We start from the raw sequence: 546,972 nt of genomic DNA, 5'->3' as shown, positions 1-546,972 counted from the left end.
TCACAGTACAGAGATAATAAACACAGTGATGTCACAGTACAGGGATCATAAACAGTGATGTCACAGTACAGAGATAATAAACACAGTGATGTCACAGTACAGGGATAATACACACAGTGATGTCACAGTACAGGGATAATAAACACAGTGATGTCACAGTACAGGGATAATAAACACGGTGATGTCACAGTACAGAGATAATAAACACGGTGATGTCACAGTACAGGGATAATAAACACGGTGATGTCACAGTACAGGGATAATAAACACGGTGATGTCACAGTACAGGGATAATAAACACAGTGATGTCACAGTACGGGATAATGCACACGGTGATGTCACAGTACAAGGATGATAAACACGGTGATGTCACAGTACGGGATAATGCACACGGTGATGTCACAGTACAGGATAATAAACACAGTGATGTCACAGTACAGGGATAATAAACACAGTGATGTCACAGTACAGGGATAATACACACAGTGATGTCACAGTACAGAGATAATAAACACAGTGATGTCACAGTACAGGGATAATAAACACAGTGATGTCACAGTACAGGGATAATACACACAGTGATGTCACAGTACAGAGATAATACACACAGTGATGTCACAGTACAGAGATAATAAACACAGTGATGTCACAGTACAGGGATAATGCATGGGTCAATATCACATATCAATGCAAATTAGTTGCACACAATTTCAATTAAAACGTAGTAAGAACATCTAGAGTCTGAGACTATGGCATTCAGATATTTGTATAACTTCATATTTAACTACGTCACCATTTTCAAGGTTTCTGCTTGCTGTTATGAATGGAAACATTCTTTCATACACCCAATCTAAAAATCTGTATGGACCTTAGGCCTGGGCTACACTGAGACGTTTTCTATGATTGAATGGGGGAGATTTATCATACTGGTTTAATTGCCCATAGCAACCAATCAGATTTCACCATTCATTCTTCATAGCTCCTCTGGATAATGAAAGGTGGGGGTTTACCATCTGAGACATTGGTGGCATATCACTAGAAGGTGCCTATGTTTATGCAAATGAATTTTTACATGACAAAACTGTATGGAAAGGTTATTGAATATTATGTTAGGACAATCAGAAAACTTTTTCTCACCCTAATGATATTGATCTAGGTGCGCAGGTCCACCCAAGCCATCCAACAGATGTGAAGCAATTTTGAGGCTTACTGGCTATCAGTCAGATGAGAACTGGTTTGGAATGTCTCATAGTGCACAAGGCTGCCATTGTAACGTATGCTGGCTGTTATCTGTCTCATGGATAGATTGTTGGCTTTAACATACCTGCCTTTTGGAATATATAGCCTTTGTGTGGTTGTCTATTGTATGTCATAGATAATAGGAGTCCAAGATGCATCCAGATATCCTCTTAATGCTGTTTCCAAACCATTTTGATGGGGTTTCCATCAATTTCTAATCTTTTTTTTTGTGAACCATACACACTCTCTTCTTCAGAGCAGGGGATGCCTGGTTTGGTACTCGGGTCCCCTATTGACTTTCAATGTATTAAATTGTACTCGAGCACCTACAGTATTCAGCCGAGCATGCTCGCTCAACACTAAAAATTATCTAAATGTACGCCAGCAAAGGAGCTGGCGTAGATTTAAAGGGGTTTTCCGGGCTTTTAGTAGGTCATCAATATCAGGCGGCGGGGGTCCGGCACCCAGCACCCCCACAGATGAGCTGTATGAGGAGACGGTGCACGCAGTGGTCATCAATAGTAAAAGCCCAGGCAACTCCTTTAAGGCTATTAGACGCCGGCGGTGCATGCGCTTAAGCTATGTAGAGGCTCCACGTAACATGTGCGCATCAGGCTCCTGTGCAGGGGGATTAAGCCCAGTGTCTAAAACGTCAGTCTTAATAAATGACCCCAGAAGTGTACAGGAGATCCATTTAATCTCATACATTTTGCTGGTACTGTATTACGCTCCAGTTTTCCGCAGGGAAATCCAGATTAAAAATCGGCAACATGTGCAGGTGGCCTAATAGGAGGAGATCCACCTTCACACTGCAGGATGATATCTGGAAATGGTGAGGAATTGAACCACAAACGCCTATAAGAAGCGTATTAATCGTGTCATTAGCGAAATCCCAGTAAAAAATGCACTGGTTTGTAGCATGACATTATAATTCATTTTACTGGGGGAGAATTCAATGTGGAAGTTTCAGGAATTAGTGGAGGCGTTGTCCATAGTAACCAATCAGGGTCCATGGTTCATTTTGAGGTGAGGGAGCGGCGGCTGAACGTGTTGCCGTTAGTGCCATCTTTGTAGATATGCTCCAGTACGTCTGCTGGGTTCCTCACTGGGCGGTGTGGTAGCCCCCAGCCTGTACCCTGTCACTGCAGCACTACGTCGAGGTCCAGGCTGGCATTGCTAGAGTCACCGTCCTGTAGCAGCAGATGCACCCCACGTCGTGTGGCCCCAGTTTTTAAATAGTTAACAAGCTCTGCGCTGTTGAGCCCACCCCGTAATCCTGGGACTGAGGAGACACACAAGTCACTGTCAGATCCAAGACACAAAGAAGCTTATTGACAGGGAATTTCATTAGAGGTCTGTAGACCTCCCCCGTCCTGGGATTAACCCTGTGCACTGCAGCGGCATCATCATCATCACACAGGCTTATTCCCTGGCAGATCCTCTGCTGCCCCATCCCAGGGATTATTATTAGCTGTGCCACCATCCTGGGTCACTATTATCATGAGGAAACCACTGCCGGGTCATAGGGAGCAGAAGATAGTTTGTCCCAGTGCAAAACCTGTAATGAAATGCCTGATGTGCAGGTTTTATTAAACTCTTCTGTCCTAGATCCAGGGGTGGGGGATCTGCAACCTCTGCACCTTCTACCAATGCTACTACTGTTAATATTGCTAGTATTACTACTAAAATCAGAAGTATTTATCACTGCTGTTAGGCCCGGTTCACCTAGAGCGGTGGCACAGAATGTCCCCCTCACTATAAATATTACTGGATAGATAAATAAGGGCTGGACGTTCCGCAAAATGCATAATGTACACGGCCGGTATCCGTGTTTTGTGGAACCGCAATTTGCACTCTACAAAAACAGCTATGGTCATGTGCATGAGCCCTTAGGCCTTAGTTGTGATTGAGCTTTCTTTTCCATTTTTTCGTGCCATAACTCATAGCTGACACTATGTGACTCCATAGAACTCTGACTAATAAGAGACCAACCAGTGACCTGATGCCTTAACCAGCTACCAGGGACTCCCTGCACACTCCCTGTATACATGATAAGCTGCAGGAATGTCGTCACTGTTTTTCCATTACTCTCCTAGCTTAATGAGCATTTTGCTCAGATCTAGACGTGAAATTATAGTTACTTAGCCTGAAAAAGACACTTGTTGTAGCTGCACAAATGACTGCAACTGGTTCAAAGGGCACAATTTTTATGATTTAATTCAGTGCTTACCTAAAAAAAATAAACACTGCCCCCTATGTATAAGAATATAACTACTATAATACTGCTCCTATGTACAAGAATAAACCTACTATAATATTGCTCCTATGTTTAAGAATATAACTACTATAATACTGCTCTTATGTACAAGAATATAGCTACTATAATACTGCCTTCTATGTACAAGAAAATAACTCCTATAATACTGCCCGTATGTACAAAAATATAACTACTATAATACTGCTCCCATGTACAAAAATATAACTACTATAATACTGCTCCCATGTACAAGAATATAACTACTATAATACTGCTCCCATGTACAAGAATATAACTACTATAATACTGCCTCCTATGTACAAGAAAATAACTCCTATAATACTGCTGCTATGTACAAGAATATAACTACTATAATACTGCTCCTATGTACATGAATATAACTTTTATTATACTGTTCCTATGTACAAGAATATAGCTACTATAATACTGCCTCCTATGTACAAGAAAATAACTACTATAATACTGCTGCTGCTATGTACAAGAATATAACTACTACAATACTGCTGCTATGTACAATAATATAACTACTATAATACTGCTCCTATGTACAAGAATATAACCATATGTATAATAGGCCACGGTCACCATACTCCCAAAACCTGGGAAAGATCCCCTTCTCTGCAGTAGCTATAGGCCAATCTCGTTACTCAACGTAGACATAAAAATATGGGCCAAACTCCTAGCGACGCGGCTAGGTCGCCTGCTCCCCAAACTTATCCACCCCGACCAATCTGGCTTTGTTCCAGGGAGGGAGGGGAACCACAATTCCTGTAGATTGATCACTGCAATACAGTGGGCCAAAAAGAAAAACCTCCCTTTGACGCTTCTCAGTGTAGATGCGGAGAAGGCCTTCGACCGGGTGAGCTGGGACTTTATGAAGAGGACACTGTTGAGGTTTGGAATCCCGTCAAGATTCCAGGAGGCAGTCATGTCATTATACAAGGGTCCGAGTGCAAGAATTAGGGTCAATGGCACATTGTCCCCATCCTTCCCTATTTGCAACGGGACACGTCAAGGCTGCCCCCTATCTCCTGCCTTGTATATACTGGTCATGGAGACCCTCCTTCAGGCCATCAGGGAACACGTAAATATTCGAGGGGTGAAAACAGAAAATAACGGTGCAGAATATATTAATGTGGCTTATGCCGACGATCTCCTGATCATGGTCTCCAACCCGGTCGAGGCCTTCCCGCATCTCTTGAAACTGTTTGAAGAGTATGGTAGGCTATCGAACTACAAAATGAACCATACCAAGTCAGAAGCCTTAAATGTTAACGCTCCGGCGAGCTCCATAGCCATTTTGAAAACCACTACACCCTTTAAATGGCAATCCTCATGTGTCTCCTATCTGGGGGTTAAGATCTCTGCGTCCACTGAAGACCTATTTCGGCTTAACTATACTCCCCTAATAGCAGAGGTCCAAAAACTGCTCCAATCACTACGCCTCCCCTTCTCATCTTGGATGGGTAGGAAAAACATCCTAAAAGCGTTTGTCCTCCCAAAAATTATGTACGTACTACAGATGTTACCAATATTTTTACCTAACTCGTACTTTACAAAGATCCGCAGGCTTTTTGCGACTTACTTGTGGGGTGGTAAGAAGGCTAGGGCCCCTCACCAGAGGCTGATACTGGGGCGTGGTCATGGAGGTATAGCACTGCCAGATGCCCAGACATACTACAGGGCCATACACTTGAAGAGGTGGTTGCAGCTCCACTCCCCTGCCTACCACACATTGGGCATGGAATTGGAACTAGCGCAGCTTACCCAACTACAGAAAGCAGCTTTATGGGGTCAATCAAATGCATCACTTCACTCCCACGTGCTCCTAAAGGGTACCAGTCTGGTCATTAAACAGCTCAATAATGCTCATGGGCTCCTACAGAACCCTCCCGGTGCGATGCCAGCAGACCTTATACCACACGCTATCCAACCTTCTGGTGCTCAGGTCTCACAGATTTGGCACAGATTAAGAGGTTTCTCCACAGCCGAATTTATAGGGAAGGTAAACGGCACCCTGTCGGAACAACACCCTCTTAGCCTGGCCTGGAAGGCGACTAACTTCCTGGACCTAATATCTTTACAATCTGCTGGGAAACAGCTACTCGCACAGAAACCATGTGTACTGACTTCGACATGGTTTGAGAAGTTAGCAACCCCCCCCTCCCCTCAACGCAAATTGATATCTAACATATATACGGCCTTGTCCTCACCTCAGCGCCGCATAACCCCACAATATGTACACACCTGGGCCAACGACCTTAAGACTACTTTCTCGGAGACAGATATTCTCCACATGCACGCGCACTCGCATGGCTTCTCCCGCTGTGTGAAGATCCAAGAGCAATCATATAAGGTTCTCACGCAGTGGTACCTTACCCCCAAACAACTATTTCTCAGTGGCCTGAGTGATCATGATAAGTGTTGGAGATGTGGGGAGGAAGGTGGCACTCTTCTTCACATTTTCTGGTCCTGCCCTAAAATAAGGGGATATTGGGACGTCTCTCAGATCATTGACAAAATTCTAAACACTAACCTGACATTAACCCCTCAACTGGTTCTTTTATGGCTCCCTACAAAGGACCTATCACCGTCAAAGAGCAAGCTTAGCACACACCTGATCCAGGCTGCGCGTTTACTTATCCCCCAAAAGTGGCTGAGTTGAAACCCCCCCACTATCTCTCAGTGGTTAAGCAAACTGGACCATATACATCGTATGGAGGAGCTAGCAAGCTGGGAACTTAGGTCGCACGAGAAACACAAGAAGTTATGGGCCCCCTGGGTTGCTTATAGGCAGGAGACTGGTACTTCAGCATCTTAGTGAGTCCTGTCTGACAACAACCTTAAAGGGATTCTGTCACCTCCCCTAAGGCAAAAAAACGATTTAAAACCAGCCATGCAGCACAGCTTACCTGGATTAGGCTGTGCTGTTCAATCTTGAAATCCGTCCAGCAGTTAGTTCAAAAAACGAGTTTGATCAATAAGGAAATGCGTCCTGAAGGTGCCCAGAGGGGCGTTTTTTTCTTCTGAGAGAGCCCAGTCCCGCCCCTTTTTCAGTGCCCAGCCCGCCTTCCTTTTACTTCCTAACCGCCGCCCCCAGCCTGCCACAGCCTCCCCTTCCTCTCCTCCCCCTCCCTCTTGCCGAACGAAGTCTCGCACAGGCGCAGTACCCACTGAGGGCTGCGCCTGTGCGATCATCAGGAGACTGAGGGCGGCAGCTTCATCTTCGTCACTGGGCATGCGCCGAGCCCAGTGACGTCCGATGCTCTCTCTTCCCTGCTGACTGAGGGAAGAGCGAGCATCGGACGTCACTGGGCTCGGCGCATGCCCAGTGACGAAGATGAAGCTGCCGCCCTCAGTCTCCTGATGATCGCACAGGCGCAGCCCTCAGTGGGTACTGCGCCTGTGCGAGACTTCGTTCGGCAAGAGGGAGGGGGAGGAGAGGAAGGGGAGGCTGTGGCAGGCTGGGGGCGGCGGTTAGGAAGTAAAAGGAAGGCGGGCTGGGCACTGAAAAAGGGGCGGGACTGGGCTCTCTCAGAAGAAAAAAACGCCCCTCTGGGCACCTTCAGGACGCATTTCCTTATTGATCAAACTCGTTTTTTGAACTAACTGCTGGACGGATTTCAAGATTGAACAGCACAGCCTAATCCAGGTAAGCTGTGCTGCATGGCTGGTTTTAAATCGTTTTTTGCCTTAGGGGAGGTGACAGAATCCCTTTAAGAAATCTCCATAGCTGTGATTGACACATTAGCAAGAACAGAAGTAGCTAACTGTCTTCCTCTCCTTGGAAGCATCAAAGGTATCTCAACAGCCTTGGACCGTATTTGTCCAGTTCTAAGGACATATTGTACCCCCCCCCTCTTCCCCTCCTCCCTCCCCCTACCCCCCCCCCCCTCCCCTCCCTCTCCTTTTTGGTTCGTTTGACCTTGCCTAACTCAGGTTACACTCTATTTGTCAATTACTGACTTGTGCTGATCTAGCGGTGAAAAATTGCACCTTTCATATGTATTAGGTATAATGTCTATGCACCTGTCAATTGCATATTTGATCGCATGTAACAATCCGGACTTATACATCAATGTATGTTGTGCTCTTTCTTTGCTGCTTTTCAATAAAAAGACAATTGACAAAGAATATAACTACTATAATACTGCTCCTATGTACAAGAATATAACTACTATAATGCTGCCTCCTATGTACAAGAATATAACTACTATAATACTGCTCCTATGTACAAGAATATAACTTTTATTATACTGCTCCTATGTACAAGAATATAGCTACTATAATACTGCCTCCTATGTACAAGAAAATAACTACTATAATACTGCTGCTGCTATGTACAAGAATATAACTACTACAATACTGCTGCTATGTACAAGAAAATAACTCCTATAATACTACTCGTATGTACAAAAATATAACTGCTATAATACTGCTTCTATGTACAAAAATATAACTGCTATAATACTGCCTCCTATGTAAAAGAATATAACTACTATAATACTGCTCCCATGTACAAGAATATAACTACTATAATACTGCCTCCCATGTTTAAGAATATAACTACTATAATACTGCTCCATTGTACAAGAATATAACTACTATAATACTGCCTCCTACGTACAAGAATATAACTACTATAATACTGCCTCCCATGTTCAAGAATATAACTACTATAGTACTGCTCCATTGTACAAGAATATAACTACTATAATACTGCCTCCTATGTAAAAGAATGTAACTGCTATAATACTGCTTCTACGTACAAGAATATAACTACTATAATACTGCTCCTATGTGCAAGAAAATAACTCCTGTAATACCGCTGCTATGTACAAGAATATAACTACTATAATACTGCTCCTATGTACAAGAATATAACTACTGGGGGCGGAGCCTAGCCACGCTGCTGAATGGCCGCACGAGCTTGAGCTCCTCCAGCATTCCGGTTCATTTGCCCTAAATTAAGCTATAATTTGCACTAATATGGGGAAGACTGGCAAGGACAAGTCCAGAGGCAATTCAGAGACGACCCCACTACACTCCAAGCAGCCAGAAATGGAAAAGTTCCTCAGGAAAACTCAGAGGCTCGCTGTGCAGAGAGGCCCTAACATGGCGGCATCCATTACTAACGACCTCTCGGACGCGGGAAGTGGCTCTGATATCTCAGAAAGACGCCCCCGCGACCCACCTCTTTCTGAACGGACCCTTAAGAGAGTCCTAGATTCAGCTCTCTCACCTCTCAAGCAAGGCTTATCTGACATAAAAGACGACTTGAAACATCTAGGCCAGAGAGTCGTCTCCCTGGAGTCTGCTCAAGAAGACATCATGGCATACGAAAGTAAAGCCGCAGACGTATTAGCGACCCACAAGGCCTTATTGAATGATGCGTTCCTGAAATTAGAAGATCAGGAAAACCGCAGTCGAAGGCGGAATATACGCATACGGGGCCTACCTGAATCGCATGCGGTAGAGGCCTTGCCGTCAGTTGCGTGCGAAATATTTTCCTCCTTACTGGGCGCAGAGAGGGCGGCTGGAATAGTGATCGAGCGCATACACAGGGCATTGCGCCCTAGACCAAAGCCACAGGAACCACCGCGGGATGTGATCTGTGGCTTATTGAGCTTCGTCGACACTGCGGCCCTCCTGCAGAAGCAGCGGGAATCGGAAGCCCTGGAGTACGAAAACGCCCCGATTCAGATGTTTCAAGACCTGGCTCCGTCTACTCTGGCCAAGCGGCGCCTGCTGCGGCCTCTTCTGGATATCTTGAAAAAATCATCGATTCCATTCCGATGGTTGTACCCTTTCGGTTTGGCGATTTCCAGAAATGGTAAATTACTTACCGTCCGTTCTCCTCAGGATCTTGCCTCTGTCTGGGAATCGCTTGGGGTACCTCCTGTTGACATTCCTTCATGGCTCCCGGCTGACCAAGATGGCCCCCTACCAGCTCCACCGCGTGTTGCTAACTGGCAGAAGGTTTCGGCCGGGAAATCTGACCGCCTGGGAAGGGGCAGGATGGATAAGACCCCCACCTGATCGCCATTTTCTAACGCTTGGCGACCTATGAGGTTCCTGTTCGCTTTCTCCAGGCCTGGAGGTGACTGTTTTTCATTTCCATGATTCTCAGTTTATTATGCAGGAGTTTTCCTCTTCTGCTGTTCTATGTTCACTGATCTGTTTCACATGACAGGACGATAAGGAGACTTTCCTTTGTTTTTTCTGGACATTGCCCCTGTTGCTGCAGGTATCGCCACCCCTATGCAGGGCAAAGACCGGCAAGTTCCCTGTGCTGGACATATTTTTGTTGGTCCATTGTTAGAGACCGCAAGGTGCTTTACTTGCCCCCTCGCCAGCTCAACCCTGTCTGAGCTGACGATAAGTGAAGCATTTACTTCTCTCCAGATCTCATGTTTTCTGTACTGGTTATTTACCGGTTTGTTTTTTCACTGGTTTATTATTTTGTTCTGTTTTGTCTATCCCTCCTTTTTACCTTCCCTTTCTCTGCTCTAGACTGCTGTATGACACTAAGCATTTCCATGGTTACTCTGTGCTGGCATTTCTGTGATTTACTATTGCAATGGCATCTATTGTAGTTGCTTCCTTAAATGTACATGGGTTGAACGAGCCATGTAAAAGGTCCCAAACTCTCTCCCTCCTTTTGAGGGACAAAGTTTCAGTGGCTTTCTTACAAGAGACTCACTTTAAATCCAGTAAGGTTCCTAACCTTCCCCCTAGGAAGTTTGCTCAATGGTTCCACAGTACCTATAGCACTGCCAGCAGGGGGGTTAGTGTGGCTGTGCACAAAAGCCTCCCCTTCAAACACTCTGCTACTACTGTGGATCCAGAGGGCAGATACATCTTCATAAAGGGTGTACTAGGTGAGTCTCTTGTGACTTTTGCCAATTTATATGCCCCTAATAGAGGCCAAGTCCCATGGCTCGTCCAAACCTTAAGCCTTCTCTCCTCGTTCACAGAGGGATTGCTTATTCTGGGGGGCGATTTCAACGTTGCCTTAGACCCTGCCATTGATACCTCCACAGGCAGACCTTCTGTTTCTTATAGGCTGTTGAGACGGTTAAAAATCTCTCTGAAGAAATTGAAGGTCTTAGATGTATGGCGTTCACTGAACCCTAATGGTCGTGATTTTTCTTATTATTCCCATGCCAAAGCTTCCTTTCACAGGTTAGATTACTTATTCCTCTCTGAGTCACATTTGCGCAGCGTTTCTAAAGCTCGCATAGGTTCCATTACACTTTCTGACCACGCTCCTGTTATTATCCACTTTTCCCTGTCTGGCCCACTGAAAAAAGAACGTCTATGGCGTCTAAATGACACTTTGATTTTGGACCCCATTCACGCTTCAAAGATTAAGGCCTCCATCTCTGAATTTTTCACGCTAAATGATACACCGGACTCCCCTCCCTCCCCTTCCATACTATGGGAATCTCATAAGGTAGTGTTAAGGGGGGAACTCATCGCCTTAGGGGCTTATGTGAAAAAACGGAGGACGCAGGCTCTAGATGCTCTATTGACAAGAATTGCCCGCCTTGAATCCTCGCATAAGGAATCACAGGCCCTTCATACCCTAGCAGAACTCACGGAAGCTAGGACACATCTAAGAAATATGTTAAACGTTACGTCAGCAAAGCTGGTACTGCGCTCCAGGTTTAAGGCTTACGCCCATGGAAATAGAGGAAACAGACTGATGTCAGCCATAGCTAAGAAGCAATTCTCTGACTCCTTTGTTTCCTCTATTAAAGATCCAAAAGGGAATGTACACAAATCCACCCCTGATATCGCCAAGGCTTTCTGCGCCTTTTATGAGGCTCTATATAATCTACCTCCCCTAACGGGGCCACGTCTAGTGACCTCTCAGAAGCCACGGATAAATTTTTACAGTCTCTAGACCTTCCGTCCATATCCCAAACAAAAGCGGCTCACTTAACTAGACCTATTACTGACTCTGAAATTCATAAGGTGCTCATGTCCATCCCCTCGGGTAAAAGCCCGGGCCCGGATGGTTTTTCCATCATTTACTACAAATCCTTTCAGGATATCTTAATCCCCCGTTTCAAGAATCTTTGCAATTACCTTCTCAATGGAGGTTCCCTTGCCCCTCACTCCTTATTGGCGCACATTACTGTCCTAAATAAGGAGAACAAGGACCCGACTTGCTGCAGTAATTATAGGCCGATCTCCTTGCTCAATACTGATGTGAAGTGGTGGGCGAAAATCTTAGCTACCAGACTCCAAGATGTCCTTCCTGACATTGTCCATGGAGAGCAAGTGGGCTTTGTCCATGGCAGACAGGGGTCGGAGAACACGATAAGGCTTCTTCACCTTATACACTGGGCCAAGAAATCCGCGAAACCTTTAGTGTTGGTGAGCACAGATGCGGAAAAGGCCTTCAACAGGGTCAGCTGGCAATTTATGTCTCGGGCCCTGGCGCGGTTTGGTCTTTCTGATCAGTTTATTGCTGCCATCCACACTCTATACTCGGCCCCCTCTGCCATGGTCAAAGTCAATGGTGCGTTGTCCCCTCCATTTCACATCACTAATCGGACAAGGCAGGGGTGCCCCCTGTCTCCAGCGTTATTTGTATTGGTGATGGAGACTCTTCTATGTAAGATCAGGGCGGACCCAGATATAAAAGGCCTCCAGGTGGGCGCTGGCACTCATGTTACTGCAGCATTTGCAGGACAACCTTTTGGTTATAACATCCAACCCTAGAGAGGCCTTACCTAAGCTATTGAATATATTTGAAGACTTTGGGTTCGTATCTAATTTTAAAATTAATTATGGGAAGTCTATGGCACTTAACATTTCATGCTCTCAGGCTGTGATTAATACGCTTAAAAGCGATACCCCATTTGTCTGGGCACCCAGGGACATTACGTTCCTAGGGACACGTATATCGGCCAATATCCAGGAATTGGCCTCACTTAATTACACGCCGCTACTTCAGTCAGTCCGTACCCATCTCCAGACTCTGAAACTACCTTTTGTATCTTGGGTTGGAAGGAAAAATTACCTTAAAACCTTTATCCTCCCCAAATTCCTATATTTGCTACAGACCCTCCCCATTTGGTTACCAAACTCATATTTCGCAGAGGTCCACCATGTGTTCACACGCTTCCTTTGGAATGGCAAATCTCCTCGTATTGCCTATTCAGTCCTCACTAGGGATAAGAAGCTCGGAGGCTTTGGGATGCCAGATGTTAAAGTATATTACACTGCTGTACAACTCTGTAGATGCACTGCTGCTATGTCTCGTCTCTCTAGCTCCCTTTGCTCTGGCCTTGAATCTGCACTGCTCACATACCAAGATCAGCTCACTATGTGGGGTGTCCGAGCATTTTCGGCTAACCATTATGCCTCCTCCCTGGTTTGGAAGGGTATGCTGGTGGAGTGGTCTAAAATGGTCCAATCCCAAACATTTAACTTCCCTAACCCAGGTATGCCACTTAAATTGCTACAAAGCTACCTCCACCCATCCATTTTAAGCCCCTCCGGTATCTGGTCTAGGCTCGCTGGCATGTCTTTGCGGGATGCCCTCTTACCGGATGGTAGCTTGAATTTGGATTTATTACTGGACCTCCCCGAGTTCAAGACTGCGCCATTTTTCCACTTGGCTGACTTTAAGAGGGATGTCACAGGGGGCATTAGGTCCCTTCCTGTTAACAGCTCTTTATCTTGGCTTGAGAAGAAGGTTATGGCCACTAAACCCACTCTTAGGCCGCTATCTCAGATGTATAAAGAATTACTCTCCTCACTCCCTCCGGAGCTCCGTTTTCTGACCTCCTGGGAGAAGGAGCTATCTTTGAGCCTTACGGAGCCGGAAAGAGCCTTTATCTTGGCACATTCGCATGGCTTTAACCGCTGCGTGAGGATTCAGGAGAATTCCTTCAAGCTCCTCAGTAGGTGGTATAAGACGCCTGAATTCTTACATAAATTGAACCCGGAAGTTCCAGAAGCTTGTTGGAGGTGCGGCCTGGAAGTTGGCTCCTTGTCACATATTTGGTGGTCATGTCGGAAAATTCAGACGTTTTGGAAATCAATTGAACCATTGATTAACCAAATTTGCAATTCTAGGATAGCTCTGGATGCTAAACTTATTTTATTGTGGTGCCCCAATACTACCCTCACCCCTGCCAAAGATAACCTCCCGACCATGTTGCTTACAGCAGCTAAGCTGCTTATTCCTTTTCTGTGGAAAAATGACTCTCCCCCGACTACCCTTATGTGGACAGACAAGGTAGACCAGATTTACCGTTTTGAGGAGCTGGCACACTGGGAAACTAACTCACGTTCCCGCTTCCTAAAACTGTGGTCTCCATGGAAAACATATAGAAACTTTGCTTAGCAGAGCAGACTTCCCTACTTCCCTGTTCTCCCCGTTCCTTCCCCTCCTGTATGTCCCCCCCTATGTCTCCCTTCCCTTGGCTAAATTTTATTTTATGTTTGATAAACATGATTGGATATGATGTTTATACATGATGTATATGTCGGACTCATATTGTGATTTCTTGTCATTGAGATGTAGTCATGTATGGGCGTTTAGCCTCTGCTTTTTCTTTCAATAAAAAGAAATATGGTTAAGAATATAACTACTATAATACTGCTCCTATGTACAAGACTGTAACTGCTACTGTTGAGGTTGCTTTAATTAAAGCATTTATGATACACTCTGTTGCTCCAAATCAAGGTACCCTCATGGGGTTAATATCCATGCGCGGAGAGACACACGCTGACACAAAGCTGGTCAAGGCAATCTCTACGTTTATACAATAAGTAAAGCAGTTATACACCTTCAGGGAGGCAGTCCTTCCTGAGGCACATGCTATGATTTCTATTGGCTATGAATGAAAAGGAGATAACACTTGGCTTCTGCGCAGTATGCACTAGCTCAAAAACTTTTGAATGTAAACATCTTTGGGTCCGCGCCATGTTGTAATGTTGGTCTTCCTAACCTCAATACTACATACATCATATGTGACACTTCAAAGAGGTGCTTTTCTATAGGTAGTGAGTATACATGTGTATTATCTAGTTAAATCATTGGCTTAAAGAGGACCTTTCACTCTAAAGTAACTATACAGGCATGTAGAGCGGCGCCCAGGGACCCCCCTGCACTTTCTGTTATACCTGGGCATCGCTCCGTTCTCCCATAATTGCCTCCGGTATCTTTACAGTTAGGCTCCGCCCAGGGGAACCTGCCGGCACCTCCTTCTCCCATGCTGCAGCGCTGGCCAATCACAGCGCTCAGCTCATAGCCTGAGAGGCTTTTTTCTCTCTCAGGCTATGAGCTGAGCGCTGTGATTGGCCAGCGCTACAGCATGGGAGAATGAGCTGACGGCAGGTTCCCCTGGGTGGAGCCTAACTGTAAAGATACCGGAGGCAATTACGGGAGAATGGAGCGGCGCCCCAGGTATAACAGTAAGTGCAGGGGGGTCCCTGGGGGCCGCTCTACATGCCTGTATAGTTACTTTAGAAGTTTAATTCTGGTGAAAGGTCCTCTTTAAGTATTCTTTTACAGTCTATATATTTGTAACCAGAGGAGATGTCGGCCCAGCTGCGTCCCCCCCCCCCCTTTCTCCTCAGCATTGACTGAACAAAGGGAGGAGGGGAGGCTCCTTGAGACAAAGGAAGATATATTTTGTAACAGCTTCCGAAAAGTCAACTAGTTACAGTTCTAGAGATGCAAAATATAGAATAAAATTCACACATCTTCATCAGTCCCCCTTTAATTTCATTCTCTCCCTAAACCTGAACATCTGTCCCAATGCTCTGACATCCTCTTCACCAGCTTCCATGACAAGCCATTCCTAGTGAATAGCCTCCCATGACACTGGATTTGGGCACAGGGAAGTCAAATGTTTTTTGTCATAATGGGGGGTAGAGACTGGAAGTTATCATCAGTGCTTTTGACTTTTCTGGATCAAAGTCTTCATACTAGTCTCCCATCATCATGTCTGGTGTTGCATTTTCAACTGCCTTGCTGAGTCAGGATCAGCAGTCACACAAGGGGAAACAAGAAACATCTTCCTTTCTAGTCTCCAGACTCAACACTTACTTGAAATGACTCCAACTAGGCTCCTTTGAGCTTGACTGGTGTGCTCATGGTCAATGAACACTCGGAATAGACCATCAAACCAGGGTCTAAGGACTTTCCTAACATGTCTTTTTACTACCACCCAATCTCCAGACACAAGTGGGTAAGTTCCTGGTACTTTATCAAGATCTGTAAGTGAAGCAAAAACTCGAGAATATATTTTTTTTATCAAATGCTTGTGCAAACTGATCACATAATCTGTCAGACAACCATGTTGCATCTGGAGCTGCTGTGCAAAATACAATCCTGTCCTAGAGCCTGCTCCAATAAGGACCTTATAGGGACTAAGGCCTGTCTTACTGTTAGGGGTATACCTTACTGAAATGAGGGCTACCAGCAGGCACTCTGTTCATAACTTTTTGAATCTTTAACTTTAGTGACCCGTTCCGTTCCTTTTCTTCCTACCCTACCGCAGCTTTGTGGATGGTACGAAGCATGTAAGGCCTGTTCTTCACCCAAAACCTTCATTATCTCCTACATCACTTCACCTGTGAAGTGAACACTTCTGTTACTTTCAATGGTCTCAGGTACCCCATACCTGCATATAACTTTGGCCATAATCTTCTTAGCTTTTATGGGTATGCGTTTGGCCATCCTGAAAACAAGTAATCACACATAAATACATACTCATATATGCCCACATTGGATAGTTGAAGGTAGTCTGCAAACGTTGAATCAGATACAAAGGGCAAGACGTGTGTTTCTGGGGTACCTTAACCTCGCCCACGTTGTTCTGGGCACAAATCATACATCCTTGAGTATATCTAACTGCTAAAGTGCTGAACCCTGGGCGTACCACGCGCCACGTACTAAATCACACATAGCAGTTTTTGTCTGGTGCGTCACTTCATGGGTTGCCTGTGCTATCATGAGGTAGAGGGACCTGGGAAGGCAGAGTTTCACTTGGAACTCTATTAGGCCTCCCTCATTTGTAGTCCCCCTTTTTCCATCCACCTGGTTCTGTAAGGTCTTAAGAACTTCCGGGAGACAGGAGTAGTTAGTTAAGGGACCTGAGCTGTGGCCACTTAAGGCAGGGGTCTGCCTAGGCAGTTTGGCAGCCATTTTTGCTGCCTGATTTGCCGTGGCTTTTCCCTTTGCCTCCTCTGAGACTGTTTTACAGTGACCTTTTGTTGTTATTATCACCACCACTCAAGTTAGCAACATGAGGGCTTCCATCAGAGACCTCACTGCTTCCCCATTTTCAATGGGTTTACCTGAAGCAGGCAGGAAGTCTCTGGCTTTCAAAATGGGCCCATAGTCATGGGCCATCCCAAAAGGCATTCTTGGAATCAGTGTAATTGTTGGCTGTTTTTCCCTCTGCATATCTGCAATCCATCTTTAGAGTCTTTAGCTCCACTTATTGAGCAAACATGTGTGGTGGTGTGGACTATGTTTTATTTAATTTTTTTCTAAGTGTCATGTTTAATCACCACTGCCTAACCTGTGTAGTTCCTGCCATCCTGGCTATACCTCGAACTATCCACAAAGAGCACATGATCTGAATTACCTAATGGCTGATTCACCACATTCCGCTGTCTCTTGTGACATCATCTGCAAACAGTTGTGAGCCTCTTCCTCTGGATCTGGAAGGAAAGGTTAATGCCCTAACTCTTCTGTTTCCCCTCTTGTTCCAGAGGCAACAGGGTGGTTGGATTCAAAGTATTACATCTTTGGACACTGCAACACTGCAATGGAACACTGCATTCTCAAATAGCCGACACCAAAAAGATTTTTGGGTTGTACTTTCATGAGGATAGAAGTAATATCACTGTTACTTTGTGGATCAGGACTATCCCAGAGCTTTCATCAAGCATGGCTTGTACAACTACTACAGCTCTGATGCAGAAAAGGGCACCTCTGGCCACAGGGCCAAGTCTGGCTGAATAATATGCCACAGGGCGTTGTTGCTGCTGGCCATGCACTTGGGTGAGGACAGCTGAGGCATGGCCATTCACTTCTGTGCAATACAATCTAAATGTGATAATCTGATAGGCCCAGTGCGTGAAGCACAAAATTGCCAGGGTTGAGCATAAAAGGCATCTACCACCTCATCTATAAGGTGGAAGGGACTAAAAGACAAACAATCATAACAAGGCTGCATTAAACTTGTGTATCCAAGGTTTGCAGTAAGAAACTGTAAAGTTCGGGTCCGTAACAAACTTTGCGAATTCGGGTACCTGGACTTGCCGGAAAAGTTTGAGTTCGATGTTCTGGCATTTAATCAAGCCTCTTGAAAGGCTGCAGGGCAGCCAATCAACAAGCTTTTTAGCTGTAGGCACTTAGAAGCCATCACAGTCATGCCTGCTAATGGCATGTCTGTGATTGGCCTGTGTATCATGTGACCTAGCCGCTATAAAAGCTCTGAGTATTGGAGGGACAGGAAGCAGGCAGCTGAACTGAAGGAGAGAGTTAGGAATCTGGCTATTTGTTTTGTGGGTGACCTACAGTATAAAGATTTTTTGTGGGTGCAATACACCAGGTGTGCACCCCTGACACATAAATATAATATTAAATCTGGCTGTTAATTCTGTGGGTGACCTACAGTGGTGATTTTTTTGTGGGTGCAATCCACCATCTTTGTACCCCTGACACAAAAATATAATAATCTGTCTGTTAGTTTGGTGGGTGACATATACCCATTTTTTGTCTGAGGTACACCTGCATTGCATACATGACAGTGAAATTGATATAGTTAATCCGTCTGTTAGATTGGTGGGTGACATATTCCCATTCTTGTTGTGAGGTACAAACATCGAAATGAACAGATCTGACAATACAGACATGAACACATGAAGGGCCCATAAAAAACATTTCATTGACTTCAATAAAAAAAAAAATGTAGAGCTCAATCAACACCTTTGGCACCAATAAAAACACAGAATCTTCCAAGAAAAATAAAATAAAAATCCCCAACGCGCACATTATATAAAAACAAATATCGTACTCCATACACATTCACATTTTCATTTGTTCATTTTTTGCTGCAGCCATCATCCATTCATTTTCACAAACAGCTCATAACCACACCCTTATATGAATTATGGATTGCACACACAGCTCTGCTAAGCATCCATCAGTCTTCACACATACTCAGCTCAACTACAACTCAAAGCCACACCTACTCACATTCCACTGAATCATTTATGGCTTTCATCCCAGCCTCACAGTTTTCTTTGTTTCATCAGAAAACGTGCAGCACAAACAAACACAGCTTTCCTGAAAAAAGATAGACCCACCACCCCAAGAATTGCTGATGATCCCTGTTGCTGTTCTGCTGTTATTTACGCTTTCTGGTCTTCACTCTGTAATTAAACAAAATCTTATAACAAGACAGCATACAAGTTACAATCATACAATAATTTTTGTTAATCCCAAATCATCTTATATGCCACGTGGTCTTAATTGGTGTTGCACATATATAATAATTTTTGTTAAATGCTGGAAGTCAGCTGCTTGGGAAAGAAGTATGAAAACTAGAAAAGCAAAAATTTCTGGGGAAATTGTGTGAAGTGTTCTTGCCTCCACTAGTAGTCTACAACTGGAGTGGGTGGAGTAAATGGGTGGAGTGGCTTGAGTAACTGTGGAAAGGTTGGACTGGGAAGAGTAACTTTATGGAGTAGGCAGAGTAACTGTTTGGAGTAAGTAATGATAGTAAAAATTACACTAACCAATTGATTGATCAAATTTAAAAAGTGCACATGGCAAGCTTGATAGTGAGAAATGCATTTCAACTTTTATTTATTTATATAGCACATTTAATTGCAATGTTGTTGCCCAAAGTGCTTCAACGTCACATTAAAACATACATTTATAAAAACAGTAGCAGCCGATTTGTGTAGGTGGGCTTGAAAATGAGGGAGTGGTGGCAGTTTAGAAATCATGTCCTGATTTTTCAGCTCACACTCTATCTTTTGCCACTCTGCTGGCTGCTCACACACCTGGGTTCCTACGGCAACTCACTCTACAGCAAGGACAGAGAAGAGTGGTTAAAAACAAACTGCTCCAACTTGCTTACTTCACTCGCGGTTGCCATCTTCAAATGGTTTTTAACTCCCACTCTAGCTTTTGTCAGCTCCCACTCTAGTTTTGAACATTCCGCCATTCATTCCTATGCGACCAATTCTGCCACAAAAACACTGATATCTCGTGAACCATTCGGCGAAACGTTCCACAAAGTAATAGCACACCAATCGGGAACAATCCGCACGTTTCAGTATATTACTCTCTATGTAGTATAAAAACTGTGGGAGGAGTTAGGGTGGTAAATTTGGCTATAATAATAAGAAGATATATGTGAGATAACAGTAAGTGGTCTTGCCATGCAAGAACACTTAATTATTAAGCAATCTTCACCTTTCTTCGTCTTTCAAAAGGTTATTACACAAATGACATTACTTACGCCGCACCGCATGTTCCTTTTCCCCTTCTCATAGTCATTTGCATGGCAAGACCACTTACTGTTATCTGACATATATATTCTTATTATAGCCAAATTTACCACCATAACTCCTCCCATAGTTTTTACACTACATAGACAGTAAAAAAACGTGTGGATTGTTCCCGATTGGTGTGCTATTACTTTGTGGAAGGTTTCACCGAATGGTTTACAAAATCTCAGCATTTTTGTGGCGAACTTGGTCCAATAGGAATGAATGGCAGAATGTTCAAAACTAAAGTGGGAGCTGACAAAATCTAGAGTGTGAGCTGAAAAATCAGGACATGATTTTTAAACTGCCAGCACTCCCTCATTTTCAAGCCCACCTACACAAATCTTATATCAAAACGTTAAGCTATCCCTGCTGCCACTAAAAATGTCCACGGCTAAGCCAAAGTCCTGATAGGAAATGGAGGTTTGTGACATTCGGTATCCGGAGCCCCACAGCAACATAGTGGAAATGGAGGTTTGTGACAGTGAATGTGCCCAGGAGGTACATAGTGATGTGGTGTCACACGCTTAGAGCCTGCATAAACGGGGCATGAGCATTGCCAGGAAACAGTGGTTGTGAACACTGATTATTATCAAACAGATAGCACACCTTCACCTCCATTCTACGTCAAGATGCTGGGACCCCCCAAATGCATGTGGGCATATCTTTATCTGCTAGGCTTGATAATGCTGCTAATGGTTTTATAAATGTATGTTTTAATGTAACTGCGAAGCACTTTGGGGAACAACATTGCAATCAAATGTTCTATATAAATAAAAGTTTAAATGCATTTCTCACTTTCAAGCTTGCCATGTGCAGTTTTTAAATTTGATCAATCAATTGGTTAGTATAATGTTTACTATCTTTACTCACTCCAAACACTCCACACAGTTACTTTGCCCAGTCCAGCCTTTCCACAGTTACTCCAGCCACTCCAACCACACAACAGTTACTCAAGCCACTCAACCCAGTTACTCCGCCCATTCCAGTTGTAGACTACTGGTGGAGGCGAGAACACTTCACACAATTTCCCCATAAATTGTAGCTTTTCTATATATTTTTTTCTTTTCATTGCCTGCATCTCTTATCTAAGAAACATAGAATGTGTCGGCAGATAAGAACCATTTGGCCCATCTAGTCTGCCCAATATACTAAATACTATGGATAGCCCCTGGCCCTATCTTATATGAAGGATGGCCTTATGCCTATCCCATGCATGCTTAAACTCCTTCACTGTATTTGCAGCTACCACTTCTGCAGGAAGGCTATTCCATGTATCCACTACTCTCTCAGTAAAGTAATACTTCCTGATATTACTTTTAAACCTTTGCCCCTCTAATTTAACACTATGTCCTCTTGTAGCAGTTTTTCTTCTTTTAAATATTCTCTCCTCTTTTACCTTGTTGATTCCCTTTATGTATTTAAAAGTTTCTATCATCTCCCCTCTGTCTCGTCTTTCTTCCAAGCTATACATGTTAAGGTCCTTTATCTTTCCTGGTAAGTTTTATCCTGCAATCCATGTACCAGTTTAGTAGCTCTTCTCTGAACTCTCTCCAGAGTATCAATATCCTTCTGGAGATATGGTCTCCAGTACTGAGCACAATACTCCAGATGAGGTCTCACTAGTGCTCTGTAGAGCGGCATGAGCGCCTCCCTCTTTCTACTGGAAATTTCTCTCCCTATACACCCAAGCATTCTGCTAACATTTCCTGCTGCTCTATGACATGGTCTGCCTACCTTTAAGTCTTCTGAAATAATGATCCCTAAATCCCTTTCCTCAGATACTGAGGTTAGGACTGTATCACTGATTGTATATTCTGCTCTTGGGTTTTTACGTCCCAAGGTCATTATCTTGCACTTATCAACATTAAATTTTAGTTGCCAGATTTTTGACCATTCCTCTAGTTTTCCTAAGTCCTTTTCCATTTGATGTATTCCTCCAGGAGCATGAACCCTGTTACAAATCCTTGTGTCATCAGCAAAAAGACACACCTTACCATTGAGGCCTTCTGCAATTTCGCTGATAAAGATATTAAACAATATGGGTCCCAGAACAGATCCCTGAGGTACCCCACTGGTAACAAGACCTTGGTCTGAATATACTCCATTGACTACAACCCTCTGTTGCCTGTCCCTCAGCCACTGCCTAATCCATTCAACAATATGGGAGTCCAAGCCCAAAGACTGCACTTTATTGATAAGCCCTCTATGTGGGACAGTATCAAAAGCCTTACTAAAGTCTAGATAAGCGATGTCTACTGCACCTCCTCCATCTATTATTTTAGTTACCCAATCAAAAAAATCAATAATATTAGTTTGACATGATCTCCCTGAAGTAAACCCATGCTGTTTTTTATCTTTCAATCCATGGGATTTTAGATGTTCCACAATCCTCTCCTTAAGTATGGTTTCCATTAATTTCCCCACTATTGATGTCAGGCTTACTGGCCTATAGTTGCCCGATTCCTCCCTACTACTTTTCTTGTGAATGGGCACAACATTTGCTAATTTCCAATCTTCTGGGACGACTCCTGTTGCCAGTGATTGGTTAAATAAATTTGTTAATGGTTTTGCTAGTTCACCGCTGAGCTCTTTTAATAGCTTTGGGTGTATCCCATCAGGCCCCTGTGACTTATTTGTATTAATTTTAGACAGTTGACTTAGAACCTCTTCCTCTGTAAAGACATGCATCAAAAGATTCATTAGTCTTCTTTCCTAACTTAGGTCCTTCTCCTTCATTTTCCTTTGTAAAAACTGAACAGAAGTATTCATTGAGGCAGTCAGCTAGTTCTTTATCTTCTTCCATATACCTTCCTTCTTTAGTTTTTAATTTGATAATTCCTTGTTTTAGTTTCCTTTTTTAATTTATGTATCTGAAGAATGTCCTATCGCCTTTTTTCCCTGACTGAGCTAATTTCTCTTCTGCCTGTGCTTTAGAAGCTCTTATAACTTGTTTGGCCTCTCTCTGCCTAATCTTATAAATTTGCCTGTCATCCTTGTTTTTTTTTTTTTTTTTATATAATTCCTAAATGCTTTTTTTTTGTTTTTTATGATTTTGGCCACAGTGGTCTCTTCCTTTTTTTGCTTTTACTGACAAGCCTAATGCAATTTTCTGTTGCCTTCAATTGTGCCACTTTTAAGTAGTCCCATTTCTCTTGGACTCCAATGAAACTGTTCCAGTCTGATAGGGACTCGTATACCACTAATCTAATTTTAGAAAGTCTGTTTTTCTAAAATCTAAAACTTTTGTTTTTGTGTGGTGTGACTCAGTCACTGTACTTATAGTAAACCACACTGACTGGTGATCACTAGATCCGAAGCTTTCCCCTACAGTAATATCAGATACCAAATTCCCATTTGTGAATACTAAATCTAAAATGGCCTCCTTCCGAGTTGGCTCATCAACTACTTGCTGTAGAGATAATCCCAGTAGGGAATTTAGAATATCTGTACTCCTGGCAGAACTAGCTATTTTGATTTTCCAGTTTACATCTGGAAGATTGAAGTCTCCCATAATGATAACTTCCCCCTTCAATGTCATTTTAGCTATTTCCTCAACTAGTAGATCATCTAATTTTTTAACTTGGCTAGGTGGTCTATATATGACACCTACACGAGTTACCTTATGATTATCAAGCTGCAAGGTGACCCAAACTGACTAAATTGTTCTCGCTAACTTGTATCAAATTCGATTTTATGCTTTCCCTTTCGTCCTAACCAGCAGCACAAGTGGGGTATTCGCCCCTGTGAAGCTGGTCAGGACAGGCGGAATTTTTGCTGAATAAAATTCGGCATCTCTAGTAATTAATTAATTAACTCCCCCCTCCTTATATAGGCCGCCCTCCACAGGGCTAGTTGCTTTTATTTTGTCCTGTGTGTTGGTCTGACAGGCTTGACTCTATTCAGAGTCTCTCCCTCAGTAGTTGGGGGAGAAATTCGCTGAATTTCTGCACTTTTATTTTGTCTTAATGTTACAATTTTCTTTTACAGGTGCTGGCGTAGTACGGCTGTCCCCTGCCTGGCTGGGAACGTAAGTATGGGGACGGTCTGGCTGCAGGTAGCCGGTAAGTTCAGACAGGGTGTACTCAGTAAGCGGAGCTGTGAGCTCCCTTCCCCCCTGTCTCCTCTCCGCTCCGCTCCTGCCCGCTCCCCTCCTACCTCCTCTGTAATCTGCGGCCGACCCTGAGATCGGTTCTCAGCTCCGGTGTATCGGACGCGAGACCGGAAGTGCGTCATTGTCACTTCCGGTGCGCAACTAAAAAAAATAAATAAAAATATCGCCGCCGCGATAAAAATTAGCGCAAATTAGCTGATGGTGCTTGTGGAGGAGGGGGGGAAGAGCGAATTCGATTAAGTGGTTAATAAAACTTAGTTTTTTATAAATGGGTCCCTCAGTGGGGAGCCTGGAGATTTTTTGGGGAGGAGCTGTTGCTCCTCCTCCCCCTGGCCCTCCCCTTCCTGCTATATAAGGCCAGGCTGCTGGCAGGGTCAGTGTTGCACTCAGTTCCTGTGTGCAGCTGACCTTGACTTTTGCTGATCCAGTGCTAAGGCCGTGAGAGTACCTACTCTGATCAGAAGGTTCTAGGTTGCTCAGAATTCTTAGAGTCATGACGTCACCATCTCAAGGTAAGATTGACGTCTGGGCTTGACCCCTTGGGCGCGTTGAAACCAGTTTTAATAGTGCTTACTTCTTTTCTAGGAAAAGTCACCCACAAGCAGAAGCACCTGGCTTGTTCCAGTTGTGGCACCCCGTTACCTGATGGCTACGAGTTTCATCGTTGTCCAGGCTGCCGCCCTAGGCCAGCCAACCCTGAGCTGACGGTTGTTGAAATGTTTTCCTGGATGAAGGAGTTCTTGGACACCTCCGTCGCAGAGATCAAGGGGGCGGTCTCCAACAAGAGACCCAGGCAGGCCTCGCCTGGGCCTGTTCCTATGTCGGAAGACGTGATCTCACTTGGCGAGAATTCTTCCTCTGAGGAAGAGGAGTCGGTTTTTTACTTTCCTTTCCGGCGGAGAAGACACAGAGATTACTGCGCTCCATCAGGTCAAGGGACCAGGATGTTGAGCATGGGGAAGCTCCACACTCCACCGCTAGGGGGCCAAGGGCCTTCAAAGTGGACGAGTCGCTTAAAAAACTAATGGCGACCGAATGGAAACATCCAGAAAAAGGACCGGTCTTAACCAAGAGGTTTAAGCTGATGTTCCCCCTACAGGACGGGGACTCCCTGGATTGGGTCCCACCGCCTAAGGTGGATATGGCGATAGCCAAGCTTTCTAGAAGAACCTTGGTACCTTCCGATGACGGGAGTAACCTGAAGGATCCCCTGGATAGACGCGCAGAATGTTCGCTTAGGCGTAACTATGCTGCGGCGTCCGCCTCTGCCTCTGTGGCCATAGCCGGTACCGAGGTGTCTGAGTTCATTCGCGCCCGTACGCTGAAGATCCAGGCAGACATAGACTCGGGAATCGCCAGAGATGACATCCTGGATCAATTCAAGACCCTTCTATTAGGCATAGATTTTTTGGCGGATGCGTCTCAGCAGCAGCTAAGGCTTGCTGCCAAGTCTATGGCTTTGTCTGCTGCCAGCAGACGGCCCTTATAGCTGAAGCCCTGGGTAGCGGACAACATATCAAAATTTAATTTGTGCTCCCTCCCTTATGAGCCTGGCAGGTTGTTCGGCTCCGAGCTAGACCGCCTCATGGAGAGTCTAGCAGACAAGAAGGGAAAATCACTCCCTCAGCAATCCTTTCGAGGACGTGGGAGAGGCAGAGGGGGAAGATTCCAGGGAAGAGAGAGGAACCAGAGACGTTCCGAAAATAACAGGAGAGGTAGAGGTCGCGGTCGCGGGAACTGCAGGGCTGATCAATGACTCTCGGCAGCCCGTCACCTCCCCATCCCCACCCCCCTAACTCCCACACGAATCTCCCTGCCTGAATCCTCCAGTAGGAGGTCGTTTATTTTTGTTCAGAAATTTTTGGGAGCAAATAATTCCAGATCCTTGGGTGCTGCAGGTCATCGGCACCGGTTACAGGATCGATTTCAGTTCCCAACCTCAAGAGAGGTTCGTCCTCACAAGACGTCTAACACCCAGCAGACAACTGATCCTGGAAGACTCTGTACTCCAGTACATTGTCAAAGGGGCCTTAGAGGAGGTTCCTCCTCAAGAGCTCGGTCAGGGAGTGTATTCTCCCATCTTTCTCGTTCCAAAGCCGTCAGGAGACTGGCGCATGATTATCGATCTGCGTTACCTAAATCGGTTCATCAGAAAGAAGCGTTTCCGGATGGAAACCATTCGCTCAGTCCTAAACATCCTGAACCCGGCAGACGTGATAGTGACGATAGATCTGAAGGACGCTTACCTTCATGTTCCTATCTGTCCGGCCCACAGGAAATTTCTCAGAGTTGCTGTCTGCATAAAAGAAGTAGTGAAGCACTACCAGTTTGCTGTGTTGCCCTTTGGCATCTCCTCTGCTCCACACACCTTCACAAAGGTTGTGGCTCCTGTGGTCGCCCACTTAAGGCTTAGAGGTCGTCCCTTATTTAGACGACTGGCTTTTAAAAGCCACGTCCGCAGACATCTTACAAGCCCAGCTTCAACAAGCTCTCCACACTCTGCAGAACCTGGGGTGGCTCGTGAATTGGGACAAATCAGAGTTGGTCCCCTCTACCACAAGGCGGTTTCTGGGGTTTGTGATAGACTCACAACTAATGACCCTATATCTATCTCCACAGAGGAGAGACAAAGTAATAAGAGCTGCAGAGTTTCTCCTACCCTCCAGACGGGTGTCTATTCGGGTTCTCATGAGGATGTTAGGCCACATGTCAGCGTCTGCAGAGGCAGTACCTTGGGCCTTGTGGCATCTTCGGCCACTACAAGAGGAAGTCTTAGCGGTTTGGAATCGCAAACCCAGAGACCTAGATCGGAATCACTCCCTGTCTGCAGAAGTCCAATCCTCCCTCAGGTGGTGGAAGAACCTAGTGGATGGGATGCCTCTAACCCAACCTACTTGGGTGATCCTGACCACGGACGCCTCCCTTCTAGGCTGGGGAGCCCATCTGGGACGCAATACAGTTCAGAATACCTGGAAGCCTCAGGAGAGACTCCTGTCGTCCAATCTGAAGGAGCTAAGGGCGGTGAGGTTAGCCCTCAATCACTTCTCACCTCTCATTCAGGGTCAAGCTGTGAGAGTACGGACCGACAACACGACTGTGGTGGCCTATTTAAACAGACAAGGAGGTACGAGATCCCGGACCCTCCTGATGGAGGTGGGATTGATTTTATCTTGGGCAGAGAGCAATCTATCTCATCTAGTGGCAGTTCACATCAGAGGGGATCTCAATATAGTAGCAGATCGCCTAAGTCGGGGCCTTCCGGTACCAGGAGAATGGTCCCTGAACGACAACATCTTCTCCAGGATAGTCCAACGCTGTGGGACTCCAGAGATCGATTTGATGGCAACCCGTCTGAACGCCAAAGTAAGCAAATTCTGCTCCTTGTACAAGGAGGACAATCCGGTAGCGATAGATGCTCTGTCCATAACATGGAGGTTCAGGCTGGCCTATGTATTCCCTGCAATTTCCATGATACCAAGGGTATTGATGAAGATCAAGCAAGACCAGACCTCTGTGATAGCCATCATCCCATTCTGGCCGAAGAGGTCTTGGTTCACCCAGCTCATGCAGATGAGTCAGGGCAATTATTGGAGACTTCCCCTGATACAGAACCTAGTGTACCAGGACACAGGTCCCTGTCTAGATCTGAGGAGGCTCAGTCTGACAGCCTGGAGACTGACCGGTCCCTTCTAGAAGCTAGAGGGCTTTCTGTGGAGGTCCTGAGAACAATCTCTCACTCCAGAGCGGATTCTACGAATCAGAAATATTCCTGCATATTCAGAATATTTATGCGATGGTGCACGGATAGAGAGGTAGTTTCCTCAGATCCTCCTCTCTCTGAGATTCTTCAATTCCTGCAAGATGGTCTAGACAAGGGTCTAAGCCCATCTACATTGAAAGCTCATGTTGCTGCCTTGTCAGCATGCCTTGGTAAGCCAATTTCTCAGGACCCCCTAATTAAGAGGTTCCTTAAGGGTGCTCAGAGGCTTAGGCCCAGCATCCAGAGACCAATCCCTGAGTGGGAGCTCCCGGTGTTCCTAAGGGGGTTGTGCTCCCCCCCCTTCGAGCCTTTGGAACAGGTAGACTTGAGGTACCTTTCCCTCAAGGTTACCTTTCTCTTGGCCATAACCTCAGCCAAGAGGGTTGGGGAGGTCCAGGCTCTGGGGGCAGCGGAACCATACTTAAGTTTTCTGCAGGACAAGGTCCTGTTAAGATTTCTGCCTACCTTTCTACCAAAGGTTCCTTCATTTGCGAACACCAACCAGACAATAACACTGCCGGTGTTGTCTCCTACCTCTGACTCTCCTGAGGAAGAGAGATTACTTTCCTTGGACATCCCAAGAGTCCTTAGAATTTATTTGAATAGAACGGAAGAGTTCAGGAGATCAGAAAATCTGCTGATCTCTTATTCAGGGAACAATAAAGGGCTCAAGGTTTCCAAGCCCACCTTGAGCAGATGGATTAAGGACTCTATTAAGCTGGCTTTTACGTCCCAAGACTTACCACAGCCATCCTTCTTATCTGCCCATTCTACAAGGGCAGTTTCTACGTCATATGCGGAAAGGAAACTAATCCCCTTAGAGCAAATTTGTGCGGCTGCCTCGTGGAGCACGCAAAACACCTTTATTGCCCATTACCGCCTGGAGAATAGGCGTTTCTGAGGGAACAGCCTTTGGACGGTCCGTGTTAGATGCTGCTCGTCCATAGGTCAGCTCTCTAACTCCTGTGGGATTATTCAGCTACTTAGTTGTAGTCCTTTAGCCCTCCCAAGATTTGTGTGAGGTTCCTTGCTACTTCCCCACTTGTGCTGCTGGTTAGGACGAAAGGGAAGCGTCAATTTTGACGTAAATTTGTTTTCCCTTAGTCCTAACAGCAGCACACAAATATCCCTCCCTCTATGCTGTTATGATTACTTGTTAAAAAAGCAACTAGCCCTGTGGAGGGCGGCCTATATAAGGAGGGGGGAGTTAATTAATTAATTAATTAATTACTAGAGATGCAGAATTTTATTCAGCAAAAATTCCACCTGTCCTGACCAGCTTCACAGGGGCGAATACCCCACTTGTGCTGCTGTTAGGACTAAGGGAAAACAAATTTACGTCAAAATTGATGCATCTTTCACATACAGGGCCACCCCTCCCCCTTCTTGGCTTTTTTGTCTTTCCTGTATAGAGAGAACCCTGGTATTGATATATCCCAGTCATTACTCCCCTTGAACCACGTCTTAGTAACAGCCACTACATCTATATTCTCAGATGCCATTATAGCCTCAAGAGCATTGATCTTATTCCCTAGACTGCAAGCATTTGTAGACAAGACTCTGAGCTTGTCATTTCTTAACCTTTGTGCTACTGGCCTCTTCTGGCATTGTTCCGGGGGGCAGTTGGACTGCTGGATTATCACTCTTTTGCCCCCCTTTCCTAGTTTAAATGCTTCTTAGCAAATACTTGGAACTGTTCACCAAGGACATTCGTTCCCTTGATAGAAAGATGCAAACCATCTTTCTTGTACAGTTCTTTTCCATTCCAACAAGAGCTAACATGAGACACAAAGCCAAACCCTTGGTTCAGACACCATTCACCAAGCCATACATTGAATTCCTTAATGCGCATCTTCCTGTCATTCTGAAGGTTATGCACAGGCAAAATCTGCTAAGGAATGTTTGCCTAGCAGACTATATGCTTCTCTGTTAAAGCTGGGGGATGGAATTAGCCCCCCTCCTTCGTGACTCTTATCGCTTCGTGAGACTTCGAGATTTTGTTTGTCCGCAGACACTACAGAATGGGGGAGGGCACTTTTCAATGGGAGGTCTGCGAAACCTTTTGTTTCTTGAGCGCCATTTTAGAGTGGTGGCCCTTATTGTCCCACAGTACACACGTACATCTTTTTTCCTTCATCGCTCAACTTTCCCCGTTATCTCTGTAACATTCTTTTCCACATTTTATCTTTCAATTCTCTATTAATATCACATCCTGTAATCTTCATCAACTTCTTATAGTTTTTCACATATCTATTCCCCTCTTTCCTGGCTACTAACTGGGGGTCTGTATATTCTCCTCCTTCATGAGACTGACCCATTTCAATGGCAATGTTCCAGACTGACACACACAAAACAGAGGAATGAACAGGTTAACTCTTTCCTCCACAGACTAATGATTTACCCTCCCTTCTGGTTGGCTCAAATCTAACTATCAATCGCGTCCAACTAGTCAGCCAGGGACTTCCACCACAACTCAGGTCAGGCGGACCAATCGTCCGCCCCTAATCTGACCGGCCGGAATTTTGTCCCACACCTCAGCACTACAATGCCCTTTAGTCCAAACCATGAAGTCACTTTTCCCCTTCCTTTGCCTGTGGTCTTAACCGTCCATGCTCAATTAATTCCTCAGACAATCACATAAACACATATACACACACCAGAGTGATGACTTAATTAAGACTATGGGTCTATAGGCCCCAGACTTTCACCATTCCAGCCGACTACTACAAACCGGATTCCCAAAAAGTTGGGACACTAAACAAATTGTGAATAAAAACTGAATGCAATGATGTGGAGATGGCAAATGTCAATATTTTATTTGTAATAGAACGTAGATGACAGATCAAACGTTTAATCCGAGTAAATGTATCATTTTAAAGGAAAAATACATTGATTCAAAATTTTCACAGTGTCAACAAATCCCCAAAAAGTTGGGACAAGCAGCAATAAGAGGCTGGAAAAAGTAAATTTGAGCTGGAAGACCAATTAACACTAATTAGGTAAATTGGCAACATGATTGGGTATAAAAAGAGCTTCTCAGAGTGGCAGTGTCTCTCAGAAGCCAAGATGGGTAGAGGATCACCAATTCCCACAATGTTGCACAGAAAGATAGTGGAGCAATATCAGAAAGGTGTTACCCAGCGAAAAATTGCAAAGATTTTGCATCTATCATCATAAACTGTGCATAACATCATCCGAAGATTCAGAGAATCTGGAACAATCTCTGTGCGTAAGGGTCAAGGCCGTAAAACCATACTGGATGCCCGTGATCTCCGGGCCCTTAAACGACACTGCACCACAAACAGGAATGCTACTGTTAAGGAAATCACAGAATGGGCTCAGGAATACTTCCAGAAACCATTGTCAATGAACACAATCTACTGTGCCATCCGCCGTTGCCAGCTGAAACTCTACAGTGCAAAGAAGAAGCCATTTCTAAGCAAGAGCCACAAGCTCAGGCGTTTTCACTGGACCAGGGATCATTTAAAAGGGAGTTTATGTCAAAATGGAAGACTGTTCTGTGGTCAGACGAGTCACGATTCAAAGTTCTTTTTGGAAATCTGGGACACCATGTCATCCGGACCAAAGAGGACAAGGACAACCCAAGTTGTTATCAACGCTCAGTTCAGAAGCCTGCATCTCTGATGGTATGGGGTTGCATGAGTGCGTGTGGCATGGGCAGCTTGCATGTCTGGAAAGGCACCATCAATGCAGAAAAATATATTCAGGTTCTAGAACAACATATGCTCCCATCCAGACGTCATCTCTTTCAGGGAAGACCCTGCATTTTTCAACAAGATAATGCCAGACCACATTCTGCATAAATCACAACATCATGGCTGCGTAGGAGAAGGATCTGGGTACTGAAATGGCCAGTCTACAGTCCAGGTCTTTCACCTATAGAGAAAATTTGGCGCATCATAAAGAGGAAGGTGCAACAAAGAAGGCCCAAGACGATTGAACAGTTAGAGGCCTGTATTAGACAAGAATGGGAGAGCATTCCTATTTCTAAACTTGAGAAACTGGTCTCCTTGGTCCCCAGACGTCTGAGTGTTGTAAGAAGAAGGGGAGATGCCACACAGTGGTGAAAATGGCCTTGTCCCAACTTTTTGGGGATTTGTTGACACCATGAAATTCTGACTCAACATATTTTTCCCTTAAAATGGTACATTTTCTCAGTTAAAACTTTTGTTCTGTGATTTATGTTCTATTCTGAATAAAATATTAGAAGTTGGCACCTCCACATCATTGCATTCAGTTTTTATTCACGATTTGTATAGTGTCCCAACTATTTTAGAATCCGGTTTGTACATTGGCTTCACCATACAGCAGACTAAGCCACCATGACATGACGAACTGAATAGCAGAGAGGCAGATAAGATAAATGGGTTTACTTACCTTTTCTACTAAAACAGCGGTCATCTCCTTTCTGCTGTTCATCAGGTCCTGGGGGCCCCTGTGTGTTGGCTGTTGATGCTCCCTTCATCTAGGGCCCCAAGTTGGGCGCCAACTGTTGAAGTTGCTTTAATTAAAGCATTTAAGATACACTCTGGTGCTCCAAATCAAGGTACCCTCAAGGGGTTAATATCCACACGTGGAGAGACATACGCTAACACAAGTCAAGGCAATCTCTACGTTTATTACAATAAGTAAAGCAGTTATACACCTTCAGGGAGGCAGTCCTTCCTGAGGCACATGCCATGATTTTATGACTGTAAAGCCGATCTGGCTCGCTACAGCATGTCCTGCATGAATAGCCCTAGTCTCTTTGGTAGACCAAAAGACCGCTGAATACATGCCTGAGTACACGCTGGAGGCTCAGAGCAGCCGCTGTATGTGTCCGAGAGGGTACTGCACGGCGTTGGGTGGATAAGGCGATTGAATCTTCTACAGACAGCACAAACTCATCCTCAGGCGTCCATTCTGCCCTGTAACACGAACCCTGTAACCGGATCCGAGGACGCTGTGAGATTTACTATCTGGCGATCCTGGTGCCGCTTTCTGGCCTTCGGAGGTGCCCCAGGGTGGTGACCCTCGAAAAAGGGTTGAAGAAGGGTGAGATGTATCAGTCTCTGATTGTGACTGTGTCTGTGTGAAGCTCCCTCTGTTTTTCTGTTTGAACACAGGTGAGGACCCGGGGAGTTGTTAGGTGACCTGCCTCCCTCACTGTATGATCTATGTTGGGCCTGGAGGTACCTCACACCCCCCTTCCTAGGAACCACCTTTAGCTCAGTCCATCGAGTTGTGGGTTCAATGGGTAAAATTCCGCATTACAGGATTGCTTAGCGTCAGATACTGAGCATTGACTTTTCAAGTTACTTTACTATTACCCTTTACGACGGGTGCATGTATCGCCGCTCACATATATATATGCCAATGTTACCTTTTTTGCAGGCCTTAAGGCCCAAAGTCTTGCTTATCTTCGAACTGAACTAAGGGGCTTTAGATTAATCCGACCCGGTATTAGAAGGTTACCCTCACTGCCACCGTAATGATTCAAACAAAAACGCTATCTTGGGGAGCCGGGAGGAGTCATTTTCTGGAGTTCCCGCCGTCTTGTGATTGACAGAGCATACCAGCACACCATATCAAGGGTTGTATCAAGGGTCACTTTACAGCAGGATTGTTTTTTACTTTCCCCATACTGTATCATGACTGTCCACATTTAAGCGGCCATTTTCTGATTCAAGCAACTACGGTATCTCGGCCATCACCTGTACTAGGACGCCGCGTAATAGTGTAACAGTGCCTGGACTCTAACTTTGACTCATTCAGAGAAGGGGGAAAGGAGGGGAAACAAATGTAAATAAAAAAATACCCGCAGTAATCTCCCTTTATATACATTATGCCACCTAAATATAATAGAAAATCTCTGGGACAAGTTCCCCAAAAGAGGGGTGGGGGCTGGAATAGTAGCCAAGTCATAATGGATACATTCCTAAAATCCCTGATATCTAAGACCAGGGGGGCACAGAAAATTTCGGCCCAGACCCAGGCAAACGGGAGTAAGAGTTGGTCTCTCGAGCAGAAAAATACCTTATAAGGGGTATTGAAAGGGATGATGACCGGTTACACAAAATTGATAAGAAATTAGCAGATATCCTTGGTGTGGCACAAACTACCAATCAATCGGTAGCAGACTTAACTGCTACAGTTACAGCACTGCAAGTTCATATCAACTTAATTAAGGATGACCTGAACAAAATGCGGTCAAGAGTCAGAGACCGAAACAGAGTTGTGTGCGATAAAAAAGGAGAATGCTAAAATATAAGGATGTATTTGACCTAGACCGAGTGTTGTTAAGGGATAAGTTGACTGATCTGGAGGACAGATCCCGCAGATACAATATATGTTTGTGGGTTTCCCTGAGAGGGTGGATCAGGAGGACTCTGCGGGGTTTGTACAGAAGTTTTTGATACAAGCATTGGGAGAGGATCATAGCTCCGCTATGTTCTGTGTCGAACGTGCACACAGAATTCCAATTAAAAAGCCCCCGATTGGAAGCCACCCCAGAGCATTATTAGCAAAAATGTTATGTTACAAAGATAGGGACTGGGTCCTTAAACATAAAAGGGAACTGCAGAATGTTGAGTACAATGGCTGTAAGATCCAAATCTATCCAGATTTCTCCAGAGAAACGCAAATTAAATGGAGAGAATATTATGACATTAAAAAAAGGTTACTTGCAGCCAATGTTAAATACTCTATGTTATACCCTGCTACATTAAGAATTGTTTATAAGGATACCTTCCGATTCTTTGCAAAACCTGCAGAAGCTCTTGAATAGTTGGATTCAGAGGACCTTTAAGTTATAAGCTACAAGTATTATTATCTTGCTTTGGTGCACTCGCCGGCGGAGGGATGGTGGGATGGGGGGGAGGGGCAGGGAGGGTGTAATGGAAGAGGTTGATGAGGCTATTTCTCCTTGTGAACCATGGTGAGGGATCAGGGGGTGGGAGCGGGAGGGCAAGGTTGTCATCCGCGGGGTAGGATGGGACCCCCACAATGTGGAACTTTGACACGTAAAGTCCTGACATGGAATGTCCGCGGGCTGGGTGATGAAACCAAAAGACTTATTGTTTCTGACTTGATTGACAAACACCTCCCGCAATAGTTGGGCTGCTTGAAACTCATGCCTCTCCTGATATTCCAGTTTATTTAAAGTAAAAATATGCAAGGCAGGAATACCACTCCTGTCTGTCTTCCTATTCGCGTGGGGTCAGTGTATGAACCACTAGACTTTCTTGTTGATAAAGAGGGGAGATTAGTTTTTTTTATATTGTCGATGGTACTGTTTAACTTGCATACTGGCCTTTGTTTATGTCCCCCACCATTTGCTGCAAGTCCTCTGCCAATTAGCTTCGTTCATTTATAGTAGAGAAAGGTGCCCTGTACTCCTCTCTGGGGACTTTAATTGCATAATGAACTTTGATATGGACAGAGTCTCTAATGTTGGTAAACATAAGGCAAAGTCAGGGAAATATTCTCCATTATACAACATTTGCCAGGAAATGGCACTAATTGACATCTGGCTCGATATGTACGGCAATAGCAGGGGTTTTCCTGCTTTGGTTATACATATAAAGCCATGTCAAGGATTGATCTGGCATTTGCCAATAGTGATATGATTAACGGAATAAGTTAAATGAAATATGAGGCTCACAGAATTTCGGATCACCCCCCCTGAGAGCATACAGGCTTAACCCACACTGGATTGATATAATAAAAGAAGATGATGTAATCAGTAAAGAAATATCAGATTTTTGGCCACAAAACATAGGATCCACTCATATTCACTTTGAGTGGGAGGCACTGAAACCATTCGTTCGGGTAGTAAAATTAGTCAGAATTAGTCAGAAACGAGTAGAGTTTTCTAAAAGTAGAGTAGAGTTTTCTAAAAAAAAAGATACGTTTTTGGAGGAGAGGCTTAAGGGTTTAGGGGCAGCAGTTACGAAAAATAATGAGGAGCAAATCCTGCTCCAGTTAAAAAAAAAACAATGACGTATATGAAAATGTTATGATTGATAAGGCACAGCATAAGTTGTTTTTCCAAGGCCAAAGACAATACTGTGAGGCCGGCAAGTTGGAGAAATTACTCTCCTCAATAATTGCAAATCAACGGTGTTCAATTCGAACTGAGTGATGCGTAATAGGAATAAAATCCAGCTCACCAATTCAGTCGTGCGACGGAAAAGCCAGGTCAGCTCAGCGTAAACTTCATTCAAATAAACAGATTTCTAGCACGAAGGAGGTAAAATCTTGCACATTCTTTATTGAATATTCCAAATGTACACACGGTGCAGTGAAAAGGTCTCTCCATGTCCCTGGTCAGACCGACATGGCTCGAAACATGAGATGGAGGGACCTTTTCACTGCACCGTTTGTACGTTTGTAATATTCAATAAAGAACATGCAAGATTTTACCTCCTTCGTGCTAGAAATCTGTTTATTTGAATGAAGTTTACGCTGAGCTGACCTGGCTTTTCCGTCGCACGACTGAATTGGTGAGCTGGATTTTATTCCTATTACGCATCACTCAGTTCGAATTGAATATTAACTTGTTGAATACTTTTCGGCCTTATATAAATCTGAGATAAGCGGCAAAGAGAAGAGTATAGAGTTATATCTCAATCAGATCGATATTCCTACTTTGTCTGACCATGATGTAGCTATGTTGAATTCTCCTATCCAATTGAGCAATTTGCAGGAAGCTCTATTTAGCATCAAGGGGAATTCAACTCCAGGTATGGTTGGTCTTCCCTTTGAAATGTATAATCGCTATAATGCAGTGTTACTACCCCGGTTATTACAAGTACTAAATGAGTCTCAAATTTCAAGGAGATTATCAATAAGGGAGGCATCAGTTTAATAAATTTAGAAAAAAAGGCAAAGATGGTAGCAATATTGGATCGTATAGATCCATATCACTACTTAATACAGATTACAAGATTATAGCAAAACTGTTGGCTAATCGACTTAAGAAAGTAATATGTGGTTTGATCCATCGGGACCAGACAGGTTTCATCCCCGGACGGCAAATCCAGGCTAATATTCGGAGAGGGTTTTTAAATGTACAGATAGGTGGGGGGGGAGGACCACTCCATCCTGTCCTTGGACGCGGTGAAGGCCTTTGACAGGATGGAGTGGTCCTTCCTCTGGCAGATAATGGACCAGATGAACCTGGGTAACAATTTTATCTCCCTGACGCGGTTACTATATTGTCAGCCCACCGCTAGACTTAACATTAATGGAGTTAGCTCCCCTCCCCTTCATTTACAGCATGGCACGTGGCAGGGTTGCCCACTTTCACCCTTGCTTTTCGCAATCCTCATGGAACCCTTAGCCTGCAAAGTCAGAATGGACGACAGGATGGAGGGATTTGGGGGAGGCGGGGCCAAAGATAAGATCAGTTTGTATGCGGACGATAGTCTAATATACTTAAATGCTGGATGGAGGGCAATGCCACGGGTTATCCAGTTATTTGACGAATTTAGTGATCTGGCAGGTTATGAAATGAACTGGTCCAAATCTGTACTTCTCCCCCTAAATCGCATGTGCAATGAGCAGGACCGTGGTACGGTTAGGCGGACGCCAAAATTATGCAGTGGGTCCGGATATAGATATAGAAGTCTATAGTTTTTGTTCGTGACGCCAATTGCAGTGTTCGCATTGTACAGTCTCAGGGCCCTTTAAGGTGTTGCAACTCACAAACCAGGTTAGGAATGCCAGAGTGGTGTAATGTCTCTGTATAGTAGTGGGTATAGTGTCAACGGTGTCTCCTACTTTGGTACGGCTGGACTCCTGGATCCTGGCTCACTTGCAATAAATGAGTGTGTTGATAGTAGGAGTAATTGAGGAACTTGGTAGCAATGAATGAGATCCAGACTTGGAATATAATTCAACTTGTCTTTACTGAAGGCAGCATTAATCCACATGAGATACAGCAATAGTCTGAAGGTCCCAGCAGGTATTGGCAATGTATGGCAGGGATCACTATCTCTTCTGCTTCTATCATGTGCCTGGAGCTCTCTTGCAGGATTAGTTGTCTGCTTATGGCTCTGTAATATGTGGCAGTAATCTGTATCTTCTGCTGTATATGGGACTGACTAGCTGAGGAGGAATTTGGCTTCTCCTGGTCTTCTGAATGTTACTCACAGGGAATGGTTCTTCCTGGAGTTTTGGAGGTGGCTGCTTGCTTGTCACCAGCTGAGGCTGCAGGCTCAGGCTGGGAATCGTGATCTTTGGTCTCTGCCGAGACACGATCCTGGGTTGGGATCCCTATTTCTGGGAGCTCCTACCAGCACAGCCTTACCCTAGCCGGGGTGGCTGGCACATTCACTCTAACTTCCTTTCCTCCCCATGAAGCAGGACATGGGCCAGCCCACTTCTGCTCATAGAGGGGGAGCTAAACTGGAATGTACTATTTCAGTCTAGATATGCTAAACTGTTACTAAAGCCCTGCTAACATTGCTGCCACCTGCTGTTGTACATGGAAATTACAGCAAAATACATGTAACACATGTTACCAACAAATAGTAGCGGGGAAAAAGAGTTTAGTAAAATAACTCTGGGATGTTAAACAAGGATGTCAAAGTACGTGTCCTAGCCTCGGTGGACCATTTGGATTACTTAGGTATTAAAATCGGGGCGAAATTACAGAGTGATAAACAATGTGAAAGAAAAAGTGAGTGCGGCAAAAGTTACCCCTCTCACAAGCAGATAGAATTGCCCTAGTTAAGATGATTCTGCTCCCAGTGATACTCTGTAATGGCAGTCAGCCCCATTTGGATTGAGGATGTCTTTTTCAACATGTTGGAGAAACTTATTGACGACTTGATATGGGGCAGAAAAACAGTACGTATTAAACAAAACATTTTGTGGCTTGCCGAATCTGACGGGGGGCTTTCTTTACCCTATTTAAAGGGATATTATTTATGTGCACAAATACAATGGTGTATGTATACTGGGGAGAATCATCTAGTTCAATACCTTTCTGGAGATTATACCGGCCCATCTCAGAATATATTTAGTATTCTAGAAACTGGTTATTTGGGGGAGAGGGGAATTTCTTGTCCTATAAGTAAGATGCTCCAGCGGGTCTGGAACAAAATAAGAGCAATTTTGGAGTTGGAGTTCACCCCACTTTGGGAAAATAAAAACCTAAGGGAATTTTTAGGATTAAATGAGAATAATTTTTGGAGCAGTAGAGATATCACTAAGGTCTCTCACATTTGCACATTAGGTAAATTAAAGCCCGTTACGGAACTTATTCCCGATACGGTCATCACTACTTTGTGCTGATTTAGATATGCACAAATAAAACATGCTTTTGATTTCAAAACCAACATAAAACCTTTTGACATTTGGGTCCAACCTTTTTTGGATTTCTGTTTAACGTTTTTCGGGACAAGGATTAAGTTGACACAAATTTATGCTAGATTACAAAAGGAATTAGTTACGGTCACTAAGTTTGAAAGTGTTTTAAAATGGGAGGAAGATTTGGGGACGAGCAATGCACTTTAATGGAGAGAGAAATATCAAAATATTAAAAAAGCCTTGATATCCAGCCACCATAGGTTAGTACAGTATAAAATAGTGCATCGACTATATTACACGCCGTTATTACTGTCTAAAATATATAACAATACAGACAGCAAGTATTGCTGTCTGAAATGTAAGTGCCAGGACGCGGGATATATTCATCTGCTATGGAGTTGCCCAGTTTTTGCGAGATATTGACATAGAATATTTGAGGAATTGGTGTTAAGATCTCAATCAAAACTAGAACCCATGTTAGAGTTTGCTTTATTTGGAACACTCCCTTTGAATAAAAAACTACGGAATACTGATCAACTGCTTTGGTTAAAAGGGTTATTAATTGCTAAAGTTCTGATTCTTAGAAGATGGCATCCAATAAGTTCCCCGTTTTCACAGAATGGAAAAACTATATGCGCAGAATAAAGGAGTTTTAATTTATCAAATGCAAAGGAGGGAAACAATTGTGCGAATGTGAGAAGGGCCTTTTGGCATTTTTCGCCGTTTTCCATGCGATGACAGCCTTGGCGGGTGAGGTGGGGGTAGGGGGGTTGGGTTTTGGGTGAAATTTTATAGTAACGCTCTTTTATAATAGATGTGTAAATGTTTGGGGGTTTTCCTTTCTCTGTTATTTTCAGTGCCATTTGGTGTATATATATATATATGTAGACATTGGATTGGCAGCATACTTGTACTTTTATATTTGAGAAATAAACGTTAATGAGTGCATTTTACACAGAACCCTTGACTTGCACCAGGCTCGCCACGTCGTCATGAGAAGTGGGTTATCCTTCGCTGTTTGGGGGAGATCCCCATGTGAGGTATGTAGTAGATTTGGCAGCGCTATGTGCGGTGTAAAGGATTGGTCTATGGTCACTGAGGTATATCGTGATGAGGAGTGTAGCCAATCCCGTACCACCCTCGTCAAGGCCGCAATATTGTCCAGTCTAATATTAGGAAAATGTAAACCTCCATTTAGTTTGGGTTGTTGCAGTATGTGCCAGGCTATTCTGGGCCGTCTCCCATTCCAAACAAATTTCCCGTATAGGTAATTTATTCGCTTTTCATCCTTGGGTCTAAGGTAAATAAGCAACATTTGAAGCACGTATAGTAGCTTGGGAAACTCTGTCATTTTCAGGAGATTTTTTCTTCACACATAAGAGAGAAGTTTTTCCAGACAGTGAGAGTAGACTCCAAGGAGGAAAGATAACGTCTCACGTTATAATTGTAAAATTGAGATGGTTGTTTAGGGATGGAGACCCCCAGGTATTTTATGGCCCCTTCCTTCCATGTAAATGGGAATGCCCCAGTCCAAGTCGGTCTTTTGAGCCCGCTCAGAAGCAGCTCCTCCATTTTATCCAATGTAATGGTATATCCCGATAGGGAGACAATATCTTGGAGTTCGGCTAGCAGCGTCTCGAGCGAGTCTATAGGATCAGAGATCATCAACAGAACATCTTCTGCAAACGCTGCCGTTCTCTGTTCACTATTACCTATCCTCACCCTACGGAAACTATGCGTGATGTGAGGTTGGTACAAGAGCGGGTCCAAGGACAGATTAAATAAAATCGGGAATAGGGGGCATCCGTGCCTCGTGCCTCTAAAGAGATCCAAAACCCGTGAGTTTTTCCCATTAGTGGTTATCATGGTTGTTACATCAGTGTACATATTAACTATAAACTGTATAAACCCGTTTCCAAAACCACAGACGGCTAGGGTTGTGTGTAGAAAAAGCCATGACACCTTATCTAGTGCTTTTTCAGCATCCAAACTAAGGAGAAGTATTTGTGGCTGTATGGGATTTTGAGCTGTGACCGTGGCTCCCCCCGCACGCCGTACATTGTTAACCACATGTCTCCCCTGAGTAAAACCTATTTGAGTAGGGTGAATCAGGGTTAGGAGAAAGGTTTGCATTCTATTGGCAATCATTTTAGCTAGGAGTTTATAATCCTGATTCATTAAGGTGATTGGCCTATAGGACTGCGGTAGGTCATGTTTTTTATTTGGCTTAGGAAGCACAATCACCCCAGACTCCATAAACCGGTCTACGTCCATGCCCTCCCTATATATCTGAGTGTACAGAGTTGTCAAGATGAGTATGATCTTTGGTGTTATAATATTCTGCCATCAGGCCATCTGGTCCTGGCGTTTTACGGTTATGAGATCCGGAAATAGCTTGTTTCATCTCCTCCTCTGTGAAGTCTGTGTCTAAATACGCTCTCTGCTCCTCAGATAGGGAGGGCATGTGCAAGAAATCCAGGAAAGACCGCATTCTCTCCCGATTCGTGGGGGAAGCCCTGTAAAGGTCCTCGTAATATTTAAAGAAGACTTTGGTTATTTCGTCAGTCATGGAGTACAGATGGCCTGTGTCCGGGCATTTAATTCGGATTATTGGTTTGTTACTTTTAAAGGGTAAGGAAGAGAGGCAAGTAATGTTCCTGCCCTATTTCCCCAATGGAAGTACTTGTTCTGTATACATCGGGTGAACAAGTGTGCCTGTCCCTGAAACAAATATGTCTAATAATGACTTTGCATCTAAAAACGCTTGTCCTGTTAGGGGTGTAGGGGCTTCTGCATGGGCTCGCTGGGCTGACAAAAGACCAGAGTGCAGCAAGTCAAAGCGCTCCTTAGCCTTTTTCTTTTTGTGTGTTACATAGGTATTATTGCACGTTTTTGTTTTGCCAGTGATTGCTATCGACACATATCTGTAATTGACATGTTTTATTACGATAATGAGACATTTGTTTTTGTCTTTTCTAATTTCCTTAAATAAAGAATTAAAAAAATAAAATAAAAAATACTGCTCCTATGTACTATAATATAACTATTATAATACTGCTCCTATGTACTAGAATATAACTACTATAATACTGCCTCCTATGTACAAGAATATAACTACTATAATACTGCCTCCTATGTACAAGAATATAACTACTATAATACTGCTATGTACTATAATATAACTATTATAATACTGCTCCTAAGTACTAGAATATAACTACTATAATACTGCCTCCTATGTACAAGAATATAACTACTATAATACTGCTCCTATGTACAAGAATATAACTACTATAATACTGTTCCTATGTACAAGTATATAACTACTATAATACTGCTCCTATGTACTAGAATATAACTACTATAATACTGTTCCTATGTACAAGAATATAACTACTATAATACTGCCTCCTATGTACAAGAATATAACTACTATAATACAGCTCCTATGTACAGGAATATAACTACTATAATACTGCCTCCTGTGTACAAGAATATAACTACTATAATACTGCCTCCTATGTACAAGAATATAACTACTATAACACTGCTCCTATGTACAAGAATATAACTACTATAATACTGCTCCTATGTACAAGAATATAACTACTATAATACTGCCTCCTATGTACAAGAATATAACTGCTATAATACTGCTCCTATGTACAAGAATATAACTGCTCCTATGTACAAGAATATAACTACTATAATACTGCTCCTATGTACAAGAATATAACTACCATAATACTGCTCCTATGTACAGGAATATAACTACTATAATACTGCCCCTATGTACAAGAATATAACTACTATAATACTGCCTCCTATGTACAAGAATATAACTACTATAATACAGCTCCTATGTACAAGAATATAACTGCTATAATACTACTCCTATGTACAAGAATATAACTACTATAATACTGCTCCTATGTACAAGAATATAACTACTATAATACTGTCCCTATGTACAAGAATATAACTACTATAATACTGCCTCCTGTGTACAAGAATATAACTACTATAATACTGCCTCCTATGTACAAGAATATAACTACTATAACACTGCTCCTATGTACAGGAATATAACTACTATAATACTGCTCCTATGTACAAGAATATAACTACTATAATACTGCCTCCTATGTACAAGAATATAACTGCTATAATACTGCTCCTATGTACAAGAATATAACTGCTCCTATGTACAAGAATATAACTACTATAATACTGCTCCTATGTACAAGAATATAACTACTATAATACTGCTCCTATGTACAGGAATATAACTACTATAATACTGCCTCTATGTACAAGAATATAACTACTATAATACTGCCTCCTATGTACAAGAATATAACTACTATAATACAGCTCCTATGTACAAGAATATAACTGCTATAATACTACTCCTATGTACAAGAATATAACTACTATAATACTGCTCCTATGTACAGGAATATAACTACTATAATACTGCCCCTATGTACAAGAATATAACTACTATAATACTGCTCCTATGTACAAGAATATAACTACTATAATACTGTCCCTATGTACAAGAATATAACTACTATAATACTGCCTCCTGTGTACAAGAATATAACTACTATAATACTGCCTCCTATGTACAAGAATATAACTACTATAACACTGCTCCTATGTACAGGAATATAACTACTATAATACTGCTCCTATGTACAAGAATATAACTACTATAATACTGCCTCCTATGTACAAGAATATAACTGCTATAATACTGCTCCTATGTACAAGAATATAACTGCTCCTATGTACAAGAATATAACTACTATAATACTGCTCCTATGTACAAGAATATAACTACTATAATACTGCTCCTATGTACAGGAATATAACTACTATAATACTGCCTCTATGTACAAGAATATAACTACTATAATACTGCCTCCTATGTACAAGAATATAACTACTATAATACAGCTCCTATGTACAAGAATATAACTGCTATAATACTACTCCTATGTACAAGAATATAACTACTATAATACTGCTCCTATGTACAGGAATATAACTACTATAATACTGCCCCTATGTACAAGAATATAACTACTATAATACTGCCTCCTATGTACAAGAATATAACTACTATAATACTGCCTCCTATGAACAAGAATATAACTACTATAATACTGCTCCTATGTACAAGAATATAACTACTATAATACTGCTCCTATGTACAAGAATATAACTACTATAATACTGCTCCTATGTACAAGAATATAACTACTATAATACTGCCTCCTATGTACAAGAATATAACTACTATGGGGGGGCGGAGCCTGGCTGCCTAGCTGAATGGCTGCGTGCTGCTGAGCTCCTCAACCTTGTCGGCGATTTAACCCCCATAATCAGCACACAGCACAGATGGGCAAAGTGGGCAAGGATCGAAATAAGGATCCAGTGGAATCGACTCCAGTCAAATCTAAACAGCCTGACATGGATCAATTCCTGAAAAAGCAACCGAAGCTTCGGTCGGCTGAGACCCCCAAGATGGCACCGACTGCGGCCCTGACATCCGACATAGAAGAAGACACAGATGGTGGCAGTGTCTCAGACGCCTCGACTTACAGATCGAAGAAGCAGAGGGGCTCATTTACTAAAGCGGCACTCTTAGATGTGCTGAATTCGGCATTAGCTCCGCTCAAGAAAGACCTGTCTGAAATTAAAGAAGACCTCCGGAACATAGGCCACCGGGTGTCGGACCTGGAGAGCGCGCAGGAGGCTGCTCTCAAGAGAGAACAGACATACAGGGCGATCGGTTCTCACACTGACCTGCTTAACGAAGCACTCCTGAGGGTTGAAGACCAGGAGAACCGCAGTCGCAGGAGGAATCTGAGGATCCGAGGTATCCCTGAGGCGTTTGCTAATAAAGCGCTTGGCAAGGTGGCGCACGAGATATTCGCTGACCTGCTGGGGCCGGAGAGAGCAAGCGGGATCATAATTGAACGAATCCACCGGGCACTAAGGCCTAAACCTAAGAGCACCGAGCCACCACGTGATGTAATCTGCGGCCTCCTCAGTTACGTCGACACCGCAGCGCTCATGAGAGCAGGAAGAGAGAAGGAGCAGCTGCAGTATGAAGGCGCGCCGGTCATGTTTTTTCAGGACCTGGCGCCGTCCACCCTGGCTAAACGGCGCATTCTCAAGCCGCTTCTGGAAGCCCTTAGAGCTGCGGGCACCCCGTTCCGGTGGCTCTACCCGTTCGGGATCGCGGTCCTCAAGAACGGAAGACAGATCTCCATCCGCTCACCAAGCGACTTGAAAGCTAGCTGGGCCCAGCTAGGGTTAACCCCGATTGAGATCCCCTCATGGATGCCGGCGGACATGAAGGAACCGCTGCTCCCGCCACCCCAGACAGCTGAATGGCGCCCTGTCTACAGTAAGAAATCACCCAAAGCTAGGGCTGAAAAATCTACTTACCCTCCAACCTGAGCATACTATTTGCTGGTGAAGTCGTTCAGTCTGTTTCCTACTCCGTTTGAAACACCCGGGACTTAGGGCCTTGTGGTCTGAAGTTATGAAACCTCCTTGCTCCATGCGGGTAATGGAGCTGATTCCTGGCCAGTCTCGTCCACCTGTTGTGGAGAACATTGTTCTACTGTTATGCTGAGTCTCATACATCTTCTGATTCAGGTTTATTTGTAGTTATGGACCTTGCCTTTCCCTCTTCGTCCTCCGGCAGCACACCATGGGTTAATCCGACCTCATCAGATCCCAGGACCGCCCACCTAGTTAAACAATTAGAGATAGTTAGTCAGTACCTATATAGGAGGTCCTCTAGCCGCATCCCCTTGTGTTTTTTTTATGTCCTCAGCAGACTGGCCGTCATTCGTGTGGCCAGCTAGGACCGTGCCCGCCTGATTGAAGAGTCTCCTGTGCGCCATGTATGTTCCCTGGCGCATTTTTTCCATGTTCCAGCGGCGCCCCGGCAGTAACGAAGGGACCGGAAGTCTTGTCCCTAACTTCCGGTGCGGTGGAACGCACCATGTGGAACGCAGGCGCTGGGCGTCTGACGTCACAGGAAGTTCCGGTTTGGGCGCCAAATTTGAATTATATAAGCTGGGTAAGCCTCTAGCTCACTGCCCTTGTGCCTGGCAGCAGAGCTTTTGCGGTTTTAAGGTAAATTGCCTGTCCTGTGTCAGGCAGCCTTCTCCTCCTGCAATTTTAAGACTATAATTTATTTCTTTTTTGCAGATGTCCAGCTCCAGCAGTAAGAGGTCTAGGAAGACCAAACACAGGCTCTGCCGTGCATGTGAACAACCCCTTCCTGATAGGTACTTGGAAGATGTGTGCGCCGACTGCCTGGAGAGCTCCCCTTTAAGGTCCGCAAAAAAACCTAAGAAGCAGGTTCTATGCATTTCCTGTATCCAGCCGCTCCCTGAGGATGCTGTGTCTAACATCTGCAAGAACTGCGCTCATTCTGATGATGTATCGGATTCCGATACCAGAAAGCTGATGTCCTTACTCAAGGCCTTTTTAGAAAAGTCCAGTAAGAAGAAGCTGAAATCAAAGCGTTATGTTTCTCCAGCTTCCTCTGATCAAACTTCCCGGTCTGAAGGAGAAGTATCGTCAGATTCAGATCCAGAATTGCCGGTATTAGAGGACAACTTCTTATTTAATAAAAATGATGCCAACCTCCTTATTAAAGAGGTCAAGAACATCATGGAGTCTAAAAAAGAGAAGCCCTCTGAACAGAATGAAGAGAACCTCTTCTACTTTCCTAAAAAGAAAGCTACGGTTTTTCCCAGCCATCCAGTGCTGAACACTATTATGCACAAGGAATGGGAACATCCTGTCGGTAAAATCAACCTAGGATCCAGATTCAGGGCCGCTTATAAAACGGATCCGGCCGAATCCACAAGCTGGGAAGCCCCTGCTAGAGTAGATCCTTCCGTTACAAGGCTTGCTAAGAAATCCTTCTTTCCTAGTGATGATTCTTCCTTACTAAAGGACCCTATGGATAAGAAGGTGGATGGCCTCCTGAAGAGACTGCATACTTATATGGCCTCCCTGAATAAGGCAGCTATGGCCACGGTTCCAGTGGCACGTGCACTGCGCGTTTGGCTGAGTCACCTTGGAAGGGATATTGAGGATGGAGTTTCCCGTGACGAATTACTCCAACAATTGCCGACTTTAAAACTAGCTGCGGAATTCTTATGCGATTTCCCTGTTGATTCCCTGAGGCTGACAGCAAAAAATATGGCCTTAGCCAACTCCGTAAGAAGAGCCACATGGCTGAAGTTGTGGTCTGGTGACCCTGCGTCTAAGAGCAACTTGTGTTCCTTGCCCTTTGAGCCTGGCAAGCTTTTTGGTTCCCATCTGGACAAGCTCCTGGAGTCCAACACTGAGGATAAGGTCCTCAACTTCCCTCAAATTAAGAAGAAAGAAAAAGCTAAGTTTTTTCGTCCCTATAGGAGCCAGGATTATAGAAGATCCAGCTTCAGAGGACGCCCTCACAGGGGAAGATCAAGCAATAGGCCGGGTGCAGAGGGTTATAGGAAGAAGTCGGATGACTCCAAGCAGCCCAAAACCGAGTTCTGACGCCAAAAGTCAAGTAGGAGGCCGATTGTCCCATTTTTATTCAGAATGGAAACAAATAACGTCAGACAGCTGGTCTCTCCAGATAGTAAAGGAGGGATACGATTTAGAATTCTGCCGGTCCCCTCGAGATCGTTTCGTCCTGAACGAAAAAAATCAATGTCTCTTCCATCTTCTGCAGGAGTTCCTGGAAAAGGGCGCTCTAGAACCAGTACCCTTCAATCAAAAAGGGAAAGGAGTATACTCCAGAATATTCGCTGTCCCCAAAGCGGACGGGGGAAACAGGCTGATTATAGACCTACGGTACCTGAACCATCACATGAGCAAGATACACTTCAAGATGGAAACAATAAGGTCCATCACAGCAGTACTCAGACGGAATCAATTCTTGGGGTCCTTGGACCTCAAGGACGCATATCTCCATATACCAATAAAGAACTCGGCGAGAAGATTCTTGAGGGTGGCAATCCAGGTCAAGAGGAAAACCCTTCACTTTCAGTTCAAGGCACTTCCGTTTGGTCTGTGTTCTGCACCAAGAGTATTTACAAAGATGGCAGTCGTCATAGCAGCAGAGTTACGCCTTCAGGGAATCCTCGTCTTTCCCTACCTGGACGATTGGCTCATTGCAGCAGATTCCAGAGACATTCTGCAAGTGCATCTCAAGACAGCAATAGAGCTTCTTCAATCCCTGGGCTTCTTGATAAACTGGAAGAAGTCGGACATCACCCCCTCTACCTTCAAAAAGTTCCTCGGTCTCCTAATAGATACGAACTCCATGATGTTATACTTAACTCCGGCGAGGGTAGAAGTCTTGAGAAAAGAAATAAAGGACCCTAATGACCCTACGTTCCCCCTCTGTCCGCAGGGTTATGAAGACCTTAGGCCATATGACAGCGACATCGGATGCGGTACCATGGGCCTTGATACACGCCAGAGACCTTCAGCAGGATATGTTGAGAACCTGGCATTACACTCGGCACAATCTAGAAGCGAGAGTAAATATAAGAACCTCAACCGTACAAGGTCTAAAGTGGTGGCTTTCATCCAAGAATCTCTCCCGGGGGAAAGTATTCCTATTCAGGTCTCCGGTGGAAATCACCACGGATGCCTCCAGCAGTGGTTGGGGAGCACACTTTCAGGACAAATGGATCCAGGGAGAATGGTCGACGCTTCAGAAGAAGCGTTCTTCAAACTACAGAGAACTGAAGGCAATATTTCTTGCCCTGCTCCACTTCCAGCCGTTCATCGAGAGAAAATATGTGATGATCCGTTCAGACAATCTTCCAGCGGTGTTCTACCTGAACAAACAAGGAGGTACAAGGAATGCTGCGCTTCTGAATCTATGCAAGGAGATCTTCCTTTGGGCAGAAGTACATCTCTCAGAATTAAGAGCGACGCATATAAAAGGTTGCTTGAATACTCGAGCGGATCTCTTGAGTCGGAAGAAGATCAGTCAGTCGGAATGGGAATTGAATCCTGTTATATTCCAACAAATCGTAAGCAGATGGGGGTGTCCGGATTGGGATCTCATGGCATCCAAGGAAAACCGGAAGTTGACCAACTACTGCTCCCTAAACAGGAGGGATCGGCCCACAGTGGTGGATGCGTTCTCCATCAGTTGGAAGCACCTATTCGTCTATCTCTTCCCACCTGTTCCTCTCATCCTCAGGGTTCTGAGGAAGATCCTGCTGGAGAGACCCCAAGCCATCCTAATAGCCCCATTCTGGCCCAGAAGGTCCTGGTTCCCTCTCCTGCTTCAGATGTCGAAGAGAGAATACTGGAAGCTACCGCTAGTTCCCAACTTACTTCTTCAGAACGGCCTGTACCATCAACATCTGGACAGGCTACACCTTACGGCTTGGAGACTGAGAGAGCCAGACTAGAACGGGAAGGTCTTACCGAATCAGTAATTTCTATCCTACTGTGCTCTCGCAAAAATTCCACTAATATGAAATATGCAAGAATCTGGAAAAAGTTTGTGGCCTGGTCAACAGAATCTAACTATCCAGAAGTTACAGTCAAGTCCATTCTACAATTCCTCCAAGAGGGTTTCCAGAAGGGTTTTAGGCCCAATACCCTAAAGGCTCATATGACAGCGATCAACGTGATGACAGAGAATAAATTTCTTAATCACCCTTTCATATCCAGATTCTTCAAAGCCATAAGGAAACTGAAGCCAACTTTGAGAGAACCTGTCCCTGTCTGGGATCTCTCCCTGGTCCTTAGGAAGTTGTTGACTCCGCCTTTTGAGCCCCTTCAAGATACAGACCTTAAATGGTTGTCTTATAAAGTTTTATTTCTGGTGGCTATTACCTCAGCAAAGCGCCTAGGAGAGCTACAAGCCTTATCCTCGAGACATCCCTATCTTAGATTCCTGCCCGACGGTGTATTGTTGCGTACTATGCCCTCCTTTATACCGAAGATCTCTTCCACGGACAATGTGAATAGAGAAGCTTTCCTACCTGTATTTATGCCTGACCCTGCTAACGATCAGGAGGAGCTCTTACATACTCTAGATGTTAAAAGAGCCATTGAAATCTATTTGGAGAGAACAGCAGATTTCAGGAATGCAGAAAGCCTATTTGTGTCCTTTTCGGGATCAAGAAAGGGTCATCAGCCATCTAAAGACACTCTGGCTAGATGGATAAAGTCTACGATTATGGAAGCTTACGAATTAGAAGGTCTCTCTTCTCCGTTCCCTCTAAGAGCACATTCAACAAGAGCTACCGCGGTCTCCTGGGCGGAACAAGCGCAAGTCTCTATCCAAGACATCTGTAACGCTGCGTCCTGGTCCAAGTCTCTCACCTTTGTCAAGCACTATCGGCTGGACATCAACGCTAAAAGCTCAGCCTTCGGCACTGGAGTGTTAAATGCAGCCTTGCAGATTGATGCCCCCCCTTCGTGATCTATAAAAATCCCATGGTGTGCTGCCGGAGGACGAAGAGGGAAAGGAAAAATACGTACCTGGGATTTTACTTTCCTTGAGTCCGGAGGCAGCACATATATACCCTCCCAAATAAAGATCTTTCATTAGCATGAGTTTTTTGTCTGAATCTATTTTTTAAAACACAAGGGGATGCGGCTAGAGGACCTCCTATATAGGTACTGACTAACTATCTCTAATTGTTTAACTAGGTGGGCGGTCCTGGGATCTGATGAGGTCGGATTAACCCATGGTGTGCTGCCTCCGGACTCAAGGAAAGTAAAATCCCAGGTACGTATTTTTCCTACCCCTTGCTCCTCTCTTAATCTGCAGGGGTTAGCCCGACGCTACCCACGGGTTATTCCCCTGTTTTATTTAGTTATTAGATGACCGTCCAGTGGTCCTCTCCAGCTCTGCGGGACCCCCTGCCTGACAGACCCCGGCTGGTTGCCGAAATGAGAAAGGGTCGCACAGTCAGGTGCTCAGTAGAGCTCCGTATGCAATTTATATTTGCATTACTATTGTTGTATACCTTGTCTGTGTGTTTCCCCTCTTCCCCTTATGTGTCTCCCCCCCCCCTATCTTCATCAGATGTCAAATATTGCATTTTCGGATGCTGATCGTCTACTTTCTTTTTCAGAATGTCGTCTATTGTGATCTCATCCTTTAATGTCCGGGGAATGAACGAGCCTTGCAACCGGTCCCCAATCCTGGCCCTTTTACAGAGGGATAAAGTGTCTATAGCGTTTTTTCAGGAAACCCACTTCCGAGAGGGTAAGACCCCCAAATTACCCCCCAAAAGGTTTTCTCAATGGTTCCACAGCACTTACAGTTCGGCTAGCAGGGGTGTCAGCATAGCGATCCACAAGCAGCTCCCCTTTAAGCACTCTGCCGTCTCTGCAGACCCTGAGGGTCGTTACCTGTTTGTTAAGGGCACTATCGCTGACACTCCTGTTACCCTAGCAACTGTATATGCCCCCAATAGAGGACAGGTTGCTTGGCTCGTTCAGACCCTGGGATTATTGTCCTCCTTTAAGGAGGGAATGGTTGTCTTGGGAGGTGATTTTAATGCTACCCTTGAACCTGCACTAGACGCTTCAAATGGGAAATCTGCCATTACACACATTCGCTTAAGACGCCTTAAACGTGCCTTACAGAGGTTGGGAGTCTTAGATGTTTGGCGTACCACAAACCCCACTGGTAGGGATTTTTCCTTTTACTCAGCAGCTAAATTGTCCTACCATAGGCTAAACTATTTATTCTTATCTAAATCCTTTGCTAATAGGGCTATCGGTTCTCACATAGGGAACATCACCCTGTCTGATCATGCCCCTGTATTCCTGAGTATTTCTCTGCAGGACCTCCCAAAGAGGGAATGGAATTGGCGCAGAAATGAGACCATTATCTCGGACCCCTCCCATGCTGCTAAACTCTCCTCTATCATAACTGATTTCTTTACATCTAACGCCTCAGGATCTGATGCACCCTCCCCTTCTATTATTTGGGAAACTCACAAAGCGGTCCTGAGAGGGGAACTAATAGCTTTAGGTGCCCATATTAAAAGACAACGAAGTCAAGCTATGGTGTCACTTCTCTCCCAGATCCAGGCTTTAGAGCTATCGCACAAAACTTCCCAGGCTCTTAGCTGTGCCTCAGAGCTCGCGAAAGCCCGCACTAAGCTAAAAAGCTGATGAATGTCACTTCAGCCAAACTGTTACTCAGAGCCAAATTCCGTTCTTATGCCCACGGAGATAAAGGAAACAGGTTAATGTCCGCTCTAGTCGAGAAGCAGAAAACTGATTCCTTTATCACTGCAGTCAAAGATAGTCAGGGAGTTCTGCATAACAGCACTCCAGATATCGCAAAGTCCTTCTGTGCCTTCTACAGTGACCTATATAATCTTAAAACACCGGATGGTCTCTCACCAGACCAACTAGGAGAAGCAACGGAGAAATTTCTCTCCTCCCTTCAGTTACCTGCTATTACCCCAGCGCAGTCAGCCCAGCTCTTGTCACCCATCACTGATACTGAAATTGGTAAGGTCCTCTCCTCCATTCCTTCAGGGAAAAGCCCTGGCCCCGATGGTTTCACCATCTCTTACTACAAAACCTTTAAGCACATTTTAATCCCCCAGTTTAACATCCTATGTAACCACTTACTCCAGGGGGGTTCCCTCCCGCCCCAATCGCTTTCTGCTCACATCACAGTGATACATAAAGAAAATAAGGATCCCCTAAACTGTGGGAGTTACCGCCCAATTTCGCTTCTGAATACAGACGTGAAGTGGTGGGCCAAGATTTTAGCTCAAAGGATTCAGGCGGTTCTCCCTGGCATTATCAACGAAGAGCAGGTGGGATTCGTTTCTGGCAGACAAGGGAGTGAGAATACGGTCCGTGTCATACAACTGATTACACATGCCCGAAAGCACTCGTTACCGCTAGCCCTACTTAGTACGGATGCAGAGAAGGCCTTCGACAGGATTAGCTGGCAATTCATGTCGCAAGCATTGTCGAAATTTGGCCTTCCGGATCAGTTCATCCAATCCATCTTCTCACTCTATTCGCTCCCTTCTGCCAGAATACGGATTAATGGAACACTATCCCCATCCTTTCCCATCACTAATGGGACGCGACAGGGCTGCCCACTCTCACCTGCTCTCTTTGTTATTGTCATGGAGACCCTGCTGGCTAAGATCAGGCAGGACCCGGACATTACAGGTATCACTTTAGGGTCGCAGACTCATTTGACGGCTGCTTTTGCGGACGATCTGCTGGTCATAACGTCCTATCCTTTAACCTCTTTTCCCAGACTTCAGGCCCTTTTTGAAGAATATGGAATGGTCTCAAACTTTAAGATTAATTATACTAAGTCACAAGCCCTTAATATCTCTTGTCCACCCTCTTTTGTTGACACGCTTAAAAGCTCCACTGCCTTTTCGTGGGCCCCTAAGTCAATCCCATTTCTGGGTACTAACATTTCAGCAAAACCAGAGGAGCTCTTCGAGCTGAACCAGGCCCCCTTGCTTAAATCCATTAAATCTCACCTACACTCTCTAAAGCTCCCGTTTATCTCATGGATAGGACGGAAGAATTACCTCAAAGCTTTTATTGTCCCCAGACTGCTCTATCTCATCCAAACACTTCCTATCTGGCTACCCCATTCCTTCTTTGTGGAGGTTCGCAGGGTCTTCTCAGCATTCGTGTGGTCAGGCAGTTCCCCTAGACTGGCGTATACCATTCTCACTCGGGAGAGAAGGTTGGGAGGCTTCGGCCTACCTGACATGTACCTCTATTATAGAGCGTCAATGCTAAATAGAGCCTTGAGCCTCCTATCTTGGCGTCCCCCCGGCCTTTTCTCCCGACTGGAGTGCAATATGCTCTCATACAATGATAAGCTAGTTCTTTGGGGCTTACGCAAATGCACCGCCAACAATAAGTTTGCTTCGCCCTTATGGAAGGGTTTATTAACAGAGTGGTCCAAACTCTATAGCTCTTCTACCCTCCAGTTTCCTAGTTTAAACCTTCCCCTGCAACTGCTGCAGGCATATATTCATCCTACCACATCTGGGGCATCAGGAATCTGGGCATTGCTGTCCGGCCTCAAACTACAAGACATCACGAATGAGTCAGGTGCTTTAGACTGGAGCAAAATAGACGCAATCCCGAGTGTCATGGCTTTTAAAAAAGATTTGGCGTGCTTAGCAGCGCTCCCTAGGCCTACTACGGATCCCTCGTGGTTAGAAGGGAAACTCTCTATCACCACTCGCCCAAAGAGACCTCTCTCCACTTTTTACAAGGAGCTGCTCTCCTCCACGCCTCCAGATCTGTGGTACCTAACAGCCTGGGAAAAAGAATTGTCCATAACACTATCGGAACCTGAAAAAGCGTTTATCCTCACACACTCGCACGGATTCAACCGCTGCATTACGATTCAAGCTAACTCTTATAAATTACTTACAAGATGGTACAAAACGCCTGAATTCCTTCACAAGCTTAATCCCGCCATCCCGGACAATTGCTGGAGGTGTGGAGGAGGTCCCGATTCTTTATCTCACATCTGGTGGAGTTGCGAGAAAATCAAGCCTTTCTGGGTTGAAGTGGTGGCAGCTATTAATAAGATATGCAATACTCAGGTTAAGTTAGATGCAAAGCTTCTGTTACTTTGGTGCCCTAATAGCACGCTTACCCCTTCAAAGTCAAACCTACCCACCATGCTTATAACAGCGGCCCGACTACTGGTCCCTCTCCTCTGGAAGAATGACGCGGCTCCCTCGCATGTGATGTGGATCGAGAAAATTGATCAAATATACCGGTTTGAAGAGCTGGCTCACTGGGAAATTCACTCTAGAGCGGCATTTGTCAAAATATGGTCCCCCTGGAAGCAATATCGCAAGTTCTAGGCTTTGTCATGACAAACTGTAAGCTATATGATTGACATCTACCTGACCCTATCCCCCCCCCCCCCTATCCCATCTTCCCCTTGTCTTGTCGACCCCCCTCCCCCAACAGATATCTGTTTGCACAGGTTATTAATGTTCGGAGCTATGTATGCCATCGTTGGGATGTACTGTGTATGCTGATTAAGCTTATACCCAGCTGCGTCTGGTACACGAGATGTATGTTCTTTTACATAACTTTGTGCCTTTCTCAAATAAAAAGAAATTTGACAAGAATATAACTACTATAATACTGCCTCCTATGTACAAGAATATAACTACTATAGTACTACTCCTATGTACAAGAATATAACTACTATGGGGGGCGGAGCTTGACCTTGAAGCTGAATGGCAGCAGCTTCCTGAGCTCCTCACTTCTGCTGGTGATTACACCCCTTTATCTGCTATAAAAACGCTCACTAATGGGGAAAACAGGCAAAGACCGACCCAGGGAACATCTGGAGCTGACACCCGCTCGTTCGAAGCAGCCTGATATGGAGCAGTACCTCACAAAGCAGGCGAAACTGCGTCCCACCGAGAGCTCCAAAATGGCGCCGCGAGCGCCGCAGCCATCAGACGCTGAGGACCCGTCTGAAGCGGGAAGCGCATCGGAGGCATCGGTATGCAGACTGCCGCGGAGGCGTTCAAACCTATCTAAGGAAGTTCTTAAGGAACTTCTGGATGCGGCTCTGGCTCCCCTGAAGAGGGATCTAGAGGACATTAAGGAGGACCTCCGGGGCCTAGGCCACAGAGTGATGGCGCTGGAAACCTTACAAGAAGCGATCCTTCTGCATGAAGGAAAGACCTGCCAGGCTCTACAGGCGCACCGGGATATGCTTAACGAGGCCTTACTTCGGATAGAGGACCAGGAAAACCGGAGCAGACGCCGGAACCTGAGAATCAGAGGCCTGCCGGAATCCATTGCGCACGAGGCCCTTCGCAAGGTGGCGTCTGAAATATTTGCCCAGCTCTTAGGCCCGGACCGGGCCGCCACGGTGGTGGTGGAACGCATTCACCGCGCACTACGGCCAAAGCCGAAACCATCGGACCCACCGCGCGACGTAATCTGCGGTCTGCTGAGTTATGTGGACACAGCGGACATACTCCGATCCGGCAGAGAAGCTGAAGACCTGAGGTATGCAGATTCCGCCATATTGTTCTTCCAAGACCTCGCGCCCACCACGCTGGCGAAGCGGCGCATACTCAAGCCACTACTTGAGGCCTTAAAGGCGTCTGCCACACAGTTCTGGTGGCTATACCCATTTGGCCTAGCCATTTTGAAGAATGGCAGGCAGCTCACGGTCCGCACACCGGCGGATCTGAAGACCATCTGGGGTCCGCTGGGCCTGACGCCTATTGATGTCCCGTCATGGATGCCCGCTGACCAGGGGGATCCCTTACCTGCCCCTCCAAGCGTTGTGACCTGGTCAGAAGTCTCCCCAGGGAAAGCGGAGAGAAGCAAGAAAAGCCGCCAAGTCACCTGAACTGCAAGTCTTAGCCTCTTGCTGTCCGCATGAGGCTCTTCATCTCCCCTCGTACAGCAGATGCAACTGTGCAGCATGATATTGGGCTGTATGCCCTTGTCTCCAGCTCCTTTGATCGTTTTCGAATGGAGAAGTTTGCTCTGAGTTATGGACGCTATCCTGCCCTGTGGTTCATAGTGGCCTAGTTTACTGGCTGAAGATGACAGCTGACTGTGTGGCCTTCCGTCCACTTGAATCCGGGTAGCCATGTCCTGGTTCGGACGGTTTTGGTAGCTATGTTTTGTTCTACCCCAGTTAGTCCAGTTTTGGGGTTTCACCGGCTCCTCACCACATGAGGTTCATCCCCCTCCTGACAGCCTCTCAGCGGCTTTCAGGTGTCCCATGGAAGCCCCCCTCTGATGTTAGATCCCGGCTTACTGTCGCAATGAGAAAGGGTCTAGCCAGCATCAGATGTCTCATGGGACTCCCACAATGCGAGCTTGATTGCTCGGTTCAATTGCTTGTTTATTTGTCTTTAATTTGCTTTATCACCTGTTTGTTGTCTCCCCCAGTCTGTCCGTCTGTCTTTTTTCCTTCTGTCCTCCTTCCATGCTCTACCACGTTTTACTGTGTGTTTGCATTATGTGATTCTCAGGTGGCATATGCTTTTTCTTTATTCTATATTAGGTTGTCATGACTACCTTTGTCGTATCCTCACTGAATGCCCGGGGTCTGAACGAGCCGTGTAAGAGATCTCAGGTACTGTCGCTTTTGCAAAAAGATAAAACTTCTATAGCTTACTTGCAGGAAACACATTTTAAAACTGGGAAGGTCCCAAAATTGTCTACTGCAAAATTCTCTCAGTGGTTTCACAGCACCCATTCGTCGGCTAGCAGAGGGGTCAGCATTGCAGTCCACAAAAATCTTCCGTTCCAGGTTACTGCGAATTCCACAGATCCTGAGGGGCGTTTTTTGTTCCTCAAGGGCCTGATTGCTGGCACCTCTGTTACCCTGGCGAATGTTTATGCCCCTAATAGGGGTCAGGTCCCATGGCTCGTTCAGACCCTCAAGCAGTTGAGCTCCTTTAAAGAGGGAATGCTTATTTTAGGGGGGGATTTTAATGTGGCCCTGGAACCGTCTCTAGACTCATCTGCAGGCAGGTCATCCATTACGCACAGACTCTTGAGACGTCTCAAGATCTCTTTGAGGAGACTGGGGGTAATGGATGTGTGGCGCACATTGAATCCCTCCGGAAGGGATTATTCCTTTTTTTCTCCTGCCAAAACATCGTACCACAGGATTGACTACCTTTTTCTCTCATCAGCTAATGCCCCACTTGTCGCTGGTGCTAAAATTGGGAACATTGTATTATCTGATCATGCGCCAATCTCCCTGACCTTATATCTGACCGACCTCCCAAAGAAAGACTGGACATGGCGACTGAATGACACACTTATTCAGGACCCTGACAGCGTTTCCAAATTGTCAGCTTTACTGGCAGAGTTTTTTAAGATAAATGCATCCGGCCCATCTGCTCCAGCTATTCCCATTATTTGGGAGACGCACAAAGCTGTGATTAGGGGGGAACTGATTGCACTTGGCTCTCATGTCAGGAAGAAGCGTTCCCAGGCCCAAAACCTATTAGTGTCCCGTATTTCGGCCCTTGAACTCTCACACAAGCAGTCCCAGGCCTCCCAGGTAGCTGCGGAACTATATGAAGCTAGGAATGATTTAAAGAACCTTTTAAATGTCACCTCTGCCAAATTACTGTTCAGAGCGAAGTTTAAAGCCTACGCTCATGGTGACAAAGGAAATAAGCTAATGACAGCGCTCAGTAAGAAGCAACAGGCAGACTCCTTTATTCCTGCCATTAAAGACGCAGCGGGTATCAAGCGTAAAACCACACCTGAGATAGCGAAGGCTTTTTGCGCCTTTTATTCCGGTTTATACAACTTACCCCCCCCGAACCAGGCAACTCCTGATATGATTGCCAAGGCATCAGATGCTTTCCTTACTTCGATTAATCTCCCATCACTGAACCCCTCTCAGGTCTCCCAACTCACCTCCCCGATTACAGATGAAGAGATATTGAGAGTGTTATCTTCTATCCCGTCTGGTAAAAGTCCCGGCCCCGATGGCCTAAATATTGCATACTATAAGACCTTTAAAGACACACTCCTCCCCTACTTTAACTCCTTATGCAACTACCTACTACAGGGCGGTTCTTTACCTTCACAATCCCTGATGGCCCATGTGACCATTCTCCCTAAAGAGAATAAGGATCCCCTTGAATGCGGCAGCTACAGGCCCATCTCACTATTGAATGTGGATGTCAAGTGGTGGGCGAAAATATTGGCCCAGCGTCTTCAACAGATACTCCCAGATATAATCTATGGTGAGCAAGTTGGCTTTGTCCCTGGCAGACGGGGCACGGAGAACACCATACGTCTATTGCATTTGATGTCTTGGGCGAGAGCTAAGGCGGTGCCGGTAGCGTTATTGAGCACTGATGCGGAAAAAGCTTTTGACAGGGTGAGCTGGCCCTTCATGTCTAAAACAATGGCCAAATTTGGAATACCGGAGCAATTTATTTCTGCTGTGTTCTCACTATATTTGGCCCCCTCTGCCAGGGTCAAAGTTAACGGGACCCTTTCCCCATCATTTGGCATCACGAATGGCACACGCCAGGGATGCTCACTCTCTCCGGCACTATTTGTAATGGTGATGGAGACACTTTTAAGCAAAATTCGCCAATCATCTGGGATTGAGGGACTTACCATAGGATCTCAGAGACACCTGACTGCTGCCTTTGCGGACGATCTACTGGTGATGACCTCAAACCCTAAGACGTCTTTCCCCAAATTGCTTGCTATTTTTGAAGAGTTTGGTTTTGTTTCCAATTTTAAGATTAATTACTCCAAATCCATGGCCCTTAATATTTCCTGCCCTACTAATGTGGTGCAATACCTGAAAGACTCCACCCCCTTCAAATGGGCCCCGAAAGAAATACCATTTCTTGGCATTCGTGTCACAGCGGATCCCAAAGAGCTGTTCCCGTCTAACTACCTGCATTTACTGAAGTCTGTCAGGACACAATTACAATCCTTAAACATGCCATTTATCTCCTGGATAGGAAGGAAAAATTACTTAAAAACTTATATAATTCCTAGGTTTTTGTACCTTATACAGACATTACCCATATGGATTCCGCAGTCCTACTTCATAGAGGTTCGCCGGATGTTGTCCCTCTTTCTTTGGAGAGGTCGGTCCCCTAGAATAGCCTATACCATCCTGACTAGGGAGAGGAGGTTTGGGGGATTTGGACTACCTGATGTTCATGGGTACTATAAAGCAAATCTTATGTGCAGAGGCTTGGACCTTCTTTCAGACCGCTCTGGAAGTATTTGTTCGCGTTTGGAACGAGCTTTACTTACAGACCGTGAAAGGTTAATACTGTGGGGTGTTCGTTCATGTCCCCCTACAGCTTCTAAATTGCCATTATTGTGGAGAGGGGTACTTCTCACCTGGTCTATGCTATATGGCTCCAAGACGCTTAACTTCCCTAGTCTCGACCTTCCGCTACATCTCCTGCAGTCCTTTATCAATCCTAAGGTATCGAATGCTACGGGAGTATGGGCTTTGCTCAGAAATCATACTTTTCAGGAGGTGGTGTCCACAGGGGGAGGGCTGGATTGGGAGGGGATTCTTGGATTGCCTAGGGTTAAATCGATAGCATTTTTACATCTCCTTAGCTTTAAGAGAGACATTAAACTTTTGAAGTTGCAGACCTCTCACCTTGCTTCTCCCACCTGGTTGGAACAGAGGCTGAGGGCCGCTCGACCCTCCGGCAGACCCTTCTCAGTGATGTATAAAGAATTACTATCTTCTGCGTGCTCTGAACCCCACTTTATAGGCTCCTGGGAAAAAGAATTATCTCTCACACTGTCTGACCCAGAGAAAGCCTTTGTACTGACCCACTCACACGGCTTTAGCCGTTGCATCAAAATTCAGGAGAACTCGTATAAATTGCTAACTCGCTGGTATAAAACACCTGAGTTCCTTCATAAACTTAATCCGGAGATTCCTGAGGTCTGCTGGAGGTGTGGAGCGGGCATCGGCTCTCTCTCGCACATATGGTGGAGTTGCCCTATTATTCGCCCCTATTGGAGGCAGATAGAAAATGAATTGAACAAGATCTGCTCTACCTCCATTGTCTTGGACCACAAGTTGATTTTACTCTGGTGCCCAAACGCGTCGATCACCCCAGCTAAGTCAGACTTACCTACTATACTTATTACAGCAGCCAAGCTCTTAATCCCACTTCTATGGCGACAAACCGAGCCTCCTACTGTTATGAGGTGGATAGGAAAAATAGATCAGTTGTACAGGTTTGAGGAACTGGCTCATTGGGAGTCACATACCCGTGCTAAATTTCTGAAAACATGGAGCCCCTGGGAAAACTTTAAACATCCTGCCGGATAGAGCATTCCATCCCTCTCCCCCCCCCCCCCTTCCCCCTCTTCCCTTTTGTCTGTCTTCCAGTCCTTTTCATTTTTATTTACTTTAACTTATGTCCAATGTGTTACACTCTTTGAGGGTGTTTTTGTTCATCTTTGCCATGTGCAGCTTGCTGTAAGTGCCTGAAAAGATGTATCTTACTTCTGCCGTTTTTGAAGCTCCCTGTATGTGTATTGATGTAAAAAGGATCTTGTATCAGTACATTTCTGTTTGCACATGATATGACCAATAAAAAGAGAATTGGTTAAGAATATAACTACTATAATACCGCTCCTATGTACAAGAATATAACTACTATAATACCGCTCCTATGTATAAGAATATAACTACTATATTATTCTGGAGTTGATCAAGTTGGGTTGGGTGACTTTCCGTGGTTTGCCTTCTTGACTTGGCCTTACCTTTATGTCCAGATAGATGGAGAAACCTCCCTGAATCCCCTCTGGATCGTCCCTGCAGTGTAACTAAGGTATCCGAAGTGCAATCCTAAGGTACCAACCTCGTTATATGAGTGTATTAGGAAAGTAGATTGTAAGCTTGGAGACCGGGTCCTCTGTACCAGTCTGTTACTAAGTCCATGCTTATCGCACTTGTGTTGTTTTCTGTCATGTACAGTGTCTTGAAAAAGTATTCATACCCCTTAAACTTTTCCACATTAGAACCACAAACAATGCAATTTATTGGGATTTTATCTGATTGACAAACACAAGGTAGCAAGTATGTGTGAAGTAAAAACTGGCTGATCAGTTATTGGTTATGAATGAATGAGTTCAGTTCCCTCTTTTGCGCTATTGTAAAGTTAAATGAATGGACAGATGAACTGAACAGACGGAATAATGAAAGTGGCTTCACTTATCTCCATGGTAAAACTAGGTAAAATCCCAAGCTGCAGGATTTCTGATTATGTGTGAGGGCTATTGTTACAGCAGATGGGTTAGTGGTCAGGGTGAGGGCTAAACGGCAAACTTGGTTGCAACAGATGTAGTAGACCTCTCCGCACTTCTTGCCTAGTAGCCATCGATCATGATGCTGGGGGTGGAATAGCATTCAGGACTTGACATAACATAAGCCGTCTCTGTGCAGCGACCTGTAGACGTGCCAAGTCTCTCCAGTCCCATCAGCGGAAAGAGAGGAGTCATTGTCCGCTCCCTTCACTATTGCCAGGGCCTTACTGGGCACTCAGAGTGACGCCCTACATCTGAAACCTCAAATTACCTGCAGCAATTCTGCCGATGAGGATGGCGGTTGTCACGTGCACATTTACTTTTATACGTGTATCTAGTCGTGCTGGGTATGTCCAGGGTGCCCTGCTGCGAGAAGTGGAGCTACAGTATTTAATACAACTGTCCAACAGGCAGCAATCATCTTCCCAGATCTCCTGCTCCCGCCACGCAGCCCATGACACACAAAGTATAGTAGTCACTTAAAGATCATATTCATTGAATAGATCATTTAAAAAAAAGTCTGCCATTTCAGTGCATCCAGAGAAGAGTTCTGATCTTTACTAACATAGCACAGTGCCACCTGGTGATCAGTTACTTACATAGTATGGCTCCACCTGGTAGTCAGTTACTTACATAGTATGGCTCCACCTGGTAGTCAGTCACTTACATAGTATGGCTCCACCTGGTAGTCAGTCACTTACATAGTATGGCGCCACCTGGTGGTCAGTCACTTACATAGTATTGCGCCACCTGGTGTTCAGTCACTTATATAGTACGGCGCCACCTGGTGTTCTTTTATAGTATGACAGCACCTGCACTCGTCCATACACGCACCAAGCAATTTAAGCAAGGAGATTGTCATGTCTGAGTAATGTTTTTTATTTTAATTTTTTTATTTAAATATCACATATAGTCAAATAATATCCAGACGATATCGCTGCACGCCACACAAGTTTATTGCTAAAATTAATGCTCTACTTTGTTTTATAATTTAAGTTTTAGTTTAAAAAGAAAAATTTTTTTTTTTTTCTCCCAGGGTTCAATGGCGCAGAAGACGTGAGGGGAGCAACTGATTTCAGTCCTATAGCGAGGAGGGAGCCATTCCAGAGCTTCCACCTCTCTCCGGGGCGAGGCGGTACAAAATCGGTCACTAAGGGGGTATCCACTAGAAAACGGGCGCCGACGTCTGAATCCCAGGGAGGCGCGAGCTATTCTAACAGGACGGGTGTTCATAAATAAGCTTTATTTTAAATTAGCGGTCACAGCCTGAAGTTCGCCGAGGAAAGCAGAGACTGATTTCCAGATTTAAAGGTGGACAAAGAGCAAAGGGGGTGGCTTCATGGGAAAAATAAATATGGGCAACCCCCCCTTTTCCTTTATTTGCCCCCCTCTTGTATTACATAATTAAATCACAACCCTCCGATGCCTTCCCTTCCCCCATGGGCTGTCTGGGGGGAGCCCCAAGCCAGCCTGGATGGGTGTGAGGTGGCCCCACAGGAGGTGCAGGGGCTTTTGTGATGGGGTGTTCGTTTCCGGTACACAGGGCCCAGGTTCACTACTGACACAAAGGTTTTGATTATTTCAGAACAGACATTTAGCTGCGAGATGAGAGGTAGGCAGACGTTTAACCCTTCTGTGACCATTGCGTCTCCTCAGACAGCGCCAACTCCTTGCACGAAGCATTAATGCAGTTTATTTAATCCATAGTCTCCTGCTTTAAATATAAAAAACAAGTCCAACTTCCTAATGCAAAAGCGTATCAAAAACAAAGCAACAAAGGAACAATCAGGAAGAGGGACACCATGTGACAGGAGACGCTGAAGCCAGTCAGAGCATTCATATTTAATGTTACTATGTTTAGGCTCCAAAGGAAAAAGAAGCGGGTGCAGGGATGAAGAGGGGGTGACATCTCTAAGAATAGAGACTACAGGTAACACTGTTTCTGGGGGCAGGGCCTGACGAGCCCCGCCGACAGCTCCAGGAGACACAGGGAGATCTGGGGGAACCCAGGAGTTCATTCATTCCTTATCCCTTGCAAAGCATGAAGAAGACATGATCCGAAGATAAACCTTATTCCAAAGTGAAAAATGTCACAGTAAAGAAGACAAGGTCCAAAGTGAAGAAGACGATTGGCCAGAGTGTTGTGCTGCCCCGATTCCAGTATGGCAGAGGGGGGCAGCAGAGGCGTGAAGCTTCACTCCATGATGGCATGGTACAGAGCCGGCTCAATGTAGTCCTCCCGATACTTGGAGTTGATGACTCTCTGTCGTTTCACCTCCTGCTTCACTTCCTTTTCTGCAAAGATTTCTGTAAAGCGCATGTCTGATGCCACCGACTGCCGGGCAAGATAAAATATATATTATTAGGGATGAGTCCAGAGGTAAAAAGGGAGGCAAATTATTCTACCAACATGCTAAAAAATATAAAAAAAAATCTGGTACAAACTACACCCTGAGCATTCAGACATTGAACAAGCAGGGACTAAAATAAAGTACTGACTCCAGCTTAAAAAAAATATATATTTAAAAAAAAATAATATTGTATAATTCATTTAACTTTCTTAGGAAGTTTAGAAATGTTAGAATAAAATCAATTTCTGGTCTGTCAATCTAAGGGCCCCTTGCAGACAAGCAAGTGTCACGCTCCTGCTCCCGTCCTGACCTCCCAGCACTGCCGGGGTCGCATAGCATTATATTGCTTTATGCTGCTATGTAACACTTACAGTTCTGGAATGTATTGGATAACACTGACAGTGTAATACAATACATTCCAGAACTGTAATGAAGGGTGTATCCCCCATGCACTCACCAGACGAGTCTTTACTTTCTTTGGTAACTCTTCGTCGAGCGTATACACGTCATCCCTTTTTGCAGGTACATGAGATCCATCTTCAAATTCAATCTAAAAAAAAAAAGAAAAAAAAAAAAAAAGAAGTCTAAACTGTAAATCGTACTTAAAATGATCTATTCAACCAGAAATACACCAATATTTTTTTTAATACAGAATATCTAAATTCAGCATCATGGAGGAAAAAGAGAGAAAAAAAAAAAAGGATGGTTTCTGTGCTGCTGCTCTGCGCTCACCTGATACATCTGAATTGTGTGCGATGCAACAAACTTAGCACCATAGACAAGTCCATCTGTCCAGCGCACCTGCACGACCTCCCCTGCGGGGGGTGGGCCCAGATTAAGACAATCACGGCTCTGTCAGGGATTAAAAGGAAATGATGAAGCCGTGCTAAATATATGAGAAAAGTCAGGAGACCTCTTCAGGGAGAGAATCAATAGAAAGGGGATTCCCACGCATTTCTCACCACAATGTCCTCTGGATACAGATTGTCACTGAAGGAGCCGTCGTCAAAGTTGACCTCATAAAAAGTCTCCTTTGTCAGGTTGATGACCTCACATTGGTAGTAGCGGCCGTTCTTGTGTTTGCCGATCACGCGCTGCCCCACTACAATGTCTTGGCGCGAATCACTGCCCTATAATTACATGGAAGTCACACACCCATGAGCCCAACATCACCAGAACAGTCCAACGCACTGACACAGCCATGACGCCCATGTCTTACCTCATTTTGGGATGGCTTGTGTCTGGAGCAGGTTATATACACCACAAACGGCCAATCATCCGGCTGCATCATTACTCCAGCAGCTTGGGCACAGGTGGCGTGGAATGAGGTGGGACATCGACCGTGAGAGCACTGGACACAGCACCCGGCCACCCTCTTTCTCCTCTTCTTACAGAAAGCACATTTCTAGAAAGACCAAGCGCAGGTCACAGAAGATCAGGGCTCAGTTTTACAATAATTTTTTTATTGCTCTAATGGATCCAATTAAAGGGGTTATCGGAGAATTTACATTGATGACCTATATTGATAGGCCATCAAGATCCTGGGTGTTGTACAGAGCACCAGGAACGGCGGGGGTTCATCAGTCACATGGCCTAGGCGCAGCTCAGCCTCAAGCACATCAGCCATGTACGGGCGCTGCGTTTGGAAAGCAGCTGGGAGCCCGCATCGCTCACCAGAGGAGCACAGCAGTCCCCTGAAACAGCAGTAACCCCTTTATTTTAATTGTCAATTTTGCATAAACAATTTGTATGCAAATCCTGTGTAATCTGATCCTGCAGTCCTGTTCAACTCCCTGCAGGTCAGAGCAGAATGCAGGATCCGACTACAAAAGGTTTGTCTGTCGTCTGTTACCATAGAGGTACATAGCTCGGCATAGGAGCTGTATGCACAAAATGGGGAGTTTTTGTTTTAGTTCTAGTTACAACAGAAAGTGTAAAATGTCCTGATGGAAACGTACCAGTCTGAATCTCATCAAGGGGATTTTGCTGATGTCTACAGGACGCCTCTCTGCAACGTTCACAAATTTGGCTTCAGCCACTGCCACGGCACACATCACATGCACCCACCTAGTGACAGATATCATTAATATTCACAATGAAAGGACAATGCACGAATGTTCTGCAAGTACACAGAATAGACCTAATGAGGCGCAAACACGCTTTCTGCACATTCCCAGCTGCGACCCATGCAGAGGTGATGAAAACCTACCGGTTATCATTGGCCTTCTGTAAGGCTCCACCACGTAGAGAACAGAGGCAGCAATCCTAAAGAGAAGACAGTAAGATGAAACAATGGAAATCCTCAGTATCCCAGACAAACATAAAGGGCGCGGGGCTTCACCTCCGACATGGCGTTTTCTTCACATCTGGAGCAGACCCAGCCTTCTACCGCTTTATCTTTAGGCACTCCATAGCAACCTGGTAGAAAAAACACAATGAGGGTTATTCCTCAATAAGGAAGAGAGGCAACCAATTTATAAAGACTGGCTATGATGGATTCTCCGGAGGTAAGGACATTCTTTACAGTGGCTGTCCACCCGGTCCAAAAAGTCAAGGTCAAGTGAGCCTCCCTCCACCCCTACATAAAAGAAGCCGTCTATGGCGGACTACCCTTCAGACCTGCCATTAAACCCATATCCAGTCTTCTTCAGCCACATGGAAACATTAGGACATAGTCAAAGTGCAATATCCTAATTTTAGGGATGCGATACTTATTTGATAGTCTGCTCGCATATGTTAGGAGTAGTTGTCCAGACAACCTTGGTCCATATAAGGGACATTTCTGAATAGGTTACGATTCTCTCACTAAAACTAAACATAAACCTCTCTAGATTTGGCTGCTGATCGGCACCTGCACCAATTAAGGAGTCATTAGGCTACATGGGGAGAGGAGCGGCACTTACTGGCATGGACGCACACGTGGCAGTTTCTACAGGTTATGAGCAGGCTGGTCCCATCATCCTCCAGGAATGGAGCAGACAGGTTGATCTCAGAATTGCTGCCAGTGATTGTAAAGCACATCTCTGGGATAAGTGGCTTGGTCTTCAGGTGGAATCCAACGGGGTTCTCAGTCCTGTTCGTTTCTGCACGGTCAGACTGGTGGAACAGAGGGGAAAAATGTCAAAACTAAGACTTCCACGAAGTTATCTGCATGATCCAACAGTTTACTGAGCGCCGGCTTTATAGATTACATACGAGGCTGAGAACATTTTACAGATCTCCTGATACATGACATCTGCATTCACAATTCTGCTGGAGGCCTCATGGGATCAGACAGCCCTGTGCTTATAGGCACAAGCAGTTTATTATCTGAAATGGACTACGGTCCATCGCCTGGCGTCACAATACACCTCCTGTACAGCAGAACAGAATTTGTATAAATGCTGACCCAGCAGAGAGGAAAATAAATCCTTTAGCACAATACCAACATTCTGAATGCAGCTCTGGATGTGAGTGGAGTATAAGACAGGATAAAATAATAGGTGCATGGAGAGTAAAGCAAATAATTTGCATTGACCTCTTAGTCTGCCCATCGCACTCTGGTATTCACCCACCTGATAGTAAGTCCGGAAGAGCATGCAGATGGAGCAGTGCGGAGACACCTGAGACATGGCTAGATTGTATTCTCTTTCCACCTGGAAATTTGGTGGTTTGTTCTTCCAGAGCTGAGTGAGGGGTTTGGCCCACGCCTCAGTCTCTTCAAATTCTTCATCCATAAGCATCTGGTCTGGCTGATCTACAGAAAGAAAAAAGGGAGAAAGTGAAGCAGCCGGAATATATCATTGCATCCATTGGAATGGCTAAAGGAACTAGACACATACCGTCCTCACTGCCGCTATCCTTCATCACCAAGGGGTGGTAACGGGGGAGCTTGGAGAGGGGCTGCCGGCGACTCTTGGAATTGAAACTCTCCTGAAGAGAGTCCATATGATTCTCTGCCACCTGCATCATAAAATAGCATTCACTTCCATCTAAAACACTGAATGCAGAATCTAATCCTCCCACTTGCTGTACAGTCAGCGCCCCCTTCCCCACGTCCCTCCTGCCACGTACCTCTTTCAGCTCATGCTCTGTGAAGCTGCCCATAGCACTGGTCTTCTTCCACATGGTGGCTTTGTTCTGCCCTTGGGCATAGCTGTGTATACTGCGAGACTTCTTGTGGCAAGATCCATGTGGATCCTCAGAGTCTGTATCCGATGAATCCGAGCTGTCTTGGGAGGATGAAAAGTTCTCAGCGCTGGTGGAGGGGCTCCCGGGGTTAGAGATAGGAGTGGTTGTTCCTGAGGTGGCATAACTTTCAACATTTTTTAAGGTTTCAAAGTGCTGTCCAGAGGACCCTGGAACCGAGAGACACAGAAATTCCCATAAATGGTAGAAAAGAAGATCTATAGATATGTAGACTAATCAAGGGGTAAGAGCCCATTATTTATTTATTTTTTTAATTTGCAGCTCTGCTTAATCTGCACGTATGGACTCAAGAAGTCCACTGTTCTCTCCCGGCCGGGCAATGTCCTGAACACACGCGCCATGGTGACTTATTCCTGGCCTGTATAGTACAGAGCCGGCGTGCGCGGCTCTGTACTATACTGACCAGGAAGAAGTCATCATGGCGTATGAGCGGCGGGGTGCGTGTTCAGGACTTTGCCCGGCCAGGAGAGAATCTTCAGTCTTCTGCGCAAGCGCGGCCCGGTGGGATTCGACAGGAGAGGTGGCCGTAACCAGGGGAGACCAAAGACAACATCAGGTAAGAGGGGACTTATTTTCTAAAAAAGGGTGGGAATTAGGTAATAAAATGTATTTAGAAAAATGATCAATTAACATTAACAGATTTAACAGTGATCATTAAGATGAGAATACCCCTTTAAGTGATGCATTAATGATTTGGGTTGGGGGTGCCGTTTGGACATTATAGTCTATGGACAGATGGGTTCATTTAGGCAGAACCAGTGTATAAGTAGACGATTAAAAGGAGTAAGGCTACATAATTAAATCGTCTTTCTAAAATGGACCACGTAATATATCTGCATCCAGTGGAAAGCACATGCCTTTTCCTCAAGCACCGTCACCACATTTCTACCATTGTATCACACGTTTCATTACAGGGCCAGCAGCACCGGGCAGTACCTGCTTCAGTCTCCTCTTCCAGGCAGTCTTCCACTTTGGGCCCTTCCGCACAGGGGGTCTCTAGGTCACACCGGTCAGGACAGAGTTCATCCTTAAATTCTCCGCTCTGGTTCAGCTCCTTTGGGACCTCCAGACACACCCGGTGGCGCTTGGTTCCTATGCGTTGTTTGATGACGCTGAGGAGAAGAGGGCAAGTGAGTGACTAAAACGAAGACACAAGACAGTGCTGACCACTGGTGATTTCTAGTAGCGCAATCACATGACAGACATGGACAGAGCATGGCAAATCTACAATCACCCGTCAGAAGGGGGATCTCGGCCATAAATATATGGGGGTAAATTAGTATGAGAAATGGATTACTATTGGTGAAATGCGTTAGCCTGAAGGACATCCACTGTAGGTTCAAGCCTCACCGGATCATCAGTCGGGCCCCTCACTAACTGTCTTGGAGGAGAAGGTCGGGGCCTTATCGCGACTGACCTTTTCTTTTGATCTGCATCGGCTTGTTGATCATCAGTAAACTCAGCCGCTTCTGGCGTGGGCAGCGAGTGGTCGATGACAGTGACGTCCTTTCCAGCCTGCCACAGTTTATATCGCTCAGGTTGGAACTTGTGAACAAAGACGTCCATGGAGATTTTCACCATGTCCTTCCTGCAGGAACACTGCAAACAAGAAGCAGATAATGAAAGTCTATAGAACAGCACAAGAGCAGCGCTGGCCATGTTGCCGCCTCATTTTCAGGAGAATTTTGTATAGTTTTAGACACATACCAGAACAGCCTGCTTTCCATACTCAATCCACCTCAAAGTGGCAAAATTTGTTGACTCGGCACAGTTGAATCCATGGTTAAAGCCAGCATGGTAACCATAAGGGAAGGTGATCATGAACTCTCCGGCTTCCTGTGTGATCTGAAGAAAAATTATGGAAATTAAGAGGACGAAGAACACAAATGCTGAGGGCATCTCCTCCAGATATCACATACAGCACTGGGAAACATCTCACCTTATTGAAGGGGATGCCGTACTTCTTGAGGATGAAGGGAGAGATGACGGTCATCTTGTGGCGGAGGAAGGCTTCGCAGCTCTGAGCACTGCCAGGGAAGAAACCTGCACCACATGAAGAGGGGGACAATAAAATACTGAGACCAGGTCCATGGCTGCTGATCAGAGAACTTGCCCTCCATGACAGCTGCCACATACATATGGAATAGGCGGTGGGAGGCCTTCAGAGCTCCAAAGAGTGCTTTACTAGCACACAACTGTGCGAGAGTCAACTGGTGGACCCCAGTGGTACCAGAGCCTCAGGTGCTGGATTTAATGTGAGACTTTAACTTTACAACAGATTACCAGATGTCAAACCAGAGAATTCTTCGTGGACTTACCTTTGGCGAGCCGCTCCAGGCGTTTGCCATGTTCTGGTGGAATGGTGTACCTGGGAAGAGAGGATATATAAATGCATATACGCAGCTGCCATACATACACACCTGGGCAGGATAGCAGTGTGACACACAAGGTGGCCACGACACTCACCATGACTTGGGCTCCCCGAAGTGCAGGTAATTGATGCTGTACAGGTCCATGTCCTCCGTGTGCCAAGCAAATGAGGTTTTCCACATGCCGAAATACAAATAGGGAGTGTTGACGCCTTCTATGGTGATGCCGCCCTCTCTCTCCACCACATCCAGTATGGTGTTCAGGTGGGCGATATTCCACTCCTCCACGTGCTGGGGGCACAGAATCAATATTAGAGTCTCCTCCACTCACCTGAACCTCTCCATCCCATCTGCACCCCCATAACAGAGGACACCTGTGTTAACAGTGTCATAGTGAGGGGTCCGTGCTGCAGATGTGCAAAAATCCCTTTATTCTCAGCAGTATGGGCCCTTACCTTGTCATACAGGGACCCATTCACATCTGCCCCATAAATGGGGGCATTAAAGGTCAAGTTCTTCCAATATTTGCGCTCCAGATCTTCGAAGTCAGCATAACGGGGAGTGCAGAACCTGCAGAGACAGAGGGATCAGTACAGGATATGTAATGTATGTACACAGTGACTGCACCAGCAGAATAGTGAGTGCAGCTCTGAAGTATAATACAGGATGTAACTCGGGATCAGTAATGTATGTACACAGTGACTGCACCAGCAGAATAGTGAGTGCAGCTCTGGAGTATAATACAAGATAAGTAATGTGATGTGTATGTACACAGTGATTCCGGATGATGTCGCAGAGATGACAATGATCTCACGTACTTGTCGCTGTTTGCAATCCTCCTGAATTCCTTGACAGTCATCGGCTTCTTCTGGATGTTGTATTGAGTGAAGAGTCCGGACTGTCCAGTGACCACTTGCTGAATGGGCGCTGGAATCACCAGGTCATCAAGGTCATCGTAGCAGACCCGAGGTTTCCACCCCTTAGGAGGAACCACCTAAAATAGAAGTTAGAGATGAAATCTGCAATTTTGTGCCCCTCGGAAACACATCTTACCTCAGAGAACACATCTCGTTCACAAGTCTTGGGTGGCGCAGAAGTTCCATTCCACGCAATCAAGAGGGGCAAGAGTGTTGGTACATAAAACTCTCCCCTTCATTTCTAGGGAAGTCTACGTGGATGACTAGGGTCGATTCATATGTATTGATTGCTCTGTATTCCACTTTCAAATGTTGCTGGTGGCCATTTATATACCTCCCCCATATTCCTGTGAGGTTCTTAAAGTATTGTCTTTTACCTCCAAATTTCCAGACACGCCGATACTGATAGTTTGCGACTTTTATATGTTCTTAGACAGATCCCTAGATACATTTCAATCTGATGGTGGGGCTTCTGGCCCTTCTCTTACATCGTTAGCCAGGGTGCTTTTAGAAGTGGACCTGTATGATTTATGGAGGACCCGAAATCCCGGAGTGAACCAATACTCCTGTTATTCTCCCTCGCATGACTCTTTCTAGAACTGATCTAGTTGTAGGGTCTTCGGTAATGATGGATCGGGTCCGGGATATTAAATACTTACCCCGCAGTATCCCTGACCATTCTCCTGTATTGCTAATGTTGGATTTAGGGAATGGTATATTAAGTCCAAGACAGACGTGGCGGTTGAACCCTTTCTGGATCCAGTTAGTAGATAATATCAGCTGCCTTGAAATATTTTTTTTGCCACCAATGAGGGCTCAGCTAGCCATTCAATTGTTTGGGACACTATGAAAGCGTACACTAGAGGGCTATATATTAAACGGATTATATCTGTAAAGAATAAATCAAGGCAACTGGACGTACTGTAGATTTCTTGAAAACGTTTCCCTCGTTCTTCCAACGAGCTTTCTCAATTCTGAGTGATTGTACAAGAGAAAGCTCGTTGGAAGAACGAGTGAAACGTTTTCAAGAAATCTACAGTACGTCCAGTTGCCTTGATTTATTCTTTACAGATATATACCATGACCTGGATAAATGAGAACCATCACAGACATTAAACGGATTAGTTCACACAAACTAGAAGCAGGGCCCTCACGGCAGAACTTCTGAATAGAGTCCAGACTACAGAGGCCAAATACGTTGCTAACCCTACACTAGACAATGCTTCATACTGGACAGAAGCACAAGATCTACTGAAAGAACATGTAATTAGCAGGGGACAAGCAATTCTTTACAACCCAACACTATTATATGGAAGGAAAGCACAGGCCATCTATTCGCCACTATTATAAAGACTCAGACAGGCCCATCTTCTGTGGCAGTTATTACAAATGCGCTGGGTGCTCAGGTATCGGGTGAGGAAGATATAATGAGCGTTTTCCATGCTCACTATGAAGAAGTCTATAGGTCCAGGCTGAAGATTAACAGAGGAGAAAGGGAACAATATCTACATAATATTCCGATGAGCACAGGGGGATATTCAGCTGGAGGAATTGGAACTGGCAGTACAACCCCTTCCTAATGAGAAAGCGCCTGGTGGAGACTGTTTGCCGGGGATTTTATTTTAAAAAAAAACTGAGATTTTCACTCCAGCATCTCCTAAATGTGTTTAATGAATCCTACAGGGCAGGTATTCTACCGAGCTCTGCGAGAGAGGCAGTGGTGGTGATACTTCCCAAACCGGGCAAGGACCCCACCATGGTAGATACCTATAGGCCCATTTCGCTTTTAAATGGTGGATATTAAAGTGTTGGCTAAGGTACTAGCTAATAGGCTTTTGACTATTATATCCCACATTATTCACGAGGATCAATGTGGTTTTATGCAGGGCTGTGGAGTCGGTAGATAAAAGGTCCAACTCCGACGTATTTAATATGCAAATATTACCATAGAACTACTGGCCAGGAAGCTGCTGCCTTCTCCTTTGTGTGCTGCTCTTCTGCTGAAGATAGGGCAGTGGGAGGATCCAGGAAGGGGCATTTATTGTAAAACCTGATTTCCCTAGTAGAATCCCAAGTTTAAGCTAACAATCTGAGTTTACAAGTTTTTATAGCCTTAGCTGAATGACAGCAGTTTTTCAAATGGTTTACAGCTTCAGTCTTGAGCTATTGACCATCCATTCCCTTCACTTATACAAGGGTCTAGCCCTGCAAAAAACATATTTACTTAATCAGTTATCAATAAGAGGCTAGGTTAACCATGGGCGTTGCGTTCCCTGTAACAGCGGATCACAACACAATGGAAAGTATAAGTATTGCCGCTCCTTAACTGTGCGTTGCGTGCCATATAGTGAAGCATATGAAAAGCATGCTTCTTCATGGTCACTTAACGTGTTTGTTTTGCGGCAACGTGACGCACTGCGTGCATTGGCCTTTATTCTTACAGTAGCGAAGTACCGTATTTTTCGCAAAAGTGGGAAAATAGCAGTAGTGCGTCTTATGGGGCGAATGCTACGACTGTCCGGTGAATAGGCCAAGAGGGAGGAGGGGCTGGCAACCGTTTCTGTAATGGCAGCGGGGCCTGGTGCCTGCTTCATTCATAAAGTGGGCGGAGCAGGCGCATGACATAGTGAGCTATGCTACGAGCGCCCGCCCGGCCTCCTGACTGCCAAGAAGTTTCTAAGATGTAGGCCCCATCACGGGCACCCAATGGGAGAAGGATGTAGCCCCCATCACGAGCACCCAATGGGAGGACATACTTGCACTAACTCCTACTCTGTCCCTTAGGGAAGCAGCTAGACTATCCAAACTTTTTATGACACATAGGGTATATAAAACCCTAATATTTTTATGGAAGGTGGGATATAGGTCTGACTGCTTTTGTCTGAGCTGCAGGGAGGAAGGGGCTGGTTTGTTCCATATGATGTGGAGTTGCGATGCCTTACAAGGATATTGGACGGGTATAGTTAACAAAATATATAGGATCCCAGACTGTGCTTACTTGGGATATTGGAGTCATATAATTTGCAACCGTATATTATAGTTGGAATCAATAGCTGTTGGGGTCTGTATACAAAGAACTTTGTATGTTGGCTGTTTTGCATTGTACAAATATCTTTGCATTGTACTGAACAAAGCATTTGATGCAAAACATTTGTAACAGGTCATTGTTTATTTTCATAAACCAATAAAAACTTATCCGATAAAAAACAAAAACAGGCATTTACCTTGGCCAGGCCTGCACGGTGGGCCCCTTGGGATTCAATATACGCAATGTACCGCCTAAAGTCACGGAACTCCTCTGGCGTAGGATAGAATGTCATGATCCTACAGCTGGAGTTTGGGTTGTCGTTTTCCCCCGCCATCCTGATGACGTTGCTCACTGGGCTCTTCGGCGTCCTAGGGCTAGAGCAAAGACAAGGGATTAGTGGTCTGCTTGTCCCGTAATAGGGGAGGTAATGGAGGGCATCACATATTACACTGTATACGCAACCGCAGTATCATGTGGAGCAACGCAACCTCGGCTGTCAAGCTGCCACACACACAAAAAACGTTCAATTACTATTATTTCTGAGAGTTATGAACAAATTGCTAATAGAAAACTGTCAGTAAGTTGCTGTTGACAGATCTCATTAAGCAATACCCTGGGAGCCAGTGCAAGCTTTCAAAGTGCCAGCAATGCAAGATGCAGCAGATGTCACAACTTGGAAGTCTCTTAGCACTAGAGCTATGTGACAGTCACCCTCTGCCCTGAAATGGCTGATAACAGGGGGCAATAGACTGTATTCTCCTGTCCTACACTCATCCTCTCCCCTGAAATGGCTGATAACAGGGGGCAATAGACTGTATTCTCCTGTCCTACACTCATCCTCTCCCCTGAAATGGCTGATAACAGGTGGCAATAGACTGTATTCTCCTGTCCTACAGTCATCCTCTCCCCTGAAATGGCTGATAACAGGTGGCAATAGACTGTATTCTCCTGTCCTACACTCATCCTCTCCCCTGAAATGGCTGATAACAGGTGGCAATAGACTGTATTCTCCTGTCCTACAGTCATCCTCTCCCCTGAAATGGCTGATAACAGGTAACAATAGACTGTATTCTCCTGTCCTACAATCATCCTCTCCCCTGAAATGGCTGATAACAGGTGGCAATAGACTGTATTCTCCTGTCCTACAGTCATCCTCTCCCCTGAAATGGCTGATAACAGGGGGCAATAGACTGTATTCTCCTGTCCTACAGTCATCCTCTCCCCTGAAATGGCTGATAACAGGGGGCAATAGACTGTATTCTCCTGTCCTACAGTCATCCTCTCCCCTGAAATGGCTGATAACAGGGGGCAATAGACTGTATTCTCCTGTCCTACAGTCATCCTCTCCCCTGAAATGGCTGATAACAGGGGGCAATAGACTGTATTCTCCTGCACAGGAAATGGCGAGAACACAGATTACAGGTGTGGAGCTCATGTTATGGCCCCAGAGCCTCACGTATTCCCACTGTTTAATAGGAGACGTGCACAAACACAAGGATCGACCGAAAACTGTATTTATGGATTTATTAAGATCGTCAACAAATTCCTATTTTTCTGAAACTACAACTCCCAGCATGCGTTTCACGAGATTGGCGGATGAGGATAGGGCTCCAGCCACTCCCGAGTCTAGTACAGCTGTGATTGACAGCGAATTACGGAAGTGACGGCAGAGGGAGGCGGGACACAAACATATTCCTACGTTCTGATTGGTAAAGAGCCGAGGACCGGAAGTCAGAACAGGGAAACGTGCCCAGCTCTCCTATTGGCTGAGGCCCGAATCACTTCTCTAGGGCTCCCCGGGCTCCCTCCCCGTGTTCTGTGATGTGGTGAGCTCGGCAGAGGAGCGGGGACTGACCTGTAGGCGGCTATAAGCCTGACGCTCGATATCCAGATTCGCCGGGTTTTTTTCTTTCGCCGCCAGGCCCCAGACACCGCAAGCGAGTGTGGAGCCGAGTCACCGGCCTGACCCGCGTGCGGATCCCGTCCAGCGGCCTCTGTGTTCCTCGGTTTTCTCAAGTCTAATGTAATTACTCGGAGCTCCTTTCTCCGTCGTCTTTCGCTTTCTGCAAATTGCGCATGCGCTCTGTTCTCGAAGCAAACCGATCTCAGGCGACCAATCACCGAGCACAGACGTCCTCTTCTAGGGCATCGGCCGCCTTGCTGAGGAGAGCTGGCCGCTGATTGGCTGCTGCTCACAAGCCTATGGCTTGCTGTCCAATCACAGTCGGGCTGAGTATTCTAGCGGCCGAATCCAGTGCTCGGGGCGTGGTCAGCGCGGGCTGTGGTGAGTGAGAGCGGCTGTTATTGTGTCTGTGCTCGGGTGTCGCACAATGGAGACGAGGACGTGAGGAGGAGGAGGAGGGGGGCCCGGGCTGCGTTCACATCCGCCTCTCTCCATAAGGCTGCGTTCACAGGGAGCGCTTCACATCCGCCTCTCTCCATAAGGCTACGTACACACTAGAGGGTTTCTCCTCTGTTATTGAGTTCCGTCACAGGGGTTCAATACCGGAAAAACTGACCCTAATGCATTCTGAATGGAGAGCAGTCTGTTCAGGATGCATCAGTTCAGTCTCTCTTACGTTTTTTTGCCAGAGAAAATACCGCCGTTTTCTCTCCGGCCAAAAATCCTGAACACTTGCCGGACGGCGTTTATTTCCATTGGAATATATTAGTGCCGGATCCGTTCTTCCAGTCCGTGCATGCGTAGACCTTTAATTTTGTGGAAAAAAAAATACCGGATCCGTTTTTCCAGATGAGACGGATCCGGTACTTCAATGCATTTGTCAGACGGATCTTGATTAGTCTGAAAATTGCCAAGCGTTTGTGTCCGGACGGAATTGCCTGTCGGAATCCTCTGCCCCACGTGTGAGAGTGCCCTAAGGCTACTTGCACATCTGCGTTTTCAATTCTGCTATTGAGATCGTCATAGGATCTCAATAGCTGAAGAAAACGCTTCAGTTTTGTCCAATTTATTGTCAATAGGGACAAAACCGAACGAAACGGAGTGCACCAAAATGCATTCCATTCTGTTTTGGTTGCGCTCCCATTGCGGATAAAATAAGGCCTTATCCACACGACTAAGTATTTTGCTGTCTGCAAAAAACGGATCAGCAAAAAATACACATGTCTGTGTGCATTCCGTATTTTGTGGAACAGAACAGCCGGCCCCTGATAGAACAGTCCTATCCTTTTCCGTAATGCGGATAATAATAGGACATGTTCTATATTTTTTATTTTTTTTTTCATTTTTTTGCGGAACTGAAACGGAATGCACATAGAGTAACTTACGTTTTTTTTTGGCAGAAACTCCTCTGAATGTAACACCAAAGAAGCTGTGAGACCAGTCCATTTATTACCGGTTATTTTCTACCCGAATTCTAATTTATTTATTTTTTTCCACCGTTGATTTGAGCACTTTGTGGGCTTTTTCTTTTAATAATTGTTAGTAAAAGTTAGGTTTTGATTTAATCAGCCAAGGTCTTTTTTGAGGATTCGTTCTATCTCTGTGAGGAAACCCCAATGTTCCGCTCGACTGGCGCTCATGTGGTTTTGTCGTGACAAGAGGAGGACTGCATGTCCCCCAGGCTGAAGAGGGGCACACCCCTCAGCCGTACCTCACCCCTTGGGTGTGCTCACTGCCGCCATTACCGGAGCCTGCCTTACACATCTGCTTCCTTCTGTGCCATTCACATCTAGGGTTGTTGCGGGTATCGAAATTTCGATACCCAATCGATACTTTTGTCCCGGTATCGATACGATATTGGGATTTCAGTTTTTTTCGATACTGGGCTGCGCTTTAGCGCAGTCTAGTATCTCTAAACATGAGCGCGCTGCTGTCGGCGCGCTCATGTTCTCTCAGCAGCACGGGGAGAAGGATGCTGTCCTCTCTCCCCCCTTTGCTGCTGCCGCTGCCACCAATGGAAAGAGAGGGGCGGGCCCACTGCGCCACCAATGATGGGACTATTCCCATTTCCCACACAGAGCGGCGCCCAGCGATGTCCCAGCACTCGCCATTAGTCCTGGGCGCCGCTCCGTTCGCCCGCAGTGCCCCATTACTGTCTCCTCTCCTGCTCCACATGCTGCTGATTACTATCGGAGCGATGGGGAGGAGACATCAGCTTCACTAGTGGGCGTTCCTTCTCCCTGCGCTGCGATTGGACAGCGCTACAGCCAGGGAGAAGGAATGCCCACTAGTGAAACTGATGTCTCCTCCCATCGCTCCGATAGTAATCAGCATGTGGAGCAGGAGAGGAGACAGTAATGGGGCACTGCAGGCGAACGGAGCGGCACCCAGGACTAATTGTGAGTGCTGGGGCATCGCTGGGCGCCGCTCTGTGTGGTCTGATAGTGAAAGTCTGGAGTCCCATATAAAGTAGTCAGTCTTTAACACATAATACAGGAGGCGGGTGCCGACAGCAGAATCGCATTGCCGGCACCCTGCCCCTGACAGGGAGCTGCGATCAGCGGCAGTTAACCCCTCAGGTGCGGCACCTAAGGGGTTAACTGCCGCTGATCTGCCAGTACCCGCCTCTGTATAAAGGGGTAATTATCATTGGTGGTGCAGTGTGCCCCCCCCAACCCCCCCATCCCATTAAAATCATTGGTGGCACAGTGCGCCGGCCCCTCTCAACCCCCCAGTATTAAAATCATTGGTGGCAGTGGCCACAGGGTCCTCTCCCCTCCCCCTCATTGGTGGTGCAGTGGCAGCTTCTGATCGGAGCCCCAGCTGTGTAAGCCTGGGGCTCTGATCGGTTACCATGGCAGCCAGGACGCTACAGAAGCCCTGGTTGCCATGGTAACATCCCTGATGCTTTGTGCACAAGGCACAGAGCAGCAGGGACAGTGTGAAGTCCTATTCACCCTGATAGAGATCTATCAGGCTGAATAGGACAAGGGATGAAAGATACCAGGTTCTAGCCCCTAAGGGGGGAAATAGTTATTAAATAAAAAGTGTAAAAAAAAAAAAGTAAAAAACCCCCCCACCAAAATATGAAGTATAAATCGCCCCCTTTTCCCAATTTCACATATAAAATATATAAATAATAAACATATTACATAACGCCACGTCAGAAAAGTCCAAACTATTAAAATATTTAAAAAAAAATCTAGATGGTGAATGCCGGAACAGAAAAAAATAAATATAAACTGCGCGATTCGGCATTTTTAAAAATGCGGAATGCACGTGGCTTTTTTTTTTTTTTTTTCGCGTGGTATCGAATGGTATCGAGTATCGCAATACTTTTTCATGGTATCGAAACCGAATAAAAAATTTGGTATCGCAACAACTCTATTCACATCCGCCATGACTGGAAGAGCTGCTGTGATCGGGAGCTTTATTGCTGGGGGTCCGGGTGCTGAGACCCCCACCCATCGCTAAGAGGACAACCTGCGGCCCCACGTCTGCCCTAGAGTAGAGGGCGTTAGCGGTGTGCCGCCTCAGCGCTGGGCGAGTAATTGCCATTTCACTGGATATCATTTCTGATTCTATCCAAATCATAGCATCGGTATTAGCCCCGCCCTCAAAGACCACATGATCACTGCAGGAGGCAGGTACTGTATTGGTATCATACACTGGGACGTTTAACCCCCTAGATGCCATGGGCGATAGCATACACACTTCACTACAGACAGGGGTTTTCTCCCCCACCCAAGAGGCCTGCCATAGTGCCTACTACGCAATGTCGCAGGCCGGTCACCCTGACAGCGATGGGCTGTACAAGGAATACCGATGCCTTATAGGCGCAAACAAGAGACCGCAATCGTTCCAAATAAGGTATATCAGAAAAAGAGGTGTTGGCGTGTAAAAGCCGTGAAATACGCAGCACTATGTTCGTCACCGCACGTATAATAAAGATGGCCGATGCAAACAATGAATGCAAAAAATATCAACTATTTAGTCCCTCCCAAATATCAACTATATAGTGCTCCCCACGAAAACAAATAACACATATATATATATATATATATATATTTAACCGTAAAAACACAAATGCAATCACACTGCAACCATCACTCTGCCCTGCCTCTATGCTGGATGTTGAATAAGGCATTGGTGTACATTTTGGCCAAAGCGTAATAAGCCACTCACCACGTCAAGGTCGCCTCCATGAGTGGTCCCTAACACTAGTTCCTACCTGTTATGAGCCATGTCAGCCACACAAAGTCCAGGGAGCGCAGGTACAGCATGCACGCCAAGCACACTCTGCTTTTAACCCCGTCCGGTGCCATTACAGCTTCCATCGAATCCAGGGATGCAAGTACCAACATGCATGCTGAGCCCACTATATACTGCTCCTGGAGTCTGCTTTCATAGCGCCTACCAGTAGCCATTTGGCTCCAGGAGCAGTATATAGTGGGCTCAGCATGCATGTTGGTATTTGCATCCCTGGATTCGATGGAAGCTGTAATGGCACCGGACGGTGTTTAAAAGCAGAGTGTGCCTAGCGTGCATGCTGTACCTGCGCTCCCTGGACTTTGTGTGGCTGACATGGCCCATAACAGGTAGGAACTAGTGTTAGGGACCACTCATGGAGGCGACCTTGACGTGGTGAGTGGCTTATTACGCTTTGGCCAAAATGTACACTAATGCCTCATTCCACATCCAGCATAGAGGTAGGGCAGAGTGATGGTTGCAGAGTGCGATTGCATTTGTGTTTTTACGTTTGTATGTGTATTTCGCCATAGCAATGTTCACCTGCATACAGGGTTGTGCGGGCTGAACCCCCCACATTTTTTTTCTTTGTAGATAAATAAATTTAAAAAAAAACATGTGCCAGTGAAAAGCACTCGCTGTCCCACGGAAAAACAAGCCCTCCATGGAAAAATAAATAAGTCCTGTCTCTTGAAATGCGGCAACGTAAAATTAGCTATTACTGTGCAAAAGTAGTAAAAACAGAGCGACAGATATTTGCTACTTAGGCTACTTTCACACTAACGTTCGGGGCTCCGCTTTTGAGTTCCGTTTGAAGGCTCTCACAAGCGGCCCCGAACGGAACCGTACTGCCCTAATGCATGCTGAGTGGATGCGGATCCGCTCAGAATGCATCAGTCTGGCAGCGTCTGTCCTCCGCTCCGCTCAGCAGGCGGATACCTGAACGCTGACACCTAAGCGTTTGCATTATAGGTGTGGATCCGTCTGTGCAGATACCAGACGGATCCGCACCTAAACGCAGGTGTGAAAGTAGCCTAAAAGGGGTTTTCCGGGATTAAACTTTTATGTTCCATTAAAGGTGTTGTCTCACTTCAGTAAGTTGCATTTATGATGTAAAGGAAGTTAATACAAGGCACTTCCTAATGTATTGTGATTGTTCATATTGCTTCCTTTGCAGGCTGGTTTAATTTTTCCATCACATTGTACACATCTTGTTTCCATGGTTACGACCACCCTGCAATCTACCAGTGGTGGTCGTGCTTAAACTCTGTAGGAAAAAACATCAGCCTCTCTGGTGGCCCAGGATCATCGGAGCGCACATAGGCTAGTGCTTTTTCCTATATTGTGCAAGCACGACCACCACTGATAGATTGCAGGGTGGTCGTAACCATGGAAATGAGCAGTGTATAATGTGATGGAAAAATGAATCCAGCCAGCAAAGGAAGCAATATGGATAATAACAATACATTAGGAAGCACCTTGTATTAACTTCCTCTACATGATAAATGTCACTTACTGAAGTGAGAGGACCCCTTTAACCGCTCCAGGACCGCCGTACGCAGGATTGCGTCCTGCCGGCGGCCATGCTCTTCTGGGTGGACGCATATACGCGTCCTCCCGCCATAGCTGAGATTTCCTGTGAACGCGCGCACGCTCACAGGAACGGAAGGTAAGAGAGTGGATCTCCAGCCTGCCAGCGGCGATCGTTCGCTGGCTGGCTGGAGATGTGATTTTTTTTTAACCCCTAACAGGTATATTAGATGCTGTTTTGATAACAGCATCTAATATACCTGCTACCTGGTCCTCTGGTGGTCCCTTTTGTTTGGATCGACCACCAGAGGACACAGGTAGCTCAGTAAAGTAGCACAAAACACTACACTACACCCCCCCCCCCTGTCACTTATTAACCCTTTATGAACCACTGATCACCCCATACAGACTCCCTGATCACCCCCCTGTCATTGATCACCCCCCTGTCAGGCTCCGTTCAGACGTCCGTATGATTTTTACGGATCCACGGATACATGGATCGGATCCGCAAAACGCATACGGACGTCTGAATGGAGCCTTACAGGGGGGTGATCACCCCATACAGACTCCCTGATCACTTCCCTGTCATTGATCACCCCCCTGTCATTGATCACCCCCTGTAAGGCTCCATTCAGACGTCCGTATGATTTTTACGGATCCATGGATACATGGATCGGATCCGCAAAACGCATACGGACGTCTGAATGGAGCCTTACAGGGGGGTGATCAATGACAGGGGGGTGATCACCTCATATATACTCCCTGTTCACCCCCCTGTAAGGCTCCATTCAGACGTCCGTATGCGTTTTGCGGATCCGATCCATGTATCCGTGGATCCGTAAAAATCATACGGGCGTCTGAATGGAGCTTTACAGGGGGGTGATCAATGACAGGGGGGTGATCAGGAAGTCTATATGGGTGATCACCCCCTTGTCATTGATCACCCACCTGTAAGGCTCCATTCAGACGTCCGTATGTGTTTTGCGGATCTGATCCATGTATCCGTGGATCCGTAAAAATCATACGGACGTCTGAATGGAGCCTTACGGGGGGGGGGGGGGGTGATCAATGACAGGGGGGTGATCAGGAAGTCTATATGGGTGATCACCCCCTTGTCATTGATCACCCACCTGTAAGGCTCCATTCAGACGTCCGTATGTGTTTTGCAGATCCGATCCATGTATCCGTGGATCCGTAAAAATCATCTGAATGGAGCCTTACAGGGGGGTGATCAGGGAGTCTATATGGGTGATCACCCCCCTGTCATTGTTCACCCCCTGTAAGGCTCCATTCAGACATTTTTTTGGCCCAAGTTAGCGGAAATATTTTTTTTTGTTTGTTTTTTCTTGCAAAGTCTCATATTCCACTAACTTGTGTCCCAAAAAAAAATCTCACATGAACTCACCATACCCCTCACGGAATCCAAATGCGTAACAAAAAAAAATAAAAAATTCTATGAACTCGCCATGCCCCTCATTGAATACCTTGGGGTGTCTTCTTTCCAAAATGGGGTCACATGTGGGGTATTTATACTGCCTTGGCTTTTTAGGGGCCCTAAAGCGTGAGAAGAAGTCTGGGATCCAAATGTCTAAAAATGCCCTCCTAAAAGGAATTTGGGCCGCTTTGAGCATCTAGGCTGCAAAAAAGTGTGACACATCTGGTATCGCCGTACTCAGGAGAAGTTGGGGAATGTGTTTTGGGGTGTCATTTTACATATGCCCATGCTGGGTGAGATAAATATCTTGGTCAAATGCCAACTTTGTATAAAAAAAATGGGAAAAGTTGTCATTTGCCGAGATATTTCTCTCACCCAGCATGGGTATATGTAAAATGACACCCCAAAACACATTCCCCAACTTCTCCTGAGTACGGCGATACCAGATGTGTGACACTTTTTTGCAGCCTAGGTGGGCAAAGGGACCCACATTCCAAAGTGCACCTTTCGGATTTCACCGGTCATTTTTTACAGATTTTGATTGCAAACTTCTTCTCACACATCTGGGCCCCTAGAATGCCAGGGCGGTATAACTACCCCACAAGTGACCCCATTTTGGAAAGAAGACACCCCAAGGTATTTTGTGATGGGCATAGTGAGTTCATGGAAGTTTTTATTTTTTGTCACAAGTTAGTGGAATATGAGACTTTGTAAGAAAAAAAAAAAATAATCATCATTTTCCGCTAACTTGTGACAAAAAAAAAAGTTCTATGAACTCACTATGCCCATCAGTGAATACCTTAGGGTGTCTACTTTCCGAAATGGGGTCATTTGTGGGGTTTTTCTACTGTCTATGCATTGTAGAACCTCAGGAAACATGACAGGTGCTCAGAAAGTCAGAGCTGCTTCAAAAAGCGGAAATTCACATTTTTGTACCATAGTTTGTAAATGCTATAACTTTTACCCAAACCATTGTTTTTTTTTTTTTTTTTTTTACCCAAACATTTTTTTTTTTTAATCAAGGACATGTAGAACAATAAATTTAGCGAAACATTTATATATGGATGTCGTTTTTTTTTGCAAAATTTTAAAACTGAAAGTGTAAATTTTGATTAATAACAAAAAAGTCAAAATGTCAGCAGCAATGAAATACCACCAAATGAAAGCTCTATTAGTGAGAAGAAAAGGAGGTAAAATTCATTTGGGTGGTAAGTTGCATGACCGAGCAATAAACGGTGAAAGTAGTGTAGTGCAGAAGTGTAAAAAGTGGCCTGGTCATTAAGGGGGTTTCAGCTAGCGGGGTTGAAGTGGTTAAACATGCCCTGGTCATACGAACACACATCTAATATGTAACAGTAATCTCCAGCTCATCTGTACCTTCTCCATACCAGATGTTGACCATTTGTAATCCATAAAATAAAAACCAGCGCCGTTCCCTTAAAGCTGTGACAGCCTGACTGCAAACATGTTTCTGCCAAAATAAAATATTATTTTAACTGTTTGAGGGAGCTCACCAGCTGGTGTGGAGCCCAGTCTGCCGTTCACCCCACGGTACCAAATGCTACAAATAATTCACTAATCTGACCGGCTATACATTTCCTGTATTTTATTAATTCATCTTATAATTAAACATACATTAAAATATTAAAAATACATAATTGGTGATCCAGGCTTATAATATGTGGAGTTCACACATAAAAATAAATCAAAATACAAAAATTGACCAAACGGATATATCAAATCTGCGTTTTTTGAGCGGTAATTTAATGGATATTAATGTCCATATGTTGTTATTCACATGGATTAAGCTGCAATTGATCCCAAGTGAAAATTAGACGTTTGTTGATGTTCAGATGCTGCATATATTCATGCGTTAATATGTCCATTCACATGGGTAATAACCATATGGAGTTTAGCGGCTGGCGATTTATTTATTTTTTTACGGTAATTTAAAGGGGTTCTGCACTTTGTTTAAACTGATGATCTGTCCTCTGGATAGATCATCAGCATTTGATCGGCGGGGTCCGACACCTGGGAGCCCCGCCGATTAGCTGTTTGTGAAGGAACGGTTCTCCAGCAGCGCTGCGGCCTTCTCACTGTTTACAACAGGCCCAGTGATGTCACGACTTGTACCAACTGGCCTGGGCGGGGCTAAACTCCATTCAAGTGACCCGAGCTTAGCCCGCCCAGGCCAGTGATACTAGTCGTGATGTCACTGGGCCTGCGGTAAACAGTGAGAAGGCCGTGGTGGTGCTGGAGCGCCGCTGCCCTCTCAAACAGCTGATTGGCGGGGGTCCCAGGTTCCGATCAAATGATGATCTATCCAGAGGATAGATCGTCAGATTAAACAAACTGCAGAACCCCTTTAAGAAAAAAAGCTGAATCTGTGGATATTTCTCTTGTGCACAAAAAGAAAGGAAAGACACCGTCCTCAATATCTTCGTGTCAGCCCTCACAAACCAGACGCGTTTCAAAACAGAGATTGTTGTGAAAAGACTATAGACCTGGGGTTCCATCAAAGTCAGATCAAATCTATGGCCTGGAATCGGATCACCTCTATAGAAAGCCCGGATCACTCAAATAGATGTCCCATTCACATAGTGTGTTAATAATAGTCAAATTTAAAGCATAATATAGGACATGTTTGTATTCACAACACTTGTTCACTCATTAACAATAGCAACCATTGCATACTGGTACGTAGTAAATGTTGCGCTATAGTATATAACTTTATCTAATAGCGTATGTATCGCCTCATCTGTTGTTTTTGTTCACTCATACTGTATACACCTCATGTGCTTGAAACTTATATAAATAGTAAAAAATAGTAATGGTATTATTATTGAATGCATTGTTTGGTAACAAACATTGATTTATCACAATGTTGCCATATCATACATTGGAAGCATAACACATCAGCTGTGTCTTGTTGGCATCTTGTCTGATGGTTATTTTAAACTCACTGGGACCTATCGCCTCTTTGTATTATTATTGTGATTCACACTATGCGATTCTGCTACTTAAAGGGGTTCTGCAGTTTTTTTAAACTGATGATCTATCTGGATAGATCATCAGCATCTGATCGGCGGGGGTCCAACACCCGGGACCCCTGCCAATCAGCTGTTTGAGAAGGCAGTAGTTCCGCGGCCTTCTCACTGTTTACCGCAGGCCCAGTGACGTCACGACTAGTATCAATGGCCTGGGCGCGGCTAAGCTCTATTCAAGTGAACAGAGCTTAGCCGCTCCCAGGCCAGTGATACTAGTCGTCACGTCACTGGGCCTGCGGTAAACAGCGAGAAGGCCGCGGCGCTACTGCCAGCGCTGCTGCCTTCTCAAACAGCTGATCGGTGGGGGTCCCGGGTGTCAGACCCCCGCCGATCAGATGCTTATGATCTATTCAGAGAATAGATCACCAGTTTAAGGTAACATAGGGTTTGCCTTCTCTAATTGTATAATCTACCATATATCCTCGGCATAACCTCAATCTAACTGTATAGCAATACTACATTACAATGTGTTACTTGTACAGCTGGCAGATATAGGGTGGGGGGACAGGCACAGGAAGTGTCAGTATATATGGAAACACTGCACCGACCCCTCGTGCACACTGTCCCGCCATCCTTTATAAAAATCCCCAAATCTCCAGCTCAGCATGCAGGCCTTTTGGAACTAGGAATCCAACTTCATTTGTAATCCCAAATTGGGTGCTTTAGTGTAGACTATTGGGGGCCGGTCTGGAATGGTGGATCCCAATATTTTATCTTCCTTTAACAGATGCCAATGTTTTTGTATTATCTTGGATACCGCCTTATATTTGATGTTAAATGGTAAGACTAGTTTTCAGCGATCAAGACCGGTTTAGGTAGTTCTATCTAATTGTTAGACTTCTCCCAAAGATTTTTCCAGTGTCTCAAGCGGATACTGTTTTTAAAAAAATTGGGCCTTTAGGTTTTTTGCCTCAATCTCAAACTGATTGTTTTGAGTGCAATTTCTTTTTAAACGTTGAAATTGACTTTTTGGCACACTAAATAGCCATCTTGGTGTGTAATACAAAACTATTTTTAGCTACGTCCTTGTGAAATGTACTGCAAATAAACCTTTCTCCGTTCATTTCTATTTTAAGGTAAAAAAAATTCAACCAATTTAGTATTTGTTAGGTGTAAACTTTAAATTATATTGATTATCATTGAGTTGATGAACTCAATCAATGTCTGATATGTCCCTCCCCAAATAAAAAAAAATACGTCATCTATATACCTCCGCCAGAGCACCAGGTCCGCCCCCAGTTTGGGATTGATGACTTCGTTACCACGCCATCATGAACAGATTGTGGACTTTATCTGGTCTGCAGGGTGCTGTTGCATTGTCTTTTTTCTCTATGTTTTCAGCCATGGCAGCGTGCACCTGCGCATTGGGATGTGCTGACTGACCCCCTTTTCTTTTTGCAGATTTACAGCTCTGGAGATGTGGCGCTCCGGCGAGTCGTGCACTCCTGATTAGTAGCCTGTCTGCCCCATAGGCTGATTTTAATTAGTCTCAGTATAAAGCTGCGGCTGCACTCACTACTTTCATTGGAATGCGTCTGGCGCCAGGAGAGGTATGGAGTGGGCTCGGCATGCATGTTGCTACCTGCATCCCCTGGAAGTAATAGAGGCCATTATGGCACCAAAAAAAAAGGTGGAGTGGATCCAGCATGCATGTGGAACCCACACTTCCTGAACTTTATGGCGCATAACAGGTAGTATTTAGTGTTAGGTTCCCATCTTACAGAGGTCGCCTTGATGTTCGGCAGACGGGCTCAGATGGTTTTGTAAAAAAATGCATTTGCCAAGCATCTCACTTTATAAATAAGCGTAGTATTATCACTATACCATTTTTTTGTGACTATGGCATTATTGTACTTTATCTGATTTGCAGATTGCTGTTGCGTTGTCTTTTTCCTCAATGTTTCTAGCCATGGCAGCGTGCACCTGCGCATTGGGATGTGCTGACTAACCCCCTTTTTTTTTTTTTTTTTTTTTTTTTTTTTTTTTGCAGATGAACAGATCGGCGTAACTCAGGGCGAACCTGCTGCGCATAGCGGTCCCAACAGTCTGCAGGTAATAACACTGGTTAAAATGAAAATTGTTGTGAAAAAGTACAAATTTAATACCTTCTAAAATAAAAAATATTTGTTCATCAAGTTTCTTTTTTTGTTTTAGATTTTTTTTTTCTACTGCCTGAATGCCTTGTCCATGGTCTATACACGTATATAATGCGCTGACGTCAAGTGTGGCCAAGATCCAATGGGGTTGACATACAGTTTTTTCCAGCAGAGTTATTACTGCTGTGGTATTTTTCAAATGTGACCGGGTGTCTCCGACGTAGGGCTGTAGAAACCTGTCCAAATGAGACAGGTTTGAAGTTACAAACCTGTGGAGGCTTAATAGGGTCTTTGGGGATGCAATAAAAAATTGAGTCTCCAAAATAAAATCTAATTCGGATTTATTCAAAATTCCACGTTGATGTACTCTTTCACAGATTTGTGTTAATTCTTTATGGTAGGCCTCAACTGGATCCTTATGTAATAAGGCTTATGTATTAGAGTCCGCCAATTGTCCGGCATTCTGCTACATAATTTACCGTATCAAGGATCACTATAGCCGCTCCTTTGTCGGATGGGCGTAGTGTGAGTTCATGATTCTGCTGTAATTCCTTGATTGTTCTGATTTCAGTTTCTGTAACATTATTCACATTTATTCGTTTATTATTTTTTCTAATGTTTGCCTCGACTGCCCCTCTAAAGGCTGTTATTTATTTTCCTATTTCCTGGCGAGGATAGAATTTTGATTCGAGTTTAACATCCACATGTTCATATTTTAATACTTGTGTGTTATTTTCAATTATGGGATTTAAAAAAATATTTTTTACAGCATCATTTTTTTTGTATATATTTTTCAACTTCAATATATGTGTCAAATTTATTGATCGGTGCACTTGGCGCAAATTTTAAACCTTTCTTTAATATTTTTTTGTGTTCTGTGGTTAGTGCCAGTGAACTGTATTATGGTGTATTATGTGATTTGGACTTGCGGTGCATTCCTCCCCTTTGTGTTGTTGCCTGCATTGATAATCCTTGTGTTAGTGGTGCTTGTCCTATTAGTGGGGTGACATCTGACTGGCTGATTAGTGGTGTCCGTGTGTCTGCTGAGAATTCTCTGATGCCTTGGAAAATGGAAACGTCCAAGGGGTGTGAGATTGTGTAATTGGTTTGTGTGTCTCTACTTTCGGTTGTGTAGATAGGTGTTTGGTTTTGTGATATGACTTTGGGAACGGTTTCCTTCCCCCTCAGGTGCTGTTGTTTCCCTTGTGTACCTTTTGGCTAAAAAGGACTAGATGTCAATTTGTTATGATCTCCCTTATTTATATTACTTGTTCCCTCTATGGATAACTTTTTCTTTTAAAAGTTTATGTTTTTGACCCTGTTTATCCATGATAATGATTTTTTTTATTTCCTGCTCTGCTTTATACAGTTTTATAAATAATTCCCTTTGTAGTCTCTCTTATTCCCCGTCTACCGTTAATGTGTCCATTTTTATTTGAATGTGTCCTATTTTCTGTTCAATATCTTTGAATAGCTGTTCCCTTCTCTGGATTACTAATTGGACTAATGCTGTTGACTGGAGTTCAAATAAACACTCCCACCGGGAATCAAATTCTCCCCCACATAAATCACTAGCTGGTGTCTTTGACAGGGTCAATCCCTGCGGGGTGATTCCCATTTTTAAATATTGGTTCAATTACCTAATCGCCCATCATTGGCGTAATTGTTTCAATAGGTGTTTTTCCAGCTCCTTAAATGTGTCGGAGGTATTATTATATGTATTGGACCTCTGCAACTCTGTATTGTTTTCAATGAAAGAAAATGTATTGACCTTTTCCTCCTTTGCTGCCATATATTCCCATATACAGGTCCTTCTCAGAAAATTAGCATATTGTGATAAAGTTCATTATTTTCTGTAATGTACTGATAAACATTAGACTTTCATATATTTTAGATTCATTACACACCAACTGAAGTAGTTCAAGCCTTTTATTGTTTTAATATTGATGATTTTGGCATACAGCTCATGAAAACCCAAATTTCCTATCTCAAAAAATTAGCATATTTCATCCGACCAATAAAAGAAAAGTGTTTTTAATACAAAAAAAGTCAACCTTCAAATAATTATGTTCAGTTATGCACTCAATACTTGGTCAGGAATCCTTTTGCAGAAATGACTGCTTCAATGCGGCGTGGCATGGAGGCAATCAGCCTGTGGCACTGCTGAGGTGTTATGGAGGCCCAGGATGCTTCGATAGCGGCCTTAAGCTCATCCAAAGTGTTGGGTCTTGCGTCTCTCAAATTTCTCTTCCCAATATCCCACAGATTCTCTATGGGGTTCAGGTCAGGAGAGTTGGCAGGCCAATTGAGCACAGTAATACCATGGTCAGTAAACCATTTACCAGTGGTTTTGGCACTGTGAGCAGGTGCCAGGTCGTGCTGAAAAATGAAATCTTCATCTCCATAAAGATTTTCAGCAGATGGAAGCATGAAGTGCTCCAAAATCTCCTGATAGCTAGCTGCATTGACCCTGCCCTTGATAAAACACAGTGGACCAACACCAGCAGCTGACACTGTGGGTACTTGACACTGGACTTCAGGCATTTTGGCATTTCGGCATTTCCCTCTCCCCAGTCTTCCTCCAGACTCTGGCACCTTGATTTCCGAATGACATGCAACAGTCCAGTGCTGCTTCTCTGTAGCCTAGGTCAGGCGCTTCTGCCGCTGTTTCTGGGGAATGCGGCACCTGTAGCCCATTTCCTGCACACGCCTGTACACGGGGGCTCTGGATGTTTCTACTCCAGACTCAGTCCACTGCTTCCGCAGGTCCCCCAAGGTCTGGAATCGGTCCTTCTCCACAATCTTCCTCAGGGTCCGGTCACCTCTTCTCGTTGTGCAGCGTTTTCTGCCACACTTTTTCCTTCCCACAGACTTCCCACTGAGGTGCCTTGATACAGCACTCTGGGAACAGCCTATTCGTTCAGAAATTTCTTTCTGTGTCTTACCCTCTTGCTTGAGGGTGTCAATGATGGCCTTCTGGACAGCAGTCAGGTCGGAAGTCTTACCCATGATTGTGGTTTGGAGTAATGAACCAGGCTGGGAGTTTTTAAAAGTCTCAGGAATCTTTTGCAGGTGTTTAGAGTTAATTAGTTGATTCAGATGATTAGGTTAATAGCTCGTTTAGAGAACCTTTTCATGATATGCTAATTTTTTTAGATAGGAATTTTGGGTTTTCATTAGCTGTATGCCACAATCATCAATATTAAAACAATAAAAGGCTTGAACTACTTCAGTTGGTGTGTAATGAATCTAATATATATATATATATATATATATATATATGAAAGTCTAATGTTTATCAGTACATTACAGAAAATAATGAACTTTATCACAATATGCTAATTTTTGGAGAAGGACCTGTATCTATACTTAACCCTTTAGTTTGTATATACAATATGTATCCAAAAGATGCAAGCAATGTTAATCCAACTATATTTAATATATAAAACGCACAAGCGTACAAACTAAGTACACCAATACAATTGGAGTGCTGGACAAACTACATGTCCTTTATCATTACAAACAGTGAGCTAGTCCTGCTGGTCTATTTAAAGGGGTTGTCTGGGTCCAGAGCTAAACCCGGACATAGCAACATTTTCACCCAGGCAGCCCCTCTGATATGAGTATTGGAGCATTTCATGCTCCGATGCTCTCCTTTGCCCTTTGCTAAATTGCGCAGGGCAAAATATTGTTTTAGGAGATCTGGTGAAGTACTGTGCTCTGCATGGGGAATGCTAGGCAGAGGCTTCCACCCAGCGGTGAGCCTGGTGACGTCACTAGTGGGCGGGCATTAGCGCTGCCCTAGCTTGTAAAACTTCTAGGACAGCACTAAAGCCCACCCATCAGAGCCGGTGACCTCATCAGGAACATCGCTCGGCAGAAGCATCCGTCTAGCAGTGTGCCAGAGTAACGAAACAAGGCCTTGCCCTGCGCGATCCAGCACAGGGCAAGGGAGAGTGTCAGAGCATGAAATGACGGAGGGGTGAAAATGAAGGTCTGTCCGGGTTCAGCTCTGAACTCATACAACTCCTTTAACTTGTGGCAATATGGAAAACACAGATTCCAGATCAACAGCACAAAGCAGTGTAATGCATAGTGAAAATGCAAAGACTAGTGTGCACAGTAACATTCATTCTGAGTATAATCAAAAACACTGAGAGACGTCCAGCTTCCCCTAAAAAAGTCATAGCCTTTATTCTGTAAAGCAATAAAATATCCAATGACACAGTGTTAGCGTCTACACGTTTCAGATCTTAAAATGTGACCCTTACTCGTGATAGTGCTGTAGTACATTGCAGTCTCTGCCCCTCAATGCTGACGTCAAGCAAACCAGGTCACATGACTGGTTTATAAAGGGAGCAGAGTAGGGATTAAGGGCTGCAGCTATCGATTATTTTTGTAATATTTTGATTAAAAACGTTTTCCTTTATAAAAACTCATCAGTCCCCCCCCCCCCCCCCGTGCCATCGGTTACTCCCACAGTGCCAACATCTTCCCCTCCTAGCTATCAGTCCCCAGCACCAGTGAAATCAAATACTTACCTTTCCACCGACACTCCATCGCTCTTCCAGCCTCTTCTTCACACCCTGCACTGTCCTCCTGATGTCACGCAGCGTCAGGTGATAGTGCACGCTTACATGCTGATCATGTGTGTATGTCGGGATACAGTGCAGCCCAGACGGGCCGGTGGGAGGCCACGGAGCGGTGAGTAATAGCAAGCATGGCACAAAGGAATCTTCTGCAAAAAATTTACATCAAGGATTTTTTTTTTTTTTCGAGTTACTCGATTGATTCGAGTAATCCTATCAGCCCTATAAGGTAATACAGCCATATTACATGTATGTTCGTATGCCCAGGGCGTGTTTAATGGAACATAAAAGTTTAATCCCTGAAAACCCCTTTAATCGCACTGAGCCGTGGAATGAAAGGAACGCTAGTTATTCTTCACCCAAAGCACAACCTTTTGCAGGCTAGGGTTCACAAAGTTTCCATGCTGATTTCTTGTCATTCTATTTTGAATGTAGTCGTTAATTTCCATACGCAAATGGTGTTTGAATGGCTTGTTTATTGAAATATCAAGAGTCCGGAAACACGTTCAATCTGATCTTTTTTGCCCTTAGTGAGGATAAGAGGTGTGACTTTCGTTCCATTCAGACGAATTGTCAAAATACAGGTAACGTGAACTTTCGTGACCAGTGGAGGGAACATAGATTGAGGAGGCACCCCTCTGTTCACTTGTCGTTTGGGCTCCTTGACCCGTAAACGTTGCAGTTTCATCCATAGCAATCATATTGCAAAGTTGGTATTTAGAAAAGTTTATGCCATCAACAAAGGACTTGAATGCAAGTGCTCGCTAAATAACTTCAGCATCTTCCAACTTAAACAGTGTTGTTGATTTCCTGAGAGACCATTCATATCGCTGAAGGAAGCCAGCCAGCCAGTGTTGTGATGCTTTGAATTCTGGTGCCATTGCAAAGGCAAATGCTTGAATATCAGCCCTGCGCACAACCAAAGCCTTTGCTCTCCTGTCAGCAATCCATTCACTGATCATGTCTTTCAGCTCAGGAACTAAAGATTGCTGACCTAAACCACACTTGCGCTTCTTGGCATTTCCTTTGTCCACCTGTAGACTGAGGTTATCGTATTCTGCCCTCCATTTTTGGACCATTATGCAATCTCTTTGCAGAAAGACGTTAGATTCTTGCCTTGTGAGTCCTCCACATTTCCTTTCTTGTACTCAACAGAATAACTTTCTTTTTGCACACCTCTTGGCTGGGGGTACAGATACTCAGGGCAGAGATATACCAGCAAACCTGATGTGTAGGGGCCAGATTATTCATCAGGGATCGAGCGAGAACTGGGTCCAATCTGCATGCCGATGCTGAGGGGACTTTTACTTTCACTTTCTATTTCTCCCACAGCTTGCTGCCAGCAAACCTGATGTGTAGGGGCCGGCTTATTTATCAGGGATCGAGTGAGAACCTGGTCCAATCTGCACACTGATGCTGAGGTGACTTTCACTTTCACCATCAGCTTGCTGTGCACAGAACGACATAACAGAGGGAGCCGACTGTGTTGATGGGGCTGCCCACAACTATCCCATCACCTTCAGATGTGGGGCAAATGAGACAGCACCTACAGCAGCTGTCACAATGTGGTACAGTAGGTGAGACAGCAGCTGTCACAATGGGGTACAGTAGGTGAGACAGCACCTACAGCAGCTGTCACAATGGGGTACAGTAAGTGAGACAACACCTACAGTGGCTGTCACAATGGGGTACAGTAGGTGAGACAGCAGCTGTCACAATGGGGTACAGTAAGTGAGACAGCACCTATAGCAGCTGTCACAATGGGGTACAGTAGGTGAGACAGCAGCTGTCACAATGGGGTAAAGTAGGTGAGACAGCACCTACAGCAGCTGTCACAATGGGGTACAGTAGGTGAGACAGCACCTACAGCAGCTGTCACAATGGGGTACAGTAGGTGAGACAGCACCTACAGCAGCTGTCACAATGGGGTACAGTAGGTGAGACAGCACCTACAGCGGCTGCCACGATGTGGCAGATGCGAAGGGCTGCCCGCGTCTTCTTTACCGCTCTGCGCCGGTACATAGCCACACCCATCACTATGGCTTATTTTCGGGGTATGTCTTATATTGCGCATATAAGCCGCAACCCTGCTACGGCTTATTTTATGGGTATGTCTTATTTTTGGGGAATCACGGTACTCACCTCTTAAAGGCTATGTACCTCTTCGGAGGCAGTTTTTATTTGATTGCATTTCACTCATTTTTGGCTAAAAATCTTTTTTTCAATTGGTCTTTATTAAAAAATATTGAGCCTTTCTGTCTCAAAGGGTTAACTGTTTTTCTCTAAATTACCAAGAGGACATAAACGCTTATAAGCCACATGCCACGAACCAGCGGGTGTAAACCCTCTTTGCCACATGTCCTACCTCCTCTAAGGGCGTTGTCTAAGTGAACCCCTCAATCTTTATAGTACCCCTGATGGTAGACTTTCCCGAGGGGAACACCAGGTCGCTACCTCTTGAGGATTGGCACATGAGACAGCTGGTCCAGGTGGACCAGGAGGTACCTGAGCAAGGTACCAGAGGTATAGGCGTTGTCAACAGGCTGAGTCTTAACCAGCTGCAAACGTGCAGGACTGAAGGATGTGGCAGAGGCAAAGTCAAACAGGCAATAGGTCAGGCAATCCGAGTCAGCAACAGGAGAGTCAAGGCAAGCAGGCAGGGAACAAACAGGTAGCAGAGTCCAGGAATACAGGTACAACTCGGGAACACAGGACCACAAGCAGAAATCAGGAACCTTAGCAGGACACAAGGACCTTGACACTGAGGCATCTGGGAAGGGGGCTGAGCCACTTATATATGTGCAGGAGGGCTAGGATTGGTCAGTGAGGTCACAGGACCTAACCCATAGCACAGGAAGTGACGCACACCGGCCCTTAAGGAAGTGCTGCAGGAAACGAGCAGCAAGCATGCTGTGGCCAGGGCTGAGAGAAAACTGTGGAGCAGATCCCAGAACAACAGTACCTACACAGATAGAGCCCAGGACTGCAGCGGTGAAAGGGAAGCACTGGCAGCAGATCACTGCTGAACATGGCGCCCGGGACCACAGCGGTAAGCATGGAGACAGTGGCACACAGCAGCCACTGTTACAGCAGCCCCCCCTGCTTACGCCCCGTCTTATTTAGTTCACGTCGAGACAGAAACCTTTTTTATCAAGTTCGGAGCATGAATGTTCTCTTCTGGTTCCCAAGACCTCTCCTCAGGACCAAAGCCCTTCCAGTCCAACAAGATAGTACGTCTTGCCATGCTTCTTGATGTCCAGGATGTCTTTGACCTCAAATATCTTGTCAGAATCTTCAGATACCGGAGTTGGAGTAGAAGGAGCCGTCGAGAAGCGATTTAGAACTACTTAGTAAGGACACGTGGAAGGCGTTAGGAATAACGCACAGAGAGAGGCAGATGCAACTTATGTCACTTTGTTGATCCTTCTCAATACTTCAAAGGGTCCAAGGAACCTAGGAGAAAACTTGAAAGTGGGAACCCTTAAGCGGATGTTTTTAGAGGAAAGGTATACCTTAACTCCAGATGAGAACTGAGGCGGTTTTCTTCTGCATTCGATTTCATGCGGGTCACCGCTTTGTTGATGCAGTCCTTGGTGTCACGACAAATCTTCAAGAAATCTCTAAAAGAGGAATCCGCAACTGGTATCCCATAAGATGTAGGAACAGGGAGAGGAGTACGAGGGTGTTGTCCATAAATGACAAAGAATGGAGAGGATCCAGTAGACTCACTACAGTGGTTGTTATAGAAGAATTCAGCCCATGGTATCAATTGTACCCAGTTGTCGTGTTGGGCTGAATAAAAATGCTGGAGATAGTTTTCTAATATTTGATTGACCCGCTCTACTTGCCCGTTGGTCTGGGGTTGATACCCGGATGAGAAGTCCAGCTCAATTTCGAGCAGCTGGCAAAGAGCTCTCCAGAGCTTAGAGGTAAACTGGACTCAGCGATCGGAAACAAGGTAGACCATGCAAGCAGAATATGTGTCTCACAAACAGTTTAGCAAGTTCAGCAGCCAAGGGCAGTCCAGCCAAAGGAACGAAGTGCTTGGAGAACCAGTCCACGACCACCCAGATAGCTGTACATCTGGCAGAAGAGGGCAGATCTGTAACAATGTGTTGCCATGGGGCATCAGGAAGAGGTAACAACAGCCCAGGTGGTTTGGACCTGGAGATTTTATTCTGAGCACAGACGGTGCAGGCAGACACATAATCAGGCACGTCATTAGACAGTGTGGGCCACCACTAGTGGCGAGACAAAAGTTCTGTGGTGTTGCGGATCCCTGGATGACCAGTCAATTTGGAGTTTCGCCCCAAGCTAGAATACGTTTTCTCTTGGCATATGGCAAAAATATCTTCCCGGGAGGGATGTCCTTTACTAGGACAGGAGCCACTGTGATCAAGCGAGCAGGATCTACAATGTACTGGGGCTCCTCCTGCTGGTCGTAGAAGTTAAATGACCAAGACAGAGCATCCGCCCTGATGTTCTTTTCGGCTGAGGATGAAAGTAAAGCTCAAAATCAAAACGTGAGAAGAAGAGTGCCCATCTGGCTTGGCAAAAGTTCAGACGCTGGGCCATCTGCAGATATGTAAATTCTTGTGGTCGGTGAAGATTATCACTGGATGCTGGGCCCCCTCTAATAGATAACGCCACCCCTCCAAGGCAATTTTTATGGCCAGAAGCTCTTTGTCTCCTATACAGTAAATTCTCTCAGCAGTGGAGAAGAACTTCAGTGGGAAGAAAATCCACATGTAAACATCTTGCCCTTGGAACCTTTCTGTAGTAAAACCGCACCGGCTCCTATAGAGAAGGTGTCCACTTCTAAAAAAAAAAAATGGCGGGAGACATCAAGATGACGCAGAACAGGTGCAGAAACAAAGGACCTCTTTAATTGGACAAAGGCGGCCTCTGCCGCAGGAGTCCAGACTCTGGCATTCACCCCTTAGTAAGAGCGGAGATCGGAGATGTAAGAGATTAAAAATTCGGGATGAGCTGACGATAGAAATGAGCAAATCCAAAGAAGCGCTGTATAGCACAAAGACTCTGTGGGCAGGGCTAGTCCATTACTGCATTTAATTTTTCCGGATCCATCTGCAACCCGGCATCCAAGATTATGTATCCGAGGAATGATACGGTAGATTTTTCAAAGATGCATTTCTCGCGTTTATCATAAAGTCAATACTCTCTCAACCGCTATAAAACTAAATGCATATGCTTCCGGTGAGTGGTCAAATCTGGAGAATAGATAAGTATATCGTCCATGTACACTATCACGCAAACATAGAGCAGATCCCGGAAGATGTCGTTCACTAACTCCTGGAATACCGCGGGAGCATTTCACAGACCGGAGGGCATGACGCGATACTCATAGTGTCTATCACGAGTGTTGAAAGCAGTCCCCCCCCCATCGCCCTTTCAAATGCGGATAAGGTTGTATGCGCCGCGTAGCTCGAATTTGGTGAAGACCTTAGCTCCCCGGATCCTGTTAAAGAGTTCAGAGATTAGCAGAAGAGTTTATTGATTCTTGGCTGTGACCTTATTCAGACCTTGATAGTCTATACAGGGCCATAAGAATCCATTTTTTTTTTCTGCACAAAGAAGAACCCGACACCGGCTGGTGAAGTAGATTTCCGGATAAACCCCCTCTCGAGATTCTCCTTGATGTAATCAGACATGGCTTGGGTCTCAGGAAGTGAGAAAGGGTAGACTTGACCGCGAGGAGGCGTGGCACCAGGCAAAAGGTCACTCGGACGATCATAAGGACAATGAGGTGGCAGGGTGTTGCCTCTTTCTTACTAAAGACATCCACAAAACTGGCATACTGCTGTGGAAGTCCAGGCAGGTCTACAGGTACAGTAGGTGAGGAAGCAGGTTGGACCTCTGATAAGCAGGTAGACTGGCAGGATGATCCCCAACACATAATCTGACCGGAGTGCTAGTCCAGTACTGTAGTGTGCTGACGCAGCCAGGAAAGACCAAGCATAACCGGATTAACGGACTTTGGCAGCACATAGAAGGAGATCATCTCTGAATGCAGAACCCATATTTTAAACTTAAGGGCCATAGTAACAGAAAGCACAGGTTCAGGGAGGGGCAGTCCATTTACAGAAGCCCCTGACACAGGCCTTTCTAGACGGATGGTAGGAAGCCGGTACTGATGGATCAGAGCTTGCTGAATGAAGTTACCGCCTGACCCAGAGTCCAAGAATGCAGGCACAGACCGTGTGACTCCCTTGTGAGAGAGAGTCACCGGAACTGAAAGTTTCGGAGAGGACTTCTCCTTGTCTAGAACCACCTCTACAACTAATCCTAGACATTGGCGTTTCCCAGCTTCTGTGGACAATTACGCACAAAGTGGGCCTTACCTCCACAATACAGACACAGGTTCTCTGCTTTGCAGCATAAATCTTTGTGTTCAGACAATCGAAGGCGCTCTATTTGCATAGGCTCTTCAGATGGGATAGACACTAGAGGATGAACTGGCTAATTCATCCTTAATCCGATCAGAAAGGCCTTCCCAGACACCGCCAGTTGACCCTTATCGTTCCATGCAAGTTTGGCAGCCAGGGTACGAAACTGGATGGTGTACTGACCCACAGACGAGGAACCCTGTCGTGGACACAGCAGAGCTGATGCAGTGAAGGACGTACGGCTGGGCTCTTCAAAGGCCAGCCGGAAGGTAGCAAGAAAAGACTGCAGATTAGTGGTCTCTGGACCTCCATGTTTCCAAATAGGATTTGCCCAAGCATGAGCCTCATCAGACAGCAGGAACACAGTGAAGGCAACCTTGGACCGCTTAGTGGGAATCATATGCCCATGCAACTCAAAGTGGATCAGACACTGGTTCAGGAATCCAAGACCAGTTTTTGGATCTCCGCCATAGCCTGATGGCAGAGGGAGTTGCACACCAGCGGCACACAAATCCACATTCACTGGTGTGGGATTTGCAGGGGTCGCAGCGACTGGCGACCCTGCAGTAGCTGGAGAAGAGATGGCATCCAGACGAGCAGCAACATTTTGCATGAACTGCATCATGACATCCTGACATTCACTGTGATGCCTCACTTCATGTAACAATTCCTGAATGACAGGCTTGGGGTGACCAGCGGGGTCCATGGCCTCAGTGTACTGTCACGGACCAGCGGGTGTGAACCTACTGTGCCACATATCCTAGCGCCTCTAAGGGCGTTGTCTAAGGGAACCCCTCGATCTTCACAGTACCCCTGATTCCCGAGGGGAACACCAGGTCGCTACCTCATAAAAAGGATTGGCACACAAGGCATCTGGTCCAGGCAGACCAGGAGGTACCTGAGCAAGGTACCAGAGGTACAGGCGTTGTCAACAGGCTGAGTCGTAACCAGGAACAACAGTGTAAGACTGAAGGATGAGGCAGAGGCGAAGTCAAACAGGCAATGGGTCAGGGCAGGAGGTACAGGTCAGGCGATCCGAGTCGGCAACAGGCAGGGATCAAACGGGTAGCAGAGTCCAGGAATACAAGTACGAATCAGAAACACAGGACCACAAGCAGAAATCAGGAACCTTAGCAGGACACACAGACCTTGACACTGAGGCATCTGAGAAGGGGGCTGAGCCACTTAAATATGTGCAGGAGGGCTAGGATTGGTCAGCAAGGTCATAGGACCTAATGCATAAAGCACAGGAAGTGACAGACCGGCCCTTAAGTGCCCTTAAGTGCTGCAGGAAACAAGCCGCAAGCATGCTGTGGCCAGGGCTGAGAGGAAACTGGAGCAGATCCCAAACAGTACCTACACAGACAGAGCCCAGGACTGCAGTGGTGAAAGGGAAGCACTGGCAGCAGATTACCGCTGAACACGGCACCCGGGACCGCGGATGGGAGCAGGGGGACAGCGGCACACAGCAGCCACTGTTACACCACATTCTTATTAGTAAGATTAGATCTGAGCTATTATGAGTGTTTATAATGTCAGAGAGCAGAGATAAGGCAAAGACAGAAAATCCACAGACTGCTACTACAGCATCTCAGCTCTGTACAGAAAAAGGGCTCCATTTAATAAAGACCAATTGATTTTTTAGCTCAAAGTGAGTACAATGCAATAATAAAAAAACATTGCCTCCAAAGGTGTACATGACCTATAAAGGGGTATTATGGTTACATTCACAGGATATGGAATAACCCTGAGATCTCTAAGGGATTACTAGAAATAGCCGAGCACTTGTACTCCGAGGTCTCGGCAGTCTGATGGAGATGATTGGAGTGAATGTGCATGCTCGGCTTGTTGTCCCATTTATTACAGGGATATGGGCTATATCATGACCAGTGAGGCTTCCAGGGGTCGGCCCCTGCACTGATGTCATGTTTATCCCATATCCTGTGGATAACGTGATGTAATAATAGTCCACAACAAGCATGGATGTTCAGTAGCCAGCACCTGTATAATGGAGGACAAACAATCCACTAAAAGGCAAACTGCTTTAGTCATTTCCAAGAGTTATCAAGGCTGGTGGAAAACTGGAAAACTGGCTTGGTTGCCAATAGCATGCAGACAGGTAGATCGACAGCTAGCACGGCACTACTCCAACTCTCTTCTGCGGTTTTTACGTTAAAGGGACATTCTCTGCGAAGTGACACCGGGGCTCACAACAGACTTTAGTGGGGCTCAGTCTCGGTCAGATCCAGCGAATGGGAAATATAAAGATGAAAGACGTCACTCGCCAATAAAAGTCCAATTCTTACTTTATTGTCCCACATAGACACAGAAACTTACAGGCAAACGATAGGGGTGCAGGACACCACACAGGCACCATGAGGTGATTGCCGTTTCGTGTAGATCACATTTCCTCTGGCCTCCTAACGTGGTCACCTTTAGGCCTCTTTCAGACGGGCGTTGCGGGAAAAGGTGCAGGAGCATTGCGGGAACATGCACGATTTTTCCATGCGAGTGCAAAACATTGTAATGCGTTTTGTATGCGCGTGAGAAAAATCGGCATGTTTGGTACCCAAACCCGAATTTCTTCACAGAAGTTCGGGCTTGGGATCGGTGTTCTGTAGATTGTATTATTTTCCCTTATAACCATGTTATGAGGGAAAATAATACATTCTGAATACAGAATGCATAGTAAAAAATAAATAATTTAACTCACCTTAATCCACTTAATCGCGCAGCCGGCATCTCTTCTGTCTTCTTTCTTTGCTGTGTGCAGGAACAGGACCTGTGGTGACGTCACTCCGGTCATCACATGGCCCATCACATGATCCATCACCATGGTAAAAGACACAGTGCGCGCCCCTTTAATGGTGACCTCCACAGTGTGCGCCCCTTAAAAGGTTACCTCCACAGTGCACGCCCCTTTAACATTGACCGTCCCCTTAACAGTGACCTTCATAGTGTCCGCCCCTTTAGCAGAGGCCTTCACAGTGTCCGCCCCCGTTACAGTGAACTCCACAGCACCCGTCCTTTTAATAGTGGCCCCTGCCCCCCTATGCATGTAGCAGTGTAGTTGTGCTGTCATACGTCATATGACTGAATATTTAAGGACCTGCAAACTGCTTAAACCTGTGATCAGTTGTTATGGCAACCTGGAGTAGGACCTGCAAGCTTCTATCGGCTAATAAGGGACATGTGACCGTGTAAATGGCAGTTCGGATTTAAAGAGGAGCTTTCACCAGGATACTTGTATTGAAATAGTTATATTACCTTACAGTGCGGCCCCCAGTGATGTCTTTCCCCTTTTTTTTTTTTTTTTGCAAAGGACCTCCTCTTTTGTCCGTTGTGGTCCCCGTTTGTTTTGGCGCCTCATATCCTAATGAGGTGATTCGCTTTACCTAGGCAGGGACTTGAATTTGTCCTGAGCACGGTTGTCTTCTCCCTAGCTGCGAGTGCATCCAATCAGAGTGCCCTGCTCTTATGCAGGGAGAAGGAGCTCAAGTTCCCGCGAGATTCACGAGAACTTGAGCTTTTACACATCCCGAGCCGTGCGCCATCTTGGAATCCCTTAGGGGGTGGTGCGAGGTAAATTTGTAAAACTAACATCATGCCTGTTTGCCTAGGGGGAGTATTAGTAAAGGTTGAACAAGTTGCTCATTTTCTAGGGTTGTTTTTCATACTTACCCACAGGATGCTGCTGCCGCCTCTGCGATGCTCTCCGCCGGGGACTCCAAGATGGCGCACGGCTCGGGATGTGTAAAAGCTCAAGTTCTTGCAAGAACTCGAGCTCCTTCTCCCTGGATAAGAGTAGGGCACTCTGATCTGCGCTCACAGCCAGGGAGAAGATAACCGCGCCCAATACAAATTCAAGTCCTAGTTGAACCGCATTGCCTCAATAGCATATGAGGCACCAAAACAAATGGGGGCCACAGCGGACGAAAGGGGGGGTCCTTTGAAAAAAATAGAAAAGCGGAAAGACATCACTGGGGGCCGCACTGTAAGGTAATATAACTATTTCAATACATGTATCCTGGTGAAAGGTCCTCCTTTAAGTGAAAGACTTGCTGGCTTGTATTGGCTAATGCAGGTCATTTTTTTGGGATTATCTCAGGAACGGTACGTCCTAGAGAGCTGAGACCCACTCTAAAACTTTCCCGGACACCTGATGTACCTGTGTGCCAAATTTGGTGAAGATCGGTCCAGTCGTTTGGTCGCGCATAAAGAACGTACAGACAGCCGTCTAAACAAACAGAAACTAATTTTTATATATATGTGAGACATAAAAACATAAACCTACCAATAAGGTGCAACAATACAACAGTGCCTATAAAAAGACACTGTCAAAGGGGTTGTCCAGGTTCAGAGCTGAACCCACACATACCCTTATTTTCACCCAGGCAGCCCCCCTGAGGCTAGCATCTGAGCATCTTAAGCTCCTATGCGCTCCCTTGCCCTGCGCTAGATCGCGCAGGGCACTGGCTCTTTTGCTTATCATAACACACTGCCGGGCGGAAACTTCTGCCCGGCAGTGTGTTCGGTGACGTCACCGACTCTGATGGGCGGGCTTTAGCGCTGCTCCAGCTGTTTTACTGGCTAGGACAGTGCTAAAGCCCGCTAATCAGTGCCGCTTTCTGGCAGCCCCATGGAGAGCCCTAATACATCGCCGGATCTCCTAAAAATGTGATTTAGCGCAGGACAAAGGAGAGCATCGGAGCATGAACTGCTCTGATGCTCATGTCAGGGGGACCGCCGGGATGTAAATGGAGGTATATCCGGGTTCAGCTCATTCAGACCTAATAGGCCCATAGCATTAGCTTTAAACATCCAACTAGCTTCCTTACGTAATAATTGAGTGTGTCTATCGCCCCCCCCCCCCCCTGTTGGTAAAAGGGACTATTTCCAGGCCTGAGAACGTCAGAACCCTGGGGTCGCCTCCATGTGTCTCTGACATGTTTAATTAGCCGTGGACATCCTTCACCAGATGTCACCAAATTAAAATGCTCTCTTGTTCTTTCAAATAACGGTCCGAGTTTTACCAATATAGAACGACCACAGAGACACATTATCAGGTACACCAGGAACCTGCTTCGGCCTGTAATAAGATGGCTGACCCTATGCTGCAAGCTTCGAAACATACCATCCTATGCTGAGGATTGTATCTACAGAATTAACTCTTCCCACATTTGCGGTTGCCCCAGATAAGTGTTCCTTCGCCATGTGTCTGGCCTTTTTTCTGAATGTCTGTTCCTAACCAACCTGTCTTTCAAGGTAGGGCTTCGCCTAAATGCAGCTATAGGTTTGCTCTGTGTCCAGCCTTTTTAAGGATTCATCCCCACTCAATATAGCCCAATTGTGATATATAGTCCTACGGATGGCGTCCGCCATCGGGCTATATTTAAATGAAAACATAAACCTGTGAGGTGTCCCATTTCCTTTATCCCTTTTAGGATTCTTTTTACCAAGCAACAAGTCAGGAGGACATGGCTGAAGGAATACGTCCCGAGGGGCAACCGCAAATGTGGGAAGAGTTCATTCTGTAGATACAATCCTCAGCATAGGATGGTATGTTTCGAAGCTTGCAGCATAGGGTCAGCCATCCTATTACAGGCCGAAGCAGGTTCCTGGTGTACCTGATAATGTGTCGTTTTTATATTGGTAAAACTATCGGACCGTTATGTGAAAGAATAAGAGAGCATTTTAATTTGGTGACATCTGGTAAAGGATGTCCACGGCTAATTAAACATGTCCGAGACACATGGAGGTGACCCCAGGGTTCTAATGTTCTCAGGCCTGGAAATAGTCCCATTTACCAACAGGGGGCGATAGACACCTCAATTATTACGTAAGAAAGCTAGTTGGATCATTAAAGCCAATGCTATCGGCCCATTAGGTCTGAATGACCGTAATGACTTAAGCGTCTTTTTATAGGCACTGTTGTATTGTTTTACCTTATTATTAGGTTTATGTTTTTATGTATTTTATAAATTACCGGTAGCGCTGCTTGAGCGCATGTCTGTCTTGGCAGTGTTCATGCATAAAAGTGACGTATTTGCGTCACCACATTAGGAGGCCCGAGGAAGCGCGATCTAAGCGAAACGTCTGTCGCCTCATGGTGCCTGTGTGGCGTCCTGCACCCCTATCGTCTGCCTGTACGTTTCTGTGTCTATGTGGAACAATAAAGTAAGAATTGGACTTTTATTGGTGAGTGCCGTCTTTCATCTTCATATTTCATATTAGTTGCCCATAGCAACAAATCAAATTGATCCTTTAAGTGGCACTGAAAAGTGAAAGGAGGAATCTGATTGGTTGCTAGGGGCGACTAAGCCAGTTTTCCTTTGCACCAGTTCTGATAAATGTCCTTGGTTTATAATCTACAGAGAAGGAAACTGCGTATAAGGAAGGACACCTGGTGGACATAGGTTGTAATAGCAGTCAGGTCTTGGGGTTAATTCTTCAACAAGTCCAAGGAATGCTGGCATATCTTATAATGCCCGGAGAACCCCTACCCACAGCATACATGTCTGATCAGTGAGGCTCTGACTGCGGGGACCCCCAATGATCACGAGAACCAGGGGTCCTCCTGCATGAACTGAGCGGCTTTCGGGTGTTCACAGCCGTCTGCAGCAGCTCCATAGAGATGAATGGGGAGGTAAGTTGTACTCGCTGCTCCTATCATACAGGGTGGACTATAAGCTCCCATTCTTATGATCCCAGCAGACATACTGGCACAGATCACACACTTACATACAGGGGATACGTTTAAATCTTTGAACAAACCCTTTAAGGATTCATGCACATGTTTCGACCCGCAAGTACCTGATGTAAGGCGCCGGGTTCTTACAAGAACCAGTCATTTTATTGGCTTGTCAAGATTGTATTTTTGGGATATTTACAGGATCCTTGAGAAACTAAAATTCCATCTGTGTCTCTGTATAAACTTGGAGGTGCAGTGTGGAAGCCGGGCAGATGTTGGCCACCTAGACTTCACTGTTTCTTGAAATAATATGCATTAGGCTCGCCGTTCTCAACTAGCGGCAGGTAGATGGTAAAACGACATTCTCTTGGTATACGCTGGGTCATTGGGTGTGTATAGCTGACTCGGCGTGTGTGACGGGAGCATTCCTCCTAATGTGACCATTGGAAAGCAATGTGTGGTGCTGCCCTCTGCTGGCCGATGTAGAGCATACAGCCTGCCTGTAATGAATCAGCATCTGCTGGGACTGTGCTGACCTCCAGTTTTTGTCGTGAGCGCTACGCTGTGTCCACATCTGAGTCCGAGACTCTATTGAAGGTTGTCGTATTTGACAGACAAAAATAGTGATGCCCAAAACCCCAAAATGATTCTGTTACCATCAGTGTGACAGAACCAGCACAGTGTGGTGAACCGAATCTAAGGGTCTGATTATAAGACCAATATATACCACGGCTGGACCAGGTGCTTCCCGCCAGTGTGAATTGTATCAGGAAGAGTATTGGGCAGAGACGCCCTCGGCTCCTTGTGTTGTCACTTGATGCTGTCGCCCTCCTGTAACTGCGTCTTCCCGCTTACCGGCCCTGTCTATTATCCGCGCTGCTGAATTCAGACCTTTCTGTCAGAGATGACCCCACCGCGCTGTCCGTCTCTTTATACTTCACGCTCTTACTACTCCGGTCTTTACAGTAATATTTCTGTGAACCAGTAATCGCTTGCTGCGCTCTCGTAGTTGTGTCGTTATTGCCGAAGGCTTCCTGACATCCGCTTATTAGTTCTGACCTCACCATTGGGGCCCATTCAAATGCCTGTATGAACGGGTCTGCACCATTTTGTGGAACAGGTGCGGACCCATTAATTTCACTGGAGCCGCAAAATATGCAGACAGAACAATGTGTGCATTCCGCATCCGTAGTTCCGTTCTGCAGCCCTGCAAAAAAAAAAAATAGAATAGGCCTGCACAATATACCGCCAAAGCAATCACAATTAATCGCCATATCGCAATCGCCAATTGGCCGACCCAAAAATGCTGCAATTATTATATTACTATATTTTTCGCTTTATAAGACAAACTTTTACCCCCCCCCCCCAAAAGTGAGGGGGGGGGGGGGAATGGCAGTGCGCCTTATAAAGCGATGGTTGACACGGATGTATCGCCCGCCGCTATGCTGCACAGCGCGGCTGGCGATACATCAGTTACAGTATGGGGACGGAGGAGGGGCTGGAGGCAAGTCGTTATTTTAATGAACAAATGTTATTTTATTTATTCTATTTTATTTATCTGTTCTGTGCAGCGCTATTAAGAAAATGGCAAGTTTTGTATTTTGTACTTTTTCAGTAATGCAAATATGTTATTTAATTTAGTAAAAGATGTTATTTTGAAAAACACTGTGCATTTCAGTTCTGGAGTTAAGCATAACTACATTTCTGCATTATCAGTAGTTTGTGTTTTGCTTTTGGCTTGAAAATCCAAGCAAATAGACCTCTAGCACAATTCCCTTAAAATATTGCATCGTTATCGCAATTTTTAGGGCCCTAATCGCAATCGCACAAAATTCCCATATCGTGCAGCCCTAATATAGAACATGACCTATTCTTGTCTTGCGGACAAGAATAGGCATTTTCTATAATAGGGCTGGCCGTGTGCGATCCGCAAATTGTGGCCCTTAGTCTTTATTCTCAGTACCTAGCGGACTGCACACAGAGATGTCCCCAGTAGGTGCATAACCTCTATGTGTGCACAGGGCCTTAGTTTGTAATATGTGACCCACAGGAAAGATAAAGTAGTCTTTAGAAAAGGCATAATATAGGTTATAGGGCAGAAAAAAGCCCTCTGTCCGCCCATCCAGTTCTGCCTGTTATCCTTAATCCAGAGGAAGGCAAAAAAAAAAAAAACTGAGGTAGAAGCCAATTTTCCTAAAGGGGGAAAAAATTCCTTCCCGACTCCAATCAGGCATCAGAATAACTCCCTGGATCAACGACCCCTCTCTAGTAGCTATAGCCTGTAATATTATTACACTCCAGAAATCAGGTGAATTGTAGACAATGGAAAAAGTGAATATGGAACGGGCGGACTCCCAAAATGTGTGACATCTGCCTGTAGGGACTATCAGACCTAGGTGTCGGTGTTGTAGAAGTCCCCTTTACCATGAATCCACAGCATTGCGATGAGAAGCTCCAGCAAACACAAAATCATTGGCACTACCCCCGACCTCACCCACATTATACCAGTGTCTGTAGAAATCTCTGTCTGCAGGTAGAAGCCCTCTGCGGAAATCACTATTCTGTCCCACATTTAATGTTTGCACGTGTCGTACACTCTAAACAGATGGAGTGTTGTTTGCAGATAATGGCTGTAGTGTAAAGAGTAGAGGTTTTTATATTGTTATCTTGACATCTAGGGTCGTGTCTATATATATTTCCTATAAGTTCACTTTCTTTAGTCTGTACCGGATATACTAAAGAGATGAGGTTCAGGAAGCAGCAGGGGGTATATTTGTATTAAAAGAAAATGTAACAGTAGAAATGTGTGCCGATACCTTGAGGTAGCCGTGACAATTATGATGCAACCCTCCATTCTTTACACTGCAGGTTATTTTCAGAGAAGGAAGATTTACATTACAAAGTGACTTTGTATTGTATTATATAAAAAAAACTTTAAGTTTACAGCCCCTTTTATAGGCATCTGTCAGCAGATTTGTACCTATGAAACTGGCTGACCTGTTGCAGCTGAAGGCATCTGTGTTGGTCCCATGTTCATATGTGCCTGCACTGCTGAGAAAAATGTAAGTTTTAATATATGAAAATGAGCCTCTAGGAGCAACGGGGGCGTTACCATTACTCCTAGAGTCTCAGTTCTCTCTACATCTGACTCGTCTTCTGCACTTTGACAGGACCAGGCGGTGTAAACGTCATCAGTGCTGTCTAAGTGCAGGGGACGTGGCAGTTGCAGAGAGAGTAGAGCCTCTAGGAGTAATAGTAACGCCTCCTTTGCTCCTAGAGGCTAATTTGCATATAATAAAATATCATTTTTCTCAGCAATGCGGGCACATATGAACATAGGACCGACACAGATGCCTTCAGCTGCCAGGTGCACATGTAACAGGTCAGCCAGTGTCATAGGTACAAAACTGCTGACAGATGCCCTTTAAGCTTCTAGTAAGGCTCTCTTGTCTAATCTGGCATCAGGCTGGAATATAAGATGCCAGGTGAGTGATACCCGGGCATTAAGTTGCTATTTTATTATCTAAATGTCATTTGCAGACTTTTGTTCATGTGGGTTATATTTATATATATATATATATATATTTATATTTTATGATACAGTTTTACATCTGGCCCAGCGATCCTCATCTCACAATGCCCTTCCAAATTTTGCCTGTTGATGGGGGCGCCTGCTGCTACCTTGGAAATATTACCCGTCCTACATTTCCAGATCAATAGGCCGCGCTTACATTCTGCTTTCTGATCATTTCCACAGCTGAGGAGATCGCTGTCGGCCCTTGAGACAGAAACTGGAGGACTGAGCACGTCACGCCAATCAGCGCGTCCGAGGCCGGGTCACTGCAACCACCAGGAGAGACACGGAGCGCGGCAGGTAATTCCAGAAACACTCAGGCTTCAGCTTTTTAACACTTTTGCTTGTAGATGTAGGCTGCATCCGATATATGGTATGGCCAGTAGATGTCTGCCAGCTTGGCAATGGTGTTTACAGGGCCACGCTGCTCCTGTATCCACTGTTACTAGGGGGCGCTACACAGAATATTTCTGTATTTCTGCATTTTTTTATTTTTTTTTTTTTTTTTTTTTTTTTTTAAAGCTCCCATTGAGCCATACAAATCCATCTTCAGCTCCCTCTAGTGGCAGGAAGAATTTTATCATGTAGCTTTTGGGGGGCTTTGTAACTCTGTACTCAGAAAAAGAAGGCCCCGCTACCCTGTTCAGCACTGATTTTGAGTAAGTAAAGCATGGAATTGGCACTAACTTCAGCCCTATTCAAGACCACCAGGGATGTAGCCATCAACCCCCTTTACTACACACTAATGGAAAACTCTGAGGGTCCTTATTGTGGGTGGTAGCTTGTAGAGTTTGGCAGATTTTCTGCATAGACTATATGGAGACATTCACTTCATAATGCAGGCCCTGTGTCTGTCACATCCATCTATATATTTATGTGATTATTATGCATCGCCATATGGATGATTTCCCTCATTCTGTGCAGAATCCGGCGTATGCCCGCCACCATATTGACTACCGGGAGAAAATGTGCATGTTGTGAACCTTCCAAATGACGAAAAGCCCTTATCAATATGCCAACTGTGTTCTCATTGTTAGATTCTTATGTGCAAAAATGGAATCTTTATCATCTCTGGATTATAAATTTTGGGTTGAAATCTTCTTGCTACGTGCTTTTTTTTTTTTTTTAAGTATGTGTTGGAAATTTACACTGGTTTTAGGTTAGGATTATCAAGTTAGTAATTTTTGTCTAAATAAATTCTAAGAGTCTTCCCAATAGTGGCGTCCGCGCTCTGGTCTGTCTGTACCCTAAGAGCGGTGAATAAGTAATTGAATTAACCCCGAAGTGAGCACGTCCAGGCCAGGAACGGCTCCCCCTGCAGCAATCAGGGAAGCCTTTCCTTCACTCTGATGTGCTGGGGTCTCTCTAACAGCAAACCAAGCTTACCACGTGGTCCTATTAAACTACAACGTAAGCTAAAACTTCAGTAAGTTGTACTTATGTAGAGAAAGTTGATACAAGGCACTTACTAATGTATTGTGATCATCCATATTGCTTCCTTTGCTGGCTGGATTAATTTTTCAGTCACATTATACACTGCTATTTTCTGTGGTTACAGACCACCCTGCAATCCATCAGTGGTGGTTGTGCTTACACACTCTCTGGTGGCTGGGACCATGGGAGTGCACATAGGCTAGTGCTTATTCCTACATTACACAATATAGGAAAAAGCACTAGTCTATGTGCGCTCCCATGGTCCCGGCCCCCAGAGAGGCTGACTCTTTTTCCTATAGTGTGTAAGCACAACCACCACTGATCGATTGCAGGATGGTTTGTAACCATTGTGAGGATTCTCTCTGGTAGTTAGGATAAATGGGCACAGTACAGAGGCAAAATACAAGTTCGTAATTCAAACGTCAGTGTTTATTCGCACATGATGCCAAAAACAAAACGTCACTTTGGCAATGTTGGTGTTACTTCACACCCAATGGCAAATTAATAAAACAAAAGTCACCTTGGTGGCAGTTTTGCCTCATAGTTCAAATACAGGCTTTAGGCGGCCTGTTCCCCTGACACATGGGTCTCCTCTCTCCAGCCCAGCAGAGGCCTCAGATCCCAGCACACAGACCTCCTGAGCTCGACTGTCAGACGGAGGTAATCCTCTCCACCTGGCAGTGCTGGCTGTTTTTTATGCCTGGAAAACCTGGCCTGGAACGTGGGGAGTAGTCACCCACCCAGCACTTTGACTACCCCCAGTAAGGGCCGTCCCGGATCAGCTATTACAGCCCTTCTAAAGTATTAAGGTGTCAAACAGCAAATGCTGCTGACACATAAAAAACGTCTCTTACTCCGAGGCCAGGAACCTCAGTGACACGTACCTATCATCCACGATGATTCCTTGTACCTTCTTGAACCATGGAAACGAGCAGTGTATAATGTGATAGAAAAATGAATCCAGCCAACAAAGGAAGCAATATGGATAATAGCAATATATCAGTAAGTGGCTTGTATTAACTTTCTCTACATGATAAATACAACTTACTGAAGTGAAACAACCTCTTTAAAGGGGTTTTCTGGGATATTTTTATTGATGACCTATCCTCAGGATATTCTATCCTCCTAGGGGAGCTAAAAAAAAGTAAAAAAGAAAAATATAAAAATATGAATGTTTAACAAACATTTTTTTTATCATTTCACTTACAAAAAAATATACATTGTGATACACAACCAAAATTGGTATCAATATAAAACTACAGATCATCCAGCCAAAATGAGCCCTAAAATGTCTCTGTAGACCTAACTATAAAATATAAAAAGATCATATTAAACTGTATTTAGAATCATAGTCCCTGAGAAGCAGAGCAGAGAGGAGGATGAAGCAGCTCTTTAGCTCAGTGTTGTAAAGTAACATGTGCTGCTGTGTTATTAGGACCAGTTCTGTGTGTACTAATAAGACGGAGGCCATTTTATTTCTCCTTATGATTGCTCCCTAGACAAAATATTTTTTTTTTTATTTTTTTATTAAAACACAAGAAAAACTAAATAAAGGTGATATCACTGTAATTATACTGAACGAAGACATCAGGTCAGTTTTACCACATAAGAAATGCCGTAGAGACAAAACTAGGGCTGCAACAATTAATCAAAGTTATCTAATAATCGGCCGATTCGTTGCTATGCCAGTCGCTGTTACGGAGGATCTGTGGATGGCGCTGTTATGGGAAGGGGGATCTGTGGAAGACACATATAGCATAAGATGCTATATAGTGTCATCCACAGATTCCACCCCCCCCCCCCATAGCATGGTCATCCACAGATTCCCCCCCCCCCCCCCCCCATAGCATGGTCATCCACAGATTCCCCCCCCCCCCCCCATAGCATGGTCATCCACAGATTCCCCCCCCCCCCCATAGCATGGTCATCCACCGATTCCCCCGCCCCATAACAGTGCCATCCACAGAGTGCCCCCATAACAGTGCCATCCACAGAGTGCCCCCATAACAGTGCCATCCACAGAGTGCCCCCATAACAGCGCCATCCACAGGGTCCCCCCCCCCCCATAACAGCGCCATCCACAGGGTCCCCCCCCCCCCGTAACAGCGCCATCCACAGGGTCCCCCCCCCCCCCCCCGTAACAGCGCCATCCACAGGGGCCCCCCCCATAACAGCGCCATCCACAGGGTCCCCCCCCACCATAACAGCGCCATCCACAGGGTCCCCCCCCCATAACAGCGCCATCCACAGGGTCCCCCCCCCCATAACAGCGCCATCCACAGGGTCCCCCCCATAACAGCGCCATCCACAGGGTCCCCCCCCCCCCCATAACAGCGCCATCCACAGGGTCCCCCCCCCCGTAACAGCGCCATCCACAGGGTCCACCCCATAACAGCGCCATCCACAGGGTCCCCCCCCATAACAGCGCCATCCACAGGGTCCCCCCCATAACAGCGCCATCCACAGGGTCCCCCCCCCATAACAGCGCCATCCACAGGGTCCCCCCCCCATAACAGCGCCATCCACAGGGTCCCCCCCCCCATAACAGCGCCATCCCAGGGTCCCCCCCCATAACAGCGCCATCCACAGGGTCCCCCCCCATAACAGCGCCATCCACAGGGTCCCCCCCCCATAACAGCGCCATCCACAGGGTCCCCCCCCCATAACAGCGCCATCCACAGGGTCCCCCCCCCATAACAGCGCCATCCACAGGGTTCCCCCCCCCATAACAGCGCCATCCACAGGGTCCCCCCCCCATAACAGCGCCATCCACAGGGTCCCCCCCATAACAGCGCCATCCACAATTTTTTTTAATATGGCCTTTGAACATAATTTTTCAAGTAAAATCATATAAACCCCCTTTTTTTGGTCATTTTGGCGTTTTTCCCCGATTAATCGATGAAATTATTATTCAAATAATCGTTTAACTGCAGCCCTAGACAAAACCCGTATTTTTTTTTTTTTTTTTACAGTCCCACCCCATTTGGATTTTTTTTTCCCCCCCAGCTTCCCACTAAACCATTTGTAACATTGAGTGGTGCCATTAGAAAGTACAACTTGTCCTGCAAAAGACAAGCCCTCATACGGCTATTTGAATGGAAAAAAATAATAATAATTATGGTTCTGGAAAGGCAGAGAGGAAAAACAAAAATGCAAACCTGAAACGTCCTCTGGGACTCAAGAGGTTAAGGCTTGTTTTTTTTCCCCTCTGCACTTTTCAAAATTCATTACATTTTTGTTTTTCCGTCAGCATAGCTGTATGAGGGCTTTTCAAGACTATTAACAAAATTCTACCATAGTTTTTTGGCATTCAACGGGCAGTATAAGTGACATAACAATTGTATGGCTATCCTGAACGGCAGCATCCGGCGCTCACAGTAAGTTTACTATGTTCCTGTGTACAGTCCAAAGTAGCACAACAGCGCGCGTCTGCTCACCGTCTGGTAAGCACAGAGGTGCCTGGAACATGGCAAGCTTGTGCAAATCCAAAAGAAGAGATGAAATCCAGCTTCCCAATAAAAAGGGTAGCCTTTATTTAAAAAATAAATAAAAATCCCATGTACAGATACTCACATCTGCGCGTTTCAGATCGATAATTCGAGCTCCTTACTCATGAGTTAGGATCTTGATGTATCAATCTGAACTGCGTAGAAGGGAGTCTATCTGTACATGGGAGTTTTTATTGTTTGAAAAATAAAGGCTTCAGTTTTTATTGGGAAGCTGGATTTCATCTCTTCTTTTGGATATGTTCCTATGTACCTCCCGTCAGCTGCTCTCCCTTCGCTCAGTGGCCCTCAGAAGGGGAGACTCTGACTGCCGGCTCTGAGCGCTGACAGGAAGTATACAGGAATATGGTGCACTTATGCGCCGAATGCTGCAGTTCCATTCTTACCTTTTGTTCCCCCATGGATAAGAGAAACATACATAGAATGTGTCGGCAGATAAGAACCATGTGGCCCATCTAGTCTGCCCAATATACTGAATACTATGGTTAGCCCCGGCCCTATCTTATATGAAGGATGGCCTTATGCCTATCCCATGCATGCTTAAACTCCTTCACTGTATTTGCTGCCAGCAAGCAGAGAGGGTATTTATATGGAGCCAGAGGCTGGGGTAGTGAGGGGCAGGCTGAGAAGCCTTTGTATGTTGTTTTCTGTGCTCCGTAGAAAGCTGAAGACGGACTCTCCTCAGCAGCAGCCAGACTGTTGTAAGGAGACTCTTTACACCTTGTTTTTTAGTAAAAATAATCTCCGTCCCTACATAATATTAAACAAGCCAAATGACAAGTACACCTTAATAAGTTATACAATCTTAGTTTAATATATATTTTATATATATTTTTTTTTATATAATTTGTAGAAACCCTGCCTCCACCCAATACCGGCTTTGACTCCATAGCCCTGCTAATCACGGTTGTAAATCACTGACTTTGCACCTACTTTTTTTCGACATCCCACTCGGCATAGCCAACACTAGCTTCACATGCTAAATGTGTCGTTAGTCAGGCAGCAGTGGATGTGAAAACGGCAGACACCCCGATTATACATGCCTCCCAACCATCCCAGATCCGGTGGGACAGTCCCCATATGGGAGAGCTCTGTCCCGCTTTCTGGCAGCTGTCCCTGCGTCCGTAGGAAGTAGAGACAGTTGCCATAATGAAGCAGAGAGCTGTCGCCAGCATCGGCTCCCCGCTTTATCATTCCTTACCCCTCGTAACTTCCGGGGTGTGCGCCTTAGCGCAAGCGCACTACCACGGCATGCGTAAGATAAAATCACATGGAGCGCGGCGCATAACCCTAACAGTTGTGAGAGGAAGGAGATTTCACAATCTGCACGTGCGCAGTGTGAGGGTAAGGAAAAAAGACTTTCAGATCTCCTTACCCCTGACGGCGCACGCATGATGTCTGTAAGTCAGAGCACCATGTAATTTTATCTTACTTGTGCCGTGGTAGTGTACTTGCGCTGAGGCGCACACCCCCCGGAAGTCACGAGGGGTAAGGTATTTTCACGAAGTAAGGATTTTTGTTAGAACACCGGCTCTCCACACCTCTGGTCTGTGTAGGGGCGGGGCCAGCCGGAGGCAGAGCCAAGGCTGACTGCCTTCACAGACTAAGGCAGCCGATGTGCTGCTGCTGCTGCTAGGAACAAGGTAAGTATCTGGTGTTTATTTTTTTACTTTCTGCGAGGGGCACAATGTGGGCTTGTTACCGGGGGCACAACTGGGCATAATACTGTGCGGTGTCATGAAGTGGGAATAATTACTATGTGGGGCATTAAGAGGACTGGGTGTGATTAGTGTATAGTTATGTTTTGGGCGGAGTTAGAGGCGTGGCCTAGTGTAAAAAGTTGGGAGGTATGGATTATAGGAACCACCGCTGACTAGTGGGGATGTCATCTGGATGGCAGTAACGTTTTTTTCTCTTGCAGGGGCATGTCTTAGGCCTCTTGTGCGTTGCGGGAACACGCGCAATTTTTCCACACGAGTGCAAAACATTGTAATGCGTTTTGCACTCGTGTGAGAAAAATTGCGCATGTTTGGTACCCAAACCCAAACTTCTCACAGAAGTTCGGGCTTGGGATGGGTGTTCTGTAGATTGTATTATTTGTATTATTATATAACATGGTTATAAGGGGGGGGGAAAAATAGCATTCTGAATACAGCATGCATAGTACAATAGCACTGGAGGGGTTAAAAACATAAATAAAAATAATTTAAATCACCTTAATCCACTTGCTCTCGCAGCCCGGCATCTCTTCTGTCTTTTTTCTGTGCTGTGTGGAGGAACAGGACCTGTGGTGACGTCACTCCGGTCATCACATGATCTTTTACCATGGTGATGGATTATGTGATGACCGGAATGACGTCACCACAGGTCCTGTTCCTGCAATCAGCAAAGAAGAAGACAGAAGAGATGCTGGCTGCGCGATCAAGTGGACTAAGGTGAGTTAAATTATTTTTTTTAACCCCTCCAGCGCTATTTTACTATGCATTCCGTATTCAGAATGCTATTATTTTCCCTTATAACCATGTTATAAGGGAAAATAATAATGATCGGGTCTCCATCCCATTTCCAAGCAACGGTGCGTGAAAATCGCACCGCATCCGCACTTACTTGCATTCATTTCTATGGGGACTGCGTTATGTGAAAAACGCAGAATATAGAGCATGCTGCGATTTTCACGCAACGCACAAGTGATGCGTGAAAATCGCCGCTCATGTGAACAGCCCCATAGAAATGAATGGGTCCGGATTCAGTGTGGGTGCAATGCGTTCACCTCACGCATCGCATCCGCGCTTGTGTAAAAGGGGCCTAAGGCTCTGCCGCACACAGCTTTTGCAAAGTACATCCTATCAGACAATACACATATATAAAAAAATACCACATAAAATGGATCTCTCTAATAATAATAATATTGGCAATTAATACTAGTTGCAGCAATTTTGCAAAATATATGGATCAACCCTCTTATGTCTAGTGTTCAGACTGTATAACCGTAGGCCCTTGTGGTACACAGACACTTTGTTTACTTCCTACAGATTATAGTTCATTTGATGATTAGTATTTCCTGCCAACTACATTGCATCATGTCATCTATACAGCGTGGCCACCAGTATGGGTACATCACTGATGCCTGGCACCATCGAACTACAGACTGGCTGAAGAGGTCCTGTAGATTTACACGTTACAATTATAAGGCAGATGATAGGGAAACAAACGTTCCTGTGAATGCTTGTTCCCGACCATCTGCCTGTGTGAAGGTGCCACCGATCACCCAATGAACGAGTGAATCACTTGTTCATCGGTGATCTGGTCATGCAGGCGCCTGACGCCCAGAAACAATGCAGCTGTACGAGGACGAGTGACAGTGACTGCTCGTCCTCATACTGCGGAGGCGATCACTGCAAACGCTTCCCTCCCGCCAATCTGCTGCTCATTGATACGTGTAAATGCAGCTTAAAGGGATCCTCTCACTTCAGTAAGTGGCGTTTATCATGTAAAGAAAGTTAGAACAAGGCACTTACTAATAATGTATTGTTATTATCCATATTGCTTCCTTTGCTGGCTGGATTCATTTTCCCATCACATTATACACAGCTCGTTTCCATGGTTACGACCACCCTGCAATCCATCAGTGGTGGTCGTGCTTGCACATTATAGGAAAAAGCATTATTCTATGTGCGCTCCCATGGTCCTGGCCACCAGAGAGGCTGACCCTTTTTCCTATAGTGTGGAAGCACAACCACCACTGATGGATTGCAGGGTGGTCGTAACCATGGAAACGAGCTATGTATAATGTGATGTAAGTGACGCATTTAATTGCTATTATTATTAGAGATCCATTTCATGTATTACTTTTTATTTATGTGTAATGTCTTTTGCATAGTTGTATTATTCATCTACACCAATCCATTTGTGTACACATAGAATCCATAAGATCCATTTAAATTTTAATCAAATACAAAATATATATATTTTATATAATATATATGGGTATATATGCCCACAATATATTCTCCAACACCCTGGCTCTTGTTTTTCAAGCAGGGCAAAAAAAACAAAACAAAGGTACGTCTGTGGGAATAAATGTCAGAAAATGAGGGGAAAAATGCCACGTGCAGGGTATGCTTAACTAAAATAATCCCAGCAAACATACCTTGTGTCGAAAACCACCATTACAGAAAGTGCATGTATGTGCTGCATTTACCGTACTTCTTTCTCTCAAAAGTGGACAAATACTAATGAGTGCTTCTATTACGTTTGTGCTCACTTGTACACAGCAGGACTGGGGAGCAGGGAATACAGCGCTCCCTGTGCTGGCTGTACTCGCCACTCCCTGGTCTTCTCCTGCAGATGCCACTCGCTGTGCTGTGACGTAGTCACGCTCTGTAACCTACATTCTGGGACCTCGGGTTCCAGCACAGCATGGCAGGAGAGTGCTGGATCTCAGGAGCCGTGGCATCTGGAACAGGAGAGGTGAGTTTATTTTTGTCTGATTAGACCCCAGTTCAGACCCCTAAGTTAATTACCAGTGGGGGAAGGTCGGTCTGATGATGGATTATTTTTTCTCTCCTCTAAAACCTAGGTGCATCTTATTGGGCAAAAATACTGCAATATTTCAAATGGACTTCTTTGTAATCTCTGGATTTGGCATTTTTGACTGAAAATAAAAATACAATATACCAATACAAGCACAGCATCGTCAACAGACAGATAATATTATGGGGTACAGAATATGGCGATGCATGTTCTAAAGTTTAAAATTTTTTAAAAATGGCAAAATGTAACAACTATAAAACTTGGTATCGCAATAATCGTACTGACCCGCCGAAGTTGTCATTTTATCACTTCCTAAAACCACAAAAAAACAAAAACAATGGTTTATTACATTTTACCCCCATTCCATTTGACAGATTATTTTTTATTTTATTGGAAAGGGAGGAAGGAAATAAATACAAAAATGAAAAGTGGTGAGAAGAAGGTTTCAGTAGCCAGCGTCCTGCTGCCAGGTCCCCATAGTCACACAGTTTTCAGGGACTGTTGCCCCTCCTTGACTCCTGTTCCGGTAACTTAGCCCGTATACTGTAGGTAGGGGTCTGATCGGCCAGGTTCTGACTGCTGGGGCCCCCGCAGACATGAGACTTGGCTCCCGTGCATGAATACGGTGGTGGTCACACATTCTTTCTATTCATCTCTATGGGGCTGCTGGGAATAGCCGAGCGCTTGTCATCTCAGACAGTCCCATAGAGCGCATGCGTGTCTGCTGCTCCATTCAGATAGGCTCCCATTCTTGTAATCAGCGAGACCACAGCAGCCGAACACCGCGGACAGACAGCCCCTGTCCTGACGACAAACAATTGCTAAACTGCACATTTACAGCTGGATGATATCTGGAGCTCCCTGGACGGCGGACGCTGCTGGTCACAGATTCGTCCACTTCAGCTGCGGACACCAAACACACTGCACAAATTTGTATGAAACCCGATTATTCAAATTTATTAACATTGAGATATTTTTTTCTTCGGCAGAGATGCTGTTATTAGTAGACTTTGAGTTTTAGGTTGTGTTTTTTTAATATAGATTTTTTTTCTCATTTTTATTAACAAATAGAAAACATACTGTATACAACGGAGCAAACTCCTAACAGCACTAATGTATACACAAGGTAAAAATGATTTCCTTATCCAACATTAGAGACACAGCGTTCGGATCGCTTCCCAGCCAATACATCGGGGAACACGATCCCAAGGGTTCGCCACCACCTTTATTTCTTACATCAGCCCTCACGTAGAACTTGCAGTAATACAGAGTACCTTTATTAAGTACACTTTTTTTCCTGTGACGTGTTTAGTAGAAGGCCTGATATGCTGCACATTATAACAAAAAATCTCAGAAGGAATCGTCATGTGGCACCTTTCTGAAAAGACTCCTAAGTCGCCTAAAACTATAATATAAGTCGGTAAAAGAAAATATATATCCTTCAAGTCTTCATCCTCCATCTCTGAGCAAATATATAGTGTTTTATTCAGCAACCTCTAGCTATCGCCACACCTAACCATCTCTCGCACCAGGCGAGCTGAGCCAGATGGACACTGGCTGCAAAAAAGAAAAGAAACAAAAAAAATAAAAATGAGTATATAACGTAAAAAATATGAAGAACTGGGCAATGTTGTTTCAGCTTGGTCCCTCATTGTCCAACCCTTGTGCTAAAGTCAGTGATTATGCGCTGTAGATTTCCTTCGGCTCCTGTGCGATTACGCTTCAGATGAGATGAGACATCAAGTACACAGGTCCACAAACCAGTCACCCGAAGTGATTTCTTCATTTGGAATAATCTGCTAATTCTTAAATGTATCCTTGTGCGGTCGGCTTTTCTGTGCGCACGCTCGTCTCCCGCTGTAATGTGCTTTGTGAGCCTTCAAGGAACCGTCCCTCTTATGCGGGAGCTCGGCGCACAACACACAGGTTCCTGCAGTCGGAATGACATTTTCTTTATAGGAATCATTTCCCTTCACGCTATCATTATTTTAAAGAACAATAAAAAAAATTATAATAATAATGAACTGAAAACGGCTTCCCTACAGGAACACCAGACTTAAAAAAAAGAAAAATACTCTAAAAAAGTGATTAAAAATAATAGAAAAACAAATGTTAATTGTATTATCTTTTTTTCTGTGTGCCACAGATAGGACCAAAGAAGCAAGACCTGTATGGAAGGGAACAAGGAATGAATTGTGCTGAAATCCCAAGCAAGTCTTGCAAAAGCTTTGCATTATCTCATGATGAGGTGGGAACAGCGCCTGGAGAAGGAAGGCTCGGCACAGGGTGACGTGTCCGATGCCATAGTCCCTGGACGCACATCTCTCCCAGCTCGGCCAGTGGGTAAGCGGTAGTTATGTTGCATAGTGGTCAAAGCTGCCTAGGTACTCCAATGCGGCTCTGTAGCACAGCTGATACTGGTCCTGTGAAACAAGATAGAACAACTCTCATCATCTCAACTACATCATTTCTGTGCAATATCCCAATGCTGCATACATATTAGGCTTCATGCACACGGCCGTTATGTGTTTTGCGGTCCTCAAATCGCGGATCCGCAAAACACGGATGGCGCCCGTGTGTGTTTTGCAATTTGCAGAACGGCACGGACAGCCATTGATATAACTGCCTATTCTTGTCCGCAAAACGCGGACAAGAATAGTACAGGTTATATTTTATTTGGACCTCGAAACGGAGCACCTTTTGCGGCGCGGCCCCATTGAAGTGAATGGGTCCGCATCTGAGCCCCCAAAACTGCAGCTCGGATGCGGACCAAAAAAATGTCCGTCTGCATGAGGCCTTACAGACATATGTGTCCTCAAACAGTTGAAAACGAGGACCTTTGTCCATATACTGTATGATACGTCAAGGAGGAATACTATTCATGTCTGGGGTATTGTGAGGTCCAGACACCGTCTAATCTTCCTTCCTATGCATTAATGGAGTTAAGAGATTTTTGCTGTATTTTTTTCAGTGAACCATGCAGGGTTCTTATTTTTCTACACGTAGGGAAAGAATGGTAGTGTTCCCCTCACGCCAGTTTACTGGCATACATAAGTCGTAAACCTTCTTTTTAAATGCCACAAAATTATGTTGCAAGTGGTGTTTCTACCTTCACCACTTTCATAAAAGGGGGCACTGCAAGAGGGCATTTATCTTCATTCACGACAGTTTTCTGGTGTGAATGAAGACTAAAACCCTACAGCTAGAAGGCTACCACAGATTTCCGTCTGGTGCACAGCCTGCTGGAGTATGCACCAAATCTATGATATAGCCAAGGCAGGAGAATCAAATACAGCAAAGAAAACTGCGTCCATAAGTTGTGCTATTATAGCATTTTATGTTTATATAGGGGAGATTTATCAGGGAAATTTTTGAAGTTAGTTTTGCTTGAGTCTGTTGCCATCATTTGCACCAAATTTATTAAATATAGCAAGTTGCTTGCACTCCAGAATTGTGGCTTTAAAACCCCCCACAAAAGACTGCTTTTACATCTTTTTTGCAGCTTTTTGCAATTGTAAACCACTCACGCCAGTTTTGAAAAGTGGGTGTGGTTATCTATGTTAATAAGGTGTAGGTGTTAAAGGGGTTGTCTCAGTTATTTTTTTGTTCTAACTAGGCTAATGTAACAGCTTTACCATGCACTTACTGCAGCTCCAGTTGCTGCTTTCTCAGATTTCACTGACCTGTGATGTCAGCCTGCTGTGATGATGTTTTGTGCACAAGCCTGAGAGAGCAGATATGAGTCTGTACAGGAGATGTCACTGTGCTGGCCACGCCCCCCTGTACTGCCCACTGCTGCTTATTGCTCTCTCCCTGTATTCTTGAGGAAAAACATTAACCCCTTCAGCTGGACAGACTGAGTAGCTGCAGGCAGTGAGGAGACAAATGCTGAGCACAGGAGCTGACAGAGGAGTTCTGCAGAGCATTGCACAAGAACAGGTAGGGGGAAGATCCTGTGTGGATCAGCAGTGTCACTGTACAGCTGGGACTTTTAGTCCTACACATACAACATGCTGCTGAGTCTCCCAGCAGTCAGACATGTCACTGAGGGCAGGACTTGTACTCACTCCCTTTGCAGAGAAGGGGGAAAGATTGTTCTTATTGAAGGTAAAAAAAAAAAAGGCCAAAGGAGAATCAGGGAAATGAGGAAATATATTTTTTTTTGCCTAAAACTTGCTTATCTTAGTTACATATTGCTGCCCATCAGATTTACAGTGCTATATATTTTTTCATAACTCGGACAACCCCTTTAAGATATTAAAAAGTTCTCTAGAAATATTTATGCACCAAACAACTTGCAATATAGTAACAAGTCGGGGGCGTGCCTCCAATGATTCAATTTTAATGTGAAATTGCCTTCATTATTTTAATGATTAAGGCTGGATTCACATCACGTGTCTGCCATCCGTTTAGTGTATATGTTAATTGATGCCTCAGACGGATACCATACAACTCTGGCTCATCCACCACCGGTTTAAATGTAGGCCAGCTTCCGTGTTGGCTTAAATTTAGACCATTTTCTACTCCTATAACAGGCACAGAAAATGATAAATGAGACCGGGCTACTGCCCCGCCCCTTTTCACACCCACTTTTTTAGACCTGATGTGAGTGGGGAAAAGTCACAGATTGCGGCGCAAATAACCTTTGTGCCCCACAATCTGTGACATATATACACCAAAAAGTGGCATATCCGTTAGTAAATGACCCCCTTAATCTAGACATTTAAAGGGAACATGTCATCAACTTTATGCTGCCATCAGAGGTGATGACAGACGCCGATTTCAGCGTTGTCACTGATGAGCTAATAGGAAGTGGTTGCTGATAACCTGCATCATATTCATCTCTGCTCCGGCCTGGAGAAGAGTTACCACTGTTCATGAGCTGATTATTGGCAGCTCTCACCTACAGAGAATACTGCCGATCAGCAGCAGGTGGGTGCGTAAAGCAGAAGATCATGAATAATGAGTTCACACATCAGTGTTTGGACAGTGATTTTCATCAGTGATTGTGAGACAAAGACAGGAGCAGATCTTTCCATTACACCTCAGTGTAGCCTCCACTCCAGGTTTTGGCTCCAAATCACTGACCAAACACTGACTGTGTGACCTAGTCCTAACCACGACTCCAGGCCTGGGCTGGGATGATTATAATGCCGTTTATCGGCAACCACTTATAGCTCAGAAGTAACACACCTCTGAAATCAGCATATCCGTCAGTACTTTATGCTGCCATCTGTGAGGGCTGCATATATGTGATGACAAGTTGCCTTTAAATCTCTCCTCTTTCTAACTTTATTGTTCAGGATGGAGATGTTATCAGTGACTGACCGCTATCTATGTATACACACTTACACAGAGAATGCTATCACTGATAACACCTCCCTGAGTACCACTATCAGTGACTGACCGCTATCTATGTATACACACTTACACAGAGAACGCCATCAATCACTGTATACACACTAAAGCCTGTATTACACAGGCCAATTGAGCAAGCGATTGTTGGGAGGGAAGCCTGCTTGCTAGTGGAGGAGACTGCTGCCATTACATGCAGTGATCTCCTCTGTAGCATGGGGAAGCGTGAGCACTGTCATCCCTAATCCCCATACTGTCTAGCGGTTTGCCGGCGGCAGATTGCCATTAAACAGCAAAATCTGCTGCCGGTATGCGATGATTTTTAAGCAAACTCTTGTTCATCGGGCAATCAGCGGCGGTATTACACTGCAAGATGATCACTAATAAGTATTTATGTGAACGCTCATTAGCGATTATCAGCCAAAACAAATCGGCCAGTGTAATACAGCCTTTACACCATCAGTCATAACACCTCCCTGTGTACAACTGTCAGTGCATTATAACATTCCCCGTGTAAGCGTGTATACAGATACAGCTGTCAGTCACTGATAACACTTCCCTGTGAACGATTTAATCAGAAAGGAGAGATTTAAATGAATATATGACACTGTATTGTGTGTTGACAGATCCTCGGTACTAGCTGCAGTTCCTTACCTCTGTTTGCACCATGGCCGGTCGCTGTGTTCTTAAAGTCTTCACAGTCTGGAACATGTCCACTACTCCTTCATACCTCATCCTCTCCAGGACAATGCTGAGTGTGATGAAGACTCCGGTCCGCCCTACACCAGCACTGTTATAGACATGGTAGGTTAATACACTCAAGATACATAACATGGTCTGTAAGTTGAAGATTTTAGCTCTGAATAAAAGACTCTTAACCCTTTTAATGACCATCTTTAGACGGCTGGCAGTGCAGATCCTCAGTCTGCAGCAACGTCTTTTGGCGTCGCTGCAGGTGAGGGGAGATGAAGAGCTGCTGGAGCTCTCTGTGCCAAGAACCAGCTGTTACTAACATCCTACCAGCTTAGTCTACTTTCACACTGGCATTTTGGCTTTACGTTGGTGAGATCCGTTCAGGGTTCTCAGAAGCGTCCAAAACTGATCAGTTTGCATTGTAATGCATTCTGAATGGAAAAGCATCCACTCATTTTGCATCAGTTCCGTCTCCATTCCGCTTTGGAGGCTGCTTACAGTGTTTTGGTGTCAGTCTGATGAAACTGAACACAATGTAAGTCAATGGGGACGGATCCGTTTTCACTGACGCAATCTGGCACAAGACAAGAGAAAACGGATCCTTCCTCCACTGACTTTCAATGGTGTTCAATACGGATCCGTCTTGGCTATGTTAAAGATAATACACAAGGATCAGTTCTGAACAGATGCAGACGGTTCTATTATCTGAACTGATCCGTCCATGACGGATCTGCACAAAACGCGAGTGTGAAAGTAGCCTTAGTGCAGGTGCCTGCTTCACAGCCAGGGTCGAGGGATGACTGGCATGTTTTACAAAAATGCTCATTCCCAATAATCTGCCTGATTATCTGTCCGTGTAAAAAGCCCTTTACTCTACTCCTCTGATATAACATGCACATATGTGGGCGCTGTACCTGCAGTGAACAGTTATTGGTCCGTCCTGTCCAAACTGCTCCTTGGTTTTATGCACTTGTCCAATAAAATCGATGAAGCCTTCTCCTGTTTTTGGCACTCCTTGCTCGGGCCAATCTGTGAACTGGAACTGTCTGATTGTCCGAGACTGTCCATCCTTTGAAGTGGAAGAGACCAGAAATCAGAACATGGGAGGTAAACGAATACTAGTGAGCTGACAGCTGGTATATAAATGATACGGGGCCTCACCCTTGCATCTGTCACTTTGAACTCACGCAGGATGTACTGAGGCATGTTATATTCAGCCATAGGGTCCACCACGAAATACTGGTACCGTGCGGAGCGTTCTGCTGGCCAGTACTGATGACACTTTTCCTGCAGAGAGTAATGTGCATGTCTAGTGATGCAGGATATTATATCTTAGCCTCAGAAATACCAACACATCCATGGAAAACTCTTAAGTGAGGGCAGATGATGAGTGTGATGGTCAGAAAATCCTAAAGGCATTTTAGATCCTTCTTATATCCAAGGTTCTCCTTACCCGGCCCATCTCCCGCAGCTTTGTCAGCATCACCACAATGGTGGAATTATGCTCCCACAGCATGCGCCAGAAATCCTCGGTGGTCTCTGCCAGGGGTCCCTGAGTAGCAATGTACCCTTTCTGTTGCCTGTAAAACATTGTACAGAGTTGGACTGGCAGAGTATATCCACTAGATCTGATCATTGTGGCCACAACGTCAGACATTTGTTATGTGAGTGGTGACTGGCCTGTATCTACCCCCAACCATTACTGCAGAAATATTACCTGTAGCCATCAATGAAGCTGGCGTTAATGTAGTCTGACCCCTCCACTCCACGTATAGGCTGAAGACAAACACGACTTATCTCGTATGGCATTATATTAACCAGCCGATTCTTGAACTTGTTGCATGGTAGGTTGGCACTGATGAACCGGGAGGTGTGAGCCTTAGAGTTGGCCAAAAGCTTTAAGGGAACAAGAAAGAAAATCCAGAACGTGTCTAACCAACTGAACCGAAATATTATAAGACGGATGTGACCTGAATACAAAAGGAGTACAGCCGGAAAACTGCAGTGACCGGGAAGATGGGCTTATTCACACGGAGAAGACATTACCTACCTTGAACTCTAGCTCCATGGAGGTGACGCTCTCTCCTGGAGGGACCTGAGACAGTTTCTGGATATGTGCATACAGGCTGCGTGCCAGCACTTCCGTGTTACCGCACATCACTGCTTCTAGTAAAGCCTCGTGGATGAAGATGTACTGGTCCTCCGTCTGTACCATGTAATTTCTCTGAGAGCGCATGCAGGTCACGTGACCGTAGATGTCCACCGTTTTCTCCAGCTTTATTCTCTCTAACATGGCATCAATGACTATAAAGCACCCCGTTCTGCCCACACCAGCACTAACGAGAGGAGAGAGACCATCAGTCTGCATGCACAAGCCACCAACAATCGTGAAACATGCACTCAGGGTTTATTATATGATATCCCCTCCTTCTAGGACTCCGATCAAAGCCCCCCCCCTCCCCAGTGACTGGTGTCACAACAAGACGCTGTATGGATGCCCCAGTTACAGTGGAAAACTGCACAAAAATTATGAAGGGCAAAGATCCCCGGTGAGGTCTTTTGGGATATTATATTAATGAATATATGAAAAACATAAGTTAAAAATATAATTAGTGTTGAGCGAAGCTTCATCCAAAGTCGCTTTGTTCAAAACTTCACAATAATACTGTACGGAGATTATTCTCCGTACTGTATTAAAATGTATGGGCTCTGACTAGTACCTCAGGACTGAAGCCAAGTTCGGTTTCAAGTATTAAAAGTTTTCCACTTTAAAAATCAACTGCTGAAGTTATTTAACGGAGCGACTTGGCGAATAACTTACTTCGGCTCATCAGAGCCCATACATTCTAATACTGTATTCCGAAGTTTTGAACGAAGCAACTTCGGAAGAAGCATTAGAAACTCGCTTCGCTCAACGCTAAATATAATATACAAATAAAGAAAAAAAAAAAGCCACCCAAACTAACCAAAGCACCACCATGGCTGCCCACTTCACCCAAGACTATATATATATATATATTACATATCAAAATCACCTAAACAAATTTGGGAACCAATTCTAATAACTTTATTTTAGTGGCGATTTGCAAATTTAAGCCCTTTATGCGATCCGCTGTGTATATACAGTTACGTCCCAAAATATTTGGACAGTGACCCAATCCTCATGATGTGGGCTCTGCTGCCACCACATTGAAGTGTAGAATTTCAGGTTTAATTCAAGGCGTCGAACAAAAATATCCTGTGAAACGTTTAGGAATTGCAACCATTTTTCTAAAAAGCATCCTCATTTCAGGCGCTCAAAAGTAATTGGACAGATTACAATTACCATAAATAAAATGTTCATATTTAATACTCTGTAGAGAATCCTTTGCAGGTGATTACTGCCTGAAGCCCATGGTCATCACCAAACACTGGGTTTCCTCCTTTGTGATGATTTTACTGCAGCTGTCTTCAGTTGTTGCTCGTTTCTTGGTCTTTCTGGCTTATGCCTCATTCGCAAATGCACGGCATCATTGGTTGGTATGACGCCATGTGCTTCATGCTGCCACCACTGTATAGTAATACACTTGTATGATCTTTACGAGTGTATTACTGTGGTTGCTATGACGCCGTGCGCCCACCGCTGTAATGATGCCGTGCGCTCGTGCACTTAGCAGGACAGCAGGCCGGGCTTTCACGGACCCTGGAGAGTCTTCTTCACTTGGGTGGATGTTGCGAAGGGGGTTTTCTTCACCATGGAAAGGATTCTGTGATCATCCACCACTGTTGTCTTTCGTGGATGTCCATGTCTTTTAGAGTTCCCAGTCTCACCAGTGTGCTCTATTTTACCAGAATGTACCAAACTGTTGGCGTAGGCTACTCTTAACATTTCCGCTATCTCTATGATGGATTTCTTCATTTTTTTTGCCTAATAATGGTCTGTTTCACTTCCTTTGAACGCAGGTTGTTGGTTCAGAGCAACAGCTGGCAAATGTAAATGCCACACGTGGAATCAGCTCCAGACCTTTTACCTGCTTAATTAAGGATGGATTAACGAGGGAATAGCCCATTAAATAGCTTTTGAGATAACTTTCCAATTACCTTTTGACCCCTTGAAAAAGAAGCAGCCACATATTACAGAGCTGTAATTCCAAAACCCTTTATCCAATTAGGATGTGAATCCCCTCAAATTAAAGCTGTGAGTCTGCACTTTAAGGCCATATCGATTATATAACTGGATCTTGAATATGTTTTGGTAAACGGCCAAAATGCCAAAACTTGTATCACTGAGTAAATATTTCTGGAACTAACTGTATACAGTGGAAAGTGAGGTTATAAATATGGCGCCCACTCAGGAGCTGAGCAGGCGCCATAGTCAGCCAATGACTGCTGTGTTATACAGCAGACACCTTCAGCAGTGACCACGATCGGAGATAACTCAGATCACAGACATAAAACCCTTTAGATGACATGGTCAATGAAAATAGGTTTAGTCTTGAACGGGTTAAGAATAAGGAACTAAACATTTATATTTTCTTAACTTCTTTTTGTGCTTATTAATACCCCGGTTACTGCACAATTTTAACTTTGATGATATGTAAATTAACTCTTTTAGGAGCGGGGGGGGGGGGGGGGGGGGTCAGGTATTGCTCCTGCTCCTAGAGCAGGCATCCTCAAACTACGGCCCTCCAGCTGTTGTAAAACTACAACTCCCACAATGCCGTGCTGTGGGCTGATACCTGTAGGCTGTCCGGGCATGCTGGGAGTTGTAGTTTTGTAACAGCTGGAGGGCCGCAGTTTGAGGATGCCTGTCCTAGAGGCTCTGTTGTACCACCTCAATTAAAGCCCTGCCGTCCTTGATTGACAGGGCTAGCGTTCGTCTTCTCCTGACGGCCCTGTGCGCTGGATAAATCTCGCGCCTGCTTGGCCCTGTCAATCAAGGATGCCCCCCCAAGCGTCATTGCCGCCCCCCCCCCCCCCCCCGCGCTTCTAGAGGCTAATTTGCATATCATCAAAGTTAAAATTGTGCAGTAACGGGGGCATCCATAAGCGTAAAAATAGTACAGTTAGGGTCCGCTGACATTAGCACATCGCTAAGGTCAGCCAGTTTAATGCGGTTAATTCTGGTGACAGAAACCCTTTAATAAAAATAATAAGAAAAAACAATCTATCTGAAAAAAATATATATTCTAAACCCCAGTCCTACTTGTCCTGGAAAAAGCCACAACATTATTTTGATGTTCAAACAGATAAAGTTAGGGCCGTTAAACCACCAAATAGTGGCCGCTGAAGACCAAAACACTCTTGCCTCTAAGGAGTTAAAATTAAACTTCAGAAATATTGTGTCGGGAGATGCATGCAGCATTAGATTTCTCAGTCACGTCAGGGTCCTCTTTAGACAAGAGCTATTTGCGGAGTGAAGTGAACATGGAATGTATTTCCGGGCTGACGCACGTAGTAAATGGAGCACTTTTCCTTCACATAAATGGACAATTACTAGAACTTGTCCCTTACCTGCAGTGAACTACCATAGGGCCGGCATCTGTGGGGTTGCAAGCTTTCACTCTTCGTAAGAAGGCCAGGATGGGTGTTGGGTACTCTGGGACCCCATGGTCCGGCCACGCCATGAACTGGAACTGACGGATTTCTCGCTTTTCACAGGAGCCGTTCTGTAAGAGCAGAAGAGTCTTGTTCATGTTGTCTCCATTAGGGAATGTTCATGGGTTACAATACGGTCGGTGTGGACATACTGTCCCAGAACAGATTGAACCAGTGACTGGCAAAGAAACTGCTCAAATGATTTGAACTGTGCCTGCTATTCTCTGTTGTCAGTTCGTCTGTATTATAATTAGAAAGCTTCTCTGACGACGGTGGAGACCTGCAGGGCACTAAATGCAGCTGGCAATACGTATCCAAAAAAGTGTTACTCTGCCTCCCTATCTGCATTTATCGGTTCTCTCATTAAGCTCAGCGCACCGTAAAATTATATTATAATTGAAAATTAAATTAAAACATTACACTCTTAATTTGCTTGTCTACCTTCTACCGCATTGTGCTGTCTTATCTCTCTCACGGGAGTAATAGCGGGAGGAGGGTGGGCAGAGGGGATCCAATCTGTGACCCTGGATGTTCTGTTTGCAGGTTAGTCATGGTAGAAGACCACGGTAAGGCCCCAAATTACCCATGATACAGCCTCATAAAATACAGGACTACTTACCTTATAGAGTGCAAATGTCCTCACTGTGTAAGTGGCCAGCTCTACAGTGTCTAATAGGGTGACCTGGATCATTCCATACGTCTCTGTGCCACGGCTCGGCCAGTACTGGTCACACTTCACCTGTGAGTCAAATAACAGGATGAAACCTATCTGCAGCAATGGTAGGCAGTGTTCACATCACGTCCCACATTTAACGTATACATATGGCCTATCGTTAAACGGATGCCATGCAGTGGCATCCATTATTATAGGGTTCCATTGTAAATGTATTTTATTTATTTTTTTGCATCTTTTTTCCCCACAACGTATTTGTTAAACGTGGGTTAAATATGTGATATGACTGTGATAGGGCTGTAAAACTTAAAATCTAAAAGTTGTAAAGGCTCCGAATGTGCAATAACAGTCGAGTTGAATTTACCTCTCTGATTGCCTCAGGGATGCCAGAGTAGTAGGATTCCAAGTGGCTAATTTTAGGCAGATATCTCTCTGCTGATACGTGATGCGGTCATGGCACATTCATGCTATATTGCACCAATCTGCCTGTTATATATCATTTATTATAGATATTATGCGGCACATCCGGCTTCTGACCGCTTTTTTTGTCACAGCAAGTAAAATAAGCTAATTTAGCATGGATATTCTTCCATTGATCATTAGCACCAATGAGCACTTTCTGGACCCCCCATTTCCCCTCTGTGTATTATGTCTGACCCTGGATTTTTCTTCTAGACGAGTCATCATAACAATGGTGGTCGTCCTCTGCTCCCACACCATGCGCCAGAAGTCGCTGAGCGTCTCGGGAAGTGGGCCTTGTGTGGCAATGTAAGCATTCTGTTTCCTGTATCCATCGATGTAGTTGCCATTGATGTAGTCACTGCCGGGGATAGCTGAGGGAGATGAGAACATTAGAGGGCAAGGTAGACTACGTTAAGATTAAAGGGGTTATCCAATTTCACAAATAGCCCCCCATGGGCCGGGCCCCCACAGGTATATACTTACCCCACTCCCTGTGCCGCTCCTGGTCCCCGCACCTCCGCTGCTGCTCCCTGTATACGGATGAAAACATCCAGTGTCTGGGGAGCAGCCAAAGGAAGGGGGGACGGGGACGAGCCTCCCTAGTGTCACCCACGATGCTAGGGAGTCTCCCCCTGTCCCCTCTCACCCGACACGGGATGTTTTTATCCGTGTACAGGGAGAAGCGGCGGTGCGGGGACCAGCAGTGACATGAGGAGCGAGGTAAGTATATTACCTCTGAGGGGCCCGGCATATGGGGGGGGGGGTGGGGGCTGTTTGTGAAATTAGATAACCCCTTTAATGCAGGACAAACCTTGATCTTTCTTACCATCCGCTGAGGTAAGGATGACGCGGGAGTGGTCATAGGCAATAACATTTGCATAACGATTCTTTGGTTTGTTCACCTCATGGTTCGAATTCTCCCACGTGAACTGCTGACCAGGGTCAATGGACTGAAACACAAAACAAATGAATCAAGACGGCAATAGAAAATGCAATTCACATGGCCAGTCTATGGCCATGGCCAGCAATATGTAGATCTCACCTCATATTCCTGGGAGAACTTCAGTCCATCATTGGCCTTCAGACGGTCAATGTGTTCAGCAAGATCATTGATAGAGATGGGTGGATGATCCCTCATACCTGGGATGATAGAAGGAAACCTGAGTAATGCTGCGCTCCTGCCTATAGAAGACAGTGGAGATGGACAGTGCAGCAAGACAGACCGACAGCTGTAGACACACAGCATGCTGCAGCACCCCAGGAAAAGCAGCCGTATACGGCTAAATGTTATCATGCTCTGCATTAGAGGTGCAGCCCGTGGAGCCTTGGAAATCCACATCACAGACTCTGATGCTGTAATGAGATGCAGTGAAGAGGACAGAATATAAAACACAGACAACTGATGCCTGAAAATGAATCTATGAGTGAATGTGGGATAGAAATGTCAGAGCGAGGACATACCAAGTATACGAAATGATATCCAATCTCCCGAGTAAGATGGAGGGAACAGGTAGAGCAACTTTACAGGATTAAAACCATAAAAACTGCAACTTTGGAAGAGTTTGTGGAAAAGAAATAACGGGGAACTGTGAGAAGAGCAAGACCTCCTATGCACAGTCGATATGAGAAACATCAAGGACAGGGATAAGGAATCTTTACAGTGATCAGATACAGGGGTGTGAGATCCATGTTCTAGACTGATCCAGTGTCCATGACCTGCTCTAGTACCTCTCCTAACACTTTATCATATCACTACTCCACGTCTTCCTCCACTGAATATTCTCACCAAGAGCAAAGTCAAAATGCAAGATACGCAGAGAGCAAAACAAAGATGGTGCCCAGCTGAGGAGGAGTATGACATGGGGTGAAGAGGATGTGAAGAAATTTAGGGGGAAAAAAATAAGCAAGAGCCGGCAATGAGTAGGGCATGAGGGGAGTGATAACTTCTCTAGACGGTCATGGTAAATTGTCAAACTAACTTGTGATATTCGGATAACTGGGGACACTGGAACCTGCAAGGAAAACAAAAGCGGCAAAGAACAGAATGCAGTTAGAGGGCGGCTGACATGGGCTGAAGGTCTGTTGGCACTGGATCTAACAGATGTGTGTAGTGGACAGTCCTGTAAATGATCCTAATAACCAAAGAATCTCAACAGCCTGAGAGTGGGGGCAATCATCCCGCTGCACGCTCACCATAAAGTGGCTATCTGACAGTTTGCGCCCTATAAACCTTGCTGAGTTATGAAAAACAAGGTTAAACTTTATACAGTTAAATGGTCATACAGGGACAGATGTCATCAGAAGATGACTGATGTGACAATAGTGGACACCTACAATGTCGCCACATCCATAGATGGCTGCATTAGGAGTAATCTGTGGTCATGACAATAGGGTGTATTGTTTGAAAGGTGAGTATTTCCTGACTAGACTGATGAGCTCTCCATCGCTGCATTGATCCATGTACCGTCCTAAAGTATTGGGACCAACCTGTCCCCATCAAACAAGAAGCTACTGACAACAATAAGACATTAAATAAGGGAAAATAAAACTGCCCCTGACAACAATAAGACATTAAATAAGGGGAAGAATCCAATTGAAGACAGGCGTCCTGCACTAGAGGAGACGGAGCGAATGCTGGGAGGTCAGTTTAGATAGATGGCTCCGGCAGGGATTTTACATCTGATACAAAAATGTATCTTGGCCAATGGATGCCGTCACCTGAACTTTTTTGACTCAATTGTTATCATGTTCTTGAGAACTGTGAATGAGACCATGTAGTGAGGGAAGGCACTCAATACTCAGCTGATGATTATACGTGAACGTGATCATCAGGTGATTTCATGAGTCAGCTGTAGGATCCTTCAGAAAAACTAACGTTCTGAGCCCCCGTAAGAGGAGATGATGATGATGGGAAAGAAAAACGGAAAATCTGCAGAACGCAGAAGACGGCTCCCACCTGGAGTTTGGTAGTTCAGACGCCTCAGTTCCACTGGATCAGATGAATGTCCCAAGAGGGATTCTTTGACTCCTGGTGTTTGATCCTCTTTATTAGGGGGAGAACTGGTTCTTTTCCTGTAAAGAAATAAGGCATAAAGTTAAAATTTCCTTTTGAAATAAGATGCCAAAAAAAGAAGAAAAAAAAATGCAGTCAGACTACAGAAAGAGTTTTACAGCACCGGCTGTCTTCTAATATATAGAAATACAGAAATTCTGGTAATCTGGTCTTTGGCATAACGTGGAATCTCAGAAACTGAGTAGAGATTAGTAATTAGGAGACCGCAATTAACAAAATGGTAGAAGTTTATTTTTACTGGTTACCTGTAGGTTCTGTACATCAACCAGTAAATGTTGTATCATCTATAAATGTCCGACCTTCCCGAATATTTGTTAGTCCAGCACTTGCCAGGACTTATTACTGTCTGAGGAATTTTATTGTATTTAAGATGAAAAGCTTTTTTGGGGGATGTCGGTTGCGTCTCAGTCATGGCTCTGAGGCTGCCTCGCTCATCAACTGAGATAAGCTCAATGGCCGCGGTCATTCTCACGATTTATGCTGGGCTAGTAATCTATAAATTACAGAAAAGCGCATGCTGTTTTTTCTATAGAATATCTGTAGGTTCATGCGGAACAATTAGTGCAGGACCTTGTAGCTATATGGACACGATAAGTTCACAGGAACCTCCTACCTCTCCTGCTTGCTGTGTCCAGGACAAGCACAAAAAAAGAACAAATGACATTAATTCATATAGTAAGACAGCAGATAGAGAAAATGGCACAAGATTTCTTATGTGGTGTGTAAAGGAATAATGGTTGCCACCAGGCAGCCTTGTATGTGTTATTACAGATGGACTGGCCCCTGTCATTAAACACTGCAGAACAGGAATAGCGGCTTCCAGCACATGGGATGGGGGGCTCTTGGCACCAGAGGACATAACAAATCTTAGGATCATATTTTAATGCAAAATATAAAGCTGTGGCTCAATCATCTGTAGATCACAAGGCTGGAGAATGGTGCTTAAAGGATAACGGTCATTGTTTATTTTATTTGCTAGTTTATTAGCGCTCGGCATGTATACCTGAGTTAGTCTGTCAATGATTGTCAAAAGACCTGTAATTACCTTATAATAACAGCTTTTTATTAATGTCCCCTGTCCCTTTCCATTGCTCCCTTAAAAGACCGTTGCTAGTGCTCATCTGTCTCCGGCTAGGAAGACAGAGGGGCGGTCCTTCACACTGCATGCCTGCATTAGGCTTCAGAGTGAGGAGGCGTGTCTCTCAGTAATCCAATCTGATTGGCTGGCAGGAAGCTGCTGGCTACAGCAAGTTTGTATGTGACCTGAAGGAATGCAGTTTTGGCCTCAGAGAACTGGCAGAGGAGCCATCTTCAGAAGATCCTCATAAGGTAGGATTCAAAATAGCCGTAACTAAGGGGGAAAACTCAAGGAAAACAGTGGTAAGTGAAGAAACTTGATTTATGCATAATGCTGCTACAGCAGTAACATGTGCTAAAAAAAATGTATTTTATTTTTTTATATGAAAATATGACAGTTATCCTTTAATATAGTTCACTATTCATGTGATGTTGGGGTATACCCTGCTAATACTCGGCACTACTGATCACTGAGTGGGAGAAACATCTCATGCCAATTATACAGCACTGTGACGTAAACCCTCTGTATACTTTGTCAGGGAGGGAAAAAAAAACACAATTACATATCTCTGGATCAATCATTCCTAGAAATCCAATCTAATAACATGAGATAAACGTGGAGAAAAGCAAGATGTACAGTTATAAAACTAAATTAAAACCTGATTTAATTGACAAATACTGTAAGTGAGGAATGTAGAGGTCTTTAAGTTGTTCTCCAATCATGGAGCTCAATGAGGAGGACTCTTACCTTTTGAAGAGAAGAATAGCAATAACTATGATAATAATAAGAATGACGGCAAGAACTGGACCCATCACCCAGAGCATCTCGGGTTCTTCTTGCTGCCTGGTTGAAACTACTTCTACCACAATGTCATCGGAGTATGGACTGGCAGCATACTTCCTCTGCAGAAACAATAAGGCAAAGCTGAAGTGGTTGCACTAGGCTATCGTCATTGTCCAACCTCATGTACATCAGCAGACCGATCTACGAAGACTCTGACAACCCAGTGATTTTCAGTTTTCACAGATTATGACCATGGTCAGGAACCAGCAGTCAGGAGTTAGATGCAATAACAATTATCCAATGTTTCTGAAGTGCTCATTCCCTATGCCAAGAGTATAGCAAGCCTCAAGCAAAAGTCCTCACTGATGAGTGGAGCTGGGATTTACCGGTATTCCCATGCTGGCAGTGCGGGATAATCTGGAGAATGAGAACACTTACAGCTCCTTGAGGGCTGGAGAATCAACAAGCACTAGCACTCCTGCAGGGTAACTAAATTAGCCAGCAAAAACTAAACTTAGTGTTGGGAAGAGTTTTTACATTCAAGGCTCAGAGTACAATATATACTAGTTGACCAAAGGGAGAAAAATCTAATATCGATGTGTAAAATAGAGTGAATGCAGACTCACCGTGTCACCATCTTCTAGAGCTGCGAGCACAAAGCAGGTGTAACTTAGATGTACATTCAGAGGCTTGTTGACAAACCCATTATACTCTTTATTGTCGCCAAGAGTGAACGATTCTGGGAGCGTATTCAGCCTGGCTGCTATATACGGCTGGTTTCTGCTTGCTTGTCTTTTTTGCCGACGAGAGCCTTGATTAATGGCTTCTAGGATCTAAGATGTAAAAAGGCAACTTGAGTATCACAATGAAAGACTGCAGGAATGGGCTTTAATGTTGAACATTTATAACTAGATTACCCAGAAGCTTGTTCTGTGGATCTATGGTCCACTCTACAGATGCCTGGATACACATACACAGTCGACTCCCATTATTCTACTATAATTGTCGGCAGCACGTAGCTCATAAAGGAAGTCCCATGTCGTGAGCTGGCTTGGTGGGTAAGTAAGGTGTGCAATAGGCTGTCTGCACATATATCCCCCACTGCAGTCATGAGTAAAGGGGCAATTTATCAGAGTTGCAGGAAGGGATGATTATTGGCTTTTGTGCCAAGGGTGGCAGTATTTTTGAACCCACGCAGTGTGAACTGTTCTCGTTATGAAGTGTATCGTCAGTAGACAAATGACACCACTGGGAATAAGCAAAGTGGAAACTGCAGAGCAGCACGTGCCATTGATGTGAGACGAATGTCAGCTATGAAGTTGCTCGAGGGCAGAGCGACAGGCTATAGTGGCGCAGCTCACCAGCAAAATGACCCAGGGGTTTACCAGACATGTGTCTAACACAACAGTTCAGAGACCTGCATATAGGGCTCCGAGGCAGACGGACGGTCACTGCTCCTCTGCAAACAAAGCTGCATCGACAGAGAAAGTTTACATTTTGGGTGCAGTATTGGAATTGGACCTCCGCTGATTGGTAAAGGGTTGTCTTCTCCGATAAGTCACATTTTCAGCTTCGTGGAAGGGACGTTGGCATATCAGGTGAGAAACATCAGAGAGGGAACACTCTTCAGCCATTGCTGGAAGAGGACAAGGTGGTGGAGGCAGCGTTATGGTCTGAGGAAGGCTTTCCTGGCATTCTCTGGGCTACTTATCCATGTGGAAGGCACTCTCAGACGATTTGGGTATAAATCCATCCTTGCAGATCACATATACCTATACATGCTGATTTTCTTCCCTGGGGTGAATGGGATTTTCCAGCAAGATAGTGTGACACGGCTAGAAATGTCCGACATTAGTTGGAAGAGCACGACCAAGACTTCGAAGTACTACCCTGTCCTCTTAATTACCCAGACTTGAACCAAACTGAGCATGCTGCGTGCAGCCGGAACCATTAATGCCCTTAGCCCTCAGATTAATGGGACTCAACTGTATTTAATAAGGAGTTATCAGATTCACAAGGACGGGGATACATTCAAATAAAATCTATTCTAAGAGAAATATATCAGTGGTTAGTTATATATACAATCACATTTGGGATATACTACTATGGTAGTGAACACACAACCAGATGACGAGGATCTGTATAAGAAGCGGGTGAATAGCTACAAATAGCTCACCTGTTCCAGCTCCATTTCCTCAGGACTTTGCGGTGTACTCAAGCTACTCCTTGAACTATCGAGCGGAACGACCACAATGTAATACCACCTGTCAGACAAGAATAATGAAAAATACATTGGAGTTATCAAAGAACATCTTTGCGCCTAACTTAAAGAACATCATGAGCCTTTACCTAACTGGCGAAGCTGTTTGCACCCTCGGCAAGAGTAGAGTAAATTTTCCATCCTCCATGTATTTGCTTGAAGAGGACGGCTTGCTCTGCAGCACATCAGGGGCTGTACGAATGGACACTCGGTGCTGCAGGCCACCAGCGCTGCTGCCTCGGTGCATGAGTACAAAGGAATACTCTGTGTCTGGTTGAAGGTTGTTGATCAGCTTGCGCATGGAATGACCATCTACTTCTACGTTCTGGTTGTTATATAGGATCTACGCAAGATAAAATTACACGTTAATGGATGGGTCTATGCTGAAGAGCTGGAACAATCATACAAAAGCAGAGTTTATGTGCCACCCATACTAAGTGCTGCAAAAATAGCGACGTGTACATAAAAATGTTATTGGTGTGGTGGAGTTTTTAATCATACTGAACATAAATGTATAATGGTTGCAAAAATGTACACTTTCCGTCACAGACTGAGCTGGGGAATACAAAGTGTAACTGCAGCAAACGTATTGCTTTCTGTCTTGTAACTTGCTAGGGACACACTGCCTGACAACCACAATATTTCCAATGTAATTGCGAGGCAGCAAAGGCCACAGCAAGATAGCTGTGGGCCAGACGCTCATGTGGCTGACTGCTATCACTCCAACCCCCTCATACTACACAGGCTCTAATGTGTATGGCCAGATAAAGGAGGAAGGTCTACAGTGATCACATCTGTCTGGACACGAATAACAATCCTTCCCTGCTGAACGTAGTCCAGTTCCCTGCAACCACCTTAAGAACAATACAGAGGAGTACTGCTGGCTCGCTATATTAGAACCAACCTTGAAAGGCACGGCTGATTTGTATGAGTCAGGAACTTCCCAGCTCAGCAAGACCGATGTTTTCATCACAGCATTCACTCTGAAGTTCTTAGCAAATACTGCAAAAAAGGAGAAAATGTACTGTATGTCTGAAAAAACATCTACACTCCAGTTACTGCTCTCCAGCAAGCCTTACCTTGGTCCACAGGCATGGTGCGGGACTGTATGCTGGGACTGAGAGGTCCAAGCCCCTTATTTGTCCTTGCCCGGACTTTAATATCATAGGTAGTGTCGGGTTTGAGGTTGACCAGTGTGATGTGAGTGTCTCGTGTGACGTTCATCAGATCCTGTGGGCTGTTAATGTCACGGTAAACCACAGTGTAGTTTGTGATTTTTCCATTGCGTTCTGACAGTACTGGAGGATCCCAAGAAAGTTCTGTTGTGGATGTGGTCAGTCCAACAACTTGCAAGTTTTGTGGAAAGCCACTAGGAGCATCCTCAGGAGTAGAGATCTCCTTCTCAGTCTCCTCTCCAAAACCAGCCTTGTTCTTGGCAGACAACTTGAAGACATACGTGGCACCCTTGTGGAGCTTGGTGAGCGTGTAGTGGTGCTCATTCTTTCCAAAGTCCATAGTGATAAACCTCTCCTCGTCCACACGTTTATACTGCAGGCGGTATCCCAGCAGCTCTCCCATCACCTCCCTAGGCGGATGCCACTGGATGAGCGCAGTATTTTGAGTGGTTGTACTAATCCCTATGCTCGGCTTCCCAGGCACTGAAATAAACATAAACGTATGGTCACCAATTAAGTCTCCATCTGTAGCCCTGTGCTTCTTCTGTTGCAGCCATGCATTAGATCTTGATTTACTTGAGTATCTAAATTGCATTATGTATTTGAGCTACACTCACAAATCTGCTGCTTTCCTGCTAGCACTCAGGCTGCAGGAGCTCACATCTCACTGTAGCTCCCTGCTGGCTCAGTATCTGCATGGAACTGCTGTGCTCTCATCTCCCCTCACATTATTGCATGTATCTCAGCAGACCTCTCGGGTGTATCCGTCAGTGCCGTGTATCCGCACGTGACTGTAGTATGTAGCTTATCAATTCAGTAACCCCCAGCAACATAATGAGTCGTAAGATAATTATGTACCATCATTAGACGTTAGCGAGCCTCATTCACTCTGTAAATTGCCTGTCTTGAAGCATCTCAGCAGCATAAGATGCTCCCATTGGTTTAATAGAACATTTTCTATCAATACTGAAACTCTCCAAGGAAATGTTTAACAAAAAGAATATTGTGTGAATAATTATGGCTAATGAACAGACAGATTGGATTTGGCAGTCAAGTTCCACCATTGACCACTACTGGCTCTATAGTCAACCTTGGGGATAGATCTTCTTAAAGTGTAGGGAAAAAAACATGGCCGCCAGGAAATATTCTGTCTTTATTTTTACAATTTAGATGTTTAATGACGCCCCAATGTGACTGGGCCGCACCTGGCTCATTAACACAGCAAGTTTAATGTGAGAATTGTATTACTTATTCAGCATAGTGACCTGAAATACTTTGATCACAGACATACTGACGGTACTTACAGGCTCCTGTAGTGGTGACGACTTTGGGTTTGCTCCTAGCACCATCTCCTTTGGTAGTATATGCAGCGACGGTGATGGAATAGGTGGTTTCTGGAGACAGACCGGTTATCAGGGCTTCCTAAAATGTGGGGAAGAAAATGATAAAAGCAAATTGGATTTAGAAAGTGTTGCAGCAATACCAGGTTCAGACAGGAGGGGGCGCTGCAGGAACATGTGACACTGTCGTCTTTCAAAACAAACAGCACTTTAAAGGGTAGGAACGTGCTCAGAGGGGATAAGCGGCACAGAGCTCCGAACATCCAGAGTATTCCAGAGTTCAGTAGGATAATTATCAATGCAGATCTTAACGGTTCTGCCTGTGCTCCCCAATCATGCTAAAAAAAAACAACACAATCTGACATGTCCCTGGTGCAAAAACAGAATCATATCTTGATGTAATGGAAAAATGCAATAGAGAAGTAAATGCAATTTATACAGTGATGATGATTATTGAGTCCCATGATTATCCACTGAGAATCACAACCAAACAGAAGGAGAGGAAACGCTGATTGCTGGAACTGATGACCACCCCCATCAGTCCCGAGGACCCACCAGACCCTGATTTCCATGCAAGAACTGTGCCTCTCTCCAAGCTTGGAAGCACAGGAAGAGGAGAGAGAGATAACATGTCCAAAAGATTGCAGAATCCCATCATTGAGCTGATGATTACAGGACAAGAACCCGGGGGCTGTCACAAAGACTGCATGGTAAGAGATTTCCGCAGGGTGAGCTGCACCATTGCACCTTTATGCAAAAAGCACCATTAAGTGAACACCATTCTTTCCAGAAATTATATGGTGCTAATGACCTTTCTTTGCTATGCAAATGTGATGACAGATGGTGCAGAATGAGCGGATATTGCACAGGTTTCAACTAAGGCCATGGGCCTGCAGATTTACAGCGAACACGGAAAGAAAGCTTTTTTTAACATATGAAAGTAGATGTAATAACAGCTTTATGAGAGCCCCCTGTTCTCCGCAGACACAGTGCGATCACGCAGTCTGCCCTCAGACGCCAAACAGTATACTCACGTATTCTGCAGATTCCTCTGGTCTCCACTGGTAGGGACAGAGAGAAGAGGGGTAAGTGGAATTTGAGGGAAAAGGGTCACAGGGTTACAACAGAGATGCTACGATGGAATGCATCATGCCGGTGTACAATGGAGATACACACACAACGAATGGCAGTTTGGTCATGAGTATGCAGAGGACGTATGGCTATTAGTTCTACAAAGGAGGACATGCTTGAAACTGCAGATCCCCCAGGAGGAGTGCTGCAGTTCAGACTGGATTAGTTGGGAGAAGGATGAAAAGGGTCAAACCAGTGAAGATCCAACATGTCCAAATCTTGGCAACTTTGGGATGAAAATCTTTTGACATTATATGAACAGCATCAACAAAAAGGTAAAAATAGGTCACCATGCATCATTACCTGAGCTTCTGCCAACATGACATCCTTAATAACAGGGTTTCCTCGGGGTTCTCCACCTTCCAGGCGCACATATGTCACCTGGTAGCCCCGTATCTGACCATTTTGCTTAGTGGGAAGTGGAGACTTCCAGGACACTCGCACAGATGTAGAATTCGCAGAATCGACTTCAACTTTCCTGGGTGGTGCACTTGGCACTGGAGCAAGACAGAGAAGGAAGCAGAGATGAGTAGAGTCCTTGAAGACGTTCTCCATCTAACTTTGTTTTGAGAAATATCTGATTAATAGCGCAGTCTGAGATGCTGAATGAAATGGCACGTGAGAATCCAATTCTGACTTGAGCACCTGTCACCTTTTTGACAGTCTAGTTTTCAGGATTACACCGTAACAACCACAAGCCTTTCGGACAGTTGCCAGGCAAATTGTCCATAGCAACTAGTACATCTGACATTACTCGGAAAAATTGGCGAACTGATTGCAGGGAGGCTCAACGGGACTGCTACCAAGACTTTCTCAATCTCATACTGCTGCATTAAACATGTTATAGTAAAAGTACATTTCAGTGAAGAACATATTTTAGAAAGTGAATGGAAAGGTAAGACACAGAACAGTCCACTAGTAGGTTCTAGACTACTAAGAAGACACTTAGAACTGCCCAGCACTGCTCGAGAACTGAGGAATGATCCCAATCTCGTCTCAATGATTTGTGGAAGTAGCAGCGGACTCCGGATTCTAGCCCCGAATTAGCCCTGTACAGCCTGCTCCTCTTCACTAATTCAACAGTCATCTGTTAATCTCCGGGCCTCAGTCATGCGTCTCCAAAAAGCACAGGGCTTTAAATACATTTTTATCATTTAGACTTGTAATTCAGATTTTTTAAAATTGGATTCACAGCCGCATGAATAAATAATTATGGATCCAAATAGAAACGGCGGCAACACTGCATAGAATATAGATATAATGGGCAAAATAGAATTTGACATTACTTCAAACAGTGCTGAAAGAGACAGTTGTTACGGAGTACAGAGAACATTTAGACAAAAAGGCTGGAAGTTTGGAGGTGCAGAAGACGTGCCAACCCCCACCCCTACTGCCCCAGGAGAGTTGAAAGGAGTGAAGTAAAGACCAGGTGAGAAAGTTGACCCATTGTGCAGAGAGGTGAGAGTAGGTCCATGACACTTACCATCCTCATCTGTCCGCACAATGACTGCGGGGCTATCAGGCCCAGCCCCTACATCTGTATGAGCTCGCACATAAACTCTGTACTCTGTCCATTTCTCCAGATCCTTGATCTCCCAGCTGGATATGTCTGGTGGGATACTGTCCACAACATGCCGGGATGTGTCCTCCCCAGCAACTGCTTGATAGGCCAGAGAGTAGCGGGTTAAAGCTCCATTGCGGCTGGAGACTGGCGGAGCCACCCAACTTACCCGGATGGAGGTGGAGCTAAGGCTGGTGCACTCCACATTTTGCGGCGGGGCAGATGGTGCTGAGGATGAAAAAAACGCAGGCAAGGGGGAGGAGATGAACATGGCGGATGCAAAAATAAAAGACTGTTACCAAATAGCCCTGCTCTGTCCACCCTCAGGACACCATAGCAGTGACCGTAATGTGTCATACTGGAGGGATCAAGCATGGTTGGGGACCTCCTTGCATATGTTAGCTGGAAGACAAACAAGGCTGCAAGCTCCAGCAATCACCTTGCAGTTCTACAGATCAAAAAGGAACCAATGATGGTCTTCCGCAAGATTTTTGTAATTTTTGTGTTTAACTTTCAGACAAAATTATTGAATGGAAATGTTAATGAAATATTAATCAAAATTGTTTAAAATATTTAGGAGACATTTGGTCTGAAAGGGTTGTCTGACTTAGGAGGCGACAACCCCAATGGTTGTAACCTGCAGCCAATTTAGAAAAAAAACAAAAAAAAAACACTTGCCTATCCATGGTCCCGCGCGGCTGCCCCTACTCTGCTTGGTCTCAGCAGTCACATGTGCTATAGAGGTGCTGCTCTAGAACATATGACCACTAAGGCCAGAGATTTGCCACAGAAGTCACTGGACCAAGCCACTTCTTGCCTGGCTAGGACTGAAAGCGTCTGGGAACAGGGCAGAGGTGAGTTTAGTTTTTTTTGCTAATTGCCTGCAGGTTACAACCATTGGGGTTGTCGGCTCCAAGGCCGGACAACCCCTTTAAACTTGATTGTATTATGGACTATATCTGTGCAATCTACTGATGCTATTTGGTAACAGAAAATAAATAAGGAGCAAAACATAAATTGATGCAGTAAATTTGGCAGGAAAGGCATTAAAATGACATGGGAAAAATTAAATTGACAATTCAGAAGCTTACTCCATGCAGGTTCTCTGTGTTCACATCAGCCTCACTGATAACTAAAGGATTATCGCCCGATTAGCAGACAGAACAGGGTAAAACGTACAAAATGTTTACAGTCGCCAAATAATAGAAACCAGATTTACTGGATGTTTCCGAAGTTCTAATAGGACGTAGCAAAGCCACTGAAACCTAAAATATTAATATTTTGCACATCTGGACGGCCATCCCCCTCCTGACCTGGCACTGGCTGCCCATCAGATTTAGAATTTTACATCATGTTTCCGGTCAGCCATAAGAATAACATACAGAAATGGTGGCCAGGTGCTCTATAAACTGCATCTTTTACTCCACTTCTACTGCAGGAAAGGTTTTCTCATCAGTTCTTATGCACCGATTATAGATATGGGACTTCTGGTCCCGATACCACCCTGCACCACTGCCTCGTTACCTTATTTCAAGGGAATTCTATCTCTTCCTACAAATTTCCCCGAACCTTTCTGTTATGTAGATACATTTCATTGGACTGTGGGGTTCTGCTTATCAGGGGCGGATTGGCAATAGACATAGATATATAGATATATTTAGTGATGGACTCTGATATTTAGCTCTGTTTGGGCGGTATAATGTGCACAATATGGTATTGCTGGCCATGCTTCCATCAATTTGGACCCATCTACAAAACGGGGCCACTTTTAGTATTTTCTCCAGGGCCACTTTTAGTTTCCAGTGCGCCCCTGCTGCTTATACTGTACTACTGAGTCCTGAGTCCATTGCTTCCTATGTGACATGCAAAAATGGCACATCACTGCAGACCAGGTGGGTGAAGAATTAAAGGACTAACTTCAGTTTATGATGGACAGAACGCTTAAGTACATTTAAAAATAAAATAAAGCCCATTGTGCCAAGACTATAAATGAGTAAAGATGAGAGCAGCTTTGACGAGACAGATGATTGTTTCTCATTAACGCAATCTCCCGAAAACCAGCTAAATTCCCTCAATCTGCCACTGAATAGTCTATTGAGTCTGGACCTGTCAGTATTGTAAGTAAGCAGCGAAGGGCATGCGACATCTACTGACTAGATAGGAGAAGCTAACAACCACGTCATGGAGCAGCAGTAACTTACCCTTGTGTGGACAACACCAGGAACATCCAGAGAGCCGCCATGTAGACAGATAGCCATACACACAGAAATACATCAGTCATACAAGTGACACCGCTATCAGATACTTACTGGACTGCGCTGTCCTGGCCTCAATCACTGGTGTGTAAACCCCTAGCCCCATAGAAGAGCTGGCCGCCAGCTGGAATTTATACAGGGTGTCCGGCTTTAACCCCTCAACGGCGTAAAATGATGAGGGGGCGAATGTGAGTTTTTGCTGAAATATAAAACATTGCATTATCTAACTTTAGCAGTAATCAGAAGACAGAACTTCTGCTCAGTAAAAGCAGATGACCTGCACCACACGATAGGCTATGGATTAAATATCAGTTTTCTCATGTGTCACTCACTTGTGGCCCATCCTGCCCTTCCCAGTACAGAAGTTCATATGAGACAATGCGCTCTTGCTGACTATAACGCCAGGTCAGCATAATTCTTGTGTCAGATTCAGCTTCTGCCTGGAAATTAATTGGCTGCGCTGGAACTGTGAAAAAAAAAACAGAATTAGGAGAAAACTTCTGTAAGACTCATTGGTAAACAGTACACTTAAAGATTGTGAACCTTATGTAATCCGACAGTAACGGGTTCCCATCAAAAACTCACCACCCTGCTGTGTCTTCACTTGGACCATATCTGAGGGTGGCCCATCGCCCACCGATGTGAATGCCAGAACGCGGATACTGTAAGTAATCCCGGTGGTTAGTCCTGCAATAGTTGTCAAAAGGCTGTCCACAACATTGTGCTTTTGCCACATGTTAAAAGGTAAATGTGGGTCTGAAGTGTAATACACTCGGAACCCTCTTATTTGTCCATTGGCTTCTTCGGGGGGATCCCATTGAACTATCATAGTACTAGCACTCAGCATGCGGGCCTGGACTCTGAGAGGAGGACCCGAAGGAGCCTGTTCTCCTGTCTGAGCTTCCACCACTTCACTTGGAGGTCCACGACCTATGTTGTTAACGGCAATGACACAAAACTCATACTCAGAGTAAGGGCTGAGCCCACCAATACTGTAACGTGTGGTGGCGACACCATCAACTTCCTGGAAAGACCCTTCATATGCTTTGGGTTTATACTGGATCACATAATAGGAAAGAGGCTCTGGGTTCCCAGAATCCCAGGTCAAGGTGACACTAGTGGCGGTTGTCTCCGTTACTGTGACGGCTACTGGCGGCTTTGGCAATGCTGCAGAAATAGAAGAAAATGGTGTCATAATGGTCTGATTGTCAAGTCATCCCTCCCCTATGTCAGCATGACCTTACCTTTCACAGTAATTTGTGCAACAGCCTCAATCATCCCCAGAGAAGAAATAGCCACACAGGTGTAATTGGTGGATTCTCGAATATTGGTCAGCTCCAGAACATTACGTCCAACGGGCATTTCATCTTCTTTGGTAAGTTCTTCCAGACCAGCCATCCACTTTACATAAGGCATGGGAGCACCAACTGCCACACAGGTTAAGTTGACACTGCCTCCTGGCATGACTTCATGGCTACTGGGTGGAATAGAAAACCGTGGTGCCACACGCCGGACTGCAAAGAGCCAAACAATGAGGGTTCAGGAACTAAAAGTGGAGGTTTATCAAGAAGAGCTCTACTGTACTGATCCTTTTCAGTAAAAAAAAAAGTAAGTATGGGCAAGCAGATAAGCTGCACAATCTGATGGAAAGTACATATTTCAGAGATTTCTGTGTAGGAACTCATGATCTCCTGCTCTACTAGTTGTTTTCTCCTCGTGAAGAAAGGAAGGACAACCCTAAGGCGATGTCCACACGTGACTGATATCTGAATCCACAGCAGAAAGAACAATGCGTCAATTGCTGTATTTTGTTGCAGAAAAGATGCTGATTTGACACAGATTTCACTCCTTGCATTGCAAAGGATGAAATCCGCAGCATAATTCGACATGCCGTAGACTTTAAACTGCATGGCGAGTCAGTCATTTTCCACAGTGTGGATGTCAACTGCCAAAAACTCATTCACTTTGCCAGTAACTTACAACGCTCTGGGTTTGTCAGACAAAAATCTGACAAATCCACCACATTTCAGTCAGGTGTGGACGTCCCCGCAAGGCTTAGGTTAAGGGGCTGTGACGGTATTCAATAAGAAAACTGGAAATCCACTGAATAGAGGCAGATGTTGTCTTGTTTCCAGTGTTATATGGGCCATAGTCCATCCCTTTTCATCAGGTCAAATCATTGTGTCCATGGGATTTAGTAATAAAAGCTGAGGAAAGCTAAGAACATTGATATCACTTTATGGCATGGACCACATCACATATTTCATTATCGAATGCACAGACCCATGATAACACAGATGCTGCATGTAAAGGACTTGCCCTGACAGTGTCCGGACTACACATCCCAGCTGTAATAACTCTAAAGAACGTTTGACTTCAGGACTTGGTACAAATCTCTTTGATCTAGAGAGTTACGGACAACGGGGCTTCTGCCAGCCCCTCGCAGGATGAGGCTGATGAAGATGACAATGGTTACTGCGGGATGGTGTTTCTTCGTTTCCTTTGTAGACCTCTCCAGAGCTTGTAGCTTCCGTCACCACCATGACCAAAGATTGCAAAGTTAAAGAAGTTGTCCAGGTGATGACAACAGATGGTGGACATTCAGAGAGCATGCTTCAGGCAGGAAGGTTATAGACGCAGGAGTGCAGAAAGGAGACAGGGGGAATCCATACAATCAAAGGGGACAGACCATGCTCTGGTAATATTAAGAAAGGCACTTGGGCATGCAGTATGGTAAGACAGAAGACCAAGGATTATAATGCAGGGACAATGTGCTCCTAAACTAATCTGTGATCAACTGAGCCAAATAATCTCTCCAGATGAAAACCTGGAGGGAGCAGTCCAGAGCTGTACACCATTAGAAGCTTATGTCTAAACCTACATCCTACCCCCAGGTCTGAGGAAGCAGCGCCACCGGCAAGATCCTTTATTATCTTGTTCCAACCTTGTTTTTCACGCTGAACCCTGCATTGTAAACAGGAACCTAGAGACCCAGGGATTTATCACAGTGGTACAACAGTACAAGAGGGGTCTTCCTAGAAATTATGAAGGTGAAAACTCAACTATTTAAACCTACGTGTAGCCATGTTTTAACTTTTTGCCCATGTCTGGCTTATTCCACATGACTAATACCTGACTATAGTCTGTCTTCGTCCTAAAGGCTCTGATTGTCATATACTTGCCTATAATTATGACATCGAACAAATGCTGAGTCGAAGCAGCAGGGAGCTGTGGGACAAAAGGTCTACGCTCTGCAGTAAGGTGATCGAGCACTTAAAATCCCTCCTGTGACCACAATTTCCCTCATTGTAAGAGGGTTAGACAAGCACAGAGCAGAGGAACAGCGGGAGGAAGATTGAGGGCTTTTTAATAATTCAGCAGGCATTAGCGTGCAGTTACAGCCTGTGGTGCTCAGAAGACGGGATACATTTCCCAATCCCGTGATCAGTGATGTCCAACTCACCAGGCGCATCTCACATTGCGCTCTTTGGTGACCTCAGTGCATTAACTGGCTACACAATCCCATTCCTTCTATCCCCAGAGATGGCATGAACGCTGTGGCATCCTGATAACACCACGGATGGTGGCATCACCTTTCACCCATCTCAGATGAATCCACAGGAAAGGAGAGAGGGAAGCAGAAAGCTCTGCCAAAGAGAGCTCTTGGGTCTGCTCCAGACTGTCGGGGAAAGGCTTTGTGTGAAGTGACTGTTTATGGGGTTTATTATAGAGGGGCTGAAAGTGCAATTCTGCATTTAGCTAATAACCAGTTAGAGGCTTAAAATGTGCGTTTGTCTGTTTACTGATGCAAATACAATATACCTTTATGGGGAAAGCTGAAAATACAGCCAGAGACCATTACAATGCTGGATCTACCAGGCAATACTGGAATATTCCTGTGGTCTATCTGTACAAAGGATGTACCTGTCTAGTCCGCAGGTTCGGGGCAAACCTTTCCATCTTGGATAATTATGTGCATTTTTTTTTATACCACCTGGTTCTCCTGGTTATGAACGTATGAGATCTGTGGATGAAGCACCCATTTTATATATGGACTAGCGCCAAACGTGGTTATCAATGAACAATCTCCATGTCAAGCGGGCTGAACAAGCAGACCATAGCGCTTCAGAGGTTGGGAGCCTGCGGTAATATGAAGTGTTAATTGACTCTGAAGTACCTATTGCAGTATTGTCGCTGTGCTTGGCTTGGCGCTGAGCTCGGTGGGACAGTTTAGAGGACAGTACTTTACAGATAATGGAAGACAAAAGAATAATGTACAATCCTCATGAGACATTAGAGCTCTCGGATGGAAATGATATTCATATCAAGGGCTATAAGCCGGGCTCGCATGCTTGGTCAGAGCAGGACTGAGATTTCTTAGCCAGGCAGAACGCCGTCAATCACCTCTGATTATCTCCCTTTCATGCACGGGAAACGTAAGAACTGTTTAAGTTGAGACTTTTACATATTTTGTAAGTCAATCCCACGGTGGCTCGTTTGATAGACGCTGGGTTTCTGAATTTCCTTTTTCAGCTTAACATCTATTGAAGATTTCTTCCTGGCCTCTGAAATATCGCCTTTAAATGGGTTTATGCCATGGCTCTTTAAAGCGGTGATTCAGAGACCAGTCCCTAGGGAGCCCTAATGGTCACTTTCAGAGATTAATCTTTACTCCAAGCCATTAAATACAGTAATATCTATAATTATCAGCTGTCCATTCACACGTCCGTAGAATGGGTCTGCACCCATTCTGCAATTCTGCGGAATGGGTGCGGACCCATTCATTCTCTATGGAGCAGGAATGGATGCAGACAGTATCAGCATTTCCGGAGCGCGGCCACGGAAAAAAATAGAACATGTCCTATTCTTGTCCACAATCTCGGACAAGAATAGGCAATTCTATGGGGATGTCAGCCGGGTGTACTGTGGATCCGCAATACACTGCGGACATGTGAATGGAAATACTCCATCACAGCAAAGTGTAGGATTCTCTCCCCTTTGAAATGCTGATCCCCACTGAAACATCCACATTACAGCCTTGACACGGTGCTGCCCCTCATCATTGCCAGATCAGACCAGTAAGCCAACAAATAAAGCCGCATGGTAAGTCCTCAGTATCTCGGGGAATCATAATTGTTAGGGGTCGATTACATTTTATGTCTGACATTGGCATACATGGTTTGATCTGTCATGCCCATATGGGTACTTTGGGGGTATTTACCACACACATTTTGTGAAATGTTGGAAACTGTGTGATAAATCAGTTTTCTAATGCACTGGTCAGAGACTGGCAGATGTCGGGAGTATGGCGGTATAAAGCCTTTCGTGGAAAGTGAAGGAAACTGCAGGATTTCACACACATGCACTCTCTTAGTTTAATCCTCTCAGTAAAGATTCTTACTAACGATATTGTTGGACACCTTATTTCCTTACCTACTCCGGCATTGTGTATGCTAGACGCCGCGCCATTGTCTAAAGCCATGCAGTAAATCGCTATCGTCTGTCTCCTTCAACTACTGGTGCATTAGTGAGAACAATGACAGATGACTCTTCATTTTCCACTGAAATAAGCCTCAAATTGAATTCTGTTTGCATCTAAATGATAAACCCATCAGAAGATTAAAGTCTGCGCACTGATTTGCTTGTAGACATGGGGTACCAGTACTGATCGGGTTGTTTGTAATGCTGCTGGTCGACCAGTTACCATTGGTAATGACAGCGTGTTACACTCAAGAAGTGAAGACTGGATCCAACTAAGCGAATCTGCGCAGCCGTCGGTCCTGACATTTTTTGTAGACAATTTCCTGCCTGGTTTTGGATTTTATTTCACATTTAGATAAATGATTTGGCATGCTGGATCGGTTGAGAGGACTGTATGTCATTACTGGACTGTGGTTTCGGAGCGGGCTCGGTGCTCAGACGATCACACACCAGGGTTCAGAAAGGGCGGCTATACTCTGCAATTTGCATTCGCTCAGGGAAATTTCTCAGATGAAAATAACATGAAGGGGAGGGAGGGAAAGGAGCAGATCCGCGGCACGGAGATAAAAGAACTCTTTAATATATGACCTTGCAGAGTCGCAGAGCAATAATTAAATGCCTGGATGAGCAGAGCAGCTTCCAGGAACACAGCTAAAAGAAAAACGTACGTGTCATTATCTGGAGCCAAACGGATACTACTAACCCTCCTCCCTCCGGGACCACCCGAAACCTTGTGCTGCGAAACGGTAAAAGGGAACGTGTCAGGTGCGTACTGCGCAAGTGCAATGGTGCCCAAGTTACTATTCGTGGCAGCAAGTGCATAAGGAGCATGCGGTTTCTATAGGCCCACGTAACCCAGAATAGGCCACCAGCTCTTCCTGGCATCACAATATTGGCCAACAATGGTGGGGAAAAGCTGCCTAAGGGAACCAGTGTCCTGTTCCTAGAAGACTGGGTCGCTCATTTCCCCAGGTGTGGCCGCAGGAACCATCACCACCAGTATTACGACACTATACTGATTCTTTATATTCCCCTGCATGACTGGAAGGCCGCACACAAGGCCTACTGAGCCACTTGGAGGATACACTTTAATGAGTAACTAAGTGAAGTCCTGGCAAATGCTGCGCTCGTACAGTTAGTAGATGAAGGCTCTGCTCTGTTACATCGGGGCCATATCTGTTCTTTTTAGAAACCTCTATCCAAAGGTAAATCACTCAAAAATGATGTCCTGCTTCAGTAGCAGTGACTGCATGTCCTTGAGGCGGTGCTCTTAACTACTGAGCTTTCAGCATCATCCATTATAGGAAAGGGCAATACTTGTAAGAGCTGCTGTAGCTACCAGTGACAATCTGTAGCAGCTTTTCTTATTACTATGTGATTTCAGAATTATTCTTTGTACCTTTGCACTCAATCCTCCCTCTCCTCTGCTGGTCAATAATTGCTCCTACAATATAAAATCTACACCAAATTTTGAGACTCTTAACAAGTTTATGACTTGGACTTTCCATGAATATGAATGATGACCCTAGAGATTGCGTCACAGAACCTATTAGAGGTGCAAACAATGTTATGAGGGATGTTATGAGTGCAATGTCCTGCAAGTATCCAAGGCTCCAAGGTAGATTTCACATTCTAAGTCCGAGTTCACACAGTCCGCGTTTGGTCAGTTATTTCAATCAGTGATTGTGAGTCCAGAACCAGGTGCGTATAAAGGACACAGAACAGGAGCAGATCTTCCCAATATACCTGATCTCTGTGTTGGCTCCAGTCCTGGTTTTGGCTCACAATCACTGATGGAAATCACTGACCAAACACTGACTGTGTGAACCAGGCCTAACACAAAGTACATCAAGCTATGGAGGAAGAGACTGAGGGTTGGGGAGGAAGAGGTAGCGACACAGGGCGTGGGCAAGGGCCATGCACATTTCAGCAGGCGCGGAGGGGACTGCACTGGCAGGCACATTTTTCAGGCAGGCACCAGAGTCACAGGGTAGAGGATAGGAATTGGGCACCATCTGGGGGGGTCTGCAGAAGAAGAAGCTCTGTTTGGAGCCCGGCTCTGCTGTTTTCCCCACAGGGGTGGGTCGGACCAGACGTGCCAATCTGTATCTGGATAAGAAGTGAAAGGGACCAACCTTCTCGCTGATCTGAGAGATGGAGGTTTGATTGGATGGCGGTGCGATGAGGATGACGAGGTAGTAGAAAGACAAGGAGAAACACAGAGAGAGTAAAAACAGAAAACTGCATGTGTACGTGACAAACACACAATCCGCACAGTGCACACCAAACATGGAGGTCAACACAGCAGCCACACACGGCCTGGGAACCATCCACTCTACACACAACTGTACTCCAGAATATACTCCAGTCATAAGTCCATCCCTCCATTGCAGATGTGGATCATTGTACAAGAGACATCACATACAAGAGCAAATGAAGAGACACAGGGAGCAACACAGAACTTGTGTGTATGCCAATCCTACTTGGGTCCACTGGGGGTGATGTCGGACACATTGAGGGTTAAACGTCTTCTGCACAAGCAAACATTTCCTTGTTTGTTCTGAGAGAAACACAAACAATTCAGCTTAATCCTAGTATAGTCACCAGCGTGAACTGGGATGTGCTAATTGTAGACTGTACACCCATACACATTAGACACAGTGAATTCTCCGGATAATGAGAAATCCTGAGCACTCATAAAACTCACTGCGTGACTTCAGCTGGAAAATCTGTTTGGAATTGAGTCTTTTAGGTCCAATCATGATTCTACTTGGGTGTCAGCCCTACATCAGTGTAAAGGTCCCTATAATTACCAAGGGAGACTTCAGACGTAAACTGTGGATATTCCTGCTGGGAAGACTACATCCCGGGAAACCAGCTTGTGTGTAATCTGCACACGTTATGGAGGGACAGAACTCTGCAGGACGGGATGTCTAGAGCTGTGTGTGACCCTCAGGACATCTATAGAACAGCTGAAGTCATCTGTGCTGCTGTGGATAGTGTAAGGCTGGTTATCTGCACATGTACAGGTTTGTGTTCAGTGGTGATGTGGCGTCTCTGATGACACGATAACGTCACATCACACTCCTCCATATTAGTGTCCGGCAGTGGAATAAGGAGATCGATTCACAATTAAACAGGACGGGTTCTGCAGACATTACACATACAGTTACAGACCCAAAGCCGCACACAGTAACACAACGGCACAATCCCATTCACCTACACAACAGTTGGCATCACGTACACACCCAAGACCACCACCGATAGAAGGGGTTCATTGGAAATTTTGTAGGAGTCCTGTAAAGACGACTGTTAGCTGCGGTCCATGGATGGCTGTCCCCAATGGGATGGAATTCTTACCACGCACGTAGAGATTAGCGGGAGCGGAGTAGCGAGTTCCGGCGCTGTTGGTGGCCACACATTCATACTTCCCCTGGTCGGATTCTTCACTGTTTTCGATCTGCAAAGCTCCTGGGGAAAAGACATAAAAAGGAAAGAGAAAAGGAACAAATTAAAACCTGTAACCCTGTAAAACCATTTCAATCGCTGTCCTACGGGACACAGACCAAGAACCGGTTATTAAAGTCATCTTGCTTTGCACATCCAACTTCAATACAAGAATGTGGGAACATTAACAAGGCCTTTAATTAGCCTGGAGGGATCTGTGCCAAGTTCTTCTAAGTGCACAGAAGAGTCCTATCAGCTGGTGCGAGCGAGACTGGGGGGAAGATGTGAAAAGTCTCCTCTGAGCTTCCTCCGTGGTCCTGAGTGATGAGAGGAGGTCTCACTTTGCTGCACAGCACATCTAAGAAGACATGGAGAGGCCGGGATAATGCTAAAGTTTACTGTAGTTCAGGACTGTCCTAATTATAAGCCCTTATGACAACGCGGCTTTTGACGAACAACGTCCCCCCCCCCCCCGACAGGACATTGACATTATAATGTTCATCTAATGGTAAATGTCTGAAGCAATGTCCTCTGCGTAGATTTGAGATTAGCGCTCACACCTAGAATGCCTCATTTAGAGGGACGGTCCATACTTGAACCTGAGTGTCACTCTTTTCTTCATGCCTGGTGCAGTATTTCTGCCCTAGTGCTAGCAAGATGGCAGCCGCTCACCAGGGCAGGAGCGAGGGTATCTGAGCTCATTCTTATTTTAATGCTGTGCTAGGGGAGCAGGGCTGCTATGGAGAACTCACCATTTAGATGTTTCTACCCGTATGTTCTGCAGTTCAGAGAAACACTGCAGCAGCTCAATGTCTGGTGATCTGGAAGCTACAGCTATGTGGTAGTGGTGGTATAACAGTCCTGGGGAGAGGATATCCTGCAGGGTTATCACTTATTATATCACATTCTTCATCTCTTGTGCTCCCAGAATCCTGAACCATCTGATGGGGGTGTTAGTGGTTAAGACGGGGTTGGGGGTTGCTGGGTGGACAACAATGATTATGGTGAAGAGTGAGAGGCTCGGAGGATCCTTATACACAGGTTGTACCCTTTTTACGAATACAATTTAGCAGCCACCAAAACTTTGCCCTATTGTGCCTTTTTACATCCAAGGGTAAAGCAGTTCATCTGCGGCTCATCTTGGGGGACACAACAGTAAGGACCCAGTGGCCCAGCAGTTGTGGGGGGGACGGGTCCTCTATTTCCCACTGCAAACAACCAAGCAAAGGATTGGTCTGCTCCGATTTTTATAAGAAACAAAATATGCAAACCCAGATTATAGTAAAAAACTAAGAATCTACTGGGGAAAAAAAGGGTACAACCAGATTGTTAGCTCCTCGGCCAAACTGTGTGGAACACGAGAACGAACACCAAGATGTGAGCTGGTTAATGTTAATTGTGAATACGGATGAGCTTCCATTGAGCGATGGGAAGATGGTGGAAGCGGCATTGTGAGGAAGACCCTGGCATTCTTACCTCTGATCGGTGTACCACCTGGTGAGGTAATGTGAATGCAAATAAGATTAGAAAGAAGCTGTTAGTAATAAGTACAAGGAGATACAGGGACATTCAGAGATAACAGGACGAGTGCGGAGTGATTAACCTCTCCATAAGCACAGTGCCAGCCGCCATGCCAGTGCCACGTGCCCATACAGAGGTTATCAGAAGGGTTTTCAAAGAGGTTCTGTAAAACAAACAAAAAAACTAGCTACATGGAATTCATATAACTAGGACTGGAGAGTGAAGCCGGGCTTATCTGATAGCACAGCGCGGAGCACACACATGGAGCAGGGCCGTTTGTCAAGGTGTCTTCCAAAATATCAGTAATATAAGTCTGATGGGTGAGGGCCTCCGCGCCTTCGAGTGATTCCGAGGGCGAATAAAAGAAACCTTCATTCTGTAACGACCAGAGAGGTCGTCACCAAAGCCTCCTGCTGTAGAAGCGACTTCTGGTGACGGGTGACATAGAGGAAAGCAATCTAAGTATGGATCCTTGCTGTAAAGCATTATGGTCCAGGCACACAGGACAATCGTTCTCTCTCGGTTACACGTCAGTAATGGTCCGCTCACAAAGAGACCCCTCATTAAATAACTAAAAGCTGTTCACTGATTGGAGCCACTGGACGCATTCCCTGCAGATGATCGATATCCTGATCGCTGGGGCTGCAGGAACGGATAATCACCAGCTAATTTTCTCGGTGGGGTCTGTGGTTCACTTCTTAAGATTGGTCACTGTCTGTACAGATTGTTATATGTGACGGGCAGAGATAAGCAGTCCAATATCAGGACAGGTTAACCGCCTGAGCACTGGACGTATGGGGTAAACTATTATCCAGAGGAGCCCATTGGGGCAGATGTATTACAGGGCAGCTGTCAGCAGTTTTGTACCTATGACACTGGCTGACCTGTTACATGTGCACTTGGCAGCGAAAGGTATCTGTGTTGGTCCCTGTTCATATGTGCCCGCATTGACGAGAAATATGAGGTTTTACTATGTGAAAATGAACCTCTAGGAGCAACGGGGGCATTGCCTTTACACCCCCTCTCCAATTTTATTGACAGGACCAGGCATGATGAGGTTTTCACTGTTTGGTCCTCTCAATCAAAGTGCAGAGGGTGCTGCAGTTGCAGAGAGCGCAGATCCTCTAGGTGTAACGGTAACGCCCCTGTTGCTCCTAGAGGCTAATTTGCACATATTAAAACCTAATTTTTCTCAGCAATGCGGGCACATATGAACAGGGACCAACACAGATGCCTTCAGCTGCCAAGCGCACATGTAACAGGTCAGCCAGTGCCATAGGTACAAAACTGCTGACAGATGCCCTTTAAGCCCTAATAAGAAGGCACATTTTCTGGCAGTCCACGGCCCCCCCCAAAAAAATATGCACCCCTTTTTAAGTCAGTTTCTAGGAGGCTTTTTTTTTTTTTTTTTAAAGGGAAGTAACATTGAAAAAAGTCAGTTTTTGTGCAAAATACCACTTGAGGAAGGAAAACTGGCCTTGGCGAGTCTACCCCGGCCTCTGAACCAGCACATGTGTGTTCTCCGCACCATGTCATTAGATAAACCCTCCGCCGACCAGGCTGTTAGTGGTTTAGTTTGGTTGTGGACAAATTTTTACCTGAAATAAAATGGTTAATTTTAATGCAAGAAAATGAAATGCATTTTTCTTTCTGCTAGAAGTGAACAGTTTGGAGTTGTCATCATTAGAGGCCTCACCCTGAGTCACACGTTATTATCACACACTGGGTGGCTGAGATTTTCGGCAGCGGAGAGCCAATATTTGCAATGAGCTCTGCCAAAGCAATATCAAAATTTCTCCAGCAATTTCCTCGCACACGGAGGACGGGAATGAAATGCAGTCGTCATGGAGACAATACGATCAAGTCTTTCCGCTCACTAAATGAGCCAAATTTCCCCTACAATTCCCTGCCTTGCGCATCTCATCCAAATGCATTTTTAACCCAAGCATCTCCAAAATGACGAGTCGCCCTTGTAATCTGGCAGGATTAGGGCTCGCAGATCACGGGTTGGAAATCTGCCAGTGATAATATGGCTCCTGGCGTCTGCTAATTATCTAATGACTCACAAGGGCCCGGCTCTGCCCATCTCTCCCACGGCAGATACGTCTTACAGGGAGTTGTCCGCATAGTATGAAAGGATAAAGTGTTATTGCTAAAATATACACACCTGCAGCAAACACCGGAGTGTTGATCTGTACCCACCACAGAGGGGCAGGGAGTACATGCCCCACAAATCTGCTTTCATCTGCAGGTCCCCGTGTTATTGTGGTTGTAATTCTTACAACCATCTGAGGGTTGTTTCCATGTGACATACCTGCTGGCTGTGGCCCTAGGGGGCCCTTGTACCAGTCTGTCCGGAGACTATGTGAAGGGCACAACTGCATCTGGGCCAAATCATAGCAGCTCTGCAGTTTAGGGGGGAACCAGAACCCAGGAGGGTCATTCAGTTTGCCCCATAACTTTTCAGCAGTTTACACTTTCCGTTTTTGTGCGTCATTGTTCATCGAGGTCCCCAGGTTTGGGTCAGATTTCCTATCAGTCCAAGTGTGACGCTCACAGATCCGTGACCCCCAGTACCTGTCCAAATGATTCAGGCCTCGCCGCCGCGGTTCATGACTGAACGCATAATAAAATCACTTCATCGGCTTTTCGTCCAGACAGCAGCCTGGCATTTCCATCTGTCTCGGGTCACGGCAAGCATCGTTTGTGCGAGATGCCAGCGCTGTGAAGGTTAAGCATCGCCTGCGCAGGATAATATTTTATATGTCATCTCATCAGGCTTTGATTTGCAGTCAGATTTCAGGGTGAAGAGAAGACTGTGCGCTTGTAGCAGATATAATATACATACCGCCATTAAGCCGGTCAAAGGCATAAAAATAGCGCAATCTGGTCTATGGGCTGATATGGTCTGCGGTGAGGATGCTTGTCAGTACTCCCACAGTACCTACGGCACTTCTTCTCTGGAGATCTGAGACAACACTTACTTTGTATTGGCAAATAAACAGTTAACAGCCTCGGCTCCCAAAAAAAAACTGTCACCACGAAATGCAGGGCAATCTAAGGGCAGCGTATTATAGAGCAGGAGGAGCAGAGCACATTATATATAAAGAGAACCTGTCACCGTGTAATCTGCAGGCAGTGTGTTATAGAGCAGGAGGAGCTGAGCACATTATATATAAAGAGAACCTGTCACCGTGTAATCTGCAGGCAGTGTGTTATAGAGCAGGAGGAGCTGAGCAGATTGTATATAAAGAGAACCTGTCACCATGTAATCTGCAGGCAGTGTGTTATAGAGCAGGAGGAGCTGAGCAGATTATATATACAGAGAACCTGTCACCATGTAATCTGCAGGCAGCGTGTTATAGAGCAGGAGGAGCTGAGCAGATTATATATAAAGAGAACCTGTCATCATGTAATCTGCAGGCAGCGTGTTATAAAGCAGGAGGAGCTGGGCAGACTGATGTATAGATTTAAGGGAAAAGATTTAGTAAAACTTGTGATTTACACAAAATTGATTTCCCTGTGACTTACAACCTTCCCTGTGTGTATACATAGATAGTTGTCACTGAAAAGACCACCCACTAGGGCAACTGAGCTCAGAAAGAGCAGAGATTTTGATGTACAAGCTGTATATCTGCCCAGCCCTCCTGCTGCCTGCAGTCCTTTGTGCCAGTGCAGGGAAGCACGTCCCCTGTGTGTGAATCAGCGGGCCGCTTGTAGTAAAGGTCAGTTGTCTTTTGCGTCTCGGTCTGACATTCAGACCGTTGTGTTTTTTTGGCGGAGCAGTTATGATCTCTATTATTTCAGGACACAGAGAGTTAAACAAACAAGACAGAGAAGAAAGCAGAATATCAAAGAACTTTCCATTGGTTCCCAGAGTCGGTCAGACATCTGATGCCCTGCGGCCCCGGACGGGCACTGGCAGTAATATGTAGACAATAGGGATATGCAGCCTGATTACTTCAAAGCTTTTCTAGCAGCTCCATGCAGGAATGAATGCGCCGACAAAAAAACTAACCAAAAAAAAACTATTTTTAGTTTCCCACCTGAGGTGACCAAATTCTGTCTGTCCAGAAAGAGCAAAGATTCATGAGGTTAGGATTATATTGCAGAGCTGCTCCAACCTCATGTGAACAATGCCCACCCTAGAATGAAGCCTCTGAGCTCCACGTGGCAGCAGCACAAATCTCTCTCCTCCTTACACACTGTAACAGATTATCAGCTCTGTGAGCAGGATAGGTCATAAACTCTGCATGTAAACATTAAGGAGGTACTCCGGTTTTAATGATTACATTTAGGACACAGAATAATGACAATAGGACACAGAATAATTTTCTAATTTACATCTATTTAAAATTTTGCTCACAGAACTTTATTATATCCGTGCACTTGCCGCTCCCTAATGAAAACAAAAAAAACAAAAATAAAATAAAAATGCACAGTCCATTTTAATCCTGTTAAATGCATGGAGAGCGAGATCGGACTAAATCATGTGACCTGGCTGTCCGTTACCTGCCCAGGTATCTAAAAGGTGAATAGTAATGTACAGCGGAGCAGAACATGTACAGTATATACAGTGCTACTACCTGCAGCAGCCTCTCGTGTCTGTCAGCATCTGGGTAGAAGCAGATCTTGGTCTGTGCTGTTTTTTTACACTAGACTTTATTAACAAGATGACATCACTTAAAGACAGGCACACAATGATGTCGTTACTGTAATAACCACAAATCACTTGTCACATGAATGTGTCCTGTGTGCTTCGCCCAGAACATGTATGTCATGTAACACTGCTATTTACTAAGTGTCAGAAACTGCATGATGTGTGGGGTGTCACATGACTGATGCCATGTTTCAGTTAGGCCATGGATACATTACACAGGACTGATACATGGGCTATACCATTCTTCATTTAGGGGTCAACTGCTTGATATAAGAAAGATACGTATGCAGAATTTTAAATACATGTATATTAGAAGATGTATGATTTCCTATTATATAAACAAATTTAAAACGAAATTACACCGGAATACCCCTTTAAATGTTTCTATTCACCTACAACAAGCAGAGTTCTTGAAAATAGGGATTTACCATGAACAACCTCAAGGACTCCATAAAATGCTGTCAAGACCATTGACCAGAGATAGTCATGAATAGATTCCACCATGACCAGAGAGTTATCAGAACATCTCAGCCATGACCAGAGCGGGCCATCAAGAGACCCCAACCATGACCACATCCCGTCATCAACAGATCCCAACCATGACCACAGCCCGCCATAAACAAATGCAAAGATGAGTGGTGACCACAACCAGACACTATTCCAGCCTGACCAGAACACACCATAACCTACCATGATCATGGAGTGCCATGATCAATGTCCACCAAAACTAGATGTTGTCATGCCCAGATCCCACTGTTAACAAAACCAGTCACGATCAGAACCGGCCATAACCAAAAGGCAAAGATGAATGGTAACCACCTCAACTGGAGAGTACCATGACCAGACACCACCACGACTGGAGAGTACCATGACCAGAGACCACCACGACTGGAGAGTACCATGACCAGAGACCACCACGACTGGAGAGTACCATGACCAGAGACCACCGTGACTGGAGAGTACCATGACCAGAGACCACCGTGACTGGAGAGTACCATGACCAGACACCACCATGCAGATCTATGTGTAGTGTGGGATTATCTGCTTCATTGATTTTATCCCCAAATTCTGGGGTTACAGGAATGTCTGCACAAAAATATATATCTTTATTTTATTTTTTATTTTTTTGTGTTTAACGTTTTACAGATCTTCCGTCCATTCTGGGTAAAAAGCTCTCCCTTATAAACAATCACCTCCAATGTGCAAGGATTTGGGCAAATTAAAGATACGGTAACCACAGCCTCATGCCCCTATAGTCAGCGCTGATCCTGCATTCAGTGACTAATGCTGACTGAATAAACTTACTGATCTCATCTGAGGCATTAACCCGCCACGCTAAGTCTATTATTAGGATTTCCCACCGTTGTGGAGTCTTATTGTGCTGTTTACAGCCATTAAAGTCTCTAGCACCAGGTCTTCTCCACTCGATCCTTTGTCATTGTTTCTTCGGCATTTGTTGAGTGACAGTGGAACTCAACAACTTTATCGAAAGACATAGAAAAAGGAAATAATTACTGGAGTCCGGTGAAGTATAACCAGTCAGGACCATTACAGTGCTCATTCAGGGAAATCAACGCGTGTAATGTCACAAAAGCAAAGGACTTTTATATGGAACTTGAATTCTATACAGTGCACAAGACTAATACTTAAGACTAATTCTTAAGACTAATACACAAGAATGTCCATTCAGAAGGTACAGAATACCTTAGGTCTCATAAATACCAAATACAGACACTGTGAACTACTTAACTACATTAAAGGGGTTGTCCAGCCTAGTAATTGCAAAACCCATTGATCTTAACCTGTGCCCCATTAAAACAAAAAACTACAAACTTGTCCGTGCTCCTGCCCTGCTCGTACCGCGGCCCCATTCCTACCCACTTCGAATACCTGACTTAGTCCTGTGACTTTTGCGGCCAATCACAGGCCTCAACGGTCAGGAGGCCAAGTCATTTTCTGCTGCTGGTACCAGAAACATCCAGGAATGGGGCAGCAATGCAGGTTCAGTAGAACTGTGGACATATGAGATTTTTTATGGGGCACAGGTTAGCACCACTGGTGTTAACATCCTCTATAAAGAATATGACCACTATAATACTGCCCCTTATGTTTATATACAAATATAGATATATTTATTATAACTGCTATAATACTGCTCCTATGTACAAGAATATAACTACTATAATACTGCCCCTATGTACAAGAATATAACTGCTATAATACTGTCTCCTATGTGCAAGAATATAACTACTATAATACTGCCTCCTATGTACAATAATATAACTACTATAATACTGCCTCCTATGTACAAGAATATAACTACTATAATACTACCTCCTATGTACATGAATATAACTACTATAATACTACCTCCTATGTACATGAATATAACTACTATAATACTATCTCCTATGTACAAGAATATAACTACTATAATACTGCTCCTATGTACAAGAATATAACTACTATAATACTGCTCCTATGTACAAGAATATAACTACTATAATATTGCTCCTATGTACAAGAATATAACTACTATAATACTTCCTCCTATGTACAAGAATATAACTACTATAATACTGCTCCTATGTACAGGAATATAACTACTATAATACTGCTCCTATGTACAAGAATATAACTACTATAATACTGCTCCTATGTACAAGAATAAAACTACTATAATACTTCCTCCTATGTACAAGAATATAACTACTATAATACTACTCCTGTATAGAAGAATATAACTACTATAGTACTGCTATGTACAAGAATATAACTACTATAATACTGCTCTTATGTACAAGAATATAACTACTATAATACTGCTCCTATGTACAAGAATATAACTACTATAATACTGCCTCCTATGTACAAGAATATAACTACTATAATACTGCTCCTATGTAGAAGAATATAACTATTATAATGCTGCTCCTATGTACAAGAATATAACTACTATAATACTGCTCCCATGTACAAGAATATAACCACTATAATACTGCTCCTATGTACAAGAATATAACTACTATAATACTGCCTCCTATGTACAAGAATATAACTACTATAATACTTCCTCCTATGTACAAGAATATAACTACTATTCTGCCGGTATGTAGGAGAATATAGCTCCTATAACTGCTCGGACACTTGGAGTCGGCAGTGACATGGAGCCGCTGCACGTACCGCACCCTGTCTTCTTCACAGCTTTAATGATTGTGTTGATAGAACAGATTCTACTGATAACGTTGCCCTTTCTTTCTCGCACTCGCGTTACGATGCATAACACCATTAAATATAATTAACTTGGGTGATATTTTCTTTGTGCGCAAACATTGTAAGATTACGACCAGTTTGCGGGAGGGGGAAGCTGAAAGGTCACAGTGGGTTTTCCATAAGTGCAGGATTTATAATTGTAATTAGCCCCCCTTCTTTTGTAGAGAGTGTTGGGGCCACAGCCTCAATCTACATGTCGCAATCAGTTCAGTAATTACACAGACTTTACCAATAATAAAGTTTGTCAGGAAGATTGGAGCAGCCGCTTCAACCACAGATTACAACATGAGCCAAGACAGTAACAGACATTGTGCTGACGGATGTCATAACACACTGGCGGTGAGCGATGGCGGCACACTCCGGTAACGGCCACTGGCTTCATTAGCTGAACAAGCCAATCAATGATAAGATGTGACCAAGCACTGACGACACTGCCCATCTCACCAGCCTGAAGATCAGGGATTCAAGAAGAATCCCCCCCCAAAAAAGCTATAAGAAATTTCCCTTTGAGGATACACTTGGGGTGGTGCCTCTAACGAGCCAGAACAGGGACCTGCTCCGTAAGACCATCCTTGCATTGCGTACATTTTACCTCCAGATCCAATTCAAAAGGGGGTTGTCTTGATGGGAAAGAACAATTCAAGAATTGTTGTTGACTTTGATTTTTGGGGGACAGTCCCGTCTACCGAGGAAAATTAGCGGCAAAAAATTGCCTCTTTTTTTAATAAATGTTCTGGTTGGGAGAGGCTTAGCGGGAGAATTACAAGATCATCATTTATAGCAGCACAAAAATGGCTTTTGCAGTTGACAGTCCACATGTCATACCTGAGCGGAGTTGCTTAATCCTTCCATTACTGGTCGCTGTGTCCACAGGAAGGAAGTCCTTATACCAGGAGATCTCTGGATCTGGGTTTCCGCTGGCGGCACAGAGCATGGTGGCCGTCCGGGTCTTCTCCACCACCTTGAGCTGAGGTCCCATGTCAATCATAGGGAACCCATGAGGCAGCTGCTCTTCTGCAAAACAGAAATGAAGAGTACGTTAGAGAACTAGCGTTTCCTTCAGTAATGATTATCACCCATAATTAAGAGCGCTCGTCGGCCTATTTCTATTATCAGCCTAAATAATTAACGCGCTCGGTGGTTTTGCTCAAAAATATAACACTGCGGTATGAAAGCCATTAATCATCAGCTCCGTGCACTTCCCACAGAACCAAAAGTGATCACATCTATAACAGTGAAACGCGTTTGGTACATTATCTTTTCTGTAAGTCAGCTCTGAAGCAAATGGCGGCGGCTGCATATAATCGCGCCACAATATTTCCTGCATTTGCCTCAGTAGCTGATGCATAATTCTGTTTTCTCCTCTGCAGGATACAGTTTCTCCAGCAACAAAGAACTGACCTTATTCCTCGAAGATTTATGAGGGAAGACCCACCATGGATCCCGAGTTATATTTACACATTATTACAAACACCCCCAGGACTGAATAATTTACTGCCTTTGTAGTAACAAGTAAAAGGGGAGAGGAATAGGTCAGCAGCAAATCAAGACATTAACATAGCGGAAGTTATAAACGTATTGCTGAGCTGTGAAATAAAGCTACAAGAGCGAATAACGAGAAGCTTAAAGGGGTTGTTTATAAGTCCACTGGGACCCCAACCGATCCCGAGAATGGGAGTCCCAGTCCCCTGTTCAAATGGAGCAACAGGTCAAGTATGCGTCCTGCCGCTCTATTCATCCTCTGTAGAAGCGCTGTACTCTGCTATCTCCAGCGCTCCCATAGAGAATGATTGGACTGGCAGAACACATGTACGACCTGCCGCTCCGCTCTCGGGACTGATGGGGGTCCCAGCATTTGTTTCCTCAGATATCAGCTAATTAGCCCCATCCTGTGGATAGGGGATAACTTATTAAACTGGCACAACCGCTTTAAGTGCAACCAGTTGCATGAAGAGTCACAGCTGCCCTGGGCTAATCCTGCTGTGACGTCCTTTAATGTGAAACTGACGGCTAACGTAAATGAAATGCGTCACCAAAAATGTTTTCTGCCAGTTAAAAACAGATAGCGGCACACATCCTTTTTTTTCTAATCTCTTTTTATTTTCCGATTGTAGATTTATTTATTCTATTTTCTGAAGATGATTATGGGGACGGCCATCTTGCCTGAGCTGTTCTTAACAGCATTTAGAAAGCATTAAGAAAATTGCTTTTTGGCAAGCCCCATGGGCCATAGACACAATGGAGGGTCTTCACTGACTTCTTTGGAAGAGTCTTGTAGGCTCTGTGACCTGTGCAGAGGTCATTGTACCAGGGAACAGTAGATAAACTCTGACAATCACCTATTGTGAATGGAGGATCCCGTCTTATCTGCCATTGTAATGCTGCCTGTAATTATCTCTCTTCCATGTAAAGATAAGCCGATAACTGCAGTAAAGTGATCTGTACAGACCAAGAAGTGGCGCCTATTAGGCTTAGTGGCCAGTGTGAAAACTGCATGAGTTTATGGTTTTTGTTTAAATATAGATAGTGTGACACAGTGAGGGGTTGTGTCTGGCAAGGCAGGTATTTTCCTCCCAGCATGTGCGGCTGGGCTGGTTTCCAGCCAGGTGAGGTCAAATACCGGACCAGAGTTTAAGTGGCGGTTCGAGTTTTGTCAGCAGCTGGCTGTCCTTAAATAGGCAGCTGGGCTCAGCAGAGATGTCTCATTTTTTTTTTGGGGATCTGAGGCTTAGTGCCGTGCTGGAGGGCTGAGAGCCGCACGCTGGGGAAACAGGCCCCCTAAAGCCTGCTGTGGACTACTGGAGGCAGAACTGCCAGCAAGGTGACTTGTGTTATATAAAATTTCCGTTGTGTGTGAATTGCAAAGTTACGTGCTGTTTGGTGCAATTGCCTTAAGTGTGAATAAACACTGACGTTTTGAGTTAAGAACTTGTATTTTGCCTCTGTACTGCACCCATTTTTTTACCCTATCTACCAGAGCGAAGCCCCACAATTGGTGGAGTATGAGGGCAAGAGCAGTGAAGCTGGTGTGAACGCCAACATTTTTGGTTTCTGCATTTTTCAGGCACGGTTGTATGTGGTACATTAAACCAGCTGTATTACAACCAGTGCCCCACGACAAAATGGAGGCTGTTTTGAAGGCCCTCATGGAGGCTAATCTGCAGCAGCGAGAGACAAACCTGCAGTAATGCAAGACTCATAAGCAGCAGCAGGAAACTAACCAGTTGCTGCTACAACATGTGATGGCTTTGCAGACAGCAGGAGCAATCCCGAGCGTCTACGACGCCCGGAAAGCAGTCCGTGCCGCAATTCCTAAGATGACACCCGCGGACGACATCAAAAGCTACCCCGTGACCAGTGGGCTGAGGTTGTCACTCCATTCCTGGCATCCGATTCCCAGTGGGTGTATTTAGACTTGCCGGATGATCAAGCAGCCGACTACCAAAAAGTAAAGGGTGAGATTTTGGCAAAACTGGGGGCGAATGTGTTGGTCTGGGCCTAGCGGGTACATCAGTGATGGTTTAAAGGGAACCTGTCACCAGGATTTTGGGTATAGAGCTGAGGACATGGGTTGCTAGATGGCCACTAGCACATCCCCAATACCCAGTCCCCATAGCTTTGTGTGCTTTTATTGTGTAAAAAAAATGATTTGATACAAATGCAAATTAACATTAAAGAGTCATATCTTACTTGTGTGACCAGAGAAGAGTCATATTTTCAAGCTCTGACTCATCTCAGGGTAATTTGCATATGTATCAAATAGTTTTCTTTACACAATAAAAGCACAGAGAGCTATGGGGACTGGGTATTGCAGATGTGTTAGTGGCCATCTAGCCACCCATGTCCTCAGCCCTATACCCAAAATCTCGGTGACAGGTTCCCTTTAAGCCGGTATTATGACTTACTCCACCCCTTGCAAAAGTGTCTACAGCTTGATGTGCTGAGTCCCATGGCTATGCTGGATAGACTATTGGCTGATATGTTCTGGAGGGCTCTGCCACCCCGTCTGCAGCACTGGATCGGCCAGGTGTCTCCTGGAAACGCCCTAGAAATGGTGGAGCGCTACGAGGCTACTGAGACTGTTACAGGGGGTTCTTTTAGGAGGGTGGCAGTTAAAACTAGGGATCGACCGATATTGATTTTTTAGGGCCGATACCGATAATTTGTGAACTTTCAGGCCGATAGCCGATAATTTATACCGATATTCTGGGTATTTTCATTTTTGAAAAAAAAAATTAAAATTCCCACAAATCTGCTGAAAATTAATGTTTATTGTTAATGTGTATTTATTTTATTTTTTTGGTAAATCTTTCTTTTTCATTTATACTTAATATTTTGGTGTTTTATTTTATTTTTTGTAACTTTTTTTTTTAATTTATTTTACTTTTTTACTAACTTTTAGCCCCCTTAGGGACTAGAACCCTTGTCCTATTCACCCTGATAGAGATCTATCAGGGTGAATAGGAGCTCACACTGTCCCTGCTGCTGTGTGCTTTGTGCACACAGCAGCATGGAGCTTATCATGGCAGCCAGGGCTTCAATAGCGTCCTGGCTGCCATGGTAACCGATCGGAGCCCCAGCATTACACTGCTGGGGCTCCGATCGGAGGAGCAGGGGAGAGGGGATCCTGTGGAGGGGCGCACTGCGCCACCAATGCTTAATACTGGGGGGAGGGGGGGCGCACTGCGCCACCAATGTCTAATACTGAGGTTGGGAGGGCGCACTGCGCCACCAATGAAGATTAATCTATCATTTATTCATATACAGGAGGCGGGAGCTGGCTGTAGAATCACATAGCCGGCTCCCGACCTCTATGAGCTGTAGCTGCGATCCGCGGCACCTGAGGGGTTAACTACCGCAGATCGCAGCTACAGCTCATAGAGGTCGGGAGCCGGCTATGTGATCCTGCAGCCAGCTCCCGCCTCCTGTATACAGGGAGTGCAGAATTATTAGGCAAGTTGTATTTTTGAGGATTAATTTTATTATTGAACAACAACCATGTTCTCAATGAACCCAAAAAACTAATTAATATCAAAACTGAATATTTTTGGAAGTAGTTTTTAGTTTGTTTTTAGTTTTAGCTATTTTAGGGGGATATCTGTGTGTGCAGGTGACTATTACTGTACATAATTATTAGGCAACTTAACAAAAAAACAAATATATACCTATTTCAATTATTTATTTTTACCAGTGAAACCAATATAACATCTCAACATTCACAAATATACATTTCTGACATTCAAAAACAAAGCAAAAACAAATCAGTGACCAATATAGCCACCTTTCTTTGCAAGGACACTCAAAAGCCTGCCATCCATGGATTCTGTCAGTGTTTTGATCTGTTCACCATCAACATTGCGTGCAGCAGCAACCACAGCCTCCCAGACACTGTTCAGAGAGGTGTACTGTTTTCCCTCCTTGTAAATCTCACATTTGATGATGGACCACAGGTTCTCAATGGGGTTCAGATCAGGTGAACAAGGAGGCCATGTCATTAGATTTTCTTATTTTATACCCTTTCTTGCCAGCCACGTTGTGGAGTACTTGGACGCGTGTGATGGAGCATTGTCCTGCATGAAAATCATGTTTTTCTTACCTTGCAGACTTCTTCCTGTACCACTGCTTGAAGAAGGTGTCTTCCAGAAACTGGCAGTAGGACTGGGAGTTGAGCTTGACTCCATCCTCAACCCAAAAAGGCCCCACAAGCTCATCTTTGATGATACCAGCCCAGCCCAAACCAGTACTCCACCTCCACCTTGCTGGCGTCTGAGTCGGACTGGAGCTCTCTGCCCTTTACCAATCCAGCCATCTGGCCCATCAAGACTCACTCTCATTTCATCAGTCCATAAAACCTTAGAAAAATCAGTCTTGAGATATTTCTTGGCCCAGTCTTGACGTTTCAGCTTGTGTGTCTTGTTCAGTGGTGGTCGTCTTTCAGCCTTTCTTACCTTGGCCATGTCTCTGAGTATTGCACACCTTGTGCTTTTGGGCACTCCAGTGATGTTGCAGCTCTGAAATATGGCCAAACTGGTGGCAAGTGGCATCTTGGCAGCTGCACGCTTGACTTTTCTCAGTTCATGGGCAGTTATTTTGCGCCTTGGTTTTTCCACACGCTTCTTGCGACCCTGTTGACTATTTTGAATGAAACGCTTGATTGTTCGATGATCACGCTTCAGAAGCTTTGCAATTTTAAGAGTGCTGCATCCCTCTGCAAGATATCTCACTATTTTTGACTTTTCTGAGCCTGTCAAGTCCTTCTTTTGACCCATTTTGCCAAAGGAAAGGAAGTTGCCTAATAATTATGCACACCTGATATAGGGTGTTGATGTCATTAGACCACACCCCTTCTCATTACAGAGATGCACATCACCTAATATGCTTAATTGGTAGTAGGCTTTCGAGCCTATACAGCTTGGAGTAAGACAACATGCATAAAGAGGATGATGTGGTCAAAATACTCATTTGCCTAATAATTCTGCACGTAGTGTATGAATGAATGAGAGATTAAGCTTCATTGGTGGAGCAGTGGCCATAGCTCCTCCCCTCTTCCTGTCCCCTGTCCTCCTATTGGTGGCAGCGGCAGCAGCAGCAGCACAGGGGGAGGAGACACTGCTTCCTTCTCCCCTGTGCTGCTGCTGAGGGAACACGGAGAGCGCTGAGAGCAGCGCGATCTGTGTTCCCCATACGCTATCGGAATATCGGCAAAATAAATGCAGATACTGATAGCGTTCAAAATCCTGAATATCGGCCGATAATATCGGTAAATCCGATAATCGGTCGATCCCTAGTTAAAACCCGTAAATCTCCATCCCGAACCCGGCGACTTGTACCAACCAAACCCACCCGGGGTGTACCTTCTACGGACCTGGCTCCGATAGTCTGCTGCCGGTGTCAGGAGCCGGGCCATGTAAGAGCTGACTGTCCCCATCAGGTGGAACCCATGGATACTAACTATGGCTACTGTCAGTTGCTATATGCCAGGAAGCTGTGTACATCAGGTATCCCAGAAACTCTAAATCACCTGTGCCAGGTGGAGGTAGGAGACACTCCAGTGGAGGGTCTGCTGGACAAAGGGAGTCTGGTGTCCCTAGTAAGGGTTCCCCTGGTACGGTCAGCGGAGTATACTGGCCGGAAAGTCGGGGTCATGTGCATCCATGGAGACTTAAAAGACTATCCCACCGCCCTGGTGTTTCTAACCACAGGGGCTGGCAGATGGACTCCCGGAGTTGCAGTTGCCCCAAATATACACTACAAACTTAAGAGACTTCCCGACATTGTGGCCTGCTATGAGAGTGACTGATACCCATGAGACAGGGGTAACCCTAACAGAGTGGCCCGGCTCGGAAACCAGAACCCTGGGAACCTGAGACCGAAGGGCCAGCGGTAGGGGTGACCGCCACTTCAGTGAAAGAGGGGGAGACAACCCTGCTAAGTGTGAAGGTGGGAGACGTGGAGGACTTGAATTGGCAGACCTCAATGTCTCTAGGGATAATTTTGGTACCGCCCAACGTCGGGACCCAACCCTATCCCGCACCTGGGAAAATGTTTTAATAGTAGATGGTGAACCACAACAACCTAAGGCAGAGTCAGTGTTGCTCCGTTTTGTGGTTCATTAGGATATGTTGTATCGGGTAAACCAACTATGGGGTGAGCCTATATAATAGTTGGTGGTCTCCAAGGCTTATCGCAAGCTTTTGTTAGCTCTAGCCCACCAACACCTTCTCGGGGATCACCTGGGGCTGCAGAAAACGCAGGATTGTATTTACTGTATACAGCGGTTTTACTGGCCCAGCATATTCAAAGAAGTCGTAGAGTTTTGTAAGTCTTGCCCAACCTGCCAGATAACTAGCCCCCAGCCACATTTTCTTAGTCCCCTAGTTCCTCTCCCAATTATCAAAGTACCGTTTGAACTCATAGGCCCAGTACCGAAGTCCGCCAGAGAGCATCAACACATCTTAGTCATTCTAGACTACGCCACTCGGTACCCGGAGGTGGTGCCACTGTGACATACCTCGGCCGAACTCATAGCTAAGGAGTTGATGTTTTCCCGAGTGGGACTACCTAAAAGAGGTTCTGACCATCCAAGGGACCCCTTTTTATGTTCAAGGTGATGAGGGAACTCTAAGTTGCTGCACATAAAACAACTAAGGACGTCCGTTTACCACCCGCAAACGGACGGTCTGGTAGAACTGTTTAACTAAACATAAATTTGAAAAACTTAGTTTTTAAAGATGGGAAGGACTGGGACCTTCTTCTGCCCTATATCATGTTTGCAGTGCAAGAGGTACCCCAGTCCTCTACTGGGTTCTTGCCCTTTGAACTGCTATATGGCAGACCCCTCACGGTCTCTTGGACGTGGCCAAAGAGACGTGGTAACAACAACCCACTGCACATAAAAGTGTCATCGAGTACGTTACCCAGATGCAAGATAGGATAGAGACAGTGTTGCCTCTTGTTAGGGAGCATATGGAGGCAGCTCAGTGAGCCTAAAGTCGGGTCTATAATCGTTAGGCTCGTGTCCGGATCTTTAACCCGGGTGATCGGGTTTTGGTTCTGGTGCCAACCATGGACAGTAGGTTCCTGGCTAGGTGGCAGGGGCCCTACAAGGTACTCGAGAAAATTGGAGATGTAAACTACAAGGTACACCAGCCAGGGCGGCGAAAGCCAGAGCAAGTTTACCATGTGAATTTACTCAAACCGTGGAAAGATAGGGAAACCAGTACAGAAGACAGCCCGTGGCCGGGCTTTCTAGGAGAAGAGGTACCGGCCCCTCTGTCTGATGCAAGAGAAGGGGCTGCCACAGTAAAAATTTCTGAAAGCCTCTCCTCTAAACAGACTCAGGAGGCCAGGGAGTTTGTTAGTCGGAACATGGATGTGTTTTCGGACCTCCCTGGACGTACTTTCATAATCCAGCATGACATTGTCACTGTGCCTCAGGCAAAAGTCCGATTAAAACCATACCGGGTACCCGAGGCTCGGTGACAAGCCATATCGAAGGAGGAGCAGCTAATGTTGCAGCTAGACGTCATTGAGTCGTCAAAAAGTGAGAGGTCCAGTCCTATAGTACTGATACCCAAGCCGGATGGGATGTTGCGGTTTTGTAACGACTTTCGAAAACTTAACGAGGTTTCCAAATTCTATGCGTATCCCATGCCTTGGGAGGATGAGCTCATCGAGAGGTTAGGACAAGCCTGGTATTTTTCTGTTTTGGACCTCATGAAAGCGTACTAGCAGGTGCCCTTAACGGAGGCTGCCAAAGAGAAAACTGCCTTCATCACGCCTGAGGGGCTGTATCAGTATAAGGTCTTACCCTTTGGTCTGCATGGCGCCCCCCGCAACTTTTCAGCGACTAATGGACATTGTGCTTCGTCCACATTGTTGGTACGCTTCGGCTTACCTGGACCGACAGTACCGACTGGGAAAGTCACCTACCCATAGGGTTAGAAGAGACTAAGTACCTGGGGTATGTCATTGGGCGCAGAGTCATCAAACCCCAAGTGAACAAAATAGAGGCGATACAGAATTGGCCCCGAACTGTCACCACTAGGCAAATAAAGTAATTCCTAGGAATTGTGGGCTATTACATGAGGTTTGTTCCTCACTTTGCTACTCTAGCCATGCCCTTGACAGGGCTCTTGATGGGATGAAAATCAGTGATGGTTCGCTGGGATGATCGGGTGGAAGAGGCTTTTGCCGCTTTGAAGTTTACCCTGTGTGGGTCACTGGTTTTGGTGACTCCCAACTTCAAGAGGGAGTTTGTGGTAGAAATGGATGCCTCCGAAGTAGGCTAGGAGCATCCCGTTGTCTTCCTAAGCCGAAAGCTTACCCCAGCCGAAGCCAGGTACAGTATAGTGGAGAGAGAGTGCCTGGCCATGAAGTGGGCACTCGAGTCTCTCCCCTACTATTTGTTGGGGAGAAAGTTCTGCCTGGTGACCGTCCACTTCCCTCAAGTGGATGAGCCAGGCCAAAAACAGGAATGCTCGGGTCACCAGATGGTTTTTGTCACTGAAGAACTTTAAGTTCTCAGTATAACACAGAGCAGGCCGGTTACAGGGAAACGCGGATGCATGAGGCTGGGCTGAGAGCCGCATGCTGGTAAAAAAGGCCCCTTAAAGCCTGCTGTGGACTACTGGCGGCAAAACTGCCAGCAAGGTGACTTGTGTTATATGAACACAATTGCCTCAAGTGTGAATAAACACTGAAGTTTTGGAGTTAAGAACTTGTATTTTGCCTCTGTATTGCGCCCGCTTACCCTATCTACCAGAGCCAATCCCCCACAATAGTGACATGGAAAATTAAAAACATCCCCAAAAACTCTTTAAAAATATGTTAAATATAAAAATGTGATTTAAACAATACGTCAATTTCTGATGACACATCCCTTTAAGTATCCAAAACTCTTAGTAGAATGTTCCATTTAGTTCTTTGGGTTCCAGCAATGAAGACCCCTCGTGGGGCAGAATGGAGACCCATGGCGGTGCCCAGTTTACTCTAGTGGATTTGCTATAGAAGTTGCAGAGGTTGGACTCACAGCTGGGCCCCTATGTCCGTGTTCGCCACGTATATTGCTATAAGTGGATCACAATGAAACATGATGACTATGGATGTTCATACTATACACTAGATATAAATCATTATAGCTCACATTGATGACATATGATGCCACATACTGTTATCAGTAGTCAGGTGTTAGATCTGGACTGAAAAAGGTTTTTGGCTTTTCCCTATGACAGTTTGGTGCCTCTCCATGACAGAATTATCCTGGTGAGGATTTTCCCACGTCAGGAGCGGGCTGGGATACGTGGCTGTCTGATACGAGACAGTCGGAGACTCTGAACTTTGTGTTCATTACGAGGCATTCTCTGACTTAATCTGAATACACTCAGAGGCACAAAGAGCTGAAAGGCACAGCTGAGCCACTGATATGCAAAGCCACTGTGCTACACACGTAAAACAAAGGCGCGGTGAGGGAGCCGGCTATAAATACACATTTAGCTGCTGAGACACAGCCATAACTTTCAACTACTATTCAGATATGAAAAAGCCGGCGGCCTGGGGGACGGGTAAATAAATAAAAATCAGAAGGCAGGATTTCTTTCCCCCCAATTAGCACTGAATGTTGTGGGGAGGCGTGGGCGGCCTGCAATTACTAAGTGACTGACCCCCTGCCGGGCATTATAAACAAAAGACCCTCGTTCTTCTCAAGGTGGAGAGAGACAGGTAAGCTGCAAAATTTCCCTGAACCTGGTGACTCAAGCCGTGCGGCATTACAGTACGGGTCAGAGCCGTCAATACAGGTATAAAATGCAGAGAACATGCAGTAATAGAGCGAGTATGACGGAAGACGCCATTATATTACTGACAGGAATCAGAATGATTGTGAGGCAGGTCCAACTGAAATCGGCCACCTCGGCCTACACTTATCAGGCCACTGGTGCCTATATGTAACATAAAATGAGATCCTGCAGGACACATAGACAGGCTGTATTACTCGGTTATCAGACGTTTCAGGCTGACTGTAGTGTTCATCAATGGGATGAGTGACTGGAAGTGACAAACCTCCCAGCCCCCCATGATCACTACTTGTGTTACTTCTCCAGAGACATTTACACTAATTTGTGAGATTGATAACATTGTAGAATGGGGTTCGTAGTTTGCTGCAAACCTATTCAGATGAGTAGGGCAATTGCAGAAATTTCTGCAACGTGGTAGCGCACTCTTGCAGCACATGGACGCTGAAGGCAGTATTTAACACTCATTAGCATTATTAGTAATGGGGGAAGCTTAGCGGCATCTGATATGCTAAGTCCTCAAGCGCACGTCCTGCAAACACCAGAGTCCTCCTCACAGCGTGAGCGGCAACAAATCTGTTATACAGTGATTAGCCTGGCCAGCAGCTCCACTGACATACGGACGAGCCGCAGCCAGCAGGCTCCAGGGCCAATTCAGCCAGCGTCTGTGAGAAGGTAATTAATCTTAAGCAGGTAGTTTTCCTTTTTAAAGAGTAGAAAGACAGCTCTTGGAGTAATTAATGCACTGCTGACCCGTCCCATTGATTTATCCCAGCACAAACACAGGTTGATGAACAGGACGCAGTGTGGCAGATCGAAAGCACCTGGAACAGACACCGGGCCGAGTGGCGGCTTCTGTAGACAGCGGCCGATAGCAGCAATCTGCAGAAGGTTGGGGGTTGTTTAGTAAAAAATACTACTTTTCTTCCCAAGTAAAACCTTCACAAAATGCACAGTAACTTTGTAAATGCTTTACCTCCTGTGTCGGACTGGGGTTCTTTGGGCCGACCAGAGCCAACTGTTCTGAGGCCGAACCCCTATATCAAAGAAATAGAACCTAATGGCAGACAAATGGATTTGTTTCTCCTGGACCTTTGGGTCCTACTAGGACATCAGAGCCTGGGGCCACTGGTATTTACTTTATTTTCTACAGCTTTCTTCTCCAGTCACATCTAAAGCTAAATTCTACCAGTTTATATTACCAGGCAGCAGGGCAGATTTTACTAAGCGGTTACAAAAGACTGGTTTTACAAAAGCCAGTTAGCAGATATGATGAGGACTTTGGAAAAGAATCTGCACCGGAATCTCATCCAATCCTGAACATGTGTACAGGCCCGTACAGTGAAAGACACTGAGCGTATAAATCGAGTAATACAAATAAAATAACTAAATGTGGAATTAAATGGGAAACTGTTGATAAAATCAGAATTACGCTTTATGGACACTTAAAAATAGGGTAAAAGCCAACAAGACTCTATGGCTTTAGCAGACCCAGGCCTGTCATAAAGGAAACTAGGAAGGTCAGATGACAACCCTGTAATGTGCATCATGTGGGTTGTCAGCCAGCAGAGGCAGAAATAAAGGAAACAGCCAAAGAGAATCTTCCACTATGTGACAGAAGACTTGTAGTCACTGAGGGAAACAATCAGGCACTGCAGGACATCCCAATGTGAGATGCTCTCCTGACTCCGAGTCTAATTCCCAGGCGGTCAGACGATTCCATAACTGCTGTGGTGCCTCTGAAAAAAACAATGGATTTGGCTTGTCGGCTGCAAAAACGTCCCACGTCCATCATCGCATCCAGGAAGCTGAGTATAATTCTTGGACACGTTATTTGTTTGAGCAGCGATTATATGCCCGACCTGGTATACGGGAGGCTGCATGCTTTATAACAGGGGCCATAGATCCTGGAGATTGTAAGCTCATATGAGCTCTGTGTGTGAGACGTCCTATCTGTATGTCCATGAAGGACCTTGTTTGAGGCCACAACTGCTCCTGAATTCCAAATAAAAAGCATTAGCAATATATCAAGATGTGATATGTCTTCCAAGAACAGGGGCAGCTCAGTAACTAACGAGGTACCACAACCTCCCTGCCATCTATGCCGCATGGAGTGGGCGCGACAGGTGGGCCATGTAAACAAGGGCTCACACCCGAGAGTAAATCATGAGATTATTCAATGTCCTGGAACCGATCAACAGATATGCTTTCCTAGTACATATAGGACCTTTGGTCCAGTTCAATGAAATATCTTCTTGTAATCACTTTCTTTCCAAAATTTTGCAGCCATTTTTTTTTAAAAGAGAAGGAAAACACACCTGAGGTATGTGAACTAAAATAATGACTTTGGGGGCCGGGGAGGTCTCTAGACTTTCAGGTAAATTCTTCCCTGACCGAAGACACCTGAGCAGATGGTCGCTGTGACTTTGAGAGTGTCTTCATGCTTGGACCTTCACATTTGCCATAGCCATTATCCGAGCTTCCCTTTCATTCTTACTTCCCGATTTTTTTGGGTGTTAAATCCCTGCTGAAATTCAAGAGAATCAGAGTGCACTTTGCCCCCAGTCTACAATCGACTGAAAGTGGAGAAATAAAAGGGCTGCTCCTTCCGACAACGCTGCTCATTAGTGAAGGTCCGCCATTGATCAGTGTATAGAGAGGAGATCAGAGAGTGGCCCATAGACGGCTGAGCACAGAGATGGACAGAAGAATGGGCTACAAGGGTCCTGACATGACTGCAGGGGGAGCGTTCATTTATCAAACATTTTGCAGACTATTACTGACACCTAATACACCTTTGAATCCTGTCTCTTTAAAGAGGGGGTCACAAGAGGTACACTGGGCGTAGCTTCCACTACTGTATGGCTTGGAGTCCCCCCACATACCCGGCCCCATCAAGCTGCATCCCCTGCACATATATACCCCACTGTGATAACATAGAAAGTTTGTCGCAACCAATGGATGTCGCTGCGTGTAAATCCAGATCACTGAAACCTTATCGCAGCCGCCTGAGAGGTAACAAGGTCGTGACCGAACACTTAAGATGCACAAGTCAGCGATAAAAATGTCAGTGCGGAAATTGTTATTTCGTCTTATACAACATAAAACGATGATGATAATGGATGTCCCCAAACTGGAGCGCAGTGTTTATAAGGCGTACAAAAAGGACAATTAATTGTCCTCGGAGAAATATCGCTACAGGACTTAATGGCTGTGTCCTTCAGTCCATCTCATCCTTGAAATATTGAACCACTTAGCTCAGACACTTCCTAAGATTTCATGTACATGAACAGCAGTTAATAAGCTGTGAATCAGACGCTCGTCATTATACAGGAGCCTGGGTGCCCGCTGCGTTCTGCCACGTCACGGAGGTCCAGACTGGGCAGCTGATGAATGTGCTTTCATCTGAACGCCTCCACCATCCTGTGCAGATTAACGTCTTAATATATTTTATAGTGGTCGAAGCTCCATTCTACTAACACAACGCTCCAAGTCCCCCTGTGTACACATAGAGGTACATGAACATTCTGTCTGCCTGCAGCCACCACTAGGGGGAGCTATAGAAAGATTGTTCACCTAACTATTTTTGCAGATATTAGATTTCAATGAATTGGAGGGAACTCACTTATCTAGTGTCATATGAACTACGCAGATACATATAGAAACAGCCATATTTAATGAAATCCTAAATATAAAATTATTAATAAAAAATGTAGTTAAAAATGAAGTAAAAAATGCACCAGTTCCATGATGCCAATCATTGTTATAGTTGATTCAAATATACATAAAACAAACTTCACAAATTGATATATAATATAAAATATTAAGTCAGCAGCATTGACATCTAATTGCATATACGTATATAAAAAGGTGGTCAACCAAACTCAATAGTAAATACTCAATAGTGTATCTGAGTGGTGTTTTTCAGTGGCACGCGTCACTCATAGCATCAATTAGTCACTGCCAAATTTATTGAACCAGGTATTCCTCCAAAGAAAGTCACATATAGCCTGGCGGTAATCCAAACCTTAGGTATATTTTTATGTCTATGATAAGGATATATTCAAATCTCCCCAATATTTGTTAGATCACAGCTGTAATAGTCTTATTATTATTATTATTATTGTTATAGCTAGTGGGGGCAAAAAGGCATTAATTGCTCAAATATTGTAGCGGTGCTTGGTAATAGTGTTGCTGCAGCTGCAGATTAGAGCAATGAAGCGTTGTTCTGTTCAGGTAGTATAGCGATACTTGTTAGTGGCGTTGCAGTCGATTAGGATGACATAGCATTGATTGTTAGTGTATACCAGTACTTTAAAGGAAACCTGTTACCTCAAAAAGGCATCTACACCCGCCAGCAGTACCTCGTAGTAGCCCGCAGCCTGTTTATAATAATAATATTTCATCCAGTTGTCCGACGCTGCGCTATAGTGACGGCCAGCTTCAAGTCAAAGAAAGCAGGCCCCCTAACCGTCCCCTCTTGCCTGAGAGTGACAGCCTGCAGTGCGGCCGCGATTCCCCAAGTCTATGAGTGACGCGTGCCACTGAAAAACGCCACTCATATACACGATTGAGTATTTACTATTGAGTTTGGTTGACCACCTTTTTATATACGTATATGCAATTAGATGTCAATGCTGCTGACTTTATATTTTATATCAATTTGTGAAGTTTGTTTTAGGTATATTTGAATCCACTATAAGGCCTCATGCAAACGGCGGGTCGGCAATCTGCGGCCCCAGGCTGTGTGCACCACGTATCACGGATGCGGACCTATTCAGTTGAATGGGCCCGCAATTCCAGAGATACGGCACAGAACACCGGAAGCACTACAGAGCGCTTCTGTGGTGTTTCTTTCCGTGTTTCCGCACCGCAAATAAATATGACTTTTTTTTTGCGGTACAGACAGACACGGACCCATTCAAGTTAAATGGGTCCGGCCCACTGTACGGATGTTGCCCGTGCATTGGGGACCGCAAATGCGGTCCTTAATGCACGGAACGGCCGTGTGCATGAGGTCTTACAATGATTGGCATCATGGAACTGGTGCATATTTAACTTTAATTTTTTTTTATAGTTTTTATTAATAATTTTAATTTTATACTTAGGATTTCAATAAATATGGTTGTTTCTATATGTTTTTAAATAGTTGCTATGACACTAGATAAGTGAGACCCCTCCAATTTCTAAAAACGTGCATACATTACCACTGATCGACGTTAAGTGCGTCGAGGAGTGTGCGCCTCTACTATAGGTCGCAGCAGGTGGAGCCTCTGTATCCCTCCTTTTTTTTGCCTGAGACATTAGATTTCTACCAGAAAAATGGAGACTAGCAAGATGACATATACTGCGGACACGCTGCTTACAGCACAGATGGAATGCAGTCCTATCTGGGAGCGCGGTTGCTAGGAGTGCATAACCCCACATCTACAGTCTTCTCAATGGGGGTCTCAGACAGGAAGACCCTACTAACTATTCTCTGATTACAATATATCATAGGATCCGAGTCTGCAGACGTAACTGATGTTGAAGATATTTGGGCTTCAGTGTAGCAAATTATGATCGAGTAGTCAGCTTTTTACTGGAGTCTGCCGTCAATGGTGCGTTCAGACGACCATATTTCTGGGTCCGCATCTGTTCCGACACCATGTGCTGTCTAGATCCGTAGTTCCATTCCATGACCCCGCAAAAAAAATATAGAGCATGTCATATTCTCATCCACAATCGTGCACAACTTCTATACAGGGCTGGCCCTGTGCGTTCCGTAAAATGTGGAACACACACGGCCGGTATCAGTGTTTTGCGGATACACAGTTTGCGGACCACAAACCACATACGTTCATCTAAATGTAGCCTTAGCATGTATGTCAGGATACTGGCCACAGTAATCTCCTTTCATGGACTTTTCAGACAATAATTTAACGGCTACAGTCAGCTTTCGTGAAACAGAAAACTAAAACCTGACGCAATGTAACAAAACCTTTACACTCGAGCATCACGCAGCCAACTGAGTGTAAACCCACGCACACATCGCAGTATCATGCAGAATCATTGGTCTGGATTCACCTACAAATGAAGGCCCGTGTTTGCCCCTTGCAGCTGCAGAACCTGACCCTTTACATTTCATACATTAGTTAAGTAATTACACATTAAATTAATTCTCGGCTCCAGTCATTAACATTTACCTTCTCAGCTCAGATTGATTCATGTTTTCTAAGAGCTGAAAGGCCTGTGACGTGCGATTCCACTTAATAGCAGAAATGTTTGATATCTATTTATCATTAAATGGAGAAAGATTCAACTACAAAACGGGAACCATCTCCATCTATATCTCCTACGTAAGCATATCTGCTTACGTAGGAGATATAGATGGAGATGGTTCCCGATTCCCTGGAGTTCAGCTTGAATCGGATTTAACTGGAACGAATACTAACAAACTAATAATAAAACAAGTATCACTAGCCCCAAAGACTGCTCCATAAAATGTAAAAAGGGCAAGACCAATCACAACTGATATTAACCAATGTACAAGAGTATAACTACTATAATACTGTTCATATGTACAAGAGTATAACTACTATAATACTGCTCCTATGTACAAGAATATAACTACTATAATACTACCTCCTATGTACGAGAATATAACTACTATAATACTGCCTCCTATGTGCAAGAATATAACTACTATAATACTGCTCCTATGTACAAGAATATAACTACTATAATACTGCCTCCTATGTACAAGAATATAACTACTATAATACTGCTCCTATGTACAAGAATATAACTACTATAATACTGCTCCTATGAACAAGAATACAGTCATGTGAAAAAATTAGGACACCCTTTGAAAGCATGTGGTTTTTTGTAACATTTTTAATAAAAGGTTATTTCATCTCCGTTTCAACAATACAGAGAGATTAAAGTAATCCAACTAAACAAAGAAAACTGAAGAAAAGTCTTTTCAAGATCTTCTGTAAATGTCATTCTACAAAAATGCCTATTCTAACTGAGGAAAAAGATAGGACACCCTCGCATGTATTCCCTCTTAAATTGGCTCAGATCTCACACAGGTATATCACACCAGGTGCACATAATTAGTAGATCGTTACTCTGCATGTTGAATGAGGCTTGCCCTATTTAAACCTCAGACATTTAGTTTGGTGTGCTCCTGACTGTTGAAGTGAGAGTGAGCACCATGGTGAGAGCAAAAGAGCTGTCAGAGGACTTCAGAAAAAAGATTGTAGCAGCCTATGAGTCTGGGAAGGGATTTAAAAAGATCTCAAAAGATTTTGAAATCAGCCATTCCACTGTCCGGAAGATAGTCTACAAGTGGAGGGCTTTCAAAACAACTGCCAACATGCCCAGGACTGGTCGCCCCAGCAAGTTCACCCCAAGAGCAGACCGCAAGATGCTAAAAGAGGTCTCCAAAAACCCTAAAGTGTCATCTCGAGAACTACAGCAGGCTCTGGCTACTGTTGATGTAGAAGTACATGCCTCTACAATCAGAAAGAGACTGTACAAGTTTAACTTGCATGGGAGGTGTGCAAGGAGGAAACCTTTGCTTTCCAAGAGAAACATTGAGGCCAGACTGACATTTGCCAGAGATAAAGTTGACAAAGACCAGGACTTCTGGAATAATGTTCTTTGGACAGATGAGTCCAAAATTGAATTATTTGGACACAACAGCAGAGGACATGTTTGGCGTAAACCAAACACAGCATTCCAAGAAAAGAACCTCATACCAACTGTGAAGCATGGAGGTGGAAGTGTCATGGTTTGGGGCTGCTTTGCTGCAGCAGGACCTGGTCAGCTCACCATCATAGAATCCACGATGAATTCTACTGTGTATCAGAAGGTGCTTGAAGAACATGTGAGACCATCAGTTAGAAAATTAAAGCTGAAGCGGAACTGGACCATGCAACATGACAATGACCCAAAACATACTAGTAAATCAACGAAAGATTGGCTGAAAAAGAAGAAATGGAGAGTCCTGGAATGGCCAAGTCAAAGTCCAGATTTGAATCCCATTGAGATGCTGTGGGGTGACTTGAAAAGGGCTGTACGTGCAAGAAACCCCTCAAACATCTCACAGCTGAAAAAGTTCTGCATTGAGGAGTGGGGTAAAATTTCCTCAGACCGATGTCGAAGACTGGTAGATGGCTACAAGAACCGTCTCACTGCAGTTATTTCAGCCAAAGGAGGTAACACTCGCTATTAGGGGCAAGGGTGTCCTATCTTTTTCCTCAGTTAGAATAGGCATTTTTGTAGAATGACATTTACAGAAGATCTTGAAAAGACTTTTCTTCAGTTTTCTTTGTTTAGTTGGATTACTTTAATCTCTCTGTATTGTTGAAACGGAGATGAAATAACCTTTTATTAAAAATGTTACAAAAAACCACATGCTTTCAAAGGGTGTCCTAATTTTTTCACATGACTGTATAACTACTATAATACTGCTCCTATGTACAAGAATATAACTACTATAATACTGCTCCTCTGTACAAGAATATAACTACTATAATACTGTTCCTATGTGCAAGTATATAACTACTATAATACTGTTCTTATGTACAAGTATATAACTACTATAATTCTTCCCCTATGCATAGTATAATGGTCCTAAACCAGTAGAACAGCGGTCAGCAACCTTCGGCACTCCAGCTGCTGTGAAACTACAATTCCCAGCATGCTCCATTTATTTCTATGGGGGTTCGGAGAAGAACAGAGTAAGTATGCATGCTGGGAGTTGTAGTTTCACAACACCTGGAGTGCCGGAGGTTGCCTACCTCTGCAGTAGAATAATGTTTGCCTGCCACATCCCTGGAGCACTGGTAGATATATAACACATGATGTAGCAGAGTGTGTTCTGTTTTTCTTCAATCTTTTGTCTGAATTCCTGTCCGGTCACCAGTTGACGTCCAGCTTAGGTCTCTGAAAACCTCATTAATTGTACAATTTCTTGAAACTGTCATTTTGTGCCTTTATTAATATCTCAGCCGCAATATGCTACAGTCAGAGGTGGAACAACCTGTAATGGAATAATAGTGGCAGTATTACAAGTAATGATTTCACACTCTGTCAGCAATAAAGGGATAGAACTTTGCCTTAATGAGCAGAGGAGACGTCTGGCACCTCGTGTCTCAGCGCTGGATGCTGTGACCCATAGGGGATTTGGGCCGAGATGATCGCTGTCTATTTACCGCAGGATCATTACCGCCGTATATGGTTATGGGTCTTCATTATTTACATCAGGAGATGAAGGAAACGTCTGGTGAATAAAAGACAGATCTTCTCAAGATCACAGATATCCCGGATCTCCCTGTGTGACCACTCGTTATATACAGACGCATCTCATTCTTGTTTATTCACTTGTCATTCTGCTGATGCCCACCGGTGCCCATCAGCGGGATCTGTCCCTTTAAATCTTATCACTGCTTTCACTCTCTAGGACCAAAATAGGACTCTTGAGGCACTTCTTTGCTATGTGGCTGATATAACGTACTGACTTTATTCTGCGAGGCCGTCCGATTACGGCAAATATGTATAGGTTTTTATGTTTTACAATTTTACTTTTTGCCACCGTATTCGTCATAACATTTTCATGGCAGGAGCTTGTCTTTTGCAGGATGTGTTATCATTTTCATTAGGTTCACATTGGGACACATCTGACCTTTCGATCGCTTTTTGTTCCGTCTATTTTTCGGGGGGCGGAATGAAGAAACACAGGACAGTGTTCACCGTGCGGGTTAAATGATGTGAAAAACCTAACAGCTCGGGTGATTACTGACTTCGTAATACGGGGCAGTTTTATTTGGATCACTTCTTTTTTAAACAGATAATTTTTTACTTTGCTTTTACCTACTTTCATTTTATGTCTTCATTTCTTATTTTACAGTTCTATGTCCCTCTATGGAACTTGTGACACTAATATTGCAGTGTCTTACACAGTACATGTCAGCATTACGCCTCATGCACATGGTTGGTGCCGTTTTTACAGTCCACAGATTGCGGCTCCGGTACGTCTCGCCCTCCCTAGAACTGTCCTATCCTTGTCCACACAATGGAGGATGATAGGGTCAGGATAGGACAGGTTCTATTTTTTGGGGGCGGGGCCGCGGAGCAGACTTACGGGTGTGCAGTCCACATCTTTTGCGGACCCACTGAGGTGACTACGGCCGTGTGCACGAGCCCTAACCCTGACAACCTGCCTCTGATGGGGCCCGGAGGCCATTGTTTGGTCACTCTGACAAACCCCCTTAGATGCTAACTGACTGGCATATAAGGGGTTAACCAGACAGTGGGAGCCTGTATATGAATCGTCAATGAGTGCAAACTACCTACAGTTAATCAAGGTGCAGGAAAGGGTTAAATTTGTGGTCTGATTACGACAACTTTGCCCCATTCACAAAGATCTTGAGCAAAAAAAAAAAAGAAGGTTGCAGAAGTCGTCATTCCACATTGATTAAAGGGGTTGGCATTATAAGGACAATTCCTTATGGATGTGAATGGTGGTGGTGGTGGGGGGTCCCGCCTAGGACCCCTCTATAGTAGCAGCTCTTGCTTTGTGAGACCCAGCTTGTCTTGTAATACTCAGCAGCAATGTGTAATACCACATGTCCCCTAATCGGCCTCTGCAGTAGAACTGAACAACCGGCCTCAGCTTCCCCCGTCCATGTCGTCTGAGCACCAGTCTCTCTTCCGTATAAAAGAGGTTTGTGATGAGACCAGAATCGCTGTAATTTTATCCGTTATATGGAAAGAGGTCTGATAAATCTGATAGACCTCACGAGGGCTGGCACGTTCCCAGTGTGAGCGCTGTACTGGAAGTGCCCAGGATCATATGACGGGTATTTTATTTTAGGGCGAGATTCTCTTTAGTTTTGATAATAAGTGTAAATATGTTGTTGAGTGATATTATCCACTGTCTGGCGAGGTCAGATTATTGATATTTCATAAAATCCGGCTGTACCCAGTTACGGAATCCTCTGCTGACAGCAAAGCTGTACTTAAAATATCGCTCATTCCCAGCAAACAAAACCCCGTAATACAGTCACAGTAACGGATGTAATCACATAAAACTCCTGAAGCCAATGAAGAGCTGGCGTGGTGCCTGAAACGCAGCATGCGGCTGACAGGGGGCAGTAGAGTAATATACAAGACCATAAAACGCATTAGGAAGAATAATTACTGCAAACTTACAGAAAGCTTTATACATCAAAGAAGTTACTGGACGGAGAATTCTCAGATGCAAAATGTAAATATGACGAGAGCGTTCGGCATACGGCGCAGAGACCAGGACAGAGTTACACCGCAACATTGCATCCTGCGGACAATGAAATGTCATCTAGAGATACAATTAGGTTGGTCATATACAGACACAGGTGCATGATGGGGGTTATGTCCCGTCAGGAGATCTGAGCTGCAGCTCTGTGTAATTCAATCTCAACAATCGCTCCGCACGCAGACCCTGCAGTAGGAGCCAATGGGGTCAAATGTGGGTACAACTAATCTAAGGTACTACACAGCGCAGTTGTTATAAAGTGCCTGCGTCGACTACGTGCAGCTACCGCACCCACAAACGTGTTCACCGCGCAGTTATAGAATTTAGCCACCTAATTAAACGCATTCTCCAGAGCAGAACTCATCGAAATGATTCCATTAACTGTAGCACCCTAATGTCTGACAACAGTCAAGGCAATAATTGTAGGTTTTTGGTTTGTCGTCAGCCACGGACAATATAAAGGTGGCCACACGTTAGAAGGATTAAGGTCTGGAATAGTCAACCACCGAACACAAGCTGAGCATGTACGTGTATGGGGGTATTTAGTGGTGGGCTATGCTAGAATTTGACCCAGAGTTACCCAACATACATGGCCACTTTAAAGAGGTTCTTCCCAGATACTGATGACCGATCCTCAGGATAGGTCAGTAACATATGATCGGAGAGGGTCTGACACCCGCCCCCGCCGTTCAGCTCTTCCCTGCGGCCTCCGATGCTGGTGTATGGAACAGGAAGAACAGCGCCGTTCAATCTGTAGAAGCCGTGTTGGGTTACTGCACTTCAGCTCCCGTTAAGATGAATGTAACCCGGTATGGCTACCACAAGAGCTCCGCTTCCTCTTCCACAGTGCTAGTTCCAGCAACGGAGGCTGCAGGGAACAGTTAATTTAGTAGGGGGGTTCAGAGTGTCAGACCCTCTCCGATCAGATTTTAATGACCTTATCCTATCATTATCAGGAAAACCCCTTTAAGATTTGTAGAGATTATTTACCATCCATATTGTGATGGTCCTTTAATCCAGTATTCATGGGACCTGTTGGGTATTCTGGATTATTGGACGGCCATGCACGGTGCACAAAACACTAATGCCCTTATCATTATAGGTTCTCTCCGCTTATTTTCTGCTCTTCCATGATCCTGCAGCGCTGAATTTCTGGATTAACAGATACCGGACTGGAGAGATTTCCTTTGACATTGTGCACAGCAGGTATCTAAGCCCTCGGCCTTCCCCATCAATCCCCTTTCTGTCTATATATATATATATAGGATCTCTCTTATGTTTGCTGATTAGTTCAGAGTTTGCACAGTGGCGGTTGCACTGAATGAAACCTGCAGTATTTCAATAAATGCGGCCGCTCCAAAGATGTTATTTTAGAATAACATATTTGACCTTTAAATATTCAGAATGTATTGCATATGCTTCGCTCAGAAGAACAGATCCGGAGCGCCAGCCGGCACAGAGGGGGTTAAGACGGAGGGTCAGCATATGGAGGAGGAGACCCCCGGGTAATGAGATAGCTGCTCGAGAGCGATACACGGATGCAGGAACAGTTGTGGAACCATCAATTATTCAGCCCAAGCACAAACTGCAGGAGCAGAAGAGCCTGTTCCTGTGAAGATGGAGGATGCAGAAGCTGCTCTGCAGAATATTACCCCCAAGAGTGAGCTCGTGGAGGCGTCTCCGTCATGTCCAGTAGAAACGGTGGCGGCCATTACTGTCCTCCCATCACCACAGTAGGCCCCATGCACACAACCAGTTAAGGTCCGTGTCAGATCTGCATTTTTTGCGCACCCATTCATTTCTACACTTCCACAAAAAATGCAGACTGCACACGGATGTCAAATGTGTGCTGTCCACATCGATGCTCCACGCTCCCTCACTTCCAGCGCAGCTCCACGCTCCCTCACTTCCAGCGCAGCTCCACGCTCCCTCACTTCCAGCGCAGCTCCACGCTCCCTCACTTCCAGCGCAGCTCCACGCTCCCTCACTTCCAGCGCAGCTCCACGCTCCCTCAGCTCTACGCTCCCTCACTTCCAGCGCAGCTCCACGCTCCCTCACTTCCAGCGCAGCTCCACACTCCCTCACTTCCAGCGCAGCTCCACGCTCCCTCACTTCTGCTCTACTGATCTTTTATACATGACATTTCAGAGCTGCATTCATACTTCTGCTGGTTTCTCTTTGCGGTGGTTCAGTGTCTGTTCAGATTGTGTTGTGTACTGTGGAGGTTCTCAGGATGAAACTTCTGATTTCCCCCGAGTGCCCTGCTGGTTCAGCGTCTGTGCAGTGCTGCAGTATATTGTGGTAGCTCTTGGGCTGCTCAGTATTTTCCTCTCGCTGCTGGCTCAGTGGCTGTAAATGGCAGTGTACGGTATATACCTTTGATACCAGTCTATATTTTCACCTCTTAAGGATAAGTGATCAGTTTCACAGAGAACAGACGACAATTAGCAGCTGAGTGAGAGCAGAAAAGTAAAGTGTTAGACGCTGTGTAGTTCTCTGTGCTCCACGTATTTTAATAGCTGCTCACATTTAGCCTTAAAGCTCTGAGCAAAAAATATCCGTCCAGTTAATTCCATGCATTCGGCCTTCAGTACCAGTGCAGATTGTGCGGCTTCATCCTGCCGGCGAACAATAACCACCCAACAGAAGACTTCAGCTACGTAGCAGTCTATAGTCCACAGAGGCGCCTGACGGGTCAGAGCCCAGAAGACCTACGACCCCATCCATGGGGACGGTCATTGGTGTGGGCTGAGGTACTAGTCCATCCATAGATGGCTTTATGTGAGGGCTGTGGTGGTTGCGGATAGAGTGTGGCACGTAGATCAATAGAATATTGCCACCGGGCCGAACAGTGGCGGCGGTGACCTCGCTTGTCCCCTGGGGCCGACAGCAGACGCCTGCGCTGGTTTATAGAAAAGACCCTTTATGCCAAGTACTTATTAAGAAAATTGCAGGTTCCGTTTCTTGGGAGAGGACACCGAATGCTTCTTAAATGCAGACAGCAGCTCAGAAGTATAATTAGTGGACATAAAGTGGATGTAAGGACATCGGAATGTCTTCTGAGGCGGCAGCGATAAGTGCATTAACTCCTGAACTCTGCGAGGAAACGGCGGCGTTTGACCTGCGCTGTAGGTAGACTCACAAACATCCAGGAAACTCGAGGATTCCTCCCAGAGACAGCAGGAAATGAATAGGACTCTGGTGCTCTGGTGGGGTGGAGGTTTAGATTATTTACAGTAGTGGCCCCTGCAGATGCTAGGGGGCCCAGGTTAGGATATTCCCCCATTGGCTGCTGTCGCTGCGTGACACAGTAACCCCTAAAATAAAGAAGGAGGCTTCAACCTGATGATCACACTGCTGGGATCCTGTCCTATACGGAGTAGGGGGCCCAGTTGCTCCTGACGTCCCTCCTCCATGGACGCAGACGATATCTAATAGGCCACGTTCATATCAGTGACCTTCTGAAGAGGTCACTGATAAGGACCATTTCAGCTGGATCTGTAGCAGCTGAATTGGCTGCACAGATATGTTCTCCCCTGTGGTAGTTCTTTCAGCCATCAGGGGGCCCCTTGATCTATAGGGCCCGAAGCAGTTGCTTGGTTTGTGTGGTGGTAAAGTCCGCCACTGGTGGCACAGGGATTCTACAAGATGTAATATTTGTACTGTGAGTAACGATGGCCGGGCACAGCTGATGCCATCTTGTGGCGGGCGGCACAGCCCTGGAGGAAGTGCTGGAGTGGAATATGAAAGGCGTCCGGATTGCGGAGTCTCTGTACCAGGTTCTCACATGCGGGTGGGTGCTGTGGCTTCTGAATCACTTCCAAGATAAAGCTTATTCTACTCATGTCCGCCATCACCTCCCTGTACAGAAAACATTCACACAACACCCTCCTGGGGCCGGCAGCAGCCATGTAGACACTCATTTGTAGGGTTGCTCTGTAGCTTTCTGGATGTGGCATAACTACAAGTCTCAGCATGGCCCACATGCTATACTGCTGGTGTAGATGAGCCTTCTGAGAGACCTCCCTCCATGTCAGAGTTTGTGACCCTCCTATAGACTTGTCGTCCAGCTTTGTTTGCTTGGTGGTGGTTTTCGCCCTCAGTCCTGACTGTGGTGCTTGCTTTCTATGGATGCACCAGGAGGCTCAGGCTGAACAGAGCTTTAGAGGACTCCCTGCATGAAGAATGGAGGAAACCTGTGAGAAATAATTCCCTGACATAATGTGAAACATCCTCGGTAACAAGGTTGTGTGATCTATGGGGGCTCCTGCTTTATCTCTTGATGCGCCACAATCCGTGGCAGAACCCGCCACATCAGACTGCGACACCCCGCCTAACAGGCTACGTTCAGTTGTCTGTTGTGAACAGGATTGATATTTAGCTGCGGCTTCCCTGCTCTGTCATGATACAACCTATTGATTTCACTCTCCACATGAAGTTCAGATGCAGAGCGAATCCTTGAAATAGGGGAAAATATATCATTGTACAGGCGTGCGTCAGAGATAAGAAAATGGAGGGAGCTGCCGCCGCCGATAAAACGCTTTGTGGGAAGGTCCACAAATTGCAAAATGTGATTCCCATTTCCAGAGGAGGCAGAGAGGTGTTTAATGTGCAATACCCCTGCTGTCACGTATCTCCTCCATCAGCAGGCTGTGGAGCCAAACCCTGGCTGGTGGAATTGTTTGAAGTGTCCCCATGTAGACGCAAAAAAGGCAAAACTAGCAGATAGCAGCAATAGCCTGCAGAACAGACAGGAGATACATTTGGGTTAAGTACCCCTTTAAGTGTTAGCAAAGTGCAGACATATGTCATCTATTCTGTTCCACAAACCCATTCCCATTTTCCCAAGGAAACCTACAGCGCTGATTATTCAGGTTCATGAACAGAATGACAGAACTGCAGTGAAAACCAACACACTAAATTCCTGAAGTACAACTGACTGATATCAGTTGTGTGGAAGTAATGCTGGAGGTTCTCAGCACTGGAGATATGTGACCAAGTTAGAGGCACGGTCACTCATCCACTGAAGAACTACAGTCGGCTTTTTTACCTGTCTTAGATGGGGTTGTTCGCTTTTATATTGATGACCTATCAATCTCCTGTCCTACAGTCATCCTCTCCCCTGAAATGGCTGATAACAGGGGGCAATAGACTGTATTCTCCTGTCCTACAGTCATCCTCTCCCCTGAAATGGCTGATAACAGGGGGCAATAGACTGTATTCTCCTGTCCTACAGTCATCCTCTCCCCTGAAATGGCTGATAACAGGGGGGCAATAGACTGTATTCTCCTGTCCTACAGTCATCCTCTCCCCTGAAATGGCTGATAACAGGAGGCAATAGACTGTGTTCTCCTGTCCTACAGTCATCCTCTCCCCTGAAATGGCTGATAACAGGGGGCAATAGACTGTATTCTCCTGTCCTACAGTCATCCTCTCCCCTGAAATGGCTGATAACAGGGGGCAATAGATTGTATTCTCCTGTCCTCCAGTCATCCTCTCCCCTGAAATGGCTGATAACAGGGGGCAATAGACTGTATTCTCCTGTCCTACAGTCACCCTCTCCCCTGAAATGGCTGATAACAGAGGGCAATAGACTGTATTCTCCTGTCCTACAGTCATCCTCTCCTCTGACATGGCTGATAACAGGAGGCAATAGACTGTGTTCTCCTGTCCTACAGTCATCCTCTCCCCTGAAATGGCTGATAACAGGGAGCAATAGACTGTATTCTCCTGTCCTACAGTCATCCTCTCCCCTGAAATGGCTGATAACAGGAGGCAATAGACTGTGTTCTCCTGTCCTACAGTCATCCTCTCCCCTGAAATGGCTGATAACAGGGAGCAATAGACTGTATTCTCCTGTCCTACAGTCATCCTCTCCCCTGAAATGGCTGATAACAGGGGACACTAGACTGTATTCTCCTGTCCTACAGTCATCCTCTCCCCTGAAATGGCTGATAACAGGGGGCAATAGACTGTGTTCTCCTGTCCTACAGTCATCCTCTCCCCTGAAATGGCTGATAACAGGGAGCAATAGACTGTATTCTCCTGTCCTACAGTCATCCTCTCCCCTGAAATGGCTGATAACAGGGGGCAATAGACTGTATTCTCCTGTCCTACAGTCATCCTCTCCCCTGAAATGGCTGATAACAGGAGGCAATAGACTGTGTTCTCCTGTCCTACAGTCATCCTCTCCCCTGAAATGGCTGATAACAGGGAGCAATAGACTGTATTCTCCTGTCCTACAGTCATCCTCTCCCCTGAAATGGCTGATAACAGGGAGCAATAGACTGTATTCTCCTGTCCTACAGTCATCCTCTCCCCTGAAATGGCTGATAACAGGGAGCAATAGACTGTATTCCTTTGCACAGCAAATAAATCGACAGTAGAGGAGATTGGGCGTTCCGCTGTCACATTGTCCTGGGTGTCCCCTGATGACGCCGGGCTTTGTCTGCGAGCTCTGATAATCTTCCTCCGAGTTGTTCTCTTGTGGTGGATGGTTTCATTATTGCTCTCGTATCAGATCCTTTTCCTCCATCATTTGCTGTTTCTTTTAGGACATTTCTGTATTCAGGAATAAATGATCATTGATTAGTCAGCGCAGTAAATAATATTCACCGAGGACGCAGATTTCGGCAGCAGCGGACACAGGAAATGAGATCACAGCTGCCTCCTTCAGATCTGTGGCTGTGGTTCAGGTTTGACATGAATCTAAAAATCACTGGTAATTAATGAGATTTCTGAGCTGCAGAGCTGTGACTCATTGTCTCGCCATCACCACTTTCATGTCCGACACTCCAAGCACAGCCAAAGCTGCATCCACAGTTCTGTAGATTCACTCTTAGCTACATAATCTGTCATCTCCATGCTGCCCTCTGCTGGTCCGAAGCACATAGATCTGTAGTCTATTGTAGGAGCCCCCAGCATGCATTACTTCTCATCTCCCTGCCTCCCCTGCACTGTGCAGAACTTGTCTTCTCCGCGATTCCTCTCGCATGCATATCTCTTCCAGTCTTATGGGACTTCAGACAATATATTGGGGGTCAGTCTACACAGCGTTGATGAATTCCAAGCGGGTAGATACATTCTGAATGCAGCTTTAGCTGTGAATAGAGTATACACATTCCAGTTTCAGTCTCTATTTTCTGTAGGATTTCTTCAGCTTCTGGATCTGACCATCTCTGGCCCTTACGACACAGGAGGAGGAAGCTTCACCCCCCTGAATGTTGGGGGGGAGGGTACTGGGATTCTAGGAGAGTTATTAGTGTCATCCGGCACTGAAATTCGCATCGGAAGATATCGAACCTTCTTTTCTCCCAGATATTTCTCAGGGTAAATTAGCCGAGGACGCGTCAGCGCTGACATTTTACAGAAATTGATTCTTTAACATTTCTAAAAAGGGAAAGTATCCAGGGCTGGAGGAGACGGCGATGAGTAAGGGGGAGGTCAGCAGCATCCAGTCACCTGCCAGTTAAATCTATGGAAAATAAACCAATTAGTGCAAACGCCAGAAGGCTCTGCGCCGACGCCGCTGATCCCAGAACATGAAGCCAACACACAATGCAGACCGCCCAAGGACCCCTGGACAAGGCGAGGTGACTCGTTAGTCCTTCATAGTTGTATCCTCAGCGGGTTAGGAGCATATGTGCATTCGATACGCAGGCCACCGCTGCTTTCCTGCAACCATTGTGCTTCTCCTCGGCCGCACCGCGCTGCAACATTGTGAATAATTACCGCGTTTAACTTAATTGTACAATCACCAGGAATGAGCAAAATGAAACCTCCTGCACCGGCTGCCGATTGCTCAAGTGAGAGGGAAAGATCCACGTGTTGTGTTTTCTGGGAATAGTTTCCATGTTATGCGTTTGGAGAAGCAGTAACAAGGCTGTTATTTAATCACAGTATCAGGCAGCGCACATCCGACACTTGTATGTTTTCTCTTCATTTCACGAGTCACAAACCAGTAGTTATCCGCCTGTCATTGTGTCAGGTGTGTACGCGTGCCTAATTCTGTATGCAAAAGTCTATTCTGTCTTGTGGCGCAGAAATTCCTACCACCGCCCCATTCATCTGACTGCAGCCGGCAGATCCATGTGCCACCAGAGCGGCCACGTGAATGGAACAGATTCCCAGTCAAAGGGAACCTCCCTGTACTGTTTATGCTGCAGATAGTTGCACTCCTCGATAGTGTGAGCAATCTGCAGGCCTCGCGCCTCCCTCCGTTACACCTCGCTCCAGCCCTCTACTTGCCCTGACTTCCAGGGGCTCATTTTGACTCCCGCTTTTCCTTCCTGTTTTAGAACAGTGAAGAAATGATAAATCGCAGCCAATTATTTACCGAACGCGTGCGCGGAATCTCGGAGAACAGACTTTGGGGAGGGCAGAGTTTGGATCGGTGATTAAATTAGCGCAGACAACGGTGAGAAAACTCATTCATCAATAAACCAGGCTGGAGAGAAACGCACAAGACGCCGTATAGATCAGCCACGTAGCGGGCAGAAGACATGACAGACGGGAATCATGCATACAGCTAGGTTCTGGGCCTTCTGGGAGTGCTGGATAACGGCGGCGGTGTCAGAGGTATCCTGTGCCTCATACCTCAGTATACAATGTGGTGCAGTGTGATCTCACACCCAGGCCTCTTTCTACCATATTATCTATGCCTCAAATATATACCTGACGGGGAGGACAGGCGGCGAGGGAGATGGCAGCTGGCAGGACTCTGACACAAAGGCACCGTCACCCGTATTAATTAGGCGGCGAGCGTAGGCAGCTGTGCCAGCACAATTATAAACCCTGCGCCAAACACTTCATTATTTATTCAAATAAATAGAGCCCTAATGATGTAAACAGAGCGCCGCGTGGTGCCAGATCTCACGCAGAGCTCGCAAGAGGTAAGAGGACGCGTCTGATACAGCGGGGACACCAGGATATCCGGCTCATCCATTACACCATGGACATTTTTCCATCAGACTTGACCAAATATTTTTAATGTTAATTTTTTCCATGCTGTAAGTTTTGCATCATTTTTGGAAAAAAAAAAACTGTTCTGGCCATCACCCGACTTTTCTACACATAGGACCTATTGACGAGTGCAGATTTTCAGTTGCATTAGGAAATAACGGCCACGACAGTGCCACGTGTAAAGAGTTGAAGCTGGAGCTCCTCACACCTCCATGGCGTACAGGCAGCAGACACACCGCGCTTCGGCCTAGTTCTTGCAGCCTTTTCCCTATTTGCAATGTCCGCCCTCAGCTCTTCCATGATGTAGATCTGCAGCTCCGTGTCAAGTGGTGCATTCATTTCTGTCCCCGATGCACAGACGGCAAACCACTTGATGCTCGTTGCCTCATAAATCGCTTTCCAGAATGAATGTCAATGTCCAACATCTATATCAACAGCCTTCATTACATCAGCCGCTGCCTGTTATAGATGTGAACAGGAGGCAAACAGAATCATCTATGTAAATCAAGCAGGAGCCATAAATCTGCAGCCATTCGATGCTGCCGTCAGTAGAAGGAGCGATGGGAAAGGATGGACGGCTCTGGGTCTGTCCCAATAGGCTCGGCTCCAACAACTGCCATGGCGTAGAGAAATTCACTTTCAGGGGGTAGGTGAGTAACACCGTCAGCTGGAGACGTGGGGGAAAGCAGGCGCTGAGAGCGAATAGTTACCCCACTGAATTTAGGGCAGACGTGTTCATGCATTCTAATGGGCAAGATGCGGGCCAGAAAATTGTCTGCAGGAGAATGAAGGAGGGTCCCGGGGGACAAGTCTCCCTGTGTCCAGCTCTTCCTCTGGTCTCTGAAAATAACCTGATTAGCCAACCGGAGAGGAGAGCGCGACGTGCCAGCAGCCTGCCTGCCGTGATTACTGCTCATACAGGAGGCATGCTTCTAATCACACGTCTTGTGGAGCCGGTGACGGCCGGCGCTGAACCCCCCAACAAATAAAAAAGGAAAAACTTTTCTCTTTTCATTTCACACACTGTGGTTGATAAGCGCCCGGGCCGCCGGCAGGACCCACTGATCTCTGCCTAGAAGAGTCAGACCGGAGTGGACCTTGTGGTATCAGAAACAGCAGAATTGTCCTGTGAAGGCCCGGACTTCTTCCCCTGTGACGTCAATGGAGCAAGAATCGTTCCTACGTCATTTGGAAAAATCACCTTATAACCTGAGCTAAAATGTCCCTCCCAGTGCGCCTCATGGTGGAGCAGAGCCTTCTCCTATGTTCAGTACTTTCTATAAGCAGGGGAAGGGATGCGACAACCGCTCTGAGCTCACAGAAAAAGTTGTCACTTTTCAAGGCCGTTGTCCACTGGAAAATTTGACATAATTTCTGTATTACTTAAATGCTGATTACTTTTTGGGTCTCAGAGCAATGTCAGGGACAGACAGACTTTAACAGAGTTGTCCAGTATTATAAAAGGGGCTACGCCTGGCATCGCAGCCCACCCCCAGTGACATCGCAGGCCAACCCCAGTGACGTTGCAGCCCACCCCAGGGATGCCTCCCGGGACCCTCAGGACGGAGCAGGGTCACAGAGAATAGATTGCCACCATTGTGTCCCCCAGGGCAATAAGAAATGTTGTATTAATGAAATGTCCACATTTACAAGGCCTGGAGTCGATATTCTGTACATTGCCCCATACACCGGTGTCACCGGCAGAGGATTCATGCAGAAGGTTCTCCTCTCTGGTTTGCAGGAGATTCTTACAGAGTAAAAACCAAAGAAGAAAAAAGACTGAATGCTGCTGCAGTAATGCCCGAGGCTTATGTTCTCTCCAAGACGGGTCCCTGCTTAGAAAAGGCGCATTATCTCCAGTGGAAGAAAGCATTGTGACAACACGCGGAGGATGAACAACTCCACATCTGACGACCCGATAACAGCAGTAAACAAGTTCATTCTCGCTGCAGCAGAGGATCAGGCCGGTCACATACTCATCGCGGGACAATAATTAACCTCAATGCTTTGCAATGATCATCCCTTCAATGCACATTTAGAGTGTCCCCCTCCCCCCACAACCTCCTCTGTCAAAAACTTTCAATGACTTTCTTCTATCCGTCTCTGGGAAAGCTGGGTGACAAGTCACTGTAACCTCTATACATCCATGCCCATCCTGGGACATGGGTGCTGTAATGATGTCCATATTGTCAGTCACCCCATGAACAGATAAAAGCTGGACACAGTAATGAACACAAGGATGGAGTGGCAGAAGGCTTCTTGTTCTCTTGACTGGTGACTTTAGGTGGAAATTCTCCTGCACGGTATGGCAGGGATGTCCCGAACGCACCGCTGCGGTTTACTGAGTGATACAGCACTGGCAGCTTCACGTGCCAAAGGGTCCAGCAGGCACCCCAGGCCCTCAGCCAGCTGTCATCTGCCAGGGCGGCCCACCATTATGAGGCAGGTCCATGCCAGGCACTGCATAAGGTTCCCTGAGTCCACAGCTCACTGCCAAAGCATTAACCCATTGGCTAAACTGAAGAGGCCTGTGAAAGTGCGGGTATATATCTGTGTGAAGCAGACAATGACGACACTCGGCACTGAATGACTTCTAGTAAGAAGGCTGTAAGTCTTCATTCACACATCAGAGCTGTACAGCGGCACATGGCTGCACGTATGGTCCAATCTCCCCTAAATGCAATGCTTCTCGGGTAAATTCACAAGCCGCTGATTTTGTGCAGAATCTGAATGGGTTTATTTCCGCACCAAGTGAATGGACTGAAAGGAAATCTCTTCACCCAATCTGCCAGGCTGAGACGACCTCCCGGCCCTCGCCCCCACAGTCAATGGGTCCAGGTCGTTACTCCATTCCATCACGCTGCTCTCCGTCCTTGCTGCTGAGTTGGCATTTTTATTTTATTTCTGTAGCATGAAAGGCTAAGAAAGGTTTCCGCACAAAGCTGAAAGATATGAAAAAACCTCACAACGCTGTGTTTCCTACGAGCGCCATATGCCGTGCACACAGCGGATACATGCAGCAAATCCCCTTAAAGGAGCACGCAAAGGCAACGCAGACTTTCTGTTCACACCTTTTGAAGGCAGGATCTGAAAGGAGAAAGACGCGCTTCCTTCTTCTGTTCTGCCTCCTCAAAGGGAAAACACCAAAGCGCCTGCCATTTTAATCAAGAACATAATGAGCAGATTCCCCGCAGCAGAGCGGAGGACTATCACAAGGCATGGATAAGGTTGCATAAGCCATGTTTACATACCGGGTTCATCCCACATGGCACTGCCCGGCCACATCCGTGCCAGGAAAGGCATGGCAGTGAGCCCGTCACCTTACTTCACCTTCTCCCTTCTTGTCTAAGCGCCTTCGAGTCAAGACTTAAGCTCCTGTGACTTTGAGAATGAACTTCCTAAGTTTTTCTCGGGTGCGCACCGTTAGGGTGTTCACACATGACAGTTTGATGCAGGTTTATTGGGGGGGCTATGTAGAAAAGATTCTACTTCTCTTGCATCTACTCCTTGCTTTAGCAGAAAATACATAAATACATGCTTTTTTTCCCTTTTTTTGGTGCAGATTTCTGTGCGTTTCCACAGTTTTTGGTGCAGAGTTTGCGCGGTTTTACTGCCGATCTCACCATTTCATTGAAAAAGGTGAAATCCGTACAAACAAATAGCACAAAGAACTGAAATGCTGAGGATTTCACCGAATTTGTCGAACCTCATATGCTTTGCTGGTTCTGTATTACACTTTGGATCTTCCACACAAGAATCCACGTGGAAAAACCGCATGTAATCTGCCACATGTGGCCTAAAGATAGAATCACATGTGACATGAAAATAGGCCACAAAATTCAATGCAGAATTGAAGTCTTCAATGAAATGCTGCATCCACAATCCACAGCACTGTGGAAAAGTTGCAGATTGCGGCACAAAAAACCTTTGCGCCGCAATCTGCGACAGATATACACCAGAAAACTGGTGTAGATCTGATAGTAAATGACACCCTAAGTGTACAAAACCAGGTGCAGGTGAAAGCAGAGCACACAATCCCCATTGGCGCACAGGGAGCCGAGAGCTGCTCTGCTCTTTGCACCGAGGACCTGATTTTGCCGTTCTGCGACATGCCAAACCATTGCATTTCTTTTCCCAAATAATAAGTAAGTATCTGGTGACCAAAGGCTTCACTTCGTTCTTCTCGGAGCTACAATTTTAGGATGAAAAGTCATTGGGAAGTGAATGGGTCTCCAGATTTTACTCTCATCCTCCAAGTCTACAAGTAACTTCTCTGAGCAATCATTTACTTTCCAAATTCTATAAGAAACTTCACAGAGAAGCTTTCAAGTATCTCCTGGAACGCTGGAGCTCGGAGCCTCACCATGGACCCGGGGTCACTATGGGTGCGTGCTCACTGGATGGTTCATCATCTCTTTTTAACCCCCATGGAAGGTTTGCATAGGTCCACCACATGTATGGAGAAGAGGGATCTATCCACTGCTGTGCCCACTATGGCTGTCCGTCTGGCTCTTATGTAAACCCAGGAGGCTGGTGAAGGGGTTGATGATGAGACAAGTATATTCCTCTTATTATTGGGATGTGATGTTGCCCCGAGGATGACTCCTGGCTTGGCTCTTAGTGCAGAGATAGTTTTTACTTTCCCACAACCTTTAGGTCATGAACTTAACCAATACCAACCCTTCATTAAAAGCTGGAGACTCCCATCCTGGAACACAGACCTTCCATTTCTGAAACGAGTAGTATTCCTGGGCCTTAAATACAGGGCTATGAAGGTATCTGATGTGGTGAGAAGAGAACAACCACAAAGACGTCAGTCACTTAAAAGGGACCCTCAAGTGATGACCTGACCTCAACTGCGTTATGAGAACAGAACAGGGGGGAAGCTGAGGGACATCTCTCCAAGAATGGTGGATTTTTGGACAGTTCCCGACTAAAGTAAATGCACAAAATTGCAAACTATTGGTTTACAAGGGCATCACCATTAAAAATTGTAATAGTCGATGTATTCTCCTCTGAATTAGTCAAAGCTGCATCTGCCAATATATCATCCAAAGTCCTGCATGGAGTGTAAATAATCCTTACAGAGAGAGGAGCTTAATCTGTGCCCCTTCATTGGGTTCTGAGGCTGGGATTTCCACTAAATGTGAGAATGAAGTGTCCCTGGGGCAAATGTATTAAAGCCAGATTGATTTCAATTGCACTGCCGACAGTATAACCAGAAGCCTGGCGCTGTGAACCCATCAATCAGAGCGTGAACCTCTTATCACCGCTGCAGCTCCAGCTAACACATAGTCTGGGATAGTGTATTCTGCAGGATACACAACCTCAGGACGCCTGGCACTCGGCTGCTCACCGGCATGCTCTGCAGTACAGTAGACTGCCTCTGCCTGGCACTCGGCTGCTCACCGGTATTCTCTGCAGTACAGTAGACTGCCTCTGCCTGGCACTTGGCTGCTCACCGGCATTCTCTGCAGTATAGTAGACTGCCTCTGCCTGGCACTCTGCTGCTCACCGGCATTCTCTGCAGTACAGTAGACTGCCTCTGCCTGGCACTTGGCTGCTCACCGGCATTCTCTGCAGTATAGTAGACTGCCTCTGCCTGGCACTCTGCTGCTCACCGGCATTCTCTGCAGTACAGTAGACTGCCTCTGCCTGGCACTCGGCTGCTCACCGGCATTCTCTGCAGTACAGTAGACTGCCTCTGCCTGGCACTCGGCTGCTCACCGGCATTCTCTGCAGTATAGTAGACTGCCTCTGCTGCTCCGCGCAGGAAGAGATTCCACAAGGTAACTAGCAAAAAGTAAAATCCAACATTTTATTGCACTAAAATAAATTGTAGTGGAAACCTGTGCAGGATTGTGTGTTCTGTGCTGTACTGATATGAGGAAATATAGTGCAGGAAATGCAGATACACCACTACCCCCATCATCTGTTATTTGAGTGCCTGGATTCATGTACAGCGGAGGACCAGGACCTCGCTCCCTACTGTGATAAGTAATCTAGTGGGGCGCATTTGAGAAGGAAGCAAAAAACTTACAGCAGGAATAGGAGTATTTCCATGAGGGACGTTACAGATGAGACACTTGTGTCTCTTTAAGGGCCCTCACATAGTTCTGTGCATCCTGATTGCAGACGGTACGATATACCGCAAGACAGGGGTAAATCTAACCCCTCACAAGGCATCTTATCTACATTTTAGCATCAGTTTTTTTGGCTTTAATCTTGATTAATTTTGCTATTTCAGGTGCCTGTGCTCCTGTTGATGGGGCATAAAGCAGTGGGTTGCAGCACAGTCCAAGCACGAGACAAAAACTAATTAGACTTCTAAACTCCTAGACGCAGCGATTACCTGTCGCTCGGCTAATTCACTGTTTTCTGCACCGGTGACTTCAGGGTTTATGCACAGATGCAACGCACTGTAGCTGAGGGGCATTATTAAGTCTGACCCCCACTGCGTCCTGCAGCCCTGCGCTTAACTGCGACCATAGACTTGGTCTGAATATGACTTTTTTTCCTGCCAGTGTTAGGCGGAGAGGTAATTATTTCAGGAAAGTAGACTTTAGATTAGTGCAGGTCACTAGAGGTTGGTGCTTAATTGGTAGAACACAGATTCGCTGCCGTCTTAATTTCTTTTCGTTAAGAATTCAGAAACAAATTGGGGAACCTGCCGAACAAATTGCACATTCACGCTAATAAAAATTAAATGCCTATGCGCTCCTCCCCGGCCTCCTGCGCCGTGCTCTCCCAATCTGCAGGCTGGGGCAGGGAGTCCTGGAACGAGTGCATGTATATGTACACATATAATTCTACTCCTATCATCCACCTGCTCCCTGTCCGATGTCCACAGCTCCATCGCCAACCACTCAGCTATTGGTGAACTACAACCTCCAGCATGTGAGAGAGCAGAATCTTTCTGCTTGGCTCTTGTGCAGATTACTTTTCTGTTCGGGCGCCTGCAGTCTTTGTGCTGATTTTTACGTTATTTTCCTTTATGTGAAGTTTTTCATGGCCGGCGGTGGAGGAGATCAAGACGACTGCCAGGCTGGGAGGGGATCACATTCATTTACAGATCTGGATCCAATACCTACCCCTCCCCAGCTGCAGAGTCTGGCCCCTCCCACTTCTTAGATACAATGTTTCCTTTGTTATGATCTGATATCAATATTTACATACATGGCTTCCCCCTACTGCCCGCCTCCTATGTGATTGTTCATGTCTCTCAGGTATCGGGGTATGTGCCGTTTCCGTGGAAACCAGCAGAACCCTCTTACCCATGGTTCCGTCTGGAGCGCGCTGCCTAATGACTACGGTCTAGTAGAGCCAGAGAGAGAGGCAGAATGTACGATGGAGGCTGCGCCGTCCTCTCCCTCGTCCCCCTGTAATCCTCGCTGCCATTGTGATACAAAAACATTTCAATACACGACTGGCCGCCTCGCATTACATCACTGGGGCCCAGCTGGGGAGCGGCTAATGTCTGTAATGAGCGCGCTGTTATGTTTTATTGCAAATTGCTTTTTCAGCATTTTACAGCCCAATTCTGTATTTACAAATAAATGCAGTTGCTGGGGGACTGGCGGTACCAGGGCAAAATTAACCCATCATATACCCAGGACTGAAGCTATAACAAGAGAGAACCCCCTGCATCTAAGGGAAAAAAGCTTTCTACACCAACTCAGAAGTGGGTTCTTTACTGTAAGAGCAGTGAGACTATGGACTCTTTACTGTAAGAGCAGTGAGACTATGGACTCTTTACTGTAAGAGCAGTGAGACTATGGACTATACTGTAAGAGCAGTGAGACTATGAACTATACTGTAAGAGCGGTAGACTATGGACTCTTTACTGTAAGAGCAGTGAGACTATGGACTCTTTACTGTAAGAGCAGTGAGACTATGGACTCTTTACTGTAAGAGCAGTGAGACCTGATCAGTCCACTAATTAGGAGAGGACGCGGCGCTACCGGATCTATGCAGCCACAGTTTTCACTCCTTGGATCCTAACACTTTCTGAAATAAGCAAATTTCATTTCCAGTTCAATGAATATTCTTCCTCTTTATTGCGATGGATTTGTCTTTTTTGTGCATTTTGTGTTTAGATTAGAAAGTTGCTTTTCCTTTTGGAGAAAAAAACGATCTACATAAACTACAAAGATACATTCGCGGCTGTGTACGCCTTCACAACCACAGTCTTATAAAACCCACCGATCTGTGCACACAGCTCCTATGCAGATCTGTGTGTTTCCATAGCAACAAACCGACCTTGTGTGGCCTGATCCTGCAGCTATACTTCCTTCCATGTGTCTCCCACGTCTTGCCAACTTCCTGAATGTATATCAGCAAGAAAAAGGGGGGCGTATGACTGAAGTGGTATTTAATCTGACGCCATGCAGACACACAGATCTGCATTGGTGCTGCGGACATACAACTAAAGTATTTTTTTAATAATTTCAGATGCATTGGAGCAATAAAAACATCTGCAAAAATGAAGACAGGCGACAATGTAATAGGATAGATGCATGGTGGCTGTTTACATTCGGCTCCTTCCATACTGGGGAACGCGCTCACCGTTTGCATTTAGTTCAGTTTGGCCAGAATGTGTAGAAGAGACTCTCAGGGCTGTGACATTGGGAGAAATGCAATTAACATGCTAAAAGCTGCGCCGCCTGCACCCTCGGCTCTGTCGGTGCTGTGCAGATGGGGGACGGAGGTCTCGGTCTTTGCTTCTGACTTTTAACGTTTCCTGTAGTGATGGGAGCCATTCATGCTTGGATAAGAGCAGCAGACGCCAGACCAGCGTGCACAGGTCGCACCAGTGATTTTAATGCAGTGTGACGTGCATAAGTATGCGGTGCGCCTCCGCGGCCTTGTTATCCGATATTCTATTCCCAGGACAATCATGGATAATTTGTAGAAGAAATTAACGGGAGGGGGAGATATGTAAAAGCAAATCTGAACCCTTTAACTCAGCGGTCTCCAACCTGTGCTGCTACAGCTGCTGGGAAACTACTACTCAAGGCATGCTGGGAGTTATAGTGACACAACAGCTAGCGGTATCAGGCTGGAAATAGGCCCATTATTGATACTCTGTCAGTCCATGGACGGTTTTGCAGCTCTGTGAAATTTCTACAGTCTCCCGGTTCTCTGCCACAGTTCGCTGTAAGGCTGCTGTGAAACTACAACTCCCAGTCGTCACTGCCATGGTCTCCCTCCATATACATGGCACAGACTTTGGGTTGACAGATGGTGCATGTAGCCGGGTTACACAGGAAACATCATAGGGGAAGTGATCTAAAAGACAGACTCGTCATCTGGGCATCTTCACAGCAAACGCTGGAACCGGAGGTCATTCGCCCTGCGGCTCTCAACCACTTCTTAAAGACTCGTGAGCCGAGAAGCGAGATGAAGATCGGGAGCTGATTCTCCCCAGATGTTTCCTATAAAACAGAGTGTTTCACAGCGCTGGTGATTTAGATTGCAAGCTCCTTGGAGCTGGGCAGTGCCGCCAGTTCCAGGACTTGGTTTATGCTGCAGCCATATTGTTTTATAGAAACAAAAGCAAACATCCCATAAAGAGACGTTCAGACCCCAGGGAGTCATAAAGCGCAGCGTTATTACACACATGCAGTTTATAGCCGCTTTGTCCCCAGATCCATCTCAGAGGGTGGGACGACCGCAAAACAAACAAAATGTACTTGGCAGGAGTATGTGAACCCATCAGATTACTCAGCCAGGTCACAGGAGGCGCTCAGGAGTCAATAATTTCTGGAGATTGCAAGCTCCTTGGGTTAGCTAGACTATCCAAGAGCATCAGAAAAAACTGTTCTTCCTACAAGGTCGTTACTAGTATGGCTCATATAAAATAATCTGCTGGAAACCACAGAATGTAAGTACAACTCCCAATATCATATCTATGTGGGTAACAGAGGCAGGTAGCCCATGTGGCTACTAGAGTTTATGGAACGTGGGGATCCCTTCACCTTCCTAATGGGTCATGTAAACCTTCCTATAGTGACTGACTTATGGAATTACAACCTGAATTACCCAAAAAATTGGGGCGCTGTGTAAAATGTAAATAAAACAGAACACAATGATCTGTAAATCTCATAGAACCATATGTTCTTCACAGTAGATCCTAGAGCTCGTATCAGATGTTAAAAGTCAGAAATTTTACCTTTTTATATGGAAAATTAACTCATTTAGAACCTGATGGCAGCAAGGCATCTCAGAGAAGTTGGGACCGGGGCAACAAAAGGCTGGAAAGTGGTAAAAATAAAAAACTACTGGAGGAGCAATTTACTACTAAGTCACATGACTGGGTACAAAAAGAGCGTGTCAGAGGGGCAGAGTTTCATCCAATCTGCAGAAAACTGTGTCTACAAATTGTCGAACAATTATAAAAATGTTCCTCAACTTCATGAAGACTTTGAATATCCCACCATCTACAGGTCATAATATCATCAAAAGATCCAAAGAATCTGGAGAAATTCATGAGAGCAAGGGAGAAGGCCGATGGTCAATATTGCATGCTCGTGATCTACGGGCCCTCAGGTGGCACTCCATTCAAATCAGGCCGATTCTGTAGTGGAAATAGCTGCATGGGCTCTGGGACACTTCCAGAAATCATTGTCTGTGAACACATCTCGCTGTGCAATCCACAAATAAAAATTAAAGCTGAGATGTATCACACAAAGAAGCAGCCATATGTCCCCACAATCCAGAACCGCCACCATCTTCTCTGGGTGAAAGCTCATTTCAAATGGACTGAGGCAAAATATAAAACTGTTCCGCAGTCAGATGAGTCAAAATTTGAAATTCTTTTTGGAGATTATGGATGCCGTGTGCTGTGGACTCAAGAAGAGAGGGACCATCCAGCTTATCAGCGCACAGTTTAAAAGCCTGCATCTCTGATGGTATGGGGATGCATTAGTGCCTATGGTGAGGGCAGCTTACACACCTGGAAAGGCAATGCTGAACAGTATATAGAGGTTCTAGAACAACATCTGCTCCATCCAGATGTCTCTTTCAGGGAAGACTTTGCATATTTCAGCAAGACAATGCTCAACCACATACTGCATTCATCCCAACAACATGGCTTCTCAGAAGATGATTCCGGGGTTGAACCGGCCGCTTGCAGCTCAGACGTTTCACCAACAGAAAACATTTCCTGCATCGTGAAACAAAAACTCTGATGTGTTCTACCATCTATTGTGAACAACAGGTTTACAGACCATTGCATTCAGTTTTATTAGCATTTTACACATCGTCCCAAACTCTTTGGAATTGGGGTTTTAAAAGAAATAATGGAAAATATCAGAATGTTAATTATTATAGAATGTTTATAGACACTGAGCCCCTCACTGTCGGAGGACTACAGGCCCCAAACCCTTACGTCAGTGCTATATATACACATCAAAGCCTCTCACTCATCTAGCATCTCTACATGGGAGGTATAGGGCAGGGCACCCATGGGAGTCTCCTGTGTTGAGTCTAGGAGTGTAAGTGACAATTCTTATGTCTCCTGGTCCCAATCCATTATGTCTGAACACCTTCCATCTACTCCGGTAACTCCAGAAGTGACAATTTCTCGATGCCTCCACCTCCCAGCGGAGCGACCCCAGGCTACTGTACACACCAGCAATCAATGGTAATAACATCTACACGCTAAAACATAATTTACGAATTGTGTCTCTCTCCGTTGTGTGTAAAGACTACCATACACAAGAGAGGAACTGACACGACCTGGAAAGTCGAGGCTGGGGTGGTATTTTTGTGCAGAGAGAAAAAAAATGTAATTAAGATAAACTCCATATTGGAAGATTTCTCATCACAACAGCAATGTATGGGGCCCCGTATGCATCTACAACAGTATTTGCAGTCTATGGGGCCCAGTCCATGTCTATATCGGTACCTGCAGTCTATGGGGCCCAGTCCATGTCTATATCGGTACCTGCAGTCTATGGGGCCCAGTCCATGTCTATATCGGTACCTGCAGTCTATGGGGCCCAGTCCATGTCTATATCGGTACCTGCAGTCTATGGGGCCCAGTCCATGTCTATATCGGTACCTGCAGTCTATGGGGCCCAGTCCATGTCTATATCGGTACCTGCAGTCTATGGGGCCCAGTCCATGTCTATATCGGTACCTGCAGTCTATGGGGCCCAGTCCATGTCTATATCGGTACCTGCAGTCTATGGGGCCCAGTCCATGTCTATATCGGTACCTGCAGTCTATGGGGCCCAGTTCATGTCTATATCGGTACCTGCAGTCTATGGGGCCCAGTTCATGTCTACATGAGTATCTGCTGTCCATGGGGCCCAGTCCATGTCTACATGAGTATCAGGAGTCTATGGGGCCCCGTCCATGTTTACATCAGTATCTGCAGTCTATGGGACCCTGTCCATGTCTACATCAGTATCTGCAGTCTATGGGACCCCGTATATATGTCTGTATCTGAAAACACGCTCATCACTTACTTTCTCCTGAATTACTGCTGGAGCTCAGGCTGGGAGGAGCTGACGGTGCTAAGGCCCTATACTCCATACAGTACTTTCCCTCCGACTTGTCGGCTTCATATCCTGACATTTAAGCCAATTTAATATCTTCCTTTTCCTCTATTAAGTGTTTTTCGGTCCCTGAAGTACTAATATGGCACTGGCGGCTGGGGCTGCTCTCCTACTGCACAACCTGTCAGTCGCAGGATGAGCCATAGAGGAGCCCGATCAATACCATCGGCTCAGACAAAGCTGTTTCTTAAACGTGAGAGACGCAGGACGTGGATGGGTTTATATCCCTACTCCAAGTCCCTGTAAGTGACAGGACGGTGAAATGTCTCAGTGAGCCCGAGTACAACACTTTACTGAGGTCCTGAATCCTACACAGTTATAACCCGACTGCAGCGTGACCAGGAAGCACTGAGGACTCCACGGGATATGCACTACAATTCCACAGATTCTAGCTCTTCTTCACCATTATATATTGGCCACTAGATGTCAGCACAACAAGCAGAGCCTCCTCACAGTTCAACTGAGGGTATCTCACTTTACAGCCTGCTGGTGTGAGGTCAATACTCCCAGTGGGTGGGTTATAGTAGATAAGCAGGCTGGAGGAGGGGTATATATACATTTTATACTACACTTATTCGTTACTAGTCAACATAATACTTCTCTCCAGGATTAACAACTCGCCCTCTGCTTAGAGCGCCTGAAACAAGTATTATTGAACATATCCATATGTAAAATAGAATATTATAAAGTACTGGTACTGTGAGGATATAGAACTAGCATTTACCATCATCCAAAGGAAAGGATGAATCCCCATTCTTCCTGCCTACTGATTGTTTCCCTTTGTTCATGTGTATTTGCACCGAGTGGGAGGCACAGGCCATCAATAATGGTAGAAATAATGGTGATGGATAGGAATGGTAACCATGGAGCACTTTATAAGATGATGGAGAGTGGCCCAGCAGTGCATTCAGGATGAGGGATGCGACTCAGAACCAAGCGCCATAAACCTGATGGAACGGGCACAGTTGATGACGCTTTCAGAACGGTGGAGTTAAAACAGAGTCATGGCCGTGAAGGCTTCGCAGGCACAGAGGGCAGATGGGTGGAGGGGAGGCTCTAATCTCATCACACTGGTCTGTCTAAAGCCATCACTGGAAGTTGAGCCTCCTCCTCGAGCCGGCGGATACCGCAAGAGCTTTATACGTTCACTCAGTGCGGCAGATTTATTACTAGACAGCTTAGAACGACGCACCAAACTGACACTGTCCAATAAATCTGGTGCATCTTCAGACACTTCTCTTAACTTCATGGTTGGCTTATTTTAGATCAATACTTTTACAAAAATTCTGCATCTAAAGTGGCGCCCTTATGTCAAGCCACATCCCTATCATTCTCAGCCACACCTCCTATCATTCTCAACCACACCCTTTATCATTCTCAGCCACACCCCCTATCATTCTCAGCCACACCCCCTATCATTCTCAGCCACACCCCCTATCATTCTCAGCCACACCCCCTATCATTCTCAGCCACACCCCCTATCATTCTCAGCCACACCCCCATCATTCTCAGCCACACCTCTATCATTCTCAGCCACACCTCTATCATTCTCAGCCACACCTCTATCATTCTCAGCCACACCTCTATCATTCTCAGCCACACCTCTATCATTCTCAGCCACACCTCTATCATTCTCAGCCACACCTCTATCATTCTCAGCCACACCTCTATCATTCTAAGCCACACCTCTATCATTCTAAGCCACACCTCTATCATTCTAAGCCACACCTCTATCATTCTAAGCCACACCTCTTGGCATCTGGGCTGGATCATGGATTGAAAGGAAAGTCGTTGCACTTTATTTTTTTTTGGTACCAGAAGCAAAATAATTTTTGATGTCATGCATTTTCTCAGCTCATCTTCTCATGATGATAATGTGATGCACTGCGTCTAAATATCGAACGGTGTCATGTGACCCAGAAAATAATAGAGAAGAAAATGGAGAATTTCTAGGAGAAGCTGGTCATTTACTCACCACTTATTATGCACAGCAGCCTTGTTCCTAGGAGCTGACACTCTAACCCGCCACCTCAGGCACGTACGCTGTGTCGCAGTGGACTGGCAGCCGGAAGTTCAGGGTGACCCGGGTCAGTTATAAATTGCCACAGAGTTGAAGCAACGTTCATCAACCCCCGAGATTATTATTCAGAATTGTCAACAGCTTGCTGGAGCTGGGGATAATTAGCCATGGTGGCTAATGAAAAGCGCACCTCTCATCTCCGCACGCTCATATTCCAGGGCCGCTGGTAATTAGCGCTGACAGAATGTTTTTCCATTATATCAGTCATTCGAGTTTGAAAGAAAAGAAAAAAAAAAATATCGAAAAGTTTGTTACTTAGAATTTCACATTCGCGCTTCGTGGTGAATTCACGACCTTCGGCTCTTCAGGAAGTAAATTATAAATATATGTATATTTTAATAGAATAAAACAAACTTGAGATTATTATACGTGAAGCGTCTTTGGCTATTTTCACATCTGCGTTTTCAATTCTGCTATTGAGATCCGTCATAGGATCTCAATAGCGGAAGAAAACGCTTTTGTTTTGTCCCCATTCATTGTCAATGGGGACAAAATGGAATTGAACGAAATGGAATGCACCAGAATGGAGCTCATGACGGATTCGTCATGGCTATAGAAGACATAATACAACCGGATCTGTTCATGAAGGATGCAGGCGGTTGTATTATTGTAACGGAAGCATTTTTGCAGATCCATGACGGATACGCATTAATTAATAGCCTTAATTAATACCTGGGTTTTATATAACTTTGCTGTGTTTCCATAGAATGAATGTGGATGGGACAGAACGCCTCCACCGAAACTGCAGAATAAAACGGCAATTTACATCGTGCACCAAACCTATCAGAATAAGTCGTTGTGTGGGAGATCGTAAATTAAATGTGCATGCTTATGCCCAGATTAACCCTCCCCTATTCTGCTCTGCCTGTGTAGCTGCAGCCGCAGGGTTTATTAGTTCTGACATAACATTCATGAACCTGGAGGCTCAGGATGAACAGAGGTGGGAGGCTACCGTGGCATATGGAAAATATATGAAAGGTTATTTTAACCAGGAATTCAATATTTGAAAGTGCACCTGCAGTTTAAGTACGTCTGGCCGTTATGTGATTTGTAGTCCACATTATTCACCAGTTTTCCCCTCTGCAGGATCCATCTCTAATTGTCAGTTTTCTCTGCGCTACTGGGTATAGACTAGCTGCTAGGTCGTCTCCAGTACACAGAGAAGAGGATACTCTGCTGTCTGGAGGACGTTATACTGCAGTACTGAGCAGTGTAGTTGTGAATCCAGCACTGGGGCAAGATAGAAAACTTCAGTAGCATCTCTTTGTGTCTATGCCTCGGTCTCACTACAGCAGCTCACTCCTCCCCCTCCTATCTCCAAAGACTGTTAAAGATAGCTGTAACCAGATCCATTCACTGAGCGATAATCAGTCTTGTCTCTCAAGACACGTTTTATAAGTTAATTGAGGATGAATGATCAGTTCAGGAGGAAGGGAAAGGGTAAAAATGGCTGATAACAGGTAAAAGAGGCATTTTTCTTCTAATACAATGACAATTTCTTACAATCACTTGTACTACTCATTTACGCAAAGTTTCCTGAAAGTACAATGCTGGATAAAGCAGGATTATTATCAGTGAGTATCGAGGTGCCTGCAATTTAAGGGGTATCCTCGAACAGCAAGCAGTGTTAGTCCATATTGTCGCCTGTGGCAGCAAATCAAAGAACCCATGGTGTCCAATAGTTTAGTCTTAACGGCTGCAAGTTCTACGAGCAGGAACCAGTTGGACTGGAGCAATAATTGCGGCAATATCAGGACTGCATGCAGTTGAACTGGTGTGAACAGAGCCCAATTCCCAAACCTCCCATTGTCCTCTATGGTGATGTAAGTGGATAGAGTATGGACACAGTGTAACAAGTGTATAATAGTGCACGCTCCCATACAGATCAATAATGTACAGCACATCACATGGGTTTTTAATGAAGCGTCCCTATTGGCTTCCTCTAATCAAAAATTGTACTTTCTCATTAACTGCTTTGATTCAATAATCAGTCTCTGTCCCCATTCTTCTCGGTGGCAGTAAGAAGCTGTCACACGTCCCGGTTCAGTGTCCCCGACCCTCCCCATCTCAGAGCTCGCTGGCTGGGAGGCAGGTGGCACACACTGTGCAGGAACAGGGCTTCGAGCAAGGACATATTGCAGGCGAGCCTCCCTGCAACCATCATTTATAACTGTCAGACCTTTATCATTGACAAATCTGTTTCTTTCAGGAAGACATTCAGGATGTGGATCAAGGGGAGTAAGAGGATGCAATATTTATGGAGTCGGCATGGCGCTTTGACATTGGCTCTTCCACTGAGGTGGGGGGAAAACAGTGAGACGTACGCCACCGTGGACAGAAATATTGTGAGCGGATATGGCATTATTTAAGATTAAGAAAGCAAAGAGTAATAAGTAATGAGAGCCATTCATCACAGTGAAGCAGCAGAATCCCACGGGGGCCGCTCCGCACCCACGGCCTCCTTTATTAGTGCCAGCCTGGATCTTCCATTAAATGAAGCGTCTTCTATGAAAGCACCAAGATATGCTAAATAATTATTTGCTGCTCGTCTTCTCTGCAGCAGGAAAAAGCTCTGGACCCAGCAGTGACTGCGGCAACACAGACCCTCAATCATATGATCAGCGACTCCAGCTTGGTTACCCCATCTACTGGAGTCCATGGTAGTCTGAAATCCTTTCCGATCAGAGGTGGATTTGTGCCTCTTGCTAGGGCAGGCTCTGGCCAGAATCAGAATGGTTTCCTATGTTGGTGAACTTCAGCGTATGGAGTTGTTCTTCCTTTGATGTGCACATATTAATGAGACCATGTAAAGCTTTGACAACCATTGTATATATGTTCTTAATATTCAGAACAGAATCAGTCTCGTTCCCCCTCTGGCAGCTAAAAACACGGGGACATTTACGAACAGATATACGCCACTATATATGTGACTTTTTCTGCAGCTCACGCCAGGTCTTAAGAAGGGGACGTGGCATGGGAGTGGACGAGGGGGGCAGACAGGCCCGTCTCATTCATCATTCTCTTTAGGCGTAGAAAATGGTCTAAATCTACGTCAGCAATGGGGCTGGCGTGGATTTAGACAAGTGTCCATCTGCCTAAGCTATGCAGAGGTGCCGGCCTTTACATAACTTAGGTGGATGGACCGCCAGTGCCAGAGGGAAGAAGACCGGCGTCTAAGTCGCTGGTCTTTATAAATGTCCCCCATTGTCTCGTCTTCCCTCCACCGCAGAAGGAGTTTTCCCGGCCATACTGCCAAGTCACTGCAGAGGCTCTGCTCCTCTCCTGACAAGAAGGACAGAAAGCCATTTCTATTGGCTGCCCTGCAGTAAGCAGAGACCTGACTGTGTGAAGAGTGACTGAGCATGTGTGACCACCAGTGCTCAGCTCTTTAGATGGACACACATATTACTATATGCTATGAACACCAAAGGATGCCATATTATATGACTGCCATAGCTTTCCATTGTAGGTCAGGACCAGGACTGTTGGGGGACAAGATGTACAACCCCCACAATCATCATAAGAGTTTATTTTGGGACAAGCCCTTTAACAGTCATTATCATAATCATCCTGATCACAAGTGTCTTCTCAAATTAATCCCGTCATCCTATCTTCCTGGATAACGTCAGATGAAAGAGTCAGTAACCATGTGCTGCGATTATAAATGGCAGGTGACATTTGCGCAGGATACAAGGCGAAGTGGAGACATTGTATGAATGACACAGACTCATCTTCCAGGACGTTGCTGCTCATTCAGTTGTCTGTGTAAAGCCTGACAGGCTGTGCTTACTTAGAGACAGCTCCGAGACCTACAGGCCAGAAATGAGAGCGCACTGGAAGACGGAGCGATGGTGATAAACAGTGTGCACGACTAATGGCGTCTCAGAAAGCAAAGTGTCTTTAGCCTAGAAAAACTGAGATCTACAAATGAGGCAATGATTATCCCAACTAGATATACGGAGGGGCGACGGCGGCTAATCAGAGGAACTCCTACAAGACAGAAGTATGCAAAGTGGCTTATTAATGACTGCACAATATTTGTGACTGCTCTTCCTATTTACTGACAGAGCAAATCAGAGCCGGGAATGAGTTTTCTGATGAAGTAATGAGTGCATGCCATGAGGGCAATCTGATTAAATTGGAAAGTTTCAGAGAAAAAAATGATTATTATTTTTCTCTCTCCCTTGTAGGCAAATACAGGATTTGTTAAAGTAAAAATCGCTGGAACGTTTGAAGCATTGTTCCTCCCGCAGATGGGTCCTATGCATTATAAGCAGCACAATCTCTAATGCCTCGTAGCTACAGAATGGAAAACGTGTATCCGATTCATCTTATTTACTATTATTATGATTAATAATGTAGAAGACACAAACAATGGGCAGAACAATGTGCGACGCGGCGTGTGCAGGATCCGCTCCTCGTCGCCGTCCTGTAATAAACAAGAACTAAACATGGAATTAACAGAAGCGCAATGCTTCCTCACTACGGGGGAAAATCCAACTGATGGTACTACATAGGAGCAGTATTATAGTAGTTATATTCTTGTGCATAGGAGGCAGTATTATAGTAGTTATATTCTTGTGCATAGGAGGCAGTATTATAGTAGTTATATTCCTGTACATAGGAGCAGTATTATAGTAGTTATATTCTTGTGCATAGGAGGCAGTATTATAGTAGTTATATTCTTGTACATAGGAGCAGTATTATAGTAGTTATATTCTTGTACATAGGAGCAGTATTATAGTAGTTATATTCTTGTACATAGAAGCAGTATTACAGTAGTTATATTCTTGTACATAGGAGGCAGTATTATAGTAGTTATATTCTTGTACATAGGAGCAGTATTATAGTAGTTATATTCTTGTACATAGGAGCAGTATTATAGTAGTTATTTTCTTGTACATAGGAGGCAGTATTATAGCAGTTATATTCTTGTGCATAGGAGCAGTATTATAGTAGTTATATTCTTGTGCATAGGAGGCAGTATTATAGTAGTTATATTCTTGTGCATAGGAGTAGTATTATAGTAGTTATATTCTTGTGCATAGGAGTAGTATTATAGTAGTTATATTCTTGTGCATAGGAGCAGTATTATAGTAGTTATATTCTTGTGCATAGGAGGCAGTATTATAGTAGTTATATTCTTGTACATAGAAGCAGTATTATAGTAGTTATATTCTTGTACATAGGAGGCAGTATTATAGTAGTTATATTCTTGTACATAGGAGCAGTATTATAGTAGTTATATTCTTGTACATAGGAACAGTATTATAGTAGTTATTTTCTTGTACATAGGAGGCAGTATTATAGTAGTTATATTCTTGTGCATAGGAGGCAGTATTATAGTAGTTATATTCTTGTACATAGGAGCAGTATTATAGTAGTTATATTCTTCTACATAGAAGCAGTATTATAGTAGTTATATTCTTGTACATAGGAGCAGTATTATAGTAGTTATATTCTTGTACATAGGAGCAGGATTATAGTAGTTATATTCCTCTACATAGGAGGCAGTATTATAGTAGTTATATTCTTGTACATAGGGAGCAGTATTATAGTAGTTATATTCTAGTACATAGGAGGCAGTATTATAGTAGTTATATTCTTGTACATAGGAGGCAGTATTATAGTAGTTATATTATTGTACATAGGAGCAGTATTATAGCAGTTATATTCTTGTACATAGGAGGCAGTATTATAGTAGTTATATTCTTGTACATAGGAGGCAGTATTATAGTAGTTATATTATTGTACATAGGAGCAGTATTATAGCAGTTATATTCTTGTACATAGGAGGCAGTATTATAGTAGTTATATTCTAGTACATAGGAGGCAGTATTATAGTAGTTATATTCTTGTACATAGGAGGCAGTATTATAGTAGTTATATTCTTGTACATAGGGAGCAGTATTATCAATTTTATAATGAGCAAAACTTTTGCAGTTACCAAGTTGCTGCACCTTGGATCATTTATCGTGATCTGTATGACATCTGCTGGTTTAATAGCACCTTAAGAGAAGATGAAATCTGTGTCCCCTCTGGTGTAATGAGAGGGGCTCTTGGAATAAAAAATTACAAACCTATTTCTTAAAATGCCTTCACCATGTAATTTCCTATATCAGTCATATTCCTTCCATTTGTGATGAAATTGCTTTTTAAATGGTCCTGTCATGGCCTTCTCTATAGAAGAGCTTTACAGAACCAGTTATGAGGCCCCTTGGCTCTCCTCCAGATGATGCCCAGATCTGCTAGACTGGCATATGCTGTATGTCGAGGGCAGATGTCAGGCTATGAGAGGAACTCCAGCTCAGCACGCCAGGGGTTGTTATTCCTCCCTGATGAGACTCTGCCCTTCACTAACGTGCGCAGTAGATCACGTCTCAGCCCAGCGTATCCGCCTGCCACGCTGCTCAATAAGACATTTACGTCCACGCGCCCAAAGTACTGCTCAGCTGCCCATCCTGGGAATTTGTGTCACTTCACTTATTCTAAACCTTTCTCGTCGTTTATGCCCCTCCACCCCCTGTCAGGCATGCAAACAGAATCTGTTACTCCGCTGCTTCAGGTCATAATTGAAAAAGACAGAAAATGCTCAATATGACTCATGCATAATTCAGCTTATCAGCTGCCCAGGAGGAAAGGAAGGAGAAAGGAACAGAGGTGTTTCTGCCGCCTCCCCTCCCTTTCTCGCTCTCCTTCCATCAATGAGAGAAGTAATTTTCAATTACTCAAAAAGTGCACATAAGATCCTTCTTCCCGATGCAGCTGTGGAAGAGAATGAAGCTCAGAAAGTGACAGGAGTAAAAGGCAGGAGACGGTGCAAAGGAGCGTTTCATGGTTTTTGTATGGAGGATGGCAAGGAGTGAACGATGCACGTGTGGTCACGTTTTATGTGTGCACTATTTCCCATAGCAATAAAGTGTAGTACATTCTAGGTAAAAAAAACAACCAGAAAGAGAGAGAGAAGCTGTAAATCCCCTCTATTTTATATGTAAAAGAACTGGACAATCGCGATATTGCGTAAAGCCGGTCTAGCAGAACTTCAGGGTCTTGTTGCAGCCATAGCTGGGGTGGGCACTGGGCATACTCATGTCTCTTTCAATTATCATTATTTATTTGTCCATAAAACACCTTAAAAAAAGGCCAACTTTTGTTATGTTACAGGCAGTTTTGGTGGGATGTTTTTGGCTTTTTTTATAACTTTTTTTCTTACAGCCAGTGAGGGAGATACATTTAGACTGGCATTTCAAATGCCAAAGCCCCTCAGAAGACACAGGGGAACTGCATGCGGCAAGTTCAGTCTCTTAAGAGAGACTTACCATAAGAGCTGTGAATCTGTGGGAGAGTCACCCCAGGACGTGGGCACAGCAGCAATGGGGGACGGGTTTAAAAAAGCCGCTGGCATCGGCTCCCTGCTTCATCATTCCTGCCGGCTCTCCCCACCCGCTTGTCTGTGCAGTCAGCCTTGGCTCCGCCTCCTCCACAGACCAGAGCAACCGATGTCCTGCTGCTGCTACGAACAAGCTAAGTATGTGGTGTGTTTATGTTTTTTTACTTTCTGTGAGGGGCACATAACATGACATATTACTGGGGGCACAGCTGGGCATATTACTTGGGGCACATAACAGGGCATATTACTGGGGGCGCAGCTGGGCATATTACTTGGGGCACATAACAGGGCATATTACTGGGGGCGCAGCTGGGCATATTACTTGGGGCACATAAGGCATATTACTGAGGGCGCAGCTGGGCATATTACTTGGGGCACATAACATGGCATATTACTGGGGGCGCAGCTGGGCATATTACTTGGAGCACATAACAGGGCATATTACTGGGGGCGCAGATGGGCATATTACTTGGGGCACATAACATGACATATTACTGGGGGCACAGCTGGGCATATTACTTGGGGAACATAACAGGGCATATTACTGGGGGCGCAGCTGGGCATATTACTTGGGGCACATAACAGGGCAAATTACTGGGGGTGCAGCTGGGCATATTACTTGGGGCACATAAGGCATATTACTGAGGGCGCAGCTGGGCATATTACTTGGGGCACATAACATGGCATATTACTGGGGGCGCAGCTGGGCATATTACTTGGAGCACATAACAGGGCATATTACTGGGGGCGCAGATGGGCATATTACTTGGGGCACATAACAAGGCATATTACTTGGGGCACATAACATGGCATATTACTGGGGGCGCAGCTGGGCATATTACTTGGAGCACATAACAGGGCATATTACTGGGGACGCAGCTGGGCATATTACTTGGGGCACATAACATGGCATATTACTGGGGGCGCAGCTGGGCATATTACTTGGGGCACATAACATGGCATATAACTGGGGGCACATAACATGGCATATTACTGGGGGCACAGCTGGGCATAATTCTGGGAGGGGGCACAATATGGGCATAAATACTGTTCGGCGGCATATTTACTATGTGGGGGCATTAAGAGGACTGGTTGGGATTAGGTGCATAGTTATGTTTTGGGCAGAGTTAGAGGCGTGGCCTAGTGCTGAAAAAATTTGCAGCGCGATGTGTCCCTCTTTGTTTAGAAAGTTGGGAGGTATGATATAGTAACTAGGATGTTGCAGGCCGTATATATAATGCACACAGGATAATCCGATCACATAACGCAATCCCTGGGAGATTGGAATCTAAAGAGCAAGATAATGCTATAAGCATGAATACTGCAGCTCCGTGAGGAGGCGAGGGCTCCCGGTGACTCTACAATATGTCTGCGAGGAGGCAAGGGCTCCCGGTCACTCTACAATATGTCCGTGAGGAGGCGAGGGCTCCCAGTGACTCTACAATATGTCTGCGAGGAGGCAAGGGCTCCCGGTGACTCTACAATATGTCAGTGAGGAGGCGAGGGCTCCTGGTCACTCTACAATATGTCCGCGAGGAGGCGAGGGCTCCCGGTGACTCTACAATATGTCCGCGAGGAGGCGAGGGCTCCCGGTGACTCTACAATATGTCCGCGAGGAGGCGAGGGCTCCCGGTGACTCTACAATATGTCTGTGAAGAGGCGAGGGCTCCCGGTGACTCTACAATATGTCTGTGAAGAGGCAAGGGCTCCCGGTGACTCTACAATATGTCTGCGAGGAGGCAAGGGCTCCCGGTGACTCTACAATATGTCCGCGAGGAGGCAAGGGCTCCCGGTGACTCTACAATATGTCTGTGAAGAGGCAAGGGCTCCCGGTGACTCTACAATATGTCTGCGAGGAGGCAAGGGCTCCCGGTGACCCTACAATATGTCTGCGAAGAGGCGAGGGATCACGGTGACTCTACAATATGAAGAGAGATAACACAGGAGACCCAGCAATAGAAAGCCAACCCACAATGGAGGCTGTTATATATAACGCCTTTGAGTACAGATTTTCTTCAGCCAGGTTATTGCGAGGTAGATGTTACACCGGTTTCATTGTGTGTGGCCTAACATAGTAGATTTACAAGACTTTAAAAGGTAAAAAAAACTCAAATATTTCAGCTTCTCAGAACCACAGGGAGTCTCAATGGCCTCCTCCACAAAGCAGCCCTTCAGTCTAGTCTATACATGACTTAATTGACTTTGGGTCAATCAGGCCTTCACCAGGTTTCTAAGCGTCATGCCAATGCTATGATACAAGAGGAGCTCTCAAGGTTTGGGTTTATTTTTGGGATGTAAAGGGTTACTGTCTCCAGAATATGGAGGGGGGATAAGTGCACGGGTAGGTGATGGGGCAGGAAGCAACTGTGGGATCAATGGGAGGATTGCAGATCTGTCTACTGACCTCAGAGAGAAGCAGCGATCTGTCACACGTCAGAGCCTGAGCGCACAATGACGCAGTCGATCCAATAGGTCATTTCTGGGCTGCTGCAGAATGATCACAGGGAAGAGACCTAGCATGTTCGGACCTTCCGAGAAAACCTGCTGGTCTTAAGATGGAGGAGCAATGACTGCAGACTGCTTGGCCAGTGAGCACAGGGTTCATCACATGAACCAATTGTATTTTCATTGCATCAAGCACTGAACCCACATTTTGCAGTTGGCAGATATACTTAACCATGGAATAAGCCACCGAAACCACGACAGCACGTATGTGAACTCTAAGGCCTCTTCCAGAAGGCCGTCCTGGATTTGCTCCGGATGCGTCCCAGGTGCACTGCAGGAAACCCGCGCGAGTGCGCACACAATTTCAGTCACTTTTGACTGCGATTGTGTTCCGTTGTTCATTTTTTATCGCGCAGGTGCAATGCATTTTGCACAAGCGTGATAAAACACTGAATGTGGTACCCAGACCCGAACTTCTTCACTGAAGTTCGGGTTTGGGTAGATAATGGAAAATAATAGCATTCTTAATACAGAATGCTTACTAAAATGTGGCTTGAGGCGTTAAAAAAAATAAAAAATAAAATACTCACCTCATCCTCTTGATCGAGCAGCCACGCTCTCTCCACGTGGTGACGTCAGTGCAGGTCCTGCTGAATGAAAATAGATCCTTCTATCTTCATTCAGCAGGACTTGCGCTGACGTCACCACGTGGTGAGCGCAATTACATCATTAAAGGTCCTTTTGCAGGTCCTGAAAGAAGACGATGCCAGCTGCGCGATCAAGTGGATGAGGCGAGTTATTTATTATTATTTTTTTTAACCCCTCAAACCACATTATACCTTGCATTATGTATTAAGAATGCTGTTATTTTCCCTATTAACCATGTTATAAGGGAAAATAATACCGTGACTTTACTTTAATGGGGTCCGGGGTTGCTCATCCCCATTATCTCCTCGCAACCATGCGTGAAAATAGCATTGCATCCACACTTGCTTGCAGATGTTTGCGATTTTTACGCAGTCCCATTCATTTCTATGGGGCCTGTGTTACATGAAAAACCGCAGAATATAGAACATGCTGCGATTTTCACGCAAGGCACAAGTGATGCATGAAAATCACCGGTCATCTGCACAGCCCCATTGAAGTGAATGGGTCCGGAATCAGTGCGGGTGCAATGCGTTCACCTCACGCATTGCACCCGCGCAGAATTCTCCCCCGTGTGAAAGGGGCCTAACAGGACACAGTTGCATCAAAGTACATGCGACCTGAACACATATAATCGACGCAGTTTAGAAGTTTGCTGCCCGGAAATTGAACCATGGAGATCGTTGAATCCAGAGTGTGTCGGTTTGTACCAATGCGGTTTGCTGCAGATTGTTGAATCCAGAGCGTGTCGGTTTGTACTGCAGATTGTCATAGCAGAGTTGATCATTTTTACTTTAGAGGGGTGAAATCCTTAGTGATATCTGCTGCAGATCCGCAGAAAAATCTGCATTTTAAATGCTGATTTTTGGGTGGATTTGCTGTTATTTGCTAGTGGCTTTGTATTAGACTTTATTACTTAGCTATTGCTACCCTAAGGCTCTGTTCACATTAGCAGTGAAGCACTCTACTCGTGTGCATGAGGCCTAAGTGGAAGCCATGCACTAGTGTGAACAGGGCTCTCACTTCGTATGGTAAATTTCACTATAAATCAAGTGCGGGCAGCTGCGTCCTACCTTCCAGAACAGTCAGTTTGGCGTTGCTGTTGATTTCTCCCATGCTGTTGGTTGCTGTGCACTCGTATATCGCTTCATCCCTGTGAACCCGCAGGGGTTGTATTCGAAGAACAGACCCAGATCCATCGTCAAACTCTATAACCTAAAGAACAGAAGAGTCGACATTAGGCGGCTGCAAACCCTGCACTGGATGACATCGACTTGTTACGTACATAACCGTTTATAATATGGAAGCCTTGAGATGGAAGAAGCGGCATCACCTCTTATAAACCCCCTGTGGCAGTAAATGTTTTCTCTAACACAACAGAGCCCTGCCCAGGGCTAATTAAGCTTAGATCTTCTATATATTTTACATATAACGGGGCATCTCCTGGGAGCAGCAGGGACATTGTGTGAATCAGCTCCAATGCTGCTACAGCGTCGATATTCCCAGAACTAGTCCCTTTAACTAAACCTCCTGTAGCATGGAGGAGTGCAGTGAAAAAACTGTCGATTTAGGTGGAGGCACAGACTGCAAAGAGACAAATGAGACAAAGCCGGGAGGCAGGCAGCACATCTGATACAAAGGAACTAATTCCTCTCCTCGTTTCAGCGCGATCTTTCCTTTTATTCCATAATACCGGCTGATAAAATGATTTCAATTTCACCCATTAAATCTCTGCCTGGAACACAGAGAACAATTCTCATTTTATATGAAGAGAACCCATTTGCTTATCAGTGACACAGAGAGAGGAGAGTGACCCGTCATTATTGCCAGGGATGACAGCCGCGGGTGTGGAGAACGTGGTTACAGAAGGGAGGACATTACATGGCGGAGCTCTGGAGGGACGTTCTGTTTCACCGTATCAGGGCTCGCTGACGTGGGGCTGACCCTGGCGTCCAGTGGGGACACTTACCTCGAAGCGCTGTGAGCTGACTTTTTTCCCTTTTTTCATCCAGGTGATTCTTGGCTTTGGATCCCCTGTGGCCTGGCAGACGAAGGAGGAGACGCCACCTGATATTCCAATCTGGTCATCCGGCTTCCGGATAAAGACTGGCTCACCTGCAGAGGAAGAAGACGTGAAGCATTAGGCATAGTTCCCCAGATCTAACCAGCGCCCGGGTCTGCGGACGCCTGCGCTGCAATGAACACAGATACGAATGTGCTGTCACCTACTGCAAATGTGAGAGATCGCAAGACATAGACACAAGCTGACATATAGGAAAAACAGGACACGCGGTCACGGGTAGAAATGTCAGCATATCAAGGTCCCAACACTACTGTACCACACGACGAGTGCAAGCTACTGATCTGCCTCATCCACCAATTATACTGGGCAGAAAAGTCCCTTCCATGATTACAATCTCACATCACAACATCCATCTATAGTCCACAGATAGCACAAAACTTCTTATAAAAGTACCGAAATCCTCGCTCCTTCCTCTATAAGCGGTTTACATTCCCTCCTTATTTCACTTTCCTCTTCTGTAAATACCACACTCTGCTCCTCTCTTCTGACCTCCCCTCCTCGCCTGACCTAACCCCCTCGTCTGACCTCCCCATCGCGTCTCACCTCCTCTCACACCTCCTACTATGGTCCCTTAACAAAACATAAAATCATCTGCCGTCCAATTCATTTGGTGCTTTATAAGCTTATAATTAATAATGAGCACAAGTAACTTCGCCTTTTATTACTAACAGATACTTTTCACGTACAGCCCCTCTGCATTAGACAGAATCTCCCCCCACCACCAAATACATATTTATACTGATGCCCTCTGCTGTTGATTTGGCGGCAGTGCAAGATACATGACAACAATTGGTGACAAAAACAATGTGGGGGTCGTTTTATGGGGTGCAGGGCTTACCATGGGTGCAGTGCTGCTGGTGCACAGGGACTGTCATGTTAAACACAGCTTTCTACCATGTATTCGATTTTAAGAAAGTCATGAATTCTAGGACTCATAAGTTCTGGTTAGATATAAGGGGGTGCTCAGCTATCCAAGAGCTAGAGGTCCATATAATGTCCATGCACAGCGGCAGTTCCTATGCCGCATCAATCCCTGGTGCATGGTGTCGGCAGATGGATTATAGCACAAAGCATCTAATGAACTCAAAGACAAGAATCTCAATTCATGAAAAATCCTCCATCGTTCTGTGCATGCAGCTCCTGTGCAGGCCTATGTGCCTAGGTATAGGAGAGGCATACACAGAGCGGCCATACCGTCTTAATTTTGGATGCAGTGAGATCTTGCAGCACTCATAACAAGCAACTATTTAATTATATGTTTATAACTGACGGGGGAGAATCTCGCCAACTATAAACCTATGTAAAATGCCTCAGAAGATCCAGGATCTTGGATTTGATGTTCAGAAAAAAAAATCCTAGTTTTGGCATAAGTGTTTTCTTTGTGATAATTAGACTTTGTGATAATTAGACTCTACGGAACGATCATCTACAAAACCAAAACTGCAAGAAAAATAAAAAAAGTTGATTTCCATCAGAAGGAATACACTCCTAAAGGAAACTTCTAGAGGTCACAAAAAGTGAGACTGCCGACCCAGAGACTGGTCCCATAGGAGGCGTCTCTTCTACTACCACTATCTGATCTTCTGGGTGGATGGAGCTTGGTTGCCACATACTGTAAATGGGTGATGACGGGAAGTATGTGCCATAAACAGCCGGGAGCCACTACAATGGAGGAATTGTACTGTAACGCTGGCGTTCTTTCTGGTGTCTGTCCACATGACGCAGATATCAACCAGGGATTACAGAGGGATCGGTGAAATGACAGGACCATAAATGAAGTGAGGAAAGTCACCAGATATGGTGACAGGGGAGAGGAAGAGGGGGATGACTCCATGCTATCTGGTGTCCTGAGCGCTGTCCCGGCTTGTCATGCTCACGCACCAGGTGGCGGCACAGTTAATGGCTGAGAGAAGATTCTGTCTGTCAATATCACTGGAAATGTATCAATGGAAATCTCTCAGGCTGTGATAAAAGTATTGATCTGGTTCTGGAGGGGCAGGAGGATTCTACGGGACTCCTAATCTGCTCTGAGCTCCCGCCTGGACAGCTATAATGGGGTCTTGTATGGGCAGGGGGGGCTCGTAAGGAACGATCTGACAGTCTGGCAACAAGATAACTGTTCGTTGAACTGACTGCCGTATCTCCTGATCCCCCGTACACGTGCATGCTCGGCTCGGCAGGGAAGGGGAGAAAGACACTGCCAGACACCTCTAGAGGGTGACTTATCTGACCAAAAAGGATCGGGCCCCATGAAGGAGAGGGGAGACCCTGGTACGCATTAGATGGTCAGGCGATCTCTAAGCCAACAGGTTAGGCAGCTTTAGTTAGAAAATTCCATTCTTTATAATAATCTTATTTCTGTAATGGAAATCTGCTTTCCGTGTACCGACTCCTTTAATCTTGTGCTTATGCACGGCAGCGAATATGAAAAAAAGGAACTGTAGTATAAAGCACAAAGGACAGCCTTAGTGTCTTTTGAGGGATAAACACTGCAGCTAATCCGGAGTCCGGTTTTGTTTTAACGTGTAGCAGACAATCCTGTTAACGACTGAACCAGAGATGGCAAATTTTTATTAATACAACCAGTTGCGTTACAGATGTCGTACGCTGTCAGAACCGGCGCTGCGGTCAGGAATACGTTACGCAGGAAGGATAAATCCACAAGACGCCGCCGCATGAATACGTTTTACGCCTCTATGTAATAGACTGGGGCAGCGGTGAAGTGTGGACAGTATAAGGGGCAGGCCCTGAGCAGATGAAGCCGCCATATTGCCAACAGATGACGGCAGGGACCTGGGCCGGGTTCCCTTTCAGGCTCTGATCGCTGCTAACTGCATTACCAGTCACTTTGGCTACGTTAATTTGATGCCGATGAAGGCGCGAGCTCCATAAAGCACATTACAGACGACATTAGCGCTGTTTTTGCTGTATGAACAGGGATCCTCAGGTACATTTCCTATCAGCTACATCCACTCTGCGCCTCATTATTCCATTAGACTGATGAACTGGCAGCGCATCAAGAAGGAGAGGTTCCTGACTGCAAAGAGCTCCTGAAAGGGAGCGATTCTTCCGCGTGTCAAGGGCAAAGATCCAGACAAAGCCCAACCCCCACCTTCCTGAACCGGGGTCCCCGGGGGTAAAAGGGCCCGACATCACGGAGATCGAAGCCTGGAGGTAGCCACGTCAGTGTTAATGGAGGCCATAAATAATATATCATGGTAAAGTAGCCAGCATGACTGCTTTAGGGTAAGGAGAGAGATGCTGCTTGGTTAATAGCTCATAAAGTGCGGAGGTGAGCGGGGACGCAGGACACGGCTTAACGGGAGATTTCTGGCGGAAAACAGGAAGATCTCAGACAACCGGCAAATCAGAAGGAATTCTACAAATAAAGCAGACTCCGTGTGTCTACTCAATGGGAAGCAATGGAAACGTGATGCTTTGTAGCCCCAATTCATCGCTCCCCTCCTAGATAATGGTAGCAGCTCCAACATTATGCTATTTAAGGCATTGTACAATTATACCAAGCATGTCCCCTGCACAATGAAGATACAGAAATGGATTTGGGGAATACTATATCTCCTTATGGAGAGCGCCTAGGTGGCGTGAGGAGGCTCTTAGCAAGCTCTGCCATCAGATATAAGGTAGCTATCCTATAAGTCAATGTTCAACCCTTTAAACCGGCCTAGAGACATGACTTAACTTATTAACTAAGCCAGCATCTCAGCTGCAGACAGCTGTTTCAGGGTGATTGCTCCTCATCAGTGCAGAGAGAACTGGCCTCACTGGGAATGTGAAGTTGTGAAGTGACTCCTAATGTCCGTTTATGTAGTTATACCTGTGCTTGGAAGGCGACAACCATTATGACCCCAACTTCTACAGGGTATCCTAAAGATCTGAAAAGTAAATCTGCCGGGTTATGCAGGGAACACGTCATAACTCTAGTGGAACATAAAATGCATTCTTCTTAGGATCTGTTCACACCACACCTGTACATCTGATGTACCCATACACGTATTCCTCTGACGGATGCCGACTAGTGACCTCAGCTGGGCTGGAATATGTCGGGACAACACATAGCAGACGGCACTATGCAGAGGGATCCCATGCGCTATACCCAAGATGGAAAGTGTGATGTGTACCACACGTAGTTCCTGCATATGACTTGTCCCAGTTCCATACAGAATATTGTCACTGATCCCAGCAGCTCCCAGAGTCGTTCATGAACGCAGAACCACAGTGAGCGTCAGATGAAGCGCCGTCATCCTGCACTCAGTCAGGGTTATCCCAGGGGATGCTGGGAGAGGCCGGTACCATATGTTCAGGTCTCATCATCCCAATATTAAATATCCCTCCGACGCCGCGCCCGTCAGCGCTTTATCGGGAATGCAGCTAATAAGGAAGATGCGACTTTTAACCTACAGAGATTTTCTGCTGCGAGCTCCAATTTACATTAATGAATGCTTTATCCCGTAGATCTCCAAATAACAGCGCTATTACCGGAGCGGCTCGTACGGTGCCACACTAATCCTAATGGCACAGATAATGAGCGCCATGAAGACTCACAGCTGATTGGCTGCCAGGGTGCGGCCGTCTGGAGGGTCGCTCTACGTGGCCTAAATAACTGAATTAAGGTATTACTTATATTAATTGTTTACCTGAAAAAGTTCTCATGGAAATGTGGCTGCAATGTCTCCAGAGACAAGCTGGCAGATTATGGAGGGGATCTCTGCCTCGTACACGGTGTCGTTAGCTTCACAGATATACTGCACTTTATGTCAGTCGCTCCAAACTGTCGGGTCCATAAATTGTGACCCAAACAGATGTGAACAAGATGGCGGCTTCTGCTATACAAAGCTTACATGACATCACTTCTTGCAACCAAGTCCATAACAAGACTGGCCACCAGATTGTGATAAAGATTGCGCTGTTATTATTAGCGTTGGAGGTTGGGCCTCCCGCCTCGTGCTTCCCAGCTTTATTCCACGCGGTCCGCTCCTCTCCGTGTCACACGCACAATGCGGTTACACACACTGGTTTACTCTACATAACAATCCGCTCATTGTACTGGGAGAATTCACAGCGCAGAAGAATGACAGCTTGTCCTTGGGAGAAGGCCAGGAAAAAACAAAAGGATCCACGAAGGCTTTCAAAACGTGAGCTCTTCAGCCCAGATCCTAACAGAAAGCGCAGCAGTAACTTGTATAGAAGCCACCAAAACCTGTGATTTGCAGTTTATCTACACAGTGCAAATAATATGGATGCAGGATATGCTCGCAATACTAACCCAAACTAAAATGCTCCACTGGGGACCCCACAAGTATCCAAAGAGAATGATAGGAATAGAGTGTGAGCCACGAGACATCTTATGGCTCTCAGCAATGGGTCGGCGTGGATCAATAGTCTGGATACTTGTACCAGGCCGGTGATTGAAGCTCCGCAATGACCCCCCCATGTCCCAGCCATTTCACCAATATCCCTGCCGCCACGAGGCAATAATGTCACAGAGCTGCAAAGTTCAGTGATAACGGCGGGACGAGAAGAAAAAAGCGCTGACGGCAGCACCGAGCCCTTCTCTCCATCTCTCTCTCAGAGCTGCTGTAACTTTGCCGCTTGTCAAAAACAAGGATGGCCATTTTACCGAGGGTGACACGGCCGCCGCCGCCGCCGAGGGGACCTTGGGATAGAAATATTTAAGGCGAGCTGTGTCGCTCCGAGCCCAGGGAGGAAAAACTTATTTAAGGCTTGCTCGGCTAATAAATTTTGATGCGAGCTTATTCTTATTCGTAGCCGGCTGCAGCCCAACACATATTTCTGTCCGCGCGCGGCCAAGGCTGAGAGCAATCTCCCTGCCCCCTGCGGGGTTCTAACAGTTCTGCAACCCTCCACATACAGAGCCTGATTTGTCTTCCATCCATCCTGCTTCCTCATCACCCTGCGGCTTGGGGTTTCCGAAGTAACCCAATTTCAGTCACATCAAAAGCGGCAAAGCTCAGAAGAGCAATGCTGAACAAGTTGCGCTGAATGCAAAAAAGCCCTGCATTGTCCCACTGAGCTCTGCAGAGCATTGCAACAGAAATACAGTGCATGCACCATGAGGAGACCCCCTGCAGAGCATTGCAATTCATGTACAGAGCTTGAATTGTTAACAGCCCCCTCGATCCCTGCAGAGCATTATCATACAGTGCATGAGTCCTACTCAGGTCTACTTACTCCTGCAGAGCATTGCATGGTCATATATGAACTGGCATTCGTTTATTGACCGCTGCATAGTACTGATCCCATTTTTTACTTCAACATATTGTGTTTTATATCTGCTTAGCATGAAAACAAGTCTGTCAGCTTCATCTGTGCATCCTCGGCAGCATCCACAGGCCCAAAGGAAGAGAAAAGCACAAAACTGCCAATAATTCAGACCCAAAAAATGGTCTGCAACAACAAAAGGCTGTAAATAAATGAATACAAACAGATATTTTGGCAAGATATTCTGACATCTGCGGTGGAACGTGTCCAAGATTTGCTCTGCACATGGACACCAGTGATAACTGGACATCTGATCCGGGTCACACCTGCAATCTCGGGGGGAAGGGGCTTGTATTGGGGGAGGTATTTGTTGCTGCAGCCTGGAAAACATTTGCTTTGAACTGGCAGATTGTGAAATCCTTTCAGGGAATTGCATCCACCCCGTCCTCATCTCATTACTGGTCCTGCTAATAACATGCGGCAGGGGATGTTTTCAGATTACGGGGATTTCTAATCTTCTTTAGCAAATGATATCTGTAAACTCGTAAATCTGCTTGGAACGCAAGTGAGCAAAGAGATCCTCAACAATCAATATGGCGTCAATCATCTAATTATCAAGCATCAGTCTCTTCACTGCTGTTTCCGCCATGTATCAATTTTATCACAACAGAAAAAGAAGAGAACTTCTGGATGATCGGACGCTTCATATGTGTGCTACGTTTATTTATTATAATGGCGTATATAGCACTGAAATATTCTGCAGTGGAACATTATCATCAGGCTGTCCCCAATGGGGCTCACAATCCGAGGTCCCGATCAGTCTGTCTGTGGAGTGTGGGAGCAAAACGGAGAACCTGGAGGAAACCCAGGCAAACACGGGGAGAACATACAAACTCCATGCAGATGTTGTCCTTGGTTGGCTTTGAAGGCAAACTGCAAGGCACCAGTGCTAACCACTGAGCCGCCGCTAACCACTGAGCCGCCGCGCTGCCCCATTTATTGACAACCTCCCCCCAAATACTAACAGGTGTAAAAGGGTGCAGCTGAACAGCAGTGATATCTCATTAGTTGCGACAAAAGTATAACATGCTACAAAATTTACCCAGGAGCAACCATTTTCAGCAGCATTGTAACCAAAAAATGTTTGCAGAGGTCTCTCAATTTTCTTGTTGACACAAAATAATTTTCCTTGGAAACATTAGAGATGCTGAAAAGGAACAGATGCTGCGACCGGAGCGGACACGATGCTCTGCGGTCGGCTCTTCTTATCCCTGAAGGTTTCGGGTTATGATGTGTTTACTGGAGGCAGCAACCATTCTGGGGCTGAGGTCACACAGTCGGTTTTTCCTTCCCTGCAGTGTGAACATGTGCAAAGCTCATCCTTAGGTCTCGTCTTTCACGAACATTTATTTGAATGGGTCCGCGATCCCTCCATTCAGCAAAAAGAGAATGTTTTATCTGTTTGCGGTACAGAGGCACACAGCGGAACCCCAGAAAACACTCCATAGTGCTTCTGTAGTGTTCAGTTCCGTTCTTCGTTTACGGATTTGCAGACCCATTGAAATGAATGGGTCCGCATCCGTGATGCGGAATGCACACGGAACGGTGCCAGCGTATTGCCGATCGGCAAACGGGGTCCACAATACGGAAACAGGCATCACACGTTCAGGTGGACAAGCCCTTACTGCGAGAGAGTCCCAGATACTTCTCAAATCCAGCTTTCTCAGACCTCGGGTTTCCTGAACGGTAAATCTGCTCAGCAATGATGGATGCTACATAATAATACTGCTCATCCAGGCAGATTTACCAATCAAGAGTCTGAATGCAGTCACTGGGACGTGGTGAGAGCCCAGAAAGCAGCTGCATGAGCGGCAATTGGCTTCCACGTTCTCCTCCACCTTGATTTACAGCTATGCAATGTTCCCTGCGAAACCATCGAGATGCAGCTGAAAAACGACACCAAGGACGTCCGGCAATAACAAACCATTTGCGCCGATGCAGGATGTGAATCTTTCAGAGATTATAATCCCTGGTCAATCACCAAAGCAATTTCAACCAATCATTCTCACAAAAGGCGATTGTCCTCAGCATTCATCGACGCCGCTCAGAGAGGAAATTTTCGAAAAAGGTCAAATGACACGATCGCCATTCTATACACGAAAATACCAGGTCCTTATTACTGCAAAATCAAAGTCTGCATTTCACAGGAGACTTATGGAGGATGAAAAGTAATGGCTTTCCTCAGGACGGAGCGGCCGCTGACCTTCTTATTAGCGGATTCTTAAGGTTGTGCATCATCTACTAATTGGCCTCAAAAAGAAGAAAAAAAAAAACTGCACGTGGCGCGGTTATGGATGATCATCCCATTAAATGGGGACGGTAAAATATTTACCAAACTGGAAGTGAAGACGATCAGATCTCTCCAAGTCTTCCCTCCAAATAACCTGCGAGCGCATTCAATCTCGGCCAGCGCTCCACACAATGCCGTTAAATGCACGTTTCTGCAGCCCCTCTCCCATCATTCGCTCGGGAACTCAGAATGTTACTTAGTGCAATAGACATTTATGTAAATCAATGAACATGAGGCGTAAGAGCGAAAATAGAGGAGTGATGAATAGCGTTCAGCGCCTGTAGCCATGGTAATGCCTCAATCAAGAACTTGAGACCTGCCTTAAAAAATGCATAAGATATTACAGCAAAAGTGTATTTAATATAGCATTTTACGATGGAGCGCTCGCATGCGCCGAGGTTACATATGAAGTACGGTAAAATCGGACTCCTTTGGCTCGATGGATGAGCAGCACCGCCAGTGCACACTATAAGTAGAGGGACACCGGGATGAGGATGCACTGGATAAATTGGCCGTGACCCCACTCAGCGACCAATGCACTGATCTATTAAAATGCCTATTACTAGGAAACTTCATTACCTGACTTGAAAGTGCAGCAAAAAGAAACCTGTGCCATCATATAAGGCTCCGTTCACATCTTCTTCTATATCTACATTTGCCTACAGCGGGTTAGGCTGCAGCTTCCAACACAGGGATATGTTAGCAGATCCTACTGATGTAAACCTTCAGTGTGAAGAGATCCCGAGGCCTCATAGACCGCAGATAGACGGCTTCAGCTGCGGAATAGAGTGATCTATCGGAAGCTGAAATGTCCCCCCAAAAGGAGGTACCATACAGACCGTCCGTATACATTCCAAATGTTCCTCTCTCCCATCTATAGAGATGGCTATTCTGGTCTGCAATGATGACCGGAATAAGACATGTTCTATAATTTGCCGAAGGGACATACAGATGTGGACAGTAAATTGATGACACTCTTGCACTGTCCATTATTTTTTGCGGACCCGTAGAAATGAATGGGTCCATGTGCAATCTTCAAAAAATGTGTATCGGACACAGGTGCAAAACATGGTTACATACATGAGGCCTAAAGATATATGATATGTATTGGGCCTCATGCACACGTCCGTCTCCATCCACTGATCCGCAAAATAAGGAGACCGGCTGGGGGAATGCCTGTTCTTGTCTGCAAAAGGACAGGACATGCATTATTATTTGTGGCCGCACAGATGTGCACGACACACAGGTGTCATCTGTGTGCTAGCCGCATTTTTGCAGCCCCATACAAATGATTGCGTCCGCGTGCTATCTGCAAATAATGTGGATCAGACACGGACGCAAAATATGGTTGTGTGGATGAGGCCTTACTCTTCATGCCGTAGATCTGCCATGTGTCTAGGGGGCAGTACACAACACAGAGCAAAATACAAAGCCTTATACCCCGGAATCTCCTCCAGCAGGGAGGCGGCCGGCGTACTTTGTCTGCTCGCTTATTGACCAGGGTCCCAGTAGTGATAAATATCAAGGGTTGATTGTCCGCTCTATGGCACAGCTGGGCGCATTGTCATTATTTTGGAGGGAAGGGCAGCGTCGCTCTCCACATCCTGCCATGACAGCGTCTACATCGGTCTGAACCCTATAATATTGCTATAAATACAACCTCGTCAAACACGTGTCAGCTTCCCGCACGCCAATCGTAAAGTGACATTCAATAATTAGTTTACAGACTATCCTCAGGAACATTAACCTGGCATGACGGATTTACAAGCCTCCATTACAGTATGGCGCTGCGGGTCACATTGTGGATTATATCCACCCGCCAGGAGGAGCAATGAAGGCACCCGACACGAGGCCGGGGAGGAACACTACAGGGGGTGCAGTGGTAGTAGTCACCCCATACCTGGGGGTAGGGGGGAATACATAGGTGGACAGGGGTACAGTAAATGGCATGTACTGGTTATTGGGGGCCATTACAGATTTTGCATCAAGGCCCAAGTGGCAGTTGTCTGACATGGTGCCAGGCTACAACATGACTGATGTCAATGGGACATGTTATATCTACAACGGCCACATGGGGTTGGGGTCCCCAGAGAGCCCCCTCTGTATAAAAACATTAAGATACCAGTCTGCCGTCACCCAAAACCGGTTGACGCCTAAATGAACAAATTAATGGAGTCAAAACGTAAAGGTGTGTAAATGTAATAAGATGGCACCAGATAAGAGAGATTCTGCTGAGGGAAGGTGAAGGGTCTACAAGCTCCCCCCTGCGGAGACCGGTCGGGGGAAGGAGTCATTTACATCTCGTCTCATTACCTTATAGCAATGAATCTTCCTGTCCCTCCGCGGCTGATAAACACCCTGCATTTTACCTATAAATATTTCAACCCCTCTAATGACATTCACCTTAACGAGTCTTCTCCATGTAGATAGACCGTCCTGTGCGCTCATGAACAAATGCTTCAGGCCGGGCCCCCCCATATTCTCCTGTTCTCCCTTTCCTCCCACGTCGGGCTACATTTCACAATTTATATCCTTTCGGATTTTTCGTTCCTGTAGAGCGGCTGATATCAGTCACCTATAGGAGGTTGTCAGCCCTGGAGCTGCCTATGGATCATGGGAGGTTTCTGCTCTCCTGGTCACTCATTCCATTGAGAAACATGAGGGTCTCAACCTCCCATGACTGACACCAGCCTGAGCCCATGTGAATCTGGTGCAGGTCTAGACCGCCTGTGTAGTGGCCGATTATTGAACGTTACCGCGACCGCTTACTCCCAATAATCTGCCGCCGATCATTCATAAATCTGCCCCATTGTATTCACCCGCCGTACGGCCAGAATGGGCTGATAACAGGTAAGACCGGCGGCAAGTATACTGTAAACGTGGCGCACTTCTCAGTGTTAATACTTAAAAATCAGGGAAGAGGCCTATGGAGCCACAGGTCTAATATATACAGAATGGGGGAGGGGGCGATATGAGTGATGGGTGCATTTAGTAGATTGATAGGATACGGCCATTCAGCTCATATTTCATACAGCGGACATTAATACCACAAATGTGCCGTCTGTCATACACCGCAGCCAATCACATGCATCTCAATTAAAACCCACAGGCGGGTGCCCCTCACACCTCCAATAAGCTGAGTGTGGAGGGTGGTCCCGGGGGTGTCCTGCAACAGAACATTTCCAGGACATAATCTGAATGAGTCTCCGCTGTGGATAAATGGCGTCTTGTCTGACACATTTCTGCACAGCAACACAAAAAAGAAATTAAGAGAAAAAAAAAAATAATGCCCCCCCCCCCATCCCTCCTCCTTGGGGGAAATAAGAGTCTTTGGTAAGAGCATCCTATCAGCCGCAGTGAGGGCACTTAGAGATAACTAGGGCCAGCGGGCCACCAGCTGGGCGCCCAGGCACTGGGATAAATCAGGCAGCTGGTCAGGAGCGTGAACATCTGGACTCTGCTGGGTCCAAGGCTTTTAGGGAAATCATGTGCCCTGGGCGGCGGAGAAGCTGCTCATCCAACTCCCGCTGCTCCATTGTCCTTAACAAACGACACAGAGGGAAAGACGTTTTACTGACACTTTCTGCACCCGTGGAAGCGTCCACAGGAGCTCACACCACGTGGGGGGGCGCGGACCCTTCATAAAGGCAAAAGGCATTCAGTCAGTGAGACGCGATGTCAGCACAGCAGTGTCGGTTACAGCCAATGTATTCTTCTTATTGCTTTTGCAGCATGGTAACTCAGACTTAAAGGGGCCATCCAGAATTAGCAGAACATGGCTGCTGTACGATCGTGGTTTCTCCAAAAGTTTAAGCCCCCTTTAATTTTTCCTATTAGAATGCTGTGCAATCGGCCACGATCCCCGTGGACACATATGATAGCTTCTATATGCTACCCAGTTTTGGAGGAAATGTTATCGTATATGGTGGCACGTGCATCGGAAGCTCCTGGTACCACAAGGTGACAGACGTGATCTCATCACTTAAGAACACGCAATTAATGGTGTTTGATGAATCTGTGGTACGGGGAATCCCATATGCTGTAAGCGGTTATACATATGGATGACAGGAATCCCATATGGCAGGTATCAAACAATGCCCCCCCATCCCCCTGCATTGGGGAGGCCCTGTCAGGAGGCCTTCACAGCTTTAATGCCCTCTTTGTAGCGCACTTTACACGCTCCTGGGAATTCTCGCCTCTTTGATAGACGTGGGGGAATAGTTTATTCTGACAATATCAATCGGTTCAGCCTTTTTCTTGAAGCGGGAGCCTGCAGAATTACACAGTAAAAACAGATTCAAGCTGCCACGTTTCTCCAGATTTACGGTCGGATTTTTTGCACAAAACACGCTCTCTTCCCTCTGCCAGAGCAATGAGCACCTGTGGGCAGCGACATATCACCGCAGCCCGGGCATAAAGCTCAGGAAATGGATAGTATATCTCACTTTTACAGCTTTTATTTTCTGGATTCGGCCCGGGAGCGAACAATTTGGGGGGAGAGGAGGTAGGGTACCACATCCTTAATGTCCTTGGTCCCTGACATGCTGAGGGATAGATGCCAAGTGCCAGGACATAGGAGGTGACAGAACGGACCTTGTAGAAGGAGGGAACGTCCTGGACATAAAACAAGATTATGGGCCATGAGGAACATCATCATTACTGCCTTATTGTCAGAGGCCGGAGGATGAATATATGGCGGCGTCAGGCGTCCACTGATCTATATGCAATGGACAGAGCAAAGTTACCACCCCCTGCGCCTCTGTTCTTCTGGCTGGGATTTATAGTTCTACAACGACTACGAACACTACAGCTAAATACAAGCTCTAAGCAGTAGGCAACGCCAAAGGATGCAGAGCTGGAGAAATCTAAGGTGCGGGGCCTAAATCTCGCCAGTCCACAGCGAATCTGGACAGTCCACAGCAAATCTGGACAGCCATCTTGGATAGATTTTTTGCTACTGTCGTGTCGCACTCACAGTTATCATTATAAAAATTGTCGCAGTCTAGTTGTGCCCTAAGTGTCACGCGACACATGTCATCGTGTAGCCTTAGCCTAAAACTACGAAATTTCGTAGTTTTATTCCGGCCGCCTCTCAGCATGTTTGCCGTGCTGCCGCCGTCCTCCAGCCCGCAACCATTATAGTCAATGGGGCCGGAGCGAACCTCCGGCGGCACACGTGGACTAGCGGCAGCACAGATCTGGCAGGCTGTTCTGGCAGGAAAAGGCTGCCGCTAGTGTGAAAGTAGCCTAATATAATGTATTTTTACTTTATTTTAACATATTTTAGGGGTTGCCTCACATTTTTTAATTCCCTGAAACAACCCCTTTAAGAAGAATAGAGTCAATATTATGGAAGGGCTTTGAATAAGACCAAACTATAGAAAAACCCAGAAAATGAACTATTTGTCAGGGAGGCTGGACGAGCCCAGACAGAGCCTGAGATTTAATCTTGTAAATCGTCATTTTTATTTCTTAAATGCAGTAAATCAATATCATGCTCATAAATATTCAGGGATGTTTGTATTCTCAATGTAAATGATCCTCAGTAAAATCGATACAAAGCAAATCCATTACTTCCTATAACAAAGTGACTGAAACTCTACCCAGTCTCCAGGTGAAGAGGACCCAACCAGGCACCGAGGATCTGTCATCACAGAATATCTACACAAACCAGATATGATAACAGGAGAGATCATTACTAATCACTTCAATGGATAACGCAATGCTGTTAATAAAACATCAAAGTTCAGCTAAAATAAACTTTATTAAAGCTCCACTCACCATAGATATTAAAACACTGGAGCAGGAATCAGTCCAAATATAGAGAAAAAAAGGTTTATAACAGATTTTATTTCTACGAAATCTTTTTTTTATTCTCAACGTCAAATAATAAAATCGAAATATATCCATATTCAGAAGCAAAAACTATTGTCCAGCCCATATGGTAATCACTATTCCAGTCCTTTCATCTATCAGCAAGACAAACAAAGCTAAATGTATAAACCCAGCAAATATATAACTACTATAATACTGATCCTATGTACAAGAATATAACTACTATAATACTACCTCCTATGTACAAGAATATAACTACTATAATACTGCTCCTATGTACAATAATATAACTACTATAATACTGATCCTATGTACAAGAATATAACTACTATAATACTGCTCCTATGTACAAGAATATAACTACTATAATACTGCCCCTATGTACAAGAATATAACTACTATAATACTGCTCCTATGTACAAGAATATAACTACTATAATACTGCCTCCTATGTACAAGAATATAACTACTATAATACTACCTCCTATGTACAAGAATATAACTACTATAATACTGCTCCTGTGTACAAGAATATAACTGCTATAATACTGCTCCTATGTACAAGAATATAACTACTATAATACTGCCTCCTATGTACAAGAATATAACTACTATAATACTGCTCCTATGTACAAGAATATAACTACTATAATACTGCCTCCTATGTACAAGAATATAACTACTATAATACTGCTCCCATGTACAAGAATATAACTACTATAATACTGCCTCCTATGTACAAAAATATAACTACTATAATACTGCTCCTATGTACAAGAATATAACTTATAATACTGCTCCTATGTACAAAAATATAACTACTATAATACTGCCTCCTACTGTATGTACAAGAATATAACTACTATAACATATTCTTGTACATAGGAGCAGTGTTATAGTAGTTATATTCTTGTACATAGGAGCAGTAACTACTATAATACTGTTCTTATGTACAAGAATATAACTTCTATAATACTGCTCCAATGTACAAGAATATAACTTCTATAATACTGCTCCAATGTACAAGAATATAACTTCTATAATACTGCTCCAATGTACAAGAATATAACTACTATAATACTGCTCCTATGTAGAAGAATATAACTTCTATAATACTGCTCCAATGTACAAGAATATAACTACTATAATACTGCTCCTATGTAGAAGAATATAACTTTCTATAATACTGCTCCAATGTACAATAATATATCTACTATAATACTGCTCCTATGTACAAGAATATAACTACTATAATACTGCCTCCTATGTACAAGAATATAACTACTATAATACTGCTCCTATGTACAAGAATATAACTACTATAATACTGCTCCTATGTACAAGAATATAACTACTATAATACTGCTCCTATGTAGAGGAATATAAGATCACCTTGCTGTTATGTTGCCTGTGGTTATGACCATTTTGCTGACTAGTTTCCTACATTTGGATTTCTGTTTTTTGCCTCTTGTGGATATATTCATGGCACAGAACGGGTGGGATAATATGGGACTTCTCTGTAATGGATAAGGAGCTGAGATTATTAAACCTCTGGCTTCATTTCATAATTCGCCGTCTGATCGATTTCTCATAAATCACTGCTGTTATCAGAACAGGTTTTGCTCTCAGGAAAACAAAAAATATATATCTGAAAATAAATAAATAAATCCGCTCGCGTTTGTGATGGGGTGAAGCGGCGTCACTGGAGAATGACAGATGAGGCTGCGCCACTATTCCGCTGCAGTCTCCTGCCTTTCTGAGGCTTCCATGTTCCTCCTTGAGGAGATTCTATGTTCCAGAATTCTTGGAAACTTCCTTATGCCAAACCGCCCCTCTGCACAAACACACGGGTCTGGCCAGAAAAGCTGCTGCAAACAGAACACGCAGAGACACGTGGAGATGATTGTCTGTGGTGTCAACTCACAGTGACCCCTCAGGTGGAAGGCAGCTCGCCCTAGAAGTGCAGTTTAATGTGAAGCCAGCGCTGCATTACACGGAGATGATTGCTTCTATGAAACATTCTGCAAGAATGAATACAGCATGAAAGAAAAGCATATAATAGTACCGCAGCCCTGCTGTCTGACTGAGGCTCACACCCCTATGTGCGGCACTCACCTGATAAAACATGGTAGCTTTATAATTATCTTTAATCTTTTAATGTCCTGCTGGGCTTGTGCTGATACATGGCAGCCAGACTAACCAAGCAGAGCTGCAGTGTAAAACATGAAGGAGACACTAGAGCAGCATCCTGAGCCTCTGATATGATGGGGGGTGGACATCAGGCTATAGTAGTAGTGGAAAACCAGCTCACCAAGGGAAAACACGACTTAAAGGGAACCTGTCACCGGGATTTAGTGTATAGAGCTGAGGACATAGGTTGCTAGATGGCCGCTAGCACATCCGCAATACCCAGTCCCCATAGCTCTGTGTGCTTTTATTGTGTAAAAAACCCAAGATGAGTCCTGTCCCTGAGATGAGTCTCAGGTCAATTTGCATGTATAAAATCTGTTTTTTTACACAATGAAAGCACTCAGATGAACACATTGGATCCTCTCCTTCTGCTTTGGTGGACTTCAGACTCCATGGACTCCAGCAGACAATGAGCAGTACCCCAGGGCGAGGGGGTGTCTGCAAATTGTTCATTTCTTTATGTTACGTGATACAATGTTATGTCATGCTATGTAACTCACCCACTATATCTATGTATGGATGGCACAGTCGAGGTTAACAACCCTGGCTCATCCCTTGTAGGAGGTTAGGTGTGGACTGGCTCCACCCCTGGATGTAGTCAGTGATAGAAAGAGTTTGGAAGGGAAAGGAAGATGTGCCTTGTGCTCCCTCTTAGGCCCAAAAAGCTACAGAGACTTGTCGATCTCTGCCGGATCTAAAGATTGAAGGAGAAAGACAATCTGCAAGCCTGAGCACTGCAGTCAGTAAGGTAACCTGCTATCAAAATCTGCTAAACTTTACTGCTGTGACGGTCACTGTTATCCTTACACCCTTCACACCTGGACACAGCCTAGCCAGTTGTATCTCTAAAACTGTATCCCGCATTGGACATTACAGCCATCATTACAAGAGAACTATTACCCATCATCGATTCTGCAGAAAGAGACCTGAGACAGAGAGTGAATTGGCCACAACTTCCATCATTGCCTAAATCCATATATCATTATCTGCTGTTATATATTTAGCTAACATTGGATGTACTACAACTCCTATTTTGCACTTCAGTAGAGACTTTTATTCTGCTGGTTATTGCACTCACCATGCCCTGACTTGCACGCATATGCTCAACATCATGGATTTCTATGGCAGCCCAAGACATAGTGTTGTATTTTTTATGTATATAACTTGACCCTGACACATGTAAAGGCACCTTAAACCATTATTTACAACTAGTCGGTCAGACTACTATTTGCCTTATCTTGACATATGTCTAATTTATCCCCATACAACTTAGGGAACCTGCAAAACCCATCCCAAACTGCCAGCAGTACCTTCAAGTAGCCGTCAGTGAGTTTCTAATGATTATTTTCTTACTGCATTCTAATGAGGCAGAAGTATGAAAAACGTTCTTTTATCCTCCATCCGCGCTATTTTCCAGTCAGGCTTGAAGTCACGGAGGCAGCGGCTTCCTTGCTTCAAGTCAAGGCAACTGCGCCCCCTTCCCTGCCCCTTCGCTGTGACTGACCGCGCTTATGCCCGACAGTCGGCTGGCTTTGCCGAACAACCGGCTGTCAGTCACAGCGAAGGGGCAGGGAACGGGGCGCGGTTACCTTGACTTGAAGCAAGGAAGCCACTGCCTCTGTGACTTCAGCAAAGCCAGCCGAACGGTCGTGCATAAGTGCTGTCAATCACAGGAAGGGGGCGTGGTTACCGTGACTTGAAACAAGGAGGCCGCTAACTCCATGACTTCAAGCCTGACTAGAGAAGCGCGCCGGGCAGGCCATTAAAGAAGATCTTTACAGCTTTTGCTTCATCTGCCTGCAGGAAGAAAATGATTGTTACAAACATGCTGCTGGCTACTCTCAAGTACTGCTGCTGGCTACGCTCAGGTACTGCTGCTGGCTACTCTCAGGTACTGCTGCTGGCTACTCTCAGGTACTGCTGCTGGCTACTCTCAGGTACTGCTGCTGGCTACTCTCAGGTACTGCTGCTGGCTACGCTCAGGTACTGCTGCTGGCTACGCTCAGGTACTGCTGCTGGCTACGCTCAGGTACTGCTGCTGGCTACTCTCAGGTACTGCTGCTGGCTACGCTCAGGTACTGCTGCTGGCTACTCTCAGGTACTGCTGCTGGCTACTCTCAGGTACTGCTGCTGGCTACTCTCAGGTACTGCTGCTGGCTACTCTCAGGTGCTGCTGCCGGCTACTTTCAGGTGCTGCTGCCGGCTTGGGATGTTTTTTGGAGCTGACAGGTTCACTTTAAATATATTGGTGGCATGAACTATACATACATTTGTAATATATTTGCACATAATTTATAATTATACTATATTTAAGATTTTAGTTTTCAATGAGTACTTCCAATCATGTATTTACATAAGTTATGAATAAATGGATATTAAATAATAAGTAAATAGATAAATAAATAGTATCATGTTTTAATTCATATGTCACAACCCAGAAGTCTGATCAACTAGTTATTAATCATGTATGCACAGCCTAATTAAATATACCAATCATGTCATTTTCCAATAGGTGTACCTCATCCTGTAGTAATTTCATTCATATTCAATTCATATTATTTCTTAAAACTAAAGATATTCGAGAGTTCACGTATCTATGGGAGAGGAATTATGTCGTTTTGTGCCCACTTTTTGTTAGTATTATTTATTTTACTCTAATGGTCTCACTTATTAATACTGTACATTATTACTCCTTCTTAATACAACACTGCCGCATTTAAAGGGGTTCTGCAGTTTGTTCCTATGGATACATCATCAGCATCTGAACGGCGGGGGAGCGACACCCGGGACCCCCACCAATCAGCTGTTTGAGAAGGCAGCGCCGCGGCCTTCTCACAGTTTACCGCAGGCCCAGTGACGTCACGACTTGTATCACTGGCCTGGGCGCGGCTAAGCGCTGTTTACTTGAATGGAGCTAAGCTGCGCCCAGGCCAGTGATACAAGTCGTGACGTCACTGGGCCAGCGGTAAACCGTGAGAAGGCTGCGGCGCTGCTGGAGCGCCGCTGCCGTCTCAAACAGAAGCTGATCAGATGCTGATGAGGTATCCAGAGTATGGATCATCAGTTTAAAAAAACTGCAGAACCCCTTTAAAGAAAGTTAGAAAAGGTAAATCCTAAATTTAACCCTTGGGAGACAAAACTTTTCTACCAATAGATCCATCTAGCTTCCTCCTGTTGCAATCTTTTATCAATTTCCCCCTGTCTGGAGCCTGACCACATTTTGCTAATGCCCCAAAATTTGAGGCTAATAATATTTCTGTCGTGTACATCTCGTATATGCCTTGATAACGACATGTCAGCCTAGGGTTGGGCGATATCAAATATATTCTCACGATAACTATATTAAGTAATGTATTGCAATAACGATATATCGTGATAACCATTTATAAGAAAAAAAACACTTGACCATTATACTGTATGGGGGCAGCCACAAGGAGATGTCATACTGCATGGGGGCAGGCACAAGGTGACATTACTGTATGGTATGTGGGCGGCCACAAGGAGACATTATACTGTATGTGGGCGGCCACAAGGAGATGTCATACTGCATGGGGGGAGGGACTCATGATGACTCATTCGCTATATGCCAGTGCAGCGCGGTATGGCCCGGCAGGTGACCACAGAGCGGTAAGTAATAGCAAGCGCTTCACTCCCGCTCCGTGGTCACATGACACAAACAAATTCTCGAGGCAAAAAAAAATAATTGTGTCAAATTACTCGATTCAATCGAGTAATCGTTTCAGCCCTAGTTCATAATAAGTTAAAACATTACAAGTTACGTTTTATGAGGATAAATTAGACATATATCAAGATAAGGCAAATAGTAGTCTGACTGACTACGGTAATCGTAAATAATGTATTGTTTTTATGTGACCCTATGACGATGCGGCCGCTCTGCACGTGGCGAGTCCTCCGTTCAGCTATTATAGGGTGGAAGAATGTCATCCCTACATTATATGTACTGTTGGTTGTGATGCCATTGCATGTCATTAGAAGAGATTTATTACAGTTTTGCTATTTAATGCCATGATTTCCACCACAGATGGCGGACTGTAATATCTTTATAATCTACAGTGCTGTGTGCATTACCTCCTATATCAATGCATCATATCTGTCCTGTTCCACATAGCCTCTTCTCTTGTAATGACCTCAAAAGTCAGATAAAATGAACCGGGCCGCTTGTTAATTAACTACAAAAGACCCATTGCCAGTCTGTGTTCTACAAGACGGATTGCAGTAATATGCCCCAGACTGCATTAAGCCCAGACAGAAGTGCAGGCTGGCTGTTTTATACAATGTCTTATTATCAGCCCAGCTCCAGCGCTGTACGTGGCCTCGTCCGCTCTCATCAATCAGGGAGAGTCGTTAATTTGCATCTGTAAGTAACAGCGGCAGACAATGGGACAAACAAACAAACAAAAAAAACGGACACTTCACTTTATCCCCAGCTTCACCTACGAGTACAATATGGAGGGCTGGGGGCTCTGGAACACAAAGCGTTAAAGGCACTGTACTGCAGGTCAACGTAGGTGGCCACACATACTACATGACTGTCGCCCAACGTGCCAGAAGGCTTAGGGACCAGTCTTTGTGTCTATGGAAGTATATAGCTGTGGAGATCACAGAGGCGTGAGGCATCACTTAGCGGGGCATACCACGAGGCCACTGTCTAAAGTGGGCAAATTTAGAATAATAGGGCATACCTTCCTGGTGATAGACACCATCAACCCCAAGTGGCTCCTCTCAGGGAAAATATTCATGCAGTAAGCAGCTATGGACACGACAGAGGCCTGAGGCATCCACTTTTATAAGATTGTTATAAAAAGCTGGTAATGGAGATTGGATGGCTATGGTGTATTGAGCTCAATGTCTGGCTGGATGGGGCATCAGTCGCTATGGCTGTGGGCACATCATGAGCCAAACCCAGGATGCAGGGAAGGTCTATGGGCACCATAGAGGCATGAGGCGCCCACATACCTATCACCATTACCATATGTGAGAGCTAAGCTCCTGGCTACAGGTGACGGAGATGTACGGTATAGCACATGCAGATTCTTCATATTTCAGCACCTTTTCTATAAATCTCTGGATATGAAAAGGCTAGAGGGGGGCGACAGAGATAGAGGAGTCCGGAGGGCAACGACAAAGACAGAGGAGTCCGGAGGGCAACAACAAAGACAGAAAAGTCTGGAGGACGACGACAGAGGAGTCTGGAGGGCAACAACAAAGACAGAGGAGTCCGGAGAGTGACGGCAGAGACCAGAGGCAGATAACAGAGACAGAGGAGTCCAGAGGAGACTGAAGTTTATGGCAGTTGTTTCCTCCCCTCCCTCCACAACACCTGCATTCTTGGCCATGGATGTATGGAGGGGGTCCAGATTTACCACTTTAGTCGGTTACTATAACGCTGCGCCACCTTACATTGTGTATTTACTGTCAGGTCAATACACATAGAGCATCAGTCTGCTAAATGTGATGAAGACGTTCACTAGACGCGCTGCTCATCTCTCTCTAAATGAATTTGTCTTCAATTAGCCAATATGCAAACTGGTGATTCCTTCCCCTTCAAATCGCATGGCAGGGGTCTGATTACCAGGAGATAACTCCGCAGTCAGCATCCAGAGACGCTTCAATGTCTGAATGGTGCAGGGATGGAATGGGTGTGCCGCCGCCTGGGTACCTGGACTGCCAACATCTACAAAGTAAAGCTAAAAATGAGCAAAAACTCAGGAGAGCCTTCCTCCAGCAGCAAAATAACGTGAAATAGTTATATACGAGGCCTCGGAGCGAGCAAAGATGCCAAACAATAAAATACATAAACTGCGCAGTTAACATGAATACAGTTTGCTGGGAATTCAGATTAACGCTGAAGAAATCTCATTACCTCCGGAAAATATGGACGGGATTTCCTGGGAAAAGAGATGTTGGTTACAGAGAGATTTATACCCCCCGCTGAAGAGCTCGAAGAAGCGCACTCGCTAAATACTGAAATGAAAATGCAAAATCAGAAGGATGAGATATGCAGAAGAGAATATTAGATCCGGCGAGAGGTGGGAATCACACAAACCAAGGCTCATACACCCAGAGGGGGCTGCTAGGGCATCCGGGAAGGGGATGCATTATGCGATACCCCAGCAAAAGCGTTAATCTAGCTGCACATCTGCAGGTCACACTCACACAAGTCAAGCAGGACACACTCCTCACCTTGAATCTGTGCTGTAGAGATTCGCAGTACAGCCTCTATAGCCTGCTATTGGTCTATATTGTACCCCAGCACGTCTGACGGCATATCAAGGTTTCATACAAAACTCAAACGATATTGACATGCTCCATGGATGCCATATTATGGGGTCATTCTCCACTGAAAGCAGAGAACACGAGTGCTCAAATTTTTTTTTTATATTTACTCGTCATTTCAACTCATCTTAAGAGGCTCTTGAGCAATTCCAATTTTTGGAGGGTGAGCCTGGCACCCGCAGGGCCATGTTCACATGGATGACTGGATACAGAATCATAACCGAGGCTGAGCCGCTGCCAGACACCCAACAACCTGAATGAGGGCTTCACAGGATTAGAAGTATCAACACCCCATTTTGAAGGACCCTTCCTCCCTAAAGATACTTCTAGAGGGATGTAATCTGCGGCTATGTATAAACCTCAGGGCGTCATTAAAAGAAATTATCAAAAGGATTTATTTCTTCATGGATGCGAATGAGGACCGTGACACATTGAGGCAAATCACACGGTTCACACGGGTCTCGGGATCGGTGGGTTTCCCAACTAGAGCAACATACACTACAAAGAGGATTCCCCCATGTCCTATAGTCCATCCGATTGCAGCATAATCTGTATATCCAGGAAGACTCCGGCCGTCTCTTGGAATATTGGCAGGAATCTCTTCGATGGGCCTCACGCTGAGGTTCTGAAAACCACGATCAACGTCAAGACAAACATTTTGGACATTCGACCTTTGCCTGGCAATCCTTTTGCAGAGGGACTGGACTGTGAGTCCTTCACACTGTCGGCCAGACCGACGCTGTAATAGCTATCTCACGTGTTCAGAACCACAGTTCTATTTGTTACTTTAGGGACTGACTCTACGTGAAACGTTCCTGCAGCATAAACATCGTGGACTCCCACAGTAGTAGGTGCAGGTTTCTTCAGTCTAAGTGGCTAAGGTAGTCCGAAGGGTGATGGACCTTCTTAATGTGATGTGAGGTTTGTTCAAAAGCCAATCCTTGAGATAGGGGTCATTCAATAATAAGTGCCAGTGGCACTGGAGTATATCTCTCATCTCCTTGTGCCCTCTATTGAAGGTGGTGATGAAGTTATGCCTGACCCTGTCTGATTCTGGGGTGGACCTGGTGGTGGGGTATAGACATTTTACTTGAGTATAACCAGCGGCCTTTCTATAAGCCCCTAAATTAGTTCCTTGGGTTAATAATGGATCCAAACTATTTTCTGATGCGCTTAAATTGACCAAACTGTGTTAGTCAGAATTTGTCCATCATTATTCTTAAATAAAGATCAATCCAGAAAATCAATGGACAACTCAGAGAATCGATGAGTACAGGATAGGGCGAAGCCATTGTAGATGAAGCCCTCAATGATACAATTAGCCGTAGTGACTTCTCTTTCCACAGAAATAACAAATCATCAATAAACCTTCCGAAAATGATATTGTCACTAAAACGAAGAGATGATAACATATGCAACCTGACCCATATAAAGGTTGGCATACGACGGCGCAAAGCGAGACCCCATAGCACAGCCTTTAATCTGTCTATAGAGATTACTGTCAAAACTAAATGTATTGTGGTCCAGAGTGAAGAAGAAATCCTGCTGTACCCTGGGCATAGCTGGACTGCACAGATGCCTCCTGTATGAGGTATATTGGTGTAAAGAGAATCTGCGACATCTGCCGTCATGAGGGAAGTTTGGGAGCAATCCATGGTAGAATTCAGATGTAAACTGACGGGAGAGTAGTGACATACTTCAGAAGGTGAAGATCAATGAAATATGATAAAATCACTGGTGCAGGGCTAACTGGATGACCAGGTGTATCTGAGGGAAGAAACTTCTGTTGCAAATGTTTTCTTTTAGCATCTGTGAAGGCGTCCACCTCCCTTCAACCAACAGCTGTTCTTCCGATCCCTCGTTAAACTGAGCATGCACTGTCATAGGAGAACGCCGCTCCGAGATACACCTGATGGCGGCTTATTTCTTGCTGGAAAAAAAAGGATCAGGCTTTACAAGTCAACATGCCTGATTCTTCTTTACACCATCATCTTAGCTGGATTGGATAACATTGTTATTTTGGCCTCCTTTAGGTGTATGGGCATCTTTAAGATGATTAGTGCTGGCCAACCATGTAATGAAATAAGGATTGGGCTTATGGATTTCAATATACTAAAGCCGCAGTCAGGTGACTGTTAGCTGCATACTCTCCTGACCCATGCAGAACACAAGTATGCTCGGCCAAGCCCAGCCTGTGTATGGAGGGGCTGGGTAGTATAGGTGTCCTTGTTTGCCTTAATAGCCTAAAATAGGACAACCCCTTTAAATCTGGAAAGATGGAATCAGTTCAGTTCAGTCACAGCTATACTGCCGAGTGTCTTCTGTCCAGAGCGCGCAGCGTAGCCTTTCACGTTTGTCCTCAATCTCCGCAGCTTTCCCAAGTTGTGCAACTGATCAGAAAACACAGACAATCCTGAGGAGCCCGCGCAATTCTACGATGACGTCTGCTGTTTGACAAGAAAGGCGTTAATCGCAGTGAAGTGTTTTCACAAGCTCCGCATCCACCCTCTCCTTCTTAAGTCTCGCACTTGAGAACACATTTGTCTTTAATTTGTCTTCTCAGGCCATATGCTTGTAGACGCTGCCATCGTTTTGCTTCTCAGTCTTATCGCAGTAATTCCCAGTGGTCGGCAAACATGGCTTATAGTTCCACGTCATCAGACACGAGCGCGGGATGTGACTGGCATCTTCACTTAACAGGAAAACGGGCAGCGAGGGAGCTTAAAGGGAAGCGCCCTCCATCGCGTCCGTATTCTTCTTTTGTATTTGCGTTAGTTCATTATCCTTTAAATGCAAAACCCGCCATTGTGAAAAACTGCAATTATCCCAGGCTTTCTCCATATGGTCCATCTCCTACCAGACAGTGCCTCACAATACATCCCTTCATCCCTTGTCCCAGGGGACACAACATCTCCAGACCAGAAGAAAACTAAATGAATGGTACTACTACCACTTGTGACCCTGTAGCTGAACACGGCACCGCCATCCCCGTCCACATGAAATCAGGCAACATTTCTGCAGTTCAGGAAATCTGACTTATGGTTTCTTCTCATTTAGTTCTGACCAGGAATAACTGGAGGCAAAACGACTGATGCTTCCAAAATTACCAGGACTGTAAATCAAAGCCCGAAATGTGGGGTTGGGACTTCTATGATGTGGATCTTAGGCTACTTTCACACTAGTGTTTTCTGCGGATGCGTCATGGATCTGCAAAAACGCTTCTGTTACAATAATACAACCACATGCATCGGTCATGAACGGATCCGGTTGTATTATGTCTTCTATAGCCATGACCGATCCATCTTGAATATCATTAAAAGTCAATGGGGGACGCATCAGTTTTCTATTGTGTCAGAATATTGTGTTTGGCTCAGTTTCATCAAGTGGAGAGCAAAACACTGCAAGCCGCCTCCAGAGCAGAATGGAGACGGAACAGAGGCAAACTGATCCATTCTGAGCGGATCCTTTTCCATTCAGAATGCATTAGGGCAAAACTGATCCGTTTTGGACCGTTTCTGACAGCCCTGAACGGATCTCACAAACGGAAAGCCAAAACGCCAGTGTGAAAGTAGCCTAAGCTGGACGCCACATTTACTAATGTCAGTGCATCCAGTCACTGTCGGAAACTGCACCAAAATCTGGCACAACCTGGAGCATTTTTGGCACATCTGGCTCTTGAGAAATCCTCTGCACCTAGCTTGAGAGAGGGGCAGGTTTTACTGGAAAAGGGTCGTGGATGAGCTGGAAAGGGTGTGGCCCAATATGTGACCTTTAGCACCAAAACTGCGCCACAATTTTTGGTGCACAAATCTGTCTCAAACTAAGGCTAGTTTTCCCACTTGCGCTTTTAGATCCGGCAGGCTTTTTCGAAATGGAAAATACCACATTGTTGTCCAGCCCCATTAACTATAATGGTGACACGGAGAGATTCAGCCTCAACCCGGCCGGATGATAACCACGGTGTGCTGCAGTTTTCACCCTGCATGTTTGCCACGTTGAGGCTGGATCTAAGCCGATCCCCATTATAGTGAATGGGGATCGACTGGTATCAGGTAGTGTCCGGTGATGCCAGATCCAGACATCTCCAGAGATCTCTAGCACTAGTGTGAAAGTAGCCTAAGCCGACCAATAGTGTCTGCAGCGCAAGTATCAAACCTGTGATACATCTGCTGCAGACCAGGCAGCCGACCGAAGGATCAGTAAATCCGCCCCAATGCGTCTGGTCGCACCTCAGTGTCCATTTCTGCACGGCAAACAATTCTGAAGCGATCACCCCAATATACATCAGGTTCATGGATGTTTCCTCCGTGCAACATGACACCGGGGGGGACATGAGCACTTGGTGCCTGCTCCAGCCGCTTACAATTATTACAGTAATGATAGGAGTCTGGTGTTCCTGAAGGCTGCTTTGTTTCAGGAATCACAGGGGGCCTCACCTGGGACACCCACTAATGCGATATCCTGTCTTCCCTTTCTTACATTCCATTCTGTTGTGATGGGAGCAGGTCCGGAATGGGAGTGAGATGTGCGGATTCAGGTCAGGGAAGTGACATTCGTCTGGAGCCCGGACATGTAACGCACAATCTTCTCCATACAGGCATTGTGCTACCAGCGCACACAGGAACAATGGCGGTGCCCAGGAGGACACGTCCCACAACCCAACATACAATGGAAGGGGAAGATAACGCTGCCATTTCCCAGAACAGAGCTTCATCATGCAAAGTGCACGGCACACAAAGGCGATGCGTTCAGACAGAGCTGGCCAGCCCGCTCCCTGGAAGAAAACAATGGGCCCTTCTCTCTAATGCAGGAAGACAGAGACAACCTACCTGCCAGGGGAGCAGCGAAATAAACTTATCATCTGCTGCTGCCTATTTACGTCCCCAGAACTGGAGGAGACGAGGAAGCTGCAGGTGACCAGATGTACTTGTGCAGGTCGCCATTCAGAGACAGCAAGTACTGACGAATCCCTCTACCCGGAGGGTTCCTAAAAAGGTAGCTTGTTAAAACTAACGCAATTGGGGTTTACCCGCCTATGAGAAAAATATCTGAAATATGAGGTAATCAGGGGAATGTTGTGCAATTTATCTCTGAAAAATAACCCAGAAAAATATGGGCGCGTTCACACTGCAGAAACACAAAATCTGCGGCTGACCCTCTGATTTCTGCAGCGGACATGCTGGACAATCCACACCACAATCTGGTAAGGAAGGAAATTATGCGCTGTCTGAACTATGGCACTTAATCCCCATTGAAATTAGTAGGGTGATTTCTGAAATGGATTCTGCGCTGATTTACACGTGTGTGAACATACCCTTACAGTGACACCTCTGGCTCACCATCTCCACTGGAATACTAATCCGGATGATTCAGGCGAATCTGCCGACCCTATAACCTGTATGGGGGTATTCTGACTCTACTCCAATGTCAGGAATTGGATTTCACGAGGAGATGTTCCCCTGAACACCACGGAGGATTTGGGAAGGACGGATTGCACAGCCCATGAGAGACCACCCAGGCAGCTGTCACAGGGGCTCATCTCTCCCCTCGGCACCCCCCATTGTCTTCGCTCTCCAGACACCCAGAATATTTAGCTATAAATCAATTTTTTATGAAAGGAAGATCCTGACAGGGATTCTGCTCAGACACTGGCTCCAGAACACGCGTGTGGCCTGACACGTCATGCACAACCGTGAACGGCTCTGCGTCTGCTCGGGGCCTCATCCCAGATTTATTTTCCACCACATCATCCTATATGGAGGTGACAGCGCTGGTTCCAAGTCTGATTCCATTACATCAGTCCCTCCCCAGTACAGGCCAGTGACTGGTGCATCCCAGGAGACCCCGCGCGCTGCAGCCATATTTCTCCCTCCTTATAATGCACTCATTGTACTATTTCTAATATTTCATGCACAGCAGAAAAACAACTACCATCAATAGCTCTGTTCATCCTGAGCTTCCTGGAATACTATGCTAGAGCTACAGTGAGGACTGACACTACAGAACAAGTTGGGGGTGTCCCTGGGCATATACCAGTCTACAGCCATACGGTGTAAGCTTTATGCAGTGGAATATTGTCTGTGGTGCCTCCCTAGAAAACTATGGCTACGTCTGGTGTCTGAAGCTGCAGCCTCTCTCGGGCGCGGGCACATTGCATGGGGTGAACACACGTGACAACGATCTGGCGCTGGAGTCCGGCTCCTGACAATCCGCAGGCTCCGGCCTCACAGTAATTAGCAAATTGCTGATAATTGGATTCACACAAACAGAATTTGAGATACTGTACAAGCACAAGGGGTTAAATGCCCATTTTTGACTCATTTCTCCAATTAAGTGGCTTATCTGTGTTCACCAGAGGGACCGACCACATAGGACTTATTGATTGGGATCATTAGCGCCCGGCACTAAGCGTAAGAACGGCAGCAGGAGAGGAAAAACTGCAGCCTAATCCTGTGTCGATATAATGTGACCAAGGACAATCCCCGAATATCGACCCATTATTGGAACCACAAGCGGAAAAAATAGGGCCTTATTCACACCCATTCCTTTGGGATCAACTCCTGAAAACTGCATATGTGTGATTGCAGCCTTACATGGGACGGAGGCAATGAGGGTTTTACAGATTTCATCCCCAAAAAATCCACAGCGGAAACTGACGCCAGATTTCCCCCTTTGCTGGGGTCTACACAACCTGAAGGCGCTCTCCTATGCCCGCTGTATGAAGAGACTAGTCTACATGGAGATGCTTTACCCTACCCCAGCCTTCTCCTGGCACTGAGCAGCCCGTCGCTCTCCAGACCTTCCAGGGTGACAGACCTGACAACTCCTAATATTCAGCCCCATTGAAAAGGTTATAGATGTATTTTTCGTCAGGTTCTGCCATCAGCCAAGTGAGGAATGAGAGATTCAGCCGAGGCCGGAGAACGCGATGATAAATGTTAAATCCGCGTTTATTATGCTGACAGCTTCAGAGCTCGGGAACGCAGAAAAGTCCAAGCTGAAATTCCACGGCAGCCTCTTCAGCATTCATGATTCGCCTTGTGTTAGGTTTGCTTTGTACGGATCTGCCAGTCCGCCTGGCGCGTTGCGTTGAGTGAAGGTCTCTGCCTCTTTCGCTAAAAATCCAATCAATTTGGTTTCAACTCACTTAGCATTTTAACCTTTTTTCACTTTCGGTAATGAGTCCTGATATCAAGAGAAAATAACAATGTGAAAAGGGCCCCGTCTCGACACCTCTCCCGGGATGTCCCCCCACCCGGAAGAAGAAATCGGGAGGAATGAAAGGATTACTGCCGCGTGTTCCTGCCCCCGATCTAATTAGAGCGCAACCCCAATTACCAAAACAAAGGCACCAGGAACGAACAGCGGGGGCACTTACATATGATCTAGAAATTCACAGCCACAAGCAGACTGTATGTGCGGGAAGACGTTGTTAATCGCGGCTCCCTAAAGATGCCCCCATAATGCCGCCCTGAACCTGCGCCAATGAGGGAGAAGATGTGACGCAGTCAGAAGCCGAGTAATATCTAATCTCCTCGCCCAGGTGGCCATGGCTCCAGCTCACCCAGTATAGCAACTACCGAAACATAACACAAACCCCTTATGTAACTGGGCGAGCCAAAGGCGGATTTCAGACCCCTATTACGCGGATACACATTGGCCTCCATGTTATAGATGCAATACCCAGACTTCCCGTAGGTCGCTGGACCAAATATATGTTTCCATGATGATCTAAGTTCAGTTCTGTTAAACTAGGAGAATTCCAGGGGTTTCAGCCGTAAAACGTAGATCTAAACCGTCCTTAGGAGGCAGACGCACTGTGCTCTGTAGAGCAGGTATATGACGGGATTATTCCCCAGTGGATGCCGCTGTTTTTACTACATGCCTCTGTACGGCAGAGTACACCAGCCCTAAGGGAGGCCAAAGGGACACGTCAGGAGAATGGGGCCCTACGGAAGCATTTCATAGATGCACCTGCAGCTCTCCCACTGTATAAGGCAATGCACAAAGGCAGCGTGAAAGCAGTTGGAGGCTGTTCACACACAGCGCTTTTTGTCACATATAAAGTCTACAATGTAAGATAATACACAATACATATACACAATACGTCTCAGGCTGTGGCTTCAGTGTACCTCAGTGTTTCAGAAGGTACAAAAATTAAAATCCTAAAAATAAAAGGAAAGCGCACTCACAAAAAAATCCAACACTTAAGGATTATATTGGAGACAGGAAAGCGCAACCATCAGTAAATTGCAGCATGACGTAACCCGGTCACATCAGTGCCATAGTCAGGCGCATATACAAGGCGGAGTATAATCATCATCATCATCATCCACGGCCGCACGCCTTCCCCATGTACCCCGGCCAGAGGGCTGTACACACGACTGGGAGCAGATACATTATTATTACCTCTGCTGCCGGATCAGCAACCACACAACAAATACGTGATGAAATTACTCGTCGCTGTCCGTTTACGCCATCCTAATACCAAAGACGAGGGTCACTGCCTTACCAGACAGGTTTATAACATATCAGCAATTCCAGAGATCATTTAGTCCAAAGTACAGAACTGCCACAACAACCGCGAGACATTACATCATATGTGACTAATATCAGCCGCTCCTCTTATAACGCTCCAGCACTGATATAACCTCCAGAGACATTACATCCTATGTGACTGATATCAGCCGCTCCTCTTATAACGCTCCAGCACTGATATAACCTCCAGAGACATTACATCACATGTGACTGATATCAGCCGCTTCTCTTATAACGCTCCAGTACTGATATAAGGTTCAAACTGTTATGGTTAGTGGCCCTTTAAGCGAAGAACATAATGTACACACCAAGGAGCTCTGTACAAGTCAGAGAATGGTAAAGAGTTTCTTCACCCCCGGAGCTTGCAATCTAAGATGATGAGGGACATGAAAACACCTGATAGAAGAGGATGACCCAGGACTGATCAGGACTTTGTTCTGCGGCTCCAGCGGTTAGGACTCTAGTGGAGGGTGCACAGAGCCGGGGGGGCTGTTATTAGGAAAAGGGGACAAATTAACGTGGCTTCATCCTCCACCAATAGACTGAGCATTAGTTCTTGCAGCTTGAAATTGCCGTCTCCCAGCAGCGCGTCCTCCCATGCTGCTAAATGAGATGACTTGCATTCATCACACGCCTTACTCCACAACCTCAGCGCAAGTACAGCCATCTCCCAGCAACCTCACACCCGCGTTGGGCGTCAGCATCACACAGTAATTATTCGGTGTGTTTCTTGCACCATGTCCTCGCTCCCCTGGCCTCCTCCACCTCCTGCTACAACAGAAGCAATTTCTAAGAGGAGACGATCAGGAGCGATGGAGGGGAGAGGAGCTACCATGGGGGGCATTAAATAATCCTGGACCCCTTGTATAATGAATATTTGCATTTGTGTTTCTGCTATGGCCGGTGGATGACCCGTCAGATCGCCATAGACTTAGTGAGGTGCTGACATTTACTGCCCCACCTGATACAATGATAAAAATTGGGTAATGGTACATTCACACGTGCAGGTTTTTTTTAAGCAGTTTCTGAAAAAATAAATAAAAATAATCACGAGTGGGGCCATTTTACACAAGTTATCTGGGTGGGTGTGGCTTAGTGGGAAGGGGTGTGGCCATATTTCAATAAATTAAAGGAGTTGTGTGATCTAGGACTTTGATGGCATATCACTAGAATATGCATGTAATGTCAGATAGGTGTGGGTCCCACCTCTGAGACCTCCACCTGGGCCTCCAAAAGTTCAGGAGAGCGCACCGTGCTCGTCATTCATTTCTATCGGAGTTCCTAACATAGCAGAGCTATGGTCAGCAGTCCCATAGAAATTAATGGAGGGTGACTGTGCATGCGTGGTTGCTCCCAGCTAATTTTGGGGGTCCCATTCTGAAAAGGTGGGAGCTGCCCCTATCTGACATCGGTGGCATATGTCTCAGATAAGACAACCCTTTTAACTATAATTTACACCAAAACTGGTGTAATTATCACTGAATCTAGGTCAGCTCATAAATGGGGTAAGTTTGATTTTTTGGGGGGAGGGAGAGATCCAGAAGGGACTTCATGGCTCCCTTCTGAAGTAAGCTGTACGGTCACTCTATGATTCCACAGTCATATGATTTCCATACCTGTGAACCGCTATCCTTCCATATTACGGTCATATCCGGAATTATTACACTTCTTGGGGTGCAGTCAATTATAAATAATTTTACAAGCTAACGAGTAGACCCTTCATCTGTGGCCCCTGTACAGCAGTAATTGGGGTTATATTAGGAGGGTATGCAATAACCCGCTGCAGCTCATGTAATGTAATATTCTACAGCCAATCCTACAGGACAGATAGGAGCCTCACGAACCCTGCAGTTACTGATCCGTTATAATGCACAATCAATACCACGTCCTCCTGTTATACAGTATCAGTTCTCATCCATAGTGTCAATGTATCCACAGTGCTGAACAGGGCAAAGGAGCTTACACTCTAATTATCTGTTGGGGAAGAAATGGTTTTCACAACCTGATTTCTTGATACCAATGTCCGGACACAAAGTGTGAACCAGGTTCTGGGCATTACATCTGTTGGCTAACAATGGCCGTCTGCAACCTGTGTATCCACTGCTTGTTGTAGAACTACTAACCCCAACACTCCAACATTCATTTATCATGGAACTAACAGACTCAACTCATCCATCTGGCCTTTGCTAGGAAGACAAAGCTGGGACCTGTGGTTCCACCCCAGCTCAATGTTATATGGTCCGACTTCAACTACTGGAGCCATTCCAGGTGCATGGCGAGATTTTCATGAACTTGGGGTTGGGTAACAACCTCCCCCCATAGGGGAGCTCCATAACAAGTTTCATAGACTAATATTGGGGCAATATCGCTGCATGCGCACCACAAGGGGCCCCACGGTCAGCTCTGGGAGACCTTGGTCCAAATTACATCAGTTTTGATGGGAGGAACATACAAAATGCTGCTGATGAGGATGGAACCACAATGCAGATGTGAACATAAGTGGGGAGCCTCGATTTATATAACTGGACCTGTAGGTGAACGAGCCACTGAACGTTTGCTACCACCGCGCTTGCGGATAACATAAGCAGGTCAAAGGCGCTATACTAAGAAGCCAAGAAAGACAAATCCTTTGCCCCGGCCAAGGCGTACAGCCGCACATCCCAGAGGAGAGCAGCGGCTTCCCTGCACAGTCTGTACTTTGAATAAAAGCTTTAATCCCCACATATGAAACAGAGATCAAACAGGAAAATAAAAGCTGGAGAATCCGTGGTGACTTTATTGCTGTGGATTTGTGGATGACTAATGGAGGGGTTGTCATGGGGGGACCAGGGATCGTCCTCCAAAAACAGCTTAATGTTGCAGTAGATTAGAGGGACCGGTAGACAGACTCCGGTAATGATGCTGGAAGGAGCTGTTTTAATAAGCTAAACCTTAGGTTTCCTTCCTTGCGTGGTACACACATGAATGCCAGGCGCTGACGCCCCCCGCTGCCACCCCCCCCCCCCACCCATTTTCCTCCTTTAGTCTCTAGGACTAGCCCCATTCACAGCCCTTTCTATCTGATGCCTTAATTTCCTGCAGTAATCTACCTGCCATGAATAATTAAGCAATGCATTTACTGCTGTGCGAAGAAGCAGCGGCCGCAGCACAACCGCTGATCGGTTCCTCCACTCCAGGGCTCAATGCATACGGCCGGGGATGTGGTGCAGAGGCCATTAGACGGGTCTCCCAGCATTTCCCTGCTCTCTATATTCTGCCTTCTTCTAGACAGAGTGCTCTGTAGTTCTGTTCTAATTTATGTAAATGGACGTTAAAGGCTTTTTACATCTCCTCTTTGTGCTGATCTAGGAAGACCCAGTTCAGATAATGGAGCGGTTATTCTAAGTGCCAGCTCCCAAACCCAAGAATAGAAGTAACTGCAGATGTGGACATTAGAGGGGTTTCCCCTACAGACATAATGATTGCTACCTGATCGTCTTATCCCTGCAGCAATAGACTGTATTCTCCTGTCCTACAGTCATCCTCTCCCCTGACATGGCTGATAACAGGGGGCAATAGACTGTATTCTACTGTCCTACAGTCATCCTCTCCCCTGACATGGCTGATAACAGGGGGCAATAGACTGTATTCTACTGTCCTACAGTCATCCTCTCCCCTGAAATGGCCGATAACAGGGAGCAATAGACTGTATTCTCCTGTCCTACAGTCATCCTCTCCCCTGAAATGGCCGATAACAGGGGGCAATAGACTGTATTCTCCTGTCCTACAGTCATCCTCTCCCTGAAATGGCTGATAACAGGGGGCAATAGACTGTATTCTCCTGTCCTACAGTCATCCTCTCCCTGAAATGGCTGATAACAGGGAGCAATAGACTGTATTCTCCTGTCCTACAGTCATCCTCTCCCCTGAAATGGCTGATAACAGGGGGCAATAGACTGTATTCTCCTGTCCTACAGTCATCCTCTCCCCTGACATGGCTGATAACAGGGGGCAATAGACTGTATTCTCCTGTCCTACAGTCATCCTCTCCCCTGAAATGGCTGATAACAGGGGGCAATAGACTGTATTCTCCTGTCCTACAGTCATCCTCTGCCCTGAAATGGCTGATAACAGGGGGCAATAGACTGTATTCTCCTGTCCTACAGTCATCCTCTCCCCTGAAATGGCTGATAACAGGGGCAATAGACGGTATTCTCCTGCCCTACAGTCATCCTCTGCCCTGAAATGGCTGATAACAGGGGGCAATAGACTGTATTCTCCTGTCCTACAGTCATCCTCTCCCTGAAATGGCTGATAACAGGGGGCAATAGACTGTATTCTCCTGTCCTACAGTCATCCTCTGCCCTGAAATGGCTGATAACAGGGGGCAATAGACTGTATTCTCCTGTCCTACAGTCATCCTCTCACTGAAATGGCTGATAACAGGGGGCAATAGACTGTATTCTCCTGTCCTACAGTCATCCTCTCCCCTGAAATGGCTGATAACAGGGAGCAATAGACTGTATTCTCCTGTCCTACAGTCATCCTCCGGCTGAAATGGCTGATAGGAGTACAATAAACCCATCTTTGCACCAGGGGCGTTGCCAGGTTAAAATATTTAGGGCCTTGGCCCCTGATGTTTTGTCCCGGGCCCTAAATGTCCTGCCTGCCAGCCAGCTATATACAACTGTATTGCCATCCTCAGGACCACAATACAATTGACTCTAATGCACTGGAAAAGCTGAAGGACCTGTGATGACATCACAGTCCATGTGATTAGTTCTAAATGCAGTAGCTGAAAACAACCTGCGATGATGTCACCATCATGTGACCCGTGCAGGAGAGGACTGCTCAGCAGTGAAGAGAAGTCTTTGGAATAAGCTGTGGTGAGGTCTGTACATAAGGAGAGGTAAGTGAAGGGGTAGATTACTCAGTGTAAGAGGCAGAGCAATGTTGAGAGTTGTAGTTATTTACCTGGGACTGCATCTTAGGGCTGAAGGGAGGGAAGTTATTTACATGGGACTATGTGTTGGAGACGGCTGGGGGTGATGTTATTTACATGGGATTGTATATTGGAGGGGGCTAGAGAGATGGTGTGATGGTATTTACATGGGCCTCTATGGCGGAGAAGGGGAATAATGTTATTTACATGGGACTGAATGGTAAAGGGGCTGAGGAATTATAATTTCTGAGGACAGTAAACGGAGGAAAATAACTACAGGGGGCACTGTGGGGGGCATTATAAATACTGGGGGCACTTCAGGGTGTAACAGTAGGGGGCAATATAAATACTGGGGACACTGTGGGGACATTTTAAATCCAGGGGACATTAGGCGTTTTTATTACTACTGGGGGCTCTATAGGAAGGACTTGTAAATCCACATTATTTCTAATAAGAGTACTAGTACTTTAGAGACATTTTTTACCACTGGGGGAACAATAAAGGGGCCTTTTTTCTACTGGGGGCTCTGTGAGGGTATTATCAATACTGGACGGCTCTTCTACTAATGGGGGTATTCTTGGGGAGCATTATCACTATTGGGGGCAGTATTACTAATGAGGGCATTCTAGAAGGGAAGTAATATCGGTGGGACTTTGAGGAGCACTATTACTAAAGTGGGGGAACTCATTTTTCTTCAAGATCGTATTTGCGGGTACAGAAAAGTGAGGAAGCTAAGGCAACTTTCACACTGGCGTTTTGGCTTTCCGTTTGCGAGATCCGTTCAGGGCTCTCAGAAGCGTCCAAAATGGATCAGTTTTTCCCTAATGCATTCTGAATGGAAAAGGATCTGCTCAGAATGCATCAGTTTGCCTCCATTCAGTCTCCATTCCGTTTTGGAGGCTGATTGCAGCGTTTTGGTGTCCATCTGACGAAACTGAGCCAAACGGATCCGTTCTGACACACAATGTAAGTCAATAGGGACGGATCTGTCTTGGCTATGTTACAGATAGTAAAAACAGATCCGTTCTGAACGGATGCAGACGGTTGTATTTGAACGGATCCGTCTGTGCAGATCCATAATGGATCCGAACCAAACGAGAGTGTGAAAGTAGCCTAAGATGTCTGTGCGTCACACTCTGCAGAGGCGGCTGAGAGAAGTTGTCGGGACCGAATGGAGAAGATGATGACAGAGAAGAACTACATCGGAGGAGACGTCACCTGGAGGCCCTGGATATGAGGTAGGTGCTGCTGTATAGCAAGTACAGGAAAATGTCTTCAATGCTAGTGTTTATTTGGGGGGCTTTTGGTTGCGTTCGAGAATTGGGCCGCGGATCTTTTGAGACCCTAGCAACAACCCTGCTTTGCACTCCAGGTGTATGACGGGTTTACCCGATTGCTGGGCAGATTATTGGGGAAGAATGTTCCTACAAACGTTCATTCCTGACAATCTTCCCGCCTGAAGGTGCAGCCAATCACCTGATGAAAGAGTGAAACGTTCCTTCATTGGGTGGTCCTGTTGTTCGTGCAGGCAAGTAAATTATCCTTTCATGGCAGTAAGATTGTGCGGTCTAAACAACATCGTCTTCCCAGAAACAATGCACCTCTAGGAGGACAAGTGATGGCAATAGAGACTGCTCGCCCGCGTACTGTGGAGGTGATCGCTGCGTGTGAATACAGAGCTTCACCTCCAGTGAGTGAGCAGCCAGTTGTTGGGAAGGATCTTCTCCAATTATCGGCCGGTCCTTTAGCCGTGTAAATCCACCATTACTGTCACAAGCCCAAAGCCGTGAAGACGACTTTCATTATACTTTAGCAAGAGCTGAGACCGCCAGCGCCGCCCAAGGTCACTTCTACCTGTAGTGTCCATGTACCGCTCCTGCAGAATGTATGCAAACAAATGCAAATGTATTCCTAATAACTTCTATATGAGCCCGAGATGATTTATGGCGCTTTCTTCTGATTACACTCATGCGCTATTTTATTATGCTGAACGTACAGCGCGGAGGATTCCTATAGAGACAATTAGAGAATAATTCATCACAGTTATTGAAACTGGATCTGTGCTCAAACCTTCATTAACTTCATGAAAAAAGACAGGCGGCGGGCAGCACGTGCGGACAGGCGCCATCGCAAGTCCTGGTGTGAGCTGCCCACACCGCGCTGGCCGGCAGGGTACGTCGAGACGGATCAACTAAAGATCTTGCCCCCATCTCCCGATTAATTAATCGTCACCACTACAAATATTGGCAGGGGAGAAGGAATTTAGTTTAATAAACAAAAATAAATAATCCAGAAGGGACACGGTCTTCACTTGATCCGCTGAAACTTGTAGTTCTACAGCGTAAAACCTCATACACTAAGACTATCTGCCCAAGTGTCAGTTTTGGCCACTAGGAGGAGCACTGCTGATATCTGGTCCATACTGGGGGGTACGTATGTGTTGTATTTTATACATGAGCCAGGCACTGCAGCCTCATGACGGAAATCTTCCTCGTCGCGGCCGTTATTTTGCTAATTATTTCAATTGCACTCAGTTTGATGTCTGCTCCCCACGTCCCGCCGCTGCTCGTGGCTGTCCATTAGTGTTCTGCTCACGTTCATTTTAAAATATGCAAATCTGCACAGTAATAAAGTTACACTTTCACTGTATAATATATAAAGTATAACTAACAGAAGAGACCCCTGAAAAACAACTGAATGCGCAGAGATCATCCATCTTCATCATCAGTAGCCGTATGACTGCGCTCGCCTTCCATGGTCGTAGTCGCGCGGTGTCAGGTGGAGCAGGTCAGGCTGTGCTACCACCTTAAGAGAGCCATAGTCCGCTCAGTAGGACTCCAGTGCCGGCTGTATTATCACTGCACGGACCCCACGAGCCCCCTACATTAACAGAGGTTCTCCCACTAATTATCTCCATACCAAGAGTCCTGCCAGGATGTTAGCATCTGTGTTAAAGCAATCTATAGCATGTCTAGAAACAAAAAAAAAAACTATTTTCACCACTGTTTTGCTTCCATGTGCATCCCTTCGTGCTGTTGCTAAACTGTGCCACTTGGGACAGGTGTTAAACAGAATTAGTTCCCTTCCACCTCTGGCAGCTGGCAATATTCTTCTTCCTCCCTCCCATGCTTTACTGCTCTACTACCAAGATGCTGCTGACGCTCCGCTCTGGACAAGTGGGGCAGAAAGCCATTTCTATTGGCTGCCCTGCAGTGAACCAATGATCACTATGCAGGTACCCGGCGGAGGGGAGAGTGACTAAGCATGCGTGTCCAGCAGCATAAAGACATGCATACAGCTATACACATGGAACGCCAGGTGGCATCATACTATGTAAGTAACTGAACACCAGGTGGCATCATACTATGTAGGTAAATTAACACCGGGTGGCGCAATACTGATAAAGGTGGAGGTGGATGATTGGATGATGGCATTTAATTGCCAGTGTACAGGGAATACAATGAGCATTGCTGCGGCACGTCCAGCGAGGGGAACAAGGTCCTGCGTCAGCTTCTGGTGTCTGGTTTTTACCAGCTAATCAGACAGAGGAATCCAGACTGAAATGTCAGATCAGCCATTAAAACTGTGCACGTCTTAATCTCTGCTTCTCCCCAACCTGTGAGGTGCTTCAGGAGGCAGAGGAAATGTAAAAAGGTCTCGGCATGTTACAGTGTCATCTAACATCTGGGCAAGCCTCGGAGGACAAGCTGGAGATGGGAGACCACCACAGAACAAAGCTACCGGCGATACAAGACACAGATCTCCTCTTGTCTCAGCTTCTGGTCACCTGTGTCCATACATCTCCATAGCAAGAGCTCCTTGGGACCACACGGAGCTCCAGACACTGGGCCCTATAACAACTGTGTGATTTCAGGCCTAAAGCTGGGCAGCTGCAGTGGAGATGAAAGCAGAAAAGGACGTGCCCAGGACAGAGCCGCCCGTATGGACCCTGTATAGTGGCATATGGAGTCCTTCCATCCCCGGGTTACGGGCCTGTAGGTGCTCCATGTGCTTCTGTATGACGCCGCTGCATCCTTAACCCATGAGGCATGTGATTCATGCCAGTCTTATGGCCTCTCCTCTATCCACATTTGAAAGTTGTGCGCACAGTAAGCGAGGCCCCATCGTTGTGACAGATTTATTATAATTCCATCACAAATGGGGGTAAATTGTAGCCTAGCTCTGCATCCGCACAACAAGCGTAGATCACAATTTTCCAGGAATTTGGGGTTAGAACAGCCCAAGAAGGTCGCATTTATTAAGAAACATACACCTCATGTGATCAGTACACTGGGCGGTAATACTGTCCGCACGCCCGGCATTATCATACCATGTATAACCCGTACTCCCGCCTGAAGACTTACAGTAGGTTAAAATGAACCGGTCTCGTTGAACATAGTGTCGGAGCTGAAGGCAGCAGGTTATAGAGCAGGAGGAGCTGAGCAGATATATGATATATAGTTTTTTGGGGAAAATGTTCAGTAAAACTTGTAATTTATTTATACATTTACATCTCTGCTCTTTCTGGCTTATTTAGTCCAGGAGGCGGTCCTATCAGTGATTGACAGCCTTACCTCTTTGACTGTGTATACAGAGAGCGCTGTCAATCACTGACAGGACCGCCTCCTAGACTTCAAAGCCTAGAATGAGCAGAGATATAAATGTATTAATTACAAGTTTTACATAATGTTTTCCCCCAAAAATACTACATATCCCTCTGCTCAGCTCCTCCTGCTCTTTGCAGCTCAGACACCATGTTAAACAATTAATCTCATTATAATGCATTGGGTTTCCTGCAGGTTCCACATCTTGTAAACCAGTTCTGTCAGCCATTCACAGCAGCAGATCAGAAATCTGTACTCATCACTCACAACTTGTACAAACAGGAGCGGCCGGTTCTGCCCCGGGTCAGGAGGTTCACATATCAGACGTGAAAGCTGCAAAGAAAGCAAGTGGAGAAAATGCCTACACTGGCGAGGAGAGGTACTGTCCTGTGTGAAACTCTTTACTGCCTGGTCCTGTTTGGAAGAGTAAATCTGCCCAATGTGATGAAGGATATTACATGTATCATGTTCTAGCCGCCTCATGGAGCACTTTTATGCAGCATGCACTTTAGGTCTGGTGCCCAGTGTGCTGCCACATCCTTCTAATGAGACTTTTGGTCTGTCCGGTCGGAGCTGTGAACCCATCGTGTGCGGGACGGTAAGTGGCTTTCACTCAATGACACGTTCGGACGTCCAGAGCTACTAATTATATTTAAGTGTGAATCACGACCTACGTCCTGGCACAAGAGGCTGCAAGAAAACCTTCTGTCACCATGAGCCAGGCGCAGTCATTGGTCCTGCCGCCATGTCTCTCTATGCTGGATGTCACCATCTTCTTTATATATTTTATTATCTTAAATAGCAATTGCTGTGCCTAATTTATGACAATGTGCATGCCTTATCATAAGTTAGACAAATCTAATGGCAGCACAAAGGGGAAACCAAGACCGGCGTAAAAAGCCAGCCTTAGTAAATGTGTTCTAGTGTGCATCAGGAAACTCAGGATGCACATAGATACAGTTTCTGCCCCATGAGACACAGGGAAAGAACATGGAAGACAAAAACGTGAATGCTAATTTTGCTCATAGGTCTCTATAATAAATGAGACATCAGAGAGAAATCTCGAAGGGACCTCCGTGGCTTTAACTAGTGTCTTAACATGCCCCACCCAGCGGGACCGGTCAAGGGAAGCATACTTACCTGCTCCCTGATGCTCGGTTCTGGCATCATGGGTTCACTGCTGTATTCACTGCGCTTCGGTCCCCGAATGTAAACTTCTTGCATGGATGGGGGCCACATGTGTCTCTGCAGCCAATGATTGGCCAGCTCATTTGGCCGTCAGCTATTCCTTCTGACTCCCTATACACATGGTTTGGCTAAGTGGGTATGTGTCCTCAATGGGAAGAGGAGGGTAAGTTTCTGGTGGCGGCTTATTTCCCGTGAAAACAAAAGGAGTTGTTGAAATCCAAGCTGTCCGAACACCCCTATACAGACGGCTGATCCAGCGGGTTTGGCCGATGAGTGTATGTGCCCCAGTATGAGCTGCTGACACCATCGTGGAGGAAACGCTCCGCTTGTGTCCACAATAAATGGAGGCAACCACCGCCGACTGGCAGGAGAACCGGGGTCCGGTACCCCACCGGCAATCACCATCCTATATGGATAAACCATCAGTCCCAGAAAACCTCCCGGCATTCAAGGTGCTGGTGACACAAGATCTGTCAGGGCGGGGGTGTAGGCGGTATTCTGCGAGTTCCGCTATGTGTCCACATTCCTCTATTCCCTGAATCTGTCAGTCTCTGGATACATCCAGCTCCTGGTGAAACAATCGTCGTGCGGAGGAGTCAACATCACCAAATTGTCATATTCTAAAGCCGGAGACTTTTCATCTCTCAGCTCTTAAGTGTTTTCCTCGCAGCTTTGGTTCATTGTACTTGACTGGGAGATTTCAGACGCGAGGAGCGTATTTTCTGCACACTTCCACTTCAAAGTTCAGAACTTTCAGACAAAGTGCTATTGTATGTAAAGATGTGGAGAGAAGAAGAAAAAAAAAGTTTCACAAAATGAGTCAGAGTCGCCGCTTATCTCCACTGTCAGAGATGATTTTCTCTGGAGCCAAATTGCATAGACTACAAATTGTAGCACTTTCCTGTGATTGCACAGCGGCCGGGACAGGATTTTCTGGCTAATCGTACCCGAGGCATCAACAGATCCAGACCGTCCAGCAGATTCAACCTCGACCACAGGCCTGAGAGCGAAGTGCGAGACGCAGCCGAGGGAGAGAGCATTAAAGGGATCGTCGCCTTCATTAAATAGCATTTATTTGGTAGACGATACAAGACACTTCCTAATGTATTGTGATTCTCCATATTGCTTCCTTTGCTGGCTGGATTAATTTTTCCATCACATTGTACAATACTTATATACAGGGGCTACGACGATGAGCGAAGTGGTACCTGGGGTTCGGGACTTTATTACCCAAAGTCTCGCAAAACTTTGGCTCATCGGAGCCAATACATTCTAATACTATATGAAGCTCCTGCTCCGTACGGTATTAGAACAATGTTTTATGCGAATCGACTTTAGATGTTTCATCCGAAGTCGATTCGCTCATCCCTAGTTACGACCACAGCTGCAGCGGAGATATATGAGGTGGTCGGGACGGGATCTGCAGCACATGCGTGCCTATTTGCACTCCAATGGTCACAGACCAGAGAGGCCGGAGCTGTTTCCTACAGTGCGCAAGCACGACCATCATAGTTGGACTACGGGGTGGTCGTTACCATGGAAACGAGCAGTGTATGATGTGAAAAATGAATCCAACCAGCAATGGAAGCAATATGGAGAATCACAATACATTAGTAAGTGCCTTGTATTAACTTTCTCTACATTATGAATGCCTTTTGCTGAAGTGAGAGATCCCCTTTAATTACCGGCTGCATATAATTAAAGGTAAGTGGTTTATGCTCTGAATTAATAATGAGAATACAGCCTATCCATCACTAGAGATCAGCGGTGACATCACTGACAATGCTGCCTATCCATTCAGTAGAGATCAAAGGAAAGGAACCAAACATCCATGCGCGATCCCCGGTGAAGCCGTAGGAGGGCGGTCATAGTGAGGACTATAGATGGGCCAGGGATGAGTAAGTGTCACTCAGGGGCCCGGACCTGCCATGGGCCGTGTGCAGAGTAAGGCCTGGTTCACACTTCAGTTATTAGGAGCCAAAACCAGGTGTTGGTCAAACACAGAAGAGGCGCAGATCTGTGCCTGGTTTCAACTCACAATAACTGATGGAAATAACTGATGTGCGAACCTAACGGGACGTTTCTAGCTGAGAGCAGAATCCAATAGAAGAGACACGGCGCTGTGCTCAGCGCCAAAGATGCCTTCCTTCAGGTTCTGATTCCTGGAGAGACTTATCCTCCGGTAATCATCCAGGAGACGGGCTCAGCTTTTTTAGCCATTAGAGATGACATTTTCTAAGTCCTTGCGTCAAGTTCCTGAAAGCAATCGAGATCTGGCTGACCCGGAGGAGAGGAGTAAAACAATCAGAGGGGATGAGCGCAGGGATAATGGGTGGCGGTCACCGCAACCGGAAAGTGACAGCTCGCCCGAGAAGACCGACCAGTCGTCTTATTTTCTATCACAAAGTTTCTCCAACGAAAAAAATAATAATAAAAAAACTCAACCTGTTCTGTAGAGGAGGCTTCGGTCACGTCTCCATCTAATTAACCAGTCGGCAGAATGGCGCGGCGCTGTTTCCAGGCCTTTCTGACAGCGGACGGGCATTTTAAATGCAGAGGATAAAGCAATAAAACCTGAGACGCCATGAAACAGTACGACAGACACACAGGACTACTGAGAACGCCGCCTATCCATACACTAGAGATCAGCGGTGACATCACTGAGAATGCCGCCTATCCATACACTAGAGATCAGCGGTGACATCACTGAGAATGGCGCCTATCCATACACTAGAGATCAGCGGTGACATTGCTGAGAACGCCGCCTATCCATACACTAGAGATCAGCTGTGACATCGCTGCGAATGCAGCCTACCCATTCACAAGAGATCAGCGGTGACATCACTGAGAACGCCGCCTATCCATTCACTAGAGATCAGCGGTGACATCACTGAGAATGCCGGCTATCTATTCACTAGAGATCAGCGGTGACATCACTGAGAATGCAGCCTATCCATTCACTAGAGATCAGCGGTGACATCACTGAGAACGCCGCCTATCCATTCACTAGAGATCAGCGGTGACATCACTGAGAACGCCGCCTATCCATTCACTAGAGATCAGCGGTGACATCATTGAGAATGCAGCCTAGCCATTCACTAGAAATTAACGGTGAAATAGATAGTTTTTCTACGCTGCACTTACGCCAGAGATCAGGGGTGACAGGAGATCAGCGTGCTATTACACGGCAGATGAATTCCTTGGATGGAGCGGAGCAGCAGCTGCAGTTCATTATTGCTGGGTCCTCTCCAGCCCGACACTGAACAGCCACTTGTCGTGCCACGTACTGGCTACGATTCACACTCGTGGATGCGCTAAGTGGTTTTAATTTATGTGAAACACAAAACAACACAAAGACGGATGTGGCGGTGAAGCCTAATAATGATGCACAGTAATGATATTACGGAGAATTACAAGCAGCGAGCTCTTCCAATCCGCAGAACAAAGGCTTCGCTCAATATGAAGAACACCACGGAGGCGCTTTACTCAGACTATTCAATAGTGCACTTACTGATAAGCGGCCATTGTTACACGGACTGCGAAACGCTCCCGAGACTCATGGGCAAAATAGACAGGTAGTTGGGAGATGCGCCAATCTACTGCGCAGGAGCACCTGTCCGTCCTGACATTCACATGTCCGTCATGTATGTGAAGAAACTGATTACAGCTACAGTCCTGTAAGCAGAAAGGGCGGAGATAGGGACCATAGTCCCTTATATAACCACATACAGTCCTGTAAGCAGTAGCGGCTGACATAGGGATCATTAGTCCCTTATATAACCACATACAATCCTCTAAGCAGTAGGGGCTGACATAGGGATCGCTAGTCCCTTATATAACCACATACGGCCCTGTAACTAGTAGGGGCTGACATAGGGATCATTAGTCCCTTATATAACCACATACAGTCCTGTAACTAGTAGGGGCTGACATAGGGATCACTAGTCCCTTATATAACCACATACAGTCCTGTAAGCAGTAGGGGCTGACATAGGGGTCAGTAGTCCCTTATATAACCACATACAGTCCTGTAAGCAGTAGGGGCTGACATAGGGATCAGTAGTCCCTATATAACCACATACAGTCCTGTAATCAGTAGGGGCTCACATAGGGATTATTTCTCCCTTTACCAGCTCCCCTGAACATTATAATGGTATAACGAGAATCCGCGGGCACTTACTGTCTGCTTCAGTGGTGATCGCCGAGTAGAGGAGCATTGCCAGGACGATGAGCTGGGTCTGGGGGGAGTAAGGCACCATATTTACAAGCGGTCTCCTCTCCAGGCCTGGTGTAGGGTGGTCAATTCATCCGGCGTTCCGCTCTCAGAGACGCTCCTGCATGGAACAGAACAGAGAGGTTAGGACGAGCTGCAAACAGAGAACGTGGAGCAAGAGGAACAATATGTACAGACCAGAGTATATAACCAGCACCACATAGAAATGGCGGCCATTAACACTCCCACTGGGGTTAGCACCCAGCTTTCCCCTGCAGGGATACAGGAGAACTATGAAGCTGAGTGATAATGACGTCCATATTGGATCTGTACATGGCTCTGTATATAATAGGCGCAGCGCATGTACAGCAAGCGGCTGATGTAAAAGCGCCGATCACTTAGCATGGTATCACCCTGCTCATCCCCTCCACCTGCTGCCTGTCAATCATTCACCCTCCTGTCCCTCTTTGACGCCGATGGATATATGACAGATTCCACTAAAAACATCAGCAGGACCCGACCGGGGCAGAGCGGACAACTCGCTATATCACATGCACAGATGTGCTGGGGGCCCGATGTAGGAGCCACACTGGGATCCATAGTGTCACCATATATGAAGGAACTATGAGGCGGGCGGCCTGAGCTCCAACCCTTAAGCTTCCACGAGGGGCTCCTGGCTACAGCAGGTGCTTAGGTTCCCATATTCCGCTATAAGACTCGGTATGAGGCCACAGCGCGCCCCCTGCCCCCGCAATCTACGGATGAACAGATGTCGCTTCTCCTCTCAATGATTTCCTGGGGAGCAACAGAAGGAAAACATTATTAATGAAGGAAGCGTTTTCTATTATTCATGTACAAAGACTGATCACTTTCACATGAACTCATTCCTGGCACAGGAGCGGACCGCCGGGAGCGGCCAGAGAGGTACCGGGCCACAAGAAATGGAAACGCTTTGTATTATACATAGAGGGCATTTAAGATGGCGCAAGAAGAGGACTGCCGGGTCCGTCAGTATCCTCTGGGCAGGAAACATGGCATACTGGAATAACGCGACATCAATGGCACGAGGCGCCGCTTATGTACTGGGAGGGGTACTAAGTGCTGCTCCATGAGACCTCTACCTTATGGGAGACCTCCACCATCATAGGGTCCTTCTAGCGCAGCATAATAGGTCATTATGTCCCCACCACTGACTGTTGTAAAGAGCGCCAGGGACAGGAGGCTGAGTGTAACTGCACCCCGCACTGCGATCTCCCAACCCCACATTTTCCTTACGAATGCCAGGACCAGTTTTATAGATCATGGGGCCCTGGGTAACAAGCAAACGAGGTCCTGAATGTGTATACTCACATACCGTCATACAACGCCATATAATGCCACGCAATATTGACGCACAATACCAAATAATACTGCCATAAAATGGCATATATAATTCTCCCATACAGGAGGGCCATGCCAGTAGCTCACCGCTAGTTACAGTATCTTTCACTATATAAGAGAGTGTCTTGTAAAGCAAATACTAGTGAGTACTTTCATTATGGAAGTGCTCACTAGTATTCCGGGAGCGGGGGGAGAGGCGAGTGAAGCGCTGTACTCACCCCTGACGGGGATTAGGTGGTAGGTGCGCACTATGACCTGGGCTCAGAGAAGACCAGCAAGCAGGGACTGCAGGAGTGGCAAGTATATTTATTTGGGGGCCTGAGGATCTAATATGGGGGTCTGAGGGTATTTGTTTGTACTGGCACACATTATAAAGAGATTTATTACTATTAGGGGACTACAGGGAACATAATTACTAGTATGGGCACAATGGGGGCACTGTTAACACTAAGTGCACTCTTTTCTATTGGTGGGACTTTTGGGACCACTATTACTGTGGGGGGATACCCTGACATAGTATCAGTTTAGTACAATCATTTTGAGGGGGGGGTTATATTTACACTATTAGTATCAGGGACACTATTTGTGGGGCACTGTGAGCCAGTAATTATTGAGTGAGGAACTATCTGCATGTACTAGTATTTTCAGGGGGACTGTTTCTGCAGTATAATATTGAGGAGCACAGCGGACACAGTATTGGGCTGGAGGGAAGGGGTGAGGTTGAGAATGTCATGGGGAAGGGGGGTGGCGTTTCAATTGTAGCCTCAGGCAGCAGAAAAGCTAGATGAACCCCTGCCCATTGCCACAAAGTGAACTCTTGCCCCAGGACCCATGATCCTTTAGCTAAGCCCCTGCTAGCAGAGCGCTCTCTAAAGCCGCCCAGACCTGCGGCTCCTGACGCTCCCGCTATAGACTAAAGGCCTCTGCTGGGCCAGACGCAGCTCTAAATTGCTTGACGGAAAAAGTAACAGTGTTTGTAGTGACACCAGGGGAACGTTTTATGGACTTCATCATCTCAGAATGTTATTCCCATTACATAATATATATACTGGGGAGCGAGGCGGCCAAGAAAGCTTTTACCCCCCCGATTCTCCTCCATATCCTTCCCTCATTATAGCGCACATTTCCGGGATACCGCTATGATGGTGACACACGTTTCTGCTTTTCAACACATTTTACTTCAATGCAATCCAAAGAGAATCTGCAAAGAGTAAAACGGGTCCCACTGGGATAGCGTCACATTCTCACTTTACCATGGAAAACTCACGTCAGTCCCAGAATCCTTGTAATTATGAGTGGACCTGTTGGTAAGGCATGTATATAGGATAGGGGGTCCCAGAGAAAAAGTAACCCACAGGTCAAGGAGGAAAATGCACCCCCATATTTTTGGATGGAAGGTGACAGCAGGAATCAGGGTCCCATGTTTACCATAGTCTTGCCCATGCTCACATCACCAATAGGGACCCGAGTCACCCGGGGTGGTCGCCCCTCATAGCAGCCTCCTGCTAATGCATCTATAGTAAGGCTCTGTTCACATTAGCACTGCAGCTTCAGCTTTTAACAGAAGCCTCAACGCTCAGCCAGTGCCTGACAGACCACACCGACTTACAAGAGGGTCTGCCGAGCCCCACAGATGCCCATCATTTTGACATTACATATAATACTGCATGCCAATACGAGCGGATCTGGGAGGTTCTGGAGCCATCGAGCCACATCTATCAGTATGGCATGCTGGCCCATAGAAGTGCTGTACAGACAATGTGAAGGGTGTCAGACCCAGTCACATGGCGGAACGTTGTCAGATTGGTCTATTTATGAAGGTGACAAGACATGTCATTGTACCGGATATGCTCGTGTATCAGGTTGGGGGACATTAATTAAGTTACGGCTGATTGGAGATCGGTCCCTATGGTTTATAACCCACTATTGGGAAATAATTATATATTAGCCAAACCCAGAGGTTACAGACAGGAAACATCATTTGGAAGCGTTCCCGATGCATCAAGCTAATCAGGATTTGCCCATAATGAAGGAAGGAAGATTCCGGGGAACAGCGAGTCTGTCTGACGGCCATCATCGAGCTGTGTACTCAGCAGTTCTGCAACCACAGGTTATAGCAAAGTGCAGCATTACATCAACGCCATTCCTCCCACGGATGGAGAGCTGGCTGTGGTCTGGGCTGGAGACATCCCGGAGCCTGCTTCCTCTGATACACCCCACGCGCTGGCACCTATCCCAGCACAGTGCCATGCAGCCAGCTTCAATACACACAGGGCAGAATGCTCGCAGCCCCTCGGATCTACAGAGGAGGGCTACCATGGGACATCACAAGTGTCAGGGGGCAACAATCGAAATGCACAAATACACACAACCCGATCCCAAGGCTACATGCACACGACAGTGTGCCCCCTGTGGCCATATTGCAGCCTGCATACAGCGGGTCCGCAATACATGGGCACCGTCCATGTGCATTCCGTATTCACGGACCCATTCACTTGAATGGGTCTACAATCACGGAGAATACGAACAAGGAACACCAGCTTTCTTTCACCGTCACAGTCAGTGGAGAGAAAATAGACCTTAGCTGTTGAGTCCCATTAATATGGACCAGAGATATGATGGTTTTCCCCTCCAAGCTGGAGGAGATGCTGGTGCCTGATAAATCAATAGTTATAATATGGCTGAACAGGTCCCAGAACATTGTGAAGACAAAATACCGCATTTCACGATCTGGGGTCACGCGAAGGTCTGGATACTACTGTCACAGTAACACAGGATAACTTGACTGAATGGCCCTGCCTTCTCCAGGAAGAATAAAACCCTTGAAATTCATTATTCCAAGAAATCACATAAGGCTGGATCAATAATGTGAGAATTGAAGTCATAGCGGAAGGTAAGAGGCTTTGGAAGAGGTCACGCTCCTTTTAGAAGCTTCCCCTGCGACTCCACAGCCTGCAGATGACATGGGTTAAAGATCTGTGTGAAGGTGGGTGACAATCTCCCCCGTGGTACCGGGCAGCTGCACCATCCATCCAGATTTTTTTTTTCTTTTGCTTGTATTTACTGCTCAGAAGATGCTGGAAACGCAGCCGCTCTGGGGACCGTGGATCTTCACGCTCATCCTGCTGTAGATAATCCATCCACACATTAACAGGCTGTTACAAGTTTAACTAGACACTAAACACAGATAAGAGGGGAAAAGAAGAAAAAAAAATTATATCAAACCCCCAGTACCCAGAAGACTGAGAACCCGTCCTTCGGCATCCGCACTTATAAAATATTCAGCCGGAAGCAGAGAAGGACGGTGCGAAACCAGAAAACCGATTAAGAAACAAGCCTTTCATATGTGAGGTCGGGATAGGCTCCTGGAGGCCTGAGCAGCCATTGTATACAGCACCAGGATAGGACACCACACTGTATCTATTCACAACTCTGCTTGTCCCAAGAGCTGACAGTCTAATTCCTTGCAAGCAGTCTCATCAGAAGCCAACAGCTTTCAGCACTAAATTAGCACCAATTAGCTCATATCGGAGACTTTTCCAAAAAGGAAGAGTGACCTATCTGCAGACAGCTGTTTTTCGGGGTTCTGTCCCTTCTCACCACAGAGTATGGTACTGGTTGGTTGGATGAGGTGCCTCAGATGCATCTGTAGACAGCTGGTTCGGGGTGCGGTCCCTCCTCACCACAGAGTATAGTACTGGTTGGCTGGATGAGGTGCCTCAGATGCATCTGCAGACAGCTGTTTTTCGGGGTTCTGTCCCTCCTCACCACAGAGCATGGTACTGGTTGGCTGGATGAGGTGCCTCAGATGCATCTGCAGACCGCTGGATCGGGGTGCTGTCCCTCCTCACCACAGAGTATGGCACTGGTTGGCTGGATGAGGTGCCTCAGATGCATCTGTAGACAACTGGTTCGGAGTGCTGTCCTTCCTCACCACAGAGTATGGTACTGGTTGGCTGGATGAGGTGCCTCAGATGCATCTGCAGACCGTTGGATCGGGGTGCTGTCCCTCCTCACCACAGAGTATGGTACTGGTTGGCTGGATGAGGTGCCTCAGATGCATCTGCAGACAGCTGTTTCGGTGTGCTGTCCCTTCTCAACACAGAGTATGGTACTGGTTGGCTGGATGAGGTGCCTCAGATGCATCTGCAGACCAATGGATCAGGGTGCTGTCCCTCCTCACCACAGAGCATGGTACTGGTTGGCTGGATGAGGTGCTTCAGATGCATCTGTAGACATCTGGTTCGGAGTGCTGTCCTTCCTTACCGTCATAGAACGCCAAATAATACCACCATACAACGCCATATAATGGTGCGCAATATTGACACACAGTACTGAATAATACTGCCAAAAAATGCCATATATAATTCTCCCATACAGGAGGGCCATGCCAGTAGCTCACCGCTAGTTACAGTATCTTTCACTATATAAGAGAGTGTCTTGTAAAGCAAATACTAGTGAGTACTTTCATTATGGAAGTGCTCACTAGTATTCCGGGAGCGGCTGGGGGAGAGGCGAGTGAAGCGCTGCATTCACCCCTGACGGGGGTCAGGTGGTAGGTGCGCACTATGACCTGGGCTCAGAGAAGACCAGCGAGCGGGGACTGCAGGAGAGGCAAGTATATTTATTTGTATTGGGTCTGATCTGAGGTCTTCTATTGGGGGCGTGAGGATCTGATATAGGGGTCTGAGGGTATTTTTTGTACTGGCACACATTATAAAGAGATTTATTACTATTGGGGGACTACAGGGAACATAATTACTAGTATGGGCACAATGGGGGCATTACTACTATTGGAGGCACTGTTAACACTAAGTGCACTCTTTTCTATTTGTGAGACTTTTGGGACCACTATTACTGTGGGGGGATACCCTGACATAGTATCAGTTTAGTACAATTCATTATTATTATTATTATTTTTGGGGGGGGGAGAGTTATATTTACACTATTAGTATCAGGGACACTATTTGTGGGGCACTGTGAGCCAGTAATTATTGAGTGAGGAACTATCTGCATTCACTAGTATTTTCAGGGGGACTGTTTCTGCAGTATAATATTGAGGAGCACAGCGGACACAGTATTGGGGGTGGCAGGATGGGGGTGGTTGGATCGGGGTGCTGTCCCTCCTCACCACAGAGTATGGTACTGGTTGGCTGGATGAGGTGCCTCAGATGCATCTGCAGACAGCTGTTTCGGGGGGCTGTCCCTTCTCACCACAGAGTATGGTACTGGTTGGTTGGATGAGGTGCCTCAGATGCATCTGCAGACCGCTGGATCGGGGTGCTGTCCCTCCTCACCACAGAGTATGGTACTGGTTGGCTGGATGAGGTGCCTCAAATGCATCTGTAGACAGCTGGTTCGGAGTGCTGTCCTTCCTTACCACAGGGTACGGTACTGGTTGGCTGGATAAGGTGCCTCAGATGCATCTGTAGACAGCTGTTTTGAGGTTCTGGTCCTGTTCACCTGCTCGGTCTCTAATGAGAACTAGTTTCCCGCAGTGCTGAAGACCAATTCAAAGTAAAGGTAAACAAAAACAAGGCTAGACACATCGGGCCACTGCAGCCGCCCACATTTAGTAAGACATTTTTTTCTGCCAGTCTTAGTAAAGGAGACTATTGGAGTGATCTGTACCAAATGTATTAACATCAGGCTGGCTTCTGATTGGCTGACAGTGAGGGAATTAACGTGATATCGCCGCTCCCCTAATAGCTTCAATGTCTGCAGGTAAGAAAATAATATATCTTTGCAGCTATAACCCATTAGATCAAATGAGCGGTTACTGTTTTCCCCCTAATACCTCCCAGTCTGGGACCGTGCACAGTCTGACTGGTTTCCTATGGCGCTCCCCTTGTGCCTTTCCATGAACGGTCTAATAATAAGAAAACTAGACAGTAAATATCCAGAAACTGCAGATTGTGAGACAATCTCTTTACTGTCCCACATGATAAATGTGGCTTGAAATTCGGCGAGCAGTTCGAGAAAGTGTTAATTTTACCTCTAAAAATTTTACCTGACAACTTGCAGAACTTTATTGGCAGAGATTACACCAAAACCTGCCGTCACCTGGATGATGAATGCGGCCACTGCGCCCCGGAGGGTTCCCTGCTACAAGACATAGGGGGCACCACAATAGTCATGAAGAGGAGGATCCATCGAGGAGCGGTTAAAAGCACAAGGTCAAAAACAACAAAAACATGGCCTTTTGCTGTGGTTCTTAACGTGATGGCGGTCTATACAGGAGAAATGCGTAAATTGAGGCTTTGTTCACATTTCCGTGTCCATTTGACATCCGTGTGCTCATTTTTTGTTCTCCATGTCTCATCCGTTTTCCACGGACAATGCTCATTTGAAAACTATTTTCCAGAGCATCTTGCACCAGTGGTCAGTGAAAAACGGACGAAACACTGATGCTATCTGTGTTGTAGCAGTGGTTTTTCATGGATCCATAGACTTCAATGGGAATGTCTGGTCCACATCAAGGACCAAGGTAGTGCAGGTCCCTCGTTTTTTTCACTGACCCATGTGGTGTGTGAGCAAACATTAAAATCAATGGTAACGTGCACTGTCCGTGGAAAATTCAGATGGCATACGTTAGTGAAAAACGGAAATGTGAACAAGGCCTTAGCGCTTTTCATTTGTTAAAGACTGCAACTGCATCAAAAATCACGGTAAAAACACATGCAGGTTTTCCGGTGCGGCTTGCAGTGTGTTTATATGCCGCCATCTCCGCCTTCCCTCCTGCCTGTATCGATGGTGTAAAGCCGCAGCCAGCGAGCTCTTTCTACAATCCGTTCACGCGCTGCGCTCCACACTTTGCACACCTGGTGTCATTAGAATCTGATTCAACACAAACACTTTGCAGCACTTAGGAGGGAAAGCAACTGTAATTTCGCCTGCTGCCAAAAAATAAATTGCAAAAACAAACTCCCCCCCCATTCACATTGTGTTTCCGCTTCTGCCATTTGTGCTCATCTTCATGCTGGGTTTTTAAAGACAGGCAGAACAAGGAGCATTTCTGGAGAGAACAAGTCACCTCTGCCACGAAGACGAGAGAAGAAAGGGTCGTACACCTCTGTAAGGATGGGGCAGGGAACTGGGGAGAGGTAAGTGTCCTGCAGAAATATATAGCGCAGCGTGGACACAGGTAGGTGCACACAGGCACACACACTGGTGCATAGACAGATAAGTGTGCACACACACAGGGGTGCGAGCACAGAGACAGATAAGTGTGCACACACACACAGAGGCGCGAGGACAGAGACAGATAAGTGCACACACACACACAGGAGCACACAGAGACAGATAAGTGCACACACACAGGGGAGTGAGCACAGAGACAGATAAGTGCAAACACACGGGAGCACACAGACAGATAAGTGCACACACACGGACCGCGAGCAGAGACAGATAAGTGCACACACATGGGCCGCGAACAGAGACAGATAAGTGCACACACATGGGCTGCGAGCAGAGACAGATAAGTGCACACACACGGGCCGCAAGCAGAGACAGATAAGTGCACACACAGAAACAGTCATTGCTTCTGCTCTTCTCTTTATTGCATACCCATCCACAACCCGTGAAGTGCATTCTGGGCAAATTTAAAGTTTTTAGAGCCGATTTACAGAATATACTAGGCAACTGCATAAAGGGCAAATCCATACAAACATGCAGAAGTGCAAGTGGTGAAGACAGCAAGTCAAGTCGCCTGCTGCATAAAAAGTGGTTTTCATCTATGCTTGCTGTGAGTGAATGGGAATTTTGGGAAGGGATGCAAATGAGCTGTTAACAAGCTCTGCCTTTGATGCCACCAGATGTAAGGCATCTATCCTATAAGTCAATGTACCACCCTTTAAACAGGCCTTGAGACATAACTCAGATAATAACTAAGCCGGCATCTCCTCTGCAGACAGCTGTTTCAGGGTAATTGTCCCTCATTAGTGCAGAGCAGAGAGAACTGGCTTAAGTGGGTGAGAGGCCAAGTCAGGATTTTGGGGGGTACTGCCTCTCCTTGGGGAAGAGTGCACCCTAATCAGTGTTTAGAGATTTCTAGGCCATTTAGCTCACTGTTCAGACTCTGATCTCGGCCTGCAGTACCGGACGAGTCTGTAGGGGGCCCTTGCACTTTCCTACATTTTTTGCTCCACAGGTTATGATCTTCAGTGTCATTTATGAGAGTTTGAGGGTAATCTGCTAAACATTGGGAAACACTGGTCTAGAATTCCACATTGCAACAAGCCCTCTGCTGTGAGAAGTATTACATCATTACAGGTTTTTGGCCTCTGGATGCAAGCAAAAATGCTCAAATTCACTGACAACAAGCAGAGATCTTAAAGCTGGTGACAACTTGAACCACAAAATATGTAAAAGTTGTGGAATAAGGATTATGTTTTTTTTTACCATTAAAGCCCCTTAAACCATCTCTGCACGAAGTACAGCAAACTCATTTTCCTGATGCTCCATCGCCAAAAAGAGGGCGATAACCACAAAAAGAGAAATCTATTCCAGCGGCCGACCCAGCTTAATGCAGACCCCCGGAAGGAGATGAACACCTTAAATCCAGTTCTTGTGCGGAGGGGGGGGGGAGGTGCTTGGAGGATGCTGCTTACATTTCCAGGCGCTTGGGGTAAGCGGAATGGAGGTTTTAGCACAAAAAAATCCCCTGGAAATACAACAAAGGCGGACTGAGCGAGAGCGGTGTGAAATCCCAGAGCTGGATTACTGAGGCATCCAATTGGGTAGTGCCTGGCACCGCTAATACCAGGCAGGCGGCTTAAGATTTGCTTGTTCCAGGCTCGCCTTGCAGCTCCCTTTACAGGCTGTTAGCTTTCTCACACTGTTCACATTAATGACATTTTCGCCCTAGCCTCCGCAGATACAGAGGCGGCTCAGCTGGACCTGCAGATAGCAATCAGTAATTCTGCCCTACGAGAAGTGCCAAGCAGCTGGCATTGCGGTGTGCACCCATTACCTGGGCAAAAAGCTCGCCGGGAATGTAGAGTCAGGGAAGCCTGCGAGGTTCTCAGTGTCTCACACCTCAGTTGTGTTGTCAGCTGTGCCAGGCATTAATGGATGCCATAGTCACTCAGCTTTTCCGGGATCATGAATGGCATATACAAATGCCCAATTATTACCCCCTCCAATCTACTTTCATGTTCATTGACTTCTAAAAATGTTCAGTTTAAAGGGGCTCTCCTTTCATCAGCGGGGGTCTGAGCCCCAAAGCAATCGGCACAATTAAGGGGCCGTGGCGCTCCTGGGAACTCTACATCCCTTTCATAGTTTACCCAAGCACAGCGCCTCACCTGGATTGATGGCTAAGCCTGGTACTGCAGCTCTGCCTGTGAATAAGACACCCTGCAGTACCAGGCACAGCCGCGCTGATCTGTGGGGTCCCCGAGGTTTCACCTGCACCTATCCTGATGACAGACCATCAATGTTATACTCCTGTAGTCGTCCGGACTGAGAATTCAGAGGGATCTGCAAATCATTGTATCCAGTAAATGAAATAGAAGACGATTTCTCTACAGATATTCCCCTGGTAACGTTCTCTGCTGAACATCACATACAGTCGTGCTGCGGTGACAGGACGGGAACTGGTGGGGTTTCCCAGGGCTGCAGGCAGGCACCATGGAGCGACTGGTGGTCCAGTGCACGCTCCAGTGAAATTTATTTGCCCGCCGGTTAAAAATCTGCTGCTGCTCCCCGGAATGATTGCAGCTCAAGTGCTTTATGGGAAATAAAATGCTGTGTTCATGAGAAAACCCCTGATGGCAAAAAATGCCAAATTCAGCAAAGCGACAAGTCATCTCTGTGTCTCTGCAGCAAGGTCACGACTGAAAGAGCTTTAACCGTGCAAATCATATGATGAGAAGACGGGGGCCGAGGGGCGAAAACGATAGAAACATCCTCCAAAACCTCCAGATACACGAAAAACTGATGTACAGTTCACCGGCATCCACACTGCACCACCTCATACGTTCTGACATCACAATCTGATGTATTTTGGTAGATGAGGCCCTCCCAGATCTTTAGGTGTAGCTGGGGCCCAACTTCAGGAGGCCAGAAGTCTGTGGGTGGTCCTGGTTTTGGCGGCTAAAGCTATGACACCTTTATGTTAGAAGGATACTAACGCCCCCGGATCTCTCACTGGATACAAAAAGTTGCTCAAATCTTATGGCTAGAAAAGTTTAGCTTTTTGGCTCTTCGGGATATGCAAAAGTTTCATAGGACTAGGGGCCCATGGAGTAAGTATCTAACGTAAAGCGTTCCCTTAGACCCCTATAGACCCGGGTGGATTGCGAGGTCTGCAGTGATATCTTTATGTTACATGTCTAAGGTGCAATCAGGATTTCTCTTCACCGACGCTTTTAATATTGATATCAGATCAGCGGGGGATCCGACACCTCCGCCGATCAGCGCGTGCCATCTCCCGTCTCTCTTCCTGCTCGCTGCTGATATCTCTATGGAGATCAGGAAGAGAGAAGGGAGACGCCATATGCGCGCCTTCCTTACATACAACTGAGCGGCGGAGAGGTCATCAATATAAAAAGCCCAGAGAACCCCTTTAACCCGGCTGATGCGTGACACTCCTTTGCCGTTTGGTTACTCGCCGTTGTACTCCGTCAGTACTTGTTCTTGGTGTCTTAGGCTTTGTGTAATTGGAATTTCGCCCCTGGATGTAATCGGGCAGGTATTAATAAAAAAGACATTTACAACAATTTGGACCTAGTCACCCCCACTCCGTTCCTTGCCCTTTCTCCTGCTTTCGACCCAACAAGTGCTGAGTGTTCGCTTGCTGCCTGATTTTTTCCCACCCCCCGACAAGCGCCATTGTCATGAGATAATGTCAGGCCGTGTTCCCATCTCTGTCCGGAGCCTCCGGCCCAGATTGCATCACATTTGACAGAAAATAATAACGCTACTTTGCTATTTTTCCGGAAAGATGACCCTTTGGTGGAACCCACTGTACCCTGTTATACGTCAATGCCCTCTGCTGCCATTGGTGATGGGTCCAGCACTGTGGCACAGATGCAACCAGGGAGCCGCAGAACACGTCTTCTCCCCGCTGCTGTTTATTAGAGACTTATAAATAGGTCAAGAGATTCAGTCTTTTCTTGCATCAAATGTAGAGACTGCCGAGAGCTGACGAGAGCGGTCAGAGGAAGCTACAATTACCACGTCAGGCATGAAAACCCGCTCATGTATGAAGTGCACACGGCTCGCTGCCGTGAGGTCACATACATGTGGACTGCTGCAATGGTTTACATAGCGGAGCTGGACTTCACGTCAAGAAATTTCCTGAATTTCCAGCTTGGAACACATTGGTATCATATACGAAAGCAAGATTCGATAGCGAGGCGTTGTCCTCTGTGATCAGCCACTTCAGGCAGGGAAGAGGTGCGACAGCGATTCAGAGAGCCGCACTGCACTGAAAGCGAGCAAGTTCTACCGTAGATGTCGAAGTTCCACCAATGCTCAGCCATATGCTGCATACAAGGTAGCAACTGACAGACAACGGGAGTCGCATGCGAACCAAGAATTAATCACCATGTCTGCAACGGAAAATAGAGGTGGACGCAACCAGCAACTAATGGACACGAGAGTGATCGCTGAGGAAGAAGATAAGACTGTGATGGACGACGAGGTCACATGGTCTGGAGTGGCGGAAACGGGCAGCTATTTATAAATCATTTACAGTCCCCCCACCTCGTTATAATGAGGCATGTAAAAACTGAAGAAAGCAGAACACAGGTGACCAAAGCAGCGCTCCCAGGAATCAGAGCCAGTGAGCTCAAAATGAATATAGAGTTCCCCCTGTGGAGCAATGTAAACTGCTGATGAGCAACCTTTAAGAAAGCCAACGAGCAGAGGTGGTAAAAAAGCAGACTGCGCCTCCTCCCAGTAAGAAGTGCAGACTGGAGCGGAGCTCTGGAAAATGTCAGAAATGGAAGCCGGTCCCAGTCAGCGGCTGCGCAGATAATAACTGGTGTGTGCTTCATGCGTATGGTCTGCTCTAACGCCCATAGGCTCTGTTCACATCTGCATCATGATGCTTTGACAGCGCCAACATATCATGCATCTGAATGGCAACCAACAGACCCCACTGACTTATAATGGGGTCCGTGGAGGTTTCTGTTCTGTGCTGTTCTTCCCCCATACGTACTCAGACATCAATGCCGGCTTATGGAAGGCCACCTACCTCACCATGCACACCCCACCCTAGGAGTAAGGGACCTACCATAAGCTGGATGGTGGAGCAGTCAGACTAGGTATTTGTAGTCAATCTAGTTAGACTGCAGTTATGGATGACACGGCCATTCCTTACTTACAGATACCTGTGATAGGTGGGGGAGGGGACGAGAAATACCCAACGTGTCCTGAGACACAGTCTATGGCTGCTCGTATAAGTGATCGTTCATCACCCTTCCCTCATACCTTGTAGATTGTAAGCCTCGCGGGCAGGGCCCTCTCTCCATTTGTACCAGTCTCAAACTGGTCTTGCCAATGCTTATTGTACTTATTGTTTTATGTACGTGCCCCCTATATATATCTATAGTTCTTTGGGGTAAATGTCGCTCTAATAAAAAACATGCTGATCCGCAAAAGGTACAATGCACACGGCCATTCTGAGGGGCCCAGGGACGGGGGCGCCAGAGGAGCTCAGGGAGGGGGGCGCCAGAGGAGCCCAGAGAGGGGGGGTGCCAGAGGAGCCCAGAGAAGGGGGCGCCAGAGGAGACCAGGGAGGGGGCGCCAGAGGAACCCAGGGAGGGGGCGCCAGAGGAACCCAGGGAGGGGGCGCCAGAGGAACCCAGAGAGGAGGGGCATAGTGGGGCCTCTTTCATCTATGGACCCCCAAAAAAGTCATAGATCATCTTTGTAAACAGTTTATATTTTAGCAGGTGATTTTCTAATGAATGGGGCCCGATCAGGTGGAGGAGCGGAGGCGCAGACTGCGCTCATGTACAGTCTCACAATACCTTTATCGTGTCATTTGTATTGATGTCAAGTTCTCTGCACAATCCTAAGTGAAGAGCCCAGGAGAGCACAAAGCCTCGCTGAATAGCAGAGATGAGCCTCATTCATACCCTGCCCGCTCCAGCTGGCAGTCTGTTCAGCCCTCCGCTCACTGACAGAGCCAGCCGGGTGTTGTGGCAGGGAGCGCCCTTTATCCACATACAGAAATCTCCCCTTCAGCTCTGCAGCCACTTCTCACCACCAAATGCATTGTTGTGGCAGACACAAAGAAAGTTCTATGACTGCAGAGAGCAGAGGAAATAAAGAAGCGCTCGGCCATTATTGACATCTATAATTCATCAGAACATCCTCTTGTAGTAAACACGACATCCCTGTCATACAAAGGATTGCAAAGGATTAGACTAGTAAGCGACTCGCTATCTGCAGTCCTGGCTTAACCTTCTGTAGCAAGAGTGACACTGGGAGAAACACCCCCCCCCCCACCAATTTATCAGACTATTGTCACTGCACTCACCACTCCACCATGACCACCTTCACTGCAAGGTTCAGACCAGGAAAGAAGAGGAATTAGGCCTCACGCACACGGCCGTTGTTTTGGTCCGCAACTGAGCCGCAGTTTTGGCGTTTCGGATGCGGACCCGTTCACTTCAATGGGGCACCAAAAGATGTGGACAGCACTCCGTGTGCTGTCTGCATCCGTTGCTCCGTTCCGTGGTCCGCCCAAAAAATATAACCTGTCCTATTCTTGTCCGCGTTTGGGGACAAGGATCGGCAGTTATATTAATGGCTGTCCAGGCCGTTCCGCAAATTGTGGAACGCACACGGATGCCATCCGTGTTTTGAGGACTGCAAAACACACAACAGTTGTGTGCATGAGGCCTAATGCACACGTTGATGTCACAGTGCAGCCGTAATGCGCACGTTGATGTCACAGTGCAGGGGTAATGCGCACAGTGATGTCACAGTGCAGAGGTAATGCGCACAGTGATGTCACAGTGCAGAGGTAATGCGCACAGTGATGTCACAGTGCAGAGGTAATGCGCACAGTGATGTCACAGTGCAGAGGTAATGCGCACAGTGATGTCACAGTGCAGAGGTAATGCGCACAGTGATGTCACAGTGCAGAGGTAATGCACACAGTGATGTCACAGTGCAGAGGTAATGTGCACAGTAATGTCACAGTATTTGAATAATGCTCACTGCAAGTACATATAAACTGTTATCAGCCATTTCACACTGGGGAGAAGCTGATAGTAGAGCAATGAGATGAGTAATGGTTAGTGCCCAAACCGCCCTGCCCCCCATGATGACTACTCCCAGTCACATCTGCAGTGCTGAGACACTTACATCCATGTGTGCACTTTTTTCATACATTTCTGGCTTTGGGGTTAATGCGTCTTTGAATTTTCAGGCTGAGATCATGGCTTATAATTGTTTCTTATAAATGTTCACATCAGATATTTCTAAGCCGGGGCTGCGGTGATTTTTAGACATGTACTTTACCACATACGCAGATAATTGATGCAGATTAACGCCTGACCTGCTCATTTCTCTGCGACTTCTCTAATTACTATAATTATACTTCGAGGTCCAAATCGGCGAACGGAGAGAAGATGGCGACATGTGAATGTATAGAAGTAACCGTCACTAAGAGGGGAGATCGGCGCTTACAGGTGGGACCGCGTATCTGGATAGTGGGCACACAGCTGGTGGGGCTAGGAGCTTAACACCCTTCATGGCATGTGAAGAAGCAGGTGGCCGATGCTGCCAGACATATCAGCACGGAGGAATCGGCGGCGGCGCAACCAGGTAAGTTCAGGATGTCAGATGAGTAATAAGTAAAGTTTATTTGTCTTTGGCAACACGTTTCATGCCAAACCGACCCCTTAGTCAGACAAAGGCCCGAAACATGTTGCCTAAAGAGAAATAAACTCAATTTTATCAGCCGCTCCTCTTATAACGCTTCAGTGCTGATATAATCTCCAGAGACATTACATCCTATGTGACTGATATCAGCAGCTCTTCTTATAACACTCCAGCACTGATATAACCTCCAGAGACATTACATTATATGTGACTAATATCAGCCGCTCCTCTTATAACACTCCAGTGCTGATATAACCTCCAGAGACATTACATCATATGTGACTGATATCAGCAGCTCCTCTTATAATGCTCCAGCGCTGATATAACCTCCAGAGACATTATATCATATGTGACTGATATCAGCCGCTCCTATTATAACGCTCCAGAGCTGATACAACCTCCAGAGACATTATCTCATATGTGACTGATATCAGCCGCTCCTCTTATAACGCTCCTAAACTATGGACGGTTTAGTGGTCTTTTAAATCTAAGCACAGTGAACCAAGCCCAGCGAAAGGGTTAATAAGCCGGTTTGGTAATGTGTTGAATGTAAACGTAGAAACCAAACATTAAACCAAAATGCGTCAGCGCTCACAGCAGAGGGAGAGAAGTGTCCACATTGACAAACGAGAGCCCAAAATAGAAGCATGAGAAATATACAGAAGGGGAGAAGTCATTTCTTACATGGAAAGGGTTTCAGCCGGAGATCCTGGAGACTCCGCTCCGAGCTCAGAAGGGAATTACTCCCCCAAGCAGGAAATTTCCATATTTCAGTTGTATGATGTTTACTAAATGCCGGATGTGACCGGAGAAGGAATCTGTCCGCAGAGGTTGGATGATTTAAAAAAACAATGTATATTATTTAAAAGTTAACCCCTATAGTATACCTAATGCTCCCCATAGTGGCCCCCAAGTATTAATAATGTCACCCATAGTGGCCCCCAGTATTAATAATGCTCCCCATAGTGGCCCCCAGTATTAATAATGCTCCCCATAGTTGCCCCCAGTATTAATAATGCTCCCCATAGTGGCCCCCAGTACTAATAACCTGCAGGATTTTTTATTATGCCACCGCCAAGTGCAGGGACAGTTGTTCTTCACTTAATGTAGAAGGACCTGCTCTTCGAGCGATTATACAGGGAGCACGCAATGCCATTATCACTAGTGTACCCAACGGCTGTTAGATGGGTGTACTCCTGTCTAACGACCGCTAAAAACTGTCCCATTGATTTCAATGGGGTCCATCTGGCCGTGGAAGTGGCCAAGTCTTATTTTTTGACAGCCACTATTCACTGGCCATTAAAAAAAAAAATGTCCATGTGAATAGCCCCAGCTGTAGCTTCATGCTCCCGATGATACCTAACCACAATGCAATATGACGGTTTTAGTAAATGAGCCCTATAGAGCTGAAACGTGCAATACAGCGAGACTGCAAGGTGGCAGGTGGCCGGGACCAAGGACTAGAGCCACCTGCAATGTCCCCATTCAGATCTGCAGGACTACACCGCTGATGAGCTTAATGGCATCCTAGGGTGGAGAAAGGCGGCAACATATCTAAGAAGCCAAGATGGATAACTGAAATAGGCCTAAGAGGGGCTGGCAGGGCATTTGTTATAAAGTGCAGCACCAGATACCAACTAAAGGGCAAAAACAATAAATTAGTAATTTTTAAGGTTATTTTTGGAAGCTTAAACTTCCACCTTTTTTTTTTCCGCCACCTAACAGGAGGGTAACGTGTAACACCAGTCTGGGCGCCAGGCAGAGATAACCAGTTAACGACCACTCTGAACTATTCACATCGGCCCTAGGCGTAAAATTATATATAATCTGGAGGATAAAGCGACACAAAAACTTCACTATTCCGGGTCTTTCTATGGAGGAACACGGGGTCAGCCGTCCCAAAGGTCGCCCCGTCTGTACCCCCAGGCTTCACTTTCCTTCTGACACAACGGAACTATTCTGGGACCTAGAAGTAGCCTGGCCTTTCAGAAATAATATCTTTTTTGTAAGCAGCAGAAGACAACTTATTTGAGCTGCAGCCAGCGGTATCTTGGAACGTGCCCAGCACCCAAACACGCTGTCCCTGCAGACTGAACCGCGGCCTCCAATGCAAGCAGACAGAGCTGAACCGACGTTACAGTCTAACCAGTGAAGTACATAAAGCACCAGGGTTCCCATAGCAATGATAACATTTAGATGCCTTTCCGCTGCTGACTGAAACCAGTGCACCCCTAACCATCTGTAACGGGAGATTCTGGTGCCTCTGTCCCATTATACATTTTGCATTTCCTCTATGCCAACTGAATCACCCATGAAGACCACAGATGCCCGATGCAGGACAAAACCAAACTGGCGGGGTCGCTCTCGAGGGGTCTCAGCAGCATCAAGCAGGAACCGCCTCCATTCTAACTTTGTGGTGTGGTCAATGAAGCTGGGTTCAGACCCTGTGTTTTAGGCAATCTCCATCTGCGGTGGGAACGCTGCGGACATTCACAGCGGATTTCATTTATTGCGGTGCACAGAATAATATCCAAAGTCCGCAATGAACCTTGTGCACGTCATATGGATTATGTTGTGTGTAAATCCCACGCTAAATGCTCCAAGCAATGGAAGAGATGTCCAAATCATCGCTATAAACGTAGAGCTCAGTCATCTTCTTACATATCCACAGTACAGAATCAACTGAGGGGATCTGAAATAGAGCAGAAATCCCCCAAAAGCTAATTCTCCAGCCATCCCTGCAGGCTGCTTTATGGAACCCTGTGTCTGCTGTGCCACAGGCACAATACTTGGCATCCTCAGGGCAGTAGCATAGAATACCCTGCCGCTCTAATACCACATGGGTACAACAGATGTGTATTAGGGCAATATATGAATGTAGGGCTGTTCGGGGTCTACCCTCTGCACAGCTCCAGTACTTCAGAGCTGGGGGCATTTATATATTTCACCTGTTAATGGCTCTCATTCAAAAAACAGTGAGGGGTCCAAAAAGAGGAAAAGAAAAAAAGAAAGAACTGCTGTAACAAGCCGTGGCAGATGGAACGATAAATCCTGGCAGTCTCCCGAGAGCGTATTTGTAATGCAAAATACTGAATTCAAGATGAGACCCATGGATACAAGGAAGCAATCACAACCACGCTGATTAAACAAGGCCGGAGCCTGGAAACGGTACCCGGAATACTAAGCAGCAACCAGGGGACCTTGGAGAGAAGGAGCGCAGCGCTAAACTGCTGTCCGGACACATATCCATCAATCCCCATATTGTCCCCATTTGGATTATTATAGGCGGTAAGAGGCATGGGGCTTGGAAAGGACAATGACTCCTAATATGAGGGTGTGTGAGGCTCATACTGAATGAAATCTGGAATTATTTATAGGCGCGAGACCTTGAGCCATTTATATGAACCATCACTGATAAGCATCACCCTCCCCACAAGGCCACCACGCACGCCTCGCCTGCCATTATTCACAGCTGTCATTGTGTGGAAGACGACAAGAGGTAAAGTTATGTAAAATGTATCAATCGGCGGCGCGGAGGTAACACTATGGATACAAGATTACTCTGCAATAGATAACATGGAGCAGCAGAAGGCACCACGTCATGGCCGCCAAACACCAAGGACTGGGTGATAGCAGCTGGTCCTGTGTGGCATCATATCTGGTCGGCTCCATATCTAGTTTAGGCTTTGAAACACTGTATCAACATAAAACAGAGAGTAGCAAATAGGTGAAGTGGCTCAATGACAGTACCACGCGATAGGATTAGATACACAATATGAGGTATCGTATCTGGTCTGTCAGATATCTGGTATGGGCTACCATATACCTGCTAACTCTCCCAGAGCATCCAGAAGGCTCCTAGAAAAAGGGGAGAGAGATGTCCTAACCCAGGGTTGTGCCCGGAGGCTGCGGGACCAGACTGAGTCCTGGGTTCAACAAAATGTATACGGCAGGAAGGGAGAGAGGGAGGGAAGGAGAGAAGGGAGGAATGGAGGGAAGGGGAAAAGGGAGGAATGGAGGGAAGGGGAAAAGGGAGGAATGGAGGGAAGGGGAGGGGGAAGGAATGGAGGTAAGGGGAAAAGGGAGGAATGGAGGGAAGGGGAAAAGGAAGGAATGTCAGGAAGGGGAGAAGGAAGGAAGGAGACAAGGGAGGAAAGAATAGAAGGAAGGAGGGAAGGGGGAAGGAATGGAGGGAAGGGGAGAAGGGAGGAATAGAGGGAAGGAGACAAGGGAGGAAAAAATAGAAGGAAGGAATGGAGGGAAGGGGAGAAGGAAGGAATGGAGGAAAGGGGAGAAGAAAGGAATGGGAGAAGGAAGGAATGGAGGGAAGGGGAGAAGGAAGGAATGGGAGGAAGGAGAGAAGCAAGGAATGGAGGCAAGGGGAGAAGGAACGAATGGAGGGAAGGGGAGAAGGAACAAATGGAGGGAAGGGGAGAAGGAACGAATGGAGGGAAGGGGAGAAGGAACGAATGGAGGGAAGGGGAGAAGGAACGAATGGAGGGAAGGGGAGAAGGAAGGAGAGAAGGGAGGGATGGAAGGGGACAAGGGAGGAAGGAGAGAAAGAAGTAATGGAGGGAAGGGGAGTAGGAAGAAAGAGAGGGAAGGAGAGAAGGAAGGAATGGAGGGATGAAAAGAGACAAGGGAGGGAGGGAAAGAGAGAAGGAAGGGAGGAAACAAGAGAAGGAAGGAGGGAAGTAAGGAAAAAGGGAGGGGCAGAAGGAAGCTATTATAGGTTTAGATACATCAGTTTACTAACAGTAAAATGATGGGGAATGTAGTCCTACATTACCAGCTGTCACCCCTGATATGTGTGGCTGTCTGTTCACAGTCCGGGCTGACAGTACAGGACAGATAATAGACAGTGGGTCATGACAACACTTTCCAGGAGATCCAGAAATAGATGCACTCGGGGAGACTAAAAGGTCCCAGTTTCTCACCCACTGGGCCAGGAATGACACTATTACATGGAAACTGTGTGGGTGGACATCCATAAGTGCCCTCTACAGATAATATAACAGCGAGGGTGCCGACCATGTGCACGTTTCACTAATTATAGAACAGAGAATAAAACGGAGTAGATACTACCAGTGACATCTAAAAGATGTCGCCTCCTCACAAACCATCTCTACTCAGCCGTGGGGAGATCAGCTGCAGTCTGCCAAGGAGGCGAATAAAGAAGAGGGACGTACAGAAGATTGGTGTGAAGCTCATTACAGCAGCCGCCCCAGACTCTCCAGGGATCGCCAGCGACTCCTGGGAACCAACATGTCACTCGAAGGAAAACACTAGACATGTTTAGTAGGAAGAATTGGCTTCATCAATCCGCAAGTCAGCAAAGTGTACCCCACCTGAGGAGCAAATACAGGGAAGAAAGGGGCCTTCTGACACCCCTCCTGGTGCTGGTCCTTACCACCACACCTGCACCCCACCAAGGACAAGCTGGCCTGGCATGGTTAAGTGTCCCCCCAGGATGGTTCCTCTTGTTTTCTAACTGTGCATCCCCAAGAGTGATGGGGTCCTGCCCCAAATCCATGTGCTCCACACCAGGTGCTGCCTGTATTTTACACACATTTCACACCACACAAGGCTTTATCTTCCTAACATCTCCACAGTATATGGCTGAGCACATCAAGTCCCAGCTACCAAGCATCTACACAAATTCCAGGCCCAGACTTTGCAATAAACTCTGGAACCCTGAACCTCAGCAGCATCTGGGGAACTACAAGTCAAAGGCCACCCTGCCCAGCTTCCACTTGTGTGCCCTAGATCATGAGAGTACAGTCACTGATTAACCAGCTCTGCTCATGTCTGCAGCCCCCGGGGGCTGCCTGCTAACCATACACTCGCCCAAGCGTCTCGGTTAAACATTCGCAAGGACAGAGAAGGAGGTTTTTCCCATGAACACAACTAATTTATCATCTTTTCCAATGTAACAGAACTGCTTGAGAGGACAGGACAGACCCCCATGGCCTGCAGCCGGACCCCATATCTGCTCCTTTTTAGTACATGGTGCTTATTATTTAACTTCAGATGGGGACACATATTATAGTATATGTTACAATGTATGATACACAATAGGGTGAATTCTCATCACACGAGGTTATAGCGCCACAAATACTCTCCTGAACTTATAACCTGAACTTGCTGAAAAACCACAGCAAATTGTGGCATTGACAACACTTGCACGCTCGGCCTGAGCTCACATGTATATGGCGTTATCAGGAGGAATCGCCATGAGTGATAAATGACGATGAAACCTTCAGCTACCTGCACAGTGTGCCAATTTATATGCAGAAAGTCTGCGTTAAAAACTAACATAAATCTGCAGCATTTATTATGAATATTGTGCTTTTTGGGTTTATTTTAACAACCCCCTTGATGTCAATGGGGAAACCACTACATACAAGGTGTGGAATAACACGAATAAGGCCTCATGCACAAGACCGTTGTGTGTTTTGCGGTCCGCATAATACAGATGGCGTCTGTGTGCGTTCCGCAAATTGCGCGGGCAGACATTACTAACTGCCTATTCTTGTCCGCAAAAATCCGCAGTGCAGGTCAATTATAGACACACATATAGAATACACGATGATTTGGCAAATGACGGCATGGAATTACATTGTGAGTCGTACCCACAGAAAAACCGCATGTAGTTACCCGTCGGCTACCTGCATTTCTGCACCAAAAACCATGTGCTACTTGTGGTTTTTGGCGCAGATCTTCGCCTTGCATTGAAACTGGTGAAATCCACTTAAAAGAACCGCACAAAGAATTGACATGCTGAGGATTTCAAAATCCGGACGGAACAAGAAAAAGCAAAGTTTACGTGAGATTTGTGAAATCGCATATAATTTGCTGGTTCTGTATTATGCAGTTTTATCTGCATTGTCTGAGTAAACCCTTACGATTCCTCACAGATTTTCTAAGGCCTCATGCACCCGGCCGTTGCCCGGCTGTGGCCGAATTGCGACCAGCAAACAGCAGGTCCGCAATACATGGGCACCAGTCACTTGAATGGGTCCACAGTCCAGAAGGTCAGTGCAGAACTGAGTGCTTCTGCACCGGAAAATTTATTGCATGCACTACTTTTTTGCAGTGCAGACCCTCAGATGCAGATCACGGACCCTATTCAAGTGAATGTGTCTGCATCCACATGTGGCGGCCCTATGGTCGGTGTCCGTGCAGCACGGGCCCGGATGCCACACATTCGTGTGCATGAGGCCTAACACTGCTGTGGCTGGGGCCTCTTCTCATGGTTGCCCGTCCTGCCTGTAGTATGCTCCCCTCCCTCCTCCTCAATAATACCTATATTTTGCATGCAGCCCCCTGTACACTATAGGCCATAAGGTTTTGCAGGATGGGTCTCAGTTTGCAAATGAATTGATGTAATAGTGTTGGTTTCACAAACCCTCGGGTAAGAAATATTTTATAAAACGCTAAGTGACGGACGACTTTTTCTTGATGTCAACTTGTGGGAACAGACAAAATATGATGCGCCAAAGACCCCCTCAGAGCCCCGTAAAGTTATAGACTGTGAGTGGAATAGTAAAACGCGTCCGGCGCTCCCCGAGCCAAATTCTTATTAACGCAGTTAAATCATAAGACACGTACGTTACTGACACATCTTCCCCATTTCTGTGCAGAGATCTCTGGTCCCAAGAGCTTACGCTCTGATGGTGAGTTACGCCTTCATATCTATTGTTGCTTCTGGCTTGTGGATTTATGGCGCTGTGTTCTGGAAGGGGGGAGGGGGCGCTCCCTAAAACTATAACATAATGAGGAGGAGAGCTGCCAGCCGGGCGCGGATGATGAGCGTCTACCTGTCAGCTTGTTTCTTTCTTATCAAAGATGTAAAGCCCGCTTCCCGCAAGACTATAAAAGGGAAATATAATTATTGAAATGCATGTGAACGGTTTGGAGGGAACAATTGGGAAAATCCAGGTTATTTATGCCGATAAGAATTTCTCGCTAAAGCAGATTTTTACTTAAAGGACCGAAGTTCAAACGAGGTAATGGAGAAAAGTGCGCTAATCTAACGTGCTGCCGGGGTGTTTGTTCACATAAGTTTTCTGGATGGCGACAAGTTCGGCCGCTTTGCAGCCATCTTACTCCCAGTAAATCACGCAACGCTCCTCGGAATGGCTCGTGTGCCCCTTGATTAAACCCTGGTAAAGTGATTTCTGAGAGTAATGAAGGCTGGTGGCCGCCTGCAGCCATAATGGAGACTTTAACCCCTGGTGAGACCAGGGTAATGAATAACGACTCCTGGCGGTGACATCATCAGGTCAATACTCAGGGGCTGATAGGAGATGTGACAAGGGGTTTAGTCAGGTGGATCTACTACCGAATCGTCCGGCGACCATTTAATGTGTATTAGATCTTCAGGCTACATTAGTTTGGGGGATGTTGGAGTGTTGGGGAAGGGGCATGTTCAGTTTCAACATGCCTGATCCTATTGTCCTCAAGGCACATGAGCAGCGGCTAAAGCTGGCCAAACACTAAGCTAAACCCAGGACCCGCTGATCATCTAACGTGGATGGGGACTCTGCAAGGACGGCAGATGGACGACCCCTGGGCATAAGCCCTACGAGGACACAGACGTGAGAGAGGAGATTCTGCACTCCGGACCGCTCTCTGCGAACCAAGACTTGCTGGGATCTTGGGCCATGGGCGCTGCAGAGGAGGGGACCGGCCACACACTTTAGCATATTTGAAGTCAGTTTTGCTCGAGTCCACTTTGTTGTACTTTACGCCACATTTATCAAATGCCTCATTTTTGATAAATTAGTCTTATCCTTAGGCTACATGCACACGACTGTAGGCGTTTTGCTGTCGGCAAAAAAAACAATGACATCCGTATGCCATCCGTTTTGTTTTTGTGGATCCATTGGAAAATTGCCTAAAATAGACAAGAATAGGACATGTTCTATTTTTTTTGCTGGGCTACGGAACGGACATACGGATGCGGATGAATGGGTCTGCATCCTATCCGAAAAAAATAAAAATAGAACGGACACGGAATCAAAATACGTTTGTGTGCATGAGGCCTTAAACCGAACACTTTTGTCTAGAAAACCTTCTCCAGATTTCCCCCTCAATTCTGCTACCGGAGTCAGAAATAGTCTCAATGCGAAATCTGGAGTGAAGCTCATTTACATAGCTGACCACACCCACTTTTCCACCCAAGTTACAGAACTAGAATGTTGTAAAAATGCTAAAAGTCGCAAAAACCCTACACTTTTTGACGCCAGAATTCTTTAGTGAAGGAATGCTAAATCAGGAACTTCAATGACACTGAGTACATATGGAATTATGAAAAATGCTACAAACTTGTATTTGGTTGCATTTTTCTTCACTTCAGTAGCAGGTTTTTTTTTGTTTTGTTTTTTATGCAGCACGCTCTGGGTTTCCCACAGACTTTGCTATGAGGTAAAAAAAAAAACTCATGGCAAAAAAGTTAAAAGAAACAAAAAAATAAAAAAGTTAAAAATTACAAGCTGCCAAACAGCCAAAAATTAAGTTGGGAAAACTACACCAGTCAGGGACTGTCAATCAGTGACCGGAGAAGATTTCACTTCAGGTGCATGGACTGCCAGAGAGTGCACCTAATTTCCATCTATACACACTACGGCCTCATGCACACGACCGTTGTTTTGGTCCGCATCTGAGCCGCAGTTTTTGCGGCTTGGATGCAGACCCATTCACTTCAATAGGGCCGCAAAAGATGCGGACAGCACTCCGTGTGCTGTCCGCATCCGTTGCTCCGTTCCGTGGTCCGCAAAAAAAATATAACCTGTGCTATTCTTGTCCGTTTTGCGGACAAGAACAGGCAGTTATATCAATGGCTTTCCGTGCCGTTCCGCACCCATGGACGCCATCCGTGTTTTGCGGATACGCAATTTGCGGACCGCAAAACACACAACGGTCGCGTGCATGAGGCCTAAGGCTGAGTTCACACTTCAGTTACACCTGGTCTCTGTGGAGGCTCCAGGCCTAGTTTTGGCTCACAATCACTGATCAAACACCTGAAGTGTGAACGCTGCCTAACAGCGCCTATAGGATCTTCCACTGTCAAGCTGCCTCGTTAGTATCAATATAACTGTAACATCCTGGAAATACTAAAATAGGAGAGGAACCAGCGGCAGATGTCAGGGGGACACACAGAGGGTTAACTTATACATTTATCATATGCAACCCTGACTAGATTATCTCCGCTCCAGAGTCACCCTCCGCTGGCTTGTGACACGTTCCAATTAAGGCGACTAATTAGCCCATCGTTATAACCCCAGAATCAGATACAGATGCAGCTTTCTGTAATTTGCCTCTGAGGAGAAGAGACAGGAATGGCGAATGAGAAAATGACATGGAGACGAGGGGAGAGCACGGGGCGCAGGCAGCGGATAACAGGCCGAGCAGCAGGGCAGGCACTCGCGATTCACAGGACGGAAATAAACCGGGTTCACACTGTGAGAAGACGTCGTACAGGAGGACTTTTTACTGTAGGATGGAAAGTAAAGGCATATTCCCATCACAGACAATGGGGGCATAACGCTCGGATATGCCCCCATTGTCTGATAGAGGTGGGACCCGCACCTACAACGAGAACGGAGAGGGGACAGCTGTGGCTGGAGGACCCCGGATTTCCCAGGGTCCCTACTCACATTCATTTCTATGGGGCAGATGGAATATTTTCAGCGGCCTCATAGAAATGAATGGAGGGTGGCTGCGCATGCACAGTGTTCATTTTCCTGCTCTGTTCTCATTGTAGATATGCCCCTTATTGTCTGTAATGGGAATTCCCCTTTAAGTAACTACCACCCCCCCCCCACCACCACCACCACCATGTATCCAACAGAAAAGAGGGAAACCATCAATGAGCCTATATACCGGCCCATAGAGGACACTGTGCAGATTATTTGGTTTTACAAGATCACATATACATGAAGTTACTTCACCCGCAGGATCCTAAGGACACCATCACATATGGCAGATTTTGTTGCAGAAATTCAGCAGCGGGTTTCTCTAAAATTCACAGCAAAAACCGCCTGAAATGGGAAGATCTTTGTAGCAAAACTGGTGTAGGAATTGCAGAAAGGTTTCTACCCTCAATGTGCAAAGTCTCATGCACTTTGCTGGTATTAGAAATGCTGCTGGTTTTCCATAAGCAATCCCACCGTGGAGAATGCGCAGCATTAACACCATGCATGTCCGGTACCCTCATGGCAGAGACCCTCATAACTATGGCTGTGTGCACGAGCGATCAGCTTGTCACGACCAGCAAACGTAATGCAGCCCTCACCTGTGTGCAACTTAAGAAAAAATGTGCATTAGGCCTCATGCATACAAACGTTGTTTTGGTCCGAATCCGAACCGCAGTTTTTGCAAATCCATTCACTTCACTGGGGCCGCAAAAGATGCGGACAGCCCTCCATGTGCTGTCCGCATCCGTTGCTCCGTTCCGTGGTCCACAAAAAAAAAAAAATAACAGTTCTATTCTTACCAGTTTTGCAGACAAGAATAGGCCGTTATATCAATGGCTGTCCGTGCCGTTCTGCAAATGGCGGAACGCACACAGACGCCATCCGTGTTTTGCGGACCACAAAACACACAACGGTCGTGTGCATGTAGCCTAAGAGAAAGATCTGCATCTCTTCTGTGTTTTTGACCTGCATCTCATTTCGTCTCACAATCACTGATGAAAATCACTGAAAAAACACTGGGACACATTTACTAAAGTGTTTGCACCTGTTTTTAGTAAAAAAAGAAATGCTGTTTTAGGCTACATACACACGACCGTATGTGTTTTGTGATCCACAAAAAAAAAAAATATGCCTATCCTTGTCCGCAAAGTATAAAAAATAGGACATGCACTATTTTTTTTGCAGGGCAACAGAACGGACATACTGATGCGGACAGCACATGGTGTCTGAAATTGCACCTGTTTTGGAGACTATGGGGCCTTGTTTAGACCAATTTAGAATTTTTCTGACTTTCTTGACTTTTTTTCCCGAATTATTTATATGGATGCGCCTTTTTTGCACCTGAATTTGTTGCAAAAACAGTCTAATTTCTTCTCCACCCCAGGGCTGGTGAAGTGCATTAAAAGTCGCACTTTCCGGGATACATGGGACTTTTCTCATGCACAAATACATTCGACCAGTCTAAGTGAATATGAACCTGTCTAACTGAAAAAGCAACCACCAGAGGTCAGACTAAGGGCTCATGAACAACAACGTGTGCCGGCCGTGCCTGTATTGCAGCCCGCAAAATTCACTTGAATGGGTCCGCACACAGCGGAAGGCCACGGAAGCACTACGTAGCGCTTTGTGGCATTTCAGTCCATGCCTACGCACTGCAAAAAAAAAAATATATATTTTTGAGGGGTCTGGACCCATCAGCGCCGGTGACACGAGCCCTAATAAAAATATGCAGAGTATAATTTATGAACTGCTGTGTGACTCAGCAAAAGAAAGACAGCCGAATGAAATACGCCTAAAAACAGGAGAGCTTGATAAATGTTCCCCACTGACGGCGGGCTATGGTGCATGGCCATCAAAACACTGTATTATCTGCATCTAAATATAGATAGACAGGTAATGCAGCATCTATATTTTACTTGTTTTGCCACAGTTTGGGAAATGGCATCAAAAACCACCCATGCAGTGTGTGAACTCTGCCCAAGGATGCTCATTGATGCATTTACATCTAAAGGATTAAGTATTCGTTGCAGCCTCAATCACGTAGCCCAAGTGAATGCGGCCATCGCTGCGCGGTCAGTGAGGATGACATGGGTGGCACCCTGGGAGTCTGTGCTTGCTTAAGGTGAATAATTAACGGATGCCCAGATCGCTGCACAAACACCTGGCGCTATCTCGCATGCTGACGTCAAAGTGCAGGGAGAAGTGCGACCATAAACAGCGACCTTTGAGAGGTCCAACCGTCTGCTGGGATTATCTCGCAGCCGTCTTCATGAAGACATGGAAAGCTGGATAGACAGCAAGCATCTTCCAAACATAACCTGGAGCCTCTAACCCTACTACCCCAGTGTATGGCTGGATTCACACATGCAGTTATTTGAACCAAAGTCAGGAGTGCATTCAAAAGGAGTGGGAAATACAGAGGAAGAAGTGATTCTTCTCGGTCCTGTTGGTGCCACTTCTGTGCAACCCTGTGTGTGAATCCTGCCTCTAAGTAAGGACTGATGATTACAAGGGGCCCACAATCAGCCAGCTTCTGTCCACGTCTTCCACACCTTCGCCAGCTGTCTGCAGAATGCTCGTTTGGCCAACAGCTATTGTCCCCAACTTCCCCCATACACATGCATGCTTGCTTCAGCCAAGCATACAAGTGCTTTCAGTGACAAGATAGGAGAAGGCTGCCAGATACCTCTTATGGAGGCTCATCTCCTGCCAGAGCACTGAGATTTAATCTGACTGATCCTTCTTTCCTGCAATCCTGCAACAGATGAAGTTGTGGGTCCGGAGTCCTCAGTTCAAATTAAATTGCTGTCCTGACCCATAGAAATCAGCTGATGACAACCAGGACACTAGAAAGTGCCCCCCCCCCCCCCCCCCCTCCCGGTGAGGGCTGTAACTGCAGCCATGTTGGTTTCCCCCCAGGTTCTTACCTTACTGCTCTTCAGATACGGCCAGTGTAATGGGCCCTGACATATGTGGGTGACCCTGCTAGGGCCGGAGTATACAGGGAAGGTTAGGGATGCAGAATACGGCCTCTCTGCAGCCCTCACATCTGCTCCTAGGCCCCAGGTGTGATCTGTAATAACTCTGGTTTTATGGCATCTCTGCTTTGGCCCGAAGGCTCTGAGACCATAAAGCGCTGACAGGAAGGTGCAGAGGTCTGGACAGGTCACCGCCGGATAATAACCTTTATATTATATTACAGTGCACGCACCGCTCCTGGACATCGCTCCACACCAACCCGCAGGGAAATGACCATGAATCCAGGACAACCCCCTCCAGCTCCCCTTTAATGTCTTACATCTACCACCTTTTGGGCCACTTACCTCTCAGACAAGGTTATAGGTCAACTTTCCTGCGGGAGATCCAATATAAAATGGGAGGAGAGCATAACAAGTAACCATGAGGCCCCCATTCCACCATGACAAACTTTTAGCAATGGTTTAAAAAAAGTAATGGTGCGCAGAATCAAAAATGCAAACAGCATTGTATAAATTTTACGTGGCAGCTGATATACGTTTTACGACTAACTGCAGCTTATGTTTGAGTGGCGCTGGGCCCCATAGCAGCCTCCTACCCTGGTAGGTACATCCATGGGGGAAATCCTGATAATTCCATTAAAGGGCACAGTGGTCAGATCACCTCCTGGCCTGTCCACCCAGAATGGCTGATAACCGCGGACAACAGCTTAAACCGTGGGGTTTCGGCAGGAATGGGCGACCATCTAATACAGGGATCAGCACCCCAGCGTTTGTAAAACTACAACTCCCAGCATGCAAACTTTCTTGGCTGTTCTTGTAACTCCCACAGAAGTGAAAGGAGGATTGTGGGAGTTGTAGTTTCAGTACAGCTGCAGTGACGGAGGTTGCTGATCCCTGATCTGATGTATGTGGGTTCGTCTCAAGTCACTCCTATCGGTAGGGGTTGATAAGCATGTCGATGTGGAGGACCCCGGACAAGTCTGCAAGCAGCTTATTCTCATGCCCTCATTAAGAATACACGCACACTCAGTCGATCCCAGCATGCATGTGTATAGAGACAAAACGGACAGCAAAAACAAGAATTCAACTGACAGTTATTTGCGGTGTACGGCAAAATAGTGATTCGAGCTCGACAACTACAGTCACTTGAGTAGAGTTGTCAGGTAGTAAGTCCCTAGCAACCAGTCTGTGTCAGGTTAGTTGTATCTGACTGAATAGTGGGCTTCGGTGCAGCAGGACGTATTCTGGATGGGTGCACCGTAGCGGGCCACAAAAAAGTGCCTTTATCCTGTCCCCCGAGTGTCAGCGTCATTGTCCTGTCCCCCGAGTGTCAGCGTCATTGTCCTGTCCCCCAAGTGTCAGCGTCATTATCCTGTCCCCCAAGTGTCAGCGTCAGTATCCTGTCCCCCAAGTGTCAGCGTCATTGTCCTGTCCCCCAAGTGTCAGCGTCATTATCCTGTCCCCCAAGTGTCAGCGTCAGTATCCTGTCCCCCAAGTGTCAGCGTCAGTATCCTGTCCCCCAAGTGTCAGCGTCAGTATCCTGTCCCCCAAGTGTCAGCGTCAGTATCCTGTCCCCCAAGTGTCAGCGTCAGTATCCTGTCCCCCAAGTGTCAGCGTCAGTATCCTGTCCCCCAAGTGTCAGCGTCAGTATCCTGTCCCCCAAGTGTCAGCGTCAGTATCCTGTCCCCCAAGTGTCAGCGTCAGTATCCTGTCCCCCAAGTGTCAGCGTCAGTATCCTGTCCCCCAAGTGTCAGCGTCAGTATCCTGTCCCCCAAGTGTCAGCGTCAGTATCCTGTCCCCCAAGTGTCAGCGTCAGTATCCTGTCCCCCAAGTGTCAGCGTCGTTATCCTGTCCCCCAAGTGTCAGCGTCATTATCCTGTCCCCCAAGTGTCAGCGTCATTATCCTGTCCCCCAAGTGTCAGCGTCATTATCCTGTCCCCCAAGTGTCAGCGTCATTATCCTGTCCCCCGAGTGTCAGTGTCATTATCCTGTCCCCCGAGTGTCAGCGTCATTATCCTGTACCCCAAGTGTCAGCGTCATCATCCTGTACCACAAGTGTCAGCGTCATCATCCTGTACCACAAGTGTCAGCGTCATTATCCTGTACCACAAGTGTCGCTATACTGTACCCCAAGTGTCAGTGTCTTTATCCTGTGCCCCAAGTGTCACTATACTGTACCCCAAGTGTCCCCGAATGTAAAATAATCCTATCAGTGGACAGCATGAGAGGTAAAGACTGAGCTATGAGAGTTGTTGGGCACATACCTGCGCTGACCCTGGACATCAGTGCCATGCGGGAACCATAGACAAGTGAGGGCATCTAACATGGAGTCACATGACCCCACAAAGGGTGTCACCTGCAAAAACGTCTGGGTTAAGGGTGGCGTCATGTTCCCTCCTGCACCCAGTGAAACCATTATTAGCAGTTGTGGACTATCTTTGCACAGCTCATGTCAGGACAAGACTTCTATTCCCTTTGTGCAGGTGGGGGAGGGGTTGACATTAGAACAAACGCCTTCATTGTATCTGCCATACTTGTCCTCCACACAAAGCCCTGTGGGTGGTGGGTGCTGGGGGAGCACAGTCTCCAGGAATGCACTGAAACTCAAACAGACTCTCGGCCTCCTGTTTGCTCTTGTGGAGTCTGTGCCGAGGCCGATGCAGGTTTTCTACATTTTTACAGTCCTGAAGCCTCTTGTAAAGTGCCCCCTGTGCAAACAAAGGTTTAATACTGATGAAACGTCTGGTCGCCTGAGTGAAGCGAATTCTGGCGGTGGAATGCGGCACGGTTTCCTCAGTTACAATCACAGCATTGCTGAATTATTTCACTAATCCCCCAGTAAGAGCACAAGGCCTCTCTGCCGTCAGCTCCATAAGGATTTGGACCAGTATGGCACTTCTCACATTTACTCTGGCACTTCCCATCCCGGGGTCACCGCATGTACACGAAAGAGAATATAAGTTCAGGCGACTGCCCCCTCTCTGGTCAGCAATATGTGAGAACTGCAAGGATTGGCGCAGCGTTCATGAATACAAAGGGCTCGTCGTCAATCTGTCCGTGCGGGTGGAGATCTGGAAGGTGTACGGCACTGTAGAGAGGTGATGCGTTTCCACCTGTACGGCAACTACTGACGAACGCAGGCCGGACCTTCAGCTCTAAAGTTTATCGTATTTTCTATCAGATGGACGATCGGCGCACAGACAAGTTTTGAAAGGGACGGGACATGGATGGTGCCCATTTTTTCTTGCAGACCCATTCACTTGAGTAAGGCCTCATGCACACGGCCGTAGTTTCACTTCGCATCTGATCTCCATTTTTTTATCATGTCAATGAGGCCACAAAAGACGCGGACAGCACACTGTGTACTGTCCGCATCCGCAAGTCTCTACCGCAGCCCTGTAAAAAAACATAAAAATAGAACATGCACTCGGCCAGGATCTGCGATTTACGGACCACAAAACACGGCCAAGTGCATATGCCCTAAATGAGTCACGTGGGAAATCGGAGCAGGATGGCGACATGCCGAACTTTTCTCATCTTGGACTAACAGTCTGGGCAGAAAGCTCATTCTGAACTCGGACAGCACCAGATGGAAATATTGTCCATCTGAAAGGGGTCTTAGGTTTACTCCACAAGGGACGTAAATCCAGAACCTCCGAAAAATCTGACAAATGCCGACTTGTCAAGGATTTCAACCTAGGAATCTGTGGAAATCTGCAGCATAAAAGGAGTTATAAAAACCACACTTTTTTTTTGTGGTGTTTTACTTCACTTTTGTGGTTTTTGGGTCCACAACCTTTTTGTTCAGATCTCAGCATGGTTTGGGTACGAGTATTGTTTCAGGCCTTTTTCTGTAGTCTCTAAATGGAAATCAATGGTGGACAATTATTAACGGACTTGCGACCATTTTAGTCATAAAAAGGAGTCGCAAATTCCTTTTTTAACCAGTTGTGCGGCCATATTTAGTTGCACAGCCGGTTTTACGCTGTGTTCAGCAGGCGTGAAGCGGGGGCAGGACCCTGGCCCTAGCACATTTACTAACATTTACGCCCGGGAACAGGCGTAAATGTTAGTTAAGAACCACTCCAGCCCGGAAACGGCTGGAACGCTGAGCTGCAAATGTGAAACTAGCTTCGGTAAATCACCCCCAATTAGTTTTTCACAGGCCAGAAAAAACGTGTGCGTGAAGGAAGCATAATAGTGTGAAAAAAACCATTAACCCCCCCCTTACCACCAGCTGCCAGACACTGGGTCTGGACCACGAGGCGCTCGATCTGCTCTCGGAGCTCCGCTGGGCACAGATGCCAGAAGTTCTTCTTGAACCACACAATGAACTGACAAACAGGACTGAAGTCCCGCACTTCAGTGAATGTGGAAGAACCTGCTGTGACTATATCCCCATCGCCAGCGCCTGAGGGCCGGCATGGAGAGGCACAAACCAGCGCAGAGGGGGAAGCAGGGCCTACGGTTATTCTACAGGGCCCGGCTATATAGCAGGTCTTTCCACACCCATATAATCTGCTTTTTGCTACAGATACTGCTTGTGTCAGTCTTCACTATAGCCTACTTTCCATTTATGAAGCAGGAGGATCAGGATGAGCACATCTACAGGCCTTTTCCAGTAGAGCGCTTCTGTTCGTAGAATTATCAGAGCTCAGAGATAATGTGAATGCCGGTGGTAACATTACTGTGATATACTGTGCGAGTGCCATCTGTATACTCAGCACTGGTCGCTGCACCGCGAGAGGCAGGAAACCCCCGATATTGACCGTGTGGTGATACTCACCATCTAATTCTTACAGCAAAGTGTCACAACCAAACAAGGATCTCCAGGATCCATCAGCGGCGCAGCCTCTGGGCGGCAGGAAGACATTGTATTCTGCATCTGTATGTGAAATGTGGGTTCTGTACGTGCCAGTCACGGTGGGGACGATCTTTTCACTAGTTACAATGTTATTTTAAGTTCCCTATAAGTTATATAAACTGAAAGCAACTAAACTGGAGGAAAACTTTTACCAGGTGGCGTAATCCACAGCTCTGCTTAAAGGGGCACTCCAATCTCAGACATAGAACTATGATATGCAATCAATGTCCCATAGGTGGGACCCTGCGGCCCATGTTTCCACCTCTGTGGCTTGGAGAAGCCTCGGCCATCCTTCTAATGCTCTCACATAACTGCACCAGTCCGGATAGAAGCCGGGAACGAGAAGGGAACCTGACCCAGGATGAGACGAGCGGCGGCTGAGATCAGGCCATGCATTACGTGGACGCTGCCGAGACCTAAAGAGCGAATATTTACAAAGGAAAAAGCTGAACGAAATCTCATCGAAATGACTGCAGGAAACAGTGATTGTGATCTACACAGGAACCACAGGCCGATGGTGCATATAATAACTACCAGAGGGCACTTATAATGCGCTGCGCACGGAATAACTGCATGTATCCGGCTTAATGGGGCAAGATGTAGCAGAGCTGAAACTGACTTTACCTACACTGGCTATGTTTTGTGATACAGATAATATAGATGTCATCTGCAGTCCTATGTAACACCATAGATAACTCTCCGAGTACAGATAATGCAGATGTTACCTGCAGTCCTATGTAACGCCACAGATAAGACACCAGCACGCCCCATTCGCCTATAGCTGTGATGGCTAACCTCCGGCACTCCAGCTGTGGGAAAACTATGAAAACTAAGATGCTCCCTTGCTTGGCTGTTCTCAGAACTCCGTAGAAGGGAATGGAGCATGCTGGGAATTGTAGTTTCACCACAGCTGGAGTGCCGGAGGTTAGCCCTCACTGGCCTATAGTGTATAAAAATACATGACAATAACCATGTAAACTCATACACTGAGAACTGCCTCGCAGAGCTTGCACTCTAATGCTCTACTGGCGTGTGCAGCTTTGTGACTGGAAATAACGACTTATTTTGAATTGCGGACTGGTTTGACTGGTTCTACAGTTGCATGATGGGGCACATGTATTTACCTAAAAACACACAATTCTCATGCATGATGTGATGGAGCAGATACGTGTGCGGGGCCCAGCCATCATAGCGAAGCCTTCCTTCCTGTACCTTTAGGAGACAATCTCTTTTCGAGGGACTCCCTTAATAAGCCGATGTCCAGCTGCAATCTATAGGGGAGCCTGGCACTGTGTCCATTCTGCCTGCAGTGCCCCCCTAGGGGGCATTACACAATACACATTAAAATTAATGGACTCCCCATGTAATGCAGGGACATCCCAGGTCCCCCGGGACTTTCTTTCACTCGCGCGTCACAGATTTTGTCCGGATGCGTTGCGGGTTTATTGCGGGAAACCCATGCGAGTGTGCACGCAATTTCAGCCAGTTTTGTCTGCGATTGCGTTGCATTGCTCAGTTTTTTTCCGCACAAGTCCAAAGCGTTTTAATGTGTTTTGCACGCGCGTGATAAAAAACTGAATGTGGTACCCAGACCCGAACCCGGAGTTCTTCACTAAAGTTCGGGATTAGTGTTCTGTAGATTATTTTCCATTATAACATGGTTATAATGGAAAATAATAGCATTCTTTAATACAGAATGCAAAGTAAAGGGTCCCTTTAGGGTTAAAAAAGTGGTGTGCGCGATGAGGTCAGCGCAGGTCCTTTTGCATGTCCTGCAGGAAGAAGACGAAAACTGACTCGCACAGGTTTTCCGCAACGCATCCGGACAAAATCCGTGATGTCCGTGTGTAAGGGGCCTATAATAGATGAGGCTCCTGGGTGCAAGATCCCAATAAGGATATTCTCACATGGTTACACCCGGATTTTACTGTACTATGTGAACAGACCCCAACGTCTTTCCGGAAACCATCCAAGCGCTTTACTACAAGACATGCGGCATTCCCCGGGGGAAGTGGTTCTGTGCGCAGGAGTAACAGTAGCTTAACGGGTAAATATTTACATGAGGCTTTAGAATTTGGCCCTGGAACCAGCTGCATCACCCCTTGCGTTTATTCTCAAGCTGCCACCGACTACTCGTGTCTTTCGCCAGGTGGGGACATTAGGAACAGGTGGTTGGCAGCTCAGACAGCTGCAGCCAGAGCCTCATTTGTTAATAGAACTATTGATGGTTGGTTCATTTCAGCAACGTCTCAACGTGTTTCTGCAGCAAAGGAAGAGTCTGCACCGCCAACAGAAGACGCACAACGACAAGCAAACACCGGGACAACCGCACCTGAAGAAGTGACTCCAAGGACTGAAGCGCATTAGCAGTTATATGGCTTCCAGCGGGGTCTCCCAGAGGTACAATCCTAAATGTGCTTCTGCATTCAGACTGACCTGAACTCTGATGGATAGAAGGACACTTTTTGTAAATGAGCTTCAAATACCAACCGCTTACCCAGACCAGATCTCCTGCTCCGCCATACACTGTACGTACCGCACCATAGAAGACAAGTGTCGATGCAGTTTCGGGCAGACAACTCAAAGAGGCTTTGCTGTAGAGTGAATATTAGAACTGTATATAGCGCCATCGTCCTCCGGAGCAGCTAAGGACATGGCCGCAGTAACAGGGGCCCGACTTATACGAGCTTGTAACCTGTGTGGACTCCACATACCGTATGCATCAACTGAGAGCCCCTCATTCTACCTTACAGCCAGTGGGCAGTAACTTCCAACCTCTTCACTATGGGGGGGGGGGGGGGGGGGGGGGGGTCGGGGGTGAATAAACCTTCCCTTGCTGGGGAACCCCTTTATCTACTCCTTCCTTACCACAGAAGTTACAGCTCTTGCTCCGGCCATCGTCCAAGAATCCTCCTACCAGGCCTAATGATCAGCACAATTCATGGAGCCCCGTTTTGAAAAGGCTGCCCTAGGCAGGAGCCTGCTTTACTTGTACAGTTAATACATAAACCTGTCAAACTCTGGACCCAGTAGAGTATATGCTATGGAGGTCAAAAGTTGAATTTGTATGAAATGGTCACAAAGCTCCTGTTGCTTTAAGAGACACCATCTTCAGGTATAAGAGGCATATAGTGCCCAGACATCTAACCAGCGCTCATCCCGCCCACAGTGACCCTATAAAACACCTTTGAGAGGCGCTGCCATCCATGATGAACAAGTATTTGTGCCAAGTGAAACCTCCAGCCTCGCACGTCCTTGGTCTTTACCCTAGTGCTGATAACAGAGGGGCAGTGCCATGCACTCACACTTCTCCCTTCAAAACTGCTGCCCTGAGCGGATCAAGGCTTGCAATATGGAAACAGACCAGTGATAATGGGACGATTAACCCCTTCTGCTGCACCGATGCACTGCAATGCGTTACCTGCCCTCCTCATTACCACTTTAGAAATAAGAGACTCCCTTGGCTGAGTCTGGGAAATAGACTAATATGGTGTTTCTGGCCCTATTCCCAGCCATAAACACAAACTGCAGTATTACAAGGGTATACAATTAACTTGGCACATGCAGTCAGGAGGCTTTCTCAGGGGTTTTCTTTTTTTTTTTGTTTTGCCTGTGAATCAAAGAGCAGCAAGGAATTCCAGTAATTGAGTTTCTAAACCGCCCCCCTCCAAATTGAAGCGAAGAGGAGAGCATGTCCCCAAACGGATTATGTCTGAGCAGAATCGGGTCCGTTCCCAGCGTCCAGTGGGATTACGTAGATTATTATAGAACTTCCTACAATCCCATCTCCGCCCCATAAAAACTCTTTCCCACACTTGGGTCTTTGCAGCAGGGAACCGGGGCCCTATATCCCTCAGTGTGAGGACCCCTACCATACAGCTATATCCGGTCACTATGCTTCAGTCCTGGATACTTTTATTTGGACACTTTTAGGCAGGTGTAGGATGAAGGGGCCTTATTGCCTGTTATGAGCCTGCCCTATTCCAAGAAAATGTGGGCTCAATGTTACTGGCAATGAAAGGCAGATCTCACCAGGACAGCCTCCCCTCGACCCAATGCCAAGATCAACCAATGGAGAAAACTGGCTCCGCCATATCTTTGTAGACACAAAAATTATGAGAAAGAGGCCATATCCAGAACACAGGTGCAGGATAATAACCCGGGATTACAGGAACAGATGAAGAACATGTACAACTTATAACTAGAGACCAACCTGATGGATGGAAGCAGTGTTCAGTAGCTCAAGGCACATGGGGTTTTATATATGAATATCCACTTCTAATTCCCGGCAAGCAAAGAGACGTTTCCAATCGGCGGAGAGCAGAGATCCAGCACCTGCTCCGGGGGGTGAATCCCTTTCTTTTATTCCAAACACAGGAAAGAATAAAGCCCAACAAAGGGTCTTGTTATACCGCTCATTGATCTCCTGGAGCTGAGAGAGGAAGGAAGAAAAAGGGAAACCGGAGAAGGTTTTTCCTTAGTTATATCCCAAACGTGATGTTTAATCCAAGAGCCGGTGAGAAGGACCCGACATCTCCAAGCTTTTCCCCCACTTGTGTGACGAGCTGTGTCTCCCTGAGGCTGGAGAGCAGGGTTTACCTGTAACAACTCCCAGACTATTGCTTTTTCCAACCAGCCGGCTCTGCTGCAACAACAAGAAGCTGGGCTCTGCTGAGTGTGACCACCTCACCCGCCCTGAGCAGGGGTTTGGCTTCACTGGAGATCCACGCCTTTCTCATTCACCAAGGCTTTTGTTTGACTTTGGAAAAAAAAAATGTTAACTATTTCACCCCAGAGAGGAGATTAGGATTTGCTTGACTTGCGCTTAATACAAGACATGATCCTGGAGTAGAAATCGATGTCGACGAGAAAAGAATAAAGACTTTCTTCAAATAAGAACATTTCTGGAGGTGAAGATAAAATCCGGAGGTTTTAGATCAATCAAAAACAAACTTGAAAGCTCCAGAACACATTATTATTAACGATTTATGTAAAAACTGATATTAATTATATTAGAACTTCTATTTATTTTTTATTTATTGTATTTTAATTCTTTGTGCTGCGCTCTATGGCTCGCACCTATCAGGATTGTTTCATTGTTTCTTATGAAGCAATTATGTTTTGGAGTTTATTTTGCAACAAACGTATTGAATGTTGCCAACTGATTGTTCTGAGTTTGTGGCGTTACTTTTGAAGAGTTTCTGCAAAATCCACGGTGAATCTACTATTAAAAATGAATGGGAACTGATCCAAGCCAAAAACCATGAGTTGAAAATGCAGTTTTATATTGAAGTAAACACCCGCTGGTTAAAAAAGCTCTAAAAACACAAAAAAGCATGCTGAGAAAAAATGAGCAGTTTCTGTGCTGAAATTTGGATTTTCAAAATCTGTTGTGTCAACATAAACTTAGGCTAACTGCCACGGGTGCAAGATTTAAAACCGAAAATCCACGCGGTTTATCATGCGGATGTCTGTGCGTCTCCGCTCCATACACTGCATGTGTGGATTGGATGCACATTTTCCTCACATCTCACCCTTTGTCTGTCACAAAATCTGCTGCATATCCCATGGCAGAAACCGCTGCTGTATTGAATGGAGCTAAGACACAAGCAGGTTCCGGCTGAAGATCTGCGAGCGGTCTGCGCGGTGACTGCGCCAAGAATGGATCTGTACATTCTTGGCGCAGTCTTGAAAAACCACGTGGCAAAAACGCTTGGCCGCATGAATTGCAGTGGGGCCTCTCATTGAAAACAATGGGAGGCAGTTTCAGAGCAAATTCGGCCCGGTTCTTGGCACAGAATTCATTGTGAAACCTGTGACCAAAATCCTCCATCTGAACAGAACCAAAGGGTGAAATCTGTTGTAGATGGGATTTGTCTCATTCACGAGAATCTGCGCATTATCTGTGATGTGTGCCTTACAGCTCCCACATTTTATATTGGAGAAGGTGCTGAGCAGTCAGACGGTGCAATTAAAACCGCATCCAGAAAAGTACGGTATGCTGTTTCTCCCGTGGTTATGAAACATTGAAATCGGTGGCAATAACAAATGCGTCTTTTATGTGTTTTAACCTCAGCCAACCGAGCCGTCTGAATATACCCTTAAGTTTAGCTCTTACGCTTTACAGCAGCAGCCGGTGATGTTCAGATACAAGTTTTTAAGGTGAAGTTCACACTTCAGTTATTTGGTCAGTTATTTCCATCAGTCATTAGGCCTCTTGCACACAAACGTGTGTGTCCCGTGGCCGTGCTGCGGGCCGCAATGCACGAACACTGACCATGGGGCAGCCGCATCGGATCACTGACCCATTCACTTTAATGGGTCCGCGATCTGCAAAAAGATAGGACATGTTCTATCTTTTTGCGGAACGAAAGTATGGGACGAAACCCCACGGAAGCACTCCGTAGTGCTTCCGTAGGGTTCAGTTCCGCACCATTCCGCATCTCCGGATTTGCAGACCCATTCAAGTGAATGGGTCCGCATCCGTGATGCGGAATGCACACAGAACGGTGTATTGCGTATCCGCAAGAGGCCTTACACCTGATATCTCTGGTTTTGGCTCACAATAACTGGTGGAAATAACTGATCAAATAACTGAAGTGTGAACTCAGCCTAAGGGCTCATGCACACAAACGTGTACGCCCCACGCCCGTGACTGCAAATAGCGGTCCACAATGCACAGGCACCTGCCGTTTGCGGATGTGGACCCATTCACTTGAATGGGTCCACGATCCGCTAGATTCAGTCCACACTGTATAAAGATAGAACATATTCTTTTTTTTTTTTGCAGTATGGAGGCACGGACCAAAATCCCATGGAGGTGCCCCATACTGCTTCCATGGGCTTCCACTCCGTATCTTGCAGATGGAAAGACCTATTCAAGTGAATGGGTCCACATCCGTGATACGGAACACACACACGGCCGGTGCCCACTGTTTGCAGGCCACAGTACCGGCACGGGCCGCACATGTTGGTGTGTATGAGCCCCAAGTCCCATTTCATAGGTATGGCTGGTTAGCGACTCCGCCCATAACCACACCCACTTGACACCACAAATGGCGCACGCAGCTTATGAGCCATGTCTTATGAATGAAGGATAAGGACTGTAATTACTTTCTATGCACATTTATTATATAGAGTCAGATATTTTCAGCGCCTGTCACGCTGCATCTGGGTATTTGGATTATCAGAAATATTTCTTACGTTGCAGATTCCTCTCGTCATTTTCCAGGGACACCTCTCGCCTCCACTACATCGGAGGAAATGTGTGACCCAGATACTACACCACACAACACATGAAATGGCACAGATTATGTAAGAATTGCACCGGAGGTGGTTTAAGTGCACTGATAGGTGGCGGCAGGTTTTAGGCTGGGGACGGGGGGCGCGTTGGTCGCGGTATGTCGTTTCTGTGGTGCAGCTCAGGCTCCTCTATAAATATTCACTTCTCTGCTGATGTTATAATTAGATTAATGAGTGAATCATGCTGATTATATATTACATTATAACTATATATCACCTCACATTCCATTATATCACTTCATTACCATAAAGCACAACTGCCGCTTACCTTACGCAGGGATTTTTGTGCTTTCTTAGGTCTTTTTTTTATAGCCGGACCCTGGTACTGATTCTGCAGATGCTCCATTGATACTGTACATCTGTTCCAAAGTAAGAGCACTCATCTGAACGGGGACGGGTCGTTTCCAGGTAGACTTTATAAACTAGCATTCAGAGATTAGCAGCGATGGTGTACAAAGGGAGCAGATAAACCCCCCCACTGCTCACTCACTAAATGGAGGCCCTCTCTATGGGAGAGATTGATTGCCTGACAGCAGAGACAAAGGGGAGATGATGCCTTTTCAGGTCTCCGCAGGGTTAAAAATGTGACACTTCCAAACAAGAGCAGCAGTACAAGCCCTGGGCGACTGGAGGGTGCAGGGCAAATGGGTGACCAATGTACGCAGGGCAATAGGAGCGCGCAGAGTCATGGGTGTGACTGGCAGCTGCATCGGGGTTGATGGGGCTGTTGTAGGAGGTGCAGTGACTGGAATATAATGGGGTCACTGGAGGATGTTGGGTAGGGTAATATGGGGCGACTGGAGTATGTAGGGTGGCTTGAGCATACAGGGGTCATTGGACGATGTTGGGTGGAGGGTAATATGGGGTGGCTGGCAGGGGCGTACTGGCCATAGACCTTACAGGGAAATTTCCCGGTGGGCTGATGCCTAGGGGGCCTCCTGGGCCCTGCTCAGTGCCGGCCGGCCAGAAGTTTTTGGGGATGTATTTGGTGCTGCTGGCAGTATTGTGTGATAGACTGTGGTATTTGGCTCTATTGGGGCGGTATAACGTGCACAATATGGTATTGCTAGCCTTGCCTTCCATCTATTTGGACCCAACTACAAAACAGGGCCACTTTTAGTATTTTTTCCAGGGCCACTTTAAGTTCCCAGTCCGTCCCTGGTGGCTGGGGTATATTGGGTGCTCGGATGGTGGGGGTTTTGGAGGATCATGCAGGGTGACTAAAGGCCCAGGGCGAGGACCAGTTACTCATTAGAAAACAGTTGTTGTGAAAGGCCTAGCAATGCCCAGTGCGGGCCCCGGGGGCTCTTACTAATTATATTCACAATGAGTCGGACCTGTTGGAACAGGATGTCAGGAGGAGAAGGCATTTCATTTCAAAGGCCTAAATTTATTGGCGATTATCTGCACTGAAAAGAGAGGGTGTAAACTCGTCATTCTCCTGATGAGGTTGAGATAAGGGGCAGCGATACCTTCTGATGGGCGATCAGCAGCCCGGCGGACGCCGCTCTACGATTACAGTCCAGGATGCTGTTTCTGTATTCACCTCATCTTGTAATTATTTGTAGATTCGGAAGCTAAAGAGCCGCCATTCATCTGCTGTAACGGATTATTCCGATGTTTTGGAAAATGTCAGGGTAATTTTTATGAATTTTTTATTTATTTTCACTTTGACGACTCGGAGCATCCGCACACCACCGACGGGCTGACATGTTGTACATTCGGTCACTTACTACCATTCTACAGCTGACCTTCTGACTGACCCCCTATATACATGAACGCTTAGTCTGGCGAACCATGCATGCATTCTGAATGATGTGGCGGTTTATATTGTTTTAGGACAAAGGAGTGGACATGTCAAAATTCAACATGCCCAATCTTTTTCCCCTGACTTTAGACCCCTGTACACATTATCGTCGGTGGACAGTATGAGGTTATGAGGAGCATCTGCCGCTCCCTATGATTTCAGAGGAGAGAAGAACTGGGCGCTCTCTGTTCTCCAAAGAGATAAGCGGCCGCCAGCTGTGTCTGTCAACCGCGTTCTTCTTTCTTCCCACTGAAAACACACACAAGCTGGAGGGTGTATGTGTATGGGAGAGATAGTTGTCAGACAAGCGGTCATGTGGCTGACAACTAGGGCACCTATAGCCTGTATGCACATAACGTACAGATGGCTGGCCGGTCCTGGAGTCGGCGGGTGCAGCTGACCTTAGTCTATGTGTATACCCAGCTTTAATGTACGGAAAGGGGTGTAGCTAAAGGCTTATGGGCCCTGGTACAAGAGTTCAGCTTGGGGCCCCGCTTTCTTCAGTGCTTTGTGGCCAGGGGCCTTCGTGCTGCCTAAGGCAAAAATTGAAACGGCAATCCCCCCATGCCAAATTCTTGACCTAACCCCTTCCCTCCAGGTGTAACTTGACCAGCATGCACTTTCTATAATACCGGTGTCTTCTTATACAACACAAGGGTCTTTGGGCCCCCTCAGGCTCCTGGGCCCGGTAGCGACCTCTGCACCCCCTATAGCTACGCCCCTGATTTTTATGTAATAGAACTGAGGCATCGTAACAGGATGAGCAGGAATTTACAGTCCGCTTCCTGCAGTGACCCACAATACTGAACAACATATTGCAATCAGGACTCTCGAAAAGCTGGGTGGTAATGGCGACAGACTGACTGCCTGTCACCCAGCTTTCCTAGAATCAGATATCAGGGGACTAATCTTTTGGGGGGTTTTCCTCATTTTATTGGTAAATGCTGTGAACCTGTTTGTTGCTCTCACAGATGACAGCGCTCGGGAACCGCCTGAAAAACGATATCTCCTGTGATGTGCGGACAGGAAGCAATGGCCGGGGGCCACAGAAGCCACACCAAAACACAATGGAAAAGTAGTGTGAGAAAATGCAACATGTAAGACACCAGACAACACACAGAGCCCCTGGGGCCCTTAAGAGAATGTACCGAGAAGTGTCTGACATGAGAAAGCACGAGGGTGAAGGAGAACACGGCAGGGACCCACGAGGGTTAGGCTACTTTCACACTCCTGTTTTGGGTGGATCCGTCATGGATCAGCAAAAATGGATCTGTTACAATAACAAAACCGCATGCATCCGTCATGAACTCCATTGATAGTCAATGGGAGACAAATCCGTTTTCTATTGTGTCAGAAAAAAACATTGAGTTACATTGCGTGCCAGGACGGATCCGTTTGGCTCAGTTTCGTCAAGCGAACACCAAAACGCTGCAGGCAGCCTCCAGAGCGGAATGGAGACTGATCGGAGGCAAACTGATGCATTCTGAGCGGATCCTTTTCCATTCAGAATGCATTAGGGCAAAACTGATCTGTTTTGGACCGCTGAGCCCTGAACGGATCTCACAAACGGAAAGCCAAAACGTGAGTGTGAAAGTAGACAAACTACAGCAGGGGCCCTGGATATATAGTTCAAGGGGCCCTAATGCTATATTGGACCAGGGGTGTAAACACACAGTGCAGTAGGGCTCTGCAAACATTGGGTAAATGGATTATTGCTGGATTCCCTAGGTAAACAAATATGAATAAATGCGCCCATCTACCACAACAAGGTGACCTCTTACAGATGGGAACCTGCTCCAGGACCCCTCCCTGCCCCCCGCGACTAGGCTTCCAATGAATGAATCCAGCTATACTGTGTATGCGCTAATTAAAGAGAGTCCAAAATGGAGGCAGCCGCCCTTCCGTACGTACAATGCAAAAACAAGTCAGCACATCCTATAGAAAGAAATGAATGCACAGGTGCGTGAACACGGCGGCTGAAATACAAAAGCAAACCCGAGATGCGGCGGCACTCTGCAAACACTGAATATATGAGGCCTGGGCCCAGGGAGATGGGAGTTTTACAGAAGGGTCCCGTGTTCATTCCCATAGTGAACACAGCATTACTAACATGTATAATCTGTACATTCAGTGTCTGCACAATTACTGCGTTTCACCATTAGACCAGGGGAGCAGAGGGCCCTATAGCAATAGTCAGAAAGGGCCCCTCTTGTACACTGTGCTGCAGATATAACATGGCACCCGCTGTAGAGTAAAAGAAATACCACAAGTGGTGAAGGATTTCTAATCAGCGGAAAAATCCAAATGTCAAGATATCATTAAAGCCAGTAGAATGTATAAGGTAAGTTATCTAATGCAGGGTAAGTGATCTGCCAGGACCCGCTTTCATGTAATGTAGTAAATTCTAAGTTTTAGTAGGAAATTCCACTTTCCTGCACCTATCCTAGGCCCCCCGTTCTAGAAAAGCAGAGTCGCCCAGCGATCCTGCCTGTTGGGCTCGGCCCCCCATTCATATCACTACATAACTAGGCAGATTTACCACAGAGGACCCCTGTGGGAGGTGTAATGACGACCATGCTTTAGTCACCCAGCTTTCCCGGAAACAGAAATCACTTAAAAACAAATTAAAACAAGACACAGCAGGAACGCTGACCTCAGTCACAGAGCTGGATACAGGGAGACCAATGGCATGAAGGTCCTCAGCACTTTCTCTCGGCTTCTGGGTCTTCCTCCACTCATCAGAAGAAAGCGCTCGCTGCAAAATCCATCGTTTCTACACGGCACAGTGTCCTTGATTTCCTATTGATGGGAATGAAGAATAAACAATGGAAACTGGTTAAAAAAAAATCTAATATTAATTCTGACATAACATGGCAGGGGATATGGGTGTTGGGCTGGGGCGACATCCCGATCTTGACCACGATCAAAGACTGCCGCCGCTGAATGCTCGACTCACAAGGTGCTGAGACCCCAGAATCATAAAAAATCTGCTGCATTTTTTGTGATATTGGGGTTGTGGTATCTTGAGAGTCGAGCCGTGACCTCATTCAGTGCAATGGCTGCTAAACACCAATCTTCGGGCGAGCAGCGGTTGTCGGAGCCCCAGCCTGACACCCATAATATAGATGCACAGAGGACCTCAGAAGCCGCACAGCTCACATCACCATTTTATTTTGGGCTGTCTCCCTTTCTTCGACCATCCGATATTCTGACACCTACCGCAGCTTGTCATAATAATGTGAACACAGACTTAGTGCTTCAGTTCCTCAACTTTTTCAAGACGTCTGCTTGCTGTGAGTGAATGGAAGCATTCTTCTTTACATGCAGGCTGTACAGGCTCTGGGAATGGTGACTACCCTGGTGACAGACATGTAGTAAGGCGAGAGCTGCATTTGCGTGTCGCTGTGGAGAAATATGCACATAAAGCCCATCAGCGGACGCATTTCCAGGGCCCCTGTGCACACTGCATCCAGCCGGCTCCTCTGGGAGGGCTGATGGTTGTAATTAACACACACAGAAATGTTGCTCAACAGGATTGTGTTTCCAGTTGTCTGAGCCCAGACCGGCTTGTGTCTGGCTCCTGTGTGATGTCACCGCCAGGTGTGCAGGATAATGAGATCTGGGAGCAGCCAAATGCCTCCCCCCAGCATGATGGCACCACAATAAAATATTAATTCATGCTCCATCCAGTATCTAATGTCACCTACAGGGAAGACTGACGCGCTGATGTCCTGCAGTGGTTCCTGGTGCATCTCCTGCTGATCTGATGCCAGCGAATTCCTCTGTGCAAATATTAGATCTTAAAGGAAAACCCCAATACAAATGTGGAGTTTCCCATTGTAATTATTCAGAAGGCTTTTTTTTAAATTAATTTTTCAGCATGGCTGTTTGCATGTTCTGCGGTTGTCACGTTCAGGTGACGTCCATGTAGGACTGACGCACACAGCGCATGAGATTTCAGCAAAACATGTAGCTCTAAACTGACCTGTGGGGCAGATATTAAAATCACAACATGTCATTTTTTTGCTACAGATTTGCAATAACGATGTCAAATCTGCATCAAAATTCATGACAAACACGTATATAACTCATGAAGAATTGGTTGTGAACTTATTGCATATTTTTGAGCAGCACATTATGTCCCCTGTGGCCGTACCCTTACAGCTCACGGCAGAGCCCTGTGTATTACGGCTGTGATGCCTCCACATCCCCCCATGCGTGGTGCACGGTGGCTCAGTGGTTAGCACGTGCAGAGGAGTCCTGTGAACCATCACTGCTGAAAGCTTGATATTATGGTTTATTTACTGACTGTGATCTATGCACTAACTCAAAGCGGCTATCTCTATAGGTAGGAAACAGTTAAACGGGCAGCCTTACTTACAGTTGCAGGGTTATGTGGCTACTTCCACTTTCCCCGGCTAGTGTTAGGCTAGGACTACACTGACATTCATGTTGCACAACATTCTTTATAATGATAGTCAATGGTGTTTTCCCGTAGTCCTGTCGCCGTGTAGCCCTATCCTTGGGGCGTTTCTAACAAGTCCAGCTGCAGTGAAGACCTGTTCTGGGCCAATTTGGCAATGCACACCAAAGAAGTCTTCTCCAGGAAAACACCATTCCTGCAAGTGAAATCTGTCAGAAAAAGCAACCCAGCTGTGAACCACTTCCGAGACAAAGGAGCATTGCAATTTTGCAGAAGGTTGAGGACCATACAGGCCAGTGACTGATCTCTGTACAGCACTGTAGAATATGGCTCTTTATAAATAGCTGTGGATATGGAGATATTATCCCATAGAAGCAATAGAACTACACACGGGGTATGAGAGCATGCCACGACTTCTTTTCTAATGCATTACATAGGAAACTGGATGCATATGGAAGTACAGTAGAGGCCTCATGGACTGCCCGAGTCTGAACGGTGCCACTTAGAGACGACTACATACTGGGATATTGGTCCCATTTGGAGGACCTGCACCAATACAATATTACAGGGAGACATAACTCCTCATTCATGTTCTCTCCTGTGCCCCTTTCCCAGGCTGGACTAGGACAATATGGAGCTTTGCTTCTGCATCTACATGGTCAGTGTCTGCCTGTATGTGACCTGCACTATATACCTGAAGCTTCCACTTCTATAGAGAGCGATTCCTAATAAGTCTGCATTATTGTCATTTTACTAATTCCCTGTGGAATTATCATCAGTTCCACAAAGCTATAATCCTGAGCACCCTATTCATATGCACTTAAACACCATTAAAGATGCAAAGAGCAGCAATCGGCTTCCTGCTGGGCACTCGCTGAATGTGTAAAGTTCAGAATTGCCCCAAAACCAGTGCTGCCCCCTGCTGCTGCCTGCATGTCAATAGGCATCCACTGTTACTTTCTATTGCAGTCATAGGGAATACAAAGTAGTCATACAGCCACTGGCATAAAAAGCATGTAAGGATATATAGTCAAGGATTTCCTCACACTGCAGAGGGGGAAAGGAGGAATGTCAGAAGCTTGCAAAATTCTAATGTACCTGTCTGAGGCAGGATTCATCTAGCTGGAGACGATGACACAACGCCTAATTGACTAAGAATATAAATGCACCAACTGCCCGGTTACCATGGATAAAAACACGGATGGAAATATCCCGACCTGATTAACCATCTGCATGAGGGAGAAATCCACAGATATCACAATAGACATCGCAGCGCCTAATGAGGGTGTTCAATATTGTGCAGGAACGCGTTGCCTGCGTAGTCGGAGGAAGCGGACAGAACCAATATTCCAGGAGATGAAAGGGATAAAATGAGCCACACGTATATAATGCATTTTATTTACATACAGCTCAAAAAGGAAAGGACTCTATAGAGGGGCACATGCTTTACTCTAAAAGAAAAAAACAAGGCATAGGAAAAAAAAAATACGGCATTAGACAACGCCAGGTGCTAAAAGCGCTAGAAAAATTTGGCTTTTTCTGCCCGTAAACTGTCAGGAGCAAAGCTGTGTGTGAAGGAGCCCATGTGGTGCAGACTTATGAGTAGATGTTCTGGTTAGGACAGAGCCCAGAAGATGATGAGAGTTGTGTACTGTCCACACTGGTTGTTACAAATTTTTTCCAAAAGCCAATATAATTAAAAATGGCGAGTATTTTTATTTGACTCAATAACTTCAGGGTGAAATGCTTTTTAAGATTTGTACCGTTTCCCGGTGTTGTGGAAATTTTATTATGCGGCCATTTTACTTTAGGATGTGTGTGAGTTTTTATAGATTGTCATCTGTCTCCCTGTGTCGGATTTAGCCAGAGAACACTCTAGCAGAGGGTGCTTTGGCTGAATCGGGACCAGCGGTAAAACCGTCAGTTTGAGAACCAGTAGAATGATTTTTATTAGATACTGATCACTTTGGAGCAGTATTGAATGAGCTCCATGCTGACAGTGATGGGGGGTGGGCGGCCATCTGGCTGGTCGGGTAATGGGCATGACTCACCCTTCCTTATACAGGGATGGGGGTGTGTGCATTGTCTGGCCAGCCACATTGATTGCCCCTCCCTGTCCTTTGATATGTCATCACTTCCTGTATCCTTGTCTTGGGCCAGCCCCTTTTATACCTTTTGTTAGTAAATAAAGGACGCAGACTGAGCGAGGTGCGGGGGGAGTTGCTCAGAATTTCAATCAAGATGGTAGCACCTGGGTCTGTCTCTTACTGCGGCTGAGGGAAAAGGGATTTGCCGTTTTCCTTACACAAACTTTGATGCAAGCTGTTTCCTTTGAAGCATCTACTGGCAGGTCGGTCTGTATGGAAGGGATTTACAGAGCCGTCTTCTAGGATAGTTCTTCACCACAAGGGGAAATTCACAGTGAGGCGATTCATTGCAGAAACGTACACAACGGAAAATCATCTCTATTCATAATGAATTTCTAGAAGCTGCATCTCCACAACAAGGACGATCAGAAAGTTCTGAAACAAATTTTGTCTGCGACAAGTCGTGCGGCCACAGATCACTGTGCAGCCATTGAACTGAATGGGTTTACAGCACAACTTGCAAGCTGCTGCTGCCCAAGAACTGCAAAAATTCCAACACTGCAGTTTTTTGGGGAATTATTAACTAGCTGGTCGCACTTCAACCCCATTCTGACTAAAATAGGTGATACTTTTCTCCATGGAGGCCCAGACTTGGTCCAGCGGCATCCACTGCCTTGTCCTGTAGGCCACAGGTGACCAGCATATTTATGTGCAATTTTTAATCGGGATCAGGTTACTTGTGCGATTTTCGTATTGTTGCAGCTAAAGACGTGTAGGCAGCGAGCACGTCAGACCTGGGCGAGGCCCGGGAAAACAAAGAAAACTGCCTCTGGCCTCTGAGAAACACAACAGGTTGTATGTAATACTCAGCTTAAATCTCACGCTTGCACGCAAGGCTTCCCTCCCAGCCTGCGGCTCCATGTGTGTTCTCCCATCATTGTTATTCTCAGGACTTGTCTATAGGACGACTAGTAGGAACAGTGGCCGCATGCAGGACCCCTCAGGGCGGATGGACCCTGTATTCACTGCGATACTCTCTATAGCTTGAAGTTCTTGGGCCCTGATGCTGCACTCTAACCTCCAGTGATGTCACATACATACAATGACATCATACTGCTTTTTAATCAGTATATAATTATATAGAGAGGAGGTCACAGCTACATGAGAGAACTGTATGTGATATAAGAATAGGGCGGCTCTCTATAACCCAAAAAGATGGAGTTAGGTGCTCAATCCAGACAAGCGTACCCAACACTTGTGGTAAGAATAATGTGCAAAGAAGGAAAGGGATGGCACTCAGAACATTTGTGTTGTATGGGTAAATAAATTAATATATTTATTAAGGGGTGGCTAGATATGCCTTATGTAGTAAAATATGATAGGAAGTTGTATCAAAGTAATAAAATTACATACATAAGGGGGGCATCATGGCTTGGGGCTGCTTTGCTGCGTCAGGGCCTGGACAGATTGCTATCATTGAAGGAAAAATGAATTCCCAAGTTTATCAAGACATTTTGCAGGAGAACTTAAGGCCATCTGTCCACCAGCTGAAGCTCAACAGAAGATGGGTGTTGCAACAGGACAACGACCCAAAGCATAGAAGTAAATCAACAACAGAATGGCTTAAACAGAAGAAAATCCACCTTCTGGAGTGGCCCAGTCAGAGTCCTGACCTCAACCGGATTGAGAAGCTGTGGCAGGACCTCAAGAAAGCGATTCACACCAGACATCCCAAGAATATTGCTGAACTGAAACAGTTCTGTAAAGAGGAATGGTCAAGAATTACTCCTGACCGTTGTGCATGTCTGATCTGCAACTACCGGGAAAGTTTGGTTGAAGTTATTGCTGCCAAAGGAGGTTCAACCAGTTATTGAATCCAAGGGTTCACATACCTTTTCCACCTGCACTGTGAATGTTTACATGGTGTGTTCAATACAAACATGGTAACATTTCTTTGTGTGTTATTAGGTTAAGCAGACTGTGATTGCCTATTGTTGTGACTTAGATGAAGATCAGATCACATTTTATGACCAATTTGTGCAGAAATGCATATCATTCCAAAGGGTTCACATACTCAGAATAAGGCCTCATCACACAAACGTATTTTGTTTTCGTGTCAGTTCCGTTTTTTTTACTGATAGGATGCAGACCCACTCATTTCAATAGGTCCACAAAAAATGTGGACAGCACACCGTGTGCTATCAGCATGTCCATTCTGTAGCCCCGCAAAAAAAAATAGAACATGTCCTATTCTTGTCCGTTTTAGGCATTGTTAAAATGGATCTGCAAAAAATAAATAAAAATGGATGACATACAGATGTCATCAGATTTTATTGTGGATCCGCAATTTGCAGACCGCAAAACACATACGGTTGTGTGCATGTAGCCTAAGTGATACAATGTATATCATGTATGAGTATAAGTGATACAATGTATATCATGGATCAGTATGTGACACACTATCATCTTGTATGTGCATTACACACCAATGTATTATCACTAGGCTCACTCTATATACAAACTGTGACATGGGGTTCTGAGGTGAATGATGGCGGATGGCAGAAGTTGTTCTGTACACAGCTGTGGGATATGTCAGGGTGGCATAAATGTGAGTGAGGTAAGTGATATGGCACTCAGCTTTGCCAGGGTTTTCTAGAAATATATTTCACAGCTGTATCTGATCTCATATAGGAAGAAGAAAGTGTTACCATAGTAATAGTAATCACAAGGTCTGACAGAAACACCAGAGCTGAGTATGGGAGGCACTGGACGGCAGCTTCTATACTGGAAGCAACATTTCACTCTTAAAAAAAATCATGGGAGAAACCACATTGCTGACTCATTTACCAATCCATCATGTTAGCTGCCCACTGACTATAATGGAGTCACATCTCACAGAGCTGACTAGTCAATGAAATTTGCAGGGAGCAAGTTAATCCAAAGAATATTCCTTAAAGCACATGCAGTGACCCACTGGATAACTGCTGAAGGGTTAATGCTATGGTTCATTACTGAAGTGGTTAAAGTCCTCACTGTGATATAATGATCTATGCACTATGTAACCCAAAACAGCTAGGTATGGGTAGAAACCAGTTAACAGGCAGTTTGTTAGTAAGAAATGTAGATTAAAGGTGACCAGGTACGGGGCAGCATGAATGCACTCAGCATTAACACAATTTATTGATTTTGGATAGCTGAGCTGCCTTTATCGCAGTCTTAGTTCTTAGTGTTAGGCTACTTTCACACTAGCGTTTTTACTGGATCCGGCAGGGCTCAGCAAAATTGCTTCCGTTACTGATATTACAATCGTCTTGCTCCGCATCCCAGGATGGAAAGCAAACCACAGCATGCTGCTCTCCGGTATGAGACCCTATGACGGATCTCAATACTGGAAAATATTAACACTAGTGTGAAAGCAGCCTTAGTCAGGTAATGGGCTGCTGGTGATAAAGCAAGAGACGAGCACATGTCTAGTGTGTGCTGCTGTCAACTAGGCCGAGACCTCTCCAGGAAAACGCCATTCCTGTGACTGAAAGCTGCCAGGGAATGCAACTTTGGTAAGGATTAATCTCTGAAGGAAAGAAGCAGTGTATTACTGCAGGAAGGTGAGGGCCGTGCTTGGACTGAGTTAGTAAAGGTAATGCATGCACACTGCTTTAGACTTTACTGCCTGTGATTTGGGTTCCATTGCTTTGGAGACAGACTGGCCATCCGATCTGTGACTCTACCCTGAAGCTGGGCATTTCAGAGAAATACTGAGAGTGATTGCACGCCTGTGGTCATTTGGGAGGATTCTTAGTGTCTATAAAGAGAGAGACTCAGGGTGGACATCCGTCATAATAGATACCTCCTACACACAGCCTATAGGAAAAGCTTACTCTGTGAAATACTTCAGAACCGTGCTGACTGCATGTATTTCTACTGTGATCACCATTATCTATCCAGTAAAGGAGATATTTTATTTTAATGTTACTAAGCTGGCCTGGTTATTGGTCTGTATACCCGACCTGATCATCATCAGCCTCCTGTTCTCTGGCCTTTCACCCCACAACTCAAAGTGTAACCGTATATAAATATATATATATATATATATATATATATATATACACACACAAAGTATATAGTAGCTAAGTGTATACAGTGATTAGCTGCAGTTATATGAACCTCCTGACTCACACTGCCTGCCTGTACTAGCTGTGTGTGCTGACTCTCCAGTGTAGTTTTATGGCATGTAGCTTCACATTGCTCTCCTTCCCTTTTCATGTAAAAGCTGATTGGGAGACAGAGATGACAGGGCAGAGAGGGCAAACAGGCTCAAGCTGCATCACATTGAAGAACCTGGAGACCCTGCAGTGTGAAGGGACAGCAGTTCTGTGTCACTGATCTGTTATGGCTGCCATTACACAGCACTCAGAGCAGTGCAGTATGGTGAGAATCAAGCCTGGCATGATGGGCAATGTAGGATTCATTAGAAAGCCGTATCTGAGGGGAGAAGGAATCAAGTGACTAACAACCCAAAAATTACATGTCAAATAGAACAGGAATACACAAGGCAATACAAAAGCCTATATCCTATTCTTTAATAATGGCCATTTTGCAGAGTGTCTCTTCAAAATGCATTCAAACAGGTATGGCAGATACAATTATATAGCGCGGCTTCTAGAAAAGCCAAGTAACACCTATTACACTATAATAAAAGGAGTCCGCTATATTACTGGTGACTTTCCCTCATTGTCAGAGAACCGCTCTTTAATCCTCTAGAAGTACAATGATGACGGCGCGCAGACCTGATTTAATTATGGCGATGGCGATGTTGGCCCCGGACTGTGCTGATCTGTGTAATGAAGAATGGGAACTAGTGTGAAGCCGTGTCCTCAGCTCACTCGTGACACAGACAGCCAGGTGTATGGCACAGTGTGAACACTGAGTATGGAAGCTCATTGCTACTTCAAAGACAAGACGCTCAACAGTGGCCGTTCCTGATCATTAGAAAGGACGCTGGGAGTTTCATGTTGTAAAGCGGCAGATGTCGATGGTTGGGCATGAAACGGTGAGGGAGATTAAGGCGGAGGGACCGTGCCTATGTTACGGAGGGAGAGGCAGGATAAGCCAGGATAAAATATAAAAACAGGAGGAGACCAAATCAAATGGAAAGAGTCACAAGAGGACACAAGGAAGGAAGGCACAGCCCTGACACGGTCTACAAGAAGGGCAAACATTCTCTAATACCCTACTGCTGAGTTAACAGAGCGAGGTCCTCAGTTCAAGACCTCCATAAAGCAACTGGGGGGGGGGAAGAGGGATTACACAGAGCATTACACCCATGGCCCATTGATATCAGTGGGCACCATGTAATGCTCTATTTCTCCTGTGGTGGCGCTGGAAAGTAAACAGACACTCCCTGGGTTCTCCCGCAGATTATAGCTGATCCCTAGTGGCCCCGGCAGTGTTGTTTCATGTTAATTGTCTATTTATGGAGAAACTGTCCAACAAAAAAGTAATTGCCTAAAGCGGATGGGAATAAAAACCAATGAATGAGGAATATTCCAACAAAAGATGTACAAAATATACCAATAAAGTTGTTCAAAATCTACTCAGCTGTTTTTATATTGCTGAGCCCATACCGAGGAATCAGCAATAAAGTTAGATTTGATATTCAGGACTCTAGGAAAGCTGGAGGACGGCCGACATGGAAGCTGTAATGCCGCCAATAGTAATTATCACCCAGCCTTCCCAGAACCGCTATAACTATGAAACGTCCAAGCAGAATTTTCGACAACTCGTCAGAGGAGGATGAGTCCAGGATGTATATTTACTGGGGGTAGAAACAACTTGAGCCTTGCATTACATTCATGTCGCCAGCATAAAGGTCTCCATATTTGCTCACATCCTCCGGCTCCATAGGAATAAACATTCAGCCAAGACCCTATAGGTATCTCAGTGGTAGGGTCAGTATTAACATAGATTTACATACAGCGATTTCCCATAGGATCCAACAGAAAAATCATGAGATATACAATCAAAGACAGATAGATATGAGACAGATGGACAAATAGACAGATATATGTGAGACAGATAGATAGATCCCTGCTAATTGCTTTTCACTTTGTAAACAGCCTCATTCCCATCCAGTACAAAACATCTCTGCAGGAGGAACATATTACACAAGTCAATGCAAGTGTATGGAGAGGGGAGTGGGGAGGAGTGAGCAGGAGCTGAGGAGATAGAAAAAGAGAGACTACTCAGCTACATAGGAAGGTTATAGCTCGGTATAAGTTCTTTATCCACAAGCATACAGGTCAGCACTTCTCTGTAATGTCCTCCATTATCCTGGGGGCTGCTTCTGAGTGAATAAAAGGTTAGGAAGGAGGTTGCCCTCTACTTTCTGTGTGCTGTGGATGGCAGCTGATCTACACCCACCATGTCTAGGAGAACTGCAAACTAAACATCTGGCAAGGACACAGAAAAACTGCTGAAAAATGTCAGATACAAGTGACATAATGACCAGAAATCATTCCTCCTGTACACACACTGGACTGCTGATTAATACAACATTTGTTGAAAGCTCAGGGATGTTCCTCACCCCCAGTAAGCTGCGTTCAGAAATATTTCTAGAGTCATAGCTGCAATATATAGGACACTCTGCTTGATTTACTACAAGCTCATCTTCCGGAAATACAGGAAGGTGCGCCCACCACATACTGGCACACTCCAGCACTTCTCACTCAGGTTACATGTGGAACAGTCTTCACTCAGCAGAGCCAACATCCAACAAGCACCGACACAAGCATACATTTAATGTGGGTATGGCAAGCATTTTATCGCCAAGACAGATGTATCTGCAGGTCAGCAGGGTGCCATTTACAGAGACAAGTTCAGTATGAAGAAGGGATATAACAAGGGAGAAGGAGGGATGGGTAGGTTCATGACGGAGTGAAGTTTGAGATGTAAAGTAAATTCTTCCACATACAAAATAAAAGCCCCCTGAACATGCTGCCCTGCTTGAGGATCTCATGAGTAACTGTCAGAGGCAGAAAGGACTGGTCATGTAAAAATTCACCATTCCTGGCAGACCATGCATGCTCAGGCAAGTGTGCAAGTTTCTGGTGGGGATGGGGGAACGAGTGTAAGGTCACCAGCTAGTGTATCTACATAACTAAGCCGGCTTAAGACTTTAGTTAAAGGAGATGTCCCACGAAAAAAATATTCTACAGTTTTCAAACCAGCAGCTGGATCTGAATTAATTTGTAATTGCATGTAATTAAAATTTTTGCATAGCCAGTGAGCTGTTCAATAAAATGTATCTGTATAGCGCCACCTGCTGTTTGTTATTTTCTTATTTCTTTGACCTGCTCACTGAGATAGCCGCACATGCTCAGTTTCATCCTTCAAACTCCCTCCTGAGCGATGATAGGCAGGGCATGGACACGCCCCCTTAGCTGCAGCAGAAAAGACACTCCCCTTCAACTGACGGCTTGATATAAATCTAGCAGAGCAATGATTGGGGAGACCTCTGGATTTATGTGAGGTCCAGGGCTGGTTCTAGCTTTGTTAGAAAGAGGTGGTCATGTACTATATATTTCATTGTTAACATTAATCATGGGATAACCCCTTGATGCTTAAATAGCAATTCCCTAATACAACCTTACAATTACATGACAAACAAGCAATCCTCTTGATCGAGTGATTTCTCAAAAGCTGCACGTGATCAGTAGAGTCTCCTCACGGTCCGGCACTCCTGCAAGCAGAAGAGACAATTTTGGGCTCTCCTCTCTACTAGCAAGTAATACCCCACTGCTTATAAAAATCCAGTGACGAGATGTATTTGGCAGTATACTGTACGGAACAGCTATACAGAGCAATAACATAAGCAGATTAGCACAGACAGATCCGGCTATCCACAGAGGGATTTTTAAGACTAAATTTAGCTGTAAGGCTACTTTCACACTAGCGGCACGGACCTCCGGCATGCTGTTCTATCGGGTGAACAGCCTGCAGTATCCGTCCTGCCGCTAGTGACCGTGTGCCCCCGGACTGCTGCTCCGACCCCATTGACTATAATGGGGCGGAGTTCCGGCGAGGCATGGTGAGAGGCTTCTGGAATAAACGTCGGACATGTAGTAGGTTTTATTCCAGCTGCCTCTTTCCGCGTGCTGCCATCACTCGCCGGAACTTCACCCCCACCCCCATTATAGTCAGTGGGGACGAAGCAGCAGTCCGGAGGCACACTCACTAGCGGCATGATGGATCCGGCAGGCTGTTCACCCGACAGAACAGCCTGCCGGAGGTCCGTGCCGCCTGTGTGAAAGTAGCTTAAAACCGCTGACTGAAGGACGCGGACAGGACGCTTCACTGAGGTTGTGTCTTATGACTAGGGCGAGGCCATTCCTTCATGGAGCAACCCAGCACCTGGGATTTTAGGAGCAGATGTACAAAAACATCAGGATTTACTAACTGTCGGGCATAAAACAGAGATATGATAGTGACCCATCATTGTATACTAAGATCATTCCTTTCAATTACGACAGCGAACTAGCGGGCACTTTACATGGTGTAAACTAATGGCATGCGCTGCCCGTCACTGACGGATTGAGCTTCCTGGGTTCATCAGGGGTCCAATAGGTTATCTGTAAATCATCCCCAAAAATAGACCCTAGTAATGAGTGACTGTCTCCAAAGTCACCTCCATATGGGCTTGTCTTCTGCTTTGAGCTCATCATTGTGCTGTAACCCTGGAGGACTCTGGTGGACCGAGTGTGACCCTAAAGTCATAAGGCTGCAGAGTATCACAGAGATCCGTCACAGGGGGCACATATTTTTGCATCTTACTTACCTCCCTCTGATCGATATTTTGGGTGGTCATTTAAAGTGTCATACAAGTTCACCCACCTGCATCACCTTTAGAATATTACATAAGCATTGGATTATTATTCTGGGGGAGGGGGATCACATCTTCCAAGGTTATCACCTGCTATGATCTCCTGTAAAAGTCAGAAGACGGACTTCTCTCTTTCTCCTGGGCTCAGCAAGTTCTGCAAGCGAAGTCACCGAGATAGTAAAGTACAAGATGTGTGCAGATTTTCACCCGCGCTCAGCAAGGGAGTGTGCGCTGGCGGCTCAGTGAACGGCCATGAGTTAGAGACTCTCCTGGCACTTGAGGGGTGAACTCCATGCCTTGGCACAGCTCTCCTAGGACATTTTTTGCTTGGTCTGTAATCAGCACTGTGGTGTCCAACCATAAATTTCTAGCACTGTACCCAGTGCCAGGGAATGAAGGGCGGTGGCAAGCATCAAGATTAGTAGCACTCTGGAGGCGCCAAACTCCCTAATCAGGAGCCAAGAGTAAAGGGTGGGAATGGGGGCACGGAGAGGACTCGCAACGCTAACTCAAGGCAGGTGCCCGGAAGAGGATGGGGCACAGGTGAGGAGCCCAACCTAAAAATGATCCTTCTTTTCTGAAACACAAAGAGGGAGATAGGGAGAGGCCGGAATACACTAAGCCCCGCACTAAGGCTGCAGATTAAATATCTTTGGCAAAATATGAAGCAGGTGAGAAGAAGAACGAGGGAAGGAGAAGAACCTCAGCCACACAGGACTTCGATCATTAATTACTCGTTATCACTGAAAATATTGGCAGGTATTAAGAAATACAGTGAAATAAATGAACATAATTAAGGGGGACGTAGTCTTCACGTGATCCATTTAATTGGTAATGCTTCTAGGGAAGAATACCTCCATACATACGGCGTCACCATCCTTTATCTGCCAGGAGGAATCCTCTAAGGAATTGTACAGAAGATCCCATGCACATCTACAGGAGCCCAGCTCATGCCAAGCGGGTACACAGTGAGGCAATACCAAGACGCTACTCAGGTTATCGCCAATATTCCTTAGACACTTTAAATATTTTTTAAACGTTTCAACTTTGTAACAAATTAAAAGCCAAAATGATACATTCTGATGTCCCCTGAATGACTTGTCTTTACCAATTTGTGGAAGAAGTTGCCACAAAACGTCCTAATTGTTCTAATTTCCACACATTATACATATGGTAACGCAACACGCGTACTTTGTCCCAATGCACACCCACGAGGTGACCCGTCTGAGCTGGAGTCTACTTTCAATGGCAAAAACCACAGTTGGTGATTATCAATCACACCAAGACTGTAGGACGGTAAAACATATTTCTAAAATCCCACAGCCTCAGATATACAATAGTCAGATGACTGCAATGGCTCCACAAGGTCCAGTGCCCATGAGATCTGAGTTCCCAGAAGAGACCCCTTCATCTGACCGATTGGAAGACCCACAAGATTAGTGGCGGTTGTTCAAAAACCTTTCTAAAAGTGACCCATTACCTCTCCTGACATCTCAGTTTTAGTAAATACTTGCATTCTGGGGCATCTTCTCATATAAATCTGCGTTGAGTCGTCCCTCTATAATTCCTATTTGGAGTGCATTCATGAATTGCCAGCAGTCAGCAATAAAGGTCCATCTGGGTGTTACCAGTTGGGGGTGGCTGGCAGCACTCATTGGATAGTGTCAGACTGTGCAGGGACGCATTCAAAACTGGTATTTTCAATTAGCTAAAACTGAGACGGCACCGGAGACAAGAGAGAGGAAAAGATGGCAGCTGCTCAGGGTTTCCTGGTTGTGGATCTCTGAGGTAGAGAGAGATGAGTCCGGAACACCTGGGAGCTAGGGAGTTAATTAGAGCCGGTCCAGTGCAGATGCTAATGAGTTTTATAAATGGGTTTCATAAAGGAAAGATTATCAGAGATCACACAAACCAATATCTCCATTAGTCAGGAGGTCAATAAGTGAAATTAGCCAAATGCGTCAGGGGACATCTCCTCTCCAGGCATCTAATGTCTGTAATACAATTCAGAGCAATGAGGCTCCAAGAGGAGAGTCCGCATTATAGGCTGCAGGAGGAGAGTCCGCATTGTAGGCTGCAGGAGGAGAGTCCGCATTGTAGGCTGCAGGAGGAGAGTCCGCATTGTAGGCTGCAGGAGGAGAGTCCGCATTGTAGGCTGCAGGAGGAGAGTCCGCATTGTAGGCTGCAGGAGGAGAGTCCGCATTGTAGGCTGCAGGAGGAGAGTCCGCATTGTAGGCTGCAGGAGGAGAGTCCGCATTGTAGGCTGCAGGAGGAGAGTCCGCATTATAGGCTGCATGATGAGAGTCCGCATTATAGGCTGCATGATGAGAGTCCGCATTATAGGCTGCAAGAAGAGAGTCCGCATTATAGGCTGCAAGAAGAGAGTCCGCATTATAGGCTGCAAGAAGAGAGTCCGCATTATAGGCTCCAAGAGGAGAGTCCGCATTATAGGCTGCAAGAGGAGAGTCCGCATTATAGGCTGCAAGAGGAGAGTCCGCATTATAGGCTGCAAGAGGAGAGTCCGCATTATAGGCTGCAGGAGGAGAGTCCGCATTGTAGGCTGCAGGAGGAGAGTCCGCATTATAGGCTGCAGGAGGAGAGTCCGCATTGTAGGCTGCAGGAGGAGAGTCCGCATTATAGGCTGCATGATGAGAGTCCGCATTATAGGCTGCATGATGAGAGTCCGCATTATAGGCTGCAAGAAGAGAGTCCGCATTATAGGCTGCAAGAAGAGAGTCCGCATTATAGGCTGCAAGAGAGTCCGCATTATAGGCTCCAAGAGGAGAGTCCGCATTATAGGCTGCAAGAGGAGAGTCCGCATTATAGGCTGCAAGAGGAGAGTCCGCATTATAGGCTGCAAGAGGAGAGTCCGCATTATAGGCTGCAGGAGGAGAGTCCGCATTATAGGCTGCAAGAGGATCCTGCCTTCTACATGCAGACCGACGAGCTACAGAGAGCAAACGGCACCTCTCTATATACTATCCCAGCCGTGGACGGAGAGGCGGCATTCTCAGCGATGTCACCGCTGATCTCTAGTGAATGGATAGGCGGCATTCTCAGTGATGTCACTGCTGATCTCTAGTGAGTGGACAGGCGACATTCTCAGTGATGTCACCGCTGATCTCTAGTGAGTGTACAGGCGACATTCTCAGTGATGTCACCGCTGATCTCTAGTGAATGGATAGGCGACATTCTCAGTGATGTCACCGCTGATCTCTAGTGAATGGATAGGATGCATTCTCAGTGATGTCACCGCTGATCTCTAGTGAATGGATAGGCGGCATTCTCAGTGATGTCACCGCTGATCTCTAGTGAGTGGACAGGCGACATTCTCAGTGATGTCACCGCTGATCTCTAGTGAGTGGACAGGCGACATTCTCAGTGATGTCACCGCTGATCTCTAGTGAGTGGACAGGCGACATTCTCAGTGATGTCACCGCTGATCTCTAGTGAATGGATAGGCGGCATTCTCAGTGATGTCACCGCTGATCTCTAGTGAGTGTACAGGCGACATTCTCAGTGATGTCACCGCTGATCTCTAGTGAGTGTACAGGCGACATTCTCAGTGATGTCACCGCTGATCTCTAGTGAGTGTACAGGCGACATTCTCAGTGATGTCACCGCTGATCTCTAGTGAGTGTACAGGCGACATTCTCAGTGATGTCACCGCTGATCTCTAGTGAGTGTACAGGCGACATTCTCAGTGATGTCACCGCTGATCTCTAGTGAATGGATAGGCGACATTCTCAGTGATGTCACCGCTGATCTCTAGTGAGTGTACAGGCGACATTCTCAGTGATGTCACCGCTGATCTCTAGTGAGTGTACAGGCGACATTCTCAGTGATGTCACCGCTGATCTCTAGTGAGTGTACAGGCGACATTCTCAGTGATGTCACCGCTGATCTCTAGTGAATGGATAGGCGACATTCTCAGTGATGTCACCGCTGATCTCTAGTGAATGGATAGGCGACATTCTCAGTGATGTCACCGCTGATCTCTAGTGAATGGATAGGCGACATTCTCAGTGATGTCACCGCTGATCTCTAGTGAGTGTACAGGCGACATTCTCAGTGATGTCACCGCTGATCTCTAGTGAATGGATAGGATGCATTCTCAGCGATGTCACCGCTGATCTCTAGTGAATGGATAGGCGGCATTCTCAGTGATGTCACCGCTGATCTCTAGTGAGTGGACAGGCGACATTCTCAGTGATGTCACCGCTGATCTCTAGTGAGTGGACAGGCGACATTCTCAGTGATGTCACCGCTGATCTCTAGTGAGTGGACAGGCGACATTCTCAGTGATGTCACCGCTGATCTCTAGTGAATGGATAGGCGACATTCTCAGTGATGTCACCGCTGACCTCTAGTGAATGGATAGGATGCATTCTCAGTGATGTCACCGCTGATCTCTGGTTATATACTATGTGGATGATGATAAGAAGCGCAGATTATGACGACCCTTTTACTTTGCTTCACTGAACACTTTGTGGTTTTGGATGAATAACTTGGAAAGTTGAATCTGTTCTGGAGACAAACTAAAGAAAATAAATCCTGCCGCTGAGTAAATCTCCCCACAGGAAGTCTTCAGTGAAGGGAGAGGTGCTGGGATCTCTAACCCTGGACTCTCAGATCCTCGGGATTAGCGGATGCAGTAATGCAGTCTGTCCGCACACAGCCCTAAGCTCAGCTCTTCTGCTTTCCTCTTTAGCGGCCGGTATTGTGCTTTATGCCTTGCGCTAGGCTTCTCTGCAGCGAGGCGTTTCTTCAATTTCTGTAATAAAAGTGAGAGATATTGGTCTGGCGAAGCCGTTCTTCCCGTGTGTTTTTAAGAGGGCGGTGGTAAAACACGTATATACAGTACTCAATATGATCTTATTACAGAATCAGCTTCATTCACAAAATAAATCATGGAAAGTACTGCATATCAAGGGGCTGGAGGTTACTGTGCCTATGGAGAACACTCACACAAAGCAACAGTCTCAGCAATACAGGTGCAGGGTATCTGTGACCTATAGGAGGTTGGCGCTGCTCTGTGTTGGTGGCTGATCTCTATCAGAATCTATGCTTGTGAAGCTGCAAGTTCAGGGCTTAGTGGGCATTCCCTGATAATTCACTCCCCCTTCCCCCAATCTAGTCCCGTGGTCTCCAACCTGTGGCTCTCCAGCTGTTAGAGCTACAAATCCCTACATGCCCTGACCACTACACGCTCTTAGGATATGCTCAAGTTGTTTCTCACATCTCCATGGCTGTGCAAACTTCGATCTATGGGACCAGGAGGCTAGCTGCGGGGAATCCATGCCTGCAGGATCAGACTACACACAGGGGTTGTGGGGCAGCCAGTAACCATGGAGGGGTAGCTCCATCCACCTGGTGCACATAGGTCTGCACAGGAGCTGTATACACTAAATGGTTGGATACGTTAGTCAAGGGAATTTGGAAAGTTACTTAATATATATTTCAGACTCGCAGAGCCCAAATGAAAATGCCCAAAAATACATCACATCACAGGAGGACTATAGGAAGAGGTTAAAATAACTGAAAAGGGCAATTAGCACCCAAGGTGCCAACACCCAGGTGAGGTCCATGAACAAAAAAAGGCTTCTTGAATTATGCAAGCAATGAGAAATGAAATATTCTGACACTCAGGGCGCTGGTATTATGCTGTGTCTTTATAGACGTCTCAATACATTTCCTGGAACCGTGCAGTATTTATTAAAGGATCACTCCACTGCCAAGACTTTATAGTGAGTCTAAATTCAATAAGTTGAGAGGAACGATATCACCGGAGAGCCTCTTAATAATAAAAGCTTCTGCATTTCACTTACAGCTAATTACTTCAGCACGCCAAACATCACATCTCAGAGCTCAGATCCAGACACGACCCGAGACCTCAGCAAGAATCCTGCAACTTCTGCCCAAAGTGCCGACATCAGCTCCTTGTCAGAATCGGATGTACGACTGTGCTACACCCCAAGTCATAGTGGTATTGTCCTTTACCCCAAGTGTCAGTGTCATTGTCCTGTACCCCGAGTGTCAGTGTCACTATCCTGTATCCCAAGTGTCAGTGTCATTATCCTGTACCCCAAGTGTCAGCATCATTGTCCCGTACCCCAAGTGTCAGCGTCATTGTCCTGTACCCCGAGTGTCAGCATCATTGTCCCGTACCCCAAGTGTCAGCGTCATTGTCCCGTACCCCAAGTGTCAGCGTCATTGTCCCGTACCCCAAGTGTCAGCATCATTATCCCGTACCCCAAGTGTCAGCGCCATTATCCCGTACCCCAAGTGTCAGCGTCATTATCCCATACCCCAAGTGTCAGTGTCATTTTCCTGTACCCCAAGTGTCAGCGTGTCATTATCCTGTACCCCAAGTGTCAGCGTGTCATTATCCTGTATCCCAAGTGTCAGCGTCACTATCCTGTACCCAGAGTGTCAGTGTCATTATCCTGTACCCCAAGTGTCAGTGTCATTTTCCTGTACCCCAAGTGTCAGCGTGTCATTTTCCTGTACCCCAAGTGTCAGCGTGTCATTATCCTGTATCCCAAGTGTCAGCGTCACTATCCTGTACCCCAAGTGTCAGCGTGTCATTATCCTGTATCCCAAGTGTCAGCGTCACTATCCTGTACCCAGAGTGTCAGTATCCTGTACCCCAAGTGTCAGTGTCATTATCCTGTACCCCAAGTGTCAGTGTCATTATCCTGTACCCCATGTGTCAGTGTCATTATCCTGTACCCCAAGTGTCAGCGTCATTATCCTGTACCCCAAGTGTCAGCGTCACTATCCTGTACCCAGAGTGTCAGTGTCATTATCCTGTACCCCAAGTGTCAGTGTCATTATCCTGTACCCCAAGTGTCAGTGTCATTATCCTGTACCCCATGTGTCAGTGTCATTATCCTGTACCCCATGTGTCAGTGTCATTATCCTGTACCCCGAGTGTCAGTGTGATATTGTCCTGTACTCCAAGTCTCAGAGTGTCCTTATCCTGTATCCAAAATGTCCATGTCATAGTCCTGTACCCCAAGTATTTGTGTCTCGCTATCCTGAACCATCATTGTCCTGTAACCCAAGTGTCACAGTCCTGTACCACCCAAGTCTGTGTGTCATTGCTCTGTCATCTCCAAAAAAAAAAAAACAATCCTCATTTTACAAGCAGAAGACATGACCTGTGGACAGACGTTGTCGTTTCTGCAGATTCCTCCTTTTGTGGGTTCAGACTACGCGCTGATGGACAGCAGTGGGTTTTGGCGAGTTATTCGCTTCTATGCGGATTAATGTCCAGACCTCAGCTGAGTGAATTGTAAGGCAGAAGCTCCATTAGTGACACTTGCATCCCATTTAATCCATGCAGCCTTGTCTTCTGCACCGGTATCTGGCACAAGGGAATTCCATCAGTACAGACACTGCGCAATGTCTTTCCAGGCGTGGACAATAATGAATGGTCCGCAGATTATGGAATGACATAATGAAAGCCTCAAGAAGCAGATGAGGAACTACAATCCCCAATTACTCTCCATCTCAGATGCACCCCCTCCATAATGATTCATGTCTCTATTTTAAGGCCACCCAGATGCTCCATTTAACCTCCCGACGCCTCTGAGTGATCTACCTGATTTCCACAACAATTGTGAAAGCATCAGATCTTTGTCCCTGTAATAGGTCTACTGGGACCAGTCAGTTTAATGGGCTTGGAAGTTGCTTTAACACAACCCTTGTCAGAGTCATCTGCACTGGGATCAGGGTTCAGGGCGACACCAGCAGCGCAGACACAATTAGACTGATGAAACGTCCTGTGAAGTCAAGGTGGGCGCCCTCTGACGCAGACGCTGATATTGGATATCGGTGGATGAGAAAAACAGTAATTTTCTTCAATTGCCCAAAGAATTAATGAAATATTTTATAATTTCCATTTAAATAAAAATAATTTTATAATTCTATGTAAAACATATTTGCTACATAATGTAACATTCTGAGGTTTTTTGTATCACTGTGTCTATAGATCAGTCTTCTTGTCAGAAAACGGAAATGTCACTCAGGACGCTGATGATGTGCTGCTCACGGAGCTGCGCCGCTCACTGGGGCTTATTCACCTCTTTGTTGGACTCATGTACCTAGATCAGATGCCATCTAGAGAAATCATCTAGTGACAGCTCATCTCCCCAAGAACATAAGGATCACGCCAGGCATGCTGAAGTTCAGCACATCTGACCCTTCTCTCTCCCAATACCTACCACCGAGGGACAGTTGGGTGCCCCATACAGATAATAGGCCGAAATCAGCTGGCTCAGCCAATATACATATAATGTGTATGGCCAAGGTTTGGCCGCGCTGTGAGCAGGACACCATCAAGCCAGATTTTCAGCCTCTGAATGTGAACAGTGTTTCCATGCTGCTGCAATGTCCGTAAGGCAATAGAAAAACTGTGACAAATTGGGATTTTTAAAGGCCCTAAGGGAATAAAATGTCTGTAAAGGCAACTTTTCCTAAATCTTCTCCATGCCTGATGAAATGTTCAACATTTTTAAAGACAACAAACAAGAATATTGTGGCACTGCGTTATCCGTAATACGGTGCCTTACAGGGACAGACGCAACAGAAGAACAACATGCAGGGTCCCCATTTGCCGTCTCACAGGCTTGTTGTGTGTCATAGGGATTCATGCTCTTAACGTGCCCGGGAAGGATTAAACGTCCTTGTGTGTATCCTGAGGTCTCCATTACAACACAGCGAATCAATCCATCCATTTGAGTCTGGAATGAATTGAACTGAGATGCAAATTACTGCTCCAGTCAATGGTAATCACTTCAGAACATTTAAGAGTCGCCCTGATGATTCTAGAAAAGGCCGTGAGAGGCGCAGCTGGGAGCGATCCCCTGACGTCCCAAAACAGCCGCTCCTACCCGCAGTACCAGATAAACCCTGCATAACATCCACTGTCATAAGCCATCGGTCACCGCGAGGACAGATACATGGTCCTAGATCAGAAAATTGAGGCTATTGCAGGAGATACAACTGCCATCACATCCTCCACCATGGCGCGGTGTAGTCCAGGAACCCCCTTTCTGAATAGATTTGAAACGAGTTGGAATCATGGTCCACAACAGCTCCTGTAGCTGTAAGCTAGCGTGACATCACTGGCGTTACGATTTGAAGTGCAAGAATAGGAAAGGTGCTGCCGGCCGGGGTAAGTTTTCCAACTCCACAGCAGGACTGCTTCCACCGGACTGAAGGATCGGGACAACTATCAAGTATTCACCACTACATATCAACATGGCGGACTCTCCTCTACAAGTACAGGTAGCGGTGTCACATATAGATACTCCGCTTCTAGTCACTGGTACTTAGGTGCAGTCAGAGAGTAAGCGCAGGAATTCTTAGTACCATAGTAATATGGTTTATAAGGCTGAAAAAAGTCCTCCATCCATCCATCTAGTTCGGCCTGTTATTCTGCAAGTTGATCCAGAGGAAGGCAAAAAATTCCCTGTGAGGTAGAAGCCAAATTTTTTCACTTTAGTGGAAAAAAATTCCTTCCCGACTCCAATCAGGCATCAGAATAACTCCCTGGATCAACGACCCCTCTCCAGTATCTATAGCCTGTAATATTATTACACTCCAGAAATACATCCAGGCCCCTCTTGAATTCCTTTATTGTACTCACCATCACCACCTCCTCAGGCAGAGAGCTCCATAGTCTCACTGCTCTTACCGTAAAGAATCCTCTTCTATGTTTGTGTACAAACCTTCTTTCCTCCAGACGCAGAGGATGTCCCCTCTTCTTTTACTCCTTCAAAATGTAATGTTTATACACAGTGACTCCACCAGCAGAATAGTGAGTGCAGCTCTGGAGTATAATACAGGATGTAACTCAGGATCAGTAAAGGATAAGTAATGTATGTACACAGTGACTGCACCAGCAGAATAGTGAGTGCAGCTCTGGAGTATAATACAGGATGTAACTCAGGATCAGTACAGGATAAGTAATGTATGTACACAGTGACTGCACCAGCAGAATAGTGAGTGCAGCTCTGGAGTATAATACAGGATGTAACTCAGGATCAGTACAGGATAAGTAATGTATGTACACAGTGACTGCACCAGCAGAATAGTGAGTGCAGCTCTGGAGTATATTACAGGATGTAACTCAGGATCAGTACAGGATAAGTAATGTAAAGTGACTCATCTTTTGAAGTAGATTAAATGTATATATAATCTGTCATGTTCTACCATTGAAATAAAAATCTGAGCTGTGAGATGATGTCTGTATGTCATTTACATGACAGCTGCAGACAATCCCTGGCTTTAGACTTCAGGTGCACATGTACACCGCATGAACACTGAGGCCAGTAACTGGCTGCAGCAGTCATGTGAATGATGTACATGGCATCATCACTGCTGGACTAGAGCAGCGGGGACCAGAGGAGGTTATATCTAAAGCTAAAAGAAAAATGAGAAAATAAATGAGAAATATACAGGTTACACAAAAGAAGAAAACTGAACGGCACTTTACAGATTAATATGCAGATCAGCTAAGTGATGTGCAGGTAGACAATCTCCAGGAAACACGCAGCCTCCGTCTTGTGATCACCAAATGTTTGGCCCCTGTGTGTTTTTCTCTTTACCCGTGTAAGCAATCAAGCGACAGAAGCGAGATGGGATTTTTTGATAAAACGGCTGGTGAAGGCCGCAGGTCAGCCATAGGTTAAGCATACTCTACAGCGCCAGGAGATACTGTCAGCATTCCTGATCCTATCTCATTGATGTTACACCTGAATACCGATTAAAGCAGTGTTTCATATTCAGTGAGGATTTCACACCCCCACCCCCGCCACCGACCGGAGAGATAAACACCCTGGACTGTATAATGAGATGGCTCATCTATATGAACAGTCTGCAATCAGAAAATAAAACATATAGAGAAAGGTTTCATATAAGAGGAGACAATGCACTGAGCGTAGAGCTGCAGCGATGATAAATAGCGGAGAACCAAAGCCCTACCAATCAGGAAGAGCAAGAATGTGCAGTATATATATAGAACTGTATATAAATATACATAGTAGAAATCTGCAGCTCTCCGAATAAGAGGCAGCAAAGTGAATTACCGCTTACCCGCATGTGCAGCAGCAGCGACGTTTCTGTCCTGTCACAGGGCCTTTCTCCAGCACATCATTATCTTCCATCTCCTCCTTCTTCTTGCTTCATTTTTTATCATTTAGGTTGCTCTTGCAGCACTTATACCGTGCGCCCTCACAAATATTACCTTGGTAAGTAATGGGGAGCGTGCACAGTGACTGATTTATATAATATCTCTACTTTGTCTTTAAATTACTGTTTTGTTCCACACAAATAAAACCTTGTTATACACGGAAAACAAGCTAAAGGGGAAAAAAAAAAAAGGGATTAAAAAAGCACGGCTTAGCTGTTCTGGACATTATCAGCCCGGGGACAAGGGCACAAAGGGACATATCAGCGCAGCGAGCACCAGGGCTGCAAACAAAACAAGCGGACCCCAAGACGACAGAGACGGAGATTGAAGGAGACAGGGGCCTCTGCTCAGGTGTTAATGTCACATCCAGCTTGTTACTGCCACTGGGGGCGAGGTGCCCAGACACGGCACAATATCACATTAGATTCTGAGGAATGCGCCGAGCCACAGCACAGCCTAGAAATAATGTCATCTACAAGTGACGCTAATAGAAAGAAAACCTGCAAATATTCCTGCATAGAAACAGCTAAAAGGTATGATGTCACTTTGCACGATCAGAGATGTATGATGTCATGATGTACGGATGGAGTAGAGTTAACATTTTCTGAGATTTCTGAGTTGTGTTATCTAATCTAAGCAAACACCTTCAATTGCTTTTTAATGGAATGCGATGAGTTAAGAAATATTTAGTTAAGAGCTGGAGTGCTAACCCTGCTCCATCTGTATACCTAAAGGGGTTAAAGAGGTAAAATCAGACATCATACAATACATGACTATTGCTTTCTAACAAAGCCAAAACCAGCCCTGAACCTCACATGGATCCAGAGATCTCCACATTCACTGCTCCAATTGCCCTGCTAGCGTACCTTCCGCCTCGCAGCTCATGGGGTGTGTCCTTTCTGCTACAGTTCTCTGCCTGTAAGGGCTCATGCACCCAAACATGTGCGGCCCGTGCCCGAACTGCAGTTCACAAGTAGAGTTCCACTATACATGGGCACCAGCCATGTAAATCCCGTATTGCGGTGCAGACCCATTGACTTGAACATGTCCGTGGTCCGCAAAATACAGCAAAAAATAGGACATGTCCTATCTTTTGTGGTGTAGAAACTCTGACCCGAAAAGCCCACAGAGGTGCTTCTGAGTGTTTCTGTGGGCTTCCGATCCATGCCTCCGCGATAGGACATGGCCCATCTTCGTCATGGTCTCTCCCGTGACAGGGGTCAGAAGATCTAAGAGACTGGCTGCATGTGTGTGTGATCTGACAGCCTCTTTGATTTCACTTGTTTCTGTGTTTTTGCTGGTTATGACCACACCTCTTGTCTCAGGTGTAGCTTAAGTGGTCATTCCAACTCCTCTATTTGGTCTGGTCTTGCCCATCATGCTATGCGGTTGATAGCTCCTTTCTGGTTGTGGAAGTGCTGGTGTATGGTTCTCCTCTGAGTTCCTGCTCATCCACGTACTTCGAAGTTAAGTGTCTTTTCCCTACTTCTTGTTTGTTGTATCCCCCTATATTTTGGTAATAGGCCTGAGGGAGTCTAAAATTCCTTCAGCTGGGAAGGAACAGGTCATCTCTTGTCTTGACACTATTTCCAGGGCCCTTTAGGGTCAGCTAGGGCTCTAGGTTCCTGCGTATGAACATTCCTACCATCGAGGTCTGTTCATACTGATAGTAGTCAGGGCTCGGTCTAGGAATTCACAAGGTGGTGACCTCTCCCCTATCCCTAGTTTCCAGGCCTAGTACCCTTTCCCTTCCCTCCTGTGTTCAGTGTTGAGTTTTCACAGCTGATGCCCACATATTGCGGACCACAATATGTGCTTACCACGGCCATACCTGATGGCAGGTGAAGGTTTAAACTGTGCACTAAACCTGCTCAGTGAGACTGACCAAAATATAAGGACAAGAACAAACAGAAGGTGGCGCTGTACACATAAATTTTATTGAATAGATCAGTGGCTATGCTAAATTCTTAACTACATGCAATTACAAAAGTACTAAGATCCAGGTGCTGGTTTGGAAAACTGCAGAATATGCTTTTTGATACATCTTAAAGAGTATTCCAGTTATATTAAGTTATCCCCTATGCACAGGAAAGAGGATAACTATTAGATTGGTGTGGGTCCTACCATTGGGACCACCAATGATCACGAGCATGGGGGCACTGTACCCTTTGGAGCCACCCAAAATGAATGGAGCACTGTACCATGCTATTTCCGGAACTCTCATAGAATGAAATGGAGCAGCTGAGCGCATGCCCGATGGCAACTCCGTTCAAATCTGGGTGGCTCCACAGGGTACAGGGCACCTGTTTTCGTGATCATTAGGGGTCCCAGCTGTAGGACCCCAACCAATCTAATAGTTATATTAATCTAATAGGTATCCTATGGATAGAGGATAGGAACACTTCCTTTAATCAGTAAGGTGTGATGTCTGATCAGAGGAGATTGATATCATACTGTGTAATTAGTAAGATTACCTTTACAATTATTTACATTGTATCTGAACTAGATTAAGTTTTATACTTCAGCAGCATGCCAAGCAGAATTCAGAGCTCAATGTTTCCTTTGGTTTGGAGACTACAGGTCTGCACTTCTCAGATGTCCGCTGCTTGTTCAGTGTCTGTAGTGAGCATGCACTGTTGCACTGCATTGTGGGAGATGTGCTATATGTGCTGGGTTCTCTACAGCAATGTCATGTAAGAGAAAACATTAGCACCAGTTTCAATGGGAAGCTGTAATTTTCACACGTGTAAAAAAGAAGCTTGTAAAAAAGAAGCAGCGCGCACTATCTTGGGGCAGAATCAGTGCTGAATCTCCCACTGAAATGAATGGGAAGCAGAAAAAACAACTCCAAGTAAGTCCATGCGGAAGCCCGGACATGGAGCCATGCGGCCACAGTTTTCTAATTGACTGTTAGAACTGATTGGTCATTGATTGTTATTGGCGGCACAATCAACGGACAATCGTTTTTTAACAATCAATTTAAAAACCGTGCAATGTGCATGACAGGTGGTTACCCCCGCACTGCGTCCGCCTCTCGCCTGCTCCGGGGTCTGTGGCTGTCAAGAGTGCTGACAGATTTGAATTGAAGAGAATGGTAGAATTACAGTGCCAGCTCTCGCTTTTGTTGCCATTTGAACAGGAAGGAAAGCCCATGGATTTCTGACAGCCTCATTCAGGTGGATGGAACTGATTTTCAGTTGCGGAAAATTCTTCCCACAAAATCTGCAGCATGAGAAGGTACCAAAACTTGAACTTGGGCTTTGCAGGTGACCAGGTGAGAATCACAACCATTCACTTCTCCAGTACAAAGAAAAATAACGCCATCATGGAGTAAATGGCTCCGCTCTAACGCGCCATCATTTGACCCAAGCTCTTATTTTGCTTTCAAACCAAAACCAGAATTGGGACTCGCTTTGTCTGGCATTGTGGCTTTGCTCTGCGCTCCCACTTAATGATAGCGGTTTTCAGATTTTTCATTACTATTATTTGTTGATTATACGGCGCGGAGACGGCACATTATCTGCCTCCGTCTAGTTCTGACAGCATTCAATACGAATGCACAAACAATCGATATCACGTGTGATGAAAAGGGGAGAGCGAAAGCAGTGGGAACGCTGAGGCGGACGGGAGGCAGAGACCAGGAGAAGGGAAGATCGCCGATTGTCAGCTCTGTGGCACATGCCGTCAATTCAGCTTCTTCAAATCCATTTTAATGATGTCTTGTGCAGTTACTTCAGAAAGGAGTGATTGACCGAGATCGTGAAATGACCGGCTGTCAGACTATGAGGAGCAGGAGGAAAGCAACAACCCCCGGGTTCTGCATTTACCACAGTCACAGAAAACTAAAGAGCAAATTCATTTCATGTGAATAAGGCTACTTTCACACTAGCGTTCGTCGGTCCGCTCGTGAGCTCCGTTTGAAGGAGCTCACGAGCGGACCCGAACGCCTCCGTCCAGCCCTGATGCAGTCTGAATGGAGCGGATCCGCTCAGACTGCATCAGTCTGGCGGCGTTCAGCCTCCGCTCCGCTCGCCTCCGCACGGACAGGCGGACAGCTGAACGCTGCTTGCAGCGTTCGGGTGTCCGCCTGGCCGTGCGGAGGCGTGCGGATCCGTTCAGACTTACAATGTAAGTCAATGGGAACGGATCCGCTTGAAGATGTCACCATATGGCTCAATCTTCAAGCGGATCCGTCCCCCATTGACTTTACATTGAAAGTCTGAACGGATCCGCGCAGGCTACTTGCGAATTTTTTTAAAGTTATTAATGCAGACGGATCCGTACTGAACGGAGCCTCCGTCTGCATTAATATGATCGGATCTGTTCAGAACGGATCCGATCAAGCGCAAGTGTGAAAGTAGCCTAAATATGTGAAATACAGGTCCATGAGGAGGCAACACACAGGGGAATCTGGATTACTGAGTGCAGACAAATTGGCAGTGTTCTGGGTGCAAGATACGTCTGTAATATTGTTAATTTTTAATATTAATATTGTTACATCGTGGACAGCATTTTAGGCCGGTGCAGGGGGCAATGTAATAGGCTTTATCTGTCATACGGCTAAATGCATATTGTATTTTCGGTATGTGGTCCATCGGAATAGATCTCAGGGTGTTAATGCTGAAAATCTTCTCTGGAAAAGCAATCCTATTCTTTTTTTTTTTTTTTTTCATTAAGTATCAGATTTTAACAAGGACACAAAATGTAGCCAACAAGTCCTTAAAGGGAATGCGATACCAAGTTTTTTTCTGCCATGAACTTCTCGCGAAGATCCAGATTCAGGTGACTTCATTTTATTGTGGTGAGAAGTTCCAGAGTGTGAGCCGAGCACTGGACTCCACTGGAGGAGTCCTCATGAGCTGCTGCCCGCCCCCGATTAGTACATTATTGGAAGAAAGCTGTCAGTCTCTGCAGGATAGCTGGAGGACCAAACTTCATCAATATCAGGACTCCTGCGCTCGCCGACAGGTTGCCTAGCTTTGTAGACTCATTTACTAAAAGTATCAGCGCCCCTGTAACTAGTTAGTGACTCATTAATGCATCACAATCCATATAGCACAATGACACGGTGTAACCGCTCTGCCTCTGGGTAAAGGCCCCCGCTCACATCTATCCTTAATGATTCTCTGTGGAAGCATCTGCAGACAGTAACTGCTGCCCGGCTGACGAGTCGTGTGCTCTTACTTTGTCAGTGTGCCAGGGCTGTGAAGCATGGAGAATACATTTACTGCAAAAGAAGGCTCGTATAAATATCACATTTCAATTAGGAAAGGCTGCCGCCCAATATGGTGCTCCATCTTTGTTTTATGCAGCTCCGTGATGATGGGGATGTTGTCCTTTACATCTGATGTTTCTGTCCTCCACTCCGGTGACTGCGGCCCTCGTGTTGCTGCTGATCCGGTCATTTCATTACATGCCTCACTAGCCAGTTCTATGAAACCCTTGGCAGTGATTACTTCGAGGCAGGACGGCACAAGCTTTTTGGAATGAGGGCCACATTGTCAGATTGCATCAGTTAAAGGGGCCACAATAAGACTGATATTTCACATCTGCGGCATGGATTCCAGCAGGCTGTTCCGGTGGAGAATGGCCCGCTGGAATTCTCTGGATACAAGTGGAATGCCCAATGGCCCCGGTGGAGATCCGGCCTCAATCTGGTAAAAATGCAGAGAATTGGCAGAACACAAACCGCTACATCAGTAAGTCATCAGGCCATGCTGGGAGTGGTAGTTCTGCAGAGGATGTAGATATACAGGTTGACCAGATGCGGCAGCACGCCTACATTAACCACTGGAGATTAGGGCTTCTTGTAAGCTCATCAGCGCACATACGTTTTTCCTTTGCTCCACAGCGGCTCTTCGCACTATACAGGAAATTAGAAAATATAACATTTCATAAGGCAAAGGCTTCTGGTCACTCAGACACCCAACCGCAAGCTCTTCATCCTCCTCCATTCTTCTGCCTGTAAATCTTGTGTCACTTCTACAGTCATTACCTGCATCTTCTAGTATTAGTTCAGAAGAAGACACTGCTACACTAAGAACGGCACAGCCACATACCAGCCCCATGGAAGTTGGCGGTCCTGTTCATTTCAGTATATGACGAGATCACACGTCACATGGAAACTGCAGGGTGCAATCTATTAATGTGGTTATGTCTGTTTTCTGGCATAAATACTAGTGTTGAGCGAAGCGCATTTCAGATGAGAGATCCAAAGTCGCTTTGTTCAAAACTTCGTTTGACTGCGGTATGGAGATCCGTCTCCATACAGCGTTCAAATGTATGGGCTTCGCGGAAATTCGCTAACTCCGAAGTCTGAAGAACTTCGGACTTTGATTCTTCAACTTGAAAAAAAAATTAAAACTGGGATCCGCCAGTAGGCACCGAAGCCGACTTCGGATCAAGTTGAATAATCAAAGTCTGAAGTTATTCAGCAATAACGAATTTCACCTCCACGAAGCCCATACATTTGAATGCTGTACAGAGACGGATCTATGATCTGAAACGCGCTTCGCTCAACACTAATAATTACATTGGAAAATGCGACATCCTGGCTGAACACCATATTTATGAAGCTTCTGTGCCAATTTTTACAGAGCAGCTAATTTATGATGATTTTCTTACATGTTCTTCAAGACAAGAGCAAAGCAGAAAAATGTGTGGTATGAGTTGTTTTTGCACTGAAAGTCCATTGCGGATGTATGCAACTGTATGGCGTCACACATGGCAAAGGGAATCTATGGCCGATGTATGTAGGTGTATGGCATCACACACCGCAGATGTATGGAGGTGTATGGCATCACACACCGCAGATGTATGGAGGTGTACTGCGTCACACACTGCAGATGTATGGAGGTGTACTGCGTCACACACTGCAGATGTATGGAGGTATATGGTATCACACAGTGCAGATGTATGGAGGTGTATGGCATCACACATCGCAGATGTATGGAGGTGTATGGCATCACACAGTGCAGATATATGGAGGTGTATGGTATCACACACTGCAGATGTATGGAGGTGTATTGCGTCACACACCGCAGATATATGGAGGTGTATGGTATCACACACCGCAGATATATGGAGGTGTATGGTATCACACACCGCAGATGTATGGAGGTGTATGGTATCACACACTGCAGATGTATGGAGGTGTATGGTATCACACACCGCAGATGTATGGAGATGTATGGTATCACACAGTGCAGATGTATGGAGATGTATGGTATCACACAGTGCCGATGTATGGAGGTGTATGGCATCACACAGTGCAGATGTATGGAATTACACACTGCAGATGTATGAATGGAATTGCATGGTAAGCAGCTGCATAAGTCCAGGCTATATTTGCATCGTGACCCCCTAGAGATTCACCAGACATACATAAAAATGAAAAGTGAACACAACCCAGGGTCTGCAATCTTCTGACATGCCATGGTGGTGTGACAGGAGGGAAGAAATGCACAGATTGATCCTCTCTCCATTTCGGACAATAGCACTGTACAGGGAAATCGCTCATAAGGCAATTCCCTAATCCAATATTTAAAGTGTGTTCTTTAAAGAATATTTTTCTTGACATGGCAGGTGTTAAAATCACATCGTTTGTGTGTGAAACACACCAGCGTTTAATTTATTTTACAGATTTCACATTCTGTTTCCCATCATCATGTAGACTGTGAGGAAACAGAGCGCTGTCACCATCTGACGCCGCAGCCCATCGTCACTCCTTTCCTACACTATGTTTTTTTCTCAAATTACTTCTTGCATGATGCAGATTTAAATAAAATGCTGTTGAAATGACTCTGGCCTTTTCTTCACGTACCATCTGCTCCGCACAAACCGCCACAATCACCGCTTACCGTCCGGTTCCAGAAGGCTGCCTCAGTGTCTAGGCAGATGAGGACAGCGGCTCTGCAGAAAACGGAATGTTCTCGCACTGATATTGTGGAGGTTGATAATGCAAAACCTGATCTGCTCATCAATACTGTGGCTCTGCGGGACTGGATTAGTGCTGAGGTTATCGGGCCTCTTTTTGGAGTGAGCCGTAGATTAAGCCTCGCTCTTTAGCTTCGGATCCCTTCCACTGACTGATCCACCTCCACCAGAGGATCCTTACTAGGCAGGGGGCAGCCTGCGGAATAGGGGGCTGGTGCACCGTAACTAGCAGGTCTCTGGTTGTGTAAGCAATCGCAGCACAAATACTCATTGCACTAATGTGCACAAAAAGGCAGAAGACGAGTGCACCCAGGGAACGCAGACAATATTGAAGTGACGCCCCCTAGGTATTGGTGAGGTCAGCTGCGGAGGCAGTTGCACGCTCTTTTCTCTGGCTGTACTAATTTCCAGTTTATCAATACAATGCACTTCTTGTGTGGCTTCAAGAGACGAATGAAAAGTAAATTAAATTAACTTAAATTAAATTAAAGGACATTTTTAATTCTGCCACGGGCGTTGTGAAGTGCGGTGACCATGCATTACTGTGTTCTGCTAGTGGGAAAATTCCTGTGAAGCCCCAATTATTTGCAACCAAGCGAGCGAGGCAGGAGGGGAGGATAAACGCTCCTTGCACACAACAGGTGAGAAAACGGAAAGCTGTTGTGGTAGATTCTCATACGGTTCAATGAGCCAAAACCAGAAGTGGATCCTACAGGAGAGAAGAGCCACGTGTCCAGAAAACTCTGGGGACATTTATCCAGCTAGCCTGTTTTTGGCCATAAAATTAGATCGGCGTATTCATTCATCTTTCTTTTGCCAGGTGTTTATTAAAAGTCGCACAGCAGTTGATGAATTAGACTCGGCGTATTATTATTAGTCTGCCCTCTGGTGGCTGATTTTCAGTACAACAGGTTCATATTCACTTATTGGTCTTATTTATTTACACATTAATAAAGTGAGGAGAAAAGTCGCATGTCTCCCGGGAAGTGTGACTTTTGATGGAAAAAAACTTTTACTTCACCATTTAAATCATACAAAGGAAAGTCTGCCAGCCCTGGAGTGGAGTAGAAATTAGGGGCACCTACATAACTAGGACGAAAAAAAATAAAACAGTCTAAAATCACACTTTATAGACTAAAAACAGGCACAAACACTTCAGTAAATGTACACAACTGTGTGTGAAACAAATCATAAAGATAGCCCCATTCTAGATGTCCTATCAGGGAATATGAACGCCATAGAATGAGGTTTCCTGCTTCAGTATTGCAACTCTCACTGTGACAGTATATTGGTCAGCCACGTATTCAGCACGACCCCTGCAGAACCGAACCGACTTCTCCCATCAGAAATCTTCATTAGACAACTCATTAATTACTAGGAGCAGTATTATAGTAGTTATATTCTTGTACATAGGAGGCAGTATTATAGTAGGTATATTCCTGTACATAGGAGCAGTATTATAGTAGTTATATTCTTGTACATAGGAGGCAGTATTATAGTAGGTATATTCCTGTACATAGGAGCAGTATTATAGTAGTAATATTCCTGTACATAGGAGGCAGTATTATAGTAGTTATATTCTTGTACATAGGAGCAGTATTATAGTAGTTATATTCCTATACATAGAAGGCAGTATTATAGTAGTTATATTCTTGTACATAGGAGCGGTATTATAGTAGTTATATTCTTGTACATAGGAACAGTATTATAGTAGTTATATTCTTGTACATAGGAGGCAGTATTATAGTAGTTATATTCTTGTACATAGGAGCAGTATTATAGTAGTTATATTCTTGTACATAGGAGCAGTATTATAGTAGTTATATTCTTGTACATAGGAGCAGTATTATAGTAGTCATACTCTTGTACATAGGAGCAGTATTATAGTAGTTATACTCTGGTATATATGAGGCAGTATTATAGTAGTTATATTCTTGGATATAGGAGGCAGTATTATAGTAGTTATATTCTTGTATATAGGAGCAGTATTATAGTAGTGATATTCTTGTACATAGGAGCAGTATTATAGTAGCTATATTCTTGTACATAGGAGCAGTATTATAGTAGTTATATTCTTGTACATAGGAGCAGTATTATAGTAGTTATATTCTTGCACATTGGAGGCAGTATTATAGTAGTTATATTCTTGTACATAGAAGCTGTATTATAGTAGTTATATTCCTGTACATAGGAGCAGTATTATAGTAGTTATATTCCTGTACATAGGAGCAGTATTATAGTAGTTATATTCTATTACATAGGAGCAGTATTATGGTAGTTATATTTTTGCACAAAGGGGGCAGTTTTATAGTACTTCTCTTATGCATAAGGAGCAGTATTTTATTGGTAATAACACTGGAATAGCATTATACACATTTAGCTTGCTCATGCTTTACACAGTAGGGAGCGACAATGCACAGAGGAGAAAGCTGAGACCTACATGAGTAATAAGAACATAATAAATATATTCAATCCCAGGGTACGATGAGTAATAAAAAGCTTTTACTTTTAAATAAGGAATCATTACAGGAATGATGATGCTATTATTAATAATGGCAGAAATTGCCCTTTAAGTGTGAACGATTTATGCTCATATCTTTCTAGCCTTTGGACAATATAGAAGTAAATGTCATAAACCGATAATATGTGGTCAGGAGACTCCTGTTACTTATTATACGTTCTTTTAGATTAGGCTAAAAAAAAATCCGCAAACAGCATCACATAATGGCTTCAGCAGAGTCCTCTACACTGTGGGATGAATGGGTCGCTGACAGTCAATCTTTCTTCCGGAGGAGTGATTGCTTTCACTCTTTTGTAGATGACAGGCAGAAGGACAATACTCTGCCTCTCCATTAACAGCAAGACAAATGACCCCGGCAATGGGGAGATTTCAGAAAAGAGACTAAGCAGACGCCCTCTTCCCCCCAAGAGGTCCCTATTGTAATGTGAAGAAAGGATTATGGCCGACTAGTGGCTGGAAGTAGCCGACAGCATTCCGCTTCCCACTGCTACAGGTTACTCGTTATCTAGGCCAATTTTTGGAGTCAGTGAAAAAATGACATCTTCAGTGAGGACCGAGGAGTAGAGAAGTTGAAGAGAGAATAGTCGCTACAAACCTATTTTTATTAGCCCAATGATTTCCATAAAGAGAAGCCGTCAGGGGCTCGGAGGAGCCACACTGAGCGCTTCTCGTCACTGGCAAAGAATAGAGTTTTTTTTTTTTCAAGCTAAATACCGGTAAGTAAAATCTGTCTATTTCCCAAAGAATCCTCAAGCAGCTCCATTCATTGTGCACGGAGACAATGTAATTTATTGAGACTTTATACAATTTCTAAAAGGTCTGTGAACAATGAGAAGGAGCAGAACTCCTGTCTGGCAACCGAACCTAGATTCAAAAAGGACCGTCCCGGGCACAATGCGGCTGGCAGCTTATTCACATGGGCCTGTGCACACACGTAGAAGCTGCAGAGCACGGACCGAGACTCGGGAGAGGAGTTCATGACATGAATGCCTGAGTATTTCAATGCCTGACCGGAGCATTAGTGTAAAGCTACTCTGCTGAGATTTAGGCTCTGTTCACACTAGTGTCATGGCGTCTGTTTATAACACATCCATGCCAGCTATGCCATCCCTTTCTTCTGGATACTGCGGACGATTGGCAGTCCTTATTCCTACATTTTGGACAGAGTGAAGTGCGTGCAAACTGAACTATTCCTGCAGTCCACATGGACGCCTATTACTGCAGGTCTGAACAGAGCCCATGGTTAGGTACAAAGTGCATTCCCAACATTTACAGAACATACATTATATATAATGTCCTAGGTATATGCCAAATAAGTGTCCTTTCTTTGCGTACACTCATCTGGTATACTTTGGTGCACCTTTATCAGTCCAGCACTTTTGGAAGTCAATGGCAGGAGCATAAAACTGCATAAGTATATACTGAGCGAGCACAGCCATATGTAGCTGTATATGTTTGATGGACGGCTGATTCAGCCGTCCGTATTAAAAAGACATTAGACACGGACCAAAGTATTGCACGCCCTGAGCTTCTAGAAGATCCAGGCTGAAAGATGGAGATGCGTTCTGCGTTCCGGCTGTCATATAGCAACAAGACCAGAATGACATTTGTGTGAATTAGGGTGGCATTACACTACCTGATGTATGGACAGTGCGAGCGCCAATCCATCGGCGTTCCAGGCTGATTACACAGGCCGATGCAAACTGAATCCGGGAGGAGCGATCGTTGCAATTGTTCCTCCCTCATTCACTTCTGTTCATTATCGGCAACCCTAATTACACAAGGAGATGTGCTGCCGAAAATCGGGCATTTTTATCCCCATTAATGATGCTCATCAGCTCGTTCAGCATCTGATCGCTCAATCAGTTTGTCAGTGGCTCACAGAATATCTGCCCGTGTAAATTGGCCCTTATTCATACTGAACTTTATATGAACCGATTGCAACCAAATCCAGAACAATTATATGCACTCACTCCAATAAAGTATTCGGGCAGTGAAGGGGACATCAGGCCTGCTTCGTAGAAAGGAAGGTTTGAGCGTGTGCATTGCATGGACAGGATCAGAAAAGGGCAGAAAGGTGTATTTGCTCCTTCAGGTTTTGGCACCGATCTTTCAAATTAAATCACACTTTTGCCAGAAGCAAAATCCCAGATGCATTTCTGATCAAGGTGGAATTATTGTTTGTCAGGTTAACGGCTGAATGCGCTCGGCCCCTTTAAAAGGAAACTAATCCCCAATCATGTACTCCAACCTTATTTTGGTTCTCCCTTAGAAGGTTTGCACATTTTCATGTCTTCAGGATCTGCAGTGGTATTTACGGTAACCCTTGCTTTGTTAGTATTTTTGCATTAAGTGATGAGCGGCTGCAGCTTCACAGTGTAAACATCCAAAGCCATAAAAAGCTTAGCTGTTCTTAGTGCTACGTGATGGCCGACACTCCTGGGTCACACGTTCTGGAGCCCAGAAGAAGTTCCCTTCCATAAATGAACTGCATGTAATAATTACAGTGTGAAATAGAAAAACCCAGATACTGACATCACAAAAGTCACAAATATTAGTGAGGCTCTGCTTGCAATATGTTTGGGTCATATAGGTAAGGTCCATTTAGATTGTAAGCTCTTATGATCTCTCTCCTTTAGTCTCATTGTGTCTTCTTTTGATAATTTCTCATGTTATTTCCTGAATAGTGAAGGGCAGCGGAATATGTTGGCGCTATATAAAGATTGTTACTATACGCACTAACCGGAGATAGAACCTTTAGAAATCGTTTGGGAGAGAGATCTGCAGGTAATGCCCAACCTGGTCACTAAAGCTTATTTCTTGGGCTGCTGGTCTTGTTTTAAAGCTTAGATTCTTAGGTTTGAAACATGACTTGGCTGATATCTCTAACTGCTATACAGTCTAAGATAGCGCTGTTGGAGCCAGGAATTATCTCCTACATCCGTGGCTCCTGAAAATAACCGGCAAATAACGTAGCCGGTACAAATTAAATACTGGCACCGACCTTATTCTGATATTACCAGCTAGGCTGGTGGTTTACTGGTCAGGTGACAACTCTAGGTATATATCAGGAGGATTTTCCAATGTATACTTCCTACAGATGTCACAGAGGCATAGGCATACAATGGCATCCATCGCCCATAGACTTTCACCTGTATTGGATTCCATTGTATACAGTAGATCAGCAGACTACAGGGAGTGCAGAATTATTAGGCAAATGAGTATTTTGACCACATCATCCTCTTTATGCATGTTGCTTACTCCAAGCTATATAGGCTCGAAAGCCTACTACCAATTAAGCATATTAGGTGATGTGCATCTCTGTAATGAGAAGGGGTGTGGTCTAATGACATCAACACCCTATATCAGGTGTGCATAATTATTAGGCAAAATGGGTCAAAAGAAGGACTTGACAGACTCGGAAAAGTCAAAAATAGTGAGATATCTTGCAGAGGGATGCAGCACTCTTAAAATTGCAAAGCTTCTGAAGCGTGATCATCGAACAATCAAGTGTTTCAATCAAAATAGTCAACAGGGTCGCAAGAAGCGTGTGGAAAAACCAAGGTGCAAAATAACTGCCCATGAACTGAGAAAAGTCAAGCGTGCAGCTGCCAAGATGCCACTTGCCACCAGTTTGGCCATATTTCAGAGCTGCAACATCACTGGAGTGCCCAAAAGCACAAGGTGTGCAATACTCAGAGACATGGCCAAGGTAAGAAAGGCTGAAAGACGACCACCACTGAACAAGACACACAAGCTGAAACGTCAAGACTGGGCCAAGAAATATCTCAAGACTGATTTTTCTAAGGTTTTATGGACTGATGAAATGAGAGTGAGTCTTGATGGGCCAGATGGATGGGCCCGTGGCTGGATTGGTAAAGGGCAGAGAGCTCCAGTCCGACTCAGACGCCAGCAAGGTGGAGGTGGAGTACTGGTTTGGGCTGGTATCATCAAAGATGAGCTTGTGGGGCCTTTTCGGGTTGAGGATGGAGTCAAGCTCAACTCCCAGTCCTACTGCCAGTTTCTGGAAGACACCTTCTTCAAGCAGTGGTACAGGAAGAAGTCTGCATCCTTCAAGAAAAACATGATTTTCATGCAGGACAATGCTCCATCACACGCGTCCAAGTACTCCACAGCGTGGCTGGCAAGAAAGGGTATAAAAGAAGAAAATCTAATGACATCTGAACCCCATTGAGAACCTGTGGTCCATCATCAAATGTGAGATTTACAAGGAGGGAAAACAGTACACCTCTCTGAACAGTGTCTGGGAGGCTGTGGTCGCTGCTGCACGCAATGTTGATGGTGAACAGATCAAAACACTGACAGAATCCATGGATGGCAGGCTTTTGAGTGTCCTTGCAAAGAAAGGTGGCTATATTGGTCACTGATTTGTTTTTGTTTTGTTTTTGAATGTCAGAAATGTATATTTGTGAATGTTGAGATGTTATATTGGTTTCACTGGTAAAAATAAATAATTGAAATGGGTATATATTTGTTTTTTTTTGTTAAGTTGCCTAATAATTATGCACAGTAATAGTCACCTGCACACACAGATATCCCCCTAAAATAGCTAAAACTAAAAACAAACTAAAAACTACTTCCAAAAATATTCAGCTTTGATATTAATGAGTTTTTAGGGTTCATTGAGAACATGGTTGTTGTTCAATAATAAAATTAATCCTCAAAAATACAACTTGCCTAATAATTCTGCACTCCCTGTAATTCATACAGCTAAACAAAAAATAAAAGGTCTAAGCACTATGCTTGGCAGGGGATAGGTGGTTGCAGCGTGATCACAGTGTTACAGTATATGCTGCCTTATGATGTTTAGTTTCATTTTAAAGTAGACAACAAATATGATGTCTACCTGTCAGCTGCAATTCCCAGCTTTACAGAAAGTACTTTTTTGGGGTATATCCATTCTACATGACATTTTTGGCCTCATGCATCCTCCAGAGGCACGAGCTCGTACACAGATAAAGCAGGGCGCCATAGACTTCAGCAGGTAACCTATTACAGACTGATACTGCTGTAAGATTACAGAGCCATAATGTATGCAAATAAAACCGATTATAAGGTAGGTGTCTGCGAGCAGTTACAATTCGAGCAGTTTTTTATGTCTAACAACTACGTATAAAACGGACTTTAACTTTTTATTGGTCATGTCTACCTAAATCCCCTTAAATGTCCCGATTTCCCTTATTTAATTAGTGTAAATGCCAGTACTGTGTTAAGAGGACAGAGAATGAAGCTCGGCTTGTAGCTTTGCTTATCCCTCCGAGGCCGGGGAATACTCAGAAAACCTGAACAGCCACCAGCGAAACACTCTTCCCCTGTGATCTATCACTAGAGCCGGCTTAGAGAGGGCCATATGGACTCCCCATATGCTGTATGGCTGTTAATGTGGAGAGGAAGAGGAGCAAATGCACACATTACTAAAAAAGACAATCGCTTAACTACAAATGGCCCAAATGGTCAAAAATACACAGAGCGACTCCCAACATGCAGCGATCAATAGACAGACAGGAAGCTGCTAATGGATGATGAAGGTTTTCTGCAAACGCCAGTCAGAATGCGATCCTCATGTTGTATTTGCATTGGCCCTGGACATTGTAATGGACCGTAGGAGATCAGGCAGGCCTTCCGAACCGTCTGCTGTTTGTCTGGAGTGACGTTTCTCTCACTGGGACTGGAGCCACAGACTTGTGGAAGAATGAACGCTACATGCAAGTAATGAATGAATCAGGAAGGAGGGGAAATATTGCATTGAAGCTGCATGGATGTGACGATAGCATCTATACACAGGTATCAGAAGCCAAGTGCCCAATGTCATCTGACAACCAGGTGTACACAGGTACAGGATGAGATGGAGAGTTGTCGCTGGTGCTGCTCGAAGTATATGTAGTTGTCAACGATTATTTTAGATTTTGCTTTATTTTGGTGTAGAGAAAAACAAGGCGTTGCATGGTTAGACATAAGGATTCCCAAAGGGGAAGGGTGCCGATACGAGAGGGCATCACCCATACATTCTTCTGTCCTTTGCTTTTTAATATTGTTGAAGTGCTGCCTTTCTTATAAGGATCCATTCACATGTCCGTAAGTGTTTTGCGTTCCACAAATTTCAGAGCGCACATGGTCGCCCCAGTGAAAGAAATACCTATTCTTCTTCACATAGAATAGGACATGCTCTATCTTTTTTGCAGAATGGTCATGCGGACAAACGGAAACAGAATGCACACGGAGTAACTTCAGTATTTTCTACAGCCCCATTGAAGTGAATGGTTCTGCATACGGTCCTCAAAAAAAACGGAACGGAAGCGGAAAGAAAATAAGTTTGTGTGCATGAGCCCTAACTGCCTATTCTTGTCCGCAAAACGGACAAGAATAGGACGAGGTTATATATTTTTTGCGGACCACGGAACGGAGCAACACGGAGTGCTGTCCGCATCTCTTGCGGCCCCATTGAAGTGAATGGGTCCACATCCAAGCCGAAAAACAACGTTCATGTGCATGAGGCCTAAACCCAAGTTTTCCTGCGTTTCCACTCTTGTGCTTTCAGGCCCGAACATCACGGGAGGTCATGACTGTGGCATTATGTGATGGCTGGAGGTTTCCTTTAAGTGACATGCACTGCACAGAGCTGGACAGTTTTCCTGCAGACTCAGCCTTCTGCTCATAAAACTCTTCCCGATTCAATTTCTGCAAAGGCAGCAGAGTAACAATGGTCCTTGCGCCGCTATCGCATGACCGGATTATTACACAGAGAGGACTGGTCGCGTGAGTTCATAAAACGCACACCTGACTTCGGGGGGGGGGGGGGGGGGGGGAGATAATATCATTTTACGCTGCATAATCCAATGTGTTCCAAATAGCTGCAGAATATTCCGGGGTGTAATGAGAAATCTTATTTATGGCATCTGGAAGAAAACATTTTACAGGACTCCGAGCTGCAGCGTAATCCCTTTAAGGAGCGCTCTGTGACACCTGGACATATAAATGGGGGGCTTTCAATACTGAATAAATGATGGGGGGGATTATTGCATAAAAGAGAATTAACTTTCTTGTCTTGAGATGGTTTTGCAATATATTGCTTTTTCCTACGGAGAAAAATGAGGACCCCCCCCTCCCCCACAAAAACTTCCCTGAGCGGCCTGCGGTTTAGGCCTCATGCGCACGGCCATTGCCATAATGCGGCCTGCATACAGCGGGTCTGCAATACACGGGCACCGGCTGCGTGCAAATCGGATGCAGATCCATTCACTTGAATGGGGCCGCAATCCGGGAGATGTGGTGTGGTGCGGATCGGAAGCCCACGGAGTGTTTCCGTGGTGTTTCTTCCGGGTGCATGAGGCTTTACATTCAGGTTTCTCAGTAAGTGATTCAGCACAATAATAAGTGATTGCTATGCAGAAGCACCTGGGCGGCGGACATGGGTTTCTAAGAAGGCAGGTGGCGGATCAATAGAGCAGCATGCACATTTTCTCGCTTCTATTGATTAGTATCAGTATATCTGGTGCACACAGCCAAGTGCTCCTCCTGCACGGGGATCAATGTTCCTATGCTTTGCTCAGTTGCTGCTGCATTCACGCACTGGTGCAGCCATGATGTAAAGGCAAACATCATCCCACATTTTTATCATTCATCTATTGCATTTTGCATTCTTCCGTTTTCCCTCTGATACACCCAACCTTATCAGAACTGTGCAACGAACAACCAGCCTCCCCAAGAGGATCTGCAGCAGCCGATGCCCGCTGCAAGAAGCAGTCTGTGTCCACACAAAGGCCAGGATGACAAGGATCGTGATCGTTAATAAGGCAGTGTAATCCCAGAAATATGATGAACCTTCCTTCTACTTTACAGCGATTCCAGTTCTCTGAATGCAGCCTGCAGTGCAAAGAATGGAGGTTTTCATGGGTATGTCCAGGCTCATATCTAAATGTATACCTGATAAACTCATTATAAGCCAATAGGATTTGCTGCAAAATTGATCCATCGTGGCTGGTGTAACTATAGAAGCCCTGGTGCTAGTGTGAACAGAGTCTTACACACATACACTAGACAACGTGTACATGGTTTAGGAAGCCACAGATTTTTACTTTTATGTATATGGCACACTTTTGATATTGGACTGAACATTCGGATAGTTTTGGATTGTTCTCATCCTCCATATATGCGAATTATTGGTCACATCTGATTTTTTTATATATATCAAATAGGTCCTTTTACCATTGTGTTACAGTGATTATATATATTTTAGATATTATTATCGATGTGTATGAATGTGTGTAAGAATATGTGTTTTTAATAATATAATAATTGATTTTATTCAATAAAGTACCACGGCTACTAGATATAGTGAGTGCCCAGCCCTTTCTTTTGTATAGATTTTTACTTTTGCCATATAAATGTGAATAGAAGTAAACACAGCTAAAATAGAGATCGATGTATATATATTTGGACGTAGCAGTGCTAATCAGACCAAAAACCTCCATTCTTTACACTGCAGGAATAATTCTGAGAACTTGGAAATCTTATATTTCAGCAGATATTAGGTATTATTATAAGGTACTATATGATTATTAGGTAGATCTGGACAAATCCAAACACAACCACAAAATAATGAAAGCGTTAATTGTCTCCTGGCATTTCCTGCAGCCGAGCAGCGGTAATGTTCACTGTCCCCCGTTCAGTAAGCTGACAGGCGGCACACGCGCCACAATCCGCTTTTAGCAGCTTTTTTCCTGCAGGCTGGAGGTTTATGTTGCCCTATATACAGCAGGTATTAATCATTCCCGGTATCAGATCATAAGAGGCTGCGTCTAATGACACCTATTCCAATTACGGAGCATTAAGTGGGCTTTAGCCGACCGCCTGGGTCCCTCAGTCTTCCCGGAGATGGATCAGGCTGCTATTTCCAACAGGTATTCACATGAGGATTACAGGCAGGGCCCTCGCTCTTTAATTCAACGGCAAAATGTCAGCTGTCATCTTCACTAAAGCGACTTCAACAAGAGCACCTGAATACCCAGCAGAGGAGCAATACCGGAAAAGCGTCAGAGTTCAGACCGTCCCGGGCGGATATCCGAAGATCAGCAGCTGAAATCACGAGCTTATGTTTTCTGTTCATAGACTGCAGCCAAATGACTATGATTGCTGGAGACGGATCCCGAGGAACCATCTATTCAGTGTCCATTCAGATATGAGGCTCCGATATAGTGCACCGCGCTGAGCACATTCACCTCAGTCCCAGTCTTTAGTGGGGGTTAAAACCATAGAATATGGTAAATAGAAGACTAGACTAGGACCAGAACTAGAAGAACATGACTGCTTTTGTCCAAAAACAGCTCCACACCTGTCCGCAGGTTATGTGTGGTACTGCACCTCCACCTCAGTCACTCTGCCAAGCTGCAATAACAGGCAGAGGGGCAGGAGTGGCGCTGTTTCTGGAAGAAAGCAGAAGTGATTGGCTTGTGATTAGCTCTTAATTCTGGTGGAAGCTGCAGTGGCCACTGCAGGAGACATGCGGTATTACATGCTGTCCATTGTAAGTGATCATGGAGAGCATAGGAGTCTAAGGCCTCATGCACACGACAGTTTTTTTTTTTTTTTTTGCGGTCCGCAAATTGGGGATCCGTTGTTCCGTTGCGTTTCCGTGTCTTCTGGGTTTTTTTTTGGGCGGAGCGCCCCCAAAAAAAGGAAGGTAAAAAAAAGTGTAATTTTAATATCTCCACCCAGGATACTGGAATATATGCTGGTCACCAGGCAACTGATTCTACAAAAATGGATGCGGATGACAGACGGTTGCGCATCCGCATTTTTGGCGGTCCCATTGACTTGAATGGGTCCGCTAAACCGTTTTTCGTGGACAAGAATAGGACAGGTTTTATTTTTTTTGACAGACTGGAACCACGACTGCGGATAACAAATGGTGGACAATCCGTATTTGCAACGGCTTCATAGAAATTAATATGTCCTCATCAGATACGCTAAAATAGGCGGAACGGACGTGGAAACAAACAAGGGTCGTGTGCATGAGGCCTAAAGTTGAGAATTACTCTGTACGTCGTCCATATGACCATTGGGAACAGTATCCTAAAGCGATTATTCGGTTATCCACCTGGACAATCAGACTTCCATGAGCGAGAAGACCTTCTTCTAATTACAGTCAATTGCCCTGATGCCTTCATCGTTTGGAAGCCTCTCCATCACCATGAAATGTGGGGTCAGGTCAAACATCACAATGGGACAAGATGTGAAAGGGAAATTAATGCATTTACAGAAGACATGCAAAGAGATTGAAACGACCCAAAAGTCAGGCTGAAAACCATATTCACTAAGCCCCTGAACCACACGCACAACTTTGGTAAAAAAAAACGAGGGCTCCAGAGACAGAGTCAAATATGAACAATATAATGAGAACATTGGCAGAAGATGACAGAGGACAAATCTGGTGGTCGACCATCATCAGTAGGGTGGGCTCCTAGAGCAATGTGGCAATCGCTGCAATGGTGGGGGATGTGGTGAACTGACTGCAGGGTGCACTGACTGTAGGGTGCACTGACTGCAAGGAACACTGACTGCAGGGTGAACTGACTGCAGGGTGAACTGACTGCAGGGTGAACTGACTGCAGGGTGAACTGACTGCAGGGTGAACTGACTGCAGGTTGAACTGACTGCAGGGTGCACTGACTGCAGGGTGCACTGACTGCAGGGTGCACTGACTGCAGGGTGCACTGACTGCAGGGTGCACTGACTGCAGGGTGCACTGACTGCAGGGTGCACTGACTGCAGGGTGCACTGACTGCAGGGTGCACTGACTGCAGGGAGCACTGACTGCAGGGAGCACTGACTGCAGGGTGCACTGACTGCAGGGAGCACTGACTGCAGGGAGCACTGACTGCAGGGAGCACTGACTGCAGGGAGCACTGACTGCAGGGTGCACTGACTGCAGGGAGCACTGACTGCAGGGAGCACTGACTGCAGGGAGCACTGACTGCAGGGAGCACTGACTGCAGGGAGCACTGACTGCAGGGAGCACTGACTGTAGGGTGCACTGACTGCAGGGTGAAATGACTGCAGGGTGAACTGATGCTTTGGCTCCGAAGCAATGAAAATGGGGAATAATTGAGGGATTCGAAAGACCTTGACTCAAAGTTCAACAGCAGCTTTACTTGAATCAATGTTTCTTCCAACAATTTTCAGACTTTGTCTTGGTTCCAGCAGGCTTTAGCATTAAACTGGCTGGCAAACTCCGCTCTGCTATATCTTTCTCTCACTCTGCTGTACTGACAAGCTGTCTTGATAACTTTGCTTCTTCTTTATGCTGCACTTCTCTCTTTAGTCAGACTTAGCTTCAGCTAAGGAACTAATCTCCTCGCTCCTGAGGCTTTAGCCTCCCTGGCCAGCAGAACTTAAGGTGCTCTGGCTGGCGTGAGCAATTCCAGCAGAGACGTGCTCCTGCACACCCTTCCCCTTGCAGGGGGCAAACTGCAACTGATTCTGTTCCCCACCCTTCCTGCAAAAAGTAGGTCTGGCCCACTTCCCTAGAGGGGATTTAGAATGGAATGGTAAGTTCCATTCTAAGTACAGTGCTGCCACCTGCTGGTGAACCAGGCACATTACATGAACATAACAGTTGCATAAAGATGTTAACATTGCACCATATAAAGGACCTGGATAAAAACAAACAGAGGACATTGTGTTAGCCAATTAGAGATAGTAGAAGGGTGAAGAAGTGGTAACACCGCTCTGGGGTGTTACACACTGACTGAGGGGGGAATTGACTCCAGGGGGCACTGACTCCAGGGGGCACTGACTCCAGGGGGCACTGACTCCAGGGGGCACTGACTCCAGGGGGCACTGACTCCAGGGCGCACTGACTCCAGGGCGCACTGACTCCAGGGCGCACTGACTCCAGGGCGCACTGTCTCCAGGGCGCACTGACTCCAGGGCGCACTGACTGCAGGGCGCACTGACTGCAGGGCGCACTGACTGCAGGGTGCCCCAGTGTTATCTCCCCCACTGATAATAAATCTTTCTGATATGCAAATACTCCAAGTCCAGCACTTACTTGTGAAAATGCTCATGAAGAGAAATTACAATCAATCACTTCATGATTTCAGTGAAATCTTCCTGCTCCGTACAGACAAGATCTATGAAAATCAATGGAGGAATAAAAAGCGTGATGGCAGACAAAGGTGACCGCGAGTTCAAGATATTTCAAAGAAAAAAAAAACGGCGCTAAGAAAACATTGTGAATAATTCATCCGGTTCCCAATGACCAGAGCCGTCTCAGATCATGGTAACAAGTGCATTGAGGCAAATCACACCGTAGCTGTCAACACTTTCATTGTGAAATCTCCAGAGCCCACATCAATTTTATCCATTTTACGAGAATTAAGAATTTAGTAAAAACCCAAGAAAGGCAGGTCAATAATTTTCACCAGCTATCACAGGGCTGGGTTTGCAGAAGTTGCATCACTTTGCACAGTATCAGGTCAGATCACAGATAAGTACAGTTGGGGCTTCAATCCCGTACTGTATCTGCTCCTCGGAACCGACCTTAAGGGGAGTCTGTCAGCAGTTTTTGCCATATTAAACTGCTCACAGCATGAAGTAAGGGCCCAGGAGAGAAGGAGAAACATACATTTTGTGGAGCTTTTCTCATCAGGATTAATAAAAATATCAATATGGGGTTGTAAAAAAATGTAAATCAGACATCATATATTACATGACAATCCAAAGCTAGACCCAGCCCCGCTACCTCACATAGATCCAGAGATCCCCCCATACACTGCTCCAATTGCGCTGCTAGATTTATTTCAGGCTGGCAGCTCGGGGGGGGGGGGGGGGGTGCATGTCCTTTCTGCTGTAGCTCTCACCCTGTAACTGCCACAGCTTCAAGCAGAAGATAGAGCTGGTGACAATTGAAGATTTAAACTAAGCATGTGCAACCACCTCAGTGAAGTGGACAAAAATGGGGGAAAAAATAATCAGCAGGTGGCGCTATACAGATACACTCTATTGTATGGCTCAGTGGCTATACTAAATTTTTAACGGCATGCAGTTACTAAAGTATTAAGACCGAGTTGATGGTTTGAAAAATGCAGAATATTTTCTGTGGCACGACCCCGTTAAATGTCCTGGAGGCGAAACTTCACTGTGAAGTGCTCTCTGCATTGAGCTGCTTTACAGCCCCTCCCCTCCGCTCTGTAGTCGTCTCCTGGTTGGAAGCTACAGTTGTCACTCACAGCAAAGAGGAGGGGCTGTGTTGGGAGCACCTTACAGTGAAGCTCCGCATCCAGGAAACTTACAGAGCAGAATATGGCTGAATAAAAGTTCATATGCACCCTACTCCTGATAATAAAAGCTCCACAATAAAAAGATATGTTCTTGCTCTCCCCAGGACCAACTTGGTGCTGTCAGCAGTTTTGCATGGTCAAGACGTCCCCAATACACATTAGATGTTCGGCAGGTTTTGACCAATGTTCATCTGATGTGTATGGCCACCTTAACTATTAGAAACAGACTTCAGGCTATGAATCGTGCAGGGTCGGGTGGGGTGCAGCCGACGGGTCACATATAAAGAAGTGCCTGTGTAAGAACTTATGGATGTGACAAGGCAAAGCCTATTCTCAGGTCTCCTCATGATGTTCCTTATATACTAAGTTTCATTCGCTGGAGACCACCGAGACCCCTAATTGATAACGGCACTTGCATACAGGGGTGCACCTAGCCTTTCTGCTGCCTGAAGCGAAAAATGAACCGGCACCCACCCATCATTTCCCAATGCCAATTTCTTAATCTAACCCCTTCCCTTCAGCCTATAGCCCTTTGGCTGCCCCCTCTTGCACCTACCTGGTGCTGCCTGAGGCGATCGCCTCACCTGGCCTCATTGGTGGTGCGCCCCTGCTTGCATAACTCCAGCACATCAGCTTCATCAGCACAGACATTACTGATACTGATGTAAGTGGCCCCGTCAGAATGAAGAGTATTTGGGGGAAAACGTCACATCATTTTATGAACCTCCCTGCACACATTTATCAGTGTTTTTCCTGCTAATTAACCCATAAACCGTCTCCGTTATGCGTAATTAATGGCGTTCAGGTGTTCTCTATCGCACATTCATCTGCTGGCATGTGCTATTGTCTAGACTCCTATGACATGTCTACCACCCGTAATAAATCAGATGATTAAGGAGCCTCAGCTTTGTCTGAATGAGCGTGAAGATTTGTAGTGGCGTACGCGCCATACGGAGGAGTCGCCTATATATTCTACCTCATAAATAGCTGCTTCATGTAAGAATAAACACATCATTACTCTGTAATAGACATATAGCCCTCACGTCGCCCCTGCCACCGCCGCTCGCCAGTCTCATAGGTGGCGGTGATCGGCGACTGCACAGTTTCAGAAAGTTAAATTGGCAATTATGAGCTGTCACCTCCAGAATAACCTTGGTGCGACGTATTTATCCTGTATGCAATGGTAAAAGAAGAAATAAATAGGAGACACACAGCTCTCCACGCCATGACTAGAGGCCGCTTCTCATTTTCAGGCTATTGCACGCAGGGAGATGATGCCATAGACACAGAGGAGTTAATGAAGGGTTCAGAAAGTCATTAACTGCCTGGAGAACATGGTGCAAGGTCTCTGCACAACAGCAATGTCAATCAAGTACAAGGACAGGGCATACTGACACTCCTTCACCTGCCACGTCCAACGAGAGCCGATAGCTGGCACCCAGGCTGTGTGCCCACATTATACGTAACATCCAGGGGGGTTGTCAGACTAGGTGCACATATGGTGAACATGCACATTGGGCACCAACTGCTGGGGGCAGACCTATTTCCATTTTGGTTCCAACATTGTATAATGCCACACAAAATGAATTTAATGCAAATGCTCCAGATGGTGCCAGGATGAAAAACAGAGATGGTCACCAAAGGGTGTGTACATTCAGCACAGCAAATCCATGGATCACGAAGGCACACTATGGTACAATGCAGGGACAATGCTGCTGGAGAGCTGCGGGTGAAAAGTTAACTGAGGGACTGGAGGAGTCAAAGTGCTGTGAGCAGAACATCCAAAGACTCCGGGCCACCGGAATAACGGAAATCCACGTTATTACCAGTCTTATGAGGCTAGAAGAAAGAAAATCTCCATCACTACAGTGACTTTCTGTATTAATATACTGGAGTCCTCCAAATCTTCAATTTTCAGAAGATCTGGTGGTCGTGGTTGTACCAGACTTTTGAGGAGAAAATACCTTCTTGCACTTCCATGTACGTCTACTTACCTCTTTGCTTGGCATATTTCTAGGTGCTTCTCCCTGTAAAACTGCCAAATTTCTGTGCCTAAAACATTCTCTATGTCTCTGTCACACAAGTAAGTGATAAGGTCGACTGGAGCTCGTTTAAAGTGCCTTTTCACCCGGTCTGAAAAATGAACGGGCAACAAACGGTCATTATATTGTATACACTTGTATTCTGTCAGCAGCACCTACCCCGGTTCCAAAGGAAGGATGTCGTCACCTGACAAAGGAGCGTCTGCTAATTTTGCGGCTGATTGCTGGCACATTTACAGGGGCCAATTAGCAAGAACGATTGATTGTATGAGTGTTGTTATCGCCCCGATATTCTACATGTATAAAAGGGCCCTAAGGTGCAATGGTTTATTGCTGAGAGACTGACATGCGTCCAGAATTACATTTCTATACGTATGGGACCATGGATCTCCTGTACCTACCTGACTGCCACTTTCGTATCTACCTGTAATTCTACTAAATCAGCCTTCATGAACGCCCGTCAAGGTCAGTTTTGATTTTGCAGTGGTCAAGGGGTTGAAATCTGACGCAAACAGCGTGACCCTTGCTGTTGTGTTACCACCATTGTCCTCCAGCTGTGGCAGATTCTGGTGTTTTGGCACCTCTATTGTATATTGTATAGACTTGGACTTTTCACCTCCATGAGTCTGCAAGGGTAACGCCGGCTGCCAAAAGCCAAAGGATGAATCCAAACTTATGAGTAACCCTAATGAACGACTAGATCAGTCCTGATTATATGTTAATCAAAACGGACAGAATAATCACAATGGTAATGACTGCCGTATGGAGGTATGTGGAGTCACCAGTGCACCTACCCAGCCCAGCTGAGTCAGATGATCTGGACTGGGATGTGAACGGACACGTCCAGTCAATGTCAGCGTTCTCTGGGCAGATAAAGCTACATGAATATGGACAAGACGCCAGTCTAAGCACAGGGTTCACTGACTCAGCCGGAAAAATGCAAAGATAGTATTGTGGCATCAGTCAAGAAAGCCAAACCAGATGACCTTAAAAGCCATGTACACCTTTAGACTAATTCCTTTCATTTAATTGCATACATTGTCTGCAAAACGTTGCTCCATTTTTGGCCTCCGCAGCATACTGTATATACACTACACAGCAAGCTATAGAATGCAGCCTTGTGATAAATCCGTCCAAGCGCTTGTCTGATGGTTCAGTCACCTGCTCCACTCCTCTGTCCTGAGGTCATAAATCAGTTTGGATGATCGTTCAGGAGAGTAGAGAGGGGATCCTTGAGACCAAGAGATCAGACAAGCTCTCTGAGGAATTTATGACACAGCAGCATTCAGCAGCTTGGTATGTAGTGTATTTACATGCAAACCGCAGAAGCCAAAAGACGTGTGATTTTTAATAAAAACCTATTACAAAAATCATTTTAGTACAAAATACATGCAATTAAATAAATAAAAAATATGATCTCAGGGTGTTTATGGTCTTTAAGACTACAGTCAATGCAAATATGCCTCTTATATCTTCTACATCTCCCTAATTAAGAAAACATGCACCTCCATCAAGGTGCTATTAGAAAAATGGAGTTATCGGCACGTCCTTAGCAAGTAGAAGTGACTTATTTCTACAGCTCTAAATCAAATCACACTAAACCAAGTGGTGAGGAGAGGGCATGGAGCTTTAATAGTGCTCGCACATTGCCATACTGGGGGGGGGGGGCGTGGTACTGTTTTTGAGGCTGCAATGCCCCCAGCAGTCTGGTGGACCTGTTCACGGTTCTCCGGGTTGTTAACCAAGATATATAAACCATTTGAGACATTTCCTTGCATACAGACCCATAGAGGCCCTCCTGTACTTCACAGTAGACCATCTTATCTCCTTGTACACTTAAAGGCATCTGTCAGCAGTTGTGTACCTGTTGTATGTGCTGTTAGCAGCTGAAGGCATCTGTGTAGGTCCCATGTTCAGATGTGCCCGCAAAAAGAAAAATTATGTTTTGTAAGCCTCTAGGAGCAACGGCTGCATTACATTTAGAGGTTCTGCCCTTTCTGCAACTGCCGAGCCCTCTCCACTTTGATTGTCAGGACCAGATAGACATGAGGATATTTACAGTGCCTTGTCCTGTCAATGAAAGTGGAGAGAGAACTGAGCCTCTAAGTGTAATGTCAACTCCCCCGTTGGTCCTAGAGGCTCATTTGCATATAATAAAACATCGTTTTTCTCAGCAACGCGGGCACATATGAACATGGGACCAACACAGATGCCTTCAGCTACCAAGTGCACATATAACAGGTCAGTCAGTGCCATAGGTACAAAACTGCTGACAGATGCCCATTCAGTTCCTCCCCAAGGTCCTCCTGAGTATGGAACAGACCAGGGGTCAAGTCCTGGGAAAAAAAGTGTGGGAACTCACCCAAGATCCACTGCAATCCCCCCCCCCCCCCCCCCCTCCAAAAAATAAAAAAGCACAGAAAATCTAGCATGCTGTAATTTGTGTCGCTGCGGACTAAAAAAATAAAAAATTAAAAAAATAACACTTTTAGAAAAGTTTGTCCTGGGATTCGATCTCTTGACCTCTACACAGCAGAAGCAAGGCATATGCCCTCACAGCTATGAAAGCTGTCTAGCTTGTTACTTAAAAAAAAAAAAAATATATATAAGACTTCTACTGTAGGTAACTTTGCCCACTGTGTATGGATGTAGCAGAGCTGGGTGTGTTGGGGCAGCTGTCATGTGTATGGTTGTACACTAGGTATCAGTACACTAGGTATAGTAGAAGTATCAGAAAAAAAAAAAAAAAAACACTTTAGAAAAAAACTTGTCCTGGGATTCGAACTCATGACCTCTACACATTACAGGCAAGGCATTTACCCTCACAGCCATAAAAGCTGTTGAGGTAGTTGCTTAAAAAAAAAAAAATAAGACTTCTACTTATACCTAGTGTACAACCATACACATGACAGCTGCCCCAACACACCCAGCTCTGCTACATCCATACACAGTGGGCAGCTGTCATGTGTATGGTTGTACACTAGGTATCAGTAAACTAGGTATCAGTAGAAGTCTTATAAAAAATAAAAAAAACACTTTTAGAAAAGTTTGTCCTGGGATTCGAACTCATGACCTCTACACATCAGAGGCAAGGCATTTACCCTCACAGCCATAAAAGCTGTCTAGGTAGCAGCTTAAAAAAAAATAAAAATAAGACTTCTACTTATACCTAGTGTACTGATACCTAGTGTACAACCATACACATGACAGCTGCCCCAACACACCCAGCTCTGCTACATCCATACACAGTGGGCAGCTGTCATGTGTATGGTTCTACACTAGGTATCAGTACACTAGGTATAAGTAGAAGTCTTATATATTTTTTTTTTTTTTTTTTTTTTTTTTTTAAGCAACTACCTAGACAGCTTTCATGGCTGTGAGGGTAAATGCCTTCCTCTGATGTGTGGAGGTCGTGAGTTCGAATCCCAGGACAAACTTTTCTAAAAGACATTCTAAATGATCTCGTAGTGAAGGAGATGATGTCATTAGGGGGGCGGGGCGCCATGAGAGGAGTCGCAGGCAGCGGCACCGCACAGACAGCTTCCTCTCAACTGAAGCCGCCCCTCCTCCCTTAACCTGCCCTGCACAGTGCGCTCCGTCTCCCCCTGTGAATCTGATTCAGCCGTGTTCTCCTGGCTTGAGGCTGAAAGGGAACGGCGTTCCTGCCATGAAAAAAGTGCAGGAACGCCGTTCCCATGCGTTCCCCCTCCACTCGACCCCTGGAACAGACAAAGGCTGAAGCATAGGAGATAATCTACAGACGTGAAGGGAAAGCTTCAAGGGGATCTGATGTTTATTCTAGTCTAAAGCTGTCCAGAAGCATTAGACACATTTGGTCATATGTCCTAATTTCACTGTTTAATGCCTCAACTCTCCCCAGAAGGAAGATATAAAGGGTAAGAAGGAACAGGCTGTTAAATTTCAACATGTCCGACCCCTCTGTTCTCAAGATAAGTGACCACTGAAGTTGTATGGAAGGGGCTTTCTCCCCTCCCCCTATTAAGAACACATGCATGTGAGGCCAATCCAAGCATGCATGTGTATGGTGCAGCAGGAGGAATAGCTGTCAGATATCTACCGTAAATGGTATGACCAGCCTAAGATGTGGGATCTGCTGTGCCGATGTGTCCTTTAATCCTAGATGTTCAGTTTAAGTTTGGGCTGGTACCCAGGGCTCCTTCCCTCCCACATTATCTTCCCCTACATTCGCTTATCATGAAGCAGCAGGACCAGCGAGCTCTGCCAGGCCCCGTCAGTTCTTTGCAGCAATTATATCCATTTCCCATAAAAATAAATGAATAATTTTACAACATACAGGCAACATGCCTTTAAGAACAATCTGATGTCTAAAATAATGTCAGCATCGGGGCGGCGGGGACGTCTGCTCCAGATGAGAGAGCCATGGAGAGACTTTCTTCTTCATACAAATTGGTCTGAATGTACTAATCTAGGTTAGCGTTTATCTGGAGGCGCCGCTTCTCTTCACAACAATCTTTTTATTCAGGGAACACATCCTGACATGACAGGGAGATCTTCCTCCACCTCCTCCCTCTTCATCCAAAGGAGATATCTCAGCAGGAGGAAAAGGCACTTTATTTTTGGTGCTGATAACATTAATCCTCTTAACCCCTTCACAACCTCTTTATCGGGGCCAGAAGTACAGACATTGACAAACTGGAAGATCGGGAGAGTCCTCTGTCATGGCGGCGAGCACCAAGGCACTGGTTTGACTGGCCGACCAGCACAACATTCTTCTCACTGGTATGTGGTTAAACTACAAAACCTTTTTATTTCATGCTTCATCGTGAATCTGCAACCTCCTGAGACCCTGCCCTAAGACCGGCCATACCCATAGGACAGATCAATACACAATCATTCAGGCGTCTCTCCTGATCCCCCCACAGATCCGGAATCTGAACTGGCGAAGGCAGCATGTTACTACAATAGGGGGAGATAAGCGTCTGTGATACATACCCCCGGCACTGCATAATCCAACCTGTCTGATCTGTTCCCGACCGTGCCCCAATGCACAGATTTCTGATCGGTCTGCAGATGATAACTGATATGGACCATTGAACACTTCTTCCAAATAACTGCCCTGTGTAAAGGTGCTGCTGATCACCGCCATGAAAAAGAAAATGCTCGTTCAAGGGGCGGCTATCGGCTGCCATCCAAAATGATTGTTTCTGGGCAGTAGATTGTCCTGTCAGAAACCAGGAGTCTCTATAGGGATGAGTGGCTGCAGCAGTGATCGACTGACGACGTACATGGTGGATGTGCGTCCGACCCCAGCTCCGACTCCTTCATAAATGGCCAATAATTTAGTAAAACAAATTTCCTGTAGTAAAATGGTGGCATGCGGCTTTTTCTCTCCATCAGGAGACTTAAATGGAACTTAAACCATATTTATTGGAATAGATTTTCTGAAGTTCCTGCCATTTTCTATATTCCTGTAATGTAATGTACTGAGGATTTAATGATTGAAAGAAATCTAGGACGTCTTCAGAAAAAAAGGAAAGCTCTATGGGTCTGTCTTTGAAAAAGCAGAGAATTGTATGCAAGTCTAAACGGGAATAATAGAAACATGTAAGGTGTGGTGCCGCTATATCCAGTGCTGCCATAAAGGGGTGCCCGCAGCCTCCGCTATAGAAAGATCCATACATGCCTGCTATCTGCAGCTCTGGTCCTGTGCACGGGCTGCCGTGTGCCTGATCGAAGGTGGAGGTGATCTCCTGTGTGGGGATGAATGATCACTGCTATGCTCATTAGTTCCCATACAGTTTCCTCTACCCAGGTGATTTCAATCACCCGATGACCGGGCGTTTTCTTGTTCATCAGGTGATCAGCAGGATATTTACATGGGGCAATGAGCCGTCGTACGACACCCATTCCTGATAATTGCCCTAATCTTTAGTAAAAGGGCCTTAACATATTGTGGATGCGGTGGCTTTGAACAAAGTCACACAATCCTTATGGGCAAGTAATGGGGCCAACGGGCTCCTCCTCGTTACTCATACCAGTCGAAGGAGCTGCTTCTATGCTACATACATGAAGCATCCAGGCGTTACTTGTCTGCACAGCAGTATAGTGACATCGATAAGATATCACAGCACAGTCTCCAGACGGCTGTTATGAGTGACCCCAAGTATAATGAACACCCCCACAATCCTGAAGGAAAGAATCTGGGGGGGGGGGGGGGGGGGCTGCTACATCTTTGCCGTGAAGAGCAGTCACTTGCAGAGAGCGGCGTGACAGACACTTGTCTGAGCTCCTGAGGTGTCGGATCATAGTGTCCTGCTGTGCGCCTTCCTTGTGCAACGCTGAACGAAACCGCAGAGAAACCTGTCATACACTGTGATCAAATGAGAGAACAATGTGATGGAAGCCGAGCGCAGGGTGGTGGCAACAGGCTCATTTTACAGAAGAGAGAGACAAACAGGGTGAGAAGATGTGCAGGATAAAGCAAGACTCAAAAAGTGCGCAGATAAAACACACGCCGGGGGTCATTACTCAGCTGCAGAAAATGTTCCGGAAAATGCACTGCACACATACACCACTTTCTGTTCAAGAGACATACGCTGCCTTATTAGATTACTCCATGCAGAGAGCATTTATTACCATCACCAGCAGTGGCGTACATGGAGAAGTAAGGGCCCCATAGCAAGGATCAAACCAGGCCCCCCACACAGGACAGAAGGGTTTCCGCCTAAACCCCTTTCAATGACCCTTGGGCCATTTTTTCCTCTGCCTCATTTTCTAAAAGTTGTCCCTTTAGAGGGTAGAGTCCTGACCAAGTGTTCACCCCCAGTAGAAGAGGAGATGATCCCAACTAAGACTGGGCCCCCTCTTGCCCTGGGCCCCATAGCAGTCACATGGTCTGCCGCCATGGTAGCTACGCCCCTGATCACCAGCCTCAACCACAAAGAGTAAACTGGAGACTCACTTTGTAAATTCCTGGAGACTTATTAAAGGGGTCATCCAGGAATTAAGAAAATGAAAATACTTAAATATTACTTTATAATAAATATATTCCCAAATACCCTTCATTAGTTAGGGTGGCTAGTTTTGTCTATGGAGCAATCACTAGGAGAAATAAAATGGCCGCCGTCCTACCAGTACAAACAGAACCGGCCCTAATCACACAGGAGGACAAGTTACTTCACAACACTGAGGTAAAGAGCTGCCTCGACCTCCTCTCTGCTCTGTGGGAATGGAAATGATGAGGAGACATGAAATACAGAGAGGAGGGTGGGGGTAATGAGCAGCAGCTCTTGTATGCAGCCTCCATTACCGCAGCCTGTCCTGTCCGTCCTCTCTGTACTTCATGTCTCCTCATGAACTAAATTCCCCAGAGATTCAGTCAAAGTTCTTATCTGTATTCAGGATCATATCAGTGACAAGTAGAGAGGAGGAGGAGGATGAGGCAGCTCTTTACGTCAGTGTTGTGAAGTAACTTTTCCTCCTGTGTGATTAGACAGCGGCCATTTTGTTTCCCCTGATGATTGCTTCCCCGACAAAGCGAGCCATTATAACTAATAAAAGGTATTTAGAAATATATTTATTATATTTAAGTATTTTAATTTTCTTAATTCCCGGAGAACCCTTTTAATAACACTGCTTGCTGAGATGTGATTTTTTCTTTCCTTCCTGTAAGTATGGTGTCAGAAAGTCAAGTTGGTCAGTCTGGTTGCTAGGGATACACTGCCTAACAACCAGTCTCTTCAATGAGGTTGTCACGCAGCAATTCCCTAGCAACTAGGCTGTCCTTATATTACAGAAGCCCAGGAATTCCTATTTTTGACCTGTGGGCATGGCATAAATGCCTCACAGATGTAAGTTCCACCTCTGGGATTGGCATGTACCTCTAGAACTTTTTTTTTTTTCATTTGTAATTCTAGGCACCATCCTGTAGTATCATACATTCTGTAGTCATCGTGATCTGTCAGGTGCATGAACAGAATGGCAGAGCTACAGTAAAGACTGACACATAGACTAAGAACAAGGATAAGAAGGTGTGGTGTAACTGCCCTTTATAGTTATATGAAAGACTACAAACTGCATGTATCCATATGTATACAGCAAACTGGGATGATAACTGGCTGAGAACGGTGCGGATAGGTTGTGGGAACACTACACATTGAAAGGGTCGTCTTGTTTGGAAACCTCATTTCATACACCCTATTATGGAATAGAAAGGGTCCTCTTTTTGGGATTTGGAAGTGGTTCCAAAGAGTATCCCTTGCTCTGGAGGACCTGATATGTCCTGCATTACACAGACCTGAATAATCCATGTGTAATTCTTCACTAGTCCTGTGGGGGCACTGCAGGGAAACGGACCACTTACTGCTAGGTTTTCCCACAGATCACAGTAGATTGCTGGAGGTCCAAGCAGGACCATACTTTGTCATCAGCTTATTGTGAAGAACAATTCTAACAAGTAGGGACTATCCAAAGCAGAGAACCCCTTTAAAGTGACTAAATGACTAAAGTGAATGGGAGTAGTGTTGCAGATACAAGCATGCATTTTCTAACCTAGCGACCGACAACTATATATCCAACTAGTAAAGTCCATACCTCCCTGGAGGGGGTCAAAAGAGTTTTCTGAGACTTTATAACTGATGGCCTATCCTCAGGATAGGCCATCAGTATCTGATTGGTGGGGGTCCGAAACCCAAGACCCCCACTGATCAGCTGTTTGAGAATGCAGTAGCACTTGTAGTATTGCTGCAGCCTTTTATCTGCTTTTCCTAGGTCAGTGACGTCACGTTCATCGGTCACATGGCCTCTGAGCAGCTCAGCTCCATGGAAGTGAATGGGGCTGAGCTGCAATACCAAGCACAGCTGCTATGCAATGTATGGCACTGTGCTTGGTGAGCACGGAGAAGGCCACGGCGCTCACAGGAGTGCCAGTGCCTTCTCAAAACAGCCGATCGGCGGAGATCCCGGGTATAGAACCCCCACTGATCAGATACCGATGACCTATCTACAGGATAGCTCATCAGTATTAAAATCTTTGAAAACCCTTTTAAAGAAGAGTGGTGTCCACCTTAGACTCTGCACCGCAGGTAAGTTTATACTGACCTAATAATGGTTTCCTTAACGTGTTCTTGTCTGTAGCCAAGCTGCTTCTAACATTTTATGGTCATGCTCCTGAAAGTGCTACTCCTGTCCATACAACCTAACCATTATTGTCCATTTTAAAATGTCATCTTCCACCAGTAGATCCAGATGTCTATACACTTCTTGGCCATGCTGTATATATCGCCGATGGTTCCGCTATTTCCCAGGGCTCATTCTTATTTTTTTCCATCTGTGAGACATTGCTGCACTTCAGCTCTTCAGCTTTCCAACTCTCTTAGATTCATCTTAAATTTTGATAACAGAAAAAGTATTTCACGTCTTGGACACAAGTGCAAAAAATGATAAGAATTCTTGCCAACGGAGGATTAAATCAGAACTTGTATAAGAAAAATGTAAGCTTGGAAAGTGTGGAGGAAAGCGGGGAGATATTAAATGAGAGAAAATACAGGAAACCCGCAGCAAATGTCCTGGAGAAAATCGCTCACCCTATCAGGCACGAGCCAGGCGACAACGTGCTCTTGAATGAAGTCGTGCAGCTCCCCCTTGGTTTTGCCCTCCACCCGGCCATCTCTGTATAAGACTGTGCAGGATAGTACCGCTACTATGGGAAAGCTGCTGAAATAGGCGATGACAGCACGGCACAAAAATGTAACCCTCGGTCCAATCAAGTTAGCAACACATTTCTCCTCCAAGGGCGGACATTGAAGTCTTTTGCACCAACCATTTAAACAAGCTGATTTGTAGCCATTGCACAAAAGAATATATTCTGTAGTTATACCTGTAAAACGCCTCCATTCACAAACCTTATAACACACTTTTTTCCATAGACCCGTGTGGAGCCTGCCTGATACCAACACTTCCAACCTTCTCACCATGATGGAGCATTTGGCATATTCAGCATAATACTTAGTATGAGCGATGTAACATATTAACCAAGTGACCCACTTATTTGTGTTGATTATACAGCTGAATTTACTCTTCGTTTTTTGGGAAATATGTCATGGCGCTTTTTAGCATTGTAAGCCTTTGTGCTATAATTTATAGAACAAAATATAGACACATTCCTTGTACACAGATGTGCGGCACAGAGCTTTTTCACATGTAAAGAAAGTAAACCCTGCAAAACGTTGAGTGAAAAACTGAAAGTGGAAGCCAGAATGTGAAGTCTGGTCCAAAGGTGCCCAGAATGGTCAACTTCAAACATTTCAGCCAATCACAACTTGGAAAATTAGAAGAATGATCACACGCAATGGCTGACAGAAGATTAGCTTGGTTGGACAGCTTCACGGTCGTCTGGAATTAGATGTGTATGGCATGATCGGCCAAATCCGGCCAATCAAGAGTAGGGTGTCAGGTCTGAACAGATGGCTAAGTTTAATTCGGCGTTTTGCTGGTGGGATCGTTGTCTCATGTGCATGGCCAGCTAATGTTGATCGATGCAACGAATAGATGTAATTGATGGTGATCAACATGACACTTGCATCGCGGACCTCACATTGTACATCAGCCATCCATACTGAAGGTGCTGCCAGATATGGCCTGGCACCAAGTGTTAAATACAGGTGACCTATCCTTGGGTTAGTTCATCAGCATCTGACTGGTGAGAGGGTGTGATCGGTCATCAGTATCCGATCGATAGGAGGGTCTGACTCCTGCCACCCCCGCCGACCAGCTGTTTGAGGAGGCTGCGGCTCTCCTATTGACACTGCTATGTAACCACTGTATAGCTATATCTGTAAAGAATAAATCAAGGCAACTGGACTTACTGTAGATTTCTTGAAAACGTTTCATTCTTTCAATGACCTCTGACCCCATGCTGGGTATAATTACCAGATGTTGATTCAGTTACATATTTATTCCCAGAGAATTCTTGTACAGTCACTCAGAATTGAGAAAGCTTGTTGGAAGAACGAGTGAAACGTTTTCAAGAAATCTACAGTACGTCCAGTTGACTTGATTTATTCTTTACAGATATAGCTATACAGTGGTTACATAGCAGTGTCAATAGGAGAGCCGCAGCCTCCTCAAACAGCTGGTCGGCGGAGGTGGCAGGAGTCAGACCCTCCTATCGATCGGATACTGATGACCGATCACACCCTCTCACCAGTCCGATGCTGATATACTAACCCAAGGATAGGTCATCTGTATTTAACACTTGGTGCCAGGCCATATATATATATATATATATATATATATACCAGATATATACCATGACCTGGATAAATGAGAACCTCCACAGACACTGTATAGCTGGTGTCGGCAATGTGTAGCATCCAGTATGATGCTGGCAGCACACTATATAGGGTGGAGGTACCAACAGTACCACACAGGGCACCATCCAAGACCACCATCCACGACTGGCTTTTGTCGCTGATTTCATATGAACTAATTTTTCAGTCCTTCATAGTTTGATAAATGACCCCCTTTCATCCTTCAAGGCGCCCCCACAGATACAAAGAGTAGAGTCCGGGAACCCAGGGCAAACAGCATAGTCACTGAGGCAATAACCCGAGGCACATGGCACTTATTCCGGACAAACCGCTTTCTATTTGGAATCCATCTGCCGGTTAAAGTTGTCATCGAGTTTCCTCATACATCATGGCTGCCTATACACGAGGGCATTGCACGGCTGCTGTAATCTGCACATTCCCAGAAGCTATTCCTTCCTCCAGACCTGCGAGCAGCAGGTTGATAAAGTGCCAGCCTCTTATATTGACACTAAATGGAATTCTCGGAGGGGTCTCCAGCAATGTGGGGGCTAAGGGAGTGGGTTGGACTAGTACCAGGCCTTAAGATCTCATAAAACATCTTGGGGAACGGTCTACAGCCCTGGCTTCCTCCAGCCGAACCGCCCCGCTATATTCCCAGCGGCACCCGAGGACCCAGAATCGACACAATTACGTTAATGTATAATCCGCAGAGCGCTCTTTACTTGCACGCTGTAACTCGCGAGTTATTAGCCGGATGCCGTTCTCGCAGCAGAACACATCCCCTATAAATTGTAATAATTAAACTCGTTTGTTTCAGGCTCTTAGGGTTATGCTGCCAACCAGAGGCGGCCCGTTCTTCATACTAATGTTCAGCAGGTTGTTCCTTGCTGTGTCTACGACTTTTATTCCACACCGCCGACCTCCGCAAACAAGAATCATAAGTATTAAAATCAGCAGCTGGAGTCACTCCTTCCCCAAAAAGCAATACTGCCATCACATACTTCCAACCCTGCAAATGTGAACCCAGAGGACCCCCCTCCCCCGATGGTTGTAATCACAGGTGCCGACGAGCAGGCGCGGCGGCCGGTCGGAGATACTCGGAAGGGCTTTTCTGCTGAAACCTGAAGCCCGAGACATTTACAGTTACTCTATGAAGACCTTTGTAAAATGTTTATCTGACAAGAAAAGAGAGAGGGCACAATGCCGCCGTTAATAGCACGTGATGTCACTTCTGTGTGTCATCCGCCTTTGTGTACACAAACGTGCGCACTTATCTGTAATACAACAGCCCCATTCATACACATAAGGGACAAGTAGTGTATTGTTCTCGCTCTAAACACCAATCACATCTTTATAAAAAAATAAAGGAGGAGATGTACAGGAATTGGATAAGTAATAGTTCCCGTATGCTGACTGCTGCAATGTCGATGGCGGACAGGTAAACAATGAAGGGAAGGCTGCACTGACCACAGTCTCCTCATACAGCTGATCGGCGGGGGGTTCGGGTGCCAATCTGATATTAACTGTCGCTACGTCATCAATAGTAAAATTCCAGAAAACTCCTTTAAGAGAGAAGTGTCCTAGAGTCACTCATCAGAATGGAGTGGCGGTACCCTCGCATGACCACTGCTTCACTCACTTCTATGGGACTACCGGAAATGCGCACCTCTACCACTCCATCCTCATAGGGGGGCTCTCTCATCACTTGGGGTCCCAGGAGTCAGACCCCCAGAAGTCAGACACTTAATCCCTATCCACTTTTCCTCACTGGAGGTTTAGAAATCATTTCTGCACTGACTGATTTCATGGTGAGCTTGTGCCTGTACACAGCAGCCAATCTGAACAAGTGGTGCAGCAGTGTAAAGCATGGGAAGCAGAACAGCAATGGGGAGGGAAAAAGAAGCAGCCTGAATCAATTATAAGACAGGAGGTGGATCATAGACTACCTCAGACTCACTGCAGGCATTGATCACGACAGTGATGGAGCGGAGATAAAAAGGAGATGAAACAATGGTTTCCAATAACTAACCTGCAGGAGTCTAACTGTATAGTTACAGGCTGGAAAATTGCATACATGGCAATTCCATTATTATCAAAATCAAACTCTATACAATCAGGGAGGGCAGAATAAAAGTGCTCAGATTACTAAAACAGCGCAGGATAAGCCCCGACACCCAGACGTGTGCAGCAATCCCTCTGACAACGTGTTTAGGGCCAAGATTTTAATAGGCAGATGAAAAAGAAGAAAAGTGCAGCGTTCTTGTTATTTTTTTTTAGTGCAATTACTGAGCATGAAGGCAGATGACATGCGGCTGTGCTGTGTATGGGGAGCGCTGTCAGGACCCGCACGTTACAGATAATTGTCCATGTGGACATTATCTCCTTTGTATTCAGAGCAGACGAGCGCGGCGATGCACGGATCCACTTCTCTGCTGACTCTTTGGAGAGGAACACTGTTGTTTCCTATCTAAATGAAGCCAGGAAGTAAACGGTTAATGTGTCGTGATTACTATTTTACAGGACTGGCTCAGAGCAGCCTTGGCAAGAACTGAGGGACTGTTTAATCCAGGTTGTTACCTGCTGAATCAAACACGTACCCAGTTCTCGGTTCCCTCACGGATTTGGCAGAAATGCAAAATGTCTAAATTCTTCCTGAATTTGAGCTCAGTAACCAAGGACGTCTGCACCCGAGGCACTGGGAGAACTCTGCTCTCCAGCAATAGACTGTGACCCCGAGGCTGCTTTCACACCTACCTTTTTCTGCACTTTTATGTTTTTGCACCTTCATTGTTTGCAGCATTTTCACGGTTCGGTTAGCAATGCCCATTAGACATGTATCAGCCAAATTGGCGGGTTTAGCCGAGCTCCTAACGTGTATGGTGGCCTCCTGACCCCCCCCCAACGGTTGATACTGGGGGAGATGAGGATTAGGCATGCTGAATTTCAACTGATCTATCCTTTTGCTCTTAAGATAAGTTAAAGGAGTCTGTCATCTGCTTCTCCCCTATGTCCATTCAGTACATGTGTGTGCTCAGCTGACCCGAGCATACCCATGTATTGGGGGATCAGCCAGACAAGGGTTCAGCTGGCTACTACCTTACGTGTGTGGCCACTGCCAGCTTTAACATGGGCTCTTACTAGGGTAACAGATATGGCCATAATTCATAAGGTCCCATAGCAAAATAATATGGAGCCCCCACCACTTAGTGCAGGAAAATGAAAACAGCAGCACAAGTATTATAGTGTCATATATCAGAAAACCCCCGTCATATTGTTTTCTCAGATAAAAAGGTACAATGTTCTTGCACCATACTGGGCCCTCTCGACATCTGGGCCCCACCGCAAGTGCTATGGCTATAGCTACGTCCATGGTCACATTACAGTCAGTGCCCGAACCTGGGGTGACATGTAAATTCTGTAATTGACTCCTCTGCTCCCACTATTTTACCTGTACACATGAGGGTCCATGCTCTTCACTGCTAGGGCGGCCATACTACCCCATTCATGAGAATTCAAGATGGTGGCATGCTCCATTGTCATATTATGGGTTATTTCTCCCCAGAAGCATTGCTTTATGTCGTCATACAGGGTCCTGGTACACAATACGGTCCCTTAGGGTGCTTTCATACAGTCCAGTCAGAATTCCATGATGGCTAACCTTGGCACTCCAGCTGTGGTGAAACTACGACTCCCAGAATGCTCCATTTATTTCTACAGAGTTCTGAGAGCAACCAAGCAAGGGTGGCATCTTGGGAGTTGTAGTTTTACCACAGCTGGAGTGCCAAGGTTAGCCATCACTTTTCTAATCCCCGACCCAGAGAGCTCAGGATGAACAGAGCTGTAGGCCCGCTCAGAGTGGGGGCCCATGTGTTTAAATGAAGGTGACAAGGAGCCGTATTTCCGGCCTGGGTTTCATCTGCATAATTGTTTGCCAAATTATTAAAGCATTAGGGGGAACGATGCAAGAAAAGTAAATGATCCTGTTGTGTTACTACACGCCTCTAGCCCGCTACTATCTCCTAGGAGCCTTTATACTGTCATCAGATGTTATTTATATTGTGTCCTCCACAAATGTGCATATAAATCCATGTCAGGGGGGAACTAAGTCTCCTTAGGGAGAGAGCACCTTAATCAGTGTGAGGAGACTTCTAGGCCATACATGCTCCTCTGGAATTCTGGGAGGGAAGGGATGCAAATGAGCTCTTAACAAGCTCTGCCTCTAATGCCTTACATCTGGTGGCATTGGAGGCAGAGCTCGTTAAGAGCTCATTTGCATCCCTTCCCTCCCAGAATTCCAGAGGAGCATGTATGGCCTAGAAGTCTCCTCACACTGATTAAAGGGAACCTGTCACCTGGATTTGGTGTATAGAGCTGAGGACATGGGTTGCTAGATGGCCGCTAGCACATCCGCAATACCCAGTCCCCATAGCTCTGTGTGCTTTTATTGTGGAAAAAAAAACCGATTTGATCCACATGCAAATGAACCTTAGATAAGTCCTGTCCCTGACTCATCTCACATACAGGACTCATCTCAGGTTAATTTGAATATGTATCAAATCTTTCCCCCCCCCCCCCCCCAATAAAAGCACATGGTGACTGGGTATTGCAGATGTGCTAGAGGCCATATAGCAACCCATGTCCTCAGCTCTATACCCAAAATCCAGGTGACAGGTTCCCTTTAAGGTGCTCTCTACCAAAGGAGAGTTAGTTCCCCCCTGACCCGGACACAGGCCTCTCACCCAGTTAAGCCAGTGCTCTCTGCTCTGCACTGATGAGGGGCAATCACCCCGAAACAGCTGTCTGCAGATGAGTTGCTGGCTTAGTTAATATCCAATTCATGTCTCAAGGCTTATTTAAAGAGCTGAACATTGACTTATAGGATAGCTGCCTTACATCTAGTGGCATTAGAGGCAGAGCGTATTAAGAGCTTATTTGCATCCCTTCCCTCCTATAAATCCATGTTAAACGTAATTCTTCATGTAATTTGCCTGGTTACCAGTAGGTGGCAGCAACACATTGGCAGGTACAAGTTACAGTTTTGTGTTTAGTGAATCTGAACTGGAATGGATTATTCCAGCTTAGCTCCCCCTGTGTGTGGAGAAGTGGGCTGGTCCCAGATCCTGCAGCATGGCTGGAGAAGTTAGAGTTCGTGTAGCCTCTCCCCTGCTAGCGGAAGGCTGTGTGATAGTGTTCAGGAGAACCCCTTCATAGGGAAGACAGCAAGGACCTAGGCTCGGCTGAGACTTAGCCATATACCCAGTCTGAGTACCTTAAGCTCTGCTAGACGAGGAAAGCAGAAACTACAGACGAGTTCCAGAGACCTAGGAAAAGCTATTTCCTCCTCAGCTAGTCTGTCCCCACCAAGCAAAAGTTACCAGATAAGTGCAGAAGCTAACCCTGCCACAGTTACAAGGCTACCAAGCAGACGTTTTATCCTGCAAGCTCCACATTTAAAGCAGAAGTATTCATTCCTGCCAAAGATTGCCAAAACCTGCTGGGACCAAGAGACCAAAGCTGTATACTGCTTGGATGCAAGTTATTTCAAGTAAATACATTTTTGAACTTCATTTAAAGGTCTGGACATCATTTATTCTGCAAAATTCCTCTAATACTCCTACTATCACTACACTCAAATTTATTGCCAGTGAGCCAGGAGTCCAGCCGTACCCAGGTAGCAGACACTGTGACACAATTATCACTACCCTACAGAAACATTATAAGCCATTACACCACTCTGGCATTCCTAATCTGGGCCATGCGTTATAACACCTTGGAAGGGCACTGGGATAGTACCCTGTGCACGCTGCAATTAGCATCACGACAAATACAGGATATATTATCCACCTGATCCGGCCACTGCATTAAGTGGTGTCAGCGAACCCGTTCCTGGTCACTGCACACAGACCTTATATCCATTCCATAAACCATGAATTGCAATGATTTTCGTGATTCTGATTCTGATCTGTGTATGAAGGTGACGCGGACGGGAAGCTCTAGACGTCACGTTACTACCCGTTCAGCACGTAGAAAATCTCTGAATGCAGAAAGCAGCACAGAGCATTCATCTGGAGGACGTGTAAAGCTGAAACCACCGGGGGCTCGGGAAGCTGCAATCTATCACTCACAAAGGGTTTAAATCCTGATTCACACTTTAAATGGCATTGCCGCGGTGGGGCAGTCTCCAGGAGCGGAGCGCTTCCTCTCCCTGCTCATCCATTACTGAGAATGAAAGATAAATCTTCCCCGGAAAATGTCTGATGCTCGCGCTCCTAATGTAATAAAGTGCTTGAAAAAAATATATGTATCCTCGGGGATGACCCGGATAATTCCCGGCACAGTCACCAATGTGGTAACAATGGATAAAAATGACATTGTGGTGACCGCGGTCGCGTCTCCTGCTGTCCTGTGGAACCAGCCTCGCATCCATTAGTATGATGAAAACGCACAATTCACGCCAGTTACAGAAGTGACAACTGTAGGTGGTCCTCATCAGTCCACCGGGTCACCCCCAAAAGCAGGAGATTTCTACCTCCCGTACAGTGACATTATCTCTATAGATTCTGTAGAGTACGGCATCAGTGGATGCAGCAGCGTGAAAACATTGTGGCCCTCGCCCATCCAGCACCTGTACTCTGACAATCTTTACTCAATATTAGATTGGGGGGAGTCCCTGCACCCCCACGTATCAGCTGTATGAAGGGACTGCAGTCCAGGGACTAACGCCATGATACACCAAGCACAGCGCCATACACCTGTAGTGGTTGTGCTTGATACTGCAGCTCAGTCCCATTCACTTAGATGGGGATTAGCCGCAGAAAGTCCACGTGACCGATGGACGTAACGTCACAGGCCGAGGAGGATATTACGTCGTTACACCTCTTCATATAGATAATCAGCGTGGGTCCCGGGATGTGGGCCCTCACTGGGCAAATATTAATGACCTATCTAGAACCCATTTAAAGGGATTATAGAAGATTTGAAGGAAATGTGTGCATTCTTCCAGGAATAGTGCCACACCTCTCCACAAGTAATGTCTGGTACTGCAGTTCAGCTCAACTGAAGCAAATGTGGCTGAGCTGCAATACCTCACATTACCTGTGTACGGGCGCTGCGCTTTTTCTGGAAGAAAGCAGCCATGTTTTCCAAATCCTGCACTATCTCTTAAAAACGACAGCTTTAGAACAATCAGCAACAGCTACTTAGACAGTAAAGATTCCGATTCCTGAAAAGGTCTTATTTTACAAGTATGAACTAGTGAACAAGAGGAACAAGTCGCCATTAAAGAGGTTGCTTGAACATTGAACAATACATTTTTATTTGAAGGGTCCCCTGGAAATAAGCAGAACATGACAGACCCCCATAGAGACATTCTTCGTAGCCGCTCTTCACTAAGGATAATTGTTGGAGATCATGAATAGTGAATTCCCCATAATATATACAAGGCCTTTAAACAAATATAAAGGAGGGCTCCAACCATGAACACATTGTAGGGCCACTTTCACACAGTCATAAGGTATAACGGATAGATCTGCTCCTATTCTGTACTTTGGACCCATACAGGATTTTGGCTCAAAATCACTGATGGAAATCACTGACCGCACACTGACTGTGTGAATACGGCTTATGGGCTGCTCTGTGGCAATCTCTCTCCTGGGAGAAAGGATCGTGCAGGATTTTGAGACTTTTTGCAGACAAATAAGCAATCCCTACTGATGTCCTTCATCTCCAAGGCTGGAGCTACACAGCGACATTTATAGCACGACAAGAAGGTGGTGCGACATTTCATGCAATGTATTTCAATGGTGTTGCGATGCGACATGGTGCCGCTGCAACCTGACAGTTGCAAAAAAATCTGCAGATGTTTTTTTTTTACCACTGTCGTGTTGCAGTTGCATTATGTCGCAACGTAACACCACTGAAATGCGTTATGTAAAATGCTGTCACCCAAAGCTGCACAGGAGGCAGAGTGGATTTTAGGGTACTGCACACCCCCATAGTCGTACATTGTGTATGCTGGGTTGCAGGCGGAGCTTCGGATGGTTCTTTTCCCTGCTAATAGCAGAATATGTCTTGCACTAATTCCCTTCCTGGACATTTTACGTCTTTGGGAAGCAGAAATGACTCTGGGGTCACAGATGAACCAGTATCCTGATTGGAAACACTAAATGTCTGCACATTAAATATTCAGCAAGTTCTGCATGTGCTGCGCATCCAGCTGGTTACACGGCTCCTAGGTGAAGGACAGACTTCCGGGTGAGAATTAATTTCTACCTTCTAGAACGGATTTAATCTCCGGAAACAAAACTAAAGATGGATCCACAAGAATCCAGTCAGTCCTATTGGGAGCAGCGTCATCATCTGTGTATCTGTATGGACAAATGTCAATGGAAATGGGTTTTCAGATAACTTACAGAGCAGCCTGTGCCCTTGGCCGGTTTCAGACGATCAAGTTTTCTTCAGGAAACCTCCTCCATGTGGGAGCGCGATTTCCCGTCCTGGACTCTGCTCTTGTAACAGTGCCTCACTGCATTATAATGAATTATAGTGCTGTGTGTCCCTGCCCGACATCATCTGTAATGTACTGTACTGTACTGACAGCATTATGTCTGTGCAATACATCTCAGAGGATGTCGGGTGGGGGCACACAGTATTATAATGAGGAGAGGTCCCATTACAAGAGTGGGAAATCCCGCTGACACATGGAGAATGTTTCCTGCAGACAAGTCGCTCATCTGAAACCGGCTAATGGCAGAATGTAGACCGCTGTAGTGCTCAGTGCTCTACTGATTCATCCTTAGGCCTCGTTCACATTTCTGTGTCCGTTTTACATCTGTGGAAATGCTGTCCATGTTTCCAGTAGATGCTCACCTAACATCTGGAGATGGTGGGTTTTTTTGTTTTTTTTTCAGCAGGAAAATGCAACAAAAAACACAAATGCAAAAAAAAAAAGTGTATATTCCACAAATAGACTATGTGTGAAGCCAGGGCCATGATGATCAGCGCCATCCGATGGCCACAATGGTCACTGGATCTCATTCATTAGACGACTTTTAGGGTGTTCTGAAGACCCTCAGAGTGAATATGCATCTGATAAATCTACAGCAATGGTGGGATGTCATGGTGTTATGGACAAGAATATTTCCAGGATTTATGCCATATCTAGACCATAAGGAACTCAAACTGCTCTGCTCCTACCCAGTACTAGAGAGGTGGCAGTATAAATCAGTGGCCTCTTAGTAAGGGTAGAGACACATATGGCTGTGGATGCGATTCATGCCCTCATGCAGCATCCCGATTGTTAATAGGCAAACAGTTTTTCTGGATGTGCAGCAAGGCCACGTGGACATTCACAATCATCTTATTGGCCCTGTGGTTGTGCAGGTCAAGCTCTGGTATTACTGGCTAAATTGTGCCACCATTAACCACCATTTTGAAAACTGTGGCTTGTGGCTGTTCTATGTGTCACCGGATGTGGGAGAGGCAGTTACTGTTTGCCACATACATCCTACAGATGCCATACATTATACCTGTTTATGAGTAGGTTGACAAGGTTCATTGTGCCTCATGCTTTATGCAGAGCTCCAGGTATCTGCAGGTAATGTGAGAATCGGAATTTCCCAGCATTATTCTGCTGTAATTAAATTTAGCAGAAGACGAATCTCTAAGACAGAAATTACAGGAAATCATGAGATCAGTAAAGACTTTTTCTGTAAAACCTTGGTAATTTCATTGTCCAGTGCTGATGCATTTCTTGGATATCTGGCTGTCCAGTGACGGTTCCGCTCCGCCGTCTTCTGGTTTCACTTCTTCTCAGTTTGATACATTTTCCTCATTGTTGAAAACAATTTGTTCCTCGGCGCTTCTCACTGTCCTGTTCCCGCTGATAACAATAAACTTGCTTCACAAATACTTAGTAACTTTATATTGTTTTCCAACAATTCCATATCTGTCCTATCACATATAATGGCAAGTGTGAAGTACGCGGCCACTCCTGCCCTTCATGAGCCGCCACCTCTGAAAGACGGCAAAACTAAAATCAGTGTGCCGTGTACAAGGCGTCTGCTAAGCTGGGAGATTCTTAAAAAGATGTGCCGCCAACATTTTAGACTTCTCCAAGATGCATTAGTATAGATGGGCCAGTGAGCACATTGATGAGAAATAGCCCCCGATTGATCAAAAATGAATGGATGACTTACCCCTCGCACTGGACTCCCATGAGGGCAAAGTAGACAAGATACACCCATATCTCCAAGAGATTTCTCTTTACATCTTATATAAAGATGGTGAATTGTAACAACACATGTAGATCCGAAAGTCCCCATTCCGATGAATGACCGACCATGTAACACTCATAGACCATTCCGATGTATGGAGAACAATGTAACACGCATAGACCATTCCAATGAATGACCGACCATGTAACGCGCATAGACCATTCCGATGAATGACCGACCATGTAACGCGCATAGACCATTCCAATGAATGACCGACCATGTAACGCGCATAGACCATTCCGATGAATGACCGACCATGTAACGTGCATAGACCATTCCGATGAATGACCGACCATGTAACGCGCATAGACCATTCCGATGTATGGAGAACCATGTAACACGCATAGACCATTCCGATGAATGATTGGCTATGTAACGCACATAGACCATATTGATGAATGGTGGACCATGTTACGTGCATAGACCATACCGATGAATGGTCGACCATGTAATGTGCATAGACTATGGCCACTGGAGCAGGAGAACCTTTTACGGAGTGGTTCTGGGTGAGAGTGGGTATGCTAATATGAAGTCCAAATGCCCTAACAGAGCACATTTATCAAGAGTGTAATTCTTGAAGTCAGTGTTGATGTAACGTGCCAATGTTGCACGTTGTTGGATCATTTTGGCAGATCTCTTACGCCACCCCCCCTCTCCTCTAGTGGAGTAAGGGCATTACCCCACAGTGTGGTCTTGTCATGGGTGCAATCCAGCTGTGCTGCAGTTGAGTACTACACGGTCATACAAGATGCCGCAGGCTGTAATTAAACTAATCAGACCTGCACTATTTAGTCGGTCTGCATTGTTATGGGTCACGTGGCACCCGCAATACCTTGCAACCATTAACAATGCAGAACGACTAAAGAGTGTGACCCAAATTAATTGGAGCCCGCTGCGACCTACATTGCCATGCGGTACTCAACTGCAGTACAGGTGCATCGCAGCCAAGACACGACCGCGCCATGTGGTTGTACCCTCAGACTGCAACATTTTCAGAACTCTTTAAAAAGTTGCGGCTGATAAATCTGGTGTTCACCTAATTAGCACAGCTACCGACACCCACATTTTAAATGAGGCAAAAGCGGTAATATCACACAAAAAAACATACATATTTGCACAAAATGGCATGCACCAAAATATACAACTTTTTTATGGCAGAAAATGAGAAATCCTCCCACCATGTTGACTCCACTACAACCTAAGGAGCGCAATATGCACAACCTTACCGGACATGCAGATCTAAAGCTGAGTTGCACTTTAATTCTGAATAAAAGCTACTTAGAAAATGTAAAAAAAAAGAGTTTCCATCTAATAAATGTAATAAAGTCCATTATTCACTGAAAATGAAATCGTACATTACAAGTGAACCTCGGCGAAACAGTGATGAGGACAAATGCGCCTGAGACTCTCCCTTCATCAGGCATGTAGCAGCATTAAATTAATGATCAGAGAAGTATATAACGTTCTCCGGACCATGATTCACAAGCCTAATTTTCTTGTTGTCTGACACACACTGAGACCCATTCATTTTCCTCCGTCACACATATTGCAAGTAGCAGTTGGGATCAAGCGTACATCGCTCACCAGACTCATTCCTATCTAGGTCACAAAACCTCGTCCTCTCAGCAAAAAGAAAAAAAAAAAAAAAAAGAATGACAGAGAAGCTACATAAATAAAAGCGTCTGCGTACAAGACTCGCTCTCACTTAAGTGCTGCAAATCGGAAACCTGAGCTGCTAATTACACTTTTCTGCCTGTCCGATTGCATTGGAGCCTGTTCACGGCAGTCACGTGTAAAAGGAGACAAGGTGCACAGAAAATAATGGCCTACTCGCTGCACTGGCGCTCCCCCAGGGGAGGACGCTGGCTGGTGGGGAAAAGCATTTCATCCCTATTAGGGCATTTTGAGAAAGTAGAGGGGGGTCTTCCATTAGGACCCCCCTCTGATAAGCAGAACACAGTCTCTAGCTCTAGGGGCCCGAACAAGTCCATTAAAATCAACTGTTGCTTGCAATGGGATGAAGTGTGATGCTGCTTCTCCTCTGCAGAGCTTTCCTGCTGATACCCACTGAGCATGGACGGTTCTGGCAGCAGGAGCCCCCATGATCTGCTAGACGCTGGAGGGGCCACTTCATAAAGCCTCTACTCTGATGGGGGGGCACTGGCAGAGCCAGAGACATCACGATTAGAACTGCATGGGGCCGGTAGATCTTTACAGTTCTATCTAGAAACTTACAATAGTAAAGATGGCTGCACCGAAGAAAGGTCTTTATTTGGAATCCAACATCTTAAAGGGAACCTGTCACATTGAGCACAGAATTTGATCTACAGGCAGGTACAGAGCAGGAGGAGCAGAGCAGACTCATTTAGGCCCCATGCACACAACCATATCCATTTTGCGACCCGCAAATCGTGGCTCTGCACTACACGGATACCATAAGCATTCTGCAATATACGATTCTGCATGTGCCGCCCTATGTTAAAAATGCCTTGTTCTATTTTTTTTGCAGTACGGCGGAACAGACATGTGGTGCGGACAGCACACGGTGCGCTGTCCAAATTTTCTGAGACCCCACTGCAACGAATGGGTCTGCATCTGATCTACAAAAAATGTGGACCAAAAATACGGTCCTAGGCCTTATAGTTTTGTAGAAAAAGATTCAGTTTAGGGGCTCAAACACATGACTGTATTTTTGGTCCGCATCCGATCAACATTTTTTACGGATCAGATGGGAACCCATTAATTTCAATGCTGCTCTAAAAAATGTGGTCAGCACACCAGGCTGCCAACATGTCCGTTCTGCCATCCCTCCATGTCCCCAGACAAGAATAGGCATTTTTTAACAACAGGAAATTGTGGAACGGACTTGGCCGTTATCTATGTTTTGTGGATCTGCGATTTGCGGATGGATGCATGAGGTCTAAGCTGCATTTTAGTTATTAAAACTTTTTCACTTTCTGTACTTAGGAGTCCAATGGGTGGTCTCAGTCTTCCCTGTATGACCCTGCATGCAGAGATACCTGTCAATCACTATGTAGGACCGCCCACTGGACTCCTAAGTATAGAAATAAAAAGTTATACTGAATGTCTATATATCAATCTGCTCAGCTCCTCCTGCTCTATGGCCGCTCACCGATAGGACTGCATGGATAGCCCATATCATAACTCCCACATACTACATAAGTTTTACAATAAAATGGCCGATGCGGTCCTTGAGTCGTCCTCTTCCGACAAGGTGTTAACAAGTCGTTTCATCTCTTTCTTAATTATATCTGATTCTGAACGAGTTGGGTGACAACCAACACAGCCGCTATCACAGGTCCCGAGCTTCACACTCCATGAACTGCGCAAAATCTGCGTATTCACTGGAGGTACCTATGATGTGTCCTCTGACGCACATTATTTAGTATAGCCTTACTCACCTTCTAATATAGGGGTATCCCATCAAAGACTGTATGGCACACAATAGTTTACAAAGGGAGTCGATGGGCGGCGTATACATCCAAATAGCATACAGTTGTATATATCAGGGCTCCATACGTACAGAGATTTAACCAGGGCATTTGGCAGACAAACTCTACAAACCCTGTGTGAACAGAACCTTAGTCAACCTATATACAGTTAAAAGGGTGGTCCACATCTTTACTATTAATGGCCTATGCTCAGACCATTAATGTTTCATGGGCCAGGATCAGAATCTCCAATCTCCCGTTATACAGTGGCCCTGGCAGCTAAAGTTGGTGGCGGTGCAGTGGGTGGAGCATGTAACTGCAGCACTGCTCCCATTCACTCCAGTGGGGGCAATGCTGCAGTTACCGGGACAGCTAATCGGTGAGGGCCTATCCTGGACAACCCCTTTAAGGAACTACTGCCAGGAGTAACACATCGCGTGACCATAGACGACAACAGATTTGTACAAAGAAAAAGTTTTCCCAATAAATATTCTGAACGGTTTTAATCCAAGCCTTTGAGATTTCTCTCTCCGCTCATCATAGGCTGCTCATAGGAATGTATTCTAGAATAAGGCGCTTAATTATCACAAAAGGGGAATTAGCTGCTGGCACGCTCTGCCACTTAACGAGAAGCGCGCTACCTCATTCTCATACATTGGTAATCTAACCCCTGTAATTACCAGAAGCTTGGATGCCTGGACCTCATTACTATAGACATGACATCAGCGAAACAACACAAGCACCTAACAATCACGGCTGGAAACTCCCCAAAGCCACCGACGGACATGACTTGAGATGTTGGCAGGTGTGACGAGGGCTCAGCACGTGCAGGTTACGGCAGGTTCCTACATACGAGCAAACACACTCAACAGGTTCAACATCAGCAACAAAACATGGAGTAAACAGGTTGGGAGCTGTCTCCAGGAGAAACAAGCCATGAACAGGAACAACATCCCTCCACCGAGCAGGCGACACAAATCACAAATACCGTACCATGGAAAACGTGCTGATACCAGGTTATTCAGAGGGGAGAACTCCAGCACATTTTCAGTTTAACTGCACAAATGGCGGTGATCTGTGAAGGAACTGGCAGATGGAAAATTCTGATAAAAAAAAAAACAACTTGAATTTCTAATGAAAAATAATGCCGTGTACCATAAAATGCTGTTCAGATTCTGGAGAACTACAGTGAAGATTATGGGGATTGTAGTTTAAAGAAAAATTGTAGATTTCTGACGTGTCGTAGAGGCATTAGAAGAGGTCATTAGTGGATCTTAGGTCTCATGCACATGGCCGTTGATCGCCAGTTCCGTGCATTGGGGAACGCAATTTGCAGTCCCCAATGCACGGGCAACATCCGTGCGGAGTCCACAGACGGATCCAGACCCATTCAACTTGAATGGGTCCATGATCCGACCGCACCGCAAAAAAGTAGTGCATGCACTACTTTTTTGTGGAGGCACGGACAGAAACCCAACGGAAGCACTCCGTTCCGCACTGGACCTTCTGGATTCAAGTGATGCGGTGTGCACACGGCCGATGGCCGCATATTGTGGACACACCGTGTGCATGAGGCCTTAGAGTGCATTCACACAGCCGTATAAATGGGTCCGCATCCGTTGTTCTGTTCAGCGGCCAAGGAAAAAATATAGAGCATGTCATATTCTAGTCCGCAATCAGACAAGAATAGGCATTCTCTATATAGCGCGGGCCATGTGCGGTCCACAAAATGAGGAACGCACACAGCTGATATCCGTGTTTTGCGGATCCACAATTTGCAGAAAGCGCTCATGTTAATGCATCCTAAGGCTACTTTCACACTTGCGTTAAAGTTTTCCGGCACAGAGTTCCGTCCTGGGGGCTCAATACCGGAAATCGTAATGCATTCTGAATGGAGAGAAATCCGTTCAGCATGCATCAGGGTGTCTTCAGTTCAGTCACTCTTACGGTATTTGGCTGGAGAAAATACCGCAACATGCTGCAGAATTTCTCCATCCAAAATTCCGGAACACTTGCCAAAATTTCTATTGAAATGCATTAATGCCGGATCCGGTTTTCCAGTCTGCGCATGTGCAGACCTTTAAAACTGTAAAAAAAAAATATATATATATATATACCGGATCCGTTTTTCCGGATGACACCGGCGAGACAAATCCGGTGTTTCAATGCATTTTTTAGACTGATCCGCATTCGGATCCATCTACAAATGCTATCCGTTTGCACATGGATTTTTCGGATCCGGCAGGCAGTCCCGGCGAGGGAACTGCCTGCCGGATCTTCACAACGCAAGTGTAAAAGTACCCTTAGGCCTCTTGCACACGACCGTATGGCTTTTTCAGTATTTTGCGGAACAGAACAGCTGGCCCCTGATAGAACAGTACTATCCTTGTTCGTTAAAAACATTTGTATGCAAGAGTCCTATAAGGCTGAGTTCACATCAGCGTTCAGCCTTTCCATTCTCCTGCTCCGTTTAGGAGCAGGAGAACGGAAAGGACAGATTTGGCACATAACTGAGCAGAATGGAACCTACGGACCTCATAGACTATAATGGAGTCCGTTAGGTTTCCGCTCAGAAGATAATTTTGGAGCGGAGAAAAAAGTTGTGCATGGAGGACTTTTGTCTCAGATTCAAAAATCTTCCTCTGAGCAGAAACCTAACGGATCCCATTATAGTCTATGAGGTCCGTAGGTTCCATTCGGCTCAGTTATGTGCCAAATCTGTCCTTTCCGTTCTCCTGCTCCTAAATGGAGCAGGAGAACGGAAAGGCTTAACGCTGATGTGAACTCAGCCTTATGGTCCATTCACACGTCTGCAAAATTGGTCAACATCCATTCCGCAATTTTGCGGAACAGGTGCGGGCGGACTCATTTATTTTCAATAGGGCCGGAAAGTGCTGTCGGCATCCGCCTTTGTGGATCCTCAAAAAAATAGAACATGTCCTATTCTTGTCCGCAATTTCCTATGGCATTTCCTATGAGAGTGGCGGCGATGTGCGGTCCGCAAAACACATACGGAAGTGTGGATGGACCCTAAATCTGAGACACCCACAAGAATGGAGATAACTACAGTGCTGCAGAGATCACTACAGCCTAATAGACCCCATTATCCCGACAGGTTTCAATGATACATTAAAGCCTCAGGCTACATCAGGGTTAGGCCTCATGCACACGACCGTTGTGTGCACCCGTGGCCGTTGTGCCGTTTTCCGTTTTTTTCTGCGGCTCCATTGACTTTCAATGGGGCCGTAGAAAACTCGGCTTGTGCACCGTTTTTACACCGCGCCCGTGACCCGTGTTTCGAGGCCGTGAAAAAAATATAACCTGTCCTATTTTTTTCACGGCCAACGGTTCACGGGCCCATTCAAGTCAATGGGTCCGTGAAAGAACACGGATGCACACAAGATTGGCATCCGTGTCCGTGATCCGTGGCCGTAGGTTGCTTTCATACAGACGGATCCGAAGATCCGTCTGCATAAAAGCTTTTTCTGATCTAAGTTTTCACTTCGTGAAAACTCATTTCCGACAGTATATTCTAACACAGAAGCGTTCCCATGGTGATGGGGACACTTCAGGTTAGAATATACTGAAAAACTGTGTACATGACTGCCCCCTGCTGCCTGGCAGGTGCTGCCAGGCAGCAGGGGGCAGACCCCCCCCCCCCTGTTTTTAACTCATTTGTGGCCAGTGCGGCCGCCCCCCCCCCCCCCTCCCTCCCCTGTAGTTAACTTCTTGGTAGCCAGCCCCCCCTCCCTCCCCTGTAGTTAACTAATTGGTGTCCAGTGGGCCCCCCCTCCGTCCGCTATAGATAACTCATTGGTGTCCAGTGGGCCCCCCCTCCGTCCGCTATAGATAACTCATTGGTGGCCAGTGGGCCCCCCCTCCGTCCGCTATAGATAACTCATTGGTGGCCAGTGGGCCCTCTCCCCTCCCACCCCCTCCTAATTAAAATCACCCCCCTATCATTGGTGGCAGTGGTGAGTACCGATCGGAGTCCCAGTGTAATCGCTGGGGCTCCGATCGGTAACCATGGCAACCGGGACGCTACTGCAGTCCCGGTTGCCATGGTAGCTTAGCAATTTGTAGAAGCTTTATACTTACCTGAAGAGCAGCGATGTCTGTGACCGGCCGGGAGCTCCTCCTACTGGTAAGTGACAGGTCTGTGCTATAAGCAATGCGCCGCACAGACCTTTCACTTACCAGTAGGAGGAGCTCCCGGCCGGTCACAGACATCGCAGCTCTTCAGGTAAGTATGAAGCTTCTACAAATTGCTAAGCTACCATGGCAACCGGGACTGCAGTAGCGTCCCGGTTGCCATGGTTACCGATCGGAGCCCCAGCGATTACACTGGGACTCCGATCGGTACTCACCACTGCCACCAATGATAGGGGGGCGATTTTAATTAGGAGGGGGAGGGAGGGGAGAGGGCCCACTGGCCACCAACGAGTTATCTACAGCGGAGGGAGGGGGGGCCCACTGGACACCAATGAGTTATCTATAGCGGACGGAGGGGGGGCCCACTGGACACCAATGAGTTATCTATAGCGGACGGAGGGGGGGCCCACTGGCCACCAACGAGTTAACTACAGGGGAGGGAGGGGGGGCCCACTGGACACCAACGAGTTTACTACAGGGGAGGGAGGGGGGGGCGGCCGCACAGGGGAGGGAGGGGGGGGGGCGGCCGCACTGGCCACCCATGAGTTAACTACAGGGGAGGGAGGGGGGGCGGCCGCACTGGCCACCAATGAGTTAAAAACAGGGGGGGGGGGTCTGCCCCCTGCTGCCTGGCAGCACCTGCCAGGCAGCAGGGGGCAGTCATGTACACAGTTTTTCAGTATATTCTAACCTGAAGCGTCCCCATCACCATGGGAACGCCTCTGTGTTAGAATATACTGTCGGATCTGATTTTCACGATGTAGCTCATATCCGACAGTATATTCTAACATAGAGGCGTTCCCATGGTGATGGGGACGCTTCAAGTTAAAATATACCATCGGATTGGAGAAAACTCCAATCCGATGGTATAAAAGAACTCCAGACTTTACATTGAAAGTCAATGGGGACGGATCCGTTTGAAATGGCACCATATTGTGTCAACTTCAAACGGATCCGTCCCTATTGACTTGCATTGTAATTCAGGACGGATCCGTTTGGCTCCGCACGGCCAGGCGGACGCCAAAACGACTTTTTTTTCATGTCCGTGGATCCTCCAAAAATCAAGGAAGACCCACGGACGAAAAAACGGTCACGGATCACGGACCCCGTTTTTTCGGACCGTGAAAAAAAACTGTCGTGTGCATGAGGCCTTAAAGTATCAAAAATGTGGATGGGAGGTCAGCAAATCTAATCTGCGTGATGTGGAAAAGTTGGTGCGGAAATTGACCTGCAGTGCAGACTTCTCCCATGGTTTCCATAGGAGTTTCCCATTTCAATGCACAGGATGAAATCCACATCAGATTCACTGCAAAATCCATGGAAAAATCTGCATAAGACTAGCACGGACTATGCTGTGGCTATGACATGGATTTAGCCTTTGTACTTCCGCTGCAAACGCACCCTAAGGGTTCATGAACACGTCTGTAGAACGGGTCCGCATCCATTCCTCAATTCTGCGGAACGGGTGCAGACTCATTCTTCCTCTATGGGGCAGGAATGGATGCGGACAGCACACAGTGTGCTATCCGCATCCACATTTACGGAGCGCGCCCCCGATCTTCCGGCCGCGGCTCCGGAAAAAAATTGAACATGTCCTATTCTTGTCCGCAATTGCGGACAAGAATAGGCAGTTCTGTTAGGGGTGCCGGCCGGGTGTATTGTGGATCCGCAATACACTACGGACGTGTGAATGGACCCTAAGGGCTCATGCACACAAACATATTTCTTTCCGCTTCCGTTCCGTTTTTTTTTGCGGACCATATGCAAAACCATTCACTTCAATGGGTCCGCAAAATCAACGGAGGTACTCCGTGTGCATTCTATTTCCGTTCCGCAAAAAAGTAGTGCATGTCCTATTATTGTCCGCAAATCACGGTCCGAGGCCTCATTCAAGTCAACGGGTCTGCAAAAAATACGGAATGCACACGGAACACACCCGTATGTCATCTGCATTTTGCGGATCTATACTGTAGAAATGCTATGCCCAGCCCATATTGCTCATGTGTTTGGTGATTAATAAGTTACTGTTTCTGTTCCGCAAAAAACAGATCACATTCGGAAACTATACGGATATGTTTTGTGGAATAACGGAATGGAAGAGGACTTAAATCAGAGAAAAGAAAAACTCAGATACGGAACAACGGATCCATGAAAAACAGACCGTAAAACAACAACGGTCATGTGCATGAATATGTACAAACCCTTTAACACAGCAATAAATGGTTACAAGGAATCCTATTACTATTATTTTTTTGTATTATTATTGTCATGTCACAAAAAGGTAAGTGGAACATTACATTCGAAATGGATTAAATCTCAAATGCATTACAAAATTCAATCTTGTCAATAGAAGGTAAATAATACAGTCTGGTAACATTACAATTCTTTTACATGTTTATTAACACTGGGTTCCCCTTTGATATCTGCCTGAAGTACAGCTAATGTCGGCGTTAGAACTGTCCGACGTTTCCAGGTTTGTTTCAATATTAGGGTCACCTGCTTCCAAAACTCTTCTAATTTCGGGCAACTCCACAATCCGAGGAATAAATCTGTATTTGGAGTGTTACACTTGGGGCAAGCTGTAATTCTGTCCACCGGCAGATCAAAACCATACAGTGAGTGGTCAAGGATCTTAAAATGTGTTTCCCTCAACCATTCGATTAGCACTGCCTTATTTAAGGCAAGTATGCCAGCATGAACCACTGGTTGGACATCTTCGATGCCCAGTTTATTGCCCCTTTTCTTGAACAGTCCTTCAGATATAGAGTCTTCCCATACGTCTCTCAGAACATTATATAAAACTTAAATGGAGGTTTTATTTTTTTGTTCTCAATAAAAGAATCAAATGTCTTCCTTCGCAATTCCTTGGATGCATCATTGACTAGACTCCTCCCATAACTCCTTACTTGCATATAGGGAAATAAATTTGGGCCTTGCAAGTTCCATCTATCCACCAATTCCGATATAGTAGCTCACCTAGCCTCCCGTTCATGGAAGAGATCCCCCATTTTCATCACTCCCTTTGTCGCCCAATATCTGAAGGATTTTTCATTTTGTCCCGGTATGTCTGGAAAACTGGTACAAAAGACCAAATAATATCCTAACATTTTTCCATGTTATGACAGTATCCCTTAAGATTAGTAATCGCCTTGCCACATACGGGAGTTTTGGTATTTTTGTATGTAATAAAACAAGCAGATCCCAGGGTGCAGCTGTCTCTCTATACCTAGGTTGGAGTAGTAAGACGTGCCATTAAACCGGTCTAATATGTGTCTGCTAAGGCAGGTTATATTGTATCCCAGTATATCTGGGAAATTGAGACCTCCGTGTTCTTTCCGTAGTTTTCATTTCCTCGGGAAGATTCTAGGCTTCTTCCCATTTTCAGATAAATGCACACATTTGCTTTCTAACCCCTTGATATCTGCATGACGCAGGAGTATAGGAATAGTCTGAAGTGGGTATAGTAGTTTTGCCGCTCCCATCATCTTAACCAAGTGACAACGACCAACCAGTAACCAGGCAAATTCTGCCATCTGTACAGGTCACTTTTTATTTTGGATAGCAAAGGTGGGTAATTCAGTTGATAAATAGAATGCACAGATTTCCTTTTCTTGATTCCCAAGTAGGTGATTTGCAACGATGCCTGAGAGATACCAAATCCCAGAGATTTGATGTAGGAGCCTTTGTCCCCTTGAATTAGGGGTAACAGCTCACATTTGGAGACATCAATAGTATACCCAGAATAGCTCCCAAACCTCTTCAACATCTCCAGGACTCTCCCTAAATGTTCCCTCGGTTTGGCCAAGAATAATATGACTGAATCCTATTATTTTGTATAATCATACATCTGGTTGCCGGGCTGGACTAGAATTACAAAGCACCCTGCCACAGAAACCTCACCAGCCCACATATGATATAGCATAAAAAAAGTGGTGTGAATAGCATGCCGCAACAAATTGTGCTTTATTTTCTCATGGCCCAATGTAAACCATCAATGCATAAAAGAAAAGAAAATTGGATACCATGATAAAGCTCAAAATACCTCCGCAGCAGCATCCAATGCCACCAGGCAGCAAAAAATACTTTCAAGTGGCAATGCCCCTTGACCACCCTCCCCCACTGGCAGCATTGTCCCCAAACCCTTCCTGATGCAGTGATTTTCCTTTTTTTTGGTTTTCATTTTTTACTTCCTGCCTTCCCAAGCCACAACTTTTTTCTTTTTCCATTCACACAGCCATATGAGGGATTGTTTTTTGCGGGACAAGTTGTACTTTCCAATGGCACCAAAATGGTGTGGAATTGGAGAAAATGAAATTCTGCCATAGTTTTATAGGTTTTGTTGTTATGGCGTTCCCTATGCAGTAAAACTGACCTATTAACGTCATACTCCGGGTCAGTACGATTACAGCGATACCATATTTATATATATTTTCTTGTGCTTTAATACTGAAAAAAGTAAAAACTTTGATAAAAATATAGTTTTTTTCTTTTTATCGCCATATTGTGATCGCCATAACTTTTATATTTATGTCTATGGACCTGCGTGAGGGCTCAGGTTTGGTGGGGCAAGATGTATTGGATCAAATGAAGATCATGTCCCCCTGGAATATTTATTTGTAATTTATTTCAGTAAGGCCTCGTGCACACGACCGTTCCGTTTTTTGCGGTCCGCAAACCGCAGAAAAATGCCTATTCTTGTCTGCAAAACGGACAAGAATAGGACATGTTATATTTTAGCAACGGATGCGGACAGCACAAGGAGTGAATGGGTCCGTGTGCATGAGACCTAAATGAAATATATAACAAGCAATAAATTAAAATAATCCAGGGTGACGTGATCTTCGTTTGATCCGCGGTATTTTTCATTGATACCACTATGGTGTGCATGATTTCTGACGCTTTTTAACTTTTGTGGGAGGTGAACTAACAAAAAAAAAATGAATTATCTATTTTTATTTATTTTCCATTAAACAGTTCACTTTTTGTGAAAAATACTTTTATATTTTAATAGGTTTGGGCTTTTTGGGATGCGGCGAATACAATGATAATTTTTTAATATTGTTTATTTATGTTTATTTTTAAAATGGGGAAAAGGGCTGATTTGAATTTGTTAATATATATATATATATATATATATATATATATATATATATCTATACACACGAATGAAAAATAGAGCAGCACTCCAGTAAAGTGAAAAAAGAAAGCTGTTTATTCATCCAGTGGTGACGCAACGTTTCGGCTCCAACATGAAGCCTTTCTCAAGCTGGAGCCAAAACGTCGCGTCACCACTGGGTGAATAAACAGCTTTCTATTTTCACTTTACTGGAGTGCTGCTCTATTTTTCATGCGTATTATCCTGGGACGCTATTCCCACTGGAGCTTGCACCCGATTTTCAAACTTTGAGATTGGTGATGCCATTTATTACATTATATATATATATATATATATATATATATATATATGTATAATCTCTTTACAAACCTTTTTTAATATTTGTTTTTAGTCCCTCCTATGGAAATTTAACATGCGATTGTCTGAGCACCTCTCTAATACACTGCAATGACTTACCATTGCAGTCTATGGGAGAATCACTACATTCCTATCAAGCTAGACGTCCATCCCTGCGATTCTTAAAAGTCTTCACCATCAACAAAGTTCAAGGGCGCCAATCCTTTTCCTGTTTTTTTTCCCCCAATAAGCAGCCACAGAAAACACTGTAATAGTCTGAAGGCTTTGAGAGGCACAGTATGATAGATTAATAGAGGGCGTGAACTCATCTACTGGAGGGAAGGCCAACCAAATGGTCAATGTATGGCCAGGCCATATGCCATCAGTCAAGCGGCAGCCATTATCATTGCTAGAGGTGTGAACAGCATAGATATTGGAAATAACGTAGAAACGATCCACATGTTTCATGCTGTAGAAGCAGAGAAGCCATTGACTTCAGTGTGGATTTCAGGAGGGGGTTCCATGTCTTTCTTACCGGGATTATTATGCGTTGCCTTTGGACACATGGATTGGCACAGTCAGTAGAGCAGCAGGAGAAAGATTTCCTGGTATTTCCAGAGAGTGGTTTTCAGCCCAACAGAATCAATAGGCTTAGGCATAAATTATGTAAAGAACATTAAAAGAAGCAGAGAAGGTGAGTGCTTTCCCTGCACGGCAACCAGAAGATGCAGGTTTAAAACTTCCCAACTCTCCATATAAATATTTGATTAGAGCCTCCAGCCAGTAACATTATATCTTCCACTGAGACAGAGGGAGGAATGGAGAGAGATGGAGGACTCTTGGCAGCTTTTAGTGCAGTAAAGCAAGTCCTGGCCCAAGGCCTCCCCTGCACTAATTTCTTTTTGCTGTACCTTTGCCACAGTCAGCCTTTTCTGCTGCAGTTTGCCTTGCAACCACCTGTCTTCTTGTCAAACATATCAGTGTATGTAGTTTTATTTTCTGCACAGTAGACTGCCTCTCCAAGATGCACAGGCTTGTTTTGGTCTACCCAAATTTGCACATGAAAAGATTCTTCTGAATAAAAACCTAATTAAAAAAAAGAGAAGCTTATGGTAGACACTGCTCAAGGTCTGGGATGCTCAGAGGCTCATACTATCGCCCAGCGTGCACTACTGAGCTGGTGCATCTTGTGATTGCCTGGTCGAAGTTTAGGCTGTCTACCGATAAGGCTAGATTTCGTATGACTGTTGTATCATGTCTGCAGAAATTTGTGAGTCGTCACACAAGAAATTACCGTATTTTTCGCCCTATAAGATGCACCTAGGTTTTTTAGGAGGAAAAAGGTGTGCTTTTGGTGGGGTTTGAACTAATGGTGGTCTGTGGATGACACTGTTATGGAGGGGATCTGTGGATGATGCACTGTTATGGGGGATCTGTGGATAGCACTGTTATGAGGGATCTGTGGATGGCAGTGTTATGGAAGGGGGATCTGTGGATGGCAGTGTTATGGAAGGGGGATCTGTGGATGGCAGTGTTATGGAAGGGGGATCTGTGGATGGCAGTGTTATGAGGGATCTGTGGATGGCACTGTTATGGGGGATCTGTGGATGGCACTGTTATGGGGGATCTGTGGATGGCACTGTTATGGGGGATCTGTGGATGGCACTGTTATGGGGGATCTGTGGATGGCACTGTTATGGGGGATCTGTGGATGGCACTGTTATGGGGGATCTGTGGATGGAACTGTTATGGGGGATCTGTGGATGGCACTTTTATGGGGGATCTGTGGATGGCACTGTTATGGGGGATCTGTGGATGGCACTGTTATGGGGGATCTGTGGATGGCACTGTTATGGGGGATCTGTGGATGGCACTGTTATGGGGGATCTTTGGATAGCACTGTTATGGGGGATCTGTGGATGGCACTGTTATGGGGAATCTATGGATGGCACTGTTATGAGGGATCTGTGGATGGCACTGTTATGGGAGGGGGATCTGTGGATTAAACTATTATGGGGGGATCTGTTGATGACACTTATGGGGGGATCTGTGGATGACACTGTTATGGGGATCTGTTGATGACACTTATGGGGGGGGGGGTCTGTGGATGACACTGATGGGGGGATCTGTGGATGACACTGATGGGGGGGGATCTGTGGATGACACTGTTATGGGGATCTGTTGATGACACTTATGGGGGGGTCTGTGGATGACACTGATGGGGGGATCTGTGGATGACACTGTTATGGGGGGATCTGTGGATGACACTTATGGGGGGGGGATCTGTGGATGACACTGCTATGGGGGGGGGGAATCTGTGGATGACACATATATAGCATCTTATGCTATATTATATGTCATCCACAGATCCCCCCCCCCCCCAATAACATTGTCCCTTTGTAAATAGTGACCCCCAATACCGGAGGTGGAGGCCAGCAACTGGTGTTGAAATCGTGGCGAGGCCCAGTACAGTCACTGTACTCTATTACACTGGGCCCCGCACACAGCAGTATTCATATGCAAAGTGTAGCCAATCCATATATAAAGTGTAGCAATCCTCTCCTTTAGCGCAATCCACGTAGTACTCACTATGGAACTCCCGTACTAGAAGGCAGGCTGGCCAGTCAGTCACTTCGTCACGCACATGCTCCTTCCATTTTATTAATGAAGCAGGCGGAGCTTGCGGTGCCGAAGTGAGTGACCAGCCAGCCTGCCTTCTAGTAAGGGAGTTTCATAGTGAGTACTATGTGGATTGCGTTACAGCAGAGGATTGCTACACTTTACATATGAATACTGCTGTGTAATAGAGCACAGCGGCTGCTCCGGGCCCCGCCACGATTCCAACAACAGTTGCCGGCCTCCAGCCCCTCCGGCCACACACATTTGGGGGGAAAAGGTGCGTCTTAAGGGGGAAAAAAATACGGTACTAAATACCATTTTACAGAGGATTTCTGTGTATTTTAAGAGTAATGCTCTGCAACGTATCAGAAAGAGATCACCCGCTGCTTCCGTGTCACTTTGTAACCCACCAATATAACACAGAACAAGACGATTGCGACTTTATGTGCTAAATGTCCTTAACGACAATATCTTCTCAAGAGCCTGAGATGTGATGCATGCTGACAAGGTGTTTTTAGCACATTTAGGAGCCAAACAGGGTTAAACGAAGCAGGGGAGATATAGCACCACGCCATAGTCCCCGTCTAGAGCTGCTGTGATTCCTGCAGGATGAACTCTGGCTGACTTTACAGCTTCCACACCTCGGATCAGCAGGAGACCGGATTAGAGAGGTATGACAAGGCAGGGAATGTTTGCACCAAGTCAGCGGGAAATGTTTGTGTCTCCATTATCTTCTCTAATGGCACTGCTGAATATTACTCCTAATTAATGACAACATTTATTAACCACTTAGATTCCTACAAAAAGAAAAAGCATCGGCCGTCAGGAGCCACGGGGGGGACCGTTCTGGTTTCCTGGTAATGCACAATGATTAGTCCCAATGCAGATTACAAAAGTGAGCAGCGCATTTCGGGATAATCTGTGCTCTTCTCCAGGACGCCCTGGTTCAACGGACCCTTTAGGGCACATTTACATGGCAGCGGTTTACAGTCCTATATTCATGGCCAAAAACGCCTGTGGATCTTCATGGTCTCCTAATATCCTACAATCAAAACCATCCAAAAGATTTTGCCTCATTTTTTAAATTCTGTTTTTGGCACAAAGATGAAAGAGGCAAATGTGTGAATTACCTGCAGGTTTGGATTTAGATCGAGCAATTTTTAATCTTTTCTCCCTATGGATGTATATCACGTATCTACAGGACAAATGTATGATCGCTGGAGGATCCATCGCTGGGACCCCTTCCTCTTCACCGCATGACGGGCGGGAGAAGGAGCTTGAATGGAGAGGAGGTCTAGCTGATGGAAGCCCCTGTATTCGGCTGCCTCAGTAATCCTACAGCACATTCAGGAGTCCATTTTACTGCCAGTTTGTGGGAACACAAATGGGGAATGGGGGTGAGTAGAAAAGTACAGATGACATCATCAGACTCTGTGTCATTTACGCCTTGCACCACTTACTGTAGTTTGGGAGTGTTCAGAGCGGACGGATTCCCTGTAAAACAGTTTTCACATGGAGGTCATAACGGGACCACAATATAAGTGAGAGGAGAGAGAAGCCAACAAACCGAGGCGTGGAAGAAACATCTCAACCACGTATCTACATGGTCCATCATTCACCTGTATGGTGTGCATACATTTTCCCTGAATTTCTGGAGGCTTCATGAGAAAGCCCCTGAGTGAATGAGGAGATCAGATTTTCCTTTCACACATAATATCACTTTATCATTATCAGTCTACGTTTAGCCTCCCCTCCAGTAAAGCATACGTGCATTTTCTACATATGGTCCTCCACGTGGAGTTTTCTACAGGACACTTTCTGGGACACGGCTGACGGCAGACGAGTCAATGAGATGATGAAGATATCTGCTTGGAAAAGGAGCCAAACATTTCCCAATATAAGCCTGTATGAATCTGTAGTCCGGGGTATTCAGCACTTTCTGTGGATGTGAAAGCCGGACAATAAAGTAGCAGGACAGGAAAAGTACTGATTCTCTGATGATGGAAAAACTGGGCAGTGGTCTAGTCCTCCGCACGACAGGCAGATGGAATGTCGGCCCCTCCATCCTGACATTATGTGGGTCCCAGCAGTTAGAAGTCTGCTGATCAGGAAGTGAGGGCATGTCATCGTGATAAGTGATATGCTATGACGTTGAATGGTGGTGCAGTACCCCAGAGGACTACTGCAAAGGGTTAACTAATAACACAAGTGTTAACGCAATGCTCTTAAGTTAAATGTTGTGATTTACTGTGTTTTATGTAAACTCAATAGCACTGTATTATAAGCCTGATAGTTAACACTTGGCAGACTGTTTGGGTTACCAGGTGATGGGCCAGGTCTGCCCCCTGGTTAGTGAGAGTCAGGAGTCTAGTCTGAGGGAAGCTACAATAAGGACATGTGTGTGGAGAGTTCCTGCAGATTCTAGTTCCAAGCTCAGAGAACCTCTGAGAAGCAACTCGACTACCAGAGAATCCCTGAAGGAAAGAGACCAGACATCTTAGAAGGTCTAGAACACACAAGGCCATGCATTGGACTCAGACAGCACGGTATTATGCATGTCCATGGCAGAAATACTTTGCTGCTGTGAAGAAGGAATTCTGCTGGAGCATCCCCCATACTTTGACACAGACGCCACCCCTATCTAAATTTTTGCACCCTTCAGTCAGGGAAGTTGAACTGCATTAATAATAAGAAAAACACTGCATGCCCGTGGTTCTGCTGAGAGACTGCAAAGTGTTCTTGAGAGAGAGAGAGAGAGCGCAATGCAGTACTACAACCACCACCATTCATTGCTGTCTATATGCTGCTATTGAGACAGGATTGCACTACCTTGGAACTGTGCTTTTGGTGCTATCTGTATTGCTACACGCATCATCAAATTCAGTGAACAGAAGGCGTATTTGTTGCAAATAGACAGTCCTGGTTATTGCCCCCAACTTGGGCCGCCCCTGCACCCACACTCCTGCCTGTCACACAGCCAAACATACTCCATCAAGGGCACCCCAACTATCACCAGGCCGGATTCCCAATACCAGGCAGTGATCCCGAGGGAAGAAAGTGTGTGCCCTTGATTCACTGCACAGCCCCAGAGAGCGCCAAAGGGTGGACTGCCATCGTGAACTGTGAGTACTACAACCCCCATCCTAGCCACTACCACTTCTTTCTCCACCATGCGCTCCTCTGCTTGCTGCAGTTGGAAAACCACTTTAATCTCCCACTAGAAGCACAAATCGCCAGACTAAAGATTTAGCACATGGGGAGCACAGATAACTTTTGCCCAAATTATTGTGCAGCTGATGGCTATCTGTAATGTATGGATCTAAGGCTGCTTTCACACAGTCAGTTTTTGATCAGTGATTTACATCAGTGATTTGGAGCCAAAACCAGAAGTGGAGACAACACTGAGAAAGTATAAGGGGGAGATCTGCTACATGGCCGGTGTCCGTGTTTTGCGGATCTTTAATTTGCGGACCACAAAACACTTGCGAACTTGTGTATGGACCCCAAGATAGAGATGATGCTTAAATGTGCAATTAGAACCTGCTGTGGCTCGTACGGTACTCGACCGCAGTGCTATCGCGACACAGCCGCACCTTGTGGTTGTATCCTAACGGACCAATGGATATTTGGTCATCTAGTTATAACAGATGCAGGTATCTTTCTGCCTTTTGCCATGGTATGAGCAGCAATCCACATTCCCATCTTTGCAAATATCTCTGTACAGCCCTCCAACAACCAGCATCCGAACAGAAAAGAATTAAAAAGATACATTAAAAACATTAAAGAATCCAGCTGATCGCACGGCAAACTACAATACCATGTATCACCTTAATGCAGATAGACTAGCCGCACACTACCGCCAGACATCCTGCAGGCTGTTCCCTCCCAGCATTGCTGGTAAGGCTACTTTCACACTTGCAGCAGAGGAGTCCAACAGGCAGTTCCGTCGCCGGAACTGCCTGCCGGATCCGGCAATCCGGACGCAAACTTTTGCCATTTGATGCGGATCCGTCTGACAAATGCATTGAAATACCGGATCTGTCTCTCCGGTGTCATCTGGAAAAACAGATCTATTATTATTATTATTTTTTTTTTGCATTTTTAAAAGGTCTGCACATGCGCAGACTGGAAAGCCTGGTCCGTTTTGCCAGAACACTTAATGTCAGATCCGGCACTTCAATGTAAATTAATGCCGGATCCGGCATTCCGGCAAGTGCTCAGTATTTTTGGCCGGAGAGAAAACTGCAGCATGCTGGGGTATTTTCTCTGTCCAAAAATAGTAAGAGGGACTGAACTGATGCATCCTGAACAGATTGCTCTCCATTCAGAATGCATTAGGATAAAACTGATCAGTTTTTTCCGGTATTGAGCTCCTGTGATGGAACTCAATACCGGAAAACAAAAACGCTAGTGTGAAAGTACCCTAAGGCTCTGTCCGGCCCAATTCAGTATAATGGGGATCGGCGGAGATACGGCTGCATTCTGGCAAATATGTTGAGAATCGAGTGGAAGAAAGCCGCTGCTTTCAATCCATGAAAAGTTCCCCTAAAGCAATAAAGAAAATATAAATCCCTTTCTTATCACGACGCGCACTTTTCTATAGAATCTCAGGATCGTCTCTTAAGTAAACAGCTACAAAATCTATGTCAATACTTTGCAGACTGTAAGGTCACCCGGGCCAAGGACGCACAATCCATGTGTTTAGTCTGAGAATTTGTTAAGATAATATTTTTCTTCTTTTTGATCAGAAAGAAAGTCTTGCTCATTGCAGCTGCCACTCAGCCCGGAGGAGCCTCCTCCTCGACACCCTTCCATTATGGCATTGATGATAACGTCTGCATTCTTCATGTCAGACCTGCATGAAAGCTCAACACAAACGGCGCAGGTATATCACCTGGTCAGTAATGCACATTCCTTTCCGCTTACAGGAGGAGACCTGTCTCGAGGGTTTGATGAAGTAACACTTGACAATGAAGTGTTGCCCTCCCCTGGAGACACAGGTCGGGGCAGTACCAGGCAGGCACAGAATAAGAGGTGGGTGGCTGGGGGGGGGGGCTTTGGGCACATGAACCCATTGTGACCTGTCGGTGCCAGGCAGCTCATTTCCCATGCAAGGGTCCAGCTGGAAATCCTGCCAAGCCAGTGATAAGCTTCAGATTACATGCTTTAAATGATACATGTAAATCTAATCGGCAAATCATGTATCATCGTGATTCCAGAACGGAATTATTTTCAGATCCAGCCGGTGCCAGCCTCCCAAAGAAAGATTAATGGCGCATGGGAAAGTCTGGGAGCGGCCGCCGCTCAGGCTTATTGCAAGGGATGAAATGCACTTGCCAAACCAAACCCTGAGAAAGGCAAGAAGTCATCAAATATCATCCATTAGTGTCTAGGCTGATAGAAGGCTTCTGGCAATCAGCTCCCCTCAGCTTCTAGGGCTCGGCACACAATAAATCATTATTACTCTGTATCTGATTATTTACAGAGCGTTTTAGCTTTAAGAGAATATCTGGGTGACAACCAAAATGGCCACATTACAGCTCAAGGAACCACCGTGGGATGACACTCAACTCCCAGTGATGTCATGAGATATTCCTCTCAGAAGTCTGGGAAAGATGGCAGACAACCATTGCGGGAGCTGTCATGGCAGTCTGATTCCCTCAGCTTCTGCAGAAGCAGACATGACTAAAGAAGAACCGAAAAAGAAGATGAAAAACTTTACCATCAGAATATTTGCATAAATCCATGATGTGCACAGATATGACAAGTGCATGGCTCTCTAATGGTGCATTAGATACATTTTGGCCAGTCCTGCAATGAAATGTGGATGCAGGTGTCCCAACTCCATGGTAGTTGTCAGTGGAAACAAGGGAATTGGCGGGAATGGAGGGGGAAGAAATCTGCTCCACCAGCAGTGGTATCAGTGGTTTTTCCCTTGCTTCTCTATCATATTTATGGGGAAGTTGGGGGTGGTAACAGTTTTATGCTAAATGATAGCTATCATGCGTATGGCAAGATGTAGGGTGTATTTCATAGTTGACTGCCCAACTACATAAACATAAACCGTATCCCACTCCTCAGCACACTCCTCAGCATATATGCTTGGCATACTTATATAAATGGGGAGAGAGAGCTGCTGATGGATGCTATTAATAGGGAGAGAGAGCTGCTGCTGGACACTATTAATAGGGAGAGAGAGAGCTGCTGCTGGACACTATTAATAGGGAGAGAGAGCTGCTGCTGGACACTATTAATAGGGAGAGAGAGCTGCTGCTGGACACTATAAATAGGGAGAGAGAGAGAGCTGCTGCTGGACACTATTAATAGGGAGAGAGAGAGCTGCTGCTGGACACTATTAATAGGGAGAGAGAGAGCTGCTGCTGGACACTATAAATAGGGAGAGGGAGCTGCTTCTGGACACTAAAAAATGGGAGAGAGCGCTGCTGCTGGACACTATTAATGGGTAGAGAGAGCTGCTGCTGGACACTATTAATAGGGATAGAGAGCTGCTGCTGGACACTATTAATAGGGAGAGAGAGCTGCTGCTGGACACTATTAATAGGGAGAGAGAGCTGCTGCTGGACACTATAAATAGGGAGAGAGAGCTGCTGCTGGACACTATTAATAGGGAGAGAGAGCTGCTGCTGGACACTATAAATAGGGAGAGAGAGAGAGCTGCTGCCGGACACTATTAATGGGTAGAGAGAGCTGCTGCTGGACACTATTAATAGGGAGAGAGAGCTGCTGCTGGACACTATTAATAGGGAGAGAGAGCTGCTGCTGGACACTATTAATAGGGAGAGAGAGAGAGCTGCTGCCGGACACTATTAATGGGTAGAGAGAGAGCTGCTTCTGGACACTTTAAATAGGGAGAGGGAGCTGCTTCTGGACACTAAAAAATGGGAGAGAGCGCTGCTGCTGGACACTATTAATGGGTAGAGAGAGCTGCTGCTGGACACTATAAATAGGGGGAGAGAGCTGCTTCTGGACACTAAAAATGGGTAGAGAGCTGCTGCTGGACACTAAACAGGGAGAGAGAGCTGCTGCTGGACACTTAATAGGCAGAGAGAGCTGCTGCCGGACACTATTAATAGGGAGAGAGAACTGCTGCTGGACACTATAAATAGGGATAGAGAGCTGCTGCTGGACACTATTTATGGGGAGAGAGAGCTGCTGCTGGACACTTAATAGGAAGAGAGAGCTGATGCTGGACACTATTGATAGGGAGAGAGAGCTGCTGCTGGACACTAGTGATAGGGAGAGAGAGCTGCTGCCGGACACAATAGGAAGAGAGAGCTGCTGCTGGACACTATAAATAGGGATAGAGAGCTGATGCTGGACACTATTTATGGTGAGAGAGAGCTGCTGCTGGATACTTAATAGAGAGAGAGAGAGCTGCTGCTGGACACTATTGATAGGGAGAGAGAGCTGCTGCTGGACACTAGTGATAGGGAGAGAGTTGCTGCCGGACACTATTAATAGGAAGAGAGAGCTGCTGCTGAACACTATAAATAGGGATAGAGAGCTGATGCTGGACACTATTTATGGTGAGAGAGAGCTGCTGCTGGACACTTAATAGGGAGAGAGAGAGCTGCTGCTGGACACTATTGATAGGGAGAGAGAGCTGCTGCTGGACACTAGTGATAGGGAGAGAGAGCTGCTGCTGGACACTAGTGATAGGGAGAGAGAGCTGCTGCTGGACACTATTGAAAGGAAGAGAGAGCTGCTGCAGGACACTTGATGGGGAGAGAGAGCTGCTGCAGGATATGCATTAGATAGAGGCTCATCCTCTACACACTAGATTTTCAATGGGTCCCATCAATTTCAGCAGAATATTCTGACAGTAAAGAGGACATTATTTGTAACAAAGAGATACAAAATAACCAAAGGAGTAAAACCTTATCAATCCCATGACACTATTAATGCCCTCCCCTTTTATCGGCTCCAGCAATTAAGTCGAAAGTCAACAGGTGAACATTGCAGCCAATCCCTGGCTGACACTATATTGCTGGAGCTAGGTGACCATAGACTGGGGTACAAGGGAGGCATCAGCGTGGAAGAGCTGGATTGGTAAACTGAGTGTCAAAATCATTGGGTTGGATGACCCCTTTAAATGGGGTCACCTACTTAATGGAAATTTTTAGGTTCCAACTCTATCCTGTTGTACACATTGAAAAAACTATAATCACCTGTTCCTAACTGCTCAGTTCCAGCTCTTTTCTTCTGATCGCTATCCTGTAAACTTCTGGAAGGACAGGGTCACATGTACTGCTGCAGACAAAATGTATTTTTTTTTTTCTTTTTAAATCCAATCCCGGTTTTGACTAAAGAAGGAAAATGCATCAGATCTGCAGTGAGTGGACATGGCTTACATGGTATTTTACAATAAATGCGAGAAGGATGAGTCTGCGTCTCTCTGGCGCTGGAGTATTCAGATAATCATGGATTACATGGACTGCTGAAAAGAACATTTACAATACGTTACATTGTGAAATCTGCTGCAGAAAGTGAGCGGGAGAAATGTCCGTATTATAATGTTACCCCCGATTCCCGACATGTAAATACCACTAATAACAATGGACTGATGCCGATTCCTGAGACGCTGAAAGCTTTACAGCTGGAAATTGACTGATTCAATGTATTTCACTTGTCGGAACAAGGGCTGTGTTAGAGCGGACGGCGTTCTCCTCATCGCACTGTCACATGAATGGCTATTATTATACGATTTCACGGTAAATGGTGAAGCAAATTCTAGTGTGCTGAAAACACATCAGAAACCCTGATATCTCCAGCTGCTGGTCAAAGACATTGCTGCAGTACAACATTTATAAAAATCAGCCCTGCTGTCATCACCCGGGAAAATAGAGAGCAGCAACACCGGGCAAAGACTGCGGAATATCCACCTCAGATAGTATTTGGCTGCGGCTGCCCTTCCAAGAGGACCTGTCCCCACTCCTGACATGTCTGTTTTAGTAACTACTTGGATTCCCCATAAAATACGGATATGGCAGCATTCTCTGATATAACTCGGTGTTGTTTAGTTTCCCTGTTATTGTTCTTAGAAATGTATGAATAAGGCTACTTTCACACTTGCGGCAGAGTGATGCGGCAAACAGTTCCGTCGCCGGAACTGCCTGCCGGATCCAGCAAAACGTATGCCAACTGATGGCATTTGTAAGACTGATCAGGATACTGATCAGTCTGAAAAATGCATTGAAATGTCGGATCCGTCTTTCCGGTGTCATCCGGGAAAATGGATCCGGCATTTTTTTTTTTTCACCTTTTTTTCGGTCTGCTCATGAAGGACGGATCCAGCATTCCAGTATTTTGAATGCCACTAATGGCACTAATAAATTCCTATGTAAAAAAAAAAGTGTTCAGTTTTTTGGCCGGAGATAAAACCGTAGCATGCTGCAGTTTTATCTCTGTCCTGATCAGTCAAAAAGACTGAACTGAAGACATCCTGAACGGATTACTCTCTATTCAGAATGCATGGGGATAAAACTGATCAGTTATTTTCCGGTATAGAGCCCCTAGGACGGAACTCAACACCGGAAAAGAAAAACGCTAGTGTGAAAGTACCCTAACCATTGTGGAATTGATGGGGGTATGGTTGTCTTCCAATTCGCTGCTATCAGCAGTCTCGCCGCTGCCAATAGGTGCTGGTACAAGCGGCTCTCGTACCGGGTGTTGTAGGGTGGGTCTAGCTTGCCCAACAGGCACAACTGTTGATGCTTATTTTTTTATCACATTTTCTTGCTGTTCGGTTGAATTTTTTAACACTCAACACTCATGACCTATCCTTCACTATCACGTCAGCTCACTGGGGTCTGACTCTTTGCGCCCACCGATCCGCTGTTTGAAACGGGCTCAGCTTCTTCAGGGCGGTGACATCGGCTTCATCAGTCAGTGCCATTAAAGTGAATGGGACTGAGCTTCAATACCAAGCACAGTCGTTACACAGTGTACGGCTCTGAGGCCGCAGCGCAGCTCACCGGGTGTGTCTAATCAGAAAACCACCGAACTGAGGACAGGTCATATGGATTTAAGCCCAAGAAACCCCCATGTATGGAAGTTGTGTGGATAGAAATGTAAGCGGCGAGTGTCTGGAGACGGCGGTTCTCTGAGGAGAGGAGGAGAAAGACGTCAGCAAAATAGAACAATTTCCAGTGTTGATTAAAAATAACAGTATTCGCCCCGTGCCGCTGTCACTTCTCTGTAATTTCCAGTCTCACTACGATAAGGTCACAAGCCATTAATATTTGGGAGAGAAGTGGATCGGTAACACCTGTAAAATCCATTCACGACAAAGACAATCAGTGTGACTGTAGCCTTGCCGTCCGAGCTCCCCTGAAAGTCCCCGGAGGTAACACATGAGATTTCTAAACTGCAACTTGTCTCATCAACACCTCGTGGGCGAGCGTTTAACCCAATCACTGTCCATTCACTGTCCCACCGGAAGTTGTGACGGCCAACAGCTACGCACCTCCAGCCCGAACACACGTCAGCCAAGAGGTGGCATAAGGGGGAAAGAGCTCCAACCCCAACTGAACGGGATTATTTCTTCCACAAGCATGCAGATTTCTGCAATGAATCTGCCATGCTTGAATTCATCCTAAGGCACCATGCACATAATTCTACGTGTTTTGCGCGCCACAAACCGCAGATCTGCAAAACACAGATACCAGCCACGTGCAGGCAACCATTTTTTTCCCCCACCTCCTGTGGAAATGTCCTTTTCTTGTTCACAAAACGGCAAGAATAGGACATTCGGATGTGTAAAATACGCGGTGTGCTGTTCACATTTTTTGTTGATCCGTGGTGGTGAATGGACTGCAAAAATTGCGGATCAGATGCATACCGAAAATACGGCCGTGTGCATGAGGCCTAACAGGGATGGCACATTGATGCACAAGATGTACCTGACCTCCGAGTCTGCAGGGCTGCAATATGTTTCACCTTTTAGATGGAAGGTCATGGGCTATGATAAGACCTGTCATGATGTTGATACTCTTAACGCTTTAGTAACCAGACTGTTTTGGGCCTTACTGACCAAACATTTTTCTTTCTCTTTTCATCGTCGCCTTCCAAGAGCTATAACTTTTTAAAATGTTTCCGTTAGAGCAGGAACGCGGCCCAGCCTAAGTCCCTTAAGTGACTGCCATAAAAAGGCATATGGGTAGTCATTAAAGGGTTAAAGGGATTATCTCATAAATAATATAAAAAAATTAAAATCATAAGTAATCTTGTACTTAAAGGGGTTGTCCGGGTATAAAGCTGTACCCTTATTTTCACCCTGGCAGCCCCCATGAGGCTAGCATTGGAGCATCTCATTCTCCAATGCACGCCCTTGCTCTGCGCGATCTAGCAAGGTCTCTTTCGTTTCCAATAACACACTGCCGGATGGAAACTTCTGCCCGGCAGTGTGTTCGGTGACGTCACCGGCTCTGATGGGCGGGCTTTAGCGCTGCCCTAGCCGTTTTACTGGCTAGGGCAGCGCTAAATCCCGCCCATCAGTGCCGGTGACGTCACCAGGCTTCCTGCCAGCCCCATGGAGAGCCCCGGTACGGCTGGTGATGTCACTGCCATATCCTGTGGTGGGCTGGACAGCATTATTACCGGCGGCCTCCAGATATAAACACAACACATACGAAAATCACAGCAATAAAGAAAGATAATAGGAAAGAAATCTACAGACCATGGACAACTCTAACCATGAAATTAGGGGGCTGCAGATGACACACTCTCAGGACCTGAGGCTCGATTTATCCTCAGGTTCAGTTGTGATGTTTCCTGGTAGTGATATTTCATCGTATCTGGATTACATGTAGTTGGTTTACACATCTAACAGCAAAGTACTGTATATTTCTACTGTATTTACTGAATCAAGCGTATGATGGCTGTAAATGACGGGAACATAAGTGAAGTGCGCAGGGAGGAACCTTGCGCTGCGTTATAAAAGCTTTTCCTTCGTGCTCTTTGCCACTAGCTGTGAACCAAATTGTACGGTGTGTTTAAAACTGTCTGATGATTGACAGCTTTAAAAGACTATATGACATATCCTATAATCATTTATGCATCAAATATAAGCAACTTTTTGCTCTAAATAATACTCATGTAGAGTGGGCTTGTGACGGCGCAGCGCAGGGAACATGAATACCTCCGGCCCTGTTTTGTGTACATGACCAATAAACATGAGAAATTGCCTCTGTAACTAACGCCCGGCCGCTCCAAGCTGCAAAAGCTTCAGTTCAAGGAAATCTCTATTGTGCTGCGAAGAACGTGATGTGTAAACGCTTTACTCCTCCACAGATTTACTCCTAGGACTGCGCAGTCCTGTCTTATCGAGCAGCTCTCAGAACTAATAAAAGATTCCTCAAGTATAAGGCAAAGGACTAACCCAAGTCCCGCCATGTATGTTGCTCCATTACACGAGACGCCGTGACTGCTGAGGACGATCTGAAATGTCACCTTGATGCATATTCATGTATGGTAATTATTTCATGCATAGTAAATGCATGATTTTATTACTTTGTGCTGATATTTTCGTCTTTGGATTTCCCGTGTTCTCCTTATTTTCTCTCTGGGTGAACTAGAGAAGTGTTGTGCATGGGAAAACTGAAGGAAGTACAGTGCCTAACCAGAACTGCAGTCCTTTCATTGTGACGATCTGCGAGGGTCCGGAAACTGAACACGCACCAATCTGGAAGAGATGGAATATCATAAGTACGTGATGGTATAGCTCTTTAAAGGGGGTTTCCAGCCATTTCCCTGACGCCACCATTCTGACATCTCCCTCTCCACAAGTAGTTCTGTACCTTTAAATACACAGTAATGTGATTCCTTTAAGATGCAATGTTTCCAGCATAGAATGGTATTTTCTGACCCATCATAAGTTAAAACCAGACTCAACATACAATGTCTCAGACTCCAGGCCCCTTCTCTGGTAAAACAGCCGTATTAGTTGTTAGTTTGCAGCTTTTCCTGACTGTTAGGGTCCATTCAAACGTCTACAATGTGTTTTGCGGGTCCACAAAACATGGACAGCGGCAATGTGCATTCTGCATTTTGCGGACCGCACATTGCCGGCACTAATAGAATATGCCTGTTCTTGTCCGCAATTGCGGACCCGGAAGAGCAGGTCAGCAATTCTGTGTCCAGGCAGCACATCGCGGACGTGTGAATAGACCCTTATATATAAGGACTAGTTTTATCTGTCTTAGTTATCTGCTTATTTTTCTTAAATCCTTATCTTTTCTCATCTTGGATGACATTTTGGGGCTTTGGAACCGAATACTCAACTTACAATGGTTTCAACATAAAATGGTCGTCCTGGAACCAATTAATATTGTAATTTGAGGAACCGCTGTATTAAGATGCAAGTGGAATTCGATGATAAACATGAACCATACTAAATATTAAAGGGGTTTTCCGAGATTTTTTTTTAACAAATGACCTATCCTCAGGACAGGTCATCAGTATCTGATCATTGGTGGTTCAACACCCGGGACCCCCACTGATCATCTCTTTGAAAAGGCTCTGATGCTTGCAGTGGAGCCGTAGCCTTATTGCCGCTTGGCCCAGGCTGTGTGACTTCTGTGTATCCAGGTTATGGATTTAATTTAAAGAAACACTCCAGCTATTTTTGGGAGCCCATAAAATGTTAACTAACCAGCACTATTCTAGCTGTGTAATTTATTTCGTTCCAGTTCAGCTCCATTTTAAACCCTTTTGATTATGGGCAGCTATTTCATGTGATCATAGTCAAGACCTTGATCTCCTGTGTGGAAGACTGACTATGATCTACAGGATTACATAAGTGTCTATCAGTTCCTTCTAGGCAGCTGTCAGACCACTTCCCTCCAAGCTCCATCCTCTTTTGTATAAAACTCCTTGACTCACACTTCCGGTCTATATTATCTGTGAGTGCTGTGTGCAGAATCTCCTGTGCATTTCCAGAGATGCAGCTTCACACTGCTCTCCCTTGCCTCCTGCTTGAGCTTGGTTTCTTCTGGTTGGCTCTTACAAGCAAGAGACAGAGGAGAGCAGTATGAAGAGGCATCTCAGGAAGAAACAGTAAACTCTGTAGAGTGGAATTTTATAACTGAAGGAGGGTTCTATGTGACTGATGTATCATTTGCTGCCCTTAGACAGGAGTCAGAGTAGAGCTATTGCAGTGTGCTGAGACGCTGACACTCTGCCTCTGAAAAGCCAGCGGCATAACGGGCAGTGTGGGCTGCAAATCAGACTGCATTAGTAGAGCCACATAAAAGGAGAAGATGGAGTCAAGTCATGGTGGACGGTCCATATAAAACACAAACTAAAACAAGAATACAGAAGAGACTATGTTACGCTATGCAAGTAACGAAGTGCTGGAGTGTTTTTTTTATTTTTTTATTCTGTTTAAATTACTACATTATGTAATAAAGTAATTCTCAAGAGTCCTTCTTGTCTGGCAGAATATGGACTTTACCTTTAAAAAACTCCTCCCCCTCCCCACTTGAACCATGTCTCCATGTGATCACTTTTGCTTTTGCTCAGGGGCAAATCTACTTGAAGCTCATCACTGCCCGCACGGGTTGCTGTTCTAAATGTCTGCAGAACACAATAATACAGATGTTAATGTACTGTAATGTATTTGTAGCCTAATCCTCCTGTTATTTTAATTAAACTCTTTTGTCATGCCTCCTGTAGGAGTTCAAAGGCTTGCAGAATGACGATACCAGCCGCATCTGTACCGAACGCTGCCTTGGTGAAGCTCTGATGTAAAGACGGGGTGGGGGTGTTTCATCCATTCAACTTTCACCGAATCAACCGGTATAATTACTGTGGAAATAAATCACATTTACAGCAGCCAAGCAGTCAGTATAATCACTTGTGTGCAGCAGTAAATGAGTTTATTTTGTTGCAGTGCAATGAAAGATTAATGATTCTGGCGTGCCGGGCAAAATATAATGATAATATCCTTAAGATTTCCTTCATATTAATGGAAGAGGAATCTGCTATTAACACCTTTAAAGATTGGCTTGAATGCTGCACTTTGTTCTAATGGCAACGCTATTGGCCTGAGTCAGCATTCAGCAACTTCATTTTTTGTGTGGGGTACCAGCCAGGAGTGGCTGAGCAGGCAAACCGGAGGGGTAGGCGGTAGCTAGCGTGATTCTGCGCTGTATCTAAATCCCCAGGCCACCACTGAGAGGTATGTGGGCCACCGAGGCCACAAGCACCAATAGCCCCCCTAAATAAGTGGTACCCTATAGCTTTATACGCTCCTGTACACACCTTATAGTACAGTATAGGCTCCCATCAGTACCAAGCTTTCTGCCTGATCAATTATCTAATAGTGATTACTTGGAGACAATGAGCGCGCTACAGTAACACCACTTGTATCAATATTAATAGTTTGTATCCTTTGTGGCTTTGCTAAGCAAGACACAGGATATGCGCGGTCAGATCTGACGACGCTTGCTTAGTAATTGAGAATTACACCATCAGTCAGAACAGATGAGCCTGGAAAACTGTAGGTAACTGAATAATGCCGATCGTGGACGCCAAGAGGGAGAATTAACCTATTCGATTCACAAATTACTCACCGTAAATTTGCAAAAATGAATCAAATGTGTCAAATCAATCTGCCAATCGGTTCCAGTGGTGACCGGATTGCTAATCGCACTACGACTTTGCCAGTCTTCGGTTCTAATAGGGTGTCGTTATCAGAATGTCGTTACTGCCAAATTATCCACAGATCTATGGCCAGGCCCAGCCGGCTGAATATTGCAGACGCCATGGTCCAGTTTATCATGCTTCTGATATTTGTAAGCCCTGAGGTACTCTTGGAAAAATAACGCAATCATTCACGTCCCCCCATGACCCTTCCTGACAGATGCAATTTCCGATATCCTGGTAATTTGTCACCGCTGCCTTTTCCTCAGCTGCTTTCCTCTGTAACAAGCGACTGACAAGAACAGGAGAGGTAATTATCATACAGCTTATACTCATACAATTGATTACGGACTCCATGCAGATAAAGCCGAATGTTGGCAGCTTCTTCTCAAAAAACGGCAGTTTGCAATTGTTACCTTTCTGCGGTGTCCTGCTTTTGTGTAATGTGACAAAGAGAAGGCAAACGTCTCGCTGTACACCCTGGATGTCTCTATACATCAAATCAGTAATCAATAAAAACAGTGTAATGCAGAGGTTCCCTGTCAGCCGAGATAGCAGGAAACGCTCCGAAGCAGCCGACGTTGCTGGAGGTTCGACTGAGAAAATTAGGACAAAGTTTCATGTACTCTCACCGTGACAGATCAGTGACTACACCTATGATGGACGGACGTGACCTGCAGGGAAGGCCACGGTATAACCTGACAATAATAAACCCCTAGGCCTTGTTCAAACTTCACAATGCTTCTTTTCAGCGTTTTCGTTTTCTGCAGAAAACCTCTTTCATGGATATTAGTTCCTGCGTTCTCCACCTGCTGTACATCAACCCCAGGAGGTGTCCTCCATATGTTAGGGCAGCAGAGCACAACTTTTTTTGGTTCAAGGGCCACGTTGTCAGATTGTACCACTCCCAAGGGCTGCAATAAAACCTAAATGGGTATTTCCATTGGAAACAATTATGGCGTATCATCAGTACGTGTGGTCAATGTCTGACTGGTGGGCTTCCACTTCCGGAACTTATCACAAAAACAGAGGTCCTCTCTTTGGCTCTCCAGGAGTTGAGGTGGCCACACCACAATGTTCAGCGCAGTGAATAATCACGGCCTTAAAGGTCTTTTAAAGGGGTTCTCTGGGATTTTGATGGACAAGTCATCAATATCAGATCAGAGGGGGTCCAACTTCTGGCACCCCCGCCGATCAGTTGTATGAAGAGGCTGCGGTGCTCTGTGAGTGATTAGGCCTCTCCCTAGCCCATCGGTCACATGGCCTAGACGCAGTTCATGAGATGCAAAACCATGAACAGCCGCTTTACAATGGATGGCGCAGTGCTTGGTGAGCTATAAGGTGTCGTGGCTTCCTCAGATAGCGGGGTGTCGCCATCAATATGAAAATCCTGAATAATTATGTTGAATTGCCAGGATTTCAATAGGAATTCACAGTTTTGGGCATGTTGCAAAAAACCATCCCGCCCCCTGTTTTGGAAATCTCCAGTATACCAAAGGGCACGCAAAAAAAACTGCACCGTTTGCATTTTCTGTGGATTTTGGCACAGAAGCACGCCAAGGTCCAGGTGCTGATTTATAGGTAAAAATAAATGTACACACCCCAAAAAGGGTTTTGTAAGGTTTGGAAGTTTGCAGAAAATGGCCCTTGGGAGGAGGATGGGTGGAGTTTTTCTGGCCATGCGGAATAGGTCAATCACCAGAGGCTGTTTAAAAAACTTGAAAATCAATCCCTAGAATGACCCCTGAGGCACGGATCAAAACACCTGGCTACAGGGGTGCAGTCAATAACAGGCTACAATGGTGACTAGCCTCCTAGCGGCTAGGGAGGCTGGTCACCATCGCAGCCTGCTATTGGCTGCTCCCCCAGTCGCCAGATGTTTTTATCTGTGCAACGGGGATATGCAGCGGCGGCCATGCAGGGATCCAGAGGGACTTGGGTGCCGGGGAGCAGGTAAGTATTGTCTATAGGAGGGGTTCAGGCATTGTGGGGAAGGGGGGGGGGGGGGTCATTACAGGCAGAACTCCAGATGGCGACGAAAATGGTCGCCAATGCGATTTAGAATTGCAAAATGGTGACAAGACTTTGTAGTTTTTCGCCATTTGCGCCTAGACCCTCCGCTGCTCTGCAGCTTTAGTCCATGTATAACCTGCACTAATCCTGTATTATACTCCAGAGCTGCACTCACTAATCTGCTGGTGCAGTCACTGTGTACATACATTACTTATCCTGTACTGATCCTGAGTTACATCCTGTATTATACTCCAGAGCTGCACTCACTAATCTGCTGGTGCAGTCACTGTGTACATACATTACTTATCCTGTACTGATCCTGAGTTACATCCTGTATAATACTCCAGAGCTGCACTCACTATTCTGCTGGTGCAGTCACTGTGTACATACATTACTTATCCTGTACTGATCCTGAGTTACATCCCCCCAGCAGATTGCATCGCTCCGCTACTTACTCTTTGCAGTCTCCGGTGTGGTACAGTCCCGCCAAGTGCCAGAGTCTGCTAAAAACAGCTCTAAGTCAATTTTTCAAGGCTCCTGCAAAACGAAGCAAATGTAAATGATTTCCTTAATTTAACTGCCATTTATGGAGCAGGGGAGCACGCGCCACTGCCGAATGCTCATGAAGTGCCAGGGACAGCCTGGCGGGAACGGAACCTCTGCTGAGCAAAGACCACGTGCCCAGGTAATGTCACACCAGAAGTGCCAGTGTGCCCTGCAGGCTTCTAGCTGCTGCTGGGAGCTCAATGTGGAGGTTTATGAATAGAAAAACTACCGTAATAGCCAAGAGGCTGAAGAAAACCCTGTTTCTGACCCTTATGTTAGAACAAAAATTTGGCAACAAAAATATTTCATTTAGCTCCTAAAATTTTTCAGGTTAGGAGCCAATGTCTCCTTGTTATTGTTTTTTGTCTGGAGTACTGATAGGGATTAGATAACCCCTTTAAACAAAGTGTGAACGAACCCTAAATCTGCTCAGGGTTTTTTCCAGTTTGCTTCAATGTCCTGTAAAATAATTGCTGTAATTCTGTAATGTATTTCCTTTACTTTTATTGCTCCTCTCCCCCGTTCTGGGCTGTGGTCACATGACCTTGTCCATGCAGCTTTCTCTTATTTCCTGTGTAGTCATATCATGGACGGGGCAGTGATTGGGGAGTGTCTATGTAACTAGCTGGTGGGAGGGGATATAAACTAGCTGGGCGTAACGTGATTGGGGAGTGTCTATGTAACTAGCTGATGGGAGGAGCTATAAACTAGCTGGGCGTTAGGGGCAGTGATAGTGGAGTGTCTATGTAACTAGCTGGTGAGAGGGGCCATGAACTAGCTGGGTGTTAGGGGCAGTGATAGTGGAGTGTCTATGTAACTAGCTGGTGAGAGGGGCCATGAACTAGCTGGGCGTTAGGGGCAGTGATAGAGGTGTGTATGTAACTAGCTGGTGGGAGGGGCTATGAACTAGCTGGGCGTAAAGTGATTGGGGAGTGTCTATGTAACTACCTGATGGGAGGAGCTATAAACTAGCTGGGCGTTAGGGGCAGTGATAGAGGTGTGTCTATGTAACTAGCTGGTGGGAGGGGCTATGAACTAGCTGGGCGTTAGGGGCAGTGATAGGGGAGTGTCTATGTAACTAGCTGGTGGGAGGGGCTATAAACTATCTGGGTGTTAGGGGCAGTGATAGAGGTGTGTCTATGTAACTAGCTGATGGGAGGAGCTATAAACTAGATGGGTGTTGGGGCGGTGCTGGAGCTGTGGCAGAGAATGGAGAAGTGCATCATGGGTTTGGTTGGATACAACAATAGGAAGTGCAGCATACAGGACTTGTTTACATGGTGATAACAGAAGGAAAAGCATGGGGAAGATGTACATAAGGTAAGTGACTACATGAGCATATCTGATAAACACTATGGTAATCCAGGAAACCCCCTTTATGTGCTTGTGTAAATAGAATTTATGTTTATAAACGTCTAATTGCTGGGAACATCCAATAATCCAGTTTCAAGGCTCAGATTATTGGGATTTCACTGTATGTAGCAGCTTTAACAGCTTCTTACACTTTACTATATCTGTGTACTTTTCATCTTACGTTGCTCATGACACATGCCTGTGACACATGTGTCTTATTCCTCCCAGTATAACGCATGAGCCGGATCTTTGAGGTGAACATGTACATGACAGATCAGGAATCCCAAGAGCCGACAGTTCCTCCCAACAAAGTATTATTTAACGTAAAAGCAACCGCTCCCATCCGCCACCATCTCCTGGGAGCCATATGAGGTTAAGCAGAATCAGCGGTGTCAGCGGTTACAATCACACGGGGGCGAGAGAGTTACCCTATGAAGATTGAAGCCTCTCGGCCCCTCCGTAGCTGGACCTGCAGGGGTTGGGGGCTTCTTTTTTTTTATAGCCGGACAACCACCTGAGTTCTCAAAATTAAATTAAAGTCAGTGCATCTTATCCCTAAAGCAATTATCAAAGCTGCGGGCTTACATCAGGTTTGAGAGGCAACAAATTATATTTCTACAGCGCTTATTTTAAGTTGGCACCATGGAAATGTAGAGCGGTGGGGAAAATTGTACATTTTCCTATCTCCAGGCCAAAAAAAAGAGAAAAAAAAAGATTATAATATGTGAAAACAGAATAAGGGATTAACCTGTAATGTAACAGCCCGTCACCTGCCTCCCTGGATTCTGCTTCACTTTCCCAATTAAACTTTCTTCAGCTCAGGGCCTAACAGATGAATATTTTCAGAATATTAATGATTCATAGGAATGGGGTGTCCAGACGACTTTTTCTAAAATAACAGAACAGTTTTTGAAGAAATGGTTTTTCACCTTAAAGGGGTATTCCCACCTCAGACCATGCGGGCATATTGCTAGAGTATGCGTCAGACAGGTGCAGGTCCCACACCTAACTCCAGAACAGGCCTTCTGAAGTGAAGGAAAGTGCACTGCGCAGGCGCAGCCACCCTCCGTTCTCCCCTATGGGAGTTCCGGCTCATCTTTTTCTGGCAGTCCCATAGATAGAGGTTGTGCTTGCACACTGCACTCTCCATTCACTTCTATGGGACTTTCCAAAACAGCTGAGTGCATTCGATTGGCTATTGTCGTAACTCCCATAGCAGTGAAAGGAGAGCACCTGTGCATGAGCATTAGCAGTGCGCTCTCCTTCACTTCCGGGGTCCCATTCTGGAGATAGATGCAGGTTCCAGAGGTGGGACCTGCACCTATCGGACTTTGATAGCATATCCTAGTGATATGACACCAATGAGCCAAACCCTTTGAAAAAAAATTCTATCAATGTTTTCTTTAAACTGTGATTAAAATGTTTATAATGTGTATTTTTATTTATTTTTATGGGGAAGATACAGAATTTAGAATTAAAAGAAAGGTCCCCAGGAAAGGTCATCAATATCAGATCAGTGAGAATCTGACACCCGGCACCTCCGTCAATGAGGCTGAGGTGCTCCTTTGAGTGTTGCGACCTCTTCCTAGGCAGTGATGTCATGTTTATGGGTCACATGTCCTAGGCACATCTCAGTCCCATTCATGTGAAAGAGCCTGGGCTGCAATACCAAGCACAGCCACTATGCAATGGACAGCCCATGGTATGCTGCGAGGAGGCCGAGTGCTGCGAGGAGGCCGAGTGCAGCAGTCCCATCAAACTGCTGATAGGTGCGGGTGCCAAGAGTTGGACGCCCATCGATCTAATGATTTTGTAGTCCTGTTTTACAGGTTTGGACAGTTTAGAGGAGTCTAGCAATTATTATTAAATGTGGTCCATTGTGTCTTCACCTATAACACACGCCCAGGTCTGCCGGGTCCAGCTGGGGTTCAGTTTTCTAATCTATGATAATATTACTTCCAAGTAATCCAAGGAATAAAACAAATGAAACCTAAGAATAAGGAAAGATCTGATTTATGGAAGTGAGCAATGAGAGTTCTCAATTTTTTTTATTTTTTTTGTATACCCAAAATACATGAATAGTGTCCACAATTACAGGGAGTAGCCGCTGGAGGGTAACATGCTTTCCCTTCCCGGCTCCAAGACTCGCTGGACGGTGATCAAAAACTTACAACTGGAATTTGTGGTTGAGTTGCCAAATCTTCCTGAGCCTGGATCACAATAATCTCTGATAATCACATGCAGGAGTTTGTGACATGTTTAGACAGGGATTATGTGACCGGTACTGAAACCAATGAGAAACACATCTCACAATCTAACGAGGCGAGATGGTGGCAGAGTGTCCACATATCGGCTTGGACAACATTATAGTCTTACAATTATGTCCTGCTCGGAGGGCCCTCATCATAGTGGTCAGGGAAGGAAGGAGATTAGAGGCTTCTATTCATGGCCCACAAAGATGGAAAGGGTTCAGACTACACAACCAGAAGAGCCAAGGTGACTTGTGGTCATTGGGGTAACAGCAGTAGTTTGAGGAGATGACAACCATACCTCCAAATAACCCAACCCTTAGCTGCGCTGCACCCATCCATAGTGAGATCAACCACTGCTTAAAGTGAAGTTCCGATTTTGGATCTACTGTGATTAAAGCTAAAGGAAATTATTTTAAAAGAGTTATTCAAATCTATATTTATGGAATATCCACTGGATTCACCTCCGGGACCCACATAGAAGGGCCTGTCCAGCTTGGATGTGGTGGCCAGGGGTAGCCAAGGCCATGACAACAGCTATGGATATGCAATAAATGTGTGAGATAGAATAGCCTTTTAATGCATTATGAACTAAATAGAATGCCTGATGATCCTGAAGTAGTTTCCAGCCTCAGTGTAATCTTGAATTATACCAGACCAGGCGAAGAATACTGTTTTTATTCATCTAAATAGATCCCCAAATTTTGTGCCAATTTATTTACTTCTATTTAACTATCTTTATAGTCGTTTCTGTAAAACACAGTACAAGATCCCTTGCACAGAGACCATTAAATGACACCACCAGGTGGAGCTCAGGAGCTGACTCTATACGGTGTCAACTAAATGTATAACCAGTATACAGAAAGCCCCTTGAGCTCCCTCTAGTGGTGGCTGCAGGAAGACAGAATTTCATCAAGATACAAAAGGTGATCCAGCATTATAGAAAAATAAGTTGCCAAACTTATACATGTTGACCTTATAATGACATAATGATAAAAGGTGAATGTAAACTTTAAAAAGTTGACTTTCTATAGAAAGTATATAGCATGGGGAATGAAAGTAGTTACTACAACAGACATGTCAGGAGAGGTGACCAGTGATGGCCAGTTCGCCGTGTTCGACCGCAAACACATGCGGGCCTGCCATCTTAACTCACAAGTCCGGCGATGCACAGGTAAGTCCTTACCTCTGCGCGAGCCGGTCTGAAAGAAATGTGGTCACTGGGAGCAGGCAGTTCCGAGAACAGCCCGATGAAGGCCCCCGGCGGCTGTTCTTGGAACTGCCTGCTCCAGGTGAAGGCATTTCTTTCAGACCGGCTCCCAGCACAGGCACAGGTAAGGACTTACCTGTGCATTGCCAGACTTGTGAGTTAAGATGGCAGCCCGCATGTGTTCGTGGGCGAACACGGCGAACTGGCCATCACAGGAGGTGACATCTCCTCTTTTAAAAGTGTTCATCCTGAGCTGATTCATGACCCGATATATATATATATATATATATATATATAAATAAATTGAGTGATGAATTAGCAGCTCTGGATGAAGATGATCTGTCACCTCTCCTGACATGGCTGTTGTAGTAACTACTTGCATCCCCCATGTAATTCTGGAGCATCTATTCTCATCACTCTGTGTTGTGCCGTTCTGCTGCTATTTCTACCATTAGTTTATGAATAAATTACCAGCAGCTTGCAGTAAAGGTACAGATGAGTGTTACCAGTTGGAGGACACTAGCAGCACTGATTCAGACACACCAGCTACAGGTACCACCCAGCAGTGCCAGACTGCTAGCAATTTATTTGCAAAGGAATAAGAAAAGAACGACACAGAGTGATAAGAATAGATGCTCCAGAATTGTTATGACATGGGGAATGCAAGTAGTTACTACAACAGCCAAGTCAGGAGACGGGACAGTTCCTCTTTAAGACTGCAGTGCAAGGAATTCTGGGAGGAAAAATAAAATATTTCTATGACACATTTTTTAAATAAACATGCTATTATCATTATTAATAGCGCTATGCCCATAATCTTCGGGGCCTCCTGGAAAATCTCTTGAAGCAATTTGCTCATAGTTTAATCATCTCAGTTCCACATGTGATTGTACAAATTCACAGCAAAACACTGGCACGATCGTTCTGAAGCACGACCAGTGTTTTATTTCACACAATAATCTTCATGTCTTTGTATACGAAACACTGCCAAATGTTCTGTGTTAGACAATGACAATCATGCATATGAAATAAATTTGCAAGCCTGCAGGAGTGCTTCCTTCAGATCATGTGTGGCCAGTTCACCTCCCACTGAGCCGCAGAGGCAATTTAATTTGCAGCAATACTTGTACAGCAGTAATAATAATAGGGGCAACTACAAGTAAGAAAAGATCAATTCAAATCTTCAAAACAATCTTCAGGCTGAGAATGAAAATATAAAAAGGTAAATGTAATAAAAATCCTGATGTAAAACAAGCAACAAATACGCTGGGCTAATAAAAAGGAGTCAGCAGCAAATCTCAAAGCTCGCATTTATATCCAACATTCGGGAAGGGATGCTGGCTGGGAGGCAGATTGCTGCCACAGTAACTTTCAACACAATTCCGTCTGCCCCCTGCCTCCCCTCAAAGATAATGACCCCCAAGATAAGACCTTCATTTAAAGCCAGAACTAGTTCCAGATATGAACCAGTCTTTTCAAATTTTACTCCTGTTCAGGAACATGGAACATGCACTACCTTGGTCTATGATGAGAACCAAACACTTCCATTTAAGTCTATAGGCCCAGGGGTGTAGCTATAGAGGAAGCTGCTGCTTTGGGGCCTGAACTCAGAAGGGGCCCATCCGGGTTGAGGACTAAAAAAATTATTGTCAGGGGCCCCTCAACAGTATTACACAATGACATTATATACAGTGACACTGTAGGAAACGTACAAAGGAAGAAAAAAAAAACTGGGAAGTGGTGGAGCGTCAAAGTGCTGTAGAAGAGTGAGAGAAAAAGTGAACGCCTGCAGATAGGGGGGTTGGTATATAGAATGTTCCACCCGGAAATAGCAGGCCAATTATAGTGCACTAGGGACTAACGGCCCTTGCTATAGGTGATGAAGTGTGAAGTGAAAACGGAAGACCGTAGTTCTATACAGCAGATAATTGGTTACTTCCCTGTGGCCATAGTGGAAGTAAAACACAATGCCGGGAGATAAAAATTGTATATAAAACCAATCGCTTTATCAATTTAATTTGAAACAATGCGTACTGCACAATAAAGATGGTTTACTCACTTCACCAGGGAGGATGGCGCAAGATAAAGCTCAAGACACTTGTCGCCAATCCTCCCTCGCCGAGATCGCCTGTAGAATAGTGGTTCTCAGGTAGTCCCTCCATCGAGTATAAGCTCGACGCGTTTCGGGGTCCCATCAATCCCCCTTCCTCAGGAGCAATAAAATAGCTATATTACAGAGGTGGTATATGTGTGGTATATATAGGGGTTTGAAAAAGGAACGCCAAATTGTTAATCATAGTGTCACTTCCGGTTTAGATGAACCAGGAAGTGATACGTTCCACTCTGGAACACAACTTCTAGAGGGATTTAGGGTATATAGAATTAATTCAAAAAAAGGATATACACGTATATCGGTTCCCTGGTGGTGTAGTGGGTTCTATTTGCGGGATAAATTCTAGGGTTCTTATTGTAGTGAGGCCGTGCGCCCGGTTGCAGGCGCTGAGGGACCGGATTGGTGGAACGCAGACTGTGGAACGCTCGGAAGTTCCGGTCTCGGCACGATACAACAAGAGCCGTAGCACACATGCAATTCTATGTAAATGAGATACATGAGTGACAGTGCGCCGGAGTAGGACTTGTACAGATACGCTGCCTTCTGCCCTAAGGATTATCCAAGTAGATTATGGCCTCATGCACACAACCGTATGTGTTTTGCGGTCCCGCAATAAAAAACAAAAAACAAAACAGATGACGTTCCGTATTGCATCCTTTTTTTTACATTGTAATTATGCCTATCCTTGTCTGCAAACTAGAAAAAAATAGGACATGCACTATTTTGTTTGCGGAGCAACGGAACGGACATACTGATGCGGAAAGCACACAGTGTGCTGTCCGCGTTTTTTGCATACCAATTGAAATGAATGGGTCCGCATCCTATCTGCAAAAAAAATTGAATGGCCACGGAAACAAAATACGGTCATGTGCATGAGGCCTTACTCTCCTAGTAGATTAACCTCTCATTGGCCATTGTTTGGGGGATTACGGCCTTTCCCACTCTGGATGATATTCTTTCCTTCCTTTCTAGTCGAAAACGTCCCGTGGCGCCCCATCCTCCTATCCGACATATTTCCTCTTCCCTATCCCACTCCTTCCCAACATCCCACCCTTTCTTACTCGGTCCTTAACCCCTTGCTCATGCTCATTGTTTTTGTTTGAATGTCTTTACATTGTGTACTCTGAACGGAAAGCACCGGCTGGAGCACATGAGGCTGACGCCGGAAGCCTTTATCTTTAAAAAGATCTACAAGATATATGTGAGAGAATCATCAGAAAAGATCAAAGATGTGGATGTTCTCCAAAATTTAGACACTTGGAGACCTGATCTCCGAAATAAGAAACTACCCATTAATCAAATTAACAGGGTATCACCCTCATCAGGTGGGACAAGAATCTTGTGTAAAGACATTAAGGACCTTGAAGTGAGAAAAAAGTGAAAAAAGTTACTATGGGATATACATGACTACAAAACAGACCACATTAGACAATGGCAGTACCATCGGCATCACTTGATGACACAGACTCAACCCCCAACTAATGACCATCACTTCCCATGCGATCACAGAGGTGCGAATGGTCAACCCAACAGCTATAATACTTATACAAATATCAGAGGAAATGGGGATAAACAACCCACGCACAATATGAATTATAATTCAAATGCCCAATCCAATAGGTACCCTATTCATAAGAAAGTTCCAGGGAGAACATTCTATAGGAGTTCCAAACCTCCACAGTCCCCTCCACGAATAGGGGTAAGGGAAACTATCCACTCCATTCCCCCCACTTTTGGCGGACACCATAAATGCCGATATAAATAGGAAAAAGGAAGTTCCTAAACATACGCCCACACGTAGGGGGAACATCACACTTATGGTTAATAAAAACAAACATAACCTATTGCCCTCTCTATACTCTAAGGACAATATTAATTCCATGGATGTATTTCCGCCTTGTAGTACAGAAACAAGGAACACTAATTCCTCTCATAAAGATAGCAAAACTGCAGATATATCCTCCTCATATAATACAAGAATAGGAAACAGCAACCCCATTCCCAAAGGGAAGAATCACAAAAGGTAAAACTAACATCCATTTCTGGTCAGAAGCCCACTTGAATCCCCACCATAGTATGAACCATGGAAGTAACACAGATTCCAACTATTTCCACCAGCAGTGGCAATAAGGCCAACAATGAGTGGGACCAAAATACTCCAGCTAAAAGCCCCCTACCCGACATACCTTCTTCTCTTCCTCTCACTAGAAACCTTCAGATAGAGGTCCCCCACACAAAAAAAAGGAGACAGTCCCGACACTAATACCCCAGTCAAGCCTCTATACATGTGCAACTCTGATGATCCCTTCCCCACCAGCACATTAGATAATATATCTGTTCATAGTGAGCATCAACTAAGTCCAGAACCTTTCTTAGCCCTTCCCACTAATTTGGCAGAACAATCATCTCTGTCACTTATCACAATCTGAATGCACCTCCACCGGACCTTCTCTGTCGAGACCCGTTTTATCAAGTATTCAGCTATTATCACCTTACCTTATCAACTCTTCTATAGTTCGACCCAACCTTTTTCAGAATCCGTGCTCGCAGCAAAACCTGAAAATCACACAGTTCTTCAGTCCGGTCCAATCATCTTCACGCAGACCCAAAAGAACAATCTCAGACAACGAGGAAGTAGAGGAGGCAAAAAATGCAGGTCCAAACAACAAAAATTCACGGCCCACACCAAAAAGAAAAAAGATTATCTAATAGGGACCTTTAAGGAAAAAGGTATCTTCAATTTATCCAGTTATAATCTCAATAGGAATGAAATTGTATTGCTCTTAAAAGGCCTGTCTTTTTGTCCATCAAAAGGGCCAGACATCTTTGAGCTATTTGTTGATTTAAATCAATATCTACGAAAACTGACGCCATTTTCTTTTAAAAGACAACATTACCACTCCATCCATCCCGGCCCCTGACAACTCCCAATCGACAGGAATTGATGAATATACAGTGGAAACTCTAATGGAGGAATCCATCACAATTCAAAACACAATCTACATTCTACCCATTAGAAAACCGGGGCCCCAACTTAGAAACTTTTTATAATATGGTCCTTATGGACTTTAAAACTCTTGTTGATTCTGGCCAAACCAATACAAATTCTACAAATAAACTTCACCAATGCACAAATTAAAGCTATTTCTACACTTAGGTCAAATAAGGATATAGTCATCAAGAGTGCGGATAAAAGGTGGGGGGATTGTAATTCTGAACTCTAGTGCATACGATAATGAAGCCCTAAGAATCCGATCGGACACCAAATACTACATTAAACTCCAAGGGGACCCCAGTGAAGTATACAAAAAACTTTAACCACCCTTATAGATAGAGGTTATGTTGACCAAATCCTTACCAAAAAAGAAACCCAGTTCCTTAAAATACCATTTTCCTCCATACCATACTTCTATTTTCAACCTAAAATACACCACCAGGGTAACTTAGCAATAAAAAGTTTCCTCAATGAGGATCTATTCTTACCACCAAAACAAAAAACCTTTATTCTAGAATGCATTCTCTTCATACTCACACACAACTATTTCAAATTACAAAGGGAATTTTTTCTACAACAATGCAGAACGGCCTTGGGCACTAAATTCGCACCATCATATGCAAATCTTTTCATGGTGCTCTTTGAAAAAATGGAAGGAGTCCTTAATCATAGTAACATCATTTTTTTAAAGATTAATAGAAGACATTATCTTTATTTGGAAGGGGGGACCAATTTGCTCTACATCTGTTCATTCAGAAATTGAACCAAAATGACTGGAATCTCACATTCACTGCACACTCTGACCCTAACTCAATAGTCTTTCCAGATCTTCACCTTCAGATCCAAAAAGGTTCCATTGTAACAAGCACACATTTCAAAGAATTAGATTCCAATAGTTATCTGGATTTTAAAAGGTGCCACTTTCATAAGTGGAAGAAGAACATTCCATACGGGCAGATGAAACGCATCCGGCGGAATTGTTCTGATGATAACATCCTCAAAGACCAACTTGAAATAGTGCAAAAAAGGTTCCAGAAAAAAGGGTACCCTAAAGGCCTCATCTCGGACTCTAAATCTAAAATCTTGAGCGAAAATCAGACCGATTGGGTAAAACCCAGTATGTCTACCTCTAAAACCAACTCAATAGATGTTCAAGTAAATGTTTTCACGAGATATAACTCTAAGCACAAACTAATTTAAAAATGTTTTTTCAAAAGAATTGGTCAATCCTCCTTAAAGACCCAATCATAGGGAAAGCTCTTCCAGACAAACCAAACATCACTTTTAGACGAGCCCATATTCTTAAAAGCAAGTTAGCCCCTACTGCCCCAAACTCCCTACTGAGAACAATATAATCCTGGAGGAAAAAAGCAGAAAGAGCCCAAAAAGGCTCCTTCTGCTGCGGTTCGAAACGCTGTTTATGCTGTCATACCATCTCAGACAAGAAACATTCTGTGACTATTACAAACACAGGAGAATAAATCTCACTCAAACATGCCATGAACTGTAGGTCTAGAAATGTCATCTATATGTTGGAGTGCCCAAGTGGCCTGCTGCAATACACAGGTCGGACTACTCAAACACAAGGAGACAGGCTTAATCAACATTGTTCAAACATTCAAAGGAAATATCTAAAACATGGGGTGTCTAAACACTTTGCTGAAGTTCATTCAGGCAACCCTGTGGGCCTGAAACTAACCCCCTCTCTCCATTTGGTCTTAATGAATTGTTAGAATACAGTCACTATTAACTTAAATATTTTAACCTCCAATTTTCTATATACTTGTCGATTCATTTAATCATTTGGTCATAATAACAGCAGGAAAGGGGCTACTGCTAGACCTGGGTCATTTTAATTCTAATTTTGAAATATAACCTTCACAACCTGGGCTGACACAAAGTATTCTCTAACCAGGACATCGTTCTAGCTGAATAACCCATATTTGCATTTGTATTTTTATTTTCACTTTTTATTTTAAATGACTAAGTTGTCTTCCATTTCTATCACACTCTTGGGGAATATAATTAGTCTCATCTTCGTCCAATATATGTCCTATTACTATTATTATTACTACTATTGTTGTCAACATCAATTATTATTTACCTACACTTTGTTTTCCTCCAGATATACCTATAGGACGTTTATTGATGTAGGCACAGTCTGTGGATTTGTGTATGTGCGTTCAATGATGCCCACGCACCTGGCCTGCATTTTACATGCACACGCATATACATATACGGTCTATGGTTTTATTTGTATGCCCGTGGTGTGTGTGTGTCAGTCCATGCACACATGCTCATACATATATACTCTATAGTTTTTATATGTATGCCCTTTTCCTTCTACACCCTGTTCCAAATTATTATGCACAGTAAGTATTTTTCACATTTACCTAAATAATTGATGTAAATAACATTTAGCATAATTCTCATGTTATCAACTATTAAGAGTACAGTTCAAATTTTATTGAACAAACCTCCTAATGATAGCAGTATTTTTTTTTAAACATAAAAAACTTACAATGCACTGTTTCAAATTATTAAGCACAGTAAGTTTCAAAACACTTTATAGGTTATAAAGAACTGAAAATTGTCATTTGTTGTGTTTGCAGCATAGTTACTGAAATCAAAAGCAATTTCAATCAAACTTTTAACAACATTTAAACTTTTTAAACATTTTAACAGATGACGTTACATTTTAACATAGAACTCCTTATTTGATAGCAGCTTCACAAGTCTTGCATCCTTTGAACTTGTGAGTTTTTGGACAGTTTCTGCTTGAATTTGTTTGCAAGATGTCAGAATAGTCTCCCAGAGCTGCTGTTTGCAGCATGAGATGGCGATTTTATTAAGGAAAGCATAGTTCTTCCTTCTGTACCAGAGAAGGAAGTGGTCAGTCAGAAACTCCACACACTTTGCAGAGGTCATCTACATCTGGAGGACTCTACACCTTGATGTCTGTGGGACTCCAGAGGCACCAGCAGCTTCAAATATCTGTTTGCTGCTATGTAATGGTATTTTAGCAGCTGCTCTCTTGATCCGATGCATGGATCTGGCAGAAATCTTCCTCGATGTGCCTTTATCTGCACAAACCCGTCTGTGCTCTGAATCAGCCACAAATCTCTTAATAGTGCGATGATCACGCTTAAGTTTTAGTGAAATATCTAATGTTTTCATACCTCGTCCAAACTATTGAACTATTTCACTCTTTTTCGGCAGCAGAGAGATCATTCTCCCCCCCCCCCCCCCCCGATATTGCTTGAAAATGGTGCTCTGCTTAATAATGTGGAACACCCTCCTTTAGTAGTTTTTCCTTAAATTGGGCTCACCTGCCAATCTGATTATCACAGGCGTCCGAGATTGTTTTCAGAGATCAAAAGAGCCCTGAGACACAATATTTAATCTTTGTGACAAAAATATAATTTGGAACAGGGTGTAGTTTCACAAGTATACCTCCCTTAGGCGGAATGCACACAGCCGTGTTCCGCGGCTGAGAGCGGTCCGTGGTATGCCGGGCTGGATTCCTGTTCAGAGCAGGAGCGCACAGCGTCATTGGTTGCTATGACGCTGTGCGCTTTATGCCGCCACTACTGTACAGTAATACACTATACGAGTGTATTACTGTACAGCAGCGGCGGCATGAAGCGCACGGCGTCATAGCAACCAATGACGCCATGCGCTCCTTCTCTGAACAGGAATCCAGCCCGGCACACCACGGACCGCTCTCAGCCGCGGAACACGGCTGTGTGCATTCCGCCTAAGGGAGGTATACTTGTGAAACTACACCGCATTCGGCCTTACACATAGATCCGTATATAATTTGATAGTTACTTTAGAACTTTTTTGTATAAAAGTTTTTCTTTTATTATACAGAATGTGTTGATTTATTCAACTTGTCATTTTTAAATGTCTTTTATACTATATTTATTTAATAGTGGTATATGTAGGTATGTAGAAAAAGTACACCAACACCCATACATTTTTTCTATATATTTCTCTCTCTCTATTTATTTTTTATACATATATATATTTTTATCATCATATGTATTTCCCTTATATAGCTATACTCCTTGTGACTGAAGCCACCTATTGGTTAATAGTATACAGTAGAGCAGTATAGCACCTCACGGTATACAGCACCCCACACTATACAGTACAGCAGTATAGCACTCCACAATATACATCACCCACAGTATACAGTACAGCAGTATAGCACTCCACAATATACAGCACCCACAGTATACAGCCCCCCACACTATACAGCCCCCCCACACTATACCAGCCCCCCCACACTATACAGGCCCCCCCCACACTATACAGGCCCCCCCAACAGTATACAGGCCCCCCGACAGTATACAGCCCCCCCCCCCCGACAGTATACAGCCCCCCACAGTATACAGGCCCCCCACACTATACAGGCCCCCCCACACTATACAGGCCCCCCCACACTATACAGCCCCACACAGTATGCAGGCCCCCCACACTATACAGGCCTCCCACACTATACAGCCCCCCCGACAGTATACAGCCCCCCCACAGTATACAGGCCCCCACAGTATACAGTCCCACACAATATACAGCCCCCCACAGTATACAGCACCCCACTATACAGTAGTTTACAGTATATTAGCATAACAGCCCCTGTCACCTATTTCTGATATAATCTTCACACAAAAAAGCTCCACAGTTAAGGCAAACTTCTCCTGCAGCAACACTCCTGCTAGGACCTGTGATGACCTCATAGCCATGTGACCAGTAATATTGCTAGGTTACTGGTCACATGGTGATGATGTCATTTAAGGTCCTAGATCACAGCTCTAACACAGTACGATGCCTGGACTCAGTGCCGGCAGGCATGGCAGCACCCCCTGTAAAGCTGACAGCCTGACACCCGGGGCAGTGACTAGCAGGGCTCAAGAGGCAGCTGCCCCTTTTGCCTCTTGGTAAAGACGGCCCTGATAATAAGTAATCCCCAAAACAATGGCCAATGAGAGGTTAATCTACTTTGATAATCCTTAGGGCAGAAGGCAGTGTTTCTGTACAAGTCCTACTCCGGCGCACTGCGACTTTCATGTATGGCATTTACATAGAACTGAATACACGCTTGTTGTATCGTGCCGAGACCGGAACTTCCGAGCGTTCCACAGTCTGTGTTCCACCAGTCCGGTCCGGAAGGCGCCTGCAACCAGCCGCATGGCCTCTCTACAATAAGAATCCTAGAATTTATCCCACAAATAGAACCCACTACACCACCAGGGAACCAATATATGTGTATATCCTTTTTTCAATTAATTATATATACCCTAAATACCGGTAGAAGTTGCGTTCCAGAGTGGAACGTATCACTTCCTGGTTCACCTAAACCAGAAGTGACGTTATGGTTAAGAATTTGGCGGTCCTTTTTCAATCCCCTATATATACCACACATATAGCTATTTTATTGCTCCTCAGGAAGGGGGATTGATGGGACCCCGAAACGCGTCAAGCTTATACTCGATGGAGGGACTACCTGAGAACCACTATTCTACAGGCGATCTCGGCGAGGGAGGATTGGCACAAGTGTCTTGAGCTTTATCTTGTGCCATCCTCCCTGGTGAAGTGAGTAAACCATCTTTATTGTGCAGTACGCATTGTTTCAAATTAAATTGATAAAGCGATTGGTTTTATATACAATTTTTATCTCCCGGCATTGTGTTTTACTTCCACTATGACCAGAGGGAAGTAACCAATTATCTGCTGTATAGAATCACGGTCTTCCGTTTTCACTTCACACATCATCACCTATAGCAAGGGGCATTAGGCCCTAGTGCACTATAATTGGCCTGCTATTTCCGGGTGGAACATTCTATATACCAACCCCCCTATCTGCAGGCGTTTACAGCAGCCTGCGAGTCAGCCCGGCAGGGACATAATGCCCCATCTGGTGTGAGCTGCCTTTCCCACTCTGGATGATATTCTTGCCTTCCTTTCTAGTGGAAAACTTCCTGTGGCGCCTCATCCTCCTATCCAACATCCTTCCTCTTCCCTATCCCACTCCTTCCCAACATCCCATCCTTACTCGGTCCTAAACCCCTTGCTCATGGTCCTCTTTTTTTGTTTGAATTTCTTTGCACTGTAGGAAACGGACGGAGCAGCTGTGAGAGCCATCTTGACTGGAGTGGGGGTTGTGAAGAAGTTTCTGGGGGATGGGGCCCATTCAAAAATTTGCTGTGGGGCCCACTTATTTTTAGTTCTGCCACTGTATAGGCCTGTGAAAAACCACTGACAACACAGATGGCATCCATGTTTGGTCTGTTTTTCACGGACCATCGGTAGCAGATGCTCTGGAAATAATTTTCAGATGAGCAGCGTCTGTGAAACATGGAGGGGAAAAAACGGACACACAGACCTTCACGGATGTATTTTTCCCACGGACCTTAAATGGACACTGAAATATGTTGATGAGGCCTGAGACTGAGCATTTTATGGTGCTTTACATGGGACAGAACTGCAAACTATCTCCGTCTGCAGATAAATCCCAAACTGTGATCCTTCCGCACTCCCTCATTGTGCAATTTCCACCTCCTGACAGCTCGGTAATTGCTCGCAGGGTCCTCAGTAGCTTAACACATTCCTCAGAGAGTCTGTAATGAATATTACTTTGCAATGCCCTGCATTCTTCACCCCCCCCCCCCCCCCACCCCCAAAACTTCAGTTCTTTGTCCAGGGATTTCATCTACATCGACAATTTACTTACAAAACAATGACTCAACAAGCCCTTCTAACCCTGAGAAAACGCAGACGGGATCTGACTCCGTATTAGAAGGGGACTCGGTGTAATATGGATCATTCAGCTAAATTTATTGCTGCAGGTGACGTTACATAAATACGATGAATGCATAGACCTGATACAGCCAGACAGGATGCCCAGTGTCCTCAAGCCATGGTCTATCAGTATAGAAACCTTTATTATGGGAGGCTCGGCTAAAGCAGATGATATATACCGCATTTATAAGAAAGGGGCAATATTTAATCGATTTTAATGAAAAGTTAGCCCCTGATCTGGCCACACTAATGTATACATGGAGTCTTCTCTCTATGGGCTCATGCACATGACTGTTTTTTGGATCCATATCCGATCCACATTTTTTGTGGGTCAGATACGGATCCATTCACCACGTGCTGTCCACATCTGTATGTCCGTTCTGCGGCCTGCAAAAAAATACATGTCCTATTTTTGTCTGTTTTATGGACAAGGATAGGAAAGCTCTATAGAGGGCAGGAGGTTCCGTTCCACAAAACCTGCAAATACACAGCAAGTATCCGGGTTTTGCGGATCCGCAATTCATGAACGGCAAATACAGCAACAGCCGTGTGCATGAGCCCTTAGGGGAATGTAAGGGCTCCACGCCCGTACTGCAAACCGTGTATCAGCAGTCCGCAATGCATGGCCATGCTGCACATGCAGACCCATTGACTTGAATGGGTCTGCGATCTGCAAGATATGGCCACAGATAGGACATGCCCTATCTTTCGCAGTGCAGAGGCATAGACCCGAAAGCCCACTAAAGCACTTTGTAGTGTTTAGGTGGGCCTCCGCTCCGCAAAAGATAGGACATCTCATATGTTTGGCCATATCTTGAGGATCATGGACCCTTTCAAGTCAATGGGTCCACATCTGCAGCACAGAGTGCACCCGTATATTGAGGACTGCTATACGGGCATGGAGCCCTTTACGTGCATAAGTGTGTGTTTCTGCCAGGTGCTCGCGTCTCCTTCCAACTATCAAAATGCATGGGTGTAGTGGAAATTCTGCATTCATGCAGGACCTACAGGAGTTATATCAGTATGACAGGGGGTGCCTAGCCTCAATCTACAGGAGTCACCATGTATATTAGAATATTACGCAGCACAGAGCCTCAATGTATATTAGAATATTACGCAGCACAGAGCCTCAATCTGCAGGAGTCACAATGTATATTAGAATATTACGCAGCACAGAGCCTGAATCTGCAGGAGTCACAATGTATATTAGAATATTACGCAGCACAGAGCCTCAATCTGCAGGAGTTAGTGTGCACAGTGTGTTAGTGCCGTGTAACATGCAGTACCGTACCTATGTGTACATACAGGTCCTTCTAAAAAAATTAGCATATTGTGATGAAGTTCATTATTTTCTGTAATGTACTGATAAATATTAGACTTTCATATATTTTAGATTCATTACACACCAACTGAAGTAGTTCAAGCCTTTTATTGTTTTAATATTGATGATTTTGGCATACAGCTCATGAAAACCCCAAATTCCTATCTAAAAAAAATTGCATATTTCATCCGACCAATAAAAGAAAAGGGTTTTAATACAAAAAAAGTCAACCTTCAAATAATTATGTTCAGTTATGCACTCAATACTTGGTCGGGAATCCTTTTGCAGAAATGACTGCTTTGATGCAGCGTGGCATGGAGGCAATCAGCCTGTGGCACTGCTGAGGTGTTATGGAGGCCCAGGATGCTTCGATAGCGGCCTTAAGCTCATCCAAAGTGTTGGGTCTTGCGTCTCTCAACTTTCTCTTCCCAATATCCCACAGATTCTCTATGGGGTTCAGGTCAGGAGAGTTGGCAGGCCAATTGAGCCCAGTAATACCATGGCCAGTAAACAATTTACCAGTGGTTTTGGCACTGTGAGCAGGTGCCAGGTCGTGCTGAAAAATGAAATCTTCATCTCCATAAAGCTTTTCAGCAGATGGAAGCATGAAGTGCTCCAAAATCTCCTGATAGCTAGCTGCATTGACCCTGCCCTTGATAAAACACAGTGGACCAACACCAGCAGCTGACATGGCACCCCAGACCATCACTGACTGTGGGGACTTGACACTGGACTTCAGGCATTTTGGCATTTCCCTCTCCCCAGTCTTCCTCCAGACTCTGGCACCTTGATTTCCAAATGACATGCAAAATTTGCTTTTATCCGTAAAAAGTACTTTGGACCACTGAGCAACAGTCCGGTGCTGCTTCTCTGTAGCCCAGGTCAGGCGCTTCTGCCGCTTTTTCTGGGGAATGCGGCACCTGTAGCCCATTTCCTGCACACGCCTGTACACGGGGGCTCTGGATGTTTCTACTCCAGACTCAGTCCACTGCTTCCGCAGGTCCCCCAAGGTCTGGAATCGGTCCTTCTCCACAATCTTCCTCAGGGTCCGGTCACCTCTTCTCGTTGTGCAGCGTTTTCGGTCACACTTTTTCCTTCCCACAGACTTCCCACTGAGGTGCCTTGATACAGCGCTCTGGGAACAGCCTATTCGTTCAGAAATTTCTTTCTGTGTCTTACCCTCCTGCTTGAGGGTGTCAATGATGGCCTTCTGGACAGCAGTCAGGTCGGCAGTCTTACCCATGATTGCGGTTTTGAGTAATGAACCAGGCGGGGAGTTTTTAAAAGCCTCAGGAATCTTTTGCAGGTGTTTAGCGTTAATTAGTTGATTCAGATGATTAGGTTAATAGCTCGTTTTGAGAACCTTTTCATGATATGCTAATTTTTTTTAGATTTTGGGTTTTCATGAGCTGTATGCCAAAATCATCAATATTAAAACAATAAAAGGCTTGAACTACTTCAGTTGTGTGTAATGAATCTAAAATATATGAAAGTCTAATGTTTATCAGTACATTACAGAAAATAATGAACTTTATCACAATATGCTAATTTTTTTAGAAGGACCTGTATGCAGTACTCTGAGGTCACAGTGTGTACAGCATACAGTTTCTTGCTAGTATAACATACAGCTCATAGGCTCAGCCTCCAGGGGCACTAACGTGTATTAGTTCCACATAAAGTACCTTGATAGTAAACCATGCAGCGCCTGTCTTAACCTGCAGGGGGCATAGTGTATATTAGGCCTCTTGCACAAGGAGGTAAATGATTTCTGGTCCGTCAAAAAAAGATCCTTGAGAAGTGGAAAGCTTCCATGTACGTTCTCAGTCTCATCAATAGAAAGGGCTATTTACATCCATAAGGGTGCTTTCACACTTGCAGCAGAGGATTCCGAAAGACAGGTCCGTCGCCGGAACTGAATGCCGGATCCGTCAAAGCGTATGCAAACTAATGGCATTTGTCAGACGGATCAGGATCCTGATCCGTCTGACAAATGCGTTGAAATACCGGTGTCATCCGGAAAAAAAGGTACTGCATTTATTTTTTCACATTTTTTGCGGTCTGAGTATGCGCAGATCGCAAAAACTGATCCATTTTGCCGGAACACTGGGGCTGGATCCGGCATTAATGCATGTCAATGGGAAAAAATGCCGGCATTCTAGCAAGTGTTCTGGAATTTTGGACGGAGATAAATCTGCAGCATGTTGCACTTTTAGCTCCGTCCTGAAAAGTCAAAAAGACTGAACTGAAGACATCCTGAACGGATCGCTCTCCATTCAGAATGCATGGGGATTAAACTGATCAGTTCTTTTTCGGTATTGAGCCCCTAGGACAGAACTCAGTGCCAGAAAAGAATAACGCTAGTGTGAAATAGACAACTGAATTGTACAGGTCAGTATGCCATATTAAACACTGCTGCATGAGTCGATAGGATAACACGCAGCACCTAGCTTCCGTCAGAATGGGCGACATATACCAAGACCAATGCAGCCGAAAACCTGGAATCTGATAAACTGCCACGAAGAACATCTCCAGTTCTTGCACTAGTTTTCACTCTGATTTCTGGACTCACCCCGTGGGGGTCTCAATCCTCACAAGGATATCTGGCTCCAGTCTTCAGGGGTGGCAATCCTAATACACAGACTGTACCTGGTTTCTGGGCAAGGAGCCATCCTTACTGGGAGCACTTACCTACTGTCATTATTGTGACTATTGATGTACCTTTCAGTAATCCTTATCTCAACAGAATCCTGATTCCTCAAACATGAATCAGGCGCCACATACAACCCGAATGTAGTTACATAAGTCGAGCTCCTCCTGCAGCATATACATAACAAATCTATAGAAAATGTAACGAGAACATCAAGCGGACACATAATGTATTCAGCGCATTGCTGCAAATGTGGTGGGACACATTGTGTGTCTGTCTGCGGCTGCTCCTCGCTTTCATGATTGATCCGGCGACTCATTATGAATATCACTGGCAGACACATTTAATAATCAAGTAATGTTCTACAATTTCAATGAAAACAGAAATGAAAGTCATTTAATCTTTAAAAACACAGAAAACAAAGGGGATGTTATTTGCGGTAATAATAGTCATTCTGACCCGGTGGCCACTTATCTCTGTTTTGGAAAGTGATGATTAAAGCGTGACTTCTGAATTTAGCGGCGGTGTCATTTTATCTGAAGTCACCCGTGACAACCCCGGCTTTATGGAGACGATGCTCTGAATGAAGCTTAAGAAAGGATGCTTTCTAAGCGCCAGACACTTGTGTCTTTGTAGTGTAATAGGATTTTCCATCCCCTTGACTTTTGTCGCTCTCTGCAAAACTACGACTCCCAAAGCACGTCTGGAGATGTAGCTTCACAACGGCTGGAACCCCAAAGGTTGGCGACCACTTATAATGGCTTCGCTCAATAACAGATCGTCCGTAGTCAGACTTTGTGCTGCCCACTCTGGATGGCAAGATCCCAGGACCCCAGGTTCTCAGTCTTTAACCCCTATACTGGGACATGGACTAAACTGCTGCGAGTCCCCAGGTGACATCTGCAGAGTAGTCACATACCTTCCAACCGTCCTGGATCTGGTGGGACAGTCACAGATTTCGGCAGCTGCCCCATGGTCCTCGGACGGCTGGGTTATGTCCCAATTAGGGTTGCGCGAACTTGTGTATTCAAGTTCGGAATACAAGGTTCGGGTCATCTAGGAATGCAGTTATGGATTCCGATACCACCATAACTAATGGTCTGTAGTAGCAGAATCCATAACGGACTTCTAAGATAACCCCAACCTAGTCCCGATTTCAACTGTCCAGAGGATGTAGATCCGGTTGAATACAATTGTGGAGCCATCAGCTCCCTGCTCATCCATGTGCCGCCCAAAGCTCACCCCAGCAGTACGCGCTATGCCATCATCGCACCTGTTAAGTGGTATAGGATCATTCCCCGGCCTGTGTGCTCTACTACTGCCCAGCAGCATTGATGTTACTGCACCGCACCTGCTGGAGACCGCCGAATGTGCTCCATCCATCGGTGGAAAGAATATAGGTGTTACTTCTTTCGTTTTATTAATGCTAAGGGGGCATAACTACTGTAAGCAGGGCATAACTACTGTGTGTCTGCACTAAGGGGGCATAACTACTGTGTGTCTGCACTAAGGGGGCATAACTACTGTGTGTCTGCACTGAGGGGGCATAACTACTGTGCGTCTGCACTAAGGGGGCATAACTACTGTGCGTCTGCACTAAGGGGGCATAACTACTGTGCGTCTGCACTAAGGGGGCATAACTACTGTGTGTCTGCACTAAGGGGGCATAACTACTGTGTGTCTGCACTAAGGGGGCATAACTACTGTGTATCTGCACTAAGGGGGCATAACTACTGTGTGTCTGCACTAAGGGGGCATAACTACTGTGTGTCTGCACTAAGGGGGCATAACTACTGTGTGTGGGCACAAAGGAAATTAGGTGACGATTGGTGTCTATAGATCAGCATTGGGCGGAGATGGAGGCGCGTTGTCTCTCCGAGCATCTTATAAAAGTTGGGGGCTATGTAGTCACTGACTGGCGAAGCAAACAGATGGAAAGCGCAGCCAAGAGTCATAAGAACATCTAAGACAGGCAGGATCCAAATACAGAGATCGAGCAGGATCAAATCAGGGAACAAAAGTGACAGCTAATGACTAAACCAATACAGATAAGGAAAGGTTAATCCTCCAAGGGAGTAGTCAGATAGGAGCGGGTCAGAAAATGTCACTACAATATGCAGGACCCAATACCTGTCATAAGAGGGAACACAAACTAAGTGGAAAGAGAACACCGGCCACCCGGAGTCATCATCCTAACAGTCCCCCGATTTCTCCACAGCCTCCTAATTGGTCAAGAAGACCTTGTAATGGTGGAAAGGCCGAGCTCTTAGACTGTCAAGCAGCCGATAGGGATGCATGTTACAGTATTGCCCTGAAACCTGGCGTTCTAGCTATGCTCTGACAGCTGATGGACAGCCTCCGCTTGCAGACAAATTCATTAGTAATATAAAAGAAGGTTGGGTGATTTACCTGCAGCTATTATGACCCTTTGTGTCCTACCTGAGGCCGTATAATGGACCAGTCCTTCATTAGTAGTCACCTGCCCACTGTTTGGCCACTAGGTGTCAGCAGTGAACACTGCTTTATTTCATCATCTCTTCTTGGCATAGACATGATAAAAAATAAATCCTAAGAATTTTGTCCATATACACGGCATCTAGAGAGTGAACATATGCATGACACCATGAAATAAATGCCATTTACTGGAGATACTCAACGTCAGATGGCGAGGAAGTGAGGGCACAGTATACAGCTCCAAGTATCAGAGGCATAAGGTTATATGAGAGAACACGTGCACTTAGTGAATGCTGCCCTAATCGCAGCGTTCTTACACTTCCCTGTGATTGACTGGTAAACTATGCAGCCCCTGATGGGAGCCGTATCATTTCTGCCTCTATCATATTAATAAAGGCTCCGGCTGCCAGTTTGCAGCCCAATGGGGAGAAATAGGTAGAGTGAATTACTGACATTTGAAGAGATCTGTGAAAGCACTATAATCTGTTTAAAGACGTTGTGGCTCAGAGCACTGTGCAATCCGGAGATAGGAAAGCTGCAAAGGGTCCTAATGCTTCAGCCGGGTCCGCAGAGAAATCAGAGTCTTTGTGAAGTGAGGCTACAGATGATTTGGTATAAACAGGACACACTGCAGACATTCAAATCTTACTAAAAGGAAACCATTGCCATAAACCTATAAACTGTGCAGCAGGTTGTGTGAGAATGACCCCTCACTTCCATATACAGTCCTGATCAAAAGTTTAAGACCACTTGAAAAATGGCAAGAAATCCTATTTAGCATGGCTGGATCTTACCAAAGTTCCAAGTAGAGCTTCAACATGCAACAAGTAGAAATGGGAGGGAGACAAAACATTTTTTGAGCATTCAATTTAATGAAAACAATGAATAAACTGAAACAGGCTGTTTTTCAGCTGATCAAAAGTTTAGGACCACAACTCCCAAAAAAAAACTAAACCCCCCAAAACAGAAATCCAACTTCCAAACATGAGCTCAGTAATGAGCAGCTCCGCCGTTATTGTTTCGGCATGCTTGATGCAAGCGTTTCCATGAGGTGAGTGGGAAAATTTCTCCAAATGGTGAAGACGGCCGCACAAAGGCCATCTACTGTCTGGAACTGTTGTCCATTTTTGTAAACTTCCCTTGCCATCCATCCCCAAAGGTTCTCAATTGGATTTAGATCAGGGGAACACGCAGGATGGGCCAAAAGAGTGATGTTATTCTCCTGGAAGAAGTCCCTTGTCCTGCGGGCATTACGTACTGTAGCGTTGTCCTGTTGAAAAACCCAGTCGTTACCACACAGACGAGGGCCCTCAGTCATGAGGGATGCTCTCTGCAACATCTGGACATAGCCAACGGCCGTTTGACGCCCCTGCACTTCCTGAAGCTCTATTGTTCCACTGAAGGAAAAAGCACCCCAGACCATTATGGCGCCTCCTTCACTGTGGCGCGTAGAAAACATCTCAGGTGGGATCTGCTTGTCATGCCAGTAACGTTGGAAACCATCAGAGAATAAAACTTTCTTCCACCTTTGAATGTCCCATGTTTGGTGCTCTCTTGCAAAGTCCAAACGAGCAGTTCTGTGGCTTTCAAGGAGACGAGGTCTTTGAAGATGTTTTTTGTTTTTGAAGCCCTTCAGTCTCAGATGCCCTCTGATGGTTATGGGGCTGCAGTCAGCACCAGTAGGGGCCTTCATTTGGGTCGAGGATCGTCCAGTGTCTTGATGGACAGCCAATTGGATCCTCCGGCTCAGTGCTGATGACATTTTTTGGGTCTTCCACTTGACTTTTTGGTTCCATAACCTTCAGGATCATTTAAGAAATTCCAAATGACTGTCTTACTGTGTCCCACCTCAGCAGCGATGGTGCGCTGTGAGAGACCCTGCTTATGCAGTTCAACAACCCGACCACATTCAAAAAGGAAGAGGTTTTTTGCCTTTGCCATCACAACATGTGACTACCTGACAGAAAATGACAATGAATCCACATCTTTGCACAGATTTGGCCTTTTAAAGGCATGTGGTCCTAAAATTTGGATCAGCTGAAAAACTGCCCGTTTCAGTTTAATCGTTATTTTCAATTAATTGAATGCTCAAAAAATGTTTTTATCTCACTCCCATTTCTTCTTGTTGCATGTTAAAGCTCTACTTGGAACCTTGTTAAGATCCAACAATGTAAAATAAGATTTTTTGCCATTTTTCAAGTGGTCTTAAACTTTTGATCAGGACTGTATGACACTTAGACACAGAGCTGTCTAATGCCCCACTGTTCCTAATAGTGATTTCTCCATCAGACCTGAGTTTTATGTCTTGGGCTGTGTTCAGGTGGCCATTCTGACTTCTGGACCCATGCACTTGAAACAACTGGGGATGATTTACAAACAGCATTTTCTGCGACTTTTTGAACATCTGTGCAACAATATGGGGGTGGGGATGGGGATGTGGCCGGGGCCAGGACATTTGACCAAATTGATTTACCAACAATTATGCCAGTAAGGGACTGTAGTAGTTTTAACTCCTGGTGCACAGACTGCCAGAGGTGTGCCTAAATTATGAAGAGGCGCACACCTTGTCATAAATTAGGAGCATCCTCTAGAAGTCTTTGTACATGACCCCCAACGAGTCTCAAATGGAAAACAGACAAGAATGGCGCACTTCTCTACATGGACCAACAGATCCTGGCAGAAAAACTTAGGCTACTTTCACACTGGCGTTTTGGTTTCCGTTTGCGAGATCTGTTCAGGGCTCAGCGGTCCAAAACAAATCAGTTTTGCCCTAATGCATTCTGAATGGAAAAGTATCTGCCCAGAATGCATCTTTTTGCCTCTGTTCCGTCTCCATTCCGCTCTGGAGGGTGCTTGTAGCGTTTTGGTGTCCGTCTGACAAAACTGAGCCAAACGGATCCGTTCTGACACACAATGCAAGTCAATGGGGACGGATCCGTTTTCTATGACACAATCTGGAACAATAGAAAACGTATCCGTCCTCCATTGACTTTCAATGGTGTTCAAGACAGATCCATCTTGGCTATGTTAAAGATAATGCAAACGGATCCTTTTTGAACGGATGTATTATCTGAACGGATTCGTCTGTGAAGATCCATTACGGATCAGCACCAAACGCGAGTGTGAAAGTAGCCTTACTGTAATGGGTCTGTGTGCTATGTGCTGTCTGACTGCGGCTCATGCACTGGCGCGAGCAGGCTCCGTGGGCTCTCCTGCACCAACCATGGACATCATCAATCTACTAGACCTTGGTACCTTGGCTCTGAGTATCACAGAATAATAAATCCAGAGGACAATTAAAAAAGAACAACATTGTAATAACATTTAGTAATGAACTTCAGTAATACACCATGGCATCTCCAGACACAAGGGGTTAACCTCCTTTTATACTGATAAATGTCGGCTGAAGGTGTATTACTCCTCATCATTTGCAATAAATGTCACAGTATGGTATGAGGAACAGAGAGATAAGAGTCAATTAAAATGTTGAGTAAAACTTATACAACAAAAGGAGAGGAACCTATAAATTATATATAACTTCCCTAAATTCTAGAGAAGCCTTAAAAGGGGTTTTGAAAAAATGGGGGGGACTTAGCCAGACCTGTAAAGGAAAGATTACTTACCTGCTTCTCGGCGCTGGCTCCCCACTGCTTCTCCTCCCATCCTATGATGCTCTGGTGGTCTTCCTCGATATCAACATCTGGTTTGATATTTCTGCAGCCAATCACTGGTCATGGGGGTGACTGGCTTTCCCTACGTTATGACAAATGGTCACAGGACTCAAGGGGATCCGGTCTACAGTGATGTCAAACGAAATGTTGACATTGAGGGAGACCAGCGGAGCATCCAAAGCCTGGAGGAGAAGGAGCAGGTGCCAGGAAACAGGTAAGTAATCTTTCCAGCCAAGTCGAGGGTTTGCCAAACCCTCCCCTATTCTTGCACAATCCCTTTACATGGGTTGTGAAGATAAAAGAGAGATAGGAGGCAGCACCTCATGTGTGGTGTAGTCTAATGGTAGATACAAGAGGTAAAGTAAAAAACTCTTACCAGAAGATGTTGTGAGGAGTCACAACACCTATATGAAGCTTGTGCTGATTTTCCCGATCAGCGTACGGGGTGCCTGCGCTGCTGCCTAGGTTCCAGCGCCGTGCTTTGGAAGCATTCGGCGGGGAGAAGTACGTTGCAGAAGAAGAAAAAAGATGAACCTTTGGATGGCGCTGTCAGCAGGAGTCAGAAGCAGGTAGGTATTGATAACACAATACTTTTTTATTTTCAGTCAACGCGTTTCAGGGGCAGAGAGCCCCCTTCATTAGGACAGTATACAACATGTTGTATACTGTCCTAATGAAGGGGGCTCTCCGCCCCTGAAACGTGTTGACTGAAAATAAAGAAGTATTGTGTTTTACATGGGTTGTAAGAGATAATTGAAAAAGCTTGGACAAGCCTCCGATTGTTGTAAAATATAAAATTATACTATACTTCCATCTGTGTCCGACGCCGTTCTCTGCACCTCCACTTGGTCATCCTGCTGCTGCTTGATTATAAACCACAGCAGTGACTTAACATGCAGATCTCAAATCACCAGATTTCTAAAGGTTATATCTCGGGCTGTATGGCAGCTAGAACTTAAATCCTTAGATTTGATTGTTAGCTTTAAAATAAGATCTGGTTGACATTTCTAGCTGCCATACAGTCTGAGATATAGTCATTAGTAGCAAGGAAGAATCTCATACCTCCTTGGCCACTGAATTTTAAAGGCATATAATGTAGGTGGTACTAATTAAATACCGGCCTCCTGCTGGTAATAATGGTTTAGCTAGCGGCTTACGTTTCTATAAGGCTTGGGTGACTGTTCTTAAAATGTCTGCTATATTCCCAGACCCAGATAGAAGTGAGAGACAAGACTGGCTGACACAAGAGACGTTCTCAGGATAAGTTTTCATTTTTGACAGATCTGCCACAAAAAAAATATCTAAATGTGGTCAAGAATGGTATGTAATGCAAATTACAGATCCTTCCATCAATGTACAGATAATGCGACCAATATCACAAATCATTAGCAGTTCAGCGTTCCGAGAGAAAAACAGACCCAGAAAAGCTGCATAGATCTGAAGAAGCGAGGGGAGCAGCTGTTAGCCATATGCACATATATAAGGCTTTTAAGGACACACATGCAGGGCGAGTTTTAGATGCCAGCAGCCACATACAGTATATGGATTGTCACATGGTAGGGGGGGGGGGGGGGAGACATAGTTCAGTCTTGTGTTCATGGCCATTTTAAAGTCGAATCTGGTAAAAGAAAGATTATCTAGAGACTATCAAGAGTTCACGAGAAAAAAAATCCAATCGGTGGAGATGTTCTCCTTCACCTACTAGTGAGGACATGTTCTCCCTGACCTGCGACCTATCCTAAATATAGGCCAAACACGTAATATTAAAGGGTCACAAGAACTCCCTGAGGAAATATTGCAGAGTGACTACAGCAGGGTCTATACATACAGCACTGTGTACAGAAATACGTTACTAAGACACTTTACTTACAGTACACAATACCTTTTTGGTCACACGAAGCAAGCCCCAATAAAAGGCTGCTTCATTGAAGCACAATAAAGAATAGGAGGATGATTTACATAAAATAAGGAATGTTATCTGAATAATTGTATTATAGTGGAGCTTATATTCTCCTTTGATTACCTGATTATAATGGTATTCTACTTGACACTGTAACAAATCAAACTGTAATGTACTTTCGTTAACCTTTTGAAATTAAAAACTCAATAAAAACTATTGAAACAGAAATGCTCCAATCTTTTTCTTTTGGACTCTATGGCTCCTGGGTGTCTTCACCAGACTTCTGGTTCCAGTCTCTAAACTTCCTCTATGGACGGGGTCATGTGTGCCACTGTAGCCAATGACTGCCCTCAGCGGTGAAGTGTCCCCAAGCGGCATGTTCTACTGCTGAGGGTAAGTACAGCTCTTCTCTTCATAAAGGGATTGTCTCATCATAGATAATGGGGCATATCGCCAGGATATGCCCCCATTGTCTTATTGGTGCGGGACCCGCACCTATATTGAGAATGGAGCCCCGCAAGGTGGTGGCTGGAGGACTCCGGTCGGGCCACCACCAAGCCTGCTCCCTATAGAAGTGAATGGGAGCGTACCGCGCATGTGTGGCCCCCACTCCCATTCATTTCTATGGAGCCGACGTAAATAGCCGAGCCAGCGCTGGGCTATTTTCGCCGGCCCCATAGAAAATTAATGGAGGCCAGCTGCGCATGCACAGTGCGCCCTCCTTCACTTGTGGGGCTCCGTTCTCGATATAGGTTCAGGTCCCAGTGGTGGGACCCGCACCTGTAAGACAATTGGGGCATATCCTAGGGATATGCCCCCATTGTCCATAATGAGACAACCCCTTTAAGGGCACTAGTGTTTTTGTTTTCTGGTATTGAGTTCCGCTCAATACCGGAAAAAAACAGGATCAGTTTTATCCTAATGCATTCTGAATGGAGAGCATTCCGTTCAGTATACATCAGGACATCAGTTCAGTCCCTGTTCCGTTTTTTGGCCAGAGAAAATACCCCAGCATGCTGCAGTTTTCTCTCCGGCCAAAAATACTGAACACTTGCTGGAATGCTGGATCCGGCATGAATTTCCATTGAAATGCATTAATGCCCCAAGTGTCCGGTTTTGCCGTCTGTGCATGTGCAGACCTTTAAAAATGAGAAAAAAGTAAATACTGAATCGGTTTTCCGGATGACAATCGGAAAGACGGATCCGGTATTGCAATGTATTTGTCAGACGGATCTGCATTAGTCTTACAAATGCATCCGTTTGCGTCCGGATTGCCCAAGTGTTAAGGTATCCTAAGTGTCTGTAAATTCCCTTTCTCCAGTCCTTTTCTTGGACGCTCATACACATTTCTCAGCAGGGGGTGACAGTGAGTACAGAAGAAAGCTCCATGGGCATGATGGAAGGAGAATTCGGGGGGAAAAAATGTATCTCTCTCATGCCATTTCTTTATCATGTGATATAGGAATGGTTATTGTATCAATGATGGTTGTATCACATTTCTACTTTCTTCCAGAAACAGCGCCCCGAGCAGTCGCAGCTATGCCCTCGAGAATAATGTTGGTTCTGGAAGAAAGCAGCCATGTTAACCTCATCTCATAAGATACACATACGCTTGTATCCCTTGTATTCCGGACACATTAATCATCAGCTATTGACGGCGATACACTTGGCTGATAAAATCATAACTATCAGCAAACCAGATAATTATCCATGATCACCATCTCCGGCTGAGTCATTAATCAAATCCGCCTCACATGCCAATAATGTATTCCCTTAAAGAGTCCTTCGCTCTCGTATCAGAGCAACCAGCATCGGAGGATTTGCGCCAAAGCTACCATAGAAACGCCAATGTAATAGATGAGTCTGTGCCGCACAGAGGAAAATGTCTGTGTGAGAATGATGTAGTGGAGCAGAAGTGAACAGAACAGTCGCTTTAAGAAATGTTTACGGGAGAAACGCTCCCCGTTCATCTTGGGAGGTGATAGAAATCACAGATCGTGACGGATTTATTCTGCAGGAGACATTTCAAGTTTCCATCAAAAGCAAACATCATTTTGTGCCACGACTGCCGCAACACTCACTGCATTTTCATCATTACTGCTATTTGTACAGCGTAAGGCCGGGTGTCTCCCAGGGCATCTTACCAGGGCGGTTGGGCACTTAAGTGTTTATGAGCTCCTTCCATTTTTTTGCAGCTTTCGTATCTTTTATATTTCTTAAAGGAATTTTACAGAATTAGAAAAAACATGGCTGCTTTATTCCAAAAAGAGCACTGACCTCTCTAGTGGTTGTGAATGGTATTACAAATCATCTCCACTGAAGTGAATGGAGTTGCGGCGTGGACAGATGTGGCGCTGTTTTTGGAAGAAAGCAGCCATGTTTTTCTGAGCTACTTCCTGTTTAAAACTCCTCCCTCAGGCTACCTGCAGAAGTTTCCTGATAATCTGCTACTTTAATTCCCTGGTGATTGATAATCTTCTGTTCTTCTAATGGAAATCCTCTCTCCATGTACTGACGTCTAGTGTTGAGCGCAAAAATTCAAATAGCTAATTTTTTGCACAAATATCGCCACCTTGAGAATTTGCAAATATTTAGAATATAGTGCTATATATTCGTTATATCGAATATTCAGCATTTTTTTCCATCTGAACACATGATTCCTCTCTGCTTCTTGCTTGTGGGCCAATGAGAAGGAAGCAATGTCAAGTTCACAACAATAGCAATCTGTAGTCAGACCTGCTAAAGTGTGAAACTGCACGTAGACCGAAAAAATATTCTAATCACTGCCGATTAGCGCAATCGCGAATATATTGGAGCACTCTATCTGCATATAAAGCTATTGTAATGTTCTGCCGTGCCAACCATTTTCTTCAGTCTCAAGAAACTTCTAGCAGCTTAAAAAAAGGTAGTTGTTTTGAAAAACTTTTAAAGATTTTCTTAAAATCTTATCCACTTTGCTGGTGCTGTTAAACACTGCATATTTGCAGAATGCAAACGCACAGTAGAAAATCCACAAGGTGTCCGTCTTGTGTGGGTGCACAGTACCTATGCAGCTCAGCTAACTCTTGTAGGAATATGTAGTGTAACACGGAGGAATCTAAAGAGTCTTCCACCCTTAGGACCAGCTGGTTGGGAAATTACATAACTTACATCCAATATATAAAGCTGAGTGTATGTATGTATGTATGTGTGTATGTCCGCTTAAGGAATCAGCACCGTCGCATTTACAATCACGAAATTTGGCACACAGGTACATCAGGTGTCCGGGAAGGTTTTAGACCAGGTCTCAGCTCTCTAGGACGTACTGTTCCTGAGATATTCCCCCAAAAAATGCATTAGCCAAAAGAAGCTTGGTCACATGATCTTTATCAGCCAAAAGTAGCTCGCAGGTCCTCCAGCCTCCACATACACAGTTTTACTCCAGGTTTCCATAACAACCCAGCCATTTATCTTCACTGCTGTAGGAGAGCTTTAAAGGAAATCTGTCACCAGGATAATCGCTATTGAAGTAAAGCCAAAGCCTAATAACATTTGGTACCTTGTTACCAGATGTGCCTTTTTTAAAGCAATAGATATCCTCTGAACATCCAGTTTATTTGGTATGCAAATGACCCAGTAAGGTGCCCAGAGGGGCGTCACTCTTGCAGGAAGGAGCCCTGACACGCCCCCCGCCACAATGTGTGCACCCTCAAAAAAAGAACTTAAAGAGGACCTTTCACTTGTATAAACTATGTGAACTGAGTATGCTGCCATATAGAGCGGCGCCCAGGGATCTCACTGCACTTACTATTATCCCTGGGCACCGCTCTATATGGCAGCATACTCAGTTCACATAGTTTATACAAGTCAAAGGTCCTCTTTAAAATCCCGTCCCCATGTCCCTCTAAGCCACGCCCCTGATCTGGTTAGGCCATGCCCCCTCCCACTCATCAGCGACAGGGATTGAAAAAATTAAGGTAAAAATCAACTTCTGTCAGCTGCAGGGGTGGGAGGGACGGTGATGTTCTTCCTGCAGCTCACACTCAGACAGCACAGTGCTGCTGTCTGAGAGTGAGCTATTCAAAAGGACATCCTTGTGTCAGTCCAGGTCCTGCGCCAGACGGAGGACAGGGAGTGTGAAGGGGGAGGGTGCTGTAGAGGTCACTGGTATAGTGGATAGTGCTGATATCTTTTAACGACACACACAAACATTAAATGAAATTGATTAAATATATCAGAGCGAAGCTGGGTCCTTCAGCTAGTAGGAGAATAAAACTCACATGACCCAGGCTTATGATGAAAAAATATATCTATGAACCACTGACATCACCAAAGAATGAGGTATCTCAAGTCTCGCACATGCAAGTAACAGCTCTGAGGTGATAAGCTCACGAATACTGATTCAGTAACGGATTCCGTTTTGTGTGTATGGCCAGTGCCCTTGAGAAAGGATGCTCATGAATTTTAAGCAATTCACCCAAGGAAACCATCTTTAAAAGGGAGTCTGTCAGCAGGAAAATCCCCGCTACACAAGGCACCATTCCCTCTAGGGCTAGCTGACCTGAATGTAAGGATATCTTTCCAGATGCTGCCATTCCAGAGAAAACTTACTCTTAAAGGGATTGTCTCATCTGGAACATTGGTGGTTTATGGCTAGTACAGGGATCAGCAAGCTTCGGCACTCCAGCTGTTGTGAAATTACAACTCCCAACAGGCTCCTTTCACTTCTGTGGGAGTTCACAGAACAGCCAAGCAAGTGTGCATGATGGGAGATGTAGTTTCACAACACCTGAAGTGCCAGAGGATGCTGATCCCTGGGCTAGGGAGCACCCACGCATGCACGGCCACCCTCCATTCATTTCTAGGGGAGTGCTGAAAAAAGCTGAGCGATGCACTGTTTTCAGAAGTCCGTTAGAAATGAATGGAAAGCACTTGCGCGGCTACCACATAGCAGAGCAATTCTGATGCAAAGCAGTCATCTTACGCCACTCCCTTTGGAAAGATGGAAAAGTTTTGCACCAGATTGCGCCAATTTGCGCGCAGCCTGTGCAGACTTAGTAGTAAATCTGGGCCATTGAGCCTGGTTTATCAGGGATTTCCTGCTGACAGACTCCCTTTAAATTTCCTATATTTGCATATGCATCAGTAAAAGTGTATATACCCCCCCCCCCCCCGGTATGAAACACTGCAGTGTTGCTCTCCTCGCATCCGAAAAATTTATGCTATGAAAGCAATTAATTCTAAATTAACATTTACAACAGAATATGCCTATTATTATGAGCAGCGTGCTAACAATATGCGTTATCTGAGGGTCACATAAACAAAGGTGCACAGTTATAATGGCTAATTCTAGTTAATTAGGCACATACATGTATCTCCACACGCCAAAAGTCACACGTTGGTAGTTACATAGCTGAAAGAAACAAAGCAATAATTAGAGACTGTGCACTTCTGACTGAGCAGTGGAGGAGATTCACCAAGATTAATGCTCAAACGGTGCACATGCTTTGCGCCACATTTACATTGCGTTTTGGACCATTTTCAAGCCTCACTAGATCAGGGAGTGGCTTAGAGGGAAATATTTGGCTTGATAGAAATGGCGCGTCTTAAAATAAGACTGTGCACCAAAATGTGGTGAAAAGAAAGCCAATGCCCGCACTGACCCTGACAGAAGACCTCAGCCAGGGGTCAGTACAGGGAATTTTACGACTTCACGTTGTGATAAATTAAGAAGAAGAGAATAATACTATTAAATAACACACAATGTGTGAGATGTGCTCGCTAGGTGTAAAAAGCAAGAGCTGAACGTCCCGTGCAGGCGAGCTCGCAGCGCTGCGTTCCTGGTCGGGTGTTTATCACAGCAGCATCCTGGATTAAAGCTGTTTATTTTTACATTGGAGCCAGGTTACTTCATTCCTAAAATATCTCTGAGATCAGGTTTTGCAGACTTAAGCCTCATGCACGGCGTCATTGGTTGCTATGACGCCGTGCGCTCCTGCAATGCCAGGCGGGATCTCACAGACCGTGTTCCACGGACATCTGCATGAGGCTTTACAGGTCCCAGTTACTGAAGAAATGTCAATCGCTTTCAACCTAAATTGTATTCAGTGGGTGAGTCCACGCGGGACGGGTCCACTGTGGATTTTTTACAATAGAAAATGTGCAGGTTGTAAATCCGCAGCAGCAAAATCTGCACTAACTTATGTAGATTTTATTGCAGAATTCACAGCGTTAGCGATTTTTTTTCTGTGTCAGTTCTTTTTTTGCAGCCCGTATGCGCAACCATTAACTTCAAAAGGAGCCCCAAAAAAAATGAAATATATCCGTGTAAGTTCCATATCCGCATGTCCGTTCCTCAAGAAAACAAAGGGCTGGATTCAACAAAGGGCTGGATTCCGCAAAAAACTGAATGCAGAAGGACGGTATCCGTGTTTTGCTAATCCGCAAGAGTCGTGTGCATGAACCCATAGGGTTTCAACAGTGTTTTCGTGCATCTTCAACAGTGTTTAGTGGCATCTTTTTGCACATGTGGTTTTCGGTGCTTTTTTTTTTTTTGTGGTAAACACGCCAGTTCCCCACGTTAGATGTAAAGTTATGGGAAATATTGAACACAATAAGTTTTTTTTTTTTGCTGCTGATGTTTTCCTGCTGGGTGGTGTTTTTTTGGGTGGTTTTAGAAAAATGCTGCATTCTGTAGCTTTCAAAAATTTTTCTAGCGTTTTAACATTTTCTCAATGCGGAAAGAGTAAAAGAGAAACAATGTAATTAACACAGTTGTTTAGAAATAAAAAGCTGCTAAAGAAACCCCATAAAAACCGCATGCGGTATGAAAAAAATACAAGTGGTTTCTATGGCATTTTTTTTTGTGGTGGAAAAATGGCAGACCAAAATCGTGCGCGTAGGATCCCTTAATGCTCTGTGTTTGCTGCAGATTGGAAAGGGTGAAATCTGCGATGGAATTCTATAAATGGACTGAAATTGTTAGCAAACTATTATGGAAGTTGTTTGTTTACTTGTGACTAGTATTCAGCCAGCAGGGGGCAGCAGCAGCAACAGGTAAGCTGAGAGACAGAACAGAATTTTGAATGCAGCTGTGGATGTGACTAGAGCATGAGTCAGCAACCCCCCTCACTCCTGTCCTTGTGAAACTACAACTCATCAGGCACACCTGCTCGGAGTAAATAGAACATGTTGAGAATTATAGTTTCACAAAGCTGGAGGTTGCTGACCCCTGGAATACAGTAGAAAACAAAGTAAATAAAGCTTAACTATGGGAATTAACATTAAAAGCAGTTCAACACTATAAGTAATTTTTAAGAGACTCTAAGGCCACTTTCACATGGTCAGTATCCAGAACACAGAAGAGGCACAAATCTGCCCATTTACTTTTCTCAGTAAGTTCCACTCTTGTTTTTGGCTTACAAATACAAATGCAAAACACTGACTAAATACTGACCGAATCCTGATCATGTGAAAGTGGCCTGCGGCTGTGCACATTTTCCACCATGTCAGCTGTTGGTTTGGGTGAAGGGTGTTAAACAGAAGAAGCAAACAAAGGTTGTTCAAACATTTCACACAAACACCCAAAAGCCCAGAGGAAAAACGGCTCCATAAAGGTTACTGCAATTGCCTGGACGAGCTGCGTCCGTACAGTAAACACATAGATCACTCTCTGCACCAGGAATGACATATACTCCAAAGCCAGCTGTTCATTAGTTGACTCTAGCAAGCTGCGGGCCTATATTTAATCAGTTATCATGACAATGATAGACATAGGACCTTGTGTAAGTACTCCACAAACAGCAGGCACATAGCAGTATAGCTGCAGAGATCCTAGACTTGGCATCACAAAGTGTTATATAATAAATCCGGAAAAATATTAACGTGAGGAGTTTTTAATTACTTTTACTAATAAATAATGAAATTAAGGATGATGAACTACAGACCATATACACCAGAATATAACAATAAACTACTATAATACTGTCCCTACCTACAAGAATATAACTACTAGAATACCGCCTCCTATGTACAAGAATATAACTACTATAATACTGCTCCTATGTACAAGAATATAACTACTATAATACTGCTCCTATGTACAAGAATATAACTACTATAATACTGCTCCTATATACTATAACTACTATAATACTGCTCCTATGTACAAGAATATAACTACTATAATACTGCCTCCTATGTACAAGAATATAACTACTATAATACTGCCTCCTATGTACAAGAATATAACTACTATATTACTTCTCCTATGTACAAGAATATAACTACTATAATACTGCTCCTATGTACAAGAATATAACTACTATAATACTGCTCCTATGTACAAGAATATAACTACTATAATACTGATCCTATGTACAAGAATATAACTACTATAATACTGCTCCTATGTACAAGAATATAACTACTATAATACTGCTCCTATGTACAAGAATATAACTACTATAATACTGCTCCTATGTACAAGAATATAACTACTATAATACTGCTCTTATGTACAAAAATATAACTACTATAATACTGTCTCCTGTATGCAAGGAGGTGAATGTAAAGAGAAAGGTGAATGCTTCTGAAGGCGTGGAGTTGCTCTGAGCTGTGAAGTATCTTCGATTCAATGAATAACATTAGCCTTGTAAGTCTCCGCTGTCCGGTTTGGGGAGGGGGGGGGGGGCAGTGATTGAGTAAAGCATTTCAGTTTCCTCGATCATTAGTGACCGCTGTGACACGATGACCTTGCACTCTCAGCTTTCTCTCTGTGGATATGGGACAGAGAATCAGGACACACAGTACGTGTTTATGGATAAAGTGCTTTCACAAGAAGTAATTACCAGTCACTGGCCAGAATATTGGTGAATGGGGAGAAAGGATGCGCTGACGGCTGGTGCGGTGCACAATAATACGCCACATATGAACGTGTAGGCGGACATATATATTTGCATTTATACAAGCCAAAAGAGCATTCAGTCTAAACAGTTTCAGAGCCACTTGATGTTATGATGAGAGTGAGATCCAATAGTCAAATGGAGTCACCGGGTGATGAAATCGAATGCTTTGTGACTAAGAACAGATACCGCTCAAAAGGGGCCCCAACCTAGAAGGAAAGCAGAGATTGCAGCTTCACGTATTAGCATCTACAGTGTTTAGACCAGGGCTACAAGCAGATATTCATTTGCCTGCGATACTACTGGGCACTGAACCTGGACTACGTCACCTGCCACATTGGCCACAGCAGGACACCATTGTCCTGGTCGCTCAATTTCCACTGCAAAGCCACTTTTTACAAGTGTGATAGGATACTTAAAGGGGTAATCCCATGGCTAATTAAAAAAAAATAGTCAACATATAGACATGACAGTCTGTTTCTAACAAAGCCAGAACCAGCCCTGTACATCACATGGATCCAGAGATCTCCACATTTATTGCTCTGCTAGATTTATCAAGGGGGGTGTCTTTTCTGCTGCAGCTAAGGGGGCGTGCCCATGATCTGCCTATCACAGCTCAGCAGGCATCTGAAGGATGAAACTGAGCATGTGCGGACATCTCAGTGAGCAGGTCAAAGAAATATGAAAAAAATAAAAACTGCATGTGGCGCTGTACAGATACATTTTATTGAAAAACTCAGTGGCTATGCTAAATCTTTAATTAAATGCAATTACAAAAGTATTCAGATCTAGGTGCTGTTTGAAAACTGTAGAATATTTTTCGTGGGACAACCCTTTTAAGGCTAAATGACCAAATGTCTGTGGACTCCTACAGGATGCCATTTCCACCAGGACGTCTCCTGCCTTCCCTCCACAATGACGCAGTGCCTCCTTTTCCCTGCACGACTATTAAAATGCAGGGATAAAAGTGGTTTACTGTACAAGCCAATGCAACGTGCAGACTGGGATGATATAAGGGCATAAGTGATGTCGCCCCAAAGAAAGACTTGATTTGGAAAGATGATGCTTGGTTCTGAAAGAGCTGGGAAGACACCCCAGACATGTGCGGGAAGGAACAGATGACATTGGGATGAGCCGGAGGATGAAAGGTTTTATGGGACTGAACAGTTATAATGGGCTTTAAATTTACAATATACTTAATATCATTCAAGCTTTTATAGTAATATCTGACAGATCATGGAGCCCACAAGCTTCATGTATAAAGTCATCACGAGGATACAGACTACACAATAGTTTTCGTGACCCTCGCCGACAGCGGTTATCCTATCCATACACACAATACATTACAGTCTAGGATTAGCAGCAGTCAGCAGACTGGAGGGCTCACGGCTGCTGGGAGGGATGAATTGAACTCACTGGGGCTGCTCGGCTGTTCCTCAGCAATATTAGAGAGTAAAGCGATGGATTGGAATTCCTTAAACTCTGCCAAGTTAAGATAATTTCTATCAATGATAGAGTCGATATATATAATACAGTTTGAAAACGTGGTGCAGACAGACGGCAACTCCTGACTAAATCAAGATAAAGCTCAACTACAGCAAACGAAAAACAGTACAGCATGCAAGTTATAGGGAGGACAGAGGAAGCAAAGCTACTGCCCCTTATACTAAAAGGAATATCCTCAAAGCTACTGCCCCTTATACTAAAAGGAATATCCTCAAAGCTACTGCCCCTTATACTAAAAGGAATAGCCTCAAAGTGAATGCCCCTGTGAACAGAAAAAAATGCACTATATGCACTAATCGTGAGCATTCATATTTAGGCCCCATGCACACGGCCGTTGTTCACGGCCGTGTGCGGGCCGTGGAACCGCGGCCTGGATCCCTCCTGAGAGCAGGAGCGCACAGCGTCACTGGTTGCTATGACGCCGTGCGCTCCCTGCTGCCGCCGCAATACAGTAATACACTGGTATGATCTATACCAGTGTATTACTGTACTGTGCCGGCAGCAGGGAGCGCATGGCGTTATAGCAACCAGTGACGCCGTGCGCTCCTGCTCTCAGGAGGGATCCAGGCCGCGGTTCCACGGCCCGCACACGGCTGTGATAAACGGCCGTGTGCATGGGGCCTTAAATTGATGGAATAATTAATAGTTTTTTGTTGTGGATTTCAATGCAGTAAACGTGCAGTACCTAAGAGCAGGGGGTACTTGTGAATTGTTGTGTTCATTTATGTTATGTCATTATGCTTTGCTTCCCCAGTATGGTAAAGTATTGGAGAGAACCAATTCTGGTAGAGCGGTGCCATGTGCTCCCTCCTTATAGCACCAAAATTGCTATGAAAAGGGAACAACTTCATTCTACAGGGAGTGCAGAATTATTAGGCAAATGAGTATTTTGACCACATCATCCTCTTTATGCATGTTGTCTTACTCCAAGCTGTATAGGCTCGAAAGCCTACTACCAATTAAGCATATTAGGTGATGTGCATCTCTGTAATGAGAAGGGGTGTGGTCTAATGACATCAACACCCTATATCAGGTGTGCATAATTATTAGGCAACTTCCTTTCCTTTGGCAAAATGGGTCAAAAGAAGGACTTGACAGGCTCAGAAAAGGCTCAGAAAAGTCAAAAATAGTGAGATATCTTGCAGAGGGATGCAGCACTCTTAAAATTGCAAAGCTTCTGAAGCGTGATCATCGAACAATCAAGCGTTTCATTCAAAATAGTCAACAGGGTCGCAAGAAGCGTGTGGAAAAACCAAGGCGCAAAATAACTGCCCATGAACTGAGAAAAGTCAAGCGTGCAGCTGCCAAGATGCCACTTGCCACCAGTTTGGCCATATTTCAGAGCTGCAACATCACTGGAGTGCCCAAAAGCACAAGGTGTGCAATACTCAGACATGGCCAAGGTAAGAAAGGCTGAAAGACGACCACCACTGAACAAGACACACAAGCTGAAACGTCAAGACTGGGCCAAGAAATATCTCAAGACTGATTTTTCTAAGGTTTTATGGACTGATGAAATGAGAGTGAGTCTTGATGGGCCACATGGATGGGCCCGTGGCTGGATTGGTAAAGGGCAGAGAGCTCCAGTCCGACTCAGACGCCAGCAAGGTGGAGGTGGAGTACTGGTTTGGGCTGGTATCATCAAAAATGAGCTTGTGGGGCCTTTTCGGGTTGAGGATGGAGTCAAGCTCAACTCCCAGTCCTACTGCCAGTTTCTGGAAGACACCTTCTTCAAGCAGTGGTACAGGAAGAAGTCTGCATCCTTCAAGAAAAACATGATTTTCATGCAGGACAATGCTCCATCACACGCGTCCAAGTACTCCACGGCGTGGCTGGCAAGAAAGGGTATAAAAGAAGAAAATCTAATGACATGGCCTCCTTGTTCACCTGATCTGAACCCCATTGAGAACCTGTGGTCCATCATCAAATGTGAGATTTACAAGGAGGGAAAACAGTCCACCTCTCTGAACAGTGTCTGGGAGGCTGTGGTTGCTGCTGCACGCAATGTTGATGGTGAACAGATCAAAACACTGACAGAATCCATGGATGGCAGGCTTTTGAGTGTCCTTGCAAAGAAAGGTGGCTATATTGGTCACTGATTTGTTTTTGTTTTGTTTTTGAATGTCAGAAATGTATATTTGTGAATGTTGAGATGTTATATTGGTTTCACTGGTAAAAATAAATAATTGAAATGGGTATATATTTGTTTTTTGTTAAGTTGCCTAATAATTATGCACAGTAATAGTCACCTGCACACACAGATATCCCCCTAAAATAGCTAAAACTAAAAACAAACTAAAAACTACTTCCAAAAATATTCAGCTTTGATATTAATTAGTTTTTTGGGTTCATTGAGAACATGGTTGTTGTTCAATAATAAAATTAATCCTCAAAAATACAACTTGCCTAATAATTCTGCACTCCCTGTACAGTGCTCCAGTGAGAGAGAGACCGAGAGAGGAAATTCCGGAATAAAAGATGACAGTCAGTAAGGTCCACTGCTGTCAAAAGCTTATAGTTAGGCTACATGCACACGACCGTATGTGTTTTGCGGTCCGCAAATTGCAAAACGGATGAATTTCCGTATGGCATCTGTTTTTTTTGTGGATACGTTATTTTTTTTTGCAGATTCATTGTAATAATGCCTACCCTTGTCCGCAAACTAGGAAAAAATAGGACATGCACAATTTATTTTGCGGGACAACGGAATGGACATACTGATGAGGACAGCACACAGTGTGCTGTCCGCATTTTTTGCAGACCCATTGAAATGAATGGGTCCGCATACTATCCGCAAAGAAAACTGAACAGACACGGAAACAAAATACGTTCGTGTGCATGTAGCCTTAAGAGTGAAGGAGTACACCGAATCTAAACCTGGCCTATGCCTATACAAAACCATCTGGGGTAACATTTGCACTGTATACATTGCTGGATCTGTTTTCTGAGACTGCTGTAAGTACTACAACCCTCATTTTGCACTACAGTAAAGAGAGACATTTATTCAGTTAAATCTGGCCTGGTTACTGACTCCTAAACCATAGACTGGCCATTGCACACCCTATATGCCCTGCCTTGCCTTGCACCTATACATACGGTGACACCAAGAGCACCCCAAACTATCATCAGGCAGGAGACCTAATACCAGCGAGTGCCCAGAGGGAAGAAAGGGTGTGCCCTCCTTTCACTGAACTAACCCTATGGAGCATGTGAAGATTGCCACTGTGATAGACTTTCTACAACCAGAGTCACTACCACCCCCATCCTCCATTCCGTCTCCTCAGGGGCTCTCTGAACATGCCAAAAATCAGCATTAGAAAAAACACGTGTGAACATATCCCAAGGCCCTGTTCATATTATTATATCTAAATTTGAGGGGATAAGCAGTGCAGCATGGAACGGATCGAGCACCCCATTATTTTCATTTTTTCTGCTCCTATGATGAAGCAGAAAACTGAGATTTTATCAGAAGTGTGAATAGAGCTTAAGGTGCAAGTCTGCCACATGTCCCCAAAAACCAAAGTCAAACACACTTGACCATTCCACTGAAAATATTGGTGAAAATTAAAATAACATTTTCCCAAAGGTCGCAAAAGTCCCACCATTCATTCTCCTGTTGCAGATTGCAGAGGCCGCCCGGCTATGATGAGATGTGTAGTTCCTGCACTCACTGTGAATGCAGATGGCTGCGCTGCCAGTCTCTACGGTAATATTTCCTCCCTACTCAACAAAATGTAAAAGCCAAATTTGGCTCAAAATTTAAACAAGGAGATTACAGGAGTGCTAAAAGTGAGAAGCAATCTTACAGAGGCCATTACACATGCTTTAAAAGTAAAGATCAATTATTACCTTACCTCCAAACTGACAATTTCACTGTAAGAACAAGGCGGCTCTCTTGGCAAAAGACATTCAATTGCCTCATTAAACTGAATCAATTCCTGCCGGTTTTTGGAAATCACACAACTTGAAGAGACGCAGACAATGTGCTGTGAGGTTTTTTCCTGGCTGCGCTTTTTGTGTACTGGAATGATAGAGTGCATATATATATATATTTTGTAGGAAGGAACAAGGGGCCATCATTGCCAGGAACCTCAGTGAGGTAAGAGACGTTTTTTTTTTCTTCCTGAAGTGTCATTATTGCTTTGCAGTCTGACACTTCAACTGTTTAGTATGGCTGTAAAGCCTATCTTGGACGGCTCTTACTGGGAGTAGCCAAAGTGCTGGGTGGGTGGCTACTCCCTACGTTCCAGGCCGGGTCTTGGGAGGCTTATAAAAGCAGTCACCATTAATCAGGTGGTGTGAATTAACCTCCATCTCACAATGAAGCTGTGGAGTATCTGTGGTTTGGGATCTGAAGTTGTGTGCCTTGCAAAAGGGATGAAAGCAGCATGCTGGAAAACAGGCCCCAAAGCCTGCTGGGGACCACTGATGAGAAACTGCTAACAAGGTCAATGTTTGTGTTCTGTGGACTTCCCATGGTGTGAACAAACACCAAGACTGCAAACTGTTATTTTGTTTTGCCTTCTGTGAGAATAAACACTGAACTATTTAAAGCAGGCATGCTCAACCTGCGGCCCTCCAACTGTTGCAAAACTACAACTCCCAGCATGCCCGAACAGCCTACAGCTATCAACCTACAGCAGGGCATTGTGGGAGTTGTAGTTTTACAACAGCTGGAGGGCCGCAGGTTGAGCATGCCCAATTTAAAGGGGTTCTGCAGTTTGTTTGAACTGATGATCTATAGATCATCAGCATCTAATGGGCGGGGTCCGACACCCGGGACCCCCGCTGATCAGATGTTTGAGAAGGCAGCGACACTCCAGCAGCGCTGCGGCCTTCTCAAACAGCTGATCGCGGGGGTCACGGGTGTCGGACCCCCGCCGATCAGATGATCTATCCAGAGGAAGAGAAAATTTACATCCAGTCAACAGACGTGGACAACAAAAAGTTACACCTGGTTACTGCCCTCGGGTGAAATAATGCTAAGTGCATCACACCGCTCATTCATTAATAGTAATTATTGCTTTTTGGGGACACGTGTGGACACCTATGAAGGCATCCCATGCATGTACCATATTAGTGGATAACTCCAGACTTCCCGTGAGTGTCTTGTGTCCTATGACTTAGGCTTAACAAGCCACTATATATCGCGGACATGTGGATTGTAACAATGCGAGTTGTTGCATTGCAGTGTCTTGAGACCGAAATGAAATCACAATGCTGCTCTGGATTAATTACATCAAACTCCTTCAGTCAGTAAGTATAGAAATAATACCTGGAATCACAAGGTCACATTCAGACGGTCATTTTCTGCAATATTTGCAACCTTCAACTTAAAAAAAAAAGCAACTGGGGACGAACTTAACACTTACACGGTGCTCTCCTCTTTTCATCCTTTCAGAAGCAGATACACTAATTTCCGGGCTCCTCTTCTGATGTCCAAGATGGCCGCACCACTTCATAGGCTGCCTGATGAACACTGTGCATTGGGTTGTCAGAGACACTTCCTGACACCCTCGGATTAGCGAGCACTGATCATGTGAGCAGCACAGACCAGTCCAAGAGCAGGTCTGGTAAGCGGGAAGTGTGCAACAGGTAGTCTGAAAAGCAGTGCGGCCATCTTGAATGACAGAAGAGGAGCCCGGGAATTGGCGGATCTGCATCTGTAAGGATGAAAAGGAGAGCACTGTGTAAGTGTTCTGTTTGTTCCCCAGTTAAAGAGGTTTTCCCATGTCAGACAATGGGGGCATATCAGTAGGGTATGCTCTCATTGTCTGTTAGGTGCGGGTCCCATCTCTGGGACCTGCACCTACACCAAGAACGGAGGCCCGTAAATTGTGGAGGGCACACTGCGCATGCGCCCTACACTCATTTCAATAGGGCCTCCAAAAGTAGCCGAGCGCTGGCTTGGATATTTCTGTTGACCCCATAGAAATGAATAGGGGCGGGGGCCGCGCATTGTGCTCCTACTCACTACTATGGGGAGAGTGCTTGGTGGTGGCCGGAAACGGGGAAACCCAGGGTCCTCTGACCACCATCTTCCCCGCTGTGTTCTTTGTGTAGGTGCAGGTCCCAGCGGATCCTAGTGATATGACCCCATTGACTGAGATGAGAGTAACCCTTTAATGTGAATTTTTTTTTCTTGAACCGCAGAGTCGCTTTAATCAGGTTTTCAGGTTGTCTTCTTGTGTGAAGTAATTTCTGAGCTTCAGGTAACAGATGTTTGGTGCCAACCATTAATTTTCAACATTGTACTGCACCCACTTATATGTCGACCAAATTTTTACAGCATAGAACCACGCAGAAATTTGCACTGTTATGTAGTCTTACACTGTTATAGGAGCTCATGCACAGACCCTGTATAGTGGCACACGGGTACCGAGATATAATAAACCATGCAATGCCACAACCTCTGTGCCATATCAGGGGCACACCAAGGAGCAGTATGAGCCCATGCGCATGAGACCTGGCTGCTCTAATGAGTTCTGCCAATCTTTTTATGAGTCAGGAAGATCAGGATGAACAGAGGAGGAGAGATTTTTTAGTCGGGGCTGCAGTACATAAATTTATGGAGAGATAGGCCTACCACTATCTGTCATCAACGCTGCATTTGTGGCTGTAATCCACAGGGGCCTGACTGAATAAATGCTTAATTTCTGCTCTGTAAATTGTTAGGAGCAGGAACCGATCTATTACTCAGAATAAGAGTCTTTGTGACGCCAGCCAGAAAATTTAGCAGAAAGAAAAGGAAGGGCGCTACGTGGATGTGGAATGGTGTAAAGGGCTCATCTGGTGGCTGTAAGCCGATGGACATATTGTAACATAGGAACAGGCAAGACGAGCAGGCGGGCTGCTCGACAGCATCAACATTCAGCGTGGCTCCCTGTGCTAGATTTGCCAGTCAGATCCAATAAATTGTTCCTGCCATTTTTCAAGAGCGAACAATAAATCTGACAGATGACAAATCTGCAGCTTAAACTTTGTGCAGCTCATTACTGCGCTATCCGGGCCAAGGCTCCTCCGCGCTCAGGCACCAAGTCATGTCCACATCTACGGCAAACACGACTTCCATGTGTCACCTGAGGGCAAAGTGCCTACACCCGTGATGTTTTAAGAAAGAGACAGGAGGAAGAGACATGGCTAAAATTACCCATCACTTCCCATGTGAAGAACAACTCGAACAACTGACCGGAATCTGCATTACACTCATTAGAAATAACAGGAGCTAAACCTCTAAACCTGTCCACGAGACTCTTATTAACAAGCCATGAACGTGGATGTGACACGTTTATAGTCACACTCATTGATGGACTAAGCATTTCCCACATTAGTTACTGTAACCCAACACGTGGTGATGAGCATAGGACAGATGATCACGGCCAATGCACATTTCTGCCTCTCATAGAATTTTTGTGCCGATGCACGGTGTGAATCCACTAAATGGAAATTCTGTGTTGGGGCGATGCATTATATATTTACACATTCCTTATTAGACAACAAGACCTGCTGCCTGCAAACGATAATTTTTATAAAAAAATATTAGGATTGAAAGATGATTTAGCATTTGCTCGGTCATCTGGCAAGTAACGGAAGTATTACACTGCAAGATGATCGCTAATAAGAGTTCATGCGAACGCTCATTAGCGATCATCTGCCGAAAAATCAGGCAGTGTAATAAAGGCTTTAGGCTTACATATCTGCAATGTGTCTATAAGATGCTGGTGGTGCTTTGTATGTATCTCGGAGAGGTCACAAATTCACGTTCCGTTGATTATATATCTGCCAGGTCAGCTTACCTTACTGCCATGGAGACCCGACCTTTATTAGCAGATGCTTCTCCTAAATCTCCTTGAAATTATACAATATTTTGCACACCTGCAACATAAGAATAAAAAGCAATAAATAAAGCTGCAAAGTACCGCAACGTTAATAGCAAGATGCATTGATAAAGCAGTTAAGAAGTGTATGGCATATCCATAGGATAGGTATAATATACCTGTAATGGGGAGAATGACCCCCATTCCACAAGCCAAGAGGTAACCATCTCCCCACCTACAGTTGCAAGAAAAAGTATGTGAACCCTTTGGAAAGATATGGATTTCTGCACAAATTGGTCATAAAATGTGATCTGATCTTCATCTAAGTCAAAACAATAGACAATCACAGTCTGCTTAAACTAATAACACACCAAGAATTAAATGTTTCCATGTTTTTATTGGACACACCATGTAAACATTCACAGTGCAGGTGGAAAAAGTATGTGAACCCTTGGCTTTAATAACTGGTTGAACCTCCTTTGGCAGCAATAACTTCAACCAAACGTTTCCTGTAGTTGCAGATCAGACGTGCACAACGGTCAGGAGTAACCAACATCTCCAATCTCATCGCATTGATTGGACTCCAGTTGGCTGACACCTCACTCCAATTAGCTCTTGGAGGTGTCATTAGTCTAGGGGTTCACATACTTTTTCCACCTGCACTGTGAATGTTTACATGGTGTGTTCAATAAAAACATGGTAACATGTAATTCTTTGTGTGTTATTAGTTTAAGCAGACTGTGATTGTCTATTGTTGTGACTTAGATGAAGATCAGATCACATTTTATGACCAATTTGTGCAGAAATCCATATTATTCCATACTTTTTCTTGCAACTGTATATGTGGCTGTCACTGGCTTGTGTAACAGGGGTCAGGGCACTTCAATTTTTCCAATATTGGAGGCCACTCTCAGACCTGAAGTGGCTGATAACAGTAAACAATGGATTGCATTCACCTCTCCCTACAGTCGGCCTCTCAGGGGTCTGAATGGCTGAGGAAGAAGAGCATTAGATTGCATACAAATACTCAGAAGTCGGGCGCAGACTGCAGGTTTGGTTTTTGCTTTATATTTGTCTGTTTCTCCTTCTACTTCAGCATATTTCATATAAATAAATACTGCCTCATTTTATACAGAAAAAGCTTTTGTGATCCTTAAAATGCTCTTTAATAAAATGGCAGACATGGCGTGTTCTTATTTCAGGGAACGAAGGCTCTGCCCAGACATCTCCTAAAGGCTGAACATTTACCAAGTACCGCACAAATACCAGGCGCATAACAGCAGCAGTAAGTCCTATCATTAGATGTTATTTCAACACAACAAAAGTACAAAACACTTCAGTGACATAAGTGAAATGCGCATCATTCTATCTAATATAGGTTGTGATGAAGCAAGAGTCATTATATAAAGTCATATGGACACAGCTTTCCTTCAGATGCCATGAGCACTTTTTTATTGTTCATTTGCTTTCAAATAGCAAAACAAAGCAACTTACTAAATCCAGCTAAGGCTACTTTCACACTTGCGTTCAGTCTGAGACGGATCCGCTCATATAATGCAGACGGTGGCTCCGTTCAGAACGGATCCGTCTGCATTATATTGTTAAAAAATTTCTAAGTGTGAAAGTAGCCTCAGACGGATCCGTCCAGACTTTACATTGAAAGTCAATGGGGGACGGATCCGCTTGAAGATTGAGCCATAGTGTGTCATATTCAAACGGATCAGTTCCCATTGACTTACATTGTAAGTCTGGACGGATCCGCACGCCTCCGCACGGCCAGGCGGATACCCAAACGCTGCAAGCAGCGTTCGGGTGTCCGCCTGCTGAGCGGAGCGGAGGCTGAACGCTGCCAGACTGATGCATTCTGAGCGGATACGCGTCCACTCAGAATGCATTAGGGCTGGACGGATGCGTTCGGGGCCACTTGTGAGAGCCTTCAAACGGAGATCACAAGCAGACACCCGAACGCTAGTGTGAAAGTAGCCTTAGCTGCTGTTTCTGACAACTCTCACTATACCTTTCTCTTCTCTAGAGATAGCAGCAGAGAGGGGGAGGAGGGGGTTCAGAGCAGATGAGATTGTGAAGGAGAAAAGCATCCAAGGAGTGCAGCAGACACAGGCTGCAGTTAGGGATGTGCACACACACAATGCATTTTACAGAGGGAGACAGCAGCATCCTAGACACACAGATCCTGCATGTATTATTGGACACACACAGATCCTGCATGTTTTACTGGACACACACACACACATATCCTGCATGTATTACTGGATACACACATACACACACACAGATCCTGCATGTATTACTGGATACACACATACACACACAGATCCTGCATGTATAACTGGATACACACATACACACAGATCCTGCATGTAATACTGGACACACACACAGATCCTGCATGTAATACTGGACACACACACAGATCCTGCATGTAATACTGGACACACACACACAGATCCTGCATGTATTACTGGATACACACATACACACACAGATCCTGCATGTATTACTGGACACACACACAGATCCTGCATGTATTACTGGACACACACACAGATCCTGCATGTATTACTGGACACACACACAGATCCTGCATGTATTACTGGACACACACAGATCCTGCATGTATTACTGGACACACACACAGATCCTGCATGTAATACTGGACACACACACAGATCCTGCATGTAATACTGGACACACACACACAGATCCTGCATGTATTACTGGATACACACATACACACACAGATCCTGCATGTAATACTGGACACACACACAGATCCTGCATGTATTACTGGACACACACACAGATCCTGCATGTATTACTGGACACACACACAGATCCTGCATGTATTACTGGACACACACAGATCCTGCATGTATTACTGGACACACACACAGATCCTGCATGTATTACTGGACACACACACACACAGATCCTGCATGTAATACTGGACACACACACAGATCCTGCATGTAATACTGGACACACACACAGATCCTGCATGTATTACTGGACACACACACAGATCCTGCATGTAATACTGGACACACACACACACACACACACACACAGATCCAGCATGTAATACTGGACACACACACACACACACACACACACAGATCCTGCATGTATTACTGGATACACACATACACACACAGATCCTGCATGTATTACTGGACACACACACAGATCCTGCATGTATTACTGGACACACACACAGATCCTGCATGTATTACAGGACACACACAGATCCTGCATGTATTACTGGACACACAGATCCTGCATGTATTACTGGACACACACACAGATCCTGCATGTATTACTGGACACACACACAGATCCTGCATGTATTACTGGACACACACACAGATCCTGCATGTATTACTGGACACACACACAGATCCTGCATGTATTACTGGACACACACAGATCCTGCATGTATTACTGGACACACAGATCCTGCATGTATTACTGGACACACACACAGATCCTGCATGTATTACTGGACACACACACACACAGATCCTGCATGTAATACTGGACACACACACAGATCCTGCATGTAATACTGGACACACACACAGATCCTGCATGTAATACTGGACACACACACAGATCCTGCATGTAATACTGGACACACACACACACACACACACACACAGATCCAGCATGTAATACTGGACACACACACACACACACACACACACAGATCCAGCATGTGATACTGGACACACTCACACACACACAGATCCTGCATGTAATACTGGACACACACACACACACACAGAGATCCTGCATGTATTACTGGGGACACACTGGTTCTGCATGTATTACTGGACACACACACACACACACACAGAGATCTTGCATGCATTACTGGACACACACACAGATCCTGCATGCACTACTGGACGGACACATACACACACACAAAGATCCTGCATGTATTACTGGACACACACACACAGGTCCTGCATCTATTACTGGGAGGGAAACATAGATCCTGCATGTAATTCTGGGAGAGAAACATAGATCCTGCATGTATTACTGGGAGGGACACACCGATCCAGCATCTATTACTGGGAGGGACACACAGATCCTGCATGTATTACTGGGAGAGACACATAGATCCTGCATGTATTACTGGGAGAGACACACAGATCCTGCATGTATTACTGGGAGGGACACACAGATCCTGCATGTATTACTGGGAGGGACACACAGATCCTGCATGTATTACTGGGAGGGACACACAGATCCTGCATGTATTACTGGGAGGGACACACAGATCCTGCATGTATTACTGGGAGGGACACAGTCACATGGCCTAGGAGTAGCTCAGCACATAGAAGTGAATAAGGCTGAGCGCGATGGTGTGGTGCTGTGCTTGGTGAGTTTAAAGAAGGTTGCGATACTCACAGGAGTGTCAATGCCATTTTAAGCAGCTGATCGGCGGGGGTCCCGGAAAACCCCTTTGAAGTGTATCAGGTTTATACTAATGACCTGTCCTTAGGATAGAAGTTTTTTGTGGCTTTTTTTTGCCCATGGAGTTTTTTTGTTTTTTTTTATGCCGCATGCAGTAGGTATGGGGAGAAATAAAAATAAAAAAATTAGGGGAGGGTAAGGGCTGTTTCACACGAGCGGATGCCGTGCGTCGCATCCGCTCCGTGAAAGACAGCCAAAACCCGATGCAGACTTCAGAGGCACGGAGCATTAACATGACTGATAATGCTCCGTGCCTCTCTGTGATCTCTTTACTACGAAATCACAGTGACAACTGTGATTTCGTAGTAAAGAGATCACAGAGAGGCACGGAGCATTATCAGTCATGTTAATGCTCTGTGCCTCTGAAGTCTGCATCGGGTTTTGGCTGTCTTTCACGGAGCGGATGCGACGCACGGCATCCGCTCGTGTGAAACAGCCCTAATTATGTTATAGGATGGGAAGATAGTGCAGATAGAGACCGGGGGCAAGGTAGTGAGACTGGGGGAGGAACGGAAGGAGGGACTAGAACAGTTCAGAAGGAAAGGTGTAGAGTAAAAAATATACATAAACCTCTCAAATATATGTATACTAATGCCAGAAGCCTGACTAATAAAACTGGTGAACTGGAATTGGTGATGTGTGAGGAGGACTATGACATAGTGGGAATAACTGAGACATGGCTGGGCAGTTAATGTACAGGGTTACAGCCTGTTTAGAAAGGATCGTCAAAACCGGAGAGGGGGAGGGGTCTGCCTTTATGTAAAGTCCTGTCTAAAGCCCACACTCCGGGAAGATATAAATGAGGGACATGAACATGTGGAGTCACTGTGGGTAGAGATACATGGCGCTAAAAACAATAATAAATTACTAATAGGAGTTTACTATAAACCACCTAATATACCAGAGTCCACAGAAAATCTACTACTAAACGAGATAGACGAGGCGGCAAATCATAATGAGGTGGTTATTATGGGGGACTTCAACTACCCAGATATAGACTGGGAAACTGAAACTTGTATATCTCATAAAGGAAACAGGTTCTTGGCAATAACCAAAGACAATTACCTCTCCCAACTGGTTCAGGACCCGACTAGAGGGACGGCCATATTGGACTTAGTATTAACCAATAGGCCTGACAGAACAACAGACGTGCAGGTCGGGGGACACCTGGGAAATAGTGACCACAAAGTAATAACCTTCCAATTATCATTCAAAAGAGCGTTTCTACAGGGAGGAACAAAAATACCAAACTTCAAAAAAGCTAAATTTAGCCAACTAAGAGAGAAAAACAAATAAAAGCGGCCAAACTAGAGACCGAGAGATTAATTGCCAAAGAGAGTAAAACTAACCCTAAAATGTTCTTCAATTATATAAATGTTAAAAAGTATAAATCTGAAGGTGTCGGCCCGTTAAAGAGTAATGAGGGGGGAGTCGCAGAGAGCGATGAGGAGAAAGCAAAGCTGTTAAATATTTTTTTCTCCAATGTATTCACTGAGGAAAATAAACTGTCAGATGACATGCCGAATGTTGAAATAAATTCCCCATTAAAAGTGTCCTGTCTGACCCAGGAGGAAGTACATCAGCGACTTAAAAAGATTAAAATAGACAAATCGCCAGGACCGGATGGCATACACCCCTGTATCCTAAGGGAATTAAGTAATGTCATAGCCAGACCCTTATTTCTGATATTTGCAGATTCTATATTGACAGGGAATGTCCCACAGGATTGGCACATGGCAAATGTGGTGCCAATATTCAAAAAGGGTCCAAAAACAGAGCCTGGAAACTATAGGCCGGTAAGTTTAACATCTGTTGTGGGTAAACTGTTTGAAGGTTTTCTGAGAGATGCTATGTTAGAGCATCTTAACGGAAATAAGCAAATAACGCCATATCAGCATGGCTTTGTGAGGGATCGGTCATGTCAAACAAATTTAATCAGTTTCTATGAGGAGGTAAGTTCTAGACTTGACAGCAGCGAATCAATGGATGTCGTGTATCTGGACTTCTCCAAAGCATTTGACACTGTACCACATAAAAGGTTAGTATATAAAATGAGAATGCTCGGACTGGGAGAAAATGTCTGTAAGTAACTGGCTCAATGATAGAAAACAGAGGGTGGTTATAAATGGTAAATACTCAGATTGGGTCACTGTCACTAGTGGAGTACCTCAGGGGTCAGTATTGGGCCCTATTCTCTTCAATATATTTATTAATGATCTTGTAGAAGGCTTGCATAGTAAAATATAAATTTTCGCAGTTGACACTAAACTGTGTAAAGTAATTAACACTGAAGAGGACAGTATACTACTACAGAGCGATCTGGATAGATTGCAGGCTTGGGCAGATAAGTGGCAGATGAGGTTTAACACTGACAAATGTAAAGTTATGCACATGGGAAGGAACAATGCAAGTCACCCGTACTTATTAAATGGTAAAACACTCGGTAACACTGACATGGAAAAAGATCTAGGAATTTTAATAAACAGCAAACTAAGCTTCAAAAACCAGTGTCAGGCAGCTGCTGCTAAGGCCAATAAGATAATGGGTTGCATTAAAAGGGGCATAGATGCCCGTGATGAGAACATAGTCCTTCCACTTTACAAATCATTAGTCAGACCACACATGGAGTACTGTGTACAGTTCTGGGCTCCAGTGAAAAAAGCAGACATAGCAGAGCTGGAGAGGGTCCAGAGGAGGGCAACTAAAGTAATAACTGGAATGGGGCAACTACAGTACCCTGAAAGATTATCAAAATTAGGGTTATTCACTTTAGAAAAAAGACGACTGAGAGGAGATCTAATTAATATGTATAAATATATCAGGGGTCAGTACAGAGATCTATCCCATCATCTATTCATTCCCAGGACGGTGACTGTGACGAGGGGACATCCTCTGCGTCTGGAGGAAAGAAGGTTTGTACACAAACATAGAAGAGGATTCTTGACGGTAAGAGCAGTGAGACTATGGAACTCTCTGCCTGAGGAGGTGGTGATGGTGAGTACAATAAAGGAATTCAAGAGGGGCCGGGATGTATTTCTGGAGCGTAATAATATTACAGGCTATAGCTACTAGAGAAGGGTCGTTGATCCAGGGAGTCATTCTGATGCCTGATTGGAGTCGGGAAGGAATTTTTATTCCCCTAAAGTGAGGAAAATTGGCTTCTACCTCACAGGTTTTTTTTTGCCTTCCTCTGGATCAACTTGCAGAATGACAGGCCGAACTGGATGGACAAATGTCTTTTTTCAGCCTTATGTACTATGTTATGTACTATGGAATGCACGTCAAAAATGTGTCACAAGAAAAACTTATAACAAAAACATGTGACTTTAATATCATTTTTCACAAGTCTCAAAAAACTGCCACAAAGAAAAAACTAAATGTAAAGGAAAATCAAACAATGTAGCAGCACTCTGGAAACACAGAATATGTGACCTGATGATATAGTCACTATATAAATAAATGTGAGGCACTTTGTGTCCATCCACCACAATATGGTGACTTCTTTTGATCGGTAACCTACACAAAACGCTACCTCTTCTGGTTGCAGTCTCAAATAAACTAAGTGAAAGGTTGACTCCACGTATACCCACTCTATATGCCACCACCTCTGGTGACAGCTGGCCTCCATTTTGGTTCTGCACTCCTAACTATCCCATCAGCTCCACAGGATGATTTTAATTAGTGCAGTATAAGGGTACTTTCACACTAGCGTTTTTCTTTTCTGGTATTAAGTTAGGGGCTCAATACTGGAAAAAAAAACTAATCAGTTTTATCCTAATGCATTTTGAATGGAGAGCAATCCGTTCAGTATGCATCAGGATGTATTCAGTTCAGTCACTGTATAATTTTTGAACGAAGAAAATACCGCAGCATGCTGCAGTATTTTCTCTGTCCAAAATACCGGAACACTTGTCGGATCCGGCATTATTTTACATTAAAATGCATTAATGCCGGATCTGGCCCCAAGTGTTCCGGAAAAACGAATCCGGTTTTGCGGCCTGACCATGCACAGACCTTTAATAATTTGAAAAAGATAAATATCGGATCCGTTTTTCCGGATGAAAAACGGGGAGACTGATCCGGTATTGCAATACATTTGTGAGACGGATCCGCATCAGTCTACAAATGGTATCCGTTTGCATACAGATTGCCGAATCTGGCAGGCAGTTCCGGACGCTAGTGTGAAAGTACCCTAAAGCTGAAGCCTGCTCTCACTAAATTCATTGCAGGCCGGCTGGTACCAAAAGAAGTAGAATTTAGAGTTAGGATTCCATCCAAAAGAGGTCACCTTGCGGTGGTGGATGGGCACAAATGATTGTGATCATAAAAAATGTATTTTGTGACTATAGCATTACTTCATATATTCTGTGCTTGCAGAGTGCTGTTGCATTGAGTTTGATTTTGTATTTTCAGCCATGGTGTAGCATGTATGTGCATTAGGATGAGCTGACTGTAGAGGAGGCATGCTACATTTAGCTCAGTTTGCTTTAAGTGAAGTGTAATAGGGTGGGGTTGCAACTTGAAATTGGCTGAGGCAGCAACTTGACAGCTGCAAGAAACACAATAGGATTGGATTTCTTGTGACTGCTGTAATGCAACAACTTGCGGATTGCTAAATGACTCCATTCACTTACATTAGTTGAGATTACTAGCAATATAGAAGTCAAGTCTGACCTAAATACTTTCTCCTCTGTTATGATTCATTCTCCATTTTGGCTTCCAATACTGCACCAGGAGGTCTGAACGAGTGGCAGCACCGTCAGAGCGTAGTCTGCAAACAACTCAACAAAGCAATGGGTTTTCACAATTTGACACAATGGTATCTTCCATAATTCCATGAACTAAACACATTCAGCAGTTATGCTAATGAGAATTTGCAGGAAGTGATAAAAGCTCCTTTGTTTTGTTTATCTATAGAATTACAGGAAAAAAGTAAAGAAATCAATCTAGTCATTCTTAATAATCCATATTAATAAACTATTTGACTCTCATTATTGTAATGGTTTGATATTCCTGTCTCTGGCCACCTTCAGATGCTGTAACACGGCCATATCACCACTTTTACTGAACCAAACCTAGATCCTCATGGAGCATGTAGGGAGGTGCTACTCTGCAGCTATTACTGTATATGGATGTAGCACAACCACCTGAAATCATCCTAAGGACAGATCTGTGTCTATAGGTGCATCTCAATAAATTAGAATATCAAAAAGCATTTTATTTCTGTACTTCTATTCAAAAAGTGAAGCTCACAGTCTATAGATTCATTATAGTCAGGCTACTTTCACACTAGCGTTCGTCGGTCCGCTCGTGAGCTCCGTTTGAAGGGGCTCACGAGCGGACCCGAACGCAGCCGTCCAGCCCTGATGCAGTCTGAATGGAGCGGATCCGCTCAGACTGCATCAGTCTGGCGGCGTTCAGCCTCCGCTCCGCTCGCCTCCGCACGGACAGGCGGACAGCTGAACGCTGCTTGCAGCGTTCGGGTGTCCGCCTGGCCGTGCGGAGGCGTGCGGATCCGTGCGGATCCGTCCAGACTTACAATGTAAGTCAATGGGGACGGATCCGTTTGAAGATGCCACAATATGGCTCAATCTTCAGGCGGATCCGTCCCCCATTGACTTTACATTGAAAGTCTGGACGGATCCGTACGAGGCTATTTTCACACTTAGCTGTTATATGCTAAAATAATGCAGACGGATCCGTTCTGAACGGAGCCTCCGTCTGCATTATTATGATCGGATCCGTTCAGAACGGATCCGATCGAACGCTAGTGTGAAAGTAGCCTCAGAGAGTTATTTTTCAAGTATTTATTTTTATGTTGATGATTATGGAATATACCTAATGAAAATCCAAAAGTCAATATCTCTGAAAATTAGAATATTGTGAAAAAGCTGAATCTTATAGACACACAATGTCACACTGTAATCAGCTAATCAACACAAAACACCTGCAAAAGTTTCCTAAGGCTTTAAATGGTCCCTCAGTCTGGTGCAGACTACACAATCATGGGGAAGACTGCCGATTTGACAGTTGTCTAGAAGACAGTCATTGACACTCTCCACAGGGAAGGCACAAAAGGCCATTGCTAAATAGGTTGGCTATTCACAGAGTGCTGTATACAAACATATTAATGGAAAGTTGTGTGGAAGAAAAAGGTGCACAAGCAACAAGGATACTCACAACTTTGAAAGGATTATAAAAAAATGCAACTGAAGTACTTGCGGGAGATTCACTAGGAGTGGACTGTGGCTGTAGTCAGTGCTTCAAGAGCCAAGACACAGCTATATCCAGGACAAGGGCTACAAGGGTCGCATTCCTTGAGTCAAGCCACTTAAGACCCACAGACAAAGTCAGAAACGTCTTACATGTGCTAAGCAGAGAAAGGACTGGACTGTTGCTCAGCGCTCCAAAGTCCTGTTTTCAGATGAAAAGTACATTTTGCATTTCATTTGGAAATCAAGGTCCCAGAGACTGGAAGTGGAGAGGCACAATCCAAGCTGCTGGAGGTCCATTGTGAAGTTTCCACAGTCAGTGATGGTTTGGGGAGTCATGTCATCTGCTAGTGTTGGTCCACCATGTTATATCAAGTTTAAAGTCATTGCAGCCCTTTATCAGTGAATGTTCAAGCTTCCTTCTGCTGACGAGCTTTATGGAGATGCTAATTTCATTTTACAGCGGGGCTTGGCACCAGACCACACTGCCGAAAGCACCAATACTTGGATTAATAACCACAGCATCACTGTGCTTGATTGCCCAGCAAACTTGCCTGACCTCAACCCCATAGAGAATCTATGAGAAACTAGAGTTGTTGCGATACCAAATTTTTGATTCGGTTTCGATACCATGAAAAAAGTATTGCGATACTCGATACCACGCGAAAAAAAATAAACCAAAAAAGCCACGTGCATTCCGCATTTTTAAAATTTTTTTTCTGTTCCGGCGTTCACCACCTAGATTTTTTTTTATATTTTAATAGTTTGGACTTTTCTGACGTGGCGATATGTAATATGTTTATTATTTATATATTTTATATATGTGAAATTGGGAAAAGGGGGTGATTTATACTTCATATTTTGGTGGGGGGGTTTGTTCCTTTTTTTTTACACTTTATTTAATAACTATTTTCCCCCCTTAGGCTACTTTCACACTAGCGCTTGTGAGCTCCGTTTGAAGGCTCTCACAAGCGGCCCCGAACGCATCCGTCCAGCCCTAATGCATTCTGAGTGGATGCGGATCCGCTCAGAATACATCAGTCTGGCACCGTTTGGCCTCGGGTGTCCGCCTGGCCGTGCGGAGGAAAGCGGATCCGTCCAGACTTACAATGGAAGTCAATGGGGACGGATCCGCTTGAAGATGCCACACTATGGCTCAATCTTCAAACGGATCCGTCCCCCATTGACTTTCAATGTAAAAGTCTGGACGGATCCGTTCAGGATACTTTCACAGTTAGAATTTTTTTTACAATATAATGCAGACGGATCCGTTCTGAACCGATCCACCGTCTGCAATATATGAGCGGATCCGTCTCAGACGGATCCGCTCTGAATGCAAGTGTGAAAGTAGCCTTAGGGGCTAGAACCTGGGATCTTTCATCCCTTGTCCTATTCAGCTCTATCAGGGTGAATAGGACTTCACACTGTCCCTGCTGCTCTGTGCCTTGTGCACACAGCATCAGGGATGTTACCATGGCAACCAGGGCTTCTGTAGCGTCCTGGCTGCCATGGTAACTGATCGGAGCCCCAGGCTTACACAGCTGGGGCTCCGATCAGAAGCTGCCACTGCACCACCAATGAGGGGGAGGGGAGAGGTCCCTGTGGCCACTGCCACCAATGATTTTAATACTGGGGGGGGTTGAGAAGGGCTGGCTCACTGTGCCACCAATGATTTTAATGAGATGGGGGGTTGAGGGGGGGCACACTGCACCACCAATGATAAATTACCCCTTTATACAGGAGGCTGGTACTGGCAGATCAGCAGTTAACCCCTTAGGTGCCGCACCTGAGGGGTTAACGGCCTCTGATCGCAGCTCCCTGTCAGCGCAGGGTGCCGGCAATGCGATTCTGCTGCCGGCACCCGCCTCCTGTATTGTGTTAAAGACTGACTTTCACTATTAGGCCACACAGAGCGGTGCCCAGCGATGTCTCAGCACTCACGATTAGTCCTGGGCGCCGCTCCGTTCGCCCGCAGTGCTCCATTACTGTCTCCTCTCCTGCTCCACATGCTGCTGATTACTATCGGAGCGATGGGAGGAGACATCAGCTTCACTAGTGGGCGTTCCTTCTTCCTGGCTGTAGCGCTGTCCAATAGCAGCGCAGGGAGAAGGAACACCCACTAGTGAAGCTGATGTCTCCTCCCATCGCTCCGATGGTAATCAGCAGCATGTGGAGCAGGAGAGGAGACAGTAATGGGGCACTCCGGGCGAACGGAGCGGCGCCCAGGACTAATGGTGAATGCTGAGACATCGCTGGGCGCCGCTCTGTGTGGGAAATGGGAATAGTCCTATCATTGGTGGCTCAGTGCGCACGCCCCTCCTCCGCCCCTCTCTCCTCATTGGTGGCGCAGTGCGCCCGCCCCTCCTCCGCCCCTCTCTCCTCATTGGTGGCGCAGTGCGCCCGCCCCCCCCCACTCTCTTCTCATTGGTGGCAGCGGCAGCAGCACAGGGGGAGGGAGGACAGCTTCCTTCTCCCCGTGCTGCTGAGAGAACATGAGCGCGCCGATAGCAGCGCGCTCATGTTCAGAGATACTAGACTGCGCAGAAGCGCAGCCCAGTATCGAAAAAACAGAAATCCCGGTATCGTATCGATACCGGGACAAAAGTATCGATTGGGTATCGAAATTTCGATACCCGCAACAACCCTATGAGAAACACCATGAGAATCCACAATGTAGACGAGATGAAGGCTGCAATCAAAGCAACCTGGGCTTCCACAACACCTCAGAGGTGCCAAAGGCTCATCGCCTCCATAACGCATTGATAAAGTAATTCATACAAAAAGAGTCCCGACCACGTACTGAGAGCATATACAGGACAGACTGAGACCAAGTACTGAGAGCATATACATGACAGACTGAGACCAAGTACTGAGAGCATATACAGGACAGACTGAGACCACGTACTGAGAGCATATACAGGACAGACTGAGACCACGTACTGAAAGCATATACAGGACAGACTGAGACCAAGTACTGAGAGCATATACATGACAGACTGAGACCACAAACTGAAAGCATATACAGGACAGACTGAGACCACGAACTGAGAGCATATACAGGACAGACTGAGACCAAGTACTGAGAGCATATACAGGACAGACTGAGACCACATACTGAAAGCATATACAGGACAGACTTTTAAGGAGGCCAACATTTATGGACTAAAAATCATTTTATAATTGGTCTAGTAAAATATTAAAATTTTATGAGATCCTGACTTTGGTTTTCATTAGCTGTAAGTTATTGAAAAATTTACTATTCAATGATATTCTAATCTATTGAGCTGCAGCAGTATATGCATACGGCATTATACAGTTGTAGAAAAAGTATGTGAACCCTTTGGAATTATATGGATTGCTGCACAAATTGGTCTTAAAATGTGATCTGATCTTCATCTAAGGCCTCATGCACACGACAGTTTTTTTTCACGGTCCGCAAAAACAGGGTCCGTGGGTCCGTGATCCGTGACCGTTTTTTCGTCCGTGGGTCTTCCTTGATTTTTGGAGGATCCACGGACATGAAAAAAAAGTCGTTTTGGCGTCCGCCTGGCCGTGCGGAGCCAAACTGATCCGTCCTGAATTACAATGCAAGTCAATAGGGACGGATCCGTTTGAAGTTGACACAATATGGTGCCATTTCAAACGGATCCGTCCCCATTGACTTTCAATGTAAAGTCTGGAGTTCTTTTATACCATCGGATTGGAGTTTTCTCCAATCCGATGGTATATTTTAACTTGAAGCGTCCCCATCACCATGGGAACGCCTCTATGTTAGAATATACTGTCGGATATGAGCTACATCGTGAAAATCAGATCTGACAGTATATTCTAACACAGAGGCGTTCCCATGGTGATGGGGACGCTTCAGGTTAGAATATACTGAAAAACTGTGTACATGACTGCCCCCTGCTGCCTGGCAGGTGCTGCCAGGCAGCAGGGGGCAGACCCCCCCCCCCCGTTTTTAACTCATTGGTGGCCAGTGCGGCCGCCCCCCCTCCCTCCCCTGTAGTTAACTCATTGGTGGCCAGTGCGGCCGCCCCCCCCCCCCTCCCTCCCCTGTGCGGCCGCCCCCCCCCCTCCCTCCCCTGTAGTAAACTCGTTGGTGTCCAGTGGGCCCCCCCTCCCTCCCCTGTAGTTAACTCGTTGGTGGCCAGTGGGCCCCCCCTCCGTCCGCTATAGATAACTCATTGGTGTCCAGTGGGCCCCCCCTCCCTCCGCTGTAGATAACTCGTTGGTGGCCAGTGGGCCCCCCCTCCCTCCGCTGTAGATAACTCGTTGGTGGCCAGTGGGCCCTCTCCCCTCCCTCCCCCTCCTAATTAAAATCGCCCCCCTATCATTGGTGGCAGTGGTGAGTACCGATCGAAGTCCCAGTGTAATCGCTGGGGCTCCGATCGGTAACCATGGCAACCGGGACGCTACTGCAGTCCCGGTTGCCATGGTAGCTTAGCAATTTGTAGAAGCTTCATACTTACCTGAAGAGCTGCGATGTCTGTGACCGGCCGGGAGCTCCTCCTACTGGTAAGTGAAAGGTCTGTGCGGTGCATTGCTTATAGCACAGACCTGTCACTTACCAGTAGGAGGAGCTCCCAGCCGGTCACAGACATCGCTGCTCTTCAGGTAAGTATAAAGCTTCTACAAATTGCTAAGCTACCATAGCAACCGGGACTGCAGTAGCGTCCCGGTTGCCATGGTTACCGATCGGAGCCCCAGCGATTACACTGGGGCTCCGATCGGTACTCACCACTGCCACCAATGATAGGGGGGCGATTTTAATTAGGAGGGGGTGGGAGGGGAGAGGGCCCACTGGCCACCAATGAGTTATCTATAGCGGACGGAGGGGGGGCCCACTGGACACCAATTAGTTAACTACAGGGGAGGGAGGGGGGGCTGGCTACCAAGAAGTTAACTACAGGGGAGGGAGGGGGGGGGGGGGGCGGCCGCACTGGCCACAAATGAGTTAAAAACAGGGGGGGGGGGGGGTCTGCCCCCTGCTGCCTGGCAGCACCTGCCAGGCAGCAGGGGGCAGTCATGTACACAGTTTTTCAGTATATTCTAACCTGAAGCGTCCCCATCACCATGGGAACGCCTCTGTGTTAGAATATACTGTCGGATCTGAGTTTTCGCGAAGTGAAAACTCACCTCTGAAAAAGCTTTTATGCAGACGGATCTTCGGATCCGTCTGTATGAAAGCAACCTACGGCCACGGATCACGGACACGGATGCCAATCTTGTGTGCATCCGTGTTCTTTCACGGACCCATTGACTTGAATGGGTCCGTGAACCGTTGTCCGTCAAAAAAATAGGACAGGTCATATTTTTTTGACGGACAGGATACACGGATCACGGCCTCGGCTGCAAAACGGTGCATTTTCCGATTTTTCCACGGACCCATTGAAAGTCAATGGGTCCGCGAAAAAAAACGGAAAACGGCACAACGGCCACGGATGCACACAACGGTCGTGTGCATGAGGCCTAAGTCACAACAATAGACAATCACAGTCCCTTTAAACTAATAACACACAAAGAATTAAATGTTACCATGTTTTTATTAAACACACCATGTAAACATTCACAGTGCAGGTGGAAAAAGTATGTGAACCCTTGGATTTAATAACTAGTTGAACCTCCTTTGGCAGCAATAACTTCAACCAAACGTTTCCTGTAGTTGCAGATCAGACGTGCACAACGGTCAGGAGTAATTCTTGACCATTCCTCTTTACAGAACTGTTTCAGTTCAGCAATATTCTTGGGATGTCTGGTGTGAATTGCTTTCTTGAGGTCATGCCACAGCATCTCAATCGGGTTGAGGTCAGGACTCTGACTGGGCCACTCCAGGAGGTGTATTTTCCTCTGTTTAAGCCATTCTGTTGTTGATTTACTTCTATGCTTTGGGTCGTTGTCCTGTTGCAACACCCATCTTCTGTTGAGCTTCAGCTGGTGGACAGATGGCATTAAGTTCTCCTGTAAAATGTCTTGATAAACTTGGGAATTCATTTTTCCTTTGTTGATAGTAATCCGTCCAGGCCCTGATGCAGCAAAGCAGCCCCAAACCATGATGCCCCCAACACCATACTTCACAGTTGGGATGAGGTTTTGATGTTGGTGTGCTGTGCCTCTTTGTCTCCACACATAGTGTTGTGTGTTTCTTGCAAACAACTCATCTTTGGTTTCATCTGTCCACAGAATATTTTGCCAGTACTTCTGGGGAACATCCAGGTGCTCTTGTGCAAACTGTAAATGTGTAGCAACGTTTTATTTTTTTGGGACAGCAGTGGCTTCCTCTGTGGTATCCTCCCATGAAATCCATTCTTGTTTAGTGTTTTATGTATCGTAGATTTGCTAACAGGGATGTTAGCATATGCCAGAGACTTTTGGAAGTCTTTAGCTGACACTCTAGGATTCTTCTTCACCTCATTGAGCAGTCTGCGCTGTGCTCTAGCAGTCATCTTTACAGGACGTCCACTCCTAGGGAGAGTAGCAGCAGTGCTGAACTTTCTCCATTTATAGACAATTTGTCTTACCGTGGACTGATGAACAGCAAGGCTTTTGGAGATACTTTTATAACCCTTTCCAGCTTTATGCAAGTCAACAATTCTTAATTGTAGGTCTTCTGAGAGCTCTTTTGCGCGAGGCATCATTCACATCAGGCAATGCTCCTTGTGAAAAGCAAACCCAGAACTGGTGTGTTTTTTATAGGGCAGGGCAGCTGTAACCAACACCTCCAATCTCATTGCATTGATTGGACTCCAGTTGGCTGACACCTCCCTCCAATTAGCTCTTGGAGATGTCATTATTCTAGGGGTTCACATACTTTTCCCACCTGCACTGTGAATGTTTACATGGTGTGTTCAATAAAAACATGGTAACATTTAATTCTTTGTGTGCTATTAGTTTAAGCAGACTGATTGTCTATTGTTGTGACTTAGATGAAGATCAGATCACATTTTAAGACCAATTTGCGCAGAAATCCATATAATTCCAAAGGGTTCACATACTTTTTCTTGCAACTGTGTAGGGTATTTTTTGCTGCCGAATTTATTGTGCTTCCATAGCGGAAATTCTGCTTCAGATTTGCCCTGCCTATTACCTTGTGCATCCCAAATGGCGAAATCCACGATGGATATGTGCAGCATAAATCGGCATGCTGCAAATTAAAAACCTTCACCTCAGGTCAATTAAACTGCTGATTTGATTCACAGCGTGTGGATGCGATTTCTTAAAATGTCATCCACTTTTCTAGTGTTGTAACAATGCTGCGGATTTGCCACATACAAATTTTAACGGGCCTATCTGCTATGTGTCAGTGTACTATACCCTACTAGGTGCAGTTAAATGACATTTGCATTTTGCACCATTCCTTATGTCACAAAGACATGTCAGGAGGTAATGCAGGTAAGGAGGGCTGTACACAGGAGCAGGGGTGCTGTAGTAATAATACGGGTACCTCCACTCTTGAGCTGCTCGCAGTCTGAAGCTTTCCGTGTTAATCCATCATACACTGACTATGTGGAAAAAACCTCCCATGAACCTTTGGGTTCTGACATAATCTTAGCCCCTTAATGCCAGCGGTATCTTAGATGCATGATGTGTTAATCTTTGCAACATCTCCTGCAAAAAAACGTATGAGACAGTCGCTCCGCAAACCAGCACAAGTCTGCAACATGATGAAAACACAAATAAAAAGGGAAATGTGTGTCTGTGCGGGAGAAGGAAAGCCATTATGTCTAATTACTGGACGTGCAAATCACTCAACACTAAGAACTGGATGTCAAGTCAGGGGCACCCATCAGGGCTGCAGTAGTAACCCTTTATCGTACCCTTGTCAGTAACATGGTGCGAGATGCAAGATGTATGAACACAGGAGTGAGCTGGAATGGCCAAAGCTGTCACCCCTTAGTCTCCAAACAATTACCTATACGAAAGAAAGCTGAATTACAGCAGCATAATGCAGCCCATACTCTACACAACCAGGTCTCATTACAGAAAGCTCTTACTGAAAACAATTCCTAAGGTCCCATGCACACGGCAGAGATGTTTGCAGGAGGCTGTGCAGAGTCCCAGCGGCTCGATGCTATGCAGCGACAGGCACTTAGGGGGGGATTTATCAAGACCAGCATGTGGTTTTCCAGTCTTAATATCCCCTGAGCTGATGGAGGATGCATTCAATTTATGGCGAGGCTCTTCATTAAAAAAAATCACTTTGGTAGAGGGGATAGAACAGCAAAAGTACCATTTCCGGAAAAAATTATAATGTAAACCTTAAAGATGTGCCAAACAACAAACATTGTGCGACTTTTGATACATTTGATGAACCTTTAGCCAACTCAAAGCAAATTTGATTTCCAAAGGTCCCGTCAGGACACACACCCATTAGGTTCTTGAGCTATAATACTATTATTTCAGAACTATGGCACCTAGCAGGGGACGGGCAGCAAGTGAACAGTCTGTTCTTGAAGTTTGTGTGCTTGAGACAAGCGCAAGGATTTCAGTGACATTGAAAAGGGCCAACTTTTGGTCGCTAGAGGAATAGGTCAGAGCATCTCCAAAATATCAAGTCTTGTTCCCAGTAAATACATACTTGTTATTAGCTACCAAAAGTATTCCAATGAAGGACAACCAGTGAACCGATGGCAAGGACATGGGTGCCCAAGGCTCATAAATCCACAGGAGGAGAAAAGGCTAGCCTATCTGATCCAATACCACAGAGTAGCCACTGCTATTGTGGGTGTCGGAGCATACGTAACAATGCAATAGAAGATTGCAGCCTGGTCTGAAGAATCACGCCACGTCATGTGGACAGCTCGGTGTGTGTGTGTGTGTCACTTACCTGCGTAGCCCCAGGTGTGCTATGGGAAAGAGAAAAGCCGTCAGAGGCAGTGTGATGTTCTAGGCAATGTTCTGATGAAAATTTGGTCACCATGTGGATGTGACAGGTACAACCTACCTAACTATTGTACAGAGAAGTACCCAGCTTCATGACAGCAGTGCCCACTAATGGCAGTGCCATCTTTTAGCAGGCTAATGTTTGGCCACACTGCAAATACCGTCCAGGAAATAGGAACATGGCAAACAGATGGACAACTGGTGTCAAGGATCGACTTGTCTCCAAAGTCCCAGATCTCAATCCGACCATCATATGTGAGATGTGCTGGGAAAAGAAATCCTATCAATGGAGGCCGCACCGAGCAACTTACACTCATGAGCTAGATGCCACCGGACATCTCAGAAGTCTTATGAAGTCCATGCCTTGATGGTCAGAGCTGTTTTGGTTGCAGGAAGGGGACCTACTATGATGGCTGATTGGTGTAAAAGTCCAGGAGCAGCCTCTTCATCCAGTATTACATAGACAAATCTTGCAGTAACAGAATGTTGCTAGTCTTCCATTGCAGCTGTGATTTTTGACCATCATGATATGGGGGTCCATGTGTAACTGCAACCTACATAACCCCATTTAACGGACAATTGCAGACACTGAAAAACATTTTTTTCTGCATTTTACAATAAATTCCTCTGCAGAGACAGCTGGTTTGGATATATAATTTTCTGAGGAAATAGACAATTCAGCTAACTGAAAGTGAACAGATACAAACGCCAATTATAAATTCATAGAATCAAAGGGAATCTCACAATACTCAATTATAAATGAGCCATTCTCACGCTGGCAACTTTGGATAGCTTCCATACTTATTACAAATCTTCAAAGTTGCAATTCTCTTGAAAATAGCAGAAAAAAATATTCACCTTTATGGGGTGACAGCATGGTGGATAAGGCAACAATTCATTCTGCGCCTCAGAAACGCTATTTTAGCATTGCTTTTAACTGCGCTTCACTTGTTTTTTTTAATAAGGGAACAGCAGAGATATGGCCCAGCGATTCTGTGCGAGCTAAACCTGACATATGTCCCTAGGTAACTGTACATTTATATCATCACTTCTTCACTTAAATATCAGTTTTTTTTTAAATATTTTTTTCTTCTTTCAAAGTCAAGTGTGCAGGCGGCACATCACATGAGCCCCAATTATATCTGTGCAATGTTTCAGGTTTAAACTGCAGAGATAAGTTACATCCTCCTGACCAGGTCTTAATATAATACTGGAGGGAGAGAGACTAAAATGCTACTCTGGGATTCCTCATTCTGGAGAGCGCCTAGTATGTGGAGTATAAGTGCAGAGTATTGCAGGCCAGAGTATACTATACAGTGTATACTGGGTGTAATCCTCAGTATCTGCTCTTATTCTGTATCTATATACACTGCACAGTACCACTTCTCCTGTCCTGTATACCGGGTGTAATCCTCAGTGTGCAGGAGCCAGTGGACGGGTGTGGTTGTGTCTGGAGGAGCTCCTGCTGATTGCTGACAAGCTACCAGGTATTTTTCCATCTATCCCAGCCCAGGCCCTGCCTCTCTCTCCCCAGGGAGCTGGTAGGGTCCTGGGCTATGAAGCGACTGAAGACCCAGGATCCTACTTCCCGGGGTAGGCCGGCGGGAGGTAGGGGAGGTGAGCTACCGGCCTCAGTTCCATCTTCCGCCCCGGGGGTCAGAAGATCCAGCAGGAGTCGTGGTGCAGCGGCCCCTGCAGCCCCCGGAGGCGAAGCCGTGTCCAGGTGGATCTATCCTTCTGGATAGACAGGCATGGCCTGCGTGCCTTCCGAGAGCAAGGCGGGGGCGAGACCACCTGGTCCTCACCCACAACCGGCCAACGTGGCTCGTGCACGCGCGGAGGCGAGCCGGGAGGCCCCCACTGCCGTGGCGAGTGCTGGCGAAGGCGACAGGGCAGTGGGGTCGATGAAGAGAAAAGAAAGCCCGTCCCAGCAGAGACGGAGAGAGAGGCATCAAATGGAGAGGGGGCAGGTGGAACCCCCTCCTGGGGTGATGCCTGTGCCTTCCCAAGAGAATGCCTCTCCTAGAGCTGAGACCCTGGGGGATATCGAGGTGAATGAGGAACTCAGGAGACTAGACCGTTCCGAGGTGACTCTGTCCTCTTGCTACGAGAGTGCAACAGAGGAGAGTGAGACAGAGTCTAAAAGAACAAGGAAACGTCTGACCAAAAAAAGATCTAGCCCGACTAGAGTGCCTGTGGAAGGCAAAGCCAGCTCCCCCCTGGACCTCTCTAATCCTGACTCTCTTCCCCTGGATCTTTCCAACCGGTACCTCACCTTGGATGAGATCTCTGTCTCCTCTTATTCTGGGGAGGAGGTTGAAGATGGGGAGCCGGAGGGGCAAGAGAAGGAGCCTCTGGAAGGGCCCGCGCCTCCCTCCGGTGAGGATGCAAGGTCCTCGGGAGGTGGGGTGGGTCCAGACGCTGGTAATGGGAATGACAAGGGTGGTGCGAAGGGGGAGGCAGTGGTGACTAATGAGATGGACACCACTGTCTCTCTCAAAAGAGATCGTGCCACCTTAGGGGGTAGCCCCAAGAGGGGTAAGAAGAACAACAAGAAGGGGAAGGGAAGGAAGAAGGCCGTCTAATTGAATCACTCTATATGGCGGCACTCTCTCCGTTGACGCTGGCGACCATTAATGTCGCCAGTATTAAATCGGATGCGGCTAGGTTTGCAGCCTTTGATTTTCTCAGCCGGGTTGAAGCTGACATTTTATTTTTGCAAGAGACCAGGCTGCCAGATTTGGCGGCTGTGTACAAAGCAAAAAAGGAGTGGAGGTGCGGTCCATCATATTGGTCTCTTGCGGCTGAGCCCTATTCTTTTTACCGCACTAGAAAGCAGACGAGTGATTGAGTTAGAAATGGGGAGGTGTTTGATTTTAGATGTCCTCATGAAGGGTCAAGAGGTTCGCCTGATAAACATCTATGGTCCCCAAACCAGGTGGGATCGGAAGCGACTCTTTATGAGGATCAAACCTTTCCTTTTTACGAGTCGGCAGGTGGTCTTTGGCGGGGACTTTAATACAGTCACAAGGTCCCAAGACCGGGGAGGCGCCAGAAACCGGCTGGCTTATGATAGTGTATCCCTGAATAGCATAGCTAGCGAGGCTCGCCTGGTGGATGTCCACATTAGGCACACCCCAGGCCACGATGGTTTCACTTATTATAGAGGTAGTCAGATTAGGTCTAGAATAGACAGGTTTTATTTAAAGGAGGAGACTACTTTTTCACCTTTAGAGGTGGTAGAGGTGGAATTCTCTGATCACTGTCTAATTATGTTCTCTTTGAATGTTGCAGAATCCCCCCAAATGGGAAGAGGCTATTGGAAGCTAAATTCGGCCCTCCTGGAGGAAGCAGAGGTGAGACAATCCTTTAAGGACTTCCTTCAGAGTCAGGTAGAGTTGCTGGATCTTTGTGACACTAAGTCTGAGTGGTGGGAGATATTCAAAGATCGGGTGGCAAAATTCTTCCGCCAGCTCTCGAGCTTCAGGTCCCTGGACAACTACCGCTTGTATCAGGGGCTGAGGAGGAAACTCGAACAACTGGTCTCGTCTGGAGGTAGCAGAGAGGATATCTCCAGGGTGAAATCTCTGCTTAAGAGGTGCCAGTACGATAGGCACACATCTTTGGTTTTTGAGAGGGATTTCAGGAAGTACCGCTCGCCTGACCCTTACAGAAACTGTAAGATGTCCGTGAAAAGTAAGTTGGTGACAGGACTGGTCGATGGTACGGGATCTCTGGATAGGTCCAGATCAGGGATCTTGGAAATCGTCAAGTCCTTCTACTCGTGCCTCTTGAGGAAGAAGGATCTGAATCGGGACAGGATTTCGGCTTTCCTGGCTGAAACCATTCCTGAGTCAAGAGTAGACCACTCCCTTGGCGTTTTGATAGAAGAAATCAGAGAAGAGGAAGTCAGCCTGGCGATCGAAGGGCTTGCCCTAAAGAAGTCGCCAGGCCCGGATGGCTTAACATCCGAGTTTTATAAGACCTTTAAGGACTCCTTGGTTCCCCTCTTGACTAAGGTATTCAATGAGTGCCTTTCCTCGGGTGCTCTGCCAAAGTCAATGAGGAGGTCAGCTCTGATCCTTATATCGAAGGGTAAAGATCCGAGCCGTATTGAGAATTGGCGTCCCATAGCGCTTCTCAATACGGACAGAAAGATCCTGGCCAAGATACTGTTTAATCGGTTGGTGCAGTTTGCGCCCCGGCTCCTTTCGGAGACCCAACATTGCTCAGTTCCAGGCCAAAGCACGTTTAGTGCTGTGCTCGGTGTCCGAGAGGCAGTGGAGCAGAGTAGGGCGGGTAACTGGAAGGAGTACATGCTGGCTTTAGATCAGGCAAAGGCTTTTGATCGGGTTGACCAAGAGTACCTCTGGGCAGTCCTTCTGAAATATGGCCTGCCGGGGGGGTTTTTCGATTGGTTAAAGATCTTGTATGCAGGGGCAGAGAGTTGGTCTGGCAGCCCTTTTGAGATCGGGTCTGGAGTCCGCCAGGGTTGTCCATTGAGCCCGCTCTTATACGTGTTTGCGATTGATCCTTTTATTAGGAGGATTGATCGAGGACCGTTGGCGGGAGTCAGGATGAGTCTGGAGGAGCCAGAAGCCACTCTGAGGGTGGTGGCGTATGCCGATGGTGTCACTGTTTTCGTGTCCTCGGGAGGGGAGGCGGAATACGTGATGTCGGAGGTAGAACGCTACTCGGAAGTCTCCGGGTCTGTGATTAACCGGGATAAGTGTGAGAGTCTCTGGCTGGGAGGGGGTGATCCATCTTTTGGTCTCCTGGACACCCTCCCAGAGCCCCAGTCGTCAGCCAAAGTCCTAGGCGTTCAATTCGGCCAAGGGGGTTATCCCACCCAAAATTGGGACAGCAGGCTCACGATCGCCGCTCAGAAGGTTGACCAGTGGAAGGGTTGGTCTTTGACCCTCAGGGAAAGGGTGAACCTGATCAAGACTTACCTTCTCCCTTTGTTTATCTATTTGGCCAGTGTATGTGTCTTGCCAGAACCTCTCTGGACTTGGGTTTACAGTCTGTTCTTTCAACTGTTATGGGGGAATAGGCTGAACCTAGTCAAGAGAGAGGTGACATACCGTACGAGGAGATTAGGGGGGTTGGGTATGGTCAACCCAGTGGTGTTCCTTGTGAACACCTTTGTTAAGATCAACCTGGCAAACCTCTGGAAAGAGAGGGCTCCTCCGTGAGTAGTCTCTTGCAGGGGTTGGTTTCGGCCTTTCTTCCAGGAGTGGGAGACAGGAGGGCAAGTGAAGGATTTGCGTACACCTCACGGATATCTTCCGGCTTATGTCACCCCGATTCTGAAGGTGATCCGCCGGTGGGGTTTGGGAGTGAGGGAAATCAAGGCCCAGTCAAGGAGATCCCTTGACGAGAGGGTCTTGTTGACCCACTTCCAAAAGCCCCTGGCCCTTAAGGATTGCCCAAGCCGGGATCTAGACAGGGGTTTACAGTTGTTAAATTCGGCAAGGATCCCCTTGAAGTTTTGGGACTTGGCTTGGCGCTGCTTTCACGGGAAGCTGCATGTAAGGGGCAACTTGAGGTATAGGAACTCTGATGAAAGGGGTTGTCCCCGGGAGGAGTGTGGTGACATACTGGAAAGTATGGAGCACTTCCTGCTTCAGTGTCCCTTTAATACAGAGGTATACAAACGGGTGGGCGCATCCATTGGCTGGCCTAGGCTAGCCAACCTCTCCTATGCGGAATGGGCTTATGGAGCTTTCAAAGGTTTGGGAAGAAGGGACCCATGCACAGCTTTTGTAGTTAGCATAGTGGTCAGGTACTTCACATGGAACGCACGGTCTTTAGTTTCAACCCAGCAGAAAGTCCTCTCTGTGGAAGAGGTGTGTAGGAACATTCTAGGTGACCTGGCGAAGGTTCGCTCTCTTAAGTGTGAGAAGGTGGGTACGGATGGGGTCTCTTACCTCTGGAGAGGCTTCACCTTTGATGTACCTTAGCCTTAGTAGCACTTTTCCTGGTGTTGGGCTGAGGCTTTCACATTAGGTTTATGTTTTGTATTTAAGATGAGTTTTTGAAGAAAGGTTTGCAAATGACTGAACTTGGGCCTTCGGGTGAATTTTAATATTGGTTTGTATAGATTGATATGGTTGTTATAAGATGTATATATTGTATGATAGGGTAAGTGGGGTGTAGTTAGGTCGGGTGGGATAGGGTGGGGGTTCATATTCTTTTTTCGTGTGGGGAGGCCTGCATCCAGCCCTGGACTATGCGGACATAGGAGGACATGAGGCGAGGGGCTGGGTGTGGGTGGTGGAGGAAGGGCTGGCCTCATGGAGGGACAAGAGGCGGAGGTTGGCCCTGGGTGAAGGTGATGGGATAGATAGATAGATAGATAGATAGATAGATAGATAGATAGATTGGTAGGGTTAGTATAGGTTTGTTTTTTTCTCATATATGTGTGTGTATAAAAAAAAAATAATAATTAATGGATATGTGTGTATATATATATATATATATATATATAAAAATACAAAAAATATATATTTAAAAAAATAAAAAAAATTGGGTTATTTTGATTATTTATTGTGACAAGTTGTCATTTATTTTCTGTTAGAAGCAATTTGTATAAATTTGTATATAGTCGGGGTTCAGCCGGATCGGATGTTTACGTTAGGCTAGGTTTCATTTTCTCTTTTTAGTAGGTATGAATGAGATAGTATGCATGGAGCTGGGCCAGTAGGGTAAGTGTATATACTTGTTTTACATATCGTTTGGAAATTTTATGGCAACATTTTTGTATACACTATACAGTGTATACTGGGTGTAATCCTCAGTATCTGCTCTTATTCTGTATCTATATACACTGCACAGTACCACTTCTCCTGTCCTGTATACCGGGTGTAATCCTCAGTGTGCAGGAGCCAGTGGACGGGTGTGGTTGTGTCTGGAGGAGCTCCTGCTGATTGCTGACAAGCTACCAGGTATTTTTCCATCTATCCCAGCCCAGGCCCTGCCTCTCTCTCCCCAGGGAGCTGGTAGGGTCCTGGGCTATGAAGCGACTGAAGACCCAGGATCCTACTTCCCGGGGTAGGCCGGCGGGAGGTAGGGGAGGTGAGCTACCGGCCTCAGTTCCATCTTCCGCCCCGGGGGTCAGAAGATCCAGCAGGAGTCGTGGTGCAGCGGCCCCTGCAGCCCCCGGAGGCGAAGCCGTGTCCAGGTGGATCTATCCTTCTGGATAGACAGGCATGGCCTGCGTGCCTTCCGAGAGCAAGGCGGGGGCGAGACCACCTGGTCCTCACCCACAACCGGCCAACGTGGCTCGTGCACGCGCGGAGGCGAGCCGGGAGGCCCCCACTGCCGTGGCGAGTGCTGGCGAAGGCGACAGGGCAGTGGGGTCGATGAAGAGAAAAGAAAGCCCGTCCCAGCAGAGACGGAGAGAGAGGCATCAAATGGAGAGGGGGCAGGTGGAACCCCCTCCTGGGGTGATGCCTGTGCCTTCCCAAGAGAATGCCTCTCCTAGAGCTGAGACCCTGGGGGATATCGAGGTGAATGAGGAACTCAGGAGACTAGACCGTTCCGAGGTGACTCTGTCCTCTTGCTACGAGAGTGCAACAGAGGAGAGTGAGACAGAGTCTAAAAGAACAAGGAAACGTCTGACCAAAAAAAGATCTAGCCCGACTAGAGTGCCTGTGGAAGGCAAAGCCAGCTCCCCCCTGGACCTCTCTAATCCTGACTCTCTTCCCCTGGATCTTTCCAACCGGTACCTCACCTTGGATGAGATCTCTGTCTCCTCTTATTCTGGGGAGGAGGTTGAAGATGGGGAGCCGGAGGGGCAAGAGAAGGAGCCTCTGGAAGGGCCCGCGCCTCCCTCCGGTGAGGATGCAAGGTCCTCGGGAGGTGGGGTGGGTCCAGACGCTGGTAATGGGAATGACAAGGGTGGTGCGAAGGGGGAGGCAGTGGTGACTAATGAGATGGACACCACTGTCTCTCTCAAAAGAGATCGTGCCACCTTAGGGGGTAGCCCCAAGAGGGGTAAGAAGAACAACAAGAAGGGGAAGGGAAGGAAGAAGGCCGTCTAATTGAATCACTCTATATGGCGGCACTCTCTCCGTTGACGCTGGCGACCATTAATGTCGCCAGTATTAAATCGGATGCGGCTAGGTTTGCAGCCTTTGATTTTCTCAGCCGGGTTGAAGCTGACATTTTATTTTTGCAAGAGACCAGGCTGCCAGATTTGGCGGCTGTGTACAAAGCAAAAAAGGAGTGGAGGTGCGGTCCATCATATTGGTCTCTTGCGGCTGAGCCCTATTCTTTTTACCGCACTAGAAAGCAGACGAGTGATTGAGTTAGAAATGGGGAGGTGTTTGATTTTAGATGTCCTCATGAAGGGTCAAGAGGTTCGCCTGATAAACATCTATGGTCCCCAAACCAGGTGGGATCGGAAGCGACTCTTTATGAGGATCAAACCTTTCCTTTTTACGAGTCGGCAGGTGGTCTTTGGCGGGGACTTTAATACAGTCACAAGGTCCCAAGACCGGGGAGGCGCCAGAAACCGGCTGGCTTATGATAGTGTATCCCTGAATAGCATAGCTAGCGAGGCTCGCCTGGTGGATGTCCACATTAGGCACACCCCAGGCCACGATGGTTTCACTTATTATAGAGGTAGTCAGATTAGGTCTAGAATAGACAGGTTTTATTTAAAGGAGGAGACTACTTTTTCACCTTTAGAGGTGGTAGAGGTGGAATTCTCTGATCACTGTCTAATTATGTTCTCTTTGAATGTTGCAGAATCCCCCCAAATGGGAAGAGGCTATTGGAAGCTAAATTCGGCCCTCCTGGAGGAAGCAGAGGTGAGACAATCCTTTAAGGACTTCCTTCAGAGTCAGGTAGAGTTGCTGGATCTTTGTGACACTAAGTCTGAGTGGTGGGAGATATTCAAAGATCGGGTGGCAAAATTCTTCCGCCAGCTCTCGAGCTTCAGGTCCCTGGACAACTACCGCTTGTATCAGGGGCTGAGGAGGAAACTCGAACAACTGGTCTCGTCTGGAGGTAGCAGAGAGGATATCTCCAGGGTGAAATCTCTGCTTAAGAGGTGCCAGTACGATAGGCACACATCTTTGGTTTTTGAGAGGGATTTCAGGAAGTACCGCTCGCCTGACCCTTACAGAAACTGTAAGATGTCCGTGAAAAGTAAGTTGGTGACAGGACTGGTCGATGGTACGGGATCTCTGGATAGGTCCAGATCAGGGATCTTGGAAATCGTCAAGTCCTTCTACTCGTGCCTCTTGAGGAAGAAGGATCTGAATCGGGACAGGATTTCGGCTTTCCTGGCTGAAACCATTCCTGAGTCAAGAGTAGACCACTCCCTTGGCGTTTTGATAGAAGAAATCAGAGAAGAGGAAGTCAGCCTGGCGATCGAAGGGCTTGCCCTAAAGAAGTCGCCAGGCCCGGATGGCTTAACATCCGAGTTTTATAAGACCTTTAAGGACTCCTTGGTTCCCCTCTTGACTAAGGTATTCAATGAGTGCCTTTCCTCGGGTGCTCTGCCAAAGTCAATGAGGAGGTCAGCTCTGATCCTTATATCGAAGGGTAAAGATCCGAGCCGTATTGAGAATTGGCGTCCCATAGCGCTTCTCAATACGGACAGAAAGATCCTGGCCAAGATACTGTTTAATCGGTTGGTGCAGTTTGCGCCCCGGCTCCTTTCGGAGACCCAACATTGCTCAGTTCCAGGCCAAAGCACGTTTAGTGCTGTGCTCGGTGTCCGAGAGGCAGTGGAGCAGAGTAGGGCGGGTAACTGGAAGGAGTACATGCTGGCTTTAGATCAGGCAAAGGCTTTTGATCGGGTTGACCAAGAGTACCTCTGGGCAGTCCTTCTGAAATATGGCCTGCCGGGGGGGTTTTTCGATTGGTTAAAGATCTTGTATGCAGGGGCAGAGAGTTGGTCTGGCAGCCCTTTTGAGATCGGGTCTGGAGTCCGCCAGGGTTGTCCATTGAGCCCGCTCTTATACGTGTTTGCGATTGATCCTTTTATTAGGAGGATTGATCGAGGACCGTTGGCGGGAGTCAGGATGAGTCTGGAGGAGCCAGAAGCCACTCTGAGGGTGGTGGCGTATGCCGATGGTGTCACTGTTTTCGTGTCCTCGGGAGGGGAGGCGGAATACGTGATGTCGGAGGTAGAACGCTACTCGGAAGTCTCCGGGTCTGTGATTAACCGGGATAAGTGTGAGAGTCTCTGGCTGGGAGGGGGTGATCCATCTTTTGGTCTCCTGGACACCCTCCCAGAGCCCCAGTCGTCAGCCAAAGTCCTAGGCGTTCAATTCGGCCAAGGGGGTTATCCCACCCAAAATTGGGACAGCAGGCTCACGATCGCCGCTCAGAAGGTTGACCAGTGGAAGGGTTGGTCTTTGACCCTCAGGGAAAGGGTGAACCTGATCAAGACTTACCTTCTCCCTTTGTTTATCTATTTGGCCAGTGTATGTGTCTTGCCAGAACCTCTCTGGACTTGGGTTTACAGTCTGTTCTTTCAACTGTTATGGGGGAATAGGCTGAACCTAGTCAAGAGAGAGGTGACATACCGTACGAGGAGATTAGGGGGGTTGGGTATGGTCAACCCAGTGGTGTTCCTTGTGAACACCTTTGTTAAGATCAACCTGGCAAACCTCTGGAAAGAGAGGGCTCCTCCGTGAGTAGTCTCTTGCAGGGGTTGGTTTCGGCCTTTCTTCCAGGAGTGGGAGACAGGAGGGCAAGTGAAGGATTTGCGTACACCTCACGGATATCTTCCGGCTTATGTCACCCCGATTCTGAAGGTGATCCGCCGGTGGGGTTTGGGAGTGAGGGAAATCAAGGCCCAGTCAAGGAGATCCCTTGACGAGAGGGTCTTGTTGACCCACTTCCAAAAGCCCCTGGCCCTTAAGGATTGCCCAAGCCGGGATCTAGACAGGGGTTTACAGTTGTTAAATTCGGCAAGGATCCCCTTGAAGTTTTGGGACTTGGCTTGGCGCTGCTTTCACGGGAAGCTGCATGTAAGGGGCAACTTGAGGTATAGGAACTCTGATGAAAGGGGTTGTCCCCGGGAGGAGTGTGGTGACATACTGGAAAGTATGGAGCACTTCCTGCTTCAGTGTCCCTTTAATACAGAGGTATACAAACGGGTGGGCGCATCCATTGGCTGGCCTAGGCTAGCCAACCTCTCCTATGCGGAATGGGCTTATGGAGCTTTCAAAGGTTTGGGAAGAAGGGACCCATGCACAGCTTTTGTAGTTAGCATAGTGGTCAGGTACTTCACATGGAACGCACGGTCTTTAGTTTCAACCCAGCAGAAAGTCCTCTCTGTGGAAGAGGTGTGTAGGAACATTCTAGGTGACCTGGCGAAGGTTCGCTCTCTTAAGTGTGAGAAGGTGGGTACGGATGGGGTCTCTTACCTCTGGAGAGGCTTCACCTTTGATGTACCTTAGCCTTAGTAGCACTTTTCCTGGTGTTGGGCTGAGGCTTTCACATTAGGTTTATGTTTTGTATTTAAGATGAGTTTTTGAAGAAAGGTTTGCAAATGACTGAACTTGGGCCTTCGGGTGAATTTTAATATTGGTTTGTATAGATTGATATGGTTGTTATAAGATGTATATATTGTATGATAGGGTAAGTGGGGTGTAGTTAGGTCGGGTGGGATAGGGTGGGGGTTCATATTCTTTTTTCGTGTGGGGAGGCCTGCATCCAGCCCTGGACTATGCGGACATAGGAGGACATGAGGCGAGGGGCTGGGTGTGGGTGGTGGAGGAAGGGCTGGCCTCATGGAGGGACAAGAGGCGGAGGTTGGCCCTGGGTGAAGGTGATGGGATAGATAGATAGATAGATAGATAGATAGATAGATTGGTAGGGTTAGTATAGGTTTGTTTTTTTCTCATATATGTGTGTGTATAAAAAAAAAAAAATAATTAATGGATATGTGTGTATATATATATATATATATATATATATAAAAATACAAAAAATATATATTTAAAAAAATAAAAAAAATTGGGTTATTTTGATTATTTATTGTGACAAGTTGTCATTTATTTTCTGTTAGAAGCAATTTGTATAAATTTGTATATAGTCGGGGTTCAGCCGGATCGGATGTTTACGTTAGGCTAGGTTTCATTTTCTCTTTTTAGTAGGTATGAATGAGATAGTATGCATGGAGCTGGGCCAGTAGGGTAAGTGTATATACTTGTTTTACATATCGTTTGGAAATTTTATGGCAACATTTTTGTATTTTTGTATAAAATTAAAAAGAGTTCCTCAGTATCTGCTCTTATTCTGTATACAGTCCTGGTCAAAAGCTTAAGACCACTTGAAAAATTGCAAAAAATCATATATTTTACATTGTTGGATCTTAACAAGGTTCCAAGTAGAGCTTCAACATGCAACAAGAAGAAATGGGAGGGAGACAAAACTTTTTTTTAGCATTTAAATAATTGAAAATGACAATTAAACTGAAACAGGCTGTTTTTCAGCTGATCCAAATTTTAGGACCACATGCCTTTAAAAGGCCAAATCTGTGCAAAGATGTGGATTTATTGTCATCTTCTGTCAGGTAGTCACACGTTGTGATGGCAAAGGCAAAAAAACTCTCCCTTTTTGAACGTGGTGGGGTTGTTGAACTGCATAAGCAGGGTCTCTCACAGCGTGCCAACGCTGCTGAGGTGGGACGCAGTAAGACAGTAATTTGGAATTTCTTAAATGATCCTGAGGGTTATGGAACAAAAAAGTCAAGTGGAAGACCCCAAAAAAATTCATCAGCACTGAGCCGAAGCATCCAATTGGCTGTCCGTCAAGACACTGGACGATCCTCGACCGAAATCATGGCCCTTAGTGGTGCTGACTGCAGCCCCATAACCATCAAATGGCATCTGAGACTGAAGGGCTTCAAAAACAAAAATAGTCTTCAGACCTCGTCTCCTTGAACGCCACAGAACTGCTCGTTTGGACTTTGCAAGAGAGCACCAAAGATGGGACATTCAAAGGTGGAAGAAAGTTTTATTCTCTGATGAGATTTTTTTTTACCTTGATGGTCCTGATGGTCTCCAACGCTACTGGCATGACCAGCAGATCCCACCTGAGATGTTTTCTACGTGCCACAGTGGAGGGGGCGCCAAAATGGTCTGGGGTGCTTTTTCCTTCAGTGGAACAATGGAGCTTCAGGAAGTGCAGGGGCGTCAAACGGCCGCTGGCTATGTCCAGATGTTGCAGAGAGCATCCCTCATGACTGAGGGCCCTCGTGTGTGGTAACGACTGTGTTCTTCAACAGGTCAACTCTATAGTACACAATGCCCGCAGGACAAGGGACTTCTTCCAGGAGAATATCATCACTCTTTTGGCCCATCCTGCGAGTTCCCCTGATCTAAATCCAATTGAGAACCTTTGGGGATAGATGGCAAGGGAAGTTTACAAAAACAGTTCCAGACAGTAGATGGCCTTCGTGCGGCCGTCTTCACCCACTTGGAGAAATGTTCCCACTAACCTCATGGAAACGCTTGCATCAAGCATGCTGAAACAATAACGGCAGAGCTACTCATTACTGAGTTAATGTTTGGAAGTTGGATTTCTGTTTTGGGGGGGTTTATTTTTATTTTTTTTAGAGGTGTGGTCCTAAACTTTTGATCAGCTGAAAAACAGCCTGTTTCTGTTTAATCGTTGTTTTCATTAAATTGAATGCTCAAAAAATGTTTTGTCTCACTCCCATTTCTACTTGTTGCATGTTGAAGCTCTACTTGGAACCTTGTTAAGATCCAGCCATGCTAAATAGGATTTTTTGCCTTAAACTTTTAATCAGGATTGCATATATACACACTGCACAGTACCACTTCTCCTGTATACTGGGTGTAATCATCAGTATCTGCTCTTATCCTGTATATACGGACACTGCACAATACCACTTCTCCTGTCCCGTATGCTAAAGCTTTGACATAATTAGGAATAATGTCACCATGCCAAGCCATACATGACCAGTATAAACTATGCTTATCATTACTGTTTCTGAGTGGACTCCATACAATGTGCTCGGTGATGATGGGAAGACTTCTCCAAATTTCAGTCGATAACTGGATAGTCAGGCATCTGTTATGTCTACAGAATGTATTGCATTGTATTTGAGTATTGACAGCACAGGTCAGAATTATGTATTCATTAGAGCCATGTGTACAATTACACCCCCCCCCCCACCCGCTTACCCAATATCAGGACAGACCCTCAATGAATCCAGAAGGTTACATTATTTTCCAGGCATCTTCCTCCTCATCAGTGAGTCTGAAGTTTTATATCAATTTTTCCCAGTTTACAGCACTGGAGGTCATTAGTGCTCATCACTGTATTGACTTTGTAGCTCTATAATGATATTTTCTGTATGTAAATTATAATCTGCTGTGCAATCAGCACATCCAGCTAAAGCCTTAATAATGATCTTTATCGGTGAGATCTGCAGAATAATTACAAGTAAGCTCATTTGGTTTGTAAAGTGCAATGTACTCCAAGTGTCTGAAGCCGTCCACATTTAATCCATCAGATTTCCTCCTTGCTGAATAGTCTCAATGCATTAGATACAGAAATGACTACTGGGGAACACAATGACATTTTCCATAAGTTTTCACTGAATACACTCGATACATCACATTTTCACGCTGCTATAAGCAGAGCTCCTAAGTTTAATGGTATTTTACATTTTTCACTCTGCCTGATGCAATAACTTTGTGAATATTTTGCTGCACTTGCCTTGTACTGATCTTGAATTAAACCACTGATGTTGGATTCTGAATCCTGCTTGTATTCAGTTAAGGCCTGTTTCACATTTGCGGCAAACAGATCCGGCAGGCTGGGAACACCCTGCCGGATCCTTGAATACCGTGTGCTGCCAAGATACCGTCCGGCCCTATTCACAATAATGTGGACCAGCGGAGACTCGGATGCAAGCTGGCAAATATGGCAAGAAGCGGGCGGACGAAAACTGCAACATGCAGCGGTATTTGTCTAGCCACTCCCAGGCATATTTGCCGGGTAGCGGCCGGATTTCCGCCAGTCCCCATTATAGTGAATGAGGCCGGACGGTATCTTGACAAAGGACGGTATTTATAGATCCGGCAGGGTGTTTCTGGCCGGGACAGTCTGCTGGATCTGTGTGCCGCAAACGTGAAGCAAGCCTAATACTATGCTGAGGAATAAAGGATACTTTGGACGAGATATTTAGATAGACTACTATGGAGCTGTCACTTCTTCCCCACAATGCACCACAGCGTTGAATGCACTGAAACAGCAGGGAGACAGTACTATGTGAACTCTGTGGTATGTTCCATTGGATGCCGTATTTTTTGTCTCGTGTAGAGATAAGTACAGCGGTCGGCTCTCTCCGGCTCTATGACAGTGTACAGTCAGGTCCATAAATATTGGGACATCGACACAATTTTAACATTTCTGGCTCTATACACCACCACATTGGATTTGAAATGAAACAAACAAGATGTGCTTTACCTGCAGACTGTCAGCTTTACCTGCAGACTGTCAGCTTTACCTGCAGACTGTCAGCTGTAATTTGAGGGCATTTACATCCAGATCAGGTGAACGGTGCAGGAATTACAGCAGTTTGCATCTGTGCCTCCCACTTGTTAAGGGGCCAAAAGTAATGGACAGAATAATAATCATAAATCAAACTTTCCCTTTTTAATACTTGGTTGAAAATCCTTTGCAGCCAATTACAGCCTGAAGTCTGGAACACATAGACATCACCAGACGCTGGTTTCATCCCTGGTGATGCTCTGCCAGGCCTCTACTGCAATTGTCTTCAGTTCCTGCTTGTTATTGGGGCATTTTCCCTTCAGCTTTGTCTTCAGCAAGTGAAATGCTCAATCGGATTCAGGTCCGGTGATTGACTCGGCCATTGTAGAACATTCCACTTCTTTCCCTTTGGTTGCTTTTGCAGTATGCTTTGGGTCATTGTCCATCTGGCCTGTGAAGCGCCGTCCAATGAGTTCTGAAGCATTTGGCTGAATATGAGCAGATAATATTGCCCGAAACCCTTCAGAATTCATCCTGCTGCTTTTGTCAGCAGTCACATCATCAATAAATACAAGAGAACCAGTTCCATTGGCAGCCATACATGCCCACCTACACTACCACCACCATGCTTCACTGATGAGGTGGCATGCTTAGGACCATGAGCAGCTCCATTCCTTCTACATACTCTTCTCTTCCCATCACTCTGGTACAATTTGATCTTGGTCTCATCCGTCCATAGGATGTTGTTCCAGAACTGTGAAGGCTTTTTTAGATGTCGTTTGGCAAACTCTAATCAGGACTTCCTGTTTTTGAGGCTCACCAATGGTTTACATCTTGTGGTGAACCCTCTGTATTCACTCTGGTGAAGTCTTCTCCCGATTGTTGACTTTGACACACATACACCTACCTCCTGGAGAGTGTTCTTGATCTAGCCAACTGTTGTGAAGGGTGTTTTCTTCACCAGGGAAAGAATTCTTCGCTCATCCACCACAGTTGTTTTCCGTGGTCTTCCGGGTCTTTTGATGTTGGAGCTCACCGATGCGTTCCTTCTTTTTAAAAATTTTCAAAACAGTTGTTTTGGCCGCGCCTAATGTTTCTGCTATCTCTCTGATGGGTTTGTTGTGGGGTTTTTTCAGCCTAATGATGGCTTGCTTCACTGATAGTGACCGCTCTTTGGATCTCATTTTTAGAGTTGACAGCAACAGATTCCAAATGCAAATAGCAGACTGGAGATGACCTCTGGACCTTGTATCTGCTGATTGTAATTGGGATAATGAGGGAATAACACACACACATGGCCATGGAACCGCTGAGAAGCCAATTGTCCCATTACTTTTGGTCCCTGAACAAGTGGGAGGCACATATGCAAACTGTTGTAATTCCTGCACCGTTCACCAGAATTGGATGTAAATACCCTAAAATTAAAGCTGACAGTCGGCAGGTAAAGCACATCGTGTTTGTTTCATTTCAAATCCATTGTGGTGGTGTATAGAGCCAAAAGTGTTACAATTGTGTCGATGTCCCAATATTTATGGACCTGACTGTACATGGCACTTGGGACCCCTGTTCTTGTGACTGGTGAGGGTCTCAGTGTTTGAACCCCACTGATTAGATGCTTGTCCCCTATTCTGCACACATGGGATAAGTTTATGTCTTGGCACAAACCCATTCATTTCTTGAGTCAGCCTCTGCTGTATCATCCTGTTCAGCTGTTGTATTACCCAGTTACATACACCTTCCTCATATCACATGGGAGCTTTCTATTCGGGACTGTAGCGCTCAGTGACAAACCCAGCCACGTAGCAGAGAACAGCGCAGCACTGTAGACACCAAAACAAAGCTTATACAAGAAGGTAAAGTCTAAGAACAACATCACACTGAGATACACTTATCCAAGAGTTTCTCCCTTAAAAAGCAGAACTCAGACAACACAATGAGGAAACGCAGCGTGAATAATATAGTATTACTGGAAATGGGTTTATTACAAGTTATAATTCATGCCAATTGACCAGCACAAGTGGCTGTTGTAAAATATAATAGAATTACCAGTCCCACCTTCTTAATGCTGGAGAGATTTATGCACAATTTTCACCACAACCTAGAGCAGGAGCGCGGCAGAGGCAATGGTTAAAGAAGAGATTTAAAGGAGTTGTCTCATCTCAGTAATCAACATTTAATCAGTTCCTTGTAATCCTAGGATCCTTTCTTCCATGTAGTTTATTTTTCAATTATGCCTCTGTCGCCTTGTCTTCTCCTTGAAACAGCCCAAAATTTCATGCTCATTTCTAGGGGTTATGGCCACCACTGTAATGTTCTCCGCGGTAGCCGCGCAGGTGCACAGAAACACTGTCAGTAGCTCAGCTGGCTGTTCTGGTGGCAGGGTTTCACAGGTGCGAGCACGCATATTTTCTTGTGCATGTGCAGTCACTCCTAGCACCGGCCACCTCGTTAGTGCTCAGCTCCGCCCTCAGCAAGAAGGGAATCGAGACCCTGAGAGCTGCAACGGGGCTTGAAAATAGCAAGGTGAAACAACCCCTTTAATATGGCTACTTAAAGGCTATGTACACCTTCAGGGGCAATTTGTTTATGATTGCATTTTACTCATTTTGCGCTCAAAATCACTTTTTGATTTGGTCTTTATGGCATCTCAGTCCTGTACAGAGAAAAAGGCTCCAAATTTTTAATTAAGACCAATTATGAAAAAAAATATTTTTTTAGCTCAAAATGAGCTCAATGCATTATGAAAAAAATTGCCACAAAGGTTTACATAGCCTTTAACACACTAGGTACATACATACAGACACATACAAATATAAATATATATAGCCTTATACTCCTCCCTTCAATATTCTTGGAGCTGGAAATGTCTGAGAGCAGCCCCAAGAATTCTGATCCACATTTATGAATGTGAGTGCACCTAGAATTTGACAAACTGTGACAAAATGTGGCGCAATTTGGCCTACCAAGATTTAGAGAAATGATCACTGACTAACCAAAAAGGGTGTGGCTTACCTGAAAGGGGTGTGGTCTAACATACATTTTTTGTGCTAAAAATTGTATCACAATGCTGGCGAAAAAAATCTGTTTAAATCTAAAGCAATAAATGGTATAGGGTTAGATAATAGTGTCTAGACCATCTATAGGATTACTATGTCCGTACCACTGCATCAGTAACTCCAGGAAGATGTAGAAATTTGCAAAGGGCCTGCCAGCTTTGTTGCAAGCTGGATTATCAGGATGTGCAAACCAGAAGGGTCTAATCATAAGTAGTTTTACAACACTAAATATCCTGATTTCCATAGTTTGTCTGCAAAGTACAGATTGCAATAAGTGCAAGCTGGTATTGAGCTGACATGTGTACGGGGTAATGGTGGGCACGTTTTCAATAGTAGGAGCGAAATTAGACACTGACAGACATCTCCTTTCTATAAGCTATCCTAAATCCATTTTTCTCCCAATAGGCCCAATATTGGCAGCTACATCACTATGCAACATGCATATGAAGCATAGTGCCAGACAGGCCTTGCCCACCTGATTTTAACAATGTCATTTTTAAAGTGATCCAGGGCTCCCTGGCAGAAAAAATTTGCCCTTTTCAATATGCCTTTAGTGCAATGAGGGTGGCACTATTGCTCTCATTGCACAGAAGCTTTTATTGACAGGGCCAGGTGAGATCACGTACCTACTGCCTGGCACTGCCTGTCAATCAACATTCCAGGGGGCTGGGTACAGAACGAATTGGAGCTTTTATACAATAAAAGCCATGGCGCCACCCTTACCCCACCAAAGGCATCATTACACATTGCAAAAAATCCAGTTGCATCTGCAAGGGAGCCACGGATCTCTATAAGAGTGTGATGAATGGAATTAGGTGAGCTAAGCCTGTCTGGCACTATGCTTGTTTTCATAGCGATGTAGCTGATGACAGACTCCCCTTTAAGAACCAACCTCTGCTTCTATAGTTCATACAAGGACCAAGTTGAAATGTTTGGGCTTGCATCTTCCTTTGAACACAGAGGATTTGATTGATCTGAATGTCAGACCTTGGTTTAAACCCATTAGGGTATGACTGCATGGGACCGAGAAAAAACACTGAGGATTTCACCGCAAATTCTGCAATGAATTCACAACAAAAAATACATGAATTACATTAAGAACTCCTTGTGGATTTTCTTGTGCATTTGTCACATATTCATTTTATTACTAAGGATGAAATCTGCGTCCTATTATCTGCTGCTATTGTGATATGCTATGGATTTTATACCCACAAATCGTGACGGAAAATCTTCAGCATTTCTGCTATGTGTGGATGCAGCCTGAGATCTACAGGGAAATTACAGTGTAGCCTCCTAGTATGGAGGTCTGATAGGACCAGCTTCCACAGCTCCTGGGTGTTAAGGCAATTTTCTAGGTCTTTCATTTTGCACTTAATCTGAAGAACATATAAACTCAGATTAAAAATCATACGGTCGCACTAAACAAAGCAGCGGCTCTATGTCCCTAATTAAGGCTTCTAAGTCTACATTCCTCCCAGTTTTGATATTTTTCATCATCGTTGAAGACCCCTACTTCCTACTTTTGTCATGTTTAGATGATTTCATTGTTTTTTTAAACCGCCAAAAAGTGATCCAGATTTGGTGGGCTCCCTGTTATGGAACAGCTGCTACCTTTCACATCCAGGGTCTCCCAAATCTCTCTAGAGTTCTTTCTTATCTTTATCTGACTTTCTGCTGTTTTCAGTTTCCATGCACACTCTTTCCTGCACCTAATAGGAATCTCATAGTCAATACTTTACTATTTTCGATATTTAGATGTCTAATACTAGTGAATGTGGGGTACACGTGTGCTATAAAAGTGTATTAATGATCCTACCTCATCAATGATGATATTGAAGAACTGGTAACTGGACCTGGGGACAGTTTCTAATATAGTTTAGCAAACTATTTTTCCATCTATTCAAGCTTGGTACCATTAGACCCATTTACAGTATGTGTTTTTGGGGGACACAACATCCATTTTCTAATATAGTAGATTAGAAGGCTGCGCCTATTTTCAGGAAATGGGTCTCTTCTAAAGGTTTCCTATCTTCAGAATAATTGGCGCTTGGAGTGCCAAAGGTTGCTGACCTCTGGACTATAAGTAAGGGACACCAGTCCCCCTACCTCTATATATACATTTTATACCCCCGGTAGATTGCTTCTACTGCATTATTAAAATTATATTGTTGATCCATGATAGCCAAATCACTTACGAGGCTTGTCACTAATTAATGACTGAAGGCGTCTCCATCTCGTTGGCAGATGTCCCCAAAAACTTTGATCAAACTGGGAGTAAATAACCTTATGTTTCTATGTACAGTAAGTATAGCAGTAATGCAATTCATAAAAATGTATATATATATATATATATATATATATATGCAATATCTGATGTAAGGGATCGTGGCATCCAAGTTATCCATCACTTGACTAAGGCCGCAGCACATAACAGTGCCGTCTGGGCACTACCTAATACACAGATCGTCTCCATCTCCCCAATACAGCGCAGTTCACACAAGGGGAATGAGGCTCCAGAAAGTAGCAGGTCAGCTAGCTTCCCAGAGTTTCTCACACTGACTCTGAGACCTGATTTTATTCCTCAGTAATGTCCCCAGCAGCCGCACCTCGGATCAGCTCAGTGTAGGGGGAATAGCCATGCTGGAATAAGGGAACTACCCACCAGTCCAATAAAATCCTGCCCAGAACAGACTCTAACTAAAGCTAGAAACTAAACTTTGCTGAAACCACTGCAGCCTTCTGGATTTCATATACTTCATCCATCTGTGGATTCTGGGCGAAATATACAGACCTTCCAGCACTTTACTGTACACCTAACCACACTGCATATGTCTCCAGTGTGAGGCTCAGTGTTTTCTTTTGACCTGCACATTTACTGTATATTGTTTGGCTAATGTATTCTCTTTTTTGAAAATGTTGTTTGTGGGTTAATTCTATTTTTTCTCATCTGAAATGGAAAACAAAAAATTAAAAAGCTAATTTCAGGTCTGGAAAATCCTCACTCACATGGTGGTCCTGCTGACAGTGTGGGCTCTCCACGGTTATCACTGCTGCAATCAGTATAAGGGCTCCTGCACACAACTGTTGGCGGTTTTGCAGTCCGTAAATTGTGGATCCGAAAAACACAGATACTGGTCATGTGTATTCTGCATTTTGAGGAGCGGAACGGCCCCTAATAGAACAGTCCTATCCTTGTTCGTAATGCGGACAAGAATTGGAGAAGCTCTATAATTTTGCGGACAGCACAAGGAGTGCCATCCAAATCTTTGGTGGCCCCATTTGAAGTGAATAGGTTTGAATCTCATCCGCATTTTTCATGTGGATGAGCCCTTATCGCGAGGAAGACAAATCTATTGCTTTCAATGGATGCCGGCAGTCCTCTAGAACAGAACAGTTTCCTACATTCATTTCTTCATGCTTCGCCTGTACATAAAGTCTAATGCTGACCTATAGAAGCTTTGAGGACTTTGTGGGATTCTAGGGGTGCACGGTTAATGCCCACTAGTTCGACTCTATTCTGACCCTACGTAACACCCTCTAGTCTCGTTAAAGCTACACACAGGAGACTTCTAGCAAGGTACTGGCTATAGTGGGATTCCAGACATAAAGCGCACTTGATATTATGTATCTGGAATGAGATTTTTTTACTGCTGAAGATAGGGCTGCAGTAAACAATTATTTTAGAAATAGAATACTTGATTAATCGTAAAAAATAATCAATAAAATAATCTAATGAGAAAAAAATGAATTAATAGACTGGTTACCTTTATAAAAACTCAGACCCCCTGCCATCAGTCCCCAACACCCTTTGTTCCCTCCTGTGAGATCAGCCCAAGTGCATCAGTTCCCCCCCAATGCCATCAGCTCCGTTCCCCCAGTGCCTTCAGCTCTCCCCCACCCCAGTGCCACCAGCTACCCCTCAGTGCAATCATCTGCCCCCCAGTGCCACCAGCTGCCCCCTCAGTGCACAAGCTTGTCCCCCAGTGTCAACACCTTGCTTCCCAGTGCCATCAGCTTGACCCCCAGTGCCATCAGCTTGACCCACAGTGCCACCAGCTCCCCCCGTGCCACCAGCTTCCCTCCCCCCGTGCCACCAGCTTCCCCCCCCCGTGCCACCAGCTTCCCCCCCCGTGCCACCAGCTTCCCCCCCCCCGTGCCACCAGCTTCCCCCCCCCCCGTGCCACCAGCTTCCCCCCCCCCCGTGCCACCAGCTTCCCCCCCCCCGTGCCACCATCTCCCCCTCCCAGCTATGACCCCAGCGACAGTATTTACCTTTTCTGTAGGAGAGTCGCTCCACAGCTCCTCCATCTTCTTCTCTAAGCGCTGCACTGTGGTCCTGAGCGTGGGGTCATAGTGCGCGCTTAGATTACGATGTGTCAGGAAGAAAGTGCAGAGAAGAGCAGTGCGGGCCGGCGAGTGACCACGGAGCGGTAAGTAATAGCAAGAGCTTCACTCCCACTTCATGGTCCCAAGATTTGCATTGAGGATTTTTTGTGTCAAATTACTTGATTCAATCGAGTAATCGTTTCCGCCCCTAGCTGTAGAGCAGGGGTACACAACCTTTTCTGGTTGGGGGCCACATTGTCAGACTGAAGGAATCCCAAAATAAAAGTTAAAGGGGTATTACCAACTGATATACTGTATTTATTGCATATTGTACATACAGTATATACTATAAATGTCTGGTTACGCCTCCAGGATTCACATCTAATGGGAGAATACATGAAAAATGCATGTGAGCAGCCACAAGACATAGACATACATGTCTGTCACCAGATGATTGGGGGCCGCACAGAATGATAGAGGGACGCATGTGGCCCCCGGGCCACAGGCTTTGCACCCCTGCTGTAGAGGAAGTCTTTATATGTTATAATACCAAAATCAAGACATTCTCTGCAATGAGGAGCTTACGCTGCAATGCTCTCAAGGCCATGTCGATTGCCTGTTAAAAACATTTCCACCTCACTAGGGGAAAAAAACACTCTCTTTGAAGAAAAAAAAAATCTTTTTGGACTCCACCGCTCATAATGATACAGAATGACCAAAATGTGTGCTTCTAAATGACCCAAATTTCCTTTCATCCACCCACTACCCACAGTTTCAAAGCTGCTCTTACTGTGCATAGTTGGGGAAATCAATGTGGTTTTTTTTTCAAAGCTCTTACAAGCATACCAATGTACTGTGCAACCACTTGGAAGGAGGCACAAAGTCCGGGCCTGTCAAAGGATTTAATTATAAATGAAAATAATAAAGAAATTGCAATGGATACAGTATATGAAGATGTCTTCGTAGTCAGGAGAAATCTAACAGGGAATATAGAAAGGAACTTAGAACTTAAAAATCTCAGACAAGTCATCAGTCCAGTGCTCTTCCTCATACTGTGGAGGTGATCGCTGCATGTAAATGTGTCTCCTTCACTGAACGACCAGCCGACTGTCAGGAAGGAATCCCGACAATTGGCTTTGTGGTTGGTGCGTGTAAACCTACCTTAAGTCATCTTTGTTCCAGATAACAATCTCAAGTTTGCCAACCTGCCTTGTCCACCCATTTCCTCAATTCCCTTTGTCGCCTCCTCTGCACCCGCTCTAGTTCCCTTATGTCCTTCCTATACACAGGTGCTCTACACTACAGCCCATATGTAGTCTGATCTCTACAGGGACAAAACAATGGAATTGTCATGATCCTCTACGCTCTTTGATGCATCCCATGCCTTTTTTTTGCCTTGGCAGCAGCTACCTGGCACTTACTATCTACCAATATTGTAGACATTTGCCATTTACTATGTAATTGTACATTTTCTTTCCTCAGCCCAAGTCCATGACCTTACATTAAACTTCCACATCAAACTTACCTTTCAGAGCTTAGTATCATCTATATGTGCATATTTAAGTGCTTAAAGGGGTTCACCATTTTCTGGTTACTGTTAATCTAGGTGTTTGTAACATGATTATATGACATTTACTAATATAAACTTTGTTGAAATTATGTGCCATTTTCTATATTTCATAAGCCATGCCCCCTTGTTTGCCAAGTCTTTAGTTCTGTCCACACAGAGTTCTTGTCCATGAAATGGCTGCAGATGGAGGGTCATGTGACCAGAGAAATCATCTCCCTGCCATCTGCACTTGCACTGTTGGGCGTTTTATGCAGGTGCGGTGTATTTGACTTGAGGAGACATCACACAGAGATGATTTTGCTGGTCACATGACCCTCCATCAGCGGACAGAACAAAATATCTGATATACAAGGGGGCATTATGAAATATGGCACATAATTTCAACAAAGGATATGTTAGTAAGTGCCATATAATCTTCTTACCTACAGATTGATAACAAGTAGCCAGAAAGTGTCCAACCCCTTAAAGTTTCCTTGTTGGAGACAATGCCCATCCCACAAGCTGTCCTGCAGGTAGAACTAACAGACATTTCTTCTTACATTTGCCAGCCATTTTCTGTATCACCCAAATGAGAAGTTAAAACCTTGTCCAAATAACCTGTCACTACAATGAATATCAGAGAAGCAGATTAATGGACCCGGGTTTCAGAGGATGTAGTGTAAACATCAAGAACAAGTGAAATTATTTGTGAAAAACAAAACAGTAAACCGCTTCTAAAATGTCACCAAAGTGAAGATCCAACCTGCAGCCGTGCTAAATAGCATATTAAGGGCTCTTTCACACTTGCGTTGTCCGGATCCATCGTGTACTCCATTTGCCGGAAGTGCCCGCCGGATCCGTAACACCGCAAGTGAACTGAAAGCATTTGAAGACTGATCCGTCTTCAAAATGCGTTCAGTGTTACTATGGCAGCCAGGATACCATTAAAGTCCTGGTTGCCATAGTAGTAGTGGGGAGCAGGGGAGCAGTATACTTACCGTCCGTGAGGCTCCCGGGGCACTCCAGAATGATGTCAGGGCGCCCCATGCCATCACGTCATCCATGTCACTCTGAAGCGCCCCGGGAGCCGCACGGACGGTAAGTATACTGCTCCCCACTGCACTTTACCATGGCTGCCAGGACTGCCATTCAGAAAAAGCTCAACATCGGATCCGGTAATGCGCCAAAACGACGCTTAGCTTAAGGGCATTAATTCCGGATCCGGCCTTGCGGCAAGTGTTCAGGATTTTTGGACGGAGCAAAAAGCGCAGCATGCTGCGGTATTTGCTCCGGCCAAAAAACGTTCCGGTCCTGAACTGAAGACATCCCGATGCATCCTGAACTGATTTCTCTCCATTCAGAATGCATGGGGATAATCCTGATCAGGATTCTTCAAGGCATAGAGCCCCGACGACGGAACTCTATGCCGGAAAAGAACAACGCAAGTGTCAAATAGCCCTAAGTAACTGTACAGCAGGGCTCGACAAATCCCAGGCGCCAGGTCGCCACGGCGACCAAGAATTTAGTCCTGGCGCTTGGGTATTTGTCAGCCCGTTTTCAAAGGTGCCCGGGCGATGGGTGCGGAGCTGCCGTTCTGTCCGGAGGCAGTGAGTCACAGCACACAATAGCAAAGCCACTGGCAGCAGGGAGGGGAGGGACTCGTGAGGAGTGCAATCTGATCCTAGAGTGGAGGCTGCTTCTGCCAGCCCCTCCCCTCCCCACCCACCAACCAATCAGAGCTGAGGCAAGGCAAGCACTAGCAGCTCTGAGTCACTGACACAAGTACAGGGAATCTGAGAAAGAATCAAATGAGTCACAGGTTAAAAGAATCTAAAGATCCGACTTAGTGACTCATTCGATTCTTTGAGTTAAAAGAGCCGTCAGTCAGAGTCACTAGAACAGTTTACACTGGGGCTGTCGGCTGATGCTTTTGCAGCAGTGATAAGATTAAGGGACAGGAGCAGAGAGATGAGAGAAGTGACAGGACAGAGTTTAGAGGACAGTTTGAATTAACCCTTTAGGATCAAATTGGCTTCTCAAGGAGATTAATATGTTAAAGGCATCCCTTCTTCTGTCTCATTCAGTAGCTATATAACTAAGGGTACTTTCACACTTGTGGCAGGACGGATCCGGCAGGCTGTTCACCCTGTCGGATCCGTCCTTCAGCTGTTTCGCTGGACCACCACTCCGTCCCCATTGACTATAATAGGGGCGGAGCTCCGGCGCAGCACGGCAGTGCATGGTGAAAGGCCGCCGGACTAAAAGTACTGCATGTACAACTTTTTAGTCCGGCGGCCTCTCACCGCGAACCGCCGTGCTGCGCCAGAGCTCCACCCCTGTCCCCATTATAGTCAATAGGGTCCGGGGACGGAGCGGCGGTATATGTAACATGGTATACAGCATTATTGGGGGGGCTCTATGGAAAAGTGTGGGGGGGGGAGCACTATGGGGGCACCTTCTAGGGGCTTTATGACGCGGCTCCGCCTGGCTCATAACTTTTTTAGCTGGCTCCTAGATTCCAAGGAAATGTGTCAAGCCCTGCTGTACAGATTCTTCACCCTGCTCTTCTAGAGCTCTAATGGCCATCAGGAGCGTCACATTCCTCAAGCTGTGCCCTGCAGACAAGTCAGGAATGGATCTGGGGACAGACAAACATGGTAGCATGCCCCATAGGATGCGGCATACAGGTATAGAGGTGTAAGGAAGAATATCTCTCTACAGATGGTACCTGACAGAGTCCACAAGTACATAATGACTTTTCAATGCAACATCTTTCAAGTGCAACTCTTTAAGTGCACATACCGAATTATACCAGAATGTAATATTATGGATATGGAATCCACTTTGTCATCACTGCCTACTGACCATCACCCAATTATCTCCTCTCCAGGTATGTCTGCATTGAACCCAAAAGCTGCACCCAACTTGTCCAGAGTCTGATATTGTCCACACCTCTCTTCTTTCCTTCTCATCCCCTGGTATGTCTGCATTGAACTTTTATGTCTCTTTCTCTGCTGGATTTATTGAGTATTTGTTTACACTATTTCACCCCTGTATCTGGTCCTCCCTTGATTAAGCCAAATGTAGCTCCCTCCTGTCACTGACGTACCGAGACATAGACGTTCCCGTGACGGAGTGGCAGATCTTTGAGACTGGCAACACATGGTTTGATCTGACATGTTTACCTTGTGGATCAATAGGCATCTGTGTTGTTTCTGGTACTGGCCGCACCCTTAACCTCCAGGTGTTGCTATAGGGGTCATTTAACTTTCCCTAGTTATAGTTGTTTCTCCGACAATGCTGTGCGGTTTATAGCTTCAGTTGAACCTGTGGATAGCTGGTGTTTGGATCTCGGCTGAGTTCCTGGTGCTGCCATATCTCCTTGGAAGTTAAGTGTTACCTTTCCCTTTGTATTTTGGCTTTTCTGTGTGTTGCATTCCCTTGTTCCTTGTTTTTTTGTATTAGGCCTTAGGGAGACTCCCGTTCATCTTCCTTTTACAGGAACAGGTGGTCTCATTCCTGTCATTAGTACCAGGGTCCTTTAGGGTTAGATAAGACTTTAGGTATTCCTGTGTATGAACTCACCAACCTCTGGGGTCTGTTGATACTGGTAGCCAGTCAGGGCTTTGATTACAGTTTTCACTAGGAGGTCTCCATCTTCCTTTCCCTAGTTTTCCCCTCCTATGTTCAGTGTGGGGTTTTCCTCTCACACTAGAGCGTGACCCAGAGTGGCATTGCCGCCTTTGCACCCCGCTACTATCTCCTATGGTTAACATAATGTCATTCTGTGTATTTATTGCAGGACCGTCACAATGTGCATATCTATTTATCGAAACTGTTAATGTTAGAATGTAATGTGCCTGGTTCACAAGTAGGTGGTAGCAAACATGACAGAGCTACAGTTAGGTAGAATGGAGCTTTCCATTCAAATCTAATCCCCCTCTGTGGAGGAGAAGGCGAGTCCTACTTTCTGCAGGAAGGGTGGGGACCAATTTTAGTCAGTCTAGCTTACCCCCTTGCTAGGGGAAGGAAGCGGGTGCACGTCCCTGTCGGATGTGCATTTCCCAAGCCAGCTAGAGCACCTTCAGCTCTGCTAGATGTGCAGGCCACAGCTTGGAGCCTCTGAAGCCAGGAAATATAGTTCCCTGGCATAACCTAGAATCAGACTACAAGAGAGAAGTTGCAGCATCCTGCAGAAGCAGAGATTCTATTTAAGCTTGTCTGCACAGCAGAGTCAGAGAGCAACAGATGTAGCAGAGATGAGTTTGCCAGAGTTTACATGCTACCGCCTGCTGGAACCAAGACTAAGCCTGAGTCTGCTTGGAGAAACGTTTATTCACGTAAAGCTGGTATCAACTTCATCACAAGGTCTGGACTCAATTTATTTCTCCATCACCTTCATCAACAATTTCTGGGGAGCCAACGCCTGGGGTCCAGCATATCCAGGAAGGAGCACAGTGACACATGCACAAACATTAAGGGACAGTATAGGCTACCCTACACCACTCTGGCATTCCTACACCTGGGTGCCATCCACAGTATCACTAAAAGAGGCCCTGTGCCCTTGTTGAATCATTGCAACTGGCGTCACAAAAACAAGTAATTTTTCCTGCTTAAAGGGCCCTGGGGGAGGCTGCCCGTTGCAGTGACCTCTCCCCTCTTGTTCACACCTGATTGAACACTGAGTGGTATAAATCTAAGTCCTTAGGTTTTCAGACCTTGGTCTTTTCAATGCAACATCTTTCAAGTGCAACTCTTTAAGTGCACATACCAAATTATACCAGAATTAAACCAGAAGGGGACAAAAATTAATTACAGAAATAGTTAATGCAAACAATGATTTAATCTTTTATCTTACTCTTCCCAGTTTTCCAAAACCTCCTGAAATACCCCCACATCCATTCACCCAGCAAGGAACTATTCATCGCTCCCTCCATCTTACCTTCTCATCTCATGCTTGCACAAACCTGTTTGACAACATAAAACACACACAGATACCTCCTGTTCTCTCTTATTCTCACCTACTAACACTTTCTCTGCTACTCCTTATTACTGGTGATATCTCTCCAAATCCAGGCCCCCCTCAGCAAATCCCCACTATCACCTCTACGTCCCACTACAAATCTACTTCTATAAATTTCTGCAACCCCTTAAACCTAATAACCATTCCTCTGACCCTTGCTCCTTTGTTTCCTCTTGCAGGAGCATTATGGAATGCACACTGTCACAAACTGTTCTACATTCATGACCTCTTCATCTCTCGAAAACTTTCCTTTCTGGGTCTCTCAGAAACATGTCTGACACCCTCTGACACCTCCTCCCCTGCAGCACTCTCTTATAGCGGATTTCATTTCACTCACACCCCCCGCCCCGGATGCAAACATGGTAGAGGAGTTGATCTTCTCTTATCAGACACCTGCTCCTACAGCTCAACTCCACTGCCACCCTCCATTACGCTCACCTCATTTGAAGTATACTCTGCTCGCATCTACTCTCCCTCCAACCTTCAAGTAGCTGTCATTTACAGACCCCCAGCCCCAGCCACCATCTTTCTTGACCACTTTAACACCTGGCTGCTCCTACACCTTCTTTCTGCCGACATCCCCATTATCATCATGGGTGACTTAAACATCCCTATTGACACCTGCCTCCAAACTCCTATTGCTCTCTTTCTCCTCCGGCCTCTCACAGTGGTTTTCTGCTCCCACCCACAGAGATGGTCACACTCTGGACCTTATCGTTACCCACCTCTGCTTCCTATCTAACCTTTCTAATTCGCCCCCCCCCCCCCCCCCTATCCGACCACAACCTACTCACCTTCTCATTACTGGTCTTTTCTGTTGTTTCCCCAGTCCACACACTAGCACACCCCTGCAGGAACCTTACCTTAAACATCTTGAATTTCACTTGCTTTCTGACTCTCTTCTGCCACTGTCTACCATTTGTTCCCTCCCATACCCAGATACTGCTACCAACCTATATAACACCACAATAAGTACGGATCTGGACAACCCTGGCACACCAACCTGACCAAAAAACTCAGACAAGCTTCCAGGGCTGCTGAGCAACGGTGGAAGAAATCCCATTCTAAGGATCACTTTACCGCATACAAACAATACCTCCTCATTTTTAAATCCTCACTCGCTGATGCAAAACAGGCCTACTTCTCATTTCTCATATCTTCCCTAAACATCTTTTTAACACTTTTACCTCACTTCTCCATCCCCCAGCGCCCCTACCCTCACATCTCATCTCAGCTAAGGACTTCGCCACATACTTCAAACAAAAGATAGTCAACGTCAGAGATAGCTTCAGTGCACAGTCCCCACAGACTCTTTACACAACTGCTCAATCCTCTTCTCCCAAAACCCGCCTCTCCACCATTACAGGAGAAAAACTCTCCACTCTACTCTCCAGATCACATCTCACCACCTGTGCACTTGACCCAATCCCATCCCACCTCATCCCTAACCTCACCACAGTGTTTAGCCCAGCCCTAACTCTTCTCTTCAACCTACCGTACCACTAACCTCTGGTGCCTTTCCCTCTGGTTTTAAATATGCTACCATTACATCATCCTCAAAAAGCCTTTACTTGACCCATCTTCTTTGTCCAGTTATCGCCCCTTATCACTTCTTCCATATTCCTTAATAGCTAGTTGAGCAACATGTCCATTCTCAACTGATCTCTCATCTCTCCTCCTGCTCTCTCTTTGACCATCTACAATCTGGCTTCTCTAACCACCACTCAACTGAGACTGCCCTCACTAAAGTCACCAATGACCTACTAACAGCCAAAACAAAAAAACATTACTCTGTCCCCCTTCTCCTTGACCTGTCCTCTGCCTTTGACACTGTCAACCACTCCCTTCTGTTGCAAACTCTTTCATCTCTTGGCATCACTGACTTGGCCCTCTCCTGGATCACATCATAACGCACAGAGCTGACATTTAGCATCTCCCACTCCCGCACCACCTCCTCATCTCATTCCCTATCTGTTGGTGTCCCGCAATTTCTTAACCTAAACCCTTCCCTTCAGCCCAAGGCCGTTTGGCTGCCCCCCTTCTTGCCCCTACCTGGTGCTGCCTGATGCGATCGCCTCACCTAGCCTCATTGGTGGTGCACCCCTGGTCCTCAGGTACCAGGGCTTGGATGCTACTGCAACATCTGCAGCCGTATAGCACTGCTAATGGACTGAACATTAAAGGCATCAAAACTGTTTACTCTTCACCTTACCACCCAGATCTCACATCCAGAAAATACCCAGAAAATACCATTACAGACAAAACTGGCCTTTGTTTTTCTAGACGCATCAGTAAATTCCATAGCACACCATTAGGAGTCGGCATTAATTTGGGATTTACAGAACACTGTTTAGTGGAAAAGTCTCTCAGGAAATTGTCGCTCTGGCCATCCTCGGCTGTCTGCACCTTCCATTATCGAACCAGCTATCATTATCTGCCAATGAATGATGTGTGCGGACGCTGCATTTCCTCTCAGTACAAGGCATGTTTTCATTACAGCGACTATTACTGTCACCGAGTCATGTGAACACAATTTCTGCATTAAGGTGCACATCTGTGAAAGTCACAGCACCCGGGGACAGCACACCATCGCTGCCTGCTAATGGGAGCTAAGCCAAGAGAAATCACAAACTTGTCATATTGTTCGGCTGGGTCCGGCTCATATATAGAAAATAAAAAATGTATGCATACACAAATGTTATACAAGACCAGCACACGAATAGCACCACTGTTTCAATCATTTCCCAAAAATACAACTGCAAGTCACTCGCAGTGACATCTACTTAAAGGAGGTGTCCCACCAAAAATGAAAAAAAAATTGTATGGATTTAAACATTTAGTATAGTCACTAAGTTATGCAATAAAATGTATCTGTAGTATAGCGCCGCCTACCGTCTGCTCTTTTCTTTACTTCTATGTCCACCTCATTCACATCGCTGAGGTGGTTGCACATACTCAGTTCCATTCTTTAACTGCCAGCAGCCATGTACTGTTATCAGCTGTGAGAGTTGCAAGGAAACAGCTGCAACAGAAAGGACTTGCCCTCTGAGAAAGGACGCACCATTGAGTGGTGACAGTGGGAGAGAGCTGCAGCAGAAAGAACACGCCTCCAAGGAAAGGATATCCCCCCCCTGAACAGTGATAGTGAGGGCCCTGCAGCAGAAGGGACACATCCCTAGGCTGCTAGCCTGAAATAAATCTAGTAGAGCAGTTGAAGCAATGAATGGGGAGACCTCTGGATCCATGTGAGGTGCAGGGCTGGTTGCAGCTTTGTTAGAAAGAGATTGTCACATAATTTATGATGCCCGATTTTCATTTCCACCCTTTAAGTTGCAGTTAGACCACTCCAAGGCCCATTGATAGCAACACAAAAAACTAAAAATGTCAGGTGCCAGATGCACAGTTGTGTTGAGTCCTGGCATTTGTCCAGCCCTGATGGGAGTGACAGCAGAACTTTTGCAGAGAACATGCGCCGTCACCCATGAGCTTCATGCTTTGTTGCTAAGGAAAGGCTTGAACACATATTTCGGCGTAGATTCAGAAAGGATCGTTAGGATATGCCAGCACTGTCTGGTGGGTGACTGACATCTCTGAAGATACAGCAGAAAACTCAGCACTCTCCAAGAATAATGCAAAAGTGAAAAAAGTTTTATTCACAAAGTCAGTAATCACATATCCAAACAGGGAAAACAGAAATCTTAGATACTCGTGTTTTGTTGGCTTATTTTTTTTGCTTTTTAGATGTTTTGTTCCTCCTGGAGTTTAATCTCAAGAGCCGCTAAAAAGATAACAGGAGGTCAATAGCGTAAAACATATGGTAGTTCAAGAGAAAAAAAAATAGGGCTTCCAGTAGAAGCTGTAGGAAATAATGGACACAAGATATCACCTGAGGGAAGGACAACTAAATAATAACACCAGCTGCCTATGGCCCAAATCCTGAGCAATGATGAAATAAGATACAGTGTTTCCCGCTTTATAAGATGGACTTTTCATGTTTGTCTTATAAAGTAAATACTAGTGAGCGCTGTCATTATGGAAGCGCTCACTAATATGCAGGAGTCACAGGGAGCGAATGTGCCTGGTTCACCAACAGGTGGCGGCAATCTTGGCAGAACTAGTTTTCCTGGAGAGGAACCTTCTTGTTCCATTCCAGCCCTCTCTAGAGAGGGAGGAGTTAGTGAGAAGTCCGTTTAGCTTACCCTTCCTTAGTAAGCCTGTGAAGTCTATATGGATACATACGTAGATGGCCTCCTTCACACCGCGTTTGTACCAATCGGCCTCCTTATCCAAAACACGTACTTGACTGTCTTCAAAGGTGTGACCTGTTCCTTTTAGATGTAAGTACACGGCTGAATCTTGACCAGAGGTTTCAGCTGTGTACTTACATCTAAAAGGAACAGGTCACACCTTTGAAGACAGTCAAGTACGTGTTTTGGATAAGGAGGCCGATTGGTACAAACGCGGTGTGAAGGAGGCCATCTACGTAAAAATGGAGAATCCAAGCTTGAATAGAGGTGGGGGGGTTAGACATCTATTGTCTGCCACATACAACGCTGTCTTGACACCTTTTTCTGGGAAGTCTTTATCACCTACTGGCTCCAATTAGGATAATGGAATCAACACCTTTGACCCAATGCTGGGTCTAATTACCAGATGTGGATTCAGTTACATATTTATTCCCAGAATTTTTTGTACAATCACTCAGAATTGAGAAAGCTCGTTGGAAGAACGAGTGAAACGTTTTCAAGAAATCTACAGTACGTCCAGTTGCCTTGATTTATTCTTTACAGATATATACCATGACCTGGATAAATGAGAACCTTCACAGACATATATGGATACATGTCCCCTCCTGGGCTTGCATTTCCTAAAATCCAAGCTAAGTAAACTTGAAGCCAGGAAGAAGTTCCTAGGACTAAAGATAAAGTAAGATACAGACAACAGACCGCTAAGTTACAGCAGAAAAGGAGAAGTTTCCTATTTGATCCAGCCAGCATAGCAGAGCTAAGAAAGCTACAGCACAGCAGAGCTGAGATTGTTGCAGAAGTGTTTGTTTGCCAGAAGTTAAGCAAATACCCGCTGATGACCAAGATAAAGTCTGGAAACTGTTTGGATTACCATTTATTCAAGTAAAGCTTTGTTCAACGTTGATACAAAGTCTCGTCTCCATTTAATCTACTTAATTATCACCCAAGTTCAACAACCCCCTTTCTGCACTGCTTCAGATTACCAAATCTGGGATAAAAGGATATCCAGGTAGGAACACAGTGACACGTGCATCCAACATCTATAGGGAGATTGTAGGTCACTCTACACCACTCTGGCAATCCTACACCTGGGTACCAACACTACCATCTATACTTAAAGGGGACTCCATGTCCTCATTGCTTAACTGCAACTGGCGTCACGACTACTTGCTCTGTAAGAGGGACATATGTCGTAAAAACCTCCTAAGGGGCAAGGTTACCCCCCAGATGCCTGGCTATGGCCCGCTGCATATACAGTGTCAGGATGTAGAACACATTGAAACTTGTTTTTAGGGAAGTGGTGAGGGTGGTGCAGAAAGTTTTCGTGCAACAAACTCTGATGCAAGTGGCAAGGTTTGAGATTTTTTTTCACCAAAAAACTGCCGCACAGAGGTAATAAATCTCCCTCAAAGTGTTTAGTCCTCCACAAGCCTGAGACACTGTGAAACATGTGGTGCAGGTTTAGACTGCGTAAGTTTCTGCCATCTCCATTTTGGACAGGATTCGTCAATATGCCAAACTTTCAAATGACACAGTCAGCTCGTGAGCTCCCCTAGTGGTGACTGCAGGCAGACAGAATCTTATTTAACAGGGATATGTATACAGGAGGTTTACAGCTTTCACTGTTGTAAAGATTCATTAAGAAATGAATCAGTAAAAAACACAGGATGATGACACAAGGGGGCATTCACTTCACATAAAATGCACATGAAAAAAGATGCTGCCTTACTGGTAGCGGTATATAGGTGGGCTTTGCTGGTCTGATGTGATGACACAAACTCCAGAGAAACCTCTTTTATAATGTCATCTATGACACTAAAATGCCAGCTACTCTCTATTAATCATCATATATTCTACACAGAGAAGAGCCAGTAGGGCGCACTACATAAGGTCTGATTTTCACACCCGACCAGAGGCGCAACTACCATAGCGGCAGACCATGCAACTGCTAAGGGGGCCCAGTTGGGATCATCTCCTCTTCTGCTGGGGGTGAAAACTTGGTCATCGAAAGACTTTTAGGCGGAAACCCTTCTGTACTGTGTGGGAGGCCTGGTTTGATCCTTGCTATGGGGCCCTTAGTTCTCTATGTACGCCACTGACCCCGACACCCTTTACTTGCTGTATATCTGTAATAATAATGGAGTTGTTCACTAGGAGACAATCCCTTCTGAAATCAAATTTAGTTTTCTATTTTGTGGAGACTAAATTCCCCCTATGGAGAATTCTCTGATTTTGCTAATTGCAGAAGCTGAGCTACGGTGTTCCTGCTTCAATTCCCAGTGGCACAAACAACGCAGAGCACTTTGTCCATAGTTTTACAAAACAGCTCCATTAATTACGGCCAATGTATTTAGCCCGGTCGCACTCAAATACATGTCCCACTGCAGCTTTAGGCATCGGCTAATGAACAGCCTCCAGGGAGGATAGCTGTACGTACAGATGGAAAATGAAAATAAAAACACCTTTAAACTCCGTAATGTGAAGAACTATGAAAAATTAATTTCACAAAATCATGGGCAAACCATAGGATTAAAGAACTTTGCGGAATGGTTTACTTGGGAAATTCCTACGAATTCAAGCCAATATTCTTAGAATATATTTACACTACTGTATTTTCGGTCCATGTCCAATCCGCAATTTTTGAGGATTGTATGCTGACCTATTTGTTTATATCGACTCGCAAAAAATGTATACAATACACAGATGTCATCTGTGTGCTGTCCACATGTGTGCCGCAAATTATAGAACACATAGGGGTCGGTAGTATAGTAGTTATATTCTTTCATTCAAGAGGCAGTAGTATAGTAGATATATTCTTGTACATAGGAGCAGTATTATAGTAGTTATATTCTTGTATATAGGAGCAATATTATTGCAGTTATATTCTAGTACATAGTAGGCAGTATTATAGTAGTTATATTCTTGTACATAGGAGGCAGTATTATAGTAGTTATATTCTTGTACATAGGAGCAGTATTATAGTAGTTATATTCTTGTACATAGGAGGCAGTATTATAGTAGTTATATTCTTGTACATAGGAGCAGTATTATAGTAGTTATATTGTTGTACATAGGAGGCAGTATTATAGTAGTTATATTCTTGTACATAGGAGGCAGTATTATAGTAGTTATATTCTTGTACATAGGAGCAGTATTATAGTAGTTATATTCTTGTACATAGGAGGCAGTATTATAGTAGTTATATTCTTGTACATAGGAGGCAGTATTATAGTAGTTATATTCTTGTACATAGGAGGCAGTATTATAGTAGTTATATTCTTGTATATAGGAGCAGTATTATAGTAGTTATATTGTTGTACATAGGAGGCAGTATTATAGTAGTTATATTCTTGTACATAGGAGGCAGTATTATAGTAGTTATATTCTTGTACATAGGAGCAGTATTATAGTAGTTATATTCTTGTACATAGGAGGCAGTATTATAGTAGTTATATTCTTGTACATAGGAGGCAGTATTATAGTAGTTATATTCTTGTACATAGGAGCAGTATTATAGTAGTTATATTCTTTGTCAAATTTCTTTTTATTGAGTAAAGACAACAACAAGGAAAGGATCCAACTCCTTACCTCATTTGCACAGCCAATAAATCGACAAGCCCCAGGGGGCGTATACAAAGATGGTAAAAGCATACAGGTACAGGGATTGCATACAAGCACATCACATTGTACATGGGAATTTTACAGCCATAATATACATAATGTGAGTTACCAGACAATTTTCCTGTACAATCAATCTAGGACATGTAAAGTGCAACAACCATAAGGTCGCTTCATGCAAAGAAGGCATAAACTTTATTCAAGTGTATACAGCTTGGATACTGCTGCAAACTGTTTACCTTGTACCATAGTGACCAGGCAGACATAACCAGTTTAAAAAAAATAAAATAAAAAAAATAAAAGGTAAGGAGAAGGCCAGGACCAGGTCAAGGGTAGGGAGGGGAGGGAAGACCGCAGTCCTGCAACTGGGGATAGGGAAGGGTGGGATAAGTAGGCCTCACAGAGGAGGCCCTCCTGGACTCGCATGTCTCAAGTGCTTCTTATGTGAACACTGCATTAGAAAAGCTCTACTAGGCGGTACCACTTTCTAATGGTCTTAGGATGAGCTCAGAAGAGGGTGTCTAATTCGTTTATATTCCCACTATCTACACTGCCAAAAGAATCCTACTTATTGACTTCTAAATGTCAGCCATGGGGTCCAGATTTTCAAGTATTTCTCATGTTGTCTGGCTTCCCACCGGGCCAGCTCCTCCATTCTGCACATCTGGGTAGTAGTTATATTCTTGTACATAGGAGCAGTATTATAGTAGTTATATTCTTGTACATAGGAGCAGTATTCTAGTAGTTATATTATTGTACATAGGAGCAGTATTATAGGAGTTATATTATTTTACATAGTGGGCAGTATTATAGTAGATATATGCTTGTCAGTAATAGATAGCACTGTGTTGGTAATGTTCCAGTCATACAGTGCAGTATTATAGTAGTTTTTAGTTGATATGTAATTTTTTTATATTATTTCATGAATACATTGTGGTGTCTATAGAGATTACGATCAAACGTTTCAGTTTAGATTTAGGTGTAGGTTGTGCTTTTACATTCTGGTCTCTGAGGGTGTTTCTTCCAGGATGACTGTGTTAACTACAAGGTTCCTCTTCTGGTTTGATATAATTTAATATGAGAAATGGAAACTGCTCTAGCTGGAGATGCGCAGAACCTGCTTGTGCAGCAGACCTCCAATTAGCATTAGACGTGCCTGTCATAACATTTTCCTCAGGGAATTTAAGCGCTACAAAATATTCATTGTTTTTGCAGCAAGGAGAGAGGAATCCAACGTTTGGCGTAAAAAAAACATGAACTTATTTATTGGTGGCTCAAAAACAATAAGAAAAAAAAGGAGGAAGATCACAAAGCAAACTTGAGGCCACACAGTGAAGACTTGATTGTTCTCTTCAACCAATTCTGTATGAAGGTGAACCTTCGTCCTTTCGGGGAAACTTTTTCATCATTACATTCAAAACAGACTGGACAGCCTGGCGCCCTTCCTCCTTCACTTAGGCTACTTTCACACTAGCGTTCGTCGGTCCGCTCGTGAGCTCCGTTTGAAGGAGCTCACGAGCGGACCCGAACGCCTCCGTCCAGCCCTGATGCAGTCTGAATGGAGCGGATCCGCTCAGACTGCATCAGTCTGGCGGCGTTCAGCCTCTGCTCGCCTCCGCCTGGCCGTGCGGAGGCGAGCGGATCCGTTCAGACTTACAATGTAAGTCAATGGGAACGGATCCGCTTGAAGATGACACCATATGGCTCAATCTTCAAGCGGATCCGTCCCCCATTGACTTTACATTGAAAGTCTGAACGGATCCGCTCAGGCATCTTGCGCACTTAGAAATTTTTCTAAGTTATTAATGCAGACGGATCCGTACTTAACGGAGCCTCCATCTGCATTAGTATGATCGGATCCGTTCAGAACGGATCCGATCAAGCGCTAGTGTGAAAGTAGCCTAAAACACAGCTGAAATGTCTTTCCACTCCATTCCCTTCTTCCAATAAAGTCAATGGGAAATGAGTTGTAAAAAAGGATTAAAGATCTAATGCATTTTGTGTTGCACAATCCATTGTTCAATTACCTTAATTTGAAAAGAGAAAAAACTGGATCTGTTAATGAATCTGAACTTTTTCAAATAAAAAAGCTTCAATGGGGGAAACACAGCACAAGGCTGACTATAAAAGCTGTGCTTGCAGAATTTTATAAGGTACCACAGCTTCTTACACAAGCAGTGGATTCACATAGGCCATTTTGGTCAGATTTTTGTGTTCTACTTTGCCTTTTTTTTTTTATTAGGGAGGAGGGGAAAACGGTGTGTGTGTGTGTGTGTGTGGGGGGGGGGGGGGGGGGTATTGGGGTAAGTGGTGGCCTATCTTTGGCACAGTTTTCAAAGGGTTGTCAAGATTTTACTAAGTGATGGCCTATCCTGAGGTGAGGGTCCAACACCCTACACCCCAATCATCTGTTTCGGTGTAGTTTTGTCAATTAAAGCAGCGCTGCAGTGACAAGCTATGTTCACTGCACATTTAAAGAGGACCTGTCACCATTCCTGACATACCTGTTTTAATAGCTTCATGCATCCCCCATGTAATAATTCTGGAGCATCTATTTTTATGGCTTTGTGTTGTGCCATTCCTTTATTATTTCTACTAAAAGTTATGAATGAATTGCTAGCAGTCTGCAGTAAGGGTGCAGCGGGGTGGTAACCAGTTGGGTCGGTTCGGTGTACCTGCACAGTCTGAAAATGGCACTTGGGGAGTGGGAGACATGGCAATTGGGTTGACAATGGATGGCATGGAGGGGCATACCTTAGATACACATTCTGGCAGAAAAACAGCCTGAAGGAGCATACCGTATTGGGTATAGCCGGATACAACCAGCTATATGCTCTCATTGTCTATAATCTGGCCATGTTTCGGCACACATGCTGGGTATCGTCCAAAGCGGTTTTTTTTTCTTCTGCCAAAACCCAGTTGAATGCTGTAACAAGGCCGGACCCCATTAAAGTCAATCGTTGCGGCAGATAATCCAGCTATACCCGATACGGTACATTTTGGCCGGCTGTTCTTCTGACAGAATGTATATTGCAGCTGTGAAAGTAGCCTTATGTGTGTTTAATTATTAGCTATACTCTGCTTGTGCAAAAGTTATACTTTAGTACAGCATTTCATAAACTACAACCAGTCCCTTTCTTGTTTGTGGCATTCACATGCAGTGTTAGTTTTTTTTTTTTTTTTTTGGGGGGGGGGGGGGGGGGTATTAATTTTGTCCATTTTGCTCCAAAAGACTCCTGTGGAGTACCTTCTTGTGATACTGCATGTTTGTAAGGTGTGAGTTTGCACACATACAATGTAATATTGTGCCACGCTCCAGTGGAGGCTGTATGGACACCGATTCTATCCCATATAAGTCAGTGACGAATAGCACTTGTTAAGAGCTCATTTGCATCTCTTTCTTCCCAGAACTCCCGAGTAGCGTGTATGTCCTATAAGTCTCCTCACGCCGAATAACGCATTCTCCTCACGCCCCTCCAACGTATTCTCATGATTTACCTTATATTTACTTGCATAGAAAGGTATTAAGATATTTTCATGATCATGGGAAAAAGATAAGTAGGTGGATAAGAATTATTCCGCTTGTCTACATGGAAAAGCAACTGGTAGAGACACAGGGATTAAGACTTGGCTGGGTGAGCAGAATGTGTGCTGGGAGAGGCTTCATCTAGGATAATGTCACAAAGCACTAACTGGTAATTGCAAAGTATGTACTAGCACATCCCCTGGTACCAGTACATGATTTGGTATATATCCCTGGAGTTTCCGGCTATAGTTCCCCGTATAATATATATAAGTCTCCTTTTCTGTTGCTAAATTTGTATTCATTATATTAAAATAAAAATGCAAAAAATAAAAATAAATTAATAGAGTTCTTGCCGGAGGGCCAATGTTCGTTCAGACAGTGTAAACTGCATCTGACATGCCGACATTAGTGTGTACAGCAATTCATGCGAAAAGCAATGAGCGCTGGGAGCGGTAATACAGCGAGGCCAGTGTCTAATACATCTCAGTAACCACATAGGTGTCAACTGGAGATCATGAGCAAACCAGGCTCAGCGCAGGGGCGCTAATGACAGCCCAAATCGTCCTCCTCCTTCCAGTCATCCAGGCCTCTCCTGGGACCACCAGTATAGGAGGGAAGGTAAACTGGTGCGGAATTGTCTGATATCACTAATCCTGGCAGCACACACAAGCCTAACATAAAATCCAATACCTTCCCCATTCTAATAATTGCTCCACGGCCGCTCAGCTTATTGCAAACGTTAATTCACGGGGCAGAATTGATTCTTTTATTCGAGGTTAAGCGGCAGAAAACCCTACTAAGATTTATTTTGGATTTAGGGATAAATAGAAGAGACACAGAAAGAAGACTGAGTATGAGGTAGTGTTTGGGGGAAACGTCGTCGGTAAATTATATCTATTGGCCCCCGTACCAGAGCGAGGATGAGACGATATCTGAGACAAGAATTTACTAGTAGTCAACATGAATGATCTTTTATAACCAATAAATGGTAATCACTGGTTGCTATATCGCAGGGATCAGCAACCTCCGGCACTCCAGCTGTTCTGGAACTACAACTCCCAGAATTCTCCTTTCACTTTTATGGTAGTTACAAGAACTTAGGAAGTATAAATGCTGGGAGTTGTAGTTTCACAAGAGCTGGAGTTCCGAAGGTTGCTGATCCCTGCTATATTGATTTCTCATGTAATCATACATATACAATTTTCCTAGGTTTCACATACACAATATTATGCTAAGGGCTCATTCACACAACAGTATGGTTGCCGTGCCCGTGCCTGTGCTGCGGACAACGAGTAGTAGTCCTCAATGCACAGGCACCGCTGTGTGTACTCTGTGCTATTGAATTGAACGGGTCCGCTATTTGCAAGATATGGCAAAAGATAGGGCGTGTCTTATCTTTTGCGGGACGGAGGCATGGACCCGCATCCGCAGCACGGAATTCACACAATACAGGCACCACAGCCATACAGTCGTGTAAATAGGCCCTAAAAAGAAGAAAGAAAAACGGCATGGGTACAGACCAGTACGACCAGCTGAGAATGGACTGCAATAATACTGACCAACTGTGTCATGGAATCCAATAGAAAGAACTTCTGTGTAAAATCGGAGGGAGGTGGACACAGGTGTCAGACCCAGCGGTCTCATTTATTGCAGGACTGTGTCATGGACAGGACAGCAAATGGGTGGTTGTTTTATAGGTATCACCTATAAGGGGGTTTTCTAGGCAGGTTTTGGAGTAATTGCTGAGTAGAAAGACACATGTAGATTTGTTTAGATAAAAAACACCAGTTCAAGTTACAAATCTACAGTATGCATGCTCAAAGTCAAAAGTTTTTTTTTCTGGTGTTCTACCATAGGCCTTTTTTTTTCAGCAATTGTATTTTTTTCTCAATGTGTTTTCTCATCTACAGGAGAAGCGACATTACACATGGCATGTATTTTCGAAAAATAATAATAATTTCAATTAAAAAAATGCCAGTTGATAAAACACATGATATGGTGGACAATAACTCCTGACAGAACACTACAAATAATACTGATCAAGTCAGGCTATTTTTTTTTGTTTTGTGGAAGGCGGGCGCGGAGTAAACCAACATTGTCAATCAGTCTGGTGTGTATTTGTGGAATGGGATAGAACACCAGTGGTTGCCCGAGCTATGGCTGCCCCTTCATTGCTTACATATAAACAGTGGCTCATTAGTACAGGCGGGTGTGCCCGGCATCTGATACTGCATTACATTGACACCCGCCTCTTAATAAATTAGTCACATCTTCGTCTGTCCGTGTGCCAGAACAGATATGTATTCCAGCCAGGAACCGGAGTAGATTTCTGGTGTGATATATCCCAGTTTTCTGGAAAACAGGTTAAATGTTGTCGTTTTCAGAGCGCCCAGCCGAGGCTGCCTCCTCTCACCCACACTGGCCCCATTTTTGGGAAAAGTGGCAATCAGAAAAAGCTAAAAACAGCACTTGCACTAAAAATATTTCAAACAACTGGAGTACATGGTTAGTATTTCTATGTGCGCAGTACAGGCGAACTGCAGACAACTGTGCTCCATGCATGAGGCTTTGTTGCAATATGTAAGGAACCAGTCTTGGTCTTCAAAGTCATGGCAGAACACAGGCATGCACAACGTATTACCCCACAACAGCCACAGTGTTGTCAGCAAGTGTAGAATGTAATCAGCAGCTCATACAAGGTGTTGATAATGAAATCAGAATTATTTTAAGACTAAGCTGGGTACATAAGTACTAAATTGGCCAAAAGCAGATGAGAGGACCAAAGAGTTAATGAGTTTACTTTCTCACAGTCATTAGCTGCCTAGAGAGGATAGAATCAGCACCTGGTCCGGGAGTGTTACATTATAATCCTAGATAGTAACTACACGGAGGGGTTTATCATCCAAAAATCTGTATGTGAAAAATAACCATCCAGAACGTTACAAGCTGTTCAGAGATGAATACAGGGGATGATTGTGCCATCTCATTACTGGGATTGAGATAGCTTGGAAACCTAATTAGACTTTCCAAATCTTAAAAAGCCCCCATCAGATAACATGGATAGAAATATTGTGCATTACAGTAGTTATATTCTTGTACATAGGAGGCAGTATTATAGTAGTTATATTCTTGTACATAGGAGGCAGTATTATAGTAGTTATACTCTTGTACATAGGAGGCAGTATTATAGTAGTTATATTCTTGTACATAGGAGGCAGTATTATAGTAGTTATACTCTTGTACATAGGAGCAGTATTATAGTAGTTATATTCTTGTACATAGGAGCAGTATTATGGTAGTTATATTCTTGTACATAGGAGCAGTATTATAGTAGTTATATTCTTGTACATAGGAGCAGTATTATAGTAGTTATATTCTTGTACATAGGAGCAGTATTATAGTAGTTATATTCTTAACCATATTTCTTTTTATTGAAAGAAAATCAAGGCCGAGGCCCACACATGACCATACAATGGCCAAAAATACAGAATAGTCATCCAGCATACATGTCAAGTGAGGGCATCACAAGCAATCATTGTCAATGAGCAAATCATACAAACATGACATAAGAAAAAAGATGGGGGGGAAAAGGAGGAAAAGTCAGGAAGGGGAGGAGGGAGGGGAAACAGGGAGTGATACATTACTGCTCTATCAAGCAAAGTGTCTATATACTTTCCATGGGGACCACAGTGTTAAGAAGCGAGAGCGTGAGTTACTCTCCCAGTGCGCCAACTCCTCAAAACGGTAGATCTGGTCAACCTTATCTGACCACATGTGGAGAGACGGTGGGGAATCATTTTTCCACAAAAAGGGGATAAGCAGCTTCGCTGCAGTAAGTAGCATTGTCGGGAGGTTATTCTTAGCAGGAGTAAAGGCATCATTAGGGCACCATACCAGAACAAGTTTAGCATCTAGTACAATCTTGGTCTTACAAATAGTGTTAATAAGAGACTCCACCTGCTTCCAAAACGGCTGAATCTTGTGACCATAGTAGTTATATTCTTGTACATAGGAGCGGTATTATAGTAGTTATATTCTTGTACATAGTAGCAGTATTATAGTAGTTAGATTCTTGTACATAGCAGCAGTATTATAGTAGTTATATTCTTGTACATAGCAGCAGTATTATAGTAGTTATATTCTTGTACATAGGAGGCAGTATTATAGTAGTTCTATTATTGTACATAGGAGCAGTATTATAGTAGTTATATTCTTGTACATAGGAGCAGTATTATAGTAGTTATATTCTTGTACATAGGAGGCAGTATTATAGTAGTTATATTCTTGAACAAAGGAGCAGTATTATAGTAGTTATATTCTTGTACATAGGAGCAGTATTATAGTAGTTATATTCTTGTACATAGGAGGCAGTATTATAGTAGTTATATTCTTGTACATAGGAGCAGTATTATAGGAGTTATATTCTTGTATATAGGGGCAGTATTATAGTAGATATATTCTTGTACATGTGAGAAGTATTATAGTAGTTATATTCTTGTACATAGGAACAATATTATAGTAGTTATATTTTTGTACATAGGAGACAGTATTATAGTAGTGTTTTAGAATATACAGTTGCAAGAAAAAGTATGTGAACCCTTTGGAATGATATGGATTTCTGCACAAATTGGTCATAAAATGTGATCTGATCTTCATCTAATTTGCAACAATAGACAATCACAGTCTGCTTAGGCTACTTTCACACTTGCGTTTGGGGTTCGGCTTGTGAGTTCCGTTTGAAGGCTCTCACAAGCGGCCCTGAACGCATCCGAACGGCCCCAATGAATTCTGAGTGGATGCTGATCCGCTCAGAATGCCTCAGTCTGGCACCATTTGGCCTCCGCTCCGCTCAGCAGGCGGACACCCGAACGCTGCTTGCAGGAGGACCGTAAAAATGATGGGAATGTAGTTGTAATCACAATCCTAATTGCAGGTTTCAGAGCCTTATATCAGTGGGTGTAAGACAGTCCAAAACCTTGTCTGTAGGAGGAGCTTTGACACTGGGACCTCCTCCCCTCACTGCAGATGGTTGTATCAGCTCTGCTGGTTTGTCAGGAAGTCTTGGGTACACCATCACCCTTGAGGTTCACCCCCAGACAGCCGTAGTACGAGGAGCAAGGCCTTCTTCAGCATGGCAGACAAGTAGTTGAACTCTTTTCTTGTTGGATGTCAGTCAGGTCACCAAAAACTGTGTTTTACAACACTTGGTCTTTGCCCCTGGACACTGCTGAGGTTGCCAGTCCTTGATCTGTGAAACAGCTGATACAACCTGCACTTAGGAAAAATGTACTTGAACAGTTCCACATATTGTGTCAGATGTTATTACATTTAGGTCAATTTCAAAATTCAACTCAAAAAGCTCAGTCCATAGTTATAACCTCAGTCCAGGATAACTACAGCAGAATGAGCCGCTGATCGAGTGAATTTGGTTTTCTCTCCACCCCTGCATCAAGTGGATCAAACAAAGCAAATTAACAAAAGTCCTTATAATTTTGTCTGTCCAACACTGCATTTAAATACTAACTTTCCAAAAAATATTATTGTACTGCACTTTCTTGTTTCATACACATTTTCATTTATAAATTTCTTGCTGCAACATCATTTCTTCATATCCACGCCCTTATTCTTGGAGTACAAACTGCACACAGCTTCATATTCCACACAACTGCAACTTAAATCCGCACATATTCACATTCCAATGATTGATTTATGGCTGCCATACCAGCTAAACAGACCTCTCCTTCTGATATTCCTGAAACTTAGGGTACTTTCACACTAGCAGTTTGTTTTTTTTCCGGCACTGAGTTCCAACCTAGGGGCTCAATACCGGAAAATAACTGATCAGTCTCAGCCTCATGCATTCTGAATGGAGAGAAATCCGTTCAGGATGCATCAGGATGTCTTCAGTTCAGTCACTGAACGGCGTATTAAACGGAGGAAATACCGCAGCATGCAGCGGTATTATTTCTGTCCAAAATTCAGGATCAGTCGCAGGAATGCGGGATCCGGCATTAATTTACATTGAAATGTATTTGCGCCGGATCCGGCATTAAAAATACTGCAATGCTGGATCCATCCTTCCGGTCTGCACATGCGCAGACCGGTAAAAATGTGAAATAAATATAAAACTGATCCATTTCTCCGGATGACACATGGAGAGACGGATACGTTCTTGCAATGCATTTGTAAGACGGATCCGTCTACAAATGCTGTCCGTTTGCATGCAGATTGACTGATCCGGTAGGCAGTTCCGACGACAGAACTGCTTGCCGGATCACACACACCGCACCCAGCATTGCTGATAATCTCTGTTGCCTGACTCTGCCGTTACTTGCCACCGTCTTCTGGTCTTCACTCTGCAGTCAGTCAAAAGCTTATAACAAGACAGCATACTCTATAATCATAAAACACTTCTTGTTAAAACTGAATCATTTTATATGCCATGTGGTCTTACTCAATTGGTGGTGCACATATATAGTAATTTGTCTTTAAGGCTGGGTTCATACCTTACAATTAGCTGCTTGGAAAAGAAGAAAGAAAACGTATTACATAATCTTCACTGTTCTGTGTTTTGTAAAAGGTATTGCACATTGCTTACTAAACAGATCGATTCTAATAATCATCCTATGCCCTCTCCCTCCCAAGAAAAGCATTTAGCATTGCACAGAACCCCAAATCCCTTATCTAAGGAATGTATATGGCATAGCAAACTATATGTCTCTGTTAAGGGTAGGGTATAGGATTAACTATGTGTCTGCTAGCCCACACGCAGCAGGCAGACCCCCTTTCCTGGCTGATCTCTCAAGTATTCATCTAACTTTCCTGAGACAAATACTTCAGCAAAATAAGAAAAACAGAGCTATGCAATCAGACTAGAAGGGGGATGGGGCCATAAAATACCACTATCTATGCGGGTCTATATCCCTTAGCAGTCCCGACACACCAACCATTGTTTAAAGGTAGGGCATTCTTCAAAGATACATTTCTTCTACTTTGTAACGTCATACATATACACCGACGAGCAAAAGGGTCACAATCTTTTGAACTTTTGACTTTCCGGCTCCATAGCTCACCATCCACTACAGCTTCAAACATGAGACTCCCATCTTTTTATAGACAATCCTCCCGGCTATCTCATACATACATTGGACTTGCAGCTATTTAGCATCTGATTAGTTCTGCTGATTCTTGTCATGTAACTGTATTGTTACCGTTTTGCTCCTGGTGGTTGAACAATCTTTTTATTCTTGTAGACTACAGATTACAACCTGTTTTCACATTCCCTAATAGCTCGGTGTATTATTAAGTTGATTCCCAAGTGAAAGGTCTGTGGTTCGAATCCTGGAGCCACCATTAAGATTTCCCAAGAATAGAGAAACAGCATCATTCCGCTCAATGACAGAGGTATCTCAGCCAAGAAAATTGCCAAACTGCACCATGTGAGGCCATGACAGCTGGAAGAATAGAAAATGAAGTCCGCCCATCTATTTCAAAGGCAAGAGGTGGATATTCAGGCAAGAGGTGGATGAGTCAGCGGCTCGTATACTTCGTAATAGTAAAATCACAGACGTCCATACAAGAATTGTGCGCGAGCATTACACAAGTTTAGAATGGTGGCCCAAAAAAAGGCGAAGAAGCCTCAAGACAATATTGTCATAAGAAGAGTCGGATCGAGTTTGCAAAAAAGTACAAACAGTGGACAGTAGAAGATTGGAAACGGGCGATTTGGAGCAATAAGACAAAAGTCAATAGACTGGACTCTGACGAGTGCAAATGTGTCTGGAAGATACAAGGGAAAAGGGGGCTAACAGATCGAGAAATTGAATGGGAAAAAATTTTATCAACTGTATGATGGATTAACAAGAAGTGTCTTTCATTCAGGATCTCTTCACTTCTGATCTTCTTGGATCCTAAACTTACAAAGTCTCTCGTGCAAAGTCCATTCTCCATGTTTTATGCATTCTACGCATCAACACGTATGTTGTTTTCAGCTGTTTACAAAGTTCAGTCTGTTACCCCTCCTTTCTCTATGTTCATGAATGAGGGTCTGATGTATGTGTGTAGCAGAGTTTATACCTTTTAGACCCGTGTGGCCTCGGTACAAGGAAGGATGGGCATGATCTAACTATCTCTAACCCACTACATTACAAGGAAGACTCTATTACACTGAATATTAAAGATAATATAAAAGACAGAATTAAAGGGGACAGAACCAATCAGTTCTTCAGAATATCTTTACAATGGGGCAGTATTATAGCAGTTGTATTCTTGTACATAGCAGGCAGTATTATAGTAGTTATATTCTTGTACATAGGAGCAGTATTATAGTAGTTATATTCTTGCACATATGAGCAGTATTATAGTAGTTATATTCTTGTACATAGGAGGCAGTATTATAGTAGTTATATTCTTGTACATAGGAGGCAGTATTATAGTAGTTATATTCTTGTACATAGGAGCAGTATTATAGTAGTTATATTCTTGTACATAGGAGGCAGTATTATAGTAGTTATATTCTTGTACATAGGAGCAGTATTATAGTAGTTATATTCTTGTACATAGGAAGCAGTATTATAGTAGTTATATTCTTGTACATAGGAGCAGTATTATAGTAGCTATATTCTTGTACATAGGAGCAGTATTATAGTAGTTATAGTCTTGTACATAGGAGCAGTATTATAGTAGTTAAATTCTTGTACATAGGAGCAGTATTATAGTAGTTATATTCTTGTACATAGGAGCAGTATTATAGTAGTTATATTCTTGTACATAGGAGGCAGTATTATAGTAGTTATAGTCTTGTACATAGGAGCAGTATTAGTTATATTCTTGTAAATAGGAGGCAGTATTGTAATAGTTGTTCTTGCACATAGTGGCACTATTCTAATGGCCACATTGTGGACTAGGATTAGTATTTTTGTACATAGGAGCAGTATTATAGTAGGAAAAAATAATATCAGGGACTGAGACAATTTATTAATCCCTGTATCCACAGCAGTATTATAGTAGTTATAGGTGCAGTTTTATAATAGTTATATTCTTGTACATAGGAACAGTATTATAGTAGTTATATTCTTGTACATAGGAGGCAGTATTATAGTAGTTATATTCTTGTACATAGGAGGCAGTATTATAGTAGTTATATTCTTGTACATAGGAGCAGTATTATAATAGTTATATTCTTGTACATAGGAGCAGTATTATAGTAGTTATATTTTTGTACATAGGAGCAGTATTATAGTAGTTATATTCTTGTAAATAGGAGGCAGTATTGTAATAGTTGTTCTTGCACATAGTGGCACTATTATAATGGCCACATTGTGGACTAGGATTAGTAATGTTAATCTATGGGGACACAAGAAATGATAATTGTACATGCTGTTTTCATGTGCACAGTAAAAAAGAATAATCACAACCAATTCCACAAACATCTAATGCATCACCTCAGAAAAACAGACTGGTTAATGTTTATAAAATGACTGTTGAGCTCTGACCAAGAAGAGTAACTAGCATGGTTTTCTGCAGTAGTGAGGTGGATGTCATGGCTACATTTACCTAAGACTAAGCACCACGGTTGAGAAACATACAGTATATATAAATGCTGTTTAAATCCTCGCTGCAGCGGTGAATAAATATGTTATATTATGTAAAATACTGACTGTGGCTGAGGGTTACATGAGCTATAATACATATTAATGTCCAATAGTGGGTTTACTTTCCCTATAAAACTCTCATTTTGGTGTATAAATATGTCTTGATTAAATGTTGCTTCATAAGAACAGCAATATTTCATTCTAATATTTTTGAATAGCAGCAATCTGTCAAGCTGATCAGAGGAGTGCTATGCTGTATATTCTGCATGCAAGAAGGAAAGGGAATGCTCGGATGAGGGGGGAAGCAGGTACAACAGATACATGTTCATTACAGACCAAGAAATGTGACAGTGACTGACAAGTGTCCTAGGAGACGGTAGAACCCCTGCTGCTCCTTTTTTTGAGGCTTAATGATATTAGCAGCATTCTTGCTACTATTGAGACATCAGATCAATGGGTAATCAAGACCCACGCGCCACTCTGCCAGGACCCAGTCAAAAGACATTGTGCCCTATCTAGATTTACCCTGCACACAACCTCCCCCGAGTCCCCTGTCAGCAGTCGACCACTAATAACTCTGACAGCAACAAGAGAAACCCGTCCCAGATACTATTTTTTTCTTCTCTCCTCTGCTTGCAGCTCAATTGAGCAGCTAAATCAATTGAAGCTTTGATTTTTTTTTTCCAGATCCAAATATAATAGAAAATTACAGGTGAAAACTGCTTGTAACAAGGTTGTTTTTCACTTTAAGCCCCAGGTGACAGAGATTAACTCGATTCTTACTAACCGGGGGAGGACAGTAGTGAATAAATGCAGAATCTAAGACTGGTAGGAAATATTAGATATTGCTGGCATGGCCACCAGACTCATCAATGGATACAGGGATTAATAAATCGTCTTATTCCCTGATATTAAAGAAGTTTAACATAGAAATTATTTCATAATAGGTCAGCTGCTTGGGGGGGGGGGGGGGAGCAACAGCGGTGCTGCAAGGCTTCTATAAATTCCATTCACTGCAGGCAGATTCTTCTCGTGCTTCTCTGCTCCATTTCAAGCTGTACTGAGGAATGTGCCTTTTATGAGCTGCCAAAAGAAGTTAGGAAAACTGCAGCTCATTGTGCTCGGATTGGCTGCTGTACAAAAGCAGAAGCCCTGCAGGAGGTCACTGCATGGACAGACCATTTTCCTTAGACCGTATCCGTTCTGTGGTCCACAAATCACGTCTGCGAGTGGCGTCCAGATTTTCAATGGGTCCGTGGTCTGCATTTTGCGGTCATAGTCTGTCATTTTGTGGGAACGGACGTACGGATATGGAAAGTATCCTGAAGATCCATGTGCTTTCCATGTGTCACGTCCGTATATCCAGTTCGCAAAAAAGATTTATAACATGTCCTCTACTTATCTGCAGAATGCGAACCCTGGACCCATTGAAGTCAATGGGTCCCCAGAAAATCCGGCTGCAACACGGATCGAAAACACATATGGTTGTGTACATGGGGCCTTAATGAATAGAGAAAATCATTACAAACAACTAAACCACCAGTGACAGATATCTGACAATCCCTTCCATACCCCTGCTTTGTGAAATGTGACTTGTTAAGAGGAAGATAACTTCTTTACCTAAAGACCTATAATAAGGCTACGTCTACACGACAACATTTGTCGTGCGACATTTTGTTGCACTAATGTTGCACTAATGTTGCACAATTTTTTTATAATGGCAGTCTATGGTGTCGCATTGCAACATGCTGCAACGCAACAGTGGCAGAAAATCCATTCAAGATGGATTTTTCTGCGACTGTTGTGTCACAGTTGCAGCAAGTTGCATGTTGCAGCGCGACAGCATAGACTGCCATTATACAAATTGTCACACGACATCAGTGCAACAAAATGTTGCGCTTCAAATGTTGCAGTGTAGTTGTGCCATATCGGTCGTCGTGTAGACGTAGCCTAAATCCAAGCTCAATCAGGGCAACTAATTCAAGGAAAAAACGCAATCTACAAAGTTAGGCTACTTTCACACTTGCGGCAGTGTGATCCGGCGGGCAGTTCCGTCGTCGGAACTGGCCGCCGGATCCGCCGATCTGCTGCTGCCTGAAAGCATTTGTGAGACGGATCCGGATGCGGATCCGTCTCACAAATGCATTGCAAGGACGGATCCGTCTCTCCGCTTGTCATGCGGACCGACGGATCCGTCTTGTACATTTTTCGCATTTTTACCGATCTGCGCATGCGCATGCCGGAACGACGGATCCGGCATTCCGGTATTCTGAATGCCGGATCCGGCGCTAATACATTCCTATGGGAAAAAATGCCGGATCCGGCGTTCAGGCATGTCTTCAGTTTTTTTCGCCGGAGAAAAAACCGTAGCATGCTACGGTTTTCTCTTTTGCCTGATCAGTCAAAACGACTGAACTGAAGACATCCTGATGCAAACTGAACGGATTACTCTCCATTCAGAATGCATGGGGATATGCCTGATCAGTTCTTTTCCGGTATAGAGCCCCTGTGACTGAACTCTATGCCGGAAAAGAAAAACGCTAGTGTGAAAGTACCCTTACCACCTGAGTAAAGCAAACAATTTACATTCTGCGTAGAAAAGACTCTTTTTTCCATCAGTTCCTTGTTGTAGTCATGGTAATAACTTAATTTTCTCCAGATTTTGACAGCTTATGGATAGAGGGTAAAAACATTCTTATGACTGAGCCTCTCCAATTCACAGATTGTGCAAAACCCCCAAGAAATATCAGAGCGTAATATACAATCTACAATGCACCCCTCTACGGCTACACTCACTGTGCACTGACATATATAAAATATTCAAACCAAACCAGTCATCCCTTCCTGAAGGAACACACCAGGTAGAACTTATACACTGTGCTAAAGGTGTTATCCGGTATATATATTATTGACAACCTATACTCTGGATAAGTCATCAATATTAGATCCGCGGAAGTCCGACACCCGGGACCCCCACTGATGAGCTGTTAGGAGAGGTCAGGCCTAGTTGCAGATCAGCACCATTGAAGTCAATAGAGCTGACCTGCAATCCCAAGCAATGCCACTATACAATGCACAGCGCTGTGCTTGGAAAGTTGCTGGGAGCCAGCTGCACGCACTAGAGCTCCAGGGAGTGAGGTGGCTCCCTGAAACAGCTGATCAGCAGGGGTGCCAGGACTAGGAACCCCGCCAATCTTATAAGGCTAGTTTAACACTAGCCGCAGGGGAGTCCAGCAGGCTGTTCCGGCGGGTGAACAGCCTGTCGGATCCGTCCTGCCGCTAGTTCACGTGTGCCCCCAAACCATAATGGGGGTGGGGCGGAGTGCACGGTGAAAGGCAGCTGGACTAAAAGTACTGCATGTCGTACCTTTAGTCCGGCTGCCTCTCGCTGTGCGCTGCCGCCGGAACTCCGCCCCCATTATAGTCAGTGGGGACGGAGCGGAAGTCCAGGGGCATATGTGAACTAGTGCCAGGACAGATCCGACAGGCTGTTCACCCGCCGAAACAGCCTGCCGGACCCCCCTGCCACTAATGTGAAAGTACCCTTATAATGGTAGGTCATTATTATCTATCACTGCATAACCCCTTTAGGTCTACGCCTGGTCTGTGTAATGGGAAAGTACTGTATTTATACCTTACTTTTATATTATTTCCTAAGTGGTTAGCAATGGTGCCTCGCAGCGCTGGGGTCCAGGGTTCAAAACCCTCACCAAGGACAATATCTGCATGGAGTTTGTAGGTTCTCCCTGCGTTTGCGTGGGTTTCGGGGTTCTCTGGTTTCTCCCCACACTCCAAATGTATACAGATAGGTAAATTGGTTTCCTATGAAACTGACCCTGGTGCATGTTGGGGATGAGAACATTCACAAAGGATGAACAGCGAATACAGCACAAAGACTTCACGATGCGTAGGGAAGGAGGAGATACACAATATATGTAAAGGATGATTGTTCATTTATGGCTAGAAATTTTCTTTAATTGAAAAAAATATATACAATCCGTAACATTAATGTTTCCTCAATTGTGTCATCTTCTGGTTTAACAGTTCCACACTAACTTATCTTATACGCAGAGGTGGATCAATAACGTCCCCTAATAAAACGGTAACAACGTTTCATAACCCAGATCAGGTAATGAGAAGCCATTACACCGAGGATTGAACGGGCCAGCAGCTCCTAAAGCAAGGCCAGGGAACGCTGCCAACAGAAGGGGACGAGAGCGGGGATCAACGCCACTGTTTCTGTGGATTAAGCGAAAGGATTTCAGCTCCCAATGATGTTAACCTTCAACATTTCTTAGCAATAAAAACTCCATTAATTTTGAGAAGCCAAAATTAATTGTGTTATTCACACCATAAAAAGCGACCTTTTTTTTTCTTTTCTTGGCTTGCAGTATCAGATTCATTTCAGCTGACATATTCTGCACTTCCGACACAGTAAAGTATATTTTAATAGGAGAAAAATAAAATAAATAATCTCATGCCTAATCCCCATGGAAGCAAAGTGACTTTCTCTTGACGCTATTCACTGCTCGGGAAAACACAGCATTGTGCATTTGGGGAAGATGTGAAGACAGATCAAGAGCACAGGTTTCTGCAACCTCTAAAACGTACTTGTCCCATTATCCTTGTTTGTGTGACCATTACATCTGCACTTAACTAGAAAAAGGTTTTTTCTGTGCTTTTTACTCTGTATGTAGTAATTTTTATACTTTGTTCTGTATCTAAGCAGTGTCGTCCTACCACTCAGGCTCTATTAACGCCATTACTTCTCCACTAAATCAAACGTCTAACAAAGAAGTAAAAAAGTTATATTATTTCTTTCTCTACTTAAAGGCTATGGACATCTTTAGGGTAACATTTTATAATTATATTTTACCAATTTTGGGCTAAAAATCTTTTTTTATTTTTTATTGGTCTTTATTAAAAATGTAAAAAATCTGACTTTTTGCAAGCCATCACTTTCTGGTTTCTTTAACGGGGTTCTGCACTTTCATTTAACTGATGATCTATCCTCTGGATCCTCTATCCTTCTGATCGGCCGGGGTCCGACACCCGGGGCCCCCGCCGATCAGCTGTTTGAGAAGGCAGCGGCGCTCCAGCAGCGCCGCGGCCTTCTCACTGTTTACCGCCGGGCCGCCGGCCCACTGACGTCACGTCTAGTACTAACTAGCGTGGGCGCGGCTAAGCTCTGTTCACTTGAATGGAATGATGATACTAGTCGTGACGTCAGTGGGCGGGCGGCCCGGCGGTAAACAGTGAGAAGGCCGCGGCGCTGCCTTCTCAAACAGCTGATCGGCGGGGGTCCCGGGTGTCGGACCCCGGCCGATCAGAAGCTGATGATCTATCCAGAGGATAGATCATCAGTTAAATGAAAGTGAAGAACCCCTTTAAATACAGTCATCTGACGGCTCATGTGTAGCTGTAGCTCTGATCTCCTGACCTTATAAACACACATTATAGATATTTATTTTTTTATCAAACTGATAAGAATATGGTTTAAATAAGTGTTTAAGTGGTCAGGAGATCAGAAATAAGAGCTACACATGAACCAAAATGATGGGATTCAAATAAAACAGAATATGACAGCCTGTAAACATACAGATTTTAAACCCCTGTATCGGAGAAACAGCTTAAAGGGGTCCTCTCATTTCAGCAAAGAGCAATTATTACGTAGAGGAAGTTAATACAAGGCACTTACTAATGTATTATTGTTATCTATATTGCTTGCTTTGCTGGATGGATGCATTTTTCCATCACATCATAACTGTTTCAACGGTTATGACCATCGTGCAATCCATCAGTGGTGGTTGTGCTTGCACACTATAGGAAAAAGTGTCAGCCTCTCTGGTGACAGAGACCGTGGGAGCGCACATAGGCTAGTGCTTTTTCCTATAGTGTGCAAGCATGGCTATCGCTGCTGGATTGCAGGGTGGTCATAACGCTGGAAATGAGTATAATGTGGTGGAAAAATGAATCCATCCAGCAAAGGAAGCAATATGGAGAATCACAATACATTAGTAAGTGCCTTGTATTAACCTTCTCTACATAGTAAATATTACTTGCTGAAGGGGGAGACAACACCTATAACATTTTTGACAAAGACCAATTGAAAAAAATATATATAAATGAGTAAAATGCAGTCATAAAAAAGGCCCTGAAGGTGTACATAGCCTTTATCATCATTTTACAGTTTAGACTTAAAGTGGACCTCCACCTTTTATCATGCTCTTAAATTATAGTGATCTGAGCTTCGTTATTCCGATAACCGGCTCCAAATCATTGGCTTCAAAACAGATGTAAAAGGTATTATGCTGGTTACCTGCAGTCGCCGCCAGGGGGAGCTCGTGAGCTCAGTGTATACTGTGTTATTATAGAGTGCAATGTATAGGCTGTATATAGTAACCTCAGCACAGACGCTTCGCCCTATTCAGATAAAAACAATATACAGGGGTGGACATTCAATTCAAGGTATATTTACATTGTCAAATTGCTTTCATGATTTATAATTTTCTGAGTGAACAGTGCCAATGACATCGCAGCGGTGATCGGTGTAATTACATGCCTTCCTATTCACTTGTATGGTGCGGCTCCTTCGAACCATCCCATAGAACCATCCCTTTAATGCAGGCATCCTCAAACTGCGTCCCTCCAGCTGTTACAAAACTACAACTCCCAGCATGCCCGAACAGCCTACAGCAGGGCATTGTGGGAGTTGTAGTTTTACAACAGCTGGAGGGCCGCGGTTTGAGGATGCCTGCTTTAATGCTGGTTAATGTTGTTTTAACCTTCTCCTTTCCAGAGCCCACAGCTTAGAGGGAACACTGATGACGCTCATTCAGTAGGGAGGAACTGCCAAAGGAAAGGATCACCCTGATGAAACGTCTAACAGATGCTTATCAAGCTCTTAATAATAGCTGATGTTACCCATACAGCATCATGTGCCATTAGATCCGCCATTAGGATGGGAACAAGTGACATCCTGGGGGCAGGAGCCTTAGACCCACCCATTAGAACAACACCGTATGATTATAGTGTCAGGGATCCAACCCAAGAAAAAATGAAATCATATATCCCAGGCATCGCGCCTTCTTCTTTCCCTAACCCTGACCGGCTCACATCATGATGTGTAGCAAAGCTTTATTTTCCATTTGATATGATGGCCCCTGCTGGTTCACTGTGTACAGTGTCATCTCAGACATTGGTGGCATATCACTAGGACACCTCTGGGACCCACTCATATCTCAAGATTGGGCCCCACAAAATAAAGGAGAGTGCACCGCATAAGTGTGGCCACCCTTCATTCACTTCTATGGGAATTCCAAAAATAACTGATCACTGGCACGGCTATTTCCAGCACTCCCATACAGGTGAATGGAGAGGTGTCCATGCATGCAGAGAATGCGCGCTAATCACTTCTATGGGAATAA

The 546,972-nt window shown here is 45.3% G+C and overlaps 3 protein-coding genes and 1 long non-coding RNA gene across 10 annotated transcripts; 1 reads left to right on the top strand and 3 right to left on the bottom strand.

The window, feature by feature from the left end:
* Positions 1–62,975: 62,975 nt before the first annotated feature.
* Positions 62,976–77,073, bottom strand: KDM4A (lysine demethylase 4A). Its single transcript, XM_044301111.1, has 22 exons — positions 76,821–77,073; positions 75,162–75,339; positions 71,839–72,014; positions 71,476–71,590; positions 71,118–71,311; positions 70,970–71,019; positions 70,591–70,694; positions 70,359–70,496; positions 70,069–70,250; positions 69,588–69,763; positions 68,517–68,800; positions 68,285–68,405; positions 68,018–68,199; positions 67,367–67,559; positions 66,805–66,881; positions 66,673–66,728; positions 66,422–66,530; positions 65,683–65,868; positions 65,426–65,593; positions 65,196–65,315; positions 64,921–65,013; positions 62,976–64,447 (listed from the first exon to the last, which is right to left on the bottom strand). Exons 2-22 carry the CDS (start codon positions 75,297–75,299, stop codon positions 64,307–64,309), a joined length of 3,003 nt encoding a protein of 1,000 aa, XP_044157046.1. The 5' UTR covers positions 75,300–75,339; positions 76,821–77,073; the 3' UTR covers positions 62,976–64,306.
* A 136-nt stretch (positions 77,074–77,209) lies between these two features.
* Positions 77,210–126,076, top strand: LOC122943138. Of its 2 annotated transcripts, none has more exons than XR_006390831.1 (5): positions 77,210–77,249; positions 89,119–89,180; positions 110,669–110,785; positions 122,105–122,301; positions 125,940–126,076. It is a non-coding gene; the product is annotated as an uncharacterized LOC122943138 (long non-coding RNA). The 2 variants fall into 2 exon arrangements; XR_006390832.1 differs by lacking the exon at positions 77,210–77,249 and adding an exon at positions 88,555–88,678.
* PTPRF (protein tyrosine phosphatase receptor type F) lies at positions 120,893–317,532 on the bottom strand. 6 transcript variants are annotated; one of them, XM_044300617.1, is made up of 34 exons: positions 317,403–317,532; positions 270,842–270,995; positions 224,385–224,530; positions 223,489–223,630; positions 166,582–166,770; positions 156,216–156,326; positions 148,619–148,888; positions 147,960–148,541; positions 147,707–147,840; positions 147,429–147,573; positions 145,042–145,347; positions 143,862–144,055; positions 143,462–143,488; positions 142,392–142,509; positions 140,992–141,570; positions 140,817–140,914; positions 140,002–140,255; positions 139,829–139,916; positions 138,279–138,485; positions 137,617–137,771; positions 135,675–135,790; positions 134,698–134,730; positions 133,761–133,858; positions 133,545–133,668; positions 132,914–133,089; positions 132,203–132,322; positions 131,500–131,654; positions 128,057–128,342; positions 127,724–127,902; positions 127,460–127,586; positions 127,168–127,293; positions 126,921–127,075; positions 125,968–126,103; positions 120,893–122,381 (listed from the first exon to the last, which is right to left on the bottom strand). In XM_044300617.1, the coding sequence occupies exons 2-34, from the start codon at positions 270,918–270,920 to the stop codon at positions 122,313–122,315; spliced, it is 5,724 nt and encodes a 1,907-aa protein (XP_044156552.1). In that variant the 5' UTR covers positions 270,921–270,995; positions 317,403–317,532; the 3' UTR covers positions 120,893–122,312. The 6 variants fall into 6 exon arrangements, with proteins under 6 accessions (XP_044156552.1, XP_044156551.1, XP_044156554.1 ...); XM_044300616.1 differs by lacking the exon at positions 317,403–317,532 and adding an exon at positions 309,854–310,581; XM_044300619.1 differs by lacking the exons at positions 134,698–134,730; positions 317,403–317,532 and adding an exon at positions 309,854–310,581.
* Positions 317,533–332,143: 14,611 nt separating this feature from the next.
* Positions 332,144–449,407, bottom strand: LOC122944154 (extensin-2-like). The gene is made up of 2 exons (XM_044302384.1): positions 449,368–449,407; positions 332,144–332,937 (listed from the first exon to the last, which is right to left on the bottom strand). The coding sequence occupies exons 1-2, from the start codon at positions 449,405–449,407 to the stop codon at positions 332,144–332,146; spliced, it is 834 nt and encodes a 277-aa protein (XP_044158319.1).
* Positions 449,408–546,972: the final 97,565 nt, after the last annotated feature.

The sequence above is a fragment of the Bufo gargarizans genome, chromosome 7, assembly GCF_014858855.1.
Source record: "Bufo gargarizans isolate SCDJY-AF-19 chromosome 7, ASM1485885v1, whole genome shotgun sequence".
Lineage (NCBI taxonomy): Eukaryota > Metazoa > Chordata > Amphibia > Anura > Bufonidae > Bufo > Bufo gargarizans.
The sequence above is the reverse complement of the archived record's forward strand: the minus strand, read 5'-3'. Positions and strand labels throughout refer to the sequence as shown.

Excerpts from the sequence above, each read along its gene's own strand:
- PTPRF (XM_044300617.1), bottom strand. The coding sequence starts at position 270,920 with ATGGTGCCTTACTCCCCCCAGACCCAGCTCATCGTCCTGGCAATGCTC. Across the intron at positions 148,542-148,618 it reads TGCACAAATTACTGTGAAAG|CATTGCCAAAGCCGCCAGTA; the intron begins GTAAGGTCATGC and ends CTATTTCTGCAG. Across the intron at positions 137,772-138,278 it reads CTCTAGAAGATGGTGACACG|AGGAAGTATGCTGCCAGTCC; the intron begins GTGAGTCTGCAT and ends TTGTTTCTGCAG.
- LOC122944154 (XM_044302384.1), bottom strand. The coding sequence starts at position 449,407 with ATGGGAGGAGAAGCAGTGGGGAGCCAGCGCCGAGAAGCAG. Across the intron at positions 332,938-449,367 it reads GAGCCAGCGCCGAGAAGCAG|CCTATAATGCGGACTCTCCT; the intron begins GTAAGTAATCTT and ends CTCCTCTTGCAG.
- KDM4A (XM_044301111.1), bottom strand. The coding sequence starts at position 75,299 with ATGGCGGGGGAAAACGACAACCCAAACTCCAGCTGTAGGATCATGACA. Across the intron at positions 70,251-70,358 it reads ATGGAAAGCAGGCTGTTCTG|TGTTCCTGCAGGAAGGACAT; the intron begins GTATGTGTCTAA and ends TCTTGTTTGCAG. Across the intron at positions 69,764-70,068 it reads GATGCAGATCAAAAGAAAAG|CGTCATCAAACAACGCATAG; the intron begins GTCAGTCGCGAT and ends TCTTCTCCTCAG.